Genomic DNA, 533605 nt, shown 5'->3' on the forward strand with positions numbered 1-533605 from the left:
CCACCTGGCTGTTCCTAAGTTATATGCTTTTATAATAAACCAGTGACCTAGTAAGTAAAATGTCTTTGAACTCAGCGAGCTGCTCTAGCAAATTAAACGAACCCAAGGAGGGGGTCCTTAGGACCTCTCATCTAACAACTTGGACTTGCGACTGGGTCTGGAACACAGAGAGGGAGTCATTGGAACTCCCAATCTATAGCCAGTTGATCAGAAGCACAGGTGGTAACCCAGACTTGTGGCTGGTGTCTGAAGTGGGGAAGGGTAGGCAGTCTTGTAGAACTGAACCCTTAACCTGTGGGATCTGATGCTATCTCTGTGTAGACAGTGTCAGGATTGAGTTGAATCGTAGGACACCCATCTGGTGTCGGAACATCGCTTGGAGGTGTGGGGAAACTCTTCCCACAGACACACCTTGAAACTGGGTCTAGGAATTTAGTGACAAAAAAAGAAAGATAAATGCACTAAAGGGGTGAATATTTTCTGGAAATTATGATTTAAACAATCTTTCAAGATTAAACAAAGTGATTTTTTTTCTATTTTGTAAATTTTAATAATCAAATATTAGAATTTCTCATAGTCAAATGTAGCTGTATTGTACAAATGCAGAGAAATACAAAATTATCATTTTAAGCCATTTCCAAATATAGAGTGCTCATTACTAGAAGTATAGATTTATAAGGAGATAATAATAATATAGTTAAATATACATATATTACACTACATTATAGCAAATTATACATTATGTTATAATATGCCTTCATAATATATAGTGCCTTAGTTCACGTCTCTGAGAAGGTGCTAACTTTCCAGAAAGCACTATTCTGTATGTGGTAAGAACAGGCTTTGAAGTCCTCAAGGAGAAGACTCGAACCTTGGCCCCATCATTTACCAGCAGAGTCACTCTGGGTAATCTGCCTGCAGGGGCTTTGCGCTTGGTATTTCCTCTGTCTGAAATGCTCCTACTTCACCATCACAGTGGTTTCCACTTCCCTTGACTCAGATCTCTACTCGCACACTAGCATATCACATCTGTCAGCTCCAATCACCTGTTTAAAATAGCAACACCGATTTTTATGTTATTACCCACCATTCCTTACTCTGCCCAAATTTCCCTCTTAGTCCTTACCCAGACCTAGAAAATACATCTATATTGATTGTGCATCTCCCCTGCTAGACTGCAAACTCCATGACCTTAGAGTTGACACATGGCTTTTTTCACTGTACCAGGTGACAAACAGAGCAGGCATTCAACAACTATTTGTCGAGTAAATTAATGAATGAGGAACAAACAGCTCTGAGCCTCCTTTTTCTCATTTACAAAATCAGGATCATAGTAACATCTCCCTGTGGTTGTTTTGAAGATGTTTAAATATGATTAAATGTTTAGCACGGTTTCTGGCACATAGTCATCACTCAACATGTAATTGCAATTTTTATTTCTTGTCTTGGTTTTCTACAATTTCAGTGATTTTCCTTTTTGAAGAATCTAATTTGTGAAAATGATTTTAATGCTTCCTTAAGACTGTTCACTTCTCATTTTCTCCCTATAAATCTTACTTATGGCATTTGATTTTATATATTGTTGTTTTCAAATTTTTCATTGCAGTAGGTCCTCGTTATGAAATTACAATAGAAAGTATTTTGGGAAGTCTAGTTTTATAAGGCTATAAGCTTTTTAGTCATTTTGTCATGAGCGTTAAAGATTGCAGTGACTGAAGGATACAGGCTGTTTATATGAACAATGCGTATGCTTCTTGGATAAAATCATTTTCTATCAAATGATAGAAAATTATTCCAAAGTACATAGAACAGTGGATTCACTTATCCCAAAAAAGATAAAAGGAGAGACTTTACAAACATAAAGTTTAATAAAGGTCAGTATATCTGATCTTGATACATTATTGGATATCTTCAATATTCCTGGCAATAATTTTTTGTTTCCTGAAAATTGCCATTATGGTTAAAATGATCAAAATACAAATATTTGTTGCTGTATTCAAGATGTCGGAAATTATCCAAGGACAGCTGCATACATCTATTCATGTAATTGATTTCATTAAAATAAGATAGTGGTAAAGGAAACTTAAGAAGTATAATCTCATACCTAGAGGATATTTGACTTTATATCATTCTGTGTGCTAGTAAAAGAACTCTGAGAATTAGGCCACTATTCTGTTAGGCCTAGAGAGGCTTTATAACCTCAGACCCATGCTGACTTTGGAAAAGTATTTCCCTCTGTCTCTGTCTCCTCATCTATGAAATGTTGGCTGGTTGGCTAATCGCCGCTTCCTATCATGATCTATGATCTATTTGTTTATAACTTGCTTTCATAGCTTCATGAATAGAACACTCAATTCTGCAAACCACCAGCTAACACTGGAAATTTCCTTGAGTGATTGATTAAGGTATATGGTCAAGGAAAGAATATCTTGTGAAAGTAGGTTTTCTATTCTTGAAAATTTTAAGTGGCAGTTTAGAGAAATATATATTTCCCCTCTAAGGGATACTTGAAAATGTACTTCCCCTTTAACGTTTTCACATTAGTCATATCACGTAGTCAGAACTATTCTCTCCTTTTGTTAATTCCTTTAGTACATAAATGCATTGATCAGTCATTTGGAATACTGCAGAAACTGCTTCTTTTGTCTATTTAATCTTTCTTATATTAGATCAATAAGTGTTTGTTTATAAGCAAATTTTATGAGACTGTGAAATATACGTTCAAAAATTGAAAAGGAGTTCCTTTGAAGTTAATGTTGATGCAATTTATAAACCTTATCACAATCTTAAAGATAACCAGATCTCTTAAAATTGGAATCACATGTCTGTCTCGTTGAAAACTGCAGACTCGTTTTCAGAATAGTTTCCTATGAATCTGACAGAAAACATTTGCCTGAACCTATTAATTATCCTGTTAACTCTTGGTAAAATTTTGTGGCACAAAGCAGCATAGGAAAATATTATGAGTGGAATTCCTCCAGTTGCAATGGTTTGCAAAATGTTTTTAGCCAAGAGATTTTGGCACCCCAGAGCATGTTTTTCCTATTACTATGAGGAGGAGTGGAAGGCCGTGAACTTCAGCTCATTAGGAAGGACTACAGCCTGCTAGACAAGATGCTTTTGAGAAATACTATAGACATGATGGGCAGAGTTTGAATAAATGAAGAGAAAAAAATGTCTTGCATTTTGGAGGAGAAATGAGTTTTTCACACTGAGCAAGCAAATTAACTAAGGTCAGGTGAAGGAGCTCTCCGCTGGTGGTTCCAGATTCAGAAAGGCATGCATTTCCCTAAAATGACATTGTTGGGTAGAGGAGGATGAGAGTTCTGTTCTCAGGTCCCAGGCAGTTTTCACGAACTCTTCTACATTCTTTTTCTGTTTTCCCACAGGCAAGCTCTTAAAGATGTGATTTTGCAGCAAAGAGTGTAGGTTTCTTCTGATTTCTGTGAAAGCTAAAATTTTACCATTTCAGGAGGTTCTTACAGAACTTAGACTCTCATGTTTTGCCGTGAGCATTTAGTTTCCCTTCACGTCTTAAAAAATACTCTGGTTTTCTCTTTTGCTAAAGAGCTATGGTTTTTCAAATCTTGATTCTGACTAAAGGTACATACATGAGAAGAGAAAGTAATTTGGAGAAAAAGTTTAGTTGCTCTTCTCAGGTAACAGATAGGGGTGCATTGATGTGAATAGCCTTGAAGCCCAATTTCTGGCCTCTCTCTCCTATGTTCTTAATTACCGTGTTGTTTAACTGCACAGAGCACATTTTCCATGATAAGAAGGAGTCAACCACACTTCTTCCCTTGCCAGAAGTCACAAGTGAAGATCGTAAAATATGAGAACCCACTATTTTCATTGCTTTGCCTGCCTTGTCTTCCTTCCTCCTTCCCACAATCACCAAGCGGACAACCTTCTGCTTTATATCTCCTTTCCTTACTGTTTTGCATTAATGTGACATTTGCATTTGGTTTGTGTTTTCTGAGTATTTCGTGAGACATTGAGGGTAAGGATTAATCATTACCACATAGCAATCATCGTAACAGAAAGGCTTTCTGTGGATGTATCAGTTTTTTTTCTTTTTTCTTGGTCTTACATATCCAGTTACTTATATGATTGGAAGAAGTATCTTCCAAAATCTGAGATTTCCTAACAGCCATCGGAATCAAATCTTTCCAAAACCTTAATGCATAGGGGCAAGATCTTTAGTTTTAAAGATTCTAACAGATGTACTGTACTTATTTTCACATAACATTTTACAATTTTATTTTATAAATCCTAAATTATTTTTCCAGCTGAGTGAGAGCATGATCAACATGCTCAAGGGATGTTGTAAAGTGATCATTTTCAAGTCCAATCTATTTTGCCCTCCTTTAGTAATATTCATTTTTCTTCCAACAAATCTCTTCCTTTTTACATTTATAAACTACCCCATTTTTTTGCAGTCTCTAAGACTTTCAGTTCTGCTTTAAGTATTTAAGAATATGTTTTAATTATTATAGACTTATTATCTCAATTAAAGTCACTTTAGTAAGAGAAAGTTGCTGAACACATATATTTGGAAAGAAAATAAGGACTTAGTTTTGTCTATTGAAGTCATATGAGATTTTGTTCTTCTGTGTTGAAATTAACGTAGTACAAAACTTTTCTACTCTTGTTCACTCAGTCATAATATTTTACAATAGTTCTCTATGTAATACATGTCCATGGGGAATTTGAGCTTCTGGTTACTAAAAAGTCCTCAAAATGTACAATGATTTGAAATCCTAGAGTGATGAAAAAAATGTGGCTCAAAAATTATTTTACTAATATATCCCAGAATTTGTGACGTCAATAGCTTCTGTTGTATATCAGTCATTAACACTCACTAATGTGAACTATGGAGGAGGTCCACTTAAAGTAATGAAAGGCATGAATATTTGACAACCTCTTAAGTGAAGTTGCACAAATTTTTAAAAATTCAGTATAAATTACTATAACAGCATTTCCTAAGAGAGTGCTTTATGAGATTTCTTGATAATGACATTTAATTTTTGTACAGTGTTAGTTTGTATATATAAAATGATTAAGAAAACTGTACATCCAATAAGATGATTCTTAACCAGAATTTGAAGAAGTGTCCCTTTGGTGATGTTAATAATTATTTTTTAGTTAGATTTTATTTGAGCTATTTCAGGTCTATAAAAAATTGAGTAGAAAAAATTCCATACACTCTCTGTCCCTCACACACAGTTTCCCCTACTATTAACATCTTGCTTTAGTTTGGACATTTTTTATAATTAAAGAACCAATATTGAATCATTAAACTGAACTCCATAGTTTACATTAGGGTTCACTCTTTGTGTTGTACATTCTATGCATTTTGACAAACATATAATAACATGTATCTACTATTACAATATCATACAAAATAGTTTCCCTATGCTAAAAATCCTCCAGCCTCCACTTCTTCATCCCTTTCCCCTAGCCCCTACAACCACTGATCTTCTTACTCTCTCCATAGTTTTGTCTTTTTCAGAATGTCATATAGTCGGAATCATACAGTGTGTAGCCTTTTCAGGTTGACTTCTTTTATGTAGCAATATGCATTTAAAATTCCTGCATATCCTTTTTTGGCTTGATAGCTCATTCATTTTATCACTGAATAATATGCCGTTTTACAGATGTGCCACGGTTTGGTATTTCAGTTTCATGAACAGCAAATGGCTTGATTTTGGCCCATAGATCCTTGAATAATTTAGTTTATTTTTCTAAGACATCTAGTTCACTGATCTTTTCTTTGTCAGTGTTTAATCTCCTTTTAAGCCCATCTAGTGAACTTTTTTCTTTAAATAATTTAATTTTCATCTCTTGAATTTAAATTTGTCTTTTTTAAGAGTTTCCATTTCTTTTCTCAATATTTTTATGGTTTCATTCTAATTCTTGAGCATGTTTGTAAAGCTGCCCTTAAGTTATGTCTGATTTTACCATTTCTGTTATTTCTGCCTCTGTTTCTAGCTATATATTTTTTCCCAGTTATGGTCCAGTTTCACTGCTTCTTTTTAAGTCTGGTAAATTTTTTTGGAAAGCTGAACATTATGAATGTTAATATTTGGATTTTCTGTTATCTTTTAAATATTACTGAATTTGTTTTGACAGACAGTTAAATTACCTACAGATCAGCTTCATATTTTCCAAGTTTGTTTGTTTTTTTTGGAGAGCTTAGAATAACCATTACTCTAGAACTATTTTAGCCCTATTACTAAAATGTCATTATTCTGGTGTCTTTCATAAGTACTCCAGCTATTTCTGAGGTCTCTTTACTCTGTCTGATTAGAATTGAAACATTTTCCAGCAGTTTGTGAGTTTTGGGAATTGCTCCACTTACAATTCTTTGGGTATTGTTCTTTGCCTGCCTGCTCTTATAAAGTTTGTTGCTTGCTTCAGCTGGTACCTCAGTAATTTTACATAACTTGGACCATTTTGTTTGTTTGTTAGTTTTTGTTAATGCACCAGTTTGGCAATTTTCTTTTAGGTACATAAAGTTTAGTTCTATATACATATGTAGCAACATGTCATAGACCTTTCTTTCTTTATTTTTCATTTTTATTTTTTGGTATATTTTTCCTAGGAGTCAACTTGTCGATTTTTTTTATGGATTATGTTTTTGGCATAGGTTTAAGAACTCTTCGTAGCCCTAGATCTGGAAAATATTCTCCCTGTTTGTGTTTTTTCTAAAAGTTTTAGAGTTTTATGTTTTATATTTTAGAGTGTGATGCATTTTGAGTTCATTTTTGTCTAATCTGTGAGACTTAGGTCAATGTTCATTTTTTTTAACATGAATATCCAATTCCTCCAGTATAATTTGTTGAAAAGGTTATCTTCCATCCCTTTAATTGCTTTTGAACCTTTGTGAAAAATCAGTTGGGTATATTTACACAAGTCTATATCTGGATTTTCTATTCTATACCATTGTTCCATATGTCTATCTCTCTGCCAAAAAAAGTCCCTACTTCCTAGTCCTGCTTCTCTGATACCACCCCAGTGGGAGAGGGGAGGGCACTGAGCGGGAGAAGGGCTCGTAAGGTTGGAATTCTAGGCTGCCCATTCAGCCCTAGCCTGCTAGGATGAGAGTGGGTCACAGATCATTTCTGTGGTGATAGGCTTCAATGAATTTGTTACTGTTTGAAAGTTTAGGCTTCCTTTTCATGGTTCTTTGGCTAGAGAGAACAGGATTTTGCCAAGGCTTCTCTTGTCTGTGTTGATTGGTGTTTCTGAGTTGCTGGCTTCTTTGGTATATATGAGGCAAAAGAAATCCCAGGAAACTCACCACCATGTTGTTCTTCAGCCCCAAGCTCCTCAGCTAGTCTAATTTCTTCTCTCACCTTTTAGAGTCTCCTTATGTCTGTTGTGTATATAATGTCCAGGGTTTATAGTTGTACTTAGTGGGGAAAACAAAGAAAAGTGTATTGACTCCATCTTCTCACGAACAGAAGTCATTAGCTCTTGTTCTGCCATCTTGGGTACTATTACACACCTTCACAGAGTTGAACTGCCTATGTATTTTTAACTTTTTTGTTGTCCAGCTGTCTATGTGTTTTAGCATGAGAATTTTGCAAATAATCATTTTGTCAGGCTTGTTACTGAAAACAGCACAATTAATTTTCAGGAAATACCCAGATAAATTTGCCTCTTTTGGTACAATTTCATTACGTCAGTTATCTGTTTCATGCCATATCTATCACCATTGGCTAACACAGTACCTGGTTAATAATAGACATTTAGTAAACATTTCGTGAATAAGTAGTTAAGGAATGAATGTTTACGTCAAAACAGTGACACCTATCCTCAGGGCTGCCTTCTAAAATCAATTATTCACTGTTTTAAGTAAACAATTGTTCCTTTTTCCATCTTTCCAGATCATCTGGCACTCTGATAATTCATGATTAATATTTAAGATTAAGCAAAGGTCTAATGGAATTTAGCAAATGTTTTATAGCTTGAAGTATAGGGTCAGCATCTTGGAAGTGCCAATATTTGTTCCCTCTTCTTACTTCTTGTTGCCCTTCTTATCTCTCTGGTTTTCATGTATACGCTTAATTAGATCAATCTTAGAGCTTCACTCCTCTGCCTTAAAAACTTTCCATTTTCCCTGCCATCTCCATGGTGACAGCCAATCTCATTATCTGACCACCTAGGCCCTCCAAATTCTAGCCCCCATGTACTTTTATGCCTTTTCCTATACTAATCTCCCACACAGGCTAATGCTAAGTAAATGGTTCCCCAAATTAAACCACATGTCAATCCCAAGTCCTAAGTCTCCATAGCCTAATAAAAAAATGTAATTCCAATGCCTCTTCTTATCAAAACTAATATGAAGTCCTGCCGCTCCAATTTTTATAAATTAGCAATCTTCTCCAGAAATGATTCCCCAGAAACTCTTAAGTGTTTCTTAGAGGGCTGTTTCACAAATACTCTGAAATAGTTTCTTTGCTTCTTCTGTTCCATGCTGCTTACCTTGCCAAAATATCCACATCCGTGGTACTACGGCAGTTCCCAAGAACCCCATTTTGCTGGACATAGCTTTGCTTAGTATCTGACTCCAGAGCCACCTCTTACGCCACTAATATGTGTGACATCAGGGAAGAAATATGGTTCTCTGTATCAGTTATTTCCAAGCAAGTTATACTTCCTTTTAAAAAATGTCCATAGCACAACTGAAACCAAGTAGTACGTCTAACAATGTTCCACTAAAATATCATGGATCAAGGGTAAGGTATGCACCACAAAAAGACAGTTTACATATTACTTCTCTAGCCAACCCTAGACTGAGATTTCTATGTGGTTAACCTTGTACCTTGTTTTTGTCTGCAGGCTCATCCTCATGGGCAACTTCCTCATCTTCATACCTCAGATTCAGTCTAGTTTAATGCTTCTTGGACTTGGATAAAGGGATAGTTGGAGGGGAGGGGATTTTAACAATAAAAGAGAAATAAGCACTTTTTAATTATTTGTAATGGAATATAGCTTGTATGTTTTATGTTTAAGAACAGGATTAAGAAGTGTGAAGTCAGTGAATTCAGAGGAACATATTCCATATGCCATTTAGTCAGACAGTGAAAGAAACAGGCCAAAAAAAAGAGGAAGTAGCTGTAGAATTTTTAGATTTTTTGTTTGTTTATTTTGTTTTGTTTCTTTTTTTCCCTACAAAAGCGAGATTTAAGTGAGTACACAGTTGGAGTTTACCAAGGAGAGCAGAGGGTCTGGGAAAGACTAAAATGCCAGTCACCAAATCCAGTTGTCTCAGTTACAATAAATCCCCAAGAAGGTCTAATGCATGGATAAAAACATATGAAAATGAAGCAAATAATTACTTGTGGTGGAATGAATTTGAATGGATCCATCTTGATGGAAGATTCTGGTAAGCATTTGGGAGTTGTTTAAATAGAACACAGAAGGAGATCTTATGCAAAAGGATGTGGGTGGTCAATTAGTGGTGTTTACAGATCCTGCATGCTGGATGAACCATGCTCCCACTCGCTGCCTATCACCTCCCTACTGGCACGGTTATGTCCAGGTAATCCAAGAGTTTGTGATCTTTGCATTAGTTTCTCTTTCCTCCTGGTCAATGAGACAGCACAGTGCAGGGCAGGAGTGGCAGGAGGGAATAGGGCAGTGGGAGAAACAGATAATTATTTTGCTATGCGCACGTAGATTCCCCTTACGTATTCCTCATTTCTTACTCTAGAATCAAACTTTCCCTGGAAGATTGAAAATAAAACTGATCAATTCCTTGAAAGGTCAAATCCACTTCTAGCTATTATGGTGAAATATTTTTTATTTTGGCCCCAGGAAAACTACCTAAATATATTCTGACATTGGTATATTTTCTAAAGTACAGCTTTTTGTTTCATCCGTAGTCAACTTGTTACATGTGCAGAGTCAGTCTCCGCTTTTAATCACTGGTCTGGAATCCTGGGAGGAAGAGTAGAGTAGGAGTCAAGAGACTGGTTGAAACCTAATGTTGTGCTTAACAATGATAAATTAATGTAGATTTTTTCAACTTTGTCAATTATTTTATTTGCCAAAACTGAATTTTAAATGAACTAAAAATGGATATACATGAAACTGTGGATATGCTGGATGATAAAGATTCAACTATTCCTGTCGGCAATCTCCTAGTACATTAGTCTCAAACCAAAATATCAGTCTTCCTTTCAAAACTTCATAGATTAGTATTTTAACTGTTTTTTCAAAAAATATGCATTTCATCTGATATACAGTTGTCAAATAAGGTATTTTCTTCCATGTTAAAGATATGGCAGCTACATAATTATGACTACTACAGTTTTTCTCCATACTTCAGAATGCATTGAAGCCTCTTTCATATTAGGAAATGTCATCACAAATCTTGTACAAAACTGGTAAGTTGTACATCTTTTGCAACATCACTTAGTAGCCACCATAACTTTTGTTTTGAGATCGATATATTTACTCGTCACTTTTTCATATGGCCTTTTAGACTTTGATTGAACATTTAGTCCAAACAACTCATTTAAAAATTAGATTCTAAATCCATGCTTTGTGCACACTTTCACTTGCACAGAAAGATGCTGTACATTAATTAAATGATTATCCCAGTGATTTTAGAAGCAAAGAGCTCTTCCCATCCTCTTTTACGTATTCCTGTAATTCACAATATGTTTAATGGTTGAAGTTGCAAATCAAGTTCATTTGCAGTGAGAAGTGGCCTTTGATTATCTTCAAATGTTTAAAATACTCCTACTCATTCCTTCTAAACAAAATTTTTAGGCTTATGACTTAGCCTTGCAGACTAGACCACTCTCTAATCATGAATGTTCATGCAGTGACTCTGGAATTATGAATGCCATCTGGTCAAAAGCAGTAGAAAGACTGAACAAGAGCATAAGCATGACCACAGGGTAAAGAAATTGCTCAACCTAACTGGCAGTGAAAGCAGTTGCTTCCTAATATGTGAAGGGCATAAAATTTAACAAAAATTAGGGGAATGAAAAGTACTGACTTGAAGTCACTCATTGACTTATTGACTGTAGAAAGGAACACATTACCTCTCTTCAAATGTCTATACATGATACTTTCTTGCTGGAAGACAGGAGGAACCCCCCAAAATGTGTAAGAAGACCCTTTCCAGGTTTGCTCAGCCCCATACTCTCTCCTCCCTGTGGAGGGAGTGGTATCTGCTCATATTTGGGGAGAAAGCTCCGAGCCTGTTTTTTCTGGATTCTATCTTCTCAAGTTGACCTGCCTGGGGCAAGGATACATCTTCTAAGATATGGTGAGAAGACTCTGTCTCCCCAGGCAAACTTTGAGGTTGGCCAGTTTGCTAATCTTTGGGTGGATAAGTCTGTCTAGTTCAGAGGTGAATTACTAATAATCCTAATTGCATATGAGTATAAATCCATAATCTATGTGAAGAAATAGCACATAACCCAATCAGCTTTATCAAAATAAAGTGGAAATTTGATCTCTTTATGCCTCTGCTATTTCATTTATTTCTCAACTAGCCTTGTACAGTGCAGGAATGATCAAGTTTTTAATATATTGCCTAAACAGGATATATTTTTTAAAAAATTATTGACATGTTTGGCAAAAATGTTATCTTAGGGAGTTTCTGTCCCTTTCCAACCTGCCTTTTCTGATTATTTTGAAATCAATGTCAAATATGTAAAATAAAATATATAGGTATAGATTTCTGTAAAGAATTAGGTAACCTGTAAAATATTGACATTATGCAGACAATTGTCACTTCTATTTGCACCAAGTGCTGGCTCTGTGTATACTCTCATTGCTATATGAATTCCATGGTTGGAATTGTATGGGATTAATAAACTATATCCCTCTTCCCAAAGTTCAAAACCTTTGAGAAATAGACACAGAAGTAAGTCAGATGGAAATGAAAATGCCAGCCCTATTAATCATGCAGCCCATCAGAGGATGTAGCTTTAAAACTGTAAAGAAATGGGTATACTACTATTTTACCTCTGGACCACATGAAGTTGTAGGTCATTAGATGCAGATAATAAGAATTTCCCATGGAATTTCTACTGCCTTTGAAATAAGAAGGTCTGGGTAGAACACATGCAGGTATTTCTTCCAAATTAGATTAAATCACTGATCAGATAAGGCAGTTTTCCTCATCACAGGTGAAGAAAGTATGAGAGGAATGAAGAGAAGCCAGGAGTGTTTTTGTAGTAAATGTCCTTCATATTTCCAGGAGGCTGGTGAAATGGGGATTATCCACACAACTTCCAATAACTTCCTGTTTTATTCTTGATGCCAGTGCCTTGAGACTGTTACTTAGTCACTTGGCCTAATCCTGAACTCTTGGCCAGACCTTGGCTTGCCTTCCAACCATTTAATGCCTCCAGCTAATCATCTGACTTGTAGATTCCAAGCCTCCCTGTGGTGACTCTGATCACTCTGGCCTTGGTGTTTACTTTATTTTATTAATTTCTTCACTATGTAGATGCGTAGCATCTTCCCCTCCACATTGGACTATGGTTCCTGAAGGTGGCCTTGAGGGCTTTGACTTGCAGAACTTGACTATCAATGATTTTTATTAATTGCCTTTAAGCACCCTTGAATTTTGGTCTGACTCTTTGTAACCCAAATCCTAATATAGTATGTGTTGTCTGTGTATATGTGTAAGCACGAGTGATCATGTGATGTATGTGTGTTTTCTGATCCTGTGCTTTGCTCAAGTCCTCATTCTGCTTTTCACAAAATACTCTATTTTTTTAAATTCTATCTTTAAAAATATTGCTGTTTCTTCACATCCCGTGTGGGAGGTCTCGGGGTCGTAAAAAATGTACCTAGATTTTGAAATTACAGGAGCCTATATTTGTATGCTACCTCCACAACCTTCAAAGATGCATGATCTTAAACAAGTCAATATTTTAAACTTCAGTAACTTTATGTGAAGAAAAGTCTCATAGCAAAGTCATGATTATTAAATAAGTTAGTATGAAAAGTTCTTAGCAAATTGTCAGGTAAAGAATGTCTAGGATGCCCTCAAACATGTAAGGTTTTTATAATTTCCCATGAATTTATGTAATTTAAATTTCTCTCTCCCATAAAAATAGACTTAGACAGCCAAGTTTTCGCAAATTAATAGTACATTTTACCTATACTATTCTATTTTTGTCCTGTGCCATTTCATTTTATTTATTTGTTTATTTATTTAATTCTGGCTTGGTTACCTCTCGTATTTATTTAACATTTTATGCACTGATGCTTTATTTTCCTACATTCTCATTTTCTCCATCCTCTAGTGTAAAATCTTCATAGTTAATTAGTTGATGATTGTGCCTTACATGTCCTTGAATGTACTAAGCTCGGTGGATTTCACATCGTAGGAATTCATTTAGATTATTTAAATAAATGAATGCTTAATGATAAATAAAGATGTGGAAAACTGAATGAATTATGTTAAAGTAGTCTGCTGAATATCCAGGGTAATTTAGATCAACTACTTTTTTATATATTTATTGGATCCTGGCATTAACGCTAAAAGCGTGGAGATAACAGAAAAGGTTGTAATTGCATATTTTCTCTATCTTTGAGTATAGATTACATTACGTGAATGAAAATAACTATGATAAGGTGAATTAAACAATTTAAATATTAGAAATGATCATGTAGTCCCGAAGCAGTGTGAAGAGAATGTCGGAAGATTACTGAGAAGTGCAAGGTTGGGAGGAGACACACTAATCTTCCTACAAGTAAGACTTCTAGTCATGAAAACCCTGTTGGAACATCTGAAACGTGAGCAACCTATTATATATGGTTATCAGATTATATAGGCAAATATTTGTGAAGTTTTAAATTTCTTTTCAAGTATTTCCTCACAAGGCATAAAATAGAAAGTCAGTATTACTATAAAATGCACAATGAAAGCTTTCCTTATTATCTTCATCGCACACAAACACAATTTCGTAAGTGAAGTACCATTGCACTCAATATAATTTTGGAGCCAAACAAGTTATTTTGGTAATCTTTCATTTGTCGTAAAAGTAAAAACTGTATGATGAGGAATGAACAATTTGCACAAGGTGAAAATTGCTAACATTTATTGAGTCTGTGATACGGGTCCTCTTCGACACACTTTATAGACCTCAACTCATTAATGACCTTGCTATTCCTATTGACAAAAGGATGAAAAAAAAAGGGCACTTCCCATGTCCTTGGGGTACAGAAATTAGAAAATATAGTTTGTGGATTTAAGCAGCTCATGGTATAATGGAAAAAAAATAAACCTATGATTCAAATTCAGAGGAATAAGTATTATGGTGCAGAATTATCCTAGATGCTCTCTCAGCCCAGAAGACAAAGCCAAAAGGTTCTGCCAGGACCAACACATCTGCTGAAGAGGGTCAAGCCCAACATGGCGGAGCCTGATAAACTGTTCCTTCGGTTTCCCTGGGTTCCAGTAATATCACACCATCCCAACCTCATATATATCCACTTCCTTTTCTGCAACATTTCCATGCATTTCTGGTATTATTGCTGAACCATTTTTTCCTCACACACACAACATGGTTTCTTTTTCCTTCTCTAGTTTCACGTAATCATCACTGACAGGAATTTTTTAATCATTTGAAGTCAGGACTTAGGAAATTCGCTCAGACATAAATCAAAATGGGTTAATCATGTATTTGTCTTGGAAGAATTTCATGAAAAAATTCTAATTAACTTGGAGTTTAGACACCTGCCTCCAGAAAACAAAAAACTGTAATATTTTATCATTGGCAGTTCTTATCTCCTCTCTTTCGCCTTTCTCCTGGGGACAGGGAGAGAAAATGAGGGGAAAGGTATGGGTTTGATCAGCCACTGAAATACAAGTGAGGCTATAGTTTCAAAGGACTAGTTGCCTTTATGTGGTTTCCCACATTTCTGTCCACAGAGTCAGACAGAAATAGGTTGAAAATTCAGGTTGACAGATAAGCACATTTAACATTAACATTTTTAAATGACCTAAATAAAATGCTTTTGCACTTCTCGTTTCTTTTCACATAGTTATTTTCTCCTAGCCTCTATCAGCTTAATAGGGATTGAGTAACTGTGAACTTCAAATCTGCAAGCAATGCTAGGCTGTCATTAGTGCTTCAAAAACCAGCTGAAGACGGTACTTTGAAGAATTTCTTTCTCTGCTGTCTTTGCCCTAGGCAGCATGCTTTTACCACCTCTTCTTGAAGAAAATTAAGTAGCTATGGGTTTCACAGATAATAGCTATCTAAAAGACGACACTATTTCAAAACTGTGTCAAATACCTTTAAAAAATACTTTTCCTTTTGTTTTTATTTTGTTGTGTTTACATGTGTTTTTTCTAAAGCGATGTCTGATAATGATAAAGATTTAAGGACACAACTGTAAGTTTTTGTGAAAATGCCCTGGAATTCTCTCCTAAATAAAATTACCACCATCCCTGATTTCTAAGTGAGGTTAGCGTTTGATGTAGTACAGTCAAAGCTCTAGGGGGAATTTTTTCTCTCTCTACTGTAAATATTTATGCAGAAATCCAAGAAGCATTGAGAAAATAAACTTGTGCTTAAATTAGTTTAGCAGATGAATTAAAAACTCGTTTTATCCACAATGCACAGTGAAATAAATGCAAGAGAATTTATTTCACCTTTTTAGGTGGACTGAAGCAATAGAATATGAAAAATTTTCCTGTAGTTAATAAATAATATCTTCATGGACAGTGGGTTTTAATTCAATTGGCAGGGAGCAGGGTGGGGGGGGGGTGGCGGAGAATCAAATTAAGTAGCTCATTATGAGATATGTCCGTGGAAAATGTACCTGACTTTGGATGACCCTAAATAAAGGTGCTGTGATTATATAAACCTCAGTGGTTCTTTCCTTGCATAAGTAAAATTTCTGTCCATAGCTATTACTTTATTATATTTTTCTATGTGTTTTGAGGTCTCAGTGTATATTTTCAGCCTATCTCTGTATCTGGTCTTGTTTTTTCTGCCTAGACTCCTTCCCTTCTATTGAGAAATTTGATCTTCTACTTTTAGGGAGCAACTCCTCCTCTGTTACCCATCTTTCTTATGGTCTTAAAAGGAATTATCATCTTCATGCACAAGTCTGACCTCTCTGGAAAGAGAGATTGGTCTAAGAGTAAGCATGCAAACCAAGTCCATCAACATCCTTTCTTGGAATTTTAACATGAAGAAACCCTATTTTCCAGAAGGTGAAGTTGGAAATAGACAAATCCCAAGTTTATGACAGCTATTGTCCTGGCACTTTGGAGAAAGCAGATTGATACTGTAGCAGTCAGTGTAGCAAGGTTCCCCATAGAAAGGGAAACTTGATCATAAACCTTCCCGGGACAGTTCTCCTGAGGTCTAAACACATCGTGTGTATTTGTGAATGTGTGTTTTGTCATGTGGAACGAACCTTGTAAAATTGAACATGTAAAGACGTGACCTACTAATTCGATGTGCTCTTTCTAGGCTTTATGTACAAGGACCTGTCTTAGAGGAAGAAGCTGATGAGGAACTTCTCAGTTTTTCTGGGCTCACCAGGTCTCCTCAGGTTCAATGACCTTACCGACCAGTCAAGGGTCCTTAGATCTCATCCAAGTCATCTGGCTGGTATTTCCTTAGGGAAAAGAGGGGCTGAAGATGCTGTACAAAGCTTAATTTCTGCACCTCGTCCTTAAATGCAGGTAAGCCATTTGTTTACCTCTTCTTATATTTCTGTGGAACAGGTCAATTTGTATGCAAAATAACAAGGTTTTATTACAGAGAATAAAGCCAGTATCAGAGAGAGGTAAACATGAGAGATGGAGAGTCATGACTAAACTCATGTCCATCTGTAATGTCCACAGTCACTGAGTTATTTGTCCCCAACTTTCCTACACTTGAGCATCCCAGTTATTCCTTTCAATGAATAGCATTAGCATCTTCCAGGTTAATTTCCTTTTGTGCTCAGTTTGAGTTGTGTATCACTGAAAATCAAAAGAATCCCAATTGATGGAGAAACAGTCAATAGAACTCGGACATTGAAAGTGACAGACCCTAGAATGTGAAAATGAAGACATTAAAATAAGGCTCTGAGGTATCAGACATTCAGGATTCGTAAGGATTGGTAAAAAAGCTATTTGGGCAAAAGGAATGTGATTAAACTATGACATATTGGCCCTTAGACCCCCATGGCATATATTCACGAAAATATACCCTTTTAGGTGACCTATCAAAAATATGTCAGCTATGTGCTAGCTACTTATTCTGTAAGGAGTTGTTAAAGTAAAACATGCTTGAGCCAAGGCTTGTTGACCCCAAGACAGGTCAGCGATGGCTGGACAGATAGATGATTTCTTATTCAACCTGATTAAAATCATAGTTAACTAAAAAAATTGATTAAAGAGATTGATCAGAAAAAGATACATATATATATATATATATCTTCAATATTTTATTTTAACCTAAATGTACTTTTTGAGTATAAGTTGGTAAAGTTTCTGTATCAATTTTTTTACATCAGCCAAACACACAATGTATCATCTAAAATTTCTAGCTTCTTTAAAGTGGAATATAGATTTAAATATACTATCAATCTGAGTTCAGACCGCTTTTAGATCGTCATACTTTTTACTCTAATATTTTAGTTAATTTATATACACATAATTCAAGGACCTTTTTTTGTGTGTGATTAGTTTTATCAAGTCTTTCCAAAGCATTTAACTTATAGAAATAACAAAATTCTTTCCTTTTTACACTCATGTATCTAATTTGGTGTAGATATGTAAGTTAATTAATTATAGAAGCAAATGAATGGACAAAAACTGAGGAAGCAAGAACAACAGGCTCTTAATCAGATGCCTCAACTGGTGGGAGTGGAGGTACTCAGACATTCTGGAATGTGGCCTTTCTGGGGGAACTCTGCAAGCTGTGGGCAGAGGTCATAATGTTTTGCAGGGACAGTAGAGAGTGGGGAGTGTATTTATTTGCTAAAGCTGCCATAACAAGTACCACAAACTGAGTGGCTTGAACAACAGAGATTTATTGTCTCACAGTTCTTGAGGCTAAATGTCTGAAATCAAGGTATTGATAGCGTTGGTTCCTTCTGAGGATCTGTTCCATGCTTCTTCTCTAGCCTCTGGTAGTTTGCTAGCAATTTTTGGCATTTCTTCGCTTATGGAAGCATCACTCTGATCTCTGCCTTCATCTTCACATGGCGTTCTCCCTGTGTGTCTGTCTCCGAATTCGTCCCTTTTTGTAAGAACACCAGTCTCAGGAGATTATGGGTTCACCCTACTTCAGCATGACTTCATCTTGACTAATTACATCTACAATGACCCTATTTCCAACTAAACCCACACTTTGAGGTACCAGGGCTCAGAACTTCAAGATATGAGTTTTGGAGTGGTCACAATTCCAACCCATAATAAGGGGTGATATGATGTGTCATCATTACAGCTTGTATCACGTGACTTCAGTAAAAGAGGCTTTTTCTGCCTGTGGCTAGTGAGAGGACTCTGAGCCTGACCACAAACTGACTCTAGCTGATCCTTGCTAAGTATGTTTATGACTATATAATTAAATTGCACAATAGGAGGTGGGGCATTTGGGGAATAATAAGAAAAGGAAAATTAGTGTGTGTATCATTTAAACATGTGATATAAATTGGATGCTCCTGTCTCCTCTTACAGCACTGACTCCCCTGAGCTGGAGGTGGGCAAAAGACCCAAGTCAAACCTGTTACATCACACACCCACCTAGTAGCCAGAGTGAAGGATCCAAGAAGGCATAAGACACAGTAGAGCCCATCAGAGACCATCCTGGGAAGCTGTTTTTTAACTAGAGACAATACAAATGTTATTTTTTAGTAGACCTTTACTAAAAGATGCTTTTAGTCAAAAATAACATCACAGGGCAAGTCTGTTTGAGAGAATGATGCTGCCACACAGCCAGAAAAGAAGGAAGGCATCTCTGCTTTCAGTTTCAGAATTTTCCAGAACTGTAACCAAAGCATAGCTATTTAGTTGTTTCTTCGATTTTGGTGAGCTGTGCAGGAATCATTTCAATAAATTCCCCTTTTTGTTTAATCTTGTTTGAAAAGTTTTCTTTTTCATTTGTGTCCCAAAGTATCCTGGTATTTATATTTTCTTTTGAAAGCAACAGAATTTGCACTGTATTTCAATGCTATTATATATATTATGAATTTTGTTAAAACATGTTTCTTTATATTTCTCATGCACTTAAAAATATTGCTTTTCAAAATATTTTTAATTCTTTATTAGAAAAGTAATACAGCTAATTTAACAGATCTAAACAATGCATAATTTAATTATAATTATATTTAATAATGATTATAGCTTTATATTTCATTTCTATCCAATTCCAAAAATATAGAATTGTTTAGAATGGATATATATTCCTAGTCATTTTTTTGTACTCATTGGCACACATTATCTCTCTTAACTTTAATTCTCTCTCTCTCTCTGACACACACACACACTCACACACAATTTTTTCCTATACAAAGAATCACACTCTACATATAATTCTGAAGCACCTGGCTTTTAAAATCTAATGATAGTTAAAAAACATTCTAAATAAAACCAGAAAGCTTTGCTCTACTTTTGTTAATCACTACATTTTGTGCAATTACTCAGATGTGTCAACTTTATTTATTGATACATATTTGCCATGCTTCCAGGTTTTGTTTTGTTTTGGTTTTGTTGTAAATTTTAGTGAACAACACTGCACATAAATCTTCAGTCATTGATTGTAGGATTAGTGCAGCATAATTTCTAGAAGTGCAATTGCTAGTCAAAAGTGTGTGCATTTATAAGTTCAAAAACAATTTCCAAATTTTCTTCTAAAAAGTTGAATAAGTTTATATTCCCACTAAAAGTGTATGTATCGTCCCATTGCTCTTACCAGCATAATTTGCTATTAAATCTTTTCCCATTAGAATCTAAAAGTAAAAACTGTTATGTAATGAATGTCTCAATGTATATTTCCTGATCTCTAATGAGGTTGGAACAATTTTGCATTTGTATTAACTGCTTTTATTCTTTTTTCTCCTGTAGATTATTTGTTAATATGTTTACCCATTTCTATTAGGGTCTTGGAGACAGTGAATATGGTTAACTCTTTAAGAGGTTTGTGAAGAAGAGAGAAATAAAAAAGTAGCTAAACAGCATTTGTGATTGAAAAGATTTATTTTTCAGTTGACTTTATTTTTGCTTTTAGTGGAAATAATTGAAAAGATCCAAAGACCATTGAGCAGTTCCAAATATAGGGTGACTGTATGAATTAGAAATAAAAATCACAGTAAAAATTTCTAGGGAAAACAAGAGCAAGATTCAAACAGAGGTTAAAATCATTCTTTCCTAATCCTCCATCCCCGAAACAAAAGTTCTCATAAAATGACGCAGAAATTTAGTTCAGCATGTTGCTTTCTTTTAAATGCACTATATCTCTTGTATTTTTAAATTGTTTAATATAAAATGTTATATATCCTCACATTATGAAAGTTGATTTAGACTTACCATCATCTGAAGTCATCTCAGTTTGTCAACTTTTCTTGTATTTTGTGTTTACCACCTTTGCATGTTCATGTGTGTGGATAAACTAAGCCTTTAATTCGATTTTAAGAAAAGGTGTTATCTACATAATGTGCTCTCTGAGCCCTTGTGTGTCGCAATATATTTTTATTTTAAATTCACAGTTAAATGATATCAGTCTGAATATAGAAATTTAGATGAAAAACAAGTTTTGAAAATTTTTGCAATCTAGATCCACTGTCTCATCACAGAGCTAAAAAATACGCATGATCTGGTCTAAATTTTCTTCTTTTACACATGGGGAAGCTGAGGCTGAAAGTACTTAAATTAATTATCTGAGGTTAAATAACCAGTTAGTGGACAGCTGATGCTGGAACTCACATATGCCGTATTTGCGTATTGGTCTTCCCGGGCTGCCATAACGGAGCTCTGCAGACGGGGCGGCTTAAACAGCAGAGATTTATTTTCTCACAGTTCTGGAGGCTGGAAGTCAGAGATCTAGGTGTTGGCAAGGTTGATACTTCTGAAGCTTCTCTCGGCTAATAGATGGCCATCTTCTTCTCATGTCTTCACATGGTCTTCCTTCTTATGAAATGCCTGTGTCCTAATCTCTTCCTCTGGTAGGTCAAATTGAATGAGGGCTCACCCTACTTGTCTCACTTAATTATTTTTTTAAAGACCTTATTGGCAAATACAGTCAAATACTGAGATATTGGGGGTTAGGACCTCAACTTATAAATTTTGGGGGACAAAATCCAGCTCATAAGAATCCTCAATTCATAGAGTATCTCTACTAAAACATACGTATTTTTAAAGTGTTTTTAAAAATCCATAGCCTAGCTACAGAAACTTACTATACCACCAAGCACACAAAGTGAAGGTCTCAACATCTAGCTATTTTAGAGAATGTAAAGACAGGTACAACTCAAGCTCCTTAAGAAATCTTCTTAAACAGGTATTTATCCCTCAACCATTGGCCTCTTCTGTCGCCAAAGTCAAGTCATATTCAGCTTTTATATTTTGCCTTCAAGTAAGCCATTTATCCTACCTGAAGACAGCCTACCTCTGAAACAGAAGTTACCAACCTAAGCCTATTCTGTTTCATCATGCTGCTTAGAAAACTTAATCTCTTTCATATGTCTATCACAGTGAAGCTTATCTTTAAACAGAGCACAAATGGACAACACCCTCATATATTTGTCTTCATTTTGTTTTGTGCTGCTGTTTTCCTACGAAAAAACAGTCCTCCCCAATCTTACTGAGACTTAAGTTAAATGTAAGTTATATATGTAAATTGCTTTCTGTAACATAGCAGATGATGCACATTTATTTTGCTTCAAATTTATAGAAACAGTAGCATGAACAAAACACGTCTCCTAGAGTCCTGTTGGATGATAGATTCCAAAGTCTGGGAAGAGTTCCAGATGCATTTCAAGGAAGTTAGTTTCTCAATGTTGCCAGTAAAGATTATTTTCCCCTGAATGAATGCCATTAACTACTGTCAATTTAATACTCAGTTTATGATAACAAACTACTCAGTTAGAAAATAACCATTTAAATCAGAAATTTTTGTAACTCTAAAGCTAATAAATTCTTCTTCTGTCAAAAGAGTTTCTAATCACATACTATTTCAGCTGAGGATCAACATTAATAGAAAACCTTTTCAAACACAACTTTTCCATCAAGCAGTGCACAGAATAGAGAAAGAATTCTAGAGAGCTCATAAAATGACTTATTATTTTACAGACAAGAAAGCAAATGAGTTAACTGAACTATCCAACTTAAACAGTGTAATGCATGAATGTGTTTCTAATTTCCTAATATAATTGTGTACTAATTTAATATTCCTTGACATTATCTGCCACACTTTTAAAGTGTATTTTTAGTGCTTCTCAAACAGGCTCATGGGGGATTGGCTCTGCCTTCCAAAGCATGAAACAATTGGGTGCTCCAGTGCCTGGGGCCAGCCCCACTCAGCTACAATCCTGACAGAGCTGACAATAGAATTGCAGACCCGAGGGCTACAGCAATTGTAAATCCCTGAGCCTAGTAACCAGCCACACTGGAGGTCTACTCACTTAACAGAAAAACTGCAACAGGACTGTGTTATTAGACCTTGCAGTCAACAATGCTGGGGCTCCTCAAACCTGATCTACAAACAGTCTGCCAGGGGGGACAGCATAGACTCCCTGGGTATCTGCATCAAGAGCAATGCTACTGCAGTGGAAGGACACTCACAGCCCACACAGGGGTCAATCGTGGAACATTTGGACTGGTGATGACAGAGAAGCACACTGCTGGGCCTCAAAAGGCATTTCTTACATAAAGCCACTTCTCTAAGATCAGGAGATGTAGCTGACCCACCTAATATGTACATATAAGCACAGAGAAAGAGGTAAAATGAGGAGACAAGAGAATATGTTCCAAGCAAGGGAACAGGACAAAACCCCCCAAAAGAACTAAATGAAACAGAAATAAACAATGCACTTGGCAAAGAGTTGAAACAAAAAGTCATAAGGATGCTCACTAATCTTGGGAGAAGACTGGATGAACACAGTGAGAATGTCAACAAAGAATTGGAAAATATAAAAAAGAACCAATCAGAAGTGAAGAGTACAATACTGGAAATGAAAAACTCACTAGGGGGACACAATAGCAGAGTAGAAGAACAGATCAGTGAGCTGGACAAAAGACTAGAGGAAATCACCCAAGCTGAACAGATAAAAGAAAAAAGAATTAAAAAGAACCAGAACAGTCTAAGGGAACTCTGGGATAATATCAAGCACACTAACATACAGATTATAGGCATCCCAGAAGGAGAAGATAGAGGTAAAGGAGCAGAGAATCTATTTGAAGAAATAATAGCTGAAAACGTTCCTTACCTAAGGAAGGAAACAGACATCCAGGTACAGGAAGCACAGAGAGTACTAAACAAGATGAACCCAAAAAGGCTCACACCAAGAAACATTATAATTAAAATGTCCAAAATTAAAGAGAAAGAGAAAATCCTAAGAGCTGCCAGAGAAAGTCAACAGATGACATAGAAAGGAAACCCCATAAGGCTGCCAGCTGACTTCTCAGCTGGAACCCTACAAGACAGGAGAGTGGCTTGATATATTTAAAGTGCTGAAAGGAAAAAACTTACAGCCAAGAATACTCCACCTGGCAAGGTTATCATTCAGAATGGAAGGAGAGACAAAGAGTTTCCCAGACAAGCAAAAATTAGAGGAGTTTATCACCAAGAACCCAGTTCTACAAGAAATGCTAAAGGAACTTATTTAAGTGGCACAGAGAAGATCACAAATAGGAATAAAAAGATTATCCAAAAATAAGATAATAAAATCACTAGTCAAGGCAAAAATACAGTAAAGGTAGCAGATCTACCACCTATGAAGATAGTATAAAGGTTAAAAGACAAAAGTACTAAAATTATCTATTTCAGTTATAGGAGGGTAATAGACACACACAAACAAAAAAAGAGGTAAGATATGATATCAAAACATAAAATATGGGATAAGAGGAGTAAAAGAGTAGAGATCTTAGAAAGAGATCAAACTAAAGAGACTATCAACTCAGTATAGATTGCTATATATGTAGATTATCATATATGAACCTCATGGTAATCACCAACCAGAAACCTATAATAAATACTCAAATAATTAAGAGAAAGGAACTCAAACATAATACTAAAGAAAGCCATCAAACCAGATGAAGCCATCAAACAGAGAATAGCTACTAAATCACCCAAAAAAAGTAACAAAATGGCAATAAGTACATATTTATCGATAACTACTTTAAATGTTAATGGAATAAATGTCCCAATCAAAAGGCATAGGGTGGTCAATTGGATAAAAAAATGAAGACCCAAATATATGCTGCATACAAGAGAGACGCTTCAGACCTAAAGACACTCACAAACTGAAAGTGAAAGGATAGAAAAAGATACTCCACGCAAATGGCAAAGAAAAGAAAGCCGGGGTAGCAATAGTTATATCAGACAAAATAGACTTTAAAGCAAAAACTGTTGCAAGAGACAAAGAAGGGCACTACATAATGAAAAAGGGAACAATCCAACAAAAGAATATAACACTTGCAAATATCTATGTACCCAACATAGGAGCACCTAAATACATAAACCAATTATTAACTGGAAGAAAGGAGAAATAGACAGTAACACAATAATAGCAGGGGACTTTAACACTCCACTTACACCAATGGATAGATCATCCAAACAGAAGATCAATAAGGAAACTTTGGCCTTTAATTACCCATTAGACCAGGTGGACTTAATAGATACATGTAGAATATTCTATGCAAAAACCACAGAATACATATCTTTTTAAATGCACACAGAACATTCTCCAGGGTTGATGACATATTAGGCCACAAAACAAGCCTCAATAAATTTAAGAAGATTGAAATAATACCAAGCATCTTTCCTGACCACAAAGGCATGAAATCAGAGATCAACTACAGGAAGAAAATCAGAAAAACCATAAATATGTGGAGATTAAAAACATGATACTGAACAGCAACTGGGTCAATGAAGAAATCAAAGGAAAAGTAAAAAAAATACCTGAAGACAAATGAAAATGTAACTATGACATGCTAAAATCTATGGGATACAACAAATGTCATTCTAAGAAGGAAGCTTCTAGCAATTCAGGCCTACCTCAACAAACAAGAAAAATCCCAAATAAACAATCTAAGAGTAAACTTAAAGGAACTGGAAAAAGCAAACAAATAAAGCCCCAAATCAGCAGAGGAAGGAAATAATAAAACACAGAGCAGAAATAAATGAAATAGACACACAAAAAAATAGAAAAAAATCAATGAAACCAAGAGCTAGTTCTTAATTAAAAAAAATTGACAAACCTTTAGCTAAGCTCACCAAGAAAAAAGGAGAGAAGACTCCAAGAAATAAAATCAGAAACAAAAGAGGAGAAATTACAACAGACACATGAGAAATACAAAAGATTATAAGAGAATACTATGAAAAGCTATATGTCAACAAATTGGTAATCTAGAAGAAATGGATAAATTTGTAGAATAATACAACCTTCCAAAACTGAATCAAGAAGAAATAGAGAATTTGAATAGATCAATCACCAGTAAGGAGATTGAAACATTAATCAAAAACCTCCAGAAAAGAAAAGTCCAGCACAAGACAGTTTCCCTGATGAATTCTACCAAACATTCAAAGAAGACAATACCTATCCTTCTCAAACTCTTCCAAAAAATTGAAGAGGAGGGGGAGCTTCATAACTTATTCTACGAAGCCAAGATTATCCTGATACCAAAATCAGACAAGGACAATACAAAAAAAGAAAATTACAGGCCAATATCACTGATGAACATTGATGCAAAAATCCTGAACAAAGCATTAGCAAATCAAATACAACAATACATTAAAAAGATCATGAACCATGATCAAGTGGGATTTCCTCCAGGGGTGCAGGGATGGTTCAACATCTGCAAATCAATCAACGTGATACACCACATTAACAAAATGAGGAATAAGAATTACATGATCATCTCAATAGATGCAGAGAAAGCATTTGACAAGACACAGTATCCATTTATGATAAAAACTCTAAGTAAAATGGATATAGAAGGGAAATACCTCAACGTAATAAAGGCCATTTATGACAAACTTATAGCTAATATCATTCTCAATGGAGAAAAACTGAAAGCTCTCCCTCTAAGAGTGAGAACCAGACACGGATGCCCACTTTCACCACTCTTATTTAAGTTAGTATTGGAAGTCCCAGCCAGAGTAGTCAGGCAAGTAAAAGAAATAAAAGGGATGCAAATTGGAAAGGAAGAATTGAAACTGTCACTATATGCAGATGACATGATTTTATATACAGAAAATCCTGAAGAATCCACCAAAAAACTTTTAGAAATAATAAATGAATACAATCAAGTTGCAGGATACAAAATCAATATACAAAAATCAGTTGTGTTTCTATACGCTAACAACAAAGTAGCAGAAAGAGACATTAAGAATACAATCCCATGTACAATTGCAACAAAAAGAAGAAAATACGTAGGAATAAACTTAATCAAAGAGGTGAAATACTGTACACTGAAAACTATAAAACATTGTTGAGGGGGCCAGCCCCGTGGCTGAGGGGTTAAGTTTGTGCCCTGTGCTTTGGTGGCCCATGGTTTCGCTGGTTTGAATCCTAGGTGCAGACATGACACCACTCATCTAGCCATGCTGATGTGGTGTCCCACATACCACAACTAGAAGGACCCACAACTAAAAATACACAACTATGTACCGGGGGGCTTTGGGGAGAAAAAGGAAAAATAAAATCTTCAAAAAAAATTCTTTTTGAAAGAAATTGAGGAAGACACAAAGAAATGGAAAGATAGTCTATGTTCTTGGATTGGAAGAATTAACATTATTAAAATGCCAAGACTTCCTGAAGCAATCTACAGATTCAGTGTAATCCCTATCAAAGTTCTAACGCCATTTTCCACAGAAATAGAACAAAGAGTCCTAAAATTTATATGGAATAACAAAAGACCCAAAATAGCCAAAGGAATCTTGAGCAAAAGAACAAAGCTGGAGGTATCACACTCCCTGATTTCAAAATATATTACAAAGCGATAGTAACCAAAACAGCATGGTACTTGCATAAAAACAGATGCGCAGATCAATGAAACAGAATTGAGAGCTCAGAAATAAACCCACACATTTACGGATGGCTAATTTTTGACAAGGCAGCCAAGATTAAGCAATGGAGAAATGAAAGGCACTTTAATAAATGGTGTTGGGAAAACTGGATGGCCACAGGCAAAAGAATGGAAGAAGAATATTATCTTACACCATACACAAAAATAAACTCAAAATGAATTAAAGACTTGAATGTAAGATCTGAAACCATTAAATTTCTAGAAGAAAACATAGGTAGTACACTCTTTGACATCAGTCTTAGCAGCATTTTTTCAAATACCATGTCTGACTGGGAAAGGGAAACAATAGAAAAAATAAACAAGGGGGACTACATCAAACTAAAAATCTTCTGCACAGCAAAGGAAACCATCAACAAAACGAAAAGACAACCTAACTGGAAGGAGGTATTTGGAAACCATATATCAGATAAGGGGTTAATCTACAAAATATACAAAGAACTCATACGTCTCAACAACAAAAAACTAACAAGTCAATTTAAAAATGGGCAAAAGATCTGAACAGACATTTTCAAATGAAGATATACAGATGGTCAACAGGTACATGAAAAGATGCTCAACTTCACTGTCAGGGAAATGCAAATCAAAACTGCAGTGAGATATCACCTCACTCCCATCAGAATGGCTATAATTTAAGAAGACAGGAAACAACAAGTGTTGGAGAGGATGTGGAGAGAAAGGAGCCCTCATACACTGCTGGTGGGAGTGCAAACTGGTGCAGCCATTATGGAAAACAGTATGGAGATTCCTTAGAAAATTAAGAATAGATCTACTATATGATCCAGCTATTCCACTGGTGGGTATTTATCCAAAGAACATGAAAACACAAAGGCATAAAGATACATGCACCCCTATGTTCATTGCAGCTTTATACACAATAGCCAAGACTTGGAAGCAACATAGGTGCCCATCAAAGGACGAATGGATGAAGAATATGTGGTATTTATACACGATGGACTACCACTCAGTCATAAGAAATGATGAAATCCGGCCATTTGTGACAACATGGATGGATCTTGAGGGTATTATGCTGAGTGAAATAAGTCAGAGGGAGAAAGTCAAATACCATATGATCTCGCTCATAAGTAGAAGATTAAAAACAATGACAAACAAACACTTAGCAACAGAGATTGGATTGGTGGTTACGAGAGGGGAAGAGGGGAGGGAGGAGGGGGAAAGGGATGATTAGGCACATGTGTGTGGTGATGGACTGTAATTAGTCTTTGGGTGGTGAACATGATGTAATCTACACAGAATCTGAAAGATATTATGATGTACACCTGAAATTTATTTAATGTTATAAATCCAATGTTGCTGCAATATAAATAAATAAATAAAAAGAAGAGAATAGAAAACTTTGATATAGAGTCAAATATAGGGATTTAGTTTATACTAAAGGTGGTGTTTCAAATTGATAGGGTAAGACGGATTATTCAGTAAAAGGAGTTGGGACAACTGGTTAGCCATCTGGAAGACAGTAAAACTGGATACCTACCTCACTCTATACCAGCCTGTACTCCAGATGGATTAAAGATTTCAACATTAAATCATAAAAGCACTAAAAATAAATAAAATAAAAAATACTTTTAGGGCCAGCCCCAGTTGCCTAATGGTTAAGTTCAGCATGCTCTGCTTCCGCAGCCTGGGTTTGGTTCCTGGTCACAGACACTGCTCTGTTAGCAGCCATGCTGTGCTGGCAGTCCACCTACTTAAAAGTAGAGCAAGATTGGCACAGATGTTAGCTCAGGGACAATCTTCCTCAAGCAAAAAGAGGAAGATTGGCAACAGATGTTAGCTCAGGGTGAAATCTCCTCAGCAGAAAAAAAGGTATTTTTAGAGTCATGAAAAAAATACATATATATATATACTTTCAGAATGTGAATATGTGTATATATATGTACCTGCATATGTATGTATGTGTATATAAGTATCTGAAAGCATAACTTCAAGCATAAAATGAGTGTCTTTGGAATTTTCTGGATAGGCACCAGAATTACCAAGTAGGCTGGAAAGCTACAATGATAAAAAGAAAAGAATCTGGAACAGATTGCTGGGAACCACAGTCATGAAAATTGCGCAGTCATAGTAGCACTGGCCTTTTGAGTTTTAGAAGAAGCTGCTGGAACCATGGCTGGAAACAGGGGATGCTGTTACCATGGTAATGAATTATCAACCAAATTTTGCTTCTTTGTGTCACTCAAATTACACTAAATATCCCAGGTGAGATGACCCAATTGGTCAAGCTCAGGGAAGAGACTGTCTTGTGCTATAATACCCTTGTTCATAGAAAGCAGAAGCATAAAATCTGTAAACATCTGTAAACTCTCTGATGGGAAATGAGGACTGATTCCCATGAAAACTCAAACAGTGGTATGGTCCCTAAAAATAGAAAGTATAAGCTCAGATTAAATTTATCTCAGAGACCTACTCTGAGCATAGCATTGATTCTCCCACATACCGACTTCTCATATTTCTGCTTCTCAAGGAATAGCCCTACCATAATACAAATATCCTTTATATAACCAAAACCACAGTTTCCCTTGGAAGGGACAACCCAAAACTCGTCAGTTACTGCACTCCCTTCCAAATCTAAAATCTTGATTTGTTGATCTTTTTTCTTGACCTCATCAAATCCTGTCTCTGTGTTCTGTCATCTTTGAGCTAAATTACAAACTCAACTACTTTTATATTTATATAGAATGTGCAACTGCAGCTAGTCCGAGGGCTGTAGACAGTGTCTACACCTTTCCTCCTATGTGATGCACCCCATGAAATTTTTGCCTCTTGTGAGAAACACAGCTCCTTGGTTTTTGCTATTTAATGTGATTTTGTTACTTTACTGTTGTCTTCACTTCCATTTCTGAGGATTCTAATCTTTTGTAGGTCCCGCCAGCACATGGTCACACAACTCCATTTTGCGGCAGCAACACTGTTTCCCTTTGATTGGTAGGATCGATCACTCAAATCTTCACCATAACCTACTTTTTTTTTCTTTGTTTAGGTGAATTAGGAGCTTAAATTTGCCAGGTTGCAAACTCTCAATTTAATAAAACCACTGTTGTTCACTAGGGAGAGACATTTTTTCCTTTGAGGGTAAAATTTCTAATTAAGAAGATCCCAGGGGATTGAGAAGTGAAATGTTTTTCAAGTAGAACAATGGATGGAATAGTGAGAAATATTGTTTACCAATTCCAAGCATACATTGTGCCTGATTTGATAGCATCCCAGTCTCATAAAGTTTAATCATCCAGCCAGCTCTACACCTGAAACTTCTTCATCCATCCCACTGTTATGTATAACGGGAACTGCCACTATTTAATGAGACACATTATAGGACTAATGGGTAATGGCATGAGTATAAGACTTTCCCTTATTATTTTATTAGTCAGTAGCAAGATTGTGTGGTAGTTTCTGAGGATGCTTTGAGGTTTATGGAAGGAAGAAAGATGTTGTGCAGAATGGAGAAAGCTTTAAATATTTATATGTAGGAAAGAAATATTCAAATAGAAGAAAATACATGGATTTTGGAAAAGAATATTCAGAGATGGAGATGATACTGATGGTTTATCAAATGTGTTCCCATGAAAATAAGAATAATGGAAATATAAAAGCTGTCTCAGTCAGACGCTTGGTGCAAGCCGTAGTTCTTTTGCTCCATTAATCTGTTTCCAACAGTTGACCTCTTTGGTCTAACCTTAAATGGAAGCATCAAGCTTTTATTAGGGGTCATGTATGTTTGCAAACAATACAATATCTAATTATTTTTGATGAAATTAAAACTAAAAATTACTATAAAAGTGAAGAAAATCTGCATCATAGCTTAAGACAATAGATTAAACGTCTTTAACACAAAGTTTCTCTTTATCTCAAGAATACAGTAATACCATTATAAGAAGCAAGATTAGCTTTTATCCTACTGTGAACTACAGTGGTTTCCTACATCTTCTAATGGTTACACTTAGAAATATGCAAGGAAATTGGCAATGAGATTTTCAGAAGAGTATAGCATAAGATTACTTCCATTCAGTGGAAGGGGTTTTAGTGTTTCAAATTATAGCTATTTCCTGAAGACAATTTTTTTCCTGCCAACTACTTTTAGGAGATAAGAATATTTCATAATTAATTTCCAATTGCTTCTTGTGCTTCCAGTAATATATTTCTGTACACTAAGGGTTGGGTATCTTGTTACAAAATAAATGTAATGCACATTTTCTCTTTGTCAAAACTTTCTCTTTGGAAGCATGAAAAGTTTTGAGTTTAAAACGGGAAGTTATGTAAATTACATCCAAATAAATAGTTATTGTTTGGAAAGTTTCGTGTCCTTGACTCTGTGCTAATTTCTCTGGGAAATACACATAAATATAACTAGGTTTCTATTAAAGGCTTAGAGGGAATATAAACTCTTAAGATGATGGAAAAATATATAGAAAAATAAGTACAGGGAACAATTCAAAGTGCATTGCCAGGATCCAAGTGTATATCATGAAAGAAGTGATATTTAAATTACTTTTTAAAGAACGAATAGAATTTTGATAGGTAAATATGTGAGAAAGGAAAAGCATTTCAGATAGAAAAAAACATTTACATGGACAAAAATTCAGAGGCTATAAAATTTGAGTCAATATTAGTGAAATACATTTACTTTGTATTTGCAATTGTATAGACTGCATGAATGTTAAAATGTAGCCAGCTACAATGCTAGAAAGGTGTGTGGTGCCAAGACGTAGGATTTTGAAAAATTAAGCCTATGGAATATAGAACTAATCAAATAGGCAATGGAAATGACTAACACTTTCCTTAAGGAAGATTGACCTTGCAGTACTATAATCCAGGGAATAAATTTAGCTGAAATGATGGTAAGGATGAAATCAGCAGTTGGACATCATTTCAGTAAGCCTAGCTGTATGTGAGGATGCCTACAACTCTTACGTTAAATATAGAGATGAAAAGAAGAAAATGACTGCAAACAGAACAAATCAATCAAAAATACATTGAAAGTAGGAAGGTATAAATGTGATTGCTGAAAAGATTTAAGCAAGGATGGAAAAATAATACAAAGATGACTGAAGTCTCATAGTTAGCTATTGGAAAATTGATGGTCCATTCTCAAGAGTGCTGAAGGCATGAATTGGAGTCATGTCTCAAAGACAGTGTAATGAGTAGCTCATAATTATTGATGATTTCAGTCCAATAGCTTTGAATGACTGTTGCAGTATTTAATGACGTTAATAAATTGATAACTTCATTACTTGAAGGAGTTTGATGAAAATTTGAGTGATATTTGCTGAATTATGCTGAAATTGGTAATGAATCTATGGGAATTAAAATCAATTCTTGACATGATATGTTTTCAGGTTATTTTAAACTTTATCCTCTTTATTTTCCAAATATAAAGTATACATTTACAGCACACACACACACACAAACACACACACGTACGACAATTATATGAGAGTAGGAGACGGCAAAGAACAATGGATATAAACAGAAGGGTTGTTTTAATATTACCTAGTTCACCTGCCAACATTCCCTGCTAGCCTCAATTGGGATAGAAGCACATACCCCATGTTGTTGCTATTTTTCAATTTTTTTGTCTTTGAAAGCGTATAGTTTTCTATCAAGATTTTTCATAAAGTTTATTTCATTTTGAATTGAAAGAAGATGGGCAATGATATTCCTCTATTTCGTGTAACTAGGAGGAAACTTATGATTCTGTCCATACTGCCGACTCATTACCCACACCATTGATTAAAACCCCATGTGACAGCCTATGTGGTGGGCTTCTCAGTCTCTCTTTAGCCATTGCTCCCGACCACCATCCCTACAACCCACAGCAGCCCTTGTTCTTCTGAGTTAGCGAATATGGGATGGAGGTGTAATTAGGACAGGGCTGTGTCCTGTGAAATCTGCAAGGATCGCTCCACATTGTCTTAATCTCTCTGTCTTTCTGTCTCTCGGATCAACTATTTTCTTCAATTCAAGTCTCACAGACATATTTAGCAAAACTATTCCAAGCTTTTAGCATATGGAGATTTAAATCAGACTTTTTAAAAAAGTTGTACTTTGTTGACTTTTAAATAAGAATTAGGGAATGTTTGGTGCCAGGCAATATTTATGCTCTCTGTTTTGCCTGACTGTTAGGATAATTGAGGTGAGGCAGGAACGTATTCTGAAGAGACAGAGAATGATGCTGATTTCCATAGCACTGTCTTTTCCTGAGATTAAATGTATTAATTATTTAGACTAACACCGGCTCCTGCAACAAACAAAACCACACATTTCAGTAGCCAAACAATGAATTTTATTTCTTATGTACATAAAATCTAAAATATTTATTTTGTATTAGGACGTGTTTTCCTGGAAGTAATGATTTAAAGGTCCAGGTCCCTTATACCTTGTGGGTATGTCATCTTCAACATGTAGTTTTCAAGATTTATTTGTTTCCTAAGGCTGCCAGAAAAAAATTTCACATACCAAGTGGCTTTAAAACAATGTAAATTCATATTTTCACCGTCTGGAGTCTAGAAGTCTGAAATCAAGGTGCTGGTGGGGCCCTTTTCTCTCTGAAGCCTCTAGCAGACGGTCCTCCCTTGTGTCCTCCCAGCTTTTGGTGGTTGCTAGCAGTCCTAGGCATTTCTTGTCCAAGTCCTTCCAATTTCTGCCTCCATCATCACATAGTGTCTTCCCTGTGTGTCTCTGTGTCCAGATTTTCCTCTGCTCACCAGGATCTCAGTCCTTACATAAGAACACCAGTCATACCAGATTAATAGACCACTCTCATCCACTAGGACCTCATCTTAACTTGATTGTATTTGTAAAGACCTTATTTCCACATAACGTCATGTTCACAGGTTCTAGGTGGACATGTATTTTGAGGTACATTATTCAACCGAGTAAACAAAGTCGTGGGGCTTGGTTACATTAATCCAGAAGAGGGTAATACAGCATGGAGGGTCAGAACTCAGAGATTTCTAAATGGACTAGGCTGACAAATAATGTGAATCCCTGCTGTTCCAGAACATAATGACATGGGAACATACAAGTCTATAGAGACTGGGACGCATGGTAAAGGTACGTACGTAGTCAGGCAGCGAAGGAAACAGGTTTCTGAGCAGGTAGTCAGTGTGTGTTACACTTGGTTCCTCTTTTTTTTCTTTCCTAATTTAAGAATAGCTAAGATGGAACACATCTGGGAAAAAGAAAATGAGGCTAAGAACAAGAAAAATATTCGTTTTGTTGTCTTGTTTTATTTTGCTTGTTTCTAATTTATCAGAAAGGAGATAATATTACTAGAACTCTCCTCATCACAACAACAGACTAAATCCCACTGCATTTATTGAAAAAGAAAATGCTGAAGTGCTGTTGAAAATCTGTTTATTGTCAAAAATTAACAAATTTATTATATTTGTCTCAGATGTTTTCTTAATAAATAAAATGTTCTAGATAAATTTAAGTACCTTAAATTTTCTCCTTCAGATTCCTTACCTCCTATTCTAGAAAAAGCTACTATTGTGTAACTGATATATGTTATTATTTTTACTTTCGTACAAATAAAGTTTAGTATAATTACATTGGAGGTACAATAGAATTTTGCTCAGAATAAAAGCCATAAATATTCACTTGGTTCTTTTATTAAAATCTAGTGTATTGAGTTACAATTCAAATACATAAAATTCACCCCTTTTAACTATACAGTTTGGCACGTTTTGACAAATATATATAGTCACGTAACCACCACCACCATTAAGATACAGAACATTTCCATCACTACAAAAAGGTTTCTGGTGACTCTTTGTGGTCATTCCCATGCTTTCAATCCTAGATCTTGGAAAGCAATTATCTTTTTCTGCCTCTATAGTTCTGTATTTTCCTTAATATCATATAACTGGAATTGTACAGTGTGTATACTTTAAGACTTCTTTTACTTTGCATAAATCATTTGAGATTCATTCGTGCTGTTGCATACATCTGTAATTCATTCCTTTTTATTACTAAGTATTTCAATGCATGGAGATATCACAACTTGTTTATCCATTGAATAGTTGATGATCACTTGAGTTGTCCCCAGTTCTGGCTCCTATACACATGAATAAATCTCCTGTACACATTTGCATGACGATCTTTGCGTGGCCATATGTTTTCATTTCTTTTGGGTAAATAGCTAGAAGTGGTATTTTAAGGTCATATGGCAACTGTATGCTTAAATTCGTAAGAAGCTGCCAAACTTTTTTCCAAAGTGGCTGTATCATTTTGCATTTTCAAATTGAGAGAGTTTCCAGTTGCTCTGCGTTCTTACTTGCACTTCTATTGTCTGATTTCTTAATCATAGTCATTTTAGTATATGTGCATGGCATCTAATGGTGTTTAATTTCCCTAATGACTAATGATGTTGAGCACGGTTTTTTGTGTGTTTCTTTTTCATCCATCTCTCAGTTTAGGAAGAAGGTGTGAAGAATCCTTTGTTTAGGAAATTTTTCCTTAGAAAAAATCCTCTGCTCATTTTTTTTAGATGTGTTTTCCTTATTATTATTTAGTTGTAATAACTTTGTTTATACTCTGGATACAAGTCTCCCATATCAAATATTGCAGATAACTCCCCCAGTATATGACTGCTGTTTTCATGTTTGTAGCAGTGCTTTTGAAGGCACGGGAGGCTTTAATTTTGACGAAATAGAATTTAGCATTTTTTTCTTCTATGTTTCATGCTTTTAATGATTTATCTAAGAAAGCTTTGTCTAATCAAAGATTAAGAAGATTCTCTCATGTTTCTTTTTATAGGTTTCATAGTTTTAGATTGTATGGTTAGATCTTTAATATATTTTGAGTTAATTTTTTTATATAAGGTGTAAGTTGGATCAACATTCATTTTTCACACATATATATCCAGTTTTTAATATTGTGTGGGGTTTTCTTAATTTCTTAGATCTTTAATTGCTGTTTTGCACTAATTGTGAGAAATCTGTGCCATATCTCTTCAAACACTTTTTTCTTATCCATTCTTTCTCGCTTACTTTTCTTGAACTTCAATTACTGCCATGTTAGAACTTTTAATATTGTCTCATGTACTATGGATATTCTACCTTTTTTTTCCCATTTTTTCCTCAACATTTGATTTTGGATAATTTCTATTGAACTGTTTTCAAGTTCATTGTTCTTTTTAGGTGTAAGCAGTCTGCAGATAAGCCTTTTGAAGGAATTTCGCATCGCTGACATCAGGGCTGTTAGTTTGAGCATTTCCAGCACTTTCTTTCATAGTCTTCATCTCTCTACTGCAATTCATCATCCCTTTATGCTGCCATTTTTACTAGATTCTCTAACCTATCAATGATAGTTATTTTAAAGTCCCCCTAATAGTTTCAACATCTGGATCTTTTCTGAATCTGGTTATGTTGTTTCCTACATCTCTTGAGAAAGGGTCATTTATCTTGCTTTTCTGTATGTCTCATAATTTTTGATTGAATACTAGCTATTGTGATAGATGAGAGGCAAGTATATAACATTTACCTTCAGAAAGGAGCACTACTCTTCTGTCAGGCTGATACCTTTGGGAGACTGATTCAATCTTTTTAGTGCTTGAGCTGGATTCATTTTCTTGTTGCTATTATCACATCAGTGAACCATAAGTTTTAAATTCAATTAGCAGTAGGCTGTCACTACTTAGTCCTATATGTGCAGAATCTTGGGCTCAAGAATCAGATGAAATTTTCTTCAATCCCTCCCTCTAAATCAGTGATCTTTGCCCAGTTTCTGTGGATAAGAAAATTTGCTACCCCTTTCTCAGTTGCTTAAGACTTTTGTTTCACGTGAAAGAAGATCTCAGGAGGGGTACGAGGGTTTTCTGACTGTTCTGCAGTGGCAGCCAACCAACACGGGTTTGCCTTATTCATCCAGGAGGGTAAATGATCTATCTACAGTCACATGTCTTGCTCCTAATCTATCTTATGAGCATCACATGGAGATCTATTTAAAAGAACTTGCAAGTAACTGTGATGTCCCCTTGTGTCTGGGCTCTCAGTTATTCTAAACTGATATGCTTATGTATTGGGTTGAATGGTGGCAACTGAAAATGTATGCCATGTCCTAATTCCTAGAACCTGTGAATGTCGCATTATTTTGGAAATGAGTCTTTGAAGATATAAAAAAGTTAAGAATATTGAGATAAGGAAATTATCCAGGATTATCTGGGAATGCCCTAAATATAATGACAGGTATCCTTATGAGAGAAATGCAGAAGGGGATTGAGACAGAGAGGCGAAGATATAGATACACAGAGGAAAAGGAGACTGAAGACAGAGGCAGAGACTTGGGTGATACAGCTACAAGTCAAGATATGCCAAATATTGCCAGTACTTACCAGAAGCTAGGAGATAGCATGGAAGAGATTCTTTCTCAGAGTCTCCAAAAGGAACCAACATTGCTAACACCTTGATTTCAGACTTCTGGTTCCCAGAATGGTGAAAGAATAAATTTCTGTTGTTTTAAGCCAATCAGTTTGTGGTAATTTGTTCCTACACCCCTAGGAAAGGAATACATTTGTCCATACTTGGCCTTTAGAAATTCATAAATATGTTATCTGATTTATTCTTTCATGCTGCAATGGTAGACACCTCTCTTCTTGTACTCTGCTAAAGGTATCCTGTCTTTCTCAGAGGGACTTGTCACTCTCAGGAATTCTGTTTACTTGGTTGACTTGTAACATTAGTTTCTTTGAAAGATTAAAGAAAAATTATGATTTAGTAGTTTATCTGCAATTTTCTCTTCATTTGAACGAAAGTGTTCTTCTCTTGCTGTTCTCTACATCCTCAGAGCAATTCTTCTTTTTTTTTTTGGTGAGGGATATTGGCCCCAAGCTAACCCCCATTGCCAATCTTCCTCTTTTTGCTTCAGGAAGACTGTCACTGAGCTAACATCTGTCCCAATCTTCCTCTATTTTATATGTGGGACGCCACCACAGCATAGCTTGATGAGCGGTGTGTAGATCCATGCCCAGGATCTGAACCTGTGAATCCTGGGTGACTAAAGCAGAGTGCACAAACTTAATTGCTAAACCACCAGGTGGGTGCTGAAATTCTTCTTTTTAATGAAATTCTCATATATAATCTGTAAAATATCCTTCAATTGGAAGGCATATCCACGATATATTGTGGGTTTGAATGGGAATTAATACAATATTAGAGTGCTTTATTTTCCCTTCTGCATGTAAATGCAAAAATTGTAAATATACCAATCTTGGGAAGGGGAAAGAAAAAGACAATATGTGTTCTGAGAGGAAATATTGAATGGCATTTGTAAGCAAGTGTCTGCCTTAAATATGGAAGTATTCTTTACTTGCAAACTGGAACTAATAAATTTATTACTTCATATTCTATAGCATGCTGCCTCTCACTAAATTGAGATTTCTTATAAAAGATGAAAATCTAAGTATACAATAAACCAAAACAATTCAAGCCAGTAGTAGGTAACATTTTAACCAACATGATTTAATTCCCAGTATCCCCTTTCTGTAACTGACAGAACCAAGTCACCTTTAGCTCTGAGTGAGCAGTCTTGGGGTGTGGCAGCTAGAGAGTCTGGGCACTCAGGAGCCACACAGCTAGCTACTTAAGGAGACTTTTGCAACATCCAAGCATCAGACTCACAGAACAGCCTTTGGCAATGATTCCTATAGCACCATGCTGAAAATGGATTTTACTTCCTTTCCATAGCAATAGAGAAGTTAATTTGACACTCCACACAGATACTTTCAACATTATTTTGAAATGTTAAGCAAACAATGCTGGAATCAAACAGATAAAGCAATAGATTATGATTTTCTGCTGCCTCTTTAGAATTATCTTAAGATTGTGACTAACAGAGTAACTTACATCTTTTGCCACATTGAATACTTGTATGAAAAATCGATAGATATATCACAGACTGCCTGCAGGTGCATTCATTTTGTTTTAAAACAGGTTTGATTTCTGTTTTCCAGTTTCCAATTTCAACTTAAGAAATTAGATGATTACAATGAGAAGTGGAAATGTAAAATTAATGATTTAAAGTTACTATGTACTGGCTGCCTCTAAAAGAAGGTAATCAAGTTTGCTGAAATAATGACGAAAATAAGCATTTGAATAGTCATAGTCACTTGGGAACAAGAAATGGGAAACTTTGTGATTATTAAAACTTCTTCTTAAATATGCCAAAAAAATTAATTGCAGAAAAATTTGCGTAAAAGCACAAATCAATTTCATTACTATGGGATAAAATAAATAACAGAGAATATTAAAAATTTCTCTTTTGGTATGCAAGTTACATAAGCAAAGCACCAACGAGTTTCTGAGACATAACATAACACATAGGTAGAACATTGAATTACTGGGTCAATGGGTTTTATTCGGAACATGCAGAATGCAGCACTGTGTACAACACGTCGGTGAATTGCATGCAGCACTATACTACACATCCTATGTGTCTTTTTGTAAGGTTTTCCTCAGTTTCTTTTCTATTCTTAATTTTTTTTTCCTTCAGTGACGTCCACAGGCATTGCTTATATCGTTTTTCTAATTAAAGCTCATAGGCTTCAGAACCACGTTTTTTTTTCAAGGAAATAAATGTGGTACAAGAGTAGCAATAGCCATCTTCTAGGTCTTAAACCTTTGACTAGGGCCTATCTAAGTTGAATCATGAGGTTTCATTTTGTTGCCTGAGACTATCATTTTAATACTTCTTTTCTTTCCTTGTGTCACCTACGCTCCCTGGCCCAACCTAGCACCTTAATGTTAAGCATCTTGCATGTAAATAATTTTTTCATAGTCTTACTTAATATTGTTACTTTCAATAAAACTGCTTGAAAAAAGTACTCCATTCCTAAACTGTAGAAATAAATATTTGTTATTGAGATTTCAGCATGAAATGTTGCTCTCGTTTTAATATAGGACTAAAAATTGGACTTTTAAATTTTCAAGAGTTGGATGTTTTGAAATATATATAAATGTATATTATATGTCAATGTGTATTATATATATGTATGTATACATATAAATGTATATTATTTATTTAATAGATTTAAGTGCTCTCATATCACGTAAAATTCTTCCTTTACTTAAAAAAGCAATCTTATTTTACCCTTTACAAAATATATTCTCACTCTATGTGTAATAAAATATCACCAAATCTCCACATGCTCTTTCAAGTATTTGACATCAATGGAAATATGGCTTAATGCTTATGTTTTACAAAAGTCATATAATTCTGTTTTATAATGGAAGTATTCTAACTAAAAGCATCTGAATGAAGCAGAACTGCTTCTTTCATGTGACATTTGAACACACAAATTATTTTAGAAAAATGCCAACAAACTCTCATCCCATACTTAATGTCAAGCACATTCACAAAGATTCTCTAGTTTCTGGAATAAAGTCATTTTTCAAAAATAGAGGCAGATTTCTTGACACTGTAATTTTGTCAATAGTACATTTAAGAGAAATGGTTGATAAGTGAGCACCTGACTCTGCTAGGATGACCTAAAAGACAGAGATGTCAGACTGATGCCCTGGAATATTGTCTGAGAAAGCGAGACATGGCCATGTGTACTTTGAGGGCGAACTTTAAATAACAGGAAATGTTGGCAAGCAGCTATATAGTGGCTCTGTTTCAGGGAAATGGATGTACCATCTGCAAGGCTAAACTGAAATGACAAGCCTTTGAGGCAGAGAGAGTAAATGTTCAATCCATTTGGCAGATAAAGCAGGTCATAGATTGGTTTATTTAGCTCCAGTTTCACATAAACAATACACAAGCTGAAGCAATGAACCGTTGCTAAATTCAACAGGAAATTCCATTTGAGGTTATATCTACGCTCAAGCTTCGGATGGTCTCCCTTCTCCCACTCCATCTCTTTGTTGTGTTTGTTTCTACCATGGCTGCCAGTGTATTTTGGTAGTTTAGAGAGTAGAATCTATTTGAACAACGCATCTTCACTAGTTGGAGAATAAACTGAACCACCACCATGCCAAAACTTACCTAATTATATTTCTATAACAGAAGTATATGTATAAAGACACAAATATAAAAAATGCTTTTCACATTTCTGAAAAAAATAGTTGACATACATCTAACCACGGTAGAAATGTACTGTCCTAGCATTTCATGGCCATGTGCACATGCAACCTGAAATAGCCCTCAATGCCCTCAGCAACTAATCATCCACAGACAGCGAGCATCTATCTTTGATCCTCAAGCAAAATTTTACTTTGCATTGGTCAGTGCAAGAAATACTAGGTTCCAGTTCTGCTTGACTTCTCGTATCTTTTTTAGAGAATTTCATGCTATTCTAGAAAATAGAAGCATATTGTCTTTCCCAATTTTGATAAAAGACTATGAACTGTATTTCCCCTTCACTATCTTTGTGAAAGTCAAAGTTCAAATATGGTAGGGCATTAAGATCCAAGTCCTTTTTCCATTCTCCTATGATCCAAAGTAATAGATTTGCTTTAACAACTTAATTAAAATTGTTCTTTTTGTCTTTATACTATCAGAATATTTCCTATTAGCTGGATTATAAGAAAGTAATATCTTAATAGAGGCAGAAAGGCCTGGTTTACTCCCATTGCAAAAATCTTAAAGAAAAAAAAATACATGTGTTGTTCACTTTCCCTTTAATTTTGACAAGAGATTTTAAAAGAGCTTACTTCTCTTTTCCTGTAATTAATTATTTTGTTTGGTCTTTCTTTCAATATGGAATATTATCAGGAAATAATAAGACCTGTGAAATCCCCAATTTATTGCTTATGTGTTTTGCCAAATTTGAGTATGAAAATATTTCTGCAATCAGTGGGATCAGTTCACACAAACACACAAACACACTATTTTGTATTATATAATGATTTGTATTATATAATGTTTTAATTATAGAACATTTGCATTATATGATATTTTGCATGATGTAGTATATGTTATATACTACATGTACTTTGAGGACATTATAACTGGATTCATCATGAAATCAATAAAACACTTAAATATGGCACTATGAGATCCATATATGAGAAAAATGTATCAGCTACCCTTTAATTTTAATCTAGTGGAAAGTGTTGATCCAAATATAATTAATACAATTGATTCTGCATTGGTCCAAGCTGAGCTCACCGTTTGTTCCTGTTATCCTTTTATGGTGTGTCCTAAGCAGATTGTGGTGGACTCTCAGCTACATCACGCAGCTCCCCCTCAGGACTGAAGGACTTATTCTCCAGACACTGGGAATGCTGCTGCAGGCTGTCCTCAGCTGTTATGCTTCTCCAGGGCTTGGCCTCTATTGAAGAGGGCTGTCAGCCCAAGTTTATGCATCCCTCAAGGGGACATCCCACAGGTAGTGACTGGCCAGTGTGAAGTTATAAAACCCTGCCCCTTCTCCCAAATGCCAGAGAACCCTGCAGAGTTAGTGGAGCTTCAGAGTTTACTGGCTGATCTAGGGCTTTATTGTGATGGCATTGAAGTCATAATTCTTCTCCACATCCTGCTTCCTTCTCATCCCTCAAGAAAGGTTGATGCTGAGAATATTGCCATGTAAGTTTCCTGCACTCTAATCTATGTTTCAAGAAACCTGACCTACAACAATTTATACCAGCATGGGTTCAAGAAAACAGATGTTACAATGGGATGTTGGAGCTAGATTACTCAGCATTGCCACTGCCCAGCTGGCAACGAGGACCTCATCACTGGCAGTATGTGGAGCATGAGAGTCCCTGGCAGATTGCGACACAATTGTTCAACTTTCATTAGTGGTAAACTGAGATTGTATGCCTGTGGAGTGAAATACACTGGCGAATGTAATGACAAATATAGTGTAGAGAGTAATTTCAACACAGTGGAACTGGATGGTTCTTGTTTAGGGTGATTAATTACGATTTAATAAAAACAAGTGTGAAAATGATGGCCTCCTTTTCAGCATATGAAGAGACTCATCTTCTGAAGCTGGAAAGTAAAGAAAGCTAAAGACAAAACATAGAACTGAATCATAAGATAAAGATGTCCAAATAAGGATAAATTCTCAAATTAGGCAAGTCCACCATATTGAGGTCAGGACTGTGATAGAAAAGAACGGAACTCTGATACAGAGGATGGCGACATCTGGAATGATGCGCTTGAAAATCTTGCATTCCCAAATCTGCCCTGTTGAGGGATAGAGAGTGTCCTTTTCTCTGAAGATGGTGCAGAGGACTTTGTCTTGCAATAAAACGAGTCCCCTCAAAGTCTGTTCCCATATTTCTTGATGTGGTCATGACATACCAGGGCTAAAGAAGCTCTAGACCTTTCTCAGGAGAAAAGAAACTATACGCATAAGGAGTTACAGGATCTAAGCAATATGTGCCAGCAGAATACTGGTGAGTATGTATAGGACTAGATTCTAAGGGTGTTGGATGAGGAGTGGAGAACAAAGTTGGACAAAGAAGAGTTTATCGTATTGGGATACAGGACCTAAAGTCCTGGAAAGAACCCTGAGAGATGAAGTAAATATGCTACTAGGATGGGTCAAAGAAGCTTAGAAAAAATGATGATCCACACTAAGTAAGGTACGTGTCTAAACTATCATAGTGGACAGGAGAATAAAGAAGCAACAGATTTAGAAAATGAGACATCATAGTGTTTTTATTCTATGGAAGGCCAGGAAATCCACCAGATGACTATACTCCCCGGAATGGGCCACAGGATAATTATTGACCAAAGCAATAAGGAGGCACTAGTGGTAGGGACACTGGTACCACTGAGAAACACAGCGATGGTTGTTGTCTATAGTCGGATGTCATTATAGGAGATACTGTATAGAAATCAGCAGCCCAATGGCAATGGAGAGGTGATCAGGAGACTGAGAACAGTTGCACTAGTAAACAGTTACCTTTGCTCAATTTCTGGACCTGGACCAATTTTTAGACCTAAAATCCATTGTGTGAGAGAGTGTCATGTCTCCAGGCAAAGGATCCTGCAACATCAGAGCAAGGATCTATATAATAACGCCCCCGTCTTTTCCCAAAGGGACTTATGGTTCCCCACTGCAGAATTTTGTACAAACTATTGTATCTGCCTATAAATCTCTTTTCTTCTATTTCATCTCATAAAGTGCTAGCAATACTTCAAACAGTTCAATCTTCACTTCCTTCAAAAGTTGTCTTTCCTGCTTTATTAGAACAAATCTCCCTTTTTATGCTACCATGATATCACATAGCTTTACTCTATGGTACTTACATTTCACATATATGTTTATTTGACTCATCTACACTCTTACATACTACTATACAAGCTCCATGGTGTCTAATTATATCCCAGAATCCAGGATTAATTCAATAAATATTATGATGAATGCATTGATTATATCTAGTCTCCCTATAATTCAAATAAAGAGAATTTTACATTGTTCTACAATTTAATATATCTTATAGAAAAATATGCTTGTTGTACATCAAAAACTTATAGATTTTATCATACTTCTGTAGGAGAAAAAATTCTATTATAACATCCATCTTTGAAAGAGAAATGGATTTAAAACCATCCTAGGAACTAAGACTAGATCTGAGAAAATTTAACTACAGGTGAAAAATGAATATTACCTGAAATCTTATAATAAAAACCTACATATATAAATGGATAAGTGGATTATATAATATAATTTAATAAAATATAATGTACTTAATATTCTAGCAGAAATTCACATGCCCTTCTAGGAGAGTACAGAAAGAGGTATATATAACTCTGCCTTAGCCAGGGGTGTTGACCTAGGAAGGAATTTGAGGAGGAAACAGTATCCCCACTGAATTTTAAAGGATGAGAAAGGTTTTACCTGGAAAATATAAAAGGAAGAGCAAGAGAAAGTATCATTTATTTAGCACAAGGCACAGTCTGAATTGCCTTACCTGCATAATCTTATTTATTACACACAATAACTTTGTAAATTAAATCCCATACTCTTACTTTATAGAGACAGCAGGAAAGGAATTAATATTTATTACTGCACAACAGGTACTAGACCAGCTTTATATATGTTCTTGTTTAATACTCAGAACACAGGAATGTAGGTTTCCTTACTGCTGTTTTACGTTTGAAAAAGCATAAGTTAAAGAGAATATTAATTTGCTGAAGGTCACAAACCCAAAATAATAGTCAAGACAGAATTTGAACCGAGACCTGTTTATTCCTGCTCCACCAATGTGGAAAAGTCCCTTCAGGGTCAGAGAAAATCACTTGTGAATTTAAGGAGTTATAAACAAATATTAAATTTTTGTTGAAAATTTGTTCTACTTGCTGTGCACTAGATTCCTTCTGTAAACAAGCTGCCTTCTAAAGGGGTCTATAGAAATCAACCATATCTCGGTGTTTGGAAAAAATATGCATTCTAATGGAAAAGTGATGAAAAAATTACTCAAAGTCTTTCTAAATTTCATTTTCTACAGGAGTTTTCAATTATGTACAAGATAGAGATAGATAGGAAGAAAACCAGATGTAGACAAAGACGATAAATAGATTCAAATAAGAAGATTATCAACATATTTTTTAAAAGCATGTAATTATTTTAATGTCTTTGCTTTCAAATTATGATGAACAAGATTTCTACTGAAGAGTAATGTGCGTAATAACTTAGCCAGTAACTTGGGTTACTTTTAAGGAAGATTTTTAATTTTAAACTTTCATTAATACTACATGAATTTATCTTATCATAGTCATACCCAAGCAGTCAAAATGTAGAGCGAATGAAATAACCTAATATTTAAGAATCCAGGATCTTAAATCCTCTAATGATTTATTTATGAGCCATCTGGTTATATAAACATGATAGTATGGCCAAATGTGCTCTATGTGCATGGAGAGAAAGAATTATTCAGAAAGAAATAATTAGGTTTTATGAGAGAAATTCCAAGGCAAACTGCAGGATTTAGGTAACAGACTTTTCTTGCAAGTGGAAAAATTGTATAAATATATATTATAAAATATGTAATAGAATGTTATGTATATATAATAAAATATCATGAATATAATGCACATATATATAAATATGCATATGCACACACATATTGCATGACTTTGCCATAGCAAGAGAGGCTTAGAATTGCGGCATTGTATCTAGGGGATTATGAATGCAAACAGATACAGTGAGTATGACTCATTCTAGGTTCTTAAGGGACGGCAGGGGAACCCAAGGGAGTAAGGCCTTCCATTTCTGTTATTACCACCATTAATCAATTTTTACCTCCCCATCTGTCACATCTTTACTGGACATGCACAAGTGTGTGTTCAGGGTTATATGTGCGATAGTGTGGGGGATGGTGTGAAACCATTCAGTTTCTTTTCCATGATTCCTAGTGTAAGTACCTCTTATATGGGGGTAAAATTAATTAAATTTTTCTGTGTATTCCTATCTGAGGGCCAGTTTAAACTTGAAATAGTATATGCTATTACATTTTCTGTTGAAATAACATATGCACATGTACCTACCTATGTTTAACATTTTTTCCTTTTGAACTGACTTTCCATTTATTTACTTTCCAATTTATGTCCGTGTAGATGAGAAGCTAGTGATAAAATATCCAAGGTACACATTTTGATTATTTTAACCAAGGCATTCTAATTTTTTTCTTAGTCGTGTGTCCGCTTCTTACCAACACTTCTAAAACAAGTAGAAGGGATATAAATTATAACAAGCCCAAAGTCTTTTTCATAACCAAAAATATGACACTCTTGACTATAGCCAAAAATCAAAATGAAAGTATTCTCCAACCTATAATCAATGATGCAAGCCAAGGCAACGAAAATTAAAAGCAAAATTTGGAACAACTTCAGGACATAATGGACATGAATCCACTAGTAACTTGGAAGTATATCATATTATAACATAGTCACATATGTTGTACGCTGCACAATTCCATTATGCCATTCACATTTACTATGCTTTTTATGGTGCTCCCAGGCACCATCATGTTGTGTAACATGGCGTCCTTATTCATCTATATGTTATGGACATCTATTATATCTACAGCAGTGAAAGCAAAAATTTATTTAGGTCCATAGAACTTTCAGATACTTGAGCTTTACACGGCAACAATCACAAATACCATTTATCTTTGTTTCATCTTAATAACCTACCTCATTCTTCTATGCAAACGAATAATTTTACCATCAATTTAGTAATGTAAACTTGTATAATCTACATAACTACACGTACATATACAGAAATAGATATTGACTCTCACCTAAGGCAAAAAATTTGTTTTATATACCCAAGAATTTGGGGAGAGTGAAGCACTCAACTATCTGAAAATATTTATCATTTCCTCCAATCTTATGATTCAAATAATTTATATCAGTATGCATATGTGTGGCTTATATTTAACACTAAACCATAGAGAATATAGTGCAGAATTGATCAATGATAGCCTATTCTATTTTATTTCCTGTAGGCTATAACAAAACCATCAACGGCCTGGCATAGGGAACTCATAGTACCATTTCTTCACTCCAGGCCACACTTTCAAACTTTAAAACTACTTGTGCAAGGTAGTTCCTGGATTCCTATTCATACTTACTCAACACTAATGAGATGATAAACCTTCTTATTAAATAATAGGATAGGGACCAGCCCTGTGGCGGAAGGGTTAAATTTCCGCACACTCCACTTCAGTGGCCCTGGTTTGCAGGTTTGGATTCCAGGTGCAGACTTACTCCACTCATCACCCATGCTGTGGCAGTGTCCCACAAACAAAACAGAGGATTATTGGCTCAGATATTAGCTCAGGGCTGATCTTTCTTAAGCAAAAAGAGAGGAGGATTGGCAATGGATATTAGCTCAGGGCAAACCAGCCTCACAAAAAAAAAAATAAATACATAATGGGCTAGATCATGTATATACCTCCTTAGAACCTGAGATATAGGGCTGTGAGGACATCAGATAGAGTGGGAACTATTGGGATCATGCATGTAAATTTACTTCCACAGATACTTCTCTTCTTGCATATTATAATTTTTTATACCAAATGTCAATTGAATATAAAATATTATCATTTTCCTACCTAGTCTTGATAATCATATTTCCTTATTTAAAAGGCATTTTGTATTCTATACAAATAGCTTCAAGTTTCAAAATCTGAATACAACACTTAAGCTTCCAAAGAAAATAGGTCAGAGAGAGTTTGTAATTAACTTCAGAACGATCTAAATAGATAAATGTATCTATGTAAAGTATAGGGACAAACAGACAATTCAACAATAATATTTGGATACTTCACGATTCCACTTTTGATAGTAGATAGAACAGCTAAGTAGAAGATTAAAAGGAAAACAGAAGACTTGAACAACGTTATAATCTATTTAGACCTAACAGACCTCTACCGAACACTTCACCCAAAAACATGAGAATACGTATTGTTCTCAAGTGCAAATGAAACATTCTTCAGGACAGACCATACACTAAATCGTAAGATAAGCCTCATTAAATTTTAAAAGATTGAAATCATATAAAGTATGTTCTTCTACTATAACACAATTAAATTGGAAATTGATAACAGAGGAAATTTGGACTATTCACAAATATATTGAAATTAAACAATAGACTCACTCCTAAATAATTAACAGGTCAAAGAAGAACTCACAAGGGAAATTAGAAAATACTTGAGATGAATGAAAATGAACATAACATAAAAAATTTATGGAATTCAGATAAAGTAGAGCTTAAAGGGAAATTTATATCTGTAAATGCCTATATAAAAAATATCTCCAATCAATAACCTAACTTTCCATCCCATGAAACTAGAAAATGAACAGCAAACTAAACTTAAAGAAAGCAGAAGGAAAGAAATAGTACAGACTGGAGCGGGAATAAATGAAACAGAGAATTAAAAACAATAGAGAAAGTTAAAAAACCAAAAGTTTGGCTCTTTGAAAAGTTCAACAACCAACTCGGCGTTTTAAACTTAATTTCTAATTGAGAAATAGGCTTTTTAATTTCTTGTTCCAAGAATCACATGTGTGAGCTGGCAGGTGGGAAAATGTGTTCTTGGCCTGACTAGTACTCTTGAAAGCACATGGCAGGGTAAATTTATGGCAGTGCAAATATAGACATGGAAAAGCATTTTGGTGGACTGGATGTATTGGTATCTTTAGGACCCAAGTCACAAGAAATAATTTCTAAGGGAAAGAATTAGTTATAGGGATAGCGCTAGGGGTTCCTTCTTAGAGATGGAGATGGTCATGTGCAAATGGACAGTTAGCTGGCTTGCACAGCAGCTGAGAGGTAAAGAACATTTTACAAAACTGTCCATGATTCTCTGGCTAGCAAGTATGAAAAAGAGCAACTAGCCAGTTCTTCTTCTGAAACACTGGTTATTTTTTCATTAAACAAGCTTGTCTCTATACAACTATTCTTTTGTAACCATTTTCTATAAATAGGATTTTTATCAATTGAATCATATGAAAAACATATATCCTCTGGGTCTCATTATTTTATCTGTAGTAGATTAGGGCTATAGGTCTATCTATAATTATCAAATATTTACCAATATCACCAAAAATATGCTAATTGGATTAGATCAGTTACCAGTAAGTGAACCATCTGGGCAGGCAACTTCTTTTAATGATACATCTTTTAACACTAGGGAGAGTGCCTGGCATGTAGTAGGTACTCAGTGAACATGGGTTGAATGAATTGATGGATCCATTATGGCAGTTCAATATATTCGGCACAGTGAGCATGTGGTATTTAAATAAAACTGATATTTAATGTTCAGTTTAATTTAACTATTTCCTTTAATTTAAATACCAGTTCCTTTATTTAAATATCATTATTAATTATTTAATAATAAATAATTTAAATAAATTATCAACTAGATATTTAAAATTATCTTCTAAAAAGCATAAAATACTTCAATGAGATGCAAGACCCCAAAATTTGTCAGACACTGTAGACTTGTTGCCAGGATTTTGTTTAAATTCTTGTGTTGTATTTTATTCATCATATCTTGCTACATAACATAATATAACAGTGTTACCAGAAACTTAGTGGCTTAAAATAACACACATTCATTATTCCGCAGTTTCTGTGTGTTAGGTGCCTGGCATGGTTTAGCTGTGTTCTCTGCTTATGGGTCTCAGGAGGCTGCAGTCATGGTGGCAGCTAGGACTGGATTCTCTCTCTGCAGGTTCCACTAGGTTGGATATTCTTCCTTAGTCATATGGTTGTTACAAGCATTCCATTTCTTGGATGTTGGATTGAGAGCTTCTTTGCTGGCTGTTGGCACACCCTCACATCCTAGAGGCCATCTGAACTTCATTGCCATGTAAGGTTCCCCAACACGGTTGCTTGCTTCCTTCCAGTCAGCAAGAGAAAAAGAGACTACAGCAAGACCAGCATACCATCTTATGTAAATAATCACATACACATAATCCAAATATTCCATCGCCACCTTTTATATTCTACTGGTTAGAAGCATGTCACAGGTCTTGCCCACAGTCAAGAAGAAGAATTCATACAGGGGTCTAACACTAGGAGGTGAGGAATGTGGTGGCCACTTTAAAAGTTTATCCATCACATGTATGTGGGGGAAAACCTAGTACTATTTATAAATACATTTCTGTAGTTTTCCTCAAATACATTAATCATCAGATCAGAAGTATTACTCCCTCAGACCCAGGACATTGGGATGAGGTCCCCATCACAATTATCCCATGAAATAATTAAAAGCCCAATATCAACTGCAGTGAGCTGTCGAACATAAGTCTGGTATATAAGTATGTTAATTAATACTTACATAGCATTAACTTCAAAAAATGTACAAAAGCTAGTTGCTTGGATTCCAACCTCTCTTTATTAATTAGGAAACTGTGAGTGGTTCTTAGGATCAGTTTTCTACATCACATTACACTTTGGAGTACAAAAATTACATATTTTTCAATAATGGAAAATCTTCACGGCTCCTCCATGTCGAGTGTAAAACCGTTTTCCTAATTTCCCATGTAACACATTATACGTTCTCCCTCCAAAAAAATGTGGAAGCATTGACTAATTTGGATTTCTTCCTCTTACTGTTGGTTTAGTGTCACTGAAAACACAATAGCAACATTTCAAACAACCTTGAAAGAGACAATGCTATGAAGCCCTTCAGATTCAAAACTTGAAACGTTGAAATACCGTCAGTAAAATCTTTACTAAGATATGACTGCAGGGGTGGCAATGGGTTACGTGCACAGTCCTGCTTTCATGGGCAAGTCCTGCAAGTGTGTGCTCAAGTGTTACCTGCTCAATGCGGTCTACACCGGCCAAACCACTTAAAAATGCACTGCATATTTAACAGTCCAATCTCCCTTATTGCAGTCTTTAACTTTCCAATACTTTTTAATTTCTAACATGGTATATGCTTTCCTTATTTATTGTGTGTGTTGTATATTGTCCTATATCCCCCCAAGTAAGCTCCACTCAGAGAGATTTTTGTTTTGTTCAGCAATATCCCAAGTGCCTAGATCAATGCCAAGCGCAAAATAAGTGCGCAATGTTTGCTGACCAAATGAATAAGACAGACCACGAAGTTCACGTAAGCCCATTACCTAAACAGAAATCCAATTAGCAGACATCCCTTGATATTTACAGGCAAAGACTTTTTAAATAGATTTGAAAAATATGGTGAAGCAAGGCCATTAATGGTCTCAAATCATGAACGCTTCCAATTTTCTGAATGTAAATGTTAATGGAAGACAGAATACTTTAATAAATGCTCACCTTTATGTTAAAGAAGGAAGGGATAAATTGTCTGTGTGGCCACCAGTCTATATATTTCCAGTGGATTGATAACCCATCTTGCTACCACAGGGAGGAATTAGGGGATGAGGGATGGAGAAATTCAAGGGAGAAATTCCATTTTTTCTACTGGCCTCCGTTCTCACATCTCAAAGTGACTTTGGCAAGGATGTCCTTACTGGACTCTGTGAGCATTTATTCTTGGAGTAGTTTGGAGACCTAAGAATTGCTTTGAAGGTTGGAATATCACCAGCTACTCTTTCTCATCTTTGTGGTGTTTTTTCTTTGGCAGTTAAAACCTGAATGAGTTGACAGTCACTTTACATGCTTTAGACTTCATGTTTTAGTAAAGAACATAGAAAAGATAACTTGCAGGGCCGGCCCCGTGGTGGAGTGGTTGAGTTTGCAGACTCCGCTTCAGTGGCCCAGGGTTTTGCTGGTTCCAATCCTGAGTGTGGACCTAGCAGTGCTCATCAGGCCATGCTGGGGTGGCGTCCCACACAGCAGAGCCGGAAGGACCTACAACTAGCATATACAACTATGTACACTGGGGGGCTTTGGGGAGAAGAAGGAAAAAAAAAGATTGGCAACAGATGTTAGCTAAGGTGCCAATCTTAAAAAAAAAAAAGGATAACTTGCAAGTCATAGTCCTTGAATTTGTATTCCAGCTTTAAGAGTTTTCCTCTGAACTACATGGCTGGTGTTCTATCCTTCCTCCCAATACTTGACTTATCCTCTTACTTCTTGGATTCTGTTTCTGAAGAGCCATGAATAGGGCAGAGTAATCTGCTCCTTGCTTCCAGGCTCTTGACTTCTAATAATGTGGGCCCTTTGCTCTGTTTTGGTAGGGAAGACACAGAATTCCTCTAGTTTAAAGGTTGGCAGATGTTTTTTTAAAGGGCCAGATAGGAAATATTTTTGGCTCTATGGACCACATGGTCTCTGTCACAACTACTCAATGCTGCCATAACAGCACCAAAGCAGCCATAAACAGCCTGGAAAGAATGGGTGTGGATGTGTTTCAACAACATATTACTCCCTAAAATAAGCTGCTGGCCAGACTTGACTCCCTGCTCAAATAGTCTTTAGTGTAAAGTGGAGAATTTGACTTCTCCCATTCTGCACAGTGCACAATTATCTACAGCTCAGGCACTGGAATGTGAACAGCAGGCAAAAAGGCTACATTGACTTTCAGATTGACCCTATGAGCCTCTCTTTGTCATTTTAAGACAAGAGAGAGAAATATAGTGTTTGTCTCAGCTTGATTGGAGGGGAAAGAAGTGAACATATACTTTGTTAGTTTCCTTTGGTTCACTTTTCTTAAAATCAGTGTTCCTCCAATTCTTGGCATCCAAACAAAAGCTGATAAAATTATTCTAATGAATTTGATAGTTTCTATTGTATTATGCTTATGAAAGATCCTTTTTATGAATTATTATATATGCTTTTGAAAATATTTTGATAATCAAATTATACACAAGAGTAAATATATAAATTGATGATTTTAAAATTAATATCAATTTATATGAAACATTCAGATCTTAGCCTATTAATATTTTCTTAAATTTACGTTGTTTCCCAAATCCCAAGATGATGTATTTTTAATTTTGTTAAGACCATCAATTTACTTAGTCATCTTCCTGAAACTGAAATTATTGTAAATAAAAGTAAGTCTGGGTGCTCCTGAATCTTAAGCAAATAAACCCTGTGTTTGAGCGATTTACTTTGACATCTTCCTTGGAATGAAGTATGTCCCTTTACTGCAGGAGCTAACTGTATAACAGAGTAGGCAATAATTACAAAATTCTGAAATTTCTACCTTGTTCCTTAAAACCCTAGCCTTGGGCCAGCCCCATGGCCTAGTGGTTGAGTTCAGCATGCTCTGCTTTGGTGGCCCCGGTTTGGTTCCCAGGCATGGACCTGTACCACTCCTTGATGGCCATGCTGTGGCAGTGACCCATATATAAAATAGAGGAAGACTGGCACAGATGTTAGCTCTGGGGAAATCTTCCTCAGGAAAAAAGAGGGAGATTGGCAACAGACATTAGCTCAGGGCAAATCTTCCTCAGGAAAAAAAAAACAAAAACAAAAACAAAACTCTAGCCTTAGTAGACAACATGGTCTGAATCAGGATTTATTTAAATCTAGTGCTTTCACATCACATAACAGGAATAAATGATTTCCTATGTGGGAATTGGAAATTTATTAGTGCCCCATATTTATTGACTCAAAAAATTCCACACATTTTAGATTGTCCTTTTAGCACATACTCCTTCCGGTGTTTCTTCCCAAAAAAACCTCTTCCGCCTATTGGCTTCTATTTTCATTGGGATTCTGCAACTGCAATTGAGCTGATGGAGCGTAATTCAAATTAAGTTAAGCAAAATAGGAATTTCAATTTCATGAAATTGAAAAGGTTAGGGGTAAAGGTGATTTTGTGCATAGTCGATACCAGGGCTTTGGTAATGTCAGCAGAATTCTGCCTCTCTACATATTTTATAGGGCCCTTCAATCATGCATAAAATCTATCAGCTACAAGTAAAAGTGCATTCACCCTACAATAGTTTAATACATAACGTAAGACGTCTCATGTAACAAAAAGAAGGCCAAAAGTAAGAAGCCATGGGCCTCGGTTCAGCAGCTTGAAAATGTCAGAACCGACAGCTTTGCCATTTTCTTGGTCTTTATTTCATGAGATCAAGATGGGAACCCAACTCCAGATATTACATCTATGTTCTAGGAAAAAAAGAATGCGAGGTTGGAAGTGTACAGTGACACGAGTTCTGTTTATGAAGAATGTAAAAGCTTTCCCAGAAACCCCCTAGCAATTATATGTTGACATCTAGTTTCCTAGAACATGTCTCATAACTTTACAAAATGGTAAGGAACACTACGAAAGCAAGTATTTTTAAGCCTTTTTAAAGGAAGAGGGGTTTGGGAAGTGGTGTTCAATTAGCCAACCAACAGTGTACACTGGTAGGCTCTAAGAGTATAGTAGATGTGGTATAGGTGTCTGATCTTAAGCTTTTAGACCGTAGTTTAAATGTCTGACATTAAGTTTTTGATTGCCGAGGCATCCATTTCAAAAGACATCCATCTTGAATAAACACATTGCCAGCTGTATGACACAGCTACCAGCAAAATAACCAGATAAGGAATTAGGCTGCACCTACCCATGGAGGTCCTTCTTTCAGAAAGCCCTGAGTAACCTGGATAACTGACCATTTGCATGACCTGACTCTACCTTTCTGCACCCTATTTCCCACTCTTACACTTTAAGTTAGCTAATAAAGAGTGAGTCCTGAGAAATCTTAGACATCCCACCTTTGTCCCTAATAAGGGCAGAGCCCCAAATCTGGTCTTGTGCTTTCTCTCTTGCTCTCCTTACAACCTCATTGTCTGGCCTTCGGGCATGTTGTGTACCTCTGAGACTTGTGGGTAATAAATCTTGTTCCTTAAAGGTCCCTGATGGTTTTGCTCAGGTGTGTCCTGCAATCATAATAAGAATCACAAGAGGCAGTCCAGCCACAACATTGGCTCTGGTCAGGGAAATGTGTGAGGGACCTCACCACTAGTAGTACAGGCCCAGGTAAGTACCTCGGACCTACCCAGCTGGGAGCATCACTATCCATAGGCTGAGACCAATACAATAGCAGACCAGACAGATATTGACAGCCAACAATCGCATCATACTAGATTAGGTGGAAAGGGAAATTCCTCCCTAGCAAGGCTGTTAGAAAAAGCCTACAAGGATGCTTGTTGTTCGAGCTTAGTTCACTTTTCAATTTCTGAATCTATCACTATATTCAGAGGGATGGAGTATACTGATAAGGACCAACTTAAAATCAGCTCCAACTGACTCATATAAAATGGTTTCCATGTTGGAAAATGGGATCATGTTATCTGAAGTGAGAGAAATACAGGGGATATTAGTTTTGTGTTACTGCATAACAAATTACCAAAAGTTTGCACTTTAAAACAACACCCATTTATTATTGCCCAGTGTTTGTGGATCAGGAGTTCAGACACAGCTCAGTTGACTCCTTGGTCAACTCCAGGCTTTTAAATGGTTGCAATCTAGATATTGTCCAGGGCTGTGGTCTCATCTCAGATCCAGGGGCTTCTCCCAAGCTCATACAGTTATTAGAAGAATCCACTCACTCACAGCTGTGGAATTCATGGTAGATTGCTTCTTTAAGGCCAGCAGGAGAGGGGTGTCTATGATACCCAGGCCTAGGATAACCTCCCCCTTTCTTAATTCAAAAGTCTATTGATAGGGACCTTAATTGCATCTTTAAAAATGCCTTTACCTTCACCATATTATGTTACCCACATGGGAGTGATTTCCATTATCTTCATAGCACCAGCACACACTCAAGTGGAGAGGAGGGGGTTACATAGGACGTCTGTACCAGGGATTGGTATCCTAGGGAACTTCTTATGGTTCTACCTATCATAGAGGATCTCCCTATGAAAATTAGCAGATCACCAGAGTAAGGTGAGTGAAAAAGATTGACCCTATATATTCATCAGTTCAAATAAGGGTTACCAAAAATTGAGATATTGTTTAAATGGTAGTCTGCTTCACTTCATCGTGCTTGAATAACAGAAAAACAAGGAAATTTTCGTAGAGTACAATTTTTTCAGAATGATACATTTATTTCCTGCAAACCTAATTGGAAAAAGTAGAAGAAAAGTTAGTTGCTCTTTACTTGGTGTCTTTTTCTGTACAACTGGTATTTTGAACGTTCATTAAACAGATTTTTATACCATAATTAGTAACAGTCTATTTGTGCCCAAAGGAAAGTGAAATTGTTACTGTGGTATAAATTTCAATGTGAAACAACCGAGCTACAATGATTAAGTATGATATTTTTTCTTATCAGGAATAAGCTCAGAGATAATCCATATAGCAGAAAATAATAAAATCTGAAAAAGAAAATATTTTAAAATTTAACCCTCTCAGTGCAAAATCTGCCTTTTCTAGTTTTATTTTTAAAAGACCACTGTTGAAAAGAGCATAGAAGTCTGAAAAAGAAAATATTTATTGAACAACTGTTCATAATAACATACCATATTACATAGTTACAAACAATATATACACTATATTGCAACAGAACATTTAAGCCAAGTTTTATTTCCATAGGAATTTGGTGAGGGAAATAAAACCTTACATTTACCCATAAAGCAGGTTTTACATCCTATCAAGGCATTTAAAATGTCCTAATTAATATATGTAGTTCTTCTGTAATGTAAGTCAAACAGTTAAAAGAATATCATTGATGTTCTTTTAATAACCTTAGCTGGAATTCCTTGATATTAGTAAGAAGTCATCTCTGACACGCCAGGAGAAATTTGCATATGATTAGAAGCAATGTTTTCGCATTTCATTCTGGATCCTTATTTTTAACTTGTCAAATGCTGCTCTAACAGAGAGTGGCCCTGCATACTCCGGAGGATCAAGAACAAGGCTGTCACAGCAAAGGAAATCGATTGGCCTGAATATGACCAATTAATTCTGAAGCACATGTCACAAAGGATTTTTTAACGTATAGAACAAATAATCATGAGAGAAATAGCTAAAGAAGGGTTAGAAATGTCTAATTGATAAGATTCATGTAAAACAAAATATTTAAAGACAGTGTGATCCCTTGAAAACAAAAGGTTAAATAGACTTCCTCCTCTATATAAGGTTTAGCTGACTTCATAATGAGAGCTCAACCCTTTTAGCTGTGTTAGACCATTTATTCACTTTCATTTCAAACATATTCCTTTAAGCGATGCAGGATTTACATATGTCTCCTCATTTAAATGTGTCATTAAGATGCAGGCTATGTTACAGGGTTTGGAAATGATCTTCAGACATCTGTCTCTCGAACACTTAAGGAGCTAGCTACTCCAAACAGACCCTGGACACTTCTCATCAGAATATGTCCCTGACGCTCAGCATTAGCATGAGGAATTACTTAAAAGCAGAATTCTGCCATTGTGTGAGTAAGATCGGTTCTGTCAAGTTTATGGAAGCAATGGAACACACATCCGGCAACTCTAGGGAACAATGTTTCTATTTTGCATTGTCATACCTACCAGGAAGCACATAGCACATTCTGGAAAAGAAAGAGAGAGATGGAATTTTGACCTAAAAATCCAATATCTTGACATAGGAAGATTTCGTTTGGGTCCAAATCGTAGTATCCTTCTGGTCTGATCCAGGTGAGGGTGGGAGGGGAGCTATAGAGGAGAGAAAGCAGGATTTAAAATTTTTGGAAATTTCCTTTTAAAATAATTATTTATAATATCAAATACAGAAAATCACTTATGAGTTACAGACACTTACGGATTTGTGTGCTTTAATTACAGATCATCAAAAATATGGAGAAAACTGACACATTTGCCTAAAGTAAATTGACGATTAAACACCCTGAACCTGTTCTTCCCTCTTGCATTAGTTTTCTATCACTACTGTAGCAAATTGCCACACACTGCAGCTTTGAACAGAACCCGCTTATCACAGCTCTGTAGATCCAATGTCTGTCTGGGCTTGACTGGGCTCTTAGCTTAGGGTCTCAGAGTGCCAGAATCATTCCTTCAACTGGACTGGGCTCATACCTGAAGGCTCCAGGGAAAAAGTCTGCTCCCAAACTTCGTATTGTCATCTATAATAAGAAATGTATATTTGGCCTTCATCCCCGTTTCTGGCACAGAGCTCTTAAAACCATTGGAATTTCATTAGTGATGAGAGCAATGAATGTGTCTTTTATATTAAAGAGGTGATTTTTGGAAAGCCTCTAGGTGACTGAAGGAGCTGGTTGCCAGGAGACCCAATCTTACGATTGGAGGGTAGGAATTTTAATCCCACTACCTTGCCCCACACCTGCAGGGAGAGGAAGGAGCTGGAGGGTAAATCAATGATCAATGGCCAATAACTTAATCAATCATGCCTATGTAACGAAGCGTCCAGAAAAATCCAAAAGGACGGGGGTCAGAGAACTTCTGGGTTGGTGAACACATGAAGATTTAGTGAGAAAGGCGCACCTGGAGAGGCTATGGACGCTCCGTGCCCTTTCCGCAAACCCTGTCCTATGAATCGCTTCCATCTAGCTGTTTCTGAGTTATATCATTTTATTATGAACCAGTAATCCAGTAGGTAAAATGTTTCTCTCAGTTCTGTGAGCTACACTTGCAAATTAATCGAACCCAAGGAGGGGCTTGTTGGAACCGCTGATCTATAGCCAGTAGGTCAGAAGCACAGGTGACAACCTTCACCTGCAATTGGTGTCTGAAATTGGGGTGGGGGCAGTCTTGTAGGACCAAACTCTTAAACCCGTGGGATCTAATGCTATCTCCAGGTAGATAGTGTCAGAATTGAGTTGAATTATTAGGATATCCAGCTGGTGTTGGAGAATTGCTTGGTGGCGTGGGAAAAAAACTCCCACACGCATTGGAACTGTGGTCCCAGAATCATAAAGCTCCTTCAGATTTTTGGCAGAATTCAGCTCTTTGTTATTATAGGACCAAGCTTCTTATTTCCTTGCTGGCTGTCAGCTAGGAGCCTCTATGAGACAACCTACGTTCTTTCTCAGGTGGCCTTCTTCATCTTCAGAGCTGACAATGGCATATCAAGTCCTTCTCAAGCTTCAAATGTCCCTGACTTCTGCCATCAGCTGCTTGTCAGGGCTCATGAGTTTAGATCAGGCCCATTCATGTAATCTCCCTCTCTTAAGATCAACTGCGCCATATAACATAATATAATCATGGAAGTGCTCTCTCTTCATATGCATAGATTGTTGGGCTTAGGACTGGATATCTCTGGGGGGCCATTTTAGCAATCCTGCCTATCACGTCTCTCTTCAAGGAATCAGTGACACCCAGCAACAGCTGCCCTATTCCATAGTCCTGAGAGTCACATTTCTCCTCCTAGTTCTCCAGTGCCAGAGATACTGTACCACCTAATGCATGCTCTTCTGCCAGGATCCCATCCAGTTATGTACTAGTGAAAATTTTAACAATTGCATAATTATACGTACAATGCAACTATCCAGTGTCTGTCTACCATCAGTATGGAAGCCTCATTGCTAGTTGGGTATTGAGTGTTTCAGTAACAAAATCCTATTTTATGATTGGCTTCCTAGAACCATTCCTGGTATCAACTGTCTTAGAAGGACTTCACTGGAAACAGACTCTGAGAAGGAGACCGAGTACAGAGACTTTATTGGAGAGAGCTCTCAAGAGATACACCTGTCAGAAAGTAAGGAAGAGCTGAGCAGAGAGAGAAGCTGGTACTCAATGTAATGGCAAATGAGGTCACTAGTTGATCCTAGAGCAAGTTCTGGAGGTGGGCATCATGGCTGGGTCTTTGCATCTCCATATCAGCCAATCTTGGGAGGTAATTCCCTGCAGCAGTGAGCAATCCCAGTGAGGTATCAGCTGGGAGCCACCAACAATTGATAAGGCAGAACACTATTTGCTAACACTACAGGATCTGTTAACACTACAGTATGTACTAATACCTTATCTACTAACATAAGTATCTACTAACACTGCTGTATCTATTAACACTACTGTATGTACTAACACTACATTATCTACTAACATACTGTATCTACTGACACTACTGTATCTAGTAACACTACTGTATCTACTAACAAACACTACCATATGTGCTAACACTACCGTATGTACTAATGCTGCAGTATTTACTTCCACTGCCACTGCAGTACCTGCTAACACTACAGTATCTATAACGTTGAAAGGGAAAAAGTATCTTATTTACTCAACTAGAAGAATCCTGAATTCTATTCCAAATTAGCAAAATATCCTTGATTGTAAAATGCTTATTTTATAAGACAGCAAGGACGCATCATACTTGGTTGCCATAAGGATGGACAAAGTACAAATAATGATAGATATAATTTCCAACAAATTTATCCTTTCTGCTAAGAATCTGGGAAGTTAAATATTCTATCTTTTATTTTAAAAATTTCAAATGGTAAAATTCTTCTCCCTTCTACTTCCGCCTACTAAACTAAATAAGTAACACTTTACAACAGAATTGTGTTCGTTTCATATTTAAACTCAACACTGCCAAATGCATTAGTACAGGAAAGACTCTCAGGGTTGGAGACCTAAACTTTAGCAATTTCTCTTCAATGTGACCTTGAAGAGGTCATCTAACGTCATCCTTTTTTCTCATTTTTAAAACGAAAATATTGAGATAGTTAATCCTTAATGTTCTTTCCAAGCCAGAAACCATAAGCTGGATAATTGATTTTATTCTCTTTGTAAAAAATACTTCTCTGTTGAGCTTAGATTTCGCAACCTGTTTTCCCTATTTGTCATCTTCACCACTTGAGCAGCCTTGACTTGAAATATGAGGCCACCCCCATACAAGCTGTTCTGATCTGCCAAGCTGTCCAGCCTCCACCGTACCACTGAGTGTGCGTGCATGTGTGTGTATGTGTTATTTACATATCCTGGCAATAGAAATTCACAGCATTCTTTCATTTAAAAAATTAAATTATATCAGCTAGCACCTCAAGTGGCCATGGAAGGATTTAGAAGCTCCAAAAGGAGAAAGCTGTCAGTGAATATAAAATTAATATAGTATAAATATATATTTATAAAGAGCACTTTTATGTTAAATAGGCAAAAGGTTTTTTTTTCCTAAATGGTTCATTGGGGTCCTAAAAATTGGCTAATTTTTAGGGACTTCGCTGGCTCCTAAGGGGAACTCTTGCCTTGGCTCTGCGTGCCAACATTCTAGCACTAGGCCTCGTCACACATGGCCTTCCTCCCTTCCCACTCGCTTCTCTTTCGATCATTTGTTGCTTTCTCTTATGATTGGAAAAATACATTTATAAAGACGAAATAATCTCACTACCTACAGGTGAACACGGCTAACATTCAATGCGCTTTTAATATTATGATGATTTCTGTGCTCAGTTTTTAGATTTTGGGTCAACAAATGACTGAGCCTTTTGATATTCACTTTTTTAATTTCGAATTATTTTATTGTTTCAAGAAAAAAATAGCTCTGTGATAAAACCAGATTGAGGAACGTAATACCCAAGATGGCTAGAATATATGTATATGTCTATCAGAGGGGACTTGAGAGAGACTAAGTCACACTATATTATTTATTTCAGAGGCAGAAGGTCACAGTTGGTAAAACCACAAATCTTGGAATCGGAGACCATTGGCTTCAAATCCTGGCTTTGCCGTTTATGAGATGTCTGACTTCTGGCAAATTGCTTCACTCGACTAAATAATTTTCACACTGATGAAGAGAAAACGTATATGTCTTAAAATTTTTGCGATAATATTTATAAATCTTGTGTTATAGGTCCCAGGAATGAAAATGTGCTAGATAGATATTTTTATCAGAGTAATAATCATAAGAAAACCTAATACTGATCTAGCACTTGCTAGCTGACAGGTACAGTTCGAAGCATTTAAATGTATGAACTCTATTATTTCTCACACCATTTCTATAAGGCTGTACTGTTATAAATAAGCCCCATTTTACAAGTTAGGGACGTGAAGAACAGAGAGGTTAAGTAACTTGCCCAAGATCACACAGCTGCTAAGTGATAAAGTGAGATTTGAATGCACCCTTAACTAGTACTGTACCCTTAACCAGTAGTCCAAATAATCGAAACCGCTTAATCAGTTTTGTTAGCTTCATATTTAAACAAAGCTTCATAAATGAAGAATAACCTATTTAAGGTAAGAAGTATTACCTGGTGAAGGTCATTTAAGTTTATCTAGTTTGCTGACTAAACAAGATTGGAACATAAATTTATTTGTGATTGGCTATTTTATCATCTGCTTTGAGAACGTTTAAAATAATGTAAATGTTTAATTAACTAGAAATTATTGTCATGCTATTAATGTGTACTTTTATAGAGAATATGCCTGTGTTATCATCAATTCTATATCATTAAAGCTGATATTAATAAAGGGTTGAGAACCAAATTCTAACTTGAGGATACACAGTCAATGCAGGGGACAGCTGTGAATTTGGGTAATGATCCAAGATCCATCCACTCCCTTCCTGGGAGCAGTATCTTGACTTTCCTCTAGGGAACAAATTGCCTCTTATTCTGAGCACACGTGGTCTAGGCAAGGCCAAGCCTATCTTCTGGACATGGAAATGGACCTGTGACCCATAGAAGGGAGACAGCATATCCTCTCCTCTGCTCCTGTTTGCCATAACCCCACCCCACAGTAATGCTGAGAGGTGGCCCATGACCCTAGCCAGGCAGGGGGACACAATGCCTGGACACATTGAAAAGGTTCAGAGGGATACATTTTTTCCTGTCTGGGTTTGTCAAACTGAAAAGAGGAGAGCTAGGAGCACTGGGAGGTCACTCTCTGGAGAAGAAAGCAGAGGGGAAAAATGCAATAAGAGGAGCTGAATCCTGGTGATTTAGCATGCATGTGATAAATGATTTTTTAATGAACAGATGAGAAATAATTAAATGAAAATAGAAAAAAATCTGAGCCTTCAGGTTTTGTAATTACAAATGTGTGGAAAAAGATCAGGGAGGAACAGAGAGCTCTGATGTTAGGGTGCATCAGTAACTGGTATAAAGGAATCCTCTTTTCATGCTGGCAATGAAATATACAATCTTGTGAGCTTAATTGATGATATACTAGACACTCACAAAAGAAAGTATTCCAGTCTCACTTGGTACTTGTTATTGGGAGAAAAATTACTTTATTTATTTGTTGTCATATAAACATAGTTTATTCTACCTAAGAAAATGCTAGTTTTAATACATTTTCTAACAATTTATAAATTTAATTAAAACTATAATCTAAATCATAGCATTGCGAAATTCATAATATAATAATAGGTATATAACGAGTAGTAGAAAGATAACTTTGCTCATTTCCCGATGAAAGAAAATAAAAATGAAATTAGCTAATTCTAAATCTTTTGTTATTTTAATCCATGTGGCAATTTACTGCTGTTTGAGAGAAAGGGAGCAGGAACATTTTGAAATGAAATGAAGTTTTCGTATAATTATGCCTATTTGGCACTGCAGCAATTTTTATATTAAAGTAATATATTTTGATGAAAACTTGCTGTGTATTCAAGTTGTGGGAAAATATCAGTCCTAAAATAGAGTTTGTTTCTATTTCAAAGAGAAAAAAAATCACTTTCTCATCAATGACTTGCCTTCCTCTCTTACCCTATTCTCCTCACAGTGGAGTTGCTTAAACTACCAATAGAACTTTATGCCCACTTGAAGCTTCCGGTTGATCACTCTTGCCTATGAGCAGAGAGAATTAGAATAATGGTTCAGCTGGATTAAGAGACCCAGTATCTGTCCGTGTGGCTTCTATGTGGTCGACCTGGCATCCAGTGGCGGACACTGCTTTTTCTCTACCTTCCATTGGAAGCAAACCTCCACTTCATACGATCTACTATCCCAATTCCAATCCCTGTTTGGATTGTCTGTTAACATTTCTCTGACTTAGGCTGTGAAATAACCCAGTTGCCTGAAGACTCGTTCCCTGCTTTGTGTTTGCTGGTGCTTCCAGGGTTAAAGTCCTAGACCATCATGTGGTTGGGGCCCTCGTGCCTACTGCTTGACCTCATTGATACTGGCTGCCGTCCGAGTAATTTGTTTCAGTGCTTCGTAGGAATCAGGTAGTGTGCCAAGTAGTTTGGAAATTAATTAAAATAAATGGAGATTATTCTGATCTTAGGAAACTCATTGTCTAATAGGAACAAAAATATTACAAAATGAAAGCTTACAATATGACAGGTTAGATTGTCTGTCTTCCATGCTTAATCTATAAAATGATTCAATAAACTGACAATCACAGAAGGCTATAGTTGTAGAACAGAGTATTTTAAAACTTGACAATATGAAAATGATGGTGAGGAAGACAGAGTTGGAAAAAGGAGAAAAGTAGGTGACAGAAATACTTCATCTAACATTGGGGCAAGTCATGACATAAAGTCTAATGTTGATGAATAAAGGAAATAGAGGATCAAATACATCAAATAAATCAACAAATTTAACAAGAGAAGGACTAAAAGCAAAGATGTTGACTAACAGAGAGTGAAGGATATGGCAGAAGTTGGGTTATGTGAGTGGGAGGTCTCATGTTTCGTAGAGGAATACAACAGATAATTGTTGAAAGCTGATACATCGTAAGATAGAGACATAAGCATATTATTTATACTTAGGAAGAGAACTGCTAGAAAAAAATGACAGAAATAAAACGTATAAAATTTCAGAAAATTTAGAGAGAAATGTTTAAAATTGAAACCCCCTAAAGACTAGCATTGGGACTGGCTTTGAACAAAGAAAAGGAGATTTTAGCTCTTTTTGTTTTTCTCCCTAAAGCCCCAGTACATAGTTGTATATTCTAGTTGTAAGTCTTTCTATTTCTTCTATGTAGGATGCCACCACAGCATGGCTTGACGAGTGGTGTGTAGGTCCATGCCCAGGATCTGAACCGGTGAACCCTGGGCTGCTGAAGTGGAGAACATGAACTTAACCACTATGCCACCAGGCGAGCCCCTGATTTTGACTCTTTGATATTCTTCTTTACTATTTTTTAAATAAAATTTATGTATTACTTTTAAATTATTAGCTTATTAAATGAAATTAAAAAGTAATTATTAAATGAAATTATAGAAATAATTTAGGAACACAAATATCTAAATTTGAAATAAGCTGCCTGGTGAGGGAAGTATATCCAATCTCTGATGTAGATGTTCTCATTATTTGCATTTTGCAGTTTGAGAATCAGACTCAGCGATTTTATATAAATTTTCCAAGGTTTAAAAAGTGAGAAGGAAAATTCGTATTAGTTCTCTCTAAATTCAAAATATGTATTCTTAATAGAAATCTCTTGCTCCCAAAATGTGCATGTCTCCCACAAAGTTCTATACCAGCCACCCAAGGTCCTAGCTGCAGTGACCTCACTTAGTCAGAGCTTTTGGTTAATGCTTCTTTGGGGACAACTTCATTATTGAATTATTTATTTTGTATGTGATGTTCTCAAGATACATCTTATTTTTAAACTTATTTCACTTTAAAAAGATTTATTGGAGGCCATCTAAGAACCAAGCATTTTTTAGTTTTTAAAATGGAATCTAAAAATGAATAAGATGCTAGCCCAGTAGCTCAGGATAGGAGACCATGCTCTGTAGGCAGGGGCGCACACAAAGAGGGAGAAATCAGCAAAGTGTGTTGCCCATTTTCTTGCATGGCTTATTTCTGGAAACATGAACTAACTTCAAAGTCCAAAAAGACTTAAAAGTTATGAAAACAATTTTTGTTCTCAAGGGGGTAAAAGTACTTTTAAGACTCTAATCACTCCTGAAATTTATGCCTACCTGTTGTCAAAACATTTCCGGTATTTGAACATATTCTTTAATCTGATACATTTCCTTGGCAATTGAAAACTGTTCAACAGTTCAAATCTATTGATTATTTTGCTGAGGATAATATCTCCCAATTTTTGTCAGGTTTAACGATTTCCAAATTTTCTCAGTTGACATCAGTTTGCGAGTCACTTTCTTATTTTTATTGTTTTCATCCGTCCTTGATGTTCATAAAATAATAAAGGCAATATGATAAAACAATTTTCCGGTCTTTTAATAGAACACATTTTTCAAGCCCAACATGATCTGGAGAACCAACACGTACAATGGATATAAATGGAACCTCTGTCATCTTCTCTCCATGTCCCCCTTGGACGTCTTTGAGGGGCCTTGCAGAGGAAGGAAACCAGTAAGAAATTATCTGTAATGAAATATTGAAATGTGGGCTTGTAAAACCTCCTTATTCCAAGATGGCAGAACTTCCATGGAACTGTTAACTGTTAGAGCAGGCCGCCAAAGGATAAACCAAAATAGTCTGAATGGCATATTACAAACATTTTGAGCATCAATGTTTAATATTCTGAAGACCAGGCTGTTTGAAGGTCAAAAGTATAAATTTCAAGGGCCAGCTATATCTGGGAAATTAGACACACTCACTGGCAAGGGCCAGCCCTCCAGGAGGATTCTAACTGACTGGTGGACTAAGGCAAGAAAAAGAAAAATTGCTGTATTTTTTGGCTCTTTTCCATTTTTTCCTTCTTCCCCATTATTTTCATCTGTTTCCATTTTGGGCCATCTTTCTCCTTGCTGTGCCATATATCCTGCATTTCTTTGCTCTTATAGTATCAATGGCTAGACTTTTATTTATATCCATTGTCCAAAAAAAAAAGGGAGGACTTGTCTTCTTGTCAGTGAACAAGGAATTATTCTCTTGTTTTTGAGTCATCAATTATTTTCAGCATTACTTCTGTATTATTTAACCTCTAGTCCTATCCCTACTCCAGATAATTTAAGTTATAAGGGTCTAGGTACTACTATACAGATGTCTACTGTTTGAAATTATTCTTTGTAAAGGCCACTAAATACAAACAAAATAAGGATTCATGCATCTTTACCTTCTTCACCATTTGCCTTGACAGAAGCAGTATGATACATTGGAAAGAATATAGCGAAGCAGAGGAATGTGGGGTACATCTTTAGTTTAATTATCTAACACCTACCTATTTATGCATTTATTTATGAAGCAGGAATTTTTCCAAACCCTTTCCAAAGCTTATCTCATTTAAGTTCATAACATTAGGAGCTGGTTTATTCTGCAGGATTTTGATTACAAGCAACAGATGCAGACACCATTTAAGGACACCTAGTAGCTTGCAACATTGCTGGGAGAGCTGGAGAGCTGACTCAAGGCCTAAGCTTTCAGGAATGATTCCCAAAACTCCTTGGAGAAGAAACAACTGCTGTAGCCAAGGATTAAAGCTACCCATTATCCATCAGTTGCTCAATATTTTTGCACGTTCTACCTATACCAGCATACAAATGCTTCACTTCTGTGCCAGGAACTCTACCTGGCAGCTTTGCTGCTAGCACCATGTCTCCTATCCCAGAATGAGCTCTCCAATTCCTTTTTCTGCTGTCACTATCTATGCAGTCAAAATCTGGCCTAGATAGGTTGATCAGAAGAGTATACAGTCGTGCACCGCATAATGACATTTGGGTCAAGGAGGGACCTCATATACAATGGTGGTCCCAGAAGATTAGTACCATATAGCCTAGAAGGTCAGTACCATACAGTAGGCTATAACTTCTAGGTTTGTGTAAATACACTCTATGATGTTTGCCCAACGGCAGAATTCCCTAACGGAGACATTTCTCAGAATGTATGGTGCATCACTGTAGATTCAACGTCTCTGGTCTAGGTGAAAGGGAGATCGAGTGAGTGGGAAAGCCGAGTCTAGCATTTCCAGCCACTATATAGAAAGACAGATCTTTTCTCCCCAAGAATACTTCTAACCAGAGGATCTCTTCATCATAAAAAGTAGTTAAAATGTCAGGTTTTTTCTTTCTCTTTTTTAATACCATGGGGTAGTGCCTGTGGGTTGTGGTCTGATCCAGGTGAGTGGAGTGTGGAGTTTCCCAGGAAGGCAAACAGGGCTTGGTTGGAGCCCACGAGGTGCACTCTGTGCCTTTGGGTATGTGTGGGAGTAACTGCAGGTCTTGATGGAAGGAAGGGAGAAGATGGGCTGGGATGTGTTGAGCATCAGGTGCAGCTCAAAATGGAGGCAAAAGGTCCCAGGCACTGCAGCCTCCACCATTATTCCCAGAAGAAGCTTCATCTTGTGGGATCTGGGGAGTTCTACCGCAGGCAGAGGTGTCCTGGGATGAGAAACACCTGGGTGCCCTCATGCCAGAGGCCGCATGTCCAGGCACAGACTCATCAGTAAGGAGTGTGGCTCACACCACCTGTTATGAAAACCTCAATACCTATGGATGCCTCTAGCCTTCAAATATTGAAGCACTATATTTTACACTTGGAACTAATATAATGTTATATGTCAATTATATCTGAAAAAAAAAATTTCAGAAGTCAAATGAGTGACATATGTCCACCACATATAGATTCTACACTCATCCCCATGTTACAAATTAACATCTGAATCTTAGAGAAGTTTACCCAAGTTCACACAGTTATTAAGGCATAGGGCTGGTGTTTAAATCCAAATTTATATTCTTAACCAGCATTTTACCATTCATGTGATCTTTGATTAATCAGTTGACCAGCAGTTCTTAAACCCTTGAAGTTTCTCGAAGGTGCTCTGTATAGTCAAAACTATCTTCATAGCGATATTAATGTATCTCCCTATTTCACTGAATTCACTTTTGCATTGAGGATGCAAAAGCAATGGTGGGTAAGGCTCCTGGTACCTTACCCACAAATCAAAACAGAAGAACCGATCTTAACTAATAGTCATTGTATTCTCCACTGCTGCAGGTCAACAAGAAAAAAATGTTTTACTTAAGTATTCCCTTGATCAGGCGGAAAAGTGACTAATTTGATTAAATCTCTACACGTCAGCACACATAGTTCTAATATTCAGTTTGAAAAAATGGGAAGTGTGCCTAAAACCCTTTTGCTGCATACTGATACACATGGTCGGCTCAAGGTAAAGCTCTTTGACAATTGCTTGAGCTGTGAGCTAAACTATCTCCTTTTTTTCATAGAATACCATTTTCCTTGAAAGAAAAAATTATAAACTATGGTTATTCATACTTGGGTTTTTTCACAGCACACATTTTCTCAAAAATTAATGAAATGAGCTTGTCTTTTCAAGGAAAATTGATGTTTTTGTTGCCAATGATAACACTCAAGTTTTCAAGTGAAAATTAGTTTCTGAAAACTTGTACCCAACATATACACTGATGCTTCAAAATGCTTGCCTAAAAGACTTCTGTGATGAGATATTTTGATATTGAATAATGAAATATGTCAACATTGGAAGATTTATATGTCTCAGTGACTCAATATTTTCAAAACGGTCAATTCATGATGGTACAGAATCACACATGGATAAACCCATTCAGAGCTCAAGATAAACTGACTGATTTTAATTTAACAAGAGATACAAAAAGTTAATTGATATAGCTTTAGATTCCACATTTTAGGTAAACTTTAAGAAGTAACCATTGTCAGGTTTTGGTGTAGTATGAAAACAAGAATACCCACAATAATCCGAAAAGGTTATGAAACACACATCTCTTTTCTAATTACATATTTGTGTAGGCTGGATTTTCTTCATGCACTTCAAAAAAACCCAGCAAATTTCAATAAATTGAGTACAGAATCTAACTGTCTTATACTAAGCCAAGTATTTAAAAGATTTGCAAAATGTAAAATAATGCTACTCCTCATTTTTTTTTGTTTTGAATAATTTGATTTTTAATTTATAATATGATAAATTTAGCCCATATAGACGAAAGATGTTTTGGATTTTAAGAGTATAAACATTTCCTGAGAACAAAATGTTTAAGAACCATGACCCTGAACCATTACCTTCCTTATGAAGTGTTCCTTTCTTGTCATCAATCAGCTCTGTTTGGTCTCTTCCTACCTCTTTAAATGGTTTCCTTCTAAGTCCATAACTCAAGTCCAGATCTCTTTCAGGAGACACTAATACTTAATAAGCATTTCAGGGTGACAAGTTCAAAGTTGGAGTATGTATTTCATTCTCTTTAAAGGTTTTCCCCTCGGTGTTTCCTATTTTCCTTTAACAGCTCCACCAATTACCCAGTTAAGACAACTAAGACATTTCTCTATCCTTCCTATTTATCCCCCATGTCATATTGGTCATTAAGTCCAACTTATTCTATTTCTAGTATTTCTTAGGTCTATGTTCTCCTGTGTTTCCTCACTGAAACCACCCCAACTCATCTACTCATGATTTATTTTCTTAACCATTTTTATCCTCCAACGGGTCTCAACTTCTTTTACTTTAATTCTCTCCAGGCCCCGCCCAACAGTAAAACCAGCTTTGTCTTCTTACATTAAAAGTCAGGTATCATTCCAATACTGAAAACTCTATCGTAGGTTGCCAACAGAATAGGAAAGCACTGAATATCCTGGCTTCTTTCTACCACCGTCTCTAGATTTACTCATAGTTTGTTTCCTCCATACCTTTGCACAGGTAGTTCACTCTCTCTGGAATGTTTTTGGTCCACTCAGCAATCTCTTAGTCTTTCTTCAAGAACTAGTTCCAATGTCAGTCACTTTGTGAAAACTTCCTTGTCTCTTCTAAGCAACTTATGGGCCATTACCCTATGTTTTCATTAAATTTTGCACATGGCTCTATTATAGCAAATCACACATTATAATATGTGCACCGACTGTACTTTGGTTGGTCTATTAGCTTCTCAAGAGTGGAAATCATGACTTTCCATTTTTGCATTTCGGGAGAGTAGCATCATCAGTGCCTGCCACATAGTAATGCTAAAAAACAAATGAATTACCTACTTAATGAAATCACTGGACATCTTATCTTCTCATTTTATTTAAATATCTTTTACTTTAACAAGAGGCAGCATAATATAACAGTGCAGATCCTGATGAGCTCAACTCAAACTCTGGCTTCACCGCTTATGACATTTATAACCTTGGGTAGGTAACTTAGCCTCTCTGTGCTTCATTTTCATCATATGTCAAATGGGATGACCTCATGGGATTTGTGGAAAGATTACATGAGCTAATATATGTATTAGCTCACTTGGAATAGTACTTGGCACCTAGTAAGGGCTATATAAGTGTTTGCTAACTTTTATTAATACTTTTATTCTTGATATTTACTTTGTTAGTAAAGAGCACTTATTTACACAAATATAGAAAACTATTAAAAACATCAAATTGGTCTTCACATGTGTTTTCATTATGTATATTTGAAGGAAGATTGGAATTATGTCATTGAGTTATTTTATGAAGTGGATTTTCATTCACCCATTTAATAAACATTTCTTAAGCTCCCAGTTTCAACTAGACACTCCCCTAGACAGTGCCAAAACAAAGACTTATAAGACGTAGTCCCTACTATTAAGGTTTTCAATCTAGTTGAGGGAGACAAGAAGAAATTGGACAATTACCATGAAACGTGGTAAGTGACAGTGTAAGTACACAAAATGCGAAGGTAACACATATCAGGAGGTGAGACAAAGATTATATTTTTCTTTTTCTTAAATATCCAAATTAAAAACAAACAAAGGCCTTGATCCCCATATTGTTAATTTAGTTTTTATAGTAAGGAGCTAATCATAAACTGAACCAATATGTATCTAAGGTAGTAAAACAATTTTACAGTCAAGATTTAACATTACAATCAGGAATTAGCTTTGATAAATGAAATTCACAAATAATACAAAGGCTATTTTATCTTTTAATTTCAATAGTCTCCACATTCAGTGCTATCTGCCATAGTTTCTTAAGCAGCAAAATTATAAATTTGAGTTTTATTTATTTTCCTGTTTGCTAGTTACACAGAAAAGGATGTGTCAACCCTCACAAGGCAGACAAAAGAGGGGAATTTAAAAAATGAATGAAGTTGATAATTAAAACCATTAAAAATTTAAGGATTCTGGAGATAATTTAGTACAAATCTTTAATGTTAGAGATGAAGGCATTAAGGTCCCACGTGGGCTTGGATCAATGTCACTCAGCTAGTGGCTGCAGAGCAGGAACTATAACCCAGGTGTCTAAACAGCAATGCTCATTAATTTATCCTGAAGAAAATGACAGCTGTGCAACATTTCAGACACACAAGCTTTTCTCTCATTATCTAATGCATTCCACAGTTCAAGGTCAGTAATTAAAGGAGAGCCTTTCCACCGATGTATTCATTCCTGGAGAAAATAACATAGAAGACAAGGGTGAGAGAGAAGAATGATAAAAACCCAAGGGGCTAGGAAGTGGTTGTACAATATTCAGAGGACTAACAAGCACAGATTTTAAATTAAGCCGAGGCAACAGACGTGGTATAAAATTTTAAAGAAAGAACTAGGAGAAAGGAATGTTTCAAATAATGGATATATTTTCACAGCTGATATATTAACTATTTATGTTATATTTATATTAACTAATTTTTGCTAAAATAAATTCACAGCTTAACAGTGAAAAATGTTGAATGCTTAGAAAGATTATTTTATAAAATTATGCAAATATTACTGTCTACAGATTAATAGATTTTTCTCTTCTTTCCAAATGGACAAAAGTTAATTTTCAAGCAAGTAAAATAATTTGTCTTTGATGCTCACATTCAAAGGGTTATATTCTTTATTTTTTTGAATATAAGATCTAATATACTTTGTTTAAATTCGTGCGAAAGTATGATGAATAGGATTTTGTTGTGGTGGCCATTTTCCTATGTATGAGTTACATAAATAACTCTTACTCTTTTCTTGCCTAGTATTAGTTATTTCACATTTACATTTTACAAAATTGAAAAATTTGAAGGTGTTTACAAGATCCTATGTATTGGAGGATACTACCTCACTCTTTGAGATAGTAGGATGCTGAAACACCACCTAGCTTCTTTAGTCAAAGCTATTCTCCTGAATCTGGCTTTGTGATGGTTATGTTCTTCACGAAGATTGCATATGACTTCATTTTATTTTATCAATAGACAATTGATGGGTACTTCTTCACACGTGATTGGTAGTTTCTAGGAAAGTTTCTATAAGTAATATGTTACATAAAATTTGTGTTTTTTATACTAGTTTTATAATATTAGATTTAGAATTAAGCTCATTTTCAAAGATGTAACAACCAAGAAAATAGATCAAGAATGAGACAAAGTTGGAGTTATCCCAGAAGGTTAAGGTAAGGTTTACATTTTAGACAATTCAACGCGTTAACTAAATTAGAAAAAAAAAAAAAACTATCATGATCAACTAATAAATGCACAAGTCTTTCAATTATATTCAACAACAATTTATGATAGCACTCTTAGGAGTCATATCACAAATTATGAATATAAAGAAATATTTCTTCAAAATGTTCTTCAAACATACTGTGAAATAATAGATTTGCTTTCTTAGTAAATTTAATAAGAGATTTACTATATTTTCTGGAAGACAGTTGGTCTTAGCTTTGGCCAATTTTTTAAACATATTAGGCTTTCAGAGGCAATGGTCACCAACAAGAACATATGAATGAATTACATTCCAGCTTTTTATATATTCAATAATTTCTACCATGATGTTATCCTGCCACTTAATCAAGTGATTTGAAGTACAGACTGTTGCTTGATTGTCTTCCCAGCTTGATGAGTTCCTTTAAGCTGCAAACTTCTAGTAAAATTTACTGGATTCTGTGGAAGAGAAGTGCCCGGATGTTTATTGTTTTTTTCTTTCACTAATGAACATTTTATCTTGAACTGTTTCTCATAACTACGCTTGTCTCAGTTACCAATTCGCCTCTTTATTCCCTTTTATCCATTCTTCCTATGGCCCTCCATTTTGACTTCATTCATGTATTCACTCATTCACGTTTTTCCACCTACCATTAATTTAATTTTTTAAATTGCAAGCTGTGGTAAATGTTACAGATGGTAAAAACCAAAGCTGAGTAAAAATAATTGGAAACCATATAATGGATAGAGTGGTCAGCAATAATTTTTTCTTTGCAAGTGACAGAGAAGCCTGCCTAAAAGATGGCACAAAGGATAGGGAAGGCAGGACAAACAATTTTTTTAAATTTGCTGGCTTACTTTTTCTTTGCATTAATGTTGGATCTTAAATTTTACAACGCTGCCTTGGATGGTCTTGCATAATGCCCCTTTTTAGTTCATCCAAAGCTCCAACAATTTTATGTGGCCCTGATGACTCTAAGCCTGCTCTAGACTGGCCTATGTATAAGGGCAGGATTCAAATAAATAGCTCTTTGTTTACAGGATATTTTTCTCACAGCATTATTTTTAATCTTCTATTAACAATAATGAAAATTCTTTGTAGAAAACAAGGAAAGTAACAGGTAAACAAAAACTATGGAGATAAAAATCACGCCATCCACCTAAGACAATCACAGTTGATATTTTTGTATATATCTTTTACAAAAGTTTGCTGTGAGCTTATATACAAAGTGGACAATGTTGTTATAATTGTATTTTCACTTAACAGCAGTTTGTTTCCATCGTAGTAAATATACACAGCATCTTAACGGCTGCAGATGGGTGCAGATTTTATTTATTTTTTTACCTATTGTATATTGTCATATTTTTCCCCATTTGTCCACCATTATTAATAAGGCTGCAAAGAAGTACTTGTACATACATATTTACACAACTATTTTCTTTTTATAAATTCTTAGACTTGGAATTTTGGATAAAATAATAGAGTAAGGAATTTTTTTTAAATATTAATAAAAATTGAATTTCAGGGAATTCATAGAAATTTAAATTTTCACAGTGTGGTAGGAGTTTGCTTATTTCCTCATAGCCATATTCATTATGGAATTAGTATTTTTTAAAAAATGTGCCAATCTGAGATGTAAAGATATTTCAATATTGTTTAAAATTGCAGGTTATCTTTTAAAATTTCTAGTTAGTGAGGATATTTTTATATGGTTTTTAATTACTTGAATTTATTGTGGTTTTTTGTTTTTTGTTTCTTGTTTTTGATGAGGAAGATTCACCCTGAGCTAACATCTGTTGCCAATTGTCCTCTTTTTGCTTGAGAAAGATTGGCCCTGAGCTAACACCTGTGCCCGTCTTCCTCTATTTTGTATATGAGTCACTGCCACAGCATGGCTGACGAGTGGTGTAGATCTGCACCTGGGATCCAAACTCACAAACCTGGGTTACCAGAGCAGAGCGCACCACACTTAACCTCTAGGCCATGGGGCTGGCCCCCAAATTTCTTATTTTTAAATCGCTTTCTGGAAACTTTCCATTTTGTAGGTTATTCATTCCTTTCATTATTAATTAATATTATTACATCTTCATTAATTAAGATCATTAAATCCTTTGTACTGTTTTTTAAAATTACCTTCCATAGATCTTTCTTCCTTTAATTTTACTTATGGTACTTTTTATATTCTGCAATTTTAAAACTTGTAAATTCAAATCTATAAATTTTCTTCCTCCTGGTTTCCTTTCTGCATAACTTTAAGAATTAATGTAAATATTAATTAAAGTCTTTTATTTTTTCACTTTTAACCAACTCAAATCTCTTGAGAATTTATTTTGCAATTAAGTGTGGTCAAGGGAAATAATTTTATTTTTTTCTCCAAATAAGTTGTTGTATTAACACCATTTAATGAAAAATCTAACTATTCCCAATGATCAAAATACTACCCTAATTATGTACAAAAGTTATATATGTTTGTGTATGCTTTTTAATAATATGTATATGTGTATACACAAATACATACTATAAAAAATATGTAAACATATACTCATATATATATATATATATTTTATATATATACACATTATATTTCTTTCCACTGGTTTGTCTGTCTATTCTCATCACTCCAATAATATCTTAACGATTAATGATTTAAAACATGACTTATAACTGGATTAGGTAAATTTATTCTCTTTTTTCTTTACTTTCCAACTATTTAATGGTTCATTTCACACATGTAGGTAGGCAGATTAATTTTAAGATAACTTTTATATGATCTCTCCCTCACAAAACACCTTAACTAATGTTTCTCAGGGTTGTGCTAAATATCTAGAAATTTGGACAGAATTTACATCTTTGCAGAATTGAGCTGTCCAATACATGAAAATGGCATGTCATCATTTGCTATTTACCTTAGTCATCTTTTAAACTTCCTCAGTAATGGTGAGCATAAATGTGAGTGTGTGTGTGCATATGTGCATGGAAAATTGTGTGTATGTGTATTTATCATACGTCTTCTTAAGTTTATTCAAAGTAACTTATGCTTTTATTCATATTACGAATAGTTTATTTTTTCCATTCTATTATCTGCCTGGTTATTAATCTTAAAATGTTGTTGATTGAAGTGTTTATTGTGAACTCAGCCACCTATTGTGATCTATATTAATTAGCAATTGTAGAACTGATTCTCCTAAGTTTTGTGGATAGACCATTATATAATCCAGGATTTGATGATACCCTTGCTATTGCCTTTCCAATCTCTTGGATTATTGCCTGTGTAAATTTGTCGTCTAGAACTACTTGACACAATTAAATAATAGTAGTTATACTAAGCCCTCTGGGTTTGCTCCTACTTTATTGGGGATTTCCCTGTTTCTTTCATCATAAACTTAGTATTGGCAATTTTTCAAGGTTTTATCACAAATTGGAAATATTTTGCTTAATGAATGGCTGTTGAAATAAAATCCAAATGTGTTTTAATCATATATTAAGATGGTTACATGTTCTATTTTCTCTTATGACTATATCAATAACAAATCCCATTAATAGATTTCTTAAAATTAAACAATTTGTGCATCCTGGAAAAAGAAATGTTTTTGTGGTCTGGATGGAATTAACTTTCAACAATTTTATGTAATTCTTTTGACCCTGTATTAGTAAGGCAGAATTTCTCTCCAATGATGACTAATGGGGGCTGAATTTGTCAGCTTTTCGTCTCCAAGTTATAATAGCTGTATAAAATTATTGTGAATATTTTCTTCTTTCCTTAAGATCTATAGAACTTGAGTTCAACCAAAGCACTCCTGCTAATTACTAACTTTTGTAAAAAAAAAAAAAAAAAAATGAAATTAGAAGACTCAGGAAATCTAAAATTTCCCAGATAGAAACTTTTAAATTACTCCCTGATGGTTTTGTTTGTTATCTATTGTGTGATAGGAGCCAAAGATATTCATTCCTTTTACTTAACCTGAGAGAGAATATTGTATAGAGAAAAAGAAGAGTTAAGTCTGTATATTTCTGTCTTTATCTCTAACCTGAAATCTCTCTCTGATTAATGTTTTTTGCCATCTTTGATTCATAATTTGAATAAGTGGTTTTCAAATTGTGTTATATGCAACACAATAAATATTAGGCCATCCAAAATATATAAAAAAGAAAAGAAAAGAAACACAATAAAATTCAATAAGGTGAAAAGGTGATTCAATATGGTGAGCAAATAATATGGGAAATTTTACTACATTATGAGAAGAAAATGATTTTTATTCATTTAACAAGTTAATGCTTTTTCATCCCAACATATTTGAAATTGTTACACCAAGCAGAGTATTTTTTTTATATAGGATAGACACCAATGTTAGCTGAGTAAGTCATGAAATCGCTGTGAAATTTGAGACTAGCTATGGCAACTTCTTGTGTAAACCGGTATCTTGATTTATCTCAGGCAGATTTTCTAAAATTGTTTCAGTCACTGATTATTAATTTACTGATTCATAATTATGTCTTCTTTCAACAAGCACTTTCTGAGATTTACTATGCATTATACATTTTTCTAGACTCGAGATTCCAAATAATTAAGACATGATCTTTGCACTCAAAGACCTCTTACAGGCTGGCAGCAGAGACAGACATAAATATTAATATATACTATAATAGGTAATATGTGATACATTTAGTAAATTAATGATATTATAAGTATGTACAAGTATATAGTGATGACATAGTGTGGAAGGAGTATGAAATCAAGTAATCCTCATGCCAGGACCTCCACTTGCTGTACCAATCTACTAATACTATTCCCATATCTACTTTTATGCCTTGAACATTTTCTCTCTGGTGTGTTTCACTTCCAACAGCTGGCACCTTCATCTCTTTATTGGAAGGTTTTCCTTGGATCTCACTCTTCCTGGATGAACAGACAACCAAAATGACTGGGAATGTGTGCCCTCCTCCCACCCGCACATTCCTCAGTCAAAAACTAGGGAGCTTAATGGGCTGAGAACTCTACTTGTCTTCCCCTGATCTAAACAACTCTGACATGTGACTTTCACCCAGAGTGTTCTAGTAGCATTGAGCCAAAATTTCCCTCTGTGGGACTCAACGTGAAAGCACTTCCTTGCTTGACTTCCTTCCATTTCTGGTTCCACTTCCAGATTCCCTTACTGGTTTTTCTGGAAACACTTCTTTGTAAATTACTTTCACATAAGTCCTTGTCTCATAGCCTGCTTGAGGGAAACCCAACCTATGGCAGTTGCTTTGAAAGATAATATGCAGCCTCATCTGTAAGTCTCTTGCAAGTAGAATTGCTGTCCTCCAACTGGATCAATTCAGAAGGTGTACTGAGCATCTCGTAAGGCGAGATATCAGTTTATGTTAGTTAAATCTGGACTAATAGCCCTTCCGCATCACCTTCTTTCTACTGATAGGTTCATTTCCTTTGTGAACAAATATGTGTATGTATTTTTTATATATTGTATTTTGTTCTATTTTATAGAACTCATACCATTCACGTTAAGACAAAATCCAAGCAACTTTGTCAAATATAGGAAGATCTTGGAAAAATCTGTGGGCTGCTTTTTCATGAATTGCATAATTTCTACCCAGAATATTAGACAGAGAGACAAGAGTTGTCAGGGACTATGACTGTTTATCTAACTGACAATTTCCTCTTCTCTAATAACTGAAAGCCAAACTTGTCCATGAATTAGGCAACAACCAGGAGGAGAGATGAGTTTAACCTCTGTTATCTGCTTTGAGCATGTGACTAAGGTCTAGTCAATTTGATGTAGAAATCTGCTAAGTCCTTTGCTTTCTGATTATAAACAAAACCAGTTAACAGTGTGTGGCAAAACTTGCTGATTCTACCCCTTCTTAATATGCCTTCTGGGGATTCCACTGAGATGCCTGGAGTGGCAGGAGCGTTTTTGTTACCATGAGGCACAAGCTGGAGGGCAAAAAGCCAACATGCTTAGGATGATGTATCAGAACAAGGGAAAGAAATTAGATGCTAGTGGCACCATTGAGCTGCTGAATCAACTTGGAAATATCTACTACAAAATTTGTGTTAAGTGAGATAATTAATGTCACTAATGCCTAATAGCGTTTGTCATATTTTCAGCTAAAATCACTATTGATTGATACAGTGTGTATCATGAAAATGTTTTAGCAGCAAGTAGTATTTGAAATCAAATTCAGGAAGTGGTTTCAGAAAATGGAGAGCGAGATCGTTTAAGTAGGCAATTAGGTGACCCGAGTAACACTGAGGAATATGCGAGGGAAGGAGAAAATTGTTTTGGACTCTGGAAAACTGTGTGTAAAGGGGAATTAATGTTCATCATTACTGAAGTTGTATATGATATACTTTGCAAAGGTCATTAAGTCAAATGCTTCAAGCTATTTGAAAACAACAGGACCTAAAACTAACATATATTTAGAAAGTATTTAACCTTTAAGTTTCAAAAAATTGCTTTGGGATTTACCTACATCTAAATTTTCTTTGATAGGTAAATGATTTAATCAAATGTTCTTGTGTTTGAAAATTAAGTGTTTAAGAGTTTAACAGCTCTCTATATTCAATTTGTAGTTTATTTTTTAAAAAAATATGATTTAGAATAATATAATACTTTGAACTTGTGTTCCCAATTTGTCTTGGAAATTTAAATATGAATTCATCTACTTATCTGATCTTACGTTTAGTAAGAACTTCCTTTATTTTCATTTTATTATTAAAATCAAAGAACCACTGAAATTGCTTTTAAACATAAAAATTTCTCAAAGTTTTTCCAGTGTAGGTAGATTTTTCCTGCACATTATCAGTTAATAAATTGATCTTGTTTTGCTTCTTTTCACATTAATCAATTAAATCTTAAATAGATTTAAAGAAAAAATTCAATGTATTAAAATATACAAGATAAAGTCACCAAATCTAGCATGTGTGTGTTGCATGTGTGTGTATGTACACACACTTACCATAACCAGTAAGAAGTTGTAATAAAATATTCTATTTACAATAGTACTACTTAAATAGATAGATAAAAATACACAAATAGATAAAAAATATTTTGGCATATCTATTACAAGAAATGAGTGCAACAAAGGAAAATAAAGCTATGAAATTCTTCTATATATGAAAGTAGTCTTGACTAAATCAATAGGGATTCATGATTTTAAATCAGAAATTTGAATAATGTGACATGTCATATTCCCAAGCTAATGAAATTATAAGCAAAATCCATTATTTTTAAACTACATAAAAATATCCCAGGTTCAGTAAAGAAGATAATTTGAAAAACCAAGTGTTGTGTGAATAGACCTGCTCCAGAAGATATTAAAACATATTTTAGACAAGCACATTAGTTAATGTGTTAGGTGAGACAAGAAGATCAATGTATTAGAATTGGTTGCTCAGATAGAGACCAGGTTTCTATTTAATAAATGTCAGGAAACTTTATAATGTCATGAGATTGGATTGATTAATCAAGCAATTCTTTGGGAACAATTGATTAGAAGTTTAAGCCAAAATCTATTTTGATTACGCCTACATTTATATCAAAATTAATCTAAGAAAAAAACACTCTATTTCTGGATATATAATGATTCATTAAATTTAAGACTGCTTGAAGATATTGGACCACCTAAATAAAATTTTAACACCCAACTTTAGTTTGGTCATTTGATATATACTGCTTTATATAGAGCTTATTCTGTAATTAAAAATAACTAATTTAAATGTGAAACATAATCATCAGATCTTTATCCTTACTAGATTTTCTTTTACCCTAAATATCAGTAGTTTGGATCAAGTGAGCAACTGAAGGCGTCATAAGGTTAAGAAGTGGATCCTTGTAAGCCATTTGGTTAACACAGTTAAAAGAAAAATAAAGAAGTGAAGGACATATGGAAAACAAGATGAAAACAAGCACATTAGAAATTTTTAAATATCCCAAAAGAATAGCTGGTTGAAAGTAGTAGATTGCCATGAAAATGCTTTGCCTATACAACTCAAGTAGAGGAAAAACATTACCTAGCAAGTCTAATCTTGTATTTTTAAATTAGAATACTAATCCAAGTTATATATATTAAAACTTTCAATTTCTCTTTTCATTATGGAACTTCTATTGTAAAATCTTTTAACAAGAGGTAAAATTTGAACACATATCAAATGCAAATTGTATGGAGAGCTCTCCAGATACTCTATTTTTCTCACTTATCACATTAATGTAGATTGAATTCACGTGCACATACCTTCGCTTAATTTATCATACATTCCTGTGCCTTACTTTTTCATTACTATATCAACCTAGAAAAATTTTTCTTTCTGTTTAGTTGTAAAAAGCTATATTTGAGTTTACTGGTCAATTTATTCTTTTCTCTCCCATAATAAGAACATTATTTTCTACTTTGTTTGGTTTATCCTATTCTTTTTTCCCATGCCCATCTGTTGAAATCATATCCTGGCATTAAATATCAACCCAAACAATGCCAGTCCAATATTCTTATGTTCTCATGAAGTCTCCTTCTTTAATTAGATATATGGTTAGAAACATGTTCTTAAACATGCTATTTACCCTTCTGAGCTGTTTTATCTCTATATAATTAGAAAATAAAGTTAAGTGATCTGTATAGCCTTTTGATTGTTTATCCATACCCTCTTCATTCTACAAAGTATCTTACTCTTTCATAAAGATTTCTTTAAACTAAGCTTTTAAAAGGTATTAGACTTCAGCAATTCCAAGGTGTAAATCTATAGCATAAATCTAGAATGTTTCCTTACTGACCAAGAACAGATCATATGATCATACGATACTTAACTGGATGGATGCCTAATCTCCTTTCATAAAAATTATCTAGTCCATCCATACATGTCTAAAAGGATGGAAGACCCATCTCAGCCTGGAATTCGGCTGAGACGGTCTCCTTAGTGCAGGGCTGGTTCTCACTTTAGAATCAGCTATGGTTCCCCGCTAAAGCACAAATGGGAAATGATCTTTATGTTTCCTTTAAGCTGTAACACCTTGTATCTCTATTACTTATGAAGTATTTCCTAGGCCTCCCTTCTGAATTCTCCTTTTTTGGAACCCTTAGTAAAGTGTTTGTACTTTAGGACATTTATTTCACTCCACATTGAATTACAGGTTGGTGAACAGTGTGATTTACATAAGTGAACAGCACAGGCTTTAATGACGAGATAACTTGGGTTCAAATAGCCTAGATTTCTTGTTAGTTTAACTTTCTGTCCTAGGGTCCCTGGATGCAAGAGGAGCCCCACTGTTGCATTGTAAACTCAGGAATTTCCCAGAGGAAATCCAAAACCGGCACCTGTAAACGGAGGGCAAGGAGAAACCAAAGACAGAGGCAGACCACAGATTAGCAGGTGGCAGCTTTAATAAACAAGGGGACTTACATACGAGGCTTGTCTTGGGCAGCTGCAAGATGAGTAGATCTCCACCTGCCAGAATCCTAAAAGTTTATGTAGAGGCCTTAGTTTGGTTCAATTATGTATACCATCAAGATGGTCTCAACAACACATTACTCTTTCAAGGCTGCACCCTTGAAAATGACTCCCATTGTAGGAATGCTGAGCAGAACATACATTCCAAGATCAGGAGAGGGGGTGAGGAGCCTCTGATTGCCCAGGTCGAGCTCACCAGTCAACTGGCGGTCACGTCCTCTCAATGACCTCCAACACTCACAAAAGGAAGAGGGAAAGAAACAGGCATACATTTGTTAAAAATCTAGCCTACAGGCAACACTGCTGATTAACACTGGGTTGAAGTGGTATGTCTTGGCTAATTTACAGACCTGTAAGCAAAAATACCTCTCTCACTTTTAAGCTGATCACCAGTATTGACAACTTTTATGCATTTTTTGTTTCCTAATCTACAAATAAGACACACTAGTGCTGCCTAACAAGTAAATACACTTGGAATGTGAGTAATCAAAAATATACACGTATACACTTACAAATGCACAAGCACATCATATTATCTCCTTTTTATTAGCTTAAGATTGAATGCCTCTTTGAAGAAACAGTGTGTATCTGTTTTTAATCGCTTCTTTTCAGGTAGGTTAAATCTGAAAATATACACTTAAAAAATGTATTTTTTAGGAGACCAAAATAAGTTACTTTCTTTTATAACCATGGAGAACAGATAATATCCTGAAATAGTCCACTCTTGGAACTAGAATTTATATTTCATGTACGTAAATGGAATGATGCAGTATATACTCTGTTTTATGTATGTGCCTATTATTGTATGCCAATCGTAACTCAATAATCTGTTTAAAAGTAGAGTCTATCACGTAAGGCAGTAGAAAGTGAAAAAAAATAAGCTTTGTAAGAGGATGGAGAATAATGAGACGTTGTCTCTGCTTTAGATGGCAGTGACTTTTTTCTTTTATTTTTAAAGGTTGGCACCTGAGCTAACATCTGTTGCCAATCTTCTTTTTTTTTTTCTTCTTCTTCTCTCCCAAACCCCCCAGTACATAGTTGTATATTCTAGTTGTGAGTGCCTCTGGGTGTACTATGTGGGAGGCCACCTTAGCATGGCCTGATGAGCAGTTCCATGTCTGTGCCCAGGATTCAAACCGGTGAAACTCTGGGCCGCCGAAGTAGAGCACCAGAGCTTAACCACTCGGTCACGGGGCCAGCCCTGGTAGTGACTTTTAGAACACATCTTTAATCTATATTTAAGTACACTTTTATAGGAGATACCTCTGCGTATTTCTAAACTTTATTTATAGCAACAAAATTCTTTGTATCAGTAAGAATTCTGCACTTAAACATAGGAAGAAATTAGGCAATAATTTTCCTTTGGTCCAGACTAGAATTATCATACACTGCATTATAGCAATAACAATAAAAATGAATGTATATGTATATCATACACATATACATACCTACAAATGTATGCATATGTATATGGGTCTATTTCCTCGTGTGTAAGACATATACATATGGAGAATACTTGATATACTTAACCTACATGAGACTTATAACTAAGCCTCAAATGGTGAAGAAACGTGTGGACTTTTTTCTCTATCTATATTTACATGTTGAATGTTTTGTATATAAAAAATTTATTCAGTAAAGTAAAATGAAGGTGGAAAGGCTTCTCAACATCATTATTACTAAACTTACCTCAAAGCCATACTTTCTATACTGGCTACATAGAATAGTACATTAGTGCCTCACCCGAAGAATGCACAAAATAGAGCTAAATTACATATACTAATTTCAAGGAAATGTGAAGATTTTTCTTACATTCATTCATGTATTCATTTAATAAATAATTTTTGAAGGATTATTATGAATTAAAAATTGTGATGGGTGGGAGAAGTTAATTACATAATCATTTAAGTTACTGTGTTGTCATAAATACTACAGTAAGATATAGTAAATGCAGTAGAAGTTCCAAGAGAGGGGTACAATTATTTCTTCTAGAGATTTGGACATTCATCTTTGAGGGCAATAAATCCAACAATAAAAGAGAAAATGTATAGTATTTCAACAGAAGTCAAAATTATTGAATTATTAGTTCATAGAATTAGAAAGAATAACTACTTCCATATAACTAGGGACAACATAATTAGAGAGGTGTTGAATAAGTCCGCTTTATTAGTAAGCAAATCTTGAGTAATAGATAAAAGTGAAAACAATTCTGATTATGTATCAAAGAGACAAATGTCTCACTTATTGCTGACATAAGAAGCCTGTTAATGCTATCCTGAGATATCAAGAAGTATAACTTTATAAAACATTTAGTTTCAGATTGCCCACCAAATGGCAATGCTGCTTACCTGCTCTAATAACATCCTCTACTTCTTCAAATCATGTATTAGAATCATGTTGAAGTCTATGCTAAGGAATTTGTGTTTTTTTTGGTAGGCACTGGAAATCATTTAAACGTTCTTTCAGCTAGGAAGTGACATGATCATAAAATATCCTACCTAGGAATATTATTCTGAGACAGATTTAAAGAATGGAATTAAAGAGAGAGAGATTGAAGCCCAGAGCACAGTCAACAGGGTATTTCTGTACCGTAGGTGGTAGGTAATAAGAGCACATCTCTTATGACAAATAAGAGCTAAATAGGAAAGGATAAGATATCTCAGAAGTTTTGAATCTGGATTACTTGTAGAATGATAGTCATATTAAAAAATGATGTAAATTTAAGAGTGAAGCTGTGTTTGGCTTTTGTTGATTTTTCTTTTGCTTTTAAGAAAGAAAAAAATGAGTTCAAGGTTGGATGTGAAATGATAAAGAGAAGAATATCCAAGTAATTTTGATAATAAGTCTTAATATTTTTAACTGCTTATTATGTTCTAGGCACTAACCTAAGTTCTCATTTGCTGCTTATCACAAACTCATTTTTCAGATGAGGCAACTGGAACCCAAAGAAGTAACGTGCCCAATGTTAGTTAGCTCATCAATGGTAGAACCAAGACTTGACTCCAGATATTCTGGCTAGAAGAGATTGTGTTCTCGTTCAATTTACCATCCACAAATAGATATCTCAAGAAGGGCTTAAGGAAAGAGTCAGAGCTGATGAACACTTAGACTTTGGATAGAAGAGAATAGTTGAGTATGAGAAGTTAGAGCAGCCATTCTTAACAGTGACCAACTGTGCAGCTTTATAATCTGATTCATGGGTCCAAACACTGAGGATCCTTGATCCACAGGTTTTGAGCAGAAACTGACATTTCTATTTAAAAAAAAGATCCACAAATAATTCTTATTCACAGCCAGGGTGAGAATCACAAATGTAGGAAGGGGAACGTAGAGAGCAGAAATGTAAACTTTAAGAAACATCCACATGCATTAGGAACACTTTTAATTATGTCATTAATTCTGTACACTATCCCTATAGCTAAGTTTATCAAGGAATAACCAAGTTTAAGCTACATCCGTGGTTACACAATTTCTAAATTTTGACACAGGATTCTAATCAAAGTCTGACAAAGTTCATATTTTTCCCACTAGTCTGCTGTTTCTTTGAGACTGTGTTTTCAGAGACCTCTAAAGAGTTGACTTGGGGCCAGCTTGGTGGAAGGAAGCAGAGAAGATTAAAAGAATGCAGAACAAGGACAGCTTGAAGGCCTCCATCCACTACCTTCTTATATTTCAATCACAGCATCTCTGCTGTTATATACTGGGATTCTTTCTAATATTTATTGTAAAATTGGACCCAATTGTTAAAAAGAGTTTGAAAGTTACTGAACTAAGTCAAGAGAAAGTAGTAGTAATGACAGCAGATAGGGGTGTTCAGAAGATATTAGCATTTTAGATATGTAGGAAGGCTTATTTGCAGAATAAAAACGGAAAAATTCACAAATTCTATCAACTATGAGAATAATTGAAAGATTGAATAGGATATTCCCAATGAAGCAATGATATTGATGCTGCTGCTGTTTATCAGAGAAATCACAGTTCTCACATAATGAATAATCTTCCCTCTGCCTCTCATTATAAGGATTCTCATGCCTTCTCTCCCGTTATCCCAACTCAGAATCTTGTCTTCCCTCAAAGAAGCAGAATTCCAACTGAGCAGACCATCAATGCAGTTAATATTGTGATTTCCATTTTTCTCTTTTAGTGGGCATGATAAACACCAACAACATACCTGTAGCTGGTAAACAATGAGAACCATATCCCAGTAGATGTCTTAATACTTGGCCAAATTTCTCCCATCTGACCTATATTACACTTTTTAAGTGAATTCTAATTAAATGCCAGCTTTGATGAACATAGTCATCGTAAAATAAATGCAGTATTATTAGTAAAATAGCCAGTTTAGGACATTAGTGTTACACAGAACTGTTAAGGTTGCTTTTTTGGCAAGACCTGTCTTCTTATTTTGGAGAATTGGAACATAAGCATGAAGCCACAAACAAGAGAATAAGAATGAGAATAATAAATTATGGAAACCAGAACTAATTGTGTTTTAGGGGGTTAACAGAATATTTTTAAAAAAGAGGAGAGAAGAGCTGGTTTTCTGTTTGTGCAATGCTGAGATGAATTACCCGTGACCTTATGTAAACCGAACGCTTATATTGACCTGTTGAAATGGAAAAGCTTGTAACCATGGCAACAGAGGACAAGTAAAATGGGTTTTGCTGCAGTTATAAATAAGGTGGAGAAACCAGTAGACTTTTCCTCCCTCATTCTGTGATAAAGACAACACGTAAAATTAAAAACACCCTTTTTTAAATCTATGTTTATTTCTAGTCATAAAATGCACGTCATATTTTGGGAAAAAATTTCCACAGAGGCAGACTGTGATGTACAAGGTGGAGAGGAAGGGAGGTTAGAGGGTGGGGACTGAGGGGAGTGAAGAAGAGAGAGAAGGATACAGAAGGTCTTAGGCAATGCCAATGTTTGAAAATTCATTCTTTCTTAGATGCGTGCCATACATAATTGCAGTTCAGGGTTGCACAGAGCAGAGTACCTAAGCATACTTGAGCCAAGGTGAAGAAAACAAAAATCATCAAGCTGTTTCAAATTGGTACGCTCTTTCTCTTTTATCGAGCATATAAAATGACATAAGTGTAGCATGTTTGTATCTATATCCAATCCTACTATGTTCTAAAACCTGTGATAAGTGATAATGCTCTATAAGGCTCCGAAATAGGAACCTATGCAGACTTAATGGCCACTATGGTTAATTCTTTTAAATCAGAATTTTCATCAAATACCTTTCAAAAATTTGAACCTCTTTCACCCAACACTTGGTGGCACTACTACTTCATAAGGCAAGTCCCTGCAAACACTTCCCGAATCTTCTGCTTCAAGGCCTTGGAAAACATCTTGTATCCCATTCTGCAATGTAATTCTTCAGCTATAATGCCTTAAATATGTGACCTGAGGCAGTAAGAAGTCTTCTGTCCCTCCCACAGCAGTACTGCTGTGGCAATTGGAAAAATAATAATCTGTTACAAGCACTAATTTTCATCACACTAGGTTCATAGAGAAGAAAAATGGAGGAAAGCCACTATAGAATAGTAATTGGGTTGATGCTCTAGAGTGCGCTAACAGAACTATCTGAGATGATGGAAATGTCCTGTGGAACACTGAGATGATGGAAGTCTATTGTCTAACATGTAGCTATTAGCCACATGTGGCTATTGAACACTTGAAGTTAGCTACTGCAATGGAGAAACTGAAATTTAAAAAAAAATTAATTAAGTTCAACTTAAATTTCAATAACCACAAGTGTCCATAGGCGACCATGTTGGACTGCACTTGGATCTTGCTTTGCATAGACCTAATCTGTTGGCTCAAGAAAGTTGATTCAAGAAAGAGGGCAGGAAGCGATGCAAAGTATGATTAAAAAAAAAAAAAAAGTGGTGACACTACCCACTCCCCAGTTAGTGAGGAAAAATAAAACAAAATTAAACTAATCTCTGATATAATAAAATCAACTCATTATTCTTTCCCCTGTCACCTAAGAAGGAGAGGAGTGTTTTCTTTGCAGTCATGTATAAACCAATTAGGTTTGCCCTCTAAAAACTTCTGCATTTCAAATTTTTTTCACCAGCATAATAGTTAAAAAAGAAGAAACACATTTAGTGACTATCACTTTGAATTGTGCAAGCCTAAGTATGGTTCCATGCAGCACTCAGCCCCATCCTGTGACATGGACTAAAGTGCAGAATAAAGCTTTCCAAACTAGTTCTTCTTATTCCATTGAGTGCTAAACAATTTGAAGAGATGGATGTCACACAGTGAGTTGCAACAGTGAGAGGGATGATTCAAAGATGCAGTTTGTCCCCAGAAACGAGGGCATATTTGGAAGGAGAATGAGAATGGTGATGCTCATAGTGCTATCATCCATGTGCCTTAGACTGAAGTACCCCCTTCATTCTAGCACTAATTTCTCCCTTTACTTCCTTATGAGGCTTATTCAAGTTATATTAAACTGGATTCTGTCTTCCTTATTAGGAGTTAGGCTCTCAGAGGAAAAGCGCTGGTCTTTTTGTTTTCACATTTTTTGCAACCTCTGACCCCTAACCCTACACCTCTGTGGTGACTCTTTTCCTACCGGCAGAGAAGGTGAAGCGATTAGGAGAATTGAAGTGTCACAAACAGGAATTCCTCTATTATAAAAGCAATGTGCCAATAACAACCTCCTAATAGTGACAGTGCAATTACTCTACTGACAGTTATGGAGGTGGGGGAATTACTGCCAGAATCTTGTAGGAAATCCATTCTGGGTTCTAAATTTGAGCAACTGTATTGCTGTGATAAGAAATACTATGGCATATCAAAAGTGACTCTACAGGTAACTGGTTATTTTAAAAAATTTTATTCTGCAGCTCTATTACTTGCATTTATAAAAAAAATCTTTCTGAGACGATATTATGTTTGTCATTCATCTGTTTCCTGTTGACTTCAGCTGGTCAAAATCTGTACTCTATTCCTACGGACCATATGCCGAGACTACTCCCCCACTTTCATCACATAAAAATTTTCCTTTTTCTCTTCCACCTCCTTATAAATAATCTTTTCTGTTTATAACCCATTTCTGTTCAAAATAGGTACAGAATGGACTTGATGATTACTTTGCATCTTCACAATTATTTCTCACATTTTCACTAATATTTTCATTGATCATTTTCTGTCTTCATCATGCCACCAATCATATGTCTCTAAGAATCACTGAATTTTAGAACTCACACGGATTTAGACATCTATTGGTTAAACACTTTTTTAAACTAGGATCAATTAACTTCCTGAAAATTAAAGAAAATTTTTGTTTGTTTGAGGCTATCTATCAGTAAGAACCCATTTGATTGAAACCCCACCAGCTGCTCAAATGGAGAGAATTAATATAAGGAATTAGCAACTAAGTATAAAGGGTGAAAAGAAAATGCCAAGGTACCTATCATGGAGGTAGCAGCTATAAGAAACAGCCACAAGCAGTAATATTTAGGAAACAAGGGAAAAATGGCAAAAACGTAGAAGTTTAGAGCAGAGTGCCCTCAGAACTGAAACTCAGATCTCTCAGGAGGGGCTGAACTGGTGTCCCAGCATGGGAGGCAAGATGAGAGTGATTCTGCAACTGTTGGCAAAATTGCTACTGGATTCAGCTGCTACTATGGAAATAACTGCTGCCACCAGGATGAGGAAATGTAGCAGTGATGCTCAGAGAAACTACAAGCAGACAGGAAGGCCTTGTGAAGCAGACAGGAAGTCCACGTGAAGCCAACAGGAAGGAACAAGTCTCTTCTTCCTCCTCTAGCCTTACAGCCTCCCTCTGATATCTTGTATTGGCAGAGCCAAACAGGAAGACAGTCAACAGAGCAGAAAGGCAGTGGTCTGAGTTCTAGCTCCACAATCAGTAAGCAGACTGTAGAGGGTGGGGTTGAAGGTGGGAGACAGTGGCTTAATAATCTCTCACAGTTTACATATTTTTATGGAGACAGAACCCATATTTTTATTAGTTTCCCAAAAGGACAAGTGAGTCCCAAATGATTAAGAGTCATAGAATAGTCAGAGAAGACAAAAAGACCTCATGATGCAACCAGGTTCTTTCCAGTTCTTTCCACTACTTCTTCCATTCCTCGGTTAGCTAGACTTTCTCTAACAAGAAAACATCTTAATCCAAATTTCAAAACATCATTAGTACTCAAAATACTTTAGGAATTAGGATATGGTAACCAAAAAACAAAACAAAAACAAGCAAACAAGTAAAATAAACCTTGCTCACAACCTAATTGATTCCTATATCCACAAGAAGATTTACAAATTTCCCAAAAGTCAAATTATTATTTTAGTTATAAGAAAGTCTACAACTTGTCTCTTGTATTCAAGTATTATTATTGTGTTAATAAATTAAAAGTACTTTGAACATATGAATCGTTTAACACAGCTTAATCTATTAGAACAAATTTTAAGTAATTAAGTAATATATATTCTGTTTTTTTCCTACCTAATAATGCCTGAAATAGTTCCTTTAGAATGCTGACTGTTACTAATGCATACACAGCTGCTTGGGAATGTTGGAAACTCAGAAGCAGATTAGAGGGAGAGAGAGAAAGTCAAGAGAATATCAAGGTTAAGAGTGTTCAATTGTTTGCATTGTGATGACCAATACATCATATTAGTGTTGTAGATGGTGTAGTAACCTTGAACTTGATATTCAAATGGGTCCTATAAATTATGTGGCATTCAAGTGGAACCAATATCATATTGTGGAGTGTTAAGCAGACCTTTCTAGAAATAGAGACATCAGGGTAAGTTGGAAACACTGTTTTATTTTGGAATGATCTCCAAATTTTACAAATTAAGAGGATGCTGAGAGTCTGGGAATAGGGTTGTTGTTAAGGAAAGAGCTGGAAAGAGAAAGCCTATTTGGACTCAAGCAAATGGATGCCTCATAATATCGTGTCCCTAGTCCCAAGGTAGGAACTGTAGTGGGAAGAGAAAACTCAACCAGAAGCATTGTCACATGGACCAAAGTAACTCAGGGAGGATTAAAGCAAAAGACTGCAGCTTTGCCTGTAATCAACAGCCTAGGACACTGAAAATGGATTTTGGCACAGCAAGATTAACCTATCCATCACTTGTGAAGAAGGGGCTTCTAACAATTTGTGAGCTTTGTTCACAAATTGGACTGAGACTGCAAGTAACATTGAATAGAACTGGAGGAGGGAGGGACTGATGATCATAACCTCAAATCCTTGGAAAAATAATAGCTAGGCTGATAGATCTGAATGTAAAATGGAGCATCTCATTAACTGAATTGAGAAGTGAAACACCCTAGTGATTAGAATTAGAGTGTTAGCTTTGCTGCATTGGGCGAACTTCTCTGAGAATATTTCCCTACCTCACAGGCAGAGTAATTCTGTGTGGACATCTTTTCATTTATTATGTCTGAACCTTAAATGTTCTTCATATTATAGATACAGTGCATATATTTATTTGCCATGGCAGTCTCATTTACAAGATTATAAAAAGCCCCAGGGCAGGGCATATGCTTCCTTCATCTTGGAATCCTCATTACCTGGCACCCCGCCTGGCATGCAGCAGGCATCCATCCAGTTGAGTGAATTTGTTGAATTTCAATCTGTTTTCAAAACAGATTCAACTGAATCAAACAAGTGAAAATGTCCACTTGATCTCAGTGATTTCTTGTGACTCTTAGGCGATAAAACCGATTCATCAAATGCTGTATTTCAAGGTTTGAAAGGACCCAAAAGGTCTTCTATTTTACCAGCCTTTGAAATCCTGCATTCTGTTTCTTCATCTATATGTATGTGTACATACGATATGGATACAAAGTAAATATGTAGGCACACATATACAATTTACACACACACACATATGCATTTAAATTTGCATTTTATTGAGTGATTTTTCCAGAAGTTTCAATAATTGGTTTTATTCATTTGTTTAACACAGAAGACTTGTGCTCAAATTCATGTTTAAGAAGTCATAAAAAGTCAAAAGCATTAGCATTCATTAAGCTTTAAGCAAATATTATAGTCATGTAATTGCTTTTAGAGAAAGGGCAATATTTATTATATAACAGAATATTTATTGCATTCTAAAACTAGTGTATGATGCATATTTTTATGCTCTCTACCCATTTGTAAATGCTGGTAATAGCAATATTACTGAGGATCCAGTAAATACATGAGTGACAGAATAACACATTAATAAAAGTGCTACTCTAAAAGTAAAACGCTAAATATATTGAGAACAAAAATAAAAAAGAAAAACAAAAATCTTATGTAAACAATAGCAATGTTTGGCATTTATTTAATTTTAATGTTTTTAAGAAAGAAAAATTGAAAATTGAAACTCAAATTGAGGATTTTTTTTTTTGAAAATGCTATCTCCAACAATCCACATTATGAGCCATTGCCTGGACAACAAATGTTGATTCATTCCAGAAATATTGATTGACCATCTACCGACAATTTGATAGGCTCTAAAGATAAAGTCGTAAGTAAGACTAGTGAGGTTCCTGTGCGCATTGAGCTTACATTTTAGTGGGGAAGACACACAATAAATAAATTAACTTCTTAGGAATTAAGCTTCACATGAATTAACTTCCAAAAATTATAGGCCCTATAAGTGAAATAAACAGGGTACTAGAATACTGAACGAGAGCTTGTGTGACTCTAAGCCCAGGGAACAGCAAAAGATCTGAGGTAGGAAAGAATTTGGGAAAATTTGGCAAGTCTGGATACAACTGAAGCTTAGAGTGAAACATGGGAAATGCTATGAGGTGATGGTGGGGATCCTGATAGGCGTTAAAATGGCCTTTGGATTTTATTCTAGTGGAAAACTAAAGGAAATAGTTTTGAATTTGAAAAAACAATTGTGGCCATGATTCCAGAAATTTCTAAATCCTAGCACTGCCAAAAATAGAGAAAAAGAGAGAAAATGAGAGAGAACCAGCTTTACTTGGGAAATCCTAGCCAAACCCATTTCTCCATCTCTGATCAAGAATATTAGCAAATCCTCCCCTCTGATAGAACAGTCAAGCCAAGGCGGTCTGGTGTGAAAGAAGGAAGAAACTTTCCCCTTTCGTAGCTGTGTCTTTGGCCTTCACCAACAGGTCTTGTGGCAACTCATTTAATATGCTTTATCCTCCCGCGTGTTTATGTTTTCCTAAAAACAACACAAATTTAGTATGAGCAAGAGTGTTATTCGTAGGCCTATGTAAATATTTTTGCCTATGAATTTTTGTTTTGGTAGGGTTCTGTAAATTGACTATGAGTGTGGTCCATTAACAGACTTAAAAGTTATAAATTTAATTCACTATGTGTTTGGCAACCAAAAAGAAACACTTATTGGTAGGAATAATTTCCACTGTAGTGCTGGATGACAATGTACTAGACGTAATCAAACGTCTTGTCACTGGATTGCAATCAGTTCCTTGGAACTCTTTGAGAAGTTAGTTATTTAGCATCTTTTATTTCTGTGATCTGGTAACTCAGTCAGTTAGCATATATGCATGGATTGATGGATGGATTGAAAAGCTCCCTGAAGTAGGCTGGATCTCCTGAGAGAGAAACATATAAAAATTTGAGTTATTCTAATGTTTTCCTCACCTGTGTTCATCATCTTTCTGGATAGATAAATTTATCAAGTTTGATGAAGAATGGATAACTAAGAGCTGTGGGTAGAGTTAGTATACCGATCGAACACACTAAAACAAATGAGATTTAGAAAAGCATTTTTCAAATTGTCATTTCTGGAGATGTGAGGTGCTTCATGAAAAAGGAAGGCTACAAAAACAAGTGTGTATTAATGGACTTACAACGTGCTTTAGCACAGCACATGGTCTGAGAAGAAACCAAGTTAGAAGCACTGAGTTAGAAAATCCTCTTCCACAGATTTTTAAACAGAATCTACTTGTTGATTCTGACCTTTGTGCCTTTGCCCATGTTGTTCTCTGCAACTGGTCCCTCCTCTTACCCTTTCTGAGTGTTGTAGGGTCAGTTAAACTATACCAGTGGCTTGACACAATAATTCCCCTGCCAGAGGAGATGACTCTACAGGGCAGCTGTCCTCCTTGCAGCGTTCCAAGGCAGCAACCACTGTGCAGCTCTACTTTTATCTTGCTGCTTTGTCCCTTGGCCATGAGACCCCCATTTTTGCCAAGGCATTGGGAGAAAAAACCTGCCTGGGGACTCTCAATTTTCTTACCTTTGAAGACAATCACACATCCCTACTTCTCACCTTTCTCTGGACATGTGTCTGAATTAGTCACATGACTCTGCCAAATTGCAAGGAGGCTGGAAGCACACTTTCTCATTGGGCCAAGAAGGAAGGGAGAATGAGATGTTGGCAAGAACTCAAAATGTCTACCACAGTCTACAAATTTTACCCATGTTTTCATGATTAAGTCATCCATATGTGCAACTTGTAGAGAGGCTATTCCAGAAACATCCTTGCCCCAAAGAAATGCAGTTTCAAACACAGTTATAGAACTGATTGCATCTGTTCTCCTCTGAGGATGAAACAATCAAGGCGCACATTCCTATTTACTTTAATTGCTTTTCTAAATACCACCTCTCCATTCATCCATCATCACTCCCAATGTCATCCTATTTTGGTGATTAATACCCCCAGGTCAAAGCAAGACTTTCACTTTTTGGGGCCAGGTGGACTTGCAGCTCGGAATCTGGAGTCAGATGTCCTGATTTTGAATCTTGGCGCCAACACTTAATAGATACGTGACCTTGGGAAAGTTATTCAATATTTTAGCGCTACAAGTTCCCTACTTGTAAAATAGAGACAATCATAGCTTCTACTTCACTGGGTGATTTTGAGAATTGTACAAGAAAATATGTGTAAATATTACTATTATTAGTAAAAGTCCTTATATCATCGACCCTATCTTAAGATATTTCCACCACCTTTGTATGTTAACTGAAAACTGGCTTTTAACATATGAAGCTGGGTTTTTTGTTTTCTTCCATGACCCTTTATGCCACAAAGGCAGAAAACATGGAAAGTGTTCACCTTGCTCTGGGTTACCTTCTCTAAACAATTTCTTCCTCTTCCTTCTCCTCTGGGGGAAAAAAAGTCCTTCCTCTTTGACCCATATGCTTTCAGGCATGCTGTCCCTCTTCCCGAATCCTGTTCTATACCAACATCCTTGCCATCTCCTTATATTAAAGGCTTTAACTCCTGATTCCTAATGTTTCTTGGTGAGTCTAAAATCCACATGGGTGTCTCTCCATCATGTACCTCTTCTCCATCCTGTACCTCTGGATGTCAAACAATTTTTACTTCAGTTCAGTTCCCGGTTCTACTCTCATAATTATGACTTACACACTTTTATCACCAAAAATATCTTAATTTGAAATGTTCAATTTCCATACTGTCACCATTATCTTTCAACTCGCTTGTTCTTATATCCACATGTCAACAATGCTACCACCTCATCAAGATACCCAATCCATTGATGCTATTAATTTCTTACTATCAATAGCCTCCTCCTATTTTCATGTCTCTCCTTGCCCAGGTTATATTTCATGCTCAATTATTATAATTGCTCTCCTGAAGAGCCTCTAATTCCCTTACCTCCCTCTTCCTTTTTATATCTTAGTAAACAAACAAACAAACAAAAACCCTGGATGAGACCAAATACTATCCTTTTATTTTACTGCATGAGAGCATCTGAATATTTCAAAAGAACCATCATAAAACCAGCGAAGCAATTTCACTTTAAATGTTTGATAAAAAACATCAAAAGAGTTTCAACATTTCTTGGAAATGCTTTGTTGTTTCTTTAGTATTCTCTCTTTCTGGTTCTCCTTAAAAACCTGCATTTACCACCCCACCTCCTCAGGACACACACATGCAGTTGACAACCTTATTTATTCCCAGTCCCTTCAATTACAACAGTATGCACCACTTCTCTTAAACTTGCTCAATAATCCCTCTCAGGCCCTGAGTGCCTTCTTCTGTAACTTTCTCAAGGATTTCACTCTTGCCGTTATCTCTTTTCTGACCTACATCATTAATCTCTTTCATATCTGGATTATTCATAGGATCCAAATATGGTCTACTCTGTCCTATTTTAAGGATACCCTCTCATAACGTTACATCTTCCCTCCAGCATCTTTTCAATTTTAAAACTTCTCTGAACAAAAGGATTGTCTATATACAAAATCTCCAATTTCTGACATCCCATTAACTCTTAAAGATGATTCCCACACAAACTCTTACAATAAAAGTCCAGGATATTGTATCATGATGTCCAGGCAACTCCATGGTCTGCACGTTCCATATCCAGTGAATTTTTCTTTTGTTCTCACTTGGTTTTACTTCTCCACAGTCTTTGATACCATTGATTACTTTGAATCCTCTCTCTTGACTCTCACAATGCCACATTTTCCTAGTTTCGCCTCTGCCTCACTGTCCCTTTCTCGGTATTCCTTACTTGTTCCTCATTATTGTTCCAGCATCTAAATTAGGAGTTCCTCAGCATTTAGTCTATGCCTTCTTATAATTTCTCTCACATGCTTTCCTCTGTGACTCCATCCATGCACATGGCATCAGCTATCATTTATACCTTTATGACTTTTAAATTTAATGTACCCAACCCAGACAGTTCAGTGAAATTCAGACTGATGTACTCAATAGCCCTTTTGTCATCTCTACCACCTTACAGACACTTCAACATCATTAAGTCCAAAACAGAGCCCTTGATTTCCCCCTTAGAAATCCTAATAATATCTCACTTTGTCCTGCCTGGGTTATAGGATATGTTTATCCTTGGAGTTACTCAAACTGGAAGCTTTAGAGTCATCTTGTTCCTCCCTTTCTCTTACTATAATATCTCATCTACCAGCAAGCCCTATTAATTCTTTCTGTACAGTATATCTGGAATCTCTCCACTTTTTCCTACCTCTACTCTCACCTTCCCAGCTCAAAATCCCATCTCTCCTCAGCCCTGCAATTGCCTCCTCTTAGTGTGCAGGTTCCACTCTCACTTCCCAAAATCAAAGTGATATTTTGAACATATATCAGATAAAGCTATTCCAATATTTAAAAGCCTTCTTTAACTTATTAGTCCTCTAGGATAAAATAAAAACTGCCTAATGCTTTATAAGATTCTGCTTACACCGGACCCAGCCTTTCTCCCAGCCTATTTGGTAATATTATCCATGCAGCTCACTCTGCTCCTGATGCAGAGGTCTTTTATCAGCTCCATAGCAATGATCAATCCTTTCTCAACTCAGGACCTCTGCTCAAATCACCTAAACCCCTCTCTTCCCCTGGGTCTCAGTGTAGGTGTCACCTCTTTAGAGGAAACAAGACAAATGGGTTGGCGTATATTCTAGACATCCACGCAACGATCCGGTTGAAATGATCAGATCCATGGCCTGAACAGGGAACAGATTGCTTAGCTAAGATTCTTTTGTTTTTGGCCTATTCATCAACTGTATGCCTTAAGCCTCAGTGCCCTAACTATGCTTCCTGATAAAAACTGCGTAAAACCTCTATCTGGGCATATCTTGACAATACAATAATTTGAAACCTCATCGCCAACATGAACACAGGCAGAATTCAGATATAAAGCAGTTCTACGTGGACTTATGTAATAGTAATCTGGATCATGTAGATGATGACCTTTGAACCCAATGCATAGAATTTGCAGACTTCTTAAAATTTATCTCAGCATATGCCGGTATTTTAAATTGTTATTTATTTGGCATATCAGTGAAAGAATGGAAGAAGAACATGCAGCCAATAAGCTTTTGCCAGATTATGACAGAAAAGCTCTGTCTCAACATTTGGATCTTAGAGAATCAAGAAAAAGGAATCTTATATGCACTAACCCCAAAGCCAGTATTTGGGAAATAAATAAAATACTACATCTTTTCCACAGGATTTCAGTCTGAGGAGGTGTTTGCAAAGTGAGAGAATATCCGTGTCAGAATAAAGCATAATTTCAATTTAGCAGATTTAAAAAAGAGTGAGAGACCAAGAGTCAGGAAGGGTGTTTATTTGAGTGAGGGTTTGTTCCATCATTTAATTTCTGCTGGTTAATCATGAAAGGTAGTGGCAGTGAATGAGAATAATGAATGCTGCAGAAGGAAAGTAGTACTCATGATTTAAGCATTTAATTCAGTGGTAACGGATAGGGCAAAGAGAGTCTGTAATGTTAACAGAGCTGTTCATGGCATGCCAATGATAATGCATGTCATGAAAAGGGATGGAGGTGGGAAGAGAAACTGATGACGTCATAGAAACACTAGACAAGCTGTCATTCCAATGTTCCTGGCAAGGGGAACAGAGTCAATTTGATTACACTATTTTAGAGAAACTCCAGAAAAAACCAGGGGGATGTGAAATTGACAGAGTTTTATTGCTCACTACCTGAATTGCACAGAAACATTGAGTTTAGATAGGAAAAATAATGGAATTATTAAAATGACTGCTAAGATGCCAAAGAAGTTAAACAGAAGCCTGCCATTATCTGTTTCCACCCATGAACCTCTCTTCATCCTTTGGTTAGCTCCCGTAGCAAGCTGTGTTTTTATAATCTCATAAAGGTGATATAAACTAATTTCTGAAGTGATAGCATTGCATATAAAATTTCATTAAAACCAAATATTTCAGGTAACAAACATAGTCAACTGGGGGAGTCAAGGGAACAGTGGTATGAAAGAGAGAAGTGACAGCTGAATAAAAGAGAATTCAGCAGAAAATATTGTTTAAAATTTCAATATGAAATAGGACTACATAGATAAGCTGGAAATCAGAATGAAGACATTTTGCTACTATTTGATAATGATCAATGATAACCAGCTGCTGTTTACAACATATTTGATTCTATTAAAATCAGTCAATTTTTTACTATCTCTTACATTTATTTTAGCCTTTGCCTGTGACAGTGTGGCATACAAAGGCACATAAAGTCTTATTTTGTTTATTCTGTGATTTGGTATCATGAAACATTTGAGTGTTTGATGTCATTCAGGTGATAATCGCAGAATTTTGCGATTAATTGTAAATGAATTTGGAAAGAGGAACTGCCTCACAACTCCGGCTTCTTACAGTGACATCTATAATAAGTAAAAATTTCCCCTGAATTGAAACTATCTTTACACAACTATCTAGGATATAGCAAGATGCTAAAATGTCCAAATGAAAAACACCGGCAAGATTTTAATTCTATAACAAAATTGGTGTTAGTTTTCCATGTGTATTTACTGAATATTCCATTGAACAGTTAATTTTTAAAAGCAATTGATGCCTAAAAGTGTGAGCCTGCAGTAGAGCCCCTCAGATGCAGGCTCCTTTCGGTTACCAAGGAAACCATCTCATAGACATTCACATAAATAAACTGCAGACAGTGGGAGGAAACACCATAAATATAGGAATGGCTTCACTTGAGTTTTTGTTTCTGTCAGAAAAACTCTCTCTCCTTATAACCGTATTTGCTTTAAAAAATACAGAAGCATGAGAGTCATACCTTGTACATGACAAATGTAAGCAGGAAAATGCTATGTTTACTCAGAATGCGAGAATTAACAATGGGAAAGTCACTAAAATTGCCAAAGTTTTCAAAGTTTTCGAGATGGTCACCAGGAAAGCTTATTTTCATGGGATTTTGATGGGGCACTCACACATTCACAAAATCAGATTCTTATGCTTTACTCCTTTTATACATCTAACCCTTAGGAAAAGCAAGTAGAGATCATTCTTCTCTTGCAAAGCTTTGCAATATTGCCTATCAAAAAAATGCTCAGGAATAGTGTAAAGTTGTATCTGCAAATTTTTGTTTTAGTTGTCTGCAAGAAGTGATCTCAGGTTTTATTAGATCCACAAATATTTCTGAATTCTGAAGATTATCAAGCATCTAAGTACAAATAAAACAAAAGCAAAATTTTAAAAATCCATGCTTTTTATGTGTTATAATACCAATTCTGTGAATTGATGTTTTACTCCTCTTTTCAATGAGTTCTTGCCATTAGGTACCTACCTTGACCTGTTTAATCAATCAGTGGAATGGGCTCTTTTGTTTTGCTGGCTTGTCACACTTCCCTCCTCCTTTCTCAGTATGATCCTCTGTTCTCCTTTGCAGCACTAGCTGCTCTCGCTCCAGGACATCGGGCAGGGCTGATAATCACAATTTCCCTGGGGTGAACGTGGGCTTCAATCCAGGCTGGTTCTCTTTCAGAGTAACACAGTTAGGACTTGGTTTGAACCCAGTTCCTGCTGTGAAAAATTCTAATGTTGCCTTATTATCTGTCCCAGCCAAGGTCTGGCTTTTCAGGATTTCCTTTAATTCTATCAGCTCCTCGCCATTCTTCCAATGTATTCATCTTTTTCCTTAAATTATCTAGAGCAGGTTTCATTTGAGTTGAGCCAAAGAATTCCAAAGGATAATTTATTATTCTGCCTCTGACTATTGCAGTAAAAATATATTCTGTTGTGATAACAATTACCCTAGCTTCCTCATAATGATCAATGTAGAAAATTTCCTATATTTATTAAACTCTCTTAAGTGACTTTATTCTAAGTCAATGCATTATTTATATTTACTATTTTACGCAGAACTAAATAAAATCCTTTATTTAATTTTTAAAGGATAAACTCTAGTTCTAGAAATCTAGCTTTGGAATGAAAAATATACAAGTCTCTCCATGTCATTTATTATACTAAAGGCCAAAATTTTACTCACCTTCAACAGTGAACAGAATGATTGGTACACAACAACCTTCAGATTGAGGCCCAAGTAGATTTCAGTGAACAGAAAGAACTATCTATATTTAGAAAATATTTATAAATCTAGGAAAAAAAATGCAAATTTGAAGGTATATAGTAGCCATATGATATATTCAGAAAGAATTCAAAACAAGGTGATGCTTGCTTTTATTAAACCCATTTATAATTTTAAGAAAAAAATGGTTGGCATATTATAAATATTACCTCATGCTCTTATTCATTCATCCATCAAGTATTTATTGAGGGTCATTATGGGCCAGGCATTGCTTCAGGGCCCAAGACAGAGCAGTGAACCAAAAGAACAAAAAGCCCTGGCCTCATGAAGATTATGTTCTGGTTAGGAATACAAACAATTAACAATATTGTCTGAAAAGGGACAGTGTATTTGATAACGATAAGTCCTAATGAGGCAAAAGCAAGAAAGGAGATACGTGTCACAGAGAGGATAATGAATGTCTCAGTGAAAGGGACTTTGGTTTAAAGATCTGAACAAAGGGAGGGAGAGAGCTAGGGGGATGCAGGACAGAAGAATGAAGAGCATGCATTTTATGTCTACCTGTTTTCCTAAAATCTTTTGCTAGTGCTGGTCAACACAGCCATTTAGAAGAGCACTTGAGAGAGTTTCTCAAAGAAAGACTGGCAAGTGCAAAGGCCCTGAAGTCATGAAGAACTTGATGTATTTGAGGGAAAAGGGGGTCCAGGTGGGAACTTAGTGAGGATGGCATCGTAATGGAGCAGAAGAAAGAGCAGTGCGAGATTAAGCTGGAAAGGAAGGAAGGTCCTGTTATCAGAGGACCTTGGAGGGCTTGTTGGCGTACCGCACTGTATTCTAAATGGGAAGTCATACCAAGGTGTTGAAGCAGGAAAGCGATATAATCCAATTAATATTTTCAAAGATCACTCGATCTTTCAGGAATTGGAAATAAGTAGGTGAAGAAGCAGCACCACCAGTTCAAGACTGTTCTATTGGAGCCGGATTTCCTCAAACTCATGTTGGATATGTAGTTTTGAGGAAAACTCAAGGAGACAAATTCTTTTCTAAGAAACAGCTGAACTTGGTTTGATCTAAATATCTCAGGAGACCTTCTTTAATCACAACATCTAAAAGTCCCCAGCCCAACATCCAACATTATCCATCAAGATAGAGCACATACTTTCTTTTATCCTCATGGAATTTATCACCATCTGTATTCACCTTTGTTCATTGTTTACCTCCCTTCACTGTAATGTACATGCCATGAGGGTGGAAAAGACGATCAAATTCACTTTTTCTTAATTAATAAATTTTATTTTTTTAGAGTAGTTTTAAGTTTACATAAAAATTGGGCATAAAGTACAGAAAGTTTCCATATATCCCGCTGCACACACCTTACATTAGTGCAAGACATCTTGCATTTGTTTGGTACATTTGTTACAATGATAAGTCAACATTTAATCACTTTGTTGTTAGTGCTGTTGAGTCAATTCCAACACCTAGTGACCCTCTGTCCAGCAGAGTAAAACCTTGCTTGGTCTTTTTACACCATCCTCTCACCTTCCAGCACTTTATGAGATGATGGTCCTCTGCTATTTATGGCCAATTTTTTCAGAAGTGATTGGCCAGGTCCTTCTTCCTAGTCTGTCTAGTCTGGAAGCTCCACTGAAACTTATCCACCATGGGTGACCCTGCTGGTATTTGAAATACCTGTGGCATAGCTTTCAGCATTACAGCCACCACAGTCTGACAACTGACAGATGGGTGGCATGGTTCTCTGACCCAGAAATGAACACGGGCCACTGGGGTGAGAGTGCTGAATCTTAACCATTAGACCATCAGGGTTGGCATTGAACCATGATTATTAACCAAAGTCCAAAGCTTACATTAACGTTCACTCTTTGTGTGGTACGTTCTATGGCTTTTGACAGATATATAATGGCATGTATCCACCACTACAATCTAACACAGAATCATTATATATACTGTGTTCCACCTATTCATCTCTCCCTGCCTCCCCCAACCCCTGGCAATCATTGATTTTTTTACAGTCTTCAGAGTTTTCCCCTTTCCAGAATGTCACAGAGTGGAAATCACACAGTATGTAGCCTTTTCAGATTAGTTTCTTTCATTTACCAATATGCATTTAAGGTTCCTCCATGTCTTTTCATGGCTTGATAGTTCATTTACTTTTATCACTGAAAAATATAGCATGAATGTAGCACAGTTTGTTTATCCATTCATCTATTGAAAGACAGCTTAGTTGCTTCCACATTTTGGCAATTGTGAATAAAACTCCTATAAGCATTTCTGTGAGCTTTTTACATGAATATAAGTTTTCAACTCACTTGGATAAATACCAAGGAGTGCAATTGCTGGATGATATGGTGAGAATTTATTTAGTTTTGCAAAAAACGACCAAATGTCTTCCACGGTTGTTTTGCATACCTACAAGCAATGAATGAGAGTTCCTGTTGCTCCACATCCTTGACAGTTTTCGGTGTTGTGTTTTCGATTTTAGCCATTCTATTAGGTGTGTAGTGGTATCTCATCAATGGTTTCACATTCACTTTTAAATCACCAGTATCTAGAATAATGCCTGACAGAGAAGGATGTGTGTGTGTGTGTGTGTGTGTGTGTGAGTGAGAGAGAGAGAGAGAATGTGAAAAGGAATCAACCTAAACACTATCAGAACTAAAGATGAGAAGTTTCAGATATTTTGCACATGAATCAGTAGTTTTGTAAGTACAGTGCACTGCAGTAGTACAGTAGAGTAAAGTAAATAGAATTACTAGGAATTTGGACACAAAGTACACAATTGTACTAGGGAGAATGAAATAATATTAGAATACATGGACAAGCATATAGGGTTTTTAGATAGGATAACTAAAAGATTTAGAAAATTCTCAAAATAAATTTAAAAAATAAACTTTATTTTAATAAAAATTGCGAAAAGTTTTTTTTTTCTTTTTTTACATTATGTAGTGATGAGAATCAACTGGAAGAATATATCCAGGAAAGAATATTCTAATGAATAGTATAAACCAGTTGCTCCATGTCAAGTAATATTGTCTTTCTTGAAGGGAAAATATCTTATTCTTATCTCTCTGATTGCTTCTTCCACCAAGACCAGCATGATAGTCTCAGTTGCCTCTTCCACTCCGTCTAAGTACAACCTCACTTTCTATCCATTTTGAAGCATCTTGTTGGCGTTGAAATTACTTTGCCCAAAATATCCTTTTATTAAAGTTAAAATTATTTAGCTTCATCCAGTTCTGCTTTTAAAGAGTTTTCTTTCATAAGAAACATTCCTAATATAAGAGATTGTCAAATAACTGACACTTATGGATAAGTCCTTGCCTAGCAGATGGGAAGAGAAATCCACTAGTACAGAGATAATATTTTGAACTTTCTTTGTTCCAGAAATAGAGCTAAATTTAATCTTCACAATTATCCATTATCTCAGTTAATCTGTGCAATGATCCTAGTTTTTATTACCTCTATTTTACATGTAAGATTGATGCTCACAGAGTTTAAGTTGCACAGAGGCACACATACTAGAAAGTATTATAGTCAAAATCTGAGATCAGATCTGTGAAAAATACTGATAGCTTTTAGGAAAATAGTCCATAAGAGATGCAATGAAATACATGTAAAAGTATCTGGATGCGAGTTTTATTCTCATGACCTTCCCAAATGCTGCCCCATGTATAGTGTATTTTGTTAACCAAGGACAGAAGATCCATTCGTAGAAATCATCCATGAAGAAGTTACATGTTAGAATTATATGCCTTCCAGGGATCCTTTCATACAATTCCAACAAAAGGAAAATATCATACTGCCAAAGCCTTGACTGGGCCAGGCAAACCCAAGAGCAGCTGCTTCTATTTTCTTGTCTCACATCTGTGTCCAATAATTCATATTTGACTTTGACGTAGTCATTGGCAAGTTAACATTTCCCAAATCCAGGGTTTAACCCAAGAAGAAAGTTTCATACTTTGTATTTTTAAGAACTTAGCTTATTTTCCTGTTTAAACTCCTTTGTCTCTCTTAACACAATTACATATGATCAAAATGACTTAGCATATCCCTAGTACCAAGGCACATCATTTGTGCGGGTAATTAATATACCCTCTATCTCATATTGATTCCATTTGCTCCTGAACATCCACAGATACTGATAAATTTATTCTTATAACAGTTTAACTTGTTAGAACTATCTTAATAGGGAGTATTTTATGACTATGTTCTTTTAGGAAAAACTATCTACTCTCATCTAAACTTCATATCGTCTATAAATAGGATATCATCTCATTCAATTATTCATTTATAAAACTTTTATTGAAAGCTCAAAGTTTCTCAGACACTGAAAGGTGTTAGAGATAAAAAATTTTAAAAATCTCATCCCTAAATTCATGTGGAGAGGAAGAAGGAAATATTAATAATAAGGATAATAACTATAACATTAGAACAATAACTACCATTTCTTGCATCTACTATGTCACAGATGTGTGGTGGAGGCCAGAATTTCAAGCTTGATTTTCCAGAATCCAAAGGTGGCTTCCCAATGCTTCTAGTCTTTGCTTATCACTCAGTAAACGGTGAGAAAGTGAGTCACCAGTGTGTAGGACACCTGGGAGGGGGCTACCAAGAGAGGACATGGAGAGATTGAGGCCCTTATGGAAAGGTTCTCTCGTATGTGCAGAGCATATTTTATATCTATTTTTTCCTAAGTACTTTCTGTACATCCATTTTAATCTATCTCTGTATTTATGTTTTTACTGCATTGCAATTTTATTCCTTATTCCAACATGAAACACAATGTTATACAGTAAAAATTGCTGTAAAATGTTGACTAAAACAAGATCTTCAAAATGCCAGTACAAACCTCTCTGCTGTTGCTATTCTATCTTTCTTTTTGGGAGTGGTGAGGAAGAGTCACCCTTGGCTAACATCTGTGCCAATCTTCCTCTAATTTGTATGTGGGAAGCCTTCACAGCATGGCTGATGAGTAGAGAAGGTCCACACCAGGGATCTGAACCTCCAATCCTGGACCACTGAAGCAGAGCACACAGACCTTTAACCACTCGGCCACGGGGGCACCCCCCAGAAATTCTTTTCTTTAACTACAGTTGTTGACCATTATCCCAGTTGGGCAGCGTTTTAGTCTTTATTTCTCTGCTTTACATACAAAAAATGAATAAGAAACCTTGTCAAAACATTTGCTTTCAACTCTGACGTTCCCCTGGTCTATTGGTCTAGTAAAAGACAATCTGAGTTCTCAGTGATTACCATCTTCTCAGGTAACTCCTGTAAAATATTTCTTCACTATGTTTAGAATTCAAGTTTATGAGGTTTGATTCAATGCTGCCATCCCATACTTAGGAGAGTGTCCAGCACAAAGCCGGTGCTTACCCAATGTTGGCTGAAATAAATGAAGTCAATGAAGCCTTCAGTAAATTTATTCCAGAGCACAAAATACTAGCTGACCTAATGTTGCTGAAATATATCTTCCTGTTCATTTTAAAAATCAGAGTTACTTGTTGTAGAAGGCTCTGATTCAGAAGAATAAGAGAAGTGATACCAGATTTGAATCGCAGATGATATGAAAGCAGAGTAGGGAATATAAGACCTGTTGAAGACTGTGGAATAGTAGACACACCAAGGAAATCCAGAAGGACTTTCTTCTTGCTGCTGTGAGCTATGAGCTGTGAGCCCTATCCTAGCAGCAATGAGGGACCTCAGTCCCCCCTAATTTATCCTCATAAGCATACCAAATTTATACTCTTAACATCTAGATGTTTAAAGCTCAGCTCTTTGTTGGGGTGAGGTGAAAAAGCAAGCACTGCAAACAAAAGCCCCCTTCCAAACAACTTTTTCTTGAGTTTTTGATGCAGGTCACAGGGATGGTCAGTCACATTGTTATGGCTGAAACTAGACAAGAAATCACAGCCTATGTCAGATATTGCCTCATTTACATTTTCAAGGAAAGTCAGAGAGTCAAGTTGTCTTAAATCATCATCTGACTAAGTAATATGTGCATTCCACCACTTTACTCTGTCACAAGAGCCCAATCTTTTTATTGCATCATCAGAAGTAGAGGTTTAATTCTCATTGACCCACTGCCCAAAAAGTCGCTGCAACAGAAGTGAACCCTCTTCTCTTTGTAGTAAAATTGACTCTCGTAACATTGGACACTAACACATTTTGCAGGTGATAATTATGGACAAGAATAAGCTTTTGCTCATTTTCCTAAGAGAGTATTTAGATAAATGATGTTTGCCTTCTCTATTTCTAATGGAGAATTAATCTCATAAAGAAACCCCTCATATATTTGTCCACTTGCAAGTGTCCTTCTAATTGGCAAAATCTTTCAGTGCACTGATACTGGTTGGCATTCATATTTTCAGGTCCTCTCAGTAACTAAGGATATAGTTGCTCTTGACCAGTAGAACAAACCAGTCTCACATGATCCTCTCAAAGCCTGCAGGCTTTGATTCAGAGTAATCAGTATTTATCCTTCCTTTTTAAATCTGAAGATTTTTTGCCTTCCAAAAGAAGATAAAGGACAATAGTCACTAAAGAGGACCTCCTCTCTCATCCAGCAGATCATGGCATTGTTTTAGAACATGCATTTAAAAATTTTTTTAAATGTATTTCTTCCCAGAAGCCCTTAAAACCTTTTTTCATTTGGAGTAATTTTTAAAACATCAGCTCACTTTAAAATTTAGTGTTCCTGATAATATAGATACATAACACAGTACTATTTTTTTTCTTGACTTGGAGTCTGACTTTCCATATGATAGATGGTAGCACCTGGCTATGAACTAGTTTATCTCAATCCCTGGAAACTTTCTAGAGACTCCTCTTCCATCTCAGTGAACTTTTCACTCCTAAATTGTTATCATAAACTAAAATGATACATCCTAATCTCTTCCTGGAAATGAATTCTGACAGTCTGTGCCAAGCTCTGAGATCTTCAACATCATTAGTCAATATCTTGTTTGAAATGTTTTGTTATGCTATGTCTTCACTAAAAAAAAGAGAAAGAGAGCATCAATTGGAGAAGACAGTAAGTTAAAGAAGCCAGAGAAAAAAGTAATAATAATTATTTTAAATTATATAAACAAAACAGCTACTAAAAAACTTAATTCACCGTCTCTTTCAATAAGTGGGTTCTGAGTCTGAGAACTTACTTAGAACTATGTATGGGATCATGACTTTTGATTTGATTGTATAAACTACCCATAAGGGGAGTGTATTCTGGATCTGCTCATGGAACCAAGGCAGCCGGTGAGTCTTCTAGCAATATATATATATTCTATATACATAGGATATACACTCTGGCCTGCCCATTTTTAACCCATTCCTCTACTACATGGCATTTATACTTAGTATGAGCAATTACTTTTATCAAATTTCAAAGGGTCACCCTAGCAGCATATTAGTAACATGATTATGGGTCCTTGCCAGGGTGTTAAATCTTGCATCACAGGAGTACTCCAATTTCTATAAACTCTTTATTATCTAACTTAATATTCTGCATCCCACCCTCAACACCTCAGGATTCTTTCACATGTACACTGTCCCAGTACTTGCTGGCACATATTAGGCATATTCTGCAGCTCCTTCAATGTATAATCCTTCTCTTCCCTTAGAAAGCTCAGCATCTTGTCATCCATACTGTGCTGAGATTCAATGTTTGTTATTGGTTTGTTTGACAGCAAGAGAGGTAGGGTAGATCCTAAGAGGTGTGTCCTTTGCCTTGGAAGGCACCTACCTAATTTAAGTGCCTTTCATGGCCTTCAAGTAAGAGGGTAAGGTCAGGACTGGGAGACACAAGTGAAGTGCCTAGATGAGCTCAGGATCCTAGGAGACTCTGTGTTTGCACAATATTGAGAGTGAATGCCTCTTATATTTGGTCCACTAAGCACCTCCCTCACTTGCCTCACCCTAGTCACAGTCACACAAAAGGAGAGGTACTGTCATCTAACCAATGTGTGTATGTTATGTCTTCAAGCTTAGTGGATTCAGTAGAATCTAGATCAAGCATCTCAAGTAAGTCTACCGAAATAACCCCTTCTCAAGCTTCAGGGTCCTGCTCCCTTCATGCTGAATGCTTGAGTTTGGTGTAAGAGAAATGCTAGGCCTGAGATGTCAAACTTCTCTGAAGCTCTGCTATTTTACAATTAAATCCTGAGTCAAATCCTTTATTTTATTTGCCCTTCAGCCACAAGAAATTAAAGTTTCCTTAAACACCACCAAAAAGATTCTCTGCTTTCTGTTTCTCTTGAAATAAAGATTTATCACCCAGATCCTGTCACTTTCTCTCTTCAATGATTCAGTGGTACTCAGCAAGAGTCACCCAATTCCATTGTCTATGAGTTTCCTTCCACTTGAGTACCACCTAAGTTCACTACCAAAATACAGTTCAACATTTTTACTGCTAGAAAATTCCAGGTGTTATCCATATCCTACTTACCATCAGTGGTGGGGTCCTCAGTGCCAGTCAAAGGGTGAGTAAGGTAGCTCTAAAATTCTACTCTCTGCATCTGTTCTTGGTAGCAACTATCTTAAGTCAAGTTCCTAAGGTGGAGAATTTAATTCAGGAGTTATTCAGGATTGCCCTTGGGAGATACACCGTTTAAGGAAGTGAAGAACTCAACATTAGGCACAGGGGGAAGTTATTAGATACAATTTGCTGCTGATAGAGATGTAACCTTAAACAAAGCAGTTTCCTAAGGCTGAAGGTAATTCCCAGTGAGGGACAGAGATGTGAGCCATCAAAAATACACATTCCCAGCAGCCTCTGAGCATGAATGTGTTGGTACTGAAGAAGGGATAGGGGCAGACCCCTCCAGTTTCCACTATAGGGTATACATCATTTTGTTAAGGATGATTGCCATATCCAGAATGGATTGCAAAAAAATCACATTTTGAATAGTTTTGCATTTCTTCTGGTGAAAAAAGAGTTTATATTCAAAAGCAACAGCTGAAAAGCTCTATGAATTTTGAGACAAAGATATGGGCAACAAAAAGCATGTTCAAGTGTCAAGTGATACAAGTTTTGACATCACAAGATGACTTTGGATACACTGTGGTGGTGTTTGGTGTGCCTTGGAGTAGGGTTTGAACTTTCAAGAAATTTCAGATGATCATGCCACACCGTGTTCTAATCTACTAGAATACTTGCATGGAATGTGAAGCAACAACTCAGCGTTGGTCTTCCTCCAACATGACAAATCTGCATATTAGATAGATAGGTTGATAGGTTTCTAACTAATTTCTAGTTCTCCTGCATTAAATTTCTTTCAATCGACCAGATAGCTTTCACTGAGCACATAGGGCTACAATTTGTTCTGCCATGACCACACTTCTGTGAAAACAAAGCTCATGGTGTTAGATAAAGTCAAAGCATCCTGTCTTGAGTTTTTCATGCCAAAACCCAAGAATTACTACCACCAGTATGTCAGACTATTTGGAAAAACATAGATCAGAGTTTCTGAAAAAGTTGTAATGTTTTTGAAGAAAAAAAATCTTTGATTGTTTGGAAGCCTCTATAAGTCACACATTTATGAGAAAAAATGCTTAAGTAATCCTAGTGCTAAACTTAGAAACATTGTCTGCAAAAACCTTTCCTAACCAAGATTGATGGAATTAAATCAAATCAAATAACTGGTATACAGCTGCTAACATACAAAGAGATTTGTAGAGGAATTCCTTCCTTAATAAATATTTGCTGTCTAAATGACATGTTGGCTAATGGGTAGTTCCTAACAGTTATTTCAAATTGAGATGGAACCTTCTGAGGTTGCATCACAACCTTTCTTTTCTGAATTGGGAACCAATGAAAAATGTAGAAAGAGGCATCAGATGAGGATCAAAATATCAGTTTTAGTAAGAGAGCAATAATTTGGAGATACCGCCTTTATCAGTGCTCAGATGGGCTTCCTATTGTTCCATCCCTGACCTGGATTCATTTATCACCTAGTTTCAGGGAAGAGAAGCCTTGTTCCCGTCACCTGAGAGCAGGAACATGGATTGGAATAGACCCATTCTGGAGACAGTAAGATCCAAAGGAGGGAAGCCACAGGTCCTAAGGGCACAGCAAACATCACACCTTCAGCTCACCGAAAAGGAACTGCTCCAATCAATGTTGGACTCCTGCCAGCATGACAATCAAATTAATGATTTCTCTTCCAGGAAGGAAGACTGTATAAATACCTTTAAAATTGCAAAGTGTTACTTCAAAACTGTCCCCTCCTGGAAAAGATTAATTTCCTCAGGAAAACAATAAGAGGGTAAAATAATCTTTCAAAGGGATCTGGAAAAAGGAACTGTTCTTTGCATCTAATACTGAGGCAACAATTCTCTCAGAATCCATGCAATAAAATATCCAAGACATCCCAAGATAGATGATAAATAGCGAGTGGAAGAAAGATTAAAATTTTAATATAGGAAAACTAATGATCTCTTGTTATTCTAATCACTATGCTATTTGTGTCATTTTTTTTTTACGATTCGTGTTTGTGAAAATATTTCCAAGAAAATAATGTGCTCCAAATTTAACATTAACTACCAGTTGCAGATGCATATTTAAATATTATCCTGTTGGGAAAACAAAAATAAAAAAGCCCAATTTATGAAGCGCATGATGGTAAATTACAAATATATTTTTCACAAGGCATTAGTAAGTTAGAAAATTCCATAGTTTATTGAAAACGTCAATATATTTGAGTAGACAGATATTAAAAGAAAACTATGAATCATGGTGTAAGTCAGATTAATATTAAATAATTTCAACTAATAAAATATTTCTTTAAAACTCACTTTAAAAAATAGAATATTTAACAATACAAATATCTTGGAGTCTGCTTTATTAGTGTAGTTGAACTAGATTTAGCCAAATTTGCAGTAGGATGTAGGAAGGAAAAGATATCAGCAAAGATCAAATGTGAAAAAGCATGCATTACTCTTGGAGAGAATCAGATTTCAGTGTGGATTCAGGTGACATGTTCTAGGAGGTATCTTGATTACTGAAGCAGGAAGATCCAAATTTACTCCCCAAAATAAAATAGAAGGTAAATTGTGATTGTTAAGTAAACCTAACTCAGCATATCTATCCTCTAAAACTTTTTAATCTTCAGCTGTGTGTAGACAGTTGACTCCCTATTTATTAAAATTTGTTTACTGAACTAGAATTCCGAATGCAAAATGTAGGCATGAAACTAACAGGAACTCTCATTCATTGCTGGTGGGAATGCAAAATGGCACAGTCACTTAGGAAGACGTTTGGCAGTTTCTTACAAAGTTAAACATATTCTTGCCTTGCAATCCAGCAATCACACTCCCAGGTATTTATCCAAATGAGTTGAAAACATATGTCCACACAAAACCTGCACACTAGTGTTTGTAGCAGCTTTACTCATAATTGCCCAAACTGAAAGCAACCAAGATGTCCTTCAATAGGTGCATGGATAAACAAACTGTGGTGAATCCTTACCATGAACCATTATTCAGCTATAAAAAGAAACGAGCTATCAAGCCACATAAAGACATGGAGAAACCTTAAATACATATTATTAAATGAAAGAAGTCAGTCTATAAAGGCTATGTACTGTGTGATTCTAACTGTATGACATTCTAGAAAAGGCAAAACTAAGGATACAATTAAAATATCACTGGTTGCCAGGGACTTAGGGGAAGACAGGAAGAGATAAATAGGTGAAACACAAGAGAACTTTAGGGCAGTGAAATTATTCTGTATGATATCGTAATAGTGGATATATGTCATTATAAATTTGTCGAAATCCATAAAGTGCACAGCACAAAGATTGAATCCTAAAGTAAACTATGGACTCTAGCTAATAATAATGTATCAACATTACTTCGTTAATTGTAATGAATGTACCACACTAATGCAAGATGTTAGTAATAGGGAAAACTATATGGTGAAAGGGGAGTATATGGGAAGTCGCTGTGCTGTCTGCTCAGTATTTCTGTAAATTTAAATGTGCTCTAAAAAATAAAGTCTATTAAAAAACAAAAACAGAGCTGTGAAAACATTCCATGACAGTTTGTTAATTTTCCCTGTTCAAAGAAACAGAGATAACCTTTCACATCTTTTAAAGATATTATCTTGTTCAAGTATTGTTCCTATTTATTAAATTCAAGTTGTAATTATCTCTTTTCTCATTTATAAAGATAAATAAAACAATTATAGTAGAGTTTCCAATTAGAAATTAATCTACTTTTTGTCTCCAGCCAAAAAGCTGCTGTCTTTACAGATAAAGGAGGTCTCTTGAGTTCTTCTTGAGTAGCTCCTCCATTTTGAAGATATAATGTGTAAAGTTAAATTTATAAAGATAAGATATGTAAAGTGAGCTGGGGAAGTTCAGCACAGCCATAGTATGAAGTGCACTGGGGAGGGCATGGACTAATTTACATATGAGGGCAGAGGGTGTAGTAGGCATGAGAATTTCTCAACACATTTTCTGAGAGATTCACAGCTACGAAAACCAATGAAATGGAATCTCACAGCTCCCAGCAACACCCTTGAAAAGGAGAGCAAGAAGACCTCTAAAAGAACATCCGCATGATGGTCCAAAAGTATGGCACCCAGGGGTGGATCCTGGCATTCAGTAGCAAGTGAGGAAGTGGATGATGGTCTGAGTTTATGTTGTGCTTGATGCTGGAAATTGAACTTTTATAATCTTGGAATTAATTCTGTGTGAGACTTGAAAAAGTAAATTAATAAAGCTGTCACATTTGGTGTTCAACAGACTAAGGTACTGATTCCCCTAAAATGAAAATTACGTGGGGTTTGTCTCACTGTTGGACCGCTGCAACCAGAAGAGATAGCAGCTACACAGTGGTCTTTCTTCACTATAGCCAGATTCACGGCCACCATGAGCCCATCAGAAGACAGGTGTCCAAGGTATGCTGCTCTTGTACTGAGTACGGTTGGCGGAGATATAAGCATTGACCTTGAGGACATTAGCCAATTTAGCACAAGCTCATTCTTCATTGGCACACAGACTAAAAAATTAATACATGTGAAAAAGTACTGCAAACATGGCAATATTTTTCCTAGCAACCATGATAGTGTCTTGGAACATGGAATCATCTAAAGCTTCAAACCAAGGTCCGTCAAGAACTACTATTCAGCAAATAATATCCCTCAACAGTCAGTTCACGGAAGCAAGACGAAACGGGACTGGACGCCACTCCTCTCCAGATGCTAAGAAGCCAGAGATCTGGGCATTTAAGAAGAGGAGACTAGGGCCTTGAAAGTGTCTTAAATAGATTTTTGAGCCCCACAGCTGGTGGAAACTCCATGACTGCATCTGGATTGGACCATGGCACATTATTTACAAACCACACTTCAAAAAAAAGATGAACCATCATGTACATGAATGAATATGTGTTCAGAGTGTATACATAGTTGGCACACATTTAAGATAAACCCCATGTATTGAATAGATTTTCTACTTATAGTCACTAATTCTGCAGAATATTAAATCAGGAACACTGTTTTTAGAGAGTTTTAATTTAAAATTTCCTTTTATCTGTGATTGACTCTTTCCCTCAATCCCTACAGAGGACAAATATTTCCTGATAGATCAAATAAGTTAAATGTCTCCTAAAATTTAGACCAGGTGAAAAAAAAATGTATCAGTAAGGAAGAACTGAGATGAAAAGGTCCTGGATGGCCCAAAGGCTCCAAGGTAGAAAGTGGGGTTTGGAGATACACACCCGTGAATGAAGCCTGGTACAGACACCTGTGCGGAGAAGTGCTGGAATGAAGTGAAGTTAAAGCACAATTTCAATATTTCACTTTCATTCAAAGGACAATTAACCACGTTTATCCACAATTATTCATGGGACTCAAAAGCATTTTGAAATCCTCAATCTATCAGTTTGCTATTTAGGATAATCTAAATAGATAGAGGATAGTATGTAAAGGGGGGAAGTTAAACATCAGCATAAAGCTGATTCCTCACTTTTAGCCATTCACTCTCCTGCCTCTGAACAATCCTGGAGCTGCCATTCATGTCACACTATATATTAACAGTGTGCAGATCTTCTTATACTTTAAACAAAGATGCTAATGAATATGGGGTGTTTGGAAAAGCATGTATACTCCCAAATCTATTTGTTTGCCTCCTGGAGACAGAATAAAGCAGAGCTATGCCTGGCTAGCTGCGACGCCTTATGTGGAGTAGTAATTCTCTCTGGGTTTCGGGTTCCTCATCTATTGCTTGAAAGGACTGGATTGGATAATGATTTATAAGATAATTTCCTGTTTTAGAGTTCTATGATATTTTGAATATAATCCAGGCCTTTGATTCTGCCAAGAGCCAATTTTTTTTTTTAAACTTTGAAATGTATCCAGATTTGTCATTCCTCTCTTTCCTACTATGATCCCAAAGTACTTTGCTTTTCTTTGCTGGCTGAGATACCGAGGAGATACAGCATATGTGCAATTTGGTCTGGGAGAAAATTATTCAAATTTTCCAATAGAAATATCATATTTCAATTGAATCTCAGCAATTGAAAAGCAGCATTCCAGATACTAATGGAAAGCTGGCAGACTAACTGTAGATGCAGAAATTAAAAGGATCACACAGGAAAAATTATTTAACCTATCCATAAGGGAAAACAATTCTTTTACAAATTTAGATTCAAAGATGTGATGTACTACTCAAAAATGTGAATCAATCACTCATAATTATTATTTAATGAACATAAGTAAAGCACAATTATTTTGAAGTCCAATGCTGACTCTAATATAAGTGGACAAAAAGATAGCTATAACCAAAAAGAAAATTCAGATATTCAGATTGTGAAATCGTTAACCACACTTGAAATACCTTTGGGATTTTCAGTCCAAAAAATGTGTTTATCTAATTTCGAGCAATTCATTTTTAAAGAATTTGAATAGGGTGTTCCTTCTGATAAACTCAATGATCACCACAACTAAAACTCCTCTGAGCCAGATTCAGGCACCGCAAAAACATAATTTTGATTCTAATCCTCAAAAAATTCCCTATCACTTTAGGCCTGGTTTCCATAGAGAATATGGCACAACTTCTATAAAACTCTTTTCTCAAAATACCCAGATCATGTTTGCTTTCTCTAGTTTCAGGTGTGTGAGTTTTACCTTGGTTTGTACAGATCTCAACCCTCAGGTCAGGATCTGTGGCTCATGATTTATGAGTGAATTGTCAATGAAAACTTCAGATTGCTGGTTACAAAACATAATTATACCCCATGAGCTTATTAAACTATATACAGCTGTACTGGGTTGAACAGAATACCCAAAAAATTCATGTTACCCAGAACCTCTGAATGTGACTTTATTTGGAAACAGAGCCTTTGGGAATATAGTAAATTATGTGGAGGTCATACCGAACTAGAAGGGGCCCTAAATCCAATATGTCTAGTGTTCTTATAAGGACAGAGAAACATAGACACAGAGGGAAGACAGCCATGTGAAGAGAGAGGCAGAGACAGGAGTCATGCAGCCACAAGCCGAGGAAGGCTAAGGATTGCTGGCAAGCATCAGAAGCTAGGGAGAAGCGAGGAAAGATTCTCCTGCAGGGCCTTCAGAGAGAGCGTGGGCCTGCCAACACCCTGATTTTGTATTTCTAAACCTCCAGAAGTGTGAGTGAATAATTTTCTGTTGTTTTAAGCCACATAGTTTCTGGTAGTTTCTTACAGCAGCCCTAGGAAACTAATACAACTCTGCCAACCAGTAAATTAGTAAATTCCCAATTATCTAATTAAGAATAATTTTCTTTATTTAAAAATTGGGAACTATTCACCAAGAAAGCATACATAACACAAAGCAAATACAAAACATAGATAAAGCAGAACTAGTATGGCCAAGAAATGTAAAATGAATGGGAGAGAAGTCACCTCTAAGATTTAAAAAAAAAATAGAATTTTATCTGTATTTTACAAATTTCTCACATGTTTCTTCTCAATCACACCTCTCCCTCCTCCAGGCATAACCACTGTCCTGAGTTTGATTTCAATAATTTCTGCCATATTCTTTAGTTTAATACCTTAGGAGGCATTTCTATATGTGTACTTGAGTTTTGACTCTTTTTTTGAGTTCATATTATTGGCATTACGACATATATGTACATGTATGTATATAATATGTTCATTTGCATTCCTATAATATTGTTTCACATTATGTACCATAATTTTCTTATCTGTTCTACTGTTGATGAATATTTGGTTTGCTTCTAGATTAGAACTATTAAGAATAATACTACGATGAACAATCTTGTCCGTTTATTCTCATATAAGTAGCAATACATTACTCTATATTATTTTACCTAAAGTGGAACTGTTCAGCCAGAGGGCATGCACAACTTTAATTCGTCAGTACTCTTGTACCAATTTTCATTCCCACAGCAGTACATGAGAGCTTCCATTGCTGCATAACCTTTCAGACAGTTCACATTCCAAGATAATTTTTGCCAATCTGGTGGGTGCATAATGGTACTTTCTTGTGGTTTCAATTTTAATTACTCTGATTATGAATTGTATTAAGCAAGCATATAATTTTATTAAACCTTTTATGTTTGTTCCTTTATTATTTGCCCATTCAAGATTTTTGCTCATTTTTTGCTACTGCATTTTGTGTGTTGCCCTTAATAACGTTAGGAGTTGTTTCTATAGTCTAGATGCCAGTTCTTTATTGGCGTTGTTATGTATTGTTACCATCTTCTCCCACAACATGAGGATCACCACATACAGTTGTATATAATGCACCAAGCACCAGGGCACTCAGCCACGGAGGTAAAGGGGAGCTGAAACACAACTTGTGCTTCATTCACAGAACCGCATGCTTTATGTGGCTGTAGCATCCAGGGAGGTTGTTTTTTCCAATCTATAGTGCCCTTATTTTATGGCTGGTCCTTTCTCCCTTAGGTGTTCCAAGAACAAAAGTTCTTAATTTTAACATAGTAAATTTTATCAATATTTTTCTGTATGTTTACAGCTATTTGGAGATAGTTTGAGATGTTCTTCCATAACTTAAACACTCAAAGAACTTCTAGACTATCTAAATTTTTTATTTCACTTTCAGGCCTTTAAGAATCTGAAATTTTATTTTACTTTAATTGGATACCCATTTTTCCTAGAACCATTTAATGGAAAAAAGTAAAAAAATGAAACTTCAGTTTTTCCATTACTCATAATGACACTTTTGCCATAAGTCAAAAATATATATAGTTTCTGTACTCTCTATTCCCATCCATCGGGATGGGATGTTTGCCCGTGAACCAATTCCAAACCAACTGTATTACTACTCCTTTATAATAAATTTTGATCTTTTACAGCAAGTTCTCCCAATTTTTACTTCTCCAAGAGCGTTTTGATCATATTTAGTCCTTCATATCTCTCTATGTGTTATAGAATAAATTGTTAGGTTACACAAGAACACACACACATTTACAAACCCAATTGAAATTTTGATTCTTATGATATTAAATCCATGAGAATATTGAGATATTTGAATTACCACATCTTCCATTCTATGAACATGGTACATCTTTTCATTTATGTGAATTCTTTTATGACCCTTTTCTCCAGAAACGTGAATTTGGAGAAGTAGCAGGACAGGAGGGTTTACTTCTGGTTCATGCATACTCTGAATAGACTGCTGTTTTTTAAGTACATTTGAGACTCATCTCCTATGACACTCCTCACCTTGATAGTCCTAGGCCTTGATTAATTCTAGCTGTTAGTTAGCTAAAACCAATTGTGTTATCAGATAACGGTCTTAAGACAAATGCAGCTGTGGTGCTCTGCTATACTTTTTACCTTTCTGAGTTCGAAACTTTCTACTAAAATTGTCTTGACTGTTCTCCACCATTTTTAAGCTCTTCAATCCCATTAAGAAAATTAAAGAAAATATGTTGAGCATTTATAAAGGAAAATTGATCCTAAAAAACTACTTCACTATTACAGAAAATAGAAGTCAAGTATCCATTTTATAAAGACCTATTTTCAATATTTATTTCAAAATGAAGTATATGGAGGGCATGTGACATAACTGGAGAGTTCATAAGAAGTTTCAAATAAATATATTAATATTTTTATATTAATATTTTTATTGTATTATATATGTCAAGGCATTAATAATTTAATGACAGAAAGCATAGACTTCAAAAAGAAGAAGTTAATCTCTCAACTGTCATTTTCAAATTTTATGCTTTGGGCACCTTCATTTCTCTAAAGAAGCTCCAAGGACTGCTCTGTGGGGATAGGGAAGAATTAATGAGCCTGACCAAAGTCATTCACATCTCAGTTTAACAAGTATAATTCTGTGTTTTTTCTCCATATGGAATTCGGATTCCACATACAAATTTATTTGAAGTAATAATTGCCACTAATGAAAAATATTTGAAAATTATTGCCCAATAAAAAGAAAGGAGATTCTCAAATATGCTGATCAAACAGTACCTGGGCAGGCTATTTTATTAAGATTTGAGCACCATACTTCATGAAATGTTTCCACTGGAGAGTTATCTGAGTTAATTCTAAAGAAATCTAAACCACGTTATACACACACATGTGTGCGCAGACACACACAAACACACATATGTATATACAAGACCATTTATTGTTGCTTTTTTTTTTGAGGAAGATTAGCCCTGAGCTAACATCTGCTGCCAGTCCTCCTCTTTTTGCTGGGGAAGACTGGCCGTGAGCTAACATCTGTGCCCATCTTCCTCTAGTTTATACATGGGGCGCCTGCCACAGCATGGCTTTCCAAGCGGGGCCATGTCCACACCCAAGATCCGAACCAACGAACACCGGGCCACCAAAAGAGAATGTGCGAACCTAACCACTGTGCCACCAGGCCAGCCCAGAGACCATGTATCATTTATTTAACAATTGTTTACTGGGTTTTGACTAACCCACCAGGCATTGCTGCTACAAGAGTGAGGAAGGGAGATGGGATAGAGGAAAGGATCACTTGGCTGATGAAGCTGACACTCCATGGTGAGAAAGGAAAAAAACATATATAATAAAATAATGGTAACTATACTACATATAAAACAATAAAAAATATTATTCAAACTGATGAGTTAACAAAATTTCCCAGAAAAGGGGATGAAATTTCTAAACTATATGTGACATTTGAATGTATCTGGATGCACTGAAAACTGAGTAGCCCATTCCTACTTTAATTTGACAATTACATAAAATTTACTCAGGTGGTGATGCTGAAATTTGCAATTGAATCAGAAGTTAACATGGGTGACCGGCAATGGGAGGGATTCTTCATCTCTACATTCCTGTTTACTTTTATATTCACGCATCTTTCTAAATGTCTTTTCCTCCTTATTTTGTCTACTCCTGTTAGCTTTTGGATGTTTATCTTTTTCTCTCTACCATGTTCTCAAAAGTTAAAAAAAAGAATAATAAGTGGCAGAGTAGGGGCCATGAAACTTATTAAAATAAGCCACTCTTTCTGTTCATTTTTCAATTTGCAAAGCATAAGGTCATCCTTTGTGAAATATAACACTTCTGTCTCTTTCACTTTATTAGATCTTGCCTCTGGACAGCAACTAAATTAGACGATGCTGGAGAAACCCTAAAAGACTTTTGCACTGCAAAGTCAATGAAATCATTCCCCAGATGGGAATAGCACATCAGGACAAGCTGGCGGTGGCATCTGTTGCTGTATTGATTGTCAGGGTTTGTTCAAAATCTCTGGTCAGTTGAACGGGTGTCTCCGTTCTCCTCACCTATCTGCCGGTGTTCCCTTACGGCAACATTCCGGCTGAAGATCCGGGAGATCAACACTGACGTAGCAGCGTTCTTCAACACCAGGGTGCTACTAACAAACTCGCCTCTACGCTGCCTGCTGGCGTAACCAGACGCGGGGCAGTTTAGTCAGGATAGGAGGGACTTCTGTCTAGAAGGAGAAAAATGCCAGCTAATAACGCGCTAAAGGGAGCAGCGTGCACCCTTTCAATTAATTTAAATTTGAGGGATAGCTTTGGTTTTTCATTTCAATTTTTTTTGATGGATAAATGAGTAGAAATGGATTTTTTTTTCTTTTTTATCTCACTTACTCTTTTTACCTATCATTTTACATCAGAGATCAAAATTATCTTGTGAGATTGTATGAACCCTGTGTGTGTGTGTATAAAATACCTCAAACACTTGAGAATATTAAAAAAATATATATCATTATTAAGAAAGTCATGATTAGGGGCCTGCCCCGGTGGTCTAGTGGTTAAGTTCTCATGCTCCACTTTGACAGCCGGGGTTTGCAGGTTCGGATCCCAGGCATGGACGTACTCATCGCTCATCAGGCCATGCTGTGGCAGCATCCCACATACAAAGTGGAGAAAGACTGGCTCAGATGTTAGCTCAGTGACAGTCTTTCTCAAGCAAAAGGAGGAAGATTGGCAACAGATGTTAGCTCAGGGCTAATCTTCCTCACCAAAAAAAGAAAAAAGAAAGAAAGTCATGATTAGATGTAATAATATTGTTTCCATAAATGAATATTTGAAATATAATATGTATGTACACAAATATAACTATATAATCTCATCTATGATATTTTCCCATCTAAATTGTGTTTTTGTGTGTATGAAAATACATATTTGTATAGTATCTGGGATATTTTATCACCAAAAATTTAATTTTAATTCTGTTATTTAAGTGCTACTATTTTCAGCTTAAAATTTTTTGGAAAAAATAGTATAGTATGTCCTATGTAAGTTTGTATTTTAAACAGTATTTTAACCATGCTATGATATGCTTTTAAAAAAAGCTTTGACCACAAATTATGCTATGGAGTAACTCATATTTTTGAAATTGTATTTAGTTCTTTTTTATTTATTGAAGGACAAACAACCAGTTCCTGAAGACATCAATATAAAAATATTCTTTGATGGACCATTTAATCCTACAAGATTATCTTTCACTCATTATATTACAGTAAACATCATATTGAAGAAATCTTATCTTAGGATATACATCCATATATATACAAATATCTACCTGTAATTTATATGTACATAGAAAGTATATGAAAGGGTAAGTCAACAGTGATTCCTTTTAGATATGAGATTATAAAGAGACAGAAAAGGTGTAGAAAAAATTGCATACTCTGAATTATTTTGTTTCCTGTATCAATTGTGAAATTCATGTATCATTGTAAAAATAGAGTACAGCATTTTAAAATGGAAAACAGCTTTGTAGAAGGATAGGAGATGCGATAGCATAATAAATAGGGAGCTATGGAAGCCCAGAAGAGGGGCACTCAACCTGGAGAAGGAGTCCATCACAGAAGACTTCTTGAAAGAAAGGCTATCTGAATTGGTTTCATTGATAAACAGTACTTATTCATATGAATAAAGAAGGAATGTCCTGATCCAGGTTTTCGTTTTAGAACAACGACTTTGATTGAATGTGAACACAAGGTTAGATTGGAGTTGGGCATTTCAGTGGTCATTGGTGGTAATAAAGTCCAAAATAATTAATCTATTACACAAGATTTATGACAATGGGAATAGAAAGAATCAATTACTTAAATCAATTGCATATGGCATGGGAAAGATGGATATTTTCTTAGTTTTCTATTGTTGCTCTAACAAATGACCACAAATTCAGTGGCTTAAAATGACACTATTCATCATCTCACAGAAGTCTGGGTGCAGCCTGGCCCAGATGGGTCCTCTGTTTAGTCTCACCCTGCCAAAATCAAGGTGTTAGAGTTCCTTCCTGGAGGTTCTGGACGTGAATCTGCTTCCAAGCTCATTCAAGTTGTTGACAGAATTTACTTCCTTGCAATTGTAGGAGTGAAGTCCCCATTTCCCAACCAGCTGTGAACAAGGGCCGTCTTTGCTCCCTGAAGCTGCCTCTATTCTTTCTCATGCTTTCTATTTGCCCCCACCCCCTCCAGCAATAGTGGGTCAAGTCTTTCTCTTGTTTTGAATCTCTCCAACTTTTCTTTCCACCTCGTCTTTTTGATTCCAGCCAGAGAAACTCCTCTGCTTTTAAAGGCTCATGTGACTGACTCTATCCATAAAATAATCCATGATAATCTCTCTATTTTAAAGTCCATATACCTTAATTTCATCTCTAAAGTCCCTGTTTCCCTCACAAAACTTCCCACTATCAAAAATCCCCCTCCTCATCTACTGTTTATTATGGGAGATTCCCCAGAGTTAGAATACAAGCTTTGAAGGAGCAAGGGCCTGGTCTGTCTTGTTCATAGCTTTACCATCAGCATCTAAAACAGTGGTTGACGCAAAGTAGATGCTGAATATATATCTGTTGGGTGAGTGAATGAATAGATGAATGAATTATTCTTTAAGTTCTCCTTTTCCTTTAAAGAAGAGTTAAGAAATTGAAGTAACTTAGGGATTTGTGGGCTGTTGTGGATTGAATGGTGTCCTTCCAAAAGATACGTCCAAGTTCTAACCCCTGGTACCTATGAATGTGACCTTATTTGAAAATAGAGACTTTGTAGATATAGTGAAGTTAGTAGGAGATCATACTGGAGTAGGGTGATCCCTTAAGCCAATATGACTGGTGTTCATATAAGAAGAGGGAAGAGACATAGAGATAGAGACATACAGGAAGAAGACCATGTGATAGCAGAGGCAGAGACTGGAGAGATGCATCTTCAAGCCAAGGAAGACCAAAATTCACAGGCAATACCAGAAACTAAGAGAAAGGTGTGGAACGCATTTTACCAAGACCTTTCAGAAAGAGTCTGGCCCCGCCCACAGTTTAATTTAGGACTTCTAGCCTCCAGAACTGTCAGAAAGCAAATTTCTGTTGTTTAAGGCCACCCAAGCTTTTAGGTGCTTGTAGGCCACTTGAAAGACCATAAAGTGTTAACTAATTAAGGCAGACTTATAGGAATCACAGATGTTATTCAATATTAAATTTTAATAATGATTCATAATGGATATAAGCAAAACCCAAGCACAGACACAACACACCTCTTTGGAGGGACCCCCAAATCTGTCAGATGCAGATCCCTAAAGTCCTTTGCTTGCATGGACATGCTTTGGTATTGGAGAAATAGAAGGGTGCAGACAATATGTCCATGAGGTGCATGCTGGCCCAGAGAACACTGCTCAGGTTGAGAGTGTCTTCATTTTGTCTTGTATATTGATTTGCTAGGCCTGACATAACAAAATGCCACAGACTGGGAGCCTTTAAAAACAGAAATTTATTTTCTCGCAGTCAGGAAAGCTGGAAGTCCAAGATCAAGGTGTTGGCAGGTTTGATTTCCCCCTTGGCCGCCCTCCTTGACTGCCTTCTTGCTATGTCCTCACGCGGTCTTGCTTCTGTGTGTACATCCTTGGTGACTCTTCCTCTTCTTATGAGGACACTAGTCTTATAACCCATTTATATTCTTATAACCTCATTTAACTTTAATTATCTCTTTAAAAGCCCTGTCTCCAAATACAGCCACATTGGGGACTAGATCTTCAACATATGAATTTTGAGGGGACACAGTTATATGCATCTGTGCATATGTAATATTAATGTATTTATGTACAGGAAAATATATATTCTCCAGTTAATCCTTTTTAAGGCAAACCCAGCAGTTTCTTTTGATTATTGTTTTTCAGGATTTTTTTTCACAGAATTTATTTTTCAGAATTTCATTTAATTCAACCAAACTTTGGGTTTTTTCCAGTTTTATTGAGGTATGATTGACAAATAAAATTGCAATATATTTAAAGTGTAGATCATGGTGTTGATATACATACACAAGATGAAAAGATTCCCCCCAACTGATTTAATTATCACAGCTATTACCTCATATATTTACTCTTTTTTGGGGAGGGGTGAGAATATTTAAGTTTTAGTCTCTCAGCAAATTTAAATTATACAATACACTATAATCAACTACAGTCACCATATTATACACTAGATCCTCATAACTTACTTGTCTTATAACTGAAAGTTTGTCCCAGATCCTGGCAACCATTTTTCTACTCTTTGTTATATGAGTACAACTTTTTTGTTTTTTCTTTAAGGTTCCAATTATAAGCGATACCATGCAATTCTTGTCTTTCTCTGTCTGGTTTATTTCATCTAGCATAATGCCCTTGAGGTTCATCCACATTGTGGCAAATGACAGAATTTCCTTCTCTTTTAAGACTGAATAATATTCTCTTGTACATTTAAACTATATTTTCTTGATCTATTCATCCATTGACAGCAATATTTGAATGACTTATGAACAAAGACATTTCCTGTGTATTTTCATAAGCGAAAAAAGAAGTGAAATACTTTTTTTCACCAGGCTGCAGAATAAAAGCAATCATACATATTACCAGTACTAAATAAAAATGCCAAAAGTGTATAAAGCAATGCATAAATGTCAAAATAAAAAAGCACACATCCAATTGTTTGGAATTAGCCAGAGTTTAGTGGAGATCAGGAGGAAGCCTGGAAGCAAGTAAGAGAAGGGTAGCATTGGGAGAAAGAGTTACTGTGTGAGGGCCTTCAATCAGAAATTAAGGTGTTTTACATTTTTTTAAATCTCACAGAATTTTGGATTACTACAGCTTAACCTGTGAATTTTTTAACCAAAAGCTAAAGTGCTTTAAGGATTTTTTTTTTTCAATTCTTTTGTGTGGTAAGTCCCATCAGGGCAATTTGTAAAGGAACTCATTAATTTCGTGAAGGCACAAGTTGGAGTATTCGCTGTACTGTCTTCAGGTTCCAAAATGTATTGAATTCCAGGAAAGTGGAAGGGCAAAGAATTATCTTTGTACTCAACTAATTCTAATAAAAGTTCAATTTCTATAGAGTAAACTACATGAAATTGTCTATATCGAGACATTTATTGACCTACCAAACCCAATGTCAAATAGTTCAACTTAATAAATAAAATTCCAATTATAAGTTATAGTTCTGAATTCCAAGGACTGCATTTAGGATATATTGTAAGTTCTGTATGCAGTTAACCTTGTAAATCATCCAAGTCAATGACAGAGCAATTATACCCAAAAGCAAAGTGTTATCATTCTAGTCTGCTGACATTAAAATCATCTGGAAAATAATATGCTATGCATTTAACGCAGGATAAATTGACTTAGGTACTTACGTATTTTGAAGGATAGAATAAGGGTATAATAGAGAAAAAGTGAGAAAATTACATGGAAAAGTCATAGTCTAGTCCAAAATATTCATAGAAATAGCTTTCAGTCTCTGCCAGCTCTTGCTATATTTTTAGCTAGTTTACGTAATAACTGATGACATCTCAATAAAAATATCAGACCTAGCATTCAAAGTGCATTAGTGTGGTGATGTTATAATACCAGTCTCTTTCCTGGGTGCACATCAGACTTTCAGGACGATGCAGCTGGCAAAGAATGAGATGCTATGAAACAGCTATTTAAATGTGAATTGCTCTTCAAGCTGCCACTGGTAATAGGAGACTTAAAAGAAATTTTCCCCATTTCAGAAAATTAACAATCTCTGGGGAGAAATATTCTCCGTCACCTAAGATGTAGGGCACTTTCCTTTCGTCCATAAAAATTACCACGCCTTTCAAAGCACACCACCCCAAAGATGCATCCTGGAGCCTTTACATTCTCAGGAACTTTATTAAACTCACTGACTTCCACATCTATTCAGACTTTAAACCTTAAAACAAAGAAAGCGTTTTGTTTTTTCTTTCCTCACATTCCTAAACCCAGATACAGAAATATTACGAGGTGTAATAACTCTGGAAATTGCATGCAATTTTACAGTCTCTACCTTTCACAACCTACAGAACAAGTCATTGTTAAAGGAGGTCAAATTCAATTACACATTTTCAAACCTGAAGATGTGACTTAAAATAATACAGTACTATTCGAACGTCTATGATTAACTTACTATAGAAAAGCAAAGCAAATGTATAGAGAACACCCTGAAGAGGAATTTATTTATATTAATTCTTAAATTACATGGAATATGTGTGTTACCATTGTATTTTAACCATCTTTATTTGGAAGCTAGTTCTATATAACCATGTAGTTAACTCTGATCGAAAATTGATGTTCTTATTTAAATGGAACAAACCATTACGATTAACATGTCTTGTTGCAATCATCTTCATGTTAAAATTGGATACTGATTTTTTTGGTTTAATTTTAAAATCATCTTTAGTGGTCACTTTGGAAGGCTGCCCAACATATGGACACTTTCCTGTATTGGAAGAATGCCTCTCCTATAAGTCTTAAAAATTCTAGATATACACTTGCTCTCCCGGTCTTCTCTGTACTTGATATGCGGACATGTGACTTAGGCTTCTTCCAGCAGATGCAGCTTGCCTGATTTTGTGTCAGGAGCTAGTGACACACCTGGGAGGGGCTGCTGTAGTGCTGTGGTGTCATATTCATTCTCTCTTTCTTTCATCCCCACCCCCACCCCATCCCCTCTGCAAGAGATCAGTCTCCTGGAGCAAAAGAAGCATCTTAGGAGTTGCGTGTAGACACAATATAACTGAGTTCAGAGCTCAGAGGAGGCAGCAGGCACACTGTAGCATCTACTGTTTAGTGGAAGGGGCAGCTTTTGGAGCAATTTTTTAGTGTGTTTTGGGGCATTGGTCTGGAAACATTGTACTTTGTGATTCCTCCCACTTTCTCACTGATTCAGGAGTTATCCAATATTTTTTTTATTAAATTCCTTTTCTCCATTAGTTGGCCAGAGAACTCTTCTGCTCCATGTAGCTAAGAAATCTGACTGAGGCATGTTCTTTCTGTACATCCTTTGCCCATGCTGGGCCTTCTGCATTTCCTCATTCACTTTGTGTAGTAACCATACTATTGGTTCCAAGGAGTGGTTTGATTTTTCTGGTTTGTTTTTTAGTTGTGGATATTTTTTAATCAAGATCTATAAAGGGGCTTTATATCTAATACAATTGGATAAAGAGTTCCTCTGGTTAGGGGCCGGCCTGGTGGCGCAGCGGTTAAGTTCGCACGTTCCGCTTCTCGGCGGCCCGGGGTTCGCTGGTTCGGAAACCGGGTGCGGACATGGCAGTGCTTGGCAGCCATGCTGTGGTAGGCGTCCCACGTATAAACTAGAGGAAGATGGGCACGGATGCTAGCTCAGAGCCAGGCTTCCTCAGCAAAAAGAGGAGGACTGGCAGTAGTTAGCTGAGGGCTAATCTTCCTCCAAAAAAAAAAAAAAAAAAAAAACCCCAAAAAAAGAGTTCCTCTGGTTAAAGCTGGAGTGGTGGCGTTGAAGATCTGGCTCCCTCTTGACCCACAACATTATTTGTTAAGAAATGTTGCTGAAACTTAAGGATCAGAGTAGTCTGATGGTCTTTAGAAACCATTGGTTTATCAGGATTTCTCAAACTCAGCACTGCATATTGACTTTTGGGGCTGGATAATTTTTGTTTGTGTGAGAGTTTCCTGTATGTTACGTGAAGTTTAGCATCACCCCTGCTCTCTACCTATTAGATACCTAATGCAAACCATCCCTTGCCAGCCGTGAGAACTCAAAATGTCTCCAAACATTGGCAAATTGCCATTGGTGGGGATAAAAATTAACCTCAGTTAAGAATCTTTGATTTAGATCATCAGACACATATAGGAGTTAGTTACTCATTAATGGTTTATTATCCCATTAGTTTATTTAACAGAATTGTGGAATTCCTACTATATGGAAGGCAGTGGAAATAAGAATAAAAACTCAACTACCCTCAAGGTTGTGCAATCTTGTAGAAGCCTTAAGAATTTAACAAGTGAAATCTTATGCAAACATTTGTTTTAGCAGATTAAGATAATAATAAGAGAATAGGACACAGAAGTAAATGATGAATAGAAAAATTTAATTCAGGATGAAATAATTTATTGAAGGAAGTCATCCCATTGGGTAGGAGAGGTGAGGGCAAGTTTTTGCGGCAAAGGTGGGATTTGAGCCGAGTTGTGAAGAATAAGTGTTTCAGTAGTAGAGAGTCACTGAGAGACTATTTCAGATATTATAAAAAATTCAAAATGGTCAAGAGGCTATGACAAACCAGTGTGAATTTTAAGCACAGTGTTGGGTGGAGGACTATAGGAAGGCATGGCAGAAAATTTAGTTTGGGGTGAGATCAGAGTTGGTACTAGAGTTTTATACGAGAAAGGAAGGTGATAGCCCAGACGCTGACTTGAGGCGAACTTCGATTGCAAACACGCTACTTTACTTTGCACTTTTGCTCCATGGCTTGAAGCGCCAGGTGGGGAATTAAGGAGACTAAAATGCATTCTTAAGACTCTCCTTGGCACTACTTTTGTGTCAGTGGAAAATTTTGAGTGGAATTTGAATGAAGAGAGCAATTAAATATTTTCAAACAGAGGAGCGACATAAACAGAGTTTTAAAATTTTTAATCTGGTCTAGTGTGCAGGAATTAAAAGGAAAAAAACATATGCATTGAATTTCCATATAAGAGGTTACAACCATAATCCAAATGTGAGATAAAATGAGCCGAGTTAAGAGCATGACAATAACCATAGCAGAAGGGATGGAAATAGAATCAAAACTAAGCGTCGACTGAAGTTGATAATTCATAACAATTTGGATAAAGTAGAGAAAGGCTCAAGATTGCTGTGTTTTGAAAATGAGTGTCACAAAAACATGTGTGCCAGTAAGGAGAATAAGTCAATAAAGAATAGGAGTCAGTATTAGGCAAAACTGGAGTTAAATTATGTATCATCTCTGAAGTTTTAGATGATATATAGCAGAATGCCCACCAGGGACATGAAAATATGGGACTGATGCCTAGGAGAGGGGATAAAGTCAACAAAATCATGTCGTTCAAGAATGCTCCAAATGTCAGGATGAAGTGTAAGTTAACCCCATGATAATCAAAATAATTTTATCAGACTTTCTAAAAATTGAAAGCTCAAACAACAAAAAGTATTCTTAATATTCTACTCCCTTTACAACTAGTGTTGTGACCTCTTTACAGATTCAAAATCATAAACTCTCTCATTCCCCTGAATTAATACGTGACTTTCTTGCAAACGTCATTGAGTTTTTTTAAAGTATACATTTGGTCTCATTTACTGTGACTCTCCTTTTTTTCAGATTCTTACTTGAACATCTTTTCAAGTGTGATAGCCTTTAGGAAGTTTCTTTACCTGTGTGTGTAAGGACCTGTTTCCCTGGAAGGTGTCGGGGATACATTTCAGAGGGGACGGTGGGAATCTTGGCTTGTTCTCCTGTATGTAAGATAAGCTGTAAAATCGATCTGTCAAGCACTGCATGTGGAGTCTTTGGCCTCTGCCTTAGAGTTTCTCCTTTACTTCCTGCATGTAGTTTTTCAGTAAATGACAAAAAGCTGTATTTCAAATTATTGAGTCGAACATCTTTTTACCACTCAAGCAAACATCAAAAGGATTCTCTGGTTTTATTTTCCATTAATTACTCAAATTATGGTACATTTTATTTGAACTTTGGCTGTCTTATTTTTTCTACATTTTGCAATTGATTTTATTTTTTATGTTTCAAAATAAAGCATATGCCTTTTTCATGACATCTCTAAGGTTTTCCAATTCTCTAATGATGCTGTTCCCCTTGACTCCTGATGGCATCTTTTACAGAGCTCTGAAACTTCCCTCTCTAATTTGGACAGATTGCTCTCTAGGACTGCAGCACAGCTGTCATCACGCCATTTATTTTCATTGCACATCTTAGTTCATCTTTTATTAGATTTCACATCTTGCTCTTTCAAGTATCTGTATTCCTTTTTTCTGAATAGGTTTTTTTCTTTGTTTCTTTAGGTTAATTTCTTAGTTTCCTGAGTTTGTAAAATGTGCAGTTGTAGAGATCTTGCATTTCTAAAAATATTTTATTCTGCCCTATTGTTCAATGGATAGTTTGGTTGACAAGAGATACCTAAGTCTATTTTTTTTTTTCCCCTCATAACTTGAAAGTATCTAGCTAATAACAAGTCTGATTCTTGATCCTTTATAGGTGAGCTTTTTAACAGGTTGTGTCTCTATGGAAGCCTTTAGAATCTTCTCTTTTGTCATTGTGCCCTGAAATTTTACAAGAAGATGTCTAAGTGACAGTATTTTTATCCCTTTTTGTTTTGGTTTTTGATGTCCTTTCAGTAAGAAAACTTATGTCTTATTTCAACTCTCAAAATCTTCTTCCATTTTAACTTTCTTCCTTATTCTTGACATTTTTGTTATATTTTGGATTACCTATATTGATACTCCATTCTCATACTTGTCATATCTGACTTTTCACTCAATAAGTTTTCCTTCCAGTTATTCTATTTATCGTTTTATCTCAGCATTCACATTTCTGATTTCAGAATGCTTTCTTGTTTTCACATTGCCTTTTTTCAAAGTTGCCGTATTTGGTTCATCATCATGAATTCTTCTGAGTATATGAAGTAGAAGGAAGATAGACTTTATGTTCCATTGACTATCTATTTAATTTGAATAATCTGATCTCTATGTTTGCCTAGGTTTAAACTGCTAGTTTTTCTCAAAAGTCTGGTTATCCTGGCTGATTGTTCATTTATACAAATGACAATCTAGGTGGAATAATTGCCCTTGTGTTGGTTTCTTCCCCTACAATACTTCTGCCTGAAAGAGAGGGTGGACTAAAGCTTTGTGTAGAGGAGGGATGAGTCAATGGACGAACTTTATGTTAGCTTGCATAGGAAAGATCAAACTAGTAGGGGAGTGCTGTCCAGAAATGTCAAATCAATGAAGACCTTGGATTGGAGTGCCAGCCACTGTATTATGATTCTTAATCTTTCTAGAGAGTTGGTTCAATTTATTTCTACAGCAGTTCTTAGGCTATAATGCCAGCATGAACACTGATGATAGACAATTACTCCCTGCACCTGAGGAGGTGACAAGAGACCAGTTGTCACTCATGTTCCCTTGAATATCCTTTAATTAAGCATCCTGATTACTTGTTACATCCCAAATCTGCTCCCAGTCTCTCCCACTCTGCTGCTGGAGTCATTCTATGTTTCTGCCAACAAAAATATCTCCTATATCTGTGGTAGCCTTCTCTGAATATTCTGGACTGTAGGCACCTTTTCTTCTCTCAGATTTATCAGTATTATCCCCATTTGATTTTTATCTCCTAGAAATGTATCCACGTATTTGGTTATCTAATGGCCCCCTTCCTGCTCTATAGTTCTTTTCAAGTTTTTACTCTCATTTTAACACTTCTTGGTAGAAGAGAGAAGATAAACATTCTGATCAGTTTGACATCTTGAATGGAAAGTAGTAATGGTAGTTTTGTAAATCATGGCAAAGGATGAGCTTCCGCAGGTAACTGGTATTTTGAAAAGGCAAGACTCCTAGTGTGCAACTGACAGCAGAGTAGGTTGTATTACAGAAGCAGAACCCCAGCTTAGAGAACCTGAATCTTTTGTAACAGACTGTAGGCATGGTGACCATTACCTCAGAGGGACATATTATCTTTCCTATATTGAACAGTGAACAAATCTGCTCTTTGCTCCTCAGGCAGACATTATGTATCTTCCAAGGCTGTGCATCATGCCAACATCTTTGAAGACATGGTCCAGAACAAAGGCACTCATGCCTCTGCTCTCAAGCCATGCAGAAACATGAAGGAAAATTGTTTCCTAGCAGCGTTTTAACCTAAACACTAATACAGTTTTCTGTTGAAATCGGTTGCACGCAATATCCACAGGGACCCTCCCCTCTCAGCAAGAAAGTCTATGGACATAGAAGCAACACAAACTTAGCAACACAGTTGGCTCCGTACCCCAGGCCAAGGCTTTCTTAGTTTTATTATAGTTTTCTATTTCAGTAGGACAAAAGTTAGGTTCAAATATAAACACCCCAAGAAAAGAAGAGGATAGCAATGCAATATGCCCTAAAAAGGCTTTTTTACATCCCATCTGTTAGCCCTGCATCACCTTGACCTTTAACGGTTCCTATGAACAGGTGTCTTCATAAAGTCCTGGGGGAGTGTGCAAGGGAGAGAGAATTTCTCTAGACACTAGGAAGCATTTTTTTTACACCATCCTTAAAGGATACATTAATTTTGGTTTTGGATCATATAAACCTGGGCTGATACCCCTTATCCTCTGATTTCTTAACTCCTTAAAAACAGGAGTTCTGTCTTAATCACCTCTCAGAAGTGTCCCAAAGACTGGAAATAATTTGCTAAAGTCAATAAAAGTGAAAAATTCATTTCAAAACACTTAATAAGAAGTTTATGATAAAATACAATTTTTTAAAAGTTGTATTGGCAGTCAAATATATATTCATTTTTCGTATATACCACAAAATACAAAAATGACATTAAAAATAACATTTTATTCTGCCTATTTAGCGTTTGATTACATCCACTTTTTGATATGTGTGGTATGGCTAGGCAGGTAGGGCTCTACCTGACGCTTGGAGTCAGCTTCAAACAAGAACTCCTTTATAACCTTTTAGGGCAGAATTAATTGGCCAACATGAGACCCAATAACTGCCTCATTTGAGACCAATTAAATAGGCAAGTCCCTACATTCAATCTAGCAGAAATATTGAAGAAAAATGTGGCAACTGGTTTTGACCAGGGGACTCAGGAATTCTGTGAGAATTGTGTGAAATGTGTTCTTTTGAGAGAGGGGTACAGAAATTTTGGTGTCACATACTTGATGGCAAATAATAAATGGGCACAGTTTGTTTCTCCCAAGTTTTCCCCAAGAGAGGAAAAATAAATAAGTAAATAAATAAATAGTTAAATAAGTAAATATAAGTAAGTAACAATATAATAAATTTGCAAGAGCTTTACGCATATAAAAGGGAAGGCTCTGAATGAGCCAAACCACCATAAAGCAAGAGTTCATATCTATAACCTTGAATGTTGAAGTGGACACTTTTATTCTGGAAGTCCTAATGTGCTTTGAAAATTAATTCTTTCATTTTTATTAAAAGCCATATCCCATTCAGAAACTATAAACACTTGCCTCCTGTTATCAATGTTAATTTATTTTCTTAATGATACTTAATAATCCAATATCTCATCCAGCTAAATGAGCTCTACAAACTTTAACAGTTTAAAAAAGGAATTATGCTATTTAAAGAAATACTAAATATCCAGAAGGAAAGCCACAATTCCGGAAAAACTTCAATAATTTTAATTAATATGTTTTATGAGTATAACATTATCATACACAATTATAGCAGATAAACTTGTTTCTAGAGGAAAATTCTGCAATCTTTAGTTTGTTAAGGCCTGACAGAACGCATCTGCTCTTCTACAAAGGAAAAGCAGTGCAGTCCTGTGTTAATCCTGAAGGTGTTTGTATGTTTAAATTATCTTTTTATTACAAATCACAGCATTTCAGGACACTAAGTAGTAAAAAGCTTTGCAATCAAAAGATGCATAGGGGAAAAACTAATTTCAAATACCTTTGAGTAGAAATGTCTGGTTATTAAGTCCTGAGATTTCTAGAAGGTTTCCAGTCTGCTTACCAAATTCTAGTACAGAGTTATCTTCTTAAATAGGTGGACTGGCTTTGTTCTTTCCCAGAACCACCTATTAAGGGACTAACCACCAGTCTATGAAAGTTTTAGGAAGCTAGGAAATGGTTGGCAGGTCTAGTCTATAGTGTTGGAAACATGGTCATGCCTAAGAGGTGATTTTAAATTTTCACCAAAGCAAAATGGTGGATTTAAATGTGTGTATTTCCATGTCAAGGTCACTAAAGCAAGGAGGAAGCCTAAAATTACCACAATACCATACAAACTAAAATAGATATTTATAAAATCACACATAGAGAGGGAATCTGTTCTCCACAGTAGCCATGTGTTGCATAACTGGCATTGGTATTTTTTTTCCTTCGTAAAAAGAAAATATTCGGCTCTCATGTTAACTAGTCATGAAACTTTTAAGAGCTATTTTAATTTTTCTCATAATATACATATCCAATTTTGAGGCTGAATATTTATAAAATGGGCGTAATTTGTCTAGTCCCTAAAAGAAAAAACTAACTTTATATTCTTCAATCATTTTTAGTATAATGATTTATTTACCTACATGTTATTGAGTTTATATACTAACATACACTTTTCAAAAGATTAATAAGGGGCTGGCCTAGTGGTGTGTGGTTAAGTCCGCATGCTCTGCTTCAGCAGCCGGGGCTTCAGCAGCAACAGGTTTGGATCCTGGGCTCAGACCTGGTGCCACTCATCAAGCCATGCTGTGGTAGCTTCCCACACAAAATAAAGGAAGATTGGCACAGATGTTAGCTCAGCGGCAATCTTCTTCACACACACCCAACTTAATAAAAGATCAGAAAATTCAAGGTCTATAGAAAAAGAATTTTTAATGTTATAAATTACTAAAACTGATTAAACACAGAAATAAAATGTTATTAGACCAATAATTTATGGTGAATTGTGTTTCAATGCGCCTCGCAAAGACAGCTCTAAGAGTCAGTCATATCAGACCATCTTGGAAAAGAATATTTCAGGGCCAAGCCAGTGACACAGCAGTTAAGTTTACACGTTCCACTTCGGTGGGCTGCGAGTCGCCAGTTCAGAACCCAAGTGCATACCTACACACTGCTTGTCAAGCCCTGCTGTGGTAGGCATCCCACATATAAAGTAGAGGAAGATGGGCACAGATGTTATCTCAGGGCCAGTCTTCCTCAGCAAAAAGAGGAGGATTGGCAGCAGATGTTAGCTCAGGGCTGGTCTTCCTCAAAAAAAAAGAACATTTCAATTCTGTTGATGACATTCCAATTCATAGAAAAAAATAGAATGCTTCAAAACCATTTTACAGAGCGTTAATATCATAGTTTATATAACTAATGTCAAAACCCAATGAAACCCCCAAATGCTCAAATGTAGACTTAAACTTACTTATGAATAGAGATGAAAAAATCACAAATGTAATCTGAGTATACTAAAAAATAAGTAACAAAAGGCATACGAAATTTGAAAATACACATAATTTAAATTCTTAAATACTATATATAGAAAGATGCTTCATTTTTATTAGAAAGGTATTTCTCTACAACCAACAGCTGAGAGTATTCATACAGATGAATAATATATTGCAAGCATTTTTAGATGTTTAGTGATGGAACCTCCAAAAAAAGAAAAGGGAAGAAAACGTACCAGTAAATACAATTACTCAAAAATTAAACAAGCAGTGCTTTTTGAAGTAAAAGTAATAGCGGAAAATACACATAAAGTATCGCTACCATCACCTCATCCTACTTTCCACCAACCCATCCCCACCCACAAGATGGCCCTCAGTGGTCAAAAGGAATTCCATTTCCCACTCATGGACATTTGAAAAATGTGGGTCTAAGCCATAAATTCATGGCAAAGAGGCTGAATCAGGCAGAAGACTGTCACTCGCCTGTCACACTGTCATTTACATCAGAGGTACATGAAGTTAGTTTGTTGAGAGCATCTGACTAAAGTTTCCAGAAACTAAAGATGAAACCCTAAGAAGGAACTACTTCTTTATTCTCCTTCCAGATATTACCATCTGGGCTGTGTAGCCCTGAAACGTTGCAGCCATCTTGCCTGTCTGAAGATGGAGTCAACCCGCAAAACTCAGAGCATTAGGACAACCCTGAAGCCATGCTCCTCCTGGACTTCCAGTTGGTTCAGCCAAGAAGCTAATTTTTGTTGAGTTTTCTATTCCTTATAATCTACAGTACCAGTTGGCAAACTTCAGAAAAGGGCCTGATAGTAAATATTTTAAGCTTTGTGGGCCATGTGATCTCTGTTACTTAACTGTTTTATTGCAAAAGCAGCCGTAGATGGAAATGAACAAAGAGGCATGGCTGTATTCCAATATATCTTTATTTATTAAAAATAGGCCATAAAGATACTCTTCTTTGTTTTCTTCTATAGCTTTAGTAGTTTTAAGACTTACATTGAGGTCTTTGATCCATTTTGAGTTAGTTTTGATATATGAGGCAACGTTTGGGTATGTTCCAGCACTGTTTATTTGTTGACAAGACTATCCTTTCTCTGCTGAATTGCCTTTGCACCTTTGTCAAAACTCCGTTGACCACATATGTATAAGTCTATTTCTGAACTCTTATTTTTTTCCATTGCTCTATTTGTCTATCAATATTACACTGCTAATTACTCTAGCGGTAAAATAAATCTTGAGGGGCCGACCCAGTGGCGCAGCAGTTAAATTCGCATGTTCTGCTTTGGTGGCCCAGGGTTTGCCAGTTCAGATCCTGGATGCAGACATGGCACCACATGGCAAGCCATGCTGTGGTAGGCGTCCCACATATAAAGTAGAGGAAGATGGGCACGGATGTTATCTCAGGGCCAGCCTTCCTCAGCAAAAAGAGGAAGATTGGCAGCGGTTAGCTCAGGGCTAATCTTCCTCAAAAAAAAAAAATAAATAAATCTTGAAATCCACCAAAGTAAGTTGTTAAAAAGACAAGACAGGCTGAAAATGAAGTCACTTATGCTAAGCCCAACATCACCAAACAGAGACTTAATTACAGATTGGGTTCTTCCAGAAATGGAATCTTAAACTAGTCAATCAAGAATCACTTGATCAGCACTAGTGAGGTCATTTGCCTGATAGACTCCTGCCATCCCCTAAAGGAAAGTGACTTTGCCACAATCGATCTGCTTTTCGCTACCCTATCGTCTTTTTTCCAGCTACCTTCTGCCTATAAAAGTCTTTCATCTTGTACTGCTCCTCAGACCTCCCTTCTAGCTACTAGATTGCATGTTGTCCAACTCATTAATCATTCAATAAAGCCAATAAGATCTTTAAAATTTACTAGGTTGGATTTTGTTTTTTTAACAAAATCTTCCAACTTTGCTTTCTTTTTCAATGGTGTTTGCTCATTTACATATGAATTTTAGAACCAGTCAATTTCTACAAAGACTGTGAAGATTTTGATTGGAATTGTGTTGAGTTTAGAGTTCATTTTGGAGAGAATTGTCATGTTATCACTATGGAGTTTTCTGATTCAGAAACGTAGTATATCTAACTGTTTATTTGGGTCTTCTTTAATTTCTCTCAGCAGTTTCATAGTTTTCAGTGTACAAATCTGACACAGTTTTTATTGGATGTAGTCCTATGTACATAATATTTCGATGTCATTATAAATGGTATTTGTAATTTAAATGTCTCAAGTGAGTGTGTGTGTATCTATGGGATTGTTCAATACTCTCGGTAATATTCACTGTTTGTCCTGCTGAAACCTGACAAGATATTTGAAAAATAAATTGTTTTAAGCGGCTCTATACTCAGAAGTTGTCCAAATCGGAAGCTGGTATTCAGAGCCTGATGGGAACTTCATTTTAGGCCTTCTCCCTTAAGCTGAAATGAAACTATGTACCCAGGGGGAAAGAAAAACATTCGGAAGCCATCGTGGAAGGATTTACTAAAACATTCAAATCTGGACCTCAGGAATCTTTTGATTGCCACCTTAGTTGAAGGTCTTCTCCCTACTGTAAACAAGCAAATTGAGGATAATGTAGTTGGATGGTTGGGTCTTGATATCATTCAGGTTGCAACCCACTTCTTTGAGGAATTAACAACAACTGTACTTGTCTTATGACTCCAGTCTTTACAACAAGAGAAATTCGACTAGGAGTAATTCAAAGCCCTCTTATCCTTTTTTACCAATCCCCAACACTCCCTGATTCATCACAAAAGGCTTGCAGATGGAAAAGATCAGGATTTAAGAAACAAAAGCCTTTTAAGGAGAAATTTACATCCCGTCTCTGTGATTTTGAGATGTAGATGTTCCACCTGGTCTCCTCAAGGAACCCAGAGCCATTTCTTGAAAAACAAACTTCAGGGAGCTAATTTCTATCTGAAAAAATAAAAGGAGAACCTGTTTGGAAACTGGGTGAACAAAAAATCTTAAAAGTCTTTTCCACAAATATTCATAAAAAGTTTAGCCATCTGAGCACATAACCTCAACTTAATCTATCTGCCAAAGCACAATTTGGATCCAACTGATCTGTTATAAACTTGTGGGTTTTGCATTATTGTACCTATCTCATGACCAAAATGTTAAAACGAATCTTATAAGATCTCTTCATCTCTCTGTATGTTTATATATGTCTATATTTGTATAGTATAGATGTGTTATATTTTTCTACCTCTGGATGGTATTACAAAAACCAACTTGTAAAGAACTCCAAATTGACTTAAAGATAAACAAGCATTTATATAAATCAAGTATACACACAGAAATATAGAAAATTACACAAATGTTTTTCAAGTTTACACAATCTGGGATGACCTTCGGCAAAAAAAATCTAGTTTAAGGTAAATTTCTGGTTGTTTTTATTTTATAGATATTTCTATGTTGATCTTGTATTCTGTGGCCTAGCTAAACTCACTTTTTAGTTTTAGTAGCATTTTTATAAATTTCGTAAAATTTTCTACATAGATGATCGCATCATCTGTGAATAAAGACGGTTTTAATCCTTATTTTACAATCAGAATCTCTTTCATACCTTTCTTATAACCTTGCTAAACTGTCTAGGACTTCCAGCAAAGTGTTGAAGAGATTTCTCATAACCTCTCTTACTTTCACACTTTTCAAAGAACTCCCAAAGAACACTAGATTTGGAATTTAAAATGAAAGTTTCTATTTCTGGAGCTGACTGGCATTAATTGGGGATTTTTTAAATAAAGAAACTAATATTCAACTGTTCTGAAATTTGCTATTTATTAAGTGGAAAATTTGAGTCATAGAAATATATATTTGTGTGTATGTGCTTGTGTGTGCAAAGAGAAACACTTATCCTACCTACGTTGTAAAAATGTGTCTATGTAAGTATTTTGTATGTATCTGTATGAATGTGTTGATGTATCTATCTGTCTATCTATCTATCTTGGAGTGCACAGAAAAATGTCTGAAAAGCTGTACAATAAATAGCTAATAGTATTTACCTATAGAGCCTGGGCATAGGGAAAGAACTCAGATTTTACTACATATAATTTAGTACATATAATGTTTTGACTTTTTTATAATGCGCTGTATTACTCATGCAATTTAACACAGACGTTTAAGAAATAAAAGCAACAAAACCATTAGACAAACATGGACAAAGATTGTAAAAGTGGCTCTCTAGGGAAAGTATTATTACAGTGTTTTTCATATTCTTCCATGTGCTTCTCTCTGTTTTCTTTTTTATTATAATGAATATGTATTGTGAAAAGAAAAGATTTTTTTTTTAAATCTTAAAAATGTTCCCATGAGGGGCTGGCCCAGTGGTGCAGTGGTTAAGTTCGTGCAGTCTTCTTCAGTGGCCTGGGGTTTGTGGGTTCAGATCCCAGGTGCGGACCTACACTCCTCTCATCAAACCATGCTGTGGCAGCATCCCACATACAAAATACAGGAAAATTGCACAGACGTCAGCTCAGGGCAGATCTTCCTCAAGTAAAAAGAGGAAGACTGACAACAGATGTTATTTCAGAGACAAACTTCCTCACCAAAAAACAAATGCCCATGAGAAAATGTTAGCACATCAAGAATGAAAACCAAGCAATTTCATCACAACAATCAGCATGAGCTGATTAAAGAATGAGAAACTGAATTCCAAGTTATTCATATAAACTGCTAGAATCTACTTTCAAAACCAGAAATACTTTGTCTGAAATTCAAAGTAACAAAAACATCATCTTAAATTCTTACCAGGATTTAATTTTAATGAAACACACTAACCATCAGTAAATGTTTCTTCCTAGCACTGATGCTTTTATGAAGGTTTTAGAATCGTGATATAAAAAATACCCGTTCAGAATTATTCTTCACTACTCATATATTTTGAGTGGGGTTGCTCATGTCTTCTAAATATATAATTTAATTCTTATAATACATATGACATTTCCTGTGATTTACTTGCTCTAAAATGTCAAGTCTGGTACAAAAATAAATATTCTATTTTCATTATAGGGCTGTTCTTTAAATTTTTATATTCAAATGTCAAATACACACTTGCACACACATGCACACACATGCACACACACATATGCACACATTCATTAGTTTTGTTAATTAGGGTCAATCAAGATTGCCCTTAGGCAATAGTAATGCAAGCTGACATGATATCTCCATTTTTGCACATTTTATGAATGCGCTAAAACCCTTAGCAGTCTCACTGTTTCAGGGGTATATCTCTAGACTGCACATTTCTCGAAATTCATATTTAGTAGTATTGCTTTTTAATGTTTCAAATTACGTAGGACCAACACAGTGGAGGAATTGTTTTTGAATCATTCTGTTCCTGCCCTTGGCATCCCAGGCTGCCGTCCTTCCGTACTATCTACCCTTGACATTGGTTCATGTACATAATGTTAGATAATTTTAAAATTAGGAATGTTGGAGTTGAAGAACAGCATGAAAAGCAAGATAAAAGTGTAATTCTCTCTCATTCAAAATCTCAGGGGTTTCCAGACTAGTGCTGGTGTGGTAGCTCTGCTCTAAAGTCTTCGAGGATTCTGGCTGCTTCCAGCTCACGATGCCACCATCCCCAAGATTGGCCCGTTTCCTGGTGTTCTAGTTTGGCAGCTTCTACAATCCAAACCACCAAATGAGAGGGAAGAATGAGGAAGGAATGTGGCAAAAAGTTTCCTAGACAGCTGTAGGACATCTCCTCTGACATTCCACTAGCCATAGTTCAGTCACATGGTCACATCTAAAGGCAAGGAAGATTGAGAAATATAATTTTAAATTTTGTTATTTATCTGCTTAGCTGAAAATTCTATTCAAATTAAATGAGGGGATAATTAGCATTAAGGGAAATTATCACCCTGCCTCACTGACCTTTTACTTCCAAGATTTAAAATATCAGTCAGCCTACTTGTTTAGTGATCCAACCTGTCCTGTTTCACAGTCTCATTTATTTTAAATTGATGTGGTCTGACATGTGTGGTTGTCTGTGTACCAGAACCTTCGAGGGATTTGTACTGTTATTATCATTTAGCTTCTTGAATCTCACCCTAAACCCATTGAATCAGAATTTCTTGGGATGGCGCCTCATTTTGCATTTTCAAGTCGTACCAAAATGATTCTTAGGGGGCCTGCCTGGCACTTATGCATATAATAAACACTGATCTAGACTCCCAGTGGTTAGGCTAGTAATACCAGAAATACACTGTAATACCAAAGAAAATAAAATCTCCCATTACCATCGTTGCATCTGTAAATCACGCCTAATTTGGGTGAAAGCATATTTCCTACTTCCCTTGTTTTGTTCTCTCCATCTCTATGGGCTTCTCACTCTTCCACTTTCAACTAAACCAAAACTTGAACCCAAGGAGTTTTCTTGTGTCATATGATTTACTCCTCCAAGGACATTCCCTTTCTAACATTTCTCTCTAGTTAGCTAGTGAAATTCAGGGTTGGCTGCTCTCCAGTTATTGTAGGTATTGACCAAAACATGGAGAACACTGACATGCGAGCTATCCTGGGCCCCCTAAAACCTTACTAGAAATGATGCCGACAATCGTGCTGAGATGGGAGACATCTTAAGGACTCTTTCCTCAAAGTCCGCTATATCATAGACGTAGATGTTTCAGTTCAACAGCTCCCAACACAAGGAGATGTTATTAGATGAAAGTCAACTGTTTATTATAAAGTAAGACTGAATCCTGCAGAATGGACCTAATTGGTATCCTTGAAACTTCCGGCCAAAGGGAATAGTTTCCTGAAGATGGCATAAATTTTTCCATCTTCATCATGAATAATTCAATCTGAAGACAAATATATGAACCTGAAGACCGGATACTCTCTGCTAGGCCACTACCATGAGTCAAAATAAATAATTTAGTATGTTTTTTATTTGGTCTTTTATGTTGAACTGGATCCACCTTTCTCTTCTCAGGTCCAAGTGAGAAACACCTCTAATATATGCAAAATCAATATCAAATTTTACCAATTTACAGCTCCTATGGAGTTACACTCGCTCCTTGATTGAGGAATCAGTAGGAATAAAGAAAAAGGTTGAAAATACATGTTTTAAGTAGGTCAAGGAAGATATTTTCCTCATTTTGTTCATACCCCATGCTGAGGTTTACTCAAAACCCTCTGTGGTCTTATTATTTTACGATTTTCAGAAAAAAGCAGCAGGGAATCATCTTCAGACTTTATTTCTGTTTTTAAAATGGTTTTCTTCAGTAATTGCTTCAGGGCCCAAATACTTAGATAAGCTACAAACTATTAAAAATAAATATTTTTAAATAATGATTTTTAATAACAGTAATAAGGAAGAGCTCACTTTGATATAAATTGTCAACTAAACTCATCATTCATATTCTATCTTCTACCCAATACATTTTTCTGCCATATCTGATTGTCCCATGTCCTACGTTCTAATTTTCTTTCCTCCATGCCATGTCTCTCTCTCATTTAAAACAAAATTTTTTTTTAAAACAAACAAATAAGGTTTAATAATGTAGCAAGAGGTTGAAGGTAGGGAAATAAAACTTGAATATTTGCAAAACAAATTCTGCAACTCAGAAGGCCTCTGAGATTCTTTAGAAAAAATAAGGTCTAAGATTCAGTAAATTAGGGAAGCATCATACACTATATTCTATTGTTTGAGACTGTCAGTGGGTACTGAGTGATGAGGAGAGGCGATATATTTTCTGGAAGTTCAGAATCCGGACATGTGCTTAGGCCTGCTTTGGCTCATACAGATGTTTCAGCAGTTACTGTCTACGTAAACTCAGCGAATTGTTTAATTTCTCTAATTTGGCCCCAAATAGGGATAATAATAATACCTACCTCATGAGGCTGTTGTGATGATCATGTGCAGATTTTATCGTAGTGACCTGACCCAGAGCAGTGATTGATTATATGAATAGCACTGAGAATCTCACAGTTTAAAAAAAAAGTCTTTGCTTAATCTAACATTTTCCAAATTTACAAATAACAATGCCTTTTTGTCCCCTTATAGTGCATCTAATAGCAACTATGGAATATAATAGATTAACATAACTACTGGTTATTTTGGAAAGTCATTTAACATAATCTGTCAAAATATATTTCCCCCAAAGAAAATAATTTTAATCTCTTCACTTTTAACAGTTCCAGAAGATTTGTATAAATTTGTTCTCTAAATATGACATATTAGAAGTATGCTTTTATCAGAAGAAAAGAACCCATTTATATCTTCTAATCTATATTTGGCATTGGAGCATCCTCACTATCTAGACAGCAGCATATGCAAACTTGATTGAATCCCACGTGTTTTTTCTGTTTCCTTTTTTAAAGCAAATGTCACATACTTGAGTTTTGAGTTTTTACTAATGCAGGTTGCATCTTCAGAAATATATGTTTTATTATCTAAGAAAAAATCTAATCCTTAATTAATCCTAGCATACTTTCTAAAAAGTTAACTTACAGCATCTAAATGTTATTTCTGATTGCCACAAAACTGATACATGCAAATTCTTGACAAAAGCAGGATTAGAAATTTCTTTAAGCTACAGCAACCAAGTGCATGAGCATACTGGACCTGTTCTAACATATACAAATTCACTTTATTCTGCTTAACATATTCACAGAGCAATAAATCATATTTTTTTCAGAAATGTTGAAGAAGGAAGAAACATCTAGGTAGCCATATAGGCTGAAATTGGCAGAATGATAGAGTATTACTTGCAGTATTTTATTCCACTCAAACAAAAATAGCATTCAAATTTTAATATACTTTCCAGTCTTTATTATGCAAAGATGTATGTCTGGAGAGAGAGATATATATGATATATATACTCACATATAAATATATGTGAGTATTATCTATATGTGTATACACATATTCATGTAAGTATACATATTTGCACGTATGTATATAATTATATCCTTTTACACAAGTTTGTGCCCTGCATTAAAGCGCAGCCACAACCATTTTCTCACCTTTGAAATTTACAAAGACAATGTTTTAAAGATACAGCATATTTCTCATATAATTTATGTGTATCCTATTTTTATGGATCTAGATTATATTTAGTTTCTAACTGATATATACATAACACTATGATGAACATCGCAGCATAAATATCTTTATTATGGTTTCTATTCTAGGTGAGGTTTTCTAAAACAGTAATTATCATCTAAAATTACCTGTCAAAAGAAAATTAAATTTCATAATCATTTGTTGAGAAATTACTTTCAAGCAACAATAAATTTACATCTCCCTTGTCACTGAGAAAGCAACTTTTGTCATCTTTATAAATATTGAGTAAAATAATACCTATTGTTAATAATTTAAGAGTTTAAAGAAAAAAAGTCATTATTCTCTGGATTTTCATTTTCTACTACCACTATAGTTGAATACTTTTGCAAGTTTATTATTTGGAGGAGTTTCTTTTGCAAATTTTTGTTTGTTCTTTGTCTTTTTTGGAAGTTGGAGGAATTTTAGTTTTTATTTTTCATTTCTATGAGCTCTTGTAAACATAAAAATTGAGAGTCATGGTAATCATATATATTTACCTAATTATTATATTGCCCTTTTTTTTTCTTTTTTTGAGGAAGATTAGCCCTGAGCTAACAACTGCCAATCCTCCTCTTTTTGCTGAGGAAGGCTGGCCCTGAGCTAACATCCATGCCCATCTTCCTCTACTTTATATGTGGGACGCCTACCACAGCATGGCTTGCCAAGCGGTGCCACGTCCGCACCTGGGATCCGACCTGGCGAACCCCGGGCTGCCAAGAAGTGGAACTGCGAACTTAACCTCTGCGACACTGGGCCAGCCCCTGTATTGCCTTGTTTTTAAGCATGACATGATGATGTGGCGATCCTACCATTTCTTTGTTTTTCATTTGATACTTTTATTGTTCTTTACTATTGTCTTCTTCTATTTCAGGCTAGCCAGCCACCTCATGTAACATCCCTAATACGTTCTTACTTAAAGCTATAAATGGTCCCTGCCCATCAATAGTCAGAGTTGGCCCAGAATGGAGGGTAATGTAAATCTCAGCTTAGACAAGTATAAATTGTGCACTCAGATACCCCAAACACCTGCATTCTGATTTCAGCAATTGGTTTCTAAATGGGATTCCAAAAGCCCTTGTCTAGGCATCAACTGTGAACATTGAGTTAATCCTAGTTTTTTAAAATTATGGATTCAGCATTGGTTATAAAATATCTTAACCACAGACCTCTATCTCCAGTCTCCTTTATCTGAGTCACTTGTGATTCCTAGTGACTGAAGGACAGATCTTATGTTGACCAGCAAAAACATTGTATCTCAAACAACCAATTTTCCCCTATTTCCTCTGAATATTGAGAGCAAACCAAATTAGTTTCCCTAACAGAAATACCCTTTTCCTTTTGTGTCTTTACTTTATTTTTTAATATTTCTATACTAACGAGGCTTCTTTATTTAGATCTTCAACTGATTTTTAAAGCCTTCAGTGTGTTTTATTCCGTTCATGTCAGGGTCCCTGTGGATGTATTCTCTGCGCTTCTTTACCCTACACTCTGCCCCAAGAAGCTGTAGTTTATAATTGCATCCCCTGGGCCACCTCATTTCTAGGTTCCAGTTGAGTTTGGCCAATAGAGGCACCAGCAGCAAATCAAAGGGCAAGTGGAAAGAGAAAGTGGGGTACTTCTTTGTGGGGTTTCTTCCATGATGGGCCACAATTTGCCAGAGGCTGTCCCCCTTTACTGCAGGCCACAGCTGCTATCAGACAGCACTCTCCTGCAACTGCAGGACGCAACGAGATCTCAGAACCATTTCTTCCCCATCCTTCCAGGCACACCGTGTAATAGTTTCCTGCTGCTGCTGGCCCTGGAGGGCTACACCCTTTGAAGGTTCCCATTCCTCCTGTCCAAGCCATTGTAAATATCCTTTCACTAAACTCTCTTTAATAGCACTTCAGAGGTGCCGTCTGTTTTCTCCCTGACTTCAGATATAGTGCAATGTATTCTGATATAATACAATATCTAATTTCATTTTAGGTGCTTGAATTTATTAATGTCAAGGATGAAAGAAAGGTATACATTGAATACCTCTAAAAAGGAGAGAAATTTAGCAAGGTTTTCTATTCTTCCATCCTTCCTCCAGTCATTTTTTTATTATTGATGTGATCTGACATTACATGTTATTACATTATATGGGATTATTATATATGTATATCTCATTCTTATTACATCTAAAATTATTTTTACCAAGTAATTTGAGAATTGTGTGTAATATTTCCATTCAATTTTGTGATTGTAGTTGTTATTATTTAGGTCAAACAAGATATTTAACCAGTTTCAGTGTTTATTGTGACTCCCTTGTAGCACTATTTTCTCATTCTTGAGTTTCTGTTTTCTTGCAGACTTGGTAGATTTCAATAATTTTTTTGAATGGTAGGCTATATGAATGGTACGTGGTATAAACCTTTACAAAGCATAAAAAAACTTTTGTTTTCTTCTATATGTGATCCTCATAGCTTCCTATAAAATTCGAGGATTTTTCTTCTCAAATTTTTCTAGACCTTCCACCATCGTTTTGACATGTTGGTGTTATGACAAAAAAATATGAAGTCACTTTGATTGTTTTCATAGGAAAAGTGTCCTATCTGAATGATTTTAAATTTGAAAATGTGACATGCAAATATTTTACCAAAATATGTTTCCTGTGGGTTAAGTTTTACTTATTTTGACTAGTACCATATGGTGGGCACTTTGATACTGACCATTGTAATTTACAATTCAGGATTTCATCTCAAAAATGTTATGATTAAATATGTATTTTGAATTATTGCTTTTCTTATATGTGTTCTCTCTCTGTCTCAAAAGTTATCTTCTAGTGTCCTGTCTGTGTTCTATCCTCCTGATATAGCATCTTCTTCAACTATTGTGCTTATTCACAATCAAAATGCAATATATAATTCTGCTTTGTTATGGTTTGCTTGTGATATTACCTTATTTCATATAGCATTTTTCATCTCAGTCTAAAAATCTTTTTCATCTAAAATTACATTTTTATTTTTTGTTTATAGAGTCAACTTTTCCAGTTTTTGAAATCTCAAACCCCAATGATTTCTAAAGTCTATTTCCTGAAATAGCCTTTTTCAAAAGTGTTCTGTGTTTATGCTTCCTAGGTCTGATGCTTGTAATATTAGTAGGTCCTATATAGGCCTATTTCCATTTACTCAACTGGAAATAAGACAGGTCTAACCAGCTCATTCCTTCCTACAACCTCTAGTTTCTGAAGGTGGATACTTTTTACAGCCAGCGTTCTAATCATTTGTGGTCCTTCCAATGTGAAACAATGGATCCAGTGGAAGATGCTTTTATCTGATCGTGGAAGACTAATGCTAGGTGTCTAAAGTTACTCATCCCAGGGAAGAACAAGTTTGGATCTGAATTAATGTCTCCAGAATACTCAAGGGGAAGCAACCACAATGACATTTTTTGGCTGGCTGACATAGCAAAACCACCTTTTTCCTTTTGCTTTTCTCCTTTTTGGTATCTAGTATTGATTGTATCCTTAAATCCCCCAACTCTATCTATATTTGTCTCTAGATTACATTTCATTTTAAAGAATTTTTTCCACCTTTATTGATATAATTGACATATAACACTGTACAAACTTAAGATATACGATGTGTTGATTTGATATACTTGTATATTGCAAAGTTATTTCTACAGTATGGTTAGTTAACACCTCCATAACTCACTTAATTATTATTTCTTTTTTTATGGTGATAACATTTAAGATCTCTCTTAGCAACTTTCAAGTATGTAATAGAGTATTGTTAACTACAGTCACTATGCTGTACATTAGAGCTCCAAAATTTATTCATCTTATAACTGAAAGTCTGTACCCTTTTGACCAACATCTCCCCATTTCCCTGACCCACAGCATCTGGTAAGCACCATTCTACTCTCTGTTTCCATGAGCTTGACTTTTTTTGATTCCACAAATAAGTGATATCATACAATTTTTGTCTTTTAGATTTTGTTTCGAGAATAAAAGAAGCAAGAAGATGATGCTCATGGTGTTTGATGGTTGGTGGTGAGGACTTCCTTCAGTCATTTTATTCCCCAGTAATCTTGAAGGAGCCAGCCCTGGTGAGCTAGTGGTTAAGATTCAGCAAGAGCAACATGGCCCGGGTTCATTTCCCAGTCAAGGGACCATGTCACATGTCTGTTAGTTGTCATACTATAGTTGATGTGTTTGCTGTGATTCTGAAAGCTATGTCACCCGTATTTCAAATACCTTGGGGACATCCATGGTAGACAGGTTTCAGCAGAGCTTCCAGACTGAGACAGACTAGGAAGAAGGACCTGGCCATCCACTTGTAAAAAAATTGGCCATGGGAACCCTATAAATACCATCAGAGCCAGAAGGTGAAAGAATGGCACATAAATACTGGACAGGGTTCCGTTCTGCTAGACACAGCATCACTAGGAGTCAAAATCGATTTGATGGCAATCTGGAAAGATAAAAGAAACCTAGAAAATTGTTTATTAGGCAAGTATCCATTATAACCAAATTTTCAGTGAGTAATTTACATTTTTGTAGCTGAATAATAGATTGATCTATTTACAGTGGGAAGTTGTGTAGATAAATAATGAGAGTTAATTCTGTAAAGGCATAGGACCAACACACGGCAAGTTATGAGTGTTAGTTTAAGGAGTTTGGATTTTCTTTTTCTAGGAGAAGACATTTTTATCTTTTCTCCACTTGGAATTATTAAGATGGAAGAAGAATTCCCTGGGAAGCAGGGCATCTAAAAAGAAGTAACTGGACACAAAAAGGAAAGTTAGAAAAAGGACAGTTTTGGCTACATAAAAAGGAAGTGACATTGGTTGAAATTGGGGTAATATAATCCATAAAATGATGAAAATTTACAAGAACATACATTCTAATGGAAGGCTAGTGGTCTTGCTCTTTGATATCTTTTCAAAGAATTTGAAAGTTTACATTCCTCTAATGGCACTTATTTCATATATTAATTGTTCTATTTGGGTAGAAATGATCACTTCATAAATACAATAAGCCTTTCATGAGACAACACTGTTTCTAAACCATCATTGTATCTTCTAAATGTAACCATATGCCTTATAAAAGTCTCTAAAAGTGTGATAGACATATACAATTTTTTGAAATGAAATTAGGAGTTTGTTAGTAATGATCTAATTCAATCCCTCTATAATGAGATCAAGAAATTGACTCAAAGAATAATGCCTTGTTCAAGGTCACAGGACAAAAATAGTTACTGAGCTGGAATTTGTTGTCAAGTTTTCTAATTCCTAGGAAAAATCAATTTTCATTATAGCATACTGGATTACTTACTGAGAGAATGATAGAGAAATTGACAAGTGAAATCCAAATACATTTCAGTAAAATGATAAATTATAAAACATTTTCTAAAGTCTGGATGTTTGTCTAAAACAGCCTTAAAAAATAGTTGTAGAATTAAAATTGGAGCTATAAGTAACCCTAACGCACATTAATGCAAATTCATTTATAGGTAAAAACTTACCTATGGTCAAAAAAGCTCAATAATTAAAGATGGGAAAAGGTACAAGTTGGAAGGTCAATAGGCAAAATTAACTAGAGAAAATACCACTGCTGCTCTCACATTTATCCGCTCAAGTTTTTTAATGGCATACCATAGAGACCATTAGAGGACGAAATAGAAAAATGTATATATACGTATACACACACACACACACACACACACACACACACACCTCCCACACACACATATATATAGTAGTTGCCTTCCTGGCAGTTACTCATTAAAAAAGAAAAGGAGATTTTCTGAGCACTTATTTATTCAATAAACTTAATTTTGTAACATGGTTTCAATATCAAGTTATATTTCATACTTTTAAAAGCTCCTTCAAACTTAGTAATTAATGCCAATAATGCTTGTTTATTCTTAATGTCACATTTTTATAGTAAGAGTGTAAATGCTATAAATCATCAAGTGCATTTGTGAGGTCACAAATATTATATCTGACATATTTATGAGGAATACTACAGAGATATGGTAACAGGAATCTAAATGACATATTTTAAAGTTCAGGCACATTAAATGGTTTCTGTAACCCCCTAAAGGATAAAGATACTTAAAAATGGTCAAATTAGATGGAAATGTTAATCCATAGACTGAAAGATTCGAATTTGTTTACTACAGCTTTCTTAAGTACACTTACAGAGTGGATATTTCACCACTGTGCAATTTTATATGCCAATTACTCATGTATGCCTTTCAATTATAAAAAAAAATTGAAGACTATATATTTTAATACAGTCTTAATTAGATAATAAGAATTATAACTAGACATGGTAAAACCAACCTGCTATTCTTCAAAAAAGTAAACAGCAGGCCCACAGTTGCTGCCCCCAAACTCTTTCTTCCCTTTTTCCTTAAGAAATTGCTAGCCTCTCATTTCACTCTTTCTCCTCTTGCAAGCTAGAATCAGTAAAAGAAGCAAGATCCTAGGGAAGGGAAGAGCAGCAAGAGAGAAGGGGCCTGGATTCCCCAATGATCATGTAGAATACAGCTGCCTACTCACCCTAGACCGCTTACCTAGCTTTGAACGATTACATAAGGGAAAAGTAATCTTCTACCTTATTTGAGATACTGTACATTGCGGTCTTTTAATTACTGCAGCTTGGTCTCTACACTAAACACAAACAACACACAAAATTGAAAATGCCAGGAAGTTTGGCAAGCATAGAATATGGGATCACTGGCATCATAAAAGACTTAAAATATAACTATTTTCTTGTAAGCAGGTAATAGATCATAAATAGCTAGACCATGTTCTTAAAAACCAATCATATGTTTCAAGTCAAGTCTTATCAACGTTGACTTCCACATATAAGAAGACTCAGGTTGAATATATTCAAACTTAGCAAGAATATTACTGAGAAAATTTAGTAAAAACGCAAACTTTATTCTCAGGGAGACAACCACAATGGATTTCATTGATGCAGAATTCAAGGCAGATCCATCTGTGAACATCATTAAAAGCTGCACAATAGCAATGTAAGTGACTGAGTGAAATTCATTATTTTCTCCCTGAGCTACAGTCACAAGAGATGAGGGAGAAAAGGTCAAACTTTCATAATGAATAGAGTCATAGCAAACTTTTTAGATGAAATTTTGAATAATTTGCAAGTCCCTGAACTAGTTTTATATCAATGTGACTGGCAAAAATGTTCACCATAAAAAGTATAATAATCTATTCATTACTCTTTTTTATTGGTTCTAACATATATTTGGAGAAACTAGACGTACTCCTATTGCCTATAAATTGAGATGCACTCTGTTTTAAAGCCATTAATTTGCAGAAAATTTAGTATAATAAAATTAGAAAGGCATGAAAACAATTCAACATGAGCTCCCAGAAGACTAACATGTTCTAACTAATCCATCCAGTTAAACAATTAGTTTCAGTTTGTAAAATACATTGTGGTTAATCAATTTTTTGCCAATGTATCATTTTAGATGTGCAAAGATGCATTAATAGTGTCACAAAACATGCATAACTAACAACCCCATGGAATACTTCATGGTCTTATAATTTGCATAAAGGATAAACAGAATGCGTGAGGAGAATGGATATAATAAATGTTAGCTCTTGAGAACTGAGGTTACCTGAAGTACAGCAAATCAATGATTTGTTTCATATCCAAGTTCCAACTTTTCCCAGTTGAGCTATTAATTATATTGTAAGCCATTAAAAAATTAAAATAAAGTTAGGGAATGCATCCTCATAAAGTTGAAAGCTAAGTAAGGTATGATAACATGTGTTTTCTGTTTATTAGTGTAAAGATTATATAGGACAATGGATATATCTAGCTCAATAAAATTGGACATAAATTGTTTCCGTAGTAATATCTCAAGCTGTTGCAGCCCAGAGGATCATTACAGGGTGTCATCAGCCCAATGTTCCTGCTCAGTAAAAGCTCTGGTTTCAGCTTTGACAGGGATTATTGTCTTGTCCTTGCTCCCCAAAATTAGCACAACAACACAGTCCCACTGAACAGCCTGGCAGACACCTAAAATGTGTATAGGAAGAGATAGAAAGCTGCCAATCCAAGAAATAAGAGAGATAGATATAAGCTATTTCTAGGTTTTAGATCTTTAGAAGTAGGCTATTGAGAAACACTTGAGAGAATTTCCTTAGAAATTCTTTCTTGAAGACTCAGCATTTATAACAGATATTGAACAACTGCTAAAAAGACCTGTAAATTGTTGTAAGAGACTTAAGAGTGCCTGTATTCTCCTCTCAAGCATGTCAGATGTTGAGAAAAAACTTTTCTCTAGACTGGAAGTCAGAGCTGGGTGCTTTTATGATCTGTGTGCTCTGGTTTGACAACCAAAAGAAAGACAGTTCAAATGAAAGGTAGACCAGAAAGCAAAAACCAGTTTATAGGCAATGGAACAAAAATCATTGAGCTCTTAGCTTAGGAAGATTGAGAGGAGAAAGGGCTGGAAGATGTTCCCTGAGGTATTGAAACATAAAACTAGATAGAGTTTTGTCAGGCATCTGGCAAGTCATCGCCAGAGTGGAGATTTAACGGTGCCTACTCAGTTCAGACAAGAAAGGCACGTGATAGCACAGGCGTCATGGGATAAGAATGGACACAGAAAGGTTAACAGAATTCAAACTACCAAAATATAAGAATTAAAGTGGAAGATAAACCAAATCATACCAAAAATTATTTTCTCTTCTGAAATTTCTTTGCTGGTGAAATCTTAAAACGAACATGTACAGAAAATAGAATATGATGTTTCAACTCACTGAAAGCACCTAGAGTCTAGAAAACACAAGCCAGTGGGCAGTATCTTCTATGCAGTGGTTCTTACAATGTGGTTCCCAGGAGGACCACAGCATTAGCATCACTGGGAACTCGTTAGAAGTGCAAATCTCGGCCCAACTCCACACCTGCTAAATCAGAAACTCGGGGTGGGGCTCAGTAATCCGTATTTTAATAAGCCTTACAGGTGATTCTGAGGCATACAGAAGTTTAAGGACTACTGCTTTATAGAATACTGACTTACTCTTTCTGAATTTGTAACAAATTAAAATATACAAATGAGTTCCTTTCAGTGCTCTTGCTAAAGGCTTTTCATTTTCATTAAAATGCAATACTAACCTAATAAAATAAAAATTATTCAGATTGTAATGAAATGGATATAATATGGTTTCTGGTAAATTCCTAGAAACACTGAAAGTCTTTAATGAACCTGGGGACACCCATTTTGGGATAATTGACACTTTGGCCTCATGGGGATGACTTGGAGAGGAAATCGCCAGTTTAGGACTTACTTACCAAATACTATCAACCTTCACTTACTCGATGTATCACTGCCCCTGCTGAAAAACCAAACCACCAGTCACAGAGACCAAAGCTCAGTCCCTAATATGATGGCATCATGCCTTAAGGAGACCCTCTGGCCACTTGGTGGCCAGCTGGTAGCTGAAGTGTCAGCAGAGACACAATACTCTGTAAGGATAGGGTTCCATTCTTCAGGATGGAGTATATGCACCCAATCAAAGACCTCTGTATGCCACTGTCTCCCCACTAGGAAGAATCCATGAGTCTACAAACCAATAGGTACAAGTATGAGTGGGCATGTTTAGTATCTGTACAAGTGACCGTCTGAGGGAATTTGTGCTTCCTACTCATGCAACTCTTGGATCCTAACACTGAATGAGGCTGAGGGACACAGCAGAAGTCTCATTTATTAAAAGCTATGGCTGCCACTTGGCACTTTAGGCTCCTTGTATCCAGGGACCAGCAGGCAAGAAAGGAGTTGTCATCTTGAGACAGCTCACTGACCCTGATCATCAGAAGGAGGGCGTACACGATGGAGACAGGGAGGAAAACATTTAGAACCAGGTAGCTTGCTTTGGGCTGCTTTGAACACCCTTGTCCAATTGTAAGTGTAAATGGGCAGGTACAGCACCCACAGCCTCGGAAGGATACAGTGATCCAGGCTGAGATTCCCTAGGGATCAGGTCTAGGTAAGACCATGAGATACTAATAAAATTTAAAAAGAACACCGAAAACATTAAGGAAATGCAAAAAGACATAAGAGACATAAGAAACTTAAGAAAACAACAGAGAAGGCACAAATAATAAAATTAGACAGAAATCTAGGACAATATTTTACATAATGAAAACTTTTAACAAACAAATTGATAAATTCCTAGAAGAATCAAAACTGATTCAAGAAGAAACAGAAAATATGCATATATCTGAAACCATTAAAGAAATAGAACTATTGATTAAACAATTCAAAAGCTATGAGATTTAGACAATTCAACAGATAAGTTCTATGGAACATTCACAGAAATATCAGTATTTATGTATACACTATTCATAAATAGAGAAAAAGAAAGTATGTCCATTTCTTTAATTTGTTTAATGAAGCATTCAAATCAAAGACAGTAGGAGAAAATCTCAGCCAATTTCATTTATGAACGAAGATTCTACTCATTAATAAAATATGAACAAATTAAATGCAGCAATATACTTTTTAATTGAGTCTTAAAATGTTTAATTGCAGGAATGAAGGGATATTTTTATGTTAGTAAAATATTAATGTAATTTATAATATTAATTAATTAAAAGAGAAAAACCAAAATAAAAATGAGTCAGATAATAATAATAAAGAATTGATAAGATCAAATGCCATACATAATTTTAGACTCCTAGAAAAATAGGAATACGAGGAAATTTTTTTCTTTTTTTGTGAGGAAGATTGGCCCTGAGCTAACATCCATTGCCAGTCTTCCTCTTTTTGCTTGAGGAAGATTATTGCTGAGCTAACATCCATGCCCATCTTCCTCTGTGTTATGTGGGATGCTGCCACAGTGTGGCTTGATGAGTGGTACTAGGTCTGCACCCAGGATCTAAACCGGCAAACCCCAGGCCACCAAAGTGAAGCGTGCAAACTAACCACTACGCCACTGGGCCAGCCCCATGAGGAAATTTTTAAATTTGACAAAGGGCATATATCAGAAACACATGTCAAAACATTTTGTGGATCTTAAGAGTAAACAAACCAAGGATGCCCATCATCATCATTACTCTTCATAATCTGATGAGAGTTTGAGGCAGTGCAGTTAGACAAGACAAACAGATAAAAGCATAAAAGTTCAAAACAAAGAAACAAAATTACAAAGATTCACAAATTCTATGTTTGTCTACAAAGGAAATCCAAGAGACTCTATAAACTATTAAAAATAAAAGAATTTTAGAAATTTTGACTGATATAGATCAACATACAAAGTCAGTAATATTCCTATGTGCAGCCTGAAACAATCAGATGATAGAATTAAAAACACGATATCCATAAGATTATAAACAAATGCCATAAGCTTCTAGAATTTAACCGAAAAACAGCAACAAAAAAACCTTCAGGGAAAAATATAACAGTTTATTGTCTTCGTCTATGTGGGCTACTATACCAAAATACCACAGACTGGGAGGCTTATAAACAACAGAAATTTATTCTCAGTTCTGGAGTATTAGCAAATATGGAAAAAATAGCCACAGAAAACTTAAGGTTAATAAGGACGGATTTCCTTACCAGTTAAGATTTATTATAGTTAATAATTACATATTATTATGATATTAGTCATAAAGGACAGAGTCAAGAGTCAGAAATACGTGCAAACTTTGTATATGAGAATTTGACGCTAATACCAAAAGAGACATCAATATTATTAAATAGTATTGAGGCAAATTTTATTAAAGGCAAAAGTATACCTATACCACCCCATGCATTAAAATCAATTCCAAATCATTTAAAGACACGTGTAGGAAAAGGGAAAAGAGAAAGCTGAAAAACTTTTAGAAGATAACATAGATTAATGTCCTTACAATATTAGGGTTAGGGAAAAATGATTGTTAAATTTGACTACGTTAAAATTTAAAATTGTTTACTATTTTAAGATATCACAAACTCATTTAACAGGTAAGCTATAATTTTAAAATATTTCAATGCACATAACTGATAAATGATTATTCACCACAATATGTAATAATCCATAACGAATCAATAAGAAAAGATAAATGATCCAGCGAGAAATTGGAAAAAGAATATGACTATGCAATTCAAAGCATAAGAAACCAAGATGACCAGTTAACATAGAAAATATGCTCACCCTCAATAGGAATCAGTAAAATGAAAATTAAAAGAACTGTGGGAGGCATGAGGAAACCCCTCTAAAGATGCCTGGGCCATGATCTCTAGAAACTCTGGGCCTTAAATGGCAAAAAGGATTTTGCAGATATGATTAAGGGTATGGGCTTCAACATAGAGTAGCCTGGATTATCTAGGTGGGCCCGACCTAATCAAATGAGGCCTTAAAGTGGAGCACTTCCTCCATGTGAAATGAGAGAGCTAAGGCATGAGGAGAAGTCTGAGAAATTCAGCATGATAGGGACTGGACTCACCATTGCCGGAGGCAACCACAGGGGAAGAAGAAGGAATGCAGACAGCCTCCCAGTGTGAAGACTTGGATGAGTGTGGAAGTGGATTCATCCCCAGAGAATCTAGAAAGAAACACAGACTTGCCAACACTTTGATTTTTCCCTTGTGAGATTCTAAACACAGGACCCAGCCGAGTCACGTTATTCCCAGATGTCTGATCTATACAACTGTGAGATAAGGAACGGCTGTAATACTAAGCTGCTAGATTTGTGGTGATCTGTTATAGTAACAATAGAAAACAAATAACAAGATCAATGAAATATTTCACATCTATCAGCTTGGCAAAGATTAAACCAAGTACGGATGAAGGTATGAAGAGCAGGAACACACGACCTGTGTGCTGGTGGGAGTGTAAGTTGATACGGAACCCGAGAGAGCAATTAGTCCCCATCTGGATAGACTGGACACGCACATATCTTTGGACCTACAAATTCCACTGCTAGGTGTCTGTCCTAGAGGTGAGTGCTCATGGAGACTTTTACCTTTTTGTTTTGCAATAATTGTAAAGGTAAAAAAAAATGGGCAAAACCTTAGTGATCACTTAGTAAGAGAATGGAAAAAGTAAATGGAATGCTAGCAACAGTTGTGACCACTTCACACCTCATTTAACAATAATTATAAAAGGAAGATAAAAATATATAACAGTTTTGAGTGCTTACTCTATAGAAAGCTGTATTCTAAGCAAGTGATATATATTAACTCTTCTAATCTCCATAGCTCTTTGAAGTAGGAACAAGAGTGATCCCAATTTAAAGGTGAGAAAACCAGGACCAGGGAAGATTAAGTAACTTACCCAAAGTCACCAGCAATGAGGACTCCAGGTCTGACCATTTACATTGTAGTTTAGGTGAGTGGTGCCCCGTAGATCTGAGCGGTGTATAAGATGTGGGGCCCTCCGTGGAGGTCTTGAGGGTAAATACCATTAGTGAGCATTAGAACTTGGACCCTAACCCAAGCAATGTGGCTCCAGAATTTATATTCTTAACTACCACATCACAAAAGCTTCAGCATATAGGTATTAAGCCCCTATTGTATTCCAACTACTGTGTGAATATCTAACATTGTCACAAGCAGTGGACAGATAAGGACTTTGCTGCTGTTTAGAGGGGGGGTAAATACACAGCCATAACATAATATGATGATGTTTAGACGTGCCAGATAAAACGGCAACACATGGAAGGGACCCCAACTTAGGTACAGGTGGAGAGATTGCGGAAGGCCTAAAATGAAAGACACTAGAAGTAGTTCCAATAAGAAGGTGGGTTCATGGCAGATGAAAAAAATTAATGGGAATTCTCAGAAAGAGAGAAAGAAAGAGAGAGAATCGTGTATGCTAAGCCCTGAAGGCCTGAAAGAAGTTTCATAGTTTCTTTCTTCCTTCTGGCTGGTGTTCCTTATACAATGCTTTATACACATTTGTAGCCTTTATTAAAAAAAAAAAAGTCCTATCAGATCTGCTCCTTGCCTGCAGGTATCACAATACATGGCACAAAATGTCAAAAAAGATCCTTGACATTCATGGGGGTGCTCCCAGATGACCTTCAGAAAGCCCACAATCTCAAAGTTGGGCACTCACCCAGGCTTTTTATTATTATTATTAGAAATATTTTAGGGGACAGCCCCATGGCTGAGTGGTTAAGTTCATGCCCTTCGCTTTGGCAACCCAGGGTTCACTGGTTCGGATCCTGGGCACAGACCTGCACACAGTCCATCAAACCTTGCTGTGGTGGCATCCCACAGAGAAGAACTAGAATGACCTACAACTAGAATATACAACTATGTACTGGGGCTTTGAGGAGAGGAAAAAAAAAGAGGAAGATAGGCAACATGTTAGCTCAGGGTCAATCACCCAAAAAAAAAGAAAGAAAGAAAAGAAATGTTTTAAGCCAACCCTTATGGCTTTTCCCACAACTGGAGTTAAATAACATGTAGGTGTGTGTAATTTCACAAAGAAACAAAGATCTTTTTTCCTTGTTCACAAGAGAACATACATAGAAAAAAATGAGGCCCACATGGTAAGTATACAGAGCTCTGATAAGCTCACTCTCAAATATTCGCCTCAGCAAAATTATGAAGGAAAATAGATAATCAACAATGTCACTCATGAAAAATTAACACCCCAAATATTAAACCTGCAAATGCCAGGAGACTAGTGCACATTATTTTGGACTTTTAGAAGAAAACTGTCATGTTCTAAATATAATAATAAATAAAATATCTGAAATTGTTCTACAAGAAAAGCAAGAGAAAATGAGAAACAAAACTTGCTTTTTCCTAACTGTGGGAAATTAACTTTTTTATTGTCTAAGATAGGTTTAGGTGTTTAATGACATTCCAAAAATGACTATGCAAAATTATGTTACTACATATATTTGTTTGGGGGGTTTTTTTGTTTGTTTGTTTTAAATAGCATATGTCAGAAAAAGGCAATCTACAGCTTTAGGGCTGTGCTTTTCTTCCATTGCCTAGCAACATGGGCAAATATAGATCTGCACAAGCGAAACTAGCGACCTTCCCATTGTGCTGCTCCTAATGTGTATAAGGGATCTTTGATTATTTCAGTATCATAAATTTGGAGAGCACTCTAGACACGGATGTTGTATTGCATTGTATTTAAGTGTATATATTCAATGAGTCAATAAGCCCATCATCTCTCAGGGAAAATAAAAACAGAAAAATTTTTAAAAACCCAGTGGCTAAATATTAAAAATTAGCATTCCTAATACTATTTGAGTAATATTTCTGAATTTAATAATGTAGTTATTACACTATGCAATGTAAGAGGCAAATCTACAATATAGATTTTTTTAATGTGTTAATAATATTCTGTTGTACTATGAGAGTGTATGAGTAAAGGGCTTTCCCAGGAAAAAGGAAATATCACAGAGAAGTGTCAGTTACAAGATGAATAATTTGGTAATTAGTTCTCCTGGGAAGTCAACTGCTGTTTTCTACACAGGTGGTAGTTAACCCCCACGAGAGCCATTTCGCAATATCTGATCAAGTTAAAGACACGTACATCCTACAACCCAGCAACGCAGTCTTAGGTACATATCTCAGAGAAACACTCATGCAAGTGCACAAGATGTCCAGCAACATATTTTAGGTGCTGTATTAGTTTTCTATTGCTGTGTAACAAATTACTGCAAACTTAATGGCTTAAATTCACACAAATTATCTTGCAGTTTCCATGGGTCAGGACCTGGGTCCTCTGCTCAGGGTCTCCCAAGGCTGAAATCCAAGCGTCAGCCAGGGCTGAGATCTCACCTGAGGCCAAGGATCCTCTTCCAAGCTCCTTTAGATTACTGGGCGAACTCAGTTCCTTGTGACTGTATACCTGTAGGAACTAGAGGTTGCCCCTCTCTATAGGCAGTTCACAACATGGATGTTTGCTTACTTAAAGCCAAGAAGAGCATTTTTTTCATATTTTGACTCTCTTCCTTTAAGGAGAGTCTAGCCCCTTTTGAGGTCCCGCCTGATTAGGTCAAGTCCCCCTAGCATGATCTCCCCCTTTTGATGAACTGAAAGTCAATTAATTTTCAACCTTAAGTACATTTCAAAGTTCCTTCACTTTTGGCTTATAGTGTAAACTAATCATAGGAGTGAAATCTATCATGTGCATAGCCCTACCCACAATTACTAGTAGGAAATTATATAGAATATGTACACCAGGGGATGGAAGTCTAGGGGGTCATCTCAGATTTCTGCCTACCATACTGCTTTATTAAAAGTAGAAAACATATGTGAGACCAACGTGAGAATGCATAATAAATTATGGTAGATTCAAATAATGGCATACTATTCAATACCTGAAATGAAGGAAACAGAGCTACGTTTGTCAACATGGGTGGATCTCATATAATAAATGAATTGAAAACAGCAATATGCAGAAAGAAAAACATGGTATGGATTATATAAAGTTTAAATTCAGTAAAACTATATGCCATTATGGGACTATACACATGGGAGTGAAAATCTCCAAATTCAGTTTAACAATCTACTCTGGAGGAAGGATGGGGATAAGATCAAAAAAGGTACAAAGAAGACTCAACTTATCAATATTTTCTTTCTTAAACTGGCTGGTTGGTATATTGGGGGTTAATATAGTATTTTGTATTCATATTTTATCATTAGATATATTTTGTAATAAGTATTAAAACATAGAATTAACCAAAGAAAACTTTCATAATCTACATACACAGCATTCAGGCAGAATCAATGTCTTCTTTTAGCTGTATGATCTTAAAATAATGGGATTTCAATTCTTGTTACCTATTGAATCCTTTCTTCAAGCTGACTGAATGTAGAATTTGAAAGTATAAACTGTTAAAGGCTCTGCTCTGATTAGGCCAGTAGGTAGAGGTTATGGGGATGGGGATGGAGTGGGTGAACGCCCCAGAGTTCCACTCTGCCCCTCCCACAGGCAGCATCTGAGTGTGTGATTCACAACCCGCAGTGTGCAAACCACTAGTTCATAACTTTATATATCACTTTACCTGTGCTTTCATTACAATATCAACCATTCATAAGAACTATTTTCCACCCATGTTTGTCTGCCCCACTAGACTTGGAGCATTTTTCTATTCATCTTTCCACCTCTATACTTAGCACATTTTTGGGGGGCATACTTGGTGCCAATTACTATTTCTTAAATGTGGTACTGATGGCTCCTTAATTAAGACTCAAGATACATGAAACACCTTGAATAGTTGAATAGGAAAAGAGGAATAACATTTATTAAACATTCTTAGCCATGATTGGGTGGGTGGGAGGGGAAGGGTAGTGCAAGGACTCCAAATATTTGAAGGAGGAAATTTAGTAGGTCTTGCCCATTAGAATGGTCATTCACCTGAACATATGTCCAAGAGAACGCCGTTTCAGAGCGTCTTATGGCCCACCTTTAGTATCCTAATTTCTTACCTGACTTCTCCTTCTCTTCAGTTTAGCACCCCCGTTTGAATGGTACTGAGTCAGCTTCTCCGTTCATCCCAGGCTTTGCTGCCACCTACTTCATCATCCTTCTGTCTTTTCCAGTCTTCAATTATGTTGATTTTAAAATCTGCTTATATTTAATTACCATCTAAGAAAGTGAAGAAAGGAAGGAGGTGGTATATTTAGACAAGAGCCACTTAGTTAAATTAAACAATTTGAAGAACACAGTTCTACTATTTTGATTATTTCAGCATGCTAAACTCAAGAGCAAACTCTGAGAAAACACCAAAATTTAGGGAATGAGATTTAAAAAGTTAGAAAGAACAGCGTATATATCTTAAAATTCACATAGAAAAGTAACTTTCACATGAATCAATAAAAGGAAAGCATATGCGTGTCTTGTCAATATGAGTAAAAACTAATATAAATCAATAAAGATGAGAGCTGAGCAAAGCTATTTCTCACTTCAGAATGCTAACTTAGTTGCTCCTTCATCTATTCATCCAAAGGGTGTGCACCCCTTTATCATAGGATTTATAATGTTGCATCTTAAATATTAGGTTTTGTTTCTTTGTTTGTTTGTTTGTTTTTCCAGAACTCGTTTCTCCCCATCCAGTCCATTCTAGCATTGGTCTTCCAGCCTTGTGACTCAGATCTGGATCATGAAATGAGAGCAGAATAGATGTTTCCAGATCACATTTCTCTTTGTCCACGGGCTGGGCCATGGTGTGGTTCTGAAAAGCTCTCTCCATCCATGCGACCAAGACCAAGAGCCATACCCCAGAGGATGCTCAGTCCCTGATTGAATCATCCACCCGCCCTGCACTGTTCCTTGAGTTCCTGGGGTTAGAACAGCTTGGCCTATGCTGTCATCGAAATAGATTCTAAAATACTTCCCTTTCCTAGCTTTTTCCTCTTTCCTTTATGAGCTTTGCTAATAGTTACTATAAGTCAGGATATAAATATCAGAAATATTTGAAAGCTAACATTGTAGAAACAATTTCAAAGGTGATGAGGAAGGGTTGATATTTACACAGTCAGGCATTGTGCCGAAACTTTACACACAGCATACACTGGAAACAACACTATCAGGTACTGCCATCCTGATTTTATGGAAAATACATACTCCAGGAACGTTTGTCCTCAATGTCGCAGAAAATAAAAAAATACTGGAGACACTATTCAGGGAAAGAAACTATGGTATTAAGACTTCAAAAACCTTATACTTTTCCACTCTATGACACTGTCACATTCTCCTAAAAGGATATGTTGCAGAGAACTATCCTTGTCTACTGTGAACCTTTTCCCAGTTGCCCTTATTACATAGCTTCACGGGAGATTCTTAAAATTCTTAAAATTGGAATCAGTCACTTCACATCCTCTGTGGGGGCAGCTCAATCACGATTATTGACAAATTACTCTGAGTTATATTTGGTTTATCAAAGCTCAAAGATGTAGTGAGGTCCATAGTACCTTTCCAAATCTGGATATCAAACTATTCTTTAGATATGGGTACCTAAGTAACATTTTGAACCTTCGGGAGGCAAAAATCACTTAAATTTCCAATCCAATGACATTCCTTCTTTGTTGTTTTGGCTCCCTCTAATAATCCTTTGTTGGTTCCTTCACCCATTCTGAAAGCTTTAAAATTTTGACACTCAAAAAAACCCATCTTTACTTTTGATCCACTGCATCAAGAAGGTAATTTCTCCTTTACTCTCCTCCTTACCCTCATCCGAACTTTGTCCCTGGATTTGAGATTGTCCTACCACAATCTAGAGGTCATCCTTTCTTCTCCTCCATAATCTGTATGCAGAACTCCAACTCTTCAACCACTGAGAATTAAGTCAACCGACAGATGCACCAACTGGTTTTTATGTCTGATTCTCACTGTAAATGAAGCATGCCTTGCTCCTTTCCACTAAAATGTAAACCTAGCCTCTCTGATATCTGCTTTTATTTTGAAGGTTTTTCATTAGAAATGGAATCTGTTCCATTTCTAATGGATTCTGGACCCAGAGTATCTTTGGTCAACTGAATCTACCAGTTACTGTCTGTGTGACCTTGAGCAAGTCACTTAACTTTTCTGTGACTCAACTTCATCATCTGTAAAATGGGGTTATAGAATTGTACCTATCTCATAATATTTAGTAAGAATTAAATTAATTCATAGATAATACTTAGAAGGATGCCTGGTGCATAGTTGGCACTAGTTATTGGTGCTGTATTAACGCTCTTTAGCAACAGACTCCAGGCTCCTCTTGTTCCAAAAACATGTTCCTGCTGGGCTTCCCATTCTCAGCTCATTTTTATATTTCAATCAATTATTTTCCTCCTATTTTCCTCATTCCCCAATTCCTCTGTGATCCATCCTTCATTTTTATATTCTTACAGAAAAAATAGTCCCTTACAATTTCACGAGAATACAGAAGAAATAAGAATTAATTTCCACCCCAGGAAGAGCTGTGTCATTCTCTAATACCTGCCTTGTAACAGATCTCATGTGATTAGTTTTACTTGCCTTGTCTGTGTTCTCACTTTCTGTCTAAACCAGTATTGCTAGAACGGCAAGGCAGACAATTATTAGGTAAGCATTTGTTTCAACTTGTCACCTTCTTCTAATCCCAAGAGGTTCGTACTGCTACCTGGACCCAGCTGTCTTTATGTTCTAATGGCAAAAGTTTGTACCTGGTCTGCAACAGAGCTTGAAAGTGAGCTTCAAATTAATTTCAAGTATAGTTGAAATATTTGTTTTGTTGTATCTTCTTGGTTTCTTTGGACATGCATACAATATACTAATGCTACCATATTCTGAGTGACTTGGATATTTTTAAAAATTCTTATGCATTCATAGAATTTTAAGTACCCAGAAGCTAGTTAAATCTTTTATGACCCATAATTGTCAAAAAGACAGTTATACTGAACACATTTATCCCGTACTAAAAGCAGAGTGTAAACACTATGAATTTACAGTAATTGACATCTTAGGGAAATCAAACTGTCACAAATTATGATTTATCATGTAGTATGTAATTAGTACTACTATTTTTATTTTCTTAAAAAGGAGAAACCTTTATAGGTCAGAATCACAACATGATGCTATTTTCAAAATTCTGTAAATCATACATGCAGTTCTCTGTGGGCTTTTTTTCACCTAATAGACACTTAAATATCACGTATTATCAGTAGAAAATAAACATTGATATTTCTCATCACTTCATTTCTTCAGAGTTTACATTAGACTCATCAAATAAATATATTGTTAATAATAGCACATTTATATACTATAATCATTACAAGAATAGTTATTAAAAATAATATACTATATTGTCTTGGTATGTGTAGGCTGTTATAACAAAAATATTTTAGACTGGGTGGCTTATAAACAGCAGAAATCTGTTTCTTGAAGTTCTAGTGGCTGGGAAGCCCAAGATCAAGGCCCTGGCAGCTTCAGTGTCTGGTGAGGACACATTCCTGGTTCATAGGTAGCTGTCTTCTCAGTGTGTCTCTCCATAGTAGAAGGCTCCAGGGAATTCTCTGAGGTCTCTTTTATAGTGGCACTAATCCCATTAGGAGAGCTAATCACCTCCTGAAGCCCCTGCCTCCAAATCCTATCACATTGGAGATATGGATTTCAACACATGAATTTGGGGGAGATACAAACATTCAGTCTTTAGCAGGTACCACCAACAAAAAATATGTCTAAAAGACGTACATTACTTACATTTTAGTTACTATATATATTATACTTTAATCGATATGAGCATAGTAGTTTCTCAGTTTTAAACATCAAAATTTTTCTTGTACATATAGACTTAGTCTATAGATGATCCACATATTGGAACTGAGGACAAGGAGTTTAATATGATTATTACTAATGTGTTCAAGACAAATGAGGAAAAGACAAACGAAATGGATGTAAAGATAGCAGTTTAAGACATCCATAAGAAACAATCAAATGGACAGTGAATCTTTGAGCCAAACCCAAGATCCTCTGTATAATCCAACTGAAAGATTGAGATTATTAATCTGAATGAAAAAATTAAAACTAAATTGTATACTGTGTATAACACACTTTAAACTCGGAAACAGATAGTTTGAAAACAAAATTATAGAAAATATTGTACCATGCAATTATATCAAGAAGAACAACAAAAGATCAGTTTGGCTATATTGATTTCAGATAAGATGGATTTACAGCCAAGGGATGGTACAAAAATAATGATAAAAAAGATCACTTCTTCAGAAGGGCATCACAACCTAAATGTGGATGAACCAAATAATATAACTTTCAAATTCATGAAGCAAAAATTGACAAGTTTTAAAAAAGAAATAGACAAAAATCACAATCCATGTTGGAGATTTCAACAATCCTTCTTCAAAACGGAATGCATCACATTTATTTAATAGATATGTATGGAACTCTGCATCCAACATCTGCAGAACACACATTTTTTCCAAGCAAGAAGAAGCATTTATCAAAATAGAACACGTTTAATAATTCCCAAATATTTAGAAATTAAGTGAAGTCCTTTTAAAAATCCATGGGTCACAGAAGACACCATGAAGAAAATTAAAAACTAGGTTGAACTGAATGATAATGAAATATATTACCTCCAAATGTTGGAGCTGTAGTTAAGTGATATTGGAGAGTTTTTAGCATTAAATGTATGTATTACAAAACAAGAAAAGCTGAAATGAATGATATATGCTTTCATTTTAAGAAATCACAAAAATTCAGCAAATTATCCCTAAAGAACTTAAAAAGAAGAAAATATAAATTAACAGGCAGAAATCAATGAAACATAAAGTAGACTATTTCAAACATAAATCTTTGAAATGATTAAGAAACTGATAAACCACTATCAAGACTCATCATAGAGAAAAAAAGAAAATACAGAATAGCGCCAGTAGGAATGAAAAATGGGATATCACTAGAAGTCCATTATTAAAAAGATAAGAGAATAGCATAACAAAAATTTATTTAAAAAATAATAGAATAGTATACCCATAAATTTTATAACTTAAATCATATAAACAAATTTCTTTGAAAACATGATTTATCAAGCTGGACACAGGAAGAAATACACACACACAATTATTTTCTGCTCAAATGTTTGAAAGTAAGAGGTAGACATCATGACACTTCACCTCTAAATATTTAAGCATGTACCTCTTAAACTGGATACTCTTCTACATAATCATCATAATATTATCACGCTCAAGAAATTTACTATTTATTCGACAAAGTTGAATGTTGTTAAACATTCAACAATGTTGTTTAATAAAAGCTGTTTAATATTTTAGATAATATTATTTTAAAAACAATTTGCAATCAAATATCTTCATTTATCACCAAATATCTCCTGTTTGGCTTCCTCCCTATACAAGAGTAGAACAAGGATCATACATTACATGTAGTTTACATGGTTAATCTCCTTTGATTTAGAATACATTGTCTCACCTTGGTTTCATTTTAGATGATTTTGATATTTTGAAGTGCCTTGGCAATCTTTCTTGTAGAATATCCCACATTCTGGAATCTTTCCACATAAATTGATTCAAGTTAAACAGGTAACAATACTCAATATAATACTTCGCATTGCTTCACTCTATGAGGCATACATGTCAGCAGGTCATATACTGCGATGCTAAGTTTGATGACATTTAAGATGGTATCTTCCCAATTTCTCTTTTGTAGAGGTCTCTTTCATTTGGTAATTATTAAACAATCTGAGTTGATATTTTCAGGTTCTGTGAACACCTTGTTCTCTATTAACTTTTCAAACAATGATAATGCGCCTTACCTAAATCAATTAAATATACAAAAGTGTTTGCAAGATGGTAATTTTTCTAAACCTATCATTCCTTCTACATATATTAGCTGGCATTCTCTTTCTTACCAACTTCCCTTTTTGAGTAGCATGTAGGACTTATGGATTCTTTGTTATTTGATGTGTTATAATTCATTGCCATCATTATTCTTTTTGATGCTCAAATTAGATTTTCAGTTTGGAAGCCCAGTCAAACTCATTCTGTGTTGTTATTGTTTTTAATATGGACCCATTATTCTTTGAACCTCTCTTGTTTTCTGGCATGACAAAATTTCTTAGGTTCGCCTTATCATCTTCATGTTTTATATTTGGAATCAGATATTTTTCGAAGGTAACTGGTTCCTCTTAGGGGGACAAGGTTTTTAGAAAACATAATCTGCCCTAGATACACTTATGTGGTTGCTACTGCGGTTATTGCTTATAGGGTCTTTCAGTAAATAAAGATAAGAAATATATTGTTTTAAAACTCATGTTCACAGTAATCACCAACTAAAACCCAAAACCACAGTGTTCTTCAACTTCACGCACTTGCTACTTTAAATGTGCATCAAAATGTGTACTCATTTTCCCTATCTACACCATACAAAAACTTCTTTTGTAATTTCTACATAAATATCACCAACAACCCACATCTACTAATAGTTCAAAATTCCTTTGCAGTTCTTTTGGTCCTTATATTATATTCTAATAAAGGTGTGAAATTAGAGTAACGTGATTTACTCTAATACGGCAAATGTTACTGTATTAATTTAATTTTCTGTGTGCTTACATGATCTAATTGATCTAGTGTTAGGATGAATTTACTGAATGAGAGAGAAATAATCTTCTAGTTGTTAAGATCTCTATAGTTTTGGGGTTTTTCTCTTATTTATCCTAAACTTAATCCTAAACAGGTCACACTAGTTATACTGCACCAAATAATTACACAATTTATAGCATAATATATGTCACATTACTATAAATCTTCTATGTAACTAATTCTAATAAACAATAAAAAGTGACATTTTTATGTCTGTTTTCCTGGGAATTAGCTAGTCAAATCCTTTCTTTAAATATCCCCTTCATTTCATAAACCCCTAACAGAAAATATGTGTCTTTTTAACAGTGTTTGTTTCTTAATTATTTTGACCCACCTATGAGAGAATTAAAGCCAAATATTTATTTTTATTAAACAACCTATAGAAGTAGCTTTTTTAAAATGAAGAAGTAAGTAACAAACAGAATCTGAGAAATTGGGAATCTAACATGAGAGAGCAATAAATGGAATCTTCAGTATGGCATCCTTGCAGCAGGCCTTGAAAGCAGTCAGTGCTAGCACAGAATGAAAACATGAAGATAAAGGATATAGGGGGAGATATTCCCAGGCGATAAAAAGGATCAGACACATTGTCAGGCAAGTTATTGGAAAGAATTTTATTGCAAATCAGCTTACAGGGGTGATAGAAAGTGTAGAAAGATTTATCCAAAAGTTCAAGGAAATTGAAAAGTTTCATAACAAAAAGTTATAAATGAAAGACAACATACAATCATAGTACTTTTACCTAATCATAACAATGAAATTATTGAGCAATATTTTAACATTAAATAAGCATATAAATTTATTGGAAGAAAGGAGGAAAGAAGTAGTTTGTTTTCAAACCTTTACCTACCATCAGAAGAAGTCAATAACGTTCGCAATTTATAAATCTGTATATTGTACCATGTATGTAATATTTTGAAAAGTGAAATTAAATATCAGCAAAAAAAAAAAAAACCAAATCAGGAATGCACAGAGAGAGGAGATATTAACAGACTAGTCAAATACATCAACAGTTATCTTTCTTTCTTGCTGCTTTTTCGTTTCTCTTTCTATGCTATGATTTCTTCAAAACTTTGAAAAAACCACCCATATTCCTGATCACACAGAGAAAGAATAAACCTTGTTGCCCTGGACTTGTAAAAAATGTCATCTATTCCATGTATTATTCTCAGAACATTTGTTCTACTTTAGTGAGTTTAGAGGAAAAGTACATTTTATTAATAAAATTGGGATACGGCAATGGATTTGCTCATCCATTTTTCCCAGCTGAGATGGGGTCAAAGATCTGAAAAGATTTGGAAAAGTATTTCCTATCCTTTTCTACTATTTATTCTTTCTTCAGTGTTTGTGACTTCACAATTTTTTTAAAAACCTAACATTTGTAGAAGTCTCTTAGTCCATTAAGGGCTTTGAAATGCCAACTATAAAATAAATCTTTCATTTCCTGTACATGGACTACTCAATATGCTGTTGGCTTTGAAAATCTGAGTTACATGCAGAATAGTTATTTATTACGTCTTTCAGCAGAACCAATTTGAATATTGGTAATTCTGTAAGAATTTTCATGCTGAAACCTGGCCGAGAGCTAGTTCAAAATATTTTTGAGTGAATGGATAATGTAATGACTAGATGAATAAATAAATGCAATAAATTGTTTCAGATATACTTTCCATAAAATTGAATAAAATGAAAATTTAACTCTCGCACACTGCTCTGTGAAATATTTGGTTCAGTTGTGCTTTCCTGCTTCCATTTGACAAAATATTTTAGATCTGTTTTCTCTCTAAAATAAAATTATGCAAATCATGCTTAATCACTCTATAAAACAGTTCTGAATGAAGTGTTTCCAGTTCTTCACAATTAGTTTGATAGCTAAGGTTATTAAACCAGTTTTTATGCTTGTTTCATCTTGCCAGTTTATTCATTCACTTGCAATTTTTGAGGTTTTCATCGTAATTATAGGGAAGGAAAATTATTTATAATATATTGAAACACTCGGATAAAATAATTCCTTACTGCTGTCCATATTTGGCTCAAAACCAGACATACGAATAAAACCTCTATGGATAATTTTAATCAGTGTCATTTGAGGCGCAGGCACATATCTAATTCAGAGAGGTTTTGGTAAAAAAATTAGAAGAATAATCAGTCTTTCATTTTGTTAACCTTAAGACATTTTATGAGTTTAGCTATAAATTATAGCACCTGGATCCCTACATTACAGTTGTCCCATAGCCTAAGCAAGTCAAAATTTCCCATAAACTTTATAGAGAAAATGAAAATAATATTTACTCTTGGTAAGTAATGTTTCTGAGTATTTTAATGTCAATTCACCATTTCTTCCCCATCACCAACCTCCCACATCAACACATACACATGCACGCACATGTGTACATACACACACACACACACACACACACACACATGCTTTCTTTGGCTTAGAAAATCCCTTTTCCCCTATTTTTAAAATTTAAATTTTCCAGTCACATGTGTTCTCTCCTCTGGTAATTTTTCTTTGTTGATAGATCATTTATGCATTGGCACTGGGGTACTCACTGGCTTAGGTGATATATTTTATCTAAATACCAGAATTTTTTAAAAGTGCAAACCTCAATAAATATTTAAATCACTCAAGGATTGCCTCAGCCCTTTAAGGAGTTGAAGCGTGTGCCACCTAGATCATCTCTCCTAAACCATACAACTAAGAATGCTGGGAGAGTTGCCCCTCAGAAGTCTTAGCAGAAACCTAAGACAGAGACGAGCTTTCCCCAGAGGGATTTGTTAACGTTGTCTTTTGTCTAAATGAGTCAACTCGAAAAGAGTCAAAGGAGGCCTACAAAGTTTTTAAGAGAACTGCACTGAAGTGGAATAAAAAAGGCAGAGACAGCCCAAATGAAAATACATCTTGGAACCCCAAACTTCTACAGACAGGAAGCAGACTAAGAAACCTGCTGCTGTAGACTGAATATTTGTGTCATCCCAGATTCATCTGTTAAAATCTAATCCCCAATATGATGGTAGTTGGAGATGGGGCATTTGGGAGGTGATTATAGGTCATGAGGGCGAGCCCACATGAATGAGATTAGTCTTCTAATAAAAGAGACCCCAGAAAACTCCCTTGCTCTTCTGCCATGTGAGGACACAGCAAGAAGATGGCTATTTATGAACCAGGAAGCAGGCCACACCAGACACTGAATCTGCCAATGCATTAGTATCGAACTTCCTGGCTCCCAAGGCTGTAAGAAATAAATTTCTGTTGTTGATAAGCCATCCGGTCCATGGTAATTTGTTATAGCAGCCTAAATGGACTATTATACCTACTTATCTGTAAACATGGGCTGTCTTTTGTGGAAAAAGAGAATAGCCGAAGAGTTGAGAAGGTGGAACTCTAGAAGGTGGAACCAAGAGCTATGGAGAATTATTAATAGAGAGCAGTAGGACTGAGTCCTAATCAAGGAACTGCTAATAGATGCCCAGCAGGTTTCAGAATTGCTATAGAACAGCAACCCTGTGTGCCTCCTACTTTTCCCCTTTTGGAATGACAATATCTACAGTAATTATCCTATTCTTGTCTCACCACTCTTTGTTGGGTGAATATCACAAAGGGAGGCAGATAACTTCTCTCCTTAATTTGCAGTTCTTTCCATCTGAGGGAGCTACACTTGAGAAACTACTCCAAGGAACACACATCCACACCTGGATCTAGTTTAGATGATGCGATCCTAGACTTAGAGCTGCTGCTGTTATCAATAAGATGAGACTTTTGAGAGCCTTGGAAGAAGGTGAGGGCATTTTGAATGTGGGAAGAATGTAAATCATTGGAGCCCAGAAGGCCATCTATAACATTCTTCCTCCAAAGTGGCCTCACAATGATCCTGGCCTACTGGAATTTACAAATTTGAGTAGTCTCCTCCTACATAGAATCATGGCTGGCTGCCGAATATGAATAATAGAATACAATTGCACATTATTAAAAGTATTGATAGACCTGCATAGGTGAATACAGTAATGTATATTTGCTTCAGTCCAAGACTATGTGATAAAGGCATAGAGACTTCTATATTGGTTATTCTTGCGTCACTTACCCTGGAGAAAGCTGACTTCCATGTCAGGAGGGCATGCAAGCTGCCCACAGTGAGGCTTACATGAAGAAATAGCCATTTGCCAACCTTAGAAACTGGACCCTCCAGACCTAGTCAAGCCTTTAAATAACTGCAAACATAAGAAACCCCAAACTAGAACTTCTCCCACTGAATTGTCCCTGAATTCATAACCAACGTACACTGGGAGAGATAGTAAATGATTATCATTGCTTTAAGTCGCTAAGTTATAGGATGATATATTAGGCAGCATTAGATAATTAACATAAATTCTTACTCTATGATGTCATTTATATAAAGTTTTAAAACATGCCAAATGAAATGGTAAGATAAGGGTAGCGTAATTAGGTGGTAAAGCACAAATTTTTAAATAGCAAGACAATACTTATGAAAAATAACCTAATGTTTTCCTTTACAAGCAGGGAGAATCTTGCATTGTCAAACACTATTGCAGCTAACTATACATTTCCATAAGCATTTTAATTAAAATAGACCAATGGTGAACTGGGATACAGGATAATACATTTTATTCCTGATGCATTTTAGAGACTGAGGGATATTTTGCTGAAGGAGCAAGAACCACATTTGAATTTTGAAAGAAATTAAGCATTAAACAAGAAAAAGATGGAAAGAAAATAGGAGTCAAATGAAGCAATGCGTGGAAAAGGGTGTTGTCTGCATTGGAAGCAGGGAGTTTAAAGATGGAGGGCCTTCTTCCACGGGCACTTAAGGGCTATGGAAAGATTTTAATCACAGGCATGAAAAGATCAGACTTAAGCTTTAGAAAGGAAAACACTTGTGATGGGGTGGAGAGTCACGTGGGAGATGTCAACGGTGGAACACAGAGATCAGTGAGGAGATTGTTGGAGTCTCCTATTGAGGAATTGTGAGCACTTCAACTAAGAATATGACATAGCCCTGGAAGTCTTCCGCATCACAGTGAAGAGCAACTCTATCCTTCTCCTTTCTGAAACCAAAAACTTGAGTGTTCTTGACTGCTCTCCCCTTCTTTCACACCTCACATCCAATACTTTGTCAAACTCTGTCAGCTTTCCTTTCACAATATATCCAGAATCAGACTACTTCTCAGCAACTCCACTGTTACTCCCATCCAAGGCAGCATCCCCTCTCCTTCAGATTATTGCAAGAATCTTGCAACTGGCGTTTCTGCTTCCATCTTTGCCTTCCTTCAGGCTATCCAGAGTGACTCTGCTAAAACAGAAATCTGCTCATGTCAAGCCTCTGCCCAATGCCCTCCAATGGCTTCCAATCTCCGTCGAGAAAGCCAACATGCTTTCAGTGGCCCTAAACCTGCTGGCCCTCCATGGACTCTCACCCTGTTCACTTCACCGCAGCCATGCTGGCAATCTTGCTCTTTCTCTAATACTTAAGATACCACTTCTGCCTCAGAGACTTTGCAATTTCTGTTCCTCTCCCTGCAATATCTTTTCACCAAATATTTACAACTGTCACTCACTTGCCACCTTCAGATCTTTACTTAAATATAACTTTCTCAGAGAAGCCTTTTCTGGGCACTTTACATAAAAGTACAGGCCTTCCAATCTCCTTTATCTCTCTTCCCTGCTCTGTGAGTGTTCTTAGATATTATCTCATCTATTTTACTTAATTATGCTGTTTAGAATCTGTTTCTCCACCTCTATCCATGGGAATTGGGAATTTGCATATAAAGCGTGCAGAATATGGACAGACACGTGGCAGGTACTGAATAAATATTTGTGGAACGAATGAATGGATTAAGAAGGTACATTTTATTATAACTGATGACATGGTGAATGAGGATAGGGAAGAAGTCAAGGATAGCTTTATGGAAATTAATAAAAGAAAGCTTAACTAAATTAGTGTCAAGAAGGGCTATTGGGGGAGCTGTCACACCCTATCACACATCATCAATTACACCAAACAGGAATAGACTGTTGGCCTGAATCTTGAAAAGGAAGAAAAACTATTTTACTACTAAAGGAAGATTTCTCTTCCCACCCAGTAACTGCCTAGCCTATGAGAGGTGCTGTAGCTCAGCCAATGAGAAGCCTTGCCGCCTTGAACTGCTACTTTCCTCCAATGGATTTTCATTTAGAACAGCCCCTCCCTACTCTCCCTTTTTCTCTATAAAAGCGGCTTCCCTCCTTTCTTTTCTGGATTTGCCTATGGTTTGCATACGTGTCCCAAATTTCAATTCTTTTAGCTATCCCCAAATAAACTCATTTTGAGGCTTTTCAAGTCAGTAGCATCCATGTTTTGTTGTTAGAACTATTCAGGACCTGTGTCCACTGTATGCAAATTCATTTTAGCCATAAATCCTGAAAACCCCATGTCACTTAATTCAGAAACAAATGTCTTAGGAAAGTGAAATTTTTACACAATTTTAAGTTCTAAAGTTTAACAAATTCTTAAGTAGTATTTAATAGTTACATCTTCTTCCAAACACAGCATACTAACTTTTATAACTATATGACAATAGAGAGGATGGGTAAAAATTGAAAGAGTTTAGAATTGGAATACCTGGGATTCTTACTCTATTTCTGCTATAATTTAGGAAACTTGCCTAAACTCCATTCAGAAGTTTCCATACGTAAAAAAAAACAAACAAAAACAGTTAAATATATCTGCTCTAATTTGCAGACTATGTTGTGAAGAAGAAAAATTCTATAATGTACCCATTAAAAACTAGAAAGGTTATGTACTCTATGAATGATATTTTTTAACATATTTTGTTTCCAAGAAGTTTAACACACTAATATTCTATTCCAGATATATAATTATAAAAGAAGAATTTTCAGGCAGTTGTTATAATAACATATAAGTTCTCAGAACTAAGTTGTCCAAGGTAGCAGTCAAAGGTGACAGCCAAAAGATCTTTTTCCTCGTTATTATAAAACCATTTCGTAGTGATCTACATTGATCGTTATCGTAAGGAAAATGCTTTGCTTGTGTTACCCAATCTTCCCACTAAAATCTTCGCAACCTTTAAAAGATTCTATCATCTCTTTATGCATTTGTCAAAACTAAGAAATTTGAAAGAAAAAAATGTCTACATAGTCCAATGACAGATCACTGAAAAGGTCAACAAGATATCCATGTTACATAGTTCTCTGGAAAATCTCATGACAATATTTAGCCCAGAGTTCAGAGTTAAATTGTTGGGCTGCTGGCACAGGCAAATCTCTTAAAAGAATAAAGTGGAGCAGTTTCCATGTGGATAATGAAGACTGGTTTGACTATTCTCCTGATGAGAACAAAGCTACGGGTGAAAATGGAATCAATCAACACTTCACACTATACTGCTTCTGATAATTCAAGTTCATTTGCTCACCCATATATTTTTCCATACTGTAATGTACATTTGACTTGTAACTAATACATTCTGGAATACATTTCTGGTTTATCTTAAAGATCTCATAGCTTCATCAAATTCTATAATTTAAAGGTTTTGTAAAGTAATAGAAAAAGGTGCTTTAAAAAGTTTGTTAAGAGGACAAAAATTCAAGATACACCTGTTTTATTTTACTCGTATTGTTTTACTTGGAGCACAAAAATGCTTATAAAGTTTATAAAACTTTGAGGTAAATTTGAATAAATCAGCCAAACATATTGCCTAAAAATATAACACATATAGCTGTGCAAGGAAAAACTCTAAAAGCTAAAGCAAATGGACCAACTTTAAAATTCTGAGATGACGTATAAAATCTTAAGAACGCTTTTTGAAAATCTTCGAATAATGTTCCTCTTAGCAATTAGGTCAGAGTGCATTTTCATTGAAGTGTGTCTGCTCTTTTTATGACCTAGTCAAATATATCTAAAGATATCCAAATCTTGAATATTCGTATAATTTCTCTCGCCTTTAAAAGTTAACATGATTTTAGCAGTGCATATGTAAGTTCTGTATTGTTATTGTAAATGGAGATCTGGAACCATCATAAATTGCTGATTGGAAATGACTTGTCAAATGATTGGGCAATTTATTTTAAAGTTGAACAGTGACAAACCACATGACCTGGCAATTCTACTTCTGGACATTTACTTACAAGATATAAAAACATATCCACAAAAAGACTTTTATAAGAATGTCCATAGCAATTTTTTTCACAATAGCCCCCAATAGAGAAAGCCCAAATGTCCATATATGAACAGGAAAATGAAAAGATCATTTGAGATATTTTCATATGATAAAATACTACTTAGCAATAAACAACTTACTGATACACAAGGAACATGGATGAATCTCAAAAACATTATGTTGAGTGAAAGAAGTCAGACACAAAAAGCACATTATACAATTCTATATATCTAAAGTAGAACAGAAAAACTATTCTATTATGATAGAAATCAGAACAGTGGGGGTCAATTGTGGGTGGTGGTTGGCTGAAAGAAGATGTGAGAGAACATTCTGGAATGATGGAAATTTCTATAACCAAATTGAGGTGGTGTTTACAGCGTTTGCAGGATTCATTGAGTCACATACTTAGGACATGTGCATTTCACTTTGTAAATTTTATTTCAGTGAAAAAGAAAAGTATCACGTGATGGGCAGGTATTAGGTCATACACTTTCTCACACACTTCACAAAGGTAATTGATGTCAAGATTCTTAAACTGTTCATAATTTGTATTCCTAAGGAAGTAGTCTTGGGTATGTGAAGTAAAAAGCTGTATGCATTTATTAATTTAAATATCACTTATATATTAATGAAAATTGGAGCAAAATGAAACCCCCATGCATACATTGGAATGCTAAGCAATCCTTAAAAATATTTTGTCTTGAGTGCTTGGTAAAAGAGAAAATTTTTAATATGTTATATCACTATATTAACATACATTAATGTTACACAATAATATATTTATAATATACATTAATCATATAACATTATATTATTATTGTTATTTCATATTATGTACATATTAGGTTATTAAGTGAAATAGGCACACTATGAACATCATGGTGCCATGTGAACAAATGTGGAATAACCAAATACATGTGTGTATAAATGAACCTGTCATGTGTTCACTGGAGTATCTGCCTATTTCCATGTGTAGCGAGCCCACATGGACTCATACTGAATATATTACTTTGTATCTCATTTTTCAGTGCTATGGAACGTCTTTTCTTTTGACTGTTTTATTTTGCTATGCTTGCTGATTACCTTGTACAGTGTTTGATGAGTATGCACTCAAAGTTTGCTTACTGTCCAAAGCATTCTCAACAAACATGACACTTCTCTAAACCACTACAGTTCCCCTCTGTGCTTAGGCTTTGCATTGAACCTGGCTTGCCTTTTACTTTTAATATAATTGATAAAGTCCTTCCGGCAACGTGGTTTTCCTTCACATCCAGTGGGAAGGAGGAAGAATTCCAATCCTGGAATGAATATCTTTTCTTTCACATTTTCCTTCCCAGTACAACTGATGGCACTGTTTGAAGTCAGGACGGACCCCTGTACTCAGAAGAGTTTCCAGTGGCATGCTACATCCCTAATGGCTTAAAACTGAGTTCTTGTTCCAATTTTTGGAAAATCTTTATGATAATTGGCTTAGAAAATTAGAGCACATCTTTGCAGCTGGGGTGGGCATCAATCACGTTGACCCTGTCTCTGCCTGTGTTAGAATCTCACTTTTGTCACTTGCTACTTAAAACCTTGGCGGGTTACTTCAACCCCTCAGTAAATTGGTGATAATGATAGTATCTCATAGAGTTTTGTGAGGATTAACTACATTTAAAGTGTATAAAACTGACCTGGCATACATAAGGGCTTCATAATATAGCTAGTACACTTGTGGTTATTATTACCGTGAGATCTCTAGGCCATGTGGGGCGAGAGTAGGTCCCAAAGAAAACTACACTTCTATTGCGTAGAAAAAATTGTATGATGGGGAGTTAACCAACAGTGGCTACTATAAATAATTACCTCCTAAGTCAGACAAGCGTTTGAAAAGTAAGAGATGGTTTATTATTTTAAAAGATGGCTAATGCTGTCACTGAACATGTAATTTATAAAAATTATTTTGATGAAATTTATGAGTGAATCCTTGGTTAGTCATTCAACTATTTGGTCAAAATGGGGCTCGTCTGTCTTTCCTTATTGTTCTATAGAAAAGGACAAAATGGTAATAAGCAATTTTTAACTGTGAGTCACACAAAATGATGAAATAAATTCCTACCATCCATCTGGATCCTTCAGTTGATCATTTTAGAGAACTAAATATAAAGTCTATTGAAAAATGAAAGAAAAATTGGACTTTTGATACATGAGGTTGACTTTGCTAAGAAGAGTTATAGCTTAAAATGAGTTACTTAAATAAATTTATTAACTAGTAATGAGTAAAAAACTAAAAGATACATGTATGAATAACTTCTCGATCATCTATTTTGCACTCCTAAATTATATTCACTTGCATAAAGTTTTATTAGCTAGAAAAAGAAGTATTTGTCAAAGGGTAATGGGACTGCTTTGTTGGCTTAAATCAATTTTAATTGCTGGCAACTGAGTGCACAGATCTGGGAATGCCAGCGAAAAATATCTCGCATGATGTACTTCTAAGTATATAAATAAATTAAAGCTTATTCCTCAGATATCACAAAAAATGAAATATTTATATAAAATAAAAATATTTAACTAATGTTCAGTTATTGCTAACATATGGCATATTGCTTTGCATACTTTTCCATAAGGATAATTCTATAACTTTGCAACATTCTTCCTCATTGAAATGATCTCTTCATTTGTGCACTCGCTCGTTTGGAGTCCATGTAAGATAAAAAGCTTATGTTTAAAACGGTTTTACAGATTTCTATCATTCATTAGTGAGTTTAGCAGTTGAGTTGCCTTATTTGGGTAGGTCACACTTTATTCAGAGCCCAAAGTTACGTTGTCTGGGTAAATGTCTAAATTACAACCGATAGTCATTTTGGGGAAATATTTTGTACTTAAGGGAAGTAAGAGTTGCAAATTATTTAACAGACCAATGAATGTGTATTATTGATCCAAAAATTATAATAATTTCAAAACTGTTTTAGCTGAATCTTAATTTATTGGACAAATTATCTTTACATTCAAGGAATACTTTTTAGTTTAATAACATGCATGCCTTATTGCACGTTAATATCTGGTTCTTTTTTTAAAGATTGGCACCTGAGCTAAGATTTGTTGCCAATCTTCTTTTTCCTTCTTCTCCCTAAAGTGCCCCAGTACATAGTTGTATATTCTAGTTGTAGGTCCTTCTGGCTCTGCTATATGGGATGCAACCTCAGCCTGGCTTGACGAGCAGTGCTAGGTCTGCACTCAGGATCCAAACCGGTGAAACCCTGGGCAGCTGAAGTGGAGTGTGTGAACTCTGCCAAAGGGCCGGCACCTAATGTCTGCTTTTTTAAAAGATAGTTCATTTGAATAGTTACCTTGCCTAGTGTGAGGTCAAATGAAATATTTGCATGTGATAATATGTGTTATGGTACAAGCCTTTCATTTATCAAAAGGAATGAATAAACCAGTTGCTGTAGCAGTCACTGAAGATACAAAAATTTAAAAAGTCCGATACCTTAAATAACTTTGAGTTTGCCACTTAGGATTGTTAAGATTGTTCCACAAAATATCAAAATAAACTTGACCAAGAAGTCCTTCTTTTTCCTTTTCTGAGTGTGCATGAGGAAGGGAGAAATGATCCAAAGGGGGCAGGACCGACACAATTTTTTAAATGTTTTAAAACAATATGGAAATTGAAGGCTTAGTAAAATTTCCTTCGTGAAACTGAACAGGCAAGTTAATATTTAAAATGGATTCAAAAATATAATTATTTAATTAAATGGGGACATTTTCTTCCCCACATCCCTCACACATCACAACCCTTTTACAAGTACATAAACCAAGGGCCACAGAGAAATGTTTCACAGGACTATGTTTTGTTCTCACAAACTATTATTTTGTGAATTGGAAATAATACAATTATTTGCCAATAATATATCTTGAATTTCATTAGATGGAGAGGTTTTATGGCCAAGAATTATATTTTATTTTATGTAGGCTTGGAACCTCAATGATGGAGCCAGAGTTGAGGCAGAGTCCTCCCATTGAATTTTGTCAAGATCACTTCTCTACTCCAATTGCTTATTCCATAAATCTGGATATCTTTCTTAACTTCTTTACTTCAAACGCTCACATTCAATCAATCATATGTGGCATATTCTCATGTGTTTTCTTTTTCTGCTAAGTGTCCAAATCTCCCCATTCTCACTGCCACTACTATAGTTGTGAAATTTATCACTTCTCTCCAATATTTCTGCTATAGCCTTTATTTTCATTTCAGTTACTCCTATTTTATTCCTGTCCAGTTTACTACATACCATATGGTCAGTTGAGGCATTTCTAGATATAAAACTGACGTTGCTTAAACTTCTTGTGTTACTCTTCGATAATGTCCACATTCCCAGTGTTGCCTTCAAGGAGCTTCAGAATCATGGTTCCTGCTTACTGCTCTTATAACTCTGCCAAATTAAAGCCCTTACACAACTCATCTGACTGTGACTCTTTGACACTAGATGGTGAGTCCCCTAAGATACTTTGTTTTTATTTGTTTTAAATGTATTTTTAAATTTTTTTATGTAAAAGATTTCCACACTGGTAGAATATTTAGGAGAACATAGTTACAGATAAACTTGTACTCACCAACATGAATTAACAAATTTACAAATTAACAAAAGTAGCATTTTGCAGTACGAGATATTTGACTATGATTGAAATCTTCTTTTATTTCCCTAATTCCATCCCTTTAACCTTTCTCTCAGAGTCAGTCACTATACTGAAGTTGCTATATCTTTTTCTATCAATATTTTACTATTTTTACTAGATATTTATGCATCCACATAAGACTGTAAGGGTACAAACTTCCAGTTATAAAATGAATGAGTTCTCAGGATCTAATTTACAGTCTGATTATAGTTGATAATACTGTATTATATACTTGAAAGATTCTAAGAGAGTATATTTCAAATGTTCTCACCTCCAAAAGAAGTGGTAATTATGTGACATGATGAAGGGGTTAGCTAACACTATGTTAGCAACCATTTTGCAACATATAAGTTCATCAGATCAGCACATGGTACACCTTAAACTTACATAACGTTATATGCTAATTATATTTCCATAAAGGTGGGAAAAAAAGAGTATAAAAAATATTCTAGAAAGATAGAGACCCCTTTTGTTTGATGTTGCATTCCCAACACATAAAATGGAGCAATATGTGAAATATATAAATAAATATGTTATATATAAATCATTTTATATAATATGTAAATATATATTTACCTCTCTAATGAGATCTAAAACTCACTCAGAAAAGTGCACAGATCATAGACATACAGTTCCATGGATTATTACCTAGTAAACATATCTGTGTAATGACCACTCAGATCAAGAAATTAAACAACGGCAGCAGTGCGGAAGCTCCTCTCCTGTCTCTATCTTTGTCTTAAATATCACAACTATTCTAATTTCTAAAACCATGGATTAGTTTTGCCTGTTTTTGAACTTAAAATAAATCAAATCATACAAGTACTACTCTTTTGGATTGTGTTTCCATCTCTCAATACCATATTTCTCCCATGTTACGTGTTGTTACATGTAAGAGTCTTTCACTCATTTTCATCAGTAGATGATATCCCATTGCATGAACATACCACAATTTTTAACTTTTAATGTTGAAGTATATTGGAACTGTCTTTATTCTTAGGTTAAAGTAATTAATGTTGCTATCCTCGTTCATGATTTTTGGTGTATATATGTGTGCATGTCTACTGAGTAAGCACCTATGAATGGGAATATTGGGTTATAGGGGTTGTGTATATTCACATCTAAGAGGTAATGTTAGTTTTCCAGTGTGACTTTACCAAAATAAGTTCCCACTAGTTGTGTATGAAAGAGGGCCTACAGACCCACATCTTTACTGACATTTGATATTAACATTCTTTTTACTTTTATCATTCAGATAAATAAGTAGTGCCATTTATTATATATGAAAGCTTTATTTTGCATTTCTCTGGTAGGCATTTTTTTCACCTATTTATTAGACATTTGAATATGTATTACATATGAAACATGTATTACATTTTTGTCCAATTCTCTATTAGGAAATATTTTTCTAATTGACTTAAATGAGTTTTTTATATATTTCAGACCTGAGTCCTTTGTTGGTAATATGTATTCAAAATATTTTTTCCTAACTTCTACAAGCTTAATGTTTTATTTTGAAAAACAAAAAAATTTAAATTTGACAGGATCCATTGTACTCTTCTTTTCCTTTTTGTTTAGTGCTTACAGTGTCCTGTTTAAGAGATATTTTTATATTCAATTTGTCCCATCTCAAGGTCATAAAATACAGTTACAAATATTATTTTATAGAAACATAATTTTTCACTTTGAACATTCAGATCTATAATGCAGCTAGGAATGGCTTTAATGTATAATGTGAGGCTTTATGTATACAAGTGAAAGTTCATTTTTATCCGTATGGCTATCCAATTGGCATGGAATAATTTATTTAAAGAATTATCCTTTGAGGTATCACCATTTAAATAAATGGAGTATGCATGGATTTCAACTCTTCCAAAATTCATCCTATTGATCAGAGCAAACTAGAAAATACTCTGGCAGGCTGTTTTATGGAAATTGGCAATCTGAACCTAAAATTTGTGTGAAAATGCAGAGAACCAAAATAGTCTAGACAACCTTAAAAAAGAAGAGCAAGTTTAGAAAACTTACACCACCACATGGAAAGTCCCATAAAAGATTTATAATAATAAAAGCAAGATGGTATTGATGAAATGATAAATAGTCCATTAGGATCAAATAGAGAGCAGAGAAACAAACCCACACATACAGGCTTGTTCCATTTATGGCAAAGATGACACTGAAAGGCAATGGAGACACTTCTGTAATTTTTTTTATTAAACCACTTACTCTAAATCAATTTCAGATGAATTTTAGATGTACAAAATTTAGACTTGAAATAATTTAACAACAGATCCCTTTTATTTTTTTCTTGAAATCTAGCTACTCAACCAGTGATTTGTGATAAAGGAAAAGCTTCACATTTGACATGAAAAAAAGAACTCACATGATATTTCCCACGTGTTAACGCCTGTAGGGGAGATTACGTAGGCATTGATTATGCATTGAACAGCATCATTTTTGTTCAACAGAAACGTAAAGTAGCTCCTTTAAGAAAAGGTCTGTATTAAACAGGATGAAGCCAGCACTCTCCAACCGAAGGGATTTGGCGATGCTGCACTTAAGCAGCATGGAACCAGCCTCGGCGTGCTGTGAACATATTCAGAGCAGCCTCGTGAAAGTCCCAGGACTGCTGGGCCAGCAGCTGCTCACTACCAATGAAGCTCCTGTTATTATAGCATACTCTTTTTTCAGTTCTCCATATGATCTTTTTATAGTATGGGCCTCCATTGCTATGAGAGCTCATTGCCAGTAAGGGATTGATTGAGTAGACAACTATCAACATAAATAGCACCTAGTTAAGTGGACACATCAAACATGCAAAAACAATAATCTTGTATTTGAATAGGGCAGGAATATTTCAATTACATACACACCAAATCATGGCCAATATGACTGAACAACATGAATTAACCAAAAGACTCATTTTAAACCTGTAAAAAATAAACATATATGTTAGGATGCTTAGAAGAACAAAAAATCTTAATTTTAAAAGCACACTTCATCACACACTTTCTGCAACTGAAGAACAGCTAAACTGTATCCCTAAATACTTTATGATGCCTTCCTCAGGGGGTCAAGAGAAAACAGGATGTTTTGTAACTTCAGTCTGACATTAAACATAATTCTAGACATGGAAAGACCATAAGACTAGAAGTCAGGAGACACGGATTCCCAGGTACTCCACTGACTGCCTGGGTGACTCTAGGCAAAATATTTATATGCAACATGGAGATAAAGCTGCTCTACACTGTTAAGCTCAGACTTATTGAGAGAGCACATGAAATAATGTACGTGGAAGCCCTTTATATATTGCAAGGAGCTACAAGAAGGTAAGGTTTTAACACATGGCCATAACTAAAGTGATCCCCTGATTACCTCTGACTAATCTATATTCATATTTCTGGGACTACTTATATAATGGATATATGAGGCTAAATAAACATTTCAACATGTTTTTCAGTTTCAGAAGCTAAGGAATATCACTTCTTTATGTATGAAATATATTTACCTTGTTTTTTTTAAAATATAGCCTGCTTGTAGCTTTCATCATGTAAAATCCTAATATTTCGGCTGCCTCACATGTATACATTCCTGTTTTTGTAATGCCAGTATTTCAGGGCCCTAACTATATAGCAATCTCGTATTTTCACTAATTTTCCTTAAAAGATTCTCTTTAAAAATCTCACAATTAAATGTCTTTTTATCTCAGCCTAATACTTAACTATCTTGATTTATAACCTACAAACAAATCAAACATATATTTTTTCTTTTTATAACCTTGCATACTTTTGCCAAGATTTCCAGAATGTTCTGGATGGAATTGACATTTTTTTAATAAACTTCTGCGAGAGAGACTACTGTAACTCCCTCCCCCTCTTCCTGCCTCTCCCTTTCTCTCTCTTCCATACACACACACACACACACACACACACACACAGAGCAGTAAGCTATGATCCTGTTCACTTTCCAAAATACAGGTAGCAATACTTTCTCTTAAGCTTATTGTACACGAAGGACAATCCAGAAAATGTAATTTAATTTTTTAATTAAACCTTCATTTCTATTTAATTGCACAATACACCTTCTTCAGCGCTGAAACATGATGGGAAAGAAGCAATTTCAAACGTGCTTAAAGGTTTTGCGCTGCTCGGAAGTAGAACAGGTTTCCATAGCAACTGGCATACCACCCTCTATTTATTCCATATAAATGACAAATCAAAAGTGCAGCTGTAATATCGGGAGATTCTATTTCTCCTAACACAATACAAAGCTACAAATACCTCTACTAGCATGGTTATCGCTTGCGATAACTTAACAAGTGAAAAAAGCAGGCTTTCAAAATGGAGTCTGTGGCTGTGGTTTTCTGCAGCGTGATGACTGTCACAATAACCTTGACTTCTGCAAAATGCCCTTGGGTGAGAAAGCAAAGCAGAAGGCATTATTTTCATGATGTTGGATACTTTACACTGCAAATGAGATTTGTTTGTCTTAACCTAAGAAGCAAATCAAATTCCAAATTACATCATCTAATAGCTACTGCTGCGAGATGCCATCAACAGGATTATTGATTTGAAAACCCAACATCTGCAAAACGCTAACCTGGTTTATTAGGCTAAACAAAGGCTTTCAGGCTCAGCTGGTCCCTTTTTGCCATCTTCATCATGCTTTCAGTTAAATGAGCTCCAGCCCAGGAGACAGGAGGAGAGACTGGTGAGAGTCCATCAAGTTAGTTGGTGACCATATGGGCGAACATCGATCCTACCTAGCGCAACACCTGCACTCGCTCACACTCATTCGCATGAAATACTTCTCTTTCATGTTCAAGTACACACACACACACACACACACACACACGCACGTGCGCGCGCGCCTCTCCAACAGTGAACACAAGAGCCATGATGCTTGAGAAAAAAAATCTGTACCTTTCACATTTCCACTTATTTATAAGTCCTCTAGTGAAATGTAAACATTATGGAAAATTAAGTATACTTTCAAATATAGATAGGTAATATAATCATATCATTTTCTTATGAAAGCTGACAATTTATAGTTGGAAACATTTTTATCTTTATTCATCATTTCATTTAAAAAATATGCTTAAAGATTTAAGTCACCAGCATAACTCTGAGGAGATTATGTGAGGTCAAAAATCAACAAAACAAATGCATTTTTTATTTACTAAGAGGAAGGTTAAAATTACTAATGAAACAGGCACGCGCACACCTACGCATTTTGCTGTGGATTTTCATCCTCTGTGATAAGACGAGGGGCCGCCAGGAAAACCAGAGGCCACAGACTGTTGTTATCGCCCCCCTGCTTGTGCACTGTGAAAATACAGCCCATGCTCGTGTCAGCGTCGCACCACCAGGATCATTTCACCCATTGTTTGTCTGCAAAACTGTTCTTCATACATATGAAGTCTAATGAATAGAACGATTTCACCATGGACTGTTAATCCCTTCATGATTATTCAATGTCACTATTCCTCTTTGACACCTCTACTTGTTTTTGTCACAGCAGTAAATGCCGAGGATCGGGGCAAACATAGTCTATTCTGAGATTGTCTAAAACTGCTCACCCAAAATCCTAAGTATGCCAAAAATTATGGATTCCTTAATGAACGCTACTTAGAACAAAACCTCTCTTCTTAAAAATATACTACAACAAAGCCAGCACTCGTAATTAGCCAGGTCTTACACAAAGATTTAGAGAATATCAACCATATGCTAATTAGTCTATTAAATATTGATTTATGGCTAAAATCATGTAATATTTAATTAAATAGCAACTGATAAATCAAGTTGCCACACAATTAGTTAAAAATTACATAAGAATTCAGCACTTACTCTTAGAAAATTTTTTTTTTAATTAACCACCTACGCTCACTCAAAATACTGTTGTACTATTTGAATATATCAAATTTAATGAAAATAGATATAAAATTCTGGGCTTGAACATTTTGCCAAAACAAAACTAAAATTTAACTTTGAGTTGTCTATTTTTAAATGAATTAATGTAAACAAGATTGGAGAGGGCATATTTAATTAACACGATGCAGGAGGTTTCTGCTTAATAAACTGAGCAAATTTTGTGTGAAAAGGATTGATGCTAAGCAGGCCTTCATTTTAGAGCTGAGGCCTTTTGAGTCAGAGAAGGCTTTGGTTTCAGTTCTTGCTCTGGCTCTAAGAGGCTTGGTTTGCTAGAGCAATTGATTTAACTTACTTAACATCATCAGTCCTCTCCTCTGTGCATGGGGTAAGCAATATCTGTCTCAGCGTTGTTGTGAGGAGTAAGTGAAGAAATGTAAGCGCAGCATCTCTGGAGTGCCTAGTACACAGTAGATAATTAACGAAGTCCTTTGCCCGCTTTCTACCTTGGTCTAATGTAACACTTAGACTGGGAAAAATTGTAAAACTAGTGAAACTTGTTCTTTCTAATTGTACCCTAGCTCCTTCTCCACTAACTATCCTACGCTTTCTCCCAACCTGTCTCACTCTCATAGGAGATTCTCTGTCTCCTCAGAACTCATTGGGTTTTCCGGCCTTTAGATGAAGTAGACAGATGTTATTGCTTTTTAATAACAACTTTAAGACATATAACTTTTGGAAAAAGATTCAAATAGTGCTCAGGTGTACAGAGTAAAATGCTAATGTTCTCATTACATTCATTCCTAAATTAATTTTTATTTTTATCGTGATTATGTAAATACATAATTAAAAAATCAAACCAGGAAGGGTATAACAAAAAAGAGTAGGCTGTGTCATTCATCTGTACATCTTCCTATTCTCTCACCACAGGCAATGATTTTCAGCTCTTTAATTACTTCATCGATTTAATGTCATATTGTTAACTAATGTACTTATACTACCATTTTTTCTTCTTTAAGTTTTAGATATTAATCTACTGAAGCCCCTCTGTGGAATATGAGGATTCAGATATCTTTTTTCCTACCCCAACTTTATACACACACATGCACATCTCCTCTGTCCAACCTGCAAAATAATTTTAGTCTAATTTTGGTGAATTCAATATTTAGTATTTATTATTTCCTTTCTTATACAGCTTTTTGTTTTCACTGGAATTAATAGTGGCATCTTTTGTGCCTTTCCTGTTTACTATATTGAACATTATATCAATTAACTAACTTTTTTTCTTGGAGATATCTCTTCTGGAGCCCTCTTCCTTCCATTGTAGTTTGAAATTGTGTCCACTTTGGCCAGATGCACAGTTGCAGGAATGCTGTAATCACCATCTAGAAATATCTTTACCTTCTCTCTTGTGCTGGATTCCTTTTATTTTCCCTCCCATGATTATATTACGTTATTTAAGACTCCTTTTTGCTGGTAGACTCACACTAGAGACTCTCTGTGCTGATGTGATAAAGAAAGTGGCCTTATTGGGATAGCTCATGAAGCAAGGAGCTATAGGCAGCCTCTAGGAACTATGACAACCTCTAGGAGCTTAAGGAAGTCTCCAGTGAACAGCCACCTGGAAGCCAAGACCGTCAGTCCTACAACCACAAGTGAATGAATTCTGCCAATAACATGAGTGTGTGTGGAAGCAGAATCTTTCTCAGTCAACTATACAGATATAAATGCAGCCCAACTAGCACCTCGATTGCAGCCATGTTAGACCCTTAGCTGTGGACCCAACCATGCCATACTAGAACTCTTGACCATGGGCAAACACTGGCAAGTAATAAATACATGTGTTTTACACCACTAAGTTTGTTGTAATTTGTTAGCAGCATAGAAATCATCCCTTGTCCTTTCCAGATTTTCTTTCTTGTTTGTCCACTTTGATGTCTACATTTGGATTAAAGGATTTCTTCAAATATTACACGATCTTCAATAATCTCCTTATATTTAATCATTCTCCAAAAGATTATTGGGATTTTTGTATGTATGGTTTTTTTCATAACTTTGGCATGATTTTCTCAACACCAATTGATATTTCCCTGGAGCTTGGCATATTGCTGTATACAGGAAGAAAACATTGGTTTGCTTCACCAGAATATTCTGATTCTAGCTTCTTACTTCTATTTCAAGGTTAATCATAATGATAAAAACATAAAGTATCAGTGCTGTATTAAAGCATCAAAAGTCTTCTCGCTAGGATACTAGGAGCAAGAAGTTGAGGATGCGTAATATCAAGGCTGCCTCCTAACCAGCATTGGACTCAGTTATCCTAAATATTGGCTAAATATTTCAGCTTAAGAACTATAGTAGGCAGTATTTGATAGACTATACTTTAGCAGTATAATAATCCTAATAATCCTAAATAAGAATAATAATCCTAAAATCTAAGTAGCTTAATACTACAAAAGTTTAACTCTCAAGCACACATTGTCTAATGTAGGTAAGATGATACTATGGTCATTTGTGCCCTATGCAATGACTCTGGGTCAAGGCTGCTTCCATTGTGTTACATCGCTGTCACCATCTGAATAAATGGTTTTCATGATCAACAGCCAAAGGGAAAGTGAGGAATGGAAGAGGGATATAGATTCTTCTGGGCCTTAGACCATAAGCGGAGCTCACATTTCATTTGCCAGACTCGGTTACATGGCTATAGCCTGATTACAAAGGAGGACGAGACATGAAAAGGACAGGAATATTTGGCGAGTAATACTTATCCTGGAAACAAAAGCATTGCTTATCTCTAATAATCACTTTCTCCTAAATAGTAGAGTGTAGACCTTAAGTACTTTGTAATTGTTTTAAACATTATGATTAAAATGGCATCCATTTAATTTTCAAAAACCTTCCCAGTGACATTTGAAGTAATATAGAAAGAGACCTTGTAACATATGTGGCATTGGACTAAGTTTTGAAAGTTAATCACTTTAGTAGTGAGATTAAATTATCGCCAGAGTGAAGTCTGCCTATCCTAATAAGTTAGAAAGCTTCAGAAAGATGAAAATGATCCCCCCACCGTTAACTCTGGGCTAGAAAAACAAACAAACATAATTAAAAGAATCCAGCCATCAAAAACGTAAAATTCACAATATCTGGCATACTATTAGAAATTGTCAGGCACAGAAAGGTATGACCCATACTCTGGAGAGAAACATGGAAACAGAGCCAGAAATAACAGGGATGGTGGAATGAGTAGACAGGGAACTGAAGCTATTATAAATCTTATAAATATGCTAAAGGATGCAGAGGGAAGCAAGCAGATGTTAACAGGAGAAATAGAAGATAGGAAGGAAACCCAAATGGAAGCTCTAGAGATGAAAACTAATATAGCTAAATGAAAAATATTCTGAAAGAGAGATTAGACACAGCAAAGAAAATAGCTGTGAAATTGACGAAATTATCCAAAATAAAGTGTAGAAAGGAAAGCCTAGAAAATAAAAATGAACAAGGCATATGTGGCCTGTGGGAAACATCATGCAGTCTAACATATGTGTAATTCAAATCCCAGAAGGAGAAGAGCGAGAGAGAAAGAGAGAGAGAGAGACAAATAATACAGAGGAAGGGAAAAGGGAGGAGGAAGAAATAATGGCTTATTTTCTTAAATTTTAATAAAAATTTGAAATCAAAGGGCCTAAAAAGCTCAAGAAAATCTAAGCAAAAGAAATAAACAGAACACCAAACCAAGGTACATTGTAAGAAAGTGTCTTAAAATTACGCACAAAAAGAAAATCATAAAAGAGTCAGAGGTGGCGGGGCGGGGGCGGGGGGGGGGGAGTGGGGGGGGTGGGGGGGGAGTTACTTTACATACAAAGGAGTAAAGATAAAACGATAGCTGCACTTCTGTCAAATTTATGCAAGCTGGAAGGCAACCACACTCTTTAAAGTACTGAAAAAAAAATATGGTCAAGCCAGAAGGATATACTTGGTGGAAATATTTTTCATCAATGAAAACAAAATACTTTTTCAGATATACCAAAGCTGAGTGAATCCATTACCAGAAGACCTGGACAATTAGACAATTAAAGAGAGTTCTTCTGGAAGGAAAATTATATCAGAGGGTAATTTGAACATATGTAAAGGGATAAAGAGGTTCAGGAATAGAATATATGTTGGTAAATAGAAAAGTATTTTTTTTGTTTGTTTTTAATTTTTAACTTACTGGAAAGAATGTTAACTGTTAAAAAGAAAAATACTAACAATATTTTGTGGGGTTTATAACATGCAAAAATAAATTGAATGGCAACAATAACAAAAAGGATGAGATGTGGAAAATGAAAATGTTTTTCCCTAATACAATTACTCTGTAATGCACATGTATTATTTAGGAAGACTGTGATAAGTTAATGACATATATTGTAAACCCTAGAACAACCACTGAAAGAACAAAGCAAATGGGGTATAGATTTAATACCCTAGTGGTAGTAGTAGAGAGAAAATGAAATCCCAAAACACTCAATCCAAAATATGGCAGAAAAATAGAGAAAAAAGAACAAAGAACAGAAACTATGAATAGAAATCTAATAACAACACAGTAGAATGAGATCCAACCACATTAATGATTATATTAAATGCAAATGAACACTCCAATTAATAGGAAGAGGTTGTCAAACATTGCATTATTTTTAAAAAAGCAAGAGTAGGGGCTGGCCCCGTGGCCAAGTGGTTATGTTCGTGCTTTCCGCTTCTGTGGCCTGGGGTTCACTGATTCAGATCCTGGGCATGGACCTATGCACCACTTATCAAGCCATGCTGTGGCACCGTCCCACATAGAAGAACTAGAATGACATACAACTAGGATATACAACTACGTACTGGGGCTTTGGGGAGAAAAAAAATAAAAAGGAAGATTGGCAATAGGTGTTAGCTCAGGGCCAATCACCTCAAAAAAAAAAAATGCAAGAATAAGCTATATGCTATGTTTAAGAAACTCATTTTAAATATGAAGACATAGGGATGTTAAGGTAAAAGGATGGAGAAAGTCACAGCATTCAGACATTAACCAGAGAAAGGGTGAGAAGCTTCAATAACACCAGACAAAGTAAACTTCAGGACAAAGAATATTACCAGGAATAAAGAGGGGCGTTTCATAGGGATAAAATTGTCACTTCATCAAGAAGACAATAATAATAATACATCCACATTTAATAAAGAAGCTTCAAAACACGTGAAGCAAAATTGACTAAACTGAAAGGAGAAACAAATAAAAATAAATAATTTTACTTGGAGATTTCAACATTTCTCTCTCAGTTATTGACACAACAAGCAGCTAAAAGTCAGTTAGGATATTGTAATGCCTTTGTAGTGTGTCAGCTTCTCTAGGCTGAGTTTTATTTTCCAGGATTCCCTTTCTTGAACGTTTCTGGGGCCACGGAGAAAAGATTAGGGATATTTGGAGGGTGGAAGGGAAGCAGCGGATGTTTGGAAGCCCACACACCTTTATTGCTGATCTGCTATTTCATCGGCATGAAGCAGCAGCTGGGGCTGCAGCCACAGGACATTTTCCTGATCCTCCTTCAGCTTCTCTGACTCCTGGTCCAGGTGTGGGTCTGCGCCTCTGGGAGGAAGATCCCCAGCTTCTGCAAAATACTGTCTTAACCAAGGACAGAAGCAACAAAAATTAGTCTGTCCCTGTGGAGTTCCAGCTCATGCTAGTGGGTTCCACCATGCCCGTAATTTCCCCTGCTTTAGAGTCACCTTCCCTTTGTGACGCCCTTCCCTGTGAACTTAAAGTTCCAGCATCAGATGTGGAAACAATGGCTTAAAAAGATTGCTTAACCAGCTCTCACAATTCCCTGGAACAAATTAATCAATCTATTCATATCTATCTATCTATCTATCTATCTATCTATCTATCTATCTATCTATCTTCTACCTATCTATCATGTATCTCCCTACTTACCTACCTATACATCTGTCTATCTATCAATCTCCTAGTGATTCTGCTTCTCTGGTTGAACTCTGGTATAGTTAGAGAAGACTTAACATTATCAACCAATTTGTTCTAATTTACATTTACAAAATACTTAACTCAGTAATAGCATAAAAAACATTCTTTTCAAATGCACAAGGAATATTTACCAAGATAGACCCTAGTGGGGGCTGTTACACAGGTTTCAATACATTCAAGAAGATTAAAATTATGGCAGATGTATTCTTTGTGCAAAACAGAATTGAACTAGAAATCAATAACTGAGCTATCTGGAAAATCACTAAATATTTACAAGGTAAACAACACACTCTTAGGTAAGGGTGTAAGATAAAATATGGGTCTTTTAGTTAAATTCGAATTCCAGATATTCAGTGCCTTTTTTAGCATAAATACATCTCAAATATTGCATGGCACATACTAACACTAAAAAAAATTGTAATCTGAAATTCAAAGTTAACTGGACATCTGTATTTTCAGCTATCTAAATAAGGCAGTCTTACTTAGTCATTCATGACAGTAGAAAGCATTTTGAACTCTATGAAAATGAAAACATAACATATCAGAAGTTGTGGATGCAACAAAATGTTGATTGGCGGTAACTGTATAGTTATCAATTACCTACATTAGCTAAAGAGAAAAGTCTAAAATCAATTATCTAAGATTCCCTTTATCAGAAATTGGAAAAAGTACATCAAATAAAACTCAAAGTAAGCCAAGGAAAAGGCTAATAAAGATAAGAGCAAAAGATCAATGAATTAACGTGATCAAGCAATAAAGATTTATGAAAGCTAAAGTTGCCCCTTTGAAAAGATCAATAAAATGTATAAATCTCTATTTATCTATTAAGAGAAAAGAGAGGGAAGATGCCAGTTACTAACACCAGGAATAAAAGAAGGGACATCATTGTGGATCCTATAAATACTAAAAGGATAATAAGGAAATACTATAAATAATTGTGCCAATAACTTTAACAATTAAAGATGAAATAGACAAAGTCTTTGGTCCCACAAAAAATACAAAGCTCACTCAATAAGAAATAAATAACCCAATAGCCCCATGTCTATTAAAGAAATTGAATTCATAATTGGAAAACCTTCTCACAAAGAAAAGTCCAGGTCCAGATGGCTTCCCTGTAAACTCTATCGTTCACTTAAGGAAGAGATACTACCAATCTTACAGGAGGTCTTCTATAAAATAGAAGGAAACACTTTAAGATTTATTTTATGACGCCAAAATTACACTGGCATCAAAAAGAGAAGGACCTTAAAAGAGAAGAAAATCAGAGACCAATATCCCAAATCAACATAGATACAAAAATTATACACAAATCTTACCAAATATAATCCAATAAAATATAAAAATGATTACACATCATGGCCAACTGGATTTTAATGTCAGAATGATAAATTCGTATGACATTAAAAATCAATCAGGGTAGCTCCAAATCGTATCATCAGGCTAAATAATTAAAAAGCATACATGATCAACTCAATAAATGCAGAAATTCTTTTTGAAATCACCAACCATTCAGGATTAAATAAAAGAAAAACTCTCAGCAAACTAGAAATAGAGGGGAATTTCCGTGATCTGATAAAGAACATCTCTGAAAACTTACAATGAAATCATACTTAATGATGAAACATAAAAAGTTTTTCCCTTGAGATCTAGAACAAAGTGATGACGTCCACTATCACCTCTTCTTCTAAGTTAAGAAGTTATAAGGACACCAGTGAGATTGGGTTAGGGCACATCCTAACAGCCTCATTTTAACTTAATTACCTCTTTAAAGGTCCTATCTTCAAATATAGCCACATTCTGAAATACAAGGAGTTAGATCACTAACATATAAATTTTAAGGGGACACTATTCAGTACATAATAGCCATATTTTAAAAACTGCACCTCGACTTTATCTCACTATGAATCATAGAACTAAATTTTAAAACACTAACTATAAAATGCATAAACAAAAATAGAAGAAAGTTTTTATGATGTTAGGTTAGGCAAAGATAGATTAGGACACAAAAAGCATAACCCACAAAAGAAAAAAATTAATAAATTCCATTTCATTAAATCTAAAAATGTAAGGTTTTTGAAAGGCAATGTTAAGAAAATAGGCATCAGCCTGGTGGCATAGCGGTTAAGTTTGTACACTCCCCTTTGGGGGCCCGGGGTTCATGAGTTCAGATCCCAGGCACAGATCTACACATTGCCCATCTAGCCATGCTGTGGAGGTGCCCTACTTACAAAATAGAGGAAGATTGGCACAGATCTTAGCTCAAGGCCAATACTCCTCACCAAAATAAATTAATTAATTAAATAAATGAAAAGGCAAACCACAGACAGAAGCAACTTTGTCTAAAACCTCAATCTGAGGAAGGACTTGTATCCAGAATATTGAAAGATTTGTTACAATTCAATATTAAGATGAAAAACAACCCAATAAAAAATAGGCAACAGTTTTCAGCCACTTCACCCAAGAATGTGTATGAGTGGTCAAGGTGTACATGACAAGATGCTCTACATCAGTAGTCATTAGGGAAATGAAAATCAAAACAACGATAAGATATACATCAACTGGAATGACTTAAAATTAAAAACAGTGACAGTAACAAATGTTAGCAAGGATGTGGAACAACTGGAACATCCACACCTTGCTGGTGGGAATATATATAACATGCTTTGGAAAACATTTGACAGTTTCTTATAAAGTTGAAGATACTGCTACCGTATGACCCAACAAATGCACTCCTAGAAACAACTCAAGAGAAAATGTATAACATATACCCACAAAGAGACTTTTACATGAATTTTCCATAGAAGTTTTGTTTATAATAGTCACAACTGGAAACCAGCCAAATGCCCATCACCTACTGAATTGGTTAGCAAACTGTGGTATAAAGCAAACTTTTGGGAATAATAGAAATGTTCCATCTCTTAATAGTTGCAGTGGGTACAGGGCTGTGGACATTTGTCAATACTCATCAAATTTTACACTTAAAATCACTGACTTTTTGGGTCAACCTTGAAGGATAAGCAAGTTTCTTCCCGTTCTAAAAACTCATCCTTACATGCACAGACTCATGCAACAGAGTGAACACAGAGCTCAGTACTCAAAGCACATTCGTTCCTCCCAGCAGCAAACAGACAAGAAACAAGTTTACATACACAAGCTTGCCATGGTGCCAACAGCTGAGAAAGAAGCACTTTATCTTGAGGGCCTCGTGGAGTCATGACACTCAGATAATCTTTCAGGGGAGACCCCTTTGGACCAATTTCTGAGCCTTCCAATGAACAGAACAATAATAAATAGGAGGGATTTGGAAGGAGATGAAGTTCCAGGATTGTACTAGGCAGGGTAAAGAAAAGAATATTCTGTTACCCACAGCTCCATTTTCTCCCAGGCTGGTGTGGTCTTGGAAACAAAGATCAGTTTAAATTGCATTTACTGATATTTTTTAAGTTATGGAAGGAGAATTTTACTTTTAATATCTGGAACATAAACTAATAATATAAAATCAAGTTTAATCATTGCACTGACCACCACAGCAAAGTCAAGTCACAAGCAAAATGTATTCTCAGCAGAAATTGTTTTGCCGGGGGAAAAGTCTCACATCTCAGTTGCTCTGAATAAATACTTCAGAGGTGCTATAGGGTCATCGTTTGCTGACTGATGCAATCAGTGTTTCTTCCTAACCTTTCCAATTAAGATGAGTTGGCATATGAGGCATTTATCATGTTATATTATACAATGATATAAGTAATTATTTATATATAGAAAGGATACATAGAGAAGATGAATTTTTACTAAACACAAAAAATCAGTCAATATTTTAATTAGAGATAAAACAAAACAAATCTGACCTAAAAATTATTAATTATATGAGTTTCTTAACCTAGAGTCCTCAAATCTCTTAAAATAGGCTGCAAATCTATGTACGTACTTTTTTTTCTTTTAAAAGAAAATATCAATAAATTTTGTTTGTCTTGGAGTCTGTGACCTAAAAAACTGAGCTCCACTAGGCAAGACAATTGGCATTTGCTGATAGTGAAATGAGAAACTACTTTAAATTTCATTTTTATCTGTATCAATCAGCATTTTATGCCTTGGTACTAAAAACGTTGGGACATTAACTAAGTTGTAAGTGTGGTTTTAATATGAATTTAAACCTACACATTGGTCAAGATAATAAAATATAATAATTATAATAATAATAATAATAGCAAACATTTTATAGCAACTACCATCTGCCAGACACTGTTCTAAGTGTTTCATACATATCACCCCCTCTACCTGTCTCAATTTTCCTCGGGACTTGGTACCATAATCATTCCCTTTTACAAATGAGGACATGCGCATTTAAGTGGCTCACCAAGACCACACAGTTAGGAAGTGTCATAGCGGTGGTGTTGGAACCGGGGTTCAATCCCAGCCAGGCTTGCTCTACAGGCTGCCTCAGACCACCACATCAAGTTGTCTTTTAGACTCCATAAGCTTTGAAAGTTGACATCTAATTTTAAAATCAATTTAGTCATTAGAGTGCAATCTACTTGGGTTAATGTCACATCAGGTGTTATGCCTTGCACTGACAAGCGTTTTCAGCCTCAGTGACCAACTTTGATGTCAAAGAATTTTAATATGTATATTAATATTGATTTTTAAATATACTTTCTGCTAGAAAAAAGGAAATGGAGTGAGTCTTTATGTGACCCTTCTACTGCTTTGCATTATAAAAGAGCCATAATGACAATCTGGATCAATCTTTTTTGTATGTAGTAAGTTACCACATTTAAAACTAAAGTAATGATTATGTAGGTTTATTTATAGCTTTTCTATGAATATGTGTCTTTATTAGACCAACGTGTTATTCTTTTAATTTGTTCTGTAAGAGTCAAATTAGTTAATTTCCTTTACATACTGCTTGGATAATGACTATATCCTTGAATTGATAATAGGTTTTAAGGGATGATATCCCTGTCTTTGAGCTGCAAATCCCATTATATGCAATTAGCAAAGTTTTAGCCAATAGTTGGCTTCCTAGGGCTTGGCATACTCTTACAGTAGAAGCTGAAAAGTTCCATCCCTTGTTAAAATTGCTTCACATGTTAAGTATCTAGTTACAGGATGGTAATGTTGGGTGTAACCACGAAATACTTTCTGATTCCTACGTAAGAAGACTTAAGGCATTTTTGTTTCAAGTTTTCATTGTCTGGACGATGAATTATAATATCTCAAGGGTTTGCTTGTATTTGAGACATCATAGAAATCAATTTCTTACCACTGACTACCACTCGGTATTTTATGGATCTTGAATTTACGGAGCATTTGGAATTCTAGTCCCCAAATTCCTGAGAAATCACCATTTTAATTATTTGATTTCATTAATTGAAGGCAAAATGTATTAGTTTTTTAATTCAAAAAGTAAGAATCTTATAAAATAAAATAATGCTAAAGAAATCCTCAAACAATCTAAAATCTGCAAAATTATAGTGCTCTAATTTATAAAACTATAGAAGTAGGAAGAAGGAGATGGAACAGACCTTAGAGATGTCCTCAAATAGATCAAGGTCTGGAAATTAACACTAAATTTGGGTGTATATAGTTCTAACAGAGAGAGTGCCACATTTTCAAATGGAAATAACAAGATACATAAGTATATACATTTTGCTACTTTTTTAAGAAAGACTGACCTGGTACCGTCCTTTCATTGCATAGATAAGAGCGCTAGTCCAGAGAAGTTAAATGACGTATCTGCTAAGCCAGGAAGGACTAAAGCCAAGTTTCTGGGTTTTACTTTTTTCCAAATTCTCAGTTCCTTATGTAAAATTTTAACTACAGGTTTAAAGCAATTTCTCATTGCTACATTTTTAATCTCTAGATATATTATTTGGACTTGTACTTTCTACAGAATTCTGTAATTTTTTATGCTTGATCTCACAAGTAATCTTAATCATAGTCTTATATGACTGAATCTGTGACTTCTTTTAAATGTTTTTACTGTGGTGAACATTGTACAATTATATTAATTTCATGAAATGTCATTCACTTAATTTTTCTTGGATGTGATACTTCAAAAAGTGATATAAGGAAGTTTTATTTAGCACCGAATAAAATTGCCAATTGGAAAAGAAAACATTAAAATCCTTTGACTTCTTACAAGTTTGAATCAATTTTGAAAATCAAAATTGCTTCACAGAGTCCCAGCCAATATTAGGAAGCTTCCTAGATGGTGCGATGTGGTAACTGTGTGATCTGGGTCTCACTTCTCCATCTCGTCTTATTTAGTCTCACTATCGCTGCACATTTTAGCCTTGGGAAGTGCTCATGTGTTACCACAAGTTTATTGCTCTTTTTAATTTTATACCATATAACATTATATGAAAACTTTAAGCAGGTTTTGGAATATTTTTTAAAGTTAGATATATCTAATTAAGAATTGAATAGAGCAAAGTGTACATCACATAAGAATACTGCACTCAAGGTAGGAAGGGAGAAACTACCTTACAAAGTATAAGGGAGACTTTCAAGTAGTACAAAGATGTGCATGGGAGAGTTTCAAAATGTTCCAAAGTCCCCATCATGACACGTGTTGCCCATCAGTACCTTAGAACTGACCCCTGTCCCTTCTCAAGCCCTGTCCCTCCAACTTTATCTTTTACATTCTATATTTCAGTCTCATTTATTTGCCAAATTGGCCATGGTGTCTTGTGATTTTTACCATTGGCATTGTGCTGCATCCACCATACTGTATGTTAGTCTTTTATTGTCAATCTTCCCATTAGACTTAAATCTCTTTAAATTCACAGATCAAAATTGTATTTCCCTCTCCCCACCCCCACCTCCAGTTACGGGAAAGTCACTCTCACGAAGTAAGTTCCGGTTATTTAGAAACCAAGAAGTATTATAAGACTATAGATAAAATTTTGCCAGAGTTCATAGTATGAAAAGATTACCTGAGTGAGAGCGTAGAAGAGGACAAGAGTTGGAAAATCAGAAAAGGCTTTGATAGAGAAAGTGACCTTTGAGTTATGCTTCAACTGAAAGATAAGATATTGATGGAGGAAAAAATGCTAGAAAATGGACTTAAGGGAAAAGATTGAGCAAAGGTAAATCATCAGGCAAATATGTGTAACGAAGAAGAATTGCTCCTGTCTGGCTAGAATAGCAGGAAGAAAGCAGGAGTGGGAAAAAATGTTGATATCAGGCTCTAGAATATCCTAGAGTTTAAGAATTAAGATTTATTTTGAAGAATAAATTAATAAACTGTACTTCAGGAAAATCTGTTTTACAGAATCTGCAAAATGTAGTTTAAGGAGGGAAGTTAAGAGATTATTAACAATGCCAAGCTGGAATTCTGTTTCCATCGGAAAGAAGCTAATAGCTGAAAAGATTGCGCATTTTCAGTGACCATGTGCCGTGCTGAAAAGAAGATAGATTTGAATTTGGAAGTCTTGATTCTGTCTTCACTAACTTTGTGAATGTCAGTAATCACTTCACCTCTCTAAATTTTAGTCTTCTTAACTTGGAAAGCTAACAGATATTCTGCCTGCAACATACAGTTTTTGAGAGGATCGCATGATAAAAAATAAATGAAATGTTATAAAAATTGCAATTCACAATAGAACTAATTGTTGTAATGTTGGTTTAATAAGCCATAAAGACCTTTTGAACATATGGAGTACAGAACATAAACTTCTAAGGGCTGGTTCTTTTTCAAATGTATATCCTCAAATAAAAATATGTAGTTAATAAATCCAGTTTCATGTCCATACAAATGGAAACAAACAATAGGGAACTCTATAGCTACAAGTTTTTTAATATTTTTATTTATCATGAAGAGTTATATGATCAAACAATAATTTAGCATGCACTTTAACATTCAGCCTTATTGTCCTATATTGAATTTTCTTTATAAAAATGTGTGTTTATCTAGCCAAATGGACTAAATAGTTTGACACAATCTGGTAAATACACCAAGAAATAACTTAGAATGCATAATTTTAATTTGTTCTTGGCTAACTATTTGCAATGAAAATAATATGAATGAGACACGACCTAGAAGTGAGATTGTCTTACATTTGAAATAAAATATTTAAGAAAGCTAATCTGTTCTCCAACTAGATGTTCTTGTGACAGTAGAAATCCATAGCCTGAGCCTCAAAAGTTTAAGAGTCTGACAATACTGTTGATCTGAACCCAGAAACAGTGAGCATTTATTACTCAAGAGTCGCTCATAAAACGTTCAGTGCTTTGCCAGGCAAGTCAAGTATAGAAAGAAAAAGTAGCACAAAATAACTTTCAGATTCTATGACTCTCTCTCTCCTAAAATTAATTTTAAAGTATAATTACTCTGTGAGTGTAGCTTCTATCTCAAATTAATACATTATTTTACCACTAATAGAATAATCTTTAATAAATTATAAATATTTTTACTTAACTGAAAATAACTCATAGTAATTAAAATATAGTTCTATTTAAGACAGGGAATTTGTTATTTTTCTTCACAATATTCATTTATTTATCTCATCCATAACATAAGTATGTAGTTGGGGCCAAATGCTGTGCTGGGTAGTAGTAATACACGCCCTTACCTGAGGGAAGTTTATAGTCAAATGGGTAAGGATACACCAGAGGTGCCAATATTATAATAAGATATTTAATTTGAACAATCTCAAATGCTATAAAATATTATGACATTTTACAGATTTTAACATTATTGGAACAGTACTCAATAAACCCTCATTTGCTTCCTATTTTGTATCCTCAAAATCTTTTTGTCAGTTTTTCTCTTCCCCCAATCCCACTGCCATATGCAGTCAACAAAAAATCAGAAATGAAATATTTAGGGGTGGGCCCAGTGATGCAGTGGTTAAGTTCACACACTCTGCTTTGGTGGCCTGGGGTTCACAAGTTCAGATCCCAGGTACAGACCTACACACTGCTTATCAAGCCATGCTGATAAGCATATATGTTAGAGGAAGATGGACACGGATGTTAGCTCAAGGCCAATCTTCCTTAGCAAAATAAAAAAAGAGGAGGATTGGCAGATGTTAGCTCAGGGCTAATCTTCCTCCAAAAAAAAACAAAAAAAACAAAGAAAAGAAAGAAATGAAGTCGTTAAACAGTTAATCCAGACACTGCCAAGGATGTGTTTCATGGTCTTACACAGGAATTGTCATGCACCCAGAACATTTAACAAATGAAATAATAAGCAAGTCTAAGATTATAAACTACTCTTCCTACATTGATTTAAAAAATATGTTTAAGAACATATTCACTATTTAAAATATAACTACACAGGTGTGGAGAGGGAAGAATTATCCAAATACATATTTATTCCACAAAAAGGAATAATCTATATAATGTCTACATACTATAAATTCTCTAGATAGAACCATATAAATATCATAAATCCCATTCTGTTAAATATTCATAAAAGAGTTTGTCCCCAAGCATTAAATAAAGTTACCTAATTAAATGCTATTATGATATTCCATAATAATTAAAGAGAAATAAGTAACTCCAAGATTCACTTAAACTCTTTAGTTAGAAAGTATAACAACGTAAAATTACCTTAGGAACTAAAACCACAATGATTGGAACCAAATTGTCATCTATTTGCAAAGTTAGGAAACATTATATGTTGTTTTCCCATGACCTCATACTGTCTTATGTTTCGTTAAACATTGGCGTTCTCTTCCTAACCACTTCCACCTCCACATAATCATTTAGATTGTGTTATGCATGAAGAGGCAGATGAGAACTGAGTGTAATGGTGTAGGTTATGACCGTGACATGGCCAAATGAAGGAAAAAAGGAAAGAAAACAGAACTGCTAAATTCCATTGTTAATGCAGAATGATTCTAGAAAACGCGGATTCTTTGTAAATACCCTTAGGAAACCAAATTCTTTATGTTCCTCAGTGCCAGAGGAATCTCAAAGCATTTGACCACATTCAAGCCGGACAGAGGCACACAGCAGAACTGTAACATCATGCTTTGGCAATCAAACTGCTCAAGTTTGAATCCTGGTCTAGCAGTTTACCAGTTGTGTGACATTGGACAAGTTACTTAACCTTGTAGTGCCCAAACTTCCTCATGTAGAGGAAGGGGATGTGGTAGGTGGCATTTCCAGTCACCTTACTTCAGTGCCTCTCCTATTAGTCCCCCTCCCTGTGGAAGAACTATACATTCCCAAACTGTTGAATTCAGTCATGACCGTGTGACCTTTCCTGAGCAAGGAAGGCAGCACGGAAGTGGCGTGCATATCACTTTCAAACTGAGACTCAGAGGATCAGCACAAGGTTCACGGGGCTCCGTGCCTCTGCCGCGAGGTCTGGCCATGTCCTCAGACAACGTGGAGTAAAGCCTCAGCAAGGCCGCCTTGGATACACAGCATGAGAGAGAAACCTTTGTTCTTTTAGCCGCTGGGCTGTTCCCATTGTCTGTTCATGCAGCTTAACCACACCTACCCTGACTGAAACAAGCAGTTTTCACCGGTGCCAAAAAGATCGAAGGAGATTATGCACAGGAAGAACTTAGAGGAGGACCTGATATGATAAGAATTCCATAAATGGTAGGGACTATTTAGATATAGCATATATAATTTCCATGAATAAATCTTAGAAAGCTTTAAGACTGCATGTTAGAAAACCAAATAATGCATATTTGTGGCTATTCATTAAAACGGTGCCCACTCTCTGATTCATTTGTTCTTTCTAACACTTCTTGGATACTTTTTCTTCGTAAGAAATATTAATTCACCTGTCACTTTTGTTAGAAAATTAAAATCTGTGCCTGAGCTTTCTCATATACACAAAAGGGATAAGAGTACCTACTTCATCAGGTTGTTATGAGGATTAAATGTGTTGACATACGGAAAGTACTTAGAACAGTGACTGGCACTTAGTTCCATATAGTTAGTGTTATTTTAAGTATTAGTAATCATTTCATTCTTTATCTTTTCACATCATATTTCCCTATGGACTACCACAGTATTGCTAACCACAGGAATTAATATCCTTCTGGACAATTAGTAATTCAGATTTTATTTTTCAATTTAGTTAGAAAATAAGTACTTATTGTGATCCTATTATGTATTGATAAATTTTCTTAAATTCTGGAAACATTGTGGGAGGTAGAAAGGAGATTATATGTTAAAGTCTGCCAGCAAAGAGGTGGAGAGAGAAATTGCTCCAAAACTAAAATATTAGCGATTTACAGCAAATTAAAAGGAAAAAAGGAAGGAAAGGAGGGAGAAAGAAAGAGAGAAAGAAGAAGAGAAGAGTAAAAAACGGCTATTTTAGAAAGTTTCTCCCTTGGGAGTTCAGAGAAATAAGCACTTAAGTTAATAGATTGGAGACTACTGTACAGTAATAGTGTGTCTGTTTAAAAAAAATAGCCAAGTGCTTTTTTAGCTAAATCAGAATTATTTAATTAATTAATTTATTTATTGCTGAGGAAGATTCACCCTAAGCTATCGTCTTTTCCCAATCTTCGTTTTTTTAATGTAAGCCACTACCACAGTATGGCCATTGACAAGCAGTTTAGGTCTGTGCCCAGGAACCAAACTCAAGCTGCCAAAGTGGAGCACACTGAACTCAACCACCACTGGGGCTGGCCCAGAATTATTTTATTTACTATGCCTTTAAAAAAATTCTCTTTCTGGGGTCCAGCCCGGTGGTGCAGCAGTTAAGTTCGCATGTTCCACTTCTCGGCAGCCCGGGGTTCGCCAGTTCAGATCCCAGGTGTGGACACGGACCACTTGGCAAACCGCGCTGTGGCAGGCGTCCCACATATAAAGTAAATGAGGATGGGCATGGATGTTAGCTCAGGGCCAGTCTTCCTCACCAAAAAGAGGAGGATTTACAGCAGATGTTAGCTCAGGGCTAATCTTCCTCAAAACGAAAAACAACAACAACAACAAAAAAATTCTCTTTCTGAAATACCAAAAAAAGCAGCTATTTTCTCCCCATCATTGTAAATCTCTACAATTCCTTAAAATCAGGTCTTTGACAGAGTGGTGATTAGCTTCAAACCACTATGGAAGCAATAAACAACTGCATATGGGCTGATTATACAAAAGGAGTGACTATGAAAAACAGATTGAGGGAAAATCCTATTTTCGAAAATGTATATGTTGTTTCAAAGAAGGTAGGAAGTGCATTTGTAAGTTTTGCTTTTTTATCTCTGTTTCTCATAAAATATTATTGCTTATTCTTTTCTCATTATATATTTTCCATCTTTTATGGGTAGAAGATGTCAAATGGTTTTTAAAAAAGAAAAACGTGAATGGCAAAGTCTTTCTAAAAGTTCTTTATCCCATTTTAAATTTTTAAAGCTATTTTAAAAATATTGGAATGAATGTGATACTTCATATAGATAAGAAATGAGATAGCTGCTTAAAAATCTAAAACAATTTATTTTCATTGAAATCATTAAAATCATAGTTGTTAACTAATTTAAATCCTTTCTGGATTCTTTTTCGCGATTAATAGTGATAGAGGGACAAATCATTGAAGAAATGGTACTATTTATTAAAGATATACTAGGCACTGAAATCACTCGAAAAATATATAAGGTAATTTTAGCTTGTTCCTTAAAACTATACTAGTACAAATTCTTAAATTCCTGAATTCCTCAGTAATAGTTATATAAGAAATATATCCATTGTCTATACCAATAACCAAACAGTTTTAAGCAAAGACTTTAGGCCAGAATATTGGTGCCATGTGGATTCTAAGTGTTTCCTAAATAAAATTCAAAATCTTGAAATAATAGAAAAACAAATAGCCACTAATTCCCCAGGTATCAGAGAAATAGTCTATAGAACATGTTTTATACAAGTAGACAGAATGTCGCATGTTGACGATGATAAGTTTGAAGAACCAAAATGTCTGAGTGTCTTAATAGATCTTTGAGTCCATAATTTCTCCAACATTTCAGTAAAGTCTTGCTAGGCTAGTGCTTACTTTTGCTAATACTAATGCGTAATTCATGTGATTTCCCAAACCACTGCTCCCCTGTATCCATGCCTGCAGGGGCAAGGGATGAACGTAAAGATCTACCGGCAGACATTTAGAAATTCTAACTGGCTTGCAACAGGGAGAGCAAGTTTCTTATGACAGCTGAACATGGTGCCAAACTGGCAGAGTGCAAACTGTAGATATGGGCAGGGAGCTGAGGTCAGCATGACAGAGAAAGGAATCGGGATGGTTTGCAAATGAAGGTAATTTCAGATCAGAACCTGAGAGGAATACACTAAACCTAGGGAATTAGAGTCAAAGGGCTAAAACAGTGCACGGTGCATTAGACTAGTAATGATTATGAAAACTAGGTTCTACCTGCCCACTTTGGGCAAAACTTGGATGACTCTGTGTGTTGAAAGAGCCAGAGAGAGTAAAAACTTCATCACTCCCAGTATAAATCTCTCCTATCGCCATCAGAATACCCTTTCCGTAGCTGATCTTTGACTAGTCCTTTTCACTTTGCCCTTTAAAATCACATTGTACAGGGGCTGGTCCCGTGGCCGAGTGGTTAAGTTCCCACGCTCCGCTGCAGGCAGCCCAGTGTTTTGCTGGTTCAAATCCTGGGCGTGGACATGGTACTGCTCATCAAGCCACGCTGAGGCAGCGTCCCACATGCCACAATTAGAAGGACCCACAACGAAGAAGATACAACTATGAACCCAGGGGGCTTTGGGGAGAAAAAGGAAAAAATAAAATCTTTAAAATCACATTGTGCATGATCTGGCCTTTTTCTTCTCCCTCGATTCTTTTCTTTTTCCTGAGGAAGAGTTGCCCTGAGCTAACATCTGTGCCAATCTTCCTCTATTCTGGATGTGTGTCACTACCACAGCACGGCCACTGATGAATGGTGGGAACTGAACCAGGGCTACCAAAGAGGAGCACACCAAAGTTAACCACTCGGCCACAGGGCCGGCCCTCCTCCCTCTATTCTTGACCAGCTTCAGGCTGGCTTTGAGAGGACAGCACAGCATTTCCCCCTGTGTTCTCCTCAGAAGACCTGTAGTCTTGGTTTCTGCGGGAAGAGGGATACGTAGGGCCGCTCCCTCCGGATGACAGTTCCCCAATGTCAACTCAAGTTTGGGCCCAATGTAATCAAATAAGGTGCTGGGTATTTCATGTAATTAAAAGTGCAATGATTTTGAAAAGAAAATATAGGATGTTACTGGATTCTTTACCAAGTATATTTTACCTAATCTAGGGGATTAAAGAAGTTGACTCTTGAAAGGTGCCATTTAAGATGAGAAGTAAAGGATGAGGACAAGGTGGCTTGATGAAGGGAAAAGAAGAAGAAAAATTAGAATGAGAGAAACGGCAATGTTTCCTCACTATTGAAAGTATGTAGAAAACTAAAGATTACTAACTATCTGAGGAAAGCCTTTTAACATAAATGATAGAGACCAAACCTAAAAAATTATCCAAAAAAGACTTGGGAGCATTCAGACATATGATCACAAAAGAGACAAAACTAAACAGCATTGGAAATGTACCAGGAATAATGAAATAAAGAAAGGGGGGAGAAAGGATGAGCATGGAAGGCAAAACAGAAAAGAGAAAGGAGACTGACTCAGTAACAGGGTAGAGTGACTAAAATGAGTTTTAGAGTTAAAAATGCTTCATCTTCAATTTCAAAGCTATTTGTATTGCTACAGTGCTAAACTGTTTTGTGTCATCAAGTATTCAGTTTATTGACCACACAAGCCAGCACTTAAGAATTATTTTTAATCCGTCATTCAAGGAAAGTAGCTGAGTCCTAAATCTGGTTCTAGACCCAGCAGCAAACAGGAACATTATCCATTCTTAAAATGAACCACTACCACAAAGCAGAAGCTTCGAGCCAGAGATGCTCATGAGAAATTCAATTTTCTGAAAATAGGCTGAAATCTTAAGAAGGTATTAGGCTTTTAATAAATCATGACACAGCATTTTAGAAACAAATATTCTGTATTTTAAGGAACAAGGGTATCGTGGAAGACATAAAGGTTAATGACATTAATAAATTTAGACATTATCCTGCAGTTAATGGTAATTTGTTAAAGCAGAGTTAACTTTAAATTTTAGAGTTTGGTTGCTTGTTTTAATGATCCATCTTTAATATTGTGAATGGATTTGTTAGATCCATTCTACATATAAGGAAACTGAGTTGGAAGCTATTGCAGTAAGAATAGAAGAAAAAATAAACATTTTTGAGAATTTGAGAGCTGGAATCAATAGAAGTGGGACCGAGTGGACATGAGAAGTAAAAGAGGGTGAAGAAAGTAGAGTTGTGCCCAGATTTCTAACTCTCGGACTACATGGCAGGGACTTCTAGGGGCCCAGTGTCCATTCTACGACACTAGAACCATTTTTTGAGCTGGCTCATGGGTTCCTAAAATAATGGCTACGTTAACCAGCTTCCTTTGAAACTTGCTGTGACACATGTGACTCAAGTTCTGGCCAGTGAGCTGTCCACAGCCGTGGTGTGTGCAACTTAACGAAGTGTCCTTAAATGGAGCAAATGTACTCTTCTTTCTTTTTCTTCTATCTGGTGGCTGGTATCATGATGTGTAGTTGGAAGCTCCGCCAGCTGTCTGTGACAATGCTAACCAGGAGAACAGCACTGGGTTGGGAGAGGAACAGTATGGAATAAAATGATTTCTAAAAATGCATGAAAAGATCAGTAGGGCCCAGAACTGCTAATTTCTGGCCTTGGTATATCACAGATAAAATCTAGGATGGTTTAACTAACGTCATTTGGGGTTTTCTGTCCCATTTGTCATCTTAACTAAGAACAGCCATTTCTATTTTATGCTGACGCCATTCAGTGCTAAGAAATGCAAAAAGAAGAAGTTTCTCAGGAAAAGAAAAGGAGTCCAGTTTTGAATGTATGGGACTGAACTTATGAAACATTTCAGATGGAGATATCAGTGAGAAGAGAGAAGGACCTAAGACAGAGACATTAAAAAAGTAAATAAATAAATAAACAAGTAAGGATCTGATGCAGAAATGGAAGCCAGCAAGGAAACTGAGAAATAATAACTAGAAAACCAGAAGTTTCGGCAACACAAAAGCCAAGATTGGAACTTGCTTCAAGAAGATTTAAGGGGTGAGCAGTGACAGATGTGGAAATGTCAAGGCAAGTAAGCACTGAAGCCTGTCTCTGGAATTAAGGGATAAGAAAGTTATTGGCAGCCTAGGTGAAAGCAGTTTCATTAAAGAAGAGGTGGTGGCAGGCAGATTGCAAGAACTCAGACAGGTGCCACCTGAGTGGCAGGTGAACTACTGGAGGCAGGCAGCACAGTGGCATGGCCCTAGCCTCATTCTGTCTGTTATGTGGCACAAGCCTTCCTCCAGAGTAAATTTGGTGCCCACCCCTCTGTAGTCATGGGAAGCTTCTTCCTGTCTCGCGTATTATTTCGCAATTCAGTTCAATTTTGTCCATTAGCTTTAGACACACTAGATTTGGGGCCCACACTTATCAATCCTTCAATCATTTTAAGCACTTCCACCATTCCGCTCAGCAGCTATTCCAAATTTAGTCTATTCTCTTGAAGTTCCTTCTTAATTCTCAAATCCCTAAATCCGAAAATGATGTCATTTACTACTTCCTAAAGCAGGGTTCTCCACTTTGACACTATTGACATTTTGGGCTGAAAAGTTCTTTTATGGGGTGGGGGACACTGCACTGTGTATTTTAGGGTGTTTAGCAGCATCCTTAGCCTCTACCCACTAGATGACAGTAACAGCACCCCCACATGTTGTGAGAACCAAAAATGTCTCCAAATATTACCAAACATGCATGGGGGAGACAAAATTGTCCCAAGTTAACAACCACAGTCCTAGGGTAAAAGAGACAATTGGTCAAGACCTTTTCAGCTTCCTTCTCCCAATGCTACAGATTCAACATCCCTTCACCTTCTTTACCTAGAGGCTCCATGGCACGACTCCAGTCATTTGGAGAACTAACTTCACAAACCTTTGGATTCTTCATCTTTTCCTTTCTGTTGAATTGCTTCCTCCCAGCCTATATGTAGATTGGTTCATCTGATAAAGTAACTCCAAATTTGAATCTCCTGTAGCAATCACCCTTCCTCTAAACTTCTCTAAAAAAATCAATCTTCTTAACCCTCTCTGCATGTCCCATCTCACTCCTTACTTCGCAACTATCCAATCCTTACACACCAGCCATGTTAAACAATATATTTATGGCTTTCATTTCTGCCTCGCTTTCCAAATCTTTCTTTTGCCCTTCTCTTGCTTCTACATAAAATATTCTTTCCTTCTTATTCATTTATTCAACCCTCATGCATTCTAAAAACTCAATCCACAAAGTCTCCCTGGCCCTAATATTGTGTGTTAGGCTCCTTGCTCACATCCTTCAGAACACCTTGTGGTTAATTTTGTCACTATACACATCACACTCTTACACTTTCAGTTGACTCCTCTTTCTCTGTTTTCACAGCTATTGGCTCCTTGCTGCTAGGGTCTACGTCTTCTTCTTCTATTGTGCTTAGCTTTCCTGAATCCAGCATGAACACGACCTGTGTCATATTATTACACATAGGCAGTCTTTTATCCTTTGACTTAGTTTTACTCTACTGTGTTCAGACACAATGGAAGCTGTTAGAAATTTCATTTACACCTTGATGCCTTGCAAATATGTCATCTTCAGCTCTCTCTATTCTGGCCAACTCAATGTTTTCTATCCATTTATCTGCTCCTCAGGAGAGTTGAAAGTAATGGAAATAACATTCTCTTCAGGGACTGGTTAATAGCTCCTTCTATCTGACAATGCAGTAGCAACTTTCCAATTGGAGCCAAGCTGCTTATTCATTGATTGATGGATCAAACAGAAATTGTTTGCTTTCCTCCTCTAGAAAGGTTAACCATAGTTCTAAAAGAGGCTTTTTGAAACCTCTACCTGAACACTTTACATAAAGTTTATCGAGGATAATGGATAAAACATGATTTCATGTCACTACTGAATGTCCTAAATAACTCATTTCCATTTTTGTTCAATTGAGATTGTACGGTAATATGGAATTATAACTGCATCAAATAAGCTTAGAACCAAAAGACATCATGCATTATGCTGTTATTGGGCTGACAGTGAAACACTCACTCTGTTCAGTTTTTGGTTAAGCCCATGGACCCAGGAGATTTAACTGGTTAAGATTTTTTTAACATCCTGAAAAATTAGGAAAAAGCTAGCCCTATATAATTAATACTCTTCATGAGTTCTTGCATTTCTTCTCATAAAGAAAAACATGTATAATTTGCGCAAAGATTTTTGTCCTAGAGTTAGCAGAACTTTATTAAAAATAATTTAATCACATTCCTAAAACAAACGTATTCTTAGTTGTTATAGGTTTATCCAGTCAAGAAATTTGTTATTCTTCTTTGTTTGATGACCTGGGAATGGAGACACTCAGTAAATACCAAGAGAATCTTTATATCCAGACAAGCAATATTTCCTCCTCTGTTCTACTCCTTGGAAAACAGAGAAATTCCTTTAAAATGGATTAAGAAAATGTTTTACCTAGGTAGATGGCCACAGGGATTTATTGAAGGCGTGAAAACTTTCTCCATCTACCAGTTCTTTTCCTTTTTTCCTTTCTCTCTCTGTCTCACAATAATAATAACATCAGAGTCCAGGGATACATGACCAAAGAGTAGATGATTATTCTTATTTTTTTTGCTGAGGAAGATTAGCCCTGAGCCAACACCTGTGCCAATCTTCCTATACTTTATATATGGGCTGCCTCCACAGAATAGCTGATGAGTGATGTAGGTCTGCGCCCTAGATCCAAACTTATGAACCTGGGCCACTAAAGCAGAACGTGCCTAACTTGACCACTACACCATGGGGTGGCCTCTCCAATCTTCTAACTAACTGGGATAAGGCTCTGATAAAGTCCTTTCCTTAGAAACTAGGTCTTTGTTATGAAGAATGTTCTTGGTGTATTTCACAATGATTATGCTTCTTCTCCTGCCAGCACCACTAAAAAATCTTTCTCAGCTCTTCATCATGGGAACCTGGTAGGGTTCCTGGAGGTAAATCTCATGAAAGAATAGGAGACTCCTAAGATTGGGGATGCCAGGAATTTCTCACATTCACACTAATCCACACTCAGCTTCCAGCTATTGGTAAAAATTACTATTTTCATGTTCCTACAAGTTTGTAGTTCCAGCACCTTCTACTCCAGATAAGCAGATCTCAGCTGTGCCTCTCTGAGTGCCTCTGTCTCTCCAGATATTGGGGTGTAGACTTGGTCTGTAATCTCAGTCCTTTAATGAATTCAAGAAAAGCCACTGATTTTAAGCTTGTCCAGCTTTTTCTTGTTTTGAGGATGGAGTGATGACACCTACGCTCTTTGCATGGTGAGAGCTAAAGTAGAAAATTCCCTGATGGTAAACATTTTAACAAGATTTCCTTATGTTTTTATCATAGGTTTTGACAATCTGAGTCACCACCATTGCTTTTTGAAAGATCCTAGTGAAACTACTGTTGTCATGCCATTAGATGAAACTATTGCTGTCACATTGGCACATGCAAGAGTCAATGAAAGAAAAAGCTTTTCTCTAACTGGAGCATAGATGTAAAGGTTTCTCAACAGTTTTATAGGGGAAAAAAACGAAGCTTGGCAAACAAAATATTGTCATTTTTATCAAAATAAAAATTGGTCTAGCAAGGATTTAAAATTCAAGGATTTAGCAAGAAGTTAAAATTTGAGTGTCAACTTAATGACAAGAACTCCTCCCAGTTGCAATACAGTCACTAAATTTTCAAACTAGGAAGGATTTTAGAGTTCCTTTAAACCAATCATTCTTAATCCAAGTATCATGTAGCTCCCAGGGGTGCAGATGGAAATGACAGCCTGTAAACCTGATACTCCAGTGAGCACTCCTCACAAGCTCTGGTCCTTTTGGTCCAGCACGAGTGGGACACGCGCTCCGACACACGAGGCAGTGCTGAGTCGCTTGCGTCGACTTGGATGCCATGGCTTATTTACATCATCATTTCTGCTGCATCTTCTCAGGTGATACTTTCCTTGGTCCCCTTCATCATGGGGATTCATATAATCTTTTTTACTACAATGGTTACTATAAACACACATCAAACTGTATTCCATCTGTGTACCTTTTTGTATGTTGCTTTTATTGTGATATTTCTCCTTCCACAAAAAAGAAATGAAAGTGGAACACCACACTTAGGGACTCACTTGTGTAATGGGCATAGAAGAAGCACAAATACCATAAGACAAACACTTAAACTTGTTTTTGTCAAAACAAACATTTAACTACAGGTCTGGACAGTACAGCAATCAACACAGTGAGGCCAATGGTAGTGACTGTGATCTCAAAGTCATTTTTGCTTGTCCCACTTATGAAGCCCTTTTTACAAATGAATAAACCTAAGTCCATAACTCAAGTATATCTTTATGATTTCTATATCTATCTTAATATCTACTTTGAGCATCCATTCCATCATACAGAGGAAACAATTTCAGACTGCTCAAGTTCCTACCCAATACATTTTCCTTTAATGAATATAAGATCCAAGAAGTTCACATAATTCCAGGGAATAAGGATGTGTGTGTGTGTGTGTGTGTGTGTGTGTGTGTCATGGGGGCAGTTTGCAAACAATTTGAGTCTCCATCATTTCTGTCTACAGAGATATCTGCTGAAAAATCCATCTTCCTTTGTTGTTTGTAGTCATTGGTGCAAGTAGGAACACTGCCATGTCATATAACTTTTTCCTTACACAAGACCTTTCCAAGTATGACAATTTTGTTTGCTAATTCTGTGCCCCTGATGGTCACATGGTTGCAAGGGAATTTGTGTGTGTGTGTGTGTGAGTGTGTTTATCTTTGGGAACTGGTACTATATCTGAATCCATTTCTCCAAAATATTAACACTCATATGCACATCAGCCCGTGGTTCTCTGGATAGCATTAGCTCTACTCCAAGCCCAGCATACACAGATACAAATATATATCATATATCCAGAGCTTTCATGGCTAAGTAAGCAAGGCTGGGTATAGATAAGGTCCTCACTCTATCGGGAGAAGTAAGGAAAGGGGAGGACAATCCACTTGTACACAATTCACTACCCTTAATGCTACTGAGGGACATGCTAGTTTGGATGATTTTGCCTCGTTTGGCAGACAATCACTAGTGTCTTTTAATCTCTCCTAGAAAAGATTCTGTTATTTTAGAAATTTCTATTTCAAGATGCAGACTTAAAAAATCACCTCCCACGAACCTCCTTGTTTAAGTGTTCTCAGAACTGTCACTTGGAAAAACAAAAATTGTCAGTTTTTACTCATTCTCTCTTCCTTCTGAAAATCACCCTCTGTCTTCCCAGGACATTCAAAGACTTCTATAGAAAGACTTCAAATTTCCTCTCAGCGCATAACCACGGAAAGTACAAGTTAGCCATGAATTCTGAGAATTTACCTCGTCACTGACAATAATTGTCCCACAGATTCATGAACAATGATTTAAGATTTCTTCGCTTTCACTCTAGTCTCTTGTTGTTTATGAGACATAATTCACAAACATAAAGTGCATTCTTTTACAATGTACAGTTCAGTGCTTTTTAGTATATTCTCTGAGCTGTTCAATCATCACCACTACCTAATTTGAGAATATTTATTCACCCCAAAGGAGAAATTGAGTAACCATTAGTAACAACTCCACATTCCTCCTTCCCTCTTGCCCTTGAGAACCACAAATCTACTTTCTGTCTTTACTGATTTGCCTATATTATTCAAATAAATGGAATCATTTAATATGTGACCAGCTTCTTACACTTAGCATAATGATACTCAATGTTTATCCATGTTATAACATATCTCAGCACTTCATTCCTTTTTATTGTTGAATAATATTCCATTATATGAGTATATCAGATTTCATCTACCCATTGCATCAGTTGGTAGATATTTTAGTTGTTCCCACTTTTTAGTCATTGTGAAAGTGCCACTGTGATCATTCATGTCCAAGTTTTTGTGTGGACATATGTTCTCACCGCTCTTGGATGTATACATAGGAGTGGAATTGCTGGGTCATGTGGGAACTCTATGTTTAACATTTGAAAAACTGCCAAAAATGTTTTCCAAAGTGGCACACAATTTTAAAATTTCATCAACAGTATATAAGGAGTCCAATTTCTCCACATTCTTGCCAACATTTGTTATTTTTCTATCCTTTTAATTTTAGTCATCCTAGTGATGTGAAATGGTCTCACACTGTAGTTTTAATTTGTGTTTCCCTAGTGACTAATAATGAGCATCTTTTCATATACGTGTTGGCCAATTATATATCTTCTATGGAGAAAATTGTATTTAAATCTTTCGTCCATTTTTTATTGGTTTGTTTGTCTTTTTGTTGGTGAGTTGAGAGAGTTCTTTATATAGTCCGTATAAAAGTTTCTTAATAGATAAATGATTTGCAAATATTTTCTCCTATTCTATGTTTTGTCTGGACTTTCAATTTATGGATGGTGTCTTTTGAGGTACAAAGTTTTAAATTTTGATGAAGTCCAATTAATCTAGTTTTTTCTGTTTTTTGTGCTTTTGGTGTCATAGCTAAAAACAAGACATTCTTACCTAATCCAAGGCACAAAGATTTACTCTTTCATCTAAGCCATTTTCTTCTTAGAGTCTTCTTCTAAGAGTTTTATAGTTTTAGCTCTTAATGTTTAGGTCTATGATCCATTTTGAGTTAACTTGTGTGTAACACATGAGGAAGGACTCCAACTTCATTCTTCTGCATGTGGATTATTCAGTTATCTCAGCAACATTCTTTCTATCTTTCCCACACAGAATTGTCTTGAAACATTTGTCCAAAATCGTTTGACTAAAAACGTAGGGGTTTTTTTCAGGACTCTAAATTCTGCTCCGTTGATCTATATATTTATTCTTTTGCCAATATTGCACCGTCTTGATTATCACATCTTTGTAGTAAGTTTTGATATCAGGAAGCATGAGTCCTCAAAATTTGTTTTTGTATTTCAATATGGTTTTGGCTATTTTGGGTCCTAGCTATTGTTTTCAATCATTCTCAGCGATACAAGCATTCTTAGAAATATGGAGGAAATGTGATTATTGTAGTGAATAGGATATGAAAAAAAGCTATTTTTTTTTTTTACAACTCACCCTAATTCCTATTTCAGACTTCTGAGTGGAATACAATAATAATCTAGGTCAATTTGTGTTGGTCTCCCATTTCCAGGAGTTTTTGTTTAGGATTGCCTATTTATTGGTAAGGTGTTTCTTTTGAGGTGGGGAGGTGGTATTTCTTGTTTGTAGCCACCATCTGTCCTGATGCCCTCCAGTTCATCTGCCCATAGAGGTCACTCTTTGTTGCTCATTTCCTCCTTCAGGTGTCTAGATTCAGCACGACTCCTTTCCTCTTTCTGTGCCCCTCTCTGGAACATAGGGATTCATCTCTCTGCTCACAATTCACACTGAACTACGAAACACTCTTCAAGAATATTCGGCAACACCTTGCAGCCATTTCTACTCTGAGATCTGTCTGCCTAACTGGCAGTCTTTGGGGATCCTGGCTAAGGACACGGCTCCTCCAAACTCATCTTGAGGTCCTTCCAGGATCTTTGCCCATTGGACCTAGACCCATGGAGTTGTATTTAGGGTACAGGGATCCTGCTGAAAGACTCATCATCTTTTCAGATATCCTCATTTCTCCTTCAACTCTCTTTATTTCCCTTCTACTGACCTGAGAAACCTTCGTCTTGACATTCAGATTCATCATGTTCTCTCTATATCTTGAGTCCTGTCAGGCCCTAGATGTTTGAAACTCAAAGTCTTCTAGGTGTCTTCTGTAATATCTTAGCTTCCCTGAGGCATATTATGTTTTATAATATAAGTAATAGGAGGAAGTAAAGAGGAAATACTGAAGAAAAAAGAAAAGTTAACATTTTAATTTCTTATTCCAACACAAAGTATTCTAACAAGATGCCTATTTATGTGTCAAGAACAGGAAGCTGTGTACCATAGATAAAAAAATAAGTGATTCTTATGCATTGGAAATTTTTTAAAAAAATACTATTGGAGTCAAATGCAAAAAGGAACATAATGATTTTCCTGCTCTAATTACCAGATCTAGTCTGGAACTTGTGACAGACAAATTCTCTCATAGAATGGGAGACCAATATTGGTCCTCTTATAACAGGCACTCATCTTCACAGATCTTTTGGTGCTGGGATTAAAGTCAGTCTTTATATTTGTTTGGTAAGGGTCATAGAAGAGTTATAATTCTGTGAACCACTGCAGTTACTTTTATACCTTCTCCTGTCGGAGATTTCTTATGGAATCATATAGCAAAACTTAGTTCTACTTAGTTAGTTCTACATAGCTCTACTGATGAGATGATAAGGCAAGAAAAAAAAATATGTGCGATATGTTGCCCACTTAAAGGAAGATGAATCACAAGCCAGAATCACCTGGTGTATGCTGAAGTTTTATATATCTTCTGGAAAGTTTTTCCTTCAAAATTGAAGGACTCCTTGACCACTATTGTGGGTGCAATAAACTTCTTTGAAGCTGCAAAATGTTACCTATCTTTAATTATTATGAAGAAATTGATAATGAGTACACTGTCATTTTTCATAGAAGAGTGTGTTTGCCTTGTACAGTCAAATATTTAAATTTTGAAAAGCACTAAGCTATATTTTTTCTTTAGCAACCAAAGACATAATTTGCTTGATGATTTAAAACAGAGAGTTTATCTGTATCCTAACAGCAAGAATAGAAATATCACTATACCTAAAAGAACTTCGGAAGCTACTGGGATGAATATAGTAAAGACCGGTGTTTTATTAGAAAATATTCATCCTGGATAAAGCAATTTGAGAAGGGAAATGATATTATTCCATCTAATAATAAGATAACTTTCCAAAAATAAACATGCAAGCGTTTTAACTGAAGAAAATGATTTTGCAACAGCTGAGTGATTCTTTCTGTGGGTATCATTCTTCTAATGATACTGATGAAATGTAAATAAATAGATGTTAAATTAATTTGTCTTAAAATAGAGTGCAACAACAATGGTGCCTTAATGAAAGAGGGTCTCTCATCCATGAGGCCATGACCACGTAAGAATGGAATTTGAAAGAATACAGTTTGAGAATTTCTGATATGTTCAACCCTCATTTTTTCCATAAGTGTTGATAGCACTGGAGTTTGTTTTGTTATTTGCGTCTACTACATGCTGGTAACGCATAGAATTTTTATCCCTTTTTACACATAAAACAAAGGCCGGAAAGCACTTTAAAATAGAAGTGTTGGCATGCATGTAGCTACTCTACCAAAAGTTTCTCTTTGTTTAAACATCATTGAAACAGCTACAAGAGAAAAATCACTATGTAAATTTTGTGTATATTTAACAGTATTGTGAAACTAAAATAAAGTCAATTTTATAACTTTAGGCTATATTTTAATGAAAATGATTATGTCTACTGTAAGAAAGAGAGCAATAGACCAAATTTACAGACATAGAAACTGAAGGCCTGAAAAGGAAATAATTTCTCAAGGTGACAGTATGAGTTATTGACAGAGGAAGAAACAGATTCCAGATGTTTCTGATTCTAAGTGCTGTACTGCTTCATCATAAAATAATGTTTATTCAAACATCTGTGATAAATGAAATATGGTATCCTCAGTATTCATTACACACATTGTCAACACTAACATGTTCATGGAATTTCTGTATTGGATGGAAGATCTGGTAAGACAAATCAGTTATTTTCCCTGAAAATTGGGCAAAACCAGGTCTGCTGCTAGTCCCTCTAAGAAACTCCAGCAGTTAAAGCTAAATTGTTTCCTACTTTCAAATTTACTCCCAAAAAATAGATTCCCAAAATAATGATGATTCTAACCAGGCATGATCCTACACTACAGAAGGCACAATGGTGATTCAATAAATAGGAAAGCTCAGGATAATGGCCTGATTCTTCGTAAAATATGAGAGATTAAACCTCAGCAAGTTATCTTCTGAGAGGAGCTACATTTTCACATCACCAAATAACTATGTTGATAATTGAGCACCATAAATGCTTAATATCTATAACCCTCTAGCATTCATACTTTATCCTTATATGGTCCTGGGTATTATAAAATATCCCCAATGTATTAATCATGTCTCAGTTTTCCTAAGAAATTTGAACACAAAATTTGCTTAACATAAGAACACACCGTGAACTCTCAACACCCCTCCTCAAGCAGGCACAGTGAGAGTCCTGGGAGCTTTGTTGGAAGACGGGCCCCCACTCACTGCTGGTCACAGTTGCCATTAGGGTAATTTGAGAAGCAGCACATGTCACGGCGATTGTCCAAAGAACAGAAGACTGTCCAAATAGGTAATCAATCTGCTGGGGCCAGGCGGAGAGAAAGCGTCCAAGCAATGATGCCAAAGGCAGAGAAATTCGGGAGAGCAGACTGGAGAGAGGGTTCAAAGCAGATGGTGAGAGCTGTAGCCACCTGGAATAATTCTCGGAGTCAATTAGCAAGTAACAGTAGTAGATTTTTGGATAATTCTTCAAGCCATGAAAGGGAAAATGCCTGCCTTAAGAATATGGTTTGGATTTAAAAGAGAGGGAGAGAGATTCTTAAATTTATCATTCTGTTTTATCCCTTCTACTAGCTCCCTTCTGTCATCACCTCATTCCCCACTCAGCCCATACCCCATTGATGATTACCTTAGTTTCTCCCCACGAAAAAACCTCACCTGACTTCATCTGTGCTACAACCGTGGTTGAACAATGCAAGAGTAAAGCCACTCCTGAGTTTAGGCTACCAAGTACTCTTCAGAAAAAGGTACGACTCTAGTATAGATTTTAATCTGCTAATATTACCCTTACTATAACTTATTAATTATTTTCTCAACTTTAACCAATCCGCTTTACTAAGCAAGAGTTTTATTTATTTTTTTTTTAAATTAAATTAAATTTTTATCAAGGTAAAATTGACATAAAACTTTATATCAGTTTCAGGTGTACAACATAATGATTTGATGTTTGTGTACTTTGCAAAATGATCACCACAATCAGTCTAGTTAATTTCTATCACCTTACATAGGTACGAAATTTTTTTTTTTTACTATGATGAGAACTTTTAAAAGCTACTCTCAGGGCCGGCCCCATCGTAGAGTGGTTAGGTTCATGTGCTTTGCTTTGGTGGCCCAGGGTTTTGCCGGTTCTGATCCCAGGCACAGACCTAGCACCACTCATCAAGCCTTGCTGAGGCGATGTTCCACATAGCACAACCAGAAGGAGCTACAACTAGAACATACAAACATGTACTGGGGGGGTTTGGGGAGAAGAAGAACAAGAAGGAGAATAAGAAGGAGGAGAAGAAAAAAGATTGGCAACAGTTGCTAGCTCAGGTGCCAATCCTTTAAAAACAAATAAAGATCTATTCTCCTAGAAACTTTCAAATATGCAATACAGTATAGTTAACTAAGTCACCATGCTGTCCATTACATCCCCATGATTTTTATTTTGTAACAGAAAGTTTGTACATTTTGACCCCCTTCATCCATTTCTTTGACTAATTTCACCTAGCGTAATGACCTTGAGGTCCATCCATGTTTCAGTTTTAAACTTTGTCGCTGTATGAATTCCCCCATACTAGCTCTTACAACATCTTTCTCGTTTGAAGATTGACTTATATAATTTCTTTTGTCATTATACCTCCCATGCCTACATCTTTACTTCTGGCCTACACTTCTAGGCATTCTTCCAGTTTCCAAAGTGATTATGTGTCTCCTCATATTCAAGATCAGCGCCGGTACTCTTAATCCCACCTGTGTCATGTCCCTGAGGAACCAGCATCCTTCCTTTCTGCTCAAAGACTCATTCTCCCTTTCTTTGGAGAAGTTCCTCCAACTTAAGGTGTCTTAGACCTAAAATAAAACAAAAACAAAAAGAAATTGTGAATACTTTTCTCCTTTCCTCTTTAGCTACTGCACTCTCTCTTTCCCTTTTCATTTCTAATCTCCAAAGAAAAGTCTTTGGTTTCTCACTTCTCAACTGATTCCTTTCCAGACTGAAAACAAGGTTCTGCATCCCAAAACTGCTCTTGCTGAGATAACTGAGGACTTTCTAATTGCCAAACCATAAGACCACATTTCAATCCTATCTGCCATGTTTAACACTGTTCACCACTCCCTTTGTCCTTACACTCTCTGGTCTACTAGTTTGCTCAATTCACTCCTGTGACACTCTTCATGTCTTCCTGACCAACCCTTGTATTTCTTCATGTCCTGCTCTTACATCGTTCACCATTTAAACATTGCTGTTGCCCCTGTAATTCTATTCTCAGCCCATTTCTCTTCTCAAGTCACTCTTCTTCTCAAGGCAATGTCTTCTATCTCAAGACCCTTACTTAAGACCTCCTATGTGCTGATTACAATGTGCATTAGTCAGGGTTCTTCAGATAAACAGATCCAACAGGATGTGTGTGTGTGTGAGTGTGTGTGTGTGTGTGTGTGCGTGTGTGTAGAGAGAGAGAGAGAGAGAGAACTAGATAATGTGATTATGGAGGTTCAAGTAGAAAATCTACAGGCTGGAGATCCAGGAAAGAGTTGAAATTTGAGTCTGAAGGCAATCTGCTGGCAGAACTTCTTTCTGAAAGGAGGGAAGCCTTTTGTTCTATGCAGGCCTTTATTGATTGAATGAGGCCCATCCATGATATGAAGGGTAACCTGCTTTACTCGAAGTCCACCAAGCTAAGTGTTAATTTCATCCGAAAAACATCTTCACAGAAACATCAAGAATAATATTTGATCAAATATCTGGGCACCGTGGCCCAGCCAAGTTGACACATAAAATTAACTATCACACTCTGGAATCCAAATCTTCCACCCATGCCTTTCTACTGAGTTCCAGAAATATATATCATTGAACATCTTCATATGAAAGCAATATAGGCATCTCGAACTCAAGGCATCCAAAATTGATCTCTCTTACCCTGGCAAACCTGCCCCTTGTCCTATATTTTCTGTCTCAGTCAATGGTGTTACTAGTTACCTAGTCTCCCAGGCAGAAAACTGCTGTGTCTTTCTGTCTCTCCCTTATAGTCAATCACAAGCTCCTCTCAAATATTTCTTGACTCTGTCCTTCATCTTTCCTATCACCACTGCCCTAATTTAGCCTTATAACAAAGTTTTGGATGAACATCATAAAAGCCTCATACTCAGCTGAGCCAAGAAGGTCAACCTAGATACTCCCTGAGAACACCACTGCTGGACTGAAACTTCTGTGAGCCTCTGAGGCTCCAGACCTTTAATCACTGTCATGATACGATTAGAAGCTCATGCTCACTTGCCTCATTGTGCCCATTTCTCCTGCACCAACGACAAATACCAGCTTGAAAACCAAAAGGAACGTCTGAGGGACCATGCCTGGAGGACTAACCATCAACTGCCCAAGCCACAGGTGATTCTGTGTGGCCCAAGGATCCATGAAACTCGAAGAAACTGTTAGAAATCAGCTTCTCCAAGTTCCTCATCTCTGTTTAATAGCTAGTGTCCAAAATACCAGCACCTATGCACATAAACACACATATACACAAATACACATACACACAACCTCCAAGGCTACACTTATCATATTTTCCCATTATAAAAATCACCCACAGTATTGTTAAAAATTCACTTCCTAGTTCTGGGGATCAGATCTTGGGTGAAAACTGGGAATATGTGTTTTTACCTGAGAACAATTGAATTTTATCATCAGGAAACACTATTCTACCAATCTCATCCCCATAACTCACTGTGCTCCCTTGACCTAAAACAAATTCATCTCCTGTCCTCTCATTCTCTCTCTCTTTCTCAGTTTCTTCCCATCCGCTAAACATTGTGTCCACTAAAATTTCTCCTGAAGGGTAAAAAAATCTCCATTAAATTCTTAGCCTGTTTCCTGAATGTTAACCCCATGTTTTGACTTAACTGAAACTTGGCTCTCTGCTGAGGACTCTTCTTCCCTTGACATGTCCTCAAGTCTAGCCGTTCATTTCCTCCTACCTCATATACCTTTGGGTTGGGAAGTTGGGTTTACATCTTCCTTTTTCCTTCTTTCAAATGTTTGCATCTCTTGCCTCTTATGAAAATCTCTTCACAGACTTGTAACTGTGAAGAGAAGGAGAGAGGGGTCATAGATAGCACAGACCAAGGAGAATACTGAGCCCAGGGAAGTATTCCTATACTACAAGAGACTAAAGCAGAGCCTGAGAGGGAAAAAAAGTAGAGTAGAGGACACGTGAAAAAGAGGGATACCCAGGAATGTAAACTTCCCAGGAATTAGAATCCAGAGCATACATGGAAAAACTAGCCTTTGAAACATGGAGAGACACTTCTTGCATTGTGATATAAAAGGAAAAGAGAAGTGTAAGTTTAGACACACTTTCACTTTCATATTTCTAGTGGGGAAATTGAGGGAATTCCCGTATGATGTTTTTTATTTAATCATTCAAGCAGGAGGCAAGGCTCTCTTTCCAGAATGTAGAGGTTGAAATGGGCTATTAGAGCTTTGAGAAGAGCAGAAAAGACTTGAAGTTGTTGCTGTGAGAGGTGTGAAAGCAAACTGTCCAAAGAAATAAAGGATTGAAGGCTAATTCATATTGGCATCAGTCCGATTGTGTGTGTATGTGTGCGTGTGTTTTCTTTAATAGATGACCTGTTCCATGGATACAGACTCTGGGAAGGCAGGTGGCTGGGTTCCTCCATGATGACAGTGGGAATGCATGTGGCACAGCTTTCTAGATAACAGATGAGAGAAGAGAGTTTAGAGAATTCACCAGAGAGTAATTGAAATTTTGATCATTGTGGGGATTCTTCTTGGTGTGAAGGGCATCTGCCACCAATATTGTACACCCGGGAAGATGACCATGGATGCACTCAGAGTCCCAGTTGGCATTTCTTAGTTTGGACACCAGTCAAAACACCACTGATCTCCTGATGTTCTGAGTCCTAAGAAATTAGAGTTACTTCAGAGCCAACACCAATCTCTCCTGAAAAGCCTGGATGTTTTCCCTTCACCACTACATATCCTCTGTACAAATGACCACAAGTCGTATAGGGAAGACTAAGGAGAAGGTTTTCTGGATATTTCATCCTCTTACAGAATCCTTCCCTAAGGAAACTCAATTGTTCTCTTCCTTCAAAAGGTTCTATGTCTATAAATGCACTGAGGCTTTATCTTATACTGAGAGGAGGGGCATATAATCTAATCATGTTTGCTCAAGCCAATCTTTATTCATGAGAGTTGTAATTCTTGTATTAAAACAACTCAAGAAAGAGCATCATGGGTTGACCATCAGTATCATGCTTAGATATCTCACCATCAATTAGCCAATGTGAAAGAGCTCAGCAGACTATACAAATGTCAGAGATGTAATGCCAGTCCCTCCTTTTGTTATGAAAATTACACCCACTTAGCCCTTGATGGCAAATGTGCTCCTACCCATCTCTGCCACACTGTGATTGCCTCATCCCCATTGACCACAGGGTACCCATATCGGAGTCCACAGATTCTTCTCAGCCTCAGCTGTCTCCAGGGCTATTGACCACAGCCATCTCCACCAGCCACAAGAGAAGTGACACAGTCTTTATGGGCTCTGACTAACTTCATGTTAGTATAGCCCAACAGGGTTTTACCTCATGCCAACATCACCACATCTGACTCATTTCCTGCTCAAAGGCTTCCCTGTGGAATGTCAGATGAGATGGTTGAGGACTTCAAACACAAAAGGAAGGAGTGCAAGGGAGACAGTAGTTGATGGATAAATTCTTCTCCCTTCATCCTCCTAGTTAGACTGTCCCAAGGTGTGGGTCGTAAGACACACCCACAAGATCCAGTGGTCAGTTTTACTTAATACCAAACAGTGGCCAATTTGTTGTCACACCCTGATATTTCTTCTCCCTCATTCTCTGCCTCACCATGCTTTTCTGGTTTTGCGTTCCCTAATAGCAACTTTTGCTATAGGCTCTACTTTTTGGGAGAAACCTAGCTAAAAGCCCATTTATTTGTATTCTACCATTACTTCTAGCTTACAGAAAACTGAATAAAGTACTGTTCTAAATAATAGTCTTTTCTTCAATATTATATTTTTCAAATCCTTTGTGAAGGATGTTTCCTCTGGATTTTTCTCAGGGGATATTGGGCTTGAGTGAAAGAAATGGGATGCATATGATGGAGTTAATCCAGACATTGAACACTTTTTTCTATATTTTTCAAGGTCTTTCTGAACTCTCAAAATCTTAAGTGTAGGTCAGAGTTGGCTTGTATTGTAAGTGACTGCCCCTCAGTATTTATGATTTCTAAATGACATGTCATTGCTCACTGAACCTGTCCTTCCAAGGGCTTCCTATTGTCTTTGAGATGGAATCTAAGCACTTTAGCTTATACACAAGATCCTCCTCATTTAGCACCTGTGCACCTTTCCAGCTTTATCTCCTGCTGCCCTCAACCCTGTCCTTCACAATCTATTTTCAGTTTTCCACACACATCACCCAAATTTCTGCAATTTTCTTCATGCTATCTGCTATTCTAGGAATTTCAGCCCTACATTTGCTCTTCTTGTAAACTTTTTCATTCATAAAGACTGAGCATAGCTTCACCTTCCTCCAAGAAACATTTTCTTTCTTTCCCCCCCTCAATCCATGCCACTCTAAGAGATTAGGTTATTATGAAATTATATTATTATGGTAAGATCATTTGTTTGCTTGATGTCTCTCAAAACAGATCAATTTCTTTGAGAGCAGGGACCAAATTTTATTTATGCATGTATTCCTGGGATTCTAAATAACGTTTATACAGAAGTGTCAAATAAATCTTTGTTAAATCGTCATTAAAATACTCAATAGAGGAGGTTTGATGGAAGTCCATTAGACAGACAGCACAATTGATGGGAAGATGGGCTCCAAGGAAAAGTGTCTAAGTTTAGCTACAAAAAGAAGATACAAGGAGTGGTGTAGAAGGCAGGCAATAGAGATTTGGAAGAAACACAGAAACTGAAGAAGATATGAGGCACCCAACTTCTTCCTAATTGTGAACGCTTCTCCTAGCAAAGTGTGTCTACTTCAACCTTTCTCTATGATGAACTCCTTAGCTTCATTATAAACTCTGATTCCCAAACCGATTCCACCTCAATTCACACTCCAGTCTATGTCGGGATCACATAGACTGAGAACATCTGCATTTATTGCTCAGTGGCTTTATTTTCCATTTTGATTATGACGATATTATTGTTAAATGTCTTTGTTTCTAACAACTTTAAACACTTGAACTTAAAAACTCTATTTAGAAGCATTTATCACAAAGGTGTTAGAAATAACTAATGCCTGAAAGACTAAAACAAATTATTACACTAATATCAGATTTAATAATCATAGTTGCTACTGTGTATTAATTACCTACCACATAAGAAAGGTCTAGTATCAGATGCTTTATCTTTGATCCTCACAAATAAAATACAAGTATCATTTTTTTTCCACTTTAAATCTAAGGAAAAAGAAAATATCTCAAAGAAATTAACAGATTTGTTCTAGGTTCAGGTGTATTTGAGGCCAAACTTATTCTATTAAGAGAACAAATGGACATAATATAATAGAACTAATTTTAATATCACTGGGTAGCTTCATGACAGCAAAATTTCAAAAATAAGAATAAGAATTAAACTTTTGACATTCAGTCCCAAAAGACAAGATTTCTGGAGAACACACTGAACTGTATTTCTTTTTGCCATTTACGGCTGGCATTCACTTCCGTTTCATTTACTTTAAGTGTTGTATTTCATTTCAAATTGCTTCCACTGTTACTAAAAAAGAATTTAGAGCAGAAAGAAAAAAAAATACTGACAAGTTATTTCCAGTTCTTTAGATGAGATTTCCAGGGCTTCTGTCATTGTAAAACAGAATCTTTTCTTTTTCTACCTTTAGAAAATCATATAATTAATGATTAAAGTGATTGTGGCTTTTCTTATATGTTGAGAAACTGCACCTCGTGATCTCACTCCCACTGATCCCTCAAAATCTTCCTAATGGAATCAAGCAGATAAAAATATTCAAGGGTAATATCTTTCCTCGATGCTTAAAAAATTAGATTTATAAATGGAAAATTCAAGTTTTTGTAAAAAGCTGAGGTTTTTGTTATTGCTCCTGAACCAAGAACAGGATTTAATAATATATCGTTGAAAATGAGAACCCTCTCTGATAGACTGAGATTGCCCCAACCATGGTGGCAGGAAAGGAGATCAAGGCAAAGGGAACTTTAGCGTGACGGAGGGGAGATCGGGGTTGGTGACTCAAGTCACGCACCAGGGCTGGTTCTGGGAAAATGAGCAGCTGTGGCTGGATGCCCAGGCTGGATGGGCCATCCTGGCTAAGAACCAGTGCTCAGGGAAAATGTCTGACCATGTGAATATTAACCAGTGAACCTGACCTGAGAAGTCCAAGCATGAGCCCCTCCACCTTCCAGGCAGGCAGGATCTGTGCCAGCCTACACGTGTTGTGCCCACTCTGGACAGCATGGGGACAGCTTGCGGGAGAGACACGTTATGGTAGTAATAAGAGTGCAAACAGGCAAACACCTGGTCTCCCTTGTGCACCGAATAAATTCTCCAGCTAGTCTCTGCACGGAACTGGGAAGCTGCAACGTCTTGAACAGGTCTCTGCACTACCTCCACAATTCAGGCAGCGAGAGAATTTCTCTAGAAAGATGTTAGACTTCCTCCTAATCTGGAAAGTGGGGCCTCTACCAGTTTTAATTTTTAAATCAGAGAAGGATGTTTATATTTCAGTTGTAATCTGGTAATGTGTGTCATAACAGTTGCATATATTTCTGATAATCAAGTAAGCGGGAAATAAACTTTCTATTGGACTGTAAGTAAGCAGTTTGAATCCATCATGCTCCAATATTGTTTTAGAGCAGGCAGAACCTCCCTAACCATTAAAATCAAGATTGCAGTGTCCAGAATGAACAAAATCAGGCACAAGGATCCCTAGAGAACATTGTTTTAGCAAGGCTTATTTTAGCCTGATTGTGTTACCCGTTACAAAACCACAATTTTCGTGCCACTGAGAAGCTCTTATTTCAAGCTGACCACATGTCGATGATCTTAAACAAAATATTCGCTGCCTGGGTTAACTGTGATGAAATCTTCACATCACTACTGTTCTATTACTATAAGCTGAATGATTCTGACACATATCATGTTCCAGATTCATAATGTAACAGTTTTTAAGAACATGGGTTCATAACCTTGTATTTTGGATACTGTAATATTATTTTGTAATGCTTAATTGCAATGTTCCTTTAAGAATGCATAATAGTGTGTGTATTTCAATGTAAAAATTGTAATTAGGGATTTATATTTAAATTTAATATCTGGACTTTATTGAGGATTGTACTGCCTCCTTAATTTTACTTAATATTTACGTACCATATTATGTATTTTCAAACCACACTTCTCATTAATGAACTCATTCAATCTCATTATTGGGTAGTTTTGAAAAGGGTAAGCATTGTACTCTCAGCTGAGGGATGACAAAACAGAAGCTAGCTTCCCCAAAATCAAATAGATATGAGTCCATATCTTTATGCTTTTGGAGGCTACCACTGAGCCAGGAAGACTAATCTTTACAATTTTTCTGACTTGACATTTAGCCTTATATAAAAAGCTCCAAGAGTGTGGAGAGACTGGAAGCTTCATTACATGACCAGTTCATCATCCAACACTCCCACCAAAGTCCTCCTAGAATTAGTCGTTCAGCAGAAGTGCATCCCAACCTCATTGCTGCTAGAAAGGGAAGCTCCATGTGAATTATGCATGATCCCTCCTCCTGAGAGAACCAGAATACTGTATTGGCCACTGCTTGCTTAGTGGAACAGCAAACATTTTCCTCAATGGAGCCAAAAATCTAGCTTTGTGCCTAAGCAATGGGTTTCCAACATTGGGAAGGATTAAGACCTCTTGCTCAATTGCCCAACCAAATTTGAAACAAAGAACACATCCTGACTTTTTGTTCCCCTCTAAAGTACCAATTCTGAGCTTCTATTTAGATCTCTATCAGTAACTGAAGTAAGGCATTTGTAAAAATTCTCAAGAATCTCTAAGGCAAAAGTACCAATGTGAGCAGGTTTTCTGCCAGATGTTTTGGGGAGCTCGACAATCAAAAGTACTTTCCTAACCTCTGCCAACTCTAGCTGATGTGAGTGTTATGAGCTAGACACATGAAGTTCCAACTTCAGCCTCACAGTCTTGCCTTGGTGCAAAACATGGAGCATGGTTACCACATCATCCCAAGACTCTGGCCATGGGGAAGAATATTTAACCAAAGAAGCACACTCAGCAGCGGTCTGACTTAACCTCAGTTTGATTTCAGGTGCTACAGAGGTTAGAATGTATGACTTTGTACCTAGTAATCCCGTTTGTTTAATCGACTGTGCTGTTGCAATTTAGTATGTGGTAGTTTGACATAAACGACATGGCTTCTTCCTCACTCCTCCTTTAGGGGTGCATGGGTGCCTATGCTTCTTTAAAGTCATCATATTAGCATTTTCCAAAGTGGAGAGCATGCTTCCAAATTTATCTTAATTTCCGTGAAGTCAAATGCCCCACTAACACTGCCCCAACATGAAACGGTAATCTGAGTGAAGTGTTTTGATCAAGAAAACATATTTTGATTCCTCCCTAACTGCAAAATACCTTTATTTCAAATGTCAGCATATACAGTTACTTCTATCTTGTAAAGCACATGAGAATTGCTGCCTTGGAAGATAATTAGACAAATAATAAATGTTTGTTTTTGTAATATACAAAAAAAACGAAAAATGCAAAACAGTAGTAAGGTTTCTGCAAAGGAGCCATAGGTGACAAAAAGATAGCATTGGGAGGTCATTCTCCAAGGATCTGCCACTTCTGAGTATCTTCTGGACCAAAGGCACTGACAACTTTATTCAAGGATGTTTGTAAAGCTGTTCCTAAGCAGGTGGCAGATTTGTTTAAATTCCAGGGTTATAAAGCTGGAAACCTCTTCTCATCTCCTGACACATTCCAGGGAGATAAAGATAATGTCTCTGGAGGGAGAGATGGATTTGCCAGCTGTCTCCTTCCTTATAAGATTGGAGTTTTCTGAAGCTCAGTGTTCTTCAGGTATAACAAGGATCCATGTGTGTGCAGCATTCGCCGGGACCCACCCCATATCACCACCCTCGGAACTTGAGGATAAAGGGAAGTGATGCAAATGTGAAGTCCATGCTGTCCTCTGAGCCGTGAATAATAAGCTGTCTAAATCCACTTGGCCTCCTTGTCTCCTAAAGCAGTAGTGCAGCAGACCTGAACTGCTGCTTAGAAACTGCTTGACAGGAAATATAGAAAAGTAAACTTTGGTCATAGAATTATACTCTTTGCTTCATAACAAAGCGTGTAACAAGGCCTGATGGCATAAGCTCTGGAATGACGTTTTCATAGGAAAATATCTGTCTATGAGTACAGGGTTTAAAAACACCCCATCTCTGTTAAGAAGTTTAAATAAACACTGTCCAATGTGTGTATGTGCATATGTGTGTCTTCATCTCAAGCATCCAAGTTATTCTGTGTCTAGGATCGTTGACTGGATGAAATGGGAATTGAGAACCAACAAATCTGAGATGCTTCATATGTAAATATAAGGGGAAATAAACTTTTACCGTGTACGTTACCAAAAACAAACATATGTACACACACACACATTTGTAAACTTTGAAGAAGAAAGATTCTGAAAGTTCCTACTAACCAAGGGTAGATAAATAAAATTTGTAGCATACCTCATTAATATTATTTTACAATATATAAAATAATATTGAAATTCAGTTAATTTTGCTACTTACTATTTTATTTCAGTGAAAATCAAAATATTTCCAGCTGCCTTTATAGAATTAAATTGATTAACTTTCTAGCTTATTTTCCTAATACAGTTTAAGATCCTCAATGGGACTTCTCTTGTAAGGATACAACCATAACTTCAATATTGGAAGGAGTTATTGTATTTCATAATGGAGGAAAAGATGTTGATTAGAGCTTAATTTGGCTTCACCAGAGTTTCAGTTTTTGTGTTTTTTAAAATATACATAATTTAAAGTGTTCCGTCTACCATCCTAAATCATTGTTTAGTAAATCAAAACATTGGAGAGTTACAAATGACCTTCTTTTGGAATATGAATATTCTGATTTTTCAGTCTAAATATATTCCTTCCCTGTTTTGGAGTTTGGTGAGAATGTAAAAATGTCCTATGTTGATTAATTTTCAAACACTAATTGTTATTTAGATATCTTTAAAGGAAATAATAATAATAGACTATAAAAAAAGGCTTACATAAACCATAGGGCTTTGTTCTTTTAGTTACATTTTCAAGAAAAAAATCACTTACTTCAATTAATTAAGGATAAAATTTGATCTAACATAAACATTTCAGTATTGTTTATTTTAATTGAAATTTATACTTATGAAAGAAAGCAAGTAAAATAACTGTATCTAGGCTATATAAAAGAATTGCAGACATTTCTGATCATTAATTTGTATTTGATTCTGAATTCTAAATAATCATCCCCAACTTACCAGTGTATATCATGTTCCAAAAATGCCTTGACATTAATTGAACCTCACACCACATTTTCCCATGGAAACAAGCATCACAAATTATACTTTGAATACTAGACCTTATTTTCCAGATCTTATTTTCCCCTTATATACAGATGTCATTGCAGGAATGGAGGTGTCAATCATTTTGTCTTCTAAGTCTTGAGGAACTCATTCCTCTGAAGAAGAACATCTCCCTAAATGAGTCATGTGTTCCCTTGAGTTGGTAGCAAGGGTCCAGCAATTAGAAATGTTTTAAGTAATGATGCAGGGGAGATCTGGAGGAGACAAGTGAGAGACAAGCAGCGAAAGAATGGATAGCAAGACAGCCCAGGTTGCAGAGGTGAGGGTGTAGACCTGTAATCAACTGCTTTGCCACATTTCAAATGGCAAGTACACTTGCCACTAGCCCAGCCTCCAACTTTTCCCCACTATACCGCCCAGCATATCACTTCTTGCTTCTTTCCACTTCAGAATTCCAAAGTCCAACTTGAAATAAAATCTGTGCTGAGCTTCTAATTATTAGCTGTGAAAACAATTTAGGAGTATTTTGATATCAGGAAGTCACTAGTCTATGTTATTTTATTTCTTCATTCACTCATTCATGTATGCAATTGTTCAATAAATACGTACTGAACATATACTATATATGGCAGACACTGCAAGATCTATTCCTTATACAAGCATTGCAATTCATATCTATGTCCTAATATGTGTGTAAGTCCATAGAATGTGTTGCTGTAGAAAATGTCTTATAAGGCCATGGTCTTTCATTGCAGGAGGTCAGTTATCTTCACACGGTAAGAGGTCTACAGCCTGCCTCCAAACTCTTCTCAGCCGTCTGTAACAGTCACATACGAGAGGAAACAAAGGGGAGAAAAGAGAACATAGCCAGGGTAATTCATCACCACTTCTTCATAAACTAACCAAAATGAATACCTTCAGTCTGCCTCTAATGCTAAAAAAAAAAAGAAAAAAAAAACCACTAGACTAGTGTCAGAAACTTACTACTAGTGGAAAATTTTGATTTTCGTAAAATTTAAATATTCCTAAGAATAACAAAATTGATAATAATTATCAAAACTGATAATGGTGTGTCAATTTCAGGTTATTTGGTGAGAGTTCTTTGGTAAAAAAAAAAGGGGGGGGAAGAGTATTATAATACACACTGAAATTTTTCATAACCAACTAAAATTCCAAGTGGATAAATTGAAATGAAAGGTCATTATTCAGAAATATTGCTTTAGACAGAAGTATATCTGATAGAAGCTGTGCCAAAGAGGTTATTTTTCTAACTAAGCTAATTTGGCCAAAGACTTTTTAAGAGCCAAAGCTTTCAAACTAATGAAATAGTGGTGTTTGTTTTCTGAATAATGATCCTCCCCTTTTCCCATATGAGTCTCATTTGTCCATTTCAATATTTACCTACCATTTTTCTTCCCTTTTTTCTCATATTCATCCAATCTTATCCCTCCTTAGAGTAATGGCAAGCCAGAATCCCCAGACCAATTACTAACACTGAGCGAAGCACTCGAAAAAGAAACAGAAAGATTGAGTAAATATTCTACAGAGAAAGTGAATGCTCTGTATTACAATTACACATACAAAATGGATAAAAAGAACTTCCTAGACTTGCGGCGGGGTTATGTCTTGATAAACCCATCACAAGTTGAAAATAGCGTTGTCGAAAATGCGTTGAGTACACCTCACCTAGCAAACATCATAGCTTAGCCTAGCCCACCATAAACGTGCTCAGAACACTTCCATTAGCCTACAGTTGGGCAAAATCATCTAACACAAAGCCTATTTTACAATAAAGTGTTGAATATCTCTATTTATTTAATACTATACTGAGGTGAAAAACAGAAAGGTTGGATAGATACAGAATGGTTCTAAGTGTATGGGTTGTTCACCCTGGTGTTGGCGGGGCTGATGGAGAGCTGCAGCTCGCTGCCCAGCATCACAAGAGAATATGCATATCGCCAGCCCAGGAAAACATCAAAATTCAAAGTGTGGTTTCTACCGAATACGTATTGCTTTCTCACCATCATCAAGTTGAAAAATCTCAAGTTGAACCATCGTAATTCAGGGACTATCTGTATGTATTTATGTGCTGATCTGCTATTAAAATATTTCTTTGCCACTACGAGTATTTATTATTCTTTAGAATCAATTTTGCCTGACATTTTTATTAAGAGAGTAAACATTTTATTTTGAAGTCAAATGATTGTGCAGTATCACTCTCTCTATCATGAGTAGATGACAGTTTTTTACACATCTTAAAGCTAATTATGTGATGACTGGCCATGAAAATGTTTTTGGTGCATATAAACTTTTGCAGTGTAGTCTAACATTCTAAAACTTCATATAAAAAGGAAAGCCTATTAAAAATTTCTCTCTATAATTTTTCCTTTGATGTAAACTGAGTGCTTTTTGATAAATATGTGACATAAAACATGTGATTGCTAACAGTAGTTCTTGTTTAGTATATAAGGAACATTTTTTAAATAAAAGAATTCAGATTTAATCTTCTACTCAAAGGAGAAAAAATAAGGAACCATTTCAGGAAATTAGTAAGTTCTGGAACATTGACAAATTGCTGGTATAAAACTGAGGGATAAATATATGAAGGATATAAAGGAAAGAAATTTAACCTATTACAAATCAAATTCTGGTATGATGATATCAAAATTCCCAATTGTTCATTTATTATTAGAGTTATGTTTTATTTATACTTTTTCAAAGTTGAATAACTCCAAATAATTAAAATCTTATGTTATACTAATGTTTATCTGACATTATTGTTCTATTCTTGCCCTTCTTAGTTCTAACACACTTTCTCCTGTTTTATATGAATAACTTGCTGCTGATATATCTAAAATTGAATGTCTTTGTTGTTGACAAATAGTGCCTGTAATAAGCATTGTAGCTAAAGAAAGTCCCCTGCTCCAGTAGCTAACACATGTGCTAGGTGGCAGCTTGTCCTTGCAAGATCAATGCTTCAAGTAGCCAGGGTGGGCTGACCAGTGTCTCAGTTAAAACTAGCAGAAAGGACTCCCCAGCAATCTAGCCGGGGCCAGAGGGTAGGCTCTTTCAAGTATCCCACATGCACGAAGGTATGAAGCTGAAAAGATTCAGGACAATCTCTGGGAGCTCTCTGTAAGAGAAGAACTGTTCTACGGCAGAGACAAGGCCCCGATACCAAAGCATTACTTTAGGTTAAGGCTACTGGCAAGAGGGCACAGGGCAATTTAACTGAGCTCCAAGCATTAGCTGTGACTACCTGCTGTTTTAATTCTCACATAAAGCGGTTTTCCTAGGTACAAATCATTCCCAGCAGGACTTGATCGGGAACACTCCTCTTTTCTTCCCTCTCCCAATCTCCTTGCTCAGTCTAACCCACTGGATGCCTCCCTCCCTTAAACATGGTGGTAATTTTACTTCAAGGCTTCCATCCACACCCTCACCTCTGTCGCCTGGTTGGATTCACCCAAATCCATTCCACAGTGTGTTCAAACTCTAAATCTTAGGGACAGATGTTTGAAGACTATTGATCTCTTCCTCCCAATAAATGATAAACACTTAGACAAATTGACTCAACATGCCAAGGGCTTGGGAGAAGCCCAAATAGAAGCCAAATGGAAGCTTGCAAGTGGTCCCAATATCTTTTTTCCTACCTGTGATCTTCCAGGCTTACATTTAAGAAAGTTCCACAAAGTCTACCCAAAATTATTTTCTAACTTGGTTCCTGAATTGAGGAAGAAAAAATTTTTAGTAGGCAAAAGAGAAAAAAAATTGCTTTTGTAGTGTTCCGTTCCATTTTAATAAACCATTACCCACACCTGACAAGAGGTCACAAGGAACAAGTCACCTTGTCATCCTTTAAAAGCCATTAATTTGTTAGAATTAGGCACAGTGATTTTTATGGCCTCTTCTGAATAATACCGTATAATTAACAGAGTCAGTATAAAAACTGTAGAAAAGTTCAAGTTTATTTAGCACTACTCAGGCTTTCCCATGAAATAAGTGGCCATTTCTGAGTTCTCAACTTCATGGGTCAAAATTAATTGGAAGATAATTCAGAGAAAAATCTGATTTCCTTTTGTTTGCATGCTGTCTTTCTTTTGATGACCAACATCAATAATTCTCATCTGGATGGTACTATCATTCTCTGGTTCTAGGATGATAAAGATAACAACAAACCCTTTGATGTTATGGAGGAGACATTTCACTTTACTTGCTATTCTTCCTTGGGGGTTTTATATCTTAAACTCACGCTTAAAATTTGTTCAATGATTCCCTAAGTAAATGTGCATGTTTCTAGTCTCCATCTTTTTAAAATTCCAGGATAACATTTCTAAACACAATGCTTTGTTTTGTCATACTTGCTCTTAAAATGATATAAGAAGAGAAAATACCTAGTAATACTTGAGAGTGCTTGAGAGTGTGGATGTTTTCCTTATTAAAGGTTTTCCATTTTGAAGCATCTCTTACTAAATACTGAATCTATCACTTAGAAATAGAAAATGAAACTTCATGGTTAGTTTCATGTGTATTTAAAATATGTATTATTATGCAAGCATTTATGAGGTTCAAGAAAAGCTTTGAGTGTTTAAATTTGTTTTAAATTATTCTTAGAGAATTGGAAATTATCTTAATTTCCATAAACTGAAATCCTTAAGGGATCGTTTTGTAAACTCAAAAATTTTAGTTAATTTAAGCTTGGCAAAATTAGCTTCCACAGCATTATGATTTGACTGAATGATTTCACGAGAGTTAGTGTGTGTTTGTGTGTCTATGTGTCTGTGTTGGTGTGTGTGCATTTACTAAAACTACTTTCTCATTCTTTTTTTTTGAACATATAAAATAGAATTTAATTGCATTCTCCCATATTTGAAATCTTATATTAATGGAAAATTAAAATACATTATTATAGAAATTGCTTAAATATATCGTTACCAAATGATGTCTTAACTACATGGATATACTGGGATGATGGGGGAAGAATTGCACTTAATTAGCAGAGAAATATGAAGAATACTTATGTTAACTATACTCATGAATAAAGTATTCTGTTTAAAATAATGGTAACATATATATATTTAGAAAAAAGTGTTTTGTAACCAAATTTATCTATCTAATGTTAGTGACACCAAACAGCAAAATGACATGTGCTCTTCTGGAGTGAACTCTGATTTGTCTTACTCCTTATTCTAACCCATATGCCTTAATTTATATAAATCAATATATAGCCAAAATTCTGTTGCAATGATTTAAATATCATATTTATACAAGATTAAAAATAGCTAACAAATAGTATCTTTAAAATAAACTCAACAATAAAACAATCACCCAAAATAAATACTATGAAAGAGAGAAAAATGGAACAGATCTCTCACATTTAAAAATGACGATATATATTTATAATGAACATTAGGTGAGTGAGAGAAATGAAATATTGTTTTAACGTGAAAGCATTATACATAAAAATAGAAAATAATGGCTTATCTTACAACAACTAGGTTTTTTATTATCATACAGTTCTATTCCATATTTATCCTTTCGCTCTAATTTTTTAATCCCCAACTCACACTGTTAAACTCAGATCTTCTTAAATTAAACATTGAAATAGAGCATGTCATCTAGATACCACACAATTCTCCATATGGTGCTGTCATCACATTCCACACACTACATAGCACATATTCTGTTTCTACGGCCAAAAATGTGTAAATTTAGCTTACATGAAAATAAAGGACCCCTATCATCAGATACATACATCCCACTCACCTAAGAGGCTTCCTTTCTTTCCCCATCTCAAGGACAGATTTGCAGAAGAAATTCTGTATTCTCTTGAATTTGCAATGAGGAAAATCTGATGATAGATAAATTGTGTGTAAAATTCTCCTAATCATTATAGAAGTAAACTCTTTTTTAAGAAACATGATTTTCATTCAATTCATCATTTTTTATTGAGTATCTATTATATGCTGTACACTATGGTTGGCACAAGGAACACAGTTGTGAATAAAACAGACACAGCCTTTGCTCTCAGAAAACTTTTGTTTATATGTGCAGAATAAGATATTAATTAAATAATCTCAGGGATAAAGTTATAATTATAATATTTATAATGATATGTTAGTTTGCTTGTTACCATTAAAAAAAAGTAACACAAGTGAGGTTGTTTAAAGAACAGAAATGTATTATCTCACAGTTGCTAGAGGCCAGAAGTCTGGGATCAAGGTTTCAGCAGGCTTGCTTCCTGCTTTTGCCTGTGAGGGAAAATTAGTTCCATGTTTCTCTCCTAGATTCTTGTGGTTTTCTAGGAATCTTATTCCCTGGCTTGTAGACACATTACCCTGATCTCTGCCTTCATGTTCACATGGTGATTCTGTTACTGAACCAGATTTGTTTTTTCCCGCCGCCCACAAAGCCAAACGACCAGATGACAAGATTGCAGCAGAGAGGTTTAATCACAAGGCAGCCACGTGAGGAAGCGAGAGCATGAGCCTCAAATTAGCTTCCCCGAAAAAAAAGACTCAAGGATATTTATGGAGCAGGGGGAAAGAGGGTCTGAAATGTGGAGAGAGGTGATTGGAGGGGAGGAGAGGTGAGGTAATGATGATCTGTGCAAGGATAATCAGACTCCAGGCCTCTTCACAGGACCCATGTTCACAAAATGGCAGCGTTGTCATGATCTGAGGGTGGAGTTTTTAGCTTCTTGATGTCAAAACGTCGCCTATCAGACACGTGAAGGGGCCTAGTTGATAAGTTGGTGGTCACAACAAGCCTGAAGTGGACAAGGAGTTCTAATTCCTGAAAAACAGCTCACATACCCATTACCATGGTGACCCAGGCTCCAGGGAGATGTTATCTATAGGACCCTAGTGGGAGTCAGGTAGCATATTGCCTAAGCAGCACAGTTAACAATGGGTGGGTTAAACAGCTAAAAGCTATAGTCAGTAATTGCAAACAGGAAAAAACTTTAGTACCTAGATAATCATCAATAGTTGTTTGCTGGTTTCAATTCTCTGTGTGTGTGTGTGTGTGTGTGATTGAATGTGTCTATGTTCACATATGTGCAAATTTCTCCTTTTCATAAGGATACCAATAATTTTGGTTTAGAGACTCACTCTACTTCAGTATGATCTCATCTTAACTAAGTACATCTGCAATGACACTATTTCCAAATAAGATCACATTCTGAGGTACTGGGCCTTAGGACTTCAACATATGAATTTTGAGGATAGAGACACAATTCAACCCATAAGAGATGATAAGTGCTTTTAAAGAAAGGACCACTATTCCATAAGAGAATAGCAATTTAGACTAGTGTGTGAGGGCTGGAGATTGGTTAGGGGTAATTTGTCTAGAGAAGTGACTCAACGAAGGAACTAGAAAAAGGAAATTGAAGATGGAGGCAGAAAAAGGGAAAAGGGTCATCATAGGCACTCTCTAGTTTCAAGGTGATTTTGTTCATTTGTGCCCAACACCATAGAAAGCCAACTCACTGAAGCATTGAACGGGCCTATGACACTCAGCAACTAAAAGGTCATTGATGACTTTTTCTCCTGAAGTTGAGATGAATACCCATGAATGTTTACAATGTAAACAACACTTACAAATAGGAAAACTAGGACAAACTTACAAGTAGGAAAATAGTTATGAATACCATCCAGAGACTAGAGTCACTAGAGAAAATAAAAAACAGAAGTACATGAGGGAAAATACAATGATGAGACCAAAATCTGTAGAAATTCAATATGTGCAATTAAATTTATATAGCCTATGCTGGTGACACAGAAAAGGATTAAAAACATAAACCTAGAAAACAAGGTGAATTTTACAAGATAAAAATTGACTAAATCATTGAAGATAAATAACCTACAACGCGTAGATACGGTGAGGGGAAGGACAGAGTAATTTTGTAAAGATATGACAAAATGAAAATTTGGACAAGGAACGTGAGTAAGAAAAGAGAGGAGAGCAATTTTAGAAATATCAACATACAGCAACAACTTCTGATAAAGTGTAAAATGCATTCACCTCAGATTTTGGCACATATTACCTTATAAGAAAGAAATGCTGGTTAACGGTTAATAATTGGCCTTCACATATATATGTACTGACATAAATATTTACATAGATATGCAGACCTGTCTATTATAAATGTAACTACTACAAAGGATGTATAGCATATAATTTGCAAATAATAAGATATGTATTACTCTTTTTTTATAAATTCCTTATAGCCAATAGTTTCCCATAAAATACTTTCATTGATTTTTGTCAAATTCTTGTATATCCAATCTAGGTTTGCAATAAAATGTGTAATTCCACCATAAATATTGATTGATATGAATGATGGTTTGTTAAGAAGTAAGATAACATTGAAACAACATAGACATGTTGGAATTTCTCCCATTTATCAAGGACCTGAATGACTTTGATGACTGAATAATATTCTTTGGATAACATAAGAATATATTCTCGATGTTTTTGCTATTTACAAGGTAACAGCTACAGACACAGGGCACTTTTAAGTTTAATCAGCATTATTAACATTTTCTCCATCACTTTCTTCAGTCTAGACAATCAAAAAATAAATGAGGGAGCTTCGAGGTTGGTGAATACATTGAGGTTCTGGGAAAGTGATGTGGCCAGAGAGGGCATGGAAGCTCCGTGCCCCACTCCCCTCCCCCCCCCCCAATTCTTTACCCTATGCATCTCTTCCATTTGGCTGTTCCTAATTTATATTCTTTATAACAAATGAATAATGGTAAATAAATAAATAAATAATCAGGCTCTGATTTGCAATGTTTACCAATATTCATAATGTAAATATCTCCACTGTAGCTGATTTCAGGATACCAACCTGACATCACTAAATGCAAAGTTGAGAAGAGATGCACAGAAGAACCACATTGTATAGTATTTTTACCATACAAATACAGTAGACACAATCTCAAGAACATAGATAATAGTAAAGTAATTAGAAAGTCATGAGTGTTGAATATTTATTACTTTTATTTTTAAATTATTTAAGTATAAGATTTTATAGTTTAACTTTTAATAATGGCTATGTTTAACAACTAGCTGAAAAATTCCTGAAAATTTAACAATCACCTCTCATCAGCCTGTGAAAGCCAGCTCCAGCATACCATTAGGAAGAATTTGCCCTTAAAGCAGACACTGTTTTATCATTTATGTTTGGTTCAAGAATAAGGGAAAAGAAGATTCTGGCAAAAGAAAATGTCTGCCTCTCCAATTAGCACCAGGACACAAACTGAATATTTTATAATGAAGGGACTACAATAAAAGAGTAAAAACTGAGAGTTGGTGTCTTAAAATAAGAATGGTATTTGGTTATTAAAGGTTTCAATCTGAAAACGGGGTCAGGAGGAAGAAACATAGAAAGGTTTCAGCATTTCTCCAAGAAAAAAACTCAGACTGAGTGTGAACAGAACTGTCAGTAAAACCCTAAGAAAAGCAATGAGATAGCCATCACTCAAAAAACTAAGTTTATTGAATTTTTTTAGAACAACTGGTTCCAGGTGGCTCTTGATGCTGACATCCAAAATAACTACTCTTGTTAATGTCACTAGTGACCTTGAATTGCCAAATATACTTGACAATTTTAGTCTTTAACTGACTTGATGTTTTGTCAGTATTTGACATGGATGTCTATTTCCTTCTTCTTGACACATCGCATCCTCTATCTTCAAGGGTATCATTGTTTTTGCTGTTGTTCTACTCCAATCTGCCTGGCACTTTTCCTACGCTCCTTCGCTAATGCATTTTAATGCCTATGTTCCCCAAGTATCCATAATCATCTTTTTTCCCTTCTCATTTCACTTAGTCCAGTGGCGCTCAACTGGGGAAATTTACTCTACCCCCAAGGGACATGTGGCAATCTCTGGAGACATTTTCTGTTGTCACAACTTTGGATGTGCTACTGATTTCTAGTTAATAGGTGCCAGGAATGCTGTTAACCATCCTACAAAGCGTAGCACAATCCCCCGCCACAATTATCCAGACCAAAGTGTCCTCTTCCACTTGCACATCGATAACTTTCAAGTCTGTGTCTTCAGGCCAGAACTGAGCTTGAAACCTGCATCTCCCTTTATCCACCACACATGTTAAGTTTCAAGTCGTACAAGCATCTCACATGGAACACATCTAAGACAAAATTCATCATCTCTATCCCAAATCTGCTTCTCCCCAGGCGGTCTCTAATTTTGCCGCTGACAGCAAAAATAAAGCTGATTTATCCCAGTGTATTCCATTTCTTTTATCCTTCACACTTAATCTGCCTTTAAGCACTATAGCTACAGTCTCCATGCCTCTCTCAAAGGCACTTCCTTTGCCTAAGTGCTAATATTTTTAATATCATATTAAGAAATTCTTAACTGATCATCCTTTTTCCAGCTGTAGCCCAATGTAAGCCAGATTCCTACACTGTACTCATAAGCATCTCTCTAAAATGAAAATCTAGCATGTTCACCCTTTTGAAAAACAGTAGTAGTTTTTCCAACCCTTCAATATCCAGTACCCTTAATATGAAGTCAAACATTTCACGACTACCAAGCTCACACTGACCCTCAACTCCATGCTAAATTCCAGTTTTCCTGAAAAATACAATACTTTGAGAAAAGCATTCCCTCTGCGCTTTCATGCATTTGGCCATGATTTCGTCTTACTCACTCTACTCTCCCACCCCTACCCCTTGTTGCATGGCTAACATTCATTCATCCATCAGGAAAGCTGAAATACTACCTGATTTCTAGTAGGATGGCAATACTTTCTAAATGATAATATCTAGTTTGGTAAAAGTATGAGTATAAAAGCATTCTTATATACTATCAATAGATTTATAAATTTCAACAACCATTTGAAGAACAATTTGATATTTAAAATGTTAACATTCTTACTTTTGGCAATTTTAAACATTCTTTTTATACATCAGGTTCATACAAATGTACAAGGATATATCTGAGAAGATACCCTTTGCAGTATTATTTGCTAAGGCAAAAAATGGAGTCAAGTCAACAAAATGACCTTAAAATACGTAAATTAACATCATGGAATAACTTGTAGGCATTTTTAAAATGAGGTAGATTTGTGTGTATTGATCTGAAAGTCTCCCCCATATTGTTGGAGGAAAGAGGAGCCGTATTTTAGTATGATTCCACTATCAGCAAAAGAAAAAAGATTTTTTTGCATTTTTTTTAAAAAAGCTTTTTATTCTGGAATAATTTTAGATTTACAGAAGTGACAAAGGTAGAACAAAGAGTTTTTGGATATCTCTCAACCAGTTTCCCCCATTGTTAATATCTTACATTTCCACAGTACATTTCTCAAAACCAAAAATACCAACCTTGATTCATTACTATTAACTAAAGTTCAAACTTTATGTAGATTTCACCCATTTTACCACTAATATTCTTTTTCTGCTCCAAGATCCAATCCAGGGAACCATGTTACATTGAATTCTTTCATTTTTTTTTTCTTTTCAGGGGAAGATTCACCCTAAGCTAACATCTGTTTCCAATCTTCCTCCTTTTTCCTTCCTTTTACTGCCACAAAGCCCCAGTACATTGTTGTGTATAGTTGTAAGTTCTTCTGTTTCTTCTATGTGAGCTGCCACCACAGTATGGCTACTGACAGACAAATTGTGTGGTTCCACACCCAGGGAACCGAACATGGGCCACCAAGGTAGAGTGCACCGAACTTTAACTGCTAGTCCATCAGGGCTGGCTCTAGTTCTTTCATTTTTGACTTTATACACTTCTGTATTATTTGTATTTCCTTTGCAAAATGCATACACAATTTAGCAGAGTTAATAAAGGCTCGAGTGTTGCTGTTTGGAAGTCTTCCCTGTCTGAGATGAATGGACCTCTTCAGCTCCCAAGGAATCTTGAGCAGCCCTCCAAGTTCACATGCATTCTATCCTGTTATAATCATTAGTTTTCATTTTGGTCTCCAAAACTGGTTTTAATTAGGCAACTCTGAAATAAGACAATTCTCAGAATTATTAGCTTATTTTGTTTCTTCACGTCATAATACCCCTGGAGCCAATATGCAAGCACATTAATTAAAAAACACAATAAACTAAATAAATAATAAATATAGAGCATTGCAACAACAAAACCAAGGGATAAAACTACATAAAATATTTATAGCCACATCTCTATAGAGGATAATGAAATCACTGAGCACTGAGAGGAAAGGTACAAACTTCACCAGCAGAGGCTCAGAACCAACTAACAAAATTTCTATTTAAAATTCACTGGGTCATTAAATGACTTCATAACCACACTTCAGTGTCATGTAAGGTATCAATGAAACCTGATTATAGGATGTGATCGCTAGAGATAACATGTGCATAGCAAAGCAAGCAATGTCTACCATTTTTCAATGAGTGACGAAGTTCACAGCAATCATTGAGAAGACTTAGTTGAGAATTCTAAAATGTCCTTTCAAAGAGGAATTCTCCAGGAACCATTTTATTGATCAGCGACCTTAGAAAATCTTTCCAGAACAGTATGCATCTGACCACTGAACATTTCTGCACTCATTTTATAAATGAGACAAGGAAGGCTCACAGAGGTGAGGAAACTTGCTCTGGATTGTATTGCTGGTCAGTGGTGGGGCAGCACCTAAGTGAAATCGATTTGTGTCCTCTCTCCCTTCCTGCTAATGAGGAAACATGAGGAGACTCAGTTTAATTTCACTACCTGCAAGATCATGGGATGAATCAAATGCATATAGGGGAAGCTTCTAAAGCAAAAGGCTTATTTTTCATGGGTGAAAGTTTTGTTTGTGTTTGGCACAGATAGGAACAGCCAACCGCTCAAATATATATATATATATATACACTTTATATAATGTGTGTGTGTGTGTGTGTGTGTAACCTAATATATATATTAGGTTATATAATAGTGTTGAAAGACACAGAAATCCACTCTGAATCTACATTGTGGTGATGTCAAACTGGTTAGGCGCTTCCTAGCGGTGGATTGAAAGTGTGTGCACTGAGCTAAATCGGAAGTTGGAACTCTGTTCAGGATTCCCTTGCTTGCGCAATCCCGGGTGAGTGTGGGCCCAAAGCCACATTTTGCACGCAAATTGGAAGGCGGAAGTGAAGCAGCAGCGTGTTCCCTTACTCAGAGGTCGGGCAGTTTGCAAGGCCGTTGAGGCTCAGTAAAATCGTCGTCGTTGGTCACATGTGCTCACCTGATTCATTCCCAGACCCCTCCGGCCCACAGCTCCTTCAGCTCCTGCCGGACCTACTAGGTCAGTTGCTCCAACGCTTGGACCAGGGGTGCGCTGAGCGCGTGAGGACCACACGAGCCTCTCCCGCAGGACACCCCATCATTGAAGTTGGAAGCTTGGAAACAGTGAAAGATACGTGTAGGTTCCAGTTCACTCTTATGGGTTGCAGTTCTGCCCCGCTGGTTCTGCTCATGGTGTATCTATGAGTCTCTCACTTTGCTTCCATTTTTCCTTCTGTACCATCTGCCCTGTGGACTTTAACCACCAATGTCGGAGAGAGAAACATCAGCCTCACATAGATTGTGAAACTAGCCCCAGACTCGTGTAAGGTCAATTCTTGATAATAATTCTCTTGTTATATATGTAGACTATGCCTCCTCTTTTTCTGATCAAGCCTTGAATGACCCATGGAAATTCTTGGGGTTTATATACCAAAAGGAGAAGGATGAATTAAGAAAACAAAACAAAACAAAAATATTTTGCAGATCTCGGGAGCAACTTTCTATCTGCCAGATTGGATGCTACCTGATTCACCAGTCACTGAATGAAAAGCCTACAGATCAGTTTAAAGACAAACAAACAAACTTGATATTCCTAATTGGAATGAAAACTTGACCATAGTCATAGCTAGAGAGCCAATGATGATGTATTGGTTTTACAATTTCTCAAATAACTAAAAACAGTCTTTAACCAACCAAGGAGTGAAGCGTATTCAAATACCTTCAAAAAGGAAGAATGCCAACACTGGTGTCCAGTGGTCATTTTCAATTTTAAGAGTTGTGTAACTTTTACCCACTTGGTTTTCCTTTTATCTAATTGGAGATGACAAGAATATAAACATAACTTACAAATTACTCTTTCTTTTCAATTTCAATTTTGTAAAGTACAGTTAATTTTCTTTTAAATGCAGCTTAGGAAGAAAATATATCAAGCTCTTCTTTGTCCTTGCAGATATTAGATGAACTGGGCATGCTGTGTGTCCATTTGTCAGCTTTCTACCTTTTACTCAGAACAACAGACCGGCAATCTGTCTGTTGGGTGATCTGTTTATAGTAGAACTTGAGTCTGTTGAGACATTATGCTAAGTGTTTCTGCTGAAAACGAATGCCGCCATTGAAAATGAACTGTCTGCTGTATGCCAGTTTCAAAACTTGAGACACATAAATAAACCACTCACTATAAAATAGATTACCTTCAAGCATCTTCATTCAGCCAGTGAAGTCTGGTTGTTTGGAGAGCTTCTGTGATATATAAAATAGGGAGTGATTGTGACTTTTTAGTCACATGTTGATGCATAGAAATTGCAGCTTAAATAGCTGCTTTCTTTGAAATGTTGAAATGACAAGTTATCTTTAAAACTGAAACTGTATACTAGGAAGTATATCAAAGTAGGGTGAATGAAATAAAGATCAGTATGGAGGAAATCAGTTATTGAGGGCTCATTAAGCCAGACTTGAAAGGAGAAACAAAAAAGAATATCACTTGATTTTATATGAAAATATATCAGATGTACTGCTGGTTACTATACAAAGATAAATTATTGATATAGCTTATATTTTCCTCTCCATTTAAAAAGATGGCTGATGATAATAAAATATGGGCAAAGTATTTATTGAAGAGAAGCTCATGTCTCTTTCTATTAGGACCCACACATGCTTGGCATTCTCTCTACTTAATGGCTGGAGCTGTACACGGGGTAGTTGACCCCAGCCTAACAAAGGTTTTTGAGCCTTACACAAACACTTAGCTTTTTTATTTGCCTTAGTTTTCATTAGATCGAATTTTCTGGACCATTTAAAGGACAATAAATAAAAAAAATAAGTGATTAAGTGTTTAATTACACAGAAGAAGACTAACGAGATGTTGTCAAAGCCTCCTTAAACTTTCTTTTTCCCTAGCAAAATGTCAAAGTATGTGGTTCTGTTTATCCCATCAAAAGTATGTCAAGAAAGGAAGGGCCTGAGATTTCACTCTGCATGCATCCTAACAAGTTAGGCTGCTACAGTTTCATGCAGGCCAACCAAAGACAAGAGATTATGGGACAGAAACAAATGACTTTATTACTCATAGCACAGCAGGAAGCATGAGCCTCATGGTTGTGTTGGTCAATCTTGCTCTCCAAGTCCCTTAAGGAGACAGAGAGGGGCCCAAGTGGATGCTGTGCATGCAGTGGGTTTGCAACACAACTGATGGACCCCAAACTTAGGAAACTCCGATCTTTTATACAATGAGCTTCAAGCAAACCTGAGGTTTGCTCCAGAGGTTAAATTATCTCTATCTTTCAAGGCTGTTTGCTGTGCAAATATGTTTGAAAAGATAGCCCAGAAGTGTTTCTGTTCATAAAGCGCAGAATTGTGAAAAACCCATGAAGAATTATCTCCCAACAAAAGTGATGCTGGACTTAGTTCAACATCTTCATAAGAATGAAGAGCAGGCATCTGCCTAATCTTAATCTCAAAAAACCTGAAATGGCAAAGAGAAGGAATGTTCTCTCTAGCAGGATAGCATTGAAACAAAGCAGTTTATTGAGTTTCCAGTTACATATGATATTGCGTTAAGACTGTATCAAGCAAATTACCTGTTAAAAGATGATTCATTCCCTAACTACTTCACCTTACATTTATTAAGAGTAATGTTCTAGGAATGTGTTTATTCACATTACTATGAGATTAAAATGCTACCTTAAAAACCAGGGCCATCAGGTAGATTTAAAGTCAGGACAGAGAAATAAAGATAGATGGACAATAGATTTTTTTTTCACATTGCACACCAATATAAAGCATTTCCTGAGCACTGACTGAGGGCTTGTTATTGTGCTATGTTCTTGGGGTGGAAGAAGGAGGAGGGATATTGAAGAGATATGATTGCTATCAGCAAGGACTCAATTTCTCTATGTCAACAGACAAAATTGTGTTTACTCCTTAGGCTGTGTTCACAGATCCAAGTTGGAATGCCTGAACTCACTCATAAGAGAAGGATAAAGATGAATTTAATTAAAGATGGTTTGGACAGTTCTATTTGAATTATGCAAGAATAAACAACTTGACTTCAATAAAATATTTGTGCATTATAAGGCATTCACTCTTGCCTGTGTTTTTCATATTGGTTGTTATTTTTTCAAATACTAGATTTCTGGCCTTTTCACATCTTCCGGTTTATGTGTATGTAAAATAATGATTAAAAATGCACTAATTATGGACTTTTTGTAGATTATAGATGTAATGCATTTTAAAAATCTCATAAATATAACTAAAAATATGATATCCAATATTGACACTGCCATGGATTAAGGAGCAATAGCAGAGCCAAGGGACAGACAGCGTCTGAGGCTGCTAGATTCCAAGGCTTCAGAGCAGGGGATCCTTCCACCTAAAGGTGGCACATATAGGTCAAAATGAATGGGAATAAGGTAAGAAGCAAGAGTCACACTCAAAACTGTATATTATGACTGAGCAAGAAAGAACGATAGAAGATGGGGTCTTTGTCTCCACTTAATGGGAGGCATTAGTCCTGGACCTCCACTCTGAGCAAAGTGAACTGCCCATCCACAAGTGGATTCAGGAGCATCTCATTCTGTTTTACCTCTGACAGTATGATCTTACTTGGCAGTTCTACTGCTCTCTTACTTCCTCAAGTTAACATCTAAATTCTCTCTGTAAATGGCACAATTACTCAGAATTCAGTCGTCACATACAGTTCTCTGTATTTGATCTGATTTCACTGATTACTCTCCAAAAGTCCATGTGTGAACGCAGAAAGCAACTATATCATGTATCTACTAAGCTGCAAAGAAAGGAAGACCATCGAGTTGAATAAAAACATAAATTTGAATATTTTAAAGCTATATACATTTTTATAGTTGAAATATTCTATATTTAAGAAATTTATAAGATAGAAACGTTTCCCATGAACAAAACTCACATTGTGTGTGTGTGTGTTTGTGTGTGTGTGTGAAACTAATGACCTAGAGTCATTGAAAGTAAAGTCATGACCTAAATTAAAATCAAACAATGATTTTATTTTCTGCATGGTTCCTAAAAAGTAAAAGGATCATCTTGAGGCCGGCTTAGTGCCATAGTGGTTAAGTTTGCACACTCTGCTTTGGTGGCCCAGGGTTCACTGGTTCGGATCCCATGTGTGGACCTACACAGTGCTCATCATGCCATGCTGTGGCAGTGTCCCACATGCAAAATAGAGGCAGATTGGCACAGATGTTAGCTCAGGGCCAAACTTCTTCACCAAGGGAAAAAAAAAGTAAAAAGATCACCTTACCTTGGAGTCTCTTACACCCATATATCCATTCTTAAGTATGAAGGTTATAAAGTACGTGAAAATCAATTAATATACTAGAAAGAATTTGACCATTAGAAGAGAAGAAGAAAATGCTTTATTAGGTTGTAAAATCTTCAAGCAAGCATGTTGTTCTATTTCAATCACTTCAACAATACTTTTGTGAAGCTTCATGCTGAAAGAAAAAGAAATGCCTTCAGCATAGAATATGCAAGTTCCTTGAGCTGGCAGAGTCTAGGCAACCTGGTGATTGACAGCTGAGAGAATCTTCATGATTGGCAGGAGACAGTCATGCCCTCGAGGGGATTGTTTGCATGATGATGCAAAAACTCATGCCAACATCTCTCTCCTACTTCTTTTCCCAAAATCTTTTATTAGCAAACTTCTTTCACTGTTTTCCCTGAGCCATTAAACACATTATAGGCTTGTTTTCCCAGAAAGGAAAAAATAATATATGAGCAAAAACACAAGTTTCAACATCAGCACCTCAAAAACTGAACCACAATAACATGTTAGAAAGCCAGGTCAAATTCCCTGGGAGAATAAAGTTGAAAAGATTTCTTTTATTCCTTATGTCTGAAAAGGTGAAAAATACTCTAAATCTTCTCCATACCTTTTCTTCTCTTCTTTCTCCAGTCTTCCCTGAATGAGATGAATCTTAGACATGGTTGATGGTCAAGAGAAGAAAAATCTAAGCCATTCTTCTAATCCCAGTTCTTTTTCCAAATAAGAGTACAACATTTTGAATATGAGACATACCTCCTCTATTCTCTATTTTATAAAATAAAAGTATTGGGAAAATATTTAGCATCTACACCAGACTTTAGCCACACTGGCCTTCTTTTTCTTCCTCAAATGTTCTAAAGTCATTCGTGTGTTTTCAACAGCTGAATTTTTGGGGTCAGGAATGCCCTTATCCAAAATCTTCATATGACAATCTTTAGTTACTGAGTAATTTCTTCTATTTCATGGAAAACTAAACCTATCCTTCCCTTTCTTCCAGACAAGGAAAGGTTATGTATCTTTGATTTTTAATTCAGCTCATTTCTAGACTTCTCTAAATATTTTGTGTAGCTAAAGAGAACAGACATTTTAAAAGTTACGTAGTTCACCACTAGATCTATTATAATTCTAAACAGAGCTGATGAGACAAAACATGGAAGGGATGGAGGAAAAGATCTGAGCTAAGTGAATTAACACTGCTTGTAAAATAAAGCAAAATAACATCTCTGAATGTCTGTCTTTCTCGTGCCAGGTACTAGGTTATATAATCCCTGATAATTAACATTTGACCTTGAGAGATGGTGACGGAGGGAGAGGACAAGATCCTACAATCTGAAGGATAAAGACTGTGTAATTTATACTGATGAATAAATAGGGATGAGGATAAGACTTGGAGAGTTCATCCCCTCTGAACCACCTACAATAGTTGGAAGGCAAAATGCTACCACAGACCATCGTGCTGGTGTCCCCCAGTCCTTACTCTTGAGTAAATAAATACTTTTGACTTTGGAAAATGTAAAGCAACAGGTTGGATCCTGGGGCTAGATCTGTGGGTAGTGAGGAGAATTTCCCAAAAGAAGGGTAAAGCTTCAATGATGGAAATTAGGAAAAGGAGAAACTCTCTCTCAAAGAGAGGCACAGAGATAAGACCATGATGAGCATTCCAGAACATTCTGAATATTAAAAAATTTAAGTTCTAGAATGCTTTCTGGGCATTGATGAAATATTTGGTGTGCAGTTTAAAATATTTACGTTCTAGTTTAAATGTTTCTTTTGGCACCATTTGGTAAAGTCTGATACTTTCTAGAGCTTTCTGCAATAGAGGTCTAGAGAGTAAAACACCAGGAAATGAAGAGATGAGTGGCCCAACCCATATATACCTCTCAACTGGCTCTGAATGCAGGAAATGGCCAGAATTGAGGGTTCTTTGTCAAGCAGCTCCAGTTGGTGAACAGCAGTGGAGTGAGTGATGGTTTATGGTAGATGAGGGAATGGGGAAAGGGCAGATGATTGGGAGCAGCCACATGCCAGACACAATGAGGGCAGCTATGAGACAATCCCCTCTTCTTTTTCCAGCATAATAGATGGGGATGATCCTCAATTAGAGGGAAGAAAACGAACACGTGGACTACACATGCTGCCAGATCACGTGTTTCACACAATGTGAGATTTCCATTGAGCATCAGCAATACTGATATATGTATTGAAGTCTCATCATCTTGATATAATAGATGTGCAAATGGTGTTAGATTGTGTTGTGAAATGTACTAATTGCTGAAATATGTGCTAAAACTTGGTTTAAATCATTTTTAGGAAAAGGATTGATGTTAGCTCATTAATTTTATACAATGTGAAGCAACAAAATCTCTTGGCTTTTCCACACAGTAGCAGTGCTGAATGGAGATTTAAAAATAATGAACAAAATGATTAATAGATAAGGTCATTGAACCAATTAATGAAAATACACATTTACAAAACAGATTTACAAGGAGGTAAATGTATTTTTCATAAAATGACTCAATAGAGTGCTCATTAAGAGGCCAAGATCTTTAAAATATGAATAAATTCCCCCAAATCAAAGATATTCAACTTTTCTAAAACATCCTATTTTAAAAAGAGAAATGTTTCTGTAAATAGCAAAATTGCAGCCTTGCCAAAGACTGTTCATTTTGTGCCTGGAGCACTCGGGGATCATTTCCCTACTTCCAGGCACTCCTGCCATCAGGTGATCCCACACGCTGCCATTTGCTGAACTTCTTCAAACATGCATCTATCCTGTTATTATTCCTGCCAGCAAATTTTTCACATGGTCCTTCATTGCTTACTAGATCAAGGTCAAATTTCTCTTCCTGGTATTTATGTTCTACCATATTTTTCTAGTTATCTATTGCTGCATGACGAGTCATCCCCAAACTATGTGACTTCCATCTATGCTCATTTTTTAATTTCTCATGGTTTCTGGAGATTAGGAATCGGGGAGGTGGTTCTAACATGGAGTCACCCATGAGATGGCAATCAGAGGGAGGCTGGAGCAGGAACATGGGGACAGGAGCATCTGGGGTGAGTGAGGCATCACTCTGTCATTATGCAGTATCAGAGCTTCTCCACATCATCCTTCTACAGGTGCTTCTTGGGGCTTCCTCACAGCATGGCAGCCTGAGGACAGTCAGATTGCTTGCACGGCAACCAAGGGCTCTAGTGTGATTGTTCTAGAGAAGCAGGCAGAAGCTGCACTGCCTTTTATAACCTAGGCTTGAAAGTAACATAGTGTCACTTTCATTGTACACTTGTGGTCCACCAGTCACTAAGGCAGGCCCCAAATCAGGGGGACGATAGAGACCTCACCACTTGAGGTGAAGAGTGTCAATGTCACAGTGTCTCTACAAGATTATGCGAAATGTCTGGTCATCTTGGGAAATGCTACACATACTCTGATTTCACCCCAATTATTCATCCTAAATGATGTTTTCATTTGGATTCTGTCTACATCCTTACTTCTTCCATACTTCATCAAATATACTCTTTGATATTTGTGGTTATTGTTCATAAAATAACCATTCTCTCATGGTGGATGAAGTGCATGCCCCAGCTCTATTGATGTTGTGTTTGGCTGTGTGACTAACTTGGCTAATGGGAAATGAGCAGATGTGACACAAGCAGAGGCTTTGAATGTGATTACGTGGTTTGGCTGGATCCTAAACTATGGTGATCTGCTGCAAGAGTTTTTCCCAGTAGTAGACGCCCCTTTAATCTGGGCCCAAGAAGGAACAAACATGGAGCTGATCTAAACCAACCCACAGCCTGGAGCCAACATCAGCTGATAGCAGTTTGAATCACTATGACCCAGCTACTGAGTTTTTGGTGGTTTGCTATGTGGCATTATCTTGGCAGTAGTGGATAATACATAGCTCTTTGCTACAATTAGGCTGGTTTCTTCATTATATCTTCTAACTTCCCAGGTATAATCTGATCTTTCTTCATAGCATTACTGTTTCTATCTTGGAATGCTCTCCCCCATTCTCTTTTATTCACCCTCATATACTTTCAATTTTCAGGGCCCACCATATTTCCCCTCTAAGAATTCAAGCCAGCTTACTAAGTGATGAGAGACTATGCAGAGAAAACTGAGGCCATTCTAGACCAACTGACAGCCAGTTTATCCCAAACGTGATGGAATACAACTGAGATCAGTAGCAACATCTACTCACTCAGACCTAACTACAGAAACGTAAAGTCAGCCTAGCCTACCATAGACTTATGAGCAATAATGTATGATTGTTGTTTGGAGTATTTTGTTACCCAGCAAAAACTAACTGATACATGTGTATTTATTAATACTGTTCAAATATATTGAGACACTAGCTCATATTAACTTCTGTGGGCTATGTTTGAATTCATGAAAACAAAATGCAGAAAACTTTAACCAAATAAAGATGTATAATGCTTGCATAGATTACAATAAAACTGTGCTAAATAAGAGACTATTATATTGGGAGTATTCTTTAAAAACTACTTAGTATCCCAATGAGAAAATTAGTGCTTGCCCTGTCTTTGCCCATGAACTTAACTGATTACATACTGAGGCCCTTTAGTCTAGGGCCCCAATCTCAGCCTCACAACACTGACTATAGAAAACTTCTTTAGGATCACTTTCACCATTCCCTCTTCCCTAACATACTCCTCTCTCCAGCAATACTTTGACAAGATCATGCTATTTGAAACTTTGGCACATTTTGTCATGCTGTTTTCTTTGCCCAGAACTTGTTTCTACTTTTCTCTGCCTTTGTAATGCTTACCTGTCCTTAAATACTCAGGTCAACTTTCACTTTCCTCAGAAACACTTCTCTGCCTCAAATTTGCTTAAAGTTCTGATTCTTGCTCTCTCCACTCCACCCTGTAAATATTTCTACCAAAGTCTGACTTGAGGAGAAACAGTTGCATGTACTAGTCACTGACTGAGAGATAAATCACATCCTGTAGGCTAGCAAGCCAACTTGTAGAATAATTCTCTGTGTCTTCTGGAAAAGTCTTGAGTGTGAACACAGCAATCTAATGAGTCTGTGAGATCAAATGCAAAGCTGTGGATGAGAGAGGAACAGAGTAAAATTGGTTCAGTTATTTCAGTAACAGAACCACAAGGTCTATAGACATCATTCAGAGCGTCTGAGTTGCACCACAATGTCGTTGTGGATATTGAGGTTCTACACGCCATCGTGGGAGCTTCCAGTTTCTGAAAATTGTCAGCTGTCCATGAACTTTCCCAAGAAACAAATAATCAGGCAGTGAGTCTACCACCACAAGAGGTTGTTCTATCGGCCTTTAGGCCACCATTTTGGAACTGAGTCATAAGCGGGGTAACAGTACTTCCTGACTTGCCCAAGAAAGTCCTAATTTAGCCTTTTTAACCCAGAAAAATTATTAATTGTATCCCTTTCATTCTCAAAAGTGCCCCAATTTAGACATTAAATTGTACTATCACCATGGTCGTATCTTTAATGCAAAATGGATCTTTCCGTATAACGCTAGCAGTTATTTTAAATTCAACATTACCCAACACTTCAAATAATAGTAGACAATAATTTTTTTACATTTTCACTTTTTCATTACTACTTTTACTGATTTCAAGTTATATACAATGATAGGTACTAATTTTAAGTACACAGCGTATCGAATTTTGACAAATGCATTCATACATGTATACACCACTTTAAGCTACAGAACAATTCCATTACCCTATAAAGATTCCCCATGTCCCCTTTCCAGTCTATTCCCTGCTTCTTCCAGGCAAGTACAGTTCTGACTTTGATTACCACTATTTAGTTTGTCTGTGCTGCAAGTTTATAGAAGTAGAAATATATAATATGTACTCTTTTTCATTTCTTTGCTTCTTTTGCTCAAGGTTATGTTTTGGCATGCATACATGCTGTTGTGTATATCCATAGCTCATTCCTTTGAATACTAAATAGCACTCCAGGTATGCATATAACATAATTTGTTAATTCCTTCACCTGAGGGTTAGTGTTTGAGTTGTATCCAGTTTGGGCTATTATAGGATAAAGCTGATATGAATATTATACTACATATCTTATTATGGCCAAAAGTTTTTATTTTTCTTGGCTAAGTACCCAGAAGTGAAATTGCTATGTCATAGAGTATACACATGAATAAATTTATTAAAACACTACCTAACTCTTTCAATTGGTTGTACCATTCTTTATGTCCAGCATCAGTGTATGAGCGTCCCAATTGCTCCACATCTTCACCAACACTTGATACTTACAGTCTGTTTAATTTTAGCCATTACAGCAAGTGGAAGTAGTGATAATTATCTTTCAATATTAGTATAACTACAAACATTTTTCAAAAAATACAATCTACCATGAACACTGAAAAAAGAGATATTTTAATTAAGCCAACTAACCACAAAATAAAAAGAACTTATTTTGTCTTCTGATTTATCTTTATTTAAATACTTTAGAATATATTTTAAAAAGCATTATAGACTCACATTTTGAAAAAGAAAAGGCAGAACACACATACTTTGACTATTGTTTTCTTTAAGTAAGAAAATAATTGTCATATTGTGATTTTGGAGATTATTTTAATTTGTGGTTCTTATTAGCTGAGTGCATTTCAAAGAAGGTTTAGGGATTGTTATTCAAGGCCAAGATGGAAAATATGGCAATAATCTTAAAATCCTAAAGTTTGAAGTATTTTGTTACCAAGTCAGAAAAGTTATATTCTTTTCAGTTCAGTTAGCTCACTGTACAGTAATATGATTCATAAAACTATGTTCAGAGAAAATAAGGAATAGGAAAGTCTGAGGCCAAAACACACAATGCTAATTTTGTTAAATGGTGATGTGATCACAGAAGATCATACAAAACTTTACTCAAAAATGAATTATAGTAGTTACAGATAGCTGAATATCTGTCTCAGCCTGAAGGTATTCACTTTTTATTTTTAAACATCTGGTTATAGTTTGAAGGAATATTTTTAGGAAAGAACATTTTAAAAGCCTTAATACAGTGTTAGATGAGGAAGAATTATCTAAATTCAAGGTAGAATTCAATGTTTGTACTAGCCACCCACATAGTCAAGGCAGCAAATGATACAAAGGTAATTTACCTGTAATCAGTTCAATATCTCAGTCTGCTCAGTGGAGCAACCCAAATTATAAAGTGAAAATCTACTATAGCTATGGCTGATTATTATCCAAAGTTGAGTCTCTATAGTATAACTTTGGGGAAAGACATTCAATGACTAGCATCAATCATCAATCACCATATGAGCAGAAATCCATTACTTTGTCAGCCTAGGAGATTTGGATAAAATGAATTTGATGAATCTTAATGAATAATAACTTCCTTGTTAAGAAATCAATTAGAAACAAATTTGGTATCAAATAGAAAGATAAACTTAGCATTTACTTATCAAAGCTACTTTATAATCCACTCGTCTTTCGAATTTATTGTGTAACTATTAACATAGTGCTAACCTTGTTTTACTATCTAAAATAGGTATTATTTACAAATCCATTACTAGAAAAAAATGTAACCGCATAAATATATGTAAAATTCTCTTTACTCTACTTTTATCAAAACAAAAGTTAGAATACATTAACTTGTGGGCAGCCACACAGAAGCAAATCTAGAGATTCGCTGCATTTCAGTAGGCATTATATACCGACGAAATCCCTGAAGTTCAGATATGGCAAGAAACTAAAAGCACCCAGGCTTAAGAAAAAAGAAAAAATAGCCATAAGAATGTCTTAAACTACTTTGATAGCAAAAGACATAAAACTAATAAAATAAGAAAAGCATGCTTTGTAAACTCCCTTGGAATGTCAACTAAACTCGAAATCTGCTACTGCTGCTGGATGCAGCCAGTCATGGAAAAATCTAGTACTCTATGTGATTCCTACTTACCTCATGGCCTTTTCTTGGACTCCGGTGAGCCATGAGCTCTGTCTTGGAAGGACTGTGGCCCAGGTTCTCTTCGTCTGTGTGCATTTTCGGTTTCTCTCCATAACCCAGCAATCTCAGCCTTTCTGTCAAGCTAGTGTCATACTTAGTTTGTTTCATTTAAGCCCAATATATACTGAAGTACTTATTTATTCGCTATAAAGTCAACCTCTGATTAGCTTTACTAGTATTTTTATTAGGAGTATTTTTCATAGTGGACTAGCGACACCTGCATATGATGTTAATGGTCTACTTTTGACCCTGTTTTTTGGCACAAGCTCCTTAATTTTAATACCAAGATTTTGTAGAACATGAGATTTGTCTTTTAGAAACACACATGCTGTGTTATAGCAAAAATATATCTACAAGACACACATATATAATTATTGGTTGGGTGCTTCCATCACCCCTAACTTAAGAGAGCACACGAAATCCAAGGATTTCTGTCCTTGTTCCAGTCCCGCCAAGTGTTCATACAAACACACACACACACACACACACACACTGGTTATATTCACTCGATCAGTGAGGTGATGATTACGTAAAACCTCTGAATGTGATAAGGGATATTAAGAGAATTCAGTCATAAATTTAGGACCATGGTAGACGCTTTCCTAAGTATGGTAGGGAATACTCACAGGCCTCTGGGAGTTTGTATTCTCAACACAGACACAAATACTATGAACAAAACTGCTCAAGGTATTTGTATAAGGCAGTGAGAATTTTTGTCAAAACAGATACCTCACATAGGAACTGTCATAAGAGTTGAGAGGAGGGAAGATTATTGTGGATCCAAGCGCAAGGCCAAACCAAACTAAGTACATTCTAGAGTGACTGAAAAACTGGAGGAAACAAGAATATATCCCATCATCCTGAGCATCAATTTTACTTAACGGTAATTTAAAACTTCCACCTTATCCTGTGAAATATGGTTATATGTGAAAGTCCAGTTTCAAATATGCATGGATGATTTAGAAAAACTTTCAGTGGCAGGACCCTTCAGGCTCACCCCACCACTCTTTCCATCCCTCTATGTTATTTTTTTATTAGAAAAGTGTTAAACAGAAAATGAAAAAGGTATTATTCTAAATGCCCATATATGCGCCATCCATATTGAATATTTTGCCCTATCTGCTTTGTGACTTTAAAGGACCATTAAGGAGTTAATGCCTCCTTTGTATTCCTTTGTATGATATCAAACCCATACCTTTTTCTGCAGAGATGACTCATCTTGTTAAAGATGGCATGCATACGTTCTGACCATGTACTCATGACATTAGCCATAGATAGCCACCCTTAAACAATATATAATATTGCTTTCAGTATTTTATAAATTCTCATACGAGAGTTCATTTTATATAACATTGTGTAGCTAGGTTTTTTCCCTATTCATTGTGCGTTTTTAAAAATTATCTATGTTGATATATGGATCTCTAGATCACTCATTTTAATGACTATAAAACATTCCATTGTATGAATATACCAAGATAATTTTGTCTCTTTTGCCTTTGATATGCACTTTTTTCTATTGCAAGCAATGCTTCTAAGAATGTTTTTGTATGTGTCTCCTTTCACGCATGTGCAAAAGTACCTCCAATTAATTCCTAGAAGGGAAAATGCCAAATCTTGGGCATGCACACCCTTAACTTCAATGGACATTATCAAATTGCTGGCCATGGTGTTGATAGCAGCAGCAATAGCCACTTTCACCATTCACCAAATGTATCTGGTCTCTCTGCTCTCCAGGCATTTCTGCCCCACTTAGGTTTAGGTGAGACCATGTGACTAGTCCTGGCCAATGAGTAGTGAACAGAAGAGATGTTACTTTCTGCTATTTGTAAGGGCATGAAGTTATTTCTCATTGTGTTTTAATTTCCCTTAATAGCATACAAAGAGGTCATGCATTTCTTCATTTGTTTATTGACCATCAAAGTTTATTGGCCATGAGGACTTCCGGCTTCAACGAATTCATGTCATTGCTAATTTTTCTATTGCATTATATTTTCTTAATTATTTGTCATTCATTCTAGATTCTGGGTACATATCAATTATGGCATAAATTACCAGTGTCTTTACCAGGCCAAAACTTAGAAGAAGAAAAGAACAAAGAAATACAAGGCTAGAATTCAAAACTTTTTTTTTTGCCCTGAGGATGTCTTTTTAATTATGAGAGAAAAGCCCTGAGACATAAATGAGCTCTGCTGGTGATGTAGGACCAAGGTGAAAACCTTAAAGTCCAGGATCTACCTGAGATTTAAAATGTTTGGGTGGGAATTCTAATTAATCTCCTTTCTTGATGCACAGATTCAAAAGATGAAATTTCAGAGTAAGTGTGAATTGCAATGAAACCAGCTCTCTCCCAAAGTTGCAATTTAGTTTTGAATCATCTGAGCAGTCAAGAATTCTCAAGCTTTGAACTTGGATTAAAGTGGCAAAGGGGGAAAGACGTGCTTTCATAGACAACTATGCATGGGCTAGAACAGGAGGTGGCAAACAACCTTCTGGCCAAATCCAGCCCACCAACAGCTTCTGCAAATAAAGGAAAATAGCCACATCCATTTGTTTGTATATTATCTGTGGTTACTTTACAGCAACAATAGCTGCCTTGAGTACTTACAACACAGCTAGGTATGTCCCACAAAGCCTAAAATATTTACTACCTAGGTCTTTACAGAAAGTTTGCCCACCTCTGGCAGAGAGAACACCCTTCTGTGTTATCTTATTCTGATTCTTTGGGAGCTGTCTTACCACACTGCAAATTGTAGATAATTAATAGAAATGTACACTAATTCTTGTCTATAGACAAGCAAAGTACTGATTCAGTCGATTTCTCTGCCCCACTGTCAATGAAGCTAGTTTTATCTCCAGTTGCACACCCATGTCAATACTCCAGATTTATAAATATGTTCTTTGCATTTCCTGTTGAGCTGATTTAACATCTTCCCAGTTTCCTAATTAATGAGTTAACTAAAATCCTTAACACATGTTCATTTTTATATTTATATAAAAGTCATGGTCTTAAACTTCTTTTGAAAATTTTCTCTAAGTGTTCTCAGATTAAATTGTCGCTGATTGAGGTTGAGCTACACAACTGTGTAACAAAGTCAGACAGCACACATTGACTTATTGATGAAATAGGTAGGAATTTTTTTTAACACATTTTGCTATGTTGATGACAATCTTGCACAGTTTCATAATGAACAGCCTTCAGCAGGACATAATGCATCAGATCCACTCAAATCTGATATGTTACGATATATGAAATATATGACTCCATACATGGACAGTTTTGCTCTTTGTGGTACAACCACATGTTTGTGTCCTAAAAACAACAGAATTCTGATAAAATGTATTTTAGATGATTTCCATCAAAAGGAAAAGTGGGTGAGTTTACAATTGTAATTGCTGCATTGTTTAGTCCATTTTTGAAGAAAACAAGTTTAGTGAGAACTAAATCTTGTACTTAAGTTTTATACATCTGATCATTAAACTTATTTTCCAATGATTTGCTTCTGACTGTACATTTTGTCTCTGTCTGCTTGGGCTGCCATAACAAAATATGGTAGAATGAATGCTTTAAATAACAGACATTTATTTCTCACCGTTATGGAGGCTGAGAAGTTCAGATCGAGTTGCCAGCATGGTCAAGTTCTTGGTGAGGGCCCTCTTCCTGGCTTGCAGACAGCTTCCTTCTTGTTATAGCTTCACATAGTGGGAAGGAGAGAGAGAAAGCCCTGGTCTCTCTTCCTCTTGTTATAAGGGCACTAATCCTATCATCAGGGCCCCACCCTCATGAGTCTTAGAAACCTAATTATCTCCCCAAGGCCTGACCTCCAAATGGTATCACATTGGGTGTTAGGGCTTCAAACTTTCAGTCCATAACTCATTTTAAAATGTGCTTCTCCTTTACAACCCAGGTATTTCCAGTACTGGAAAGGAAATGCTCTGTTGAAAAAGGTGACAATAATTGAACTACATGTGAAAGTGACCGTAAACCACTCAGATGTATCCCATGGAAAAGAAACCAACAGCATCCACATCTCTACCTCCCCTTAGCTGAATCCCCAAAGCAGCCGAACCACCCACCTGAGGGGAAGGGCGACAGAGAGGACGCAGAATGGAGGAAACAGCAGTCTTAAGTAAATTGCAGTTAAAGTATTTTACTTTTTAATGCACTGCCAGGGCCTTTCATGAGGTATACAGTGAAATGTCCCCTGCTACACTCTCGGCTCATTCATTTTGTTTTTGCTAGCTTACGCCGTCTACACTGTTGAAATGTATTTAAATAATGATTGCTGGTTTAAAAAAGAGGATGTTTCAAACGTCATTGCATCTTAATGTGAATATAGGACGAGGACTCACAAGAAATGACCAAGATTGGGATTTATTTGATCTCGTCTTACTCAATTACAAAATTTAAAGGAATGTTTTTAAATGATAAATCTTCATTTTGCAACAGCATAAAGTTTAGGCCCGAATAAAACACTCCATCTGTTTCCTGTACCCATCTGTTTCAAGTATCCAGGTTAAGGCTGAATCAAAGGGCTCTCAAGAGTAAAAACTGATCTGCTTCCTATACATAGGCCTAAATGTTTTTATGGGTTTTTTCTACGTACACAGTTTCATGAGACTGTGTTGGTGGCACCCTATTGTCACAGAAATCGTTATGCTGCATCTAGGTCTCAAAGCTATGAAATGAGTACCGCATCATAAAGTTTCTACACCTGGGAGTGGGAATAGAATCTGTATTCCAGTCGATCTTTCTCTCATCACTAAAGCTGCATCATTAGAATTGTTTATTTCTTACTGCAAAAGAGCATCCCAGTGTTTCCTATCTGGAATTACTCAATCGTCCAGTGATTCAAACGGATAGATGTCCCACTGTTTTGATGTTCACCCACTGAACTTATATAGCTTTTCCTCATAAAAAGATTTATGTCTGCTCTTAAATATATAGGAATTAATGCTTCAAATGACCATGCTATATTTACTAGGAAACCTGCAAGCTCTGCTGAATGTCTGAGACTATTTTCAATCAACATATATTTATTAAATTAGAAAGAACACTCTGGCCAGTGTGAGTATTGATCTCCCAAATCAGTCTTGTGCAACCTATCTACAAAATATATGTGCTTTCAAGTATAAGTTATATCGTTATACACCATCAATATTAATAAGCTTAAGCCTATAAAATAAGATTAATCATATAAAATAATCATATACTTCCAGGTAAAGTAATAGTATTTAATACACACATTTACTTTAGCTTTTGCCCCAAACCCCAACAAATAGCATTGAAAATATAACAATTTTAAAAGCCTTAAAGCATAATTTTAAAAGCCACAAAGATAATTGGAGAGGAAATCACAGCAATGAAATGCTGGAAGATGAAAAGTACAAGGACAAGGGGAACATGACTTAGCAGAACTAAGAGAAATTAAATCTAAGATGGCAGTGTGAAAATTCACTAGAAAACATCCTGATTAATGCTTCGAAGTTCCGAAAAGTCTAAGAAGTTTGAGGCATCAGGAATTTATAGAAGTAAGGAAAAAACAGGAACTAAAACTAGAAGGTGGTTGAAAAATATTTTTTAAGGAACAGTAAGATTCCTAAAATCCCCTTTCTCCATTCTGACAAAAGGTCAATAAATCGCAAAATAGTAAACTAAAAAGGCAAAAGTCAGTGCTTCTGAAGAGTGAAAAACGTGAATGATCTTTGTGAACCTTATAAATCTATATGGTCCTATGGATAAAATGAGTAAACACAAAACTTGTAAATGTAACATAACGAAAAATAGAAATGGATGTTTTCATACTTCTTGGAGACCAGTGATGTAGAGTACAGTCTAGATGAAGGGAAATAAAAATTGCAGTAGCGAGCCCCTCTTCTAGGGCAAGAATAAGCGCGTAGCTCTCACTAGGCTTTGGGTGCGTTTTGCCCTCATCAGAGCGGAAGGGGACTTACGGATGATGTAACACCAGCTTTCACAGATGCGCTCGGGTCAATCAAGCAACAAAGTAGATGCCCAGGTAAGATCATGTCTCTCCTAACTGGGGTCAAGCGTTAGATGAAGTGTACATACTGCCTTCAACTTTCATTATCACAGGACAGGAGGGGGCCCAGGATCTCACCCCTCCATATCCCTGCCCATCCTCAGCTTCACCCCTACTGCTTGCCTTGAATCTACCTGGATGCATCTCAATAACTGTCCATTTCTCTTTGTGTCAGTTGCTCCAAATTCCCTAGCTGGCAGACCACTTTTCCTCTCCTGGGCTCTAAAGTTCCATCCAGAACTCTATACATCACCTGCACAGGACTCCCTCTTCCCATGTCTCCCCAGCTCCTAAAGCCCTTCCACTATGTCCTCTGGAGTCGGTGGTCCATTATCAACAGTACACCTGATATCCTTAATCTATTCTCTAAATGTTCTCTTTGCTTTATGCAAATCCTTGATTTTTGTTCTAAAGACATTGTTTCCTTTTCCATCCTCTAGAGTAGGAACTATTTTTTTCTCCCAAGGCTCGTTGCAACTCTCAGACCATTCTCTGCCCCTCCTCCCAAAAATTTCTCTGTTTTGATTCTAACATCATCTGATTTTACTGCCCACTGCCCCTATTGTTTTCTGTTTCTACTGACTCCCATTATTCCCCTTCACTCCTCAATGATTTTGCCTCCTGGGTCCTTGTCACTCATTCCAGTATCAAATCTGTAAATGTAAGTGCAGATTTTCCTTCCAACACTTTCTCTTCTTCATTTCTTGGCTTAATGATTTTATCTATCAACCTACGTCAACAACTCATTTTTATGGTTTTGGTCTAGATTTTGTCACTACAAAAAAAACTTCAGTCTCACCATAATCCCATTATGGGCATCCCAATTCACTTATCACAACTTTTTTTTTATCTTTCCCTCCCTCCTTCCGCCATCCCACCACTATCCGTCCTTTGTCTCTGATAGAACCTCCAAATCTTTGATTCTGTCACTTGTTGCTGTCTCTCCTTCTGTTGATACCCCCATGCTCCCACCTAACCAGTTTATATTCCATGGTTAATCATTGTAATCATCCCACTCTAGCTACTCTCTCCTCCCTTTCTTTCCCTTTTCTCACTTTGATTTCTCACCTGGCAAAACGATAGTCCTGGATAGACACAACTTTACACCCATTTCTGGCAAGCACCCATGCAGCTGTGTGCCTGAAGGAAAAAAGAAAACCACACTAACTAGTCTCCTTTTAAACTCATGAGCACAAACCTCAGTGAGTCTTTAATGCTACAGACAGTCACACTAGACACCTCTCATCAATATACCCTTTTCTCTCCTAGAATAATAGACAATTTTTCTCCTTTCTCTTTAAACCCATGTCATCTCCCTCAACCTCACTCTCAGTTGATAACTGCATTAGTCTGCTGGGGCTGCCATAACAAAATACCATAGACTGGATGGCGTAAGCAGCGGAAATTTATTTCTCACAGTTCTGGAGGGTGGTACAAGATCAAGGTGCCAGCAAAGTAGGTTTCATTCTGAGGTCTCTTTTCATGGTTTGTAGGAGGTTGTCATCTTGCTGAGTGCTCACATGACCTCTTTATCCATGCATGGAGGGATAGAGAGAAATCTCGCTCTCTCCTCTTCTTATAAGGCCACTCTTCCTATCATATTAGAACCCACCCTTACGACCTTATTTATTTATTGGCCTCATTAACCTTAATTAACTCCCAAAGGCCTCATCTCTAAACACTATCACATTGAAGGTTAGGACTTCAACATATGGATTTTGGGGGAACACAAACATTCAGTCCATAAGAATAACCTTGATTCCAACTTCAGTAAAGAAACAGAAACACTCACAAACTTGCACCACTTGCACCACCTCTTCCACGCATTGATCAACATCGAAACCCTGCATTCTTCCTTCTAGTCTATTCTATAGATGAACTATCCATGCTCCTATCTAATGCTGATCCCCACGCTTGCTCATTGAACCTGTATTCTCTTGTATACTCAGAGACATGGTATCAGATCAGCAATTCTGTGTTCTCAATCTTATGTAATCAATTGCTTTTCCTCTATATCAGTTAATTCCCATCAGCATACAAACACACTACATTGTTTCTCACTTTAAGTAAATCTGCTGTTGACCACACACCTCTGCCATTTACTACATTTCATCTCTCTTTTACAGCAAACGTTTCTGTAAGTTTCTATATTTACTGTCTCCATGTCTTCTCTTCTTTTACTTTTGCCGCCTCCAATAAGGTTTTCACCTACATCAGTTCACTGAAATTGCTCTCATAAAGGTTGTCAAGGTCCTCCACATGTCTAAATCCAAGTCAGTTTGTCCCCACTTACTTGGCCCATATCTTACGAGACTATTAGCATCATTTGGCCCAGATGATCATTCCTTTCTCCTAGACAAACTTCCTTTACTTGGCTTCCAGGATACCAAAACTTTTTGGTTTTCTTCCTATATCATTGTTGGCTTGGGAAGGGTATCTTTTGCTTATTTGTCTTCCTCTCCCTAACCACTCTATGTTGGATTTCTCCATGTATCTGTCTTTGACCCTCTTAATTTCTTCTCGAAGCCATAAAATCTTGTGGATTAAAATGCCATCCATATGCTAACTTTCCAGAATTTGTAGCTCCGGTCCAGATCTCTTTCCTGAACTCCAGAAATATATCCAACTGTTGATTTGACATCTTCATTTGCATGTCCTATAGGAAGCTCATACTGAACATGTACTAAATTGTAATCTAGGTACTCCCAGTCCTACTTAATGGCAATCCAATTTTCCATTTTCTCAAGCCAAAAACACTTGGTGCCATCTTGACTCCTTCCCTTCTCTCACATCCCACATTCAATCTAAAAGGAAATTCTGTGGACTTAATGATCAAAATATATCCATAATTCCCACCATGTCCACTGCTTCCCTTCTGCACTTTGCAATCATTCTTTCTTGTCTGGATAACTGCCATAGATTCCTAGCATGTCTCCCTGCTTTTGCCTTGCCAGCCATTCATATTCTATTCTCTGTCTATTCAGAAGCCACAGGGATTTCTAAGAAACCAAAGTCTGATCATTGTCATTGTTCTAGTCAAAACTCAGCAATGGTTCCTCACATCTTGGGACATAAAAACATAGTCCTTACAAAATCACCTCTAAGGTCCTTTTAGCTTTTTGACCTCATCTCTCCCCTGGTACATTTTTAGTCACTCACAATCATCTCTGTCCATCAAAAACAACAGGCATGCTTTAGACTTAGGTCATTGGCTCTATCTGTACCCACTGCCTGGACCACTCTTCTCTTAATATTCACTTACTTAACTCCTTCAACTACTTCAAACCCTTCCTCAGTATCATCTGCTAAGGAGACCCTTCCTGACCATGTTATATAATTTTGCATCCTGAAAATCTCTTCTTCATAGAACTCACAATCCTTTATCTTGCTCTATTTTTTCTTTATCCATTAACATTTATCCCCTCTTAACATACCAAATAATTTATTTATGTGTGCCTATTAAACATTTTACTTACTTGGTCACCTTGTCATTTAGTGTCTCTTTCCTTCTGCTAATGTGTATGTTCTACAAGGCAAGGATTTTATGTCTTGTTCAACAATGTCCCCAAATGCCTGTAACAATGACTGATGCACAGTAGACACACAAAAAATTTTGGAAGGGAGAAATTAATGTTCCAACTGTGTAAACTAATAAAATTAAAAACTCATATGGATGATTGAAGAAACCTAACTGGGTATTTCAACAGATTAGAGATGTAGGGATGTGTATGTTTAATACAGGAGAGATGGGGTAAGAGAGCTCCCCATTTACAGAGCAACTATGAAATGAAAGGGACTCTGCGAGGCAGGTGGGAACATGGATAAAAACTGCAATTTTAAATTCTCAAATCTTGTCCAGATATCCAGTTGCCATGCAAGCTCAGCCAACTGAGCCATGAAGCCAAAAAAATTTAGCTTGGAAATTGAATCTAAAATTCTCTTGAAATGGCATAATTGATTCCCTAGTGATTAATCATTTTTAACTTTTAAGGTTTTAAAATTAAGTATCAAATGACAGAGTTAGCCAAACCCTTAGTAGTTATATTTCTATGTTAGAGGGTAATCTTCACAGATTTTACGTTTTAAGTTTATGTAATTTTTAAAAGAATTTTGCCTATTGCAGTAGCAGATTAGTTTGTAATTTCACTTTAAGATGTCTAAATGAGTAATTGTTTTAGACTCATAATTTTAATTTGAAATTCCACTAGATTTACCAAACAAAATAGATCTTAAAAAACAAAAACGACTCATCCATCCAAGGCTTAAGTTTAACTTATCAGATTTCCAAGAATTATTTTATTTTGGGAATTTTATTTTTATTTTGGTTGAGGAAATTGATGTCTTTAAAATGAGAATCAAATACATTAAAATCATACATTATTTTTAAATATTAAAATATATTGAATTATTTCGTAAAATTGCCTTTAATGTGATCATTAAAATGTATTAGATCTATCAGGAGAATAGTGCGATATATAGTTGAACTTAAAAGTTAATGATGAATCAGAGCTTTACAGCTTCTTACTTGAAATTTAATAAATAGATTATTAATTTAAAAAACAAAGTAGCTCTGAACTAATCTTTTCTATGTGCAAAAACATTCAGATTTTATTAAAAAGCTCACACTGACTTAAGTGAGTTAAACTAAAAGTTGTTGAAGTAATGTTATTTTGAAATAAGTAAGGAAGAGAAATAGTGAAGATGAGGAACTGATATTAGGTGAAGAAAGTGAATCCTAGAAGTGAAGAAGACGTCAACATTGTTTCTGCCACATGTACTCAGCCCAACAATTTCGGCTATAAGCTGCAATGGACAGTTGCCTGGCACACTGTCGGCAGTCCACCTCAAGTGCCTGCCACATCTCTCCACTTTGCTGCCCAGGAATTTTTGCAATCATAACAGCTCACTATGAAACTCAAAAAATTTACAAATTATAATACGTCCAGGGGCAACCCTCAATTTACTAGAGGATGTGAATCAGTAAATAAATGTCCCCCCAATGTATTGTGCATCCCTGGGATAGGTCCTCAGAGGTTCCAGTATACATGGTGGTAACCAGCTCAACAAAGCATTCTTTACTGGCATTTCCTTCTACCCTATCTTACTTTCTCGTGCTTCCTGGGATCACCTCCCAAATAAACCACCTGTACCAAAGTCCTGTCTCAGGCTCTGCTTGGGGGAAAAGGCAAAGCTGGTATCAAAATACTCTCAAGAAGACTGCCACTTCCAACAGAGCTGGAGTAACAGTAACTGGATTTACACACTACTTGACACAACCAAAAACTGAACAAGAGACAAGGACTTTTAAAATATAAAACATCAGACAATAAACGATGGTGAGCCCTAACACATGAGAAATAAATATAGTGAGCTCTACAATTGCCCTAGGTTACCACCTGAAGAGAGTTTTCAGACCACAGCATGGAGAATCACAAACTGAGAACCAGAGATGTCTGCAGAACATCCCTCTTGAGTCTGCAGCAGAGTACTGATCAGCACATGTAAGTGAAGAAATGACCCATGAAGCAGGAAAGAAGCACTAAGAAATATAGCACTAAGAAATATAGGAATAAACAATCCTCAGAGTTCACAAAAGGGAATAGATCCCGTTCCCAGCAACCAACGTGGACAAGCTCATACTTCACAAGACACTGAGTAGAGCATACGTTAGCAAGGAAAATTAGCGATAGACTAAATGCTGCTCTGGTCTAGCTAGGCTAACAAAGCTTAAAAACAAAACCTGAAATGCTCCACCGTTTCCGAATAAGTTAAACACTTCCTAGAACAAAGCTCAGGAATATTGATGGGACTACAGAATACCCTGCAGTCAACATGGAAAAGTGAAGTGACATCCAATCACAGATAGCCATACATGCAAGGGCAGATAATAAGGGCCATAGTGAGGAGGAAAATAAACCAATTGAAATGGGCACAGATAGCACATACTTGATAGAGTTAGACAAAAACATTAAGGGAGTTCCTATGACTGCGTTCCATATGTTTTAAAAGATGCAAGAAAGATTAAACACGTTAAGTTGAGACATGGAAAATGTGGAAGAAAAAACCCAGAACTTCTAAAGTAAAAACCACGGGGTCTGAAATTTAAATATATATTAAATATATTTAATATTTTTAAATGTATATATAGATATGAAATGGAATTTACAGTGGATTCGATATTTCCAAAGAAAGGATTAGTGTACATCAAAATACAGCAATAGATACTATCCAAAATTAAATAGAGAAACAAAGAGATTGAAAACAAAAACAGACACTAGCAAGCTGCTGTCTAGTAGATGTGTAACTGAGGTACTCAAAAGACAGGAGTGAAGAGAAAGATATAGAGATGTAAATTAGCACATAAAAGAATACTAATATCATTAGTCATTCATGAATGCAAATTAAAGCCACAATGAGCTACTGCTACACACCAGTTTGAATGGCTAAAATTTAAATGACTGACTCTAGCAACCACTGGGAAGGATAAGGAGAAACGGGAAATCTTGAACACTGATGTTGGGAATGTGAAATGGTACAATCACTTTGGAAAACATTTTTGACTTCTTATAAAGTTCAACATGTCTATACGACCTGGTCATACCACTCTTACATATTTACCTAAGAAGAACAAAAGTATATGCCCATAAGAAGACCTACACCTGAATGTTTGTGGCAACTTTATTAATCACTGGCAAAAACTGAAACAAGTCAAATGAATGTCCATCTTCAGGTGAATGTATTAACAAATTGTGGTATAATCCATACAACAGAATCCCTTTTGGTAATAAAATGGAATAAATTATTGATACATGCAACATGGACCAATCTCAAAATAATTGTGCTAAATGAAAGAACCCCCCAACCACCACCACACACAAAAAAATGTACCTACTGCATGATTCCATATATATAGTCTATAAAATTCCAACTAATATATATAGTGACATAAAAATATCAGTGATTGCCTGGGGATGAAGGGATGGGGAAGCAGGGAGAGGTGGGAAAAAGTACCAAGGGGCAGGAGGACACTTTCAGTAGTGATAGATACGTGCATTATCTTGATTGTGGTAATGATTTAACAAGTGTATACATATGTCAAAATTTTATCAAATTGTACACTTTAAATGAAATATAAATAGTTTATTATATGTCAATAATACCTCAATTATATCTTTAACTGATAAGGGATTGATATCCAGAATATAGACAGAACTCCTACAACTCAACAACAATAAAAACAACTTGACTTAAAAATGGGGAAAGTTCTTTGGATAAATATCCAGCAGTAGAATAGCTGGATCATAAGGTAGCTATATTCTTAACTTTCTGAGGATATTCCATACTGCTTTCCATAGTGGCTGCACCAGTTTGCACTCCCACCAGCAGTGTGTGAGGGTTCCCTTCTCTCCACATCCTCTCCAACACTTGTTTCCTGTCTTGTTAATTATAGCTATTCTGACCAGAGTAAGTTGATATCTCACTGAAGTTTTGATTTGCATTTCCCTGATAGCTAATGATGTTGAATATCTTTTCATATGCCTGTTGTCCATCCGTATATCTTCTTTGAAGAAATCTCCGTTCAGATCTTTTGCCCATTTTTTAATTGGGTTTTGGGGGTTTTTTTGTTGTTGAGATGTATGAGTTATTTGTATCTTTTAGATATTAACCCCCTATCTGATATATGGTTTGTAAATATCTTCTCCCAATTGTTAGGTTGTCTTTTCATTTTGTTGATGGTTTCCTTTGCCGTGCAGCAGCTTTTTAGTTTGATGTAGTCCCATTTATTCATTTTTTCTTTTGTTTCCCTTGCCCAGTCAGACATCGTACTTGAAAATATGCTGTTAAGACCGATGTTAAAGAATGTACTGCCTAGGTTTTCTTCTAGGAGTTTCATGGTTTTGGGTCTTACATTCAAGTCTTTAATCCATTTTGAGTTGATTTTTGTGCATGGTGTAAGATAGTGATCTACTTTCATTCTTTTGCATGTGGCTGTCCCAGTTTTCCCAACACCATGTATTGAAGAGACTCTCTTTTCTGCAATGTATACTCTTGGCTCCCTTGTTGAATATCAGCTGTCCAATAATTTTGTGTGGGTTTATTTCTGGGCTCTCAATTGTGTTCCATTCATCTGTGTGTCTGTTTTTGCACCAGTACGATGTTGTTTTGGTTACTATGGCTTTGTAGTATATTTTGAAATCAGGGAGAGTGATACCTCCAGCTTTGTTCTTTTTTCTCAGGAGTCCTTTGGTTATTCAGGGTCTTTTGTTGTTCCATATAAATTTTAGGATTCTTTGTTGTATTTCTGTGAAAAACGTTGTTGGAACTTCAACAGGGATTGCATTGAATCTATAGATTGCTTTAGGAAGTATGGACATTTTAAATATGTTAATTCTTCCAATCCAAGAGCATGGGATATCTTTCCATTTCTTTGTGTCTTCTTCAATTTCTTTCAACAATGTTTTATAGTTTTTGGTGTACAGATCTTTCACCTTTTTGGTTAAGTTTATTCCTACGTATTTTATTCTTTTTGTTGCAATTGTAAATGAGTTGGTATTTATCCAAAGAACTTGAAAACACTAATGCATAAAGATACGTGCACCCCTATGTACATTGCAGCATTATTCACAATAGCCAAGACTTGGAAGCAACATAGATGCCCATCAAGGGATGAATGGATAAAGAAGATGTGGTATACATAAACAATGGAATACTACTCAGCCATAAGATATGATGAAATCTGGCCATTTGTGACAACATGGATGGACCTTGAGGGTATTAGCTGAGTGAAATAAGTCAGAGGGAGAAAGTCAAATACCATATGATTTCACTCATAGGTAGAAGATAAAAATGGCAAACAAACACAAAGCAACAGAGATTGAATTGGTGGTTATCATAGGGGAAGTGGGGGGGGGGGCGGCCAAAAGGGGTGATCACGCTCACATGTGAGGGGATGGACTATAATTAGTTTTTGGATGGTGAACATGATGTAATCTACACAGAATTTGAAATATATTGTGATGTACATCTGAAAGCTATATAATGTTATAATCCAATGTTACTGCAATAAAAAAATTAAATTAAAAAAATTGGGAAAGGACTTGAATAGACATCTCTCCAAAGAAGGTATACTAATGGCCAACAAGCACATAAAAAAGATGTTCAACATCACTAATCATTAGGAAAATGAGAATCAAATCTACTAGATACCACTTCGCACTCATTAGGATAGCTGTTATGAAAAAGAAGAAAGAAAGAAAATGTGTTTGCGAGGATATGGATAAATTGGAACCCTTGTGCATTGCAGGTAGGAATTTAAAATAATGCAGCATCATTGTTACTCAAAAAATAAAATATAGAATTACCATAAGATCTAGCAATTCCACATCTGGGTATATACCCAAAAGAATTGAAATCAGAGACTTGAACAAATATTTTTACACTCATGTTCATGGCAGCATTATTCACAATAGCTAACAGGTGGAAGCAATCCAAGTGTCCATTGACGACTGAATGGATAAACAAAATGTGGTTCATGCATACAGTGGAATATTATTCAGCCTTAAAAAGGAAAGAAATTCTGACATCCTACAACATGGATGAACCTTAAAGATATTCTGATAACAAAGTGAACCAGTTAAAAAAGGAAAAGTACTACATGAACCCACTTATATGAGGTACCAAGAGTAGTCAAATTCACAGAGAAAGTAAGTAGAGTAGTGGTTCCCAGGGGCTGGTGGGGGTCTTGTTTAATGGGTATGGAGTTTCGGTTTTTCAAGATGCAAAGAATTCTGGAGACGGGTATTGGTGATGGTTGCACAGCAATGTGAATGTATTTAATGCCACTGAGATATACATTTTAAAATGGTTACAATAGTAAATGTTGTGTTATGTATATTTTACCACAATAAAACAAAGGCTGCTTAAAAATAAGGAAGAAAAGCACCATTAGGACTGTTGTTGAATGGTCATCCATGTTGCTGTTGATATCATTAAGAATAAGAGAAAGTAAAAGGTGATCTGCTGAATCTTCACTGAATGAAGGATATAAGCCAGAGCTCAGAAGATGACTGCATCAGAGTGGGGTACCAAATTCTGTAGTGTGTTCTCTTGTAACTGTGTGCATTCCGGGAGCAGAGTAGTGGCCACTCACAGCCCAGAAGCAGGGCTGTGGAGAAATGTAAAACAAACTTTTCTATATTTTTCTTTTCCCTACTAATCTCAAAGTTTCCTTGGTCTTCAGCTGTAGGAAATGCTGACATAAATAGGAAACAAGGGTAAGATTTATCTTGGGTCTGTTAGTATCTAGGTTACCATACACTAGCCAGCTGGATAGTGCACATCAATATAGTTTCCTAGTCAACCTCATTCATTTTGGTCTCTCCACTCTGAGTGTTTTCCACATCCTTTCTCTGGGGCCTCTATGATGATAGATCTAGTCACGAATTAAAATCTGGGTATGGAGTCACCTTTCATTTGTGCTCTTCTAACAGACTTTTCCTATCTTATTCTGCAAATTTCTTTACAGTAAAAACTTTGAAGCTAGTTAATTTGGAGTCTATCAAAAGTGTCTATTTTTCAAAGTCATCATGCTTATTCTTACCTTCTTTGAAAGTTTTATTCTTCCCTAAGGCAGCTGTTTATGAACAATCTAACACCCAACAGAATTCAATCTATTTGGCCCCCTTAGTGCATCTTATCTTTCCTCAGAGCCACAACCCCTCAAAATTCCCCAGGTTTGTCTCCTATTAGCATGGAACATTCTTTTCTCATAATAACATTTCTGTCATCTTGGAAATTACCAATAAATGCCTGAACTTTCCTCTAATGATTTTCTTGATGTCTCTTCCTATATCCATCAGCTGTATGGTTGTTCAGCCACTAGAATGAGATTCCTCAATGGATGCCGTCTTTGCCTCCTTACCTGCAGCTTTTGGGGGAGTATTTTTAATAATTGTTTTCATAACCAATTACTAACGTTTACTGAGCACTCTGCTAGGCCCTATCCTAAGCACTTTGCATATATTAAGTCCATTAATCCTTTCAACAACTCCCATAAAGTAAGTACAATTAGCCCTATTTTCTGGAATAGAATATCAAGAGATAGAGAAGATGAACTAAAAGGGATTCAAACCCAGGGAGTCTGGTTCCAGAGCCCACACAAGGGTCGATTCTTATAATCCCTTTGAAATCATGGTCCTAATAACCAATAGCCCCTCATATATCTTCTCCGCTCTCCTCCCCAGAACTCCTTCTTTAGATCCTTGTTTTAAAGCAGTTAGGATGAAAGATACGTTCTTTCTTTTTCCCAGTGGTCTCCAAGGAATATCTTTTCTTCCTTTAGGTCCTGGTAATCCTGCCGTTGTTCTCTGACACTTTTAAAGGTAATTTTTTTTTTTAGTTTTATGTTTATTTGAAACACCTTATAATCTTTCTTTCTTTTGACAGTTGCCCTCCCACTATTGTTCTGACAATATAATTCTTAAAGGAAAAGAAGTCTGGTCATGATATTTCTTCAGTGATTCAAGGGAGAGGGCACTCTAAATTTATAATTATTTCTTTCGGGATTTCTCACTCTTTCCATCCAGGTGGTTACCTCTGCATTTCCAAGACCTCTACATTTTAATATAGAATTAAAATGACACAGGCCCAATAATAAGGATTGGTCATGGCTCAGATTCCTCCTATTTATCTATAGCTTCTAGCTCTGTCTCTCCTGATTTTCCTAACTCACTTTTATTTTTCCTTTAGCAACTGTACCTTCCCTCCACCAAAGTCATACATGGTCTCCTTTAATCTTGATTTCTGGCAAACATCACTCTCACAAGGCTGTTTTGAGGAATAGGCTTTTATTTAAAATTCAAGAAGTAACACCAAGGGTGTTACATACAAGCTTAGATGAACCTAAAACATAAAATTGAGTTTTACATATCTCTTTCTTTAAAAACCTCTCAACCATCCCCACTACAGGGAATTTCTCGCTTCTAGAACCCCTACCCCAGCCCCTCTCTCTCTTTACACCTTTATTTCCCCTCACTCGTTCCCTCTCTCTATAGCTGCCAGAGTGAGCTCAAGTTTCTTCTCAATTTATTAAGCAAAGCAATACACAATTTCTTTATGTGGTTTATTAATAAATAACTATAGAGATTTTTGCTGAAATTAATAGTGATTTTTTTTACATATTTAAGTTACAAATTAATGATTACATGCGGGGGGGGGAGATTTTTTTGCTCAGATAAGCTTGAAAAGTGCATAAAGTTGCAAAGATTTCTGTCTTACAAAATGTCTTCTAGCCTTGGATGCATCATTATGGGCTGTGTGTTGGGCAAGGAGATCTTGCAGCAACAGTACCACTCAGGACACAATTGGGAAATTCTCTTCCGACGTTTCTGCACCTAGAAGTTTCTACCAAGTGGTCACTGTGTTCAGATCGTCAGGAATTCTATGGCAATGCCTAATACATGGTGGGCCCTCAATCAACTTTGGATTAATCTGAAAAAGATATAATGAATAAATAAATAAATGACTGGAGGAAGAATCTGAGTTTCCTGTAGCCCACTTCTGTTTGAGATTTATAGGTTCTGTGCGAGAATTATGATTTTATGTATGAGAATTATGATTATCATCCAGTGAGATACCTGGGCCATTTTTCTGTAGTTTGAAAAACAGATGGACTTAAAAATATTTTACTGCAGCAGTGGAAGCATCATACTTCCAATTGGCAGTTACTTAACCCTCCACTTAGGGCAAATCAAAGTTGGAATAGAAGATATTTAGTCATGGAAGGGAAAGAATGTAGGATATTTGAGTATGGAAGGGAAAGTAGTAACTTCCACAAACTGAGACATAGAGAACAAAACGAGCCATTGCCCACACACTCTGCCTCTCAGGTCCACTGCGGGATTGGGGCTCTGGGAATGTTAGTGTAAATACAGGATCCTCAAGCCCACAAGGAAGTCTCTTCTGGTCACAAAGCTATTTGGTAGCATCTACCCACAATCACCAGGCTACTGACTGACGTATTTGTCACAAAAGCATGAAATCATTTCCAGCTCTGCTTGTTTTCTGCTCACTAGAGAAATTTATTGATATGAAACCAATTATTAATGTTACTATAATCAGATAATATGAGGACTTACACTTGGTTGCATTAACATTTGCTAGCAATGTGGCTAGGTCTCAGCTCATTACAAACTCTATATCAGAGAGGAAAAAAATAATCAAAGTTTTGGCATCATCTTTTCTATTCCAAACCACAATAAAAACTCACTATGACACCCATCTTTTAAGCCAACTGTATATAACAAAATATTTGTTTTGTGAAAGAAATGAGACTATGGCAGGCCTTGAGGACATCACGCTTATTTAAGTATTTGTTGTGGTTATAAACTGTGTGTGATCAAACTATTAAAGCCTGAAAAGAATGCACACAACTTCAAGTCCTGCCTCTTCCTTTGACAGAAGACCAATGAAACCCAGAGGAGAGGATAATAGACCCAGGGCCAATGCTGAAGACTCCTAAGTCTCAGCTAACTTCATCCAGTATGTACTACACATTTTATGGTCACGCTGCAAAAACAACTATAAAAGAAAAGTAAATTCTATTAGATGTTCACACAAGATTGAGAAAATTCAAACTACTAAGGATTCCTATGACATCAATTTTCCATAAAGCTTTGATTTTTCTATGAAGGTATTCCCATAGATTAATGAGGAGACAAGGTAGTGCAAGCATGATTATTCTTCAATCTTACTGGAGTTGAGAGTGCCATAAACCCAACTTTCTTGCCAATTACCGCTGAACCCTGTAAAAAGGCAGTTGCCAATTTCTTCTAGAAGTTGAAGAAACTAAACATGGATAGAGAAAGCGAATTGATTACATTTTCCTTGATAGTCAAAATAATCCAGATGGATGATACATCAATGCCATGTTCAATTGATTTGGTTGATTAGATAATTCATAGATGATGATAGACAGATCTCAATGAGAAAATCCAAACAAGATGGAAGGAAAATGTTGACCAAATTAAATTTAAAGAATGACATAAAATGGTCAAACAGATTCTTAGAAAATTTAATTCATAAAATCAATTAAACATTTGCAAAGGCTTGTTTACAATATACAATCTGGCAACTGTGATCCCACACCCTTCACTAAATCCATGTTAAATTTCTTAGCCCCCATATTTGACTCCACCAGAAGACCTCCTTGGGCAACCAAACCAGCATTTACTGATGTCATTACTGATTCCTCAAATATATTTTCTTGCTCAAAATAAAGTCATTGAGAGACTACTCCAATATATGGAAGACTGTATAAGGGCACAAGTAGATCTTTGGTGTTAGAGGAGAATTTGGGGGAAAAGAAATCCTTACCTTATATTCAGGTATACATTATAATTACGAAACCAAACAAAATGCTTCAGCACCTGCTCTTTGGAGAACATTTTGTTTGGAACCATTAGACAAAGTGAGCCGGTTACCAAAAGCATTTAAAGGCAATTGGAAGAGGTAATTATGATGTCTTAGGCAACTTGATAAAGTCTGAATTTTAAGATTTAATGGGTCATCATATTCTATATGATTTGGAAAAGTTAGAGCCTAGGAGTAGGAAAAGCAGTTGAAAGCCAAATGCAGTGGTCCAAGATGAACTGTATGAAAGCCCAGAGTAGGATAGTGAGAGGAAATGAAAAAGGAAAAACTAAATTTAATTCAAAGATAGCAAAGGCATTAATAACTAGACAGATAACTTATTAGGAATACGTAAGGAGCAAAAGGCTAACTTGTATCTGATTTTTCCAGCCTGAGACATTGACATAGACATCAATAGGATAGTAAGAATGGAGAAAACTTCTCTAATAACCCATTAGCACCTCTACGAGAGCTCAGAATTGATTGTTGGGTTCTGTCACCTCCTGGGAAAAATTAGTTCATTCATGCTGAAAAATTAGGAAGAAAAGATTTATAAACAGACTCAAAATTTTTTCTTTGAAAATAATTGTGTAAAAGTTTGAACTCTGAAAGAAACTTTATTTATTCAGGTTTTTCCAGGTATAAGTTACACTTAATAAAGCTCACCTTTTTTAGATATACAGTTCTAAGAGTTTTGAACAACATAAGTAGTCATATAACTTCTGAAAAAAACGAAATATAGATCATTTCAATTTCTCCAAAAAGTTCCTTTACACCACTTTGTAATCAATTCCTGTCCCCCCCCCCCCCCCCCCGCCCCCCGCCTTAGCCCCTGGGAACTAATTTGATTTCTCTTCCTGTAGTTTTTGCCTTTTCTAAAATGTCATACAAATGGAATAATAAACCATGTAGTTTTTGTGTCTTTTTCTCTTAGTGTGTTGCTTTTGACCTGCATCTTGCTGTAGCATGTAATAGTAGTTTTTTCCTTTTACTGCACTATGTAAGTGCACCATGATTTATCTGTTCACCAGTTGATGGATATTTGGGCTGTTTCCAATTTTTAGAAATTATGAAAAAGCTGCTATAAACAGTCATGCATCGAGCTTTTTACAGACATATGTTTTCATTTCTTTTGAGTAAATACCTAGAAGTGAGACTGCCAGATCATATGGTAAAGATATGTTTGACTTATCAGAAACTGCAAGACTGTTTTCTAAATGATTGAAATGTTTCAGGAATCTAATTCTAAAATTATAAAACTTCTAAAAGACAACACAGGATGAAATTTATATAACTTTAGGGTAGACAAAGATTTTTTAGATAGGAGAGGAGCACCAATCATTAAAAAATTTATAAATTGGAGTCAGTCAAAATAAAACTTTCATTCTTTGAAAGATATTGTAGAGAAAACAAAAAGGTAAGTCACAGACTGTTAGAAAATATTTGCAAAACATATATCTTATAAAGGATGTGTATCCAAATTATATAAAGAACTCTTACAACTCAATAACAAGAAGAGAGCCTAATAAAACCTAGGCAAAAGATTGGAATAAACACCAGAGAAAAGATGAAGATGGCAAAATGCACATGAAAAGATGATCAACACCATCAGTCATTTGGAAAATGCAAATTAAAATCATAACTAAATGCAACTGTACACCTGTTAGAATGCCTAAAACTTTTTTTAAAGTACAGATGAAGACAAAGAGCAACTGGAACGTTCCTAAAGCTTCTTGACCTCTTTATGTTTTGTTTCTCGTGGTGGATTGACACTTGTGATAGAAGACGAGTCTTCGTTTGAGAGATAGAATCTTTTCCTCTATACATTGCTCAAGAATCATCTTTCAGAAACAAGCAGACAAAATTCTCCCATTTTTTAGCAACCTTGTGTTGCATAAGACACTTCTCTAAAGACACTGATCATAGTTAGTCTATGATTACAGTTGGAAATCAAGTTCCTCCTAACTACTATCTATAGTAAATCTATTCAGCGTGAAACAGAAAGAGAGACAGAAAGAGAGAGAAGGCAGGAGGAAGAGAGGGAGGGAGGGAAAGGAAATAGATTTCATTCTAACCCAGAAGCTTCAATAACATAGAGCTCAATGTGTCCATTGGGATTTTGAATCCGTAGTCCTGAACCATACAAATACAACAGGGAAATTTTAAATTTTTGTAACTACTTCACTGTTATGGATTGTTATATCCAGAATGATACCATTTGAGATCTACTATTTTTCAGTTATCTTCTACATTTGTATTGTAGTTTCTACAATAGATCTTTTGATACAGATTATATTTTAATTGTCTCTCTCTACTCAATGCATTGGACAGCAGTTGCATGTTCAGAAAGGCGAAACTAGGGTCCCTTTACTGTATGGCATATCAGACCTTGGTCATACTAAATTAAGAGCTCTGATCAAAAGACTCATTTTCTATACACCAAACCCACATCAAAATGGATATTTCTGCCAGAACTGTATTTGGCAAGAGTTGTTTGGGAAGTTATGCAACCCCCCATTCGCTTTGCCTACATATGTCCCTACTGACACTTACTGCCAGGCTAAGCAGATTTAGATGAGGAATTTGCAGAGTCAGTACTAAAAAGCAGCAAGTGAGCAGCAGGTTCAGTTCCTGGTAAAGACCCAGGTCACAGGGGTGGCAGGGGCAGCCAGGGGTCAAAGAAATGCAGAGCCAAGTGGGGAAGATGCCAAATGCCATGGTCAATAAGTGGAGCCAAGGAGCCATCAGGAGCCCAGGAAGCATCCACAATGACACAAGACAGGAAACAGTTTCTAGAAAGATCAAATTCTGCAGGGGGTTCCAGGAAACCTTTATAGGATAACATGCCTAAGCCAACTCCTATTCTGTAACATCGTAAAGGTACTATCTTGACTGTAAAACCCTGGGCTTACTGTGGATCTTTCTGTTTTTATTCTGGTTGTTTATAACGATTATTATCTCTGTCAGTGAGCACAATGATATAGATAATTTTATATCTTCATTGCTTATTTCTTCAAACAGATAATTGCAAACTCTTCAGACTCATATCATATTTACTTTTACATGTCTCTTCTGGCCATATTAGTATATTATAAGATTAGATACTTGATAAAATATTTGTTTAAATTTTTTTCACTCATATTTAGAGAGGCAATTCTATGTACAAGTACAACTGTATTAGAAGGAGACAGTTTGGATTCTAGCATTTTTTCTCTAGGTATTTTGGGAATGACTTAAATTTTATGAGCCTCAGCTGCCACATCTGAAAAATATAGTTAAATAATACTTTAGCTACCCGAACATAGAAAATTAGACCAAAACATCTAGCCACAAAAGATAGGAACAAAAATGGAGCAGAGTTTTGGAAGGGTAGAAGAGATATAGCTTAATTTTTAGAGGAATTGGATTCTCGGTCCTGAATCTTCCAGTATAGAGCTGTGGAACATAGAGAATGTATTTACATATAATTCCACTTTCAGAGATGGAAAAAAAATACTTCAGAACAAACAAGACCATTAATCCTTCCCATTTCAATGAGATGCCTAACAATTTGCTCTCCATCACTGTGAACCCACAGATCTTGGACATACTTTGCTTTAATTATATTAAAATTGTCAGACTGTATTGGTGATATCTAAGAATTTAGAATGCCCTGGAAAGAAATTATTACAAGAAGGAACACATATAGAAAAATCAAATTAATTGTTAAAGCAACCCGACTTCATATTGCAGTTTCACGGTGACATGTTGATTTAGATATGATCTAGACGTTCTTCTTTCCTACACACCATTTTAATCACCAACAAAAGATTACATGTAAGAAAAATGAAGGGAAAGAGACAAAGACATTAGACAGAGACATGTACTATCGATGGACAAGAAATTGAAGAATTTCTGGATATCAATTGGATATCACTCATTACTGAGGAAAGTTACCCTGTAGAATAAATATAATAAATTTTTCAACAAAACAACCCAAAACAGTGTTGAAAGAAGTGACAGGGAAATCACATGGAAGACCACAAGCAACTTCAATAGCTATCCCATTCTTGACGTACTTGATTGTAGTATTTACACCATGCTTGGATTTGGCTTGGGATGGTCACTAAGAAAAGTGGGAATTTTGCCAAAGAAGACTTCTATTATTAGTATTAGGAGAGAGAGAAAAGATAAATAGTTCTCAAGCTACCTTTCAGCCACAAACACACGCAGGATGAAATGACTCAGCACAGCAAGAAAATCCCCAGAAAGTTTAATTTCTACAGTAAATCCTTCCCTACACTCTTACCACTGGCAGCCAAAATTCAGGCCAGGCACAGACACTCCTAATATTCCACCATCAGAAGACAGAAGTTTGGTTGGTTTAGAAAGTAGACACCAGGGAGCAAGTCAAAGAACTTTGACAACTCAACCACAGCCAGGAGAAGAATGGCTTCTCAAAGCACTAGCGTCTGGTTTTTCCACAGTGAAGAAAATCAATACCAACAAAAGCAAAACAAAAAACCAAAGTGTTAGTATAGCTAAAAAATATGGCTGTAGCAATGCAAATTGATTTTGTAACAGAGAGAAGGAGGTAAGCATATTCACCTGTTGACACGGCTACATAGACTCTTAGCTAGTGCTTTATAGAGGAAGTCTATACCAGCTGCAATTTAAGGATCTACACCATCAATTCTAAAACTTAGCACTACTGTCAGATAATGTGGCATTGGAGGACACCCAATATCCTGAGAAGAAGCTCAAATAAAGACAATAAGTGTTCTGTCTCTAATGAGACGGGATTGATACAAGAAAGTAGAGAGAATGGTAGTATTCTCAGTGGAAATTGAGAACATGTTGCATCCATAAATTAAGAGCAAGATACTATGACAAATGAATCAGAAAAGGATCAAAGGAATTTAAAAATGTAAGTGCTGAAATTTTAAAACATCCAAACTAAAGCCGTGAAGTACATAATAGATGCAGATATTTCTTTGCTTCTTCTCCAATAGAATGTGAGTCTCTCATTGTGTCAAAAAATCTATCCAATCACATGTGCTCTGTAGTCAACGTTCTATCGAAGAAAGTTGGATGAGGCAACAATAAAAGTAAAATATAAATTAATATTTTAATTAAGTATAATAGATGAAAGCATGCTGATTTTTAAAAAATACTAATAATATAGAAACCTTCTTGCAAGGACTCCCAAGAGTAAAGAAATGAGGGGGAAGAAAAAGCAACCATGGAGACAAAGAGGGTTAAAATATTGTACAAGAATCAAGTATAACATTATACTAAGTTTGCAAATACAAATAATTTATTAGAAAATATAAATGACCAACCTCACATAGCAAAAGAATTAGAAAACCTGACTAGACCAATAACAAAGGCACCAGACCCATCAGACTATACAAATATGTTTTAGCAAAAGGCTTGAGGTTTTGTTGTTGTTGTGAGGAAGATTGCCCTGAGCTAACATCTGTTGCCAATCTTCCTCTTTTATTTATTTTTTTTTTTTTCTGGAGGAAGATTGTCACTGAGCTAACATCTGAGCCAATCTTCCTCTATTTACATGGGATGCCACCACAGGGTGGCTTGTTGAGTGGTGCTAGTTCTGCACACAAAATCCGAACCTGCGAACCCGCGAACCCTGGGCCATCAAAGCAGAGTGTCAGAACTTAACACTACACCACTGGGCCGGCCCCAAAAAAGGTTGAGTTTTTCTTTTGCCTCAGAGCAGAGAATGAAATGAGACCCTTCAAATATGTTTTTATGAAGCTGCTATAACTCTAATATCCAATGAACAAAGATGGCATAAAAACTATGATAGATCAACATCACATACTTAAAGGTGATTTATTCATATGCTGAAGGTATTAGTTCATAAATTCCAACAGAAGTAAAAGAGTATTATATCAAGAAAAAAGCAGTGCTCATTTGTTCCAGGAATATAAGAATAGTTCAATGTTGAGAAATACAGTGATGTAACTCATTGCATTACACATTAATGGAGAATGCTAAAATAAGCCATTTAATAAAATTCAGCATTCATTACTAATCAATACACACACTTATTATATATACACTTAATATATATCATATCTATATATTTCTGTAAGCCCTTGTTAATACAATTTAAGAAAAATGTTACATGTATAAATATTGAAATAAAAGAATAAATATTATATTAAAACTACCTACCTGAAAAGTGAAAAAGTATTAAGTGGAAAATATTAGAATAAAAAAGTTTACTAAGTTGCCAGATTTTTAAAAAATATACAAAAATCAATAGCACTTAATTTAAGTAACAATTATAAATTGTATCACATTAAAAATATTTTTTTAATTTGATATAATATCTAAGATTAGACCTAACACAAGATACACAGTTCCAAGATAAAAGGTAAAAAAAAATTTTTAACACAAAAGAACGTTAAAAAAATGAAATGATAGATTTCACACAACGGAAAGACTCAATATTTAAAGATGCCATTTGCCAAATATTTGTGTAAATTCAATGTGGATTTAGTCAAAACTGCTGCTGTATTTTCTGGATATATTTTTACCTGTTCTTTTCAAGAGTCCACCTCCAACAGTAAATCATTGGCATAAACAATCAAACACTGATTAAAAGAAAAAAGTCATTTAAAAACCTATATCAAATCATGGCATGTCTCTCCTGAAATACCCTCATGGCTGGTTCTTGTTTAAATCCAAATTCTTCACCTTGGTAAACAAGACTGTTTTTTCCCATCCCCCATACTTTCACTCCAGGGCTATGCCTCACACAACACTGCAGTACCCTCCCCTCCTGGGGAGGCAACATAATAGGCACCCAAAGACTGCCATGTCCTCATCCCTGCACCTTGTGAACGTGTTCATTACATGACAAAGGGGAATGAAGGCTGCAGGTAGAATTAAGTTGCTAGTCAGCAGACCACTTCTAAAAGCATCCTGTCTAAATCAGCCTTGTGATGCTCCATCTTATTTCCTTCATAGAACTTTCCACAATTGGTAATTTAATTTTCTCTTCGTTTGCTTCTAATGCTCTGTCTTCTTCACTAAGTTCCACACAAGCAAGGGTCTTATGTTTCTTGCTCCGTGCTATATCCCAAGTCCTCACGCACTGCTTAAGACTCACAAAGAACTGAGAAAGTGAAGGAATATGCTATTAAATCACAACAATAGAATCCTGTGATAATGGCACATAACAATAGAGAGAGATTCATAGACAAGATAAGAGCGCAGAATCAAGAGCAAAGACTTATGAAACTCCAGAATATAATAGAGATTTTATTTTAAATGTGAGTAAAAAAGTGGACTAGCTAACATATTGTGTATATAAAAATATTATACAACTTTTTCTATGCTTAAAAACAAAATCCAGATAAACTGAAGACTTACATGTAAAAACAAAAGGAATATTTTTATGTCTTTAAAGGAGAAAAGGTCTTTCCAATAATGACATGATACTCAGAAACCACAAAAAGAAAAGATTGATATATTTGAAATCTAGTTATTGAAATGCTTTAACAGCAAATAGCCAAATAAACCAAATTGAAAATATCATAAATAAAATTGAAAAACAGTGGAAGAAATTTTTACAATGCATTTTAAAGACAATAGGTTACTGTACAAAATATCAAAAATGCCTATGGATTAATATAAAAATATATTAACCATCCTAGTTTTAAAAATGGAAAAGAACAGGAACAAACAATTCAGAGACTTTCCAATAAACAGGAAAAGACTAGCAAAAAGCAATTCACAGAATTGGCTAATAAAGAAATAATAAGATGCTAAACATTAAGCAATAATCAAATAAATGCAAATAAGCACAGTGGGAGATTTTTCATGGATTCGAAATATTTAATACTCAGTTGAATATGGGAGGGAGCAGACACTCAACTATTTGAAGAGGGTCAATTGGTGCAACATATCTTGTAATACCTATCACGCCTTCCCTTTGAACTAACAATTCCACTTTTAGTGATTACACACAAATTTACTCAAAGTTAGGGAAACAGCATAATCACCACTGAAGTGTTTATAATTACAAGAGGGAAAGAAGGACAGAAAGGAAAAAAGAAGAGAGGAAAAGAGAGAAAGAAAGAAAGCTTAAAGGCAGGTTACAGAGCAGCATATATAGAAAAATTTCTCCAGGTGTATGTGTGCACAACTGTTGTATAAAAATCTGGAAGAATATATACCAAAATTTTAACCACGTTTATATCTGGAGATTTGGTAAGGGAATCAAAAGACTTGATTAAATACTGTTTTTATGCATTTTTTTCTGGCAATGCAATAATCCACTAGAAAACATGTTTAATACAATACCTCTGAGTAACAGAAATTGGTGAGTGGTAATTATCATATTCAAGAACCAAAGAACAGTCTAGGACTTCTGAAAGTGACCAAGGCAACAACAATACTTCCACAAAAATGCTTTACAATTTGAGATCTATTATTCACGAAATTAAGGGAAATAACTTTAATTCATTATAATTGCCATTTTTCTATTTTGCAGATGCACATTACTTTCTTTCCTCCAGCCTAGTGCCCAAAATGCTTTTGGCGAAAGGAGTCAGAGTTCCAGTCTGACCTTCAGGAAGGAGCGAACTCCATAGGTCAAAATCTAATGAGGCAAATAAGAGCTACAGAAGAACATTATAAGGCATTTTTCATGTGGAGATGGTGCAACTGAAACACATTAAACAAGTCCTTCTTGACTATTAAGACATCATGGGAACCAGCTGGCAGTCATACATGTTCAATCTAGAAGCATATAGAAGAAATCCCCCTGGAACCAATCTAAGACCAGTAGGAGAAAAACCTAGCAGACAAATGATCTCCTGCCCTTCCCGCAGAAGGGCTGTCATGATTCCTGATAGATCATGCCACCTCTCCCACAACAGTCCTGCCAAAGCAAACAATCATCGTCCTTGATGTCAAACAATGGCTAGTTCAGTAACGCATCTCCTCATCTTTGCTTTCTTTATTTCCTGCCTCACTCCCCATGAATCCTCCCTCCTGCCTCTCTGAGACTACACTCTCCTTGGAAGTCTTAATACACATGAATTTGGCTAACACCCTGCCTTCCAGGAAAGCGTGCTGCGTTTCTAGAGAGATGCTGTATGTCTGCATGGGTGTCCTCTGTTTAAGATGTGAAAACTAAATTTCAAAAGTTAAACTCATTAAACTATATCTAATTTCAATTTTATGTCTTGATTATCAAAATTTAGTTCTTTGCCGTTAGAGAAGTCAATCAATTTATCTGAAATTCAATTTCCTAATTTATAAAACTCATTTTCTCCGTAATAAACATTTATTTCATTTGTCCTACATTCCTGATGTCTTGCTAAATACTAGTAATTAAAAGATACATAATACTGGTCAAGAACTTCAGTATTATACATGGACAAATACATTGAAAATCATAATAAAATGTGCTAAATGCAATGACAGCGTTACTCAAAAAATTATGGATGTAAGGGCAGGATCATCTACCCCAGCCTTAGGGTTTTAAAAAGATTAAAATCTTCCTTGAAGCATTGGAATCTGTGAAGATTCTTAAAGGGTGTGTAATATTTAGCTGAGAAACTATGTTAGAGAGGGCATCCTAGGCAAAGAGAATAGAGTGAAAAAAAGCCCCTGAAAGAAATCTGTTTATGAAATACACAGCATATTACTGAAGCAAAAATCTTAGAGCCAGAGATGAGTAATGAAGGGACGAAAGCAGAGAAGGCTCTGTTTGCACCATTAAGAACTAGGGCTCTGCGGCAAATGACTGGGAAGCAGTGAAGAATTCGAAGTAAAAGAATGACATGGCTGCGTTAACGGTTCTCGATAGCCTTTCCTAAGTCAAATTCTAAGATTCTATAACCCTCTCTTTCCTAATAAGGTAGAGGTTAAAGGTGGCATTTGGCTGAAGTTATATAGATTCTATGGCAGCGTGTTAGTAACAGTGTATTAAAAGAAAACTATTTTTCATTGAAATATAATTGGCATACAATACCCTGTTAGTTTCAGGTGTACATCATAGCGATGATATTTATGTACATTATAAAATGATCACCACGATAAATCTAGTTACCATCTGTCACCATGCAAAGTTATTACAATATTATTGACTATATTCCCTATTCTGTACATTACATCCCCATGACTTTTTATTTTATAACTGGAAATTTCTACATCTAAATCCACTTCAACTATTTCACCCACTCCCGAATTCCTACTTGCTCTGGTAACCACCAGCTTGTTTCCTATATCTGTGAGTCTGTTTTTATTTGTTTTGTTTGTTCATTTGTATTGTTTTTTAGATTCCATATCTAAGTGAAATCATTTGGTATTTGTCTTTCTCTGACTTATTTCACTTAGCATAATACACTCTAGTTCTCTCCATGTTATCACAAATGGCAAGATTTCATTCTTTTTTATTACTGAGTAATATTCCATTGTTCATGTATATCACATCTTTATCCATTCATCTATTAATGGACACTGCAGTTGCTTCATACCTTGGTTATTGTAAATAATGTTGCAATGAGCTAAGGGGTGCATATAGCTCTTCGAACTAGTGTTTTTGTTTTCTTTGGATAAATACTATTACTCATTTCATCATGTAAGATTAATCCCATATGCATGATTTCATCAGACCACATCTGGAATGCTGTTTTTATTTCTGGGCAATATATTTTAGGAAAAATGTTGTTAACCTGATAGTATCCAAAAAGTATCCAAGATTACAAAGGATTTAGAAAACAATTTCTGGGGAAGAAAGTACTTTCTGTGTTCAAATTTTAAACAACTGTCATGTGAAAGAAAAACAGACATAGGCTGTATAGCTTGAAAGCCTACATATTTAAGATATATGTAATCTGTGAGCAAGTTACAGGAAGCAAACTTCCAGCTTAGTATGTGAAAACAGAATGTGACAAAATTTCAGTTTTTTAAGTAAGAATAAATTACCTTTTGACATACAGCTTCAAGCAGAAGTTGTACACTTTCTTCTTCTCAAACTGGGAGATGACCCCCTGGACAGAACGTGAGGGAATAACTTGCTCTCTCATCATAAAAACAAAACATAATATATCTCTCACCACAGAAAACGGGAAAAAACATGTGAAAGAGTTGACTTTAGACATATATATTTACCTTTCATATAAATATACACGAAAACCTCTTAAAAGAATGGAAATACTACATTTTTCCAAGCATGGACTCTTTGATGATAGTTCTAGAATAATGCATCACTGCCAATTTAATTCTCCTTTCAAATATTTTGCTTAGAAAATTGTATTCATGTGAACAGACATAAAATCCACAGATACTTTGTATTACTAAGAAAGGGAGGAAAAGAACAAGAAAGCCATAATCGACATCCTGTGTCATTATTAATAGGAGCCATGATATTGCTGAGTATTAAATAATTTTGTTTTACAAATCTCCAAATTCTTTTAACAATGGTAAATGAGAGACATCAAAGGTTTTATAAATTCTACCTAAGTGAGCCTTTGGAATCTTATATTTCTCAACCATGCTTACTGAAATTTTCTTTGCACTTAAACTTTTTACTCATTTCTCAGTAAATTTCTTTTTGTCATGATTCTCTGAAGAACCACCTTTTAAGAACCTCATTTTGAACAGTGTAGCAAGAGGGAAAAACGTACAACTACATGTATTATATACAATGAGTTGAAATATTGTTAACTTCTTTTTATGGCTAGTACCAGGGTATATTCTGTTAACACTAATTAGACATATTCACAAAATATCATTGTCCCCTTTACATTTCTAAAATAGCAACAAATATAAATTTTATGGTCTAAGGAGAGAAAGGATTAATAAATATTATGCACCTGCATGGGTTCAAAACACATCAGATGATATTTATGCAGTTTATTTATAAACCAAGAAAATGCATTCAGGTGTGTTTTATCTATACTCATGTAATACATTTGAAAATCTCTTATGATATCCTCATGGAAAAGATGGAGAAACGTGCTATGAATGGCAACATAATTGGACAAACGTGACTGAATTAATGACCCTGTCCAAAGGTGATGACTGGTTTAACGTAAAGAGAGATTTCTTGTGGTTTCTCCTCAGTTGTGGCTGTCCTTTTCGATCAATAGCTTTCATTTAAAAATTGCTGTCATGCTTATGGAATTTCAAGGTGGTGGGTGGTACAAGGAATAGCTAATATAATGGATGATAAGATGGCCTGAATTTATCAAATAAAATAAACGTGGAATAGATGTAAATACCTATGCCTAGATTTTTAATTGTGTGTATATGACAGGGGAAGAGGAATTTCTTTACAAACAGTGGAAGTGAAAAGGTCTTAATGGATTCATACCCCAAAGGGCTTGAATAAGACAGCTGAAGTACTCACGCATTTTATTTAACTGAATTCAAACTCTTCATTTGATTTTCTACAAGCTCATTATTAATCAACAAAGTGATATAGTTGCCCAAAATGTTAATGTCATCCTGAAATTCATTAATAAAAATATTGTGCTCAGAATACAAGAACTCAGAATAAGTGCAGCTCTTGTCTTCATCATTCAGACAGTCCTGGGAGATGTTTGCTCTACATCGGGGCCTCATTTAAGAGAAACATTGAGAAACTGGAATCCACGGTCTGCAAAGTACTGCATACATATTAAAAAGACTGATGAGCCGAGAATATTTATTCTGAAAAAGAAAACACTTAATGTGTCAATTTGAATCCCCAAGAAGCAGATGTCAAGATGAGATTGGATATACAAGAGACTTATTGGAAAATGTCTGAAGGATAAAGGGAGAGAGAGTGGGAGTAAGTAGGAAGAGTCTGTAATAAGTAAGTAGGGAGTAAGTAGGAAGAGACTGTGATGCGCTTATCAAGGCGATTTTGTAATGTAAATAAATGTCCAATCACTATGTTGTACACCGGAAACTAAGAAAAGAAAAAATAGACTTTACTGTTCAGAACTGTTTTAGATTTACAATAAACTGAGAATATAGTAAAAAAAAAAAAAAAAAATCCACATTCAACACATGCAGTCAGATTCTGGAAGGTTCTAATAAAGACCCACCCAAGTCCACCCCTCCCTTGCTTCTACCTCATGAGAAATAGTTTCAACCTTGACAATCCCTCACAAGTTCACAGGTATAAGAAAAAAGTTGTAAATGACTTTATTTAACCCCAACCAAAGTCAACCGAGAAAGTAGTAGAAATATAAGATTCTAAACACTTCCTTAAGTATTTTTCAGGCAGGGAGTTGCTTTTTTCTCTTTTTTTTTTTTTTTTATCACACTTAAAATATCTACGTGTGGCTTCAATCCTCTACTTTATAATTTAATAAGTCTAGGACAGTTGTGCTTACCTAAAGAATTTACTATCTTCCCATTTTTTAAATAAAAAAGCCTACAGATAAAAAAACCCTGTGACTTAGCACAGACACCTGTGAAGGAAAGAAAAAAATAAAAGGTTGCATAGGAAGAGCCTCAGATCACAGTGCAGTTCTGGAAAAGTCTTGGCCAGACTTGTGGAAAATTCCCAAGCCAAACTTGGCTCTTAGACAAATCTTCTATAGAACAGGACTGACCGACTTCACTCATTTACGGCAACTGTGTTCAGCCATTGGGTGGGAGCAGCCCAAAGGAAAGAAGACCTCTCATTGGTGCCCCAGGGGATCCGAAGGTGCAGTCATTGGAGGCTGTCACCCAGGTACACTCTTTCAGCAGATCTTTTGAAGGCATACCTCCATGGCCACCACACTTGAGGAAGCATAATCGTTATTTTTAGTTTTACTAAAGAGCTGTAATATGGACAAAGCTCTAGATTTCTTCTACATGACTTCAAAGCCCAGAAGTAGGACAAAGAGGTGGATATTACAGCCAGATTTCATCAAAATATGAAGAAAGTCTAATAATTAGAGCTGAAAAAAGAAATGAACAGTTTTATAAGATAGTGAGTAGCGAAGAATCAGAAGTTAGGCTGAGAGATATGGGAAACCCCTCCTCAATCTTGAAGTCTAATGAGACAGGAATAATGGCAGTAAGAACAGGAAAAACTCAAACAATTAGGGACTATGTTTTTTTCAAATGATTATAAGGAGACTGGGTTTGGAAGCTTCTGTTTTGTCTTTTGTAATAATCATACATTTTGCATTTCAGTAGAAGACAGCAAGGAAAATACCAAAACTCCACTGCCTCTTATTAGCATAAACTGATTTTTTCCCTGCGTTGGATTAGAATCAGAGAACTGTAAACCTGGCTGAAATCATGACCCTTTTGAGCACTGATGTTCTGAAAAGCATCAATAATGTTTATCTTTCCTTACTATTTTTTTTAAGAAAGCAATCTTCTTTACTTTCCTTGTCAACACAGCATATGTCCCAGGAAAAGAGTATTTCTAGATTTCAATTACATGACAGTTTCTGCTTCTTTTGAGGGATAAAAAATTAAAAAGCTTTTGCACTCTATATTTTCTCAGGCCAATGAAGGGTTAAGTAAGCTATGTTAGAGTCCTAAATTTGAGAACTGAAAGTCTGGCAGCCAGCCCAGAGTCCGCTTCCAAAAAGAAGCAGCTATCCTGGGCCTGTACAAAGGAGGTGGTTGCCCTAGCAACAGTATCTGATAAAAGAAAATATGGCCGACAGGTACACATACAGATTGCTCCAGAAAGAGGAAGCTGATCAGCTGCTGCTGCACTCAGTAATAAGGAGTCATTTAGCAAACCTTAAGTTTTCACACTGAATCCTCTAATCTCCAATTGCAGAAATGTTTCGTGTGATATTTACTTAGGTCGCAATCAACGTATTTCATTTTGCAGCATTTTGTAGTGGTTGCTGAAAACGAATATGCCTCCCAACCTAAACACAACCACCACAAATGATAGTCAAGACACATCAGCTAACTCAAAAGGCCACTTTCAAGAAAGATTCGCTCAAAACAAGCATTGATTTTTTTTCCCCAAAGTCTTTAATTAAATTCTCTAATTATGTCCCAGTTTCTCCTTTATTATTGTACAGAGCTATGACTTTCATATCAGACATTCAAACTGCTCAGACCCTTCAATATTTTATTTTACATAATCATCTGTAATTTATGTTGTCATCCATTTTATAAAAGACTAGACTTCTCTCACAGTCCTGTTGTACTGATCACTTTTTCTTAACTGAATATTTTCTGATAAAATATTTTGTGTAAATAATCTTAGAGATTTTTATGAGAGGCTCTAAAACAGTGTTGGCCACTAATACTGTTTCCTTGATTCGAAAGGATGAATGCATCTTTCCTGAAAAGCTTGCAAAGATTGCTTACTAGAGTAACAGTTTCCCTAAATGTATGCTTCAGAATCGTCTATTTATAGCTTTTACCATAATTGAGTATAGCATTGAGTTCCTCAATCATACAGCAATCAGAACCCGAGCAGGAAAGGCATAAGCCACTGCTTAGTGAAGCAGTTTGTAATATACATCCTTTCACTCCCCACTCCCACTCCCAAATAAACAGTTCCATTTTCAAAAATTATGTGAGACAAGGAAAAAGACCCATACTTTTTTAGCACATCTGGGCCTTAACTCTTCTATTTCTATTAATGTATGATATAGCCTTCATAGGGCCCTTAGGCTCCTGAGTCCTGGAGACAGTGTGCTGCACTCCATGTAAAGGCCTCTAAGGTTCTTCTGGGCTGCGCTGTTCCATGAACATGGGCCACCACCTACCATGAGCACAAAGCAAAAGTTTTGCTTGAATCCATCCAATAGATTTCTATTAGAGCCTTTTTATCAACTTTTCTTTGCAAGTTTTCTCTGCATAAACTCTCCTGATTTCACTCAGCAAATTAAATATTACCAGCTTTAAAATCCTAGGAAAATAATGTTCTATAGTGAGTGAAGGATTCCAGTAGACCCTACTCAGGGATATTTTAATGCCTTTTAATCTGTCTATTCTTTAGTTTGGAGTATGAAATCCCTGGGACAAACCTAAAAACACACAAAAGAAGGGTACTGAGAGCTTCTCAAAAATGTGGAACAGCAAGGGATAGGGTAGGGTGCTAATTAGAAATAGACATATCTAATCATCCTTGACATAGGGTCAGGCTAGGGTAATTTCAGGGTTGTCCACGATTAATTTGAAGAGCTCTCTGATACAATGTTTCTAAAATCTGAACAGAATCTTTTTAAAAGAAAAAATATTAACCCACATACCCACTTTTGATTTGCATTACTTTGACTATCCTTGTAAATGTGTATAAATATAAACCTAGGTATAAACAGCTTATACTCAGAAGACGCAGTCAGCTATAGAAACAAATTTACAAATTAAATATAAGCCAAACTATAAAACCAATAAAATTAAAATTAGTTATTAATTTAATGTGGTAAACCATCTTGATATGCTAAAACTTATTCTGAAATTTGTATATTGTACTGACCGCCACATCATGGTTTCAAAAGCATTTGGTATGCCTGTGCCACTGTATGCCATCTGCTAACTCAATTCACTTACCGCTTTTCTCTACTCAAACCCGTGTGAAACTTTTACCTTCAGAGTGCTTCATGACATCACTTGACCTTCGCTTCTGGGAAAGAATGGTGTACTTTCTTAATCAGGTTCCATTCTTCACTTGCTAGCTGATGACTATCAAACATGTACCATTGGTGCCCATCTCACCCAAACATCAAAAAAAGCATGAGGAGAAGTTCTAATGCATTCACCCATGTGATCCAATATATGATCATATGATACATTAATTTTTCCTCTGTGATCATAAAAACAAAAACAGAAAATCAAGAAATCATTGTAGAATATTCACAAAACCCCAACTGAAGAAACAGAAGCCTAGTGGATAATTATGTCCAAAATAAATTATGCCTTTCTTGCTTTCTAAGGTAAGTGTTCTCATAACCCAATCTTTTCATGTATTTGCATTATTGATTGAATAACCAAGCAGCATTCCCCCTCCTTTCTCCCTTTCTGGCTTCCTCATAAGGGTCAAAGAAAAGCCAAATTCTCACTTTCACAGACACCCTTCCAGGACATGGTGGTAATTTATTTTGGTCAATGAAATGGAAATAGAGGACTGCTTTGGATTTGCTGGGAGAGCGTTTTGCTTTCCTCATAAAAGTGACAGGTATGAAGTGATGTATTGTTTGTATTCCCTCTTCCTCTCTGTTTCTGCATGGATAAGGACTTTTTAAAATTTTTTTGCTTCCTGGTTGTGTATCAGACATTCACAACCATGAGGGGCCAAGACATTAAGTGTGGCAGAGAAGAAAGATAAAAGAGCCTGTGTCTTTGGTGATTTCTGATTTTTTTCTCTAGATTTATCCTTAGGTAAACGATATACAGTCATGTGTGTCTTAACATCGGGGATACATTCTGAGAAATGCATCGTTAGGCAATTTTGTCATGGAACAAACATCATAGAGTGAACTTACACAAACCTAGATGGTATAGCCTACTACACACCAGGCTCTATGGTACTAATGTTATGGGACCACCATCGTGTATGTGGTCTGTCATTGGCCAAAATGTCATTATGTGGTGCCTGACTGTCTGTCCATATGGTTTGAGTCACTGTTAATCATGAGTTCTATTTCTTGCAACCAGAAGCGTTTCTAACATAAAAATCCTATACCATCTTCCAAATCACCAATTTTTTATTAGACAAAAAATAATCATGGGACATGGTGTTGGGAAGTTAGATGGTGAGATATATCCCATTTACTCCATGTGGTATTTCACCTTATATTTAATCTTTTATGTTCCAAATTTTCACATTATATTTGCTGTACTTTGTTCCCAAATTAACTACATGTACTCACATATAATGTTGATATTAACTTGCAATAGGAAAGATGGCTCTGTTTTGCAGAAGTTGTTGAAATGGTTTGTAAGGTTTGGTCCTGTCCCTAAGTACATTTCCACCCCCAAATCATAGTATTTTCTATTCTATCTTGGCACTGCATTCAACACAATTGCCTTCTTTCATGTCTTATGTATGACTTATTCCCTCCTACTTGGTTTTGCACATGCTGTTCCTCTGCCTGGATTGCTCCTTTCAACTGCTTCTCTAGCTCCAACTTACCCTTCAAATCTAACCTAACACTTCACTTCTTCAAGAAAGATTTCCGGACCCCGGCCTCCCCGCCTCCAGCTTAAACCAGGTTCTTTGCTATAACTCACAAAAAGCCGTGTTTCTTTCCCTTTGAACACTTTTATCAACCCAAAATGACACATTTATTATTGTATGTGAGTATCAGGCTCTGCTACTTAACACTTTGCTTAACACTGTGTCTGCTTTATGCTCATTAATGCATTTCTGTACCTAGCACAGTGTTAGGTACCTGGTAGATATGTAATAAATACTTGATAAGTGAATGAATAGCTGAATGAATGAGTACATAAATATATGGAAAAATGGGAATAATTTAATGATAGTTCAAAGGCACTAGACACTGAGAACTGAGAACTTCTACTGGTCACGAGAAATCTTTATTTTAGTGTGTGTGAATTAGGATACTAAGCTTGAGATCAAATTATATGGATACATATATTCTTGTTCATTTGACAAGCCAGTGTCAGTGCTTTGAAAATTCAGCAAGGCACATAAATGAAATTATGATTCTATATATTAATGCACAGAAAATTAGATTTCTGTGAAGCGTGTTGTCTCTTACTTACAGATTACATTTCTCTTTTTCTCACTGTCTTTTGCTAGAGTTAATCATGTTTACATTTTTAAAGGTTTTATGCATCATAAAATAATAATTAAATATCTTACCTAAGATCATTTAAATGCCACGGGAAGTTTTATTTCCATTGAAAGTCTGAATCCCATGAAAAGAATGAAGCTTTTAAAATTTACCAAAGCAAAGAGCTCTCACTACAATAAGTTCTTTTATAATTTCTTAAATTATATCAACTTGCAGCTCTCAAATAAAGGTCAAATATATCATTGTCTAGCTTTTCCCACTTACAGATAACTCTGAGACCCTTTATCTAGTTCTTGGAATGAAGAAAACATTGTGATTACTTCTAATCTCTTCTTAATGCAGAAATCATGAAGAAGAGGGGATAAATTATAAAACTTGAAGAAGAAAAAAGTTTTAAGATGTAAAGCTGGAAGAATAAAGCTTACAAGCTATGTATTTTTAAATGATTAGTTTGTATTCTGTTCAATATTAAGTTACATATTTTGGGAGATAGTCCAAATGAGTGCGAAGAAAATATTAGGCATGATAATTGACACTGAGAAACAGAAAAAAGTCACTTAATTAATTAATTTACTTATTTATTTATTTATTTGCCTCTAAATAAATTTGACATTGGCTTATTTTAGTGATGTTAAATAAGATAATATTTAGGGACCACACACTGAAAGCTAATAAATCTCCTCTTCATTTCATAATTTTAAACTTTATTCTATTTGTCCTAATTTTAAAGACCATTGAGTTAGCCACATTGTTTTGTTGTAAAAAAAAAAAATCCATCATTTCAACAATGGTCAGATATCCCCAGATTAACACAATTAGTTCATGTCAATAAAGTACTCAATGATCAAATTGTGTAAAAACTAACTCTTACCACCAAGGAATAAAATTGATCCATCAAAATAATGAAACAGTAACTCAGATTAAGTCAACAATACATATTGACTTGATAGAAAGTTGAATGATTAGGTCATGTTATCCCATGACATCACATAATAATGGAGGTGAGGGAAGATTGCACCCCATGAACATAGGTGCCATGAGATTTGTTATGGAAAAAAATAGTAAGTTTCAAGAGCACAAGGTTTGATATGAAGAGCATGGGGATTATGATCTAGATGATAGGGAAAAAGAATTCATATTCATTCCAGTTCAGTTGCAGACTAACCATTCCATTGGCATCCTACTGATATTAAAGATTTTCTACCACTATTAAAGGGCATTTGTGGTAGGATAAAAACATGGTACATTTGCCCACTCTCACCACTCTTATTCAATATAGTACTGGACCTTTTGGTCAAAGAATTAGGCAAGAAAAAGAAATAAAAGGTATCCAAATTAGCAAAGAAGAAGTGAAGCTCTCGCTGTTTGCAGACAACATGATTCTATATTCTATACATAGAAATCCCTAAAGAATACATCAGAAAACTATTAGAAATAATCAACAGCTACAGCAAAGTTTCAGGGTACAAAATCAACTTACAAAAACCAATTGCATTTCTATACTCTAATAATGAACTAACACAGAGAAGTCAAGAATACAATGCCATTTACAACTGCAACAAAATGAATAAAATATCTAGGAATAAATTTAACCAAGGAGGTGAAAAACCTATACAATGAAAACTATAAGACATTACTGAAAGAAATCGATGATGACATAAAGAAATGGAATGATATTCCATGTACATGGATTGGAAGAATAAACTTAGGTAAAATCTCCATACTACCTATAGCAATCTACAGATTCAATGCAATCCAATCAGAATATCAATGACATTCTTCAAGGAAATAGAGCAAAGGATCTTAAAATTCATATGGGGCAACAAAAGACCCTGAATAACTAAAGCAATCCTGAGAAAAAAGAACAAAGCTGGAGGCATCACAATCCCTGACTTTAAAATATACTACAAAGCTATAGTAATCAAAACAGCGTGGTGCGGGTACAAAAACAGACACACAGATCAATGGAACAGAATTGAAAACCCAGAAATAAAACCACACATCTATGGACAGCTAAGCTTTGACAAAGGAGCCAAGAACATACAATGGAGAAAGGAAATTCTCTTCAACAAATGATGTTGGGAAAACTGGACAGCCAGATACAATAGAATGAAAGTAGACCATTATCTTTTGCTGTACACAAAAATTAACTCAAAATGAATTAAAGACTTGAAGGTAAGACCTGAAACCATAAAACTCCTAGAAGAAAATATAGCCAGTACACTCTTTGACATTGATCTTAGAAGGATCTTTTCAAATACCATGCCTACTTGGGCAAGGGAAACAAAAGAAAAAATAAACAAATAGGACTTCATCAGACTAAAGAGCTTCTTCAAGGCAAAAGAAATCAGGAACAAAACAAAGACACAACCCACCAACTGGGAGAAAATATTTGCAAATCATATATCTGACAGAGAGTTAATCCCCAAAATATATGAAGAACTCACACAACTCAAAAATAAAAAACAAACAACCTGATCAAAAAATGGGCAGAGGATATGAACAGACATTTTTCCAAAGAAGATATACAGATGACCAATAGATACATGAAAAGATGTTCCACATCATTAATCATCAGGGAAATGCAAATCAAAACAACATTGAGATATCACTTCACACCTGTTAGAGTGGCTATAATCACCAAGAAAAAAAATAACAAATGTTGGAGAGGATGTGGAGAAAAGGGAACCCTCATACACTGCTGGTGGTAATGCAACCTCGTGCAGCCACTATGGAAAACAGTATGGAGATTTCTCAAAAAATTAAAAATCAAAATACCATATGATCCAGATATTCCACTACGGTGTATTTATCTGAAGAACTTGAAATCAACAATTCAAAGAGACTTATGCACCCCATGTTCACTGCAGCACTATTCACAATAGCCAAGACGTGGAAGCAACCCAAGTGCTCGTTGACTGGTGAATGGATAAAGAAGATGTGGTATATATATACAATAGAATACTAGTCAGCCATAAAAATGATGAAATTGTCCCATTTGTAACAACATAAATGAAACTTAAGGGTATTATGTTAAGCGAGATAAGCCAGAGAAAGACAAACACCACATATTTCACTCATATGTGGAAGATAAACAAGTACATGGACAAAGACATCAGACTAGTGGTTACCAGAGGGAAAGAGGGTTGGGGGTGGGCATAAGGGGTAAAGGGACACATATATGTGGTGACAGACAAATAATAATGTACAACTGAAATTCCACAATGTTATAAACTATTATGATATCAATAAAAAAAATTTTTTTTTTAAACATGGCACATTTAAGAAAATAAAAGAAAGCTCATGTGTCTGGAAGGGAGAGGTAGCGGAAGGAAAAGGAGAGCAAGAACAAACAGCAGACTCCAGATATGCACATGCCCGGGCTTTGTAGGTCCTGATGCCTACTCTTCTGATGTTGAGAGTAATGGAATGCCATTGAAAGAATTTAAAAAGGGGAGGGACCCAACCAAATTGTACTTATAAGAGATCATCTGTGCAATTATCACACTATCCAACAATTGCACTCTTGGGCATTTAACCCCGGAGAAACGGAAATTTAGGTTCACACAAAAACCTGTACATGAACATTCATGGCAGATTTATTTGTAATTGCCAAAAACTGAAAACAGAACAGATAGCCTTCAATGAGAGAATGCTTAAACAAACTGCGGTCCACCCATTCCATGGAATATCATGAAACATTATTCATCAATAAAAAGAAATGAAATATTAATTCATGTAATAACTTGGATGAATCTCAAGGAAATTATGCTAAGTGAAAAAGCCAATCCCAAAAGGTTACATATTGTATGATTCAATTTACATAACTTTCTTTAAATGACAAAATTATAGAAATGGATAACAGATTCATGGTTGCTGGGGTTTAGAGATAGAGAAGGGGTGGGAAATGGGGAAGACATGAGTATTTATAAAAAAGCAAAGAGAGGGACCCTCGTGGGGATGGAACTGTTCTGGGTTTTGAATGTGCTGGTGAGTACAGGAACTTACAGATAAAATTGTATGGAACTAAACACACATACACACACTAGAACAATTAAAATTGGGAAAATATGAATAAGCTTGGTGGATTATATCAATGTCAGTATCTTGGTTCTGACTAAAAATTACCACTGGAGGAAACAGGGTAAAGGATATATGGGGTCGCTCTGTATTATTTCTAACAACTGCGTGTGAATCTACACTTATGTGAAAAAAGTGATTTTTAAAAAGATCTGGTACAGTGATTGCAGTGGGCAAGAGTGGATGCCAGGAGAAGAGCTGGGGGCGCTTTTTCAGTTGTGCAGTATTCTCCACATCTCATGCTGGTGGAAAACATTGCCTCCAAACACTAGGATTTAGTGTGTACCAATCTCACAGACATGTGACCTTGTACTTTATATTTCTGTGTACTTGCCTTAGCTTCCTGATGAGAAATAGAAAGCTTCTTAAGACCAGGAATTGTGTCTGATAAGAGTGTGTAACTCCTATGACAATCAGTACCAAGCCTTGGCTATCAGCTCTGTATTTTTTAATGCGTTACTGTATGCATGTTCACATACTAGGAGACCGTGGACCTTCACAACAATTTGGTTTGGCTATAATAATCTGCTACAAACAAAATTACAAAAAAGATAAAGCCTATTGTTCTTGCTATTAGGTCTGAATAGTGTTCAGTGGTCCACTGAAATGTCTGTTTAGATTATAGTTCCTTGAACCTAAAGTTAAAAGGGTGTCTTAGAGAGGCTCTGTCATCTATCTTCCTCATTTTTACAGAGCAGAAATATCATGTGGCCTTCCTGAAGACCCACGGGCCAAAGGTGGCCAAGAAGCAGATGGTGACCGGGGAGTACAGGAGTCGATTTACTTTGAAGAGCACCGAGTTAGAAGGAATTCATCTCGGTAAGGGATTAAAGCTGTTTCTAGCTGATTGAAAGCAGAGCATTCGGTTGGCATCTTATGGAACAAGACAGTATGTATTTATTAGCAGATCAGTGATGGGTTCCACAGTGTCTGAGGACCCTTGTACAAAGCCCTGATAAAACCAGAGAAGCCAAAGAAATCACTGCATTCTGCACATACTTGAGTGACAGTCATTCCAACTCCTGAAAACCCATTTTGAGAGAAAATATATAACAACAATAAAGTTTCTTCTTTATAAAAAGCGTAGTTTTCTTATTTTAACATAAAGGATATTTAAGAGGTGCAATGTTACAAATGCTGTGGGCAACCAAGAAAACTATAACAGAATTATTAAGGAAATATTAAAGGACAATATCAGAATATAGTAGAGTATTGCTCCATAGACCATGGGTTTTCAACTAGGCTGCATATTAGAGTCACTCAAGGGTTTCCAAAATATCAGTGTCCAGCTAGGAACCCCAAAATTGAATCAGAATATCTGGAATGGGACATTGGCTTTTTTTTTTATCATTTGCTATTATTATTATTAAAGCAACTCAGGGGTTTCTAATGTGCAAACAATTTGGGAACCACTGACATGAACCAAAGGCAAGATTATACATTCGAAATGCTACATCCTGTCCAGAAAAATATTTCCCTCCATTTATCTGGCTCTCTCATCTTTACTAAATAATACCCTTCCTGTGGATCAAATTTCATGAGTTGCTACCTTCAGTCTTTTCCCAGAATTCTAGAAGTTCAGGATGAAGGAAAACAGATATCAATCCACAATTGTTATTTAACTCAAGACAAGGAAATTACTACAAATATAAATATTCCAGTGGAGGCTGTACCATCAGATGCGTGAAGAGAAAAATAAACCCAGCCCTCATTTTTTTTTCTGCTCATAATCCTGGACCCCAATTTGAATACATCCCTTCAAATGGACCTGGTTCAAAGGTAATGACATAGCCATAAAACTAGAGCTCATCTTGATTCTCTTCTTTTGAAAATGATTCCAAACTCAGAGTGTTTAAGGAGGTACTGGGTGTGCTTTCCAGTTAATTTAAACAGCACTTTTTTCATGACATCCTCAAACCGTCTTCCAAGAGCACTCCATCAATTACTGTCCTGAATAGGGTTTCCGCCAAATAGAGGACAAGGCTAAAACTTTGAAACAAAGGAATTCATAAGCATCACAGCATGGGTGGTGAGAGCACGACCAGAGAACCAGAAAAGGCAAGACAGAAACAATATATCCCAAGAGAAAGGGCAAAATGACACCTTTGAATCACTAGATCTGAGACGCATTCTGAGGAGCAGCAAATTCCTGGGATGTGACATGGGTTTATACCCTGAGGAATTGCTGCCCGGGCTAGCCATTTCTTCCTTATTCATTGTTTGGGAAAGCTTTGAGATGGAAGAGAATAGAGATAGCCTGAATAAGCTTGGTAGCAGTAAAACAAGAAAAAGCTTAGGAATTTTTTATACTTTCCATATGTCTGCCTTCCTCTTTGAAAGTATCTCTCATAGTTAACAGTTAATTCATTCAGTATCTCTCAGGTCTGAATAAGTCCTTTGAGAGTGTGGGGAATATAAAGATCATTAACAAAGATTTTGTGACCTTAAATAGCTCACATTCTAGTGAAAAACTGATAGTAATGATCACAAAGGTATTGTCTGATAAAACCTTAGATATAGAAGCAAAATCAGAGGTTTCCAGATGTCGGCCCCAGTGGAATGAGGCGGCAGGAACCCTCAATACAAGTCCTAGAATTGCCCCAACCATTCCTGTGATGTAATTTGCCTCTGAGTGATTCAAGTCAATGTTACCCAGCTCAATTTTATGGTAGAGAAGTCTCTATCCTAGAAGCTGGATATGGGATAGAAACTTTGCATGTATTGTACAGGTTCTCTCAACAAAATGCTGATCATTGTGATAAAAAAGAATAAAAGTGTGAGTTAACCTTTGGAGGCTCGAAGTTAAGCTACAGCATCTGGTCACATGCCTTGTCCAAGAAGTCTGCCTTTGAATGCATGTGTACTGATACCACCATCATTTGGGAAGGGTCTTCTGCCCGTTGTGCAGGTTGCAGAATCTATTTTCTAGTCAGCTCTGGCAAAACATGAATGATTCACCTATTGAAGATAAAAAGCCAATACAAAGGCAGACATTGTTGGTATATTTGAAAGTGGAGGAGTAGATTTTCTTGGAAAGGTAGACTTAGGGCACAGATAGAAGAGGAAATAAAATCTTAGGAAAATTCATATCCTCTAAGAGATGCTAGCAAAGTGTTCTAGTAATGGAGATATCACTTAACAGAGGAGGTCCATTCAGCTGCTATAAATGAGTGACTACTATTGAAACCAGAGCGGTAAGACCCAAACATTTTTTTAAATACTAAGAAAATTCCCTTCAGAGAGATGACGGAGTTGTGAAGTCTGCATTATTATAACGTCAGACTCATGGACAGTCACAGCACAAGAGCCTTAGATATGCATCCAGCTCTAGAGACCCAGGCAACGGTTGAGACTTTCATAGCTTATCAAGCTAACAAACACTTTAAAAAAATTATTAAATCCATTGTTGGCAACGGTACAGGAGAAAAAGTAATAACCTTCTAAGCTATCAGCAGGAGTTTGGCAACATCTATTGCAATGTTAATGTTTATACCTTTGACCAGAAATTCCACCTCTGACAATGTATCATAAGAAAGTAATCAGCAAATGTATAAAGATATTTGTAGAAATGTAGCCATCCTGATGTTACATATGCTATTAAAAATTGGAAATAACTCAATGCCCATCAGGAAGAAATTAGTTATATAAATCACATGAGGGTCAACAGCATCCCAGATAACCATTAAAAAGCATGATGGAAATCTTGCACTATTGTGTACGTGGAAAGATGTAAATAACAGTTTTTACAGTCAAGTAAAAATGCTGGTAAGGAATAGTATGAAGAGTAAAATTCCACTTTTTATTTTAAAAATGTATATACACAGAAAAATCTCTGGAGTATAAATTTAAACGTTAAAGCATATGCAGTAAAGGATTAGCAATGAACATCATTGGGCAGGACAGTTCATCTGGGCATATTTTACATTCTTCATTACATGTTTCTATATTTACTTCCTTTGTTTCATATTCCTATATTTTTTGAAATTTTGCAATAATAATGCTGCATTTTATCATTAAAAAATAAAACAATGACTAGATTTCTGTTTTTTTTAACAGACTTTAGAGCTTTGTGATTGTCAGAGGTCAACAACAAGAAAAAGATTAGGAGTCTTGCGAGCCATGTCACTTAGGACCCAGCAATCAGATTATGGAATCATGAATTTCACAGGAAAGTTAAGGCTGCCTGCCTTGACCAGGGGTCACATCCATTCTGGGGGAGAAGCTAAGTTTTTAAGCACTTTCCAAGAGTGAAGGACTCAGAGGAACTGGTTAGTAATCACTTGGGTCTACATAAATTATACCCTACTCTACTTGCTCTCTGTAACTTTTAGTACTGTTAATCGTACCCTCCTCCCCAAGAGACTTTTTTTCCTTAACTATCAATTCACCACTCTCTCCTGCATAGTTAAAAGTAAACTCCAGTCTCTGTGAATTTCTTTCTAAACTCTTTGCTGGTTTCTCTCTTGTTCTCATCTTGTGAAAATAATTATTTCCTGGAGTTTTCTTCTTTCCTTCTTTTTATTTTACTTATTTTTACTGTTCCTGAGTAACCTATTTCATACTCAGTCTCATCTACCCTTCATTAGCTTTGTCCACCAACTTTAGGACCCAAACCCAGATCTGTTTCCTGAGCTCCTGTCCCACATACACATCTGCTCCTTGGACATTTCTGATTAAATGACCCACAGACTCCTAAGCCAAAGTAAATGTATTAACCCCCCCCCCCAACACATACACACTTCCACCACACTTTATCACTCTGTATTTTCTTTTAGATGAATGATGTCATCAACCTCTCCAAACATCAGAGCCTTCAGAGTCAACTTCAACTCTTGCTCCCTCACTATTCCACAAAGTCCAATAAATTCTGCCTCCTAAACATCTCACATATTCGTTCTCCACTTTCCACCTCCACTACCACTACATTGATTTAGACTCTTTGTATTTCTTTAGATTATTTTAATAACCCTTAAATGGCCTCCAAGCCTGACACCAAGCTAAGCTTTCTCTTGATATGCTTATCTAGCCACATTATTTTCTTACTTAAATTCTTCATAAGATTATCATTGCCTTCAAGTTCTCCATGATCTCTTCTTACCTTTGCAGACTCAACTATCCTTACATCCACACCATACTGTGCCCTTAATGTCCCCCAAAACCACTATGCTTCCTCATGCCTCCATACATTTTTTTATTCCCTCTGCTTTCAAGATTCAACATGTCAAGGACCAGCTCCAGAGCCACTGGAAAGTTAATTAGGAGTGCCCTACATGGAGACAATTTTGTATCAAGAGAGTTATTATTTGGGAAGCCTGAGATCACATAATGAAGCAGAGAACCAGAATCAATTTTCAAGAAAAATCAAGATCAGTGAAGTTATGGAAATTCATGACAAAAGAATATTGCCCATAGGGAAAAAGAAAAGGAAGGACATAAGCAGGAGAGGTTAATTTGTGGTTCAGATAGTTTCAAGAAAGAAGAAATAAGTTCAGAAAAGAGACCTTGGCTGGTAGTTCAGACTTGAGGTAGTAAATTGACAGTTGGTGAGGGCAAGCCACTTTTATTTGAAAACTAGGTCCTTTCAAGGAAATAAGGAAAAGTGTAATTGCAAAACACAAGCTGGAGTGGCTGGAACACTCGCAATTGTTTCCTCAGTGGTCAATTCCACCAGTCTTTCTGACCATGGTTGACTGAAGCAAGTGTGGAGACATGTGACCCAAGATAGACCCAAATTTTCTCCCTTAGGAATTTATAAAGTGGAAGAAGGACAACCAGAGACAAAAGACAGTGTGCACTGATTTACATCATGGCAATGGCCTCTTGAGTTGCTGCTTCTGACCTCCCCAGAGCAGCCTTGGTTTCCCTCCTTCTGCAGATTTGATTTGGACTGCCCAGTGTCTGTCACTAAATTTCCATTTTGTCTTTAGCTCTCCAAAAGGTCTCCAAATTATTTGGGAACAAAGCAAGTTGTAGAACAATATGTTCAATATGATTTCTTTTGTGTTCAAAAGAGGGGTGCTTAAAATTTAGATTTAGAGCAACACAGAATAAATCCAGACCTTAGGACTGTGTTGATTTCCAACATTGGTGGAAGGTGCCTGATGACTTTCATGATTATAAGCTAGTTGCTCTCCTGGTTGGTGTTGTGGCCTCTAGTTGGCATCATGAAACTTAATTGCCCATATTGCAAAAATACTCAGCAGAGATGGACAGACATTATTGAGGGGTGGCGTTTGATTGAGGGCAGTGTGTGACTTAGGTGAACCTGTAGTAAAAGCACTCCCTGTGGGGAGATCCCTCAGGAAGAAATATTTCCTACACACACCCTCACTTGGAGTTAATGGATAGGTCAACAGTTTAAAAGTTTGTAATTAAAATGCAATGTCGGAAGAAAAAGGCCAGGATTATCCTAGAGAGACAAGTATCCATACAATCATAACAAAGCGAAATCATCCTAGGAAAGTCATTGTTCAAATTGACTTCGACAGCACAGGCAGAGAGGAAAACCAGAACTAAGATAAACAAGGTGGTAATTGGGAAGATAACACTCTGACACATCCAAAGGTTGTGGCTGAAAACAGGAAAGCAAATAGTAGGACAGTGATCAGTACAAAACATGGAAGGTGATTCAGGATGAAGAGTGAGTAGGTGCTGGAAGAATCTCTCTGTTTGGAAACACTTTCTAATATGTCCCTCAATCCACAAGTTCATTAGACTCTATGACAGCATTTACCCTACCGAGATCACTGGCAGTCTTGTAGATGTCCCCCATAAAACTGAGCTCATGAAGGAGAGGGACTGCATGTTCATCTCTGGGTGTTCAGCACTTACCAGAGTACCTGGCACAGGGGAGACCACAAATGGTTGCTGAAAGCATGTTGAATAAACTAGGACATTAGCGTACTATTTGGAGCACAAAAGTAGCATTTTAATCTAATCTAGATAACTGTGGAAGAGAATGACAGAAGCAAATATGTTTAAATTAAGGGTATTTCTAAAATTGTCAATAGAATGCCTTTGCATAACATTCTTTTTCAGATGGTAAATAATTGCCTGTTCTTTGGAGAAACTTTCAAACGTTAAACTGATGCTGGAAATGGGAGGGAAAAAAAGCAGATTGGTCTTGATTGCAACAGATTAAAGTATGCATTTTCTTCTTTTGCCAAATTCCCATATTCTGGAAGAATAATATCTGTGTGCTCTTCCTGCATATTTATGATATCTAGTGAAGTGTTTGTTAATCTTTTATCATAGCAAGGATCAATCCCAATATACTCAACCAAGAAGGGTTCTTTTGCCTTCACACCAAGTGAAATATTTGCACCGCTTTATTGGACCCTGAGAACTGTACTTTTTAAAAACTGCCTATTCTTGGTGTGGTCATATCTTAAAATATTCCTGTATCTATCAAAGAACTGTTTATCTAAAAATGTCAACTCTAGCTTTGAAACCTCAGAATGCAGAATTAAAATTGGTAGAAAATAAAAAATCAGAGTAAATCTAATTGCATTAATATTTTTCCATGGTCACAACATGAGCCTAATCTCTCACAGAGGTCTTAGCAATCTTACTGTGGGCACAGCGGGCTATACATTCTTCCACAATGGAGAACAACAACAAATCAGAAAATTACAAAATAGGCCTTTAAGATTCAAATCAGCTTCTCTAGTATTTATACAAAGATAATAAAAAGAAATGCCACAGGAATTGCCATGTATGACAAAGCCATTCCTCTTAATATGTACAACAGCTTCAGAACTATAGTGAATTAGGCAGAGCATGAAGTTGCATTCAATTTGTGAAAAAAAAAATCCAAAATAATAGAACAAGAAGCCCTTCAAAAGGCTTCATTTAAATGTTTTAAGAGTCCATCTGGCTTTTTTTCTCCCTAATATTTCAATGTTCAGAAAGGACATATCTTGTTAGTATTATTACAGAGCTTTAGAGACACCGTAGCATAGTGAAAAAGCATGGCTTCAGAATGAGCTAGAACTCAATATGAATACCAACACCATTACTTTGGGCAAGTGCATAATCCACCTGAGTCTCAGAATACTCAGTTGTAAGACAGGATAAATGATATCTATCTGGTTGAGTTGACATGAAGAATGAAACCAATGGCATAACATGTAAGACTCCTGGTGCAACGTGGGTGCTGGAGAAATTTCTCTCTTTGGGAAGCTTACTGATTGTTTTATAATGCATGAAGATTTAAAATACAAAGGGACAGCATACAAAGGAGGAGAGGAAAGACAAATATGGATTACAAAACAGAAGAAAAGTAATATGCTGAGGTCTAAATGTCACTTGGGGGTGAAAATCTGTGTTGATTTCTGATGGTGTTACCACAGTGTGGGGTCAGCCATCTCCCCACAATTCCCCCAGCCCTTTGGCATTCAGAACATGACCTCTTAGCCCCTGGACTTAAGGTTTGGTGTATCTGATAAAAGCTTTGCTAAATTGTTGTCCTTTCATGTTTCATCATCTCTGCAGAGTGAGAAAATCCTGATAGAAATAATAGATGGAATAATTTGGGAAAATGGCTTTTCATTCTCTGTCTTTTGGACGGAATTCAGAGAATCTGTTTTACATATATTGCCTTAGATAAACTCACTTGAGATTGGAAATATTTTCAATTTTCTTTATTAGTTATCATTAGCATCCCTCCAGTTAGCTGTTATTTATGTGCCTTTAAGGTTGGGACCTCAGTCTCTCAAACATTTGGAAAATATACATCCGAATAAACAGTATGGTAAGAGTATCTGTTAAGTGCCACTAATCCCATGATCTTGACCAGGAATTTTTAAAAAAAGAAGGAAAGAAATTTTCTCATGTTCTTGCCCAGAGGAGCACTAATGGGTTATGAACCCTTTCAGAGTCATACAGCACAGAGAAAAATGGTTGCCTTGGTAACAAGACAGACCAATCAGCTGCATACACTCTCCCCAGAGCATCTAATTTATTCAGCAAATGCAGGCTGGAACAGGTGGCTAACCTAAATGATGCCAAAAAGCTTTAGCTCTGAACATACGAACCTCCACATTTTCTTATATACAAAGTTTTATTCTTGTCCCTCATAAAGGAAGAGTTAACAAGGTGCATTTCAGCGTAGAATGTAACACATTAGTAGTCACCAGAGCTGTCTGCATTTGTCACTTTTGAATTTTCTGACAAAAAGAAAGGTATGTGATTTGAAGAAACGATCGCTACTGACAACTTAATTCTGCTGGTTACTTTGAACTTGGAGGTCATCCCAACCCCTATTATAAAATTCCATTATTTGTATTTTAATAAATCGAATATTATTGTGAGTTTTAATAAGAAAAGACTTGATCCCTAGACTTCACAATTCTTGCTTTAGATAATAAACAGTTGCAGAAATTCCAATTTTTTAAGCTATCTGACAGCACATAGGTATTTGTGAAGAATTCTGGGTTGTAAAAGGGGAAATGAGGAGAATAATACCAAGCTAGTTAAAGCTTTATTTATTATAGCATTAAATAATCCCATTAGCTGTATCTAAAGTTATAAAGGAAAAATCTGGAAAACTAACAGTAGGGTATAAACTCTTTCATACTATATAAGGATGTTATTGATCCAGACCTACTTTCCTTTTCCAAACTCATCTCCAAAGGCACTCTGACCTATATCAACAGAATGCCAATGAAATCTGCTTTTCATATTCTGCACTTTGCATTTGCTATTGTCTCTGTCTTAGAATGTCCTTCCAGTGCTAGAATTCCTGCTTAATGTTTATCCATTCTTCAAGGCTAAGATCAAGCATTTTCTCTCCCCAAAAGCCTTTCCTACCTCCCCAGGAAGAATTACAAGCATCCTGCTCTGCTCCCTCTGCAAGTAATTCCATTGTTTATTTCTGTATCTACCTTTTTCATCAGATTGAGTACCCCCAGACCTTACATTTAGGAACTGTGTTCTATTTGCTTCTCATCTCCAGAGTAGTACCTGGCTCATAGTATAAAATCATAAATATTTGGTAAAAGAATGAATTAGTTATTGACACAAAATCTGCACAACCTAACATATGACCAAAGATTTTCAGAAATTTAAACAGAATCTCACTAATTTAGAACAAAGTATAATCAAGTGCCCTTGTATACGTAAGGAACCCGTAATTTTTTAAATGAGTAGAATATTTTCTTCAAATCAAGTCACATGCAGCTTCTCTCTTTAAACCTAAATGTCAGTCCATCATCCAGGCTGCTGGTCCTGCTCATTCCCTCTTCAAAGCATCTCTACTGAAAACCACAGGCTTCGAAGAGCAGAGCTTGAAAATACTGGACTAGACATTACACATTCAATTTGCCTTCCTACTTCCCAGTACATAGTAATCACATGAGCAAATGTTTGTTGAAAATGACATTTAAAATAGGAGACAGCATTAGCTGGGGAGTTCAGGTCTTGGCGTTTCTCTATTGATCTGTTTTTGAAGTCTTCCAATTGTTTCCTGAGGTGACCCTTGCCGCCTGAGGGTGTTTCCTTGGCAACAGGGATGACTGCTTCCAGCATGTAGAAAAAAGTCATCTCTGTTTGTTTTATGCTCCACTACCACTCAGAGATGTTATTTTGTTTAAAAAAAAAAAAAAAAGCAAGACCCTTCATTTTTAAGTATCAAATCGGCTCTCCAGTTCATGGGCTTCACATTACTCTGGAAAACAAGAGGTGGTGATAATTATGTGGCAATAGTTTCCTCATCTCATGAAAAGGACACAACCTCTATATTGGTGGGTTTTCTTTCTCCTTCCCTAATTATCCCACATGCCTGCCTATGCATACACACACACATACACGCAAATACATACATATCTTTTTCTTTCTTCCTTCCTTCCTTTTTTCCCTCACTCCCTCCCTCCTTCCTTCCATCTTTCCTTTCTTTCTTTCCTGTGTTAAAGCTCTTTGCTTGCTATCAATTCTCTCCTTTCTGCATGGTCTCTGTTTTATCCATGTTTTATTTTGAGTAATGGCTTCTTTGCACATTTCAGTTTCCAAAATCAACCAAATTACAAGTCAGAGTTAAGCACCAACCTATTATGGCCAAAAAAGTCTTGGTTAGAGCACATGGCATTTGATAAGCTCGCATAACCCCATATTATTGCCAGATGAGATGGGAAAATAAAATAGGCCTTGAAATTAATGTTCTTTATGATCAATTCCTCTTTAATTCACATTTGCTCAGACATTGTTAAATGGTAGAGCAACATTTTATTTGTTATGCTTTATGCCTCCCGAAAGCAATTTGAGAACATTTTTCTTGCTATCGATGAAACTTCTTTATGCCAATTTCATACAATTACACAGTGATAGCACAAAAAGGCTGGAATACCTAGTATGTCAGACATACCTTCATACTGTTTTGCCTGGATTTTGTACTCACAAAACAGGGATGGATAATGAGGTTGTATAGAGTTGTGCTGGGGAAAATTCTTCCTAAAGGACACTTCCAGATATCATTTTTATGCCAATTTCAGTAGGTAAATAACTAAATAAATTAGATTTTTAGAGTATACAATGGCACGTCAAAAGGCTTAGACTCAAAGCCCAGCTTTTTCAATGTAGAATGCACAGAATTCTAAACATGAACAGTAAAAGCACAATGATTTATTTCATATCCAAAGTATCCATGGAATACAAATTTTAAAATATCACTTGACAGGTGGTGGTTATAAATCCATATATTTACAATCCATTTTATTCCAATAAACTCAGAACTTTAGATCTGCAATGGACCTTAGAAATAATGTCATCTGTTATTTTACATAGGAGGAAATGAGCACCAAGAAACAATAGGAAATACACCCATGCAAATTGGTCTCAGACCTTGGACAAGTATCAGAAAATCTTTTGATTCTTACTTGTTTACTATATAAAATGTTCACTATAAAGTCCTTAAAGGCAAGAGCTGCATTTTACCTTTATTGTTAAGTGTTTTATTTTGAAACATGATGCTCAACTTTCAACAATCTCTAATCAATTATTTATACATAGAGCATCAGCTACGAATGCTTCCAACTAAAAGTAAGAGAAAACACCATTTACAGTGGCTAAATAAATATTAGTTTATTTTTCTGACATAGCAAAGAGTCTTGAGGGAGGCTACTGGCATTGGGTCAGTGGTTTCAGCAGGTTAAGGCTGGAATTTCTGAAATTGTCTTGGGATATCCTCATATTTGCCTCCTCTTGGTCACAAAATGGATGCAGCAGCTTTCAGCATCCCAGTCTGCCTTCATGAAGAAAGGGAGAAGAAGCCATGCCAGCCATATCTTTCTCTTATAGCAGGTAAACAATATTTTTCATAGAGCTCTTAAAAAATTTATGCTCATGTCTCAGCATCCACAACTAAATAATATGGCCACTGTCACTGCAAGGGAGCCTGGGAACTTAGTTTTTTCAACTGTTATAACAAACATGACAATGGAGAAATGGATTTGAAATACCTGGAGATGAGCTAAAAAGATTATATGCTTATTTGTTGATGGATAGGTAGCTAGCTAGATAGATTGATAGATGATAGATAGATAGATGGATAGACAGATAGAGGAAGAAAGAAATCAGGAAGAAACAGAGAAAGTAATCAGGAAAGAGATCAAAAAAGAAAATAGGAAAAACGTATTTTACTGAAATCTTGAAATAGTAAAGTGAAGTATTCAAAATGAGAAATAGAGGGGATATGAAGCTGCAACTGCACGTTTTCCAAATGCCTTCCATGGTGAAATCCCAGAAGCGTGTCCAGTGAGCACTGTCACTAGTAATCAAAGCAGGCTAACAGAGAGAGCAGAGCAGTTTTGGTGGACATTAAGAACCCAGTGTTTGGCCAGTTGGTAGGTCAAGGGAAAGCATCAGAGAAACTATTGCTAAGAAAATCGCTTATAAGTATCCAAAATTTAAAATCGCTAAACTGTGTGGATAATGTAAAATAACTTTTTCTCACTCTTCTTAACACAGAATTTGGAAGAACAATATTATTACAAACTATTTATCGTTTGACTTTAAAGTCACTTCCAAGTATTCTGAAAGTACTTACAAATATTTATGGAAGCTCTTTCTTTTCCTTTGGGTCAGTATCACCCAATATGAAAATCAGCTGTGCTGGATGAATTGCTATAGGATCAAGTGAGCAGGTTCAACTTCTAGGTCACCCTTGTCCCTTTATCCTTCTAAACACAAGTGTGAAAGTTCATGGTATCTCTCTGTCCTTAATCCCCTTTTAGAATATCAACTCCAGGGTAGTCTCCGTTGGGCTTGTCTGCTGCTACATCTCAAGTGTTTACAACAGTGCCTGGTACAATATAGTCCTTCAACACATAGTTGTTGCCTGATGACGTAAAAATGAATCCCTTGTAGACCAATTGCCTACCAGGCAAATAATAGTCTACCTGGAGGTGAAATTCAATAAATTCTGCAAAACTCTCCTCCAACACGAGTTGTACAGCAATAGAGTTAAACATCAGACCCTTCTTCATAAAACAGCTCATTGATCAAAAGATTTAGACTACAAAAAAAAAAGAACCACATGCTTATCTTTCTGTTTCTGTTGCTAAGCCCAGTGCCTGGCGCATAGTAAATGTTTGTAAAATGAATTGCTGACCGGATTTTATATGGAGTGACTACCAAAGTGGTGGTGATCACAGTTTTGGTTCAAACCTTAAAATAAAACCACACTGACGTGTTTCCAATGAACATTCAACTCCTGAACTTCATTCTTAAGAATATTATCCAAGTTCAAAATCATTCCTCTTTCCAACCAGAAGGCTAATGAAAATTTGAGAGGAAATTCATAAGACCCAAGTCAGAGTTAAGCTTATACTCACTCATGTATGAACATGTACACATTTAACATAGCTCTTTTTTCTTATATCATTCTGGGCTTGTAAAATAAATTATCCTCAAAGAGGAAAAAAAAGGGTACAACTAAGAGCCCTAGTGGGCTTTTCTCTAAGAAAACAGAACTGAATAACCCTACAAAGAACAGGATTCTGTAAAATCATGTTATTAATTTGTATCTACGCAATTCCAAGTACAATTTGGAACAAGTGTAAATGAAGATAATATATTTCTTTATGGCTGGAAAATTAAAAACATTGTTTTGTTGCATTTAACTTTTTTTTATTAGTACCTAAACCAGCCTTAAAGTAGAGCTCATCATTAATACCAGTTATACACAATTCTACAACAGAACAGCAGGTAAAGTAAACATATGCGTTCTCAACGTCAGATGTTGCATTTACTGAAATACTTTTAAAACAAGCTCTACTCTTTCAGTCATAATATTTTTACGGTTCCGTGCAAGCTTAGCTAGGTGAGCATAATCCCATGTTAATATCTTATAGGTATGCATGTACACATTTTTTAAAAGCACTGTAATTCTTCCAACTCTTATTGATTTCAGCAAAGCCAAAGAAGTTCAGTTTCTTTCTCGCATAACTGCAAGCATAAAGATATTTTTAGTTTAAGCATTTTATTCCATAAAATGAAAAGGAACAAAACACACCCAAAGCAAAACATACAAACAAAAGACAGAAATAAGTCAGTTGGAAAGCCGTAGGCTGAAGCGTTAATTGAACATTACCTTTTTCTCATAGTGAGGAAAATGCATCATGGTCATTTCTGTCTTTCTCACAGTGCTGGTTTAAAACCCCCAACTGAGAAGGCAGCTGTGCAGAGCAAGGAACTGGTGAGCTCAGCAGGAATCCTGTATCCTAATGCTACTCCCAGAAATTCATGCTTTCTTTCAGTTGCCGTGCTGTCATTAGTAATGCCAGAAATGTGAAATGTTGTCCTCTTTTCCGCAGCAGTGGTACAAAGATCACAGGGCTGATGTCTTTAAAGACTTCAAAAGCCTGGATCACCCTGTTTTTATTGTTATTTATTTTCAGTGTAGCTTCCAAAGTGCAGGCGTTGGCTACTTTTCAAGGTATTTGAAATTCTGGAGAGCTTTCATTAATCATAGTGTTAATGGAATAGATGGCAAAACAGACATGAAAGTTGAAGCATATGGGAGAGGGAATGGTAAGGTTGCTTTTTTCCCCTCCCCATGCAAAAAAAAAAAAAAAAAAAAGACTTCCTTGTTGTAGAGCAATTGTTTTTCCTAGAAGGCAACCATGAAACCTTGTCTTAAGAACCAAAAACATTATATGTTATGCCTCAGGTAAAAGTAACAATACAAAATTAACTACAACCTAAAATAAAGCTACATTTCTTAAAAGCCCTTGAAAAAGCAATTATCTGTTTCCACATAGAACATTAAAAATGTTTTATGAAGTACTCTGGAAATGACTTGAAAAATAATTACAGGGAAAGTGCTGGACAACATCATGGCTGCAGTTGCTGGCTGCAGGACAAGACTGATGGACAACATTGTCGTAAGTGAATATAGTGAGTGTGTCATATTCAGAGCTAGGGATTCTGGTGGGGGTTAGCCTTCAAAATCAGAGGAAAAGCAATTGTTTATGTTTTTGAAGGTATCATAGATTTTAAATATACATATACTTTGAATGTATGTAAAAATATAAAATATATATACATATATGTGCTTAAAGTACCAAATCACATTTATATGTATAAAATAACATTTATATGTATAAAATATCCATGTACGTTGGTATGTATATTCAAAGACATTAGGCTTAAATGTTTAAAATAATATTTACTGTTTCAATACTTAAAACAATTATTAACATATTGAAATAAAACTTAAACAATAATTTTAAATATGTAGTTTACTATTGTGTACATTTCCGTTAGTACCTGAAAGCTACAATCAGAAATAAAAGTCAGTACAAAATAACTAATAAACAAGAATATATTCTAAGTCATTTTAGGAGTGTCTTTTGCTTATATTTAGTTAATTTTATAAGTCGATTTTGAGAAAGATGTAGAGCTGAAATAGTAACATTTTGAAAGTCTCGTTTACCCATGGATTATGTCATCCAATAGGAGTTTACAAGAATATACTTGGTATCTAGAATTTTATCATGCTAACTTAAAATCAAGATTACATAAAACAAAAATTCAGATACATACATCGTGGAAGCTTGTCGTCCTTTGAGGAGGTCTCCTTTATTTTTCAAGTGGAGTTCCAACCAAAAATATTTTGGAAAATAAAAAACCATTACATTTTCTATTTCTGCAAAACAAATAACTACAAATTTAGTAGCTTAAAGTAAAACATAGTTATCTTGTTTTGAAAATTTAAATGAACTAATTTTATAAAGAAGCATGCAGCTCAAAAATGTTGCCTTAGCTTCCTGTGTGATAGTAATAATTGCTCTTCTTTTCCGATTCATTCATTCATTCCATTACAATATCTATTGTGATTTCTACCAATAGTTGAAATTTTTTGCCCTCAAGAAGTTATTTATTTTGTCTCCTAAAACACCTTTTCTAAATGTATCAAATATTCAGTTTTAGTCTCAACAACTATATGCAAATTTGTCCAAAGATGCTACTCTGTGTAGGAAAATGAACACAATGCATGATGAAAAATTGAGTAGATATTAATGTCTACCATAGTACTATTTTAGGGATGCATTTTTCACCATTCTCCAAAACAATTTCAGATAGATTGAAGAATTAAAATTAATATTAAATTATAGTTAAAATTAACATAGTAGGATCAAATTTGGAAGGATGTGTGAAAATACTAAAAAGTACAAAAAAAGAAAGTTGACTAGACTATATATTTTTAATACGCTAAAAATTATTTTTAGACTAGACTATAAAAATTATTTTCAGCTTATTACTTGAAGAGCTAACAGAGATTCAATAAGATACATAGGGCTTCAACTAACTGACAAAGAGCTCGAACAGATACTTCAAAAAGAGCAAATACAAGCCAGAAAGTCATTAAGAAAAAAAGTTCAACTTCACAAATAATTATAGAAGTTCAAAAAAGTTAAAATTGTATTTCATTTTTGCCTATTAACAATCAGTTTTTAAAATATGCAATCCACAATAACGATGGCGATATAGTATCAGATATTACTGTTGATGGTTCAAACTGGTATAGGGCAATTTCACAGGAAAGTAATGGCAACAGAAGAGATCAAAGGGAAAATGTCCACCAATGGATACTAATAGCCATCTTTGGGATCCTTTTTTTAATTTTATTTTAAGCCTATTTATAACGATGCTCAGCATAGTACATCACAGAAATGAAAAAGTAGAAAAACTGAATGTCCAACAATAAGTGAACCATTTCAGAAAGTATCAGCCTTGGCAGCAGGCAGGCAGAGCGGGCTGTGACAGACAGCACACATAAAACATCAACACTCATTTGGGAGGCGTGGCTGTGACCACCTCTGAAACAAGATGGAGGCGAGGACAGTCGCAACCACAAAACAACTAAACAGCTCCTCCTTTGTATTACCCCAGTGACTACTGCTTATTTACCGGTGACAACCAGCATGGCTTTAATCTTGTAACCTCCTAAAGAATAATTGCCACGATAGCCAATCCCTGGATTGTCCCTGAGTTCTGACAGCATCCAATTCAGAAATGGCCCCCTCCTCTTTAAACCCTACTTGGAATCACCCGGCACAAGCTCCATCCTTCAATATATCTCCGAAGTCTTCCTACTGAGACCCCCACAGGTCCTCTGGAGAGGACTCGCCCCTGGCTACAGCAAGCCAAATAACCTTACTTAGTTTCACTCAGATGTGTTCTCATGGTCTTTGGCTGCTGGATTTCAAAAAGTTAAGTTATGACAGCCTATTATATTGAGTATTATACATCCATTCTAATGGCACACAAAATGGTAAAACATGAAAATAACCAAATGGAAAACATGTAAACAAAATATATTAGGTGCTATGGTTAAAATGCTACGTTTATCCATATTTTTCCTCCCAGTAACTTCTTCCTTATTTTCTTCTCTATTTTCCTAACTTCCTTAAAATTTATTTATTTATTTATAATAAAATTCTAATAATAATAAAAATATTTATTTATTTCTAATAAGAATCTTTTTGTTAAAAATATGCAAAGCGTAAATGTCTTAGTTTGTTTGGGCTACTATAATAAAAAGTAAACAGTAAAAGTCTGCAGACTGGTAAGTCCAAGATTAAGGCGACAGAAGATTCAGTATCTGGAGAGAGCCCACTTCTGGGTTCATAGATAGCTGATTTCTCACTGTGCCCTCACTTGGTGGAAGGAGCAAGGAAGCTCTTTGGGATCTCTGTTATAAAGGGAATAATCTCATCCATGAGGGCTCTGCCCTCATCACCTATTCACCTCCCAAAGTCCCCACCTCCAAATACCATCTTATTGGGGATTAGACTTCAACATATAAACTTTGGGGGGACACAAATATTCAGACTATATGAGTGAATAAAACAAAATCTCTTTCCTCAGTTAAGTAGGAGAGTTCATATACATATCTCTTATGCATTCAATTTTCCCATTTATTTAGCAAAAAATAAATGTGCACAAAATCTTTAATTCATGCATACTATTAATTGATGGTCCTAAATTGATAAACCTAATGATTGATTAATTCATGCATATAATTAGTTGATTAATTGATACATGTAATGAATTAATTTATATGCATCGGTAATTATTTGGGATACATAACAATGTAATAATTCATTCCTTTACCTGTTCATCGATTTAATTTTTGTGTTCACTCATCTATTATTTTATCACATATGTATTGAGCTGCTTTAGTTTTCCAGACCTAAGGCTAGGCGTTGGTGAGGCAGAGTTGGACATGATTAACTGCCTACCAGAAAGGAGCTCACTCTGCAATGAGGAGGTAGAGAAGGTAAAAATGTTATCAAACAGAGGGATCCGTGCTCTGTTCTCAAACACATGATGCCTTGGTGCAGTGTCAAGAGGGTATTTTCTTCCTTGGGAGAGGTCGGGGGTGACTTCAAGGAGGAGACCATGCTTACTGTAAGGCCTCAATAACAAGTATGTGTTTGTCAGGCAAAGAAAAGATGGAGGAATATTCCAGCCTGTGTGAGAGTCTATAATTAAGAGCTAAAAGGAGAAAGTCAATTAATGCTTTGAAAGATTAGAAAAGTTGAGATCATTGTGGGTGTAATCTTGAGGGATTTGTGAAGGAAGTGATATTTGACCCAGATTTTAGAAAATGGAGGAGGTATAGAGGGGGAGAAAGAAGATTCAACCTGGAGTGAGGACATAAGCATTTGTCCTAGTCCGTGTTATGGTGGGTGATATAAATTATGATAGAATAATTTGCTTGTGTCCATAGAGCCAGTAGATAAATTAGGATACAAAATTTTAGTTTTGGGGCAAGGACCATTCTATGAATGACAAATTAAATCAGATCTCGTATGTGACAAACCTTCATTGCTATGATAGTAAATGGTCACTTGCTGTAGGATCTTTTTTGAGCCAAGGGAGGTTCACACACAAAAAAATCAGCGAAAAGCTTAGACGAGAACTTTCTAATCTACTCCAGCTGTCCCACGAAGACACCACCTGTCTATTAGGATCGCCCTGACGGTACTACAAAGAGATTTCTCTGACACATTGCTACACTTCTGTGTTCTCTGATCTCCGAGTTGGGCCAAACATAACAAAAGTAAGAGGAAATACTTCTTCAAAATTAACTAGCTAAAAAAAAAATGATCAGTCAGATTTTGATGGAGAAAACTTATGCCAAGTTCCAAAGAAATGCAAAGTGCAAGGAAGGATATTTTTCAAACTTTAAATGAGGTTTGGAAATGTTGCAGAGATGGTTACATATGGCAGGCCAACAGAATTCATGCCAAAAGAGGCAAAATGAATGTGAGAAGGTGTGAAGATTGATCTGTGCATATGGGGAACATTAGCAAAGGAAAATATCTGTATAGGAAATGGGCCACATTTGTATAGAAAAGAGAGCTCAGTGGAGGGAGCAGTTCAAACATGATATGAATGAGGAACCAGATAAATTAGTTTGACATTTTAAACTATCTTGGATTCTATTTGATTTTTATTTCCTCCTCTAAGTCTAAATAACAGTCTTTTATTTCTTTATCTAGAACCATCCCTTCCTCTTTTCCATTCCATTAGCATAAAACACGTGAAAGAAGCCTGCTCCTCTTGTAAAGCTAAAAATGTAGACACATTTAGGAGGAATCAAAAGGCAGGACCAAACATTTATTTTGTCCTATTTCATGTTTAAAGGCACTTTTTTTTCTTTGTTCCTAGTAATGATTGCAGAGTCAGCACTTATTGGGGAGAAAATGACAAGAGAATGCAATCGACTCATGTTAAGGAATTTTCTTTGAAATATAGTACATACTCAAAAGTCTTATTGTTCTGAAAAGGTAGAAGGCATAGCATTTTTTTGCATTTAGTTTCAAAACTGTCCTATTTACAGAGTTAACATGTATTGACTTCCAAATTTAGCAGCTTAAAACAAACATTAGTTACCTCACAGTTTCCGTGGGTCAGGCACCCTGGTTCAGCTTATCTGGGTCCTCCGGCCCGTGGTTACTTACAAGTCTGCAGTCATGTTAAGATTTGACTGAGGGAAGATGTGCTTCCCTGGCAACCACTGATTTGGCTTCTGTTTCTATAGCGTTTTCTTTTTCAGAACCTCACATAAATGGAATCATAAAGTACATAGCGTTCTAAGATTGGCTTCTTTCACTTAGCAATATTCATTGAAGATTCATCCATGTCTTCAATGGCATGATAGTGCATTTCTTTCTATTGATGCATAGTGTTCCATTGTATGGATGTACCACAGTTAATTTCTTCATTCACCTTTTGACAGATATGATGACTACTTCCAGTTTTTGATGAGTATGAACAGAACTCCCATGACCATTCACGTGCAGGTGTGCAAGCTTTTGTGTAGGAAGAAATTTTCAAGTCAATTGGGTAAATACTCAGAAACACAAATGATGAGGGATAAGGTAAGTCTATGTTTAGCTTTATACCAACTTTTGAACCAATGATGTGCGTGCACACTGTTATACAAAGTTTTTTAGCATGATGTTCTTTATATATTTTTGTCACCCCCCCTCGTAAATGCTCTCTAATAAATCATAAGAAAGTTGAGAAAGAATGAGGTCAACAATTCCTGTAAGCCAGCATTTCCTAGATTGGATTCTACTGGGCAGGGGAGTCATGGAGGAGAAGGGTTTAAATGGGGACAGAAAAATCTCAGTTAAATTGTAAAGATGAAAGGAGTATCTGAGGTAGTAGTAGTCAGGAATGGAGGGAATATATTTCATATCTGAATTTAGGTATTAGAAAGCAGGCTGGAAAGGAATAGCAGAGAGTCTATTAAAAAAATCAGTCCTAAGAAGGGAAAGAAGTATGAGAAAAGACAGACATAAAGTAAGTAACTAGGGCGATAAATTAAATAGCGGGATGAAGAAAGCATGAGAATATGAACTGGAGGTGCATCATAATGACTGGGGATGTGAACTCTGGAACCATCAGAAGGATGTGGATTTTGGTGTGACTTACCTCCCTGATAATAAGTCTAAGAGCAGAGCCAGCCCCTATGGCCTAGTAGGTAAAAGTCCAGGGCGCTCCGCTTCGGATGCCTGGTGTTCTGATAGTCAGGGGGTCAAATTAGAAAGCTCATAATAGATGCATGATTAAATATGTACTTTCTTTCTAAAATACATATTGCCCTTATAAACGTCTATAATATTTTCATAAGGCTTGGTTTCTGTTTTGATTTAGCCTCACTTGAACATGATCCTAATTCTCAATTTTCCCCAATATTTCCTCAGAACTCTGAAATACAAAGAACCAAAATTATCAACTGCAAAATATATGCATAATTGAGGTAATTTGTAATTCTGGCATTAAAAAATACATGTAATAAGCTGTTTAACTTCATTTCTAGTCTTCTAATTAAATAGCAATAACCTCTTTTAAGGACGAGTTATGAGTTCTCTTTAACTATTTCTCCACCTCCATCATTGCTACTCTAGGGTTGTCTGTATACACAAATGTAGGGAAAACATAGAATTTGAGTCCTTTTGAATGGCTGTCTTGTGATATATCCCTGATATATTTGTATAAACCTGCCACCATTTCTTGATTTCTAATCTATTAGTTTCATACTCAGAGCACTTCCAAAGTTACCATTGATATGAGAGACATAAAAGTATCCATATCTAAAATAATCAAATTTATGAGTAGCTGTGTTTAAAGGCAGTTCTCCATTGCGTTGATCAGTGAAAATCTGTGGGACATTCAGCAAGCAACATTGACTGCATTAGCAATGTGGGATTCTTCTGTTATTAGGGAGAGACACTAGATCATGGAAGACAGCGCCACAGACTTGCGAGGACCCTCAGGAAAAACTCATCAATATTTTCAAAACACATCACATTCCTCTTGTGGTCCTTTGAAATCCATTAGCAACCTTACTAGGTTCTCTGTTCTGAATTATCTCCCTGTCTTAATCCTTGACCTACTAATGTCTCAAAATGCATTAAGGCAACAATTAGTTCCTTCTCTGCTCCTCTCTTTATGCTGATCAGGCATTTGGCACTCTCATAAGCATAAGACAACTCATTTTTCTTCTCCTGCTTGGTATGATAAGGCTTTTACTCTAAATGAGTGAATATAAATTATTGCATGATGTTGAACGACTTCAGTGAGACGATGATGGAAATAGAGATGGAATAAAAGGAGGCAGAGGGAAGAAAGTTTTCAATTGGGAGAATATTGATGAGTAAAAATAATGCCATTTTAAACCTAATAAATAGAACATTTTTTGAACATTTGAAAAACTGAAGTGTGGAGTTTATTTTATTTCCACTATTTCTTCCTTCAGTTAATTTTCCCGTAAGTGATCTTTCTATTTCCTCAACACACAGATTCTTCTCGTTGATGTTTCCTGTTCTAGATGATATAAACAGTCACTTCTCTATGTATTTTAATGATCCAAGTATAGTGTCAAAAGTTTTATGTGTACACAAACATATATATACATACATGTAATTGACATATTACATATGGTAATATATATGTAATTATATGTATAATTAGTCATGGAAATAAACATTTATGTAGATATTTACTGATTCAGACAAACCCCAAAAGTCTAGAATAAAAAGCAGCTACCAAGTATTCCTCCTTTAAAAGCAAGCTGCTGGATCATCCATGGATACTCGACAGTGTGCGGCCCAACACTGCCAGCACTGCAGAACCTATAGAGGAGATCGAGGACATCGGTTTGGATAGGGTTGTGGTGAAGGGTGACGTGTGAGGGCACCAACCAAGAAGGGCTTCGAGGGACCACCAAAGAGCTTGACCCCTATCTCTGGAAGTTTGCAGATGTGGGTTGATTCAGTGGCGATGTTCAAAATATTGAACAACTGCCACCATGCTGGAGCAGGATCCTGGAGAGCTGTGGCGCTAAACAATACCTTTCAATTGCTGGATGGCGGAAAGTGAGGAGAATCATGGAGAAAGGAGATGGGGAAGGGGGCGCTGACTTCATTGAGAACTACCACCAGGGTAACCTACCTACCAAACTTAGAGAAGTATCTTCACAGATTAACAATCTGTAAAGTTCTGCCGCTGACAAAAGATCAACCTTGGGGGCCGGCCCTGTGGCCAAGTGGTGAAGTTCACGCTCTGCGCTTTGGCGGCCCAGGGTTTCGCCAGTTTGGGTCCTGGGTGCAGACATGGCACCACTTATCAGGCCATGCTGAGGCGGCATGCCACATAGCACTACCAGAAGCACGAAAACTACAATATACAACTATGTACTGGGGGGCTTTGGGGAGAAGAAGAAAAGAAAAATATTGGCAACAGATGTTAGCTCAGGTGCCAATCTTTAAAAAAAAATAAAGATCAACTTGATTAAGATTTGATTTACATGGGCAAAACAGAAGGTTGAGAGACAGTCTGATACTGTTACTTTGAGCCAATAGCAAAGAGAAAGACAGTCAGAGGTTGAGAAAGAGACATACAAATCTGGAATGACCAGCACTTTCACGCTGGAGCCAAGCAGACAGAAGCACTAATTTTCAATCTTTGAATTTGATTATTACTCTAGTTTGGACATTTTAACAACTGAAGTGAGACTGTTCTCTGGAGTTTGATTTGAGCTCTTTATTATCTAAGTGTAGTTGAATAAAAATCTGAGGCAAACCCGAGAGTTCATCCAGGGGGACGGAGTAAACCATCCCACAGCCCAAGTTGGAAAGGTTAGTGGCAGGAAAAGTAAAGTTTGTTTTCTGTTGGCACCTTAGCATTCATTCAGTAAAAGGCTATAGGGCCCGCCCCATGGCCCAGTGGTTAAGTTGGCACGCTCCGCTTCGGCGGCCCAGGGTTTCGCTGGTTCGGATCCTGGGCACGGACATGGCACCACTCATTAGGCCATGTTGAGGTGGCGTCCCACATGCCGCAACTAGAATAACCCACAACTAAAATATACAACTAGGTACTGTGGGGATCTGGGGAGGAAAAGTAGGTTACAATAGCAAAGCAGCCAGTTTGAACTTCAGCGGCCATTTAGACAAGCCTGGGATTGTCTGGTCAACTGGAGGGAGGAGCCAGGGCATTTGTTTGGCATGAAGATTTGTTGTATTATATTTGGTTGTTTTGGGTTTTGTCATCAGCACCAGAGAAGAAAAGAGTATAGAAAACCTGAACTGCCCCATACTCAGTTGCATGTGCTCCTCACTGAGGCTTTAGGAGAATACTTCAGGCAGAAGCCTGGGAAGTTGTTTTCACAAAGGTCCACCTGAGATGCAGGGTATCCACAGCATAGTTGCCAGCAGAGGACCATGTAACCCCCTGAGGGCGAGAGGGATGTCCTGTTGTGGTTTCGGTAGAGTGAAGATTCCGAGAGATCAGTACCACAGCAGGACCTCAGACCTCATGCTGGGTAGAGTATTGGACATGAATTTGTGTCCTGGACTCGGGTGGTCCCCTCAGGCCCTGGCAGCAATAGTCATTGTGAGGTATCACCCAAATAACTCTGAAGGGCTCATGGGGGCAGGACAAAGAGAGGGGGAGCCCCCAAGGACAGGCTAAATCAGCAGTTCCTAAACTTGCAGGCCCTGGAACCCTTTCACACACTCTCAAAAATTGAAGATGTTGAAGAGCTTTTGTTTATGTGAATTTCATCTATTGATATTTACCATATAAGAAATAAAAACTGAGAAGTATTTTAGAGATTTTAGTAAATCTTTTAAAGTAAAAGTGATGAATACATTGTATGTTAATATAAATAACATTTTTTGTGAAAAATAATTATATTTTCCAAAGCAAAATAAAAAAGTGAAAAGAGTGTTATTATTTTAGTTTTTGCATATCTCTTTAATATCTGGCTTAATTGAGGATAGCTGGATTCTTATATATGATTATGCATTCAATCTGTTATGATATGTTCCTTTAGTTGAAATATATAAGGGACATCTGGCCTTACACAGACGTGTGTTTGGAAAAGAGTGGCGTGTTTTAATAGCTGTTTCAGATGATTAATATGGATCTTCCAAATTTTAAATTATTTTAATTGCACTTATCAAAAAGTCACATTCAGGGGCTGGCCCTGTGGCCCAGTGGTTAAGTTCCACACACTCCACTTCACAACACAGGTTCAGTTCCCAGGTGCGGACCTACACCACTCATTGGCTGCTATGCTGTGGTGACTACCACCATACAAAATAGAGGAAGACTGGCACAGATCTTAGCTCAGGGCAAATCTTCCTCAAACAAAAAGAGGAAGATTGGCAACAGATGTTAGCTCAGGGCCAATCTTCCTCAGCAAAAAACAACAACAACAAAAAAAACCCTTCAGATCTGGCCACTACCTTCCAACAGGACCCTATCCTTGAATGCCAGCTCCCTCATGTCATCTTCATGCCCTCTGCCACTTGATCGTCTTGCAACATCCTAAATAACCCCAACTTTAAAAAAAAATCACATTATTAACATTACCACTCTCTTGGTTAGCTTGGACTGCTATAACAAAATATCACAGACTAGGTGGCTTAAACAACCGATGTTTATTTCTCACAGTTCTGGAGGCTGGGAATTCCAAGACCAATGTGCCAATTTATTTACTTCCTGGTTAGCGCTCTCTTGCTCGCTTGCCAACAGCCCCCTTCTCATTGTGGCCTCACATAAACGAGAGAGACAGAGAGAGAGAGAGAGAGGCAGAGAGAAGGCTCTGGTCTCACTTCCTCTTCTTATAAGGGCTCTAATCCTATCATGGACGCCCCATCCCCATGACAACATCTAACCTAATCATCTCACAAAGGCCCCATCTCTAAATACCATCACATTAGGGGTTAGGTCTTCAACATATGATTTTTAGGACACAAACATTTATCCATAACAACCACCAGTCTTATCAGTTTAGTCTTCATCTATTGTGAAGCTGTCAAACAATGCTGCAAACAAGTTTTCGAAAATTCTTATTTTTACTTGAAAGCTCCAATTTTATCTTAGCTGCAAATACTGTCTTTTGTTTTTCTTGAAGTGGCAGGCTCACTTAATTCATTTTTCAGGGAAATGTCTGCCACATATCCATGTCTAAAAATTAACATTTGTCTGTTGGCTGTTCTTTAAGGTAGAATGAGTGTTCACAAAAAAGCAACTAGTTCAGCTCACAACTCAAACAACTGTGGTTCTCCTCAAAAACCATCACACATCATCCCCAGCACGCTAAAAAGATGTATACTCAAGAATACATATTTAATAAAAGTAATAATTTTTTGCTTTGCCAAAGACATTCTCAAGTGAAACTACATTTTTTTTTTACATTGTGAATGTGTGGTGGTGAAGAATTCAATGACTACTAGGATAGTTGAGTGCCACACTTTGATTCATGCTAAGGTGCCATCAGGTTTACGCTTCATTGCTTTTGCACCTTCAGAGAAAGACATATTAAATCTTAATATCATTATGAAATTAGTTTTTGACCTAGAAGTCCTCTTGAAAGAGTGTTGAGGATCCCGTGGGATCCACTTACAACATTTGGGATCTCCTGGGCTAGATTACACAGTAGTCAAGGGATACGAACTCAATGGATTAGCTGAGGGAGACCTAATACCCTGGTGTCTTGAAGTGAATTGGCATACGCACTCACACGGCTGTAAGTGACAAAGCCAGCACCAGAACCCAGACACGCCGGCTCCAGGCACAGTGCTGAATCTTGTACACCACATAACATTTGTGATTAATTGTTCCGCTTCTTATCTCAGGGAGCCTTAGTTAAAGCTACAAAAACATAATCTTACATCCTTAAAATTTTTCTATACGTTAAAAGAAAAAAAAAAAGATAAGGGGTGTTGGATAAGATGACTGTACTGATTTCATCCACAGGATAAGATGCTTCTCCTGCAAGCCCTGTTTATAAGTGCTTGTCAGTAGAAAACTCAATATTCTTTGGGAGAGGATTTGTGCTTTTACAGTCATATTCTCTGCTACCAGCTTGGTGACATGATCTTATTAAAAAGCATAATGGCCACCGAAAGACTAGAGATGCACAGAAAGGCATAATTGTGGTTTTTTTGAAGAATAGATTAAAGATAAAAGTTGATTGCTTTGTCTTATTAAAAAGCATCCTCCAATACCTGGAAGTGACGGTGTTTATCCAGCAGAGTTGTGTGCCATTTACGAACTGCGGAACTGAGTGCTTCCCTAAGGCAGCCATTAAAACAAAAGTACATATTTCTCCCTCTTCTTTTCTATAAAGGAAAACTAGGTGAAATCTGGAGCAATTTAGTTCTAGGAAGAGAAAATACTGTAGAGATGCAGAGGCAGGGTAGGGCAGAGTGGTAATAGATTTTTGAACCCACGAGGTGTTTGATATTAGGCGATTAAAACTTTGCTTACAAAATGTTGCAAAAGATGCCCTGCTTTGCCTAATGATCATGCAACTTGGGTTGTCAGCACCATTTGGGCCTGAAAATATTCTCTGCTGATTGGATATGGGAGATGTGAGTAACGGAATGGAAGATTCCAAGGCAAGGATGATGAATGTTTTGTGTAAAGAATGCATAAAAAGCCAAGGGTGCAAAGAAGTTGCATTGTTGACATTTCTTACCAAGACAGAGTTTGTTATACTCAGTCTATAGAAGGAAACAAAAGCCAAACCTGAATGTTACGTACATACATAGATGTTTACTATATAATAGTGAACAATCTAAAATAACCCAAAGCTTAAGAGATAACAGAAACAGATGAATATCCATTAAAATGTCTTTTAAACTTTTTGAGTAAATATTACTTCTTACTCCAATTTCTTTCATGCATCTGATTACTAAAAATTTAGAAGAGCTATATAATATATGATATTAGACATATAAATACTGAAGACTTTCCACACTCATAAATTTGCTGTACGATTTTGGAGGAGTTGATGATGTCTACCATATATTTATTTGTGAAAATTTGTTAAAAGATTGTACATAACGATCTTCTGATGTAATTATTCACTTTGGCAATATAAAATGATTTTTGTTTATTATAAAAGGACAGTATAAAGATACAACATGGGGCAAAATAAAAAAATTTTCTTAAACAAAATTGAAACAACTGTCAATACCACTGCAATTCTCTATTTGAAAGATTTTTCTGGGGATGTTTCCTAAAGCTGTATTTGTTGTGTTTCTAAAGGTAGGAGAAGAGATCAATAAGGGGTCTACAATCCTTCAAATAACATCAGGCTCAATGGCCTATGTCAGGGTCAATGTCTACATCATTCAGAATCTGCCATTTTGCCTAACACAAAACTAGTATCAATTATACATCAACTCTGTGTGCCATATGTAAATCTGTGCACTGGCATATACATGGCACAGGTGTAGTTAGGCATGTCTCCTTGTATAGAACAGATCTAGTTGGGAAATTCTGCAATTTTGATAAGAATAAAAATATAATTCATTCTTATGAATGTCTTTTATTTCAGACAAATGTTTTAAGAAGTCTTTATGCTTCCTTTTCTCCCATGGATGCAAATTAACTGCAGAAGTGCTATACATCAAGTATACCTAATGTCAGACTCTTGACAATGCTTTATCAAAGACGCTAAGAGTCTAAGGTGATACTTAAATGAATAGATGATACACAAGCACTAAGTAAGGTCCTATTTAAACAATGCAAAACAAAATGGAACCGGCCTTTCTATTCATACTTCATTTCAGTGCGTGTGATAAATTGATGAAAATTAATTTTCAACACGAACGTGGAAGAGAAAAGAAGTGTTGATTATTTTATCAATGTGCTCTTCACACGATCTTCATCTTGTCCATACAGTCCAGTTCTTGGGATTCTCAAAATAGTTTTTTATTGACACCAATGAAAAGGAGAAAGAAAGAGTTTAACTTTCTTTCGGTACACATTTGAAAATAATGCTTAATCAGCTACACTCTAGAATAAACCTGTCAATCAAGTTGAGAGACAAAAGGATCACCCACTCACCTGCTAATTGCAGAATTAAGCTAATTTATACAATAGAACAATAAATGCCTCCAACTGTCACTCTTGCTTCCATTCCATGGCATTCTTCCTTCCAAGTACAAGAATCTGCTTCCCTTAATATTCTACATGCTCATGAAACGCAATTTTTTTCTTTTCATAGCCTGTTAGTTTGCAAATAAATTTACACTCAACAGACCATTGTTTTCCCATAAGACAAGTTTTAAAGATAAACTCCTACTATCATTTTAACAAATACTTCCTGAGAGCCTGCTATTTGCCTGGCATTATTGGAGATGCCAAATCTGATATTTTTAGCCAAGAACTTTGCTTTGAACCACTCTTCTGACTAGGGTGGTTCCAGAGCTAGACATGGGTCATATCTGACATTGGTAACATGGTGAGAATTAGCTGGCATTATTAGAACCAGCACATATGCATCACACTCTTATTTGCTAAAACGGTAAAATATTAAAAGGAGAAATGATGTTTGCTCTTTTTTTTTCAATTTTTGCTTGATAGCAAGCCCATGTTAGTCATTTAAAAATCACTTATCCATCTGATAAAGTTGTACCTTTGATCATCAAATCACTAATGATGGAGCCCAAGCACCTCCTGCTTTCTCTCTGTTCCTGAAGGTAGTACGTTTCAAAGTAGCATTTAACGTGCTTATCCCTGTGGTCTAAAATCTGAAATGGATGGCATCACTTTAAACTGCTAAAATATTTCTTCTATCTAATTGTAAAGCTTTTCATTTTAATAGAAAGTTTAACTAATTAAATATTTCTGTGGTCCAAAACAGCATGTTTCTGGAAAAAATAGAAACTTTCTGCCACTTTTTCTGACTTTGACATTTTTATCCCTAAACAAAGAAAGAATAAAGTGCACACTGTTCAGATTGTCTTCTAGCTTTCAGATTCTGTGATTTATTTCGTATGAAGCACATCCCTAAATATTCAAAATGTATTAAAATACGTATTTCAGGCAAAGATTTAATCAATGCATCATGTAAAATTCTTAGTAGGATAATATAAATTAAAGAAGAAAAGATCTATTTTATTCTCAAAAATAATTTTTAGAGGGTAAACATTCAATCTGAGAAAACTGAAACAAAATAGAATAAATTCACATCTATCTCATTTAGAGATACTCTACATAAGCAAGAAGATAATTAACTTTGAGAACTTAGATTCTTTTGGTAAAAAATTACCATTGTCTCAAAACTGTACTTAATTTTCATATAAAGATCCTCAGATAAAAGTTAGAATCCTTGCCCTACAGAATAGAAACATAGCTTCTACCAATATTGGGGTGAAGATTTCAGTGCTCTCTTTCCACCAAAAAAATACATCATTATTGTTATGGACTGAATGTTTATGCCTCGCCCCCAAATTTGCATGTTGAACCTACCCCAAGACGTGATGGAATTAGGAGGTAGGGCCTTTGGGTGTTGATTCGAATTAGATGAGGTCATGAGGGTAGAGCCCTCATGAGTGGGATTAGTGCTCTTGGAAGAATCACAAGAGAGCTTGCTTCCTGCTCTGCTTTCCGCCATATCAGGATACAACAGGAAGTCATCCATCTGCAACTCTGAAGAGGGTCCTCACTGGAACCTGACCATGATGGCACCCTGATCTTGGATTTCCAGCCTCCAGAACTGTGAGAAATAAATGTCTCTTGTTTATAAGCCACCCAGTCTATGGTATTTTTGTTATAGCAGCCCCAGCTAAGACAATTGCCTTAAACGATATTCATTCATGCATACATGGCTTTGCCCAAAACTATTCAGTGAGCACCTACTATAAATCCCATGCAGGTGCTTGTTCAACACTCATCATATTGGGGTTCTACTCACTGTAATATTCAGAGTCCAGAATGCTGTAGACTCCATCAACACATGATGCCAAGCTCTCAACAAGAAACTTTCATAGTTTCCTGCAGCAGGGTTGCTACCACACTACTCTTAAACAATTTTTTCTAAAAGTGACAGACCTCACTCTGTTCACATGTTGTTGCCAAAAGAAGACACTTGGCCATGCCTGACTTTACGGGTCAGGGAAGCGCAATCCTCTTGGGGGCCAGGACAGAAAGCGGGACTAGAAATATTGGTGAGCAAAAGCAGTGTCTGTCAGAATACTCAAATTTACCTAGCCCCCCCCAAAAAACATTTGACATTTGATTATATTCAATCAAATGTTTTATAATAAGCTGTCTAATCATAAAAGAGCATGTTACATGTTCCTGTATATCTCCCAAAGTGTTGGACATATATAGGAAACTTGAAATTAACAGAAAGAGTTAATTAATTAATTACTGAGCAAACAAGTAATGAACATTTCATTGTCATCTGGGCATTCAATTGCTACAGGGAGATGAGATTTTCTCTAATGAAGAATAGCAGGAACAACAGGAGGTCACGTTGTGCTAATCAAGGCTGGTCACATGCCTAGGCTGAGTAAACGAAGCATATGGAATGAGTTGAGAGAGGTGAAATCCTGTCTATCCAAAACAAACTCTGCCATGGCCTGTCAGGACACCTTCTCCTCTTCCAAAGGCCCTGAAATTCCCACTCCTCACCAGCAGATTTGTGTCTCTCTCTCCAAATTTTAAAATCTAAGGGCATAGCCGTGAAAAGGCCAGAGTTAACATGATTTATCACAAGTGATCATTGAATTTTTCAATAATGATGAGGTTGCTGAAAAGAAACAGCAATGCAAACTTTGGCTATGCTGATGGACAACGTAAGTCAGAATCAGGAGATAATAGGCCCAGTTCTCAAAGTTAGCCAGGCCACATGCTTAGAAAGCCCTGCGTTTAAGAAAGTAGTTAATCTACTGAAGCTAATTCAAAGATGAATAACCAGAAAGACGAAAAATTGGGAATCCATATTGTAAAAATATGAAGGAAGTCTTGAAATCTTGAGCATCTTCTATGCTCAAAATGCCTGGAAACATCTTCTTTTCTAGGTTACACAATCTGTCTCAGCACAGGCTGCTGTAACAAATGACCAGAGTCTGGGTGGCTTAAAAACAGATACTTATTTTTCACAGTTCTTGAGATTCGGAAGTTCAAATTCAAGATGCTAATTAATTCAGTTCCTGGTGAGAGCCCTCTTCCCGATTTGCAGACAGATGCTTTCTCACTGTGTGCTTACATGGCAGAGAGAGCAGTAGTCTCTCTCTTTTCTTATAAGGACACTAATCTCATCATGACCTCATCTAAACTTAATTATTTCCCAAAGGCTTTACCTCCTAATATCATGCCAATGAGGGTTAGGGTTTCAACATATGAATTTGGGGGGACACAAACATTTGGTCCCTAATGCAGTCTTGTACCTCCTTTCTGGAGCAAAACAGCAGCTCACTTAACTCAGCCAGCATTCATTCATTAGCAGCTGCTTCTAGGGGAGCAAACCTAGAGCAACAGAGAACAGGAAAATCCATCACACGCTTTTGCTCAGGCTGTGAATTAAGAACCCAAGAGCCAGTTTGTTCCAAGTTGAAACCTGGTGCAGACTTCAACAAGAAATTAAGATATCAGAATTCAATCTTGATAGACATGCTTCAATAGTGCTAAGATGATGGGCCATCATTAATTCCTTGTGATGGGCATGACTTTGATCTTAATAATGCTAAAAAGCAAATATTATGGGAAAATTGAAAGGATAGGAGAGAAAATTATGTTTGAGTATGTCTTCCTCCTATATATCCAAGCTGGACTACAGTGTCCCTTTCTTGTGTAAGATCCTTATTTTCCACTAAGCCCCTAATTGATAGTGAATGGGCGAAAATGTCATGTCAGATTTGTGGAATCATTATCTTTATAAATAAAAAGAAATGCGTACAATTAAAGTGACCAGCAATAGAGGAATATGCAAATAAATGACAATACAATTAATTTTTTAAAAATATCATTTTTACATTTAAAATAATTATAAAGATTATGAATCAATATTCTATAATGTTAAAATTAATGGCACACTATTAACACGTAGGCACATTAAGTAAAATGATGCTTGCATATAAACAATGATTAGAAAGGAATTGAGGTTAAAACAACTAGATTAAAACAGATGATATTTTAATTAGATTAGATTAAATACCTTAATCTATTTCTACTGCGAAATTTCTGCTGAGTTTAGCGCATTCATTAAAAAAAAAGCCATTGTACTAGGTTAGAGAAATACAAACACAAATTAAGAAACTGTCACTTTTCTCAGAGCACTGAAAAGTCTTTGTAAGCAAAGAAAAAGGGTGAATAAACAGGCATTTACAATGCAGCTTGGTAAGACATAAACAAACATGCCCAGGGAGCTAAGAGAATATACCAGAGGCACCTCAGCTGGTCTGGTGAGAGATGGGCAGAGAAAAGACGTAGGGAAGATTTCACAGAAGTCAGGAGCCTGACTGAAGTCTTAATGGACGAATAGGAATTACTCAGGACAAGGGATGGCTGTGGGGAATGACGAGGTTGAGTTAGGTGACAAGCACAAGCAGAGACTTGCGGGGATAATTACAAGTGTCCAGCACAGCTGGAGCCCAGAGTGAGGGAGGGTAGAAGAGGTGGTAGGTGTCAGGAGAAGCTAGGAGGGACCAGATCACCAAGAGCTCTCAGCACTTCTCATTCATCTAGGGAGCTAGGGCCTTGTCCAAGGCATAAATATATTCTAGAAAGGTCATTCTGATGTACTATGGGAAACATTTTCAGCCTTTTGTAATACTTCAAAAGGAAAATCAGAAGAATCTGCATGCAGCCAGTGGCAATGAGGATGGAGACAAAGAGGTTGAGGCTGTAATGCAGTGGATAGGTGAGGCTTGATAAGAGACCAAATTCTGGAGTGAGGGAGAGGAATAAATCTAGAATGATCCCTGTGTTGCTGCTTTAGTCAACTTGATTCCTTGAGATGGGAAGTACAGGAAGAGAAGCAGCATGGTGTGGAGGTGAGTTCTCTTTGGACCTGTTATAGGTTAGTGACGGTGAGAGATGCTGGATAGACAATTTGCAGTGCAGGGAAAGATGGACACCAGAAATAAAAACATAAGAATCATTAGCATATAGGAGAGCCAGCCCTGGTGGTCTAGTGGTTAAGATTCAGCACTCTCAGCACTGCAGTGGGGATTCATTTCCAGGCAGGGAACCACGCCACCTGTCTTGTCAGTTGTCATATTGTGGCAGCTGTGTCTTGCTATTATGCTGAAAGCTATGCAACCAGTATTTCAAATATCAGCAGGGTCACCCATGGTGGACAGGTTTCAGCGGAGCTTCCAGACTAAGACAGACTAGGAAGAAGGACCTGGCATTCGCTTCTGAAAAAATCAGCCACGAAAACCCTATGAATAGCAGCAGAACATTGTCTGGTATACCTCGGAAAGGTGAGAGGATGGTTTGAAAAGACTGAGCAGGGCTCTGCTCTGCAGTACACAGGGTCACTAGGAGTCAGAATTGACTGGAAGGCACTAACAACAATGTTTGAAGACATCAGAAAGAATAAGATCTCTCGAGGAGGGCCGGAGTGTGGTGAGAAGGACACTGACAAATCCTTGAGGAACTCTACCATTTAAATAGACAGTGGAGGAGAAGTGTCCACAGGAGGCTGAGAACAGAGATGGAACAACCAGAGAGGTGGAAGGAGAAGCTGGAGAGAGAGATGATCTGGAATCAAATAAAGATAGAGTCTCAAACTTTGGGAGTAGAAACAGAGTCAAATGCAGCAGAAAAGACACTGCAAAATGTCCATTAGCCTAAGAACAGAGACAACTTGGAGGCAATCATGGGAAGTTCACCAGTGATGTGACCAAAGCAAATGTCCAGGGGACCACAGGATCAATAAGATGACACAAGTAAATGGGAAGGAATAAGGTGGACAGCGGTAAACTTTCTCATAAACTTGGATGTGAGGAAAAAAGAGAGAAAGTGGCTAGACAGAGGAGCAATAGGAATGGATGAAAGAAATAGCAAGAGTGGAATAATCAGATACACTTGTCAGTTAAAAGGGAAACTGCTTAACCCGTCTTAAAACCCTTCCCTTTTCTCCATCCGCAGTGACCTAATCTTGCTTCAGCCTTTTTCATTTGGGCCAGGACTATGAGAACAGGTTCCCCTTCTCTCTTATCCATTAAAGGTTCTGTAGAGGACGGTCTATTTGTGTTTCTTCCTCTGGTTATGTTTTCAAAGATGAGAGACCGCTGAGAAGGTGAGCTGCTGAGAGAAAAATCCAAAAACTAGTGAAGAATGGAAAGATGAACCATTCTACAAAAGGGAGACATGAACAGTGGGAATCTGTAGCAGACGCAGATAATTCGCTTCGGAGGAAGAAAATTTCTCTCTCTGAACAAGAGCACAGTGTGAAAGGAAGGCCACAGATACAGACATGTTTACAGGTTGGAAGGAGGAACAAAAGTCGAGAAAACTTTTTTTAAATTTAATCATTTCCTCAAGCAGCAAGTATTTAGTCATTATCACAACCAATGAAGTATTGTGTTAGAGGCTTAGTTAAGGTATGGACCCGAAATCCAAAAGTTTACAGTCTGGTGGTTGTAGGAAAACCCCAACAAGGCATTGCACAGCATGTAATCTACTGTCAGCAAGGCAACATTGGAACCAAGAGCTATAAGACAGAGCATTTCCAGCTAGATTGATCAGGGCTACTCTTGAAAGGAAATCTTAATAATTTGTGAAAGTGATTACAAAAACATTTTAGATGAAGGGAATAGAGTTAACTAATATGCAGTAAATAATCCAGTCTATGATTCCCAAAGGTCACACATAATGATTTTCTGGACCCAGAGTGGGCTAAACTTGGGCAGGAACATGAGAAACTGATGATAGAACTGTCATCTCAAAGGGAAGTTGTGAGTGATGGGCACAGGGGTGCGGAGGGGGAATGGAAGTGGAGGGAATACCCCCCAGGGTCCCTGGCATTATATCACCTGTAACACCCTGTCTGATGATACGTAGGCCTGAACGAGGTCCATTCACTCAGCCGGCACCCTCTTCCTCTTCAGCGATTTCTCCTGGTCTATTTCTCACCTAGCCCTCCCTATTCTCACAGCTTTTATCACCTAATTCATTTTCCTCTTTTAGGCAGAATTTGTAATTAGAAGAAAATTTACCTGTTAGTACGAGCCTCCATCTCAGCACTTACAGATGCTCAAAACCCAGGTTCAGTCTAGGACAAAATTGTAAAATGCTGCCTAGTCAGTCCTTCCGTCTTCCTCATTCTTTGCTATTTTTCTACTCAAAATTCCTGACACTCTTCTCCAAGTGCCTGGATCTCACATTATTGGCCAAATTCTCTGCTCACATGTCATCCATGTTCATGTGCGAGGAACTGGTAAAACGTTTAAGTATTGGAGAAAGTCTGATTTATATTTTTCTAAAGGATCAAAGTCTTGATAAAAAGAAAGATGTTCTAAGGAAAAGCTTAAATTGAAGAGCTTAAATTGAAGAGCGATTCCTGTTCACGTACAATTTCACTTGCTCTCAAGAATGAATGAAAGTGTACGTGAAGTACCCTGCATGGTACTGGAACACAACAGGCATTTCTAACTGCTTTCTTTTCTCTCTTTTGCCAAGAACTGCAAATGACCATAGCCACAATTACATGTGGATCCACTGCAAAATGGACCCACAAGCCTACCAGTTCCTCAATATCATCAGCAAAATATGAGAGGTCCTTAGTTAATGTCTGGTCTACCAGCATTTTTTTTAATTAGGACAGGCGATAATTAGGAACAAAAGAATCTGTGTGAAATTAAAGACATTAAAGAAAATATCACCTCTCTGAGAAAACAGCTTAAAAAAGAGATAAAGCAATGGAAGAAGAAAAAAAATGAGCTGAAAATTCTCAGGCAAGAGATTGAAAAGAAAACGAAATTTACTACACACAGAAAAAATCACATAAGAAGCAGCAAAAGGTGATTAGGCAGCAAAAATACAGTCAAGGATGTGGAAGGCAGGCTTGACAAACTGAGCAACCATAACCAACCTTTGAGTCATCTACTAAATTATATTTTACATTTTTTTTTTTTGGTGAGAAAGATTGGCCCTGAGCTAACATCTGTTGCCAATTTTCCACTTTTTGCTTGAGGAAGATTGTCACTGAGATAACATCTGTGCCAGTCTTCCTCTATTGTTGTATGCGGGATGCTGCCACAGCATGGCCTGGTGAGCAGTGCATGGGTCCGTGCCCGGGATTCAAACTCATGAACCCCAGGAGGCCGAAGCAGAGTGTGTGAAATTAACCACTATGCCACCAGGCCAGCCCCTTGTGTAATTTTTTTACTGTAAAATTGATTTTTTGGCTTCAACCTGACTCTCCCTTAGGAGGCATTATTTGTTTTGTTCAGGTTGTTAGTAGTCTCCTCCAGCATCTCTGTTTCTTTAGGGGCTTCTTCTGACTGTTCCTTCTCTCCCTGGCTGTGGGCCTCTCTAGGCCAGCAGTTAAGCGTGGGAGTCCAACTGCTGAAAGCCCTTATCTACTGTCATCTACAGAGTGATAGGAAGGTAGTACACTCTCCCGCTGAGGGCAGCGAAATTCTGAGACCTGCTTCTCCAGAGACCAGAAAGAAGCCTTCTTGCCTCCTCATCTCCACGCACAGTCCCAGCCTTGGGGAGACAGAGGACTATGCTTATGAATTTAATTCCTTCTCGAGGCCCCAGGGTGAGTAGGGGGTGGGAGAAAGGAGCACATACAGGCCAAAGCTGACCTTGGTTCTGGAGAACCAAGAGTCTAACACCTTTATAGCCTTTCCCCCAATACTCTCCTATATCAGTAGCCAAACTCTCACCCACACCAAAGGGAAGAGGGCATCACTCCCCTCGCAAGCAAGCTGTGGGTCAAATCTTCTTGGCTCAGGGAAATAGATGTGTTTAAAAGAATTGAGAGTGAAGAATCCAGAACCCACTTAAAGAGATTATTTAAAGGTGATAAATAAAGAAAAACAGATATAAGTATAGCAGCCAGATCTGAGCTCAGGGAAAGCAGTAAAAGATATTGAAATTATGCCAATGTTCTCATCTTTATAGAGAAGAAAAACAGATATTTTCTAAATGAAAAGAAAAACCCAAAATAGAAATTAGGTATATTCTAAAAACAAATTGAAATAATTCTAAATTGTCAAAAAATAAGTAAATCAAAAACTGAATCACCAAAACCACAAAATAGCAAATTATAAAGAAAAAGCAAAGAAGTCATTTACAACAAAAACTAATAGAAGAAAATACCTCATTTACAATAGCAGCATAAAGAAAGAATAAAATACCTAATAAAGAATAAAACTATTAAGGCTTATGTAAGGATTCTACTTAGAAAATGCTAGAACTCTCCTGAGATACATAAAAGTAGACATCAATAAATTAAAATAAGTATTGCACTCTCATAGAGGAAGACGATATTTTAAATGGCTCAATTATTCCACATATTGATATATTCAATATTCCAAATACAATGCTATAGAAAGAAAGCTTTTTTTTTTAATTGACAAGCTTATTCTAAAGTTCATGTTGGAAAACAAAATGCAGAAAAACCCATAAAAATTTCTCACAAAGGGTAATAAGGATAAACCAGTTATGCCAGGTAGTAAAATAGTAATCAAAACATTTCAGTGCTGGAGGCCCAATAGACAGATCAAGGTACAGAGTAGAGAATTCAGAAATATCTCTAAATCTATGTAGGAATCTAATATATAACAAAAATGACACTTTAAGTCTGTGAAGAAAAGATGGATTATTTAAAAATGGTTGTTAGGATAACTGATTGGTTATTGGAGAGAAAAAGTGATGTTAGGTCCCTATCTTATTCTTTGTACCAAAATAAATTCTGGATGTTTCAAAAGAAAAAAAAAGTAAAACTGAGATCATAGAAAGATTTACTTATAAGAAGATGGACTAAACACACTTTTCGCTATGCCTTCACTAAGTACGACTGAAAACCTGAACATTGTCTATAAAACAAACATCAGAAAACTTTGAAATGCTGAGATTAGAAGGCAGATGGACTATGGAGCCGGGGACTTGAAGAATTACCAGGTGGCAAGTTCCCTGAATTTCTTTTTGCCTCATATATCCCAGACTTGGAGCTGAAGAAGCCAAAATTGACAACCTGAAAATACCAATCATGCAGACCAAAAAAAGCCCCAACAAAAGGCTGATCTCTCTAGCCAAAAGACCAGGAAAGGAGCACCTAGCAAGACAAAAACTTTTAGACAAGAAGAACTTGACTCCAGCCAAATACCACAGAAAAAAAATCTGTGGCCCACTCCCACCCACTTCATCAAAGACCAAGTGGGAAACAGATTTCAGCCCTCTCTGGGCTGTAACAGGGACCCCATGCATGACTGGTGAAAAGTTGTTAGATGAGGAGACTGGTTTTCCACACACAACTACCAATAACAAGCCAACACTCCGCCTCCCTGCATGGGTGGTGTCAGAGGAGCCTAGCGGGGAGTCAGAACTTGTATCTCCACCCAGCAGTAAGGAGACCACCCAATCTGTGGGGTCAGTAGAGGCCATGTGTGCAGTAGTAATGAGTTACTCCTAGGGCTCCCAGCCGGGAGGTGTCAGTAGAGACCTACAGGGGCAGTAGAACCCAACCATCACCCTGCAGTAACAAAAAGCCCCAACACCAACATGGCAGAGATGTTGGAATTACTTGTGAAGGATTTTAAAGCAACTATCATAAATATGCTTTAATGAGCAATTACAAACATATCTGAAACGAATAAAAAATAAAAAGTCTCAGCAAAGAAATAAAACCTATAAGGAAAAATCAAATGGGAATTTTAGAACAGAAAAATACAATAAGTGGGAAAAAAAATCTCAATTAATGGGCTCAACAGCAGAATGAGAGGATCAAAGGAAAGAATCAGTGAAATTGAAGATAGAGCAATATAAATTAAATTACCAAATCTGGAAAAAAAAAGAGAGAGAGAGAAAATAGATTGAAAAAAAATACCTTAGTCTCAGAGACCTATAGAACTTTATAGTAAAAGATCTAACATTCATGCCATCTGAGTTCTTAAAGAAGAGGAGAAAAACTACTTAAAGAAATAATGGCTTAAATCTTGTCAATTTGGCAAAAGATATAAATCCATAGATTCAGAAAGCTGAGCGAACCACAACGTGATAGACCCAAAGACATCCATACCAAGACACATCATAGTCAAACTTCTCAAAACTAAAGACGAAGTCAGAGGCAGAGCAGTGGTCAGACACAGAACCATCCCTGATCCAACTGCATTTTTCTGCTATTGCTCCTTTGTTCTCCTGCATCCTCAGGCTCATAAAAAGATGGATTTAATATTTCTGGGTCTTCAACCTCTCTCTTGATGGCTCTATTTTAGGATTGAGAACACTTCTTCCCCAAAAACTACAAGTAAACCTTCTCTTGTATTTCAGCAGGCCAAATTTGATTATGTGCCCATTTCTGAACCAATCCTTGTGCAAAGAGACTGCCTTCTGCTGATTGGCTGCAGGCTGGATTTTCTAGACCAATCTTTATGGCAAAGGGGAAGAATTTCAAGGTTATACGGAAGTCAAGTCCCATTCTGGAGTTCTGGTAAAATCAATTCCTCCCAGTTTTCCAGGAACCATAGTGTCCTCTATCAATTAAATATCAGTCAAGTCTTGTCCTTGTGCTAATGAGTGAGACCAAGTTAACAAAGTCTGTCTAGAGGACACCCTCTTTCTTTTTTAGGTAACATGTGTAAATCAGTTGGCTTTTTCTATTATTAAAATCCCCAGTCTCTCATATCTCTGAGAATGAGAATTTCAGCATAAGTAGTAAAGGTAGCAGTGGGCACATGGATGACAAAGCTAGCTCTCCTTCATTTGCTTTCTTCCTTAATTTAAGACTTTTTTTTTTTTTTTTTGGCAGGGAAAGATTCACCCTGAGCTAACATTTGTTGCCAGTCTTCCTCTTTGTTTTTTTTCCCTCAAAGGCCCAGTGCATGATTGCATCTCCTAGTTGGAAGGCTTCTGGTCTTCTATGAGAGTCGCTGCCACAGCACAGCAACTGACAGACTGGTGGTGTGGTTCCACAATGGGGAAACAAACCCAGGCCACTGAAGTGGTGAGAGCATCGAACTTTAACCACAAACCACCAGGGCTGACTCTAAGACTATATTTTAAATAACTTTCCCTACCAAATGGACTTTACCATGCAGACTACCTACAAGTAAGTTTAGTAAATAAAGTGCCCGAAACATCTCATGATAGCCTATGGAAAAGGAGGCCTCCATTAGCCTGATGTGGCACTGAGAGGATGAGGAAGTACGGCCCCAGGTCCTGGTCTAGCATATGCACATACCCTTCTCACTGTGTCAGCTTCCCATTATGCAGCAAATAAGATTTTTTTTTTTTAATTTTCTTTTTTCCTTTGGCAAGTAAGATTGACCCTGAGCTAACATCTGTTGCCAATCTTCCTCTTTTTTTTTTCCTCCCCAAAGCCCCAGAGCATAGTTGTATATCCTAGTTGTAAGTCCTTCTTGTTCTGCCATGTGGGATGCTACCTCAGCATGGCCTGATGAGCAGTATGTAGGTCTGCGCCCAGGATCGGAACCAGCAAACCCCATGCCACCAATGCAGAGTGCACAAACTTAACCACTCAGCAACTGGGCCAGCCCCAAATAGGATCCTTTACATGAAAAACCAAGTGGGGGAAGGTAGGATTCCCCTACAATGTTTAACAAAAGAAGAAAACCAGCCTTAGAGAAATTGACTTATCTAATATTATATAATTGATAAATTTCAGATTCATATCCAGTTAGTCTTACTTTAAATTCAGGACTATCTTCACCATACTTCTAAGATTTTTATTAGCTGATGACATCATTCACCAAGACAATTTCAATTCAAAATTGTTGTAAGTATATCATAAAAAATATTTAAAATATAACCTCTCTATTTTATTTCTTCTTGAATACAACTAATTCAAAATAGAGGTGCCCGGTGTGAGGATGCCGTTGTCACTTGTAGACACGTGGCAGAAGAAAAATGTGGTTTCTGGTTCTTATTTAACATGGTGATTCATGAAATAATCATCAGAGGGCCCTAAAATATGAACTTGTGAAAGCAATGTAATTAACACTCTCAGCTAATTTATGTATGCGAAAGTTTAGCACTGCTCCCTGCAAATCTTTAAAGTACAAGGAGATCCTTGGGAAGCGCTCTAAAACTGATGTGTCCCATGACTTGGAGGAGTTTGTCCAGCTTAAAGGTCCACTAAGAATAATAAATATTGGTATCACAAGGAAATTTTTGAATTTATCAGTTAATGCCATGATATCAGTAGTTTGAATCCAAACGAGGGGTCAACTCTGCTAATTCTTCTGCTGTTGAATCACTGTGTTACTTTGAGCATCTTTCTCTTTGCGGGCTTGACATTTAAGGCTGCAAATTATAGACATTCTCTTCCATAGTGTCACAGTAAGGGCACCAGAAATTCTTTCTGTTCCCTGGAGCCTAGAAAAGCTGCGCCCATCACAGCAAAAAGTCTCCTTGCTGGGGCCCTAGCAAATGGCAAGAGAGAACTTTCTGAAATGTTTGCTAATGGACTACTACTTCAACTCATGCCGGCAAGAGCAGCATAATAAAAATATTTGATTTTTAATTAAATACAATCCAAAATTACTTTATGAATTTTACACAATGTGCAAAGAAATAACACCACTGAGGGTTGTGTGATAAAAGTGTAACTTATGACACTAATGAAATAAAACTTAAGTTTCTCCTTTAGGTCTAAGCATATATGTAAATCTATTTTAACAACCTATAGATCCTAATGACATTCAGTGAAGAATTTAGTAGAGCTTTGTGGTGAGCCGTGGAACTCTTTGCCAAAATATTTCACCTAGATTCAGGATGAGAAATTATCTGTATTTCCCACAGCCACCCACAATGAGTCTAGAAGAAAATACAGTTTCCATAGCAACCACACTGCTTAAGTTGATAATAAGTAGGAACGTTCAAAAATTCAGTAAATATTACCTGTTATGGAAAAAGCAGCTGAATTCTGATGGATTTAAGAGTGTTCCTGGGGATTCATCAGCAGCAATTATTTATTCAACACATACTATGTGCCGACAATGTTGCTGGCACTGGGGATTCAGAAGTAAACAAAATAGTGAGCATACCTGCCCTTAAAGAACTGTGGGGAGAGGGGAAGCTAATATACACAGAAACTAATGAATAAATCTGGTCATTTCGGACACTTCTAAGAGCTATGCTTAATGTAAGATAATTTGATACAGACACAGAGTGGTCAGGGAAGTCCTTTCTGAAGGGCAACATCTGAGGTGAGACTCATATGTTAAGAGGCAGAATTTACTACGGGGGAGGGCTGATAAACATCCCAAGAGAGAACAAGTTCAAAGGCAGGTCTTAAAACTGGAACGAACCTCCATATTTTTTGGTGGTTGTTAATTTAATCTCACACCAACCCCCTGTGTGTGAAGTGCTCTCCCATGCGAGAATTTACCAGGTTCTCACAGCAACCCCAAGACACACATATTATTATCCTTTTTTTGCCTGTGAGAAAATGGAAGCTAAACGGTGACTTTCAGCAACGTTCTCAAGGTCACCTATGAATAAGCAGCACAGCATAAATTTAAACCCCATCTTTTAAACTCAAATCCTGTGCGACATGTAACCTTTCACAGATGCAAAAAATTGGTGTGTTGTTAGGGCAAACTTGAAACATTTATAAGACTTCCTTCAGTCATTATTATTATTAACCAGGAAAATAAATATGTCCTTCAATATCTCTATCAAAGAAAGAAAAAAGTAAGAGTGGGGGCTCTTTAAGAAAACCTGGTGTTCCAGCTGAGCCCCTGGGCTAAGGAGGAGGCCGCGGGAGTGTAAGGAGTAGCTGAGGCCCTGACGTTTCTTTGCATTTATCACTTGTTAAAAGACAGTTCAGATTCTCTCTGTGGAGGCAAAAGGAATCATAATTAAGAAGAAAGGGGCAGAAACACGGAAGCTCAGATTTAAATTCCAGATGACAAGAGAGACATCATAGGCCCAAAGAACATGGGAACCAGTTGGATTATTTCAAGGTCAGAATCATCCACGAAGATATTCTTAGGTGGTAATCAACACTTGCACTCAATGTGGCAGAAAAACTGAGCACTTTCTTTTCATTTACTTTCACCAGAGCTCAAAACCACAGAGATGGAATTGAAAAGTAGAATAAAGTAAAATGAGGGAGGACAGAAAAAATTCAAACACACAGAAAATTGTCATTACTATAACAAGGCACTTAATTAGTACTGAGGAGTACTATTCCATGGTATCTTCTTGGTCCTATGCAAAAATACTTTTTTCTAATTTGCTTTTTAGACAGAAATCTAAGGTGAGTACAAAGAAGATATGCCCTCTCCTGTCAATGAGCTGTCTCTAGAGTCAACCCACCCATATATCTGTGCCACCGTAACATGTAGGAGCAGACTATGATGGTAAAATCATAGTGCCAATTATACCCTGTAGAATCTAAAAGGGTCATTTAATTTTAAATTTAAACTAGTGGAATAAAAATTAAAATTCAGTTCCCCGGTCATACTAGTCACATTGCGAGAGCTCAGTAGCCACAGGTAGCTCATGGCTCCTGCGTTGGGCAGCACAGAATCGAACATTTCCACATCACAGAAAGTTCTATGGGACACCGGATGGTGTTTATGCGATGATATAAATCTCACATCATCTCTATCCACAGTCTCTCACATGTCCCATGTTTTTCACTCCAAAAATCTCCTTGCCCCAAATCTCATTCTGATCGAATGTTGATTTGCTATCTTTAATCTCTGCCATATTAATCATAAAATAAGGAGTTTAGATAAGATGTGGATTTAATTGCATTTGTCTCAACACCATTATTTTATAAATGAGGAAATGGCTGACTGATGTAGTAAAATGTACCCATTCATTCAATAAATATTAGTTAGTGCCTATACATTCTAGACACTGAGGACAGACCAAACCCTGGCCCTAATGGAGCTTAAAATCCAGTGCAGAGGACAGACAATAAAAAGTAAACCAAAAACTGCATAAGGCTATGACGGAAAATAATGCAGGACAAGGGACAGAGGGAGGGGATGGGGGAAAAAAGCAGGAAAATGGAGACAGTAGCTGTAGCTCCTCCACAGAGAGAACCCAGAGAGAGCTTCTCTGCAAAGGTGATGGGTGAAACAAGCCCTGAAAATGTGAAAGAACAAGCCATGTGGAGGTCTGGGTCAAGAGCACTCCGAAGACAGGAAACAGCAAGCATAAAGTCCACTGAGTTGGAATAAGCTTGATGTATCCAAGAAGAATAAATAAGGGTAGAGTTGCTAGAGAAAAGTGAGCAAGAGGAGAGTGAGGTGACATCTGAGAAATAGCCAAGGACCACATCCTATAAGGTCACGTATTAGTTATCCATTGTTATGTAACAAATTACCCCAAGACTCAATAGATTGAAACAATATTTATTATTATCTCCCAGTTGCTGTAGGTCATAAATCTGGATGTAGTTGGACTGGATCCTCTACTTCAGAGTCTCTCATAGGCGGCAGTCAAGGTGTTGGCCAGAGCTGGGGTCATCTGAAGTCTCAACTCAAGAAGGATCCACTTCCAAGTTCATTCATATGGTTGTTGCCAAGATTCAGTTTCTTGTGGGCTGTTGAGCTGGGCTTCAGCTTCTCACCAGTTGATGGCCAAAGGCTACCCTTCATTCCTTGTCTTGTGGGTCTCTCCAACATGGCAGCTTGCTTCATCAAAGTGAGCAAACCAAGAAGTAAAGAGTCTGCTAGTAAGATGGAAGTCATAGTCTTTTGTATTCTAATCATAGAGGTCAGGTCCCATCGCTTTATTTTATTCTATTCGTCAGAGCAAATGACTGGGTCTAGCCTACATACTAGGGGAGGAAATTGCTTAACAGCATGAATACTAGGAGGCAGGGATCATTGAGAGACATTTTAGAAGTCTACCTAACAGAGGTCTCATGAATCAAAGAAAGGAGTTGGAATTTTACCTTAAGAGTGATTGGGAGGTATTGAGGAGTTTCAGTCAGGAAACTGTTACGATCTGATCTTCAATTCAGGACCTGGCTATTATTTGAAGTGATGCAGCAGGCCAACTGTGGAAACAGGCAGAAAATAAGAAGCTATTGTAATTACTCATGTGAAAAGTAATAGAGCTAAGAAGATAGACGCTGTCAAATTTGATATCTGTTTTAAAGATAGAGCCTACAATAATTGCTGATAGCTTGGTGAGAGAAAGAGACAGGGACCCTAACAATAAAGCCTGAAATGGATGGACCACTACCCACAGAAAGATTTCCCTGGAAAATCTTCCAAGAAAGAGATGTCATTTTTCCTTGCACTTTCTTTATTCTTTCTTCCTCCATCTGCTTTAACAACTCTCTCATGATCTTCATAAGTGACTTCATAGTGTTGATGCTTAGAAAAATCTAGAATGTCCACACTTTTAATATACCACAACATAAAGTCACAGTGCTCAGAGCTATGGGGAAGTTGGAGTGTAAAAACTAGTTGTCATTATTTATTACTAAAAATGTGACACTGCCTTTTTAAGTTTGTGCCCCAGTTTCTCTTATTCACCAGTAGATTTAACATGCCCTCATTATTCCTATTTTCATGTAAAAATGGAAATATTTTTATTCTCTTAAGCAAAAAAAGTTGCTAATAAAAAGAGAAAAGGAATTGATTTCTCAAAAACATTAGGGGGCTGACTGTATATTTTTAATGTTTTGATTTCAGTAATAAATTACTGTACTCTGAAATCACAGCATGGATATTAGCTATCCCTGGGAGAATCTGACTTATGGCACCCATCTCCCTTAAACTCCTGAGAATCCAACATATTAAACAGGGTAAGCCACATATTTTATAGGCCTCCTTGATTCACTTAATATATTGTCTTGGGCTAACTCTATGTGTAACCAAATGCCAAACAAACCAACCTCAACTAGGTCATAGTTAATAGCGAACAATACATTTTTTCTCTTCTGGTTGTAATCATTAACCCAGATTGCTTTATGACTAAAGTAACTGATACCATCTTTGCCCTCAGCAAAATGATAAAATTTCTCTTTGGAATGTACTTACTTCACTTCATGCCCCTTTATCTCTCCCACCTACTTGCTGTACACAAGGTTCTATCTTGGGTGTGTGTTTCTCCTTGGGAATAGTATCCCCCAAGGACAGTTAAGATCCACAGGAAGAAATATCCCATAGAGCCTGAGTTTCTCCCATCACTCATCCTTGATATTAGCAGATGGGTAACCCTTACAGTTAACTAAAAGCATGACACCCTCCATTTTATAGGAAACGTGTGCACTCCTTCAATCTCTGTGACAATTCTTATGTGTATTCCACCAAAAGTCAAATTTAGCACAATAACAAAATAACACATTTTTCCTGACTTTCATATTACATCCCTTCAGGAAAAAAGAATAGTTAGACTGCTTCTTCTAATCATTTCCCATGGTTTCAAGATGTCTGCTTTTTTCCTGGGTTGGGGGGTACAGAGAGAGAGAGAGAGAGAGAAAGGAAGACAAGGGAGGAGGAGAAGGCAAGGAGAAAGAGAGGCAGAAATGGAGAATATGAAAGAACAAGATTGGAACACTGAAGTTGAAAGAGGACCACTAACTCCAGATTTAGTCTTAAAGAGCCCATGTGAGACTTGCCTATTCAGCTGAAAATTTGTCAGCTCTGGAACTATATACATATATATTTGATCTCAGGATACAGTTATGAACAAGTTGCTCAAGCAAAAAGAGATTGGGTGAGGTACCTAAAGGCACAGAGTTAGGAAAAAAAATCTAAACAATAACACAGGCCTCTTGACTGCCAGACTTAGGCTTCCAAGGCGCTCACAGAGACCTAAAACTATTGCAGAGGGGCCAGCTCAAAGACAACTGCCTGAATTCATATCAGAGGCAGGAAGGGCTCCTCAAACTATATGCATCCTTCTTTTTAAATCAATTTCTTCAAAAAGTAGAAATAATTCCTGTAATTTTCACTGTCAGTGTCAATGGTGAGCAACTTGAAGCTTCCTTTAAGGAACACATACAATGTCAGGCGTGCAGAACACAAAGACGAGTAAGACACCCTTTGTGATTCAATTCTATTTTCCATGTCTCATCAATAGACAACCCCCAAGAGACCAGCTTCTCTGCACTGGTTTTGGTTTCAATGTTCTCCAGTCCACCCTTCACACCAAGTCCGCTCCAAAATGCAATTTTTCTTTGCCCTACATTAAAACTCTTTTCTTTTTCCCATTTCCTACATTTCCATTTTCTCCTTCTGCCACTTTTCCACATGGATCTAAAGAACATCTTATGTTTTCTTACCTTACTCCACACCCTCCCACTGCTCTAATATTGCATAGTCTCTTCCTGCCATTCTACACAGGATCTTCATTTACAAAAATCCACTGCAGTTCCAAGATTCAGGCCAAATCTCATCACTCAACTGACCTTCCTTCATACTTCCACTGACATTGAACATATGTCTACTTATCATTTCACAATTAGCGATTTATATGTCTATCTCTTCCACTATACCATAAACCCCTCAAGGGAAGGAGCGGTCTCTAATTCATCTCCAATGCCTAGACACACTGTCCAGTACTTTGTAGATATTGAATAAATTTTTTTAAATGAAAAAATGCACTGTGTTGGTTAATAATAATGTAGCTAATATTTATTGAGTACTTTCAGGACCATAGGTACCATTATGAACACTCTTCGTGATTTAATTAATCTAATCCTCATATTAAGCTTATGAAGTAGTAGCTATTAATACCCCATATTGCAGACAAGAAACCTGAAGAGCAGACTTAGATAAATTGCCCAAGTTCACAAAGCTAGAAAATGGATAAGGGGTGATTTGAACCCAGGCATTCTTAACCACTGGGCAATATACTAGCTGTGGATTAGGAGTACGTAAACTTTTTCTTGAAGGGCCACATAGTAAATAGTTTTGACTATGAACCAAACATAACTGTTGAACTTCGCTGTTGTAGCAGGAAAGAAGCTATGGACAACATTTAAATGAATGAGTGTGGCTGTGTTCCAATAAAACTTCATTAACAAAGATGGACAATGACCTGATTTGGCCCAAGGCATGTGGTTTCCTGACCCTTACTATAGACTCTGCCCTATGCATCCCAGTATTGCACTCAAACAGATATGATTTAGAAAGCACATTCAAGTATTTGAGTACTAAAAATAGACCCACTAGGTCAATTTTGGAAAAGTAAGATACATCCATTCTCAGCAGCAGAGGGAAAATAGCTGCAAATGCTTACTGTGACAACTGAAGATTGACAGTGGTTGCAGTGGGCTGTTGATACGGCTGTTTGGTCTTATTTCCTGAGGAGTTAAACTCATCTGTTAGAGTTGCCAAGACCTTCCTAGACTTCTTCATAATATGGTTGCAATGACTGCTGATACTGCTTTTAGCAAACCAAACCCCATTTCTTCCATCAATACCACACTAAAGACCTTTCCTGCAGTTTCATCTTGGGCTTAGGGCTTGGTGTGGCTAAGGAGAGGGCTCCAGAACTACTGTGCTGCTCAGCATTTGATGCCTACATGCCTAGGAGATAAATTAGGATGGATGTCAAGAAAACGTCGCAATCTATTTCCTATCCATTCAGTAATCACTTCTCTCAGAGATATCACGAGCCATGCCACATGCAAGCCTACAGGCCAGGTCAGCTGGGGGTTGAAGCCCACCTGTCACAAAGCAAAATAAATGTAAAGATATATATAACAGCAGCATTGTAAAGAGTCTCTGTTTGTTTGGTTCTGGAAGGGGAGTGGCTGCTGGTGGTATCCCTACCAAATTTTCAGATTCCTGAGAAAAAGAAATCAACCCCAATATATCTTTGTAACCCATGCATTGTACCAACCCCATCATTAGTGCTCTTTGCATAGTGTTTGAATGAATCTGCCTTCTGTCTTGCTTCTGGAGCTGTGCTGACTGTTGACATTGGCTCACTCTCACTACTCTCAGTTCTACTCCCACAGACTCTGGGCAGCTGAAGCCCCTGATGTTTTATTCGATGCCAAGTCCCTGCCTGTGCTCTGTGGGACCCAATGGATTTCCTTTAAGCAGCTACCACTGTATTTAAAAATTTCTAAATTAATCACCCAGCTGCCTCTCCGCATTTATAGATTTAGTTCCGAAACTGATGGGATCAACCTACAGCACACTTTGTTCCTCCTCATATTGTCCCAATCTCCTTGATCACCCAACCTTGCTACTTGCCTATCATTTACTTTCTTGTTCTTCTAATTTGACATAAAATCCTTTCTCTCTGGACTCAGCCTTTTCACTTACTTTTCTGACTTGGCTTTTGTCTTTTCTTCTGGGTTTGGGACTTTCATAGTCCTTTTGACAGCCAAGCTCTCTCATCTCTACCTACGTCCTCCCCTCCCAACAGGCGTCCCTAGGACCAGTTTGCCTTCATCAGTTCTGGACATGAAAAAGGAACCTGTGCACACCTTCTGCATCATCCTCCATAGCTTCTTATCTTTTAGGCATGGTTCAATCTCTTGCAAGCCACGTTCCACTCCATCTTGACATTTTTTTGTGCTTTCCAACCCTCTGTGTGAATAGAGAACTCTTAATGGGGCTTTTTTTAAAAAAAAAATCAGACTTGTTATTTCCCGTCCAAATTCTGACCAAGAAAATAATAGCCAAATAGCCCACTTCATTGAATATTTAAGAAAACCATTGGCTCGATTTGAGCAATTAAGAATAAAGAAATATCTCACTATTTTCTGTCAGTCACTTTTTGCCTATAGGAGAGAGAAAAAAACAGTAACATATTTGCATTCTTCACATGTTTTTCTGTAAAGAATACAGATGAAATGGGTTTAATGACCCATTACATGAAGATTTTGTTTAGTTACTTGCTTGTACACTACGAAAGAGCTCCAAGAAGTCCAAATTTTATACTTACTGTTAGAAGCATAAAATTACCCAAATATGGAGTCTTTCCAGATATTATTTTATTTATTTGCTTTATTTATTTTTTATTTGTTGTACCATCCAAAACAGATGTGAATATATTTGTTCTCAGTGAATTTTTAAATCACTCAAGGAAATATCAAATATTGTGTTTCTTCATGCATTGTTCAAAGGCTGCTCTGGTGGTTTGAAAGAGACAAAAGACATCTCCTAGTGAACACTGCTGTTCCTCTAGGGGAAAGCTCTACCCATCTAAGAGCTATTTTAAGATGTTGAAGATGCATTACCACAGGCTGCAATTACTCTGTGAATCCCAATTTGAATTGAAGTATCATCTCTCAAGGGTGTAATCCTAGGGTCACATTTCCTTTTCTAGGCAAAGTAAACCATCTCTTTGACTATTAAGGGCACTGCAGGCAATCTCAGACAATCAAAGTTCCTCTTCATCTTTAGGTAAATAAAATTATCTTTAAAAAACAGGCAATTTGAAATTCACAAAACAGTAACCTAAAGTGATAACAAGAACAAATCAGCCACAAATAATCGCTAATTATGGTCAAATGTTAAATAAAGATTGCATTTACTAATGGACAGCTTTACACATCATATCTATGTAGTACTGAAATAAATAGGATAGGAATACATCTACGATGTTTAAAATTTCGAATGGGCTTTTATAAACCAATAGGATCATGTCTTCATGCAACAATTATTTAATGTATTTATCTTCTTCCAAAATTAATGTCCCAAATGCCTTAATGCCTTTTTCAATCAAGAGGACAGAAGCTTAAGACTTGAAGTGCCCTCCCACGGTCTTCATTCCCTTCGAAAGAGACCACAGGAGACCCTGACTCTGCACGTAGTCTGTCCAACCACATTATGTTCATAGGCTTGAGGGCATGTATATTAAGCACAATCTGGCATCTTGTTTTGATTTTTCTCCCAAATTAAATAACACACTTACAAGATACCAGAAAAATATCTACTCTATTTAAATTTCCTGCTTTGTTTCTTCTACCTCTTCAACTGTAACAAAAGTTAATCGCTGTTGTTAAAAGGAAAAACTAAACAATAGCCCTCAAAAATAAACTATGAAAAATTATCACCTTTATGATGATGATACAACTGACCTACATAGAGACAGATGTTTGACCTATGTTTTCTGATTGTAAAAATTTATTCATTTGGATCTTTTCATGTTCTCCTAGCCTCTTGTAACTAAGAGTTTACTTGAATGATACCATTGTTTTTTCCTATCCCACAGCCACTCCTTGAGGTCAGGGGACCATCCTCTCTCTCCTGGGTTACTGCACCATTTTCTAACTGGCTTCCCAGGCCCTAGTCTTTCCCCCATCTCCCCTAGTAATCCATTCTCTACACTTCAGTCATGATGAGAACTTCAAATTTTCTAACCAGTTTATTGAGCCTTTCGAGTTCTAGCCCTGACTCATAGCAGCCTCACCACTCCTTACTGCCTGCTTCATAATCCAGGTCCTAGAAATACTGCAATTCTTTTTGTTCCTAGAAGATGTCACATTCTCTTCCCCTGTATCTTTACCTCTCCTCATTTCTTGGTCAAACTCGTACACCCTTGAAATCTGAGCATAATTTTCATTTCCTCCCTCATGCTTTTCTAGATCCTTCTTTTTCCACTTCAAGACCTATTCTCTAAGAAATATTGGAGATATAAATTTTTCTATCACAGTATTTATCTTATTTTATGTGATGGACTTAATACTCTCTTCTCCACATAAAGGCAGGGCCATAGCTACCTTGAACACCATTATATAACCAATATACAAGTTAATATTTACAGAATGAATGACTGGTTGATTAGTTGAGTGGAAGGATGGATGGATAGATGGATGAATGGGTGAAGAGATTTTTTTAAACGTGTGGAGTTAGAATGGCCATCTGAGATAAGAGCGGAGACAGTGGAACTTGCAGTGTCCTGCTAGCATCAATACATCTTCAAAAACATTCCACTGATTTCAATCCACATTGACTTGACACAGGACATACTCAGGAGAAAAAAAAAAATGTTTACAACTTCAATTATATAATCAAGTTTTAAAGAAGTGATTTAAAAATATTAATTTATGTGTTCATTCAGGTATGTGGCGGTCACTGGGCTAGTACCTCTGGACAATGAGATAAAATTCATTATTTCTTCCCCTAAAAAATTTACAGTCTAGGGATGTGCTATACAATGAACTTTTTAAAGAAAAAAAAGTATTTTCTAAAGAAAAACAAATTAAGCCATAATAATTCTGCATTGTCTTTTAAAAACTATTTTTACACATCACTTTTTAGAAGGATCTAAAGAATTCTAAAAATGGTTTTGACTGAAAAAACCCGTGAATTTTTAAATTTAAATACAAAGATATTTCTGATTTGTCTAATGATCAATCTTATGAATTCTACAAAGATTAAATAAAGTATATCCATATGAGGAAAATAGCAAAATAAGTGTGGAGGGGACAGACTCAATATCTGGGAGCTAGGAAAAATGATCTGAGAAGGATTGGGAGCAGAATCTTACTTAAAGAAATGCTCTCCTGTGGTGTGTTGAGAAAAATATTCCATGATAGTGTCTGGAAGGTGATGAGCTCCATCATGTCCAAAATGGAAACCAGGACCGAGGGGATATAGCCCTGCCATTTTTGGATAATGGATGGATAGTGCTTTCCAATGGTGAAGGGGAGGTTGAGGTTATGCCAAATAACTCAAGAAATAGTTCTGCCATAGGGAGCTTTCAAGAGAGAATCCACACAAAGCCAGGCTGCTGAGAAGAATCTTATGAGGAAAAGCAGACAATTTCAACAGTGCTTAATGGGTGTCACAAAAATGTGGTTGTAGCAGAAATAGGATAGACTATGAGAAGTGCTGTACTTGAATACCTTCGTCTAGTCCGAACAATAATCGTGCATTTTTGATCAACAATACTAAAGGAAGAATGAAGGAGAGCCTGTGAATTTTATCTTCTTCATGATCTGCTGCAAAGCAGAACACAGTCAGAGAGAAAGAGGAGGAACTTGAATTCTACTGAGGATCTCGGCTCATTCTCCCTTTTCTTCTTCCTCGTCCCCTCACTCCATCCTTTCCAATTGTGCTCACACAGTCACTATGCAAATTTCTGTATTAGCTCTGCTTTATTCAGTGGTGTGCTGGAAAGGGTTTAACAATCTGCTCTTGTGGGGAAAAAAATGCATGGATGTATATATGTATATAATTTTATTATAATTTTTACTGATGCAAAGGCGTGTTTAGTACACAACTTACAAAAACAATAAAATATACAATACTCTTTATTGTGAATATCACATAGCCAATTTATTCTCACAGAATACTTAGCCTGATTTTTGCTGAACTCTTGAATGCATAGCCAAGCTATGGTTGCAATTCCACCATGATTTCATAAAATTAGACAATGAATAAATGCTTGATTATTTCCCAATTCAAAGCGATTCATATTGGTGACAAACTAATATAGTTCTGAAATAAATGTTAGTTGGTATTTCCATGTATTTTAATGATTAAGACAAAAGGGGAAAAATAAAGATGTGACAACTTCACTGATTCACCAGTGATGTGAGGACTTACTTGCCCAGGCAGATAATAGTTTTCAAATACTGGAAGAATATTTCCTCAATTTTTTGTGCTATTCATAATGTAATGGCTATAGATATGACATATATTTAAGTTTGATCTGCATTATTAAAATTTTCTCCATTACTTTCTTAAGTCTAGATAATCAACAAAACAATACATCAAATCATTATGGAGTGAGGTGAGGGAAGAAGCATTTGCCAATTTCTGTGGTGTAAATATTCCCATCATGACCAATTTCAAGCTCCAGTGTAATGTCACTGAGCACAGAGATGGGAAGATATGCTCAGTAGCACACCGTTATATGCTATTTCCACCAGACAGACCTAATAGACATAGAGAACCTCAAGAGCATAAATGATAGTAATATAATTAGTAAGTTATGAGTTTTGAGTATGTATTAACTTTATTTTTAATATAAACTATTTAATGGTTATTTTATATAATTTTATTTTTAATAAAGCCCATGTTTAGCAACAATGTGGCAAAGTTTCTGAAAATTTCACCACTTGAGCCAGTATGAGCCACTCCAGCATGCCAGTGGATTACTCTTTCTAGATCAGTTATCCCCTCTCTTACTATTTGTCATGCTATGTAGTGACTGTATACTTGTCTGTTTTCTCCTGAAGATTAGAGAATTGGGGATGGAATCTTTCTTCTCTGTGTCACCAGTCCTTGCAGTGCCTGGAACATTATAGAAGCTCAGTGGATACTTGTAATGAATACATGAAACACTGAACAATTGCCCCTTTCTAGCCTGGGATCTGGGGAAAATCCTGTTGCAAACATTTAGCAGTCTTTATTTTCTATTTTCATCTCATCACTAACTCAGCTTAACAAAGGCCACTCTCTTGGTATTAACTCACATTAGAGGAAGCTCATAGAAATATTAATTAGGCACATTCTGTATATTGTTCACATTTGGTACTAACTTCAGAGTATTATAGTAAAACAGAAAAGACCTCCGCACAAAGTGAGCTAGTGAAGTTTCTCACTCTTGTTATTCTTTGGATTCATCCACCCTTAGTAAATCCTTATAGTAGCTGCTGCAGCGGTCTGCCCAAACCCACCCTCTTCAGGACTGACCATTCATTCCTCCAGCTACAGAGGGCATTGGTAGCCAAAGGGTCTCAGCTGAGTCTCTCTCCAGGAATTGTCCTTGTCTGAACAAAGCTACCTAGCCCCAAATCACTCCTCTTCCCTGTGAAAGCCTGTAAGATATGACTGGTCGGGTCAGTGGCACATGGATCCAGCCCTCTTTGATTTGAGACAGCTCTGAAGGGCCATGCCAGTGCCACTGCTCTCTGGAGGCTCTGCTGAGGCTGCCACTGCAACCACACTGACCTTGAACTTGTATCTCCGCCTAGTTCTGCTTCCCTAACTGTTCCATCAATTTATGCACACAAAACTCCACCTTAGGGTCTATTTCTTGGGGACCCCAACGTACTGCAGCCACTGATATTGTCTAATGCTTATCAATGCATAAATTTCAATATAACCTCATGCCAAAGGATGCATATTATGTGAAACATCATAATCAAAAAACTGGTGCATAACATCAATGACTAGAACAGATAATCAAGTGCAGACGTATTGACCATTGCCTTATAGGACAATCTCAGCTCTAAAACTGTGATTTTCAATGCATCCTTAGAGAAATAAAATATATATATTTGCTTAAATAATAGATTTTCTTATCACTCCTGATTCTGTTTTCCAAGATAGAAATCTTTCAGTGTGTTGTAAGAGGTTCGCATGAAATAGAACATTCTAAGCCAAATAACAGAGCCACACTGAGCATACTTAGTCATTTGCATTATCAATGCAGCTTCTGGAAGTTTGAGGTGAGTTTAAATTGGCCAAATAAGTGAGAACTAGCTTAGCTTCCATTAACAATCATTAAAGAGTGAAAATGACCTTAATTTCTAAAAAGAAGGGCATATTTAATGATCTCCTACTAGCTAACCCACGTCTCATACAATTACACATAGGCAGCTCCAGACACAGAAAATACAATTACCACTCTCAGGTGAAAAGCATTTCGTGTTGCATGTTTCCTTCATTTAAATGGGTTTTTACTTCCAAGAGATAAAAAGACACAGCTAAAAAGCATTCTCTTAAAATTCTACCCTAATTAGCCATATTAGAATCCTAAAGGACCAAATGATATAAAGCAATTAAATCTGTTGTATTTACAAGCCACTTAACACACAGAAAAAGCAGAGGACAACTGACCTACAAGCAAGTTATTATTTGCATGACTATGCAGATATTTCAGAGGTTTTGAACTCTTTAGGCATTAACTGACGACAATTAAACATGTAGATAGTGTAGATTACTTAATGTATATTTACCGCCATCAAAAATGGTTAAAGGAAATGCATTGAAATTTTTATAGATATGAGAAATTGCATTATGAGGCCAAATGTGAAATGTTAATATCCCAAAGTAAATTTGACACTCTGAGTAACTTAAAATAATGTTCTACTTATTTTTTGTCATTTTTGACACAAATTATAAAAATATGCTCTTTCAAATTGTTTTTGCCAGCTTTCACCTATGGTTTTCACATGTATCTGAATGATTTCTTTTTGTTTTTGTCCACAGAAACAATCTTATTAACCAAGTAAGTGAAGACCCAGTTCCTTCGCACCCCCAACCTCCTCAAAATGACGGAGTTGGCTAAGAGAGGAACCTGAGGTGGAGATATCCCCTCACATAGAAGACTCAACATAGAAGAATAGAGGAAGGAAGAGGAGCTGCACAAATAGACAGTCAGAGGTAGGAAGGACGGGGAGTGTTAGACCAGGATGGCAGCTGAAGAGAAAGAGGAGGAAGGAGAGGCTGAGGGATCTGTTGAAGATCCAGGAAGAACAAAGCGGACTGGGGCCAGGGAGCCAAAGGATGTGGGAAGTGTGGGGCCAGACCCAGAAGTGCAGTCTGTTCTGAGGCAGGTGGTCCCTTGGCTCCCCTTCCTCATCACCCCGTTGCCCCTGAGTTTCTCCCTCCCACTCCTCCTCCCCAGGACCCCAGTGAGGCGGCTCCTTGCAGATGGGGCAGGTCTTCTGGGTCTGAGTGAGCGAGGGGTCCACACAGCGGCTGTGATAGGCATGAGCTGAGAGAAGTACCCACAGCTTGTCCCCATCCTCATATTTGCCCAGGTAGATGGCACAGACAGATGTCATACTGGTCTCCCTTCTGATAGTCATGTGTAGGAAGCTGTTTCAGTTGCTCTTTGGTCAATTGATTCTGCTGGAGCTGCTTCTGGGACCAGATACAGTGAGCTAGCGCCATTGCTCCCATGGCCAAAATTAGCAGTCCCACAATCCCTGTAAAAAGGATGAGGCAACAGCCCAAGAGGAAGCTATTGTCTGGGACCAGAAGCACCTGAGCCCCCTTCTGGTAGACCAAAATGGCACGCAGGCGCTTGGTGCTCCTTTCCCTGATAAACACAGATGAGATGCAAATCTGCTGCTGAATTTCCTCCTGAGTCCACCCCATGTTCAGAAGTTCACGGGAATTCACATTGTGTGCCACAGCTGCATCATACTCAGGCTTCTGAGCCTATAGGACCTTGAGGGCAAAGTTGGAGTCGAATCTTCGAAACAGCCCAACAAAGACTGACCCGTTGACGGAGGCTGGGAGTGGTGGGGCAATGGGGCTGCTGGCATTCGCTGGGTGAGCCTCCACAAGGAAGCCCTGACGGCCCTCCTGTCTCAAGGCAGCCTCAAAGAGAGTTGGGAGGTCGGCAAAGTCCACGCAGGCACTGTGGTCCAAAACAGCTCCAAAGCGCCCTCAGGTAGGGGCCGCTCCCCACAGCCCAGGGGTGCAACCACAGGAAGTGGGAAGGCCGCAGGGGCACGGCAGCTGGAGAGGAGAGGCTGAGGAGGCCGTGTCCTCGCGGCAGGAGCGGAAGCGGAGTTCTGTGCCCTCTCCGCCCCTCCTTCAGGGTCCCAGGGTACCAACCACCCCAGGTTCCACTTCCTAGCTACGTGCGGGTGCAGGGAAGAAATCTCCACTCCAACCCGTTTAGTGGAGCTGGAGGTGAGACACTAAATGGATCCTTTTCTGGTATAGGGATAAAACGGGAAAGAGGACAGAGACAAGCACAGGTGACACAAAAACTTCCAGAAGGGTGCGGGAATTCAAGGAGGTGGGCTGTCCAGCGAGGTGAGCCATCTTCCTATCCCCTGGAAAAGCGTTGCTGGTAAAGAAAGGCCGCTTTGAGCACTGGACGCTCAAGATGAAGGACTTCTGGTCATCTTCCGTGCCCTCTGGGCACCGCCGCAACTGCAGTACCTTCAAGTCTCGCGAGAGTGCTCACCACGCTTCCCTCCAACCAGCTGAACTTGCACTGAATCTATCGCGAGAGCTCTAACTCTGGTTAACAGGGTTCACTCCATCTTGCGTCCAGGCAGGCCAAGCTGGGAAATTTCTAGCCGATTACTAATTTTAATGTAAGTTTCATGGCAGATGAATCTAAATTAAGAATGCACATCAGTATATATGAGTGTGAGTCCTTTGTTATCCTACCTTCCAAAAAGGTATCTGAAATATGAGATAATTCACAAATAAATGCCACCATTATTTGTAAATAACCAAGGATCATCTGTTTTCAAAGAATTTAACACTTTAATCATTTTATCCCTGTGATTCAGTACAATCAATACATTTCTATTTCCATTTCAAACAACATGGAGAGAGGATAAAATCTTGTTTCCTCATATGAACCAACTTAGGTTAGAAGAAGTTAACCTGCCTCGTGTTTCGATGGTAAATTTTTCTAGATTGCTGTAGAGGCCTGGAGGTTTTGTTGTATAACTGGATCCACATGACCAAAGAAATAACCAGGATATAAAATTGTGGGAAACTAAGGTAGATTCTTCTTCTTGTGGGCCCTTTTATAACATGAAAAAGTATCCGTTGGTTCTTAGATTTTACATTTCCATACAGCTACCCTCTTTCTCTTTGTTACAGCTAAAGGTCAAAACCTAGATTAGCAAAGGAAATTATAGAGCACTTTAAATAAGACGTGCCTGATCTGCCAAGTCAGAAATGGAAAGGTTCTATTCTCAGCCCGCTGCCCCAGGTCGTCCCTCCAGACTTGGGTGGCCAGTGTCTCACATTACAGGATTTTCTTGCCATTTTGCCACTTTGGTTCCATTTGCCAAAATATTCTTCCAGACTTGTTTCGTCTCCACTTTCCTGCATTTTCCAATTTGAGAGTGTAACAGGTTATTAAATGCCACTCTTCCTGCTTCAACATAATCCCTCTGAAGTGAAACTCAAAACAATAAGCCCCAAGTACACCTAGTACTTGAGGACAGATGCTGGTCTAAACTATTCCTTCAGGATTTTCAGAGGTGTGGAGGAGTCCCAAATTGGTCCTGCCAGCCTAAAAAGATTGAAAGACTGAGACAATTTCTTTAGAGTGAGTTGTCAATGAGCTATATTGACCCACACACCCCCACCCATGGGGAAGCAGAGGTGGTGCTTTCCCTTAACCTCAAGCCAAGGGAAATGACAGAGACTTGTGAAATTTGAAGTCCAGGGAAAAGGCTGGGGGATGCATTGGGTCACTGCATTTTCACACCCAGAGAAGTTTCTTAGAGTCCAAAGGTGGACCTTGCTATGGGACAACCCTTAAAAAGTATCCTCCAGAGATCTCTCCCTGAAAGGGCAAAGGGACACCAAAATGGAGGGGTGGATACTGGAACCTAAGGGCAGAGGAGGAGTCACAGGAAGCCAGTCCCGGAAAGACATCGTCCTCATCAGGTCAGTAGTTGAGAAGATTTAGGGGAAACCATTGCCAAGAAACCCACCAAAGCACCCTATAAGAGAAAAGGGATCAGTTTGGGATTTTTGCTGTGCCAGTGGGCACCAACACCAGACTGCTAGTGCACCAGCCACCTGTGGCTCTTCCTTGTCAAGACCAGTCTTAGAGAGGTCACGAACAGATGCTAACCAGAGCAGGAGGGGAGCAAAGACAAGAGAAGCCAGCACTACCCTCTTGGAAACCTTCAAAGCCTGATTTCAACCTGGCCTAGGGGAGGAGAGAATATTTAATAAGTCTTGAGTTGTATATTCTACCAGACTACACTAGAATTGGGCAATTATCAGACTAGACTGAATGCTTTTGTGCTTAAAGTGGTCAGAGGTAGGGATGGGCCTGAGGGTTTTTTAGTCCCGGAGTTTATCAATTCGGGAATCTTCCTCAATTAAAAAAAAAAACTGTATTTTCAAAATCAAGAACAGGGCCTTGGAGGAGCCCATTCAAATGGAGGGCCCTGAAACAGTCTCCAAGTTCAGGAGAGTGAGGTGGTGTGTTCAAACTCTCTTGTCTATAGGACAGGGATTCTGCCCTAGAAATAAAGTTGCTTTGGAGGAAAACTTTTTACCAAAACCTAATCACCTCATCAAGAGATTATAATATGACCAACTATTATTGGTATGTGTGTGTGTGTGTGTGTGTGTGTGTAATGGGGATAAAATATATTAAATATGTGTGTTATAACTATATATGTATGAATAGATAATTTTAAAATAATTCTCTCTTAAATCAAATACAAATTCATTAGCTTAACTTGTTAAGCTATCTTCATTTGGTGATTAGATATTCCAGATCAAATTCTCATCAGTTATCATGGATGACTGATAATTTTCTCAATCCAGAATGTTTAGCTTGTAAAGACTCTCAAAACTATTTGCCTTTGCTTGCTGTTCTTCATATGAGTTGACGTATGTTTAAGGATCTCCATAACTTCAGAAGCCTCCTAACGCCATCTTTAACTTTCCCAAAGAACCCAAAGTTCTCCTCGCTTCTCCCCTATTCTGTGTAGTAATGGTCTTCCCAGAAAACCTTAAACAAAAGAAAATGTTGAATGTAGAACAATAGGGCCCCTTGATATGGTATCTGGGATCCAGCACAAGCCTTCAGATCCATATTGTGTCCTTCCAGTGGAGGAAAACAATCAGTCAATTCAGCAGTGGAAAAGAGTGAAGTTGTTGATGGGCATTGTGTTATCCAAACAATTGGTGATTATATAGATTTTTCTCAATTTTCAACTCATTGTCCAAGCTGCAGGCAGACACAAAATTATTTTATTGAAATATAATCATCAATCAGTCACTCCAGTTTGCAAATATAAATGATTTTTGAGTTAAAAAAGAATACATATTAATTGTGAAGTATTCCAACCTCCCGACTGCCCGATACTTTACCACTTCTCTTTATGGCTTTCCGTGGCCTAGTCATCACCCTTTCCTTCCCCACTTGATTCTTTTGGGTAAGATTCTTCATTTTCCAGCTTGTAAGGGATAATTTACATTTAGGTGGTGGAGCCGCTGGAGAGGAGGAGAAAAAGGAAATAGAAGAAGCTAAAGCAGCTTCCAGAGTCCTGACCTTGTCATTCCAATGCTCCCAGCCAAGGCCTGTCCAGCTCCTATGCACTAGATCCATCCCTTCATGCCCCTCAAAGTCCTCGCTCCAGCAGTTCTCTCCCTCTCTTCAGAGTCATCATTTCCCCCTCTTTACTCCATCCATTCTGTTAGCCTATGAACATTTCTCTCAGGATTAAATAAATATGAATGAATAAATGAATAGATAGATAGATGATAGATTAGATAGACACATGGAGAAATAGATAAATTGATAGAGAGAGAGAGAAAACAAAAACTCTCTTTTGACTCTCCTTTCCTTAGTAGCTGTTTCTCTTTCTCTTCTTCCCTTTATAGAAAAACTCCTTGCAAAGGGCCTTCTACAACTCACTTTCTTCAATTTTGCCCTTTCTAGTAAACTTTCTCCAGTCATGATTTGTCTCCGTCACTCCACTGAAACTGCTCTTCTCAAGGTCACTTATGGTCTCCATATCGCTCGGCCCAATGAGCATTTTTCACTCCTCGTCAGACTTGACCTATGGGAAGCATTAGCCCAGCTAATCACACCGTTTCCTGGAAACACTTTCATCCCTCGGCCTCCTGATCTGTACCTTCGCCTTCTTTTCTCCCTTTCTCTCTGACTGATCTTTCTTGTCTCCTTTGCATTCCTCTTCCTCACCCCATGTCTAAATGTTGGATGCCCAAAGCTCAGCCTTTGTATCTATTCCCTATGCTATTTGCATTCACTCCCTTAGGGATTTCAGCCAGTTCCATGGCACCTGTATTCTCCCAAATTAATAACTACTGCTCAGACTCAGGCTCCTGCTGCCACATATCACTCTCATTACCATCACCTGGTCCCAGAAACTATTGTCTCTCCTTAATTATTGTAAAAGTCCCCTGATTGAGTTTTTTGCATCCCCTCTTGCCTCCCTTTACTCTGCTACTTCTATTTTCAACTCAGAGCCTGTTAAAACATAAGTTAGTGTCACTCTTTTAATCAGAAATAGCCAATGGGCTCTATCTCATGCAGAATAAAGGGAGAAGTATTTCAATTACATATAAAGTCACAGACATTCTATGACCCCTTCCCTCATGAACCTTCCCCTTCTACTCTCTCCTTTAGCCACAGAGGCCTCCTTTCCCATCCTTGAACAAGCCAGAATTACTCTACACACAGGTGTTTTGATGTTCCGTCAGCCTGGAACGCTCTTCCCTTGTATATTTGCATGACTTGCTTCTTCACTTCTCTGAAATTTTTATTAAAAATCCCCTTCTTAGTGAGAACTTCACTGGCCAACACCCTCTCCAACAGACCTTATAGACTTGTTACCAGTGCTTTTGGTTCTTATCATTTACAACAGTCTGACATGTTACATATTTTACTTATTTTTCTTTTTTGTTGTCTATCCCTCCACTAGAATGAATGGCAAAGGGTCATGAAACTGAAACCGCTTTTCTGTTTTATCCACCAGTGTATCCTCACCATTCATCAGGTTGCTGAACAAGTTGTGGATGTTCAACAAGTATCTGTTGCTATTTATTGGCTTCAGATTGGAATTGGAGATTGGGATGGAGATGGGAGTTTGTTTTGGGATTGGAGAGGGAGGGATGAGAAGAATGATTTCTGAGCAGCCACAGGATATGGGAAATATTGGTAGGGAGAAGAGCAGAGAAGAAGATTTTAAGATGCTAATGCAGTTTACAAATGAGTTCCCCTCTGTCATTTTTAATGACATCAATTTAATTTCTTTTAATTAATTTTTATAACTAGGTTGTGTTTCTGTTAATGTGATCTATGCAGACAGTATACTTCTTAAGATCAGGTTTCCGAATTCAATAAAATCTAGTTTTAAAAGTTTACTTTTGTGTATTAAAAGTAGTTTTTAATCATTAAAAGAAATATAAAACTACCCTTGCTGCTAAGCTTAATTCTTTTTGACCTCTGTGCAACCTTAATTCAGATTTAAAATAGAAGCAAGAAACATCAACTTGTCCTAAAATCAACCATGAAATTTGTGACCTTTGTACCTTAAAAAGTTTGTTTTCTGTGTGTTTCTCAAAAGGGCGGCCTGATTTTATGTATGTTGTCTTTATGTATCTGTCTTCTTTCTACTTTTACCTCTGTCTCCCTTCTTCCATGGTCTGGGTGTTAACCATAATGCCTATGACATAGCACTGATTCCACAGATTGACTTCCCTCCATTTGTAAACTAAAGTTTAGAAGTCATCACGAAAAAACTTAGAATAGCATTTTTTACTATTATTAAGTTGGATTTAAAAGCTTGGCACTGAAACCTCCGAGGTTTGGAATATATAGGAATGTATTAGTTAGCTCAGGAATTTTGGAACCAATGTAAAATTCATTAAAATGGCATTATTCACAAGATGAAAGTGCATGGAAGGATTAAGTTAAAACATAGATTCACCTTTAGGAATAACCCATCATAGGGGAGAAACGTATTTCTCCACAGTCAAAAACTTACTCTAATCTGCAAAAACTAAGTAAATGTTACTTACTGTTATGAGGAACCATCCCCGGGGCTATGTACCGTTTCTCTAGTTTAAAATTTAAGTTCCTTAAATTCATGAAAGTTATAAACCTGAAATTCTAATACCAAAGCAGAAGCAAATCAGCTGATGTTTACAAATAATAACCAACTTAACAGGTTGCAACTCAAAGTAATTTGTTTTTCAGTAAAGAAAGAAGTGGAGATATAGAACATTGCAGATCACTTCTTAATGAATGGCATGATATTACTTCCTCTGTATAACATTATTCCCAACTCAGTCACTGTGCTTTAGAACTACCAAAAAAGAAAAATCCTTCTACTTCCTTCTTTGACTAGGAGTTGTCAGCGTAAACCTTCAGGCTCCTTTGTTCTGCTCTTTTTTTTTATGTTGTATCTCACGTATGGTTTCTAAAACAATAGTAGTTGATTGCCCATAATTTAGAGACAATGTGGCTTGTGCACTCTAAGATCTTAAATCTTGAATTAACCTAGAAAAAAATGAATAGATACTCAACAAAATTCATGTATTCAGGTCATACGTCAAAAACCTCCTTGAAGGAACCAAATAGAATTCAAACCCAATAGGCTAAAATGTGTGCCCACGCCCCCGCACGAATGTTCACCTTGCTTCATCTCAATCTAGAACTAGAAGATTTAAATGATAACAAGTTGGCTCCTAACTTGAATTTAAGAGCTCAAAGTCAATAAAATGGATAATAAATATGAGCAGAGACAATTTTCAGGAAGTAACAAGATGGACCCTAGAAGTGATGGTCTGCAAAGTTAAGCCTGAATGTCCAAGACAGACCTGAGCCAAAATGAACAAGCTTTACCTAAAAAAGTTTGACTTGTGAATCTAACGAAAATGTCAAAACTAGTGAAAGGAGCTTAACTTTCCTACTCTGAATATGAGACAAAGTTTCTGTTAACCAGAAGTGTCAGTTACTCAGAAACCAAGAATCCTCTTTGTGGGAATAAGGTGGCTCTTTGTCTGCACATGCGCACATTCACATAAGTAGTAACTCTGCATGTAGACGTGCTGTTAAACGCTGTAGACTTATTCTGACTTTCATCCAATTGAAAAACTGTCTTCTGTTTTCAGGCAGGGCAATGTAGCTTCCTCTTGCCTGAATCTTGCCTAACTAGACTAGCCCAGTCATGTGCTCCATACTACTTTTTCATTAAAAAGCCCCCATGATGAGTGATGTCAGGGGAAGCTGCTTCTTACCTGAGAAGGAGTTCATTCTCCTTGGACTCAGGAGGAGCTAGTCAGTATCCATTTTTGTCTCTTACATAGCAATTTCATTTTCTGCCACTCAAGTAGGCCATGTTTTCTATCACTTAGTGATTCCGCTTTATATGGAGATGTAACCAGCATCAGCTGAATCTCTCAAAAGTGTGCTGAAAGAACATTTTAGTGTTTGGGGAGACTGCGGAGCCACAGAAAGCCCTAAGTGTGGGATAAACAGGTGTTTACAGTAGTAGGGTGGCTACTGGCAGAAACCTAAGCAGCTTAAGAAAAAATAGAAATATATGGATGCATGGAATTGATGGAACAGATAAAACAACAAAGCTGGAGTAGAACTGGGGTGTGGGTAGGAGTCCATGGGCTTGCACAGCATGGGGTTATACTTGTCCCTTATTTCAGCATCACTCTGTATATTAGCCTCTTTCTCCCTTACTGCAAATTGGCTGCCTGCATGCAGCAAGACCACAGCCCCTGACAGCTCCTGAGTTCAGCTTCTTCCTGTCTACTTTCCAATACAAGTTTAAGTAATGGGCCTGTAATGCCAACCCTGAGTAAGAGAGATTGTTGTATCAATTTTGGCTGGACATGTCATGGACCATTGTTTGCCATCTCACTTCACATTTTGGCGCATGCATGCAATACATTTTATGTGTTTGCCTTTATTTGATGGCTATGCTACTTAATACAAGAACAGGATCTATTCTTATAGATTGAATTTTACTCATGTTTTATGCCCTTTGGCCCTTTCAAGAAATTTGCATAAAATTTCATGGAATCAAATGTTTGATTGTAAGTTGGATGCTTTCAATTTGTTTTCCTTTACATATAGATAAATAAATCACAGCTTATTATTCATCTTTCCATAATATTGTATTTTTTTATTTTTACATAATAGTATATGTATTTATTTATTAATTTTTTTTTTGAGGAAGATTAGCCCTGAGCTAACATTTGCTGCCAATCCTTCTCTTTTTGCTGAGGAAGGCTGACCCTGAGCCAACGTCCATGCCCATCTTCCTCTACTTTATATGTGGGACGCCTACCACAGCATGGCTTGCCAAGCGGTGCCATGTCCACACCCGGGATCCAAACTGGTGAACCCTGGGCCACTGAAGCGGAACGTGTGCACTTAACTGCTATGCCACAGGGCCAACTCCAAGATGTATTTATTTTTTAACTGAAGGGCTTATTTAGAGAATGTGAGATTACAGCATTGTGTAATGTTTCTTTTTCCTAATGTCATTATCAGTCATTAAAGGTAAATTTAATAGCAACTAAATTATGCATAAAATTAGTTTTTTCAGTTTATATTTTCAGTAGTGAAATAGACTGTGTACAATACCCATGACTTGGATATTTTCTCTTTTTTGGTGAATCTCAAGCTAAATTTAATAGGACCTTTTGGAGATGGGTGTTGAACTGACTTAGTTGTATTCTTGAACTTCTGTATTCCAATTAAGGTCTTCCGGTAACCACAGCCACAAGAAAAGTCATATTCATGTGATTTAAGTCAACAAACACTCTGAGGTCACTCTTCATGGCCTTCACCACTCCCAATTTCCTACTCTCTCCTCCCTGGTCTGACTTTGCAGAAAACCATCAAGAAGTCTACAAATCATTATATGCCCACCTCTATAATTTTAATTTCTAGGGAAAAAAATAGTGCAGATTTATTACTGTTCTTAAGGGACTCATTTTTTATTAGTTTCTCTACTAATTTTTCTTAAATAAGAAATTAGACAAGGGTAGAAAGAAAATGGACTAAAAGATCCAGGTTCTGTTTGGCATTAAGATTCTAAGAGATTCATTCATGTTGTATATACTTTTATAAGAAGATAATTCAATCAATTTCACAGATATTTCAATTGTGGTCTGAGAATTGAATATTGAACTCTTAAAAGGGTCAAGAAGCACTTGCAGACCACAAATGGAGTGGGCATCTGATCAGTGATCCTCGCTCTAGAGAGATGCATGGTTTCACTGCTGCAGAAAAAAGAAACCTGCTTGCCAAATGCAGGTGAAGATTGAAGAATAGGCATCTTTTTTGAATGCATAGAATGTGTTTTCTCCTCAAATTCTATCTACCTTCCTCACACATAGATGCCTCTCCGTGATTCCCATGGGAACACAGATACACTTCACGAGAAGTAATTGAAATAAATCAACATTGATTTTTAAAAAGGATTTTGTAAAAGGTAACTCTCACTTTTTTTCTGAAGATACTGACGAGCAAGAGCTGCTGGTCAATCAACCTTACTTGGCTGGTTCTCTCCACTTCCTCTGAGTTGAGTCAAGCCAACCCACATGAACTAGGCCCCTTTTGTGTGCCTAGAACTGGGAGAAATAACAGGAGGAGCCCCACTTTCAGGAAGAGAATCTGCAAGCTAAAAACAAAACCTTCATATGGCCGAAAGATCATTCTTATGAATTCATTATTCTATAATAAGGAGAATACACTTTAACATTATTCTGAAATACAAAAATTATTTCTCAGACTTGTTGTTAAATTCTATTTTAATAAAACATTATTCTGAAAGATAAAAATTCTGCCGAAAAAATTGTTATGAAGTCAATTCATGAAAGTTCTTGAGAAATAATGACGACAACAGTGGCAACAGTGACTTAGAAGAAGATACAGTCCATTCCTGTTTTGAATACTTGTTTGAAATGCAAATTTTGTTCCACCACAATGATATGTTAGGGAAGAATTTGAATTTCGCAGTTGCTTATGGGTTCATCTGCGAGAAACACCAGGTGAATGCAGAAAATACAACTCAACTAAACTGAGCCGAGTAGGAATATACAAACATACAAACACTGGGCATCTACCAGCTACCTGAGTTCACTCATGTGCTAGGGACCACATGTGGTGTTACAACCTTCTGATGACTCCAAAATAACTGACCTTCCACCACTTCACAATGACTCACAAACTGTACCAATTTTACAAGCAAATTCAGGTTAAAATGCCATGTTTATTATAGTATTAAAATTTTTCTTAACCCTTTAACATGTAAAAGATTGTGCTACCTGTTTTATTAGGTTTCTGTCTTTTCCTGTGTCAGTGACAAAGTTTTTGAGTATTATACCCCTAATCCCCATTTTCTCCAAAAACCCTGTCTTTAATAGTGTGATTTTTTCATCACAGAGTGATTTTTAAGAATACATATACCATGTTATAGTAGATCTGACTGTACCTATACTTTTCAAATTTAAGGAAAGTTTATCAAAATAAACAACATCAAACAATCCAACAGCATACTAGAGTGCTGTGTAACATAAGGAAGTCCACTCCTGAAGCACATGGATGACCACTCGTTTATTTAGCTGAGAGATCTTGTTCTAAAATGAATATATTCAAACTAGATCCACAGCTTGAGCCCAGACACATATTACAGGAGGACTCTAACATACCATAAATGTCATTGTGTTGTCCCTTATCAAGGTAATTCCACCACCATCTCTTACTTTTCTAACAGACCTCCTTGAGAAACAAGATGTACTATAAATATGAACATAGGAGCAGAAAGATGGACTGGAGAAAACAAAGGGCTTAAAATCACTTTAATGCCACTAAAATGGAATTAAATGATTTGATTCACATTTGCTTAATAATCAGAACAGAACTATTTTCAAATATCTCATTCTCGTATAGTTGCAAAATTCAGTTCCTGAAGTCACATAGTATGCAACATAGCACTGTCAAAGGGCTTATGCACCGGTGCAGCTTATATCATTGTAATTTTTTTCTTCTCTGTCTTGGATAGAAGACAAAACCTTGTCAATAAACAACTATTTTATTTCTTCTCTGGCTAAGAGTTTAATAATGCCTTGGTTTTAATTTACAAGGCAGTCGTTAAATGTTATTGTAGGACAAAGGTTGAATTTGTTAACAAAATCTATCAGAAACCCGTGACACACCTCCTATTAAGAGTTTTTATTTTTGCTTTTGTTTTGGGGGAGGGTATAGCATTTGCAAAATAAGTTAATTTTTGTCCTAATGCTGTCAGAATATGACACTAAAAATGGAAAAGAAAAATATGAGCATGGCTGCTAATTAAGATTTTAGTTAAACCTTTATAATAAAAAGGTTTCCATGCTCCAGTTTTCTTCCTTTCTAGTAGAAAGAAGGATAAACTAAACAATAAGAAGCAAAGTGAAAATTTCACCTTCTCTGCTGGTTTCATTAATCAGGATAGGACTGGGTTTTCCAGAAAGAATTAACAAACCTGTTCCCTCTGCCTGGCCTTTTCTCCAAGCCTTAGGCACCCATGTCTTTAGTTTGTGCTAGGTCTAGCTTACACCACCTTGTGCTGACCAGAGCAGACCCATCACTCATCTGCATTCATGCTTGTCCACTGCCCTGGATTTAAGCACTAACGTGTATTGAGGTAAGCTCTTTGCACCAGTAGGTGAGCACCGCACAACCATCTCAACTAAATCAACACAAGTGATCTTCTTCCTAAATTTTTCCACTCCAAAGTCAGGGTGGTTTCTTCTGTGACTAGAAACCTCTCCTCATTTGCAATTTCCTTCTTGGAGATCTTGTCACTACTAACCAAACTCTTCAATAATGCCACCACACCCCGACCACAATGCAATGACTGGGATTTGTCTCCTTATTTTCCACAAGCTATAATCAAGTATTCATTGATGAAGGTGGAAAAGAAGAAAATAGGATTATTTCTAAAAAGTCATCACATTTTACCAGGTCACATTAAGGGCCTAAACCTAAAGAATCTGATTGAGATCTGATGGAGTTCATTAACAAGTTTAAAGAAAGAATATGTTGCTCCAAAGTGGGCTAGGTGAGTTATGGAAGCCGTAAAAGGAGAGTCAGAAAGTACATGTGAGCATCAAACATTTTGAATAAGCAATGGCCCTAGCCAGCAGACACAGAATACTGTAGTCCATTGTCAGTACTATAGTCTTACTGTGGTGGTGGAGACAACAGGCTAATTTAGCTTATTGCTGAGAAACATTGCAGTTCATCAAACTAATGCTCTATGTTCTGATGCCTCACCGGCCAGTATTCTCATTGGAATTTGGCTCCCCTCACAGCCAAGCTAAAGGGAGAGACATATTGGTGCTGAGGTCTTGGGTTCTCTGGTTCCCATGACGGTTACAGTCATCACTACAAATGGGTAAATCTGCCTTCTACATCCATATATCAGCCTCGAGCTCAGTTAATACAAACTGAGCCATGGAGATCGATGATTCTCAATTGCCTGACAAAATCAAGTTTCCAAGTCTGTAAGTACAAGCACCTTAATAACTCTCTAATTTAATGCCTCCCTGACAGGTATCTAGGCGGAAAGAACTGCAGACAAAAAGTTGTTCAAATGAGTGAGTCATTTTTATTGAGATTTCTAAATTCCCAATCAGCTCATTTGTTGGGTCCATAGTCTACTGACACGCCTGACTTCCTACAGGAAAAGCCTTTTGAATTTTCTGCTGTGTAGACACCTACTCATTATCACTACCACCATCACCATGTTTGACTTCTCAATTACCAACATCTTCTGAAATCAAATATTAACTTTCCACATTCTTTGGTATAAGAAAAATTTATTCCTACTTGAGAGTTTCCCCTCCAACAGAGTCAGTTCTCACTTTCTCACCTGATTCCAACTCCTCCTCTCTTCTAACACAACTCGATGCAGGATAGCCATACAGAAATGAACATCTTTAAGACAAAATTCTCCAAGGTCTGCTGCCTACCTACCTGAAGCCCATTCTAGGCATGAAAATATTGACTCTACTAATCATAGTTTGTACCCCATCAGGTGTCTTTACAAACAATATCCACAGAACATCAGGAATGTGGCAAATAATTTAGATGGGAAGATTGAACCCATACCCTATCATGAAAACAGTATTGAACTCATTAGGCATAATAATTGTGGTAATGGAATATAATGCCTACATATATCAGACTCAAGTTTCTACCAAGGAATTGGTGATTATTCTTGGCTTGTTATCAGGGGTAACAGAAATGTTCTGGAACAGCCTGTATGTTTTCAGTGTGTCCTTTATTACACTTGTCTTGTAACTCCTATATTGGAATATTGGCCATTTGCTTCAGGAAGCTTAGTTAAAAGTCTTAGACTTACTAATGTACCTGATCAAAATACCACTTTTTAGAAGAGAATATTGACCAACATACTTTTATGGAAGACTTTGCCTCTCTCAAACATAATCACCCACTGTTAGTTATAGCTTTGTCAAACTGTCTCTAAAACCCAAATATTTTCTGCTCCTTTTTTCATTTTCTTTGACATTAAGGTTTCTAGCCCAATAAAGTTTCCCCTTTGGGATCAGCATCCTTTCTGCTATATAGACACAGTACTGGGCTGGATGTAATGGTAAAAAGACAAGCCCTGGCCTCAGTAAGCTTCCAGTATGTAGGGACATCAGATATAGTCATATAAAACAATTCTTTCTAGAAAGAGGAAATAAGCCAATGCCAAGTGATTAGTAACAAATAAAATACACCTATAGCAGAAGAGATCATTTTAAGTCAGAATGGCCCTTGAGATTTCTTAGAGAAAGGAAAGTTTGATTTGGACCTCAAAGGATGTATAGGTTTTAGACAACCAAAGGACAGAGAGAAAGGAAGAGCTAGGGGATGGGGTAGGTTGAAGAGGGTGGAAGGGAAATGGTATATGCCAGACATGTTTGGGGAATGGTAAATAACTGGAAGAATCCATTTGTTGGTAGTCCCCTCATGAAGTCACTGATTTTGCAACATACCAACCCTCACACAGACTCAGAATTTTCATGCATTCCCAGAACAATTCCATTCTTACCAAATGCATTACTGAGCAAGGTCAAGTTAGCAGAAGATTTTGTAAGGAAGATGGAGGAGTATTTTCCATGACACAATAACCAACCCACAAATAGAGACCTCCACTCAAATGGTTTCCTCTCTGGGAAATCTTGCTGCCAAAGAAGCCAAGAGTCTTTCTTCCCAAGATTGTACCCACTGGGGCTCTATCCCATAACATCTCCTCCCTCTCTCCTTCCTTTGTTATATAGAAGAGCTTCCCTCTTTCTATTGCTGAATGTCTTCCTGAGCATCACTTCTCCTTTTGGGGGTCTCATCAAGACTTCTTTTTCAAACAGTCTGCCATTCTACTTCCAGCTGCTAAGAAGTGGATATTTTCCTGTATATTACCCCATTAGATAAGTGGGGAAAGAATTCACTTACGGGGTTCATGAGAAGTAAGGATGGAAAGTCAGGTTTCGGCCAAAAGATGGAGGGATCTTGGAGTTTAAACACTACCAGGGACCATTTAGAAATGTATAAGCAGAGTGACATAACAAAAAGGGTATTATATGAGAATTAATCCAAAGGCAATTGTTGCCTTCATGGCCATGTGGTATGTGCAGTCAGACACACAGGGCCCTGGACTCAGAAGAGGCATACACATGGTTTAATGCTCTGCTCTTGCCATCTTGAAATTCTTAATACTTTTCAAACAAGAGCCTTGCATTTTCATTTTGCATCGGGTCCCTTAAATTAGGTAGCTGGTCCTACCAGGGACAGGCTGGTGCTCAGCCTCTAGCAAAACACCTGGTGCATATGGGTTAAATATTTGTTAAGTAAAAGAATAAGGTTTTTCAAAAAAAATAAATTGTGCAGAGGAAATTGAAAATGAAAGCTATCAGAATCCAGAAGCCTTTTGCAGATGTCACAGTACAAGATGATGGTGATTGTACTTGATCCAGGGGAGGCCGTGTGGAGTAGTGGTCAAAAGCATAGAACTGAGAGTCAGAAGACACGGACTTTAGAACCAAATTTCCCATTACATCAAAGTCAACTTTCTGAGGTTTGCTTTCCTCACAGGTAGCTAAGATGACATCCAGCCTCACTGGGGACTTTTCTAATAATATTTGAAGATATTCTCAAAAAAGAGAGAGAGAAGAAAAAGATAACTGTGGGAAATAGTGCATATATGGTCATTTGAAATATATTGAAATATATCAAATGAGATATAGTCATTTGAAAATATATGGAATTTGAGAAATAAGGAAATGAGGCCCTTAGAAGGAGAGAAAGAAAATGAACTTGCCACAAGAAAATAAATAAAGCTAGGGGACCAGATCAAACCCTACCTGATGAGCAGTTGACCCAACCCAAGAAAAGTGTCCCGCAGAAAAGAAGCACTTGATAAACTGTTTCTTGACTCAAATTTTTCTTTCTTCAAACATTTAACAAAAACTATAGCTACAGTTTCTGGTCACTGTTAACCACACAATTTCTTCCTTCATTTATAAGTCCAAAGGAATCTATTATTCATAGTTTTGGCTTATTTACATTCAACTCCCCAAAATGTGATTTGTGAAGAGATATTTAATTAATTATTATTATTAATTGTTAGAACTCATGGTACAGTGTGATGGCAAACTTACAAATACTACAGACCTATAGCCTAAATAGCATCAGGCCTTTCCATTTCAAAATGGCCCTGGAGTTGGCAAAGGGTCTATTTCTCCCTTGAGTCTTTATTAATGTCCAAAATGCTTTGCATGGGATAATAAATATTAATATCTGTTTGGCAAACATTTATAGTAGAGTAGATATTGAATTTGGTCTGTGGGGTTGGAGCCATGAGCCCTATTAAAGCATGCTGAGTATTGACTTTTATGCCTCCTGCTCTGATTTTGTTAGTCACTCCAGACGAAGCTTTCTGGCCATGTTAAATGCTCTGCTGAAAGCAGAAACTCAAATGTAAACATATGGTTTCTAGCCTGGCTGCTTCATCAAATCCTGATATCCCCATATTTTGTTGGCCTCAAAATATACATTCACAACTACCAATATATTGTCGACATTACTGATCTTGTTAGTATGTTTCACAACTATTTCAGAGACCACCACCAAGTTTTAGTTCAAACATTTTATTCTACCACTAGTGTAATTTATTAAAATAAAACTTATTTGTTTCATATAATCTTACATCAAACCTCAAAAGTACAAAAGCCCCCAAAGTCTATTAAGCCCTCAATTAGGAAACGTCCCAAGCAGCCAATTACTATTTTTTCTTCTTGACAGTAAAATGCCATTTCCAATTTAAAAAAAAAACAAAACTCTATGTTTATTCCAGACCTTCACTCCAGTATTAAATATCAGGCCATCTGTGTACTATATTATTTTTTGTATATTTCTAATGAGCATTACTGCTTGACTCACCTATTTATGCCCATTTCTGTTCATTCCGTTATTAATTTGATTTTAAAATATTCTCTATTTTGGTACCGTTTCAAAATGTCCTAATTAATTCTATCTACTTCTACATTTTCATCATTAAAATGAAGCTAGATGTGAGGTTCAAGATCAGGATTAGAGAATGTAACTTGGCAGATAATTTTCCCCAAATTGTAATTTTCTTTGTCTACCAATGCAAAGGAGACACTGATCCTTCTTCAGCATCTTCCTCCCCTTTTTGCTGGCCACACATCTTTAACACTTCTAAAGGAAAGTCATATATTACCTTGGTTTTCTTGACAACATTACCTTTTGTAACAATGTTATCTCAGAAATGAAACCTGGTTTGGCAGATCCATCACTTCTTTTAAATAACTAGGAAAGCATTTAGAGGCTGAGAATAGGTGCGCAAGTCAACAAACTCAGTGAGTTCAGAGGGGCCAGGAGGCTTTCTAACTTCTACTTCTGTCACTGTCTAATCACAAATGTTTGCAATTAAGTTAATAATGGGAGAAGCCTTTATTCGACATTTAGGTAAGAATTTACATTCAACTATGTTGGAAGGGATATCACAGTGCATAAAACTCACAGTAAAGAGATTACTAGATACTTTCATATATGCATGGTGCCAGGTTCCATCACTGCAGCATAAGAGGAAATGCACCACCTCATAGGGGGCTAAATGCTGCTTTTAGTAGCAATTACAGAAATAATGAACTCCTCAAAACTCACCACTTTTGCTAAAGTCAGCCCTTGGAATGAATGCAAAATTCAGCTTGTGCCAACATAAATGAACATAGTATTATATCATATGCCAATGTAATACCCTACTCTGAAGCTGGTTGCTCACACACAAGCTGCATCAGCTTGACTCTGCGCTAGGAACAACCTGCTTCATCATGGAAATAGCCAGATTTATCAAGCTCATCATAGGCAACAATTGAAAAGAATATTCTACATGCTTAATACCGTGTCCTTACGCCCAACAGTATGATTCAGTGTTCTATGCACCGCTGTAAGTGTGAAGCCATTAAACAATAAAACCTTAGTGAGGCAGAAAACAGATGGCCTTTAATCTCAGCTCCGAGAGCCAATGGGATGCTTGATCTCCAGAGTAGGGGATGCACCCCAGAATGCACAAAGCAATTTATGGAACTTGAAGAGAAAAAGACGAGAACATCTATTTTAATTTTTATCTTGACCTTTTAAAATTCTGATACCTGTGTGTTTGTAAAGCAGGTGGTAATGCATGTATATAATTTACAATTATATATATAATAACTATATGTATATATACACATACATATATGTGTAAGATTATAAATATTTATAATGGTAAGGTTTTGGGGCACATGCCTAATAGGACAAGAGTTCCATACAAGGATAGAACAGAACATTTATACATATTTGAGAGAAGCATTCTGCACTAATTGTTTGTTCAGAGCAATTCTCAGGGGGGAGAATATTTCACATTAGAGAAGAATAACACTCCCAGCTTTCCACAGGACTTTGAATGGGCAAATAAAAACAAAAATGGAACAGGACAAAAACAATTAGTGGACAACTTTCTCAACAAGGAAAGGATACTGAAACTGGGTGGAGGAGAAAAGTCATTGTAACCAGACAAGAACATGCTGCTATCAACATCATAATAATACCAGGAATCTACCAGACTACTGTGGGACACAGATATAGCCAACGAATACTAGCAGATGATTCAAACAAGCAAAACAAAAGGAAAAAAAGAACGTATGTCAAAATCAATACAAAACTCCTATCTTAGCCATTCTTTGCAGGGGTACTTAATGCTAAGCTAATAATTCTGCTGTAAGAATACTTTGCCATAGTTCCTCCTCAACACTGCTTATGGGGGCTGTGTTGGTGGTGTTAGATCCATCATATGTGCCTCATTTTCTAGTAAATATCAGTTCTGATCAAAAGATTTGAACAGATTTAGAAGAAATTTCAAGTGAAATTAAAAGATATTTGAAGCAATTGGCTCCAAGTGATATTTGAAGTTACATTCTTGTATAGGCAAAGTAAGTGGCATCTTTTAGTGAATAATTTCTGAAGAAGGTTCATTAATATGTGATTGAATCACATCTTGGAGAACAGCCACATAACTTAGTGAAATAGGATTTTAAAAATGTATTTTGCTCCATTATGTCATTCTATACTCTGTTATGCTAAGCGAGTGTATGTATTATTTATTTTTGTCATATTTAGGCCACATAGAAGTATCAATCATAGTCATGTCAATTCATCATTTCTTCATTATTTAAACCAGGGGTATACAAATACTGAATCACTATGTCATACATCTAAAACTAATATAATGCTATATGTCAATTATACCTCAATAAAAGATAAATAAATAAAAATAGAGGTTGTCAAACCATAACCCGTGGGTCAAATCTGGTCTGCAACCTGTTTTTGTATGGCCTGCAAGTTAAGAACATTTTCAATAGTTGAAAAAAAATTAAAAGGAGAATATGCCATGATACATCAAAATTATGTGAAATTCAAATTTCAGTGTCCATAAATAAAGTGTTATTGAAACACAGCCATACCCGTCCCTTTACAGATTGTCCACGGATGCTTTCACACCACAACAGCATAGTTCAATAGCTATAACACAAATTTGTGGCTCCCAAAGCAGAAAATACTTACTCTCTGGCCCTTTACAGAAAAAGTCTGCTGAGCCCTCATTTAGGCGGACCAAAATCTGGGATCATCATTTCTCATCTTTTATTTAAAGTCAGGACACACTTGCCTTTTTAAAGTCTACTTGATTCTTTTACTACTTTTTCAAAGGAGGTAAATTCTGAATGGTTTTACTGTGATTAGGCAGGAAAAGAAAGGCAGATTTTTCTTATGTATCTAGAACTATTCTAATTGCCCACATGGGTCATTTGTTCTAATGCCCGCCTTTACTTAATTAATTTTAGTGGGTAATTAAGGTTGCTAATTCATTTCACAACTGTACCACCCTCTGCAGCTGCGTGTCTGAACAGATACCGCCTCAGTTGCACCTGAGCCAGACCTGGTGATTTACGTCTTATCAAAATGAGCTTAAGGACGTGTTAAAATGGAATTAGATCAGCGGAGGAGATACTTTGTTCCCCTCTAAATGCTGGCACTTCTCTCCTTTCTTGAATAGTATCCACATAATAGCTTTCTCCATGGCAGACCTACATTGAGAGCACTTTCAGAAATGCTACTAGGATGAAATTATTCCAGAAACATAGCTCTTCACAATAAACATGATGTAATGGGACAGCTGACTATTACAGAGCATCTTCATCTCTTTAAAAAATATCACAAGGGACATAAAATGACAACAAGACAAATGAGATGTGATGGGACAAGTCCTTAGAACAGGCTTGGAATTTGTGCCCTTTTCTCTTTCTTATGATTATCTTTCCCCTTCGATTTTTCTCGTCCTACAATGTCGTCCTCCCTTCTTTCCTGGCCAAGCACGTCTTCAGGTTTGAGCTCACATCGCTGCCATAATGATGTCTCTTCTCTGTTATTCCAAAGTACTTTGCTTATGTCCTTATTAAGACATTTTCACATGATGTTACAGCTACTTTTGTTTTGTTTTGTTTTTAACCTATCTGTATCTTTAGTTGGATGACTAGCTTGCTAGAGGAAGAATTCATGTTCTTGGCATCTTTGGCTCTCAGCAGCAGCCTAGTGTCGAGCTCATACTAAGTGCTCAGTAAAAAATAGTTCAAGTGATTTAACTTTTTTCTGTTCTACAATTTAAATATTTCTTTCAGTAGTCATTTCTCATTATCACTCCCACTAGTGACATATTGATTGTGCCTCTAATCAAAACAAACATTCAGGCATAAAATTAAAAAACTGGTCTATTTCAATGAAGTAATTTATCACTAAAAAATTAAAATGTTACTTGTAGCATCACAGCGACTAATTTTGGGAGGGGAAACCAGAACGCTGGCGTGTTCATGTTTTCTCTCTCTCTCTCTCTCTCTCTTTCCCAGGAGGTACGTGGGCAGGAAAGAGAGCGAGCCATGCACAGCCGTTTGACTGTCGACCGTCCGCGCTTCCTCCTCACACCACAGGCTCTCTTTAGGCACTACTTTTCTCCCACGTGCTTTGCAGTTCTAAGGAGAGGCTGTGCCCACCCACTGCAGAGGCAAGAGTTGGGCTGTCTGCCCCCAGCCCCGTGCAGCCCTGGGGAGCCGAGTACACCCCTCCCCGGGCCCTTGACTCTCCAGGGAGGAGAACACGCCACAGGCATCGAATGGAAGCTATGGGCCACCGCGACAGCGTCCACTCTGCTCCTGCTGGGTGACTCCCGCTGCAGCTCCTGATCCCAGACTTGCGCCTTTTCTTGATGTCTGACCATTTTCCAGACCCAGACCTTCAGCCTTGCTGTGATTGTCTAACAGTGTTTATCAAAAAACTTCCTTTTTGTCTAAGATGAGAAATGCTGCTTTCTCTGGCTTACAAAAACCCTGACTAATAAAGGTAGTATCAGACAAGGATATTCAAGAGCTCAAATTTAGCTGTCTGGAAAAAGTGCCAATGTATTTAGTGAATAACAATAATTATTATTGTGTGATTATATTATAATTATATATAAGTATATTATATACATTATTATATATGTATACACATGTATACATATATACATCTGTATATATAAAGTGTTTTGAAAACTGCTATCCATGTGAAAAGATATTAGATTTTTTAACCTGTATGTTTGGAAATTTGAAAGGCCATGCTGTTTATTGTCATTGGGTTGGGGTATCTAAAAGAAATGCATGCGTGGATGAGACTCGTTTATGAAACGTCACTGAGTGCATTTTAAAGAGCCAGAACATTCTAGAATGCATAGGACAGCTCTCACAACGAAGAATTATCCTGCCCAAAATGTTAATAGTGCTGAGATTGAGAATCCCTGGTTCAGCCCTTATGTTGTTGTTATCTGGAACTTTGTTCCAAAAGAGGCTTTTGGCTGAGAACGGTATATTTCTGTTTTGCTTTGTGCTTTTTCCTGAAATGGCACCTGGAGATTTTAAAAGACACCTATCCGCTTGAGCTGCATGTGGATAATTGGAAATTACCCAACATAATTGCTTTTATGCAGAAATTCTTGCCCAAATGACTAGAAATAAATGCTACAGATGAATCACTCAATACATGATATCAAATTTCAATTAGGCAAATTGAAAGGAAATTCAAACAGGAAAATTATTGTTTCTTTCTCAAACATCAGAACAAACAGCAAAATATTTGGTAATGACTCTAAGATGGAAGAAAACAAGCAAGGTAAAAGGAGAGGAATGAAAATATTTTCCATCTTTAGCCCTGAAAAGCAAGTAAGAGAAGTAAAGCTCAGTGAAAAATAAGACTCCTCTCCTAACTCAAGAGCAGTCTTCTTTATTCTTACCTCCAATTTGTTCTCTCAGTACTTACCTTCCAAATGACCGACATTATTACTGCAGCGCAGAGATATTGGGCTCAAATTGACTCCCTGTTCTCCACCCTCGCATACAATACATAACCAACCGTTGTTGGGGATACCATGACTCCACCGCTGTCCTTGGTCCTGAGCCTCAGTTTTCTCATACTCATCCCCAATGACAGGGTTGGTCCCAAGGCATCTTTCAGCCCTAACATGCCACTATGCTGTGATACCATCTGCAACTATTTAGACCATCAGCTGGTACCCACTAAGGCTGGGCTTTCAGAGAAATGCCTGAATATGGATAGAATTAGTTCACAGTTCACTTAGGTGCATATATCTCCAGTGGAAACAGAGAGAAATAAAACAATTGTTTTGCCGTGCCTTAAAATTTTAAACTACATCATGTAAGTGTCAACGTAAGCATAGATGTTATTTGGAAGCTATGCCAGAGACGAATACTGTAAAATTAACTTTATCATTATCCTTCTGTATCATAATAGATTTTATACCTATAAGATGGTTGGAAATATCCTGAAGACTTTGTTGAGAGAAAAATCATGATATTTTCTTGAATAAATTAAGTACTAACAGTAATAAAATTTACAGTAAGAAAGATATAGTATAATCCAAATGTATCAAACTTTACTTGCTTGGAAATAAGATTGAAAATGAATCATTGTTTTTTTGTAAGACTCCACCAGTTTTATTGTCCTATATTGGCTCTCATGTAATTATCCCTTAGTTCTGAGGACTCATTTTGTAGAATACTATGGCAATTAGGAAGAGGGGCTTTGCAGGAAGATTGCCTGGCTTTCAGGCCTGGCTCTGACATTTCTTAGCTGATCTTGGACTTTCTTTAATCTTCTGCATCTTAATTCTTTTATCTGCAAAATGGGGATAATAACAGCAACTCTTAAGGTTGTTGTGAGGATCAAGTGAAATGATTCACAAAAAGTGCTTAAAATAATGCCAGGCACATAGACTTTAATAATTGTATTCAATCATTTATCATTATTATTATTATTATTATTAGCATTATTAACATTCGCATTAGCATTACTGTTTTCTATTCAGGGTATCTTTTCTTGCTTCCAGACCTTTGCCTCTACTGCTGACCCCTTTTATAACTTCATGCTCTTCCCACATCGCTGTCTATATTCAGTGATCGCTGTAGAAATCTCTGTCGCTAGTATGGAAATAGGACATTGCCCATGTTGATTTCAACTTGAACATGGGAACAGGCTCTTTTTTAATTCCCTAGTTACAAGTGAAATCAGGTGACAAATTTTAATAGGCTGTGCCGGAGGTCAGAAGCCATGGATGGTTATAGAGTAAAAGGAATAATTTATGATTCTTGCACAAGCCCAGACCCATATCTTACGGACAGAGCTCTCTCTCTCTTGCTTACATCTGGCAGCCCCTTCCACTTGAACAGAGTCATATCATTGATCCCCCAAATGCCCAAAGCTCCCTCTATTTTATCTACTCTAGATGTCTTCATGCTTTAAAGTCTAGAAACAAACTCACTCCTAACCCCCAAGTGAAAAAAAGTGTTTCACCTTACCCCTGTTTAATGACCTTCTCCCAAATTTCTCTTTCAAGATGATTAATGATAAAAAACATCCAATGTCCATGGGAAGCCTGGTAGTGAAATGGTCTGACCTTACAGACTCAAAAATACATGTAATATTTCCTATTAAAACTCTCACTCTCCAAACTTAGAAACAGAATAGATTCAGACAAAATTGGTGAGATAGGTCTATTTAGAGGAAAGGATTACCTCAATTCCCAAACTCTTACTATTTAGTATCCAAAATTCAGGAATGAATAAATTCAGATAATTCACAGTGGTCCTTGTTGTCTGAACTTACTATTGGAACTCCCACTATCCCGACTTAGAGACTGAATAGGTTTGAATAACAAGGGATAAATGGATTATAATCATAGCATAGTTCAAAGTTTGTATATTTCCTAGAGCCTGGATTGATCATTCTTATTCATTTTCTCCCTATTAAGGTATAAGAGAGGATATACAAATTTATTTCATGAAGCTGGCATACTTCCATATCAAAATCAGGAAAGGATAAACTCACCAAAAAAGAAAAAGGAAAAGGAGAAGGATACAAAAAAAAAAAAAAATAGGTCCCTAATGCTTGCTGTCCATGGTTAAATGAGCATAATTTCGGATTGCTATTTCCCTGCACATAGAATACTAAAGATAATCAAATACAATATCTCATAATGTATGCTCCTGTTCTTTCAAAAGCCTGTATTTCCTTCACTTCCTAAGAGGATAAAGATTAAAAACTCATCATAACATCTGAGGCCAAAAAATTCTTAATTAAAAATCTCTCTGGTTAATTTTATTTTTCAGATTACATCTTTGATCAGCTCTGTCAAAATTAAGGTTTGGATTTTTGCCTTGTTTTGGATTCCTTCAATGTGATTATAAAAATGTATCGATCTAACAATGAATTTGAAAGGGCCCCCTTTTTGTAGAAACAAGCAAAAATACACACCATTTAGATAACGTTTTAAAAATAATTTTTCAACAGTTAAGTAATAGAACTAGTGTGTATTCGTGTGTGCATGGGCCATGGGTTGAGAATAATTAGTAGTATCAGCAGAAATCATGGCCACTGCAAACCTTCTGCTCTCCCCTGAGCCAAGTGATTCTTGAGACGCAGTCCCTCGAACAAGTGGGTGGATTGGCCAGCTTAGAGATAATGAGTCAGATGGGAAATAAAGATTCAGATCCCTGGGAAGGAGCACAAAGCCTGTAGAACAGATGCCCACACAGATGGAGGAATAGGGGACAGCCAGGGACCAAAGTATTCAAACAGCTTTTGGGTTTCTTGGACACAATAAGCTAATTGAGCACATTAGGGAAAGAAGCAATAGCATAGAAGCCTAAGACCTGTGTAACCATAGAGAAGTCATTTAACCTACACAACCTTCACTTTCTCACCTATTAAGTAAGAAAGTTGGAGTAGATGAACTGTAAATCTCCTCTTAATTCTAAAATTCAATAATTCTACCCAAATCACTTCCCTTGACTCATTTGTACTTGAAAACTGTCAACTATATTGGTTAGTAGAGGAAAGTAGTAAAATACAAAGATAAAAATCATGGATAATGAGTTTTGACTGTCATGGTGTGGGGCATTTATGGCAGTAACTTCCTATTATGTTTTAATTATGCTATTTTTAAATTAATGACTTCATATCAGGATTCAATTGAAAAAGATAGACAGCGACACAGAGGCAAAACAGTAAGAGAAACTAAAAAGAATAAACAAAACTGTATTTGTATCACAATCGTCTAACAAAGCATTACAAAAATCCATAAATTATGAGCTGCCTTATCTTGAGCCATTGACCTTCAGACATTGCCTATTCTGTATTGATAAAAAAAATTCATTCAATTATGAGTGAGCCATTATTTCTTCAAGAATCTTGCCATTACCACTTCATTAGCAGAAAGTGGAAATGAAGACAATCGATAAAAGGCTTTGCATAAAAAGAAATGTATAATATTTCCTACTTCCCACGATTTCAATCTAAAGATATAGTTGCAAGATCATAAAGTAAAGATAAATGTGACATCAATTTAGATAAAAGAAAGTTATAGAAGTCAGATCCATTTATTTGCACTTGATTTATTATTTAACCGATATTTTATCAGTCTGGTGATCTTTTACCCTGATATCAAGAAATCTGTTTAAATTTGCACCATTTAAAGAACACTGACTAGTTTTTCCACTTTCATAATGGTTCCTATAGAATGACTTTTTCTCTGAGTCTCAATTTGTTACAAATTATTCAGAGCAAGTTAGATTGTACCAACTGTTTTCTTTCATTGGCCATATCCAAATTAGTCATATAGAATCTGGGCTCTTTACAATACATTACAGTAAAAATAACTGTTTCTCCGTAACTTTTGAGTAGAAATTTGCATATTATTACTTGAACTGCTTCGACATTGTACTTTATGTTATTTAAACTCTTGTCATTTGGCATGCGGCCTTCTCCTAAGCTGGCTGACTGATTCCACCACTTCATTTTTATGAATGTCAGAATATCATTTTGTTAAAGGAAATCTCATTTTTATTACCTGGTTCCAACAAATGAAGTGGTTGAAAATGTGTTATGTGCAAGCCACAGGCACCAATAAAATTCATTTTCTGGAAGGAATGAAAGCACACATAATAAGTCATTTCTTCTTTACTGGTGTCAGAGCATGAGCAGCATATTCAAGCAAAGGAAGAGAAGAGAATGTTGTAAGGCAAATTGGCCCCTGGAAACTCATAATGCTCCCTTCAAAATATAAGCAAAAGAGCGAGAGTTCTGAAAAGGCAGATATATTTCAACCAAGCAATTTTCTTCTGTTCTCTTTTTAGTGTCTTTATAGCTTAACTGATAAGTTTGCTTTTCTTGACCTATTCTTTAGTGTTCCTACAGTATTCATCTTAGAAGAACTATAAGCAAAATGTTCAGATTTTCATGTAAGTCTACAAAACATCATTTTGCTCTGTCACCGAATAAATGTCTGCTGTGGATATTTAGATCCAGAGAAGTTTATGGAGAAGGTTTTTGAGCATGTCCTTTATGTGGCTTTGAGAAAATTTATTTCCCATCTTCTTCTTGACCTCACTTTCGGCACTAGGCTTCTTCCACAAACAACTGCTTTGATAAGTTGTGAGTGTTTCTCTTAATCACAGCAACAGAATTTTCTTTCAAAATACCCTTCTTTGACATTGCTCCCAGAGAAAAGGTGTCATGGCAGGTGAAGCATAAAAAGGAAAATTCTTTTGAATATTCTTCACACACCCAAATACCTTTTAGAATTTCCACCTAAAAGTAAAGAAAAAATAATTAGAGATATACAATATCATACTCTCCAGTCATCCTTCTAATTAGCAAAGTCCTTCTCCCTCTGTTGCTCCTGAAGAAGAAAACTCCGTTAAGTACTTGTTGACACAGGAAACACAATGATGGGAGCTGATCAGAAGCCGTTCATGAATTTTAGGGTTTGTTTTCTTTTTAGACATTGCTGGTTACCAACAGAAAGAGGTGGAAGAGGGCTACTATGTTTCTATCCTGCCATGGCACAACCATAGGATAGCTTATGATGAAGGAAGACTGATGGCTCTGATGGAATTTAGCTATCATACAAGAAGGCAAAAATAGTAACATATCCATTCGCACATACAGTCATGCACCTGTTCTGCAAACCAAATCGTCTTTACTCTCCAACCTGGAGACACGTAAACCCCACTTTGCCTAATACGTTCATTCAAAGCAGCTGTGACAAAATCCTAGCAGCAGGATTCAGTTAACAGTCTGGGCAGAATCAAACAGCAAAATCCTCCACGTGCAGCTGCCACAAAACTGATGGGAATCCTAGGCCTACAGCACTATCCAGCAGAGATGTAAGGCTAACTAGAATCTTACACCCTGTTCATACAAGGAAGGTCATGCCTGAAAAATACTCCTATCAAAATTCCAATGGAACTTTTCACAGAAAATAGAAAAAACAATCCTAAAATTTGTGTAGAACCACAAAAGACCCTGCATAGCCAAAGCAATCCTGAGAAAAAAGAACAAAGCTGGAGGCATTACCCTTCCTGATTTCAAACTATACTACAAAGCTATAGTAATCAAAACAGCATAGTGCTGGCATAAAAATAGACACATAGACCAATGGAACAGAATCAAAACCTAAGAGCAAACCCCCACATGTATGATCAACTAATATTTGACAAAGTCGCCAAGAATACTGAGTTGGGAAAGGATAGTCTCTTCAACAAATGCTATTGAGAAACTGGATAACCAAATGCAGAAAAATGAAATTGGACCCCTATCTTACACCACTTGGCATGGATTAAAGACTGAAACATAAGACCTTAAACCATAAAACTCCTAGAAGAAAACGTAGAGAAAAAGCTCCTTGACATTGGTCATGGCAAAGATTTTTTTGGTTGACATCAAAAGCACAAGCAACAAAGGCACAAAATAAGTACATGGGACTACATCAAACTAAAAAGCTTCTGCACAGCAAAAAATAAAATCAACAAAATGAAAAGCAACCTATGGAATGGGAGAAAATATTTGCAAACCATCCATCTGATAAGTGGTAAAAACCAAAATATATAAGGAACTCATACAACACAACAGCAAAAAAGCAAATATTTAAAAACGGGCAGAGGAACTAAGTAGACATTTTTCCAAAGAAGACAAACAAATGGGCAACAGGTATATGAAAACGTGCACAACATCACTAATCATCAAGGAAGTGCAAATCAAAACCACAATGAGTTATCACCTCAGATGTTTTAGAATGGCTGTCATCAAAAAAATGAGAGATAACAAGTGATGGCGAGGATGTGGAAAAAAGAGAACCCTGTGCACTGTTGACAGGAATACAAATTGGTGCAGCCACTGTGGAAAACAGTATGGAGGTTCCTCACAATTTAACAATGTAACTACATATGATCCAGCAATCTCATTTCTGGGTAGATATCCAAAGGAAATGAAAACAGAATATTGAAGAGATATCCGTACCACCATGTCCACTGCAGCATTATTCACAATAGCTAATATATGGAAACAACCTAAGTGCCCATTAACAGTTGAATGGATAAATAAAATGTAATATATATTATACACATACACACACACACACACACACACATATATATATATACACTCACACAATAGAATATTATTCAGCCAAGAAAAAGAAGGACACTTTGCCATTTGTGACAACATGGGACCTTGAGGGCATTATGCTAAGTGCGATAAGTATGTATGTATGATCTCACTTATATGTGGAATTTGCAAAAGCCAAACTCATAGAAATAAAAAGTAGAATGTGGTTACCAGGGGCTAGGGTGTGGATAGGGAGATATTGATCAAAGAGTAAAAACTTCCAGTTATTAGATGAGAAAGTTCTGGGCATTTAATGCACAGCATTGTGATTATAGTTAACCATACTGTGTTGCATACTTGGAAGTTGTTAAGAGAGTGGATATTAAATGTTCTCACCACAAAAAAGAAATGGTAGTTATGTGACATGATGGAGGTGTTAGCTAACGCTACAATGGTAATCATATTGCAATGTATAAGTGTACCAAATTGACACATTGTACACCTTAAACTTACACAATGTTGTAGGTCAATCATCTCTCAACAGAGCTGGAAAAAAACATTTGAGCCAATCCACATATCTTAAACATGAATTGTTTCACCAACATCCACTATGCAATAATTCTTAACTTTCTAGGACTGATCAAAAATAAAGTTAGCTGGCACATTCTTACTAGTGACTTCTGAAGACTTATGGGGCTTTGACTAATTTTTCAAATGCTAACCATTCACTTCTAGAGTGTGTATTTCTGGTTAGAGTACTACGAATGTTAATTAACTGATCCAAGGGATGAAGTATACTGTGTGTGTCTGTATGTGGATGTATGTGTATCCACCTAAATATTCCAAAGTATTTCAAAATAAATTACACTCTGGGGCTGGCTCTGTGGCTGAGTGGTTAAGTTCACACGCTCCGCTGCAGTGGCCCAGGGTTCGGATCCTGGGCACAGACATGGCACTGCTCATCAGGCCACGTTGAGGTGGCGTCCCACATGCCACAACTAGAAGGACCTTCAACTAAGATATACAACTATGTATGGGGGTGGGGGAGGGATTAGGGAGATAAAGCAAAAAAAAAAAAGAAGATTGGCAACAGTTGTTATCTCAGGTGCCAATCTTTAAAATAAATAAATTACACTCAATATAGTCATTTTTGAGGATTCAGAATAAATCCCTCACTCAGCAAAAGTTATGGATTCTCTGGGCATTGTGCTAGATCTGACCTGAGAGATGTAAATTAAAGGTCATTGAATTAGTCGCCTTCCCCCTAAAATCCACCACCCCAATTACTGTAAATGACACACAGGAATAATCAACAAACATTTCTTAAACTGAATCCACTGAACTCAGAAAGAACAGTCTTCTCACACTCCTTTAGGCTCCAACTCCAGGATAGCCAGTAACCACCGCCGAGCCTGATTTATTGTTGAAAACATTCACTGCCAAGGCTCCAAGACCCCAAAGTCAGGTTCAGATAGGAGCTAAATTGTCCGTCTGGGGACTGTGAAGACAGCCTATGCCAAGCTCAGACTTTCCATTCAATACAACTTCAGTTCTTAAAAATTTCATCAAATACTTACAATCATTATGCTTTAGATGACATATATTTCCTATGTCTTAATTCTTTTTCTCTGCTCCTTGAAAAAATGTTTTACAAAATTGCCAGGATTCTGTTAAGAAGAAAACAAAAAAAGATGTTTATTAAAGAGAGAAAAACTCTGGGCCAGCCTCATGGCATAGAGGTTAAATTTGCATGCTCCTCTTCAGCGGCCTGGTGTTCGCTGGTTAGGATCCTGCGTGTGGACCTACACACTGCTTACCAAGCCATGCTGTGGCAGGCATCCCACATATAAAATAGAAGAAGATGGGCACAGATGTTAGCTCAAGGCCAATCTTCCTCAGCAAAAAAAAGGAGGTTTGGCAGCAGATACTAGCTCAGGGCTAATCTTCCTCAGCAAAAAAAAAAAAAAGAGAGAGAGAGAGAGAAATATACACATTTGATAGCTCTTGCTGTGAGGATGTTCAAGAATCTGGACCAACCTCCTTCCAAAGCTTGTTGACTTTTTCTGCTGGCAGACGATTGAATGGTGACAGGTCCTCAGCGTTTAGCTTGGTAGGACACTTCTGCTCAGCTCCCAAACTACGTGGCAGCTGGGAAACCTGCCAAACATGAGTGTTTCCTGCCAGATCTAATTGGTCTCACAACTGATGTCTTCCTACTTGTTGCTCTATTTTTCATACTTGACTATAGAGAAGAGCCGTGTTTGGGGACAGAAGCTTCTTTAGTTGCTCACAGTCAGAAGAAGAGATTAAATTCATCCCATCCTCTTAATATTTAGCAACAAAAGCGATTTGATTTCAAAATTGACATTCACAGTGCTTGGTGTTTAGTGTTACCGTGGACATTCAGGTACAAGACAAGGATCACCTAGCAGTATTGTGTGAACCTGTAGCCACACCGCTGGTTTGTGCTCCCACTAGCTTCTTTCCTATCTTGCTTGAAAAGTTGACCTTTAACCCTGACTTCAGCTCACATAATTCTCTATGGGGAACACTAGCAGTAAATAAGAACATAGGAGTCAAATTATTTGTGCATGTTTCTCTCTCCTACTATCATATGAACTCTTTAAAACCAAAGGATTCACAGTTGTATTCTTAGCATTAGCACTGTGCCTGGCATGTTGTCAGGACCCTTGAGGGGTCCAGGGGTCTCTAAATAGCAAACACCCATTCCTACCCCTGCTAGACAAGTTCTCAGTCCAACAGATTACCCGGTGATGCCATAGGCCCAAGAATATGAAATTCATGCTGCAGAATAAATCCATCAGGAGGAAAAGAGTGACTTCTCTTTCCATGATTTGAATATCAGGGAAGATGAACAGGACAAAGGGTTGGCTACTTTCAACATTCTGTATTTAAATGGCAAGAACAAGCCTGGGTAGACTAGAAATGGCATGAGTTTCCTGCTGGGCAGGAAAGGTGCTTGGGAATATGGGGCAAGAAGGCCAATCAGAGGAAGGCTGGCACCAAGACAGGCTTCCCTAAATTCATCATCACACCTTGTGTTGGCTCTAGCATGAGCATAGCATTAGGAAAATTTGGAAGCAAAAGAAATAAACAACCAATTTCAAAAACAAAATGAACAGTGAAAAGCATAAAAAAATCAGATTTCCCTGATCTAAACAGAAAGTGTAAATCACTATGGTTAACACAAGACAATTTTCCTAACTCTGCCACTATTTCAATACTGGATTAGCTATTAGCCATCCAATTAATCACACTACAAATATGAAGTATGATTGATAGCTAGCTAGCCAGCTGATACACAGTAGATAATCTGCTGTAATTTCTAAACGCACGGTGGGGTCAGTATCATTACATGAACCAGGAAAGAAAAGTTGCTTGAAATTAAATACTTTGATGGATCACGCACAGGGAACAGCAACAGTGAATTGCAATCTGGATGCCTGATCACACAGTTTGGTCTCACGTGGCTTCCCTTTCAGTTCTTACCTGTCAAATAGATGACATGAAAAGACAGGGGCTAACCCTGTTAGCCTACTCTTGATATACTCAAAGTCCAGAGAAGGAAACAAATCACAACATTAAAAGGAGAGGAAAAGAGGAGAATACCAATTGATAGGAGCTATTTTATTCAAAGATGTAAGAGTTAGCATATAAAGAAATTTACAGTTTGCAAACGCACTTCACATTCAAGGCATTAACATGTGAGTTTCATTGATGTGTTGAGGCCTATACTCTGCAGAATGACAACTAAGACGAAAGAGAAGCGTTAACCTACCTTAGACCATTTCAACAGCACAGAGTATAGGGTTATCAGATAAAATGCAGGACACTCGGTGAATTTTGAATTTCAGATAAATAATATTTTAGGGTAAGTCTATCCTAAATATTTCATGGAGTATGCTTTTATACTGAGAGATTATTTGTTGTTTACCTAAAATTCAAATTTAACTGGGTATCTCATGTTTTTTCTGCTAAATCCAGCAACTCTATCTGGATGTTAAGATAGACCTGAATTTTGAAACACAACAAAATATCTTTTGGGGGCCAGCTCAGTGGCGCAGTGGTTAAGTTTACGTGCTCCACTTTGGTGACACAGGGTTTGCTGGTTCGAATCCCAGGAATGGACCTACACACCACTGCTCATCAAGCCAAGCTGTGGCAGGTGTCCCACATGTAAAATGGAGGAAGATGGGCATATATCTTAGCTCAAGGCCTATCTTCCTCAGCAAAAAGAGGGGGATTGGCAGTGGATGTTAGCTCAGGGCTAATATTCCTCAAAAAAAAAAAATCTTTTGGCTTGTCATAAAATTACAGTCAAATGGTCAAATTCTGACAGATAATCAAAGGCTAATACAGTTTCCTGTCATTTATAGCAAAAATTGAACCATGAACACTGCCTGTATTTTAAATTCACAGCAACCAGACATATTAGGAAAAATAATCAATATTCTCTCCCTCTAGTACCTGACGTCCTGGCCTCACTATTTCCCTTGGATTTTTTTTGTGGTTCTTTTTGGTGAGGGAGATTGTCCCTGAGCTAACATCTGTGCCAGTCTTCCTCTATTTTGTATATGGGTCACCACCACAGCGTGGCTGACAAGTGGTGTAGGTCTGTGCCTAGGATCCGAACCCAGGCCACTGAAGTGGAGTGCACTAAACTTAACCCCTAGGCCACAGGGCGAGCACCCTTCCTTGTTTTTTAAAGTGAATCAGCAGTTGCAGGTATAAAGATTCCCCATAAAGTTCTAGGGTGGGGAATACAATGATGTAAGTGGGGCATTCACTTGAGCACAAAATTTTAGGAAAGATACCAAAAAATTCAGTAATCAAACTAAATAACATTTTAATGCAATATTTTTAGAAATCAAAATTAATGCAAAACTTTTATGATGAATAAAATATCAAAAATTTGAATGAAGAGAGGATGTGACCCTGCATTTTCATGAGTTGGCCCCACTTGCCTGCCTCTAGTCCCAGCCCTGGTTGTTAACCTTCAAGACACTGATGAACACTCATGTTCACCTTGAAGCTTTTCCTGCTTGCTCCATTGATAGTGAAAGCTCTCTCCTCAGCTCCTGTGGTCCAGCTATGTGAGTTGTTATCTTTGTAATGTGGACTGAGATTCCCTGAAATAAGCCCAGGCCACTCATACACCATCAGGCTGTGCGGTACACCGCAGTGTCATATCTAAAGGGACACCGTGATGCAGCCCGGTGGCATAGCAATTCATGCGCTCCACTTTGGTGGCCCAGGGTTCGCCAGTTCAGATCCTGGGCATGAACCTACTCATTGCTCATCAAGCCATGCTGTGGCAAGCAACCCATATATAAAGTAGAGGAAAACGGGCACAGATGTTAGCTCAGGGCCAGTCTTCCTCAGCAAAAAGTGGAGGGTTGACAGCAGATGTTAGCTCAGGGCTAATCTTCCTTAAAAAAAAAATACATAAAAAAAAGGGATACGATTTCCTTTGTAGACATCATAGATGAAGGCAATTTTTTTGAATTTGTATTAAAATGCTCTATGAACAAGCAGTGAATCCACGACTTTTAAGATTGAGTCTGAAATTGTAATGCAAGTCTAACCTTTCTCAGCCAGAAAGTGCTGTCTTTCAAGATGAAAATATGCAATGTTTGCCTGCCCTCATTTTAAGTAGATAGTCCTCTTTCTGCATGGTAGTACAGATCATATAAATAACTGTGCAAGCTGAAACCATGCAATGTGGTCTTACTAATCAATGGGGAAAATTACAGTTTTTCTATGACCTTTAACCTTTTTTGTCAAAATATCAAGAACTTTCTTACGGTTGGTTATAATGTATATGAAAATTTTAAAAATAATAAAATTAATATTTATGTAATGCACTGTAATTTAAAACATTAGAAACATTGAGAATAAAAATTTATTTCTCTGTTAAAAAACAAGCTTATCAAGGGTAGTTTGAATAACACTTGCTTTCCCCTCATCATATAATTTACAATGTGAAGCGAGCAACTTTTCCATGCCTTGGCAAATTGTCATACTCCTTTCAAAGTTTGGATCAACGTTCACCATTTTTTCCTTTACACTTTTATGTTGTGAGATGTCTCCAGTTCTTCTAACGTGAGGCTCCTTGCCAACGTCACTTCCTCTGAGACATCTTCATCCTTTTCGTCACAACCACTTTCTTCACTTATGTCGGTAAGTTCTCCATCACTAAGTTCTTCTGGCTGCACATCTAGAGGCTCTCAAACGGTGAGAGTGTCACCATTCCCACAGTCAGCTAGTCCTTCTACAGCTCTGCTGACTCTCGATGTGAATTTCACTCCCAGGGTTATCAGTTTTTGTTTCTCCACTGGTCTTTCATCTCTGTTGGCCAATTTCCTCTTCCTCCTGTCTGATTTTGTGAAATGTCATGTAGGTTTATCACTGAAGTCAAGGAGGCAACACAGCTACATGCTTTGCTCTTGGCGTGTGAACCAAATAACTGATGCACAGTGGTCAATCATTACTTTGAAAAAAGTAATCTAATTAGTCATCTATCATGATGCCCATCTGTCATTTATGCAGTGATTTGTGGACTAAAAAAGTGGCAGTGAAGTTTATACTTTGTGCAATTACACACAATTAATATACTGTGGCAACTGAAATTTCAACCATATCATGTTATTCAACTAGACTTTGGTAACTGAAATTTGTGCATGTTGGAACTTTACAAAGTCAGGACTGCCCATAGTCTAATCTCTCTCTCTTAATACTCCTTCTAGAGTTAAAGCAGAATTCGCTGAATATAAACCAAGTTACATAATTAAATTTGGCAGATTTTTCTCCCATTCCCAGTCAAAGTATATTTATACAAAGTGTATTTTCTTAGCTTCTCAGTCAATTTCCCCTTCTGAAATAATACACATTCTAATAAACTTGTCCGTACTAACATACTCACGGAAAAGGATAAAGGGGATTCCTAGGCCCATTCTCCTTCCCAGACAACACATGCAGGGCATTGTCTAATCCCTGAGCAGCCATGCTGAGGTCAAGCCCATCCCAACCTCCTTAGAGCATGCCCCCCTGTATAAATAGCCTGAGTACTTCATAGTCTCCTCTGAAGTGAGGATACTGCAGAAGAGCCAATATCTGCTAAGCAGGAACAGCCACAGAGACTTGGAAGATGAAAGTTAGCACCAAGCGCCTCAGGCTCCCCTGCGGTCCGCTGTGGTGGTAGCAGCAGAGATTTTTTCAAGGCTCAGTCCCTAGTGTCGTGAGTGCCAAGAAGCAGTCCCAGCAGCAGCAGTGGCTTTCCACTGGAAGAGTCCCATGTCATGCTATAGCATACAAGCCTGATTATCCAGCGCTCCTGGAAATTACATAAGCAGCCCTACACCCCCTAATAAATCCTCTTCTGCTTTAACTAGCCAGAGTGGAAATTACTATTTGCAATAAGTACCCTGAGAGATACAAGTGTTAATTTGCAGGCTAGTTCCAATGAAGCTACATAGCCAACCGCTTTCTTTCCTGTGTAGATTTTCTAGAGAGAAAACAATTTCAGTGAAAGAGAAATTACCTCAGACAACAAATAAAAATAGTTCTACCCAAATCCAATGAACCATACGGATTCTATTTGCAGCTCATTAAACTTCTTAAAATTAAATCAATGAGCCATAAAATTCAGACATCTTTAAGTTCAAGTGTGATTTGATTTTTCCATTGGATTAAAAATTGGCTTCCTAAACACCTAGATTTCCAGGTCCTTATATCTGCCCCCTATGATTCTTTCTTAAAAATAGAACCTATACCTTCTATTAATGGCATGCCTTAGAAAACAAGCAACACAGAACAAACGATGGAGATGAAACATAACAAATGCTGTAGGAAAAACAGTAAGAAACTGACTGGCTACTTTATCCCTTCAAAACAGATGGAGCACAGTTACTTCCACAAGAGAAGCAAATAAATAAAAAATTTCTTTAAGAATGTCATGGAGACGCTTATTTCCAGTAAAAGCTCAGGTTTATTTCTTTAGTCTAAAATGTTGAAAGTGCCATGTTCTTTACCATTCTCCCTGTTGCCATGATAACTAATGATTAGAATTAGAGTTAGGTAGTTGAAAGACTTACATTTTTATCCAAGTTCTGATACCAACTACCTCTGGGAGTGTAGGTCAATCGTTGAACCTGAGTCCCGTTTCCCAAGCTATAAAATGAGAAATGTGGTCTAAATAGTCTCTAAGATTTCTTCCAGTGCTAATCTGGTTAGTTTCTATGATTTTTGAATGTAAAACTTATATACTCCAGAGCCAAAAACTGTCATCAGAACTATGAACTCATGGTATGCCTTCAATGAGATCAAATAGATACCATGGGAACAGAAGCGTTCAGTTCTCCATAGGACATCCAAATAATATAATGTATCACTCTGGTTACAAATTTAATCATGTTCTCTTTATTAATGGTACATTTTCAGCTAAATGAGTTATTTTTTTTCCCTGCTTTATCTCCCCAACCCCCCGTACACAGTTGTATATCTTAGTTGCAGGTCCTTCCAGTTGTGGGATGTGGGACGCCGCCTCGACGTGGCCTGACGAGCGGTGGCCATGTCCGCGCCCAGGATCCGAACCCTGGGCCGCCGCAGCGGAGGGCGCGACCTTAACCACTCGGCCACGGAGCCGGCCCCCTAAATGAGTTATTTTTAATTCGTATTTGTTGAGTGATTACTATCAAACATTGCCAACACTTTATGTATATGATCTTATTTGTCACAACCCTATCAGATATTGTCCATTTTTTACAGATGAAACAACTGAAGCAGAGAAGGGATAACTAAGTAGATCCAGGAAATAGAATTTCTGGGTAGAAAGTCTGGAACTGAAACCTAGAAATTTGACTCCAGAGTCTACGAATTTAACACCAATGCAATATTCTTAGCCCTCGCTAACCAACTTTAATTTTTTCCTGAAAGGCTTGCCACCAAGGGAAAAACCTTTAAATAAAAATAATTCCATTTGAGTAAGAATTCTGATATGTTTTATCCAACATAAGATAGTCAAGCAGTTTTTTAAATAGAGGAATACATCAATTGAACGATGAGAATGAGTTTATGTAAATTAATAAAAAAGCAAGTTGGAAGAAAATAAATTTACTATATACATAAAATATTGGGAAAAAAATGTAGGATACTTGACACGTAATATCATAAAGTTTTACTGAAGGCCCCAAAGGAGAATAGTACGTGATAGCCAGTGGAGAAAAGGAAGAAGGTAGCGTTCTTTGCAAGGAGAATTCTTCTTTCCGCACCATTTTGTTCACCAAATTTTTCAGTTTTTGGGCTCACTGTTATCTTGCATTCAAATTATACTTAAAGTTACAGCATAGAAAAATAAAGTTAAGGAAAAATAAAGCTAAACACAGCCTTCAGAAACACAGAAAGCAAACTACACGTGTACAACAGACTGAAGAGTCGCAGAAGATACATCATTTTCATTTTCTTTGTTTGGCTACATACCTGAGGGAAAACATATTAAGTTCTTTTAAAAACGGTGCATCTTTCAAATGCATTCCATATGTTATTACATAACTAGAGCCTGTTGTGTTGAGTAACTGGTGTGTCTTTGCTTGAAATATTAATGTTGAAGTAGAAACTACTTATAGCATATTTATTTAGTGTGTTTTGGGGTGAAAAAGTCATCTGCTGACCAAATAAAAGGAGTTGTCTGAAAAATGGTTTCACATTTCAATAATTGCTAAAATTAAAACTAGTTAACTCAACAGTGATTATGTGAGAAAAGTCTGCATGACTTCACAGCTAACACATAAGCTCATAGCTCCAAGGTTATATCTCATTGATCTGACCGATGACACTCTGTTAGAAGCAATGGTATAATCGCTCTGTGATGTGTTAACTTGCCCAGGCTGAACTACAGTCCCCAGAATTCCCTTTCTAGTTTGTTTCTGGTTGGGATGAGCCACAGGAGAGATTCTCTTAGAAGAGGTGGAGGATAGCAAGCAGCAGTATTTTAGTGCACACACACCTCCTTACAGGTACTCAACCACTGACCCAGGCGCTGCTGTGAAAGGATTTTTCAGATGTACTTAAAGTCCCTAATCAGTTGTCTTCAAGTTCATGAAAAGAGAGATTATCTTGGATAGTCCTGACATTATCCGTTAGAAGTCCTTCGAAAGATGGCTTAGGCCTTCCTTGAGCCCAGAGGCCCAATCAGCAGCTGAATCTGTAATTGCTCCCTTTTCCCTGGATCTTCTTTTTTGACCATCTGTCTGTGGACAGCAAGCTCTTGTCCACTCACGATCTTCCCTCCCCGCCTGTCTGCTCTGTGGTCTTTGGGCTTGTTTGGCTGGCTGCACAATTAGGTAAGACAATCCCTCAGAATAATTCCCTTAAAATGTGTATCTACTGATTTTACTTTTTGGGTGAACCCTGACTGATACATAGAGTATAATTGTAATTTGAAAATCACAGTTGGAAAAACCACTGTATCAAGGGGTATAGACACCAGAGGTTGAACAAGTTGGTTTATGAGAATGGAATATTAGACTATCTACTTCTATTTATTTTTTATCTCATTGAGAAAGGTATAGTAAGAAATTAACCTTCACTGATATTTATAATACAGATGAAATCTCAAACCCTCACTCAACCTCTATGTGAGAGGGACATTTGTCACCCCCAATACATGAAGTGTCCTGAGAGAAGACTACAGAGTTCCCTAACATGGAGGGGCTGACAGTGGAACTCTCTTCATTCACTATCAGCCAATCACACCACACTCGCATTTTGGGTTACATAGAAACCATTACTATGAATATATGGATTTGTGAAATACATGCTGTCGCCTAGAATAATATTTACAAAATGAACACCTAGTTTAAAACACTTTAGCAAATTTATTGAATTGAGTGAATATCAATAATTCAAGAACAAGTATACCATGGGAAAGTGGTAAAACCAGCTCTTCCCCTTCAGGAACAAGTTCTTCTTCAGCCAGAAATCCAGGTAAAAAAATAATGCAATAATAAGGTCTGACAGGGAATTGGGGGGAAAAACTTTAACTACCAATAAGATCATTTTTAAAGTATATATGTATAGATACATAAAACATATATCCACATAATATATAGATCTGTATATATACGTAAATAAATATACCTATACATATATATATATGTGTGCATACATGTATGTATATAAAATAGTGAATGTTGTCCTATGTATGTATTTTTCTTGAGATACTATGAAGTCATCCTATTTAGCAATAATTTTTTTATTATTATTTATTCCACTCTAATCCTTAATAGTTTCTTTTTTGGTGAAGATTTTATAATGTATACAATATATTAGTATAGTAATACATGAAATATTCGAAAATTAAGTAAATAAAAAATTGTTGGTACATGCAAAGTTTTTAAAGATTTTTGCCATAAAAGATTAACATCTTTCAAAAGCTCTAAAATATTAGCTTTTCTTCTTTTTCCCTTTGAGACTCTAATAAAAGGTATAAAATGACTGAGTCAAATCAGATCATCTCTGATATTCCTTCTAGCTTTAATATTTTTATGCTATGAATCTTTAACAGCCTTTCCTTATCCATGAATTTTTAAATTCTGTGACCACCTCTTGTTGAAAAACACTTCATATTTAACAAATAAGCTTCTTCCTATCTCATCTTCATCTTATAACTTCCATAGTGAGCAAGACATACTTTTCTTTGGCAGGATGTTAACCTTTAAACTCCCAAGTGACAAATAATCAACCTCCTCCTTGGATACCACCTATTTCCTCCTCGTGCTGCCTGGACCACAGAGGCCACTGTTGTTAGTATCATCCAAGGCGAGCAACAAGGTAGAAGGAGTGTGGCACCCTCACGCCACAGAGCTCTTGCTATTCCAGCCCTGGATTCACTTTACATGACAGAATAAAAAATTCTATCTTGCTTAAGCCACCATAATTTGATATTTTTCTGTCACATGCAGTTTGACTTGGCCTAAACCATTTACACAAATATTTACATAATATGATTTTCAAATATTTAATAGTATCATAAAATATTGTGCTACAGAATAATAACATATCTTGACAATCTTTCCAGTACTAGAAATATAGAACTACCTTAATCTTTTAATGGCTGCATCTGTTCAATTAAAACACATTTATAAGGGCCAGCCAGGTGGTGTAGTGTTTAGGTTTGCACACTCTGCTTCAGGGGCCCAGGGTTCACAGGTTCAGATCCCAGGCGTGGACCTACACACTACTCATCAAGCCATGCTGTGGTAGCATCCCACATACAAAATAGAAGATGTGCATAGATATTAGCTCGGGGCCAATCTTCCTCACCAAAAAAAAACAAAAAAAAAAAACAAAAGAAACCCCACATGTATGGAATGTGTACATCATACTTTATTTAACCATTCCCCATTGCTAAAGGTTGTTCCCCGGCTTTGGCTATTTTAAACAAAAGCCCCAGTCAACATCTTTGACTGTGTCTCTTTTTATATATAGGAAAGCATTTCTCTAGCATTCATTCCCTAGTGTAACTGCTGAGTCTGGAGGTATCCACATTTCCATTACTCATAGAAATTCCAAGTTGCCTTTCTAAATACCTTCCTAGTTCATTCTCTCATCAGTCGTATGCCAGTTGTAAGTGAAGGTAATGTGTATCAATCAAATCTCTCATCTTTTTGCTTTATAGCTCCTCTAAAATTTCTCTGTTACAGACCAAACATTCCCTGTACCTTTTTCCTTTACTGTATAACATAGTTTTCAGACTTTTTATTGTCGTAATAGCTCATGCCAGTGTATCAATAACCTTTTAACTATGCCAACCAAAACTGTTTGTATTACTACAAATCAAGAGTTGGCAAACCTTTTTTATAAATGTCCATAGAGGGGCTGGCCCAGTGGCACAGCAGTTAAGTGCGCACATTCCGATTCACCGGCCCAGGGTTCACCAGTTCAGATCCTGGGTGCAGACATGGCACCACTTGGCAAGCCAGGCTATGGTGGGCGTCCCACATATAGTGTGGAAGAAGACACGCACAGATGTTAGCTGAGGGCCAGTCTCCCTCAGCAAAAAGAGGAGGATGGGCAGCAGATCTTAGCTCAGGGCTAATCTTCTTCAAAAAATAAAATAAAATAAAGGTCCAGAGAGTAAATATTTTAGGCTTTGCAGGCTAGATCATCTCTGTCACAAGTAACCAAGTCTGCTATTGTAGCACAAAGGCAGCCCCAGACAATACGTCAACAAATGATCATGTCTAGTTTCTGATAAAATTTTGATTGACAAAAACAGGTAGTTGGCCAAATTTGACTCATGGGCTATAATTTGTCATAAATTATATTCTTATTGTGATTTACCATGCTCTGAAAAATAGAACTGATGGCTAGTGTGGGATTAGGTGTGTGTAAGGGGAAATTAAATCTAATTTAGAGCCCAGTGTACAATGGGTGCACACTGAATGTTTGTTGAATTAATAAATAGGACAATCATGTATGAAGTCTGTGAATAATTCTACAGCTAACCACAAAGGAGAATACATCTGAAAAACATTATTGTGGGCAAAAAAATTCATAAGAGAATATCTTCTCAGTGTTCTCACTAAGATGCAAGAATAATGTGTTAATAAAACTGGAGTGAGAGTTCATGGAAGAGAAAATGCTGAGAGGAAAGCAAAGATGGAGAGGAGCTGGCTGAAGAAACTCCGAATGCAATAACAAAGTGCAAGTCTACTTTCAAGGCAATAAGTTACATAATTGAGATGTATTTTATCTCATAATTTTGGATTTTCTGATTATAAATGAGGTTGAACATTTTTTTCTAATTGTACATTTCGTTATAGTTTGGCACAGATTAATATTCACTCAAATAAGCTGAAATTGAGTGCCTACCTTAGGCCAGGCACTAAATAAGGAACGTTCCATCATTGTCTCATTGAATCACAACAACCATACGAATTCAGTAAGGTTTTTTTCCCTGCTGTACAAATCAGGAAATGAGAGCTGAGGGCAGTTAAAGTAACTATACCAATGTCACAAAGCAGATGTTCTGTTTAGAGTAACACTCGCTGCTCAAAAGCTCTTTGGTGCATATTAACCCTTTATATTCTCTCATGATTCTGTGAGACAACTGGTGTGTTCTTCTTCTTCTCCCCATGATTGCGGCTGCAGTTGGCAGAGGACTTGACTGGACTGGCTCCTTCACATGGTAGAAAATTGCTCTGGCTGTTGCCTGGGAGGTCAGCTGGAGCTGTCAACCAGAGAGCCTCAGTTCTTCTCCATGTGGAGTCTCCATGTGACATGTACTTCTCACAGCAAGGCATTTGAGCTCCAAGAAGCAGAAACTAAAAGGTACCAGTCTTCTTGCATCCTGAGCTACATCTTTTCCGTCGCATGCTATTAGTCAAAGCCAGCTGACTAACACAGGTTCAAGGAAAGGGCAGATAAGCTCTACCTTTTGATATGAAGAGTGACAAAAATGTGTACCAAGAGTGAAGAAATTATTGGTAGCCATCTTTGGCGCTAACAATCACACAATAATTAACAATAATATATAAGCAAGAAATAAACTATATGAATTATTTCTCACTTAAATGACAATCTGAAGTGAAGGATCCTCCATCATCAGGCAGCTCACCTCTGTGCAGCAATTCAGACACCAAAGCCCCTTTCACAATTTACAAGTCACAATCATTTTATCTAGCAAAGGGAGGTAAGGAAAATATGGAGAAGGCACCCCACTTCTTATAAGCCTCAGAGGAAGTGATATATACTCCTTCCAATGACAATCCATAATAAATAATCACATAACCACACCCAGATATGTGCAGGGCCAAGAAATATTCTCAGTCACTGGCTGGACAGCCATTCTATCCATCTTTCCCTATTAGCTCCAAAAATCCAACTTGGCTAATTATCTTTGCCAAGGCCACTAAGAGGAAAAGCCAGGACTGGACACTAGAGCTACATAATTATGGAACACATGCTCCTTCCACTATGCCTAGAGGAAAGAGGGGCACTTACTACAAAGACCCCACAGGAGGAGGACCAATAAACTGACTTAAAAATACACCATACTAATTACTACAATTACAATATACATTAGGTACTGTGGGAGAATTAGGCACAAAAGAAATGGAGAGTGGCAGTAGATGAGGTTAGAGAAGTAGAAAGGAGACAGATGGGGAAATATGCTATATGCAATAACAGGAAACCATTGAAGGATTTTAATGAGAGAATGACGTGCTAAGAATTTAGGAACATCATTCTATCTATAAGATTCTCCATAAAGATTGAACAATGGGTCCTCAATGAAACCTTGAGTTCTTTGATCCCAAAAAAGGTCATTTATCTGGGGCACAAGGTATCCTCATGAAAAGGATTTAAATTATCTTTGTTATTGATGTCTTATACATCATTTCTTTTATAACGTATCTATGCTATTCTTTCCAGTATAGAGATCATTCTTCTTATTAGAAAAGACAAAAGAAAGATAGGAGTTAAAAATTGTTTTTCTTACAAAAAGACAGCTTGTTCTTTTTGTTTCAGACATAGCTTTACATATATTTTTAAGTACTCATCACAATTTTTAGCATTAATTCTACATGAAAAGACCAAGTAAGTTATCACAAAGCACTTGAGATAACTTTGGAAGATGAAGCTAACGGATTGATAAAGAAGTGAAGGGCAAGCAATAATGAAATTCCATGTCATCTCATTGGAAAGAGTAGGAAACAGATTTGTTCAATGATAAGCTTCACAGGAACATAATTAAAAGTGTTGCAAACATTTTTTGAGGCCACATCTAGGAGTCGCAGGAATGACATATTTAGAAGTTGTACTTTGTCCACTAAAAAATGCAAAAGCCTTCAAACTAAAAAGCTTCTGTATGGTAGAAGAGACAATCAGAAAAATGAAAAGGCAACCTATGGGGATGGGAGAAAACATTTGTAAACCATCGTCTGATAAGGGGCTAATAGCAAAATATATAAAGAACTCATACAACTCAATAGCAAAAAAAAAAAATAAACAATCCTATTTGAAATTGAGCAGAGGAACTGAATAGACATTTTTCTAAAGAAGACAAATCAATGGACAACAGGTACATGAAAAGATGCTCAACATCACTAAACATCAGGGAAATGCAAATCAGAACCACAATGAGATATCTAACCTCACACCTCTTAGAATAGCTATCGCCAAAAAGATAAGAGACAAGTGTTGGTGAGGATGTGGAGAAAAGGGAACATTTGTACACTGTTGGTGGGAATGTAAATTAGCTCAGCCACTATGGAAAACAGTGCTGTGATTTCTCAAAAAATTCACAATAGAACTATCATAGATGGTGTCAGATGGCAGTGTAGGCAGACTCTGAACTCGCTTCCCCTCATGGACACAGAAAATTTACAACTACTCTTACAACAATTACCCTAGGAGAGAACTGAAAACTGGATAAAAAGAACCCCCACAACAAGGGACAGTGCTGACCAAGGTGAAAGAGTCAGAAATTCCTTTCTAGAGAGAAAAAAGTCAGCTTTGAGCTGTGGCACCTCATGGCCAGCCAGGAGAAATCTTAAGGTATGAAGGCCTCCCTGGAGGAGTTGGGGATCTAAGCAGGGGAGTGTTACCACCATAAGCAGCTTTTGGACTTAGCACAACCAAGACAAGTGTCATAATATCTGGCATTGCTGGCTATTAACTATAATTGGGAAAATCCCCAGAAAAGCTATTGGACATAAGGGGGAAAAAAGCCTCTTGTTAAAGGGTACATACACAAATTCACCTGTTTCTGAAAGTAATCTAAAATAACAAGAAAGAAAGGTGCACAGTCCTTTGGTGAAAAGACACTCACTTGATAGGCTCTGGGTGCATCTCCATGAGAGGTGAGACCTCCCCAGGGACAGAGACATTGGCAGCAGCCATTATTGTGTACAGGCATGTTGACACATACACTGGCAGATGCCATTGGAGTTCTTCCCCTGGCCAGTTAGCACAGGGTTCTGCCCCACCCACTAGAGCACCAATTTGGTGAAGCTCAACCAAGGCAGGCAGCCCACCCTAGGGACTGGCATCATCCAATAGCAAGCCCTCAGGCAACTTATGGGCCCAGATTTGGGGAGGGGGGTGCCTGGAAACTCCACAGCCAGGTGAGTGGGTTCACCTCTGAGGGGCAGGGCAGGCATGACAGGCAGGCCTGCAGTGGTGGATTGTGTGGAGCTTCTGCAGTGGGATGACTGTGTCTGCTTCAGTGATTTGGGGGACACACAGGGTAGGACAGTGTTGATAGGCTCTGTGGCCCTGCAAGAGGTGGGGTTTGCCAGCTGCAGCAGACTCTTGCTTCTCAAACTGCCACATAGGGGATTTGCACCACCGTCCAAAGCCTGAAACAGTTGGGTGCTCCAATGCCTGGGGCCAGCCTCACTCAGCTACAATCCTGAGAGAGCTGAAAACAGCCTTGCAAACCAGAGGCCTATAGCAATTGTAAGCCCCTGAGCCTAGCTACAGCCACACTGGGGGCCTATTCACTTAACAGTAAAACTGCAACAGGAATGTACTATTAGACCTTGTAGCCAACTGTGCTGAGGCTTTCCACATCCAATAAAATGTCTGTAAGGTCCCTAGCAGCCACATGCAACTAAGAATGACAACCAGCCAGTGAGGGGGACAGTCTAGCCTCCCTACAAACCTACAGCAAGAACAACCCTGCTGCAACAGAAGGACACATGCAGCCCACACAGGGGACAGTCCTGGAACATTTGGAACTAGTGACAAGAGAGAAGCAAACTGCTGGACCTCATTAGGCAACTCTTACATAAGGCCATATCTCCAAGATCAGGAGTTGTAGCTGATCTACGTAATACATAGATATAAGCACAGAGAAAGAGGCAAAACGAGGAGACAAAGGAATACATTCCAAGCAAGGAAATAGGAAAAAAAAAAAAACGGAAAAGAACTAAAAGAAACAGAAATAAACAATCTACCAGACAAAGAGTACAAACTAAGAGTCATAACAATGCTCACTGATCTGGGAAGAAGAATGGACGAACTCAGTGAGAGCGTCAACAAAGAATTGGAAAATATAAGAAAGAACCAAACAGAAATGAAGACTACAATACTGGAAATGAAAAATTCACTACAGGGGCTAAATAGCAGAGCAGATAATACAGAAGAACAGATCAGCAAGCTGGACAAAAGACTAGAGGAAATCACTCAAGCTGAACAGATAAAAGAAAAAAGAATTAAAAAGAATGAAGACAGTCTAAGGGACCTCTGGGACAACATCAAGTACATTAACATCCGTGTTATAGGTGTCCTAGAAGGAGAAGAGAGAGACAAAGAGGCAGAGAATCTATTTGAAGATATAATAGCTGAAAACTTTCCTAACCTAAGGAAGGAAACAGACATCTAGGCACAGGAAGCATAGAGAGCACAAAACAAGATAAACTCAAAGAGGCCCATGCCAGGACACATTATAATTAAAATGTCAACGATCAAAGATAAAGAGAGGATCCTAAAAGACTCAAGAGAAAGGCAACAAGTGACATACAAAGGAAACCCCATAAGGCTATCAGCTGACTTCTCATCAGAAACTTTATAGGCTAGAAGGGAGTGGCATGATATATTTAAAGTAATGAAAGGAAAAAACCTACAGCCATGAAAACTCTCCCCAGCAAAGTTATCGTTCAGAATGGAAATAGAAATAAAGAGCTTCCCTGACAAGCAAAAACTAAAGGAGTTTATCACCAAGAAACCAGCCTTAAAGGAAATTCTAAAGGGTTTTATTTAAGTGGAAAAAAGAAGACAAAAATAAGAATAAGAAAATTATTTTTTTTAAAAGCATAAAATCACTGGTAAAGGCAAATATATAGTAAAAGTAGAAGCAGATCAACCACCTATAAAACTAATATGAGGTTAAAAGAGAAAAGTACTAAAATTATCTATTTCCATGATAAGAGGGTAACAGAAAGACACACACAAAAAAAGAGGCTAGATACGATATCAAAACACAAAATGTGGGAGGAAGGGAGTAAAAGAGTAGAGCTTCAAGCAAGAAGTCAAGCTAAAGAAACCATCAATTTAATATAGATCCCTATATATGCAGGTTATTATATATGAACCTCATGGTAATCACAAACCAGAAACCTATAATAAATACACAAAAAAGTTAGAAGGAAGAAATCCAAACATAATACTAAAGTCATCAAACCACAAGGGAAGAGAGGAAGAGAAGAAGAAAGGAAGAGAGAAGAGCTAATAAAACACCCAGAAAAAAAGTAACAAAATGGCAATAGCTACTTTTATCAATACCTACTTTAAATGTCAATGGACTAAATGCTCCAATCAAAAGGCATAAGGTGGTCGAGTGGATGAAAAAACACAACCCATATATATGCTGCGTACAAGAGATATCCTTCAGACCTAAAGACACTCACAAACTGAAAGTGAAGGGATGGAAAAAGATACTCCATGCAAATGGCAATGAAAAGAAATCTGGCATAGTAATACTTATATCAGTTGAAATAGACTAAAACAAAAACTGTAACAAGAGACAAAGAGGAGCACTACATAATGATAAAGGGAACAATCCAATAAAAGGATATAAGACTTGTAAATATCTATGCATTCAACATATGAGCGCCTAAATATATAAAGCAATTATTGACAGACCCAAAAGGAGAAATAGACAGCAACACAGTAATAGTAGGGGACTTTAACACTCCACTTACACCAATAGATAGATCATCCAAACAGAAGATCAATAAGGAAACACTGGCCTTAAATGACTCATTAGACCATATGGATTTAGTAGATATACACAGAACATTCCAACCAAAAACCACAGAATATACACTCTTTTCAAATGTGCAAGGAACATTCGCCAGGATAGATCACATATTGTTACAACACAAGTCTCAATAAATTTAAGAAGATTGAAATAATACCATGCATCTTTTCTGACCACAATGCTATGAAACTAGAATCAACTATAGGAAGAAAATCAGAAAAGTCACAAATATGTGGAGATTAAACAAAATGCTACTGAACAACGATTGAGTCAATAAAAATATCAAAGGAGAAATTAAAAAATACCTGGAGACAAATGAGAATGAAAATACAGCATGCCAAAATTTATGAGATACAGCAAAAGTGGTTCTAGGAGGGAAGTTTATAGCAATACAAGCCTACCTCAACAAGCAAGAAAAATCTCAAATAAACAATCTGACAGTGAACCTAAAGGAATTGGAAAAAGAAGAAAAAACAAAGCCCAAAATCAGTAGAAGGAAGGAAATAATGAAAATCAGAGGAAAAATAAATGAAATAGAGACTAAAAATTAAAAGAAAAATCCAATGAAACCAAATGTTAGTTCTTTGAAAAGATAGACAATATTGATAAACCTTTAGCTAGATTCAACAAGGAAAAAAGAGAGAAGGCTCAAATAAATAAAATCAGAAATGAAAGGAGAAATTACAACAGATACCCCCCAAAATAAAAAAGATTACAAGAGAATACCATGAAAAGCTATACACTGATAAATTGGATAATCTAGAAGAAATGGATAAATTCTTAGAATCATACAACCTCCCAAAACTGAATCAGGAAGAAATAGAGAATTTGAGTAGACCAATCACCAGTAAGGAGATCAAAACAGTAATCAAAAACCTCTTCAAAAATAAAAGTCCAAGACCAGATGGCTTCCCTGGTGAATTCTACCTAACATTCAAAGACGACTTAATATCTGTCCTTCTCAAACTCTTCCAAAAACTTAAAGAGGAGGCAACCTTCTTAACTCGTTCTATGAAATCAACATTAGCCTTATACCAAAAACAGACAAGGACAACACAATAAAAGAAAATTACAGGCCAATATTATTGATGAACATCGATGCAAAAATCCACAACAAAATACTAGCAAATGGAATACAACAATACATTAAAAAAGGTCATACACCATGATCAAGTGGGACTTATTCCAGGGATGCAGGGATGGTTCAACATCTGCAAATCAATCAACATATTATACCACATTAACACAATGAAGAATAAAAACCACATGATCATCCCAATAGATGTAGAGAATGCGTTTGCCAAGATACAGCATCCAATTATGATAAAAACTCTGAGTAAAATGGGTGTAGTAGGAAAGTACCTCAACATAATAAAGGCCATATATGACAAAACCACAGAGAATATCATTCTCAATGGAGAAAAACTGAAAGCTATCCCTCTAAGAACAGGAACCAGACATGGATGCCCGCTTTCACCACTCTTATTTAACATAATATTGGAAGTCCTAGCCAGAGCAATCAAGCAAAAAAGAAATAAAAGGGATCCAAATTGGAAAAGAAGAGGTGAAACTGTCACTATTTTCAGATGACATGTTTTTACATAGAGAAAACCCTAAGGAATCCACCAGAAAACTTTTAGAAATAATAAATGAGTGATACAAAGTTGCAACATACAAAATCAACATATAAAAATCAGTTGTATTTCTATACACTAACAACCAAGTAGCCAAAAGAGAAATTAAGAATACAATCCCATTTACAATTGCAACAAAAAGAATAGCTAAGAATAAACTTAACCAAGGAGGTGAAAGACCTGTACAATGAAAACTAAAAGAACATTGTTGAAAGAGATTGAAGAAGACACAAAGAAATACAAAGATATTCCATGCTCTTGGATTGGAAGAATTAGCATAGTTAAAACGTCTATACTTCCTAAAGCAATCTACAGATTCAATGCAATCCCTATCAAAGTTCCAATGACAGTTTTCACAGAAATAGAACAAAGAATCCTAAAATTTTTATGGAACAACCAAAGATGCCAAATAGCCAAAGAAATCCTGAGAAAAAAGAACAAAGCTGGAGGCATCACACTCCCTGATTTCAAAATATACCACAAAGCTATAGGAATCAAAACAACATGGTACTGGCAAAAAAACAGACACACAGATCAATGGAACAGAAATGAGAGCCCAGAAATAAATCTACACATCTATGGACAGCTAATTTTCAGCAAGGGAGTCAAGAACATATGATGGAGAAAGGAAAGTCTCTTCAGTAAATGGTGTTGGGAAAACTGGACAGCCACATGCAAAGGAATGAAAGTAGACTATTATCTTGCACCATACACAAAATTTAACTCAAAATGGATTAAAGACTTGAATGTAAGACCTGAAATCATGAAACTTCTAGAAGAAAACAAGGGCAGCATGCTCTTTGACATTGGTCTTAGCAGGATATTTTCAAGAACCGTGTCTGACTGGTCAAGGGAAACAATAGAAAAAATAAATAAATGAAACTACATAAAACTAAAAACTTCTGCACAGTAAAGGAAACCACCAACAAAATGAGAAGACAACCTAACAGTTGGGACAAGATATTTGCAAACCATATATCTGATAAGGGGTTAATAGCCAAAATATATAAAGAACTCTTACATCTCAATAATTAAAATCTATCAATCCAATTAAAAAATGGGCAAAAGATATGAACAAACATTTCTCCAAAGAAGATATTCAGATGACCAACAGGCACATGAAAAGATGTTCAACATCACTAATTATCAGGGAAATGCAAATCATAATTAGAATGAGATATCACCTCATGCCTGTCAGAATGGCTATAATTAATAAGACAGGAAATAACAAGTGTTGGAGAGGAGGTGGAGACAACGGAACTCTCATCACTGCTGGTGGGAATGTAAACTGCTGCAGCCACTATGGAAAATAGTATGGAGATTCCTCTAAAAAATCAAAATAGATCTGGCATATGATCCAGAATGGCCCTGAAGAAAGAACCAGATGCCAGGTATAGTTTCACTGTAGAAACCCCCACATTTAGATGGGCCCGGAGCGAGGATTGGGACACGTAGTTGGAAGGGTTGCTGATTTCCGGCGGCTTGGTGACTAAGCTCGTGGAACATGGGTTGTGATATGCGTGTTGGCTGGAAATGATTTGACTTGGATGGGGTATGAACGATCAATAATATAATGTACTTATGTAAGATAAATGATATTATGTACATGCTGATTATTCATGGGGTAAACAATTTAATGCACGACGTACATAGGGCATTCATAAGGTATTGCATGTCAGGTGGGTATGGTGTTATATGGGGTGTAATTTGATACTGACATAGCACATGAGGATAAATTGTTGTCGTTTAGGGGAAGAAATCAAGGAATAGTTTAAGTAGAATTTCAGCTTTGGGTGTTGATGGTGGAGCTAGAGCTTCTTCCTTGATAGTCCTTGGGGGGAATGTTTTCCCCCTTTTCTGGTTTACAAGACCAGAGTAATGTGCGATATACTACAGGGACTCTTCATTTTAAAAGGTTGTTTTCGATGGTGCTTGCGAGTGGTATAAAAACGAGAATTAGGGAGAAGTAGAGGATTGAGGCCAGTTGACCGATAATCACGTATGGGTGTTCCACTGGCTGTCCGCCGATTCATGTTAGTGTCAGTAAGTCCGCCACTAAGAGTCAGAATACGCATTGACTGAGAGGCCGGAATATTATACTTCGTTGTTTTGATATGTGAAGGGTGGGGATGAGTGCTAAGATTAGGATGGAGAGGATTAGGGCTAATACGCCGCCTAGTTTGTTGGGAATAGAGCGTAGGATGGCGTAGGCAAACAGGAAGTATCATTCTGGTTTAATATGAGGGGGAGTGCTGAGAGGGTTAGCTGGAGTGTAGTTGTCTGGGTCCCCTAGGAGGTCGGGGGAGAATAATACTAGAGTTAGTAGGAGCAAGATCAGGAGGAGGAGTCCTAGGATGTCTTTAATTGTATAATATGGGTGGAATGGGATTTTGTCCATGTCGGATGGGATTCCTGAGGGGTTGTTAGATCCTGTTTCGTGAAGGAATAGTAAATGTACGATTACCAGGGCTGTGATGATGAAGGGTAGGATGAAGTGGAAGGCAAAAAATCGGGTAAGGGTGGCTTTGTCTACTGAGAATCCACCTCAGATTCACTCGACAAGGGTAGTACCGATGTAGGGAATTGCTGATAGGAGGTTTGTGATGACTGTTGCCCCTCAAAAGGATATTTGGCCTCACGGTAGGACATAGCCTATGAATGCTGTAGCTATTACTGTGAAAAGTAGGATGATTCCAATGTTTCATGTCTCTAGGAATGTGCAGGAGCCGTAGTAGAGGCCGCGTCCTACGTGGATAAAGAGGCAGATAAAAAATATTGATGCTCCGTTGGCATGGAGGTAGCGAATAATTCATCCGTAGTTAACGTCTCGGCAGATGTGGGTAACGGATGAGAAGGCAGTTGTCGTGTCTGATGTGTAGTGTATGGCTAGGAATAGGCCTGTTAAGATTTGGAGGATTAGGCAGATTCCTAGGAGGGAGCCGAAGTTTCATCATGACGAAATGTTTGAGGGAGCTGGTAGATCAATAAAAGAGTGATTGATGATTTTAATTAGTGGGTGAGATTTCCGGATGTTTGTCATTAGTGTTCTTATAGTTGAAATACAACGATGATTTTTCATGTCATTGGTCGTGGTTAGATTCCACGTGGGAATAATGATGACATATATTGTGTTTATTTTGAGCGTTATTTTTGTTATTAGTTTTGTGGGGTTTTCTTCAAAACCTTCACCTATTTATGGGGGTTTAGTGTTGATTGTAAGTGGAGGGGTTGGTTGTGGTATTATTATGAATTTTGGAGGGTCCTTTTTGGGGTTGATGGTGTTTTTGATTTACTTGGGAGGAATGCTGGTTGTTTTTGGTTATACAACGGCTATGGCTACTGAGCAGTATCCTGAGGTATGAGTATCTAATACAACTGTTATGGGGGTGTTTCTTTTAGGGTTGTTGATGGAGGTTATGTTGGTTTTATATGTTCTGAAGAGTGAGGAAGTGGGGGTAGTGTTTGAGTTTAGTGGTGTAGGGGATTGAGCTATTTATGATACTGGAGATTCTGGGGTATTTAGTGAGGAGATTATAGGGGTTGCTGCATTGTATAGTTATGGGGCTTGGGTTGTGATTGTGACCGGTTGGTCGTTGCTTGTTGGGGTCTTGGTAATTTTAGAGGTTACTCGTGGAGATTAAAAAGTAGTATGCTTAGGGTAAGGGTGATGAGGAATGAGAGGAAATATAATTTGATTTGGCCCTTTTGGGTGGAAATTAGGATTGAGGTTTTTATTTGGAACTGGGAGATGGATTTTGGCAGGATGTTTTCTAGTCAGATTGAGTCTAGTAGAAGTGATGCTGATTTTTGGCTTATTGATAGGTTAGCGAGCAGTGGGAGTCGGTGTATAATTGTTGGGTAGTATCCTAGGAGGTTGGAGAATTTGAATATGTTGGTGGAGTGTTCTAGTTTTAAGTTATGAGTTATCAAGCTTAGTTCTAGGGCTAGTGTGAATCCTAGGATGGTTACTGCGAGGGCGGTGAGTTTTATGTAAGTGGGTATGGTTATTTCTGGGACGGTTGTGGGGTAGATATTGTTGGAGATGAAGAATCCGGCAAAAATGCTGCCAATTAAGAGGCGTTTGATGGAGTTAATTAGAAAGGGGTTGTTTTCGTTGATTGAGGTTAGAGGGAGGAAGCGGGGTTGCCCTAGGAGTGCGAAGAAGATGATTCGGGTGCTGTAGACGGCTGTGAGGGATGTGGCAATGAGGGTTATTAGTAGGGCTCAGGCGTTGGTGTACGATGTGTTGGCGGTTTCGATGATGAGGTCTTTGGAGTAGAAGCCTGTGAGGAAAGGTATTCCGGTGAGTGCAAGGCTGCCAATAATTAAAGATGTGGTGGTGAAGGGTATTGCATTAAATAGTCCGCCTATTTTTCGGATATCTTGCTCGTCATTTAGGCTGTGGATAATGGATCCGGAGCATATAAATAGTATAGCTTTGAAGAATGCGTGAGTGCAGATGTGGAGGAATGCTAGGTAGGGTTGGTTGATACCGATAGTTACGATTATCAGGCCTAGTTGGCTGGAGGTGGAGAAAGCAACGATTTTTTTGATGTCGTTTTGGGTGAGTGCACAGATTGCTGTGAATAGTGTGGTGATAGCTCCTAGGCATAGGGTAAGTGATTGGATTGTTTTGTTGTTTTCTATTAGTGGATGGAAGCGGATTAGTAGGAAGATGCCCGCTACAACTATTGTGCTGGAGTGAAGCAGGGCTGAGACTGGTGTAGGGCCCTCTATGGCTGAAGGAAGTCATGGGTGGAGCCCAAATTGGGCGGATTTGCCAGTTGCGGCTAGGAGGAGGCCTAGGAGCGGGAGGTTGGTGAGGTTGGGGTCGAGTATGAAGATTTGTTGGAGGTCTCATGTGTTGGTGTTGAATAGGAATCAGGCTATGGCTATGATGAAGCCGATATCTCCGATGCGGTTATAAAGGATTGCTTGAAGGGCCGCGGTGTTGGCATCTGTTCGACCATATCATCATCCGATTAGTAAGAATGATATGATGCCTACTCCTTCTCATCCGATGAACAGTTGGAAAAGATTATTGGCTGTTACTAGAATTATTATGGTGATGAGGAATGTGAGTAGGTATTTAAAAAATCGGGTAATGTAAGGATCTGAGTGCATGTATCATAGGGAGAATTCTATAATAGATCATGTTACAAATAGGGCTACTGGTACGAAAATTATTGAGAAGTAATCTAGTTTGAAGCTTAGGGATAGTTTGAGGGTTTGTATGGTTACTCAGTGTCAGTTTGAGATGATTGTTTCTTGTCCGGAGTGAATGAATATTATAGTGGGAATTAGGCTAGTAATGAAGGCATATGAGATAATGTTTTTTACGTGATGTGGGTACGTGCTGTTTTTGTGGGTATTGAAGATTGATGATATGATTGGGAGGGTTAGTACTAATAGTGAAACTAGTATGAGGGAGGAGAATATGTTGATTACTTTTATTTGGAGTTGCACCAATTTTTTGGTTCCTAAGACCAACGGATAGCTCCCATCCTTTAAAAGTTTGAGAGAGCCATGTTTGTTAGACATGGAGGCATGAATTAGCAGTTCTTGCATACTTTCTCGGTAAATAAGAAATATTAAGTTTCTGTTTCTAGATCCACAATCTAGTGTTTTTGTTAAACTATATTTACAGTACGTAAAGCCTAGGATAATTTTAGGGTTAAGTGACAGGAGTAGTAAGGGAGTCATGTGGAGGGCCATGAGTGCGTTTTCTTGTGTAAATGAAGGTTTAATGCTATTGATATGATGTGTGTACTTCCCTCGTTGTGTTGTGATTAGTATATATAGGGAGTAGAGAGCGGTGATGGTGATGTTAGCTCCTATTAGGATAATAGTAATATTTGATCATGAGAATGATGATATTACTACGAATAGCTCTCCGATTAGGTTAATGCTGGGAGGGAGGGCCAGGTTGGTTAGGCTGGCCAATAGCCATCAGGCCGCCATAAGGGGAAGAAGTGTTTGAAGTCCGCGGGCTAGGATTATAGTTCGGCTATGGGTGCGTTCGTAATTTGAGTTTGCCAGGCAGAATAGTATTGATGACGTAAGGCCGTGGGCAATTATTAGGGCTGTGGCTCCTATATAACTTCATGGTGTTTGGATGAGGACGGCTACGATTACTAGGGCTATATGGCTGACAGAGGAGTATGCGATAAGTGATTTTAGGTCGGTTTGTCGCAGGCAGATGGAACTAGTTATAATTATTCCTCACAGGGCTAGTATGAGGAAAGGGTAGGCTATAAAGCTAGTTTGGGGGTTTAGTATTGTTGTAATTCGTAGTATTCCGTAGCCTCCTAGTTTTAGTAGAATGGCTGCTAGTACTATGGATCCGGCAATTGGGGCTTCTACATGGGCTTTTGGGAGTCAGAGGTGAAGACCATATAGGGGTATTTTGACTATGAATGCTATTATACATGCTAATCATAGGAAGATATTGGATCAAGAGTTGGGTAGTGCTTGGTTTCAGTATTGAATTAATAGGAAGTTTAGTGAGCCTGTTAGGTTTTGGATAGAGATTAGTGCGACTAAGAGTGGGAGGGAACCTATTAGTGTGTAGAATAGGAAGTAGAGGCCTGCGTTTAGGCGTTCTGTTTGGTTGCCTCAGCGGGTAATGATAATTAGTGTTGGAACTAATGTGGCTTCAAATAGGATGTAGAAGGAGATTAGTTCTGTGGCGGTAAAAGTCATGATTAGAAAAGTTTGAAGTATAGTTAGCATGGTGATGTAGAGTTTTTTTCGGATTAGTGGCTCTTTAGATAGATGATGTTGGCTGGCTATGAGCATTAGTGGTAGTAGTCATGTTGTTAACACCAGAAGTGGAGCTGATAGGGGGTCAGAGAAGAATATTAGTGAGAAGTTTAGGCTATTGTTGCTAGGTTGGTTTAGAAGGGATAGGCTGATAAGGCTGATTAATAGACTGTAGGTCGTAGTGTTAATTCAGATTATGTTCTTTTTTGATAGTCATGTGAGGGGTATAAGTATGATTGTAGGAATGATGACTTTTAGCATTGGAGGAGGTTAAGGTTTTGTACGTGGTCCACTCCATAAGTATTGGAGACTATGACTAGTAAGGATAGTCCTAGTGCTGCTTCGCAGGCAGCGAATACTAGTAAGATAATAGGCATTATGCTGGCTAGTGTGAAGTGGGTATTTAGGACTATTATGGTTGCTATGACGAATAGTGATAGTATTATTCCTTCTAGGCATAGGAGTGAGGACATTAGGTGGGATCGGTACATTAGTAGGCCTACGAGGGATACTGTGAATGCTAGAAAGATATTAATGTGGACTAGTGACATGTTGGTAATTATGAAGTTAATCATAGTTTAATGAGTCGAAATCATTTGTTTTGGTTTAAACTAATTACCATACTCAGTTCATTCTAGTCCTTTTTGGGTTCATTCGTAGGCTAGGCTGACGGCTAGAAGAGAGATTAGGACTAGTGCTATGATAAGTATAGTGTTTAGGTTGGTTGTTTGGGATGCTCATGGAAGGGGTAATAGGAGGGCAATTTCTAAGTCAAATAGCAGAAATGTAATGGCCACTAAGAAAAATTTTATTGAGAAAGGGAGGCGTGCTGACCCTATTGGGTCGAATCCGCATTCATATGGGCTGGTTTTTTCTGCATAGATGTTTAGTTGCGGTAATCAGAATGCGATGAGTACGAGTAGCGAGGCTAGTAATGTGTTAGTGAGGAGTGTCAGTATGAGATTTATTATTCTTTTTCGGGTTATACCGAAGCTGATTGATTGGAAGTCAATTGTACTGGTCAATACTAAAAGAATAGGATCCTCATCAATAGATAGAGACCTACAAGAATAGTCAGACTACGTCGACGAAGTGTCAGTATCAAGCGGCTGCTTCGAATCCGAAGTGGTGGCTGGATGTAAAGTGGAATTTTAGTTGGCGTAGGAAACATACGATGAGGAAGGTGGATCCGATAATTACGTGTAGTCCGTGGAACCCTGTTGCCACGAAAAATGTCGATCCGTACACTCCATCTGAAATAGTAAATGAGGCTTCGTAATATTCTGAGGCTTGGAGGAGGGTAAAGTATACGCCTAGCGAGATTGTGATGAATAGGCCTTGGAGCATATTTTTACGGTTTCCTTCTATTAGGCTATGGTGGGCTCAGGTGATAGAGACTCCAGATGCTAGGAGCACTGAGGTGTTGAGTAAGGGGACTTCTAGGGGGTTTAAGGGGTGGATACCTGTGGGTGGTCAGCAGCCGCCTAGTTCGGGTGTGGGGGCTAGGCTTGAGTGGTAAAAGGCTCAGAAGAAGCCAGAGAAGAAGAAGACTTCTGAGATAATAAAAAGGATTATGCCATATCGGAGTCCCTTTTGAAAGATTGATGTGTGATGGCCTTGGAATGTGCTTTCTCGGATGATGTCTCGTCATCATTGATATATGGTAAGGATGTTAGTTAATAGCCCTAAAGCTAGGAGTAGGGTTGAGTTAAAGTGGAATCACATGGCTAGTCCTGATGTTATTAGGAGGGCTGATAGGGCTCCTGTAAGCGGTCATGGGCTGGGGTTTACTATGTGGTAAGCGTGGGTTTGGTGGGTCATTAGGTGTTGTCGTGTAAGTAGAGGCTTACCAGGAGAGTGAATACGTAGGCTTGGATTATAGCCACTGCGAATTCGAGAATAGTTAGTAGAATTAGGATGATAAACGTAATAAGGGCTGTTGAGGGGCTGATGTTTATGAGGGCTAGTGTTGCCCCTCCGATAAGGTGTATTAGGAGGTGTCCGGCGGTAATGTTAGCAGTTAGCCGTACGGCTAGAGCTACAGGTTGAATAAATAGGCTGATAGTTTCGATAACTACTAGTATGGGGATGAGGAAAATAGGTGTTCCTTGAGGTAGAAAGTGGGCTAGGGCTGCTTTTGTTTTGTGACGAAAGCCTATGAATACTGTCCCTGCCCATAGGGGAATGGCTATGCCTAGGTTTATTGATAGTTGTGTTGTTGGTGTAAATGAGTGGGGTAGTAGGCCTAATAAGTTTGTTGAGCCAATGAATAGGATCAGTGACATGAGTATGAGGGTTCAGGTTTGTCCTTTGTTGTTGTGGATAGCTATTATTTGTTTTGATGTAAGTTGGACTAGTCATTGTTGAATTGAGATTAGGCGATTGTTGATTAGTCGGTTGGATGAGGGGAATAGGATGCTGGGAAATATGATGATCAGAATTACAATAGGAAGGCCTATTATTGTTGGGGTAGCGAAAGAGGCGAATAGATTTTCGTTCATTTTGATTCTCAAGGGGTGGAGTGTTTTGTTATTTTGGTTGTCTTTGCTTCTGGGTGTGTCGGGTAGGAGTGCTTTGAAATTTTTAGTTGAAATACAATAAATAGAGTTAGGATTATTGAGACGATATTAGTAAATCATGTTGATGTATCCAACTGTGGCATATCACTAGGGAGGGGGTTGAACCCTCAATCTTTAACTTAAAAGGTTAATGCTATAATAGCTTCTTAGTGACTTTATAATATTGATGCAGATCATTCTTCGAAGTGTTTCAGTGGAACTAGTTCAAGGACAATTGGTATAAAGCTGTGGTTTGATCCGCAGATCTCTGAGCATTGGCCGTAGTAAAGTCCTGGTCGGGAGGCCACGAGAGTTGTTTGATTTAGGCGTCCAGGGATGGCGTCTGTTTTTAGGCCTAGGGAGGGCACAGCTCATGAGTGTAGGACGTCTTCGGATGAAATTAGCATTCGGATGGTTATTTCTATGGGGAGAACCACTCGGTTGTCGACTTCTAGAAGACGTAATTCTCCTGGTTTTAGGTCTGATGTGGGGATCATGTAGGAGTCGAAGGTCAGGTCTTCGTAGTCGGTATACTCGTAGCTTCAGTATCATTGGTGGCCTATTGTTTTGACTGTGAGGGACGGGTTATTGATTTCATCTATTATATATATGATTCGTAGGGATGGGAGGGCGATTAGAATAAGGATGATGGCTGGTAAAATCGTTCAAATTGTCTCTACTTCTTGAGCATCTATGGTGCTAGTATGGGTTAATTTAGTTGTTAGTATTGATGAGATAATATATAATACTAGAGAGCTAATTAGGAATACGATTATTAGTGTGTGGTCGTGGAAGTGTAGGAGTTCTTCTATAATAGGGGATGTTGCGTCTTGGAATCCTAATTGGAAGGGGTAGGCCATAGAGGTATATAGGGGCCATTGCTGGGTATTTATCCAAACAACATGAAAATACAAATGTGTAATGATACATGCACCCCTATGTTCATTACAGCATTATTCACAATAGCCGAGACTTGGAAGCAACCTGGGTACCCATCAGGGAAGAATGGATAAAGAAGATGTGGTATATACAAACAATGGAATACTACTAAGCCATAAAAAAAGATGAAATCTGACCATTTGTGACAACATGGATGGACCTTGAGGGTATTATGCTAAGCAAAATAAGTCAGAGGGAGAAAGTCAAATACCATATGATCTCACTCATAATTAGAAGATAAAAACAAAAACAAACAAACACATAGAGACAGAGATTGGATTGGTGGTTACCAGAGGGGAGGGGGGGATGGAAGACGGCAAAAGGGATGATTAGGCTCTCGTGTATGGTAATGGATTTTAATTAGTCTTTGGGTGGTGAACATGATGTTATCTACACAGAAATCAAGATATAATGATGTACACCTGAAATTTATATATTGTTATAAACCAATGTTACCACAATAAAAAAATGGAACTACCATATGATTCAGCAATACCACTTTTGGGTATATTTCTGAGGGAAATGAAATCACAATCTCAAAGAGATATCACACCCCCATGTTCATAGGAGTATCATTCATAAAAGCCAAGAATGGAAACAACCTAAGTGTCCATCAATGCATGACTAGATAAAGATGTAATATTATTCAGCCATAAAAAAAAGAAGGAACTCTTACCTTTTGTAATAACATGAATGGACCTTGAGGGCATTGTGTTAAGTAAAATAAGTCAGACAGAGAAAGACAAATACTTAGAGGTGGAATCTAAAAAAGCTTTACTCATAGAAATAGAGACTAGAATGGTGGTTGCCAGGCACTAGGAGTGGGGGAAGTGGGGAGATGTTGGTCAAAGGGTAAAAACTTCCAGCTACAAGATGAACAAGTTCTGGGTATCTAATGTACATCATGTGGCTACGATTGACAATACTGTATTACATAGTTGAATGTTGTTAAGTGAGTAGACCTTAAATGTCATCACAACAACAATAAAAAGGTAACTATGTGAGAGGATAGAGGTGTAACTACCCTTATCACAGTAATCATTTTGCAATATAAGTGTATCAAATCATCATGTTATACACCTTAAATTTACATAGTTTGTATGTCAATATCATCTTAATAAAGCTGGGAAAAATCGCAGAAGCTTTGAAGGGCTTTGTGGAGATTCACCTTATCTAAGCTGCGTTTTTAGAAGGTAACTGGAGTACGGTTTTGAAGAATGAGAGAAATAAAATTAAAGTACTGTCTTAGTCCACTTGGGCTGCTATAAAAGAATACTGTAGACTGGGTGGCTTATAAACAACAGAAATTTGTTAATCACAGTTCTGAAGGCTGGAAAGTCCAAGATCAAGGCTCTTGCAGGGTCGGTGTCTAGTGGGGGCCCTGGTTCACAGAGGGCATCTTCTCACTGTGTTCTCACGTGGTGGAAGGGGCCAGGGAGCTCCCAGAGGCTTCTTTTATAAGGGTACGAATGTCATTTACGAGGGCTCTACTCTGATGACCTAAGCTCTTCCCAACAGCCCCACCTCCTATACATTGCAGATTAGGTTTCAGCATATGAATTTGGGGGTGGGGGGGGCACAAAACCATTTAGTCTATAGCAGGTACCTAGTGATGCTGAAAGCTATGCCACTGGTATTTCAAATACCAACAGGATAACCTATGGTGGACAGGTTTCAGTGGAGCTTCTAGATTTTTAAGACAGACTAGAAAGAAGGACCTGGCCACCCACTTCTGGAAAAATTGGCCATGAAAACGCTATGAATAGCAGCAGAACATTGTCTGATACAGTGCCGGAAGGTGAGAAGATGGCGCAAAACGACCTGGCAGGGTCCTGCTCTGCTGTCCACAGGGTCACTAGGAGTCGAAATCGATTCCGTGGCACCAACAGCAAGGCACCTAGACCAGTTCAGAGTTTATTACAGTCATGTAGGTAGGAGATATATATGAAGGGCTGGACTAAGCGGTGGCAGAGAGTAGTGAGAAGATTTGAGCCCTAGAGGAGAAGTTGGGGAAATGGAAATTGACGCTGAGGTTTTTCCTCAATGAAACTCGAAGAATGGTAATGCGATGAACGCAGATAGGTCACACCTGAGCTTGGGAGGCTTAGGAGACAAATCTCTTTTTAACAATTTAAACTACATGTTGTAACGTGGCATCAACATGGAATGCCAAAGAAAAGATTGGAAATTCACATCCTCTGACCAGGAAAGAGGTTATGGTTACATAAATTTGAAGACAAGAATAGCATGTGAAAAGAAATTCACCTCAGAAACAGGTCTGGAGTTCTGAAAATTCTTCTGTCTTTTAAAACATAAATCCTCAGAAATTCTTCAGAGACCTAGAATTTGTAGACATACTTTATTCTTCCCATTCCTACCCCTTATCTCTCCTTTTTGATTCTAATTTACAGCATTTGTCAAGCCCAGATAGGATGAAAGTAATGTAAACAGGCAGCTATGGGCAGATTTTGTTGTAAAAATAGAAACTAAAGGCTTGAAGCTGTGTCTGAATCTCGTTTGCTCGGCAGTGACGTAGATGTTCAGACAGGACAAACTTTTGCTGGAAGGTATGGCTAGAAATAAAAATGTTCCCAAAGAGAAAGTAACAAAATGGCGTCTCTTTCTATGTGAGCCCACGGTTGAGATGGATCTTTTCCTCAGTTAATCAGACTTAAATTGAGTTCCCTAATCTCTAGATGAGACACATTTAAAGTCCTGGTTATAAGCTGGAGCAAAACCCCTCACTATGAATATGAACTGATCCATCTTGTAATTAAGCAGTCAGAAGAATTTAAAGGCAGTTCAGCTAGTAGTTGGTGAAAGGAAGAACTTGAGGATTATAAAGGCACATTCCTTGGTCCAGGGCCCATCACTGTCACCGCTACCTCACCCTCAATAAGACAGCTGTCCTGTTCTGTGTTCTAGCACCTTTGCAGTCTCCCTCATGGCAATAACTTTTTAAACCCATTTTTACTGGGATAAAAACTGGTTCAGAGAACTGATCTGTCAAGCAGTTTTAGGGGCATCCTTGGCTGAAAGAAGTTACGAATTATAAAAAATGAATGATGATATCACGCTTCAAGGGGGAGAAGACCATTCTTTTCAACTGAAAATGTATGTGATCCATAATTTTAAGAACTAGAAAGCTGAAAAATGATGAATGTTGACAGAAGAAAGGAGAAGTGGTATCAGAGGTTGATGTCAGATTAGGGCAGCAGAATCAGAGGACGTGACCAAAAATTCACATTATCTAGATAAACAACACACTGAACCAGCCTGGTGGAGAGGCGGAAGTTGATTGAGAAATGGAGACTGCTTCTCCTGCCAGCCTGTGAGCTCTATAAGTGATCTGAAACAAGCCTGCTCACCTAACACTGCCTTGCCAGCCTTTTAGAAGGCATACTCATCTTTTTATGAGCATTAAAATCTTATATCCTTTTTTAAATATAGAATTGTGTACAAATGCAGGTATTTCTTTATTTTGGAAATATAAAATAAGATACTAAATACAGTGTTTCCAGCTATACTCAGGGTGCTTTGCCCTTCTATAAAAGCCTTCTAAAATCTAACAGTCAATAGTGTGTCCTTCCAGATGATTACAGATGCTAATTTAATTAGCTGCTATGTCACTGTGTGCTACCAGGAAATGTAGGTTGGTTGGAAATTATCAACTGTAGCTTCCGGTTAGGGAGCCAGTGCCACAGATGCTGGTTCCGCTGCTACAGTGCTGCCAGAATTCCCATTGCACCAAAAAACAAGTCTGTTGCCACCACATACTCACTTTTAAAACCCCCATCTCCTTCCTGTTGCTTTGAGGATGAATTCCAAATTTCACGCACCATAAACAACCCTTCACAGTTGACTCCAACCTGCCACTTCTGTCTCACCTCCCATCATCAGCATCTTTCTCACAAAATCTGGGCTGCAACTAAAATGACCCTCCCTTTCCATTTATCACTTCACCTGTACACTCTACTATTTCGACCAGGAATAAAATAGCCTTCTTTATTTCTTGTGGCAAAACACATGCTCAAAGTTCCTCCCTTTTGTGGTGAGACCCAGAACTACCCCAAGCAAAAATAGTTACCCTGCCCTCTACCTCCACATATCTACCTGTAGCATAGCTACAGAGCTGAAACTAGCCTTCGCATATCCTGAGGTTCAGAGTTTAGGCTCTTCCCATTTACTATGTACAAAGCGTTGTGCTAGATACATTGAAATGCAATATAATTATGTTTGATTGTGGAGATCAGAAAAAACTTACGCAAAGACCTGGTGTTTGACGTGAGCCGTGAAGCTTGAATAAAACTATTTACCGAGAGCTGGGTTAAGGGACTGAAGAAGGGTGTTTGGGGAAAGCGGATTCCTCTCATTGGCCTGGAGTGTGGGAAAGCTGGGGCGATAGGGTAGCAAACTTTGTTTAAGTTCTTCCTCTCGACCGTGGTCGTGCATTCCTGACTGAGAAATTTATGTCTCATTTCCATAGCAACCAGAAACCAGAGCAAGGAAATGTCAGGATCAGAGCTGCCCTAAATTCAGTAAAAGGTCCCTATGAAACTTTCAGGGATTAAGAAATTATCTATGCTGACTCTAAAAAGCAGAAGAAATAACATGAGCACTGATTTATATTGCTTGATTCAAATTAGTTTGTAGTTAACAAGAACGGCTGTCTCCAAATGATTCCACAAGCTTCAGCAGAGAGTATTAAGAAGAAAATTAAAATTTCTTAAACTGTACTACTTGGCCATTAAGAGATAGATAAAATAACATATGTGCCTGTTTGAATTAAGATAAACAGAGAAGCTGTTGCTATATGATACCAACACAAATTGTGTATTGAGTCAGCATGATTACAAAGTTAGTTAAGCAAAAATGAATTAATCAAACCAATTAACACCAAGTAAGTGAAGCAACGGGTACTGTGAAATTTTTGTTATTCAAATTTTTTGCTCTAATTTTCAACTGCAAACCAAGGTGAAGGAGTCTCTTCAAGCTCATGGTGTTATAAATATGGACAAATCCAAAATAAATTTACCCCTAAATTCCTGCTGTAACTATTGCATCATTAAATTGAATGTATATTCAAAATAATGGTTCCAAGTAATATTTAAATATATTTTCACTATACAGAAGTTAATATCGTAGCTTATTATAATATACTTAAAAGAATAATCCCCTTCTCAAAAGGGCAGTGATTTTTTAACCTAATGGGAAAAACGAATCTTTAGATAGGAAACAATAATTAGGCAGATAGACTCTAGAAGAAACAAATAGAAGCCTGAAAGAATTATGGAGACTTCTCAGAAACCAGAAAACGTTTTAATTTTGCAAGTCTTAAACTGATGATTTCGCTGAAACCCAGTAAAATACATTTAGTCACAAGGTTGCGGAAAATAATATATTTTTTCATTCAATTAATTACACTTCAAGTCTCGACCAACCTATTTTTAACAGTAACCACAGCTGCTTATGTTCATGATAAATCTAGAAAGAAACCTAGTGCTATGTCAGCTCTTTTGAGTTATAAATATTGGTTTCTGCTATCTACAAGGGAAAAATAATTTTATGAAATCATTGGTGTTAAAGAAGACAAAGCTAAAATTCTACTCATTTTTCCCCTGAATTCCAGGAACATATGTTAATCCTAACCCAGGATTAAACTAGAAAATTTAAAAGTTAGCAAAAAATTTGGCATCACTTCACCCCCACTGGATTTTCTCTGGTTAAGAAGAGGAAAGTAACCATTAAGGGAGGAATATGCATCTTCTCCAGGCATGACTTAGCAGCCACTGCATGCACCAACGCCATTAACTCGAGAAAGAGTTTGCAGAAAGTATCTAAGGATATGTATGCATTCACACTTAGACCTATAAAACCCGTACAAACAGGCACTAAATCACATACTCAGAAATATAAAGTCACATACAACCGAAATGGCCAAAAATATAAAATTTGATGGTTTCTATAAGAGGTCCTTTCAGAACAATGCTTGCAACATTAGTGGGTTCTATCACTCCAGGATCCTAATCAAAATGATTCCCAAACCAACTGTTTAACATGAAATCGTGTAGAAACAGCAAGATGGTTGAGAACTGAATGAAAAGTATTGAGTGTATTATGTACACATCACTTAAGGTATGCTGCTATTTTTAGCTATAAATAATATGTGGGAATAATCACAGTGTGGTTCTGGTGTTAATGACCTCTTGTCCAAGGTCAAAAGTCAAGATCTTCACCTGGAAGGAGAGAGTATCATCTCAGTGTGATATCACTTCTTTCCACAGGCTAGGCCTGCCTGCTCTCTGCCTCTTGTTACCTATTTCTACATCCTTCGCTCCTTCACACCAAACTAATCACTTCCTCGTATTAAACCAATATACTGACTGCATGCTTTTATAAATGTTTGAATTTGCTCATAGTCTATTTCTTAAAGTGTTTCCCTCTGCCTCAACCAACAATGCTCTTGCTTTCTATTTCTGTTTCTTTTGGTGCTGCCTTTTTCTGCTTCTAATTACAATTAGAAAATCTGCATAAGGCTGGAACCGCAGGAGGCATGACACCCCTGAGTAACTTCCTTGGAATACAAATGCGGTTTGCTAATATCTTCTGTGGTTTGCTATGAGTGTCAAAAGAGGAATTCTGTATTTCTTCATAACTTCAAAATCAGAAAATAAAAATAGTAATGGTATATTTTGAGGGTAAGTGATGGACAAAAACTTTTCTTTTATCATTGTGTCTTGTCTCAAGTCACAGAAGTGGTTGAAGTTAAAATCTATTCCTTAGGATGTACTTTCAAAATTTCATATCCACTATGTATAGGTTACATATTAACATGTTTTCTTTGGGAAACATTTAAAAATATAGGCACTGTATTTGTTAGAAAACATCACTATCTATTCTAGATTCAGTACCAATATATATTTACTGAACAACTATTATTCATTGAGCAACAATAATGTACGTCAACAGGAAGTTATACAAAAAAACACAAGATAAGATCTGTGCCCTTATGAAGTTGGTAATGTGTTTATGAAGATAAGAAAGAGCGTCACAAAAAGATAACAACATGAATACCAAATGAGTTTTATCCAGCCTTATATCTACTTAGCACTTTACAAAGTACTCTCATATCCATTAGTATATTTAATTCTCACACATTAACCTTGTAAGATGGGCAACTCTATATTAAAAAAGAAAAGACTATAGTTCATAGGGGTGGAATTAGTTGCTCAAAGACATAATTAATAACAGCAAAGTTGGAATTGTTGTTTAAGTTCTTTCTTTGCTAAATATGGAGTTTTTTCACTACATCACTCTATCAGTTAGGGTCTAGTCAGGAAAAGATAGATGATGTCAGGAAGTTCCATAGAAGGAATTTGACTTGTGAAAACTAATTAAAATTACTAATTACAAGAGCTTGAAGGCCAAACATGGAAAAGCAAGCCATGTCAAAGATTAGCAACAGCCAATATCCCCTTTAGGTCTGGTGATATTGCCACAGCCCAGTGGCCCAGCCCAGGGCCCCCTGGAGAGAACTAGCCCTTTGTGAGAGATGCCTGATAGGGCTGAGACCATAACCAGTGGGCTTCCTGGAGAAAGCTAGAATCCTAGAGAAGTCACCTGAAGCATGTGAGACAGAATGCAGAGGGAATAAAAAGAAAGACAGACATTGGAACCAAAGACAGAACACTTAGTAAGTTTACTTGCAGGCAGCAAACCTGATACAACACAAGAAAACATTCTAGGGGCTGAGTCTTGGTAAGAAAAATCCCTTTTTGTAGCTGGGAAACACAAATAACCTCAACCCATATTGAGTGCAATGGATTGAATGGTGATTCTGGGGTAATTGATTAGGCATTGTGTCAACTCTGGGCTGACCATTGTGGTCTTTCCAGGAAGTGATCCTTGCTGTAAACTTGAGATTGTGGCTATGGTGCCCCATTTGTCTTCTCTGTGAGTGTGAGATGCCAGATTCAAGATGATGGTGCTTCAGTAGCTCTTTTAGCAGAAGAAAGATCGTCTCCAAGATCAACAGGCCAGACAAGTATATCAGGTTTTGTACCTGGCTTCCTCCTTCCTCTCACTCTCCAGTTTCCCTCCAGTTCCTTCCATTGGCCTAACGTGGAGGGAAGACATTTGGCAAGGGAGACTGGCAAACATACTGGGAAAGGCCAGCTCTTTGAGTACAGAAGACAGCAGAGAAAAGGAAGAATATGGATCTGAGAATGAATAGGAAAATAGCCAGCCCAATTTCATTGGAATTGAAAAAAAAAAATCGGGACAATTGGAGTTTAGAGGAAGAAAAGGTCATTTTGTGCTAAGATAATCAGGAGTGATTTTATGGTAAAGATGATCTTCGATGTAGGTCTTGAATACATTTTAAAACATGGAGAGAAAAGGGGCAGATATGGTAGGAAAGTAAAAGTAATAAGAGTTACAGAGTCCAAGAAAAGAAATGTCTGAAGATAATGACTTAAGCAGTTGGCAGAAATGTTTGAAGCAACTGGGAAAGGAGATTGAGAGTACATTGGGGAGAGGCTCAAAGTACAAACCAAGGTGCACATGTTAAACCCATTTGATGTGCGAGACCAATAATAGGAAATCTGGAAGGAGAATGAGACAATGCAAGTGATGTGAAGCCCAAGCAAATGTGTCAGATTAACAAAAGTTTGAGTTGCTGATCGGTTTTAACTACTCACATCTCCTGAAATTATCCACCCATCCCTCTCCACACAGCCAGGACCCCAATCCAAACCACCATCACTTATCACGTGGGGGACTGCGTTATATTTCTAAGCAGTCTCCCCACATATCCTCTTACATGCCACCTACATCCTATTCCACAGAGCAGTCAATATGATCTTATAAAATTTTCGCTGAATCTGGTCTTTCCTCTGCTTAAAATGCTTCACTGCTTCCCTATTGCATTTAAGAGCAGAGTCTTTAACATGCCCTACCACGCTCCCCATGAGGCGATCCTGCCTCCCTCGCCACCTCTTCTCCATCCACATTTTCTCTTGTTCTTTCTGCTCTAGCCACGCCAGAGTTCCTTTAGTTCCTCAACTAGGTATGTGACTCAATACCACTGTTCCCTTTACCAGGAACACTTTCCTCCTTCCCTCGTCTTCCACTTGACCCAGGAAATTAATTCCTCTAACTTCAGGTCAAAAGCTATTTCTCCAGGAGTGCCTTCCTTGACTAACCAGACTAGATAAATTCTCCCAGTTGTACGCTTTTATACTACCTTTAAATGCTATTACAATTGAAATTGCATAATATATGAAGAGGCATGACAGAAAAGGAAGAGTCAAAAATAACCCCTAGAATTCTAACTCGCATAGTAATTGAGTGGTAGGAAGGACAGAGAAGGAGGAAGAGATTTGAGAAGGAAGATCAGGAATTTAGGATTTGGACATGCGGAGTTTGAGGGGCCTTTATGACAAGCAGAGGAGATTATCAGATAAGAGCTTGGTTGTCCTGGTCTGGGACACAGAGAAGAAATCACATCAGGAGTCCTTATGACTTTGTAATGTCTAAGCCAGTCATACCCAAGCTGAGCCTCACCCATCTTCCACCAGCGCCTACACGGTCCTCAAGCTATGTCATGAGTTCTCTTGCCACTTATATTTTCTTCCTAGGGGATCTCTTCCCTTCTCCTGGATTTAAACTTTATAAAGATAATCCTAAATTTCATACTCCAGCCTGATTTCTCCTCTGGGCACCAGAATCTGGAGGGAGTGATAGCATCTTGAAACACATTAAGTAGAAGGGAGAATATTCTAGGAATGTGGTGGGCAATTTTAAGCCAAAGAGGAAAATAAAAACTAAGATAAAAATAATTGTAGATTGTGTACATTATAAGTTATCATTTACATACTTCTAAATTGGGATAAATGTTATATGAAAAATTAAAAAGAGAGAGAATAAAAAATGGAAACCTACATTTTTTAGGTTCATCAGAGTGGCAAGGAAGATCTTTCTGAAATTAAATTTAACCTGAGAGATAAGAAAGAGTAGATTTCTAAGAGTGATATGTTTGGACAAAGGTAAGAAGGGAGAGCCAGGTGAAAAATAAATATATTTCAGACAGAAATACAATATGTATAAAGGTTCCAAGGTGAGAAAACTCTTGGTAGGCTTGAGGGACTGAAAAAGTTCTTGTGCTTGAAGGAAACTGGCACATAGTGAGGTTAGAGATGTAGGTGGGAATAAAATGATGAAGGTCTCTCAAGTTCACCATTACCTCTAAGCCCACTCATAGCTTGGTCTGGAAGGTCTCTCACCATCTACTTCCATCTTCCTCTATAAGTCAATCTCCTATAACTTCACCCCACACATCCAATGCCATAGCTCTACATCTCTTCTTTCTCTCTGCTGGAATGTCCTCTTTTCTTACCTCGCCTTTCTCTACCTTGTAGTCTTTCACTCAACTTTCATGCACAAAACCCAATAGTAAGCAGAGGCTGTTGCCCCATCCTCCAATGCCTGTAGGATACTTTGTTCATAGCTCTACAGTTTTTATTCCTTGCTGCAGTATTTATATAATTTACCCTTTCTTTGCTACTAGAATATGTTATCCTCTAGTTTCTTATTTAACCATATCTTATTTATCTTTGTATCCTCAGTGCTTAGTCTTGGCAAATAACCAATAAAAGTTCCTTGAGGAATAGACAGATTTGTAGACAAGAAATAAATATTAGTGGGCTAAAATATTATTTGCTTAGGTAGATTTAAATTATATGGATTACATCAAAAAAGAATAATGATAATCAAATCCATGTTTTGAAATCTCTGCATAAGAACCGAGGTAATTTGTTCTTTTCTGAGCTGAAAGAATCTTGTGCTTTTTGTTGATCAGTGTGTTAAGGAAGATAATGACGCTTTTAAACCAAGCTGAGTCTGTGAAACAGCATAAACATCTTCTCTTGCCTCCATTGATTCCTGCTTTCCATTCACTATCTCACATAGTCATTCCCATACCTTGATTATTTGGATGATATTCAACAAAGAGGGAGAGTTGATGTGGTGGAGTATACAGAGCAGAGCATAGAGACAAAAGGCAAGTGCCAGCCCGGTTTAACAGCTTCCTCTGTCCATGGCAAACGATGTAAAAAAGCAATGGCTTTCACCACCATCTAGTCCTACCTAAATACTAGCATTAGCAGATATCCTTTTTTTCCATAACATTTTGACCTTCTACAGGTGACAGATAGAGCTACCAAGTGCCCTGGCCATTGAAAAGGGGAGTATCCGTAGAGGTCATTCTGGATGGAACTCAGAAAAATGGGAGGGCATAAGCCAACAACAATTCTATTGAAATGATCATGCCAGGCAGCCATGAAAGAGGAGCTACATGAGTCCTTAATACAGTTAACATGCAGGCTTTAGGGTGGCAACAGGAGTGTCTGCAGCCATTGACTGGGTTCACATATATTCATTCCCTGGTGTTGGTCACAGACAACACTGGGCCCTCCCTCAATGCTGACCTGACTTTCCCAGTGGGCCCCTAGGTGTTGTCCCTGAACTCAATTCCCACGCACCTCTTCCAAAGCCAAATCCCATCCTACTCTCTTTGCTACTCTCAGCCAGGGCACACTCAACTCTTCTAGCAAATCGGACTCTTGGATTTTTTCCTACTCCCTTTCCAATACATCATTATGAATAAACTGTATATCCTGCCTCCTTCAGGGATCTTCCTTTTTGATTCTCAAGAGCATTTCTTCTCTCAGCAAAATCAGGCTCTTACAGACATGATTTTGACTAATCCCTTCTCTTGCATTGCAGGTACAACAATCACAATTTAACTCAAGGTAAAGTGGAAGCCTCCTTGCTCAGAGAAGAGTCATGTACAAATGCAGAAGAGAAAAGCACAAGGATTAATAGATGACATTTCAAAAGCCTATCTCCCTGTGTATGTAAGTTCTCAGCCTTATTTACCTATTCTCAAAATGGAGATAATATCTGTCTTCTCTGCTTCATGGGACTGTTTTGACAAAATAATGCATGAAAATACGTAAGTGGCGTCTCATCTTAGGCAGGGCTTTGGTGCCTAAAAAGCAAGGTAAAAATCCTATATGGTAAGAAAAAAAAAATTTACCCTTAAAAATTTCTTAAATTGTCAATAAGGAATAGCATACAAGATTTTGTGCCTAAAACCCTGTGCCATCATTCTTAGGCACACTAAATGCTGTGAACCACTCAGCTAGATAGAAAAAAGTAATCTATATGAAGATTTTCAGGCATACAACCCACTTCATATTTAAGAAAACTATCAAATGTTAAGTTTGATAGTTAAAAACTATCAAACTGTAAATGTTCTCTTTTGCCTACAAGGTCTAGTCCATCCGGGTTAATAATAAGTCATTATAACATCAATAGATTGGGGGGAGTGTAAAAATTAATGAAAAGAGCAACAGAGTCCCTTGCTTTCTATCATGGCCACAAATACCAGGGAGACACCATTGCAAAGCCTTAAAGCGGTGTGTCAAAGGAGTCGGCTCACACAATGTCGCTGTGTCATGACATAGAGCCCAGTGGCCCATCAGAAGATGTTACTGCTCCTCTAAAAGAGCCCAAACCAAGGCTCTCTTCTCACAGACTCTGCCGTCAAGATCCAGTCCTCTCACCCTGGGCTGCACCTCTCACTATGCAAAGACACTGGCCCCCAACCTTTCACAACTTCTTCCTCTTAAGATCTAAATTCTTTTAGACTCAGACACCAACAACTCACTTCTCACTTCAATGCCAGACCAATGGTGACACCTCATAGGAGCAACTACCAGTGTGGACACAGTTGGCAGGCATTTTCTCTAATCACAACCATCTGATACATTAAGACCTACGGAGTTTTCTGGTGCCATTTACCTGGAATATTTTGGATGAGTGTAGAAAAGCTGGAGGCAAAACCTTCCTAGAAATTCTACTTTAAAGCACTAGCTAAACTTTTCAAAACGGGAATTTCCTCTTTCCATATCAGTGGGAAAATATGGAAATGCATGCCCCACATTTAGCAATCACTGCCCCTCTATTGTGCTATGTAAACAAAGATCCATCATCTACAAACCAGTGCTTTCATTTCATCTTAAACGGTACTAAAACCTGCTCACTGCAGATCTGGTGGCCATTAGGAATATAGATCTCCAAAATCTCATAGCTCTAAATTTCACCTTAGCCAGTATAGGATGGATGCGGGCTCTGAATAGCAAGAAATACTACTCTTGCCTTCCCAAAAGTTAATGGCTAAGGGTTTAGGGCCAGGGATGAGAGGAGTGGATGTTGCTATAAAGAGGCAAAGAGATCTTTGTGATAGTGGAACTGTTCTGTGTCTTGATTGTAGTGGTGGTCACACAAATCTATACATGTGATAAAATTGCGTAGAGCTTTACATGCAATTGAGTGCATGTAAAACTAGTGAAATCTGAATAAGTTCTTTGAATTGGACTAAGGTCAATTTTCTCGTTCTGACATTGTCTGTAGTATGTGAGCTATTACCATGAGGGTAAGTGAATCAAGGATGCATGGGAGCTAAATCTTAAATCCTAAAGGCCTTTATTTTTGCCAGTTAGTGGTCACAGTTTACCATTCAAATTAATTTCTACAATATCAAAACCTGTATGAACACCTTTTCATTTTATCTACAGAAAAGCTTTAGGATTTATCTCTTCTTTCATTTTATATAAAGGTATATAAAATGATGAATCTGATAGATTTATAACCTTTAAACTATATGTATGAGTGATTTTTAGTCTATCAATATCTATTCCCAGGCGTTCTCAAAGTGTGGTTTCTGGACCATCACCATTGGGGATCTTGTTAGAAATGCAAATTATCTGTCCCTTGCCAGACCTACTCTTGGGGCCTTGGAAAGGCAGGGAATCTGTGTTTTAACAACAAACCCTCCAGATGATTTTGACGCGTGTTAAGTTTGAGAACCACTGCTCTTTACCACCATTGCTGTGACATATTTGGCAAACATTTACGTTAAAAAAGAGAAAACAAGCAAATACGTGCAATTTTAATGTCTGGTGTAATGCCCTCCTGTTGCACCTCCCTCCATAGTATATGAACTCCTGGTACCCCCTAAAGACCCGGGCCCATCATGCCAGGTCATAGAGCTCCAATTTGCTAATTCCAAAACAATTCCTAGAAGCTCTGTCAAGAATATTGAATGTAAACAAAGTCTGATTCACTGACATCCAATTCTGTTAAATTAATGCTTGAAAACTGTTGTCTTGGTGATAGGAAGTATTTTTCACACCCTTACGTTATAATTCCCACAGTAAATATTAATTGATTACACTTTTCCATATATCTGTTTGACTCTAGAATTTCTAAAGAAGAAATGTTGATTGACAAGACTAACAGAGTACTCTGATATGGATAATTCAGATCAAATAAATAATCTCAAAGTCATTGCTGTTTAACCTAGAGTTAAGCACATGATCTTCCATTTGTTTATTTTGAGAACAGTAGATTTTCTTCTTAATTATACTTTTTATAGGCTGGTATCAGTGAGTTCACAGTGCCAGGATGAGTATAGTTAGCCTGGAACATTCTGAGTGATGTTAATAAGAAAAGACAGTATTAAAATTGGCTACAACTAATCCCCAAAATATATTTCTAATTTTCATTTTAGCCAGTGTCCTGCAATGGGAAGTCACCAAGCCATTGGCTTCAATCCACCTCCACGTTCATTCCAGATGGGTAACTTCTCACTTGACACCACCTAGGTTGATGTAACTTACTTGCATAAGTGAAAGGGCAGTGAAACTCTCTGATCAGATAATCATACTACATAATCCCAGGTGCTTTAAAGTTAATTACTTAAAATCAAATATATGTAGACTGGTAACATGTAAGCCCTTAAAATGTGGGGCTTTCAGAGAAGAAATGGAATAAGATCAGCTGGGGGCACAGACTCATCTCTGTAGTTACTAATATTCAAACAGGTAAGAGTAATACTGTATTTCACATGTAATCTCAAGACATCTCAACAGAACACGAATAATAACTCATATTTACAAAATTCATATCTGAGAACTCTGCATTGAGAAACACTTCAACTCTTTGGAGATAATTGCCTGTAATGTTAAATAAATTTATTTTATACCATCACTTTCAAGGCAAACATTAGAATAAAGCAGTAAAGAATGTGAACCGAAATTTCACCTGGTGAAGGTGTTCTCCAAAATGGTGACAGGCTTCAGGTAAATAGTGAGAACTGCGCTTACTCTTCCCCCCCCACAAAAGAACTTCTTTTAATTTTTTTATTTCAAAATCAATATATGCTCACTGAGAAAAAAACTCAAAAAATAAAATTGAGCAAAAAATAAATGCCTATAAAACCCCCAAAAGGGGAAAATAAGAATGATCTTGCTAAATCTTTCTCAGTTATACTTCACCTGTGGAAAGATATTATGTCATGAGAGATGTCATACCGGATAGCAATTTAGAAAAGTGCAGTTTTTATTACAATAAAATTACTTTTCTGCAAAGCACCACAGCAAAACAAATACAGGAACTCAAATAAAATGATAAAAATAATATGAGGCCACTGTTCCCTGTTACCTATAACAGCAGGAATTTGTGTTTGTTCTGAGAAACTAATTATGGGCAATGAAGGAAGTGCGATTGGAGTATGCGCCTTCCTTTATTCTTTCAAAGGATACCTACTCAGTGCCTATGAAGTGCTGAGAACATAGCAGTGACCAAGACACAAAATCCCTGCCCTCAGGGATCTTACCAGCTACTAGGTGAGACCAGAGGTAGATTTGCCCTGAAACTAAGGAAGCAGAGCTTCAGGGCCCCTCATTTGCCTGAATCTTTCCAAGAGACCTAGTATCTAATTTGGTACTCAGAATTTTGAAGTCTTTTCTTTAAAAGGATCACTAAAATTGTGTAAGCTTCAGACCTCAACAAAACCTGGCTTCATCTCTAAATTAGACGTTAGTGAGCAAGATATAAACAAGATAATTTCAAGTCCCCGTAAGCACTAGGCAGGAAATAGAAGTTGACTTGATAGAGAGTGGCGGCTATGCTAAAAGGGGAGAGCAGGGAAGAACTCAGAAGCTGAGACCTAAATGAAAATGCCTCAGAGGGATTTGGAAGAGCAACGACTAAAAGTTTTTAAATCTTGCTTCTCATTGAATTTATTTACATACTTAACATATATTAGATAGATAAAATTTATTGTTGCAGTAGAATGATGTTAAATTTAGAGATTAATTCTAACTTTGCAGAAGTTAAGCAAGGCTCATATGTTGTTTTTCATGGGTGTGTTCAATAAACTCACAAAAAGAGATCCTTTTTATGACTTCCAGACTTTGCGATGAATATATTGGTATTTGTTCCATTTGTTTTTTGGGTTTTTTTTTTAAAGATTGGCACCTGGGCTAACAACTGTTGCCAATCATTTTTTTTCTTTCTTTCTTTTTCTGCTTTATCTCCCCAACTGCCCCCCCGCCCCGTACACATTTGTATATCTTAGTCGCGGGTCCCTCTAGTTGTGGGATGTGGGACGCCGCCTCAACGTGGCCTGACGAGCGGTGCCATATCCGCGCCCAGGATCCGAACCCTGGGCTGCTGCAGCGAAGAGCAAGAACTTAACTACTCGGCCACGGAGCCGGCCCCGTTCCATTTGTTTTTATCTAACGTCTCATGACTCTTCTCCTAGAAACATTTGAATATTTAAAAACTAATACAAATACCTACATATATTTATATCTATACAAATATATATTTATAGACAATATTTTAGCAAACAGTGAACTAAATCATTCTGAATTAAAACACAATGTGTGTATTTGTATGTGTATGTGTGTCTAGTTCTGGCTTTATAATGGTTTTCATTATTCATTATTGTCTATTATAAAATAAATTTAAAAATTTGTATTGAAAGTAAAGGGGAAAATAAATGTTCATAAAATCTTTAAATTACTTTTATGTCTTCTACTGTAAATGGAATAATTAGGAAGTAAGAAATGGTTAGGTTCTAAATACCATTTTTTAGCTTTAAAGTAATATAAAAATATTAAGTGTGGTAGTTTATATTCATACTCACCAAGTAGCATTTTTTATATCTTTTCATATTAAGAATTAGAGGCACCTTACTATAAGATCTATAAATTCGTGGTCTTTTTTTCACTCTGAAGCTTTTGCTTGGTGTAAAATGCGTACACTACTACAGCTATACTTCTCTGAGCTCTGAGTCCGTAAGTAAACACTTATAAAGATATTTCTTAACTAATGTTAACTTCAAATCAACACATCTCGAGCCAAGATCTATTTGGAACATTTCTAGCTTGCTAAAATTAATTTAAAATAGCTTCCATCAGACTCACATCTAACTTCATAACTGTGATTTCCTTTGCAATAATGGGAAGCATATTGATGCTGCAATGATGACTCCAAGAGTCGAAGAGGAGAAAAAACAAAAAGAGGAACAGAAGAAGAAAGACAAAAAGTCACAGGAAAAAAGGAGAGAAGGAAGAGTGGATATGGAGATTAAACTCCATAGGAAAGAAACAGCTCAGGATTGAGGAGGCATTGACTCTCAGACTTTGCCTTTTCTTGTCTTGGTGAGCTGGACCTCTACTCATTGTTTATTGTAGTAGTCAACTCCATTGCTGGTGCCTCAAATTCACCCCTGTGGTCAATGGCAGTCCCGCGTTTTTTTATTTCCTTCCATTCTACACACCAGCTAATTTTCCACAGACTCAGCTTACAAAGCAACCATGTCCCCAATCCACAATCCCACATCTGGACTCCTCCAGGTCTTTGAGAATTTCCAGGTCATGAAATCCTGTCTGACCCCTGATAGTCAATTCTACACTCTGGATTTTAGTTAAAAGAGCATTTACATTTTTTCATGAGTACCAATGTTGACATTACATTTCTTCAAATGCAATTACTATATGTTGGAAAAGCTTGGTAGAATACAGTGTCTCTATCACATAAACAAGAGTGCAACAGAATCACTCCCTCATCATCAGATCCACCTAGTCTCCGTATAAGAATGGAGACTCTTTACCGTATAAGAATCCTAATTACCATAATATTTTATATCATAATTCTAAATAGTCCATATAAAATTATATATACATATAAATATTAATAATTTTATATATACAATAATTATATGTGCATATATATTAGTTGAATGTGTCAAGTCTGTTTGAAGTTGAAGTGTTGGTAACTGGATATTATCGATCTGAGGGCTCAGAGAAACAAAGTAATAGAGTACCAAACAGAAAAAATTAAAAGAAATTTGTTAAAAAGAAATTTGTTAATGGTTGTTAAGAAGAATTTAGTGTTTATGGTACAAGGAGAGTGATAAAAAAACAGGAAATAATCAATTTAGTAAGTTAGAGTTGAATGAGCTTTTTGACCTTAGGAAAAATGCATCCTGAACAAAGATAATATCTGAGATTAAAAGCTACAAAAAGTTGATTTGCTTCATGCCATAAGAATCAGATCTTTGTTGGCCCCCAGCTTCTTGCTTATTCAAGGTGTAGTCTACAGACCAGCTTACCAGCAGCACCTGGGAGCTTGTTAGGAATGAGGAATCTTAGGCTCCATTACACACCTACTGGATCAGAACTGGTATTTCAACCGGACTCCCAAGTTATTTATATGGACATTAAACTTTGAGAAGCACCGCTTGATCCTACAATCTCAATGATAAACAAACCTGCACATACACTGATGGGTCATGAATGTATTTGAATAAATAACAATTATTATGACTTTTCATAACTGAGATCTGCCATATTATTGATTTCTGGTAGCCACTGAACAGAAATTATTTTTATAACATAATTTAGAAACACTGTTCAAAATATGTAATTCGATGGACTTGATATTACGTAATAAGTAGACCATGTGAGGTAACAAACGTCATTTATGAGCTAATGTGTATATATAAAACCTAGAGCACAGAAAGACAGTAGGAAAAATAAAACTTTTGTTTCAAAAACAAATTCTAAATCTTGATAAGAAACTGCTGATGTTAATAGCAAAGATGCTGACATTTTCACATACAAAAGTGAGTTCTCAGCTCCCAAAGACACCTATGAACATATGACAACATAATTATTATACACTTAAATGCCAAAAGCTAGCTTTTTTTGTTCCTAGAACAGAGATTATCTGACTGCCCAGAACTATTTATGATGTATTAGACAGTGGCTGCATCAGTTCCAAACCCAGTTCTTCTGGACTCCTTCCCGGATGATTCCATATGTTATGGTAGATTTCACTGGGACTTTCCCTCATTTTTTTTCTTATTCTTGTATAAATAATCTCTAAAAGCTATTAATCTACTCAGGGCTCAAAATGCTAAGGGAAAGCCAATAGAAATAAAAAGCCAATACAGTGAAACGGTGTCACTGCTATGGAAAACAGTATAGCAGGTCCTCAAAAAATTAAAAATAGAATTACCATGTGATCGAGCAATTCCACTTCTGGATTTATACTCAAAAGAATTGAAAGCAGGGTTTTGAAGAGATATTTATACACCCATGTTCATAGCATGATTATTCACAATAGGCCAAAAAGTGGTAGTAACGCAAGTGTCCATCAACAGGTGAGTGGATAAACAAAATGCAACATATAATACAATGGAATATATTCAAACTTAAAAAGGAAGGAATTTCCGACATGTTACAACATGGATGAACCAGGAGGACATTATGCTAAGTGAAATAAGCCAGCCACAAAAAAGACTAATACTATATGATTCCACTAATAGGAGGTAACCAGCATAGTCAAATTCTTAGAGACAGAAAGTAAAAGGACGAAGGGGCCGGCTCCGTGGCCCAGTGGTTAAGTTCACGCGCTCTGCTGTGGCGGCCCAGGGTTCGGATCCTGGGCATGGACATGGCACCGCTCCTCAGGCCATGTTGAGGAGGCGTCCCACATCCCACAGCTAGAAGGACCTGCAACTAAGATATACAACTGTGTACGGGGGGTGGGGGTTGGGGAGATAAAGTAGAAAAAAAAAAAAGATTGGCAAGAGTTGTTAGCCCAGGTGCCAATCATTAAAAAAAAAAAGAAAGAAAGTAAAAGGATGGTTTTCAGGGGCTGAGGGGAGAAGGAAATGAAGAATTATTGTTTAATAAGTACAGAGCTTCAGTTTTGCAAGATGAAGAAAGTTCTGGAGATTGCTTTCAGGACAATGTGAATTGGCTTAACACTACTGAACTTTACACCTAAACATAGTTCAAATGGTAAATTTTATGTGTATTTTAAATTAAAAATTTGTAAAGGGAAAAAATACAAAGACATAAAACTCAGGGGTTTATTGTAGCATTCTTCATAATGGTAAAACACTAGAAATAAAATGAAATTCCATCACTAGGTGAATGGCTGAATACCTTATGAGACATCCACACCATAGGAAAAAATGAAGATATTAAGGTAAATCAGTTGATTTGGAATGAATTCCACAAAGTATAACTCAGTGAGGAAAATAAGAGGAAGAAAATTGTGCATATATGATCACATTTTGAAAAGCAAGCTATCAACAGATTTAAGAATAAAATAGTAATGACACTAGTGACTGACACTATTGAATATTCAATATCTACCAGGCACTTTTCTAAGCATGTAGGATGAACTGATTCACTTAATCTCCACAACTTCTCTGTTAACCTCACTTTAAAAGTAAGGAAACTGAGCCACTGAGAAGTTAGCAAGCTTCTCCAAGGTCACACAGCAAGTGCCAGCACAAGGTGCAAATTCAAGAAGTTGACCTCCAGAAGCCTATCCTTCAATGTGTGGATGTGTCTCCAAATGCATGATTCCAGATGAAATATGCGGAAGGACACATAATCCATTGATGATGTGAGTTATACTCAGTAGAGACAGGAATGCTAATGTGGGTGAAAGGGAGAAGAAATACAGAGGGTGGAGCAAAGAAAAAAGAGGAGAACCGGAAACATAAATGATGTGCCCATATTTATGCATTTAAGTAACGTCACATGTGTGTAAGGGGAAACATTAAAATCCAAAATAATAAAAATGAGTAAGATTTATTCTAAAAATTTTTTTTGCTTCTTGAAAGTGCAGCAATGTTACTTATGAAAATGAAATTTGAAATTATCAGAAAACATCATAGACCAATTTCTACAACTGCATTTGGTTTGTGTATTTGAATAGTTAACAGATATCAAATATTTTCGACATTTTACATATGCCTTTTATCTTGTTTCAAAAGTCTGAGATTAGTCCTACTACTGTTTCCGAAATAATAGCAAATATACATCCACGATCTATGGAATGATAGTAGGTGTTTGTGGCTGGGAGGCGGAAGGGAAACACACTTGGCAGTCAACAGCACGGAAGATACAAGGTTAAAGAATTTGTACCTTAGATCATTTGTACTTCAACTCATCCCTTAATATGCTGGCATTTATTGCAAATCTCCAAGAGGGACTGAAGTATACATCCCTTTCCAATGTTCTTTGGCTAGAGAACAGTTTTTTTAATGCCATGCCTATTAAACACTGTCCAAAATGTCATTCCACAAAACAGAATCTGGAAGGCAACAACCTACAATATAGGTTTTCTTAACGTTCAAAACTGCCAGAAAACCCTTCTGGAAGGTGATGGAATGGATGAACAGAGTACAGAGAGGTTCTGCTTTTTTGTCTTCCCCCTCAATTCACCAAGTCACATTTTCGCATTCAATATTTTACCATGCATGATATATTGATAGCCGAAACTCAAATATGAGCTCAGCCAAATGTTGTATTTATCTTTTTAAAACTAAGGAGTTTGTTCCTATAATAAGTCAATTTATTGACCCTTAGTATTACAGTACCTGATTTTCATGCATGAGCTTAATATTATTTACAAACTGGTCTGTCTAGAGCTATTTTTATGTTAATGTCCATTTCATGTCCTTTTACTGTGTTGAAAGTTTTGTTATCAAGCCTTAAACGCCTACTTCAAAGTAAAGAAAAATCCTAAAAAATAAGTCAACTAAGACCTCTATAACTGCTCTAGTTCAATCATTACCAATTAGGCAGTCATCGATATTTAAAACTTACATGAAATTTACTCACTAAGTATCTACGTTTAAGACATTTCAGTAAAGGCCATGGAAATCCTAAAGCAGCTAATACCTTATACTTCCCTCAAGGAGTATACAATCTACTAAAGGAAGTAGAAAATCTACACAGTGACTGAAACATGTTTAAGAAATAGGAAGAAAAAGAAGGAAAAAAGATTTTATATCCTAGTCAAAAATATCATTTCTACTAATGAGCTGCCTTTCTTAGAGGTTTGACAGCCATGCTGGGAGTAATACTAATGTGTTACAAAATCTTATCTTAAAAGGCTGCTATTGCTGTTCTTTCTAAAGCCTACCGCTCACTTTTTTTTTTTTTTTAAAGATTTTATTTTTTCCTTTTTCTCCCCAAAGCCCCCCGGTACATAGTTGTGTATTCTTCGTTGTGGGCTCTTCTAGTTGTGGCATATGGGACGCTGCCTCAGCGTGGTCTGATGAGCGGTGCCATGTCCGCGCCCAGGATTCGAACCAACGAAACACTGGGCCGCCTGCAGCGGAGCGCGCGAACTTAACCACTCGGCCACGGGGCCAGCCCCCCTACCGCTCACTTTTGACACAGGCATGGATATTCCTGCTCTTTTGACTTCATTAGGTTTTCATGAGGATCTAGTGAGAAACAGATATGAAAAGATTTTGAAGATTTCCCAAACATAATTTTACTGTTAGAACTGAAGATTATGCATCTGTTTCACAATTGTTGGAATCGACAGGGCTCCATGACAGAGATTCCCACTTGTCCTCCAAAATCTGTCTTCCCTTCTCCTCTGCATGTGGCCACCCAGCCTCATTTGTAGTTAAAGGTATGGCCATGTGTTTAGGTTCTACTCTCAGGCCTAGGTCTCAATTTCATGGGCATGCCTCGTCTACACTCTCTTCTTAGTGCCAACTGGAATCCTTTGCAATCAACTTTCCCTCGTGGAGATGATGACCCTGCCCAAGGTGATGATGGAATACCATAACTGGAACAACATGGATCCCTGAATAACTAACAACGTGGAGCGCAGCTACTCACCCATCTGGAATGATCAACTGTCTGTTATGTGGGAGATAAATAAATGTGAATTATTGAGTTATACGATACAGAAAGAATTCCACTACCTGAGTTTTAGTAGCAGATTTGCCAGTGCCTGACTGGATGATCTCAGACCAGTTGGCATTTCCTGATTTCAGAAATGAGAGCATCTGGCTAGATCAGTGTTTTAACAACTGTGCTTCACAGAACTCCTCTTCTCACATTTTAAAAATTATTTGAGAGGATGGTTTTGGTGGAAGATGAAAGGATGGAGGCCAGAGGAGGAGACAGGCATAAGAATCACCAGGCTGTTGGTTTGCAGACCCCTCAGTTACTTCCTCATCAGCCAGGGCAACTCTCTGTTTTATGTATTGGACATCCAAAGAAGTCTTTGAACAAACAATTCTGCAATTAACAGTATTTGTCGAAAACCACTGAGCTATAAAACTCTATGATACATTTACTTTCTGCAATTCTATACTTTCAGGTGTTTAAAGTTGTTGCTCAGTAATAATCATAGATTTTTCCCTGAAACTTCTGTGTACTTTTCCTCCCTTGTCCTTTATGATCAGTGACATATATTTCATAAGTGATCTAAGTTAGTCATAGAATCCATGCTTATAAAATGTAATTTCCTTTGTGCAAATTAGCTAGGCTACCCAGGGATCTAAGATATGATCTTGACCTCATTAATATTGTACTTAACCAACTTAGCTAAAAAAGTAGTACGAAATATTTTGATGTACTTAATGAGTTCATCAATATCTGTTTGGTGTCTTTTATGTTTGTTTTGGAAGAATCATGAATGAGTGACAAAATTAATTGTTTCATCATGTATTAATGTCTCTTTGACTCAATACCCTACTCCATGTCTCTTGTAATGGTGTCCATTGTATGTCATTCTGCCATATAGGCAAAGTCTTTCCTTTGACTCACTGGCAATCGAAATCTGATCAATCTGGATACCCAAGATTACTTTAAAGAGGTAACATTTCTTGGTGTCAAATTTCACTCTTCTTACTTATACAATATAACACATTAACTTATGTCTAAGACTCAATATTTAGCATTCATTATACACTTCATAAGTAAAAAATCTTATTTTTAACAATTTCTCAATACTTGTTCTATCTGTAGACATGCCCAATTGTCCTTCAACAAGTCAATTTTTTTAAAATCTAAACCGGCACTGACAACAAAGCTCAATCAAAAATGGCAGCCTAAACTCCCAAAGCACTCCCAGCTAATGCCATAGGATTCAATCCTTAATAACATACTATTTTTTATCAAATAATTATTATAAAAAGTCATGGTAAAAATACATACAAAAGCAGTGGTGTTTACTCATTCCGTGAATTTGATGTCATGGAATTTCATGTTCTTTAGGACATTAAACATGATTTATATCAGTTGTCATAACTTTCAACCGCAAGTACCAGAAAAGTCTTTTAACAGTAGATTAATTTAGGGGCTTATTTTCCCAGGAAGCCAGAAGTCTGCAAGTAGTAGCTCTGGCATTGGTTCAGCAGCTCCGTGAGGAGAGGAGCTGCCACCTTGGGCTTCATGGCATTTCCATCCTGATAGCAAGAAGGATGGCTCAGCTCCAGGCATCACATCCATGTTCCACACAGAAGAAGCGGTAGAGGGGTCAGTGAAGTGGTATAAGTCTAATTTATTAGGAAAGCTTAAGCTTCCCCACAAGCCCCCGAGGGGAATTCCGAATAGCCCTCTTTGGGAGAAGAGTGCCAAACGGCCATCTCAGCCCCGCCCAGGAGGTAGCTAGAGGAACGGCTATTTAGGTTTCCTGTTTTGCCCTCCCCAGCCCAACATGTTCTCAAAGCACCTGAAAATGGACATGCTGCCTAATTAATTGAGGTAATTGTGCAGCCATTTAGGTTTTCTAAAATGCAGCTTTATAGATATGTCTTCTTTTTACTGCAAATGTTTCCGTTATTATCACGAAATGTAAACTTTCAGGAACTCTGTAGCAGACAGAATTCTAAGAGATGGCACGGTGCCAGCCCTTAGGGGACACATCCTGTGCCTCGCCCTTCCTGTGTGCGTCAGCGGAACCCTGCACAGCGTGATTAGGTTAGGAATCAGGTGACTGAGGAGATCCAATGAGATTCTCGGGTGGCTCTGATCGCATCCTGGGAGCCCTTTATAAGGTACTGGGCCCCTCCTGAAGTCAGAGAGTTCCGCGCTCTCATGCGACTACACGTGAGGGAGCTTCTCCACTGCTGGCTTGGAAGAAGGACCCAGTGCGAGATTTCTGACCAGATTGTAAACCGGTAAGTCAGTGGGGTTTGTTTAAGGTGCTAAATTTCTGGGAATTTGTTGTACATCGCTGTAAAACTAATCTAAGCTCTTCTCAACGTTCTCATTGTAGGTCGCTGATCAGACAACCCTGGCGCAAAAGCCCACGTCTTCCAGCACCGGGATGCTCAAGGCCAACACGTCGCTCTCGGACAAACATGGGGACACAAGTGTGTCAGGTGAGATGCCAGCTGTCCCCATGGTCCTCGGGGCCAACGACAAGGACGGAATCCCTGGAGACCAATTTAGGGAATTGAAGGAAGCCTCTGAAGACGAAGGCGAGCTCCGGTGTCCGGACGGCTCAGATCTAATGGCAGGTGAAAGGGAAGACGCCTCATTATTTCCTCCTGCAGCCAAAAGACTAAAAAGAAATACCAAAACAGAGAAGGAGACGAAAGAGAAAGTGGATGAAGAGGAGGTTCAAAGGATGAAAATCCTGCTGTCGTCTTTGAGCGAGGAGCAGCAGAATCGTTATGAAATGTATCGCCGGTCAGCTTTCCGGCAAGAAACCATGAGAAGTCTGATCCAGACCACAGCGGGCAGGTCGGTGTCCCAGAACGTGGTCATTGCCATGTCCGGAATGGCCAAGGTCTTCGTCGGGGAGGTGGTAGAAGAGGCCCTGGACGTGTGCGAGAGGTGGGGGGAAACGCCCCCACTCCAACCGAAGCATCTGAGGGAGGCTGTTCGGAGGTTGAACTCGAAGGGGCAAATTCCCAACGTCAAGGGCAAGAAGATCCTATTCTTCTAGGCCAAAGTCAGGAAGGGCCTGTTGGTGAAGGAACGAGTACTGGTTGCAGACTTTCTATGGCCTGAGACCATGCCGTGCCCCTTCTGTATGTCAGGCCACCATGGATTTACCCAGGATTTTAACGTCTTTCTGAAAACTCTGATATTGATTCCACGTAGAAAAGGCCAGCAGCCTGTTTAATACTGGCCTTGACTTAATATCCTGACCTCTTAGGGCCTGTTGAGCATTTCCCTCTTTCTGGTGGTTAGAGGAAGAAAGGCACAGGGCCCTGGGATCCTCTGGTCTGGAAGCTACTTTGAAAGAGAAAAAACCCTTCCAAGGGAGCTGTGATGGTCTCACACTGAAGCTGGAAGTTGCCATGAGCAAGGCTGTTTCTTACACGTGGTTTAGGAAGTTGAAACAACCAGAAATTTTTCACTTGTGATCCTTTACCCTGAAGAATATGGGGATAACAGCAGAAGTGAAGTAGTTTGGTTTGTCAATATTTAAGGTTATTTTGGCTTTTATTTGTGTGATCATTAAACTGTTTTCCAATTTGCAAAAATAAAAATAAAATCATAAATCCGTTTTGTCTCTAAAATGGCTACAGATGGTCCCAGACTTACAATGGTTCGACTTAGATTTTTTGACTTTACAAGGGTGCGAAAGTGATATGCTTTCAGTAAAAACTGTACTTCAAATTTTGAATTTCCATCTTTTCCCAGACTAGCGAGATGCAGTACATCCTCTCTCGTGATGCTGGGCAGCAGCAGTTCCCAGTCAGCCCCGCGATCACGGGGGAAAACCACCGATACGCTTACAACCATTCTGCACCCATCCAACCATTCTGTTTTCACTTTCAGTATTCAATAAATCGCATGAGATATTCAACACTGTTATAAAATAGGCTTTGTGTTAGGTGATTCTGCTCAACTGTAGGCTGATGTAAGTGTTCTGAGCATGTTTAAGGTAGGCTGGGTTAAGCTATGATGTTCTGTAGGTTAGGTGTATTAAATGCATTTTCAGTTTATGATATTTTCAACTTACAATGGGTTTATCGGGACATAACCCCATCATAAGTCTAGGAAGATCTGTATTTTCATTTTCCTTCCCACAGCGTTTTGTCAGTGACTTTTGACCATATTAAAGCAGTAACATAGTCTTGGAGCCTCATATAAGACTAAAGAAAAACTCTGACCCCCCAAAGCCACTTGGAAAATAACTAAATTACATTATGGTTGTTTGTGCAGTTTCTGTTTGCTATACTGTGTGAAATTGCCAGTGTTTCTATAGGCATCAACATTTATTTCAAAACATTGTCTTAAAATACACTTGATTTTAGTCATTTTACCAAGAATGCCCTTAGAAATCAAAACCTGGGTAAAGCAGCAGGGGAACGACACGGGACTGTGCAGGTGTATCAGAACTTGCAAAATTGGTACATATTCTACTTGTGCATGCGTTGTACAAAAGAGCACTTCTTCATTATAAAATAAAGGTCTGAGATTTATTTTCAAGTGGCTATCAACATTCACAGCACAGCTCAGATGTCCATATCACTATTTCAGTCTGTTTAACTCTGCCGGGTGCCCCCTGAAACACAGAGTAAACACAGGCAAAAAGGTATAACAGCCCCCACTGGGCAGCTCTAATGCGGAGTGGGTAATTACCACCATTCTTCTCTTCCTAAAGCCAAAAATACACTCCCACAAAATGTAATTTTGTTTCCTCTTATATTTACTTTTTGCATTTTAATTGGGACCTATCATAGATAGAACCTGTGATTGTTTTGGTGTTTTGTTTATAGTAGGTTTTCAAAGTATAGCAAGAATCAGCAAATTCTATTTCACACCATCATATTCTGTTACACTCTCATTTACCAACTTCCCACATCAATGGTTGTAACGAGCTAGACCAGGAGACAGAGAGATGGAGGTTGCAGGTTCTTGGAAGGCGCTGGGAGGACTGTCTCAGGACATAAAGTGATAGAGACAGGAAGGAAGGAAGATGCAGGGATTCAAATTCTCCCAATCTTTACATGGCTCTCAGCTCATTCCTCTCCCCATGTTCAGTGGGGAAGTCTTGGAAAATGTTTTCTGGGTACACAAGGCATGTTTGTGGCTTTCTGAACAGTGGAAGCAGAGAGAACCTAACCCAAGCGGGTGGAGGTGGGGATCAGAATCTGGCAGGGAGCAGTGATGGTGTCAGTTGGATGCACAGCTGACAAGGTCTTTTGGCTCCTGTAGCCCTCATGCATTCAGAGGAGCCCTTTCTAGATCTCAATACTCATATGTCCCCTCTCCTTGAAATTGATCTTCCGGTAAATTTCCCTGAAAAAAGTTTTTATGCCAGCACTTCTTTTCCTTCATAACTGCCCTCTTTCTTCTTGGCAAAAGAAAGGCATGCCTCTTACTCATTCTGATATTATTATGATGCAGTTGTCTGGGCTGTAAAAACTTGCTGGCATGCCAAACAATGGCATGATTTACAATCCTGCTTTCAGGAAAGACTTTAGAGGCCAAAGGATAGTAAACTCTTGGAAGGGCTTCAGGTCTTTCCAAATTATACATGCAGTTTTATTAAAGACACAATATGGCATTAGAAGCAAGTTCTTTTGCCTATGTGGGGATTTTCTGCATTCAGATATATCGTACTTTGGGGAAATGAGAGGGAGCACAACCTCTGTTGAGTGGCCTCCTATTGTAATGTATTGCTGCCCAGGAAGATACTTATGATAGGATTGTTAACGATAAGATGAAACGATTTCTCTTATGGACTTTCCTGACATAAAATGCATACCTTAAAAATATTTTCAAGCAGAAATCTGAGAACATAGAGTTTTACACACAGTCAACACAATTGGCCTTGGAAACCTCTTAAGAATGAGCAGTACTCCGCAGAAGCCAGAGAATTTTACAAAACTCCAGAAAAGATTATAATTCCCAGGGTGCTATTGATGGCTAAAGGTGTTGCTTGTGAAAGCCAACACTTCAATTTAGTTAATTGCCTATTTAGATGCCACAATAGTGATGCATAAAATGGCAGAAGCAAGCATAAAATGGAGACAGAGTTGGTCAGCAGATTGTGGCAAAAATTATAGCCAAGAAAAGTTGTACCTTACAGTTGGACAAATTGTCATATGTTTCCTGTCATTCTCAGTTAAGTGTTTATGTCTGGTTAAATCAGAAAAAAGAAAAAGAATGCATTACTAATGAGATTATGGCCTTTTAACAAATATACTCCTATAGTAAAAGGAATCAAAATTAACACTATTTAAATTTATGAACACTTTCTAAGTAAAACAAACATGGCACATCCAGGTAAAAGAATAACAGATATAATTCACACTTTTTGGTATTTTTCGCAGAAATTGAGAGAGTGAATGACCATAGTGACTGAGCAAACATCCATTTTTCAACATAGATGGCTGCAAATGCTTTGTTTTCAACCAAATAGTAGGAGGTCCTAATTGAATTGTCAATTCATAGGTCACTAAAAATAATTTTGAAGCTGGATCACTGTGTGATTTGTGGATTATAAATCAGAAGAAATTTCATTAATTGAGTGTCATGGCTGTGATAAAACAGGTTTTTCAGTTCTTACACCTTTAGAAGCAAGCAAAAAAGGAACAGATGACGCAGAATGGGATCTCATTTTAGCAAAAAGAAATATGCTCACCTGGATATGTGAACTGATTAGGGAAAACATCCTTATCCATCTCATCAATAGGTGCATTTCCAAAAAAAAAATAAAACCAAAACTCTTAGAAATGTCTATGAGTTCCGTGCAAGAAGTAATATGGATAGTATATAAGACTATTAGGGGATTCCTTTTCTATAAGTACTCTAGAGATTAAAATATATATATATACTCTTGAAAATAAAAAAATGCCAGTAAAATATTTGGACATTTTCAAAAGGCCGTTGAGTATGAACTTTACATATTCTCTTTCTGCTTCCAGATTAGATTAAACCTACAAAATTTGAGGCATGTAGTTGTTCTCAAGTTCAGCTGATGGAGGAAATGCGCCGTTCATCTGCATTTATTCCTCTGGTTTTCATTGGCCTTTGTAGACAGGAACGTACGCCATGCGATCAGGAGGGTAAACTACTGACACACTTACAATCATTCTGTACCCATCCAACCATTCTGTTTTTCACTTTCAGTATTCAATAAATGCATGAGATCTTCAACATTTTATTGTACAATATGCTTTGGGTTGGAAGATTTTGCCCAACTGTGGGCTAATATAACTGTTCTGAGCATGTTTAAGGTAGGCTAGGCTAACCTATGAAGGACTTCAGCATAGGAATTTGGGGAAGATGAAACTTAGTCCACAGCAGTGGCTGTAGTATTTTGCATTCCCACCAGCAATGAATGAGAGTCCTGTTGCCCCACATCTTAAGAAGCATTTGATGTCATCAGCATTCTGGATTTCGGCCATTCTAATAGATGTGTAAGGACATCTCATTGCTGTTTTAATTTGCAGTTCCCTAATGATATATGATATTGAGCATATTTTCACAGGCTTATTTGCCATCTGTGTATCTTCTTTGGTGAAAGTGGCTGTTCAGGTCTTTTGCCCATTTTTAATTCAGTTTATTTTCTTATTGTTGAGTCTTAAGAGCTCTTTCTTTATTTTGTGTATTTTGTTATCTGGTAATGGATAACAGTCCTTTCGGTATTAGGGTAAAGCTGTTCTTATAAATTAGTCAGTTCCCACAACTAGAAGGACCTGCAACTAAGATATACAACTGTGTACAGGGTGGGGTTGGGGAGATAAAGCAGAAAAAAAAAAAGATTGGCAACAGTTGTTAGCCAAGGTGCCAATCTTTAAAAAAAAAAGGAAGATTGGCAACAGTTGTTAGCTCAGGTGCCAATCTTTAAAAAAAATAAATAAATAGATAGATAAATAAGTTAGTTAGAAAGTATTCCCTCAGCTTCTGTCTTCTGGAAAAAATTGTAGAGAATTGGTATAATTCCTTTGCTAAATGTTTGGTAGAATTCACCAGTGAACTAATCCAAACCAGATGTTTTCCGTTACAGATGGTTATTAATTATTGGTTCAATTTCTTTAATAGATACAGTCCTATTCAGATTGTCTATTTCTTCATGTGTGAGTTTTGGCAGATTATGTCTTTCAAGAAATTGGTCCATTTGGAGAAAGCCCTGATTGCCTAGTGGTTAAGTTTGGCATGCTCCACTTTGGTTACCAGACGCAGAACCCCATCACTCATCTGTCAGTAGCCATGCTGTGGTGGTGGCCCACATAGAAGAACCAGAAGAATTTACAAATATACACAACTATATCCTGGGGCTTTCGGGGGGGGGGAAGGAGAAAACAAAAGGATGAAGATTGGCAACAGATGTTAGCTTAGGGCAAATCTTCCCCTGCAAAAAAAGAAAAAAGAAATTGGTTCATTTGATCTAGGTTATCAAATTTGTGGGCATAGAGGTATTTATCACATTCCTTTATTACGTTCCATATGAACTTGAATAGACAATGCATTCCACCATTGTTGGATGAAATGGTCTATAGATGTCAATTATAACCAGTGGAGTGACGGTGCTGAGTTTAACTACGTCCTTAATGGTTTTCTCCTGCAAGGTCTATCAATGACTGATAAAGGAGTATTTAAGTCTCCAAATTTAATAGTGGATTCATCTATTTCTCCTTGCAGTTCTATCAGTTTTTCCTCCTGTATTTTGGCACTCTGTTGTTAGGCACATACTCATTAAGGATTTCTGTCTTCTTAGAGAATTGATCCTTTTATCATTATGTAACAGTTCTATTTATCGCTGATAATTTTCTTTGCCTTGAATTTGGTTTGATCTGAAATTAGTGTAGCTACTCTGGCTTTCTTTTGAGTAGTGTTAGCATGGTGTATCTTTCTCCATGCCTTTACTTTTCATCTATATGTGTCTTCCAATTTAAAGTGAATTTCTTTTAAACTACCTGTTGTTGGGTCTTGTTTTTTGATCCACTTGAATGATCTCTGTTTGGTTTTTTTGTGTATGAGGAAGAGTGGCCCTGAGCTAACATCTGTTGCCAATCTTCCTCTTTTTGCTTGAGGAAGATTGTCCCTATGCTAACATCTGTGCCAATCTTCCTCTATTTCTTAGATATGGGACACTGCCACAGCATGGTTTAACGAGCAGTGTATAAGTCCACGCCCAGGATCTGAACCACAAACTTGGGCCATCAAAGTGGAGCATGCGGACTTAACCACCATGCCACTGGGCCAGCCCATAATGATCTCTGTTTTTGATTGGTGTATTTAGGCCATTGACATTTAAAGAGATTATTGATATAGTTTGATTAATAGCTACCATGTATGTTACTGTTTTATTTCTTGTTCTTGTTCTTTGTTCCTAGTTTTGTATTCCACTATTTTTCTACCATATTTGAGCATTTCATATGGTTCCATTTTATCTCCTTTCTTAGCGTATCAATTACATTTCTTTTCTGAACTTCCTTTTGTGGTTGCCCTACAGTTTGCAATATCCATTTACAACAAAGTACACATTCAAATAACACTACACTCCTTTACAGGTAGTGCAAATACATTATAATAACAAAATATTCAAAATTCCTGACTCTCATCCCTTGTATCAATGCTATCATTCATTTCCCTTATACATAAACTAGTATCATCAAATACATTGTTGCTGTTATTATTTTGAACAAAGTGTTCTCTGTTAGATCAATTAAGAATAAGAAAGAAAATTTTTATTTTCCCTTCACTTAATTCTTTTCTAATGGTCTTCCTTTCTTTATGTAGACCCAAATTTCGGACCTATACCTATTTTCTTTCCTCTGAAGAATTTTTTAAGGCATTCTTAAGAGTTTTTAAGAATTCTTATAAGGCAGATCTAGTGGCAATGAATTTCCTCTATTTTTGTTTGCCTGAGAAAGTCTTTATTTCTCCTTCACTTTTGAAGGATAATTTTGCAGGAGACAGAATGTAAGTTGGTGTGGTTTTTTCCCCTCTCCACCCTTAAAACATTTTGTTCCACTCTCTTCTTGCTTTCATAATTTCTGAAGAGAATTCAGATATAATTCTTATCTTTGCTCCTCTCTATGTATGTGCTTTTGTCCTCTGTTTTCTTTCAAGATTTTGCCTTTATCTTTGAGTTTCTGCAGTTTGAATATGATATGCCTGGATCCAGTTTTTCTAGTTTGTTGTTTTGTTTTGCTTTCCATTTACCCTGTTTGATATTCACTGAGCTTCCTGAATCTGTGATTTGGTTTCTGGCATTTATTTGAGGACTTTCTCAGTCATTGCTGCTTCAGATATTGCGTCTGTTCTTTTCTCTCTTTCTTCTTATTCTGGTATTCCCATTAACTTGTGTTACACCTCTTGTCATGGTTCCACAGTTCTTGGATATTCTGTTCCATCTTGTTCAGTCTTGTTTCTCATTGCTTTTCAGTTTTGGAACTTTCTATCAATATATGCTATAGCTCAGAGATTCTTTCCTCAGCCATGTCCAGGCTACTAATGAGCCCATTAAAGGCATTCTTCATTTCTGTTATAGTGTTTTTTACCTCTAGTTTTCTTCTTTGCTTCTTTTTTTACTATTTTCATCTCTCTGCTTACATTACCGATCTGTTCTTGCATGTCATCTGCTTTTTCTATTACAGCCCTTAGCATATTAATCATCGCTGTTTTAAATTCCAGGTCTGATAATACCAACATCCCTGCCATATCTGGCCTCTTGCTCTGCCTCACCAAACTGTGTTTTTTGTCCTTTAGTATGTCTTGCAATTGTTGTTGGAAGGCAGACATGATGTGTTTGGTTAAGGGAACTGTGGTAAATAGCATTCTACGGTCTTATGATTAGGCCTCAGTCTTTCAGTGGGCCTGGACCAGTAGGCTGTGAGCTTCACAATGCTTCTCAACTTTTGTCACCCCCTTTGGTGGGACAGAATGGCTAGAGGGGGCTAGAGTTGGGTGTCTTCCTTCTCCCACGTGGAAGGCTAGAGGGGGCTGAAGTTAGCTATTTCCCTTCCTCCCGGTCATTAGGCTCTGATTCATCTCCAACAGATTAGACTCTGGTAAAGTAGTTTCTCTTGAGATCAGGCTTTGCTAAGAAACCAGAATGCTCTGGCACATTTTTAAATGATTGCTTTTCTCCTCCCTCTGCCAGAAGCACAAAGGACTTTTTCTCTGATCTCTACTGTGAGAACCCAGTGGAGCTCCTGGAGGTAAAACTCACAAAAGTGAGAGAGCTATCCAAGGACTGGGTTCTCCTGGAGTTTTAGCTCTCATACTTGTCCACACTGGGCCTCTAGAAGTTTGTCAAGTACGGTTCAGATTTTCCCACTTCACTACTTGTTCCCTCAGAGGTTTCTGCTCGTGAGTTTCTACTCAGATGAGTTGTGATTCTCTGTGTCCATCTGTCCATCTCTCTAATTTTGGAGGCAAGGGTTTGCCCTGTGATTTCACTTCTCTGAAGGATCCAAGAAGAATTGGTTTTTCAATTTGTTTGGCTTTTTACTTGTTGTCAGGTTGGAGTGATGACTTCTAAGCTCTTTACATGGCAGACCAGAAACTAGAAGTCCATTTCATTTTTAATATATATTTATCATGCTTTAACTTACTTGTCATTTTGATAAACTACTTATTCATAATAATATTAAAGATAAGTCAATTTCAAAGAAAATATTTAATGCTTAAAACCTATGCTCATAGAAAATATTGTTGTATTTTCATTTTTATGTTATACATATAATTGTTTTACAGAAAAACACAAAGAGAGATCAATAAAGTTATTTAAAGCATAAAAATATATTACACTAAGACATAATTCTGTTGGGAAGAGGGCATGGAAATTGGTTCAGAGAATAAAATAGACACTAAAATTTCTGGCTCTTAAAGAGCTTTTAGTATACCTTTTAAAATTTAGTAGAAAATATGCTTTGCTATATTACTGACATTAAATTGAATAATTTAAAAGAATGATTTACTATTTTACTTTTAAATGCCCAATATACAATATGCCAAACATCATTTGCAACTATTTAAACTTGGTAATGAAAACCTTTAAATGTTGACATAAAAATGTGTGAAGGATACAAAGATTTTAAAATTTGAAAAGATTGAAAACCAATGTCCTAGACCATTTATTTATGACATAAGTATTAAACTGATTCAGATTCTAAGCAACTTGCTTTGTCTGCCTTTCTTCACTAATTCTAAATTTTATCTTAGAAAATCAAAGATCCTAGGTTCTTTTTTTTTTTTTAAAGATTGGCACCTGAGCTAACAACTGTTGCCAATCTTTTTTTTTTTTTTCTGCTTTATCTCCCCAAATCCCCCAGTCACATAGTTGTATATCTTAGTTGCACGTCCTTCTAGTTGTGGCATGTGGGATGCCGCCTCAACGAGGCCTGACGAGCGCTGCCATGTCTGTGCCCAGGATTCGAACAGGCGAAACCCTGGGCTGCCCCAGCGGAGCGCAAGGACTTAACCGCTCAGCCACGGGGTCGGGCCCCAAAGATCCTAGGTTCTGACTAAAGAATTTAGTAGCCACTCTCTTATATGAAGATATTAGTCCCTACTTGAATCAAATCAGTTAAAGAAACTTTCTTTTTGATAGATTTCCTTCTTTTTTATTGTATTGGGCTTTAATCAATATTACATTAAGTATTAAAGGACCTACATTTTAATATTTTAAAGTGAAAATTGGGCAAGCGTTTGATAAGTTTCTTTGACTCACGTTCTGAGACTTTAATGAGTACAGGACACAATAGCCAGATCTAGAGCTTATATGACAACATCAAACAAAAGTTCATCTAATACTAAAACTGCTGAATATTTCCCCTACTATAAATTTAAGGGCAATCTAATCACTTGACTTAGTGGAGCTTTAGGGATAGAATTAACAATTAGAATAATATTATGATCTTCAAAAACAGGGCTTCGAATTGAATCCATAATAGAATATTCAAAGTTCTGGGAATTTATCCTGCTTTGGAGTTAAATAAAAATTTCACTTAACTAACATGAGGGTGATCGATGTGGTAGAACTACCCCTGTGAAATCCATGCTTAATTCAAAACCTTTACTTCTTTCCAGCAACACACATTTATACCAGAGCCTTTGCAAGCCACATAGGACCTTCCCTTTTCAACCTTCGGGACAATCACTAGAGACATGGCAGGCAGATTGCAAGTAGAAAGAAACTGCAATTCAAGGAATGAGAACCATTCATAAATTGAAAGTTAAACACTGGGAAAAAACAAACACAAATACATACAGTTTTGATAAAGATCAACTATACAGTTCTCTCTCACTGTACTCTAATGAAAGGTTCAATTTCTCTAAGCTTCTTTTATTCTTCATTTTTCTCTTAAAAACTATGTGGTTCTTTACCTACAGGCTAGAGAAAGGCCTGAATCAATGGTGTCTGAGGTGGAGTAGGGGTGGGAGGCCATATGCCCTAAGAAGTATGCAAGATAGTCAATTGAGGCAGGAGGAAAAAATATTGACTTCTATTTGTTTATCTTTATCTAAAAAGAAAGAATTAAACATTTACTAATATTGAGTATACAAAATGACTATCACACATGAATAAAGACTACAAATAAGTAGCTGTATGTGGGGTTATTCAAAAATGTTTTACTGATGAGATGCATGATAAAAGAAACATTGGAAGAGGCTACTGGGTTTAACTCTTCAAAACTACACATCTAAGAGATGCTAGTGAGTAGAGCCATCTGCTCTTTCCTGCATAGATTTGATAGCCTTCCACATGTACCATCACAGACGGGAGAACCAGCTCATGTTTCATAATGCTCCAGAGAAAAATTCCAGACACATTGTTTAACACATTTAACTGCTTTCCAAGCCTCAGTGTCAAGATCTTTTTTTTTTTTTTTGAGGAAGATTGGCCCTTAGCTAACATCTATTGCCAATCTTCCATTTTTTTTCTCCCCAAAGCCCCAGTACACAGTTGTACATCCTAGTTGTAGGTCATTCTAGCTCTTCGATGTGTGAAGTCCCCACAGCATGGCTTGATGAGCAGTGTGTGGATCAGCACCCAGCATCTGAACCAGAGAACCCCAGCCGCTGTAATGGAGTGCATGAACTTGACCACTCCACCCCCATTGACGTGCTTTGAAAAGATAAAAGCACTTAACTTTCTTTTCTTACTAAAATGTGGCATCATTCTTGATCCCGTTACTGTTATTCTTGCTCTAAAACCCCTCATAATGTTTTTTTTTTTTTTTTTTTAAAGATTTTATTTTTTTCCTTTTTCTCCCCAAAGCCCCCCGGTACATAGTTGTGTATTCTTCGTTGTGGGTCCTTCTAGTTGTGGCATGTGGGACGCTGCCTCAGCGTGGTCTGATGAGCAGTGCCATGTCCGCGCCCAGGATTCGAACTAACGAAACACTGGACCGCCTGCAGTGGAGCGCGCAAACTTAACCACTCGGCCACGGGGCCAGCCCCTCCTCATAATGTTTTTTTAAACATTACTTCCTTTTCTAGTCCATGCTCAGTTCGAATAAACAAAAGAAAAACTTATGCTAGAAAGGTCATTGTTATTTTGCAAAATATTTTCAAAAGTATTCCTAACAAACAGAACCTTCTTGGATCCAATTTATAGGGTACTGGCAGTGGGGAGTGGTGAAACTGTTATTCCCCAAGAAGACGATACATAGCTAATTTTCAAATTAAAAAATGAGAGAAAGAAAGAAAGAGAATAAGAGAGAGGGAAGAAGTGAGAGAGAGAAGAAGGGAGGAAGGGAGGAGGGGAGGAAGGAAGGAAGGAACCAATGAACAAACAAAAGAAGGAAGGAAAGTATGCTTCCCTGTTTTCTAGATCTTTGACACCCTCTTTTTAGACTTATTCTACTACACACTCAAACAATTATTTTTCAACAAATATTTATTAAACATTTTTCTACGTGGTAGGCATCATGGAGGAAATGGTATAAATATGTATAAGATTCAAATCTTCCCTTCCTAGAAATCAAAGTCTGGTATTTTAAGCTATTCTGAATTTTTCTATTCTAGATATGATAAGGGGATTCCCTAACCCCCACAGCCTTTCAGAAAACCAGTCAATATCTTAATGGTCCTAAGCCTACCAAGCAAAGTCTCACAATTATATTTCCTCCTTGGTTTGTGCTATTGCACTGTTTTAATTATGACACAGATATTTAATGTAGCTACACAGTTGAAAATGTCTAAAGTATTCAGAGACCATAAGCTTTCCTCTATATTTTTACAAAATTTCTTGTTGAGTATAAAGTTGGTATCAGCAGAATTAGCACTGTGATGACTCAAATAAATCTGGGGTTAAAAAAAAAAAAGCACTGTGCTTACAAGCTATTTTCACACGCTTCCTTTTTTTAGCTGTACAATATGCAGGAAGAAAACTCACTAGTTGCAAAAGAAAGATGAGTTCCTTTTACGGTAGAACATAGGGGTCACATGGACCAGGAAGACCCATTCCAACTCTTCATTCTACTGGATCTAAGTCAGTCCTGCTCTCTCGTGGTCACCTACATCTGTTAGGGAGTGTGGAAAGATCAAGACAGAAGAAAATAGGAGAGAGAAAAGGAAAATAAGAGGGGGGAAAAACAGAAAAGAAAGAGAGTTATGCTCTAGAGTAATTGGCATGTTCTTAGCGGTGGAAGGACAGAATTCAAACATTACACTGCTCTTCTCTCCCCTAGTCCTTCCCCACCCAACAATCTGGCTCCTCGAAGCCTCTGTGTAGAGATCTCTAACAATGCTGTGCAGGCTTTCCCTTGCCCTATTCATCTTTAAACTCTCCTCCCGTTCTTGGATAATGAGAATCAGCTGGAGACATCAGCATCTACAGGATTTATATGCTTAACTAATTCTTAGTATTGGACTTGAGTTCCAAGGAGGTGACAATCACAGCATACCAAAAAGCATATGTCTTTATTCTTAATATCTTTCATATTGACTCTAGGATATATTTATCTTGGAAGCATTTTTTCTTTCTTTTTTGTGTAGCTATTGTCTTACCAATAAAACTCTCTAGGAATATGAGAAGCAGATTCTGGGATAAATCAGAATAGAAATTTTTCAGTGTCTTATCCAACTGAAGGTTGTCACTAATTCTTTAATTAGAAGGCAATTGGAATTTATTATTAAATGCACTATTTTAATAGTTGTATAGAATTAAGCTTATATTAACTTTCTTGTAAAATGAATGTACTTTATATTATGTAGTATAACTCAGTTATAATCAACCAAACTTTGAGTCATCTTCAAAATACCCCAAGTTAAGAGAAAAAAATTCGCAAGCACAGTCACAGAGAGCACTCTAGACTGCTGTGTAAATTCTGCCATCAGAATCTTGCACTCCAAAATAAACAAATCCGGGGAAACAAGGGTCCTTTATAGGACCGTCTCAGCATTGTGTACATTTCACTATGTGCAGGGAGGACAGAATGAGGAGTCAGACATGGGCCTCACCTCAGGGAGCTTTCACTCTAGGGACAAAAACAATGATAGATGCCTCTAACAAAAAAAGGAAAGCAATATGACATATCCCTGACGGCCTAGTGGTTAAAGTTGGGTGCTCTCATCGCGTCAGCAGCCCAGGTTCTCTTCCCAGTCATAGAACCACACCACCCATCTGTCACTTGCCATGCTGTGGTGGTGGCTCACATAAAAGAACTAGGAGGACTTACTACTAGGGTATACAACCATGCACTGGGGCTCTGCGGAGGGGAAAAAAAGAAGATTGACAACAGATGTTAGCTCAGGATGACTCTTTTCCTGCAAAAAAAGAAAAAGAAAGCAATAAATTCCAAGGGAGCCCAAAATTCAGAAGTTGGGATAAATCATCTCAACAGCTCTTGAAACCCTCAAAATTGCCCATTTCTCCATTCCAACCCAAGTATTATCAGTTGCCTCTATTTGTTTGTCTGCCAGTGTGTCATTACATCTTTATGATACAAAATCCCTGGCCCACCAGGGCCCAGTTCCATTTTCAGTAGTGCAAGTCCTTTACCCCTGAGCCTCTCAGAGGAGATCACCATTCTCCTAAAAGCTAACACTGACTGAGCACCCTCCTAATTCCTTGCACGAATTATCTCATTTAATATCAGAAAAACCCATGAAGGGGGTACTTTAATGTCCACATTTTATAACTGAATAAACTGAGGTGCAGGGAGTTTAAGAAATTTTCCCAGAGTCACAAGGTAATAGGTAAAGTGGTCAGAATTCACACCCACCAGTACCTGTACACAGCTTACACTCTTATTTGTTCTATTACATTGTCTCCAGACTAGGGAGAGCCGTCAAACTCCCCGATATGTAAAATATTTTAAAACAGAAATCCATCAGAGTGACAATTTTTGCTTAGAACTGGACCAAACATACACTAAATTCTATGTAAGTATTGGAGCTTGCATTCTGGATATACCTTCTTTCAGCTCTGCCTTATCCTCCGTTTTATGTATTCCACGCAATTCCTTTCTCATTCAAATCTGTCCTCAAGATCTAGATTGTTCTATCACTCTGTTATACATTTTTTGTTGTTAGAAATTTGATGACTGGTTATGCATTTTCCCAAGGTTTGATCTTTACCTGTGAATGAATTGCTTCATCCAGTATGCTCCGTTTTCCTGGTAGTGGATTGACTATGGGAGTTCTTGTTGCATAGGCCTGTATCTTTCTTTTTCCTGGTAGAATACTTTGTTCTGACTATCTGCCTTAGGAGCTGTGCCCCTGAATCCCCACGGCCTCTCGCCCAGGTTCTATAACGCATCATTCTGGAATGGAGGGTTTAAACATGAACCCTTGTAGCAGGTCGGCAAGAAAAGGAACTATTAATTTGTCCAAGCCAAAAATAGATTCCCCTATTTTGTAGAAAGATGTAAAGAGAATTACTCCTATGTAACACCTTTAAATACTCCTGGTCTGAAGGATTCTAGAATTATTGCTGCCTAACCATGTTACTTCCAACATCACTTAGGTTACATTTAACGTGTAAATTTGTTCTTAAAATGAAGGTACATAAAAATAGTTACCTAATAGTAAATGATCAAATTATCTCACCTACACTCACATGATGAAGAGGAAGGCTCATGCCCGAGTACATGCACTTATACTAAATAAAAGTTAAAAAAATGGATGTAGACTGTGTGAAGTTCTGATATGTTGGAGGATTTGTTCTAAGAATAGAACATAGCCTGGATTTCATCTAGAAACCGGCAATGTGGATTTACAAACCAGAGAAGTGAGTACCTGCATAACTAAAACTATGAAAGATTGTAAAAAGTAAAGCAATGTATAATGTACTTAGCAAATCTATGAGTCAACTAGCCTCTTTTAAGGATACATTGCTGTTCTTAACATAGAGGTCTCAAGTATTTCAAATATTTTTTCTTGAATATCTGTGCATAAATGCATTCTATTATTCAGCTTTCTCATATCCTTCATCATTTTTTGCATATTTTCCTATGGTGTTTTTGTATTTTGACCATCATTTTAGGTTATTCCTTTAAATCTGTCAGCTCATCATATTTCAAACTCATCTTATCAAACATCTCCTATCTCTTGAATCCATGTCCCAAAGCAAACCAATACAGACACACATACACACATATACCAAGGTGCTAATGATGAAAACAAATTCACAAGGCCAATCAATAGCAAAATGGACACTTAAGTACAGATATTTTTACATTTTAGTTCAATCAGTGTTCGGCCACTGATTCAATCGCTGAACCATGCTACTATGGTAGGACAGCCAGTACATTGTTACTGATCAGCAATTGCCAAATGTTTACCAGTAAAAATAGCTTTGTGCTCAACCTATGAGTGATACCCAGATCAAAGCAAAACTGCTTCCTAACGCCACATTATTGTCCTATCTATTGTTCCCAAATCCTAGGCTATAGCCAGCCCACAAAATCAGCCTTTCTTGGTGGGCTTAATTACCTATTTTTATCACAGCCATAGTTCCCCCAATAAGAATAGCAACCCTGACTAAGGCAAATCACAGTGTTACCATTCTGGAAAGAAGGGCTTGAATGTAGGTGACTACTGGTGCCAGCATCACTTGCCAGGTGAAAACACAGCATAGTGTCATGGGACTTCCCAACAGAGACATTAGTTGCCTCCTGACACAGACGGTTGGATGTGACTCATTAGATATTTATTCAGTTTTACCACTGTTCTTCATTTCGTCTGCCTACATCAAGCCACCTCTATCTGGAATTTTCTCTGAGGAACTGAACTTTTAGCAGTATCCATTTGACTTCCAAATCATCAGTCTACAATAGAGTTTATTCACTGACATAGGACCAGTTAAAAACATGTTCAAAGAGCATACGTTCACTTTTGATGTTTGCATATATGCCTTATTCTAGTAACTATTCTATTCTCTTTACAACAAGCAAAGAAGGTATTTTGAGCAGGAAATTAATTTGATATTCACAAAACTTTGGAGCCAGAAGGGTGTCACTTCTAAATTTGATAGAACAGAAAACTGTGGTCCAGAGAAGTTGAGAGACCCTCCTAGGTCTTACAGACCAGGCTAACATCTGAAAGTGAGGTACCCAGACTCTCCGTGTAAACTCATCATCTTCCGCAATGTGCTGCTGCTTATTAGACTATCCACATCCAGCAGCCACTGTCTACCACTGGCCACAAGACATCAGCAAGTGACTTCCCATGACAGTGTTGGTTTTATTCTGATTATTGGCTGTTTTCTTATATTGATTAACAAAGATAAGAAGTACTCTAACAGCTCTTAGATGCTTACCTATTCTTAAACACGAAACAAGTGAACAAGTAGAAAATTCCTATTAGAAGCTAAATAAAATTATCAGTTATATTCATAAACAGCATTGCTCTCATAGATAACAGCAACCAGAACTCTTAGTAATGGATTAGCTTTTAAAAAGCTAATTTAAAATATTCAAGAAGCCTTTCTTTTACTGTTAATCATCAAGATATCAGAATAATAAATACATCAAACATCTTTTTATTCTATTATTACTTAGAAAAAAATTAATTAATATTAACTGATTTACTTATAGAATTTAGTATCACAGGAAGCACAGCATAGAACAGTAGTTCTCAATCTTAGCTGAACATTTGAAACATCTGGGGGACTTTTTAAAACCTCAATAGCCGGGCCATAGTGAAGACTAGTTACAAAAAATCTCTGGAGTCAGGACCAAAGCATTGGCATTTTTAAAGCTCCCCAGGAAATTCCAATCCACAACTAAATTTGAGAATCATTGAAATAGTCAGAATAACACAAGCTTTATCTTCAACATATATGGCATCTGGCCCTGCCTCTGGCCCTCACTTTATACACTTGGGCAAGTTTCTTATCAGTCTGTGCTTCAGTTTTTCATTCTGTAAAATAATAATAATTATGATGATGATACCTACCTTGTAGGGTTATTATGTGGATCAGTGTTAATATACGTCAGACTAAAGTTAGTGTAAACAACAATTATAAACTTTAGACAAATACAAAAAAGCAACTGTTTGAGGGCATCAGTATACAATCCAAAGCAGGCAGAAACTGAAGAAGATGAGTCCTAAAGTGAGGGGAAGCCCACTAGGTGAGTTCCATAATTAGTTGACTTCTCCTCCGAGGATATTTTCAAGGTTATTCAGTGCAAAGAGAGACTAGAAGTCAATCAGGAAACAGCATCCTATTAGAAAGAGGACACAAAGTTTGCAGTATGGACTTCTAGTAGAGCAATAAATTGGAAGAAAATCTCTAGAGAGTAGGGAAACACAGAGGGGATACCCACAATCACCAAACCATCGCTGATTTCAGGCCCCCCTCCAAAATAGATGAAGACCTGCAGATGGGAAGGCAGAGATGGTGAACTCCTCCAAATTTCTGATGGAATCTTGGATCGACTGAGATCATCCTATGTTCTGAGATTTTATTCTTCCAATCTCAAAATAAGGGTTTAAAAGAAAAGTGGGATTTAATAGAAATATACAGTTACATGTTTTATACTTTTGAGTTTATAGACTGATATTTTACACTTGCTATATGTGTCTGCATTTGTATAAGACCAAAAAAAAAGCCTGGAAAGATGGAAAGATGAATATAAAACTATGCATCAGTATATGTGAGAAACGGGGTTAGAGGAGAGGGTAGTAAAGGACTTGACTCTATACTTCATACACTCCTGGTGCATTTTCCCAAGTTTATTTTAAAACAAAAAGGGGGGAACATATGTAAAACAATTTTTAAAAATTCAACAAGCCAGCTACTCTACTTATTAGCTCTATGACCTTGAGTAGATTGCTTAACCTTGCTGGTCTCCCCATCTGTATATAGAGACAACTACTGTACCTTATGAGGTTATGAGGATTAAATAAAGTAATTCTTGTCTCCTTAATCTGGCTTTGAAGGCTGAATTCATTAAGATGTTACAAAGACAATATGAACATATGCGATATTTTATGAAACTTCTCAAGCATTTTGTATTCAAACACATTATTTCTGAAGTAAACGTATGAATATTAAAACTAGGCGAGATAAAGATTGTTAAAAAAATGTTCACATCAGTTCAGGCTAGGTTTTGACACCAAATTAATTAAAAAAAAATACTGTTCATTTCTAATAGTTTTTAGATTTTGGAATTTCAGGTGAAGGATTGATACAAGAAGAATCAAATAAGCGTCAACTGGTTGGTGGGTCCATTGGTCTGTTGGCTAAAGAACACCAGGACCTCGGTACTGCGATCCTCATGCCGTGAATAAGATCCAGGAACTGAGGCTGAGGGATCACAACTTCATGCCTCCCAGCTCATTCTCATGGTGGACACACACTCACTGAATGGAATGAAAGGCATGATCACTCCTTATATGTAAATTCTTACTCTGTTTTTCCCTTAGTCAAGCTATAGTTAAATTTTCATATCTCAAACTTTCCTATAACATGAATCTGCTGTGTCAGCAGAGAGTTAATTCTTTGCATAACTTTTAGCATTCACTGGGTCTTAGAAATCAGGAAAGGATTCATGTGTTTATGAAAGATTAAGGACACTATCAACAAACGGAATAAGGATAAATATTCCTTATAAGCCTCTTATTCCTTTTTTATTTTTAATTTTTTTTTCTTTCCTCCTTTCCTCTTCTCCACCCCCAGAATGGGTAGCATTTAGATAGAGATTGTGTTGAACTAACCTGGTTCAGGTATACAGGATCAAACTGAAGGACTTTGAAATTTATAATACAAACAGTTCTGGTCATTTAATTTATGAAGAAAGGCAATGTCAGTGGGACTCAGTTGCAAGGCAAACTTGACAATCCTCCTCTCGCTTGCCTTTCTGAAACCTTCTTGTCTTACTGCTTATATACGGTCTTCCTACTGCCAATAGCATCATCTTCCCATCAGCTGCCCAAAGTCCCTCCTCTTTACCAAAAAAAAGAAAAAAAAGCCCTCTCTTTCTAAATCCCTACCTTCAACTCCTTTATCTGATTAAAATAATTCATTTCTAGTCTGATGGAGAAAAAACTCACAAAACTTCCTGGAAATAATTTGTAATTTAAAATAATTCTCTACTCTAAATAGTCTTTGCTCTGCAATTTGTGGAGTATGGTAGCATTCCTGAGTTCTTCGCTTATTTCTTGCTACCCCCATACATCCCATGCTCTGTTTCAATGCATGCCCATACACATACTCGCATTGTGTTTAAAACAGAACTAAATAAAAATAGTTATTCTTTCAGGAGAATAAAATGGCTGGCTCAACAAACCACAAGTCACAAATAGGAGGTAAGGAGAGTCTTTTAGACTTTATTTCTGGCAAACAACTTGAGCCAGTGTCCTCAAAAAATGCTTTTAGCCTGGTATTCCCTGCTAAAATTATCTCAAATAATAAATGTAGAGGAAGCTACCAAATCGATTTCTTTTCACCAGTTTAGGGGTTTTGACCAACTTCTCTATCACTATACAATCAATCATAACTTCCACGCAGAGGTCCAACTTTGCCGTTATCATAGCTAAGTGGTTCAGTTAATACATTCTCAAATCAATTTTTTAGTCACAAACCATGACCTCAGGCTTTTATGGCCTTATTTTATTTCCTTCCGTTGTCATCAATATTTTCTGGTAAATTTCATAATTCCCTAGAGCTTGAACCTGCCTAAACGGTCACTCTATTACTAATTGCTAATATTATTAGAGAGATTGACTCTCCACTATTGAAAATCTAAACAGACAATGAAAATTAGTAATTAAAGTTGATTTTATAAGATATTAAATACATTGACATGTAGTAGACATTTAGTAAATATTTGATGAATGAATGAATGATCTAATGAGTAAATTAATTGGTACTATTTCTAAGCTGCAATGTAAAGGATTGATGTTTGAAAGAGATTATAACTTTTTTGCACCTAAGCATTATCATACACTTTGAAAGAGTTCCTCTGGCTTTTCTTTATAGTTACAAATATGTTCCAGTTTTGAACTATGCATTAGAAAATGACTTTCCCCATTTGCTCCAACACCGCGGTCAGAGAGAACTTACTTTATGCAAACTGTATGCTCATGTTTTCTGGAAATTCCCTATCAGTTCAGTTCACACACAGGAAAGAGAAGATGAGGTGGCACTTGGCTTAAGCTTGAAGTCAGTTTCATTCTTGCACCTGGTCCCACACAGTTCAGACTCTGTGCTGGGAGCATGATCCTTGTGTTCTAATCTCTGGCCGGGGTTATTGACCTTTTCTTTGCAGACCTGCAGTTCCCGGGCTCTTGATTCTCCAAGCTTCTCCTCTGAGTTTCTGATCTCTATTACCTGACTTCCATGTTTCTTACCTGCCTGGGACCCATTGTGCTCAACGACTTCTCTGTGACCAACAAACTTCTCTGGATCAGAAATCTTGACCTAGTCCAAATTCCAAAACCAAGCCCTCCAGCCTGTTGTGTCCTTTTGCCATACCCACTTGGTATTCTAGCTATTCATGGAAGGCAAACCGGGGCAAGTGCACTCCCTTTATGAAATTAGTTCCTGAACTAGCCTTTATCTTATCTGCAGTCCAGTTGCATCTGTCAACCTCATTCCAACCCTCACTATAATTTCTCAGTCTTCCCTGAGCTATGCTTTCTCAGTCTAGTAAGCTACTTATTCAGTTGTTTCTGGATCCCACCAGCCTGCTTTATTTCCCTACTACAACTTTGTCCTCTTTGAACTGGTATAGCAGTAAAAACAAACAAATAAATAAATAAGCAAACAAACAAAAACAAAAGAAACCAAAACTTCTTTTTTTCTTGGATCAAAACACCCCATGCTTATGAACTGATGGATAATACTGACCAGGTAGAATTCAACAGGGATTTCAGGTGTAAAAATGATAACAATGCCTCTGTTGAAAATGAGGGGAAATAGGATAGTGTTAATCCTCAACTATGTGAAGGTGCGATGGCCACGTACTCACCTAATGTTCGGCTGGCACATGCTGGACTTTTAGTGCAAATTAGAAAATTTCCCCATCCAGGTGGGTGATTCACAAAAAGACATTCTCTCTGGGTATTTGACGTCCAGAAGCTGATCCAGTCCTAACAAACAGAGCCCCAGCCACCGTGCCCCACACTAAGCCAAGTACTTCCTAATTATAGTTTAACCTGCATGTGGTCTCTAGAATTCCAGAACTCAAGGGAACAATGTAGTTCTTAAGTACAACACAGGTTATGGAATATGTTTGTGTATGCAGCAGGCCTCCTGAGCCCATCCCCCCCCTTAAATTCTGATTACTGACTGCTCCTTGTGGTAGACTGTTTTCGGAAAAGGCACAACAATTGCCCCATATTTAATGCCAAAAGGCATGGTGGAATATTGATTTAAATTTTTACTGTTCTTGTTTTGATCATCCCATTCTTAGCAAAAGACGGGCATGATTGCAAAATAGCACGGAAGATGCAGACATATGAGGATAAAATGTACATACTTTGGGTTTTGCCATGTGTCTACCTGAGCATTTCCAGATGCAAAAGGAAAGAGATAGATTGCTGACTAATCAGAGGGACTTGCTTTATTTTACATTTTTATAGTTGCTGTGTAATTTTTCCCACAAATTAGAAAAAACCTTCACCAGGGAGGAGTGGGAGGTTGAAGGAAGAGTGATGTAAAAATTCTAGATAACTGTCTTCAAGTTTTGTGGAACAACTGGAACAACTCTAACCAAGGACATTATTTAACTCTGCTTTATGTTGGGATTCGAACATGTAAGTATCTTGTCCTTTACATACACCTATTGCTGTGGGAAAGTTGCTGTGTGAGTTCTGCTCACATTTCATTCTTTGAAGGGTCTCAAGACACAGTAACCCATGTGACCTGTTTTACACTGCTGAGAGAAATATACTAGTCAAAACCGCCCTTGGATTTTGAGAACCATGATTATAAACAGCCAGAGGAAAACAAATACTTGAGAAAGCCTTCCCTCAGAAAGATATCAGTTATTGAGAGAAGGAAAAACCCTAAAGCGAAACATCGTGATTAATATAAACAAAGAAGCATACATTTTATTTATAATTCATCACTTAATTACACAAATAATTTCCATTTTTCATTGCTCCCATGATCAGTTTCCACACTCTAGTACACTAACACCCATTTCTATTTCCTAAATGTGATATTTTTTTTCTGCAAGGCAACTTAATACATTTCAAATTCATACTGTTTATCCAATTTATGTGAGCTTATGAGAATATTATTTAGCCCTTCTGCTCCAAGGGATATGAAAGAGAGGAAAAGACCAGGCAGAGAAACCCTTAAAAAGAAAACACAAGTCAGAGTAAATACCTAAGGAAAAAATTAAATATTAATGCTTGAAATGTTTAAAAAAGGAAATAAAATTGGGAGCTGGCAAAAATTCCTCAGTAGAAATTATTCTTGAAGTGTCCCAATGGAAAGGGCTTCACCTGTTACAAAAATTCATTTATATTCAAAGGAGTATAAGGGAATCCTTTGGAGGTGATGAAAATGTCTCATATCTTGATTGTGATGGTGATCTTACAGGCATATTCAACTGTCAGTACTCATCAAACTGCACCCTTTAAATGGATGCAGTTTTACATGTAAATTATACTTCAATAAAGTTGGTTACAAAAAGAAGAAAGGAAAACACTTATTTATAGTGCTTAGAAGACAGTTAAGTGTATCGAAAATAAATAATCTGTAAACAATTGTCAATTTTCACAATTACACAAAAGTTATTGCTTTGAATGTACTCTTATACTCTAGTATTTCCCAATAAGATTTTTAAAAGTTATGACGTATAATAAATGTGAAGTATCTCAAATATAATATTCATCTGTGATCACAAGAAAAAGCGGATTTGTTGCTTTTTTTTTGTTATTTGATCTAAAACTTAGAGTTCTACCCGATTAATGCTGGAAAAATTTGAAATATTTCATATATTATGGTAGAATATAGAGTCTATGGATTGGAAGATAGGAATCTGAAATATGGTAAGTATCAAGAATTGTGAAGGGGCCTGCTCCATGGCCGAGTGGTTAAGTTCGTGCGCTCTGCTGCGGTGGCCCAGGGTTCGGATCCTGGGCGTGGACATGGCACTGCTCATCAGGCCACGTTGAGGCAGTGTCCCACATCCCACAACTAGAAGGATGTGCAACAAAGATATACAACTGTGTACAGGGGGAGTTTGGGGAGATAAAGCAGAAAAAAAAGGAAGATTGGCAACAGTTGTTAGCCCACGTGCCAATCTTTAAAAAAAAAACAAAGAATTGTGAAGGCCCTGAGAATTCACCCAACTTTCAAGCTGATAGGTCAGACTGCCAAAAGTTTCATGGATGCTGGTAGAAGCCACAGGATCCCTGAGTCAGAGACAAAGGATAGTTTATTACTTACAGCAATAGCAGTAGCCAGAGTATCAGCATTTTTGGTGTCAGTTCTCCAGTCCATTATTCTTGCAAAATGATTCAAAGAGGGCCAGATAACATCTGCATGCATAGTGGGTTGTGTTATAGTGGAGGAACCTGAATTTAAGGAACTCAAATCTTTTATAATGGGCAGTAAGCATGCCTTCCCTTTGCTCCAGAGGGAAACATTATCTCTGTCTTCCAAGGCTATTCACAATACACATATCCATGAAAGGATAATCCAGAGCAAAGGACAGTCAGTTCCTCATGAGACATGCAGAAATACTAAAGGCCTGTGGAGAATGGTCTTCCGATAATAACAATTCTATTGTTAGAGGAAGTACTTCAATGTACCTTGAATTCTTTAAAGGAAATTATAACTCATTTATTAAAAACCTCTGGTTCCCCAGATCCAATTTTTATGTTAATAAGCATATATAAAATTCTGTATGCATCAGAATATCAAAAACAACACAAGAAAATGTATATTAATTAATAGTCAAAAAAACAGACAGGGCAACGTTCAGCCCACCCCCTAAGGCACCCACTGAACTTCCTTGTAAATCACCTGTGCAATCATTAGAAAACCCAACTGTTAAGAGCTCTTTCAAATGATGAGCTGCTTGTCCAAGAAATTCATTTTTTATTTACCAAGGTAACATGGTTGAAATGAATCCAGTCTTCAAATCACCTGCTCATAAATACAAAGTACATATCTTTAATACATTAAAGAAGCCAAAATGGAGGAGTTTTATTTGGTTTACAGCCTGCTGCTATTTAGAAATAAGGTGCTAACAAATTCCATTCCAAAATAATTATATCCTCCACCAGCTCAGTAGCTGCAGCCAGAAATCCGTACATCACTCGAGATTCCAACCTCTCTTTACCTTCTCGCATGTGGTCAGTTGCCCACCCGCACCGTCTTTGTTTAATAGCTATCATCTGCTTGTGAGCAGGGACTGTGTCTTTTTTCTGGGTATCAACAGCACCTGCCATTATGCCAGACACACAGTAGGTACATAATAAAAGTTTGTGGAATGAATAGCTCTACTGCTTTATCAGAATCAAAAAACAATGCACAAAGAGACGTAGGAGGAAGATCCATTTTTTTAGCAAACATGCATGCTACCTTCTGAATAATTGTAGATACTTTCACATAATTGATAACATGAGTCTATATAGTGTTTAATGGTAACCCCCAAATCCATTCAAAAACTGCAAAATTTCTTCTCTGGCCCTTGTTTAGATCACCCAGCTGCACTTAACTGTTTAGTTTCTTAGAGAAGAAGGGACTATCATTACGAGACATATGCATCCATGGATAAAACTTGAGATTTGAACTATAGGACACTGGTGGCATTCTTGGCCCCATCAATTTGATGCTGTAAAGTCTAAAATCATACCTGAAATGCCCCCCATTCATTAGAAATTATTTATGTTTATTTAGGCCTATTGTGCTTGTAACCAGGTAGTTATTCTCAAAATATACAGCTTCTGTTGGGGAAGATACAGGGAAAAAATTCAAAGAAATTAGTCTCCAGTTCTCATGGAAAAACTTCTAGGAGCAAATTCTTCCTGTTAAAAAAAATATTAATTAAAAAAATTAGTGAAAAGATAATATCCAGGCATGTTATGACAGTTTAACCATTTCAAGATGATGTAACGGTTTTCTCAAATGTAGGTGCGGTGCATTTGCTACCCAATGGGACAATGGCTCGGGAGACCATTTCAGGGAGAGCTTTTAGTAACTGCCCCATACAGAATTAGCCTTCGCTATGGCAGTGTCTACACAGTCAGCATTCCACTCTGCCCTGGACCACAAAGCTTACTCTAAGGCAAGAAAAACGCCAATCATATTTTCGGCATACGGATAAGTCAAGACCTCATCCAAAAGATAATTTTAAAAATTTGTATTTTTAAAATTAACTTGATCTATAAATCATTTTACTCAATTTGCTTCTTGAGCACTAAATTCCTTCTGTCAAGTGTAAACTGTAAAATGTTTACAGTTCAAATGAGAAAAAAAGAAGCAGCACAAATAGAATTGGTAATTATCAGAAAACTTATTCAGAAAATGAGCTATATTTATAATTCCAACCAAACTGTTTTAGTCTGCTCAGGATGCCATGACAAAATACCATAGACTAGGTAGCTTAAACAACAGAAGTTTATTTCTTACAGTTCTGGAAGCTGGGAAACCGAAGATTAAGGTGACGGCTGATTTGGTTTCTGGTAAGAGCCCTCTTCCTGGCTTGCAGATGGCTACCTTCTTGCTTTGCCTTCAGACATCGGGCAGGGAGGGGAGAGAGAGATTGAGAGTGAGCGCTCTGGTCTACTAATCTTATAGGATTAGGGCCCCACCTTTAAGCCTCATTTAACCCTAATTGCCTCCTAAAGTCCTTGTCTCTAAATGCGGTCATATTGTGGATTAGGGCTTCAACCCATGAATTTCAAGGGAACACAATTCAGTCCATAACACACACCATAAACTGTTTTCAAATTAATTTTTCAGGTTTTGATGCAATTTTGAGAAACATAAATTTGATGTCTATATTTTAAATCGCGTAAGTATTACGTAAACAAATTCTGAAAAATTTAAATAAAATAACCTTTCAGTCTGGCCACCCTCATCACCCACCTCTGAGCACTTTTTTCTGCACATTTACTTAGAAACTGCTACAGTTATTAGAAGGTCTGCCATATATAGAACCATTTTTTTCACTAGAAAGAGCCACCAAAAGTGAAATTCCCTGCATTAGAAAATAGTGATCTGTCTATTGCCGGAAGTTTTTAAGCAGGCACTTGACTGATTTGGAAGGAGTGTTACAGAAGAAATTCAAAGTTTGGATGAAGGGATGAGAGGATGAGTTTTAAAGAGGTGTCTTCTTACCTTACTCTACACGATTCTAAGCCGTAATTATACCAAAGTTATCACACACACACACACACACACACACACACACACACACACCCCCAGTTCCTTGACTTCACTGAAACCCACTTTCCCCTTCAGATCCTGTTTCTGCTCTCGAGTGGGGACTTGGGACTGTGTTTTCTTTCAAACCCCAAATATCTTAGGGTTGGAAGTGGTACTCAATGCCATTTCCGGACCAATAGTTGCTCTCTCTTTTGTAAGCTTCTCCTCTGAGCAGCTGGTCATAAGAACATTTTCTCCCTGTAGTCATCACTTCACCATCCGGTCACTCATTTAAAATTGAACAATGATTCACAGTCTTCCTTTCAACTCAAGCCTGCCATAATGCTAGGCAAATTCAGCATCATACGGATGCATGATCACCTTGGCGGGCAGTGTCCTAACTTGATATCCAGTGATCCTTTCTATCACTCCACCTCCAGTACCAGCTTCCACAGTCACACTATGAATTTGGTCATCATTAGAAACTGCATTCCAAATAATTCCACTATGACACATTCAGGTACACACATATACACACATGCACGTGTCCACACACCACCTTTAATCTTTTCTCTTTTCAGTTGCCTTATTGTAGTCCCTTCATTGCAACACTTCTGCCTGCCTCAAGACCTGCAGTCCAATGACACTGCCACTTTCTCTACATCCATCAGCTTCCCCAGTACCCCACACCTCTCCATCAGTACAATCAACACCGCTTCCCTCTCTCTTTTCTACCCCTAGCTCCTAGCTCCATATTTCATCTGCTTTGTTCCTACTCATCCTTCAGGCCTCATGTTAAGTGTCACTTTCATAGGAAACATCATCCCAATGTCTAAGCTCGAAGAAGCTCCCCTATTAAACCATTTTCTGAATTCTATGTACTTTCTTCAAATACAATAATTATCATAATTATGTCATTGCGGATTTGAACATAGGAAGTCTGTTTTGTCCTAGATTGTAAATCGGTTAAGGGTAGAGACCATGGTTGTTTTATTCTCAACTATATGTCTACTAGCGTCATACCTGGCACATAGAAGATACTCAAGAAATATGCATGGAGCAACACACACACACACGCACACACACTCTTAAAGTTTTCTTCCAGTAGATGAACATCTGTATTATGCAAATGATGTTAAATCAAAAAGAACATTTTGGGGGTTTTTTGCTGCCTAACACCAAAACTAATTGCAGTCACTTTTTGAAAAATACAATAACTTACAAATAACCTCTTCCTGGTTTCTGGGTTACAACTGACTCCATTCTCTGCTGGATGGTCATTGGCTGAGAGAGGCGCCCCACCAAGAGGCTCAGCACTTCTCCAGCAGAAAGTGTAAAGAGAAGCAGCAGAAATAAATGAATATGTGGAAGAGAAAGTCAAAGGGTGTTTGTAATTCAAAGATGCCAGAATAAATTGCAAACAGAGGCTGTGTAACACAGGAGGGAGGAGGGAGATTCTAGTTTTATTGTTAAGAGCAGAATTCCTCAAAGATAGCTACATTAGTAATCAAAGCTCAACGATGATGGAAACACCAACACTTCCTTCTCATTCAGGATATGTGGCTGCAGCATAATTTCTCCAGACTGGGGAGATGGAGGAGTCTTACTTCCCTACCCTTCCAAATGCATCTCCCAGCCTCCCAAAGAGGTCAACCCTATATCCATGACACACTACAAATTACTGTCCTCAGCATTGTCAAAACATATCTTCAACTAATTCTTGGTGGCGGTCTGAAAGAAGAGGAAGGGGATGGGTGAGGGGAGAGGGTGAGTTCCAAATTATTTTGCAGTGCATCAAAAAAAATCAATTAACACCAAAATACATGGAGAAATGAATGACAGAAATCACCACAGCAATGTGTTTCCTCATTACTCCTTCAACCAGACAGGCCCAAACCAAGATATATGAGCAACCTGGATAGCTGAATAAAGATATCTTCAACATATATTTAGAGAAAAGGCTGAAAACCAAATGGGGTAGGAACAGGGAGAGGTGGGAGGGAGGCAGAGAATGGAGATGACTGGCAGGATGCTCAAGTGCGTGGCCATTGTCGTGGGCACCTCAGCTCTAGCCCCAAAGTTGTGTGTCCTTCTCAGCAGCCCTAGAAGTCATAGGATCCTTAGAGGCACTTTAGCCTGTTTCTTTGGGATCTCAGCCCCACCCCTCAAGTGGTTTCGAAGCATCCTCCATTTACATACAGCGCTCTCTTGGAAAGGAGGCATGATAGATTTTTATCCGTTTTCACAAATAAACAAACTGGACTTCGAAGGACTATGTAATTAGCAAAAATAGCTGGGTCTACACATTGCCGAGAAATAGAACAAAAAAATCAAAATATACAATCGTATGAAAATATGGGCTGGTATAGGCCAAACAGCTGACTGATTTAAATGAGTTGTTTTTTTTTTAAATCAGTCAATTAAGCACTTCTTAATTCAGTCACTTTGGCAAGAGTCAAACAAAATCTTTGAAACTACAACACACTGTAGACAGTAAATACCACTACTGTTCTTTTGGCAAAGAAGGTTACAAATAAATCTCCTGATATCCCAGGTGTAAGGAAATGCTCTAACAAGATCCACTTGTATAAAATCACTCGACTCAGGCAACTGATTTCTTACTATTTACTCAGAGCAAGAGAGAGGAGGAAGACAAGGCTTTAGGTTTATTTATAAAAGGCTGTGCCACAGGAAGGCAAAAAAGGAAGGAATACAATGTAATTTGATGGTGGATGAATTTGCAAGCAAAGGAGTCTAAAAAAGAAAGATTGTGCTGACCCAATGCTCACAGTTTACTTTTTAAAGTTGTGGGAAAAAGAAATGGCAAAGCTCTCTATTTTGGTAAACTTTTGTTCTAAAAGATAGAATTAAAAATAACAATATCCAATCATCTCTAAATTACTTCCACTAAAAACACCACCAAAGGACTTATAATGTTTTTAAGGACTTTATTCTCATAATTTCTTCCTTGGCTCTGAAAACAATGGTTTAAAATAACTTGATTTGCATTTATCCCCTTACTGCCTTTCTACGCATACATTTTGAAATGCTTTCTTATGGGAAGGCCATTCCATGCTTAGCTTTCATCATTTATGAAATCTATTTTTCTTCACCCCAAACTTGCATGTTCTCTGTTTCTAGCAACATGGAAGATTTTCCAATAAGGAACATCCTTTGCTAAAAGACATGTTCAAAACATAGCTAAATGTATTTAAAATACATAATTGAGCTCCCATGAAAGAAAAGAACTCAGATGCCAGAAACAGGAAAAATTGAAAGGCGGACCTGGAAACACGTGAGCTGGCCCAGTGGCAGCTGTAACTAGAGTTAGTTAAGTAACCAATACTACACCCCTAATGACATCTGCATTTGTAGCTATGGCGCCCAGGATAAGCTTCACAGAGCTGCAAGCATACTATTTCTTCAAGTGAGGATGAAGTCATGGATGAGCATTTACTTATTGAACTATCCATTATATTGGAGTCAGAGCATTGTATTTTTAAAACATACACATATAAAGCTTACATTGTCAAACATTATTATTTCAGAATAGAAAAGGAGTTTCAAAATATTGTGCCAAATCATATGAAATTGTTGATGCTTTACCATTTTCTTTTTTTCTCTTTTTTTTTAAGATTTTATTTTTCCTTTTTCTCCCCAAAGCCCCCGGTACATAGTTGTGTATTTTTAGTTGTGGGTCCTTCTAGTTGTGGCATGTGGGATGCTGCCTCAGCATGGCTTGATGAGAGGCGCCATGTCGCTCATTGATTTGAACGAGCGAATCCCTGGGCCACCAAAGCAGAGCTTGAGAACTTAACCTCTCGGTCACGGGGCTGGCTCGTATCATTTTGTTAAACCATCAAATTATCAAATGAGACCGTTGGGTCCAATAGTTTGCTTTGCCTTATACAACTGATCCTCAATCTCAGTGAGCTTGGAAGTCCATCATTCACTTCTCAGTTCCCCCATGTAATTGACTTGCTCTGTTTATCAGAGCATGTCCCTTAGGAACTCCCACTCCCTCACATCCCACCTCTCCTGGCCTCAGCTTAAACATCTGGTTATTCTGTTCTGTCCAATTTCCTCTAAGTGGATCTACATGGGGGAGAAAAAGTACTAATCCATGAATGAAGTTGAGACTGAAGGAGAGGCAGGAAGAAACTTGGATCTCACTAGTGCAATTCAAGGTCAAGCCAGCTCCAGGACCATTAGCCCTGTCACTCCCAAGGATGCTCACCTCATGCTGTATGATGCTGAGCATCTCCACCACTGTCTCTGCTTTGAGTTAAGTTCTATAAGTCCCCTTCCTATCATCTAAGCTTGGTGAGTGTCGGGCCCCAGAAAGGAAGTTATAGGAAAAGGTAAAACTGCCTTCCATATTGATTTGTGCAGAATCTTCCCTTTTCAACCATATACCAGATGGAAAGAGGTGTTCTTACTCTAGTATCATCTATGATCTCAGAGCTAGGATCAATTCTTATAATGATATAGTAGGAAAAAAGCAGAAAAGTGACCTGGTTTTAAATCTTGTCACTGCTGTTATGGATTGTGCTTAACTTCTTGACCTGTGGTTTCCTTGTCTATAAAGTGGAACCTAGGCCACGCCTAGCCACAGAAGCTCATTATAAGGATCCAGTAAAATAAAGTCTGTCAAGTGTTTTGAAATGCCAAGGTACAACCAAGTGGTCAGGGAAAGTTATGTCGAGAGCAGAGGTAGGACGTCACAATGGTAGAAAAACCAGAGAGAAAATCAGAATGAGCCAAAGTGAAGGGTTCTACAAATTCAATCCCAAAAGGAATATGTATTTAGGAGACATAAATGAGTCTACTTAAGTCACAAACACAGCCCACACTTAAGGATAATGACAGTCACTTCCTTAGACATGAGTCCACTGACTCAGTGGATGTTCTGAGATCCAACACTCTCCTGGGTTCACATCCAGATTAACATCACCTCTTGCACTGAGGTTTGCAGGGTAGGCTCTGTGAGCGGCCAAACATCTCTCAGTGTTCTCCTTCTACCCAACACAGAGAGAAAAGGAGAGTCAAGTCTTTCACATGGGTGCACCCCATGCCTTTAAGGTCCCATTATGACTTGCAAGATTTAATTTCAAATATTGCAATATTTCTTCATACAGTAATCACCTTAACAAATAATTCCCATATTGAAAAAAATGGAGTGACAAATTTGGCTACTGGAGCACAGTCATTATTACTGTACATAACAGAAGTGTAAATTGCCAGAGAACATAATTTTATTTGAACGTTTGACATATGAATTTAATATTTAAATTCTTTTCGTCACATACATCCACACTTTGCTTTGTGATAGTCTTACCTGAAGCTCCTGGAAAGATAGGTGAAGATCTCCTTAAAGCTCTGAGGTTGGAAGGACATAACTGCCCCAAACTCTTAAAAGTTGACTCCAAAGGGACTTCTGGTTACAGGTGGAATGCAGTCAGTTGCAGAAGAACACATTCTTGGTAGACCAACTGAAAAATACAAATTGATTTCAAAAATCATATTTAAAGAGATCAGAGAATTATGGAAACAAAAAGAATTAAATGAACAAAAATTCTGGAGGGCAGAGAGCTTTACGAAGGTGAAGAGTCTTTCATGGGCTGTTTCCTTCCCTGGCACATTTGCCGATTCTGAGCACACTCTGAAGATCAGACCTGGTCCATGCAGAAGAATCATAAGAGGACAAAGAGAAAAACAAAGTTTTTGGCATTCGTACAAGGGACCACAACCATTTAGAAACTAAAATATCCCTAAATGGTTGGCAGTTTTTTCCGTAGTACCTTTGTTGAATTCTAGAGCTGAGCACAAGTTTAGGAAGTTTCTGTAAGACAGGCTAAAATCCCCAATAATCGCATAGTAACTAACAGAAAAACTCTCACTTGAGAAAAGAGGCCAGGCTCAGAAACATGGCTGGTCTCCACAAGACATCCATCTAATTTGAAAGGAAGGTGTGGCAGGATGCTAAAGAACAGACCTAACCTTCCATAGTCTTCCAGAGCTTTCAATCAAAACTTCAGGAGAGACAGGCCTAAGGGGATAAGGCAGAACTGGAGGTGAAGGGACTCTTACTAAAACTCCATCCCTAACCCAGATCAGTCCCCGTGGATGGAGGTGATCAGCTCCTCACCTTCTCTGCCCCACAGAGGAAAAACAGAGCCCCATCTGGTAGAAGTAGCATGATACAGAGCTTCAATGACAAATTACTAACATGAAAAGAGGCAGCAAAATGTGACCATTAACCTAGTGGAACAAACAATATCAGTGGATACAAGGAAAATAAATGGATATTGTAGTTAGCATTCAAGGGCTTTGATACAATGATTAATATGTTGAAGAAATCGGAAGAAAATATAGGCAAAAGTGATGAAAGGATGTGGAATTTTATCAAAGAATTGGAATCTGTAAAAAAATAATCATTCTAAGACTGAAAAATGAAGTATCTGAAATTAAGACCTCATTGGATAAGTTTAATAGTGCAACAGAAGATTTGGTAAATGATCCCAAGAAGGATCAGTATAAAATATTTGACTAAAGCACTGAGAGAACAAAAAAATACATGTATCAGTCACATGCAGGTCATAGGGCAAAACCCTATTCCTTGCTATTAGAGTTAACTGGAGGAGGAGGAGGAGATGATGATGATGATGAAGAGGAGGAGGAGCTAACATCTGTGCCAATCTTCCTGTTTTTGCTTGAGAAAGACTGTCACTGAGTTAACATCCATGCCAATCTTCCTCTATTTTTGTATGTGGGACACCACCACAGCACGGCTTGATGAGCAGTGTGTAGGTCCATACCTGGTGTCCAAACCCGTGAACCCCAGGCCACTGAAGTGAAGTGCATGAACTTCACCATTACGCCACCAGACCAGCCCCTCTGTGTGGGAAATTTTTTAATTACTGATTTTCTTTCTTTAGTAGGATTATAAGAATATTCGGGAAGAGGAGGAGGAGGAGAAAGGGAGAGAAAGAGACAGAGAGGAAAAGAAAGGAAGGAAGGAAGGAAGGAAGGAAGGAAGGAAGGAAAAAGGACAGGATAAATATATAAAGAAAACATAGTCAAGAATTTTCCAAAGTTCTTAAAGAAAGCAACCCTCATATTCAAGAATCTCAACTAACCCCAAAGATGATAAATATAAAGAAAACCAAAACTAAGCACATCATAATCAAACTGCTGGGGACAAGATTCTCCCTGTTTCTGATAGGCTGGATGGCCACCGTGCTACAGGTCTTATGTTAAACTCAGATAGAATGTACGACAAATTATTTTTTAATACTGCTAATTTTAAAAGGAAAATTAACTTCCATATCTTCAAAATAAGACCAAGTGGAAGATGCATAAATTGTGTTTATTGTTTGAAGATTTTAGCTGCTTTTCAAAAATAATAGAACTCACTTGTTCCAATTTGTCCTATAATCAAGATAAATAAAAGCAATTTCAAGAAGAATCTCCATGCCTGACTAATATGAATAAATCGGAACATTGAGAAAGTAATCAAAGAAGCAGAGGTAAGAATACGAATTCTTAACTCTTCATGTATTTACTCTAGAAAACACAGATATACAGGGGCTGGCCCCGTGACCGAGTGGTTAAGTTTTCCTGCTATGCTTCGGCGGCCTGGGGTTTCGCCAGTCTGGATCCTGGGTGTGGATATGCTTATCAGGCCATGCTGAGGCAGCGTCCCACATAGCACAACCAGAAGGACCACAACTACAATATACAACTAGGTACTGGGGGGCTCTTAGGAGAAGAAGAAGAAAAAAAAAAAACAGATATACAGAAAGCTTTAGAAAGCTTGGCTGAGGTTGTTCATGATAGAATAGTAGAGAATCAGGCATAAATTGTGGATGGACTTAGAGGTAAAGAGTCAACATTTACTGAGCCTTTAATTACAACAATTATTGAGCCTTTAATAGGTGTGAGGCATTATTCCAAACTTTTTACAGAAATCATCATGGATGTGAAATGAACTTTACATAGATACATACACGGATATGAAAATGAACTCATTTACAAGCTGAACTTCCATAATGTAAATCATTTCAGACAGTACACTATGTTCAGGTCCACTAACTCTTTTTTCCTTTTAGTTAGAGATAAACATTCATTCTAGCTGTCGGCTTCTGCATTTTCTCCGGAGTGTCGCAGATCCCAGTGGAATCAACCTGGGTTCTCTCTGAGTCCCTTTTTCACAGACCAAGCCTGCTCTACTCTCCTTTCTCGTCTCAGAAACTGCCAACCCCTCTCCCTTCCTCAAATTACACCATCCCCTTCCAGCCATAAGCCTGGCTGTGAAATAGGATATAGTCCCTCGACTTTTCTCTTCCCTTCCAGCACACACATCCATTTCCTCCTAAATTGTTTTTGCTAATCACTTTGGGAAACAGGGATAATTAAAATCATAACATGAAGGAATTTAAAAACTCATAATATTCTTGGAGCCATGCACTCTTTATTCTTTCTGGAGCACTCTTTTCTCTGCATCTGAAATTCTAACCAAGCTCAGTTGGGATTCTGCCCCCCTATATCAGTCACCAAATTTCCTTCTGGGCCCTATCCCTTGATTAAATTAAATCCTGCTGATGTCATAAAAACATCTGGTGTGTCTGGGCTCCAAGGGCTCAGTTCACAACTTGGAGGCCCCCTGAAGTCTCCGCTCTGACTCTACCAGCTATTTCCTCCATAACATGGGACTCTCCAAGGTAAAGGGTCCATCAGCACCCAGTACCTCTCATTCCCCCGTCCCCTGAGAGGTAAAAGAAAAGAAAATTTGGAAGAGAAAGGTTCTCAATATCTAACAAGGTGACATTATGTCCTAGGGCCTTCAGACAGACCCATGTGCCCAGCTATCATAAGTAGATCTACACAACAAGACATTTGCCATTATGAAATTCCTAACATTCAAGCCAACTATAGATATCGTCCCACTTCACTCAATTGAGTCATTATCTTCCCAAGCTGGACACACAGGAGTCATCTTTCCTTCTTTCTGTATCCTTTACATTCAGTCTAAGGTTACTATTTATTCCCTTTATTTTTATTTATTTATTTTTTTTTTTTGAGGAAGATTAGCCCTGAGCTAACATCTGCCACCAATCCTCCTCTTTTTGCTGAGGAAGATTGGCCCTGAGCTAACATCCGTGCCATCTTTCTCTATTTTATATTTGGGATGCCTGCCACAGTTTGGCTTGATAAGCGGTGCATAGGTCTGCACCCAGGATACAAACCAGCAAACCCTGGGCTACCAAAGCAGAACGAGCAAACTTAACTGCTGTGTCACCGGACTGGTCCCTTTATTCCCTTTATATTTTATAGTCACTTTTTCACCATCACTCTCTTTTTTCTGCTGAATGTAAGTATTTGCTAGTTATATGTAGTCACCTTTAAAATATCTTGGAAGAAACTGACACCAGTTGATGTTTGAAAGATTTCCTTTCTCTCCTGCTCTCTAATTTCTTTTTAATGACTGCCCATTCTGTTGTTTTGGCTTAATACTTATTTTTCGTATCTTAAATAATTTACTTTCCACAAGATAAGAGTTTTTCCAGCACTTCCTGCTTACGTCTCTGTAAACACAACAAAACCGGAAAGGCAGGATTATGTCATATGTACCTTCCACCAATCTACCTTTGATTCTAGGCGTTTAGCATCAAAAGCAAGTCTATAGAGCCGCATAGCAGTGAGCAGCGTTCATCACTCCCCATGCTTTCCTCCCCGTTATTAATCTGCCTACAGAACACATCACTCTGGCTGCTGGGAGATGTCAGTACTCAGAAAGGAACTTTAAAATTATGTAAGAAATGAGTTCACTGACCTCTATTTCCTTGCCTATTTGGTAAATAATTTGTGGTTTTCTGAAACTGGAAGCATATTTTAGAGTTCAAGCAAGCTTGGCAGTAAATTGTCCCAAGGCTCATAAAAATGTGCACACGGGGTTTTGCAGACACCAAATCAAGTAACTAAAGTGAAATGAAACCAAAACAGAGCTGCGTGTATGCACACAGCGTACCCCAATCCCCAAACTGTAGACACAGTGGTCTGTCTTCTGGTGTGTAGCACAAATTCTATAACAGTAAATAGTTCAGTAGTCAAGCTGTTTGTTCCAGTTGCTTTTTCCCCCTAATTTTTACAATATCTCTACAGTCAGTTTTGACTGCTTTAATGAAAGACATAGATTATGGGTTGCAACCTAGACCTCCAGAACCTCTCAGGGTCTAGCAAGGCCATTGTCCGTTGTCTCTCGTCTTCCGCATGTTCCAAGGAAGGTCAGGAAGGCAAGTCAGAGCTGATAGCAAAGACACTATGAGGACGGAGGTGGGGTGAGCAGAGGCACACACTCTGGCTTTGGGAAAAGAAAAGAAAACCACATGTAGGGATCCCAGCAGGCTACACATCATGCGGAGGAAGAGGAAGTTGGCTCAGACATATACTAACCGTTCAGTTCTGTTTCCCTTTCTAGTAAAACGTTCAGTCATTGTCCCAAGACCCTCCAGCAGTTAGAAGGAAGAGCTCCTACTGGAACACAGAACTTGAGACCGGAAGTCCGCGGCTCGTTGGGCACAGGCCCAGTTCACAAACCCTTACAACTAGGACTCCCTGTGCTCTCCTACTGTTTTATCTCAAGACACCTACCAGAATGATCCTGTTTTAAATAAGCCAGATAATAGAGCATGTTCACTCCTCTGCTCAAACCGCCCAATGGACTTCCATGTCTCACAGAGAAAGAGCCATAGTCCTCGTGATAGCCTCCAGGGTCATCCACCATCTGGTGAGCCCACACCTTCACCTGACCCCTTCCATCCTATTGCCTGACATCTCAGATCTCATCTCCCACAGGACCCCTTCTCCGCTCTGTTCCAATCACTCCCTCTTGCCTCAGTGCCTTTGCACATTTTAGTTTTCCTGCTATTCCCCCTGATACCATCGTGACTTGTTCCTTCATCTCCTTTAAATCTCTGCCCAAATGTCACCTTCTGGTGAACACTGTCTGCCCATCTTATCCAAACTTATAAACTGTGACTCCCCAAGACTTCTTATCCCCAATCCCATTTTGCTTTTCCCTACACCTTCTTATATTCTATATAATATGATTTCACTTTTGTCTCACCACAATGTAAGCCCTATGAAGTGACGAGGTTTTCTCTCTTCTGCTCACTGCTGAATCTCAGCATCAAAAATAATGGCTAGTACACAGGAGGACTCAATAGTGATTTATAGAACAAATGAGTAGAATATAAAGACAGTTAAACATTTTCTTCATACTTCAATGTCATCACCAACTAGCTTTCTGATCTTACACAGATGACTATTAACTTAAACAACTAACTAGCTGTCTGATCTTAAACAAGTGTCTGCTCTCAGCCACTATTTTCTCATTTGAAGATAATCATTCTTCCCTATAAGGATCACATGAGATAATGTATTACAAAAGCACTGTAAAAAGTATTGTGCTATGTAATTTAAAATTATGATTAGTAAAATCATTGGTTTAGTTAGCAGCTTCTCATAAATGAGCAATAGAGCTCATCCAAAAGAAATAATGCATATCTATATATAGAGATAACATATATCTACATATAGATAGATACAGATAATATATATCTATATAGGTAGATATTGATAACAGATCTATATATATAGATAGACATAGATAATATATATCTATATAAATATATATAGACAACATATATCTATAGATAGATACAGATAATACATATCTATTTAAATATATAGATACAGATAACATATCTATATAAATAGATAGATATAGATAACATATATCTATATAAATATATAGATAGATAAATATTGATATAAATAGACAAATAGAGAGACAGAGATGAGAAATCAAATATCCATGGCTAAATTTGAGAATAGGTTTGTGTAATGACCATTTTTTCCCAATTAAGAAGTTAATGAAGAAACAAGAACTGACAAAAACACGAATAAAGCACATGATAATAATTCAGATTCTCTCTTTTAATTTAGTGACTAAAATTTTTACAGCTTCCTCTTATGAAATAAATTATTTGGCAGAATGCAACTTCTTAGGGGCCAGGGATTTTGAAACGGTCACCAGCATATCCTCTGGGTCTAACAGAAAGTAATTTGCTCAACATTTGGTGAATGAATAACCAGCAGAACTGGTGACAACTGCAGCAGAAAAACAGGGACATTTCAAAATAAAGGCTGGCTGGGGACTGAAGTTGACTTGTATATCAAGCAGCCATCTCTTCCTTGATCTGTTACTTTGAGGATGAGTGGACATTTGTGAAAAGGTACATGGTGGTTCCTTTGCAGTTCAGCACAAGTCACTGTAGACTCAGGGTGTCCTAGACACAGGGAGCGTGAGTGGGTGGCAGAGGAGCCCAGGGGGAAAGCAGTAATAACCATCAGGGTGCTTCGTAATTACTGTTTGAGCCCTCATACTTTTTTAGAATCCTGAAAGTTTGGCATTTCATTGCTTACTTAATCGTTTAAATCCTCACGGGCATTCGACCTCTTCAACCTCAACTTCAAATCATAAAAGAAAAAAAGGGGGGAGGGATCGGTGAATGAGAGTCTTTTCTTATAGCTGCCTTGAAAAAAAATAAAATCAAACAAAATTAAAGCCTACTGAAAAATAAACTACTAAGACTGACGTTTCTCAAAAAAATAATTTTAAAGAGACTGAATAGGGGTTGGAGGGGAGATGGAGTGTTCCTTTGTTGCTCTCTTTCGATCTTTTTCACTGCTCCAACTTTATTTTAATAACATGTCCAAAGACTGATTCAACCTCTCTCCCACTTTAATAAACGTTCAGTGGTGGATTAGGAGAGATTTGAAACTGAGCCCAGTGGAGTCAGCAGAGACAATTTCCAAACAGCCACTCAGCGCATTTTGAAAAGTACCAAGCTAGCAACCTGGAAAAGATCCACCAATCAAATTTGGTTGTAGTTGTGCATGTGGAGCTCCACTGGGCAAGCAAACCATCTCCACTTCTAGATGGGCGAGAGTGACAACATTACCCATTGAAACTAACAAGGCAAAGAGTTTTGTGCTCCATTCAACCAATCCCAACAAAATAAACACAGCCCATCAGCATGGAAAATAATAAGGGGAAAGCTAACCATCCAGCATATATTATTGTGATAAAAATAAGCAAATAAGTGCTGCCACCTGGTATCTGCTACTCCGGGATCCCATTGTTCCTTTTGAAATCTGCAAAGTCCATTTCAACAGTAGCGTGTCCCCCAGTCCCACCTGGCCTAAAAAGAGATCATCGCAGAGTGGAACTAGGGAGTAAAGTGTCTATTTCTTCCTTTTTTTTTTACTATTTTCACAGGTTTTTCAAAATTGCTTCCAAAACTAATGACATCTTGCAATATACAGGTAAAAATAGTACAACTTCTTCTAATATTACCAAAAATGAGGATAATAGTTAACATATAAGCACTTATTATGGATTTATCTAAGAACTTTATAGCTATTAGCTCATTTCATATTCAAAACAACCCTGGAATAGACACTCTTGGTTGTCTGATTCAACCTATATCTATAGTCCCCTTTTCTTCCCAAATTCAAGCAAGGGTGGCCATGAGACGCAATTCAGGCCCATTTAACATAAGTGAAATTCCGCTTACCGGAACTTGAGGAAACGTGTGATTTTGTGAGAAAAGGGCAGACTCAGCTGAAATTTCCCCAGAGCTCTTTCCCCTTCTTCCTATGTAGAAAGTGGAACCAGAGACAAAGTGTGACAGAGACAAAAGATAGAAAGAATCTCACTTCTCTGACACTATTGATCGGCAGCGCCAGCTCTTCCAACTTCTCTGTGTTTAAGCCACTAGAAGTCACAATTTCTGTCCCTTGCAACCAAAGGTATTGCAACAGTTTCTGTTATTAGTCCCATTTACAGATGAGGGGAAAACGGCACAAAAAAGTGAAGCAATTTTCCCAAGATCATCCAAGTGGCAAATGGAAAAGCTTGGGTTTCTATCCAAGCTGTCTTTCCCCAGAGCCCATATTATTAACCACTACAACATGTTGCGATGCTCCTGACAACTCTTGGCTTACAAATATGGTCATTTTTAAATCAAAATAAAGCAGGGATTTCCCCTCAGATTTAAAAAAAAAATGTAGCCATTATCATGATTATTTTATTCAAGCTCTCAACACAATTTTCTCATCAGTTACAAATGCCCAAGACAAGTTCTGGATCACATCACTTCACCTTGCATCTCTGTTGTCATTTCTCCCAAGGAAATCTAGCCAATATTTTCCTTTAATTCTTTAATCTTACATTATTTTAATTTGTAGAAAATGCTGGTAAGCCTAGAGAGAGAGAAAGGAAGAAAAAGAAAGAGGAAAGGACGGCAAGGGAAGGAGGTGGGGGTGGGGAAGGAGGAGAGTGGAGGAGGAAGAAGAAAAAAAGAAAGAAGATGTGGAAAGGAAAGAAAACGTTTTTATAACTAATTTTGCCAGGATTGATACATTATATTGTAGTTACTTTTTTAACTTTACGTTTGAAAACAATTTCAAAGTTATAAAAAGTTGCAGAAAATAAAAATACTACAAAGCTCATCCATTTAATCTTCACAGATTCTGCTGTTGTTAGAAGTTTACCCCATCCGGGAGAAAGTTATGGCCAGTGACCCAAGAGGAAAGTGTCACAAGACAGAACTGTAGAACTTCTCTACAAAAGGCTCCTAGAAGAGGGTGTGGTCAGCCACAGCAGTGCTCACAAGGCTGAATGGCTGCGCACAAGGAGCTCAGGTCTTTGTGGAAAGACACCCTGGGTCATGGTCACGGGCTAGCGCTAGACTCCAGCCAAGACCATCTCCAAGATCTTCCTGTGTGTTTCTTTTTCTGAGCATGTTTGTCTGGGGACTCATTTATAGAAATACAGTGTTCCTGTGGCTGGCAGTGACTAGGCACACTGAGACACATATTCTATCTCATCCACAAAAAGGAAGTTTATCCCATTTGCTTTGTCATTTGCTATACATGGTAGATAGATGAGTGTGGATGATAATGATATAGATAGAGAGATAATGAATATTTGTGTTCCCCCAAAATTCTTATTGTGAAACCCTGATCCCAGTGTGATGGTATTTAGAGGTGGAACTTTGGGGAGGTAATTAGGTCATTAGGGTGGAGCCCCCATGAATGGGATTAGTGCCTTTATAAGAAGAGATGAGAGAGCTAGCTAGCTCTCTTTCTGCCATGTGAGGACGCAGCAAGAAGAAGGCCGTGTGTAAACCAGGAAGAGAGAACTCATCAAGAACTTGACCATGCTGGCACCCTCATCTCAGACTTCAGCCTCTAGAACTGTGAGAAATCAATCTTTGTTGTTTAAGCCAACCAGTCTATGGTAATTGGTTATAGCAGCCCAAACTAAGACAGATGGTTGACAGATGAGAGAGAGAGAAAGAGAGAGAGAGAGATGATAGATTTTTTCTGAACGTGGTTCTTTACCCCTAAATACATCAGAGTATACTTCCTCAGTAAAAGAATATTCTTTTCTATAACAACCGTATAGTTATCAACTTCATACATTTACATTTACACAATTTTATCTCATCTACCAGCCATTCTAATTTTACCAGTTGACCTAACAATGTCCTTTATAGCATTTTTCTCCTACCATTGCAGACTTGGGGGAGCTTCATTGTAGGAGCTCTTTTTGTCATTTTTGTTGTTTATATATTTATTGAATTCTTTAGTGAAATATTTTTCAGTCCCTTGAATAGGGGTCAATCTATCGACATCCCTTCTCGGGATTCAAACTTGTAAAAACAGTTCACACTTTACCCAGTTTCTCCCATATCTACTCTCTGTTTTATTTGTTTCACTCCTTTTTGTCACAGGAAGCTAAAAGATGGCAATGCTGACTTTAGACCCAGGTGCTGGGCTCCTTCCTGGGTTCCCATGCTCCAGGGGCCCCAAACTTCCACGTGCCTTCTCTGAAATGTTCTAAGATTCTCTACCACCACGCCTCTGGTGCCTGGGCCTGACTGGAGCTGGTAGTGTTGTGTGGGCAGGTTCCCTGAGTCTGTGTTGAGCTGGCATGTATTCAGTCTCTGTTTCTACCCTTCAGAGTTCTCTCCAACCCTCTACGTTGTGCATGGGATGGAATTGATGCCCTGAAGAGCTCCAAAACTTGCGCCTGTGGGGTTATCCTGAGGCCCTAAGGCTGGGTTCCAGTTCCAGGAAAGCAGCCTGGCCAGTTTATCAATCCTGCTGACAGACACAGTATTGCTTTCATGGGATGCTGTGACATTGGGCTACTAGAATGGTGCTGACGTTCTGATTTTGAGTGATTCTCGCTCACTTGAACACATGACGAGTTCTGGACTCCCAATAGTCCTCAGTTGACCCTTGAGTTCGAGCTACATGTGTGGTCTCCTGCATCTTCGATCTCCCTTCATGCTCCCACTGTGGTGCTGCCTCTGGCCTATAGCACCCAAAGTATCAGGTGTCACTTACCCTGTACACCGCCCCTGCTGCTGGCACCCAGGGCAGTCATCTCACCCCTCTGCAGGCTCTGCATCACACGTAATACAGTCCTTGGGGGTGACGCCACCTATCTTCTCCAAAGGCTTTCTACACTGTTGCTTTACAAGGTCAATGGACCCTTCTAATCCGTGTCCTCTCACCTCCAATTGATGTGGTGACTTTGTGCTCTCCTGGGTTAAGCTGAGCCAGATGAGGGTCAGGGATTCCTTGCATAAATAGAATCACTCTTCTTGCTCTCCTTACAGGCCCCTCCCCTATCCACCCCACTGGTGGTGGTGGGTAGAAACCAGGGGTGCAATCAACACGGAAAGAAATCACATTTTAGAAATGCTGTGATTATAGCCTAAAGAGTTCAAGAGAAGACATAGTTGGATAATGTGTTGTTCTATATTTATGCCATAAAACTCCAAATGATAAATTTAACATGACCATAAAATAAATTATTGTTCACATTTTCCTGCATACGGTGTGCACTTGTGGTCATCTTCAAAGAAGCACAGGAACAATCTTTGAAAGAGCTATCGGAAGCCAGTTCTCACAGGCAGTAGACGGATGGTGCAGCATCGTGAATAATGATGTAGCAGCATGAAACAAATGGAATTAGGGCACTTACATCAAGAAGAGCTATATTGTTTCAACCCAGACATGTTCTGACACGCTATGGGACTTGAATAATAACCATGTTACCTTTTCCTCACAGTGGGAGATATGAAATTACCCAGTAACTGCACATTTGACAATAAAGAATATGAAGAGATTATTCCTGGATTTAAGCTGAAAAAGATGACGTCTGGATATTTTGAAGAATCACCAAGTGCTTTGATTGGACAATAAACAAATAACATTGGTACTTCTTCTCTACCTACCATTCTAAATCTTTTACTGATAAATCACTATGCTGCCTATGTGTGCACAAATTTTGTGAAGTATTTTTAAAAGGCATTGATTACATAAATGGGGGAACCACAAAAAACAATATTTACCCAAGGTCCCACACACCCTAGGGGCGGCCTTGAAGCAAGAGGTGGGGTATAGATAACCACCATGTCCCAGTTCTAAAAAGTGCATCACAAAGGATGAGAACAACACAAAGATGACTGAGTTTCCTGACAACTTGATAAATTCCTGTCTCTTTTTAAAAGTCATGGGAAACAGAAATATTACAATTGGAGAATTTATCTGGAATGGAAGTCTTAGGTTCTGTACCAGGCAAAAATGCCAGTTGAAGCTTGAGGCCAATGTAGGAGAAACTGACTTCAGCCTCAAAGAGTGAAGTCACCAAGGCCACATAAACACCCTTTGAACAAAGAAGAAAGAGTAGGGAAAATATAGTTTTGCAGCTGGACAACTTGAAGAAATAGCATAGGAGGGATAGGCTGCCAGTCCACCTAGAGAATGGAGTATACAATCACATTACTGCGAGCTGAGAAGAAGGACAATTGGTCATGACAAGAAGGTTCCCTTGCAATCTCTAAGAAGTCACTGTGGTTTTATTCACTACTAAAACAAACTTGGAAAAGAAGTCAATCTGTTTTCATGACTGGTTGAGTCCTAGTCTTTGTCCCAGTCTTAGTTCTTTGGCAACTGTTTTCTTTTCTTTCCACTCATTTTGTACCTACTCATACAACATATTCCTAGGGCACCAAACCCACTGCTCTGTACTATGAGAGCTCAGCCAAATGCAGTCCATTCTGTCCCTCACTCAGAACGATGTTTGCACACTCAGAAGTACTAACCTATGCATGGGCTCTTCTGTCAGCTTCATTGTTTTGAAGCATAGTTATTCCCTCCTTTGCTTTGCCATACTTATGCCTGTTGACATCTCCAATCATTTCCCAAAAGGCAGTGAAATAATGCATAACCAGAGCAACAGAAACATAACCCATTGCTACTTCCTTTTTCTGGAATCCTTTGCTTACGTCAGGGTACCACTTGCTATATTAATATTCCGTCAGGAAAATTTACAAAAATAAATTAGTTCTATTTGCAAAAGAACTCTAATCTCAGCCATTACTGGAAACCACAATTAATTCAAACAAAACACGTACGCAGTGACTCTAACATTTAGGAAAGCCAAGTTATGCTATCCTTCCTTTATTTAGTAAAGCATACTCCCCTAAGGGGTCACTAATTCTCTTTATTTCTGTCACTGAATTGGGAGGGGAAACCTGACAGAGGATACAGCTTCTTTTGGCAAATTTCAGACACAACAGAGAGAAGGAAAATATTAAAGAAAATAAAGAGTATGGTACAAGGAATCTGTGAAAGGGGGAGTGGGAAGGGAAAATAAAAGAAACAGGTGCTCAGATAGAAGGGAGTAGAGTACCTCCAGCAATGGCCTGTCTGTTCAGGGAGAGCCCCCTGGGCCATAGTTATCTGCCAGGTGTTTTATATATATGTAGTGTATATATATATATATATACATTGATAGTTTACATAACAGGAAAGCAAAGGCAGAGGCTGTGTGTTAAAATGAATTGGCTAAGGAGGATTGAGTATCTTTCTCAACATATGTAAAATTTCAAGGCTAATTATTACAGATCAGTATTATTTTTCATTGTTGCATTTCATTATCTCTCTTTAAATAAAAGTGAAGGCTGTGATGCAGTGACAATGAAGCCAAGGTTCACCTGGCATAATACTCTTTGTTCCAGCAATTCTATCAACATAACAATAATTGTGCCAAATGCCTAACAAATGCCAAATGGAAGACTTTGAACACACCGTTTTCATTCTGGCTTTACAAGGACCTCGGGGTATGGGGAGATTTCCTTACTTCAATTATTTTCCTGAAGTTTGTAAATAACATCTCCCATTTAGTGAGTTTTGATGATGCTCCAACACACTTTAAGGTACTGGAAATGTAATAATTGATGGAAATCTAACAACAGCCCTGCTCTCACTTTGTACATGAGGAAACTCAGTTCAGAGAGACTAGGCCACCCTTCGAAACTGTCACAGCTAGTAAGTGGTGGAGCTGGGTTGTAACTACAAAGCGCTTTATTCAAAAATACCTTTGGAACTTGAACAATTCAAAGAGATTTATGCATCCCTATGTTCATCACAGCATTATTCACAATAGCCAAGACATGGAAGCAACCCAAGTGCTCATCAGCTAATGAATGGTTAAAGAAGATATGGTATATACATACAACGGAATACTACTCAGCCATAAAAAAGACAAAATTGTCCCATTTGCAACAACATGGGTGGACCCTGAGGGTATTATGTTAAGTGAAATAAGCCAGACAAAGACAAACACTGCAGGATTTCACTCTTATGTAGAAGATAAACACACACATAGATAAAGAGTACGGTTTAGTAGTTACCAGAGGGGAAGGGGGTTGGGACGTGAGCAAAAGGGATAAAAGGGCACATATATATGGTGATGGATAAAAATTAGAGTATTGGTGGTGAGCACAATTCAGTATACACAGAAACTGATAAATAATAATGTACGCCTGAAATTACACCATGTTATAAACCACTATGACTTCAACAAAATAAGTCAAAAAAAAATACTTTTGAACTCTCAGACATTCCAAAATGATAAATAAATTAGCATCCACTAGGAAAAAAAAAAACACATGACTTCTTGATTTAGTTCTACTTACTGCATCTGCAATTAATGCCACTTACCTACAAAATAAATATGCTTACTCACTGGCCTGATTTTTATAGAGCTGTGTTCCCCTGGATCTGGCAAAAGCTGAATATTCATTCAGGGAGCAAACAGCTGGTGGAATCTATTCACACTGTCAGGGAGAGTTTAGTGATTGTTGATAATCCACAACACCCTCAGAACTGGACAGAACGTGAAAGAACATTGTTCCTACCCCAGCCTCTAAAATAAATCAGAGTGCCTCAGAGAGAAAGCGGAACTTTCTACCGCCTGTATCAGGTGGCACATCATATGCTGTTAGGGATGTCCAACCGGACTTGCAGTGTTTCATCTTTGACTTTGCACCCCAAAGAGAAAGCCAGCAGAAGAGAAACTTTCCTAAACCGAGTAGCCCCATACTGCTTTAATAGCAGGGCTCGTAAGGGCTGGGTGCTGTGCTTAATTTAATTCTGGGAATGAACATCCGCAATGGAAACCTGATCCTACAAAACTGTACCTCTGGGATAGCATCACCTTTCAGTCTCATAACCTTAATTACCTATATCAGCCATGCTTTTATAATGTAATTATGGGCTCAGACCACATCTGCACACAAACTTTACACAGGCAGTAAAATAGACGTAAATCAATTACAACAGCCTGAAAATCAAAGACGCATCTCTTAGTCGTTACTTATCCATGTGCCTGTTTAGCGAAATTTACCCTCCCTCTTAGAGCTAATAGTTGTAATTCAAAGAAATAGACCATCCCTTCATTTCCATGTCTGTTTTGTCCAAGGACAGCTCCAAACTTGGTTTTGGAACTTTATCTCAAAAAATATTCTCTCAATGGTAGTACTCTCACAAATGTAGAAATAATTCAATATTAACAACCAGCCTTTGGTGAGCTTTTTAGTTTGCAAAGCACTACCCCTTATATTATCCTTCTAACACTCTAAACAATGCTGTGAAAAGTCAGGCCATGTGATGATCAACACTTTACACATATAAAAATTGTGAACTGAGAAAGGTGATGTAACATGATTACTGGTCACATGACTAGGGGATATTACAGGTAAGATTCAAACTCAAGTTTTCTGAGGCTGAAATGTTCAGCAAAAATCCCCTTTAATACATATCAGTCCATAGCCACACAAATCTTATTAAACGAAAATCAAGAAAATATTCCAAGAGTTGACTGTAAGTGTTCCCCGGAGGTATTTTCTGTAAATTCAAGCATAATATAGCTCATCACCACACAGACAAAGGAGCAAAGCCAGGCTCAAAATGAAAACCAACAGAGCTATTTTTACTGCCCACGCTGTATAAAAGGCAGGGAGGAACAAAAAGTCAGATCAAATGACAAAGAACTTTCTAAATCTGTCACTTAGTAACATATTGCCAAATTCTTGGTGTTTTTATCCCAAGAAGTTTAAATTCTGCATCCGACTACCGAAGGGTTCATACTTTCTCTTCCTCTCTCTCTCTGATTCTCTATACACCACCCTCTGGGTACAATGGCAGAACAACAGGCTTTCTGATTAATGCATGTATAATTCAGAAAAGTTAGACAAAATATTTTCTTATCTTTTTTCCTTTTTTCTTTTTCTTTTTTGTGGAAGACTAGCCCTAAGCTAACATACATGCCAATCTTCCTCCACTTTTTATATGTGGGACGCCTACCACAGCATGGCTTGCCAAGCAGTGCCATGTCTGCACCCAGGATTCGACCCCTCGAACCCGGAGCCGCTGAAGCAGAACGTGTGCACTTAACCGCTGCGCCACCAGGCCGGCCCAATTTTCTTATCTTTGACATTTTCTGATTTCCTCCCATTTTACTAATTTTCCAGGTATGACATTGTCTAATGAAGACACGGGGTACTGCAGAGTCAGATAAAACACAAAGGTCATAACTTATGCCTGGAGAGATGCATAGGTACACACAGAAACCGCCCCCTGAGCTGCTTCCTTCTTCCTGTCTCATTTCAGACCACCTATAAAACATCTGTGGGCAGCTGATAATTCTGTCCAAATCCATATTTAACCTTCTGAAGTCACATTAGCTGACATTTGTTGCCTAGAAAACAGATCAATAGACTCTATATTTTGAAGGGTATCAAATTCTCCCCATCAGGAGCAGAGAGGCTGTGGGGTGGAGGAGAGCCAGCAGCAATCAGATCAAGCCTCACGGAGCTGCTCCCCCCCGCCCCCACCACAGACAGAATAGAACCTTTCAGAGGCTTGTGTGGCATTACTCGCACGGCAGGGGTAGAGATGGTGCGCTTATCCTGGGCACTCAGAAATCCATCAACCTGGGCCAACAAATCATGGCCAAAGCCCAAACTAATCACAGTTTACAGGTGGTCAGAGCAACCCCAATAACACCCCCATGGTTAAACCTCACAGGGTTCTGAAATGTCAGCAGATATGAACATTTCAGAGCTGCCTCATCTCTACAGCATCTACAGACCTTCAACGAACTGTCAGGCAAGATTACAGGAGATTCTCCTTTCCATAGCATGTATTCCTGTAACAACTGAGTCGTTTTAAATAATAAGCAGATAACCTTCTTATCAGAAAAAAATAAGATGCTTAAAAATTACCTCTAACTTGATACTCTTCCTAGTTATTGCTATACCTTGAATAACATGTACAGACGAAAAGTATCTTGCCTGTGTTTCAATTGACATGACAGTGCAGGGCTGGGATGCTTCAGTTCATTTTAAATGACGATTTCATTGTGGAAGGTGAGTAGGTTTTCTTAGGGTCTTCAGATCTGTTTCTAGGTTGCATATCACAAAGGCTGTGCCATTCACAACCATGAGTAAAATGACAATATGTGAGTAAAATGTAGAATTGCACACTGTTATGGGATGAATTATGGCCCCCAAAGGTCATATGTTGCAGTCCTAACAGCTAGTACCTCAGAACATGCTCGTACACTGCTGGTGGGAATGCAAACTGGTGCAGCCACTAAGGAAAACTGTATGGAGCTTCCTCAGAAAATTAAGAATAGATCTACCATATGATCCAGCCATTCCACTGCTGGGTATTTATCCAAAGAAGCTGAAAAAACAAATGCATAAAGATACAGCTACCCTTATGTTCATCAAAGCATTGTTCACAATAGCCAACACGTGCAAGCAACCTAGGTGCCCATCAAGTGACGAATGGGTAAAGAAGATGTGGTATACGTACACAATGGAATACTACTCAGTCATACGAAATGATGAAATCTGGCCATTTGTGACAACATGGATGGACCTTGAGGGTATTATGCTGAGTGAAATAAGTCAGAGGGAGGAAGTCAAATATTGTGTGATCTCACTCATAAATAGAAGAGGGAAACAAAAGAAACAAACACACAGCAACAGAGATTGGAATGGTGGTTACCAGAGAAGAAGGGGGGACGGGGGAGGGCAAAAGGGGTGATTAGGCACATGTGTGGTGATGGATTATAATTAGTCTTTGGGTAGTGAACATGACATAATCTATACAGAATTTGAAATATATTACGATGTACATTTGAAAGCTATATAATGTTATAATGCAATGTTACTGCAAAAAAAAAATAAAAGAAAAAGAAACTGAAAAAAAAAGAAATAATTAAGGTAAAATGAGGTCATATGGTTGGGCCCTAATAGAATCTGACTGGTGACCTTAAAAGAGGAGGAAATTAGGACACAGACCCACGTGGAGGAAAGACCGTGAAATCACAGAGAGAGAGCCATGGAGAAGCCAAGGAGAGAAGCCTCAGAAGAATCAAGCCTGCTAGCACCTTGATCTCGGACTTGTAGCCTCCAGAACTTGAGAAAACAAATTTCTGTTGTTTCAACCACTCAGTTTGAGGTATTTGTTATGTCAGCCCTGGAAAACTAATACACACACACTGCAATTTGACCTTTTCCTTAGAAAAGCTGGAAACTCTGATTTCATTCTGGAAATCCCTTCAATGGAGTAAGTTGGAAAAATTCCACCAAACTAAATTTATTTATTTATTCATTTATTTATTTATTTATTTGAGGAAGATTAGCCCTGAGCTAACATCTGCTGCCAATCCTCCTCTTTTTGCTGAGGAAGACTGGCCCTGAGCTAACATCCATGCCCATCTTCCTCTACTTTATAAGTGGGACGCCTGCCACAGCATGGCTTGCCAGGCGGTGCATAGGTCCACACCCAGGAAACGAACCAGCAACCCCGGGCCACTGAAGCAGAATGTGGGAACTTAACTGCTCCACCACCAGGCCGGCCCCCCACCAAACTACATTTATTTTATATATAAAACACACCACATCCCACAGCTAATCTATCAAAAATGCTTTGGGCTCTACCTTCAAAGGCTGTCTAGTACCTAACCACTGCTCACCACCTCCACTGCTACCATGCTGGCCCAAGTCATTATCTCCATCTGGATTATAGAGTCTTGATAGATCCTAGAGAGCCCCGTGAAAGTCTATAGAAACCACATGGCCCTTTGAAAACATGTCAGCTCATGTTACTTCTCTGTCAAATACTCTGCAATGGCTCCCTCATTCCCTCCAAGGAAAAGCCAAAGACCATAAAAACAGCCACCATGCCCTACTTGAGTTGACCCCAACTGGAGCTCTTCTCCTCAACCCTCTGATCCAGCACAGTGGCCTCTTGCTCTCTGCAATCACACCTTTGCTCTGACTCCTCCTTCTGTCTAGAAATCTCTCCTCCAGATGTCTGCATAGCTACATCCCTCACCTCCTTCAAATCTTTGCTCAAATTACCCAGTTCCAGTGAGGCCTTCAGGGAGCAGCCCATCTAAAATTGTAACAACCGCTCCCTTCTTCCCTCTGCCACCGTCTTACTCTACTGTTTTCCTTTCCCATAGCATTTAGTCTCTTCCGGAATGTTACACAAATTACTAATGCATTGTTTGTTGTTTAGCCTATGTCTTTGTTCGTTTGGTTCACCCATATATCTCAAATCACCTGGAGTCATGCCTGACCCATAGTAGGGGCCCAGTAAGTATTCAACCAATGAATGTTGAATGAAAGACTAGCTGGACATGGAAGCTAGAACTTTCTCTTTAAGCACTACAACTTTTCAAGCATTCTCCAATTTAGAAACCCTTACCAATACAATCCATTGTAAATGTTAGGAATTTTTTTTTCTTACTTGAGGTTCTTTTGTGTGTGTGTGTATGAGGAAGATTAGCCCTGAGCTAACATCTGTGCCAATCTTCCTCTATTTTGTATGTGAGATGCCTCCACAGCATGGCTGATGAGTGGAGTAGAGCCGCACCTGGGATCCGAACCCACAAACCCTGGGCCACGAAAGCGGAGCATGCAGAACTTGAGCCACTCAGCCATGGGGCTGGCCCCCTTACTTGAAGTTCTTAATATTGATTCACTTTTCCAAGACAATTCCCAAAGAAATAAAAGACATTTCAATCCCTCTCTTTCTACTCCAGCCAAAAATCATACTTTTGTGAGGAAGACAAAATGAAAAGTAGGCCCTTAAAGCACGTGAACTTGAAAATACTCAACTGTTCATGAAGGTTTGCTTATGTCTATGTGTTGCTGGAATGGCCTCACAAATCGTGACAGCAAGTCAGGCAAAGCCAAGTGAGAAAATTCAACTGGATATCATTTGAAATATCCATCAAAGTCATAAAGTTTTAATACTACGAAAGCATGCAGAATCATATCAAGATTAAAAAGATCTCTATTGTTCAACAGAAAATATGCTTTTAAATATCTTGAGATTCCATCAAGTTCAATGTTTTTAAGAAACTGAGGGAAAATATATTTAGAGATCTTATGATCAAAGAAATGTGAAGTTCTATCCAGTGACCAACCTGGATGGAATCTAAAGATTTCTGTGAATAAAAAGAATTAGGGAAGGGGGACAAACAACCTGAAGCCAGAGACGTGGGCCCCAGGACTAAAGAGAGCCACCCTTTTGAAGTTTTAAAGCTCACGACATGTGAAACATAATACCAGGCCCATAAGCCACTTGTAGGGTGAAATATTTTACATACACAAATTTGAAAATACGAAGTTTGACAACACGAACTTGAAAGTATCAACATTATCATAGAAACATGAACAAAAGGCATAAAATAGTAGTCCTAGACAGGAGCATGCATCAGAACCACCAGAGGGCTTGCTGAAATACAGATTTCTGGGCCCCACTTCCAGTCTCCAATTTAATAGACCTCAGACACAGCCTGAGAATCTACATTTCTAACAAACTCCCACAACGCTGATGCCACTGGCTCAAGGAGCACACTTTAAGAACCACCGGAATAAGCGCTAAGATAGTTCCGCATTCAATTAATGTGTAAAATGGGAACAGTAAATTGTCTTGAGGCATGAAGAAAAAGGTATATGTTGTTGGTAGCTATCTGTAAAGTCAGTCCTCTTCATTCACCTAAAAAGATATTTCTCCAGAAAGGATGTTACAATTTCGCAAGTCCTTTTTGTGCATCACCTCCTTTGAAGGTAGGAAGGCATCCCTGGCAGCACCCTCCCCCTCTCCTATTGCTAAGGTGGCCTCCTTACAGAGTGGCTGCTGACCAGGGCCCATTTTAGAAGAAAAACAGTGAAAAAGCCCCTAGCTGGCTGCAGAGAATCAGATTCTATTAACATGCCCAGTTTGAGACAAAACATTCAGGTCCTCACTGGTGGGTGTGAGTGATGCCGGCCCAGAGAGAGCCATCCTGGGGTGTTCAGAGGCAGAAGAAAACCGCTTCGGGTCCCAGCAGTGCCGGATGCTTTGTGTGCGGGTCCCTCGGGCCCCCGGTGGCTGCAGCTGGCCGTCCATCTGTCTGATCTCAGCGCAATTTGCGGACGAGGTAAGAGGGTAATGCGAAGGTCAAGTCTAAGTGATTCTTTTTCTTTTTTTCTTTTTTTTTCCACAGCTACTGATGGTTGGCCAAGAGATTAAAAGCAGAAAATATCAGGCCTCCCTTTTCAATCCTAGCAACAACGAATGCAGAGAAAAAGGCATTTTAGGGGAACTACAAAGAGCTATTAGACAACAACATGCATTTACCTTTAACAATGAGCCGGCTGCATTTACAATGCTCTCCCCGGTCACTGTCCTTCCCATGTTTGTCCTCCATATGCCTTATTTTCTTTTTAATAAAATTTGGTGTTTAGAGTTCAGAAAGGAAGTAAATATGATATATTTTAGATTTATTTTATTTTTCTCTAAATAGCTTTTTAATAAAAACTTTTAATCTAATATTCTGTTTCATAGTTAATGTTTTTGGGAAGTGAAAAAAAAAGAAAATGTCAGGGCCAGCCCCATGGCTGACTGATTAAGTTCACGTGCTCTGCTTCTGTGGCCCCAGGTTTGCCAGTTCGGATCCTGGGCACAGACCTAGCACCGCTCATCAAGCCATGCTGCGGCAGCATTCCACGTAAAAGAACTAGAATGACCTGCAACTAGGATATACAACTGTGTACCGGGGCTTTGGGGAGGAAAACAAGGAGGAAGATTGGCAACAGATGTTAGCTCGGGGCCAACCTTCCTCACCAAGAAAAAAAAAGGTACACCTTTAAAAGAAAAAAAAAAGAATATGTTTACCATACTCCTGGAAAAATCATGAGACATATTATAATAACTTTTTCTTTTATAGGAGAGCTATCTTCTGTGTCAAGTTTGATTTAAGTAATACGCTTTTTTTTTTAGATACACATTCCTGGTAATCATACTCTGAATTAAGCAGAGAATAATGTGCTTCTATGTCTACAAAACACGCTCTGTTAAGTCTTCAAGATAAGCAAGGATTTTCAAAGGAAATATTTATGAAGACAGTTTTCTTTTGAAAGCCCCAATTTCAAATATGTTTTTGTATCGTCACATTCTGTATGTCAGTTTTTTGTTTGGACAATATGGCATTATCAAAATGACAGAGTTAGACCACACATTGCATCACAGAGCCATCCATCTGACAGCATAGGACACTGAAGGTGAGACAGCTTTGAAGCCTTGCTCAGAGCCACACAGCAGGTTTGTGTAACAACCAGAGTTTCTGACTCCTAACTCAGTGTTCCCTCCTAAATCATGAAAGCTTCTCCCGAGTCCTCAGGACCCTAACTCTGAATCACCCACTTAAACAGCTCTTTCCTTGTTGAGAGAAAAGTGGGCTGGGATGGGAGCAAGGTAAGAAGATTTCCCTCAGAGTCTGTCTCCACAGTCCCTAGGGCAGAAAGGCCAGTAGGATTTTACCATTATTTTCTCGATTTCCAGGTGCCAGGTCATGAATCTGATAATATCGCGGTGCCTTACATTTGGGTAATGGTCACGATCCGTAAGCCCCTCTCATCTTTGCTTTTCGAATTGACTCTTCTAGCTACAGACCAAGGGAAATGTCTGAAACTCTGATCTGCCCACATTAGAGGTGTGAAACCAGGCAAATCTCCTTAGTATTTCCATCCAGAGGATGCTGGACAAATGAACAGTCAGAGCAGTCCCTGAGGGAAAGGAGAGGTCCCAGGAGTACACCTTGAATTCTGAACGAAAAGCGTGAAGGAAACTCAGCACGCAATTGGACATACAACCTTTGTCTTCACCAGGCTGGTTTCTTACCCGGCTCTCAGTTGAGAAACCTGGAGCTGGCTGGAAGTTGTTCGTGTGAATCTCAGTCTGTTCCTTCTCACCCCAAATTAGCCGGTGTTCCAAGATGGAGCCAGGATCCTTGACTCATAGTTTACACCAGGGCGGGTCATCTGTCTGGCCTGAGCACTGTCCAAGAAGGGGAGGCCAATCTGTGTCATCTCTTGTTTAATTCTAAGAGCTCCATCAGGTCCTCAGTCAGAGAGCACCTGGTGACCAGTCTCAGAAATATATAGACCATTCCCTTCCTCTCTTCATGTTCTTACTAACAAAGCAAATCCTTTCTTTCATATGTGTCAGTCCATGATCGCCAAGAAGCAGACACCGAGACAGAATTAGGTAGTGGAGAGATTTTGGTGGGGGGAGGGAGAATCCTTGTGAAGGATGAAGGGGAGGGGAGAGGGAGCAGGGATATTTTGGAGAGAATCTTCAGGCTGAGCTGCAGTTTGGATTCCTGGGAAAGGAGAGAAGAAAAGATCGAGGATGTGGTAGGAGGACGGTTAGCCTGCAGCGAGCTCTGAGACCATCTTGTCCAGGTTGGACGGAGCTCCCGCGTTAGAGGACATCTACCTTCTGCAGGAATGAACTAGAGCTGATACCGCTCACCAACCTCTCAGATTTCCTTGAAGGGATTGCTGAGCACAGCACCTCATGGCACCACACACATACATCTGCTACCTTGATGTTTGGTTAGCTCTAGAATAAAGCTCCTGACATGAAAGGGAGTAATTCTGCACCTCAAGAAGGAAATAGCGTGAACAGTATATGGTGTAGGCATGCTGGTAGTACTTTTCAATTTTTTGGATAAGGAAATAATTCTTGTCATGAAATAAGAATATCATGTTTCTTTCACACAATTACTATATTGTAGGGATGGAAAGGGGCTTTAGAAATAGTTGATTCAGTTTATAAATGCAATCCAATTTAATCTAAATAGGTTTCCTTCCTTACCTCTTACCCCCATACATTCTGGAGCAGGGTCTTTGACCCTTTCTTCCAGATCTTTCATTGAGAAACCAGACATCTAGATGGTATAGTCTGATGGCCCAGATGGACTGCCCAGATTTTCCCACAATTCTCAGAGAGGCTTATGTACGGATTTAATATCTAGTAGGTCATTCTGAGTCTCACCTAAATTTTAAGAAATCTTATCTCACAGAATTTCCCCAAACTGCACACATTTTATTGAAATAAACTGGGCTTCTCCTTGTTCTGTCTTACAAATACTCATGACACTGTCCCTTCTCTGCTCCTCTTTTCCATTAAACCTATTCTCGTGTTATTCCTGTCTACGTTGCTCTTGGTACAGCTCATATTGGCTTGAGTGCTGCATTTTTTGAAATAGCCTAGAGTATGTCTGTTTTCCAAGTTTTTTGGTCTTCTAAACTCAGTTGCAGGATTTTTCTTCAAAGCTCAGCAACCTGATTCAAATTGCCTAGAAAGCTTTGAATAGTGGCTTATTTCTAAGGCACACTAACACCAAATATGTTCAATACTCTGTAATAAACACTGGAAAGCCCATTTCTGCTTTTTTTGGCACAGGATAACTGGAACAATCAGATTGTTATTTAGCTGGCATTGCATAAGAACAGATTTGCTTCCTTAACCTAGAAAAGCAATCAAAATACCACACTAATTGACTTGAACGTTAGAACATGCCTTCATTTCCTATATTAGATAGGATTCTCATTGTTTACGTAGAGCTCAAGACACCTCTTCATAGAATATTAAGTTTCAGGACAAGGGCCAGTCATTACAAAAATCCCTTTACCCATTACTCATTTGTTGACTTGTCTGTTTTAGTCTAGTATAGTGAGTTGACTTTGAACTTTGCTCATTCTTCATCATACTCTCACTTTTTCCTTAAGATTTTTAAGTAGTTCAAAAAATATTGAGTACTCTCTAGGTACTAGGTACTGTATGCTAGATACTGTGTATACAGTAGTAAACTGAGTTCTCTTAACTTACACTACAGTGTAAGTTCCTTTAGAGTAAGGGCTTTGCTTTCTTCATTACTGCTCCTCCTGTACCATGAAGAAGTGCTACCTAGAGCTACTTGAGTTGGAGAGCAAGTCTAGTCAGATACCTAGATAATAATAGCTAACATTTATTGAGGGCTCATTAGATTGATAGGCACTGTTCTCACATCTTTATGTATCTATACCTGTCTGGATAGACATACATTGGTATCTGTGTGTACATATCTAGATATATACACATCGATATCTATGTATACCTATTCTATTCTCTCTTTCTGTATGTACATATACACAATTGATTCTCATTATTCATAGTCCTTATATTCTATAAAGTCACCACAAACACTAAATTAGCAAATAATGAGCATTACTTCTAGGAGAGTACAGAGTTAGCTTCCTGCAAACATCTGGTCACAATATTTTCAGCAGCTGATCAATACAAAACTTTGTTTCTGTTTAAAGACACCTAATTTAATATAAGTGGTTGGTTCATTAACAGCAAACTCACAGCCAACAGCACTGTACCTCACAACTAAAAGAAGTTTATCTAACACATGTATTTTCTCCATAAGGCACATCACAGCCTTCCTGCACTTAGGAATACCAGACAGGAAGGGCTTCAGCACTGTTCTTGTGGGCCATTTTAAACAGTGAAATCACCAAAAGAAAAGCACAAAGATGAGAAAAATTAGCATTAATTATGTTGGGAAAAGTACACTCGTTTTCCTTATGAAAGCTGACACAAGAAGGCAGAGCATCGCCTTGTTCAAGCTCACTGGGAACATGGCATCAGGCGATTCAAACATTTTGCCACCTGTGCATGTCTGCAAAAGCCACAAAAGTGCCGTGAGTATTGATTTGGGGATTACAAATAAATTTTAGCAAGTAGGGAAATTTGCAAACACAGAATCCACAAACGATGAGGATTGACTCTATATGTGTATATAAGGATACACAAACCACGCCTACAGCAAAACTACACACCTTTAACATAGACAATGAAGACACTGACATTGTTAAAGATTTGGTTTTCTTGGTTCAGTCATCAATTTGAATGGAGACTGCAGCCAAGAAATCAAGAAAAGCCTGGGACTTGGAAGGGCAGCAATGAGAGAATTAGGAAAGATCACCAAGTGCAAGGATGTGTCGTTGGAGACTAGGCCCAAGATCACCCACACCCTCCTATTTCCAGTTACTATGTATGGGTGCAAAAGCCAGACAGTGAAGAAGGCTGACAGGAAAAAAATATTCCTTCATTTGAAATATGGTGTTGGAGGAGAGCTCCACAGATACCCTGAACTGCAAGAAAGACAAACAAGTGGATCCCAGAGCAAATTAAGCCTAAACTATCGCTGGAGGCAAAAATGATGAAACTGAGGCTGTCTTACTTTGGGCACATCATGGGAAGGCAAGATTCTCTGGAAAAGACAGTAAGGTTGGGAAAAGTAGAAGGCAGCAGGGGAAGAGGAAGACCAAATCTGAGACGGATCGACTCCATAAAGGAAGCCACAGACATGAGTCTACAGGAGCTGAGTAGGACTGCTGAGGACAGGACATTGTGGACATCACTCATTCATAGGGTCGTCAGGAGTTTGAGTTGACTTGACAGCATGTAATAACAACAATGTATATGTGTTTGTGTGTGTCTGTATGGCTGCTCTCAGCATTAAATGTTTGTACACGTTTAATACTGACAACAGCTATCTGTGGCAAATAATAACCCCAACTCTAGTTTATAAATGAAGAAAACTGAGGTTCAGAAAAGTTAAGTAGGTAGCTGAAGGTTATATTGCTGATAAATTATGTGAACCCAGGGATTCAGACTCCAGAGCCTACTTGCTTGATACTCAGTGTCAGTTATTAGTTGTTTTGTTTTTCCTCTATTTTTGAATATTTTCATTGAAATCTAGCATGAAAGCAGAAAAATCCATGTATCAAAAGCATTCACCTTGATGAATTTTCATAAAATGAAGAAACCCACACAACCAGCGCTTAGTTCAAGAAACAGATCAGATACCCTCAAAGCCCCTTGGGACCCCTTCCACTCACCAACCCCCAAGGGCAACCACTATCCTGACTTCTAAGTATTACCTTCTATTTAAAGTGTGATTGACACCACCTGGATATTAGTTTCTAATACCATTCCTCAATAAAAGGAGTTAGGGCTCCTTGGAGAAATGGCTGATTCCAGGACTAAAGCAGGAAATACACAAGATAAGCCTGGAGCATCTTATAGTGCCAGAAATTAAGGAAGTGCTTCAGAAAAAAAAAAAAAAAAAAGGAGGGGCCAGCCTGGTGGCATAGTGGTTAAGTTCATGTGCTCTGCTTCAGTGGCCTGGGGTCTGTGGTTTTCATCAAGCCACACTGTGGTGGTATCCCACATAAAACAGAGCAAGATTGGCACAGATGTTAGCTCAGGGCCAATCTTCCTTTCAAGAAAAAAAAATGGAAAGTCCATAATGATGGGCATATCACAAGGGCAGAGAAGCCAACTGAACAAGTTCCCGATGGCCAAAGCTTGAACAATTTAAACAAGAAAATCAATAAAACCTATTGGACTTATAACCCAAAGTATAAAATAAATAGCCAGGAGTCCATACTGATATAAATAAATGATTGAATAAATTTTTAAAAATGGGAGAGAGTAGACAAATCTCTCATGCATAAGGATTCCAAACAGTTTATGTAGATAATCGTCCCTCAAGAAGGTGGAGAATAACTCTCCACTCCTTAAGCAGAAGCTGTGCATAGTTACTTCCTTCTGAACAGCGCGGTCTGCCCTGGCTGCCCCAACCCTGCAGGCAGTCTAATCTTTACTGGTCTGTTCTTTAACGACGTCCCCGTGGAGGAGAAGCACCCTGTTATGCTGGAAATACATTCAAATAAGATTCAAGAGACCTTGCCTTATTATTGCCTTCATTCCAACACACACTGTTGTGCAAGCCACAAACTTCAAATCTTCAGATTCCTCTTTGAAAAACTGAGGAGAGAATTCCCTTACGTCCTTATAAATTCACCAAATTGTGGTTATGTGGACAGGCTCTCTAGACTAAGTTCAAATTCCAACACTGCCACTGACTAGCTGTAGGAACCTAAACAAGCAACTTGACCTCCTTCAGCCTTAATATCTTCTCCTATAAGATAGGGATAAGAGTAGTGCTTACATCCTTGAGTTTTTATAAGGATTAAATGATAGAATACATAACAAGTACGTAGCACTTGACATTGAAAACAACCAATACATGCTAGAGATTAACAATAATAACAACAATAATATGCCTGGTTTTGGAAACAGTGTATCCCTGGTTTAGAACATCACCTGTCTAAGACAAGTCTTGGTTGAAAAGCACAAAGATCTCATTCTCTAGACTTCTTGTTCTTATGCTTTTATGGCTTTTCAATCCCCATCTGTTGGACACATTCTTTCTTTAAATACATTGGTACATTTAATTGGCCAAGAGTTGAGTCCAACTAGCTTAGCTCATTTTTGCCCTTAATCAGTATCTGCAAATCTGTACTCTACACCCTTATTAATTCAGTTTTACAGCATCCTCAGGGGGCCTTCTCACTTCTCCTAATGTGATGGTCAGAGTGGACTCATCATAGTCCCAAGTTTGAGCCATATACTCTGACTAGAGAATCTTTGTGGTTTCTTTGAGTACATGAATAACTCTATAATTAGATTTCAGCTATAAACATACCAAATATGTACATACAGCTCCTTACCACTTGATCTCCATAAAGAGATAAATCAACTGAAAGAAAATGATGGATGAGGCTGTCACCCTTGCAAATTGAATAAAAATGTTAAGCACACCCATTTCTTTACAGACAAAGCCTGGTGGAAATGTACTATCTCATAATAGGCCTTTATTCAGTATGTAATTCCTATATATACTAGAAAAAAATACACTGCGGTTCAAATAACTCTAAACTCCTATGTACTTTACTTTCACATTAAATTGTTTCTTTATTAAAGAGCAGAAGTAAAGTACTAACCCTCTGCAGCTGAGACACAGACATCTCTGGCAGGCAACCATGAGCTCCTTTAGTCTCCATCTTCCCTCTCATGTGAGTGCTTGCATGCCAAAATTTCATCAACTGTGCAATTTTACAAACTTTACAAACTAATCTGTTTCCTTATTAGTAGTCATTATTAAATGTTTACAACACACACACGAAAAGATTTAAGCCCCTATGTACAAGCACTAGTAAAAAAAATTATTAGGATGTTAATAATAAATTAATCCCAACCCCATGATCCCCTCCCCACTCAATGACTGTGAAATATGCGAAGTGGTTAACATAAACTAACGTCTTAGAAAATCAGGAAATATAATTTGATGATCAGTAAGTTGCTCAAAGTCGTAAGGAGGCAAATGAACATTCGATGACAAGAGGTATAAGGGGTGATAAAGCGAAAACCACTCCCAGAACTGGTTAGACACCTTGAGCTGAGCGAGTCCAGAGGGTTTTGAGAAAAATAGGGCTTTAAACAAGAGTGGAGAGAGTCTTCCTAATGGATATGTATGTTATTACTTCACAGTATGTGTATTTATTTCCCAAATTATGACCATGTGGAAAGATAGCAAGGCCAGGAAAACACTGGACTTCGAATCCCAAAACCTGGCTTTAAATATCTACTATCATTTACTAATCAAATGTGAGACTGGGAATGAATCAGAAAAACATTGCAATGTAACAGTTAGCATTCAGCTGCCAATAGGAACTGAAGCAAGGCAGACATTTAATTCTCTCACATGGAAGGAAACCCGAGGTAAGAGCTTCCAAATTTGGCTGGGTAATAAAGTGATGTCATCAGAGATGTAGGTTTTTTCCTATCCTTCCTTCTGTCCTTTTTATCTTTTTTCTATCTTCTATATCCCAAATTTGATTGCTTTTTCTTCTCATGGTCCCAACCAAGATGGCTGCCATAAGTCCAACCATCATTTTCTCACATAAGTGCCTTCAGGGCAGGAAGATAGGAGAAGGGGCAGAACCAGAGAGCTCTCCCCATGCACTTGACCCTTTCACAGGAAAGCAAAATCTTTCCCAGAAGCCCCCAAGTGGAATTCTATTTATAACTCATTGGCCAGAACACATGGTTCTGTCACATGGTTAGCCTTAATGGCAAGGGTAATCACTTTTCAATTCTCAAGAACTTTCCAAGGAAGAAGAAGGAATGATTCAATTGCTTGATATTCAACTAACAGTGCCCATCAAGCACATACCTGGTCATTAATGTAATTTTGTGTTACTTTATGTCTATACATGCATACACAGAGTCACTTGTATGTTTCAATCATAAAATAATTGAGATCTTTTTCCCCTTTTTGCAACTCACTGGAACAAGGCAGATACGATCAAAGGGAGATTTCCACCCTTGTCAAGAAAAAATTGAGACCTTTTAAGATTACTTTAAAAATTAATTTGCTAATAAAAATTCCTTTCAAATGTTCCTTAAACTTTGTACTTGTGCTTAAAAATAATAAACCTATGCTTGTAATAATTTTAAACATATGAGTCTTCGCAGAATTTGTACCAATCACTGGAGTTTTACTACACCTGTAATTAAAGCCATTTTTAGTTTCATTTTTAAGACTTACGTTTTTTCACTGTTACTTTTAAAATAATTTGTTAGAGGAAAAATATAACCTTTTACCAAAGCAATTTGGAGTGTAACCCGAACTTTTTTTCATTCCAACTCTGACTGTTCACTACTGTGGAGGAAATTAATGCAAATAATGAAAATGGTAAAAGCTAATAAACTCAATTCCCACTGGGAATGAGGAAAATTTTCCGCCTCTTATAAAAGGGAAAAATTATACACATCTGGCAGGAGTCATTGGGATATTCAATACCACGGAGATTGGCCTAAATAGTGACTACAGACCATTTGTAAAGAAATATGAGGGGGTTGGCCTGTGGCCTAGTGGTTAAGTTCATGCACTCCGCTTCAGCAGGCAGGGGTTCGCGGGCCCAGATCCCAGGCATGGACCTAGCACGCCTCACCAAGCCATTCATTCAGGGACTTTGAATGTCATATTGCTTACGGAAAAATGACTATGCTTCTAAAATATCTAACACATTATAAGAAATCAACAATAAAAAGCAACCACAGGTTAGAGTAAGCAGGGTTGGTAATAGTTAAGTATTACCGATCACACACAGATACTCATTTATTTACACTTTGTACTACATATTTGTCTTTTAAAATGATGTACGATAACGCTGCTATAAAGAGTTGCTCCTTTTTTCGTTGGTTTTTAAAAGACAGATATAAGTTAAGTATTAAAAAATCTTACTACCACTCCACACTTACCAGAACATAAGCTCCATGAAAAGAGAGACAGTTTCTAACTTGTTCCTTTTTATGCCTCCAGCATATAATACACCATAGCGCTCAGCGAACATTGGTAAAATGAGTGAATGCCCGTGAAATCATGCAAACCACAGTGCAGTTCATTTGAAGCCAAAATGATGGAGATAAACTTTCTCTGCTAAGAGTAGAGATATTAACATGTAAACGAATACTGCAAATATCTCAAACATCCAGGAAAGGCGCAAAAATGTGTTGAGCCGTCAGGATCTGCTTCTCCAGAGAGCAGTCATAGCTCTTTATGCAACAGTTAGTAACCATTACTAAGTGACGACTTACCTGACACTTGTAGAATCATTAGATGGACTCTCTTTCCTTAAACTTTGACCTAACTCCACCCTCTCTCAAGAGGAGACGACTCGACCTCCCGCCCTACCTCCACCTACAGGGATTTCAAGAGGGAAAGAGACTTCCTGTGCCTCCTCATTGCTCCTCCAAACCACGTCTGGAAATAAAAACCGCAATGTGGAAGCTAACGTTATCTGACTCTATCAATCTCTTCTGCCAAACTCCTGACTGTCCCTGATATTTGCTGAGAATTTGGATATCCAGCCCCCAATTTTTCTTCTCTACCTCTGTTCCTGAAAACACTGGGTATGACATCCGTGTCTGAAAATAGATGATTGATTTTATACCCTGGTATTGAATGCTTAATACCCTTGATCTCCTCAACCACAAAAACCTTTCCCTCTAAACCCAACTTAGCCACCCCCTTCCACAGCAACCGTAGGTCTTTGTCTTTACTCTGAAAATCTCCCACTTTCACTTTGTCTTCTGTTACCACAGACTGCTTTTCTTCCATGCCCCTCCATGCTTGAACTTCACTATCTCGCCCTGTATTTAAAAACCTAGCTTGAACTCTCATCTTGGCTCGTGGAGCCCTCTGCAATCCATCCACTGTTATTCGTCTCACTTCCTTTTTACCCCCCACAAACAGGATTTTGTCTTTTCAGACATCCTGAAGGTCTTGTGTTTCCAAGCGGGCTTCAAGCTTCGGAGTGGTGCACATTTTGCCCTGCTTTTCCTCCTTTAATTCGTTCTCATTCGGTCTCTCAAAACTGGTCTTAAAAGCATGCATTCCTGTTAAAAGCCTTCCCATGCCCTGCCTGCCCAGTCTAGTTTATTTGTTTTTCTCCCTGGTTCCCAGAACAGCCTTCGTATAACTCCAGCACACACGACTTCAGAGAGGGATCAGGTTTTCCTCACATGTGTAACTGCAATACCTAAGACGTGTTGGGAAAATGGTAGCTAGTTCAAGCCCTGAGGATGCTTTCCGTTAAATATTGAGAATTGACACTGGAGAAACTGGAAAACAGCAATAGTTCCAAGTTTAAATTTTTCCCACTCCAGCTTTATATTGTTTGCTATACCTTTAGGTATTATTATTCACCCCTAGATAGTGATTGTATTTTATTGTCTTACTAAAGATAAACACTATTACTACTACACAATGGTGATGGGCATTATTTAGAAGTTGAAAATGGAGCGTGATCAAAGGAGGGTAGGCTTTCAAACTGAAAGATGGGGAAAATGGAAGAAAGTAAGTATTCCTATAAACTTTAAAAGTCAGCAAACAATAATTTCTGTTTCTGAAAGAGTGTTCTGCAAAATGTAAAGAGGCTCACCACTTGGCTAAAATTTTAGTTATCAACTAAATTATTTAAAACAAGAAATTTGAACTTGGTTCCATTTTCAGACAAGAAAGCAAATCAGCAAAATAAGTCTTCAGAATTATCATATAAAAGAAAAAGAATTTATTAATCTCATCCAATCCACATGCTACATGCAATTATTAAAAAGCTATTACACACAGGGGCTGGCCCCGTGGCCGAGTGGTTAAGTTCGCGCGCTCTGCTGCAGGCGGCCCAGTGTTTCGTCGGTTCGAATCCTGGGCGCGGACATGGCACTGCTCGTCAGACCACGCTGAGGCAGCGTCCCACATGCCACAACTAGAAGAGCCCACAGCGAAGAATGCACAACTATGTGCCGGAGGGCTTTGGGGAGAGAAAGGAAAAAATAAAATCTTTGGGGGAAAAAAAAAAAAAAAAGCTATTACACGCAAATATGGGTGATTACTGCCATGTAAGCACTTGCAGTTTAAAATAGAATTACAGCCAGTATCTACAACACTTAGAGTCTTCTCCATATCTGAGTTCTCCTTTAAAATCACCACCAGTACCCTGGTGGTCAAAAGATTAGAGTTGTAACTCAATCTGTGCCATTAATTGTGGAATCCTAGGTTAGCTGATTAACCCCTCTGGGTCTCAGTTTCCTCACTTGTAAAATGAGAAGAGATTAGATGAGTGGCTTTTCAAACATTTTGTTAATGGACAGAACACCCTTCTTTTTCCCAAAGGAAATCTTACTGGGAATTCTAACAGAGAAAATCTGCAACATAACAGCTCCAGCAAAGGCAGCCTCCCCCTTGCCAGTGTAAGCACACTGCAGAGCTCTGGGACAGAGTTGGAAAACTACTGGCACAGGGTGACCTGTGGGGCCTTTCCCAACAATTTTGGCAGGTCCTTGGGTGGTCTGGTGAGTAATGATGATACCAGGGCAGGTCTGTTAAGCTGAGCACCCAACTTTGTCCAAGTAGAAAATAGCACATTTTTCCTAGTTCTCTCTCAAAAAGTAGAATGGGAGATTTGTCCTGAAGTGGCCTTGGAAGAATCTGTGCCCACCTCCCCAGTTAGGATGGTGACTCTTTGAACGGCATTCCTGACTGCCTAACTGACTTCCATGACCACTTATCCCTCTCCACAGTCTGTCCCTGGCAGCTCTGTCCCCTGAGCCCACTTGGCCTCATCCTCCTCCACCTTGTGTCTCTCAACACCTGCAGCTTGGCCATGGACTCCTTCTGAGCACCACAGCAGGAAGCTCTGATTCAAGAAACCTCAGGTAGATGAAACAGACACATAATTAGAAAGCTATAGAAACCTTGAACCGCAGAGTTAAGAATTTGATCTAATAGCCATACAACCCTCACCCAATCACTACTGTCTTCTAGTACACATGTAACATTTACAAATAGTGATCACAGAATAGGATACATGGGATGTTCCAGATCATACAGATAAATAGAATTGCACAAACCCTAGTCTCTAACCAAAGTATATACAATTACCAATCATTAACAAAGAGACAATCACTCCTCCCACATATCTGCATGATCAAAACACACTAAGGCGTAATTCATGTGTTAATAGGAAAACCATAATGTCTGTCTCTTTGTTTCTCTGCCTGTCTCTGTCAGTCTCTCTGTCCCTCTATCTCTCTATCACTATGTCTCTGCCTTTGTTTCTATCTCTCTGTCTCTGTCTGCCTCTGCCTCCTTACTTTCTCCATCTGTCCATTTGTATCTCCCTCTGCCTTTCTGATTCTGTTTGTCTTTTTGTCCTTCTAATGTATTTAATTGGCATCTATTTGTTGGTATGTGTTCCTATAAAACGCATACTATTTTGTGAGTATGTCACAAAGTGACTAGTAAGGTAGCCAACAGTTTAAGAAAAAAAAAGAAGAAAAGAATCCACCCCACCCCAACCCCTGCCCTGGGGGGTTATCGTAGCTGGGAACCTCAGATTCCTCAAGGACAGTAGGAGGAACTTTACGACAATTGACCTTGCAGGCCTTTAGGACCTAAAATCTCTAAAATCTCCTTCTCTGTCTTGCTCAATTAAAATAACCCAGGGCTTTGCTTTTCCTCTCACCCACTCACATTCAAAGATCCAGTGCACAGGGTACTTCATTTTCTACATTCTCAATCCCTAAGGCAAGGTGAAAAGATGCTTTCAAAACTAGGGCAAGATTTGGCTCCTTTTAACTCTTTAGGGAAGGAAAGAAAGAAAATCTCACTTTATTTCTACAACTTATTTCAAAATTTGCAAAGGAATTCCCACAGAACTATTGCCGTTAAAAAAAATCAGCCCACAAAATGTCCACAAATTCTTAAGCACCCACAGCCCAGTTGACAGTTGGTGACTCACCTACTCTTCTCCTGATTCACTTGTAAAACCCTCGCACACACAAATAAACAAACGTCAGAGAGCAAACACAGAGCTCTCTCCAAGCGATTATAGTTTAAGGAATTATAATTCTCGTGACTTTATCTGTCCACTGTCTAAATATTTACCTGTCCCGTCAACGTTTTGGGCATCCCAGACGTGCCTTAGAAGCCTGTATTGTAAAAGTGAGAAGACAAATAATGCATTCCAGGGGTCTCCTAGCTGATCTGCATCCAGTCCCATTGCAGTGGCCTGCTTCCACTCCAGCTTCCCCTTCTGGCTCCTTCAAAACCATCTCCTGGGGCTCGGCAATCTCTCCCTCCAAGGAGACCAGAGATGAGGGGACTTTGAACTCGAGAGCCTGGACTTTCTGTTCTAATGAGATTTCGTTGGTGCCCATTTAGTTAGTAAACAACAGGTAGGGAGGTGTTCGTTCTGCTTGCTGGGATGATGAAATAACAGACTCTTACCCGCTAATTTCCCCTTGCTAAAGTGCTAGCTCACCGCAGGATTCATGTAGTGCCCCGTGGGAATGGAGAAAGAGAGTGCTTGTCAATAATACATGAGCATAGAAAGCCCTAGAAATGTGTGCTTAAAGCCAACTTGAAATGAGGGTGGGGAGGGGGTGGGATAGGTCACACGGTGAGGTCTATCAGATAAAAAAGCTTTCTCGGAACCTAGATTCTATACGAATTTTCTTTACGCAAACTGACTTTTCTCCTACTAGCACTTCCACCTTCTGGGTCTATTTTATACTTAGAAATCCTGAAACAGGAAGAGTAACAAACACAGTGCTTTCAGTAAAAAGGCAAGAGAGGGGAAGAACAAAATGAAACAGGAGAGCATCGATCAAGTGTGTGTGTGTGAGTTTGTGTGAGTGTGTATATGTGTGTATCTGGGTGTTTCAGGCCATCTTTATTTTTATTCCTTTCATTCTTCAATGTTTATGTGTCGCAAATTGCCCCCACTACGCTGGTAATAATTTCAAGGCAATGATTTTTTTCCTTTGAAATTTAACTTCCCATCTTTTTATCTCAATGGTAAGGTACAACACAATATCCACATCAATTTTCCAACATTTCAAGGAATTGATGGCTCTTTATAACACTTCACAGATCCATAAATTTATTTCACTCAAAGTTTTCTTTTAAATAAAACATTTCATTTATTATAAACTTGTTTTCCTTCTTTAATAACATATACAGCATAATTCAAACTTTTCCTGATAGCTACAGATCCTTAATTATGAGCAAATATTTTATCATGTTGTAATATAATCAGCTCCTGATGGGCCAAGACACGTAAGATGGTGAGTTTCTACACAACAAAATGGTTCAGGTTTTCTTCCACTCAGAGCTGACCACAGCCCTTCTCCACCATCATGGCTTCCTATTCACTGAGAGCCTGTGTCAATCACCATCTCCACTGTGGGCTAGTCGCCACTCCTGTACCCTTCCACCAGCCTATGCTCCCCGTATTTTATTTTATTTTGTATTGCTTTATTTTGTTCTACTTCTCCTCTCTCCTCTAAGCTGCTTTCCCTGCCCTTCTCCTGTTCTTTCAGCTCTTCTGATAGAGTGTGTGTGATAGAAGAATATGCTGTTTGGTTCTACTCGGATAAGCGACAATTTCACCACATTGAGCTACTTAGGTCTCCAGCTCTCTTTTTTTAAATTTATCCCAGCTCATTTTGCTGTTGGAAATGCTTTCTTCTCCTCCCTCCACATCTCCCAACTTAAGATTTGGTGCCATCCTGAGAATGGGAGATTGCCCCGAAATGACCCTCCAGAGGCGACCAGACGCTGCAATAATTTCTAGATAGGAGATAAGGCATTGACAGTTGGAGAAGTCAGAGCAAGAGGTTCTTTCCTTAAAACTATACCAACCACAAAAAGAATTGGAATAGGCACATTTGGAGATGAAATTAGAATTTTGGCCCTATGAATGAAAAGCCTAATATGAAATATAAGAAGTAAATTCAGCAGAATATATGCTGCCCAAACCTGATGGATGCGTCTAGTCTCCTAAACGGTAACCCGTGGTTAAACAGTGATGTTCACAGAGTCCATTCTCTAATGGGCTTTCACGTCAGAACCAGACTGTGTTCACCCTCCACAGTTAGGGAGCGCCATCTTGCCCACCCTTTGTATTTCTTCCTTTAAAGGAAGAAAAGTTGAGGGCTGTGGCAGCCTGTTTCACCCTCCCCTAAAGCTATCAAAGCTATCAAAGCTATCAAAATTGTAGTTGACAACGATTTGTTAAAAATAGACAAAAGTATCAAGCTTTCATTTGCCTATTCAAATGCCCAAGCTACCTTCCTAGGGAAACAGTAGTTTCAGTTACATTTGAATTAAACTTTAGAGCAGGGGAGGGGGAGGTACATCTATGAGTTGTTCCTTCATTTCCACATTTCAGTTCCTTTAAATGCTTAAGAGACATAATGATACTTAGTCGGTCCTGTTTCCCCAGATTATCATCAGGCAGGCCTGAGAAATAAGTTGAACTATTCTGGAACAGTACTAGTACATAATAGTACCTTTCAAGGAGTTAAGTTTCAAATTCCTTTAATATACGCAGTCGCCCACCACCCCTTTTCTCCACTCCCAGTCCATCACTTAAGTCATTAGTTCTTTCATAGGAAGTGAATGTATTCTGGTCCCTAAATGAATTGAGAAACGTTTTTCATAGACTGCTAGATGCCAGGCACAGCTGTATGGAGCTATTCACACTCTTACCCTGCTGGGGCCACAGGTGGTCTGTGGAGCTGTGGTTAATGCAGTCCTGGCTGACTTGGAGAACACGTTGGGTTTCATTGAGGTGGAAAATACACAAACCTTTTCAACACAACTGCTAAATGAACAACTGCATTTCATTCCACCCTGGAAGGTAATGCTGCTTGATCAGGAAAGAAAATGCATCTCACCTCATCTATGACCAAATCAGGCAAAGCTGAATGCTTTAACCGTTGGTTCAACCACTGTGAAGTAGGTAGGATTTGACTGCTAAAGCCAGTATTGGTTTGTCATCGCAACAGTGTCAGTAGATAGAAAGCTGCCAGGCTTTGAAGGAGATTTTGGAAGGCGAAGTCCTTATAAATGGCCAGAAATAACACAAATTTCACCAATACGACCCACACCATGTAACAATCTTAAGTGAACATTTAGTAGAAGTATCTAGTTGTGAGGGACTTATCGTAAATAAGAAGTTGCAGATTCCTTCTGGAGTCTATGACCAAGATAAAGCTTATAACTGACCAAGATTTGAGCCACAAAAGCTGGGTTGCTCAGTCCAACTTGGTTATCTACCGTATTATTTGGCTAGGAGTGTGGTAACCAAGTATGACAGACTGGGTGGCTAAAACAATGAAAATTTATTGTCTCACACTTCTGGAGGCTGGAAGTCCAAGATCAAGGTGTTGGCAGCGTTGGTTCCTTCTGAGCTCTGTGAGAGAGGATCTGTTCCATAATTTTCGCCCACCTTCTGGTGTTTGCTGGCAATCGTTGGTGGTGTTGGCTTTTAGAGGCATTGTTCCAATCACTGCCTTAATCTTCACATAGTGTTCTCCTATATGTGCATCTCTGTGATCAAATTGCCCTTTTTTATAAGGACACCAGTCATACAGAATTAAGACCCACCCTAATAACCTCATCTTACTAAATACATCTGCAAAGACTCTATTTCCAAATAAGGTCACATTCTGAAGTACCGGGGGATAGGGTTTCCACATGTGAATTTTGGAGGGACATAATTCAACCCCTAACATCACTCTAGGGATGTATGCTAAGGTCCAAGAGAGGAGGCCATGATGCAAATCATGAGAGAAACCTATTTGTCAGCTGGCCACTGAGTGAAGGCACGGTTGAAACTGAGGCATATAAATCTATAGCCATGTGGGGTTTGTCATACCCTAACTTTGATTTAAAATCAATGAGTTTATTATATTCCATATTTAGAATTCAGTTTCACTTCATCTGAAGATGAAAATACATTCAAAAGAACGTGCAAATCTCCCTCCACTTACTTCTGTCATAATCCTGCATAGGTCAATATGGTTGGGCATTTTAGACAAAAGATTCAAGAGAGTCAACATGGCATTGGACACATGCTGTTTACTCAGAACAGAGACAATAAGAAAGAGCTTGCACTAAGGGCTTTCTGTACATATTTCCTTTCTTTACACACACAGAATACAAGTCCACTAAGGGTAATATCCTTAGATTAAAAAGATTATCAAACTATGATTTTGAATTCCAAATAATACATGTAGATATACCTGCCTCCAGGTGGTGGAGCTTAATCCCTCCACTCCATTGAGTGTGGGCTGGACTTAGTGACTCACTTCCGAAGAAAGAAGGAAATAGTAACTTTACAGCGTAGAAGGCTGGTAAGCGTGATCTTAACCAAGTGATCAAGTTAATATCACCAATGATGTCACGTGGACATCATGTCAGCTCTGATACTTTGTGATGCAAAGGACATTTCCTCTCTGTGGTTTTCTGCCCCCAAACCCATAACCCAGTCTAATCAGGAGAAAAACATCAGACAAACCCCAATTGAGGAACATTCTATAAAATATCTGAACAATATTCTCAAAACTGTCAAGATAATGAAAAACAAGAAAGATGGAGAAACTATCACAGAGCGGAGGCGTCTAAGGAGACAGGACAACTAAATGCAATATGGTATCCTGGATGAGATCCTGGAACAGAAATAGGACGTTTGGGGAAAACTGAGGAAATCTAAATATAGTCTGGAGTTTAGTTAATAGGAACATAGCAATGTTGGTTACCTAGTTTTGACAAATGTACCGCAGTAATGTAAGATAATAATATGGGGGGAAACTGACGCTGGGGGAGGGGTATTCAGGACTCTATACTATCTTTGTAACTTTTCTGCAAACCTAAAATTATTCCAAAATCAAAAGTTTATTACGAAAATATCTATGTATAGATATATGTCATTATGAAGCAGACCATCAAGCCTTATTTCCTACAATATTCACGCAGCCTAAATGAAGTCTAAATATAAAACCACATTTAAAATCCTGTATATACCACAGAGTCTGAAGTAAAAAAAACTTCAAATTTGAACAAAAAGTAACAAAATGCCTCTACTTGTTTACTTTATTAAGACTTACAAGCTTTCCTGTGTTCCAGAAGGTTGAAGGGTCACGGGCCATGTCATGTAGGATTATTCATGACACAAAACATACTGAAACTCCCTGCTTTTAAAACCAAGGCTCTTATTCTAGAAATGATTCAAAAAGTATCTTCTCCGCATGTCAACGTTATTCATCCTGAACCAAACAAAAAACATCCTAGTGGGTTTTTAAATGCAGTTTTCTGCCCCATATCTTGAGAGAATCTCAGTTGAATGGCCCGTCCTTAAAGTGAGCCCTGGCAATAGGGAGCCACACTAGAGTTTGTATGTGTTTTTCTTTGAATCTCTGGTACTCAATTTTCTCATACTTATTCAAAATTTAAAGCTCTGGTTGTTTAGATTCAGTAGAACACTTTGTTTACACATATATGAAGAACACTAAAAGGAAAGAGTTTATTTCAAGGTTCATGGAATTTTAAAAAGAAATAAAGCAGACATCCACTGTAAACTCACTGCATCGTAAACTAACATGGCATCTTGCTCAGAACAGAGGGAAAACCAGTTTTTATGTTGAGGAAATATAGAGAAGTCTATTATATGGAGAGTCTACCCTATTGCCTGTACCATGCAACAAACTTGGAAAACCCTTTTACGCTAATTTTCACAGACACTCCAGCCTTTCCTAATCCCACAGTCCAGTTGTTGATTTGGGGCCTTCAACTTTCTTCTTTCAGCCCAGGTCATCATCAGAACAAAGTAGAAAGAAAACTCTCATTAACACCCTCACCAACATTATTTAACTTAGGTACCTGCATAAGGCACTTCTGACCCAGACCACAAGTAATGTAAGTTCTGGTTCTAGATGTTCCACCTCCTTCCAATAGTATCACTCACACACTTCAAATTCCCTGAGATAGCTTTCGTGTTCCTCCCTCTAGAATATCACTGGGTAAGCAAACATCTGAAAGCAAGATCCTGCTCTGTAGCCCCTCACTCATAGGATGTCTCCAGGGGTAATTCTATACCTGCTTCTCAATATTTATCCCTGCAACCAGGACCTGCAAACTTCACAGGATCCAGTTATTACTGTCTTCTGTCTCGCCCCTCCAACCACCTGACAAACAATTACTTATTAAGCACCTAACATGTTTGAGACTCTGCCAACATATAAATGCTATCAAATTAAGAAAATATCAATTAAGAAATGCTACTTCCTATTTCCATAGAATAATATTAGTTCTCAAAATTCCCTAGGAACAGTAGTAGGCAGAATATTACCCCCCACCATCCAAAGATGTCCATGCCTTAATCCTCAGAACCTGGGAGCATTTTAGGTTCCATGGCAATAGAGAATCACTGTTGCAGATGAAATTAAGGTTGCTAATCAGCTGAACTTACGATCAGGAGGGATATCCTGAATTATCTCGGTGGGCTCAAGTTAATCACAGGGGTCCTTACGTGGGAAAGAAGGAGGTGAGAGGGTCGAAACCAGAGAGACTGCAGTATGAGAAAGACTCTAGCAGCCATTGCTGGCTTTAAAGATGGAGGAAGCGGTCATGAGCCAAAGACTACAGGCAGCCTTTAGAAGCTGGAAAAAATCCCAAGAAAACAGATTCTCCGCCAGAAATTCCAGAAAGCAATGAGCCCAGCCAACACCTTGATTTTAGCCCAGTGAGAACCATTCCTGACTTCTGACTTCCAGGGGTAATAAATTTGTGTTGTTTAAACCACTAAGTTTGTGGTAATTTGCAATAGAAATGATAGGAAACTGATAGACACTAATTATAAAGTTTATTTTCTTCATTGAATTACCTCTCTTTCTTCCAGAATTAATCATTGTATTTTCATCTTGACTCTTTTCTCTCATGCTGGCAATTTTCCTTAAATGTCTCCAATCCTTCGTTACCTGTTCACATCTAGGAATATAGCCTGCCAATGTAAGACTTTGTGTAGTTTTCTTCCCCCACCAGTCCTCTCCCCTGATTGGCAGTACTGAATCCTAGCTCTCTGTACATGGCCAAGAAGTAGCAACAGAAAAATCCTCTTCAGAATACAGTGTTCCTACTCATGACTTTTGTGGTAGAAAATCTGCAAAAATGATCATCAACAATCTCCACCATCCATATCGATACATGCTGTATTAGTCAGGATTCTCCAGAGAAACAGAACCAGTAAGAGATGCTAGATAGATGATAGATAGAGAGATAGATATTGATTTATTATAAGAAATTGGCTCACTTGATTATGGAGAGTGAGAAGTCCCAAGATCTGTAGCCCGCAAGCTGGAGACCCAGGAGAGCTGATGGGTACTTCCAGTCCAAGTTCAAAGGCCTGAGCACCAGGAGAGCCAAAAGTGTGTGTTCAGTCTAAAAGCCAGCAGGCTCAAGAGTCAAAAAGAGCTGATATTTCAGCCTGAGTCTGAAGGCCAGAAGAGAGCAATGTCCCAGCTCAAGCAGTCAGGCAGGAGGAGTTCCCTCTTACTCATCATTTTTGTTCTATTAAAGCCTTCAACTGTTTGGATGAGGCCCACCCACATTAGAGAAGGCCATCTGCTTTAGTCAGTCAACGAATTCAAACATTAATCTTATCTAGATATTCCCTCACAGAAACACTCAGAATAATGTTTGGCCACATGTCTGGCACCCTGTGGCCCAGTCAAGTTACACAAAATTAACCATCATACATGCCATTCCTCCCACCAAATGGTAGAGTCTGTCTGTCCTCTCTTTCAACCTGGCCCAGCCTCATGACCTGCTTTAACCAATGGAATAGGGTGGAAGTGATGCCATGTGACTTAGAGGACCTTGCATCTTCCATACAGCTACTATGATAGAATCCAGCTACCGTGTAAAGAATCTTGGATTGGGCTATAGAACAGTGAGAGACCACGTGGAGAGAGAGAGGCCCAGCAAGCCCAAAGACATTGCAGACACTCCAGCTGAAGCACCAGACGTGTGAGTAAAGCCATCTCGGACGTTCAACCCAACTGAGCTCCCAACAGAATGTAGGTGAATGAGTGACCTAGTCAACACCACATTGAGGAGAAGACCCACCCAGCAGAGCCCAGCCAACCCATAAAATCCAGAGAAAAAAGAAAATTGTTTTAAGCCACTAAGTTTTGAGGTTCTTTGTTATTCAGTAATAGACCTTTCATGTCTAAAAGAGAAAGGTTTTAGTCTTTGAGGTCAACCCTCACCTAGGAGTGCTAGCTAAATACATCCTGCCAGGTCTTTAGAGAACAAGTCTCTGGCTTTTCTTGGACAGCACATGCTGCTGCTGCTGCTGCAGTCACTCCACATGATTCAGAGCAGAAATGCCCTGAGCAGGGGTAGTGGAGAAACCTGGCATCACGTCCTTCACTAAACCATCTCTCCAGTAGCTTCCCTTTCCCATTTTTTCTTGTTTGTAGACCCTGAGCATGAACCCTCTCAGCCTCTATCAGTATGAACAATTCCTTCCTCCTCCGTGGCCTTCTCTCTACCTATTCTGGACTGTAACATCCTCAGCTCTCTTTCATCCATCCAAATGATCTTTGTGTCTTCCACAAATGTATCAAAATCACTGACCAACTTAGGGCTCTTCATCCTATTTTCAGAGTCCTTGTGCATTTACTCCTGTTGTATTTATTTAATGTGATTCCAATGGAATCGGGGTGAATATGGGGTTACATACACATGTTCAGTCCATCTTCTTTAACCAGAATGAAAATATTGAAAATAACCATAATCATAATAACTCCAATAGTCAATACTGGTGAAAGAGTGGTAAAAGAGTCACCTTTATATATTCCTGATAGGACTGCCAACCGATAAGGTAATTTGATCATGTATACGGACACAAATGACAAAGATAGACTGCTCACCTAAAGTCCGCATTCTCTAGAAATGGACTTAATGAAAAGACTTGGGCCTCTGAGACCTTGTCCCTGTCACAGGCTCTTACCCACTTTGCCAGTGCAGACTGATCCACAGCATCCTCCTGACCAAGGCAGGCTGGGATTAAAGGTAGTTCTCAAGGACTTTTCTTCCTGAAACTAAATCCAGTACCTTGTTACTGGTAGATGCCCAGAAGTTTGGGGAGGGTGTTTTCCCTCTGGGGAGAAAAAAAAAAAAGGAGCTGAGTAGCAAATGAATGAAATGAAGCTGACTGCGGAGCCCCGGAAAGAAATAAAGTCAGAGAAAGCCCTGGGGCCGTTTAAGTGCCTGGCTCCAGCCGGAGAGATGCGCTTTCCCTTCCTGCTGTTCCAAAGACAAGATAGTTCACATCTAATAAATTCCCCCTTTATTTCTAAGCTGGCCAATGTTACTCAAAAAGAATTATGTCCTGAATAACATTTGTTTCAAAAGTCATCTAAAAGAGGTTTATAAATTTTCACACATTTATTTCCCTTGTAGAATTTTCTCCTAAAAAAACAGTCAAAATCCTAGAAGAATCTATAAACATAAAAGAACATGCATTGCAACATTTGTCTCATTTGTAACAACAACAAAAAAAAATGGAGTCTAGATAGCCAGTTGTATAGGAATTGTTAAATAAATATCATTTCATAACCAATACCTTTGGGGCTGGCCCACTGGCGCAGCGGTTAAGTGCGCACATTCCTATTCTCAGTAGCCCGGGGTTCGCTGGTTCGGATCTCGGGTGCAGACATGGCACTGCTTGGCACGCCATGCTGTGGTAGCTATCCCACATAGAAAGTAGAGGAAGATGGGCATGGATGTTAGTTCAGGGCCAGGCTTCCTCAGTAAAGAGAGGAGGATTGACAGCAGATGTTAGCTCATGGCTAATCTTCCTCAAAAAAATAAAAATAAAATAGATAAAAATAACCAATACCTTTAAGAGTGCAGTGTGTTCATTGAGTATGGTGCATATTTCCTTGTTTCCAGATTTTTTGCTGTTATAAACATAAGTAACATTTATAACACTAGGTTTTAAAATATCAGGATAAATTCTCAGTACAACATGATTACAATTATTCTAAAAAATATGCACTGGAAAAAAAAGTCTAAAAGGAAATAAACCAAAATTACAGTGTGAATAATACATGCTACAGCTTCTGGCACACTTTTGCATTTTTACAGCAAGCAATCACTGGAAAATTGTTGGAAAATTAATAGTTATCAATTGCATAAGTGAAAAGTATGGCCCTTTCTGTCTTTTTACCCTCACAAGTACAAGAAGTTGAGGGGATCTTTGGGACCTACAGTGTTATAAATATTATATTCTAATTTCTTGAATTCTTAATCACCATTTAAAGATGCAAATCATAGGCACTTCGCTGCTCTTTGATTTTCAGTTAACCTCTGTGCTTTGCAGAACCAAAACGGAAATGGAGATCGCTACTGGACAAGCTTCATGTTATCCATACCATTATTGTTTCTTAATCATGCAGTTAACCACCTAGGGCGACCAGTTTTTCGATGTCCCGTAATCATTCCATTGAGGCAATGACATGTTCTCCAGTTTCATTTTTAAACAGCTTTTCAATGGAAGCAGAAATTCAACGACTTAAATCAGTTGTCCTTTGCCATGTGCTTGCACAACTGAATAAAATCTTCTTTGTTTAACAATTATTAACAACTTCCAAATTATTGAAAAACTCTTAAGAATTATTTAACATTAGTGCAACGTGTTCGTCATTGTATTAAAAAAGAAGAAAGAAAAAAATGAATCCCCAGCCAGTAATTAATACTTGTGACTCTAGCCCAGAGCAGATTAACAAAGGAAAATGCAAGACAACTTTTCAAGAGACTCAAATTACTGCTCTAGAATTATTAAGGTAGCTATTACAAGTTAATTGAATATCAGTTGATTATGTAAAAGAACACTTGCTGGGTCTTTTCAGAGTGCAAGGATTAAATTCAGCAAGCAGCTAGCTATTCAGGTAGCAACTTTTTTTTTTTTACTTCCACCTTAATGTCTAGCTGATCCACATATGACCCAGTTACTCGAGTCAGTTAATATACACCTGTTTAGTGTTTATTATATGCTTTGTACACACTAGAGATCCAGAGAGGAAAACACAAGAAGAGTTTCCTGCCCAGATGGAGCTGACTGCCAACCATCCTCTGATTTCCTCATTTGCATTCAGGATCTCACGTAAACCAGTTCTCACACACTGCTTTGTGATGAAGTCTGTGGCACCTGTTATGGGCCCTTGTCCCTGGACAGATCAGAAACACAGTTGTAGAGCCAGCACCTGAGACACATCCCTGATTTCTTTGCGAAGCTTTTTCTTCTCAAAGGGCTAAAATTAAGAACTACTACAGCCTTGGGCTGCACAATGCCATATTCATCCAGACAGGCTGCCCAGAGGAAGCAAAGCGGAAAGTGATTAGAATGTGGCCAGCTTCTAAGAGCACCGACTCTTTCCTCCTCCTCTTCTGTCAGCTCAATATTAGGTTAGGTCATCAAGAAAATCCTACATCTTCTTCTGCAAGAATCACATCTTTCTCTCACCCAAGGAAATGGGTTATGCCTAGTCAATTCCTCATCTATGTCAATTAGGTTGGGGTATTGAACTGGGATAAGAATGAAAGGCTCAAATTGGGAGCAAAGTAAGAAAGAGGAGGTCATATGTAACTAATAGCCAATTACAGAAAAATGCATACTAGGATATCTAACTTTGTATTTATCAAATGAGATGAAAAGGTTTTAATACAGAGACCAAACATGTTTTTATGTTCTGCAAGCTATGTTGTCTGTTACTCTGCCTACGAAGATAATGTTAATGTGGAGATGCTAGTAGACATCATTGCCATCACAAGTAAAGAACGGACCTCAGAATGACACCAGAAAAGCCCAGACGTGGAGTGACATGGTCCTAATGACAACATTTGCACTCCTGCTTCATCACAGCAAGCAAATGAAAAAGAATGCAAACAAGACAAAACTCACAACCTAATGTTGGAAGCAACAACCCATCACTTTTGCCATATTCTGCTCATTAGAAGCAAGTCATTAAATCCAGTGAACACTCTAATGAGGAGATTGCACAAAGGCGTAAATACCAGGAGATGGGCATCACTGGGGGCCAATTCAGAAGCTGCCTACCTAGAACAAAGAAGCACATTGAGCTCACGTGAGATGATTGGTCTTGGAGGAAGAGGAATACTTCTTTCATCATAACGGAGCAGGAAAGAAATACAGGTGCAGGTGGAGGCAGATTGATATCATTGGTAGTGACACATTGCAGACTTAAGTCCAACGGCATTTTTTTTTTAGCTCCGTGAAGAATGAGGCAAGGTCATCTGCTGAAGGAGAAGATATGGTAGCTTGGCGGCAAGAGGAAGGTATGAAAGACCCACCTCAGGTGAGAAAGCACACCTACTAAAGAAACACAGTAGAAGTACCAGACAACGCCAACTGGAAGTCGAAACCAACTTGAAAGTCAAAAACTAGTCAGCTCAGTTGTGTGATTTTCTCCACCAACTTTCAGCGGCCAGAGTACCAGCTCAGAGAAAGTGGCGAGAGATATATGCCAGCTTTGGGGTGGGAAAAACTTGTCATCCACATGTGAATGCAGCCAAGAAATAATAGTGCGAATTATACTCATTTATATTTCTCTCCATCTGATTCTTCAAACCTACCCTGCCCAGCAGGTATCTTTCTACTGAGCAGGCCAACAAATTAAATAGCCTGGTGTGTGAGCTTTTGATACAGCTCTCTAGGATCTGTAGTGCATGCTAATTCTCTGGCTTTATTCCTCCCTGCACCCTATGTAGCTGCTCAGTGGGTAAAACTCTCCAGGACTTCAAAAGAGTCTGTAACAAGGAAAAGACCCAGGGGCCCTGTCTGCACACCGCAGATAAATATTGATGATGATGACCTTCAAAGTGCTGTTATACCTTCTGTCCTAAAACTGTTTAAATCTAGCCAGCATTTCTGATAGGAAACATATACCACTTATGAAATAATAGGTTCTGGTGCACTGTTAAGATACCCAGAATTTGGTTGGTTGGTTGGTTGGTTGGTTGGTTGGTTGGTTAGGTCTAAATTTGTAGAAAAGACAAGCCACAGAAATATAGCAAAAACAGCACCCCTCCCCACCAAATGCACATTTGTATTAATTTGCTCAGGCTGCCACAATAAAATTCCATAGACTGAGTGGCTTAAACAACAGAAATTGATTTTCTCGTAGTTCTAGAGGCTAGAAGTCCAAGATGAAGGTTCTGGCTGATTTGGTTTCTGGTAGGAGCTCTTTTCCTGGTTAGAAAATGGCCACCTGCTTGTGGTGTCCTCACATGGTAGAGAGAGAGATCCAGTGTCTCTTCTTCTTCTTCTAAGGGCACCAAACCTATCAGATCAGGGTCCCACCCTTATGACTTCATTTAACCTTAATTACTCCCTTATTCCAAATACAGTCACACTGGGGGTTAGGGCTTAACACATGAATTTGGGAGGCACACAAACATTCAGTCCATAACAATGTGCCTGCTAGGATGACCAACTCATCCAGGTTTACCTAGGACTTTCCTAGCTTTAGCACTGAATATTCTGGGAAACTCATCAGCCTTGGGGAAACTAGGATGGTCGGTTCCCCAAGTTTACCTACTAACCCTCTCAAGAGTGGTCCAGCAGCCAGACTGCACCTGAGAGATTTCCTATGGTGATCTTGTGATAACTTCTGATTCGCAGCCCATCCTGAGCCATAGCTCCTTCCTGACAACCCTGGCCCTGTATGCAAAGCTGACAGTACTTCCTAGAAAGAAACAATCTCTCAGCTTATCACTGTATTCATTTCAGAGTTAATTAAATCTCTCAAAAAGATCCCCTGGATGCTTATTATTTGCACAGTCAGTACCAGACATGCTGGGGACACAGAAGTATAAAAAATTCTTCCTGTCCTCAAAGAACTTATTTGTGAACAGAACAAAAATTCGTGGGATGAAAAAGGTCAAATGATAATAAAACTAACATGACAGGACTAGAATTTTTTTAAAAAAATCATGAAGCGGAATATGATTAATTGCCAACATGCCCTTAGGAAAATAGTGGCTTTTAGAGTCAAAAGTTTTGGGGTTTTTTTTTTTTTTTTGGTTTCTGTTTTTTATAATACAAAAGCAGCATTTTCAATGACCTGCAACCACTGGTTGAATAAAGCAGAGAAGAATGGGTGTCACTTCAGACAACTTTTCAAGCTTGGAAACTGTGAACTTTCAAGAGAGATGCAACAGGTGTCAACGTCATCGCTACTCCGTAATGAGTGGTTGGGAAACATCAAAACATCCTTTTCCTCAGCTGAAAATTCAGGATAATCTACTTCTATCTTAGGGTTGGCGAAAGAATCCCATGAAATGTGGTTCATAATCACTTAACATATTACCTAGCGGATGTCAAGTGCTCAATAAACAGTTAGTATTATGATTTGTGTGATTATTAATATGTTGATAGCATGTCTTATTTCCTCTTCTCTCCACATTTCATAATTGCTCTAATCTGGAAAGTCCGGTGCAATTCAAGTTTTATATTCAGTCACAAATGCTGCTTCATTGCCCCCTAGATTTAAAAGGAATATAAGAGTTTTGCATGTTCTTGTCTGAATGTATTTTCATTTGAAATGCTCTTCATGTTGAAATTGCCAAGCTAAGGTCATCTGTAGCGCAAAAATTAGTATGGCTCGCAATGAATTTAAATTAAACTTATGTTTACAAACTTGTCTTTCCCCTCTTGCTGCTGTATTAGTTAGCCACTGCTGTATAACACATTACTCCCAAAAGGTACTGACTTAAAACAACACACACTTATTATCTCACAGCTTCTATGGGCCGGGATCCAGCCATGGCTTCCCTGCATCCATTAACTTCAGGGTGTCTCATGGGCTTCAATCCAGGTGTGGACTAGGCTGTGGTCACCTTACGGCTCAAATGGAAAAAATTCTGCTTCCAAGCTCAAGTGATTGCTTCCAGGATTTGGTTCTTCACAGGCAGTTGAACTGAGGATCTCAGTTCCTCGCCGCTGTTGGCTGGAGGCCACCCTCAGTTCCCTGTCCTGTTGGCCTCTCCATCATGGCAGCTTGCTTCATCAACATGTTCAAGCCAAGAAGACAGTAAAGAGAGTCTCTAGCAACATGGAAGTCACAACCCTCTGTAATCTAATCCTGGAAGTGGCGTCCCCTCACCTTTGCCATACTCTGTTGGTTGGAAGCGAGTCACTGGGTTCAGCCCTCACTCAAGGGAAGAAAATATCACAAGACCACGCAACCAGGAGGCAATGATCATTGTGGGCCGTCTGAGAAGCCAGCCTACCACAGCTATCCCTGAGAGGCACTCAGCCATGACTAGCCTGCAACAAAGTGGAATAACACAGATAACAGTGAATAACAAACAAAAGCTACAAAATGCACAGGGTCATCAAAACAACAGACACTGAACCGCATGCCTTACCCCTGAGGTAGCTGCCTTATTGATTTGTAGTCAAAACTAGACCACTTTGGTGCATCCTACAACACAACATTCTCTGCCTCTTCCAGTATAATTTGAGCAAAATTGGGTTTACCTGAACTAAATCTCAGTCATTTGAGGAGTATCACAGTCAGTGTTAGAAGCACTCACAATCAAGAGAACACACTCCTAGAAACTGCTGGAAACTTGCCCTAAGTCACAGAAAGCAAATAAAATTAAGCTGTATGCTTTGGGCCAAGGCACCAACCTCTGCGCCTCAGTTTCCTTTCAGAAACATAAGTGCTATACCAGACAATCTCTCTGGCTCCTTCTAGCTCCAAATTGTCCCAAGATTGTGCAACCAACTGTTGATCAAAATGCGGCTGCATGCTAAGGAACCCTTCCCAAAATCCAAGAGCCACTCACCAAAGACGTTACAGCCCTGGGAGTGCTAATACAGGGCGATTTGCAATTCAGAGTTCTCAAAAGCTTCATCTGCAAAGCAGAGCTCAATTTTGTCCCTCATTTTGCCACCCAGGAAGCTAATGAAAATTATCAAAGCCTATCAGAGCATCTGGAACAGCAGGGCCACATCAAACACTGAGAAAGACTCAAGTAAGGCAGGGAGCAGGGGAAGAGCTTGCAGATATTTCCAAGTGGAAACACATTGAGCCAGCAGGGCACCCCCTGCTCTCTCCCAAGGGACCCGCAGACTGGCATTAGCCAGAAGTGGATGCACAACGAATACTCATTGACTGAACAAATAAGAAAACGGTTTTATTTTCTACACGCTGGACATGAGATCTGTTGTCTTTCAGGTGCTTTTTCACAAGTAACCAAGTATGCAAGAGGAGCAAATGTCCCTTAACTTATGCCAATGTCCACTGACTCACCAAACTGAGGAATGTCAAGCAAAGCTATAAGAGGAAGAAAGAACTATCTTCAGTTAGTGGTCTGGTGAAGTTGGAATCAGAACACAGAGAGCCAGATTAATAGGGAATTTAATGTTATTAAGCTACGACCTCTACAATAGGCATCAACTGGGGTCCTTAGCACTTCAGGGTTCTTGGCTAAAACCCGCTTTCCCTAGATGGTGCTTAGATGGGGTAACAGCCCATCTGCCTTGAGCCTCTCCTTTTATCCAAGCTTCCAAGTGGCTGAACCTCCCTGCAGGAAGACAGTAGTGACACAGCTAAAGCAAGAGCGTTTTCACCAGGCTAGAGGGTCCCAAGAGCCATTTTGTCTTTTTAAGAATTCTTTGTATAACAATATTCTAAGCCCATATGAGCTGATTTCAGAGTTTAACTCTCATTGGGACATCTTTTTTCCCAAATTCTAGGGAAACAGGAAACAATAGTCTCAGCACCTACAGTGAGCTGAACTTTGGGGCAAGTCCACATTCTTTTATGAGCCACAAGACCATAAAACAGGAATCAAAGCACAGAGAGCCTATGCTATACCCCGTCTACCAGCTCTTAGAACATCTCGTTGATAAATCGCTCCATTTGGCAGCAAACGTGAAAAGAGGGCAAGAACGTGAGCTTCAGACATATAATGAATATATAGTCAAAGCACCATGATTCGTGTGGCCATGAGACCAGATAATTCCTTCTTTGAGCTCTCTCCATAATGGGAAAAAATACAAAAAGGGTAGAAATATATTTTCCTCTCCAATTTAATTATACCTATTTTATTACTTTTCCTATATGCACATAAGCAATAACAGCTAACGTAAAGTGGATATTGTAATAAAATTTCCATAGTACGTCCTTTTTGTCTACAACATTATGTAAAAATCTGTCTTGTCCTTTTGTTGGGACCATTTGCAAGCCTGGGGGCAATTACGCAGAGTGTATTGGAGTCACCCGCACAAATCTCCTAATGGCAGCTTGGCTGACAGCCAAGCTTTAAGTCAAGCCTCAGGGAATTCAAATTTAAAAGTCAGTTACATTAGAGGCACTGATTCAGTCTGGAGAAGAGATCGCCTCTCGTGATTTATTACAGCCAGCGCTCTCAGTACATTTAAAGGATGATCTATCGTAGTCGCATCTCGCATCTCAGAGGGAGCAGTGCTGCCTAAAATGAGAAACATCTGAACCGGGAGTTACCAGAAAGGAGAGACTTGATTAGACCTTGAATTATGTGTAAAGTACATAATTTTTCTTAGAAATGATCGTCAAAACCCCCAGAATCTGCAAAAATGAGCTACATTTTCAACCTCTGCTATCTAACCTGCGGGCTGATGGGTCTGTTATTGCCAAGTATTTTTAAATGATTGCAAAGACGTTAACTCCCGACATGAAAAGCAGTCATTTAGTATTAACAGTAAACACATGATTTAAAATATTAATCTTGCTGGTGTTTATAATCTATAAGAAAGCTGTACTCACTCTCAAAGACAACTCCAAATCTTTCTCCTCTCTGTAACCCAGGAGAATTCTCGCAAAGACTTATGACCTGAGGGATTCTCACTGGTTTTCTCCAACGTGCGCCTTTGATGTCTTTTATCTCTATTGGAGATACGTGAGTGAGTCAGTAAATCTTTTCAAAATATTTATGTTCTGTAATATTCAATTCAGATTTAGAGAAAAAATAGAAGCTACAGTTCTATTTAGAACAAAGAAGTTTTGAAAAAATATTATTTCTGTAAAAATACATCGATCTATACATGTATTTTCCTTACTCATATATTTGGTAGGCAAAAACAACGCCATGAGCTTCAAGTTCACTTCCCACTAGTGTCTTCATTTTTATATTTTACTGCATTCCGCAGTGGTTTTGCAACCAGCTATATCAAAAGTTTCCAAGAGGAATGTAAATAAGACCTGTGCAATGACTCAGACTAGAACACATGAATATGACTGGGAGCAAAAATCTCTACTGAGAGATCCCAAGATGAATGGTCGTGCTACATTCCAAATCTCTGCCAAGTTCCTTCTGGCAAGCATAGCAGGAAATGAAATCTACCTACCAGAAAGGAACCAGAAAAACTCTTCCATCTTTAGGAAAATACCAACTCCATCCTCGTAATAACCTTGTAAGTAGGAGAGTTATCATTTTGCGTATATATGTAATAAGACAACATTTTGAGATAT

At 37.2% G+C, this 533605-nt stretch overlaps 3 long non-coding RNA genes and 2 pseudogenes across 6 annotated transcripts; 2 read left to right on the forward strand and 3 right to left on the reverse strand.

Annotated features, from left to right (window-relative positions):
• Positions 1-93065: 93065 nt before the first annotated feature.
• On the reverse strand, positions 93066-317315 carry LOC138919852 (uncharacterized). Of its 2 annotated transcripts, none has more exons than XR_011430402.1 (6): positions 316564-317315; positions 224625-224720; positions 222396-222494; positions 163238-163397; positions 158281-158379; positions 93066-94339 (listed from the first exon to the last, which is right to left on the reverse strand). It is a non-coding gene; the product is annotated as an uncharacterized lncRNA (long non-coding RNA). The 2 variants fall into 2 exon arrangements; XR_011430401.1 differs by having other exon boundaries at positions 224616-224720; positions 316564-317314.
• A 5272-nt stretch (positions 317316-322587) lies between these two features.
• LOC138919853 (uncharacterized) lies at positions 322588-361539 on the forward strand. The gene is made up of 3 exons (XR_011430403.1): positions 322588-322867; positions 359549-359722; positions 361019-361539. It is a non-coding gene; the product is annotated as an uncharacterized lncRNA (long non-coding RNA).
• On the reverse strand, positions 347802-484600 carry LOC102150284 (uncharacterized). 3 transcript variants are annotated; one of them, XR_011430398.1, is made up of 7 exons: positions 484415-484600; positions 479298-479451; positions 473222-473321; positions 390959-391048; positions 386845-387584; positions 348361-348465; positions 347802-348097 (listed from the first exon to the last, which is right to left on the reverse strand). It is a non-coding gene; the product is annotated as an uncharacterized lncRNA (long non-coding RNA). The 3 variants fall into 3 exon arrangements; XR_011430399.1 differs by lacking the exons at positions 347802-348097; positions 348361-348465; positions 386845-387584; positions 390959-391048 and adding an exon at positions 447726-472617; XR_011430397.1 differs by lacking the exons at positions 347802-348097; positions 348361-348465; positions 386845-387584; positions 390959-391048 and having other exon boundaries at positions 473196-473321.
• LOC100069838 (E3 ubiquitin-protein ligase RNF167 pseudogene) lies at positions 359715-360990 on the reverse strand (annotated as a pseudogene).
• On the forward strand, positions 446332-447781 carry LOC138919850 (transcription initiation factor TFIID subunit 11 pseudogene; annotated as a pseudogene).
• Positions 484601-533605: the final 49005 nt, after the last annotated feature.

This window comes from Equus caballus, chromosome 21, assembly GCF_041296265.1.
Source record: "Equus caballus isolate H_3958 breed thoroughbred chromosome 21, TB-T2T, whole genome shotgun sequence".
In the NCBI taxonomy this organism is placed as follows: Eukaryota; Metazoa; Chordata; class Mammalia; order Perissodactyla; family Equidae; genus Equus; species Equus caballus.